Raw genomic sequence first — 470874 nt, 5'->3', positions numbered from 1 at the left:
CACAGATTGCCGGTCCGGGCTTGTTACACATCCCTAGTGCTTCAAGCTCAGAAAATATCATAAACTGGTGTCTCAATGTAAAAAATGTAGAAGGGCAATATTTAGACATCTATAATAGGCTCCTTTATATGATGCAAACTATCTGTTGGTTAAGTATTCATTCTGGGGGTATCGTTTTCCATTAACCCTTTAACTGCCAAGAACGTAGCTCCTACGTTCTTTGAAAAAAGGCTTTAAGTGCCAAGAACGTAGGAGCTACGTTCTTTACTAAAACAGCTCTCTCTCTGCACACACTGCAAAATCAGCGTGCAGAGAGGAGCAGCTAGCAGCAGAACCCCCTAGGCAACGAGCTTACCTGAAAAAGATCGGCGATCCTCCACTCCAGAGTCGCAGAGAGACGCAGCAACCGATTCAGCAGCTTCCATGTCCCAAGCATCAGCACAGCACATGTTCCTGCTCCGCCCACGCACTTCCTGGTGCTGTGACTCTGCGTGTTTCAACTGAAAAGCACTGAAAAGGACTCCTCTTCATCTAGATTTGGTAAGTGCCCCTTTTTTTACTTATTTACAGGTATTTACAGGTATTTACAGGCATTTACAGGCATTTACATATACACAGTACACATACTAGTAAAAGTAGTTTTTTTTTTTTTGATTTTCTGATTTTTTTGATTTTTCAAACTTTTGCACATATATTACATACTCAAATACATATATGCAAATATTTATACACTTTTTAGAGCTGTACATCCATGCATACACAAACACACACTTATAGGGGTTTTTTTTTTTGTTTTTTTAGTTCATTTTCTTAGTTTCCCTTATGTTATTTCCCTAAAAACTTTAGATTTCACAGCATGACTACTGGATCAAGCATTCTGACCTCTAACCACGCTGTCGGATCAGTTATTTTGTTATTTCGTTGATTTTCCTAATTGTATTTGCTTTTTTGTGATTTTTATTGCAGTTTTATGCTTGCATTGTTTTTCCTTATGTAATGTTTTAGCCTCATTTACACTTTGATAATTTGGGATAGAAACATATTTTTAGCAACTCTGTGTTCGTCAGAATGTGTACTTTCCAAAAATATATGGTTTTGGGGGGTCTTTGTACTGTTAGGGGGTCTTACGGCATATTATATGCAGTCAGAGTGCTATGTTCACAGGAGGCGAATTGACGGCTGAGAAAATTCTTATGCACTGTTTTTATTTGGGGTCCGCACGTGCCCACCTGCTTTGGTATATCTATGCATATTGGGCATCAAACTGTTCAGTAGACCCTTAGTGTCAATATTTATGGTGTTTTCTAATTGTATGTAAGAAATTGGGTGAGATAAATGCGACCAACTGCAATATTTTTAGGCGATTTTCAGAAATGTCATAAAAACCGCTGCCTTTAGCATAGTATTGCAGTATGTAAGTTTGGAGTAGAAAGACAATTATAGCAAATTTTTATTTAGCAGAATGTGTACTTTCCAAAAATATATGGTTTTGGGGGGTCTTCGTACTGTTAGGGGGTCTTACGGCACATTACATGGAGTCAGAGTGCTATCTTCACAGAAGGCGAATTGACAGCCGAGAAAATTCTTAAGCACTATTTTCATTTGGGGTCCGCACGTGCCCACCTGCTTTGGTATATCTATGCATATTGGGCATCAAACTGTTCAGTAGACCCTTGGTGTCAATATTTATGGTGTTTTCTAATTGTATGTAAGAAATTGGGTGAGATAAATGCGACCAACTGCAATATTTTTAGGCGATTTTCAGAAATGTCATAAAAACCGCTGCCTTTAGCATAGTATTGCAGTATGTAAGTTTGGAGTAGAAAGACAATTATAGCAAATTTTTATTTAGCAGAATGTGTACTTTCCAAAAATATATGGTTTTGGGGGGTCTTCGTACTGTTAGGGGGTCTTACGGCACATTACATGGAGTCAGAGTGCTATCTTCACAGAAGGCGAATTGACAGCCGAGAAAATTCTTAAGCACTATTTTCATTTGGGGTCCGCACGTGCCCACCTGCTTTGGTATATCTATGCATATTGGGCATCAAACTGTTCAGTAGACCCTTGGTGTCAATATTTATGGTGTTTTCTAATTGTATGTAAGAAATTGGGTGAGATAAATGCGACCAACTGCAATATTTTTAGGCGATTTTCAGAAATGTCATAAAAACCGCTGCCTTTAGCATAGTATTGCAGTATGTAAGTTTGGAGTAGAAAGACAATTATAGCAAATTTTTATTTAGCAGAATGTGTACTTTCCAAAAATATATGGTTTTGGGGGGTCTTTGTACTGTTAGGGGGTCTTACGGCACATTACATGGAGTCAGAGTGCTATCTTCACAGAAGGCGAATTGACAGCCGAGAAAATTCTTAAGCACTATTTTCATTTGGGGTCCGCACGTGCCCACCTGCTTTGGTTTATCTATGCATATTGGGCATCAAACTGTTCAGTAGACCCTTGGTGTCAATATTTAGGGTGTTTTCTAATTGTATCTAAGACATTGGGTGAGGTAAATGCGACCAACTGCAATATTTTTTGGTGATTTTCAGAAATATCATATAAACCACTGCCTTTAGCGTTGCTTTGCAGTATGTACATTTGGAGCAGAAAGATAGTTTTAGCAAATTTTTATTCGGCACAAGGTGTACTTTCCAAAAATATATGGTTTTGGGGGGTCTTTGTACTGTTAGGGGGTCTTACGGCACATTATATGCAGAGTGCTATGTTCACAGGAGTTGAATTGACAGTCGAGAAAATTCTTAGGCACTGTTTTTATTCGGGGTCCGCACGTGCCCACTTGCTTTGGTTTATCTATGCATATTGGGCATCAAACTGTTCAGTAGACCCTTAGTGTCAATATTTATGGTGTTTTCTAATTGTATGTAAGAAATTGGGTGAGATAAATGCGACCAACTGCAATATTTTTAGGCGATTTTCAGAAATGTCATAAAAACCGCTGCCTTTAGCATAGTATTGCAGTATGTAAGTTTGGAGTAGAAAGACAGTTATAGCAAATTTTTATTCAGCAGAATGTGTACTTTCCAAAAATATATGGTTTTGGGGGGTCTTCGTACTGTTAGGGGGTCTTACGGCACATTATATGGAGTCAGAGTGCTATCTTCACAGAAGGCGAATTGACAGCGAGGAAATTCTTAAGCACGATTTTCATTTGGGGTCCGCACGTGCCCACCTGCTTTGGTATATTTATGCATATTGGGCATCAAACTGTTCAGTAGACCCTTAGCGTCAATATTTATGGTGTTTTCTAATTGTATATAAGAAATTGGGTGAGATAAATGCGACCAACTGCAATATTTTTAGGAGATTTTCAGAAATATCATAAAAACCACTGCCTTTAGCGTTGCTTTGCAGTATGTACGTTTGGAGTAGAAAGACAGTTTTAGCAAATTTTTATTCGGCAGAAGGTGTACTTTCCAAAAATATATGGTTTTCTGGGGTGAACCTAGTTTTTTGTACCTTTGCCTGTTGCAAAATGCTGTATATGTGCTGGTTATGCAGTATCTGGAATTACAGAACTCGTATGGGGTGTCTTCTTTCTGGGGCCCCTATACGCCACATACTTAGGGGTACCTATGCATATTGGGTATCAAACTGTTCAGCGTACCCCAGACTTTCATGTTTAGGGAGTTTTATATTGCTATATATTGATATGTAGGAGATACAATGCTTTAGAGTTGGAGTATTGAGGAGATTTTTGTATATGTCATAAAAATTGCAAAATGTAGGAAAGCTTTGCGGCTTGGTACTTTGGAGTAGAAAATCGTGCCTACCCATTTTAGATTTGTCAGAATGTGTACTTTCCAAAAACATATGGTTTTCTGGGGTGAACGTAAATTTTTGTACTTTTGCCCCTTGAAAAATGCTGTAAATGTGCTGATTTTGCAGTATTTGGAATTACAGAACTGTCTTCGTTCTATGGCCCCTATACGCCATATACTTATGTGTACCTATGCATATTGGGCATCAAACTGTTCAGCGGACCCTGGGCTTTCATATTTAGGGTGTTTTATCTTGGTATATAATGATATGTGGGAGATACGATGCTTCAGAGTTGCAATATTGAGGTGATTTTCTGTAATGTCATAAAAATTGCCAAATGTAGGAAGCTTTACGGCTTGGTACTTTGGAGTAGAAAGACGTGCATACCCATATTAGATTCGTCAGAATGTGTACTTTCCAAAAACATATGGTTTTCTGGGGTGAACATACATTTTTGTACTTTTGCCCCTTGAAAAATGCTGTAAATGTGGTGATTTTGCAGTATTTGGAATTCCAGAACTGATAACTTGTATGGGGTGTCTTCGTTCTGGGGCCCCTATACTCCACATACTTAGGTGCACCTATGCATATTGGGCATCAAACTGTTCAGCGGACCCTGGGCTTTCATATTTAGGGTGTTTTATCTTGGTATGTAATGATATGTGGGAGATACGATGCTTCAGAGTTGCAATATTGAGGTGATTTTCTGTAATGTCATAAAAATTGCCAAATGTAGGAAAGCTTTGCGGCTTGGTACTTTGGAGTAGAAAGACGTGCATACCCATATTAGATTCGTCAGAATGTGTACTTTCCAAAAACATATGGTTTTCTGGGGTGAACATACATTTTTGTACTTTTGCCCCTTGAAAAATGCTGTAAATGTGCTTATTTTGCAGTATCTGGAATTCCAGAACTGATAACTCGTATGGGGTGTCTTCGTTCTGGGGCCCCTATACTCCACATACTTAGGTGCACCTATGCATATTGGGCATCAAACTGTTCAGCGGACCCTGGGCTTTCATGTTTAGGGAGTTTTATCTTGGTATATAATGATATGTTTGAGATACGATGCTTCAGGGTTGCAATATTGAGGTGATTTTCTGTAATGTCATAAAAATTGCCAAATGTAGGAAAGCTTTGCGGCTTGGTACTTTGGAGTAGAAAGACGTGCATACCCATATTAGATTCGTCAGAATGTGTACTTTCCAAAAACATATGGTTTTCTGGGGTGAACATACATTTTTGTACTTTTGCCCCTTGAAAAATGATGTAAATGTGCGGATTTTGCAGTATCTGGAATTCCAGAACTGATAACTCATATGGGGTGTCTTCGTTCTGGGGCCCCTATACTCCACATATTTAGGTGCACCTATGCATATTGGGCATCAAACTGTTCAGCGGACCCTGGGCTTTCATATTTGGGGTGTTGTATCTTGGTATATAATGATATGTGGGAGATACAATGCTGTAGACTGGACACTTTGAGGTAATTTTTCAAAAATGTAACACATTTTTATAAAAACTGCTAACTTTAGGAAAGAATTGCAACTTGGTAGTTTGGAGTACAAATATATATTTACCCATTTTGAACTCGTTGGAATCTGTTCTTTCCAATGAGGGGTAGTTTTTTAGGGTAAACCTACTGTTAGTGGAATGTTTGGCCTTGAAATCAGATGTATGCTGTTTTGTGGAGCGGTGCTTTGGAAATTTGGTAGTTTACTGCTTCAGAGTTTTCAACTATCGAAGTGAGAAATCTCCATAAAATTATATATATTTGGTATTGGTTTGTTCGGGAGACACAGAACTTTCCAAATCTGCCATGTTCTCATGCATAAAATAAATTATGCTTCTGATATATGCGTTTGTATCATGTGAAACTGTTTTTTTTTGTTTTTTTTATACACTTAGAAGCCCATATCTTTTTACAGGACTGGAATGACAACTAAATTCTAGCATATTTTGAAAGCTTAGGTTGTCCTGAAAAAAACAATATCTTGTTTTCATGGGTAAACTAAAAGACCCCCCCAGGAAAGTCCCCTAAAGTGAAAGAGCAAAAAATGTTCAAAAACGGTCTGGCAATAGAAGTTCCAACTTGGCCAAATTGGCTGGCAGCGAAAGGGTTAATAGGCTTCGAACAGTCTAGGAGTAGGAGTATTCTATCACCCAAACAGAGCATAAAAAACAAACATTCCAACATAGATGTATTTCAAAGTCTGACTCATACAGTCTGCTCTCCTTTGTCTCCAGATGTCTTTTAATTATTCACCTAAATTTAGTTGCATAAAAACCCTGTGTACTGACAAACAGTCTCCTGGAGGCTTCCAGTCCCCATAGATCCTACCAATAGCAAATCACAGCCCTTATTTGGCATCCCAAGGACTTTTTTTTTTGTGCTTGTGTTGCTCCCCAACACTTTTTCACCCATGAGCCACATTCAAACATAATAAGGTTTAGGTACCCTGGTGTAAGCTGTATGTGTATAAGATCATCCGAGAGTAATTGAGGCTGCTAATTGCACTAGCATTTTGAACAATTTCTTGCTGAGAAATCTTGGGCAATATTTTCTAATGCGTTTTATTAAATACTTTTTGAAATTTGAGTGGTCTTATGAATTATATTTGATACTTTGAATATGTATGAATAATTAGACTAGCCAGTCACCCATTTATTGAAAAAATTGCATTTTATTGAATAAACTATATTTTAATTCCATATAATCTATTTATAATTTAAAATTCCTTGTTGAATTTGTGGTTGGTTGGAGTTGATTTCCCGCTGTGAGTTGCTATCTTGAAATTTCATCAACACAGGTGTCTTAAGTCCGGTCTGGTTGCTTCTCTCTGCACATAAGAAACATAAGTCTTGTTATTTAATCTGTGGTTATGATAAACTCCTATTTTTAATCTTAATCATATGGATTCCTAATGTTATATTAGCCCTCTTCTAATCACAGTTATTAATCTAGGTTACAGCTTAAAAAAATCAGTATTCCTCTGCCTTAGCATAAACAATAAGAAATCTATTCCTTACTATCCAATACTGTAGCAGAGTACTACTCCATAACATTCTGATTATTGTACTTGTATTCGTTTATGATCAAAATGAATTCTGGATGAAAAAAATGCTGTAATGATTTGACTATAAAGATAAAGCAAGCTCACCTCTCATGTTCTGACTCGGACTGTTCTGTGGAAGGAGAGCCTGCTAGCGTTGGGAAATATGTCGGCAGTACATAAACACTTGATAATAAGTAATAGAATATCTCCTCTATGAATGTTTTTTTGCCTTCCTGCTTAACATCTTCAACCATTTCAATTCGCACTTCACTGTGTGTTAGAAAACAAGTATTAACATTTAATTCTTTTCATTGTATAACTGTATAATCGTTTTTGGGCAATAGAATTTGGTAAACTCGCCTCTGGGGTTCTGAAGACTTTTGCAGTAAGGAATCACATTCTAGCTCTGTTTGTAAATGAAGTTCATCTTCCTCATCACTGCAGATGTCTATAATCACTTCAGGCTCTGGAATTTGCACTTCACTGTGGATTATAAAAAAGTCTTAAATTCTTTGCATTTAGGGTTGTGTAGAACATAATATTAGACATCATTTCTGCTCTCAGGTTTCGAGTTATGTTATGTACATAATATAAAGAAACAATATGTATGCATAATAGTGTACTACACTGCTATTCCGTAACGTTTCTATTATTTTTTTAATTAAAAGTACTGAACTCTGAATTTTATAAATGATCTAATGATTTGAGTTGCTCTATAACATTCAGATTATTGTACTTGTATTATTTTATGATCAAAATTAATTCTGGATTAAAAAATGCTATAATGATTAAAAGTGCTGTAATGATTTGACTATAAAGATATAGCAAACTCACCTCTCAGGTTCTGACTCGGACTGTTCTGTGGAAGGAGAGCCTGCTAGCGTTGGGAAATATGTCGGCAGTACATAAACAGTTGATAATAAGTAATGGAATAGTTCCTCTATGAATGTTTTTTTGCCTTCCTGCTTAACATCTTCAACCATTTCAATTCGCACTTCACTGTGTGTTAGAAAACAAGTATTAACATTTAATTCTTTTCATTGTATAACTGTAAAATCATTATGGGCAATAGAATTTGGTAAACTCGCCTCTGGGATTCTGAAGACTTTTGCAGCAAGGAATCACATTCTAGCTCTGTTTGTAAATGAAGTTCATCTTCCTCATCACTGCAGATGTCTATAATCACTTCAGGCTCTGGAATTTGCACTTCACTGTGGATTATAAAAAAGTCTTAAATTCTTTGCATTTAGGGTTGTGTAGAACATAATATTTGACATCATTTCTGCTCTCAGGTTTCGAGTTATGTACATAATATAAAGAAACAATATGTATGCATAATAGTGTACTACACTGCTATTCCGTAACGTTTCTATTTTTTAATTAAAAGTACTGAAATCTAAATTTTATAAATGATTTAATGATTTGAGTTGCAGAGTTTGTCAAGCTCACCTCTCTGCTTCTGAAGGCTGTTGCTGAAAAGGAATGCTTTCCAGCTCTGTTTGCTGAGGAATTTCACCTTCCTTCTCATCTTTACATTCTGCAGAGGGTTCAATGGGCACAACTTGTACTTCACTGTGGATGAGAAAAAAAGTGTTATTTTTCTGCTAGCTGGTTGCTGATTTTACTATACTTGTAGCTTTAAACTTGTCCTGTTGGCCGATTGCATTATAATAATAGTATATAATGGGTTTTTATAGATGTGGACCCATTTTTATTCTTAATTTTGTATAAGCTGTATTCTAGCAATTGTAGACATTATAAACTAGACTACATTTTATAAGCATATATTTTATCTTTTTCTCTTACAACTTTTACAATTAATAGGGATGCGCTGAATCCATATCCCCTGAATCCATTTGGCAAAACTGAATTTGTTTATGCAAATCGGGGATAGGGAGGTTAAAGAGAATTCTTTTTTCTTCTTTTTTTTTTTTTGCTTCTTTGTTTAGTGTCGAAAAGTCACGTGTTTTTAAGCTTTCAGTTAGGCCAGGCATGAGGATTTGGGTGAGCCCTGCTTAAAAAGGCCAAATCCTGCACAAATAATGAACCGAATCCTGGTTTGGTGCATCACTAATTACTAATCTGCCTTTAGCATCAACAGTGAAAATTCATTACTACACATAACTAATGAGCACGTCTAGCATACTTACATTCTTGGGTCATGAGCAGTTGGTGACTCATTACACAATTGTTTCAACTGCCGTAGGTATTCTTCAGAATATTGGGCAGTGTCTTCGTCATCACTGATAAGCTCCTCAATCCTCATTGTACGCAGTACTCTATTCAAACAAAAAGTGTAAGGTCATGGAAAAGTCTATTATTTGGGTTTGTGCAACAGAATGAACAAACTGCACATCCTGTTAGGTTCTCTATTCTTACTGCCCACTCCAAGTTATCCATAACCATTATTCCTTTTTTTTTTTACTTTGTCCTCTCTACTATCTGATCAGTTAGACTTATACCATAATTACATTTCAGAATTATTCTTTGCTGTTAATTACTAAAATAATTTCATGGGCTGTGCAGCTTCTCCATTATTAAAAAACAAAGCAACTCACTTTTTACATTTTCGATTCCCTGAGGGCTTCTTAAACGATGATCTCAACTGCTCCAGAAAGCTCAAAGCGCCTCTTGGCAAGCAAGTTTCAAGGCTTTCTTTTGTAGGAGCAGTTCTCATTTCTGTATCTTCCCTCTTCTCTCTCCTGTGCAAACAGAAAAGTGTACAAATCATTTTAGAACCTATTTAATCTATTTAAGGATGATGTAAGCATTTAAAAAGTATGTTGACAGTTTAAAAAAAATATATACTTGGGGTTATTTATCAAAGGTCAAATTCGTTTTTTATACTTCGAATGAACTCACAACTTGAATGGTTTCTTATATAAGAAAAAACTTGAATGGAAAAATCTTAATTCTATGAGTTCGTGTTGGGAAACTTGAAAACTTGAATTAATCAAGTTTTTCGCTGGAAAAAACTGAATTGCTCGAATTATTCAAGCAAACTCACCTTTCAAGTTCTGAAGACTGTAGTGGGAAATAAGTTGTCTTTGTCTCAAGTTCTAGTGAAGGAGAACCTTTACTATCGTCTTCTTCAATTTGTTCACCGCACACCAAACTGTAAATTATAAGAATTGTTATATTTCTTTTACTTATTTGCTTTAAGAGGTTTATTTAGTCTAGTTTTTGAAACTCATCTCCTATGTTTATTGTCTTAACTGGGGAAATGGGAAAATATTGATTCAGTAATAACTTTACATTGAGTTTAGTCGATTTTGGCACTGTTTAGGGTTCTTCTTTAGGGTGTGGTGTGTGTGTGTGTGTGTGTATATATATATATATATATATATGTGTGTATATCTCAAAATGAGAATATATAGATTAAGTGCTAGCTTTTATTACCTGAAAGCTTATAGTTTATAACCTTCTAAGTTACATAATAAAAGGTAGCATTTAATCTATATATTCTTGTTTTGATTCTTTGTTAACACATTAGCCAGGAAATAGTATCATGTAAAAAATGCATGTTTAACTTTTCTATAAACGATGTGACTTAGGTGTAGAGCTTAGAAAACTCACCTTTCAGGTTCTGAAGTTGATGGCGAAAGAGAAGTCGTCTCCATTTTCACTTGCAGTGGGGGAACACCTTCCTCAATCTGTTCATAACTTATCAAACTGTAAATTATAACAAGTGTTACTTTTCTGATATTTAGCTAGTCTCTACGACCCCTGAGAACCCGACCCTGTCCCACCATGAGCTCTTACTTATATACCTTCCCCAGAAGGGGTAGGCATGCCTGCACGCGATTATATGAAAAAGATAAGAGTCCGTTAGAAGTGGGGCATTAGGAGGTTGGGAAGGGTGGACCCAGGCTAAAGTTCAGGACACACCTGCCCACTGTCCGCAAACTTTTTGCGGTGGTCAACCCAAACCTGCCCGACCTGCGGACTTCAGGTCGGCACATCACTACTAGTTTTATATTGATCTGAAAACACTAATGCTATTTCAGTGATTCTCACTGTGTTGCCATTACCATAAACAAGAGCATATGTATTTATTGCTACACAAGATGGTGTAGCTATGTATTAATTCAAATCATTTTGAATTCAAATGACTTATCTGTGTCAGCAAAAATGGTGTTGTTGGTGTATAGAATTTGTTTCATTATGCTTACGTTTTAAGGTTAATGTGATCTGGTGACTTTTTCTGCATTGACTCGAACTGCCGCATCAAGGCTTCTGCGTTATTATTATTTACAGCCTCTTCAATCTTAATAGTCCGTAGTACTCTGTACAAACATAACAATGCAAGGTCATAAAACATGCATTTAAATCACCAGCAAAGTAGAGCTACTATTCAATTTTACTGGCATATTACCATAATTCCAACTCCACCTGAAACTATATTTATTCTTACTGTTTAATTTATAATTACAAATACAAAACTATACAAATTCTGATATCAATAACCATCTTTTTTTCTTTCTTTCTTTTGAACCCACAATCACATTTCCAATCTGTTGTATGCTAAAAATGGCTACAAAAAAAAAGATATAACGAAGACATGCGATATGCACTTTAGCACAACAAACTCACTTTTTACTTTTCTTAGATGGCTTTTCATATAACGGCATCAGAGACTCCAGAAAGGTGATAATATTGCCTGGTGGTAAATGATCACTTGAAGGTTCTAAAAGGATTTTTACTATAGAAGCTTCTGTTTGCTCTGTATTTTCTCTGGGCATTGTCCTGTACAAACAGAAAAGTGAAACATCATCAGAACTCCTTTAGTCTTTTATTTTGTGGAATACACAATTCCTGAGTGAGTAGTTAGTAGCCTCAAGGCTGTAACAATTAATAATTTTGTTTGTCGGACTGGACTGGCGGGACACTGGCTGGGCCCCCAAGTTGGACTGTGTTTAGAGTGTTGTATTATATAGTGATAAAGGATGTGGCATGAATTTTTTGGGTCTTATAACTTAAATTATGCATTAGAGTTAGCAATTTGTCTGCCTTTGAATGACCACAACCATTACACCATTAGCTGTAAGTATTGTAGAACTAATTACTTCAGACCTATATGTTAGGTACGATTTCTATAGCTAGCCACTGTTTCAGTACATTTTGGAAAATAACACCTTATATACAGTAAGCTAGGCCTTCAGTTTACTAAATCTTAGTGCAGTGATTATAGTGATTTTATTAGCTTTGTTATAACATGATATCTCTGGTTGATTAAGACTAGGGTGTGCTCTGCAAGACATAGAGATCACAAAAAAACAATCTCTTGGCAAATCTAATTAGAAATTGTTTGCATTTTAGTTCGGCCCAGAGGCCATTATTTTACAGAAATGTTAGGATGGGGATTTAATTGAGTGCTAAATAATGAACAGTATGGTAGTTCCTAGGGATGTGAAAGAGCCAAGATATGAAGATAAATGCAAAAGTGCATTCATTTTTAAATCTTCTAAATAAGGTATATATGCGTGAACAGATCTGAAATGCAAATGAAAAGTTTGTCGACATTTACGAACCTATCGGGGCTTTTAGGCGTTGCAGAAGTTGTCTCTGCTGTCACTGGAGGGCTTTCTTCATCAATAACCTCTTTCTTCTCCTGCACTAATTTGTACATACTAAAGTAAAGTACAGTTGATATAATGTTAGTGGATGCCTTTAAAATTAGCAAAACATGATTAAAACTAGGGTACCCCACTCATTGGACAGGATAACAAATATCAAAATATTTTACTAAACAGAATAGTCATATTTGTTCGCTGTCTGTTTCTACATACAATATATATTTCCCTTCAAGTACAGTTGCTTACCATACTACAAAAACAAGCAGGGGAATAATAAACAGTACTGCTGCTGCTGTTGCTGGAAAAATATACATATCTAGAGTTGTTTCATTTCCAAAACTTCTAGTCCATTGAATTTCTGGCTTATCAGTTATGTTTTCTGCTTCAGGATTAACTGTATCATTATTCATTCCATCTGCAAAAACAACAAAAGTTTAGTAGGTTTAAACAGGGTGGTTAAGTTAACTTTGAGTATATTGGTCTTTAGTATTTATTTTTTAACTTATTTGCCTTCTTCTGACTCTTCTCAGCTTTCAAATGGGGGTCACTGACCCCATCTAAGCACCAAATGCTCTGTTAAGCATTGTTACTGCTACTTTTTACCCATCTTTCTATTCAGGCCCTCACTTATTCTTATTCCTGTCTATTATTGAAATAGGTGCTTGGTTGCTACTGTAATTTCTACCCTAGCAACCAGATTGCTGAAATTGCAAACTGGAGAGCTGCTGAATAAAAAGCTAAACTGAAAAACCACAAATAATAAAAAATAAAAACCAATTGCACATTGTCTCAGAATATCACTCTACAATGTTTTTAAAGCAAACAACCCCTTTAAGTTGAACTTTGTATATAATAGTTTTAATTAAGGTGGCTTTCACTGATGTAAAGAGGCCATCCTATTTTTTATAAAATGTACTTCTAACTATAAAATATTACAGTTGACAGTAATCACAACTCCTACTAAGTCTATAAAATCAAATCCTCTATTTACCTGATGTGGATGCCAAAAAACGAAGAAATTGTCCAAAAAATAAAATCCATATGAAAAAATATGTAGAATTCATTCTTGAATTGTCTGCAATAGAAAGACAAGAAAATAAGAATTTGTGCCAAAATATATATATCTAAAGCTTTACCAAATGTATTGACATTAACATAAAGATACAGGGCAGTTATTGTATGTGTTATGTTGTGGCTTCAGATTTGTGTTAGTACATAGTTATACTTGTTCATTATTAAAGGAAATATAATATAAAAAAGATGGAAAACATTAGTTCGCAAAACCATTAGAAATGTGAAGAGGATTGTAAGATGTATAGAGTTTAGAAAAGTAATTGTTTCCTACCTTTTTCATTAAGTTATAGTTGGTGTATTGAAATTGAAGTTAAAAAATATATTGATGTACAAGGAAGAATAAGCACTCAAAAATAAGCACTTATACTACACTTGCGCGTCAAGATGTTTATGGTCTGGTGGAAAACACAAGACTGAGATAAGAATCACAGGTGTTGTGAGGCTTGATCTCCTGCTCATGTGATGTCAATGCTTCCTTGTTTACATGTCTGTGATGTCATAATGCTCCATTGTTTACATGTCGGTGATGCCAGTCTGTGATGTCATAATGCTCCATTGTTTACATGTCGGTGATGTCATAATGCTCCCTTGTTTACATGTCCTTTGTCATGATGCTTTTATTGTTGCCATGGTTACATGACAATTACTTGATACCAGCTGTGCATAGCAGCATCTCCATTATTTATTAAATGAACCCTCACAATCCTTAATGATAACAAAACCAAATAGTCATTCTAGTATCTTTATTAAAGGAATTATTTGAATCAAAGCTTTTTGTAATGTCATTTGTCACATTTAAAAAAAATAAAATAAAAAAAAGCATTGTTTAAGGCCAGCTGAAATATTGTGTGAATTGTTAATACAGACAAGGGGTCCCTTATTCAGAAACCTATTATCCAGACAGGAAGGCAATCACCCATAAAGTCCATTATAAGCAAATAATCCAAATTTGTAAATATTTGTTGTTGTTTTTTTTTTTGTAGTGATATAACAGGATGTTGTACTTGTAATTTAACTGTATGAATCCATATTGATGGCGAAACCATCCTGTTAGTTATTATGTTGGTTTGCAAAATAAACTATATATAGGATGTAATGTAATTATAAGGCACTGTTTGCCTGGGGCAGTAGCCCATAGCAATCAGCAGGAAGCATTTACTGGTCACGTGTTTAAATGCAAACATCTTATTGGTTGTTATGGGTTACTGCTTCTGGACAAACTTAATGCCTTACATTACATGTGGGGGATAGAATACTATTCTTCAACTTCATTTTTTCTTCTGCTTATTCTTAGCGGCCCCCATTTTCTAAACGCTTCTCTTCCTCACTTTTACAGTTCGATTGTGTGAATTTTGACCCTCAAAATTTTTAATTCTAATTGGAATTAACTCTTCGACCTTTGATAAATCTGCCCCTTAGACCTTTTCGATGCATAGCTGCAAATGTTCCTCATTTCTATGTATGATTACTTGGACGCCAATTCAAAAATATTACACTATAAAACAAATATATTTGATAGACCATGCAGCTTCACCACTGATAAAAGTGTATGACTGTATATCTTACACACAGAGTTCAAATCAGTGCATGGTCGCTAGGGCAAGCGAACCCTAGCAACAAGATTGCTGAAATTGCAAACTGGGGAGCTGCTGGATATAAAGCTAACTCAAAAATCACAAATAATAAAATATGAAAACCAGTTGCAAATTGTCTCAGAATATCACCCCCTTCATCATACTAAAAGTTAACAGAAAGTTGAACAACCCCTGATTGATGAGGCCGTTCAATGATTACATTTTTATAGGGGGGTTTACATGTCCTTTAAAGGAGAACTATACCTTGTGAACAAAAACAAAACACTTTGGGGTATATTTATCAAAGAGCGAAGTTAGAGATCTCCACAGTCCGCAGAGTGAAATACCGCCTCTCTTCAATTATTCCTATGGGCTTTAAAAAAGGCGTATTAATCAAATGGTGAACTTTCACTATCACCCTTTGATAAATACGCCTTTAAAAATCCCATAGAAATGAATGGAGACAGGTGGTATTTCACTCTGCGGACTGTAAAGAGATCTCTAACTTCACTCTGATAAATATACCCTTTATGGATATCCTAATAAATGAAAAATAGAAAATAAATAGAGAGAGTGACCTCTAGTGCAAAAGAATTATATTAAAATTTTTTTTAAATTATAGCAATCCATATCTATAATATAATAAAACCAGTTTCCTACAATACGTACCTAATATCTACAACATCAAGCGATGCTTATGTCATCAGCCGCGACTCACGTTCTTGCCAGCGGGAAGGCATTTAGGGGAGATCACTTGCGCGCAAAGATTTATCGCTGGTGACTAAATCTCCCTGTGTGCCACGGCCCTTACACAACACTTCACAAACAAGCAGCAATAATGCATGTTTAACTCTCTATGTGCTGCAGATCATAGAATCAGAGTGGCAGCACTTTAACTGTATTTCAGATTTCTATGGAAGCCTTTGGGGGGTAATGCATTGCCTAGCATTTAAAGGGCACTGTAATAGCTTTTGCCATAATTGAAGCATAGCATTTATGCTTGGGTTGCATAGCTTGTGATCTTGAAGTAAATTGTACAGTTATGGGACCTGTTATCCAGAATGCTTGGTACCTGGGGTTTTCCGGATAACGAATCTTAAATATACTACAGAATCATTTGAACATTAAATAAACCCAAGTTGGTTTTGCTTCCCATATTAATACAATAATTACTATATCTTAGTTTGGCTCAAGTACAAGCGACTGTTTTATTGTAACAGAAAAAAGGACTTTTAAAAAAAAAAAAAAAAAAATTTGGATTTAATGAAGTCTATAGGAGACGGCCTTTCCATAATTCGGGACCTTCTGTATAAAGAAGTTTCCGGATAACTGATCGCATACCTGTAAAAGTTTTCTTATTGCGCTGTGGTTTCCAACCTCATAGACATTACAGGATATCACATTTTGTGCAGACAAGATAAGTGAAATTACGTAAATTAAAAGTGGACACCGAAAGCTTCCAACAAACCATGCTCTAGCTGTAACTGAAGCCATAGTTTTGATAATAGTTATGTGTTCATCAAGTTATACTGATTTGCAAATATACCATAAATAATGATTTCCAGTTGTTCTCCTTTTTTCAAATTGTTTTCTGAAGTGTTTATGTTTTAAACATGAATTCGCTCCCCCAAACACTTCTAATTTTTTATTTTTTTTTTAATTAACAATTTTTCAGTTGTATAATTACAGAGATTAAATAGCAAATCAGGAAAGAAGAAGCAAGAATGAGAGGATAGCACCTGGTAAAGGTGTGAGGTTTTTTAACATTCGCTCATACAATCAAAGATATGCTGCTATAGAACGGCATTAAACAAATATAGCCCTAACACTTATGATTTACCTATAGCAACTCAGTAAGGCTTTATCTTTCTGCACTGTAAAAATATAATATGATGAACATTTTCTGTGAGCTGTACTTAATTCTGCTGCAACAGGTACTTACATTTGAGCTTGCTAAGGAAAGGCATGGCAGCCTTCAACATGGAACAGTTCCTCCTCCATTTATTAAGTTAAATTCATAAAGGTAGGTGTCAAACTCAACCCCCCACTAATAAAAAGAAAAAAAACACCTATCTAGTACCTTACATAGTCCCCCCCCTCCATGCTCCCCCCACATAGGTGATAACACCTATAAGTGCCCTTAATCCTTTACTCGCCTATAGGTACAGAGTAAGAGCAGCGGAGTTTATGGGCATCATCTTCCGGCTTTTCAGATCTCTTTGAGAAGTGAGCGCCATATTTGCGCATGCGCAGTTAGTCTTCCAGATTGTAGCAACTGCGCATGTGTCAAAAGTGACAGAAATTGCGAAGGGAAGGAAGAGGACCCATAAATATTGAAGAGCCGGAAGATGGTGCCCATGTGCTTTGCTGCACTTACTCTGCACCTATAGGCAAGTAAAGCATTAGGGGCACTTATAGATGTCTACTAGAAAATCTTGTTAACATTACAGTAAATAAGCTTAATAGGCTGGTTTTGTTTCCAATAAGGATTCATTATACCTTAGTTTGGGTCAAGTACAAGGTACTGTTTTATTATTACAGAGAAAAAGGAAATAATTGGATAAAATGGAGACATCCTTTCCATCATTCAGAGCTTTCTGGATAATGGGTTTCCGGATAACTGATCCCATACCTGTACAGTAAGTTGACCCCAGAAAACGATATTATTCTGTATGGACAACTGAGCTGAACTCTACTTACTTTGGTTTTGTTGGTTATCTCCAGGACCAGATTCATTTTAAAAAAAAAAATTATTCCAGGTTTTCCCATAGACTTATTGGAGTTTCCACATGATAAAAAAAATAAATCTCATTAGATTGAATCTGGCAAGTCTAAATCACATGTTGTGCTGTTATTCCCACCTGTTAAAATAAACATTTCTAAAAGTTGGCATTTAAGGTATTTCAAGTCTACCTCAGGAATTGATTTTCTACAATCCTTGCAGCTTCTCTAGTGCTATCAGGGGTAGAAACCATTAGATTAAATTTTTTTTGGACATTGTCAAAGCTATAAAATGATTTGTCCAATTAAACACTTCTGCAATGACCTATGGTGTGTGTATTGCTGTTGACTTTTGCTGTTGTATGCGGTAATTGCTACTGTTGCTATTCTCTTTTGAATGGTTAAGACCATAAACAGTGACCCGATGATGGATTAAATGAAAGGAGCAGTAACACCAGAAAAGGAAATTGCTTTAAAAGTAATTAAAATCTGTTTTGTTAACCTGCATGAACTATTCTTACAATGAAAACTGCAAAACGGAACTGATACTGTTGTACAAATATTACAACAACAAGCTGGCAAGGTCAACTTGCAATAAGAAAACAAAAATGACCCCAATTTGTGCACTCTAGTCTAAGACAAAAATGTGGGTTGTTTTTTTTTTTTTGTTTTTTTTACATTCATATTATGCAGAAACAGTGCCGCCATCTGGGGGTCACAGGGGGGACTGTTGTCCCAGGCCCGCAGGTATTTGTGTCTAAGGGGGGGCGGGCCCCCCTGCTTTCAGCATGCTGCACAGCAGCTCTGAGCACGGAAGCTTTTCTCCTATGAAGATTTCCTGTAAACTCACTGGTCCTTTAAGAAAAAGTCCCGGTAAATCTGCATTGGGATTGGATCCCCTTATCCAATCCTGTACAGCTTTACCGGGACTTATTCTTAAAGGACCAATGAGGTTACATGAAATCTTCATAGGAGAAAAGCTTCCGTGCTCAGCTGCTGTGCAGCACGCTGAAAGCAGGGGGGCCCGGCTAATCAAGTAAGTGAAGCATGGCCCGTCCCCCCTTAGACACAAAACCCTGGCAAGCAATTTTTTTTTTACTTGTAGGTGGGCCCCTGATCACCAATTGCTTTTTATAACTTGTGGGGGGGGGCAGGCCATCAATTTTTTTTTAATTATAAGGGGGGCCCTGCCACCAATGTTTTTTTAAAAAAAAAAAATAAATAACTTTTATGGGGATCCCTGGCGCCAATGTTTTTTTTTTTAAATTATAAGGGGCCCCTGACCACCAATTTTTAAACAATTTTTTTTATGGGGGGCCCTTGCATCACAGTTTTTTTTTAACTTATAAGGGGGACTGACCATCAATAGCTTTTTATAACTTGTGTGTGGGGGGGGTTACTTTTTTTAGCACTGATGTCTATGTGGTCTTTTAACTATAGTGTGGAGTGGGCGGGATCTGGGGTGGGGCTTGGGGGCCAGGGGGGGTCCCAGGGGGCCTTGAAAATTTTGTTGTACGGGGCCCCGTGATTTCTAATGGCGGCCCTGTGCAGAGAACAAAGTCCTTTGCTATTTTAGTGCAACTGGAGCTGTTTAGAAAGAGAATACTATGACCTCCTGTTTCATTCTAATCACAGATCTTATGAGTTGTCTGTGTGTGTCTTTCTGCTCACTCAATAGAAGCATTAGAAGCCTACAACCAGGAGCAGACCCTGCAGCTGCAGGGAAGGCCCAGGAGCTATAGGTGCCCTATAAGACCCTAGATCATATACAATTTCAATAAATACTGGTAAAATAGGGGGGCTTGAAAAGTAATTTGCTGTGGGCCCAGTAATCTCTCGTTACACCACTGCAGACAACTATAATAGTTGTCAGATGAGACGTCTTGCTACACAAGCTTTAATACTTCACTGTACATGTATGGGACCTGTTATCCAGAATGCTCGGGACCTGGGGTTTTCCGGATAATTGATCTTTACATTTTTTAATTTGTATCTTCATACCTTAAGTCTACTAGAAAGTCATGTAAACATTAAATATACCCAAAAATACTGGTTTTACTTCAAATAAGGATTAATTATACCTTGGTTGTATCAAGTACAAGATAATGTTTTATTACAGAGAAAAGGAAATCTTTTTAAAAATTTGGATTATTTTGATAAAATGGAGTCTATGGGAGACAAACCATACTATGCTCATTGAGTATAATAAGAGCCCTCTCACTGCTGTAATGAAGGGGTACTGATGTTTAAAGAATAGCGAAAGCTTTATAAAGAATATGGTAGACATGCTGCACATTGTTTTCAGGTTCTCTACCAGTCCAATATATACACAACACTATAGTAGTGAAGACATACTGTATGCCTTTTTTTTTTTGGAAACACTGGTATTTCAGCAGTGACCTAAAGTTTATTGGATTAACAGAAAATACTGTATGTAATATGCATCAACAAAATTTGACAGGTGCATAAATATGGGCACCCCAACAGAGATATTACATCAATACTTAGTTGAGCCTCATTTTGCAAATGTAACAGTCTCTAGACGCCTCCTATAGCCTTTGATGAGTGTCTGGATGGCGGTATATTTGACCATTCGTCCATACAAAATCTCTCCAGTTCAGTTAAAGGAACAGTAACGTCAAAAAATAGAAGTGTTTTAAAGTAATGAAAATATAATGCAGTGTTGCCCTACACTGGTAAAACTGCTGTGTTTGCTTAAGAATCACTACTATTGTTTATATAAATAAGCTGCTGTGTAGCAAAGGGGGCAGCCATTCAAAGGAGAAAAGGCTCATGTTACACAGCAGATAGCAAATAAGCTCTGTCTGTCTAATGGTGTTATCTGTTATCCATTCGTTAACCTGTGCCATATAGCCGTTTTTCAATTTCCGCCATTGCTCCACAGCAGCTAGTTTAAATGAACAATAGTAGTGTTTCTGAAGCAAACAGATCAGTTTTACCAGTGCAGGGCAACAGTACATGACATTTTCATTACTTTAAAACACTTACATTTTTTGGTGTTACTGTTCCTTTAAATTTGATCGCTGCTGAGCATGGACAGCCTGCTTCAAATCATCCTATAGATTTTTGATGATATTCAAGTTGGAGGACTGTGACTGCCATTCCAGAAAATTGTATCTCTCCCTCTGCATAAATGCCTTTGTAGATTTCAACGTGTGTTTAGGGTCATTGTCTTGTTGGAATATCCAACCCCTGTGTAACTTCAACTTTGTAACTGATGCTTGAACATTATCCTGAAAATTTTGTTGCTATTGGGTTAAATTCATCTGAACCTCGACTTTAACAAGGGCCCCAGTCCCTGAACTAACCACACAGCCCCAATTTTAGTTAAGGGGGTTTGTTATTGGCTTTTCTACACAGGATGTGCATATCGCTTTGTTTGCATAATGATCTGAGCAACACAGAACAAGTTTGTCTAAGTACCAAATTAACCTAAAAAGATTTTACAATAGATGGCAAGTCTACCAATTCATACAGGTTAAAAATATAATTCAGAAGACTACTCAAAATTCAAAAGTATAGTTCATTGAAAAATGTTTTCAAAATTCATCAGCTGGAACTGTAATAAATGGTGATTTATGTTACTAGGGCTCGTTCCCACTGAGTTTGGCTGTGTTGTAAAGCTTTGTTCATGTTCAATACATATGCTTTGTATTCATATAAATAAGCTTCAGGGACACACGTGAAGTTTGCAGTAAACTAATATGTCTTTCCACCATGCATTTGCCTTGGTTTTAAAAGGATCCTGTCATCAGAAAACATGTTTTTTTCAAAACGCATCAGTTAATAGTGCTACTCCAGCAGAATTCTGCACTGAAATCCATTTCTCAAAAGAGCAAACAGATTTTTTTTTATTCAATTTTGAAATCTGACATGGGGCTAGACATTTTGTCAATTTCCCAGCTGCCGCTGGTCATGTGACTTGTGCCTGCACTTTAGGAGAGAAATGCTTTCTGGCAGGCTGCTGTTTTTCCTTCTCAATGTAACTGAATGTGTCTCAGTGGGACGTGGGTTTTTACTATTGAGTGTTGTTCTTAGATCTACCAGGCAGTTGTTATCTTGTGTTAGGGAGCTGTTATCTGGTTACCTTCCCATTGTTCTTTTGTTTGGCTGCTGGAGGGAAAAAGGGAGGGGGGTGATATCACTCCAACTTGCAGTACAGCAGTAAAGAGCGATTGAAGTTTATCAGAGCACAAGTCACATGACTGGGGGCAGCTGAGAAATTTACAATATATCTAGCCCCATGTCGGATTTTAAAATTGAATATAAAAAAATCTGTTTGCTCTTTTGAGAAATGGATTTCAGTGCAGAATTCTGCTGGAGCAGCACTATTAACTGATTCATTTAGAATTTTTTTCCCCATGACTATCCCTTTAAGGTAGGGCATAGTCTACAAAGCAGGTGCTAGTGACATGTCTGTTCACATAGCAAGCCTAGAAAAGAGCATATAAGTGTAAGTACTAAAGTGGAAAAGGGAATAACAATAAAAAGGGGACAGTGGTGCAACTGTTTTTGACCATAGAGTTGCACCTCGTGATTCATAATTAAGAAACCAAGTTCTCTTGGTAACTATGTATTAATTGATATATAAAGAAGCCAAAGATAATTTCTGCTATAAATCCTCTTCACGCTAACATGGTTTTGGTTATCAAGAAGTACATTTCTGTGTAAGCATTATTATAAATGATCTAGAAGCACATTGTCTATAATTAGAACTTGTATTTCACTGCAGAGTGGTTTCAACCTAAATCAAATAGCAGGTACTCATTTTGTAGTAAAACTGATAATAGTTGGGTATGTTTAGTGTTAAAACTGTTAGTCCTGCAAGCAGCTGAAAAGATAAATATGTTGGAAAAGCTGCTAGATTAAATTAATCAAACACATTGTTCAGATCAAATGACTCTGAAGACCCACATAAGAAAGGTATGTATGTCATATTTATATGGTGTGTAGTCATATGAACATATAACTGTGTTAAGGACTGTATGAAGACTACACTTTTTTTCATGTTGACATTTCTGCATTTAATTTAATGCCCATCTCTGCTCCATGCGCTTCAGCCAAGGTACTGTGAAGATTAAAATGCATCACAATTATACTTTAATAGCGAATTTTTATATTTAATATAAAATATATTTTTATATAATATATAAATATATATATATATATATATATAAAATATATTTTTATATTTAATAAACTGGTCTTTTGTAGAAGATGTGTGTGCCTATATTGCTTGTCTCAGTACCTGTCTGCTTCAAAGTTGCTTTTTTTCATTTGTAAGGCACCTTGGTTTTTTTCATTATCTCCCCTTCTTAATAAGTTGAAGAGCTATACTTCATATATGGAGTAAGCAGGCCCTCTCCTATGAACGCAAAATGGCTCCTCCTCATGATATGAGATTGCATTTTGCAGTAAAACCATTTCTGGCTACCTGGATAGTTAACCATTTTACTCCTCGTCATCTTGGCCTGGATGTTGTCGGACATATAAACAAAAAAAAAAGGAAAAAAAACCCCCCAGAAAACCAAAAAATAGCTGATACAGTGTACAGGTATGCGGACAGCTATCTGGAAACCTGTTATCCAGCAAGGTAATTTCCCGTAAAGTTCATTTTCATTGAATCCATGTTTTATAAAATGATTTTTCTTTAATAACAACAGTACCTTGTACTTGATCCCAACTCAGATATAATTGATCCTTATTGGTTGCAAAACATTCCTATTGTGTTTATTTAATGTTTAAATGATTTTAAGCAGCCTTAAGCATGGTGCTCCAAATTACAGAGAGAACCCCTTATCCATAAAACCCCTTGTTCCGACACTATGAAGGAAAATTAAGATTTGTTCAAAGATGAAAACGAAACGTTACTCTCTATTGCAAAGCTGAGAAGAGAGTTCATCAGGTAATAGATATATTTCAAATACTTGTGTTAAAAGGGTGGTTCACCTTTAAAGGAATTGTTCAGTGTAAAAATAAAAACTGGGTAAATAGATAGGCTGTGCAAAAAAAAATGTTTCTAATATAGTTAGTTAGCCAAAAATGTAATGTATAAAGGCTGGAGTGATTTGATGTATAACATGTCAGTCATAACACTACTTCCTGCTTTTCAGCTCTCTTGGTTTACACTGACTGGTTACCCTGTCAGAGACTTGAGGGGGGGGGGGCGCACATAGGTCATATCTGTTGCTTTTGAATCTGAGCTGAATGCTGAGGATCAATTGCAAACTCACTGAACAGATATGATCCATGTGGCACCCCTTCAAGTCGCTGACTAGCTCAGAGTTATAGAGCTGAAAAGCAGGAAGTTGGATTCTGGCTGTTTTATTAGATATCTGTTCACTCCAGCCTTTATACATTACATTTTTGGCTAACTAACTATATTAGAAACATTTTTTATTTTACACAGCCTATCTATTTACATAGTTTTTATTTTCACACTGAACTAATTCTATAAGGTATCCTTTAGCATGTTATAGAATGGCCAAGTCTAAGCAACTTTTCAATTGGTCTTCATTATTTATTTATAGTTTTTTTTATAGTTGTTTGCCTTTTTCTTCTGACTCTTTGCAGCTTTCAAATGGGCGTCGCTGACCCCTTCTCAAAAATGCTCTGTAAGGCTACAAATGTATTGTTATTGTTACTTTTTATTACTCATCTTTCTATTCAGACCTCTCCTATTCATATTTCAGTCTCTCACCATCATGAAATGGTGGCTCAAGGCAAGAGATGTAAAAGGGCAAGATTTACTTAAATATATATACCAGTTTGGTAAGATTCTTTGATATGCCACTTAATTTGATATAATAGATATTAATCTGTTTCTTAAATATTAATTTTGGGAGTAAAGTTTTTCTTTAAGATCAAGTGCACATGTGCAGTAGTTTCCACAGTTTAACTCCAATTGGCTGCTTCTACTGTCATCTGCCTCTTATCCCTAATCTGCTTCAGTTGTTTAGAGTTTTTCATTTGCATACACCCAGCTTTGTAGGGCGGGGATGGGCCAGCATGGGGGTTTGTGAAAAGAGAACTGTTATTTTTAGATTTGGGGAGTACTGGTGAATAGCCTTGTGTGGAGAGAGAGAGGTCGACAAATCAAATGTGACATAAATAAGCTGTGACCCGATAGGTGTAATGCTACATGCTGTGTTTGGGGCTTACATGGGCCTGTGTCAATATGGGGGCCATATAAAAGAGTTGTGTGTGTGTTTCTTCCTGTGCTCCTCTGTGGCTGAACGCAGGTTTAAGTGCTTGTGAGGAAGAGCCCTCAGCGTGTTTTTGGCAGTTACAAAAGCAAACCTCTATTTTATTGATATTTGCCCGTGACTGAATGCAGGGGACTGCAGGTTTAAGCGCTCGGTTGGTTGCTTTTAAAAATGCATACAAGTGCTCAATATGCGTTTTTGTAGTTTTGACAACCGCATAAAAAATGCCCTTAATTAAGAGCCCTAATGGACCTTTCTGTGGAGTGTTAAATTGCCGCAATTATATCAAATTAGCTTCCAGAGATTGTGGTATATGGGCATATGTTAGCAGTGTCATTTGCGTGTACATCTCAATGATTTAATTTTCTAAAGATCATCATCCTATTATTCTACTATTCCTTATGTGTTTTTATCATAGCATTGCAGTTGGTATAGAAAGGTGTCTTTTTTTTTTTTTTTTTCTTGTTAGATTGGTTAAAAAGTTACAAGGCAGTAACCAATCAGTGACCGGGGGGGGGCACATGGGTCATAACTGTTTGCTATTGAATCTGACCTGCATGCTGAGGATCAGTTGCAAACTCACTGAACAGTTCTGTCCCATGTGGCTCCCCTTCAAGTCACTGAATAACTCCGAGTTAGAGAGCTGAAAAGCAGAAAGTTCTGTTATATTATGTTAGACATCCAGTCACTCCAGCCTTTATAGATTACATTTTTGGCTAACTACCTATATTGGAAACATTTTTAATTTTGCCTATTTACCCAGTTTTTATTTTTACACCGAACTGTTCCTTTAAGAAAGATATTAATGAGCTGGAGATAGTTAATTACTCTTTAGAGGGCATTAGATAGACAGGCTCTGATCGAAACATTAAGTGTCTAATAAAAGGTGTCTTGCAGCATAGCTACTACACTTCCTGGTCTGTTTCCATCCATTCTTTATGTATTGACTGCATTAACACAACTAATGCTGTGCTCCAACTTATATGTAATATAATATCTGTAATCTTGTATGTAGAGCGAAAATGTAAGGTACTTAAAAGATGTAACACCTCCCATGCACTCTTTTCTAAGCTGTTTTGGGCGTCTGTACCAGTCCAAGGTAACCACAGCCCTTTAGCAGGGAAGATCTGTGTCTCCAAAGATGCCCCAGTAGCTCCCGCATCTTCTGTTTTGCTGATTCACTGCACATGTTCTGTGCTGCTGTCACTTACTGAGCTTAGGGACCTACCCACAACATACTGTATATAGAAGAAGAATAGAAATGTCACAATATAAGGCTGATTGGTAATTGATACTTATAATTACTACATGGCAGCTTAGAAACCAGTGCAGTTAGCACCAGAATTTAATAATCAGCCTTTTAGAATCATCTTATATTACAGGGAAATCTCATTTTCTGCTTGATAATTTGTGACAACCCCTAAGCTTAACTTCTCAACAGCTGCTCAGAGCCCACTGAGCATGTGAGTGTCACAGACACTTTGTTTGAAGTTCTGGATCATTACTGCTATTGAGATGCTGAAGCTTTAGGCTGGTTAAATAAGTTTAGTATGTAAAATATGGCATTTTAGCCATATTCATTTATAGGGTTTAGTTCTCCTTTAAAAGGATCCTGTCATAAGAAAACATGATTTTTTTAAAACGCATCAGGTAATAGTGCTACTCCAGCAGACTTCTGCACTGAAATCCATTTCTCAAAAGAGCAAACAGATTTTTTTTTATATTCAATTTTGAAATCATGACTTGGGGCAGCTGGGAAATTGACACAATGTCTAGCCCCATGTCAGATTTCAAAATTGAATATAAAAAAATCTGTTTGCTCTTTTGAGAAATGGATTTCAGTGCAGAATTCTGCTGGAGCAGCACTATTAACTGATTCATTTTGAAATTTGTTATTTTCCCCATGACAGTATCCCTTTAAGCTCACCAAGGTAAGCATGTTACACCTTCCAGGCACTGTTTATTAAGCTGATTGCATGCACATGTTTGCTCAACAGAAGCCTACCTACAGTAGATGCATAAACTACCAGATGGAAAAAAGGTGAAACTATGTAGGCGATTGCTTTGCAGAACCACCAGTATATATGGCTGCAGCCTTTGTAAACAAACATTCATGTATGAGAAAAAGTGGGCATTTATTTCCCATGCTAATTATTACCAGGATATTTCATTACTGTGAGAACAAAAGGAATTAGGATTTTAATGTCCCACATTTCCTTGAGGAAGCATTGGCATTACTATTTTAACAGGAATTTTTAGGAATCACTATAAAGTTCCCTAGCGTATCCACTGAATTGTTTTAGTTGAACATTCATTCATTTTTTGATCCACTTACATTACAAGATAATATTTGATGTTAAGCAATAAAGCAAAACTCAAATAGAATCTCAAAGCTGTAACACCTGAGATTTCAGAATTTACATTAAAGGAGAAGGAAAGCTACTGATGCATTTTATTGCCAGTAGATTAGCTGCAATAATGCAAGCTAGAATGCTATATTTATTCTGTAGAATAAATTTACCATACCTGAGTAAAAATCTCTAGAAGCTTTCTGTTTGTTTAGGATAGCAACTGCAGTATTAGCGTGTCGTGAGATCACTTCCTGCCTGAGTCGCTCCCTGTTCACTTATAGCACTGGGCTCATATTACAGCAGAGAAGGGGGGGAGCAAACTGAGTATGCTCACGCCCAGAGCAAGGAGGTTTAAACTGGGTGTGTAACATAAAAGCCAGAACACTACTTCCTGCTTTTCAGCTCTATAACTCTAGTTAGTCAGTGACTTGAAGGAGAGCCTTATAAAAGATAACTTTAGCTCTATGTGGTAGTAATGAGGTTATTCACAGGTTCCTGGGGTTAACAGATTGGCTGCTGGGGAGATTTCTAACTTTGCCTTTATGTGTATGGCTTTTTTTTTTTTTTAAACAACACTATGATCTTTGTTTCTATTGCCATGAGTTTTTAGGTTATCATACCTGTTATCTGTATAGTAGATTTGTGTTTAAGTTGAGATTTTGAGATGTTATGGGGTGTTTTGGACTCCAGTCCTTAAGAAGGATATAAATGAGCTGGAGTGAGTACAGAGACGTGCAACTAAACTGGTTAGAGGGACGGAAGACTTAAATTATGATGGTAGACTGTCATAATATTAAAATGGTAGACTGTAACTATGTAACTTTCCTTGTCCATTATTTGCTTAATTTTTTTGCCACTTTCCAGCTTTCAAGTGACACCAGAAGCCAGAAATATGTGACTCTATAAGGCTACAATGTTGTTGTTACTTTATTTTTCTATTTAGATATGCTATCCATATTGCTGCTGAGCAACAAGCAAAATAACTGAAAAAAATGAAGACCATTTGCAAACTGTATATATAAATATTTACAGTACATTGTACTAAAGGTTAACTTAATGGTGAGCTATTCCTTGCACTTATACTGTATTATGGCGCATTACTGATTTTTATTTATTTTCCTTTTATATTTATATTTCTACTGATGAACATAAGAGTAAATTTCATGTAAGTTCTCCTTTTCTTATTTATGTCTTTTTTGGCTGAACTCTTGAAAATAAATAATACTGCTCCACTGAGATAAATATCTTTTTGTGAAATACAATTAGGAATCTGATTTAACCTCTACAGCGAGGAATAGTCTACAAGTAATGTGTTTCTATTTGTCGCAGCCTTCCTAAATTTGTGCTAAAGTAATGTAAATCCAATGCAGTTTGAGTTGGAAAAGCAGAATACATTCTTCAAGAAAAAAAGGCACCCTTGTGCTTGTTGTAAGGCCTGAAGAAATCCGAAGTTATGCTCCGCTGGACATTTTCAGACCTATTGAACTCTGCGAGGGGAAGCAGATAGGGGGACTAACTTCCTTACTAGGTAGGGGCTTTGAGTTCTCCTTTAAAAACAAACATGTTTACACTTGTTGGGAATTATTGAGTTTTTCCAGTGTGAATTGTGTTATTCCATTAAATCCGTCCTTGTTCCTCTGTGCTTACATTGCTCAATGTAGCATATTTCTGCTGTTTCTTGCACCTCTTTAGCCATCCTTAAAGGGATACTGTCATGGAAAACATGTTTTTTTCATAATGCACCAGTTAATAGTACAACTGCAGCAGACTTCTGCACTGAAATCTATTTCTCAAAAGAGCAAACAGATTTTTTTATATTCAATTTTGAAATCTGACATGGGGCTAGACATTGTGTCAATTTCCCAGCTGCCCCATGTCATGTGACTTGTGCCTGCACTTTAGGAGAGAAATGCTTTCTGGCAGGCTGCTGTTTTTCCTTCTCAATGTAACTGAATATGTCTCAGTGGGACATGGGTTTTTACTATTGAGTGTTGTTCTTATATCTACCAGGCAGCTGTTATCTTGTGTTAGGGAGCTGTTATCTGGTTACCTTCCCATTGTTCTTTTGTTTGGTTGCTGGGGGGCTGGTGATATCACTCCAACTTGCAGTACAGCAGTAAAGAGTGATTGAAGTTTATCCGAGCTCAAGTGGCATTACTTGGGGCAGCTGGCTAATTGACAATATGTCTAGCCCCATGTCAGATTTCAAAATTGAATATAAAAAAAAATCAGTTTGCTCTTTTGAGAAATGGATTTCAGTGCAGAATCCTGCTGGAGCAGCACTATTAACTGATTCATTTTGAAAAAATTGTTTTTTCCCATGACAGTATCCCTTTAATAATCTCACCTTGCATTGCACTTTCTGCTATCCTTCCTACTTTAAGGATCCTGCTGATACAATATTTCTGAACTTAATTAGAAGTGATAATGCTAATTCCCATACATTAATGTTGTTTCTTTTAAAAATCATTTTCCACATTACATTCTAGAAGCACTTAAAATGTTTCAGTTTAGGAGTGGGCATACTTTACACAATTGCTAAAGTACAAACTGCAACACTGAATAGAAATTGAAGCACAATGATGAATGAAAATACTAATTAATGTATATTTTTTTCTCTGTTGCAGGAACCTGTCTGATGCAGCAAATATTTATAAACATTTAAGCCTAACAAAGCATTAAACTAAACATATAAAAGCATTACATTTGTATCATTCATGTGATCTCATTTAAGGCTTTTTAATCTGTTAAAGTGTGCGGAAAACATTATAAAAATCATGCTAAAATAAGTATATTTACTTATTCACAAATCTTGTTAACTTAAAAACCCGAAGGTACAGTATCCAATTACAGTAATAATCTCTGCTTCTGAAGTTGCATTAGTTATTTGGTCTGTTCTTTGAACATAAATTTACAACTCAAATAAAAAAAAGGGAAAACATGGTTAATAATCAGTTGCAATAATAAAAGCAAATGTTTAAGCCCCACAGTTGCCATCTCACCCTTATTAAGACTAGACGGACACTCCATATGTCTGTTTCACAATTACTTGATGCATGGCGCAGAGATATTTGTGTAGTTGTGCAGTATTTCTTTAAATAAAACTTAATTCATGTTTATCATATGGATAATACATGTGTTCATTTTTAATGGGGACAGGTGGCTACTCATCCATCATTCATATGCTGACTAATCCATTCCATTTTAGGAAAAAACACAGCAAGTCCAGTTGATTTGACTTATTTCTATAGATATACCATGACCTGGATGAATGAGAATCTTCACAAACATTCTGAATTAAACTGCAAAATGTGTTGCTTTCACATGAACTGGTTTGTCATACATTTAAGTGGTTTATTGTAAGACTGCAAGATCAACTGAAAAATCAGTGACACGTATAATAAATGCAAGTTTCTTGGCTGGAGTAATTCCAAACTAAATGCAATGAATTCAGCCCATTTAGCTGGAGTTTCTAGAAGTGCACTTGATTTTTCACATAATGGTATTTTTGTAGATCTGAAACTGGATGTTGTTGCTTGTAGCAGCAGAAAGTACAGGTATGGGATCCATTATCCTGAAACTCATTATAAGGTACCATTTTGCATGGAGATGATATCTGATTGGTAGACCCACAAAGCTGCCCCAAGAAATCTGTGACTATGCTCATGGAGGAAATCTTGAAAATAGGCAGGAAATAATCAAATAGTCTGTGCTTAATGAAAGCAAACACAAGGTCCCAGAGCACCTTGTTGTACTGTCAGGGAGAGTAACAGGGGAGTATATTTAAGCTATTTGTCATTCCTGGTCTTTCCAGTCCTACACTCAATTTTCTTCTGATTTTTTAAGAATTCTACTGCTTCATTATACATTTTTTACGCAGAAACTAAGTTTTACCTGCCACTTACTTGCTTTCAAGGTTAAAAATCCATGTTTTGTTTAAAAGGGAGGGCATTTTTGGTAGCTTTAGCACACAATGTCTCAAAATGACAAAACAAATAAAAAAACCCTAAGATAAACTCTCAGTAGTGCAAATTACAAGCACGATGTCACAGAGTGTGACTCCCCCACCCCCTCATGTCTGTTGTTTGGTAATTGATTACACTCAAAGGCAAGCTGGCAATGGTAAATTTAAGGTGCTTTAAAGTGAGGATACCATGAAGCCATTTTCTTCCCATTGTCTTTGTTACACAAGCACATGTTCCAAGTGTGTAGGGTTCGGTGTTCCCATTAATATTGAAGTCAAAGAATTCAGATCTTGCTATCGATCAATTGCTTTGATCATCCATGATAGCATACAGATCATCCATGATAGCATACATTCTTATAGCTTTCCCAGTTAGTTAGACATTTTGGCGTATGATGATATCAAGGCGATCTCCACAAACGTCTGTGCATGTAGAAGAAACTATGGGAGATGTTGTGCTTTCCTCTGCACCCTTTCTGCCATATTTTTGAAGAAGCTCTTTTCGTTCCTTGGGGGTTTTGCCCCTGAACCCTCTACAATGCTTAAGAGTATGTGGTTTTTTATGAAGTGCACATTTTCTGTCTGGATTCTCAAACTTCTCTCTTTAAATAATATCTGTCTTCTGAACAAATACTGGCCCAGTTTTCTCTTTGTATCTAGAATCTGGCTTCTGTGACTTACAGTAAGGTAGACATTCACGAGCCTATAAAAGCCCGAGTCCGAGTGGCTTATTGGCGACGGCTTCCCCGATCGATATCTGGCCAAGAGTCAGGCAGATGTAGATTGGGCAGGGGTAAAAATCCCGTCAGATCGCAGACCACATATGTTAGTTGATGCGGTCCCCCGACCTGACCGCCCATATTGCTTTCATTATGATCTGATCGTTGGGCCCTAGGGCCCACCTATCGGAACAGCCTATCATCTACCTTGAAGGTGGGCATATCAGGGAGAGTTTGGCAAACGAGCGGATCTCTATGTGTATGGCCATCTTTAAAAGAAAGAGACGTAGGTACACTTTAGTCAGAATATATGAAACTTGTCTCATTCTTGGCTCTGGCTATATCCTTGATGAACTTACAGAAGAAAGAGTAAGGTGGAAAGGAGACATGGTGCTCCTGTTTGTAGTTTGAACCTAAAGATGTCCACTTATCTAAGGGGAACAATCTCGAAAATGTAATATGAGCTTTATCATACTGAAATAAGAAACTTTCTAAATACTATCAATCGTTTCTGAAATAATCAAGTTAATTTTCACTATCCCCCTCTGAGCATCTGTTTCTTTTCATTCTCTCTTCATGCAGGAGTTGGGTGTCAGATATTCATTGACAGATCCAATATATCTTAGGGGGGGCTCCTTTTGCCTAGATGTATTAGTGCTCACTCTATTAAAATCACCAGACATCATGTCTCTCTACATGCAGGATTTGTGCAAAAGGTAGTTTTGTTAGATTTTGTTTATACTGGAATCAGTTATTTGAGTGATCTCTAATTAATCTGCTAGGAAAGGAAGCCCCCCCCCCCTATAAGATATATTGAATCTAACTGTCAATGAATATATGACAACCAACTGCTGCATGAAGAAAGAATGAAAAGAAACAGATGCTGAGAGAGGGATAGTGATGATAAACTTGATTATTTCAGAAAGGATACAGAATATTTAATTGTATTTAGAAATGTTCTTATTTCAGTATGATGAAGCTTACATTACATTTTCATTTTTGCGATCGTTCCCCTTGAAGGTTGAAAGGCATCTTCTCATCCACAACTAGTGCCATGAAGTTCCCCACCACCTGACTCAGTCCACTATAGTGTGACTTGCAATATTTAATGGACTAAGTCAGGTTGTGGTGAACTTCATGGCACTAGTGGTGGAATGCACTGGAAATGTGTTTTGCTGTTGCTATAGGTAACAGAAGTTGTCACATAATGAACAGAAATATGTGCAATTTGCAGTATTTGGTGCAGTGTTATAGTAAGTTTCAACAGTAAAATTGCACCAAAATAAGTCTACTTAGTCAGGTGTAGATAAGCTTTATGGCACTAGCAGTGTAATGCAAGGGAAGAGGATAGTTTTCTGAAACAGTCTGATAGCTTTACTCCAGTAACTACAAGGCTCTGAATGAAAAACTAAAAAAATAAAAGATCGAGCTATCAATAGTATATATAGAAAACTATAAATGCACAATTGGAGGCACAAATGTGCTCAGGCTTAGTGTCTCAAAGGACATGAACCCCCCTGTGAAATCTCAGAATGGGACCCTTTCAATAAGGTGTAGAATAAGTAGTGAATAGCAGATCCTGTAATGTGCCTGTTAGTATCCCCAGAGTAGCTAAAATGAGCAGTCTTGTTCTCCCTGGAGGAGGTTTAGTGTGGCATAGTTCCCCAGGTGATACTTCACCAAGTGTAGGGAATTCTGTGTGCAATCCCTTGTGGTGGCATGACACTGAGACATTACCTGCAGTGTGAGAGTAAACCTGAAGGGACCTCTGTGTGCAGCTGGGTAGTAAACATAACAGTATTCTGCCTGAGATCTGCTAAATTTAGGCAACACGGGACATCACATTAAAGCACAGCATCCAAAGTTGTGGGCTGCCCCTGTAGGGGAAGGGGGTTAAGCAAAGAAAATGGCAATAATGATAATATTTGAGATGAAAGCTTATTGCTGTCACTGTTCTAAATATTGCTGATTCTTGGAAGAACATCCGAAATGCCCACTGGGATGCATTCAGAGGAAGACGATTAATCAAGATAACCTTGGAACTACCATAGGATAAAGAATAAGTCAATGGTTTTATTGTAAGAAATAAATGATGTAAGAGGTTAGTAGGCCCCACAAAGCCATTTTACCCCAAGAAATTGACAGCAGAGTTACAGATCTGGACACCAGAAGATTTTTTTGGGCCATTTTACCCCAAGAAATTGACAGCAGAGTAACAGATCTGGACACCAGAAGATTTTTTTGGTGGGGGGGTCCTGGCTATATTATGTTAAGCATCCTCCGCCTCAAACCAAGCCCCCTCCACTCACTTACATCTTAATTTGTGTTGGGGAAGAGGTTTGGAGGGAAAAACCATACAACAGGCTCCAATGTCCACCATCTGGGCCATCCTTGAAGTCAGGGGTTCTGCTGCATGGTAGTAACGCTACTAGAATATATTTTTTGTGAACATATTGAACTTCTGCTCCCTAGTGCTACTGGATTATCAAGTTGGACATGCTAACCTGCATCTGTACTCAGAGGCTGCTGAATGGGTACCACATGCCTAGGTCACGTAGCCCATCATCAGCTTGATATTGTTGCTTTAATGCAGACAGAATGAGAGCAAATGGTTAGAGTTCTGCTAATGTAATCTTGCACATTTCTGCTTCATATTTCTCTGTTGCAGGGGGATTCTGCATTTTCAGGCTGCTGCAGTTCCATGGTAATGGAGCAAAAGCAATGTTACAGTAGCCTATAGCAACCTGTTAGTGTTACAAATGCTACAGAAGGGCAGACAGCACAGCAGGGAAAGCACCTATGTGCCTTCACATAAAGGGGGATATTTATCAAAGCATGACGTTGGAGATCACACAGTTTGCTAGCGTGAAATACCGCCTCTCTCCATTCATTTCTATGGGATTTTTAAAGGCGTGTTTATAAAAGGGTGAACTTTCACCCTTTGATAAATACGCCTTTAAAAATCCCATAGAAATGAATGGAGAGAGGAGGTATTTCACGCTAGCAGACTGCGGTAATCTCTAACGGTCTGTGGTGATCTTAAACTTCATTCTCTGATAAATATACCCCAAAGAGAGGTGGAATCAACCTGTGCAGGGACATTTGATAGTGTTTATAACATTCCAGCTTTCAGATGGGCATAAAGCATATTAATTAGTATTACATTCCCTGACCAATTTACTCTCCTGTGTCAGTAACATGACTGGGCTCATCTAATTATCTTACTGGTTCTTTCCTTTATTTATGTACTTTGTGCTAATAATTATTCCCTGATTAATGACATTACAAATTTTGATAGATTTGCACTTATGGGAGTCAATGCTGGACCTGCCAGGCAATTGCATCTCTCCCCAGCAGGTGTCAGTGTAGCCTTTAGATTTGAGTATTAGAGTTGTGCAGGAGTCTCCTCTCCCTCTGTGCTCACACCCCCTCCAGAACTTGTCTTCTCTCGGGCTGTCAGAGTGAGCTGCAGACTGGCTGCAGACAGAGGGGTGGAGGAGAAAGAGAGGGGAAGGTTGCCAGTCCCAGGCAAGGAGCCTGTGCGCACACACACTGCAGGGGGAGGTAAGGCCCTTTCATCTGCTTTGCATAAGGGAAAACCCAGCAGTATAGGCTCAGCTTGAGGGGGCTGCTGGGAGAAGGAGGGGGAATGACTTTCATTAGAACGAGAGGTTGAAGGGATGCTAATTTAGCCAAGGGGGCGGGGTTGCCCCACCAGCAGTCTCAGTAATACCATTATGACCTCCCATGGGTAGTAACACCAGACAGAAGGCACTGGTACAGTTGTGTGGATCTATCAGTTTGTTCTGGCATCCACCCGGGCTGCTACACCCACATGCTTTCTGCCTGCGATACCCCCAAGCTGCTCAGTAGCGATGTTCTACTGTGATCTTATTCCTTACAGTGTGCACTAAGGGCTCAACCCCCATGCTTTCTCTTTATTATTCAGGAAAACGTTAGTTTCAAGACTTAAACATCAGCTCAGCAACAGTTTTATTCCTACAGATTTCTGCTGTGAGGCATTCCTAACTGGTCCTAGCAAGCTAGGGTCTCCAGCCTGCAGCCCTCTTGTATAACTACAAGTCTCAGCATCCTAAGGGGCAAGGCTCTTTCGTGTTGAAACACACACATTTGTGTGAAACATTGGAAAGCAATCATGTTGTCAGTTCTTTGTCTTTAAATAACTTGGTTATATTTTGCCCTGCTTTTTTAAGAAAAACATTGTACCGGTATGTGCTGTTGGCGTGTAATTAAAAAGTTCTCTTTTAGTTGGCCCATTTACACCTTTACAACATGATAGTGTAATGTTCTTGTACTGCTGGTAGGGTTGCCACCTGGCCGGTATATTACCGTCATGGCTGGTATTATTAATAGGGAAAAAAGATAAATATATAGGAAGGCTGGTATTTTTTTCCAGAAAAGGTGGCAACCCTAACTGCTGGGAATTCTAATACTGTATATAGCACCAAATTTCAGTCTTAGCTTTGGAACACATTTTGAAGGTTTTTTTAACAGGGTTAGAATGGAGTGTCCTGGCCCCCAGGTGTTGCCGCCTAAGGCCCCCCATTGGCAAACTTTTCCAAACATTTTCAGCCTCCTGCTTTCTCCACCTTCCATACTCCCTTCTTTTTGCGCCTGCAGTCTGGGGGTGGTGCCATGGAGCTGGAGCAGGGCCCAGAAGGCTTTTCCGGCTGAGTCTGACCTGTTTTTAACTTTGCACAGGAGGCCCAGGAACTCTAAATTGAAGGACCAATTTTTAACTTTGATGGAAGAATCAGTACATATAGGTTGATCAGTAAGGAGAGCAGACAGATTAATGGTAATGCTATATGGGAGTGAAACTCTGTCTGCTGATAAATGCAAGCAAAGTATCAGCCCCTAGGATACTAGCTGCCCTTTATCTTGTTTGCACCTGGAACCATTGATTGGGCCCGTGTGCAGACACATGCGGCAAATTTAGATGTCAAAATCCATTGTCGGACCGATGTAGTAGTTTCAGCTGCAAACAAAAAAAAGGGCAGATTACAGTGTAGGAGCTAATTCTCACCCTGCGGTTTTCAGCACGCCAAGTTTCAGCCTCATGTGTCATTACCCTAATAGAGAGGACAGAAGTGTTTGTAGCAAATGGGTCAATGAGTAGCTTAGTTTGCACATGTGGGCAATCAATAGCTCAGGTCAAATAGTCTTTAGCATATGGCCAATAAGTAGCATAGATGTTAAATCAGAAGCACAAATCTGCCAGTTTATAGTATGGGTGGGTTAATCAGTTGTAAACGTAGCTTGTATGGTTAATGTATTACGCAGGTGGACTAATCCGTCTTAACAGGGGCTTTGGCTATTATAAAAGTGCCATATATGGACCCATCTGTAGTACAGGAGGTCAAGTTGACCAGTTAGTAAACATTGCAAGCCAATACTTGGGTAGCTCTATCTGTTTTAGCAGATAAAAACTATATCATATATAGCATGTCTCATGTCTGTGAGACCTCTGGCTCCAGAATATCATGCATTTTTATGTGTGTTGAAAAGTTTGTCTGGAGACAGTTCTAATTCAAAGGCTAAGTGAGTGAGTAATTTTCTCTGTGTCTCTCCAATATTATTATTTATAATAATAATAAATATAGCATTGACATATTCTGCATTCCTTTACAGAGATTATAATATCCTTCACATTGGCCTTTGCCCTGGTTTAGATTATAGTCCATATCAAACATACACTTTAGTCAATTATAACATTAGCCAATACTTTTCGTTATTCTTTATATAGTTTCAAAGCATTTACACAGTGAATTTTAGGAATCGTTTATCATTCTCATCGGTCCCTGTGCCAGGATTTGTGAAGCCTTCATATTCCATTGTGCTGAATACAGTACAAGGTAAAAATCGTAGAACTTTGAACACAATAGGGCCCTTCTGAAATATCCTACCTTCAAGGGGCCACTTATTCACTGCCAAAGACTGCCCCTCATAAATAGAGCATTGCTTAAAGGAGAAGGAAAGCCAAGGAGGCATTTTATTGCCAATATATTAGCTGCAATAGTGCAAGCTAGAATGCTATATTTATTCTGTAGAATTTTTTACCATACCTGAGAAAAAAGCTCTAGAAGCTCTGTTTGTTTAGGATAGCAGCTGCAGTATTAGCTTGGTGTGACATCACTTCCTGCCTGAGTCTCTCCCTGCTCACTTATAGCTCTGGGCTCAGATTACAGCAGAGAAGGGGGGAGCAAACTAAGCATGCTCAGCCTGGGGCAAGGAGGTTTAAGCTGAAGGCAGGAAGTCTGATACAGAAGCCCATGTGTACATAAAAGATGGAAAGAAATGCTGTGTTTCTTTTGACAGAGGACTCAGAGCAGCAAAACTTTGAGCGTTTACTGGTGTATTTATATAGACCTTTCTGATAAGGCTTAGTTAGTTTTAACCTTCCCTTCTCCTTTAACACAGACACTTGTGTGTTCATAGGGGTGGTGCAATCTTGACATCTGCCTGAGATCGCTAAAGCCAGGTCAGCATTCAATATGGCCATTTGCATCCTTTATTTTTCTTCTTCTGTTTTTTTGCTCCCTGCCTTGCCCATAGTAAATGAAGCTTACAAAAAGTGGATACTGACAAGGATGACTTTCAGGATTCTCCAGACATAACCACTCCATACTGTTTCTTGGAGAGCTAGTATCTGAGGTTAGGTCCCACAAGAAGCATGAACAATATCTTTCCAAAAACTTTCAAAATAATCCCAGAAAATGTGATTCAACACAGCCAGCCAGTTTAAAGTTGCAGCCTGCGGCAATTGCTCAATAGCTTATATCCACTGGTTGAGGGGTCCATTGACACTGAAGGTCCCCGTAAACAGGCGGCAGCAGCCCCCAAGTTTCCAGGGGAGGCAAAAGCTGCTACTAGAAACTTTAAAAGCCAAATTTCCGGTCATCAAACTGGAAATTCGGCTATAATATAAAATATAATATATAAATATAAAAATATTGTCTCTGGTACTTTCATGGCAGTATGCATCACCACGGGTGATACTTTCATGCTGCCTTTGGAAGCAAACTGTAAACTCACAGCAGGAGCCTTTGAAGAGGATTCCCAATATCAGATTTTGTCTTTCTGAAATATCAAAACAATTCTGACTGAGTATAGAATACCTAAAGAGGAATTGTGCCCTGCTTATGATAAAGGTTTTTTTTCCCTTTTATTTTACTCTTAAAGTGATACTGACACTAAAAAAATTATTTTGAAAATATTAGTCTACATCAAAAGTTACCTATAGGTCACGTTGATTGTTTTTCGCTGATAGTTCTGCTTTTGTAAGTAATTGTCACTTGAAGTTCCTAAACCTGACTGTTTTGCCAACCTGTCCCTTCTTAACCTGTCAGAGTTTCTAATGCTAATGGACTAATGCTGCACAAATATGGCAGCCCCCTCGTAGAGGAACATGGGGGTAAGAAAGGTAATGTAAAAGCATCAATCAAATCAAGTCAAATACTTTTATGGAAAAATTATAAATAGCATTCAAAGACAATATTATGATAGATAATAAAAAAAGTTATTTCTAATGTCAGTATCTCTTTAAAGAGATACTGACCACAGAAATTAAACCTTTTGTTACATCAATGTCTTTGCATGCAGTTTAAAATTTTGCCATGAAATAATTTGCAGATGCTTTTACATTACCTATCTGATCCCCCCCCTCTATGAGAAGGCTGCCATATTTGTGAACCAGTAGTCTATTAACATTAGAAAGGTTGAGAAGAGACTGTCAGGTTGGCAGAGCTAGATAATTATCCAAATTCGATTCAAGTTTTTTTTAAAAAAAATCGAATTGGAGATTTATCATACTCTGTCACTTTAAAAATAAAAAGTCGACTATTCGCCACCTAAAACCTGCCGAATTACTGTTTAAGTCAATGGGAGAGGTGCAGTGACCACTTTGGAGATGTTTGGAGCCTTCCTCACAATCATGTTTGGTCAAATTCGAATCAAATTTGATTAGAGTTTTTAGCTCGGTAAAATTTGCCTAGTTTAAAATATTCGATTTTATTAATACAATTCTCACAATCGAATTTTAAGTAAAATCAAATTCATGCGAGTTCACATGAATTTCGAAATTTGAATCTTGATAACTGTTCCTCTGAATGTACATTACTATTTTGAGTATTATTTTTTTAGTGTCACTTTAAAGTAGGGATGCACCGAATCCACTATTTCCTTCGCGAAAGATTCCGCCGAATACCAAACCGAATCAGAATCTAATTTGCATATGCAAATTAGGGGTGCGAAGAGAAAACATTTTTTTACTTCCTTGTTGTGATAAAAAAAGTCATGCGAGTTCCCTCCCCCTCTAATTTGCATATGCAAATTAGGATTTGTTTCAACCGGGCAGAAAGATTTGGCCGAAGCCGAATCCAAATCCTGCTGAAAAAGGCAGAATCCCAAACCGAATAATGGAGACAGGATGAAATAAGGCCACATAACATTGCCACAAAACATTGCCTTTCTATCTTGTACTTGGTTCTAACTAAGAGATAATCAATCCCTATTGGAGGCGATAAATGTTTAAATGATGTTCTAGTAGATTTAACCCCAGGTCCAGAGCATTCTGCATAACTGGTCCCAGACATGTACTATGAAAACATTTTTTATGGTACAAATTTGCTTGTTTGTTTCTCCTTATGCTTTTTTTTAATGGTTTCAGTGTCTAGTATATGTGCCTTTTATCACATGATTCTATTTCCACTCAGCACAAACAACATATTTCATAAAATTTTAATGGTTATCCTGCAATTCAATCACTACAGCATTTGGGGTCAGGGCCGGAACTAGGGGTAGGCAGAAGAGGCACATGCCTAGGACACAAAGCTTGGGGGGCGCCACGCATGTACCTTCCCTGTTGTCTACCCCTAGTCTGGCTGAGCAAGTGTTGAGCGAGTTCCCCTTTCCAAAGTAGAAGCATGTGGACATGCGTGTGCTCATTTTTTCTTGTGCGCACACACGTCTTTGCTCGTTTGCACGCATACACTAGCAGGGGGTCATGGCCACCTGAGTTGCTTGGGGCGCCTGACCCTGTTTTGGGTGCTAAGATTATATTCTTCCAGTAACAGAAGTACAGTTAAAATTTAATACACTAACTTTTCATACACTTTTTTTTTAAGGTTATTTATGGAACGTGTTTGAGGGAAGGTTGTTTGGTGTTTGCCAGGTTTTACAATGTATGAAACACATTCTTGCCTTGCATATTTAAGCCTAACAATGCCCAGTGAGGAATATGCACAAAGACTCAAGGCTACTTGGTGATGCTTATGAACAGAAGAGAGTGAAAACCTTTTTATCAAGAGAATGGACTGAAGTGGTCCAATTTCTTCAGCCCAGAGAGCAGTTATAAGGCATCTGGTTTATACAACCTAACAGTGCTTTGTTTAAGGAGTGTAAATAAAGGGACTTGAAGCAGGGACCACACACAGAGACTGATTAGATTTATTGTGTTAAGAGGCAGATCTCCATACATATTATAGTTAATGGTCAGTGGCATTAAAATCAAAAGAGGCAAACCTTTGTGCTGGGTAACCATACAACAAACAATACATGGCTTCTTTTAGGAATGAGAGTGCATGTAAGTTAGTGCCCTGAGTGGAACAATTATGTATTTCTGAATGCCTGGTACTTATCAAAGAAAAAGTCCACCAGCTTCATGTGAGGCCTCCAACGCCTTAGAGTTAATGTAGTTGTGGTGGTACTTCAATTAGCTTAAAGGACCACTTTACTGTATGTGACATGCTGGCACTGTAACATATTTTCTAATAAATGGACTCTTTCAAAGGCTGGTACCCACTCCCATCTTCCCCTAAAATGAGCTTTGCGGGTCGTAGATAAACATCTTTTTCTATTAGTGAATAGGCAGGCAATACATGTCACAGGCAGAGTAATTCCTTATTTTGGAAGTACAGCAGTTTAACAGATAGTGGCAGTTAACATCCATACAGATATTCAGTTTGCACTAAAACAAAACATTGTCTTGGCCCATATAATACAGGTTATAAAAAGGTGGTACATTTTATGTGTGAGAAATATATGCTATCTGGGTCTATTTCTTATTGATCCTAAAAGCCTATATGTCTCCAGTAGCGATGGGCGAATAAATTTGCCAGGTGTGAATCCACGGCAAACTTCCATGTTTCGCCGCCAGCTAGAGTTGCCACCTGTCCAGTTTTGACCCGGACAGCCCTGTATTTTGAGGGGCTGCCCGGGTCTATACTTCCTGCCCGGTTTTCCAAATAAGGAAAACCGGGCGGGATTCCCTTGATTGTTGATGCCTATGCACTACCAACCTGCAAACCCTCTTGCATGGCCAGTGCAATTTGCTCCTGCAAGTGTGTTTTTTTTACTGCCAGGAGTACATCTTTGTTTTATATTCTGGAGGCCCAAACAGTTAAACTTGGTATTAACAGGCACAATTCCAGGAATTCCTCTTCCATTGTGAGCAAAAAACATATTGAAAAGTGTCTTCGTGTTACAAATGTTCACTAGCAGTTTATTGACCCGTGATGGTCAAACACCCTTCCCAACCTGTGTATTGTATTCCATGCAAAAGCATGGGGAAGCGCTCTGTTTATAGCAAATACTAATGTTGACAGATGGACATGTAAAGACGCTATCTGCTTTAATTTCATTCAAATCCCAAATGGTTAGGTGACTAAAGCCGGCCATACACATGCTGATAAAACTTTATTAAACAAAGGTATTTTGTACAGTTTTTGGTACATGTATGCTGCCTGGACAATCTTGACCAGTATCTATGTATCATGGATAAAGACTGGTTTCTCAATTAGACATGGTGTAAAATGTTATCTGCTGATGCATTGTATCTGTATGGTGTAGCAATAGAAATGTATGAACCAATCAGTTGGATGGAATACAGGATTGGCCATGTATGGCCTCCTTAATTCTGACAATTTGTACCAATTGCACCAGCCAAAAACCTTTTCTGCATTGTAGTATATCATTTGCTGTAATTAATAATTCACCATTGTCATTAATAATATGTGCACTATCTAGTATGTACAGTAAATACGTTTGTGATAGAACAACAATGCATAATTAGCATGGCCGTGATGGAGTGGAGCATTTGCAGAGTAAGATTAAGGAGGGTGATGTTGGGAAAGTTTTTACTTTCTGTGGAAATTAGTAAATGCCCAATGTACTGAGGCACCTAATTGTTTCTTAATGGCCTTCTCTCTGTGGCAGTGTGTACTCTATTATGTAAGAGGGGATATTTCTAGGAGTGTGCATCTTCTTTAATAGCTCCCTAGAGAAATGTCTGTTTTAACCAGAGCCGACAGTGACCGAGTAGCTCATTAGTTTAGTGTAATTGATGTGCCAATGGAACCAGAGTCATTGTTTTTCAAACCTGTCTGCAAATAATTTGAAATTAAATAATTTTCAATTTATTAATGCTTCAAATTTACAGTGAGTTCTAGTGCAATCACTGTAACTTAAATGGGCAATAGCTAGAAGGTAACCGCAGCATTTGTGCTGACTTTTCACTTCCACATACAGTCCAATAGAGATGTCGCGAACTGTTCGCCGGCGAACTTGTTCGCGCGAACATCGGGTGTTCGCGCTCGCCGGAAGTTCGCGAACGTCGCGCGACGTTCGCCATTTTGGGTTCGCCATTGTTGGCGCTTTTTTTTGCCCTCTCACCCCAGACCAGCAGGTACATGGCAGCCAATCAGGAAGCTCTCCCCTGGACCACTCCCCTTCCCTATAAAAACCGAAGCCCTGCAGCGTTTTTTCACTCTGCCTGTGTGTGCTGAAGAGATAGTGTAGGGAGAGAGCTGCTGCCTGTTAGTGATTTCAGGGACAGTTGAAAGTTGGCTGGCTAGTAATCGTTTTGATACTGCTCTGTTATTGGAGGGACAGAAGTCTGCAGGGGTTTGAGGGACATTTTAGCTTAGGTAGCTTTGCTGGCTAGTAATCTACCTTCTACTGCAGTGCTCTGTATGTAGCTGCAGTGGGCAGCTGTCCTGCTTCTGATCTCATCTGCTGACTGCTGCAATAACAGTAGTCCTTGTAAGGACTGCTTTTATTTATTTTTTTGTTGTTTTACTACTACTACTACTACTACTACTATAAGAGCCCAGTGCTATTAGTCTAGCAGTGTTGGGGAGTGGGACTGGTGTGCTAATCTGCTGCTCCTAGTAGTTCAGCAGCACCAACTTTAATTTTTTTTTTTTAATATTCATTTTTTTTTTATTTTACTTTTTTTTATTTTACTACCGCTGTAGTAGTGTATAAGTTGACCTTTTAGGCATTATTTGCCCTGTAGGCATTATTTGCACACTGTTTTCTTCAACCCGCCATCGAGCTGTGTGACCTTGTTCCCATTCTGTCTAAATATCCATAATATTACCGTCTCCAGAAAAAACACCGGAGTCACTTTTTTCAAGCAGCATTCATATATTTTACGTAATCCGTATCCACCGCTGTAGTAGTGTATACGTTGGCCTTGTAGGCATTATTTGCACACTGTTTTCTTCAACCCGCCATCGAGCTCTGTGACCTTGTTCCCATTCTGTCTAAATATCCATAATATTACCGTCTCCAGAAAAAACACCGGAGTCACTTTTTTCAAGCAGCCATAATATATTTTACGTAATGGCGAAAAATGACTATTTTCAGCATTTATATGGCATATTTTTTCTGGCAACTGTGCTTCAGTGGCTGCGTCCAAAAAAACTGGGCAAACAATGCCTACAAGGTCAACGTATGGCAGTTGTTTAAAGAGAACAGTAGATTACTAGCCAGCAAAGCTACCTAAGCTAAAATGTCCCTCAAATCCCTGCAGACTTCTGTCCCTCCAATACAGAGCAGTATCAAGCAGATTACTAGCCAGCAAACTTACTATCATCTGTCCCTGAAATCACTAACAGCTCTCCCCCTACACTATCTCTTCCAAGCACACACAGGCAGATTTTTCAGATACATTTTGCCCTTGATCCCCCTCTGGCATGCCACTGTCCAGGTCGTTGCACCCTTTAAACAACTTTAAAATCATTTTTCTGGCCAGAAATGTCTTTTCTAGATGTTAAAGTTCGCCTTCCCATTGAAGTCTATGGGGTTCGCGAACCGTTCGCGAACCGCTCGCATTTTTGCGCAAGTTCGCGAATATGTTCGCGAACTTTTTTTCCGACGTTCGCTACATCCCTACAGTCCAATCCCACATGTATCCTTATGGCATGTATTGACAACTCCTTTAAGGTGGGATAACAGATCAGACCTTAGCTGTGGGTAAAAATGTTGATCGACTAATGGGTCATCTCAGGGATTCAGAGTTCATGAGCAGTGGAACATCTCTATTGGAAAATCGCTTCATCTGTGTATAGTTTTGACCTATCCCTGATTTTCCTGGGAAGTTTTAAGTTTTTGGAAACATTACATCACTTTAAGAGCTTCTTAAACATAGGCATTCTTCCTGTGTTCCCCTGTGGTGAACAACTTAGTAATCAATTATCCATTTTGTTATGCTGAATTAAAGGAGAACTAAAGAAGTAGGGCAGAAATGTTATGTATTATGTTTTGGGGCTCTGTATCTGTATGCAGCCCTTTATCAGTGAAGTCAAATTGGGACCGCACACTCATAGATCAAAAATACAAATATGTTCATTAGATCGAGCAATATAAAATGCATAGTGAAAAAGCACCCTATGCATTTCAACCCCTAAAGGGTCTTCATCAGGGGAAAAATATACAAAAAGAGGCATAAAGAATAAGTACAAAAGCTCACATTATATAACTGTTAGGCTACATAGTGTATTTGTGCCAAGGATGCCACCAGGGTAGGTGTGTGTTGTCACATTCGCTTCTCTGAGAGAGGAAATGAATCATTGTGAATGTGCTGGATCTTATATGAAGCGCACATGCATTCTTCCTGCGGAAGTACAAGATGGTAATTTGAATGCAGATGCTTTTAATCCTCATAATTATGTAAACAGTAAACAGAGCAGCAACGCATCGTAGAATATAAAAAAGCATTAGATGTACGTTTGGTCACTTGATATCATGCAATATATTAAAGTAATTAATGATGGGTTGTCATAACCATTAATAAATAATATAGATAAAGAAGGAAAGTAATTATTCCTCTAAGGGACAACAAACCTTATCATTAAAGACAAATGATAGCCCAGCTGGTCCAAAAGCCAGGTAAGTGACCCATTCAAAGTTTTCCTGTATCGGTAAGCAAGGCCTACAGTCTTGCCCACATAGTAAAGGCCACAAGGGCAAACAATAATCTAAACTAGATACAGTAGGTGGACTAATTCTTAGTCGTATATTTATATTTAGTGTATTACGGTCTGTCCGTTTGCGGTAATAACTTGCAATTACTTTTTTCATTTTGTGCTAACCTGGAGCACAAGCTCCATTGCCTTTTTGGATATCATGGTTAGACACTAAAACTCATTGTGGATGGAATTGCATTCAACTGAACAGTGAAGATCTCTGCCTCCAAAGATGCCCCAGTAGTTCCTGTGCAGAACTTTAAAAGCCTGGATTATTAATACTATAGAAGTACACTTTTTAGAGTTAATGTGCTATATCTGATGCGAATGGCATGGTGGCACAGTGGTTTTTAATTGGTGTCTTGCAAAGTGATTCTGAGTTCAGTCGCAATGGGAGCGCTATTTTTGTGGTGTGTAGATATTCTGAGCAAATTTGATTGGCTTTTAAACTTGGAAATATTAGAATAGAATATTAGATTGTAAGCACCAATCTTGCAGGGATGGGAGGAAGTGATTATCAAATGCTAAAGACTATGTTGGTACTAAATAAAAAAAAGTATAATACAATTGTTATTGCCATAGGCAATTCTGGAGAGCTAAAACTTGCATATTGAGAGGAGGAAAACAACAGGAATATTCATTTGGTAGATCTCAAGTTGGTGGGCGAAGAGTTGCAGCTCAAGAAAAGCCGCAAGGCTAAAGGTTTCCCCAGGACTCTAGGGTTGCCATATTTTTTGGGGGGAAAAATACTGGCTTTTCTAGAATTTCACCTTTCTTCGCTCTTAGTATTAAGCAGCATTTTTACCATCCATGCTGGTAAAATACTGACCAGGTGGCAAACATAGTCACAGTATTTTGCCTCCAAAATAAAAACTATAGACACTAGTGATTCGTTGCCTGGCTTAGTACTCAAGGATTGGTGATTTTTCACATACCTACCTAGTGTTTGGGAGCAGGTTGCTGTTGCCCAGCTGAAACACCCAATAACTTTTACTAAAGCCTACCTTGAGATGAGCAATATCGGGCTGATCCAATCGTGGGCCCTAGGGCCCAACAATCGGATCACAACATTGGGCATACGGGTAGTCGGTGTAAGGTTACTTACCGAAGGGTTCCAGCGCGGCGGCTCTGACGTCACGAGCTTCGAAGCGCAGGCGCGTGTGCGCGCATGGACGGCACAGAACGTAGTGACGCCTGCCTCTTTACGCAGGCGTGCCGACGCTGGCGAAAAAGCGGCGCCAAGACTTAAGGTATTTAAACCTACTTTTTTATTCCTTCTGTGCCTGGTTATCGTGGTTTATTCCTGTGAGACCTAGCTATACTTTTCTTATTGACTCCTGTGTATGACCTCTGATTGCCCTCGACTCTGATCCTTTGCTGAATACCCAGACCTCGACCTGTTTATCGTTCCTGTTGTTTGCTGCCTGCCTCTGACCTCGGATCTGCCTGACTACGCCTCTCTTCTCGACCCTCTGGTACCTCGATCCTGTGTAGCCTCACTGGCTTCTCTCCACTCACGGTTCCCCCTGTAACATCCTCAGGTGGGTTCAGTGTTGTGCGAGCCGCTTGTGAGTCCTTCTACAGCTTGACAAGATCCATCATCTGAAAACCCTGGTAAGCCTGACAGTCGGATTGAGAAATGCATCAACAATCATATATATGGTCCTTGATCCGACTTGATTTTTAACTCTGCCAGATTGACATCTGGTTGACTTTTGGCCAGTTATAGATCAGAGAAGCCCGTCAGTGGGCCCCATAAAATGCCCAATGAGCTGGTGACTTAATCTGTTGGCAGTTTATATCTGCTCGTGTATTGGGACCTTAACCCAATGTGACAGCCCACCCCCCTTTGACGTGACCACAAATGCGGGGAGTATAAAAGTCACTTCTCAACCTTCAATGAGAAATTCCCATCTTTTTAATTTCAATACAGTTTTCTGTAACCCATTTTTATTTTAAGAAGTAACTTATTTGCATTAAAATGGTTGCTCACTGCATGCAGTGAGTTAAGCAACAGAAGGTTCTGGAATCATTTCTTGTTGGAATTGATTTAACTAATTTCTTTAGCTCTTCGCTGTCTGCTTTTGTAGGTGGCAATTGTAATATGAATTTTACAACCATTTTATATTTCACTTTCCATCTCTTGTGGCTTTCTTATCCTGCACAAACCTCGCATGGCAACAGTTCCATTTTTCTGCTTTACAAATCATTTTTCTAATTTCCCTGACGGAGAGAGAAAGACCCTTCGGGGCCAAGACATATTGTAAGTGCAGCGAGAGTGAATTCATCAACATCTAAGCTAGTTATGTCTGTTGCTGATTTCATATATTGCTATTTCATATATTGCTATTTTATCCTTCCCATATGAATATGGGAAGGATATGCGAAGGCTCATTTGGGATCACAAAGCCAATGTTAGGCTCAAAAATGAACCTTTCACACTGGCATTCACAAAAATTGTTGCTCCTATATTTGCTTCTCTATAGATATACCTCTTGCACAATAATGTGCAAAGTGCAGCTTGCTCTGGTGCAAGGGAGCACTGACCTATACACTGCACGTATTGATATTTCCATGAAAAGAATGCATTATTTTCGACAGTGCACACTCTAAGGACCCATATGCACCTTGTGCTTTGTTTTTTTTTAAATTTTATTTTCTTTTTAAAAAGCTAATTTAGCACTATAGCTGGCAAATTACGATTTTGTAATTTTGAGGTTTTGTGCAATTACACTGGATATTTGGGAAGAATGTTGCATTGTGGGCAATAATATGACATATCACATACATATATATATTTACAATATACACAGGTTATAACATAGGCTGACATACCCCTATGTAAGGGGTGTGTGCTAGTCCCCCCCAAAAAAGTGAAAAAATTAAGGAGACTACACAGGGACACCCGTTAGGCCCAATAGCAAAGGTCCTAATTATTTATTAGTGCAAATATATCCCTACTATAGCGGTGTAAACCATAAAGTGCTTAAATTAAAACATGTCACTATTTATATCATCTAAAGTTCCCCTCTGATTAAAAACATATGTAGAAAGCCTGACAAGTAAGTTTTTGTGTCCAGAATATTTATATAACAAGGCCCTCAATTCCTTTATTCCTACTTTTATTCATCCATCCATTACATGTGAGGCTTATTAGATGCCCAATAAGGTTTGTTTTGACAAAGTATACCCTTTAGGAGAATTATTGTATACATCTTTGTGGTACATTGCATAAAATGCACTTACTGGAGTCTAGCCTCTAATTTGGAAGCGAGTGTAACTGGAAAATCTGCTGATTTGTGAAATTTCATTGGCGACATGCAAGGGGACCCCAGAAGCCACATCCATTCATCTTGATGTTGATTGTGGTTTCTGATTTGGGCATGTTACCTCTTGTACCACTAGAGTAGCGGCATACTTTGATGTAATAGTGCAAGTAGAAACACAAAAACTGCACTGTCTGGTGTTGCATCCAACTTTAATTCAAATCAGTAAATAGTAGTTCCAGGCTCTCTTGTGTACCTTGAGATGTGATATAGATGAAAGCACTCGTTCTGATGGCACCAATTTATAATTCACACATCTGCAGGAGGCAATGGTATTTGAAATCCTGGCTACATAATGCTTTATTTAATATTTTCCTATTTTGTGTTTACATTCAATGCATCAGAATTACAGGTTAATTGCAGTTATCAGCATTATAAACAAAAACAAGCAATTACTTATTTTAAGTTTGTAAACTATAAATAGCTGAAATAGAACTTCCAATTCCAAATTCATGAGCAATTAGGGGATTAATAAGAGAGAACAGAGTTTCTTTACTTCCAACATTGATAGCCCATTGTATGTTTAATAAACAACCTACAGCCTCGTACAATTCAACCAGTTGTGTGTCCTTAGGCTTGTATTGCTGAATGTATACAGAAACATTCTTTGTAGTATTTATAAAGAAATATAGCAAAATGTAACATCCATAGCAACAAGAGTTATTCTCAGCTCAGAATGAAGCTGACTTACTTCGTAAATATTATTGTCCAAACACAACACGATTTTTAATGTTATTTTTGTATATTATTAGAGTTTAGCCAAAGTATGGTAATCATGGAATCTTTTGTGGAGGATTCATCCAAATAGAATTCATTTATTGAATCCACAAATGAAGGTGTACCCCTACTGTATAGATAATGGGGCAGAGCTTCAACAATACTACATATATCTATTAATTATTGGTCATGTCATGTTTTTCTTTCAATGGGCTCACTGTGATTTAACTGCCTATGGTCTTTTGACTCTTTGTCAACCCCTAAAATCTTTTCTGCCATGATGTGGGGTTTAGGTGTCCTAGTGCAATAAGTGGAGAGGGGAATGATGGCTCATTGGGAATTTCAGTTTATCTTTACCAGTGCATATACAGGCCAATAATATGTTTGCAGGGGGTTATCAATATTAAGACTGATTGCCATCTTCCACTGACTATTGCCTGGATTACAATTTTGAGTCTCTAAACATCTGGTGTACCGTGACTTGGGGGCAGATTTACTAAAGAGCGAAGTGGCTAACGCTAGCAACTTTTCACCAGCGTTGCCACCCGCAGGAACATTGCCAATTCAGTAACAGGCGCACGTTTCAATTCGCTAGAGAACGGGACCATCTCTAGTATTCACTTGCACTCAATCACCAGATGACTTTTCGCTCTGGCGAATGATCATTACTCTGCAAATCGCTAAAGTGCAGATTTTACTGAACATTACCTCTTTTGCCAGAGTTGACTTCACCACCTCAGACCAGGCGAAGTGCTAAAAAGAAGCTAGATCTTAGTCAATCTTCTGTCACAAAAAGTGGTAACTTCAAGCATTTGCACCAACATTTATAATAAACACCTCTATACAACTTTAAATTACCCGCCGTATGCAAATTGACCTAAGCGCAAGATCACTAGCGAATTTTCGCTAGGCACAAACGAATGCTTGCACATCTTCGCTATGAAATGCATGAACTGCCGAGGTAACAATAGCGAAAAGACGCAAGTGTTCGGCGCCCAGGGCGCATCTTCACATATTAGTGAATTAGCGTAGTGGTAGCAAATTTGCGCCTGGCGAAGTGGTGCTATGTGTGCGAATCAGTCACTGGAGAGAATTCGGCATTTAGTAAATCTGCCCCTTGGACTGTTTTTGTTTGCCTGCGTTACAGCTTCCCCCTTGTTCCTGAATTCAACATCATAAGTGCTGTTGGCCTTGACAGTGTGTACACATCTGCTGTTTTTAAAGATTGAGTATAACTAGTATTACATGTATCACTCTAACCCCAGTACCTTTTTCTCCTGTGACTGTCAATTAGAACTCTGTAAATTACAGAGTCATTTGCTTAATCTTGTACCCACCATTACTGCCTTAAATCATTGGTAACCCCTGTTTGAAGACCAATCAGCTACTCATTGCATGTTTGGTAGTGATCTGTGTGCTTCAAAATAGCTTTCATAATATTTGGAGTAGCTAGCTAATGAAGACTTTACCCTGAGCCCTCCAATGCAAACTTACACTACCAAAAAATACTTTACCATTCTATCCTATGCTAGGGGATGCTGCAGAGATCTACCAGGGATACTTGGCAGGCAGGGCCACAATCAGCAATCATAAAGAGCCACACTACTAAGTTAGTAAGGCCGACCCACTTGGGGGCCCCACTTATTACACCACTGATTACCTTATGTTGGGTCCTGCCAACAAGTAAAATGGAGCCCCATGCATGCCCACGCCCCTGATCTGCCACAGTTATTTCCCAATAATGCTAAAATGCCACCTCCTCCCACAAAGACTTTGCCATTTTTATAATGAGCAAATTTTGCTTTTCCATCAATGGGGTATATTTATCAAAGAGTGAAGTTAAAGGTCGCCACAGTCCTTTTAGAGTGAAATTCCGCCACTTTCCATTCATTTCTATGGAATTTTAAAAGGTATATTTATCAAAAGATGAACTTTCACTCTCACCCATTGATAAATACTCTTTTAAAAATCCCATAGAAATGAATGGAGAGCGACGAAACTTCACTCTAGAGGACTGTGGCGATCTCTAACGTCTCTTTTTGATAAATATATCCCCTTGTGCCCTTTCTAATTGATATATATATATATATATATATATATATATATATATATATATATATATATATATATATATATACACATTTGTGGGGAGGGTGTCTGGCTCTAGAAGAAATGTCAAGTGTAGTGCACATTACTGTATATGTGAGAGTGTCTGTGTGTCTTGGCAATTTTTGTGTGTCTTGGCAATTTTTTGCATGAAGAATAGTGATTGTGGCTTGAAAATATATCCAGCCATGCAAAACCAGCATTATAGTAATCCTTTCCATGTTGCACTGTATAGTTTTGTAATATTCACCATATACAATAAAGTATAAGTACATTATTTATCCATTTAGACTATTTTGTTAAACTTTAAACAATTACCTTGAATACCAGGGCTAGAACTAGGGGTAGGCAGAAGAGGCACATGCCTAGGGCGCAACTGTTGGGGTGCAATGCATGTACCTCTTCCCTCCAGGTGCTAGTTCTTAATCTCTAACCAAAATCAACAGGCTGGGGCAGTGTACTCATGAGTGCATGTGTGTTTGCGCTCGTGCATGTATTTGCCTGGACTCGTGGAGGGGGATGTCATAGTGGGTTGGGTTGCTTAGGGTGTCCAGCCAGCCTGGCCCTTGTGAATGGGAATTTGTATTGAAAGGAAACAAGGTTTAAGCCTGCATGGCTATATCCCTACAAGTGTGCAATCTATGTGAAAACAAACTCCAGAATGCCAATTAAAACATTATAAGATAACAATTTTCCAAGCAGTTCACAGGCCCAGCCCTTGGTTATGTGACCTAATGTAGTTTATCTAGAAGGCATAAAGGTTGTCTGGAGGGTATAATAGATGTACAGTATGCTTTTATTTCACTTATGTGGCATGTAATTTGTCTTTGCAAGGAGAAATGGATAACTAGGTCAAGCCTTAAGAGGAAGCCTTTGTGTAATAGATATACCTTTTCTCTTTCGAGTAATAGATCTAATTGTGTCAGTCTTTTCCTACACTGCATCCTTGACTAAAAATATCTCTACACTGCGAGAGAAGCATACTCAATTCAGTGGAAAGGATGCCTTTCAATTCAGTATTAAATGAATTCATGGAAAGTCTGATTATTCTGCAACATTATTTATGGGCCACCCCAGATAACCAGACACTATAAGGCTTATTTACTAAGTACAATGTGATAGGCGCATAAACACAAACACCCCCCTTTCTCAACTTGTTGCAACTTTTTTGTTGTCACATCTGGTGCACCCATATTCGATAACTGTGATCAATGTCATTCATTGGGGCAAAGTGGCCATTGCCAGCAAAAATTCATCAGAGATCTAATCCGTAGGGACATCACCAATTTACTACAGGCTCGGATGACAATTTGCTAGCGAAAGAGACCGTCGCTAGCGCAGTTTCGTGCCCGATCGCATGTGAATTTTTGCTCAGTTGAATAATCGTTACTTCACTAAAGTTCGAATTTAACATAACTTTACCTCTTTTGCCAGAGTTTGCTTCACCAGCTTAGACCACGTGAACTGATAAGATGAAGCTTCATCCTCCTCAATCTTATGTCAGTGACATCATATCCTGTATGCTGGAAACTCATAAAAGTTGTAAAAAACACTGGCGGAATTGTTTTCCTAAGTTAACCATTTGAGAGACATACCACATTTGTTTTAGAGTGGGCTCATGTCTAGGGCAATAGAGGATCTCTTTGGTCTTTATTTTGCTTCCTTGGACATGTATAATAATAAGTAGCTATTTTAATTAACATCTCTAATGTTACGACCTATATGCACCCGCCCTATTTAAATTGACCTAAGCATAAGAGTACCAATGACATTTTGCTAGGCCGAATTGAACGGTAGCGAAAGAACACAAAAAAATGCCCGTGCCGACGAATTAACGCTAACTTTGCCAGCGTTCGGCTGCTGAGACGCAACTTTGCATTTTAGTGAATTAGAGTAATGGTAACAAATTTACATCTGGCGAAGTGTGGTGGAGCGTTTACTGGCGAAAATTGGGCCTTTAGTGAATTTGCCCTAATGAGTCAGTTATAAATAGCGGTGCATCACACTTAAATAGTGGTGTAAATAGTGGTGCATCACACTTAAATAGTGGTGTAAATAGTGGTGCATCACACTTAAATAGTGGTGTTATGCCTCCCTTGCATCCATGTGACCTGTGCTTTCTACCTTGTGCATTGTTTATCAGAATAACTGGAACTGGTGTATTGAAGCTAGACGTAAGGTGCTTAAGGAGCTTTGGTAGGTATTTTTGTCCTCCTTACTTTTTCAATGTATGTACATCTCTCTCTCCGGCAATGCAGATTTTCTCCAGGCTATTCAGGTTTGTTGGGTGACACTTGTGTGCCAAATTATGCCACAGGTTCCTAATTGTATTGAGATAATGGCGTTAACTGGGCCTTTTATGTTTTTCTTCTTGAGGCAAAGCTACTTTGGCCTTGTGTTTGGTATTATTGCCCAGCTGAAAGATGAAGTTTTGCAAAAGTATTTTGGATGATTCATTTTTCCTTCTGTTTTAGCGATGGCCCGGGACCCACGGGTTTACTGACAGGTCGTGCGCGTTCGGGCCAGCTGCCGCATCAAATGTTCGGGTCGCCTGGCCAAGACCTACCTCTTCCGGCTTCCAGCTCCTCCATTTATAGATTCGTACCTGCCCTTCCACTTCTGTGACATCACTGAGGGGTGGAGCGGGCGCAGGTCTTTAAATGGAGGAGTGTGGCCGGGTGCGGGTTGGGTTAGGGTCGGGTCCAAAAAATCTGGACCCACACATCACTATTCTGTTTATACAACCCCCCTCGGGGCACAGTGCGTACCTGTTCTGTAGTTGCGGCCACGATCAGGGCCAAGGGAGGAGAGATTAGGGGGCAGCGTGGCCTGTAGACAGGTGCGGGTCTGTGTTGGCAGAATCCACCAGATTTTTACATGGTATCCCGTCAACCCAGTCCAACCGTGACAATTACTTATAAAAAGCAGCCCAACAGCATTATGTTGCCACCTGTTTACTTCAGTATAGGTATGGATCAAGCATATCAAGAGCTCTAAATAATACTGGCCTAAACTGTATGGGAAGGGTGGCACAAAAGAAGCTATTCTATAAAAAGAACTACCCATATAAAAGCTCATATCTGGAGTTTGCTAAAAAGTATTAGAGTGGCCCAACTGCAGATGAGACGAAGATAAAGTGTAAAGCAATATACTGTATCTGGTGCTGTTGTAACACATTCCGCACTGTAACTACAAGGGTGGTGCTGGCAGCTTTAAGAATAGAGGGAAATAAAATCAGTGTAACTCTACCATAAACCAACAAAATGGAGAGTATTCCTTGCTATTTAGTTCACGTTTACTTTGTCTTATTAAGACCTATCTGTCTTGTTAGTTAAAGCTGCAAAGAAACCAAGTCCTTTCATTAAGCTTAGGTCTAGGGAGTCATTAATACCTGTAATTCACCCAGCTCATAAAAATTCCAAGTGGTTAGTTCAGTCGCTAATTAGAATTTAAATGAGTAAAGCTCCCATTGATTTGTTCTCATTTAGATTATATTGAAATAGAAGGCTAGAGATAAGTTGGGGGGGGCTCTTAAAACTTAAAGTATTTATTAATCCACACAAAAAAGAAATAATCAACCTCCATATCCATTTGCTGAAAGTAGCACACTGTCTATATCAGAATTGACTCTGCATCTTTTGCTACTTGGCCACAAGTTTGAGTGAAGCAAACCCTCCAGCCTAAGGCTCCAATTGGCAACATTTCACGGCAATTTAACTAGGGTTATTTTCTATATACCCTCAGGTTTTCTTTCATTGGGACGGGAGGAATTGAATCAAAGGAAATTAACACTGCTCTATCTAACATTGGCAGGCAAAATTAATTTGGATCTGATTCACTACCCTCTGTTAGGCTTTCCACTTATGTGGGGGAAATTAATTAGGCAACATGTACGTGCACCCCATAGTCTAATAGGTTACAAAGAGCGTATAAGTAAATCCTGAAGCCATTCTGCATGTGCTGACAGATTAACAGTTCAGTACAAATCAACCAAGCAAAACTGAAAAAATATACTCAGACAATGCAATCAGAAAGCAGGCTACTGTATATAAAGTGTAAAATCCAAGTTATATTGGATTAGACCAATAGCACTCCAGAACTCGTTTCATTATAATTTTTACAAAATGCAAGTTTGAACGTGCAACACACTTTTGCCTATGTTCTCAATTACTCAATCTAACTAAAAAAGATTGTTACAAACAAGTGGCACAAATACAGGGCTGTTAATGTGGCTTTTGCCCATAGGCCAGCACCTCATCTAGATCCTATTGTTTATGGCCTTCCCACATGACAATCTTTACATGATGAGTGCAAGTGCACATGTTGGCCATTTGCACCTCCAAAATTTCATGTAAAGATTTCCACTGGATAGTGCTGGGTACAATGCTCTTGAATTATACATTAATTAAATATTTTCTTGAATTAGCCCCCTTTTTGGTCGCTATATTGATTTCACCTAGGCTGAGCGTAAGATCACTAAAGCATAAAACACCTGTCCAAACACTGAGCGCCGGAAATGCCAAAATCCCTGCACTGACAAACTTTGTGCGCAATTGTGCCAGTCAACAGCAACATTTGCTTTGATGCATCAAGTTTACTTTGTACACTGAACTTGTGTTCATAATGAGCCCTAAGGACTCTCCTCACATGCATTGTGTCTGCTAATATAAAGAATAGACAGATTTTGTGGGGACAGTGTGACATTTGAAATGCCCAGTGTGGTCCCTTGCAATTGTGGAGAAGTTTAATCCAATCCATATCACATATTGCAAAACAAATGTTGGCTGCCTGCGGAGAATCAATATCTTGGGGTTGTTTGTTTTTAAAATCGTGTAACGTTAACCAATCTCGTAGGGCTTTAGTATGCTCCTAAAACTGTTTTGTGGAATCACAAAAAACATCACACCAACAAAGTTGGAGTCTTAAGTTTACCATCACAAAACCTATTCATTTCAAATAATATACCACCAACAATATCTTTTTAACCTTTTATTTGCCACATAATGTAGATTCCACGTTCTGCTGCACTTCCAGGCCTGCGAGCGGAGAAGAGGCTTTTAAACATTTTTTTTTAAATTTTTCAGACATTTCATAAACACTGCTATGTTTAGCATGGCTTGGGAAATATATGGTTTTCTAGGGTTGACTTACTAAATTCCTAGGAAATGTATATGCACTAACTTAATTTTGGGGTCTCTAGGTACCAGATTATTTGGTTAAAGTATAGACAGTGGACATCAAACTGTTCAATGAGCCCCTGGTATTCAAATTTAGGATGTTTTTTCTTGGTACCTTATTTATGCTATGTGGGGGACAAGATGCTAGGAAATAGCTTTGAGGGGATTTTCTAGTATATCATAAAAACAGTCAGTTTTGGGAAAGTATTGCTTTTGGGAGTTCAACAATATTTTTTGTGTTTTACCCCCAAAAAATGCAGTAACTGGGTTGATTTTTCAGTAGCTGAAGTGACCTCTGGGGCAATATTTATGCACTAACTTCATTTTGGAAAAATACACAAAAACTCAGATTTGGATAGTTTAGGTTCTCCTAAAAAAAAAAAAAAAATCAATATAGTTTTCCTAAGGCAACTAAAAGTCCTTCCTAGGAAATGAGAGATCACACAATTTCCAAATAACAGCTGGCACTGAGTGCAAATTAAATTGGAAATTCTGCTGGCACTTAAGGGATTAAAGTCTTGGCATTCAGTGTTCGGCATTCGAGTGACATCTTCTCCAAATTCTTTAGGCACAACTGTGATGCAGCAATTGCTGCAGGGTGCTGAGGGAATCCTGGAGCTACCGTCTGGTCAGGAGGTGGTGGTAGTTCCAGGGTTCATACAATACTGTGCATCAAGAGGCACAGGAGCAACTGTATTGCTTTACTGTATATCAAGCAGGACATACATGTACTATGGATTTACGATTTTCCATATATGTATGGGGGTGACAATCCTCTCAAATATCTCAAGTAGTATGCATTCCGGTTGGTTTCTTTGTCAGTGAATCATATATATGGTTTCTTTGTCGGTATATCTGTCAGTGTATGATACATTGATTATTTACCATGCTGCCCTGAACCACAAGAACAATAAAATAAAGGTCGTAAAATGTATGTCCCCCTGTTTGGTATTGTTCCCTTTGGACCACATCAGCTGATTGCTGTTTGTTGCTATGAACAATCACATGTTTTCTATATAGCCCCTTTCTTTGTAAGTCCTAAAGTACAACAATTTCAGATCTGATGAATACTGTATTTATTATGGTTGAACAGTGGAGAACATAACACTGCATTCATTGGTAACTCCACGTAAATTGCCGAAGGCCACGTAAATTGCCGAAGATTATCGAAGTGCCGCAAGATGGCGGCTGTGAGCTGCGCTGACTCTGCAATGAGGGGTAATTACCAATTTAGGGGCATTTACTTGTATGAACACCTGTGCAAGGGGGAGCAGGGAGCTGGGACTATGGACGGTAGGTGGTAGGGTTATTTATTAGAAAGGGGGTTTAGTTCTCCTTTAAGAGGGGCTTGGATGTTTTCTTGGACAAGCATAATATCCTAGGTTATTTTGATACTAAATCTACATTTACAGTCCTATCCACAATGAAAATCCCTATTGGTAAATCTACATTTAGTATAGATAATTGTATTTATAGTTAGTGAGTGTATAAATGGGTTGTTGTGAGTGTGTGTATTATGGACGCTGGGTTTAATTTGGAGGGGTTAAACTTGATGGACCTTGGTCTTTTTTCAACCCGATTTAATTATGTAACTATGTATCTAGACCGAATTGTCACTTTAAATTTACTCCATGCATTGTAACCACACCTTTAGCACAATGACAAAAAAGAATGAGCCCCATGTGTTTCATCTGCAGGGGTTCTTTAATGAACGGTAAAGTCTGAGGATGCAGTTACAGACCTTCTGAACTTTTGTTTTCTGTGTGTGAAAGAAAGAGCTCACTGGGAAGCCAGTGTCTGGTTCACTGTCATGCAATGATGTGCTGTCTAGTTCTATTTGTAGTTTTGCTGAGGAACAACTCAGGGATTCTTAAACCTATGGGCAGGGACTCAGAAATGAGTCCTGTGCTTTTTAGAGTGCGTTCCCTTCATCCTCTTTAATAATGTGAAATTTCTTCCTATTGTAGAAATAATATAAATATAATAAGGAGCATGACTATTTCTGAACTTTTTTTTTTCACAAAGCTGATTCATTAAATTAATTTGATTAAAGATTAAGAAACAACATTAAGTCATGTTGTGGTCATTTTGATACAGGTATGGGATCCATTATCCAGAAACCCAAAGGCTACATTTTAATCCATCAATTTAAAAATGTGAAAATCGATTTCCTTTTTTCTCTGTGATAACAGAAACAGTCCATTGTGCTTTACAGTATTATTATTCACATATTATTGTGCTTTGTAATTTGTTGACACCATGGAAATAAATAATGTTGCTGGGCAGTCAGTACATTTAAAATTGTAACCTAAATTGAGAAATAACTAAACATGTCTTGTGTTATTTAAAAGAAACAAACATTTTGCTCTGCTATTGCTAAAGTTATGCACCTGTAAACTAGGGAGTGTTAATTGATGTAAAGATTGCAATATTCACTGGGACGCAGATATTAGAACAAATTTGCCTAGGGGTGGCCTCGTCCTGTTTTCCCCTTAGATGGATTTGGCATTTGTAAAGCATGTGAGAACGAGCTTCCAAATTTTCCAGTCTGAAGAACTTGAGCCAAAACAGCAGGGAAGACAGCAGACTTGCCTGTTGGATGGCTTAAGGCAGCTGGGCCTGTTTTCCTTTGACCTGGAGCGCTTGCAGATTTGGCAGGAGGTGCTGTGGAAGGAAGAAATAGAACAGGAGGGAGCAGATAGGAACAAAGAAGAGGAAGAAAACAGAGGAATCTCAGACTTTAAAAAGTGTAATGTATAGTGTTTGTCTTCTAGTTATTAGTGAAATGGTAGGTTTAGTATAAGGTTACTGATTACTTAGGAAATGCTTCCTTTTTTATTTTGTGCTCTGTTAAATATATTCTCATTAAAGCTTTTTTTAGTCTTATTAAAAAAAGAAAAAATCAACACACATTGGGAGCCCTTACTATCTACTCAAGGCAAGAATTAGTTAACATACTCACTTGTGCATGAATACTGCACCTTGCACCCCTTGCACTACCCAGGCACAACAGGTACTTTTTATTGGCTCAACTTTTTCTGCCTAGCAATTGTAAATTAGCCCTACAGACAGTTTACAAAATGCATTACATGTATTATTTCATATTCTGATTTTAGTTTTTGAAATAACTCGTCACCATTAAATTCCATGGGGGTTATGTAATAAAAGGCATTAAGTTGGCCCAGGAGCAGTAACCCATAGCAACCAATCAACAGGTAGCATATACAAAACACCTGTTTATAAGCAAATATCTCATTGGTTGCTATTGGTTACTGTTCCTGGGCAAACTTAGTGCCTTTTATTACAAATGGGGGCATATCCAGCAGTTGCTGTTTTCTTTTTAGCAACAACCTAATTTACGAAAAATATCCCACCATTCTTGTGATGATAAACGGAATGTGATGGTTACTGTGTGCTTATAATACTGTAACTGATTTAGGTTGTTAATTTAAAACTGAATTCAAGTTATTAGAGAAATTAGGCTTGAAAGTATTGAAGGCATGTTTTTCCCATACTTTGGGTACTTTTTCTTGCCAGAATAATTTATTTTGGGGATTTGGGGATTTTAAACAGTGTTTTCCCAGAGAAAGGCCACTGCGGTCATATTGTTTCAGAACATTCATAGGTAATGTTTTTTCAGATATGTGTCCATGTCCTTGAAGGCCCAAAATTCTAGTTAAGGACATATACAGAATGTTGGCCTTATACAACAGGCAAAATACAGGCAGTTTGTTCTAGCATGTTATAATGTGTATTTGTGGTCAGTTGAATACAGAGCCTCTACCTATAATAAAGAGCACCGTTTGTGCAGCATGAGCATAGTTGCTTATATCAGACCGAAGTAAACCCATCTTGCAGATCACTGCATTTATAATACGTAGATTCTCTGTTTACCACTTACAACAAATATATTACAGACAGCTGCCCTGTCTCTCCTATATGGGGAGGTTGGTTTATCAATATTTGGGACAGAGAAAACAAAACAAGAGCGAAAAAAAAACAGCAAAAAAGTAAGAAACATATTGTTCCATTCATTTTCAGCGAGGCTGAAAATCTCAAGTTTTAAGGGACTGGGATCATAAATTAATGTAATGTTTATTTTCAAAATATACTTGCACTAATATTCATTTTTGCATGGTTTTGCCACACTTCTTAAATCAATAAGTGACTGGTAACCAATCAGAGAGCTAAAAAACAGGGAGTTGGGTTCTGGCTATTATGCTAGACATCCAGTCACTCCAGGCTTTATACATTACATTTTTGGCTAACTAACTATATAAGAAACATTTTTTTATTTTTCACAGCCTACCTAGTTAGCCAGTTTTTATTTTTATACTGAACAATTCCTTTAAAGGTTTCAATATGTGGATTGAAACGTGCCTTTGGACTGTTGGGAGACCTTACATCTTTAAATTTAAAGTTTTTCAAGACACATTCTCAGTACATACACTATATCACTGTGAGCAGACATTCTAGGATTGAAATTACTGTACCCTTTGCTGCATTATTTATGATACTCCTTATGGTGTCAATGAAGTTTGAAGATTGTTTTTGTGCTAATAAATGCTAAGAGATTACTGGCAGCCTCCGCTGACCTGGTTTCAGAGCTTGTAACACAAAAAATTATTTTACAGCAGCTGAAAGGGAGCTCTGAATAATAAGTAGATGTGATCCCTTTCATTTTAAGGTATTGTAATTCCTTTCACTCTGGAACTGCCACTGCATGTATTCAGGGCTATTTATTAAAATGCTAGAAATTCAGCTTATATCTACTCAGCTTTCAGTTTATAATGCCAAAAATTTATTAGTTAACATAAAGTGCATCTTAAAGTGAATTTTCTGTAATGCAGATAATCATATTAATTAGATAATTATTAACAGGAGTTTTGAAAAATCTAATGTTGTACATTAGAGGGATGTGTTCATTAAACATTCAAATTACATACAATTACTGATGTTAGTGCCCTGCTTTTTAGAGAGAGGGGTATGAGACACAAGGTTTAGGGACGGGCAAGATCAGGAGTCAACAAAGGGATAGTATTGACTATTGTACTTAAGAGACGGCAGTGGTATAGTATACAATGAAGATATGCTAAACTGGATGAGGGTAGGCAGATAAATTGGGGGGGGGGGTAAATTTAATGGAACATGAAAGGGAATTCCAGGAAAGGGATGCAGCTGAAGTGCAGTCATTAATGTGTATATTTGAAGAGATCATGAGTTAGGTGTTGAAGGGTAGATATTTAGAAGAGCATTATAAGTGGCTTGTAGAGTATAAAAGGAGAACTAAAGCTTAACTAAAGAAGTATGCTAGAAATGTTGGACATTATGTTTTCAGTTTTTGTACCAGCTAAAGGCAAACAAAGCCCTGCAGCAGCAAATATCTGTCTCTCTGAAGATGCCCCAGTAGGTCCCATCTTCTTTTCTGCTGATTCACTACACATGCTCTGTGCTGCTGTCAGTAACTGAGCTTAGGGACCGACTCAAAATATACAGTACTCCTAGAATATAAAAGTCACAATATAAGGCTGAATAGTAAATAATACAGATAATTACTACATCTCTGCACGGAAACCAGTGCAACTAGCATCAGAATTTAATAATCAGCCTTGTAACATCATCTTATATTGCAGTCCAATCTCATTTTCTGCTTTATAATTTGCAACAACCCCTAAGCGTAGCTTCTCAACAGCTGCTCAAAGCCCACTGAGCATGTGAGTGTCACAAACACTTTCCAAGATGGTGACCCCCTGTGACAAGTTTGAAGTCCTGGATCATTGCTGCTATTGAGAAGCTGAAACTTTAGGCTAAGGCCACACTAGGCGATAGCCCCGCGATTTGACTCGCGGTGACTTTCGCTCGAAATTGCCTCGCTAGGCGATTTCGAGCGACAATAGAAAAAAGATCGCCGCGTGTGTTTTTACGCTGGATTCCCCATAGACGCCAGCGCAAAAGTTTCCCCAGCGATTGCGGCTTAAAAGTCGCGGCGAAAAGTTGCCGCGAGTCAAATCGCGGCGCTATCGCCTAGTGTGGCCTTAGCCTTAGGCTGGTGCAATAAGTTCGGTATATGAAATGTTGCATTTTTATGCATATTCATTTTTAGGGTTTCGTTCTCCTTTAAGAAACGGCAGTGGTATAGTATACAAATAAGACTGGGTAAGCAGATATATTGGGGGAAAATTTAATGGAACATGCAAGGGAATTCCAATTCCAGGGAAGAGATGCAAATCTAATGAAGTCCTTAATGTGTATATTTGAAGAGGTCATGTGTTAGGTGTTGAAAGTTCGATCTTTAGAAAAGCATTATAAGTGGTTTGTAGGGTACTAAGTTCAGAGATAAAGCATGGAGCTGAGTTGTAAACTGATTTAAACATCATGGTCATTAGGCCTCATTTATCAATCTTATAGGTTCAAGAGCTGGAACCCTAAGATGCACACACATTGCATGCATTATGGCCCATACATAGAGCCCTTGCATCTGTGGTATTGGCAGTGCAAGAGACAGCATGCAGTGCTATTGACCACAAGGCAGCCCTGTACTTCATGACACAATTTACATGGTTACATAGTTCATTTGTGTCAAAAAAAGACAAAAGTCTATCAAGTGCAACCCTTCCAAATGAACTTAAGTGCACATATACTGTATACACATTCATATACAGACCTATCTATGCACTCATATATAAACTGATACCTATATTTAAGTAAATATAGATTTTAAGATGCCAATAACCATTAAGATTATGCTTCTTCAAGAAATCACCCAAGGCATTAAGTTAAAGGCATTAAAATAATTTGCCATCATATCATCACCTGCCAGGGTATTCCCCAACCTCACTGCCCTGAACATGAAGAACCAATTTTGCTGCTTGAAAGTTCATCTCCGCAAATCTAAAGTGGCCTCCGTCTAGTTCTTTGTAGAAGTTACACTGCCTATAGCAACAAGTCAGGGATTTGAAAGACAGACTGGACATAGTGTCTGAAATGTCCTGGTTAGAAACAAGTAATTATATGTGTAACAGTGGAAATCTTGCACCATACCAATATTTATTGAGCCTTCTTTTCTCTGAGAATTTGGCAATACTAGGAAATAAAGAATAATAATAAAGAACCAATGTCAAAACTATGGCAGAGAGTGGACCACATTGGACCCCTGTTTGCTTCATGGCAACACATATTGGGTGCCACAGGGTGTGAGCAATGCAGCTGTTGAGAAGTTATATTTGTTGTTGTGCTATAGAAAAATTGGCACCACTTGCCTGTCTTGAATGGTTGGGTTACTTGTCTGATCTTCCTGAGATGATACAAACAGCGGCTAGACAGCCAGACATGGGGAGGTAAAGTGAGGCAGCGATCAGACATGACATGCGGTAGGCGCTGAAATTCGAGAGCTCCAGATTACTAGCTATGAGTGCTTCTAATTTGATGAGTTTGGTTTCTATGATATGATGGTTTTATTAATATTAGACCCTAAATTATGGTAGTAAATAACATACAAAGCAAGTAATGTATATACATCTGAACACTGGATAGATGTATTTCCTGTGTTATAACTAAGAGACTAAGAAAAATGATTCAATGCTCTGTAGGTTTAGTCTGCACATTTAAGTGTATGTGAATATGAGCTGTTTGCAGCTAATACATCGGAATCATTTCGATGCATCATAGTATCTTTCAGTGTGCAAGAAAGCATTACCAGTAACTAGACCATCTACCATAGCTCCGATAAGAAAAGTAATTATGACAACCAGCAGGGATTTGATGGAATAAAAGAGCCCCTCCAGAAAAGCTAGTAGAATCAGCAAAAGCTCCCAGGCTCAGGATTTCTGTCATTATTGAAGACCTTGGATTTTCTGCACCATAGATTTGTGTGTGCATTTTTGTTGCTATGTACAATATGCTCCCAAGAATGTTTTTATGCCATCTCATTAACTACATAATTAAAGCTTTATCGTTTGGCATTGTCTGCCTTCCCTCAAGCAATGTTGAGATGCACAGGTAAGCAAATGATTGATGGGCTCTAGAATGTAGTCATTACGGTTGATTATAGCTAATGAGTCTGGAGCTTGGAAAATAAATATGTTTTATAATTTGTAAAGCAAATATCCAAATATTTTATTATTTGAGGCTACTCTAGTAGAGCTACTCCAGTTGCAAGCTTGTTAGGCTGCCTGTAGTAAAGGCCTTAGACTGTAAGCTCCAGTGGGCAGGGAATATGTGAATGAAAATATCTGTAAGTGCTGCATGGTAGAAATAAACAGCATTAATGAGGATTGTATGTCACATATTTAACCTAATACTGTGCATTTTTCAAAGAGTCTTGAGTGCTTGTTCCTCAGGAAATTGCACCTTAGGTGACATCTTTATCATTAAAGTTTACATAGGATTTATGCTGAAATGTGGTATACTTTACAGGATAAAACTGTTATCCTATGGTCAGATGAGTTATACTTCAATATGCTCATCAAACAGACAAACATGCAGCACATGACATTCAAATCGACAGGTTTGAGCACTTCCTCCTATGGTGGAACAAGAATTGTTGTGAGGGATGCGTTATTAGCTACCTTATCCTCACAGAGGTCTAAGCTGTAATGAATATAGAATCAGTCTGATTACTGCACAAATAGTCACTGAATGGTTTGATGCCATTGAAAACAATGAAAACCATAATATAGTATATAATGGTCATCCTGACTGTATCATAACACTCCTACAGGGCACGGCATTGGAAATTTGTAAAATCAATGTCAAGGTGAGATGAAACTTGAGCTTTAAAGGTAATTCCAATGCCTCATAGCCATCTTTCATTCATTTACACTAAAGTTGATGGTTTTCCCTTTCAACTTCCACTATGATCACTACTGCAGCCTTTATTTTAGCTGCATTCAATTTGAGTTTTATAATTTACACGTGGCGTACAATACCATGACTGGTATCCAGGGAACATCTGCACATTCCAAAGCTTTTGCAATGTCGTGTGTGGGTGTACTACCACCATAATACTAGAAACTACCACGTCACATGCAACAAATATGGTGGCAATCGTTACTATATATATTAGCGCTCAATTAATTATATTGTTTGGCTGTGTATTATTACCAGGGGATGCACCTACAAGTGATTCCTTAAGTCTTAAATCCACATTTCAGACCCTAATTAGCTCTCTCTTTTGGCAGCCAACATTGTAAAAGTATTAGTTTCTCCTCCATTCTTTTGAAACTAAACAAACTCATAGCATCTGTGATTAGCTTTCACTCACTAATGCACTAAAATTGACCAGATGGTAAACACAGTGCTGAGGAATTACTTTCCCAACCTCAGGCATTTACTGGTAGTGTCAGACTGGGACACCAGGGGCCCATACAAAAACCTTAGACCAGGGGCCCACTCCCAGTACTATTATTCTTCATCTCCTCAATCAACCTCTATTCTCCTAGTCTGTTTTCTTTACATACTATAATCTATTATTCCATCTATTTAGCCTCTTTGTTCTTATAGAATAGGGAATGGCCATGAAATAGGCCAAAAGTTTAGCAGCATGAAGGCCCACTGACACCTGGGCCCACCGGGAGTTTTCCTGGTATCCCGGTGGGCCAGTCCGACACTGTTTACGGGTCCACTGTTTTAAAGTCAGTCATTTAATAAATAATAAAGTGTTCAGCATGTGTGTGTGTAGATTCATGATCTTTTTAGAATTCCCTTTAATTTGCTTTTTTAACAAGCACATCCAGGGATCATCTCATACTATTCCCTCCAAGGTAGTTTTATTGAGGAATTATTTATTAATACGATTTTCTCTTTTAATCTTGCTTCCCTTCAGCATTTGTATCTAAATCACCTGTTTACTCAAATTCTCTAAAGCACATTCCAATGTTCTTAACATTTGAAAGACGTAACTAGTACTTTTATCATTTATAAGCCATTTCTGGAACTCTGCAATAATTTTAAAAATCTTTTTCACCCAGTAGGTATTTTTTTAAACAGTTATGTATTATCTTTGAATGTATTTTTATGCTGCAAAATATTTTAATGGGAGATGGGTTTAAAAAAACGAAATTCTTTTTGCGATTTTTTTTTTACAGTGACCCATAATGGTAAATGGGAAATGGGAAATATAATGGTTAAATAAAGAATCTGCTCCTCTGCTGTTCAATTAATGGTTTACTTGAAAATGAAAATGTCACTGGATGGTATTTTGATTAGATTTTTTATTTATTGTATTAATTAGAAGCAGCTCTGTTCCAGGAAGTTCTGGGAAATGAACTGACTTACCCAAGGCCACGAGGAGCTTACATGTCATTCATAACAATCTTACCCAAGGTCATTCTCCACCAAAGAACCATGTTACAACGCTGTCTGCACCTGCAAATGTACAGTCGTTTTTAATTAATTGAGCTTTGAAAAAAGATTTCATTACACACTTATTGCAAAATTCTAAAATGTATGCAGAATGTACGTTTATATTCATGAAATGACTTGTGAACGTCTTTGCTAGTGTAGAGACTCATAGGGTTAAATTCTCTTTCTGGCTAAGAAAGTTCTGATTGCTGTAGTCAAGGCCCCTGAGAGGGATGATTTTACAGTTGGCTCCAAAGAATTCACTGGCTCTCAAAGGCTAATGCAAGCAGGGACGAACCCATACGTGTTTATTTGCAGTTGTGCAACTTTTGGGGTTGTACCCCCCCCCCGTAATGTTGCACAACTGCAAATCAACACGTATGGGTTCGTCCCTGCTTGCATTAGCCTTTGAGTACCAGTGAATTCTTTGGAGTTGTCTGATTAGAAGGGTGCCGATCACTCCATCACCATGCATTAGGTGTTTGTTCCAGAAGGCCAGGGTGTGCGAGCGGTGCCTCATATCCTATAATTGATTTTACAGTTGGCCCAGGGATATCATATATATATATGAACATATACTGTCTATAGTCAATATAGTGTGAGTTAGCCCATGATTCTTCACCTGTAAAAAGATCCCATTAAAAAAAAAGTGTCTTAAGAGAACCCAGTAAAAGTGGGACAGGTATGGGACCTGTTATTCAGAATGCCCGGGACCTGGGGTTTTCTGGATAATGGATCTTTCTGTAATTTGAATCTTCATACCTCAAATCTACTAGAATCATGTAAACATTAAATAAACCCAATAGGCTGTTTTTTTATATAACGGTTTTCCGGATAATGGATCCCTTACTTGTATTTAATCTTGTAGCATGTTTGAAGTTTAAGACAGAAGGGCAAGTCAGAAAGAGCAGCTGTCGGCTCCAATGAAGATTTATAGACTGGAAGTAGCTCATCCTGGCGATATTCTGCCTAAAATGAAGAAGCACTCACTTGAACAGAGTATTAAGCTAGTTTATTATTATTCCCTGAGAGGCTTTCATTGTAGGGTATCCACTGACAAGTTTCACCAACAAGGTGAGTGTTTGTCCCATTTCCTACATGCTACCAGTGCTTTGTATATGAATGGCAGTACAACTGCACTACTTATATAATACACTGAACTAACGGAGCATCATTTTGTCAATAAAATACTATTCTAAAGGCAGTCCTCCTGTCAGGGAAGATGTCAGGGGTTTTGTCTTCATCACTGGAGGCAGGACAGAAGAACTGAAGGTTCCTGACCTCTCCTGCTGTTTATACAGGTGGATTCCACGTATATTTGACCCAGCTATGGTCTAATAAAGCTGAAGGAAGAGGGCTGAAATGGTGGTGAAGTTATATGCTACACAGAGAACACAGGAATTGGAACATGATATTTTTTTATCTTTTATCCCTTGAACTCTGGGCGGATATCAGATTACATTGGAGGTATGGGACCTGTATAAAGTCTTTGGCCTGCAACCTTATGCTTTTATACAGTCACATAATTCCTGAGTGCAGAAAGAGAGGAATGAAGTAAGAGAGAAATAATTAGGGAAAGAGAGAAAGGGCAGAACATAAAGACGAAAAGAAAGCAATAGAGAAAGAAAAAGAAAGAATAGCTGCGCAGAGGTACTTACTGCAGGGACACCACTTGGATGCTGGAAAATCATACATATTATATTTGTACTTATGATATAGTCCATAGTATGAAAATCCATTTTTAAAATACTGGCTCAGTAAACCAACTCATTCATGTTTTATCCTGTTATTGTTGTTGCATGAGGTCCCAGTATCTAGCGAGTATTGTTTATTTGTGTTATACATTATGAAAGAAGTGTTGGCGTATATATGACTTCTCTTGTGCCAATAAATATCCAATGATGCAGTCTGAGTGTTTGTTAGATCCCTGGAGTGCTCTGTAATTCACGTCATCAGTGCGTAAAACACTGTATTCATATCTTTCATGCTATTCCATTTCATGTGTTTTTTTTTTCTTCAGCCTTTTTCTAATTGCTAATAACTAATCCTTTTGCACATATAATAATGAGATATCGAAAACGTTCTTCATTTCCCCCCTCATCTTCCTTAGTAAATAAATAGCACTTTCAGGCCCGGATTTGTGGAGAGGTCACCAAGGCCTGGGCCTAGGGCAGCAGGATTTTAGGGGGACGGCATACTGACCAACCACACCCACACTGGTTCAGAAACACTGGGGATGAGCTCACGATGATGAGAATCAAGCAAATAAAAGGGAGGGGATGGGGGTGACGAAAGACAGCGGGCCTAGGAGTGCCCACTATTTAAATCCGGCCCTGAGCACATTAGTGCTCTTTAATTGCAATTTTAAGCTACTGCTTTTCCCTAAAATGCTGTGTTTTTCCCCAGCATCATTGCAGCTGCGTGCCAAGTTCAATTTGCCACAATTGCACCAAATGCACCAAAATAAAAACAATTGCCCGTGTGCATTTTTTGTGATTCACATGCAAATTGTAACAAGTCATGCAGTCAAAATATCATTAGCATGTGATTATTTTGGTGCAAATCTATTGCAGGTATTGATGTGACCTAGTGTGTCAATATATACCTCAGGCTGTTGAATTTTTTAGCTGAGGGGAGCACTGGCACTTTTTTCAAAGTAAGTGATTGTATTCCTTGGGGTTTGCCCATGGTTTAGCACTCGTGATGAGCGAATTTGTCTGAAATTTGTGAAACACAATAAAATCAATAGCCATTTTTTTCCCGCACAAAATGCAGAGGGGTCTGTCGGATGTTTTTGTTAAAATGCATCAAAGGTCAAAGGGCATTTTTTTCTTGTACAAAAAATGCATTAGAGTCAATAGGTGAAAAGTTTCACTGCAAATTTCTTTATACAGTGTGGGACTGGTGCAGTGGTAAACACTGATTTCCTATTTTACGGTTTTCAATGTAATATTTTTCTATAGCTATAATCTTGTTATGAGTTAAGGGGGGCACTGAAGAAAATCTGCTCAAAGAAGGGCTTGAAAAAAAGCAACTCTGACAACCACTGATCTGAATTCTCGCAAATGTTTATCACCTTGCAGCCTTTACCTGGCTTACCTCAAGCCTATTCTGTATCAGGGCAATTTATTTGCCTAAGCAAATTTTTATTTGCTGAAGGGGTTGATTAAACTGTACAATATCAGTGGTGTAACATTAGTGATGTGTGGATTCACCCAAAACCCAGAGTAGCCTGTGGGTGGACCACTGGTTGGGCAGGTTCAGGTTGAAATTAGGCCAACCATTGGGGGTTAGGGTTGTGTGCAGGTCAGGCTTGAGAAATACACTCCTCCACTGCACCGCACTGCCGAAGATTCCATGTCTTGGAACCAGAGGCATGCACAGAAGTAGCTTACAGAGTGAGACGGCTTGGGTCAGGTACGGGTTCTACAATTGCAATATTTTGCTGGGTAGCATCGGGTGCGAGTTGAGCGTTTACTGATCTGCACATCACTATATATATATTAGTCTCTGCATACTATGCAGGGATTTGCAAGTATAAACCTGTGTTTTTTTCTATATTATTGGATCAGCTATTCATTAAACTGATTTGATTTATTTTATGTGCTTCTTAGCACATTGGCTTGTCTGATAAAATAATGGAGGAGCTGCTATTTTTCCAATCACAAGAAAACATATCTAAATTATCATACAGATGAACATGGAGCTTTGATATACCTAGAAGCAGGAAACAAAAACAAGTTTATTCTGTGTCGGTCATGAAACTAAACTCACCAATTTGGAGTCATTATTCTGATATATTACTTGTACTTGTCAGAGACAAGCAAATGTAGTTTAAAGTCTGCCAATCAGTCTGCTAGGAAGCTGCAAATCAATTTCACCTTCATATTTGCCTCAATTGTCTTATAAATAAACATTATGGAACATCTCCTATACCTTGCTTCTTGCCATTTTGTACAAGAAAATACAGCAATGTATATGTAGGCTTATAGATTGCTGTAAATAGCCTTCTGGTTCCCTGTTATTATTGTTAGAAACAAATACTGTTTGAGTTTTGTGAAAAGAAATCCTAGCCCTCATTTAACCAGCGTTCTTACACAATGACAATGCTGATATCTTTTGTATATTATATATAAAGAAGTTGCAAAAAAGGCTGTTGCACTCTAGGGACTTTTACAAATTAAAAAAGAACTTTATTTAGATTGATGTTTTGACCCTCGCTGGGGTCTTTATCAACATAATATCTTGATGAAGACCCCAGTGAGGGTCGAAACTTCCATCTAAATAAAGTTGTTTTTTATTTGCAAAAGTCCCTTGAGTGCAACAGCCTTTTTGCACCCTCTATATACCACGTGTTAGCACCAGGGCAGCATCCCCTTTAAGGTGTGTGCAGCTGTCTTACGGACTTACGGATTTTCACTTCGAAATTCGACCCTTGATAAATCTACCTAGGACCAACAGCTGCAAGACTGGATACAACATAATGATAATATGGGGACACCACAAGGGAAAAATGTGTCTGCTAAATATACCAGCCTTTTATTAGAATGATGTCCTAGGAACATCTGTTCCAATAAAAAAAATTACACCAAATCCGGGAAACAAAAAAACACAGCTAGCCTGAATGGGACCTTGACAAAATGGGGTCTCCTAATATCTAGCGTTTCTTTCTACTACCTAAAGGATTGCTGTCTCCCCACCTATTTCAATTAGTTGTGTGTTGACTCCCCCTCTAGCGTCTGTTGCATACAGGTCTGAAACTAGAGGTAGGCAGAAAAGGCAACAATCCTAGGGCACAATAGTAGTGGTGGTGGTGGTGGGGGGGGGATGCTAAGCCATACCTCCCAACATTTAGGAAACAGAAAGAGGGACAAAACGCGCACTGAATTTTTGACCACGCCCATTTTTGTGGCAACACCCCCTAATGACCATGTTCATTTTACAGAATTTGAGCACATTTCTGTGGTTTTTATGTTATTACAGTTTTGCAAATGAAGGTGAGTTGCCCTTTAAGCTGTGAGTCTAACTTCTTATCTTATCAAACTGTCACAAAAGTATGTCAAGTATCTATTCTGGGCTGTCTGCCAAGCCACAATTAAGTTAGAAACTTTGTATCTGTTTCTGGCTGTTCAGTGCAGCAGATCAAAGAGAAACCCGGGACTTATCAGTACAAATCCGTGACAGCGGGTTGAGCTGTCAAAAGCGGAACTGTCCCCGCTAAAAACGGGACAGTTGGGAGGTATGGCTAAGCATGTACTTCTCTTACTACCCCTACTCTGGGCCCTCATCACCTGGCTGCCAGCTGATCTTCTGGCTGCCTGCTTGTCTCACAATGCCTCTTCCAGTATCAGCATCCATCACTGCTCATAGGCGCTTGTTTGTTTGTATGAGGCAGGTTCAGCGCAAACATATATAAATAATTCCCCTTTGGTAGATTTCTCAGGACTTCCTACAGGGGGCGCAACATTTATTACATATAACATACAATATCCCAATCAGAAACTGCATCTTTATATTGCTTTTCCTTTTCTGTTATGCGTGTATATTTTGCAGTCATGCCTTTATATGAAACAATAAAAGCTATTAATGATTAGCACAAATATGCAAATGTTCTGTCCTGTGGCTAACTATTCAAGCAGGTGTGCAGAAGCATTTGTTATTTTAACAACAGTAGCAATTTTCTAATTAAATTCCGAAATATTAAAAGTTCATCGGCAGAGAAGCTTTCGCTTGGTAAAAGAAAAAAATGAATCGCACTTGAAATAAGCTCTCAACTGCACGTGTCAGAGAAAAAAAAATAATTTGCTTTTGAATTCCTTCCATGTGTCAGGGTTTAGAAATGCGACGCTTTTTTATTCAAGTGGCACCCTTGATGGCTTAGAATATTAATGAGTTTTGTTTGCAGCTTTAATGTGCAATGATAAAATGTTTTTAGCAACATGAATTAACAATGAAGCTGTCTCACTCTTGTTTAACAGAGCGATAAATGTGGTTTGAATGTTCTCAGCTTAAGCATGATATGCCTTAAGTAGAGGAACGTTATTCATCTAATTATATTTAGGCAGGATTTGAAACTTTTACATGTTGAATTGGCATCTTTGCGATGCTTCATGTCTTAGTGTAACTGATCGTTCAATAGTAACATATGGTCTTACCATACTTTGAGGGACAAGTCTCTGGGATGAGACTTCACACCAGGCAAGATAGACAGATGGTATCCTGTTCAGTCTCAGAGTTGTCTAATCTTCTATTCTGGCTAACTGAGTGTACAGTGTGAATCATGCATTTCATATTTCAAACACTGGTTTGTTCTGGCAACACACCCAGCGAATACCCCCGAAATGCAGTGAATACTTTTATCATATCACAGCAATAGAGATTTTACAGGGGCAAATTCATCAAGGGTCGAATATCAAGGGTTAATTAACCCTTGATATTCGACTGGAAATGAAAATCCTTCGTCTTCGAATATCGAAGGATTTTGCGCAAATAATCGATCGAACGATTAAATCCTTCGAATCGAACGATTTGAAGGATTTCGATCCAACGATCAAAGGATTATCCTTCGACCAAAAAAACGTAGCCAAGTCTATGGGGACCTTCCCTATAGGCTAACATTGGGTTCGGTAGCTTTTAGGTGGCGAACTAGGGGAGACAGTACTTCGACTGTCGAATAGTCGAACGATTTTTAGTTTGAATCCTTTGATTCAAAGTCGTAGTCGAAGGTCGAAGTAGCCCATTCGATGGTTGAAGTAGCCAAAAAAAACACTTCGAAATTTGAAGTTTTTTTACTTCGAATCCTTCACTCGAAGTTAATGAATTGGCCCCTAACTGTTAAAGGGTTAAGAGGATGTTTTAGATGAGTTAATATGACCAGGGTCATGGAAGAAGAATCCCAGCACAATGAAATAATGCATGGGCTTTCACTTGAGAACTAACGTAAACAGGGCAAGGATAACAGTTGTTGAATATTTAATAAATATTTTCCATGTTGTTAATTGTGACTTTGCAATCTTTGCTGAGATTGAATTTGCATTACCTTTGACCCAGGCTGAACCAATTTAATATTCATTTTGCAGAATTCCATTTTTGAACTCACCACACCATGAAACCAGTTTTTAGTATTGAGGTCAAAACTCTTGCCCCAGATTTTTATAAAGTCATTTTTCTTGATTTTTTCTTGAACTTTTGTTCATTTAAACATACTATTCCATGCATCTTCATCCTTAATTAAATTGAATTTAGCCAGACATTCAAATGAAACTTTTCTAACAGTATTTTTTCAATTAGTTCTTGCTGAAAGTCATTTATTAAACACTGTTACCAGGAATGACTCACTCACTGACTATGCCAGTTGTATTTCTGGTAAACAAGAAGTGGGGCATATGGGAAAACCAGCTGACACTTGTTGCACCTTGTTATGAATGATGTTATTGTTTCCATGTTCAAAGGAGTATGGGGAAGCCAGCTAATCTCTGGTTCTTCTCTGGTGCGGGTAAAGCGGGTACGGATTGGTCACGGGTTTTAAAAAAATAGACTTGTGCAGGTCTCTACCTGTTGCTATTATAGAGTTGGCAGAGAGTATGGGTTGGAAGTGCTTTGACAACAGGAGTCTTATAGGAGCACATGTTCCATCCTGATGGTTCTAAATTATCAGGTTCTAAATTATCAGTTAAATACTGAAGTTTCTGCACACAATGGGCTGCTACTCTGTTGTTTTAGGGAGTGTTAGGGATTTTGCCTCATTAGATGGCTTGCTGTTTCTAAAGTTCTGCTTGTTTCATCATAGTCCTGACGAGCAGTAGAAAAATGCTGCTTTCTTTCAGGCAGAGTCATTTGCTTAGAACATGACATAAATACGGTTGCTGTTAGTGATCTGGACGAAATAATGTTAGCACTGTAACCTGATTTTAAGTTTAGCCAGATTGCTAACCATATACAAAAGTTACACAGTCATCTATTTTATGGTCGATGGGTCCTGTTATCCAGAAGGCTTGGGACCTGGGATTTTCCAGATAACGGATCTTTCCAGAATTTGGATCATCATACCTTAAGTCTACTAGAAAATCATTTATACATTAAATAAAACAAATATACGGGCTTTGCTTCCAATAAGGATTAATTGTATCTTCGTTGGGATCAAGTACATGCTACTGTTTTATTACTACAGAGAAAAAGGGAAGCATTTTTTAAAATTTGGATTAATTGAATAAAATTAAGTTTATGGGAGACGGCCGTTCCGTAATTCTGAGCTTTCTGGATAATGGGTTTCCCGGATAATGGATCCTATAACTGTACAATGTATGTATATTAATATTTATATAGAATTACCTATGTATGCATCACTGTACAGTAGAACGGTAAATTAAAAGAACAAACAGGGGTCATAGGTGTCATTTTTTTTGTTAGAGTGGTGACCATTGTTTTAAATGAAATCCATCCTTCATGCCAGGCTTTCCGCCAATGAGCCACTTCTGATCACTGGTGGATGTCCAAAATCTTTTGAAATCTCTACAGAGAATGAAATACATAGGACATCCAATTGTTCGTAATGCGAATACGAAAACAAACGTTTCCAACGAAGTTCACAAAAATCATATGGACAGTAAGAGTGGTCCATTTGGCAGAAGAAGACATGGCTAGGATTCCAAAGGTCACCACTAATAAATATGATGGGTTGCAAAAGAGATAATAAAAAGAGCAAGAAAGTTTGAAAACAATTTGTTTCTGAAAAGTAAAGAGAGAATTTGTAACAAAAGCAGTGAGTTCTTGTTTTAGCGGAAAGTTGAGAAAAGCCTACCAATTACCCTAAGAAAAGACCAGCCTGGAGGAGGTCCATTAGCATAATGCTGCAGGGCAGCCATTACTACCACTACAATAATTAATAATATTTCAAATGACACATGGGGTTTAAAATATATAAACGCAAAACTTTGGGGCAAATTCCCTAACCTCCGAAAATTCGCCAGCGACGGCTTTGCTCACAGTGCAACACTTCTCCAGGCGTAGATTCACCAGGACAACGGTAATTCACTAAAATCCGAAGTTGTGTCCAGGGCACCGAACGCTATCGAAGTTGCGCTAGCGTTACTGCGCCAAGCAAAGCGAAGTTGCGCTAGCATTGCCTAATTTGCATACGGCGGGAAGTTAAAGTTGAATGGATGTATATGTTACAGCCAATACATTACACTACACAAGCCTGGGAAACCTTAAAGCGATTCTGACACTTAATAAAAAAAAATTAAATCTTTTTTTGGTATCAGCTTCTCTTTAATAAATAAAATAAAGTTGTTATATTGCCCTACATATGTGCCCAGTGTATAGTTTATGTGCCATATGTTGGGAAATGTAGGGGGGAATCGGGTTACCTTTAAAAAAAAAAATGTACTCTCTTTTTCAGCCTATCACCCTGAAAAAGGAAAAGACGCCAGCGTTTTTTGGGACTTAGAAAAATTTTCAACTATTTTTTTTAGGAACTCCTATCTACTCTATTGCACTTCGCCTGGTCTGAGGTGGTGAAGGCAAGTCTGGCGCAAGAGGTAACGTTCAGTAAAATCCGCATCTTAGTGAATTTGCATAGTTACATCCATTCACCAGAACACAAATTCGACAGGCGTTAGGGAGCGAAGTACCGCTAGAGCCTATCTCCTTCGAGAAATAAAGTCGTTTAGGCCACTCTCCTGTACCACCTTGACTATTTCGAGGAATGTCTCAGTCTCGTGAAATTCACTAACTTATGGGAAAAAACCCACCTCTTTGGAGATGTGCATTGAGACTTTCCTGCCTACACTAACAGGAGTGCTGCTCTATAATTCTATGTCAGTGCTACTGCAGGCCTTGGTGATCATGACAATGCTGCTAATAACTATTACAGTTGTTTTGCATTTTAGACTGCATAAATAGCCGCATATAATGTATGTTTATAATTTAGCGTCTGCTCTGAACATTGACAGAATGAAGTATGGGTTCAGTAAGATCAATTGCGCTTTCAGTTTAGAAGTGAGATGTTGAAATGTCCTTGTACTTAAAAAAAAAAAATGATTGGTTGAACGTTTCCTAAATCCTTGAACTACTTTTTTCCCACCTTCATCTCGCTTGTTTAACACAGCAGAACATTGCTGAAGTGTTTCTTGGGATTGTTCGCCTGTGGCAACTCACGCCAGCACTGACAGACCGAGGCTCAGCAGCTCACAAAGTGACACTGTTGTGCTTGAACAAGACTTCAATGTAGGTTATGAACAATACTCCAGCAAACCGAACTGTCAGCACTTTTTTTTTAATTGTATACACCTAGGCCTGATGGGTATTATTCCATACAACTTTGTGAAGGCGGAATACCTTATCTACTTCAGTGTCATCCTTTGGGTTCAATTTATTTGCACTTTTCTGATATGTAAGCAGTATGAATTTTGCAGGTGCAAAACAACAAAGCCCAAATATTCATCAAGCTGTATATCTCACACAGGTGATCAAATCAAGATTAAATGTTATTATTAGCAGGTATTTATAAAGCACCAACATATTCTGCAGCACTGTACAGCATGTTCTATTGGATGCAGGGATCCTAAAACACTATAAATGTGCAACTTTTATAAAACGTTTTTTTTTTCACTTGAGTGTTGGCTTATTTAAGAAAAAACCTAAACCAAATAAAGGTATAAGATCTGTTATTCGGAAACCCATTATCCAGACAGCTCTGAATTATTGAAAGGCTGTCTCCCATAGACTAAATTTTATCCAAATAATCCAAATTTTTAAAAATGATTTCCTTTTTCTGTGTAATAATAAAACAGTAGCTTGTACTTGATCCAAACTAAGATATAATTAATCCTTATTGGAATCAAAGCCATCCTATAGGGTTTATTTAATATTTATGTGATTTTCTAGTGGATTAAGTTATGAAGATCCAAATTACGGAGAGACCCATTATCTGGAAAACCTCAGGCCCTGCGCATTCTGGATAACAAGTCCCATACCTATAGATGCTTTCACCTTTTGTCATGGAAGAAAATCTGCAAACCTGCGAAAACCGTATTGTACTATTAATTTTCAAAGAAGCTGGATACTTCATATCTCACACATAAAGTTGCTTGAGTCAATTTCCCTTGATCACTATAGAAATTGGCCAGTTTTACTTGGTGAGTGTGTTCTGGTTGAATTTTTACATTCATTTTTATAACTAAATTTTGACAATTTCAGGTTTCAGAAAATAGTTGCAATTATATTTGATAATTCGGCCAATTTTTTTCTAGAACTAAAAATGGATTTTCTGCCTTACCAGCAGATGCCTGTGCTCAAGAGAGAGGAGGTTCCAGCTCTATCAGGGCTTCTGCTCTCCCTGTAGGTGCTGTACACGGATGAATTGCACTGCAATTAAGGGAGCCCTAAACCCTTTTTTATTTAAATGATGTATGTGCTATTTCAGAGAGATGTGTCAATCAGATATTATGTTGCAGATGAGCTGGTGAACCCTGGGCAAATGGCCTTGTACTAGAGTCCTGCGCGGAACTAATTTCTAAGATCCAAACTAGCAACCCGCATATTTACTCACTTTGATTCGCTACCCGACCCAGACCCGCAACTGCCTTATCCAGTGTTGGACCCCTTTCCAGAAAAAAGGTTTTTAATGCTCCGCGCATGCGCTTGGCACCAGGCGCCTTCATATGCGAGCACTCGGTGCGTCACTGTAGGGGGGCCCTGGACAGTAGTCCTGGTGGGCCCCTGGCCCCCCAGTCCAACCCTGGCCTTATCCACAACCGGACCCGCGACCCGCAGACCAGCGGCTATACAAACACCTGAAAATCTTCCCGTCATTCCGCAGGGTACCTGCTTTTTTTGCAGGTAACCTGCGGGTACCCGACCCGCTGCAGGACCTTGTACCCATTTATTAAAGGGAACATATAATCAAAAAAAATGTGGGCTCCAGTTGGGGAAACAATTGTTCCCATGCCCCCAGGTCCCAAATGCCCCATGCGATTGATACGCCATGTTGTTACACCAAGCAAAGGGACAGAGTTTTTATTTGTGCATGTGTGTGGCAGAACATGGCCACTGGCACCAAAGGTGATATCTACCCAAAAACTATTTTTTTTGCATAGTGAACAAAAACTTTATTCCAAGCAGCTTTCCATTATACATTTTGTATATTTGTATATATATATTTGTGGTATGACCTTCTTTGAAGTGTGTTTCTTGCAGCATTATTATATGTGCCTGAAGTTTTTTTTACATGTGTTGAGGATTTGGCTTCTCTTAACCGGTTCATTCAGCCCATTTACATTATAGCTTAAAATTTAGCACATTCCCTTTAAAATACCTTGTTATGACGTGTACCATTATAATTTTTTCCTCTTGTCCTATATCATCTACTCTAAGAAAGTTATAGTCCACCCAAAAAAAATTATATTTGTAATATATTTGCTATAAAAGTTGTGAAATGATATTCCTTGCATTGGTGCTTCAGACTCCTGAAACAGGGTAGCAGAAGCCAGCTCAATAACAGGCAACTTTTTCTGATGGGTTTCCAGCAACAAAGAGCGCTGGCCCAGGGACTGTAATTATTGGTGGGGTGCCCAACAAACTGGCGCTGCCCAGTGATTCATCTCCTTCAAACTGAAAAGTTAAGGTTTTGGTGCATTCATATTATTTACCATAACGGTGTGCAATTAAGAATGGAAGATAAATACAAGAGGGCTGAATAATATAATGATAAACACGTATATAAACAAGTTTTTATAAACTGAAGATCTCATCTTCAGTTGCAGGCTGGAAACCTTGTACAAATGCAAGTAAAAATACATTATTTAAAGAGGTTGTTCACCTTTGAGTTTACTTTTATTATGATGTATGAATGATATTCCCCAGACAATTTACAATAATTTTTTTGTTTGTGGTTTTTGCATTATTTATTTATTTGGCAACCAGGCATTGATTTGAATAAGAGACTGAAATATCAATAGGAGACTCCCTGAATAGAAAAATGAATAATGATAAAGTAGCAATAGCAATAAATGTGTAGCCTTGTAGAGCATTTGTTTTTAAATGATCAGTGACCCCAATTGAAAGCTGGAAAGCATCAGAAGAAAAAGGCAAGTAATTAAAAAACAACACAAAAAATAACAATAAAGGCCAATAGAAAAGTTACTTAGAATCACTCTATAACATACTAAAAGTTAACTTAAAGGTGAACCACCCCTTAACACTAACCGCTATGAAATATGAAATCTAATATTCTTACCTGTATTACTGATTTTTATTTATATTTCTTAAAAATTAGGCTAATGTCAGCAGTATTTGTTCCCCCTCTCTAAATTTTGGTTGGTGATTGGAACATGTACATGCATTTCTCCTGTGCAAGCCTTCTATTTCTCCCTCTGTTCTCCACCATAGGCTTGCAATTGGAAATTTACAAAATATAAGGGCAGTACATTGGCGCTACGGTAATCACTGCTGCCTGGCAGCACTAAGGTCCTAGCTTGACTCCAGCCTTGATCTGCAAGGAGATTGTATTGTTTTCTATGTTCTCCAGTTTCTTTCTACACAAAATTCACATAGACAGGTTAATTGGCTCCTAATAAAATTTACCATACTCTGTGTGAATAAGTGATTTAGGGTTTAGACTGTAAGCTTCACTGGGGCAGGGAGTGAAATGAATTTATTAACTCTGTAAAATGATGCAGAGTATCTTCTATAAACAAGAAGAGCAATAATTAAATATGTAGGCCTGAAAATAATTGCAGCGTTTGGATGAGTTTATTGACTTATGGAGATCCAAAATATAAAAAGATCCCTTATCTAGATAGCCCCATTCTGTATAAACCTGTATTGGTTTTAGAACTAGTTTTAATGGTGATAATAAAACCCATTAAAAACACTTAAGATTATATTTAATTTTTGACTTACAATTGGATAAAGTAGAGTGAGCACATAAGGGTTTTTTGAGAGGTGCAGGGCAGGGTGCAAATTTTGCACTTTGTACCCTGTCTCACACTTTGCTCCTTAGTTGCAGGTCTTTGCGTCCCAGTATGGAGCCTCCATAAAAATGTTGATGCCAAGAGATATTTTCATTTCAAGTGCAAAAGAAGCCCTGTCCTATCTGCTTGCCCTATGGTCAATGGTTTGGATGATATGCCTTGCACCTGCTAGTGCTGCACTCTGCACCTTGCTACAGATTTTTAAATGTCAGGAACAGAGCTCACTTGTGTAGTCAAAAAGCATTGTTTGGAGGGCACACCAATGATTTTAAACATTTAGGCAAATATTTTGGGTGCGAAAGAAAACTGTTTTAAAATGAGGTAAATAGAAATAACAATGTACAAACTATATATAGATCAATACACACCAATAAATACAGTCAAGAAGGCAGTTGGTAGGTTTGCAAAAATAGTTTATATAACTGGTATCATCATTATCCATAAGGAAAACAACACACATTTAAGACACAAAAAAAGATATTCATAATGCTCAAAAACAGACTCACATGGGAATGAGAAACCCTGACTTTTTGGAGCAAAGTCCTTTATCAAGGGGATTCTTGGCCTAAATGTGACTGAAACAATTGAAAATAACTTATAATTCTTGTTACCCTGTATTTTAACATAAAGCAAGGGTTTCAAGTAGCCTTCACAGCACATTATAGTTATAGATATAAAAATGACTATATTATAGTAGCCAATGGCTCAAAAAAGTTTTCGGTCTAAATCTCACCTTTATGAAAATGTAGGATGTTCCCCATTATCCATGGCTTTGCCCCCACCATTGGGGGAACCACTCCCACACATAGGGGATTTATGCAGTACAAGCTAAAATTTTCTTGAGCCAAGGTCATAATAGTTACATTTCTGATTTCTAAGAAAGCAAATGACATTTAGTCATTGGGGTTGGCTTCTATGTTTAATAAAAGCGCATGTTTTATTAATGCAAGCCTACTGCACCTAGACACATGGCTCAGCTTTAATTATATTCCACAAGCTTCTACTTGCAGCACAGTTACCATTAATACCTCTAACATTAGCAGCCAAATGACTCATAAGCGTTGGATTATTCTAAGTCCCTTATTGCTGTATAATTCAGGGCTGAAGGAATTGAATTAGCATAAAATCTATCTAATCTTCTGTGTGAGTTATAAAATAAGATGCATGCTATGGTCATATTTCGTGGAAATTGTTTTCCTCGAGACGTATTAGAAATATAATTTTATTTTAATTTAGCAGCGTGAAGATTTCAACTGGGGTTTTTGTTTGTTCTTTCATTCTCGGTTGAATAAGTGTTGTGCCAAATACATATATATTCAGAATTAAAAGGAAGCTATTACAAAGAAATAAAATGTTATCATTCAGACGAGAGCCGCCAGTACTGATCAGTTCAACCTTGTTCTTAAGGGTTATGGAATCGTTGCCGTTAACTCTTAATAACTGCTAAATAGCAATCTCCTTTTGCAACGAGTTGAAGACGTTACTCGGGTCTTCTTATATCCTGTTGTATAATGGCAGTTGTCGAGAGTGATGAATAGTGTGATGTTACTCGAAATTGATAAGCAGTGGAACCATGGTCTTGGGAACATAAGGGCACAACTATCAGTGTGTCTTGGTAACACTGATCCTGATTCTGCTTTACTGCCCAAGTTGCACAACATAAATTTGCTGTGCAGTCAGTTTCCACGTATCCCCAGGCATCATATTAGTTCTAACTGACTTTGATTACTTCTAACTGTCTCCAAATTAGAGGGCAATCTAATGAATGGGCTGGCTGATATAAAACATTTTGTCCTTTTGCTATATAATCTTGAGTCTTTTATTGGCTGCTTAAATTGGTCCCTTGCTGAGATGCATTTATCCCTTATATACCATGCTTTCTGTGCAGTTAGCCCACCGGTTATTCTTCTATTCTTCTTCTTACAAATGTGCAAACTATTGCTGTTTATTTCTTTGTATTTTCTTTTGCTTTAGTTTCTCACTTTGTCTAACAAGACATATAAATATCTGATTCCTGTGTGTATTCTGCTGTGATCCTCAGCATCTTACCAGTTCTGCTACTGTCCTAGAGCCTTATAGCTATAATGTGTAAAAGTTACCATAACATTCATCATACTTGATTTGTGTAAAGAAGGACACCAGTTAGCGAATGTTGCAGAAGCATTAAGTGATTGAGTGCAATGTGTTACATAGTTAATTTGGGTTGAAAAAAGTCTTATCAAGTTCAACCCCTTCAAATAAACCGCAGTACACAGACCTATCTATACTTAAGATCTCTATAGCCTTGGATATTATGATTGTTTCAGGAATCATCTGAGTCACTTTTAAAGGCATTAATATAATCTACCATCAAAATATCACATTTCACAACCTTACTGCCCTCACTTGAAGAATCATCTTTATTGGTCTGTTAATCTCTTCTGTTGGAGAAGATCCCCCTTTATCTGTCTATATTGCCCTCTAATGGTGTAATGATCATGTCACCATGGTTTAATTCTTCCATTTCTTTTACCAGTTCAGTTACATGTCTCTGCATTCTCTCCAGCTTTTATATTTTTAAAGTTTTTGATAATATTTCGTTTTTCTATGATGGACTTTACATTTACACTATTCTATGTATTTTTACACTGGGACTGTTCAGGGTTAATTACCAACTGGTGTTACTTTCGAATAATTATGTAAATGTAATAATTGACCAATCATGTTGTGTTAGGGGTGTTAAATTGTTTTCACTTACACATGTTTTCATGCTTGACAAAGGGGTACAACCCCGAAACGTTGCATGTTTGCTAAGTAAATACGCAAGAGTATAACCCTGCTTGAACCTGCCGTGAGTGCCAGTGTTTACTCTGTTCTTTCCAGTTCATACATGTCCTTCTTAGGGTAAGGACACACGGTCAGATTCGGGGAAACTGCCTTGCCTTACCTTCCCGCTGGCTATAATGAAAAATCGCCAGCAGGATGGCACTCGCGTTGCTTCGTTTTCCAAAGTCGCCTGAAGTTGCCTCACGAGGATATTGTATGTGTGTGTGTGTTATTCAAGATCCCATCACCTTCATATAGAAAATCATGAAAAGATATTTTAAACATTCCAATTTTGTTAAAAGTAAAGCATCCTTAGGTTAATGGAAATCATGCAACTCTGCTATTTTTGCATTGTAAGTTCATCGCATGAGAACATGCATCAATTATAAGATCCCGATAAGCAGCAAGCAGCAATACTTTAATTTAGATTTTTTTTTAAAAATTCTGCACTGGAACAATTTGTTGCAATGCAGAAAATAATTGAATCCTCTGTCAATGTTTGAGGTCTGGTTTTTACAGACTACAGCTACATAAACTTTACAGGAAGAAACAGATTCCTTGCCCTTTAACCGAGCAAGAGCAATCCTACATCCAACAGCATCAAAATAATTTTATAGTCATTTATATTGATTTAAGACTGATGCATGCAGTACCAATATACATGTACATCGATTACAATAGCTGTCAGTTTGTCAGTTCTTTATTTTGCTTTCAGTTTTCTGGGTTTATTGTTTTGGCTAATTGGCAGATTTAACTGGATTCATTTAATGTGCAAAATATTATTATATAATGCAGTATAAAATCTCCCATGAGATATGCTAGCAGAAGTTAACTCCCTGGTCACTTACCTCCTTTTATCATTGCCAATAAAGTGGCTCAAGTCATGGGAAAATAATTGTAAATATTGTATGTAAATATTGTATGTTTGTGTGTATTATTCAAGATCCCATCACCTTCTTTACCCATCCCAGTTGTGTTGAAATTCAACAATTTTATTTCACATCCACAGTCTGTGGTTATGGCTTCTTTCTCTATAATGTGACCTGCAGCTTTACACTGGGAATGCTACTGTTTGAGGAATGAACGACTCCACATTTCATTTTTATGTGACTTGTTGAGTAGAGACTGCCCCTATTTGCATATCTCTGTATGCGGACGCACATTCGGAAGCCAGCTTGGCTATTTTACATTGAGCAACACAGATGTTCACTAGCAAGGAATACAAATGAAATAAAAAAGGAGATTTTTTTTAACTAGAATGCACCTAGCTGTATTATTGTAAATTAACCTATACCACCTCTTTATATTATTATTCTACTACTGTTGGGTGTTGGTAATTTCCAATTTATAAGGGTGATCATTACTGGGGCTGTTCTACAGATCAGTGATATGTAAATGGGGGAAGATTTGAATTACTCATTGCTAAACAGGGTATATGTATGAGAAGGGGGCTAAACAGAATTGTTATTCCAATGGAAAATAAACCTCTGAATACTGAATATGCCAATAACATATCAAAATACTTAATACTACAGTTCACAGGGATTCAATTCTGTCCTCTAAATATTCAGTATCCTAGTGGTGTGCTGTAGATCTCATTGGTCCTTCTAGATGTACACTGATAGGATCTGATTCACACAACTGTGGAAGTGTTCAATGCTGTTGCTGATTCCTATTGCCCACAATGAGAAGCACTTGGTAGAATTCCCTGCACATTGCTACGGTTGCTGAGATAACTAGCTGTGACAGCAGTCATATCTCCTCATGGCCTCAGCCTCCCTGAAAACTGCTTTCCAGAACCAATGAAATCTCAACAAAAATGCCTTCTGACTTATTTCAGTCTTGGCTTATGATATACTCTGACTTTCCTACAACAAAAGAGTTTATCTCACTGTAACAGTTGCACTGTCTGTCAGGAGGTATAAAAAACAATATATTATATGTTAACTAATCTGATGGCCTTCACAGAGAAGAGCTTTCAGATTCCAAGAATGTCGTTCCTCTGCATTCTTACATTTTTTTCCCCATTCCGAATTGCAGTCTTAAAAATATTTCATTAGATAGGCAGCTGCCCTGGGCCTCTATTATGTATAGTTGCATGGCACTAGAATATTAATGGATATGGAGGTGGCAGGTTGTGATTTACTCTGAGTCACACAACTTAGTCACAGCAAATGTGTCGGTATGGTATTTATTATTTTTTACTTTCATCAATCCTGAGCTTAAAGAAACGTTTGTTGTCTTTGTGGAACGTGGTGCAATACTTTCCTGGATACATTGTTCTGCAGGGAAATTAGTAAGTATAGATGAGCTAAGATTTCTCATTACCTGTTGATGGTAAAGGAGATCTAATGCTTAATTAAAGAAGTCATGTTTTGGTCTTCTGTACCAGCCCAAGTCAACTACAGCCCTTTAGCAGTAAAGATCTGTCTCCAAAGATGCCCCAGTAGCTCCCCATCTTCTTTTCTGCTGATTCACTGCACATGCTCTGTGCTGCTGTCACTTACTGAGCTTAGGTCCCACCCAAAATATACAGAACACAGAATAGAAATGTCACAATATAAAGCTGATAATTAATTAATACAGATAATTACTAAATGGCAGCACAGTGCAACTAGCATCAGAATTTAATAATCAGCCTTGTAGCATCAGCTTATATTAGACAAACCTCATTTTCTGCTTGATAATTTGCAACGACCCCTAAGCTTAGCTTCTCAACAGCCGCTCAGAGCCCACTGATCATGTGAGTGTCATAGACGCTTTCCAAGATGGTGACCCCCTGTGACAAGTTTGAAGTCCTGGATCATTGTTGCTATTGAGAAGGTGAAATTTTAGGCTGGTGCAAAAAGTTCAGTATATAAAATATGGCATTTTTAGCCATATTCATTTTTAGGCTTTAGTTCTCCTTTAAGTGTTTCACAGAACCATTTCTTCCTGCTGGAATTAAAGGCATACTGGTTTAAAATTGGTTTAATGAGAATATTAGGAACCATACCATTCATTATTATTATTATTATTAATAATATTTCCCAAGTCACCCATGGCAGACAATTCACCAACATGGGTTAATCCCGCCTATCAGGTCACTGGACAGGAAAGAGTTAACGATCGGTATAAATACCTTGCTCCTCCCAGCAATCCTCGTCTTTTTTCCTGTCCAGGTCACGACAGGCTGCTACAGACTGCTACAGGCTGCTACAGATGGCTAAAAGGCTGCTAAGCTTACCATACCAGAGTGGGTCTCTCTCTCTCTCTCTCCCCTCTGATGCCTCCAAGTGCACCCTATATGGGTTGTGGTGAGAAGAACCCGTTGGGCAGGGTTGTGTGCTGGAGCTGCTGTAAGAATTCCCTCCTAAAGGTAGAGAGGAGGATGAAGCAGTCCAGAGGATCAGCCGTTTCAGATGGATTCGAGGCTGGGTAAAGTGTTTTGTTCCATGGAAGAGCACACGCGCCAATACTGACGCGGACGCGCGTCGAGTACGGACGCGGAAGCGCGTGTAAGACGCGCGCCTGAGTTGACGCGAACGGAGTGACGCGTGCCGGAAGTGACGCACGCGGAAGACGCGCGCTCAAAGAAGACGCGCGCCCGGAAATGGACGCGCGCGCCCGGAAGTGACGCGCGTCCGGACTGACGCGCGGGGAAAACGGCGTCAGGAAGTGACGCAATAAGAAGACGCTGGCAGTGTGTGCAAGGCTGGCGTTTTGGCTGGATGTGATTGTACACTTCGCCGGAAGTTGGAGAGCGTTGGTTCACTCGGCTACAGACTGTGAGTGCCTTTCCAGTGGAATCTTGCTTTTGTAATTGAATTTATGCTTATGGAATAATGTGTTACAGGTTACTATGGATCAGCCTGGCTCTGGAAAAGGATCTCAGCCCAAAGGTCCTAGGTAAGCTGGCTGTGGATATATGGATGTAATGAGAGAGAACGATAATTAGTGGCTGATGGTTGTCTTTTCCATTTTCAGCCTACATATGTCAACTGAATTGCAGAAAGGGGAGCCTACTCTCTCAAAGAAAGCGGCTTCAGCTACGGACCCAGTAGCGTCTGCAGACCCTCAGCCTTCAGGAGCCCCACAATTGGATGCTCTGGTCTCCATCATCAAGCAAGCTGTAGTACAAGGCATGCAAGAGGCTACTGCTTCTACCTCTGGGGTACAGAGGAAAGCTAAGAGGGTCAGAGATTTGCCATATGAGTCTCTATCAGATGTGTCAGATGAAGAATTGTATTCTCCAGGGGACGCACATTCAGAACTCTCAGAGGAGGGAGAAGTGTTTTCTGAGGAAGAGATTGCATTTGATCCTACAGCGATAGAGAATCTGGTAAAGGCAGTAAGGAAGACGCTATGTCTTTCGGAAGAGCTACCTAAGTCTAGTTCAGCAGATAAATTCTTCCCATCGGTCAGGAAAAGACAGGTGACTTTCCCGGTGCATGATTCAATTAAGGAAATCATCAGCTCTGAGTGGAAGAGAACAGAGAAAAAGTTTGTTATCCAGGGGAAGTTTGCAAAAAAGTATCCGGTGGAGGAGTCTTTCTCTAAATTGTGGGACAATCCGCCTAAAGTCGACGCTGCGGTGGTAAGGTTGGCAAGAAAGACGACGCTGCCAGTGGATGATGCAGCAGCTTTCCGTGATCCAATGGAGAAACGGATCGAAACCAACCTCAAGAAGACGTTTATAGCGGCAGGAGCAACTTGTAGACCGGCAGTAGCTATGACCTCCACATCAAGAGCTATGAAGGTGTGGTTGAATAACCTGGAAGATGCCATTTCTTCTAATGTCAAAAGGTCTGGGTTACGTGAAATGTTGTCTGAATTGAAACTAGCGGTGGATTTCATGACCGATACCTCTCTAGATCTGGTACATCTAGCTTCAAGAACTATGGCACTTTCGGTGTCCTCAAGAAGGGCTTTGTGGTTGAAGCCATGGCTGGCGGATTCAGCCTCTAAGGGGAATTTATGTCAGTTGCCGTTTGAGGGAGAGATGCTCTTCGGTGAGAAACTCGATTCCATCATTAAGAAAGCTTCCGGGGGCAAGAGTGTATTTTTGCCGCAGGAGAAGAGATTCAGGCGTCAAGGGGGGAGGCCTAGTTCCCCCATTAACAGGTCCTTTCGGGGTTCAAGACAGCCTAGATATGGAAGGACTGCCGGAAGACAGACTAATTGGAAGCCCACAAGGGGGGGAAAGTAGGCCTCCCAATAGGAGAAGTTCTACTTTCAGCTCAAGCCATACGGAGAAGAAGCAATGAGATCAGGCCGGCTCAGACCAGCAGAGTGGGGGCACGTCTAACATCCTTTTATGCGGTCTGGGCCTCAAAAATCAGAGACCAATGGGTCCTGAGGGTGATTCAGGAAGGATATCAGTTGGAGTTCCACAGGGTGCCGTCTCGCAATGTGTTCAAGGTGTCTTCAGTCCCGCAGGTACCAGGTTCGGACCAAGTGTTACAGGAGTATGTAGATCAACTCCGGAACTCGGGGGCAGTGGAATGGGTTCCGAAGTCCCAACAGGGCTTAGGTTTCTATTCGAAGCTCTTTCTAGTCCGGAAGGCCTCGGGGGCATTCAGACCGGTACTGGATTTACGCCCTCTGAATCAGTTTGTCAACTGCAGGCGCTTCAAAATGGAATCACTGACGTCCATCCTACAAGCAGTTCCTCCACAATCATGGCTAATAAATCTGGACTTGAAGGACGCATATTTCCATGTACCAGTGCACAAGACACACCGGAAGTATCTTCGATTTGTTTTCAGAGGTCAACATGTCCAGTTTACCTGTCTTCCCTTTGGCCTCTCAACGTCCCCAAGAACGTTTACAAAAGTCCTGGTCACGGTCGTGGCTTTTCTAAGAGTAGAAGGTGTGCCTATATTTCATTACCTGGACGACATTCTGTTGGTGGCTTCATCAAGAGAGGAAGCTCTGAAATTCAGGGACAGAACAATCCTGGTACTCCCAACAGTTCGGTTGGGTAATAAACTGGGAGAAGAGCAGCTTACTTCCGTCACAAAGGATGGTCTTCTTGGGTGCACACCTGGATACGCAGGAAGGAATAGTTTCACTTCCTCAAGAAAAGATACAGCATATATTGAGACAAATAAGACAGTTCAAAGAACAACAAAGAGTCTCAGTAAGATCATGCATGTCGGTCCTAGGTCTCATGGCATCTACGATCCAGATGGTGAAGTGGGCCAGGTGGCACATGAGGCCTCTCCAACAATTCTTCCTGAGGGAGAATGCTTCAAGACAGTTGAAACTAAATTCACGAATTGTAGTTTCAGAGGACGCCAAAGACAGTTTAAGTTGGTGGCTGGTTGTAGGAAATTTGACTCAGGGGATGGTCCTTGCAAACCCCCCGTATGTGGTGATCACGACAGACGCTTCAGAGAGAGGCTGGGGTGCAGTACTGGAAGGCCGCAGTGTTCAAGGTCATTGGAACCTGCAGGGTGTCTCCTCAAACATTCTGGAACTACGGGCCGTGAAAGAGGCATTGCTGGCCTTTTCAGAAAAGATTCTACATGCCTGGGTAAAGATTCAGTCAGACAATGTTACAACTGTGTCTTATGTGCAGAAGCAAGGTGGCACCAGAAGCGCCCGACTGCTAAAAGAACTGGCCCCAATAATGACGTGGGCAGAGGAAAATCTAGAAGGGCTGACAGCCTTACATATTCCAGGCAGTCAGAATACGGAGGCAGACTTTCTCAGTCGCAACACCTTGCAACCAGGAGAATGGAGTTTATGTCTGCTAACCTTTCAAGGCGTAGTACAGAGGTTCGGAAGGCCAGAAATCGATCTTATGGCCACGGACAAAAACCACAAGTGCAGCAGGTTCTTCTCCAGGGCACCATGTCCTCTGGCAGAAGCAGTGGATGCACTCCTCCAGGATTGGAGCAGGATATTTGGTTATGTTTTTCCGCCCTTTCCAATGATTTGGAGGGTGTTGAAAAAGGTGGATATCGAAAAAGCCTTGGTCATAGCCATAATTCCGTATTGGCCGAGACGCCCTTGGTTTCCGCTCCTGCAGAGTTTGGCAGTGGAGCCACCTCTGAGACTGCCTCTTCAGCCGGATTTGTTATCCCAGGGCCCAGTGGTCTACGAGGGAGTGGATTCCCTGTCACTGACGGCATGGAAATTGAAAGGCAGAGGCTAGCAGAATATGGTTTCCAGGAAGATCTGGTGAATTTCTTATTGAAGGCTCGGAGGGCTTCTACCTCGGCTCAATATTACAGGGTCTGGAAGTGTTTCGCAGAATTTGCAGTACACACAAGTTTGACCCAAAAGATCCTACTGTCCAACAGGTGATTCAGTTCCTGTTTGTGGGTTTCCAGAGAAAACTTAGCACAAGCACCCTGCGAGGTCAAGTCTCCGCATTATCTGCATTGTGTGGTCATTCCTGGGCGGAGGAGCCTCTGGTTAACCGGTTCTTCAACGCAATGAGAAGGGTGTGTCCTTTCAAGAAATCCAGAGTTCCACCTTGGGACCTTACGATTGTCTTACGAGCCTTAATGTCTTCACCTTTGAGCCTTTGCGGAAAGCCTCGGACTGGCATGCGACATTGAAAGTCCTGTTTCTGGTCGCTATTACCTCAGCTTGCAGGGTTGGTGAGATTTCTGCTTTGTCAGCAAAAGAGCCAGACACAGTTGTCTATCCGGACAAAGTGATTATGAGACCATCTTTTGAGTTTCTTCCAAAAGTAATCTCCCCAATTTCATGCCGATTTGGAAATTACACTACCTTCTTTCTGCCCGTCTCCAAAGTCTAACAAGGAGCGAGAATGGCATACTTTGGACTTGGTGAGGGCCGTTTCGCATTATCTGACGCGAACGAAGGATTGGCGAAAATCTGACAAGTTATTCCTGATTCCGAGGGGCCCTAGAAAGGGTATGGCACCAGCTAAATCTACGATTGGCCGCTGGATTGTCTCCTGCATTGCTCTAGCTTATCGGTTGACAGGCAATGAGATTCCTAAGGACCTGAGGGCTCACTCTACAAGAGCCATGGCTACTTCCTGGGCGGCGGAAGCCAAGGCCCCGCCAGACCTCATCTGCAAGGCTGCGAGGTGGACATCTTCTTGTACCTTCATTCGTCATTACAGACTGAATGTGATGCTGTCTCAAGATGCAAAGTTTGGAAGAAAGATTTTGCAATCTGTTGTTCATGCTAAATAAAGTTTTTTGGTTGATCGATAATGGTCCTCCCTTCTTTAAGCTTGGGGAAATCCCATGTTGGTGAATTGTCTGCCATGGGTGACTTGGGAAATATAGAAATTTTTTCATACTCACCGTAATTTCTATTTCCAAGTCACTTCCATGGCAGCATTCACCAACTTCCCTCCCTTCTTCTGGAGCTTGTTACTAGACGAGGATTGCTGGGAGGAGCAAGGTATTTATACCGATCGTTAACTCTTTCCTGTCCAGTGACCTGATAGGCGGGATTAACCCATGTTGGTGAATGCTGCCATGGAAGTGACTTGGAAATAGAAATTACGGTGAGTATGAAAAAATTTCTATATTTTTTTCTCACCTTTACTATAAGTAGTTCCAAAAGAGTTGATCCAGTTAAGGACCAGGAGAAAGCTGTTTCCCTTTCCAGGTTAAAGTTTCCAAGGATGCACTTGGCCAGGGGTGTCAGGTGTTTCTAGTATTTAAAAAGGAGGGGGGTCGTCATTTATTCTGTCTCTTTGACTCCTGCTTGCTGGAAGGGGTGGTGTAGGAGGCTTCAGTAGGAGAAGGAAATATTTAGTAATAGCTTGCTCCAATAGTAAGAGTTACACTGAGGGTAGTTAGTAGGCCAGCCACAGCCTCCAGCGAGGATAGCAGAAAAGGCTAGAACCCTGAGTGTCATCTGCCAAGTGGATTCAAGGACTTAAAGGAGTTGTTCAACTTTGTGTTAACCTTTAGTATGACGTAGAGAGTGATATTCTGAGACAATCTGCAATTGGTTTGGCTCTTCAGTTTCAATTTCAGCAATCTGGTTGTTACGGTCCAAATTACCCTCTGCAAGGAGAACACTGAAAGCAAACATCTTATTGGTTGCAATGGGTAACTGCACAGGTGCAAATGTGCCTGTTTTTTTTAAATTATTATAAATGACCTCCATAGTGCTTTTGTAACTAGCGGGTCCGTTTACTAAAGTGGTAAATCAGATTTATTAAGGGTTGAATTTCGAAGTTAAAAATACTTCGAAATTCGACCATCTAATTAAAATACTTCAAACTTTTTTTTCATCGAATTTGGCCATTAAATCTTTCGAACCGAACGATTCGAACGATTTTATCGTACAATCGAACGATTTTTACTTTGACTTCAAAAACGTAGAAATATGCTGTAGAAGGTCCCCATAGGCTAACATAGCACTTCTGCAGGTTTAATTTGGCGAAGTATTGAAGTCGACATTTTTTTAAAGAGACAGTACTTCGATTATCGAATGGTCGAATATTCTAACGATTTTCACTTCAAATCGAAGTCTAAGTAAATTCGAAGTCGTAGTATCCTATTCAATGGATCGAAGTATCCAAAAAATGTATTTTTTTACTTAGAAAATTCCCTCAAATTCACTTTGACCCTTGATAAATTTGCCCCTAAGTTTCCGCATGTTATCGCTGAGAATATTTTTCTGCCAGAATATTCGCAGCTTTACTAAACAGCGATGCGCTCAGAAGTCATTGCGATCACTTGTGGTAACTACGTTAACAAACCAGCTCATGTTAGTGGTACTTTTAGACAGTTGCGAATTTTCTGGCGACAAATTAAGTTTTTGCGAATATTTATGCTATAAAATAGTCTTGTTTTATGGCGGTTATTATGGCAATTTTTACTGTGACATTTATGGCCAGAAATGCATCTTCAAAACTCATAAACTTTATTGACTGATGATTATACCATCCAACAACATCACCAGAGTAACACCAATCAAACATGTCTGCATCATATAAACCCTTCTGCCAATAGAATCATAGGAACAAGAAATGATACCAGTCAATCTCTTTGCTTCATAGAAATGCACAGTTTAATGTAGCCAATCACAATGAAACGAAAAAAGCATAGAGGCTGACGAATCCTTGGACTGTGATGCCCGCTGCCAATAATACAACTCTGAGCTGAAACTGCTGCTGTTGCAACAGATAGAAGCCAAAACATCCTGTCAGCAAAGAATGATCGTTAAAAAAAAAAAGCATTATGGGATATTTCCTGCCCCTTTAGAATTTTCTGGAGAAAAAATACTTTTACGCCACTACATAGTTGGCGGTAAAATTTTGCGAAAATTATTGCGTAAATTTTGTCTTTTGCACATTTTGCTGTTTAGTAAACCAGGCATTAATGTGTACGTAGCGTTATTTTCAGCGAATGCGATAACTGTTGAAAACATATTTTTGTGCAAGAAAATTTGCAAATTTATATTTACCGCAGGTTAGTAAACTGCGAAAACATATTTGGCGACAAATTTGTCTATATTTTGTGCACATATTTTTACCGCGCTTTAGTGAAAGGACCCCTAAGCCCTAATTGCTATATATATTGCTATAAAAGGGCAGGAATCTGTGGCAATCCTCTGTTCTTTGATTGTTGATGGACAGTTTGAGATCTTATAAAAGAACATACTTTTACAGATGTTGCTGTTCCTGTTGCTGTTAGAAGCTTAACAGGGAAGCTTAGCAGAGTGATTGATATAAGGATGCTTACAGTAAAGTTTTTATCATTTATCACTCTGTTTCTTGTTACCACATCCCATAATTTACTACTAATCGAATGAGATCTTGAGTTAGTTCAGCTTTCTATTTTGGCTGTCCAACACTGCTGCACTCATTAAAGACAAAACTCAGCCTATGATTAAGTGTTCTATAGTATGGAAAGCATAAGGCTATTTGTGTGATCTGTGTGCGCCTAACATAGATGCTATGAAGTATGGACCAATAATCATACAAGTATACATCAGAAATGAACACGTTTCATATAACATTTGGCCCCTGTGTGACAAGCTAAGCAGAAGAAATAAAATAAGGTGTATTTTAAAATATGTAATGTTAGAAAAATCAGATATAAAATAAGTCCACAACACCCATATGACACAAGTAATCAAATTAATGTTAATATATGTTTTAAAGGTTTGTTGTGGGATGAAAGTATACCTATAATTAGGGTTGCCTGGGCTGATATATTACTGGCCTGGGCTGATATACTGTATTACTGGCCTATAAACATTACAGTATGATATAGAGAGAGTGATATATTGAGACAATTTGTAATTTCTTTCATTTTTATTATGTGTGGTTGTTCAGTTATTTTGCTTTTTATTCAACAGCTCTTGAGTTTGCAATTTCCAAATCTGGTTGCTAGGGTCCAAATTACCCTAGCAACCATGTATTTTTAATGAGAGACTGGAATATGAATAGGAGAGGGCCTTTTTTAGAATGATGAGTAATAAAGAGTAACAATCTATAAATATTTAGCTGTAGAGAGCATTTATTTTTGGATGGGGTCAGTCACCAGAAGAAGGTAAATAATTCAAAAACTATAAAAAAAGAAAAAATTAAGGCCAAATAAAAAATTGTTGAGCATTAGCCATTCTATAACATATTTTCAAAGTTAAAGGGATTCTATTATGATTTTTATGGTGTCGTTTTTATTTCTAAATTACACTGTTTACACTGCAAATAATTCACTCTACCTGGTCATATAACTGTTATCTTGTGTTAGGGAGCTGCTATCTGGTTACTTTTTCATTGTTTTGTTGTTAGGCTGCTGGGGGTGATAGCACTCAAATTTGCAGTACAAGAGTGACACATGACTGGGGGCTACTGGGAAACTGACAATATGTATAGCCCCATGTCAAAATATAATTAAAAAAAATCAGTTTGCTCTTTTGAAAAATTGATTCAATGCAGAAGTCTACTGGAGCAGCACTATTAACTGATGTGTTTTGAAAAAAACATGTTTTCACATGACAGTATCTCTTTAACTTAAAGGTGAACCACAACTTTAATAGACATACTAATGTATAGGGATCCAAATTTTGGATATAGCCATCATTTGGAAGACCCCAGTTCCCAAGCATGCTGCATAACAGGCCCCGTACCTGTATTATATTTCCTGCTGTTAGCATTATACATGAGAATTTGGGAAAACTTTTTTAAAGGCTGTATTTTATTTTAATAAAAACATAATTGAGGTCTTTGGGGGTTTTCTGAATTAGGAGAAGGGTATTCTCATTGAATACAACAGGTTGGAGGAAAATACAATAGATTCCACTTTTCAAACCTGGTAGAAAACCCAGCATATAGTGTATGTGCCTGCATGTGCTGTTATAAGGGAACATCAGTAAATAGCAGCGTGAGGCAAAGCTTGGTACAGGTATGGGACCTGTTATCCAGAATGCTCGGGGCCTGGGGTTTTCCAAATAGTGGATCTTCATAACTTAAGTATACTAAAAAGTCATGTAAACATTAAATAAACCCAATAGGCTGGTTTTGCCTCCAATAAGGATTAATTATATCTAAGTTGGGATCAAGTACAAGGCACAGTTTTATTATTACAGAGAAAAAGGAAATCATTTTAAAATGTATTTGATTAAAATTACGTCAATGGGAGACGGGCTTTCCGTAATTCAGAGCTTTCTGAATAATGGGTTTCTGGATAACGGATCCCATACCTGTATATGCCTACAGATGTGGGAACTGCTGGTTATTGTCTGTTTGTTCTTACTACAAAGAATTTCAAATCTTTATTCCGTCTCCCTTTAAATGATATGGATTGTGGAACTGGCACTGTGCATTGCAGCTGGTTCATTCTTCTTACATGGAGTGTGTAGGCAAAATAAACTCAGCACAAGGGCAGTTACAGCAGTCTGTATAGGGATACTGCTGTAAGAATGTTTCTAGATTTTTATCAGGGCTCTACTATTAAGTTTCATGATATGGAAACGATTTCTACACAATCTTTTACTATCCACCATAGGGCTCACTTGAAAACCTGCTCCTGTGCCAGCATCTGTTGTCGATTGCTCTGTCTGTATTTTCTCTTCCCTTCTGGCAGCAGAGGAATGACATTGTTATCCTACATGACTTCAGTCACTGGGGTGTTGATTGGCATCTGAATCTGCATGTTATAAATAAACACTCAGTTTAATTGGCTTTATTTTGAACTAAAGAGCCAAACACATCATGAAATGTATGTTGCTCACCCTTGGAGACAGGTTCCTGTGGCACTTTCATAAGCAGAGAAGGACAATGTGGGTGAGAGCTGGGAAACTCTTCAATTCAGGCATGATGACTCCCCAATGAGAGCAGGATGGAAAATATCTAAATAGAGGGGGGGATTAAAATGAAGCAGATACGCTGAAGGATTAAATAAAGTATTTTCTATACAGTAATTTGCCGCTATTTATATTGGCATACGTATCTGAACGTATGTGGGATATTAAAGAGAGATTTGTTTTATCAAAATAATCTTTTTTAAATATTTCTGACACTTTAAATTCATGTTTTATATTTTTAAAGGCAAATTAGCTTCCATTTAGTTACACTTTAGACTGCCCAGCCAATGAGACCTGTTATCCAGAATGCTCGGGACCTGGAGTTTTCCAGATAACAGATCTTTCCATAGTTGGATCTTCATACCTACTAGAAAATCATATAAACATTAAATAAACCCAACAGGCTGGTTTTGCTTCCAATAAGGATTAATCATATCTTAGTTGGTATCAAGTACAAGCTACTGTTTTATTATTAAATGAGAAGGAAAGTCATCTTGCACTTGGGGGTGCCAAATGTTAGGCACCCCCAAAGTGAGTGGTTGGATGAAACATGTGACTGGGCTGTGAATCTAAATGGTTACACCCTTTAAGGAGGGACAGAGGGATTAAAGAAACAGTAACACCAACATTTTTTAATACTTCACGCCCCCCTCCAAATTGCTATAGTAGTAGGGTCAGGCTTATTCTTCCTTTGTTTTTGTTTTTTAAATCTTGAGCTTGAATCTGACTTCCAAAGTGCCCCATGGCAGAAAGGCGAAAAGGAGATGGCAGCTTGAATTCCTCTGAGCGCAGAACCAGAAGTCAGCTGCATCTGCAGTAAAATTTATGCTCACAACATTACCCCAAAACTGTCTGAAGGAAAAGAAACATAAATTTAAACTGCAGATACTTGAAACAAAAGCTAAGGTGCTTTAGGTCATAGGTGTGAAGCTGACTTTTGGCTCTGCGCACGGAGGAATTCAAGGTGCCGTCGCCTTTTTGCTTTTCTGCTAATTTGGTGTTACCGATCCTTTAAAGGGATACTGTCATGGGAAAAATTTTTGATTTAACTGATTTTTCAAAATGAATCAGTTAATAGTGCTGCTCTAGAAGAATCCTGCACTGAAATCCATTTCTCAAAAGAGCAAACAGATTTTTTTATATTCAATTTTGAAATCTGACATGTGGCTAGACATATTGTCAATTTCCCAGCTGCCCCAAGTCATGTGACTTGTGCTCTGATAAACTTCAGTCACTCTTTACTGCTGTACTGCAAGTTGGAGTGATATCACCCCTTCCCTCCCCACCCCCAGCAGCCAAACAAAAGGTAACCAGATAGCAGCTCCCTAACACAAAATAACAGCTGCCTGGTTGATCTAAGAACAACACTCCATAGTAAAAACCCATGTCCCACTGAGACACATTCAGTTACATTGAGAAGGAAAAACAGCAGCCTGCCAGAAAGCATTTCTCTCCTAAAGTGCAGGCACAAGTCACATGACCAGGGGCAGCTGGGAAATTGACAAAATATCTAGCCCCATGTCAGATTTCAAAATTGACTATAAAAAAATCTGTTTGCTCTTTTTCTGCTGGAGCAGCACTATTAACTCATTTAGAAAACATTTTTTTCCCATGATAGTATCCCTTTAAGTATAATGGAAGAATTTGTGGCAGACTAAAGGGGCGAAGTGGCTAATGCTAGCGTCATTTCGCCAGAAATCCCATCCACAGGGACATCGCCAATTTACTAAAAGGTGTAGCCGACAATTCGCTAGTGAACGGGACTGTCGCTTGTGTTCAATCGCACTCTATTGCCAGGCGACTTTTCACTCTTGCAAACGATCTTGCGAACAATCAGTAAAGTGTGAATTTTACTGAACGTTACTTTTTTTTTTTTACTTCGCCACCTTATACCAGGCCTCATAAGCTACATCATCCTCAATCTTAAATTATTTACATCATATCCTGTCTGCGGGAAATGCATTAAAGATGTAAATGCTGAACACATTTCCCATTAAGTGGGATTTTTCCCCGGACATTTGAGGCACATGGAACATTCATTTTAGGGTGGGCTCATGTGTAGGGCATTATAGGATCTCTTTTGTCTTTATTCAGGTTCCTTGGGTATTTGTAATAAAAAGTGGTCAATTCAAGCATTTTTACCAACATTTCTAATAAAGATGTCCATATGACTTTAATGTACCCGCCCTATTCAAATTGACCAAAGCGTAAGAGGACTAACAAAGTTTTGCTAGGCAGAAGTGATCGCTAGCGTAATTTTGCTTTGAATAGCTGTCACTGCTGAAGTAACGCTAGTGAAAAGTCGCCAGTGTTCGGCAACCATGACGCAACTTTGCATTTTAGTGAATTAGCTTAGTGGTAAGAAATTTTTGCCTGGCCAAGTGGTGCGAAGTGTACGAAGTGGTCGCTGACGACTATTCGCCCCTTTAGTGAATCTGCCCCTTTGTCTGTATGAAAAACCAGAATTAAAAGCTAAAGTAGGAGGGGAACAAACTCTTTAAGGTTATTATGAAAATTAGCATTTGTGCATGTTACTAAAACTGATGAGACTAATGAGGAGAATGAAGCCCAGGTACTATTCTAAATGCAACAGGCTTCATAACTAGGCCAGGTTGTTATTATGTTTGATGTTTTTTATCCAGACTTTGATTGGAGTAATGGGGAAGCCAAGTCAGAAGTCAGGCTTGTAATTATGCTAAAATAACAACCTTTAATTCCACGTTCGTCTCTAGCATTTGCGTGGGTGAGCATTTAGGGAATAGTGATCATATCATGGTCTCCTTTGAGATTTTGTTGAAGAGACAACTCTATAAGGGAGAAACTAAAACACAAAAGTTTAGACATGCAAATTGCCAATATAAGGGCATCATTGCAATACATTAAAGGGTCCATTTATTAAACCTCAATTTTTTTTAAACCCAAAGCTGCTAAAAAAATCGGAATCCGAAAATACTCCATCTCATACCTGTTGAGGTCATGTAGAAGTCAATGGCAGATGTCCCTGAAGTTGATTCTTGCCATCATGATCTGCACTGGATAATCTGAAAAAATTGGGATTTTGTCCGATAATCTGAAAAAATTGAGTTTTGACAGTGAAAATTCAATATAATCGAGTTTTTGGAGTGTCAATCGCACAATACGAATTGACACTTGATTTTGTTGTGACGTTTTGTCCCTCTGATTTTCTCGAGAAAGATTATTGATAAATGAGTTCAATATGTGGAATGGAGTTTGGTTGGCTTTTTTTTTTCATAAAAAATTAGATTAGTTCAAGACAGACACAAAATAGAAACCATAGGGAATTTATGTGCATACAACTTGATGTATACACAGTCCTCTTATTATAAAGCTGCATATGATGATAGTACATCTAATGATAAAATGATCATTCATTGCTTGCTGTAGCTTACTGCTCAGGTGCAAAGTTGCCCGGTGTTAGTAAATGAGTCAGGTTGCAATACAGGTGTAGGATCTGTTATCCAGAAACCTCTTATGCACAAAGCTCCAAATTACAGGAAGTCCATCTTTCATAGACTCCATTTTAATAAAATGATGCAAAAGGTATGGGACCTGTTATCCAGAATGCTGGGACCTGGGGTTTTCCAATGAAAGATCTTTCTTTGGGAACATCATACCTTAAATCTACTAGAAAATCTTTTAAAAATTAAACAAACCCAATAGGCTGGTTTTGTTTCCAATAGGGATGAATTACATTTCAGTTTTGGATCAAGTACAAGGTACTGTTTTATTATTACAGAGGAAAAGAAAATCATTTTTATAAATGTGGATTATTTGGATCAAATTGAGTCTATGGGAAATGGACATTTTTTGAACATGGAATAAGTATAGATTTTTCCAAATGATTCCATGTAGCATGATTTATAGTGTTTATACTATTTACTAGGTTGCCTTTGAGATAGTGGTGCAAATAAAAACTGCATCTAAATTGTAGAATGCTTAGAGGTTGAATTCTTGTTAAATTCATAAAGGTAATATTTTTCAGTGACAGATGTCCATGCGACAGCCATGAGTTTTACCAAATGTACCGTTGGAATGTGTCTAATGAGGCTCCCAGATACAAAGCTGTTCATTCCCTTTGCTGTGAGGCAGCTGTGTGTGGGATGTAATGTGACTTTACCTTTCAGCGTTACTGAATCATCTTCAAGATTACAGACAGGTTTAAGGAGCAGTCACTATATGATGAAATCATCAGTCAGTGGGACATTAGGGTTTTCAATCTTATGTGTATTTTATTTAAAAATGACTTGTTTGCTCTATTCCTGCTGCTCTCTGCATCTGTGGATTTTACATAGTAAAATAGTAAGTTTGGTTAAAAAAAGACACACGTCCATCAAGTTCAACATTTTAACTCTATTTTAACTCTATTTTCAGTAGAGTGTACAGCAGGGTGTTAGTATACATTCAGATTTGTAACCCAGACACATCATTGATCTTCCACAATTGCCACACTTTTATATTTTGCTCTAAGGTACCATTATGTTTCGCTGTTGAACCATAAGCATTTCATAAGCATTAATTGTATTACACCCGCTATTTTTATTTTTTCAGCTTAACCCCCACTTTATTTCTGTATAGAATAACTAGTATATACTTTGTACATGCCCTGCTCTTTACTAGATGCATAAGTATGTGTTTAGAGCCTATGTGAATACATTTGCATGCTACCAACTCCAAGTTTAACAAAACTTTTTTTATGCCAAAAACCATTACTTTTTGTTTATTTTTTCTTCAGCCAGATTTCTCCTTATCTGTCTGTTCTTTAGATATGCAACTTTTTTGCTTATTTCCCAACAAGTTCTGTTTTATTGTGCAGAATCTTGGCTGTAATGATACAGGTATTCGCCTGCCCTTTTTATGAATCTTTTTTTTGAGAGATTTACTTTAGCATGTCCACTAAAAATTCTAATCCCTGTACCCATTTTCACTTTGTATAAAAATGTAGTGTATACTTGATATACTGTAGATATTTGCATATATAATATATATATATATATATATATATATATATATATATATATATATATATATATATATATTTATATATATACTGTATATATAGTAGTGTATGTATGTAGTAATGTTACTACATATTGTAAGTTCACTAAATTCAGGGCTGTGCTCAACATACTGTATGCCATTGGTTTAATTGAGGAATACGAGTAATTTGTCTTATTTCTTACAATAAACAGTGACATTGAAAGTATTTTTATTTTCCAATTACTTCAGAGCAACTGTTGGAGGAGAAAGGAGGGGCTTGTTTATGCAGAACTCATTATCTTTATTTAAATAAACTCTCCTTATTAGGGAGGGAGGGATATGTAGTAATGGTTAAAAAAAACAATGGTCTGTTATTACTTTGCAAGAAAAAAACGAGTAGGGCTGGAAAGTACAGAATGTCGGGAGTGAGCAGAATTATTCAGGTTATCTACTGGGTCAGGAGTGATGTTATCTCTTTCAATAAAACAGCAATAATGATGTGGCTGAATTTTGGACAGATGTATCAGAAAGAAAGACAGGTAAGGCCCATACACGGGAAGGTAAGGTGCCGACATGGTCAGAAGGGGTAGAATTAGCATCTTAAATCTACAAAGGGCACACGCACTGTAATGTTTAAAAGAATGCCAGTGCACGTCCATGGATGAAAAGGAGGAAATTGGACACCTTGTTTTCAAGATGGTGGCCAGGCATTATTTAAAAAGAAAAGGAATTACATGGGTAATAAATGCTTTTAGGGGCTTATTGTAAAATGTAATGTGTGTGTGTGTGTTGGTGGATTCCATATGCTCTAAACTGCCCTTTGCTTTTTTCTAATGGTATTATTAAAATGCCACAATACCTACAAATGTTCCTGCAAAATGATGATTATTATGGTGAAATACATATTCTTTTATTGTTCTATAGTGCTATTGAATGTACAATTTATTTGTCTAGAATGAACTGAGCCAGCTCTGAAAATCTATCAATGTTTTATAAAGGCTCAACCCAATGAACCTGTGTCTTGTATGCTATTTTGTAACAATAAGGGGCTGTGCGGGGTAATAAAAACCTAAAACACAGTCCAGGCAGGTTTTTCTAGGTTATACTGCAATCCTTCTATAAAATAAGCAGTGTTTCAGTATCAATTTAACTACCGAAATGTATTGTTGTAAAAAGTAATTACCTTCAAATGCTTCCAAAAATAGCAGCCTTGTGAGTAGAGACAAATCCTGTCCATCACACTGCCTGCAGACTTCCCACTGCACTAACTGGATGGGTAAAGTATGCGGGCAGACTGTCAGCAGGTCTCTTTTCAAGTGATGATTATTGAGGCTCCATATATTTAGGAACTGCATTTTCTGATTCTAGACCTAAGGCTCGGTTCCGTGTTGTATAACATTTCACCTCTTCTGATTGAGTTGGGTTCACATTATAAGGGTATTTTCTCTAAAACCTAATGTCATGGTTTACTGTAAATTTTTAAACATATCATTGCCTTTCTTTAGGTCCCAGAATCTATCCCTTTGTGTCCTAAAATTAAAGTTTAGAATTAAGAAATTTCTAGACTGAATAGCAAGAGATATGTGGTTTAAATTTAGTGAGAATGAAATCCGCGGAGAGAGGTGCAATTCCTATTCATTAGCTTTGCTGCTCTTTCAAGTGTTTTGGATTAGATGAGTCATGTGTAAAGCTACAGTAATAATGCTTGCTGGAGTTCTATAAGCTGCACAGCAGACATGTCTGTATCCTAAGCTGAAATGGAAGGCACTTTGACAGAAGAGTGATGCCATATAGACAAAAACAGAGCACAGAACTACACAGATAATCAAGATGGCCCCGGAAATCCTACTCAAAAAAAGTATATTTAACTTTAGTATATGAGACTATACAACATCACTCTTCAGAGTGTATATTAGAGTGTAGTGTGCTTGTCTTCAGAAATAATGCAGTGTAATATGTTTATACAACACACACCATACATGATTCAAATATTTTATATATAACGGACAAGTCTCAAAGATGTAATTTTCTGTAATAATATAACATGGCAAAACTAGTCAATCTTGTAAAAGACTAGGGATATATAGGTATCCTGTATTAGGGGGGGGGTTATTTATCAAACTCCAAATACATCATTTACTGCCCAGTGGGGCTTTCAGTCTAAGGGTTATATCTCTACACAAACAATTGGGCCAATTTAATCAGGAGCCAAATAACCTGCCTTTATTTGGAGTGTGGGAGGCAGCTGGATCAACGAGAATATACCCACACACAGTGAAACTATCCAGGCTCCTTGCAGACAGTGCCCTTGATGGAATCAAACTCAGACCCCAAATGCAGCAGTGCTAACTACTGAGCCACCATGCTGCATATATGGGAATTGCACCTGAAAGTGAACTATGCTCAGGAGGCTAATTGGGTGGAATATAGGCATCAGAAACAAATGACCTCAATTTTGCTTGAGCGCTGTGAAAAGATGGAAGCAGAAGAGCACTGGTCTGCAATGAGTATGTATAGGTACAGATTTGTGGTGAGCACTGGTTTGCTCTGAACCTGAAGCTCATCCCAAACTCATACGAACAAGTGATATATCATTGTTAATTTGACCATATATCTGTTGGGTATTGTTATTTTAGTATATGTTTTTGATTGATTGATGAACCTGTGGCATGTGTAGAACATTTCAATCTATTTGTAGTCAATTTTTATTACACATGAAGATGTTACCTACAGAGCTGGAACTAGGATTAGGGAGAAGAGGCACTTGCACCTGTGAGGTGGTGGGCAAGTACCTGTTGAATGGTCCTCAGCCTAACCCTAGTTTGGGTTTGTGTGCTCCCTGGTTCCTGGGTTCATCTCTTGCCAGCGTGCAAGGGGGATGTTGTGAGGTGGCCAGCTGGGTTGCCTTGGGAGCCCATTCAGCTTAGCCCACACCTGGTTGCCTAATATAGGTTTGGACCATGTATAGAAAATCAGAATTGCTTAATTGTAACTATTGGTTTTGGGTATTGGATTTCTCTGGATACTGTTTTTGCTTGTACCCCTTCTTATACTAATGCACACATTTATGTATCAATGTGGAGTATTATGTAATTCTTAATCAAAATAATTAATTAATTACATACAAAAAACCCTTACATTTCAAGTCTGAACTGGAGTGCTTTCCCTTGAGTGTCTCCCATCTATTCGGATACTTGCAGGTTCCCCCGCCTTTTGTATAGTGACATACTTAGTAGTGTTTCTACACATATGACAAAAATGCATGTGCTGATTTTTAAACTCTGGTTATCAACTAATTCAGTCTAAATGCATTCTTTGTACTGATGAGCAAAAGGAGAAAACTCAAATTTGTTGAGATTTATTATACCCCAAAGCTGCTAAAAATCCAAATCCGAAAATGCTCCATCTCAAACCTGTCGAGGTCATGTAGGAGTCAATGGCAGATGTCCCTGAAGTTGTTTCTTGACATTTTAATCTACACTAAATGACCTGATAAAGTCGGGGGGGTTTCGTCCAATAAGGTTGAGTTTTTGCAGCGACAAATAAAGTCGAGTTTTCAGAGCGACTTTAGAATTGACGCCTTAAATAGTTTTTTTGCTTCCTGGTTTTTCAAGAAGAATTATTTATAAACGAGTTTGATTCATGGATGGGAGTTAGGTCAACTTTGTTTTGATAAAAAAAAAATTAGATTTATTTGAGTTTTAGTACATAACCCTCTAAATGTAGTTGTAGATTACAGAGGTAATGTCAAACATCACAGATATGTTTTTAAGAAACTGGCAACATGCATTTGTAGCACAGTGGATAGGAGGTTCTCTAAGAATGTAGGGTATTTGTGTAGCAGTATACTGAGTGAACAAAAATGCTTCTGCTTTTGCCCTCCCAAAGCAGAAACAAGGTACCACGAAAAAAAACTCCTGTACAGTTTAATGTAATTTGCTACAAAAATGAAGTGCGGCAAAAGTTTCTAAAAAATTTTACTCAGTTTTGCAAAATTTTCATCAGTTTCTTGTATTCTTCAGCAAAGCGAAACGTGACAGATTTGCTCATCACTAATTCTGTGCCATAAACAGTGTCGGACTGGGACACCAGTTGCCCACCCAAAAACCTTAGACTAGGGGCTCACCATAAAACAGACCAGAGGCCCACTCAATATTCTTCATCTCCTCAATCAACCTCTATTCTCCTAGTCTGTTTTCTTTACATACTATAATCTATTATTCCATCTATTTAGCCTCTTTGTTCTCTTAGAAATAGGGAATGGCCATGAAATAGGCGAAAAGTTTAGCAGCATGAGGGCCCACTGACACCTGGGCCCACCGGGAGTTTTCCTGGTATCCCAGTTGGCCAGTCCGATACTGGCCATAAAACAAGTGGTGCTGTATTTAGTGGTTAACTGGAAAATCTCAGATATGAATGATGCAATTTTATAAGTGTCCTGCTCAGAGTAATATTTCCTTTTGGCCATAATCCACACAGCTGTGTTTGGCAGTGCTATTATTCCCTAATCGACTAGAAGTGCATATGGAAAACAGATAGAATGCTTGTTTATGGAAGATGTGCTCAGCTGAAATGTTTTTACTGTGTCAACAGCTGGTGTATTGGTATATAAATAGCTAAATTTAAGGGGGTGGGGTATGAGTGATATGGATACAAGGATATGAACTCTTTTCATTTATTTTTATATTTCTATTTTAGGTGACATGTACCTTTGGGGAAGACATCACTGTGTGAACAAAACAAGACCATTCTTATTTGATCCCCACAATGCCTTCCTGTAAGTGTTATTCTTATATTCTTATTCCCCCTCAACAGCCTGTTGTCAGATTTTCAAAGCCTATACAGGTATGGGATTATTTAGGCAGAAAACCTGTTATCCCAAAATCCAAATTAAGGGATGGCTATCTCCCTTAGAGTCCATTTTAATTAAAGAATTCAAAATTGGTTGCAAACTTATCCTAAATTCAGCAGACAAGGTATGGTAATCCAAATTACAGAGAGTTCCCTTATGTGGAAACCCCAGGTCTCAAGCATTCCAGATAATAGATCCTATACCTGAGCAGCTGCTCAAAACACACTGAACATGTGAGTGTCACAGGCATAAGATGGGAAAATCCTGTGACAACTTTAGAGGACTGGATCAATACTATTCTAGAGATGCTGAACCTTTAGGCAGAATTTTAGGGGGACGGTTTCCTGCCCAACCACACCCACATTGGTTCAGAAGCACGGGGGATGCACAGGAGATACAATAGTTTTAAAAATTTCCTGTGCACCATTCCCTAGTACTCCGGACCAGATGGTGAAAATTTGTGCATGTGCACAAAGATTGGGGAGGGGACGGGGCGATGAACGTCAGCGGGACTAGGGGCGCCTGCTATGTAAATGCAGACAGGAGCCATTTTGTTACACAACTTGTATTAATGTTATTAATACAAGTTGTGTAGATGCAAAATCTTGTGTATGCACCATTCATGGGGCCCTACACAATTATAGAGCATGAGGAGGGAGGGGGAATGTAAGGAGAGCAGTGACATCTAGGAATTGCTGAATGTAAAGTGAAAGTAATTGACAATTGAATAGTGGAATGATTTTTATGGTTGAAGTAGCCAAAAAAAACATTTGAAATTCGAAGTTTTTTTATTCTATTCCTTCACTCGAGCTAAGTAAATGGGCCCCTAGATGTCAGGATTTGATATTGGGTAACTTTCAGCTGTCTGAAAGACTTCCAGTTTACTATCTTCCTCACAACCACATGACTATATTAAAACATTACACTTCATGTGATTACATTGAATTCTGTTGTTCAACGTATTTGTGAATGATGCATCATAATCTTTTTTTTTTTTTAAATAAAGAAATGTAATTATAACTGTGCCTTTAGTTATTTGCCGTTGCTAATTAGTCTCACTGTCCTTTTAAACTCTAGAAGAGACAAGTGCAGTTGTACTTATTGTAATTTTGTAATTTCCTTGCAAGCTTTGAAGTTCTGTGTGACATTTACTTTCTGAATTCCTCATGTATGTTTCATGTCATTTTTTGTGCCAGGAAACCTTGGTTTCTTCAGACAGTTTAACCTCAACCACCCTTTGATAAGTGGCTGTTCAATTCATGTGGAACAATTTGAGAGGCAATTTCTTCTGTAATTTCTCCTGCGATTTCTCCAGTTTCAGAGCAAGCCCTCTTTTTCAATACACCTTGTTTTTCATCTAATTTGTGTACATTAAAATAAATCCCCATCTTTCCTTTTGTTTCAGCCTATGCCTACTGAAGGATTTATAATGGACCGCAGGGTAGTGTAACCATAAATCATTTCAGAGGACATACTGGCTTAGAATACAGTTTCATCCGATGTCTAATAGCAGCACTTCACAGTCATTTTGGTGTCTAGTTGTTCTGTGGTGTATCTAAATGGCTTTCAGATGCAAGACCTATACTAGATATTGTGCAGCGCTAGCTATCAGTAAATATTCTCATCCTGATCTCCATGCTCAGCATCTGGATACAGTCTTCTCTTCTACAGTCCCAAAACGCGTGGGGGGCTGCCCATTAACCTCCAGCACTTTTCAACCTTTGAGTTTGAATGAAATCTGCCTAACTGCTAGTTGATTCAGAGAGTAGAAAGAACCCATCTGAAGCCTCTAGAATTTGCTTTAGATGGGGGAAACCCTCCCTGACTCCATGCTTGTAAATGGACCAGTCCCTGGATCAACTTTGTACATTAAGCTATTTTCAGTAACCCTGTATTTTCTACCCTTCTTAAAAGCCATCCAACCCCTTCTTTAAGTGTAATGTCTCTACCAGTACAACCACTTCAGGGAGAGAATTCCACCACTTCACAGCTCTCACTGTAAAGAAACACCTTTCATGCATATTGAGATCAAACCTCCTTTTTTTGAATCTCAATGGATTTTCCTTGTGTCTGTTGGAAGGACCGACTCATGTCTTAAGATTTAATTGTAATTTATATTATCATATCTCCCCTCTTAAGCAACTCTTCTGCAGTGTTAACATTCCCAAGTTGGCCAACCTTTGTTCATAACTGAAACCTTCCATTTCTTTTACCAGTTTAGTCACTCTTCTTTAGACTTTCTGCATTTCAATAATGCCCCAGTTAAGCATTTAAGGGGTTGTTCACCTTAAATTAATTAACTTTTAGGGGCCCATTTACTTAGCTCGAGTGAAGGAATAGAGGAAAAAAAACTTCGAATTTCAAATGTTTTTTTTGGCTACTTCGACCATCGAATGGGCTACTTCGACAACGACTTCGACTTCGAATTGAACGATTCGAACTAAAAATCGTTCGACTATTCAACCCTTCGATAGTCGAAGTACTGTCTCGTTAAAAAAAAACTTCGACCCCCTAGTTTGCCACATAAAACCTACCGAGCATCAATGTTAGCCTATGGGGAAGGTCCCCATAGGCTTTGGTAACTTTTTTTGGGTGAACAAAAATCGTTCGATCGATGGATTAAAATCCTTCTAATCGAACGATTCGAAGGATTTAATCGTTCGTTCAATCGATTTTTCGTTTGATCGTTCGATTGAACGAATTGCGGTAAATCCTTCGACTTCGATATTCGAAGGATTTCAATTCGGCAGTCAAATATCGAGGGTTAATTAACCCTCGATATTCGACCTTAAGTAAATTTGCCCCTTAGTATGATGTAGAGAGTGATATTCTGAGACAATTTGCAATTGGTTTTTAATTTTTTATTATTTGTTTTTTTTAGTTATTTAGCTTTTTATTCTGCAGCTCTCCAGTTTGCCATTTCAGCAATCTGATTGCTAGGGTACAAATTACACTAGCAACCATGCACTGATTTGAATAAGAGACTGGAAAATGAATAGGAGAGACCTGAATAGAAAGATTACTAATATAAAGTAGCAATGACAATAAATTTTTAGCCTTACAGAGCATTTGTTTTTAGATGGGGTCAGTGACCCCCATTTGAAAGCTGGAAAGAGTCAGAAGAAAAAGGTAAATAATTGAAAGACTATAAAAAATAAATAATGAAGTCCAATTGAAAAGTTGCTTAGAATTGTCAATTCTATAACAAACTATTCTATAGCTTTTTGTAGCCTTCCCCTAAACCAAGATATAGAACAATCTTTATTTTCAGATCTTTTGAGAGTTGCTTTGAGGATCCCATGCTGTCACTCTTCAGAGGAGAGTCAAACAGAAGCACAACTTGCAATTGGCCACCTTAAATACATTTTCTCATGCGAGGGGTTCCCAAACTTTTTCACATGACTGTAGATTCTGTGGGAAAGCAGCTTTACTTTGATGTATAAAAAATAGCTATTTACATCTTAAACAAAATCATAGAAAATGTATAGTAAATATAAGCAGTTTAATACATGTAAAATAGGCACATTATTGATCCACTAGCTTCTTCTAGCAGTATACTTTTAGTTAATAAGTAATGGGTTTTGCCAGCCACAAGGATTGCGCTTTAAGGAATTGCCATTACTAGTTACATCTTAATAAGGCAGGATGAACTGGGTCTCCCTTGATTCAGTTCCCAAATCCTGCTGTTGGATTTGTTAAAATATGCAGTTTCCATTCCACAAGCACTTTATATGGGCATAGAATAGAAGCAACTCCTTTTTGAAAAGACCTATTATGATATGCCACCCATGGCAGATGGAATTCATTCACTTGTTGTGTTTTTTAAATACATCGACTAGCACCAATATGTTTTATACCCATGGATAGTTTGATAACCTGCAGAAAAAACATTTTAATTAATGTCCATCCAGACAGTAATTGTGCTGTGATCACACTGTGCCGAATTCCTCTGTTCTATTCCTCTCTTTTTCTCTCCAACTCTATTAGGGTTTGTCTGCATATTTTAATGATTTTCTTTTAAACTGCTGTAATAGGGCTTAGGCACAGTGGGAAATTGATTAATTTAGTTTCGGCAGCCACCTGCCTTTTAAATTGCATGTGACTAAAACTCTGCTCGTGACAAACTATAATGGAAAATTAGTTAGGACTGTGGGTGGGCTGAGAAACAAAAAGAATTTACTTCAAACTGTTCAACCCAGACGACATGGGATTGACAGAACTCTGTAAAGGACACAGCGAAGGGGGAAAAAAAACATTTCTCTGTTCAACAGACCTTGATAAGGCCACATTGTAGCTGCCATTAGTTTGCAACATTTTGTATTCAGTTATTAGTAGCCTCCTATGTAACATCACTGATCGGTCAACAAAGATGTTGGCGGTTGACACCAGCCAGTTGTAAGGAGATGAAAAAAGTGCTGACTGAGTTGATTGGCACAATGTGATGGAGCCTTTCAACTTCAGTTTGCTTGATTGAATTGGAACAAAGTTGGCAGCAATCAGAGGTCGTTGACATCAAATGGCCATTCTGTAATTACATATTACGTGTCCCTTTGATATATTCCACTGCAAGAATTGTGTTCTGCATAGTAGGCTGGGGTTATCTTGCCAGTAAAATACATCTCTCTTACATGTATTGGTGTATTTGTTACGTTGGATTGAATGACGCTGCATGTTTTGCATGATTCCATAATCTACGTTGTAGCATGCAATGCAATTTATCCACGTTATAGTGCTCAACATTGATTTAGGACTGTAGCAGACATTTGTGAAAGGAAGGTATGATTTAATCAGTGGCGTAACTAGATATTACTGGGCCCCACAGCAAACTATTTTTAAGGCCCCCAAAATGTTTAGACGTTGACTTGTTTTTTCAATATTTATTGAAACTGTATATGAATTATGGGTTCATGGGGCCCCTATACCTCCTGGGCCCCCCTGCAGCTGCAGGGTCTGCTTCCTCTATAGTTACACCCCTGGATTTAATAACAGCAGAGTTTGCTGTGGTTCTTGTAAGCACATAACACTAGTTGGTTGTTAAGAAGATGCCATCCACTTTCTGTTCATTATACCTGCCCACATTTTGCACACATTATTACATTCCAACCTATACTTTTCTTCAATATAAGCACCTCATTCCTATAGGGAAATATACATTAGTGGAGTACGACAGGATTTAGTATAAAACTTTAATTACTGAAGTTAGTAAGCACTGTTTTTACTTGATAAACTGCAGAATGTGTTTCTTGAAAAATGAAACCTCTACTGAATTATGAAATGGACTTCCCCTAACGGGTACAACAGTTCTTGTCTCTATAGGATTCTGTATTATGATAGTAACAATCGCATCAACAGAACTTGCTGCACCTCCATGTCTCATCTGCTATTGATCGGTGTACAGAACATTAGCCTAACAATGTCAGCATATGTGAAACGGGTGTTTCATTCAAGAGCTGAGAAAGGTCTCGATACAAATTTACATAACTCAACAAGTTCTGAAAGAGGCCCAGGTGCAAGGCACTGAGCCCTCAGCTAAGGGAGTGAAACAAACCATATAGGTGTAGAGCAGGCACTTAAAGAACAGTCTTCCCCTAATACAATGTAATGATGGTACATGTATGTACTGCTTTCTACTATCCCCCACCATCCACCCTTTTTTTTTCCTTCTGTACCCCTGGACTTACTTTACAAAATTAATAAAAATAATTTACGGGAAAAAAAAAGAGCATTCTTCCCGAAACAGAAGTGAAATCGTAAGCCTAAGATTAAGGGGTAAATTTATCAAAGAGTGAAGTTCCGCCACTAGAGTAAAATTCCGCAGCTTAGAGCATGGTATCAACATGTGCATATCTATACATGATCAATGCCAATTCTGGCTAAATAACTTTTTCCTATGTGACTGTGTAGGATACAAGAAGGCACCCAGTAAGACATCAGGAAAGTAATTTTCACTTTTGACAAATGAATTGTTTCTCTACATACTGTAACACTCTTTTCTTATGGATGTTGAGTTTTAGGTTGATGGCAGAGGAGCGTATTCTCCACCAATGTTCTCCAGCTGCTGGTGATGCACTGGAATCTTTTGCATGACATATATACAATCTCGCAAACTCCTTCTTTGAATATATATATATATATATATATATATATATATATATATATAGTGAATAAAGTACCCCCTCTTGTAAAATATAAGGATATTATAAATTACCAAGGAGTTTCATGACCATATAAAAACACGAGGCTGAAGGCCGAGTGTTTTTATACAGGTCATGGAACTCCGAGGTAACTTCTAATATCCTCATATTTTGCAACTGGGGGTACTTTATTTATTATAATACACAAGTTTCAGTGAGTCATGTGACGGAAATGACATCAGAACTCACCGTTTATAACTGATGACATCAGAACTCACTGTTTATAAGGATATAATTTACAGGATATTCATGGCTTTTGTGTATTATATATATAATATTCAAAGAAGGAGTATGCAAATACGTAAAGGATAAAGTTGGTCCAAGAACAGAGCCTTGTGGTACATTATTAAAAAGAGACAATGAGACAAAGAGGTGATGAGAAAAGAGTCTGGAGTTTAATTTAAAAGCAAGCAGAAAATATTTTTCTGTGTGTTTCTTAAAATAATGAGATTAGGATGTATTTTAATACGTGTTTAACTGGAGTCAGTATCAATCTCATACTAGTGTTAATATGTGTAGGGTAAGTATTAAAGAAATGTATTGAGCACATTTAAACTGTTAGACCACCCTCCCAAAAGAATTAAACATTGGAGGCTATGGTGTTTACATCTTAATTTCAGGTACAGTGGTATTGTTAACAAGTACAGATTCCTTCAGTTAAACCTATAACCCATTTCTTGGAAATTAATAGAACTGAATAATTAGGCATCTGATTAGTATTATTTTTGTGTTAAAAAGCCTTTATGTCTCAAGCTAGCCTCTTGATTTCTTTCTTAACAATCATTCATACAATATGACAGATGTAGCCCATAATAATGAACTTTCTCCTTATACATGCATATTTTTTGTAATCTCTTTTCAAATATATTTGAAATTTTCTGCATTTGCCTGCAGCATTACTTTAGTACTGCCTGTTTCCTGAATCCTGTTTTAATCTGTTTACTTGTTGCAATAGTTTAGCCCTGGGGCAGATTATGTATTTGTGGTCTCAACGCCCTTATTTGTTAGAGCCTTTCCTAACTAATTAATACTGTTACGTAATTGGACAAACATGCAGTAAAATATGCTAATGTGCTAACATAATAGAGATTTATGTACAATCTCTGAAATGACTTCCTTCCAAATGTGTCTCAGCTTATTGTTCTTATTTCTTAATTCAACCAATATATATTGCTTATCCTGATCATATTTTGCTGCAGGTCTGCAATCCCCTTAGCAGCTATAAAGAAGTGAAGGCTTTTTCCAAAGGAAAAAGGTTATAATTTATATTTATTTATAATTAGGGGTCCATTTACTAACAATTGAATTTTGATTTTTTTTACCAAGAATCTCAAAACATTTATGGTTTTCCTATTTTTTTTTATAAAAGCTCTAAAAAGTCAAGATTTATGTGTAAAAACTACGAAAACCACTAATACAAAACTTTGGCAGGTAAAAGTTGTCAAGATCCTGTAGAAGTCAGTGGGAGCTGCGCTGATCCTATTGGACCGTTTTAAATCAAATTGGTTTCGGATTTTTTTTGCTAGGAATTGTCCAAAAAAACTTGAATTTTTAGAGGTATTAATATTTTTTAGTGCATTGTTTTCTGATAATAATTTTTTTATTTGGATCTTTCAATAAATGTCATAACACTGACAACTCTAAAACCACTAAAATCCGACCTTTGATATATACAGTAGGCCTCCATGAGTTGGTCAGTTTTCTTTTACTAAGATATCCAGTTTTGATAACATAAACTTCCCTGTAGGTTTTTAATTTGCCTTGCTGAGCCTTCTCATGTTAGGCAACATAAATATGCTGCTAAATTTACTGGGGCCCAGTTACATATGTATTACAGTGCTGTTCTTAATGATCACTTGTCACTTGTGGGGCCCTTGTATAAAGTGATCAACAGACTACCATCAGATTAAGGAAGTGCAACATTATTTATTATGAAAAAATCATATAGAAAAAAGGATTAGGTGATTGTTAGGGCTGTCGGTGGAGCCTATTGGTGTTGTGATTAGTGATGGGGGAATCAGTCCCATTTCACAAAATACACTAAAATCAATGGGAATATTTTCACATAAGCTGTGCAACTTTTATGGGATCTATTATCCAGAATGCTCGGGACCTCGGGTATTCCAGATAATGGATCATTCCATAATTTGGATCCCCATGCCTTTAGTCTACTAAAAAATCATTTAAACATTAATTAAACCCAATAGGAATGTTTTATCCCCAATATAGATTAATTGTTATCTACATTTGTATTTACAATGTATTCTTTTACTTTAACAAAGAAAAGGGAAATCATTTTTAAAATTTTTTAATTATTTGATTTAAAAGGAATCAATGGTAGATGTCCCTTCCGTAATTCAGAGCTTTCTGGATAATGGGTTTCTAGATAACGGATCCTATACCTGTAATACATTGGAGTCTTTGGGCTTATTTTTACGGTGAAAATTTGGCTCATCACTAGTTGTGACGGATTCATGGCAGGATACATGTTCAGTATATAAAACAAATGATTGGATTGCCAGCTAGGCAATCACAGATGGCATTGACTGTAAAAATCTGCTGCAAAAGTATAGTATTGGTGCTTAAATAGACACTGAGGCACTGCAAATTTGCCCAGTTTGGGACCTGATACCTAGACATATTGGGGCACATTTACCTAGGGTCAAATATCGAGGGTTAATTAACCCTCGATATTCGACTGCTGAATTTAAATCCTTAGACTTCGAAGTCGCAATTCGTTCGATCGAACGATCTAAGGAATAATCGTTCGATCGATCGAAGGATTATCCTTCAATCAGAAAAACCTTGGAAAGCCTATGGGGACCTTCCCCATAGGCTAACATTGGCCTCGGTAGGTTTTAGGTGGCGAACTAGGGGGTCAAAGTTTTTTTTAAAGAGACAGTACTTCGATTATCGAGTGGTCGAATATTCAAACGATTTTTAGTTCGAATTGTTAGATTCGAAGGTCGTAGCCAATTAGATGGTCGAAGAAGCCAAAAAAACCCATTCGAAAATCAAAGTTTTTTTCCTCTATTTTCCTCTATTCCTTTACTCGAGCTTAGTGAATGGGCCCCATTGAGTTGGTTCCGCATAACTGTTGGTCTTTATACTGAGCTGAAGCTATTAAGGAGATTGGCACTTGATAGCGGCACTCATATAAACTGCCAATGAATGTTTCAACTGCTTTAAACTATACATTCCTTCCATATGTGCTAATGTGCCAGTTACTGTAATAGGCTGTTGTTTCAGTGCCTCAGTGCAGCCATATTTAATATTTATTTTTAATATATGTTAAGGTCAATTTTAATATTTACCTTGTGTTGATGTTATCCCTCCTATATATCCTTAATGATTTTCAGGGGACGCCCCTTTTGGATATGTGAAAGCACGTGCACTTTGAGGTTTAATATGTATTTCTAGTGGAGAGTGTTTTGGAGACAAATGTGCACCCAATAAATTGATATTCAATATTTCAATATAGGTGTACAGTAATTGAAATGTGCCCAGTAGCAACCCTCTTTGTTTCTTTTGTTTCTCTTTGTTTTCTTTGTTGTCTTTTTTTTTTTTTTTGCATATTCCATTATCTTGTTAAATATGTGTTTAATTTGACTCAGGGCAAGAAGTAGCATTATACAATAGGAAATGAAACAGATTCATATTCCAGCTCTGTGTTTAGTCCAGGATAAGAAGACTTCAGCTGTGACAGACATTTTAAAAAAAGAATTAATGTGAGTAATAACATCCCAGTTATTTGCTCCACTGATTTTCTGTCCTTCTAATGCCGGACACTGAGTAATTCTGTCTTAAGGTGAAGAACCTATAAATCTCTCGGAGAATACTGACACTGGAACGTAACAGGGGATGACAAATATGGTAGATGATCTGCCCAGAGGTTCTAGTTTACCCGTTTATCACAATATGTTATTGAAGATTTCCCTGAAAGCCTTCTGCAGCCCCAGTGTGGGAACGCTCCGTCAAACCAACCAGCAGGAAAACAACAAGAATTAGCACACACTTCATTTTCTTGAAGACTGAGCATGACACTTGCCTATGATTCAGTTAAAAGGGAATTAATAATTTGGGAGAAAAGAGGAAATAACTTTATCCAATTAACTTACTGCTTAGTGTGCAAGTCACTGCTCATTTTTTTAAACTCATTGAATTATGAACCTATCAATTACATGAATAATAAATTACCTGTGCGGGTTTTACTCATTTACAATTTTTTGGATATTAAATAACATCCCACATGCGATCATGTGCATATGTTGTTATGTGTTCCCATCACTGCCCCATTTTCCACAGTTGTGTTAGGGCAAAAATGCATCAGACCATGAATTACTTGCAAAACTAAATGTAGGTGAAGGAGAGCCTCAATTAATAAATGCAGTAGCGAGGTACAGGTAGTAGTAAAATTTAAAAAGTATCTATTAGGACATGCATAGACGAAGTGCGTGAATAACTTGCACTGCAAAATCAAATGGGTGGTACAGGTATGGGACCTTTTATCCAGAATGCTCGGGACTTGAGGTTTTCTGGATAATGGATCTTTCTGTAATTTGGATCTTGATACTTTAAGAACCATATTTGTGTGTAGAAAACAGTGGCGTTTATTAATATTTGTAGTACAAATAGGCCACAGGCATAGTTTCATCCCTGTGAATACCTTAGGGATACTACTGGCATCCTTAGCTTTTTTGGAGCAATATGGTCTCATAAACACATTTTTCAATAAGTTTCCCTTTACTTATTCCTCTGACTTGAAAGAAAAGAGAGAGAGAGAGCGAGAGAAAGACAGAGACATTTTAAGAACAGGCAAGGCATTTACATTTTAAAACCTATTAATCCCTTTCCTAGTTCTTTTTCTTTGCCAGAGGCCTGCCAGAGGCCAGTCTTCTCATTGCCATTAAATAATCATATATGCATCAGCGTGTGAGAGAAATGTGTTTGTTGTAACATCAACCCCTGTTCTCTATAGAATGAAGTGATTTGTGTCAATAGTTGATCTGTGCTAAAAACCCTGAATATATCAGTAACAAAGCAAAATACTAGAGGCAAAGGGGGAAAGATATGTCTATGTGTTTTATACCCTGTAGGGGCATTTCATTACACATACATATATGCTGTCAAAAAAATCATAGTTATGCTACTCAGTGTTATATCAATCAGTGGCGGAATCAAAACCAATATTTCTATCATCTAATGGCACACATTAAGCAATAATTGTACAGGTATGAGATCCGTTATCCAGAAACCTGTTATCCGGAAAGCTCCGAATTACGGAAAGGCCATCTCCCATAGACTCAGTTTTATCCTAATAATCCAATTTTTTTTAAATGATTTCCGTTTTCTCTGTAATAATAAAACATTACCTTGTACTAAGCTGTAATTCACCCTTATTGGAAGCAAAACCAGCCCATTGGTTTATCTAATATTTATGGGTATATTTATCAAAATGTGAGTTTAGAGCTTAATAAATATAAACTCAGAAACATTCTATTCATTCCTATGGGATTTTTAGAACCGTATTTATCATTTTATGAGTTCTAACTTTTACCCCCTGATAAATGCAATTCTAAAGATCCCATAGGAATGAATACAACATGGGTGAGTTTTTATTTATTAAGCTCTAAACTCATATTTTGACTACAGAAAGAACCATTATCTGGAAAACCCCAGGTTCCAAGCATTCTGCATAACAGGTCCCATACCTGTATATTGCATAAGGAAGCAGGCATCTGTGTAAACAGAGATAGAAAAGAGAAAGCAATGTGACACAGTATAAAGCTTTAGGATATTATTAGATATACCAATAATATCTTATCATTATTAATAATGATAATCATAACTTTAAATGCCAGTGTTACAAGTAATTAAATAAGTATGTTGTTGCTGTGATGTAATACCAATATAAACACCTCCTACTTACACTGAGACCATTGTATAAGTGTGTTCTCATATATACATATAAATCCAATATACCTCTCTTTGGTTGAGTTTTTAACTGTGTGTCACCTCCTATTAGTTCAGATTTTGCATTTTCTAATCTTTGTACAATACATAAATAAATCTCTGTAGATATTCATTAACTCTTTCTGGTATAGTTTGAGTGAGATAAATATATTAAATAGGAATTATCTCCTAAGCTAATGTTAATTGATTCATCTTTTCTTTAGAAAAATTGTAAGGTAGTCGTCACTGTATATTAAAGGCAAAGAACTTGGATTTGGTTAAGAAAAAATGTTTCATGCCAAATTACTGATTAATTACATATTGTTGACTTATTAGTGGTGTGTATATTAGAATGTGATACTTACTATGTAGGTTTGCCAAGAGCAATTAATGGAATAATTCATTGCTTTGTAGCTACAGTTTGTGTTTTTAGCAAGAGCCAGCACATCACAATGGAAATGATTTCAGATAAGCTATTGTTTCTCCTACTCATTGTAACTGTCACAGTCACAGTCGGGATTGGGTGTTTTACTATCCAGTGCTATTCTCATATCTATCACTAGGCGGGACATAGTATGTATGTATGTATGTATGTATGTATGTATGTATGTATGTATATTTTTATTTCTAAAGCGCTCCTTGAGGGCAAAGCACTGTACAGCAACACAATAAATTAGTAGTAACAAACAAGGGGTCATTGGAATAAAAAGTAACAATAAGTGCATTATTAGAAATACAATTCACATAAATATAAAAATTATAATTACAATATAGATTAAGTGCTCAGTGTCAAGGAAACAAAAGGCTAGAGGACCCTACCCTGTAGGGCTTACAGTCTAAATGGGAGGGTAACATACAGACACAATTCAGAGGGGTAGTAAGGTGCTGTGGGTTACAGTTTGTTACACTGTTATATAAGTGTCAGTTCAGGTGTTATCCAGGTGCTCCCAGAGGTAGTCTTTGAGTTTTGTTTTCAAAACATTGAGCATAGGAGCATTTTTAGCACTGCAGGTGTCAGGGAACTGTTATCTTGTTTGTTTCCCATTGTACTGTTGATGGTCTGCTGGGGGGGAATGGGAGGGTGGTATCAAGCCAACTTGCAGTGCATCAGTAATAATCGATTGAAGTTTATTAGAGCACAAGTCACATGACTGGGGGCACCTGGGAAACTGACAACATGTTTAGCCCCACGTAAAATCTAATAACTGAATTTAAAAAAAAATCTATTTGCTGTTTTAAAAAAATGCTAATACTTAACTGACACATGCTGTAAAAAACAGGTTTTCCTGTGACAGCGTCCCTTTAAGGGAAGGAGATCCAAATTACAGAAAGATACATTATCTGAAAATCCCAGGTCCCAAGCATTGCGGATAACATGAAATTGATAGATTGATAAATATAGTCTCCTTGTAAATAAAAATTGGGACATAGTGATAATTTGTGGTTAATGGATTATGGTTGATATGGTAATATTAGATACTTATTACAAGTGAGGTATGATATACTGTATTTCAGTAAAATATACTAAGTATGCATGAGCACAGCAGAGTTCTTTTTATTTAGTAGGCAGCAAATAAGACTGAATTGTGCATCACTTTAGTGCTGGTTTCAACTGATTTACCATGGTGTCAATTATTCCCTGCCATTATGGATTTAGTCCTTATAGTGTTCACCCCTTGGCTTTCTGTACTTATAAGAAAATCAGCACATTTTCAGTAGCGTTCCTCTTTGTGAGGGATGATGCAGACTTCAGTTAAACCAGGGCTATCTTTTCCTTCTTTTATTGCAGTCCTGTTGTTCTTTTCTCTGACCCCATTCTCCCCTCCTTCTCTCTCCCATTTCTAGTAACTATGGCTTTGAAGTCTGAAAGATAAACGGCGCTAAGGGGGTCATATGCAATTCAGAAAGCATGATGTGATTTACATTTCAAAGTACTGCATGGTCACACATTTCATCTCAGCAAAATTGTAATATTTACCTTTTTGAAAATCCCCTCTTATGTATGCCACTTACTTCCAGAGGGTTTCTTTTGTTCCTTTTTTGGGTTTGTTCATTTTAATGTTGCTAGAGATCATTAGGTAATGTAATCTCTCTGCATTTTTTTTTAATTCCTCAGTTAGCGTGCCTGGGGGAATAGAGCCATTTAAGACAGCGGGGGCCAGACACAGCTTGAAGACAGCACCAGCCAAGCCTTGCAAAATAAAGACAAAGATGAACTGATGGGTGAGCGAATTCTCCTGGGCAAAGGATAATAAAGCATCTTTGAATTATCTCGCCCCCTTTAAGTTTCTTGTTTATCATCATGGCATCATACTCTTGGTTGGACAGATATATTTAAATATTTTGACCTGTTAAGCTCTGGAATTGCGTTATTGGATCTGTGGCTAAATTCACAGTTCAGGAATTTCTTCGGATGCAGAAAGACATGGAATGGCTAGAATGGAAGTGACCTGATATTTGCCTGTCCATCAGTCATCTCTGGAAGGACAGGTTAAAGTTGGACTTTCAACACTGGCTGAGAAGCAGTATGCAGGAAGCTGGTTTGCAGGCCACAAATGCTTTCACAGGTAACAATCTAAGTTGTTGATGGTGAGTTTGGTCATGTTGTGCAGATGAATTATATTACATATGGGACACTGCAGCCATTTGCAGTAAAGAGTGATTGAAGTTTATCCTAACACAAATCACATGACTGGGGGCAGCTGGGAAATTGACAATATGTCTAGCCCCATGTCAGATTTCAAAATTGAATATAAAAAAATCTGTTTGCTCTTTTAAAAAATGGATTTCAGTGCAGAAGTCTGATGGAGCAGTACTATTAACTGATGTATTTTGAAAAAAACATGTTTTCACATTACAGTATCCCTTTAAACTCTTATTACATTGCGAATTTTAATTGTGTACTCTTAAGAAGTGCTTGATGGTGTCGTAATCTTTTGGAGCAAACATAACGACTTTTTCAATAAGAAGTTTTATTACATTGACTGCGCATTGGCGCAGACCATAAGATTCGCAAATGGTCTTCCACTGTCAGAAGTGGTCGCTAAACAGTTTCTGGGTTAGCAAAAGCTAAATTAAATTTTATTAAATTCCCGTTAGTCCTATATTTGAACTAGTATGTGCATGTAAGTGCGAGCACATGCAGGAGGTTGTCCATGTACTCATGAGAATGGATCTCTCAAAGTCTTTGTTCTTTGTCCAAACGGAGCACTCAGTATTTTCTACTACTCAGTAGTTTCTCAACATTTTCCCAATATAATGGTTACCTACTACAGTTTTGAATTATTTGGCTCAGTATGTCTTTAGGGTTTTTTTAAAGGGGCAAAATACCCTCTTGCTCAACATAAGTGCACAATATAGAACTTGTGCTGAACATACATTTTCCTATTGTTTTAATTATCATCTGTGCACTTGTTATTTCTTGAATATGAAAACTAAAGCTACTTCAAGTTTGGTACTTACAAGGTAGATAATTAGATTCCCAGTGCACAGATAACCCCTTTGTATAATATATGCCTGTTTACAACACTGTCACAACAAAGTGGGAGGCATCATAACTGTTCTATGTACAGGTATAGGATCCGTTATCCGGAAACCTGTTATCCAGAAAGTTCAGAATTACGTTAAGATCATCTCCCAATGACTCCATTTTATCCAAATAATACAAAATTTTTAAAATAATTTCCTTTTTCCTCTGTAATAATAAAACAGTACCTGTACTTGATCTAAAATAAGATATAATTAATCCTTATTGGAAGCAAAACCAGCCTATTGGGTTTATTTAATGTTTATATGATTTTATAGTAGACTTAAGGTATGAAGATCCAAATTATAGAAAGATCCATTATCCGGAAAGCTCCGGGTCCCAAGCATTCTGGATAACAGGTCCCATACCTGTAATTACATTGCCCCTCATGTACAGTATTTAGTATGCTTTATGATCACAGTTTACTGAGCAGCCCAAAAATATGAGGATCCCAAGTGGACTGGAAAACTAAGACAATCCCATGGTGATAAACCCATATATTGTTTGATGCACAGTATTAAATAAATAGAGCAAGTATGATTGTTTTAGTCAGACATTATTCTGAGAACACACACTTAGTACATGATAAGGATGGAGCCTATAGGTTTGATATAAGAATTCGGCTAAGATTCTGCCTTTTTCAACAGGATTCGGATACATTAGAATCTAAGTGCCTGTCAGAACTGAATCCAAAAAAATCATGTCACTTTTCTTCACACAAAAAAGGAGGCCTAAAATTATTTTAAAGTGTGCTTTACACTCAGCTCTCATTCCCCCACTTTTCCCTAATTTCCATATGGAAATTAGGGTTTCGATTCCTTTCTGTATTCATCCGAATCTTTCATAAAGGCTTTGGGATTCGGCCAAATTAAAAAAAAAATGGATTCGGTACATTACAAGTTTAGTACCGAGTTACATTCATTACATTGCCCAGGAGTGTAAGCAACAATATATACATGTCATGTTATTAATTTGAGCCAAATGGAAAGCTTTGTTCTGAAAATGTGTTATGCTTTTTCTTTTTATTAAAAAGTTTTTTTTTCAATTACTAATTAATCATTGTTTTATTTTTTGTCGTTAGTACTTAGATCCCCTTTAGTCCTTTATTTTAAACAAATATTTTTAGTTTACTATATAAAAAAAACTCTTCCCAAGGGCGCATGCGCGGTGCCATCAGAAGAAGACGCACCTGATGTGAGGTCCATATCCCAGCCCGCTTAATTTAACCAAAACTATAAAACGTTCCGGCACCGAGTCTATCTATCTTAGGAGTGACTGATATCACTATGCCACAGCAGACGACCAAGAGAAGAGGGCAGCGCTGAGCACGCATACGTTTTTTCAGCATAGGAGTCCAGACACACCTCCGCCATCTTTGCAGGCCTCACAAGACGCAGAGCTGACGCACTCCCAACCAGAACACAGGGACCGTCCTCCGAGGTTTCAGAAATCTTAAATACGATACAGACCATGTTCCAGACAGAGCTTGCAGCTGCGGTCGGGATTTTACTAAACAAATCCAAGAATTAGGCAATCGTACGAGTGCCTTGGAGGACCGCACAGAGGAGCTTGTAGTGGCTATACGTGCTGACAGTGACGCTATAGAATTCCAAAAGGAACAGATGGCGGCAATGGAGGAAAAGATTGAAGACCTCGAAAACAGATCCCGAAGGGCTAACATCCGCCTACCCGGGGTCCCAGAGACTGATATGGACCTAGAGCAATTTGCAATGAATCTCTTTACTACTTTACTCCCCGAGGCACCGCCTGAGAGACTGCAGATGGTGAGAATACATAGGGCGTTAGCCAGGCCTCGCACCAACGATACGCCTAGGGACATAGTCCTGAAATTACAGCATGAGCCGATTAGAGATCAAATATTACCTTGCAAAACAGGAGGCAGATAAAGGACATTACTTTACAGCTTCAAAAGGCACGGATTAAGTACAGATGGGGCTTCCCCTTTGCACTCCATTGCACTACAATAACCGATTGTATTCCTTTAAGACAACGGAGGCAGCCCTGCATGTATTGCAGAAAGAGGGCCTTCTAACTCCCTCACCGACGTCATCATGGGGGGAGTAGCCCGAGACCTCAAAAAGAGTGGCAAGTGGTGGCTGGCCCACGCTCACCTTCTCACCTTGGTCGAAACTCCGGTATTCCAAAACCACAAAGGCTTCGATCCCAAATGATGCCAGATAACAGGGAGCTGCCCGGATAAGTATACTTTATACCCCATGTTTCTACACATTTGTGCAGGATACGTTGAAATTGTGTAAATGGGCTTGGGAATAGTTGCTGCCCACATTTCCCAGCCCTGTGGCGACACTACAGAGACAGTCGCTGTATCGCCAGGACATTTCCCCCAAAATTGGGGCTTTTTCTCAGGAACTCTTAGGTTTCATATAATATAGATAGGTTTTGCTTAAAATGTTTTGTTTTTTACTTTAGGTTGATCCACTGTGTGTACAAATGTTTACTGTGCTTTCTGTACCCATTGCAGCTTATGCCTAACTCCACGTTCCTTCCCAGGTTCCCTGAATGTTTGCTATACTTGTATAACATTCTATTAGAGATGTTTGGCCTCCACTCCTGTTATCTCCTATCCCTAGGCCCATGCATTCTGCTTGGTATGCTCCCCTTTGGGGTAAGGTAATGTTTCGCTATAACGGCTTTTTCATAGGTACATTTCATAATGGCATTTACAATAATCTCCCATAATATATAGGGGGTAAACTCTCCTCGGAAGCGTAGACAAGCTTTCCAATGGTATGAACGTATACAGCCAGATGTGATTTGTTTGCAGGAAACTCACTTCACTAGACAGTCATTCCCAAAATATTTTCATTGCCAATATTCCCGATATTTTCTAGCATACACACCCAAAAAGAAACATAGAGGTGTTGCTAAGGCTGCTAGAACAACCCAAAATGTTCTCAATGCATCCCAATTTGTTGACAGCTGGAGAGAACTCCATCCTAAGACACGAGGATACACCTTTTATTCGGCCCCCCATAAACAATATTCTAGAATTGATGCTATCTTACTCAATACGGCAATGGTGCCCAATCTAAATGATGCTTTTATTAAAGTATGTCCATGGTCAGACCATGGAAGACGTTTTCGTACAGCACCAATCAATTTAAAATGCCTTTATTGGTACATTTTATGGCAAACAGCCTGGTCTGCGACGTTTCAGGCCTTCAGGCCTTTTATCAAGCTCGGGTCAGACCATGATCTTATGGTAGCTAAGGTTACGATACAGGGTGCCTAGATCTTCTAGGTGGCGCCTTAATGAACGCTTGCTCAGCAACCCCCAGGTCATGCAAGAGTTGAAATCTACACTAACTAACTATTTCAAGAAAAATATCACGGTGGATGTAGCGCCAGACATTGTATGGATGGCCCATAAGGCAACTATACAAGAATATCTCACACAACATGCAGCTAGGAGGAAAAAAACAGCAAAGGGAAAGGTATAGCCACCTTGAAGCTTCATTGCTTGCCTTGGAAAAGCTCAAAGTAATAGTAGATAGACAGGAGCCGTAATGACCACGGGTAGTTTTAAGATAAAAAAACATCTTTATTTCCAAGCATCTTTAAAAGCACAAACAGGTATCCTCCTGGAGCTCTTTAACTAAACCATAACGTTTCTAGTCACCTGACGTGTTTCGTGCCTCTCTTTGGCACTTCATCAGAGCTGATGAAGTGCCAAAGAGAGGTCATTAAGGCTCCTGTCTATCTACTATTACTTTGGACGTTGTCATTGTGCCTGGAGCGGAGTCCGCTGACGGAGGGCCACCACGAGGGTAGATGCGGACCAGTCACATGTAAGTAACTTGTATGCGTATATTTGTCTATCCACTCCGCTTTACTTGGAAAAGCTCAACCAAAATAAACCGTCATGCCACCTGACCAAACGTATTAAGGCAGTTAAACAGGAATTGAATACCTTACAAATGGAACAGGTAGATAAAGCCATTAGGTGGACTAGGTTTAGGTACTATAAAAACTGTAACAAACCAGACACTTAACCTATTAAGAACTAAATCTCAGATTAATCAGATACCCCGCATTAAAACTTTGTTGGGCACCATTACCTCTCATCCAGAAACAATTAGGGATACATTCTTGGACTTCTATAGGAAACTTTATGCACAAACACATAAACCAGATTCCCGAGGTATACAAAACTTCCTTTCCCAATATCCCCTACATTCTCTAAATCAAGTAAAGATACATTAAATGCTGCAATAACAGTGGAGGACATTGCCTATGCGATAAAGCACCTTAAGGTCGGGAAAGCACCGGGCCCTGTTGACCTATCAGCCAAATATTATAAAGTATTTGCAGATATAATAATTCCACACCTAAAATCCCCATTTGACAATATTCGGGATGGTAAATCCATCCCCCAAGAATTACTGTCAACGCATATCACACTGATCCGTAAACCAGATAAGGACCCCTTACAGCCAAAACATTATCGCCCCATTTCCTTATTGAACATTGATTGAAAAATTTTAACTAGCATATTAGCACGGAGGCTATCATCTCTTTTGGCAGAAGTAATACATAAGGATCAGGTTGGATTCATTCCATTCAGACAGGCAGGAGATAATGTGAGAAAGGTTCTTAACATCATACAACATGCGAAATCTACCAAAACACCCCTGGGAATATTAGCCTTGGATATAGAAAAGGCATTTGATTCCCTTGACTGCCAATATCTTAGAGCAATATTTGGCTCCATTGGGATCAGTGAACCCTTTACTACTATACTCTCAACGTATTACTCTACCCTGTCAGCCTCCCTGAAATTACCCACTTCTTCCTGTCAAACTATTGAGATACAAAGAGGTACAGACAGGGATGTCCATTGTCCCCCGGCCTTTTTGCCCTCGCAATGGAACCGCTGGCAGAGGCTATTCGGAGTAACCAGAATGTTAAGGACAACACTATAGCCAATACTGAACATAAAGTATCCCTTTTCGCAGACGACTTATTGCTTACTGTTACACAGCCTCTAACCACGTTGCCCAATCTTCTCCAAATTATTCAAGAGTTCTCTAAGGCCTCGGGACTACGACTGAACCAGGGTAAGAGTGAATTTCTGCCTTGTGGCATCTCCAAGAGTACCAGTAAGCTTATTGAGCTCAACTTTGGGTTCCAAATTAGAGAAAAATATTTATCATATCTAGGTATACATCTCACTTCTAATCTAGAAACAATGTATAAAAGTAATTACCCTCAATTGTATAAGAGACTGACACACGAACTACAGGAGTGGAGGCTGAAGCAGATTTCATGGATAGGGAGGATAAATTGTATCAAAATGATGACTTTGCCTAGGTTATTGTATTATTTCAGAACTCTGCCCATTGCCATTCTGAGAAGGGATTTGATAAATTTCCAACCAACATTTATGGCCTTCATATGGGGCAACAAGAGACCAAGGATCAATAAGCAAATTATGTTTTTCCACAAGACTAGAGGAGGACTGGGAGTCCCAAATTTACTCCATTATTACAGAGAAGCACATTGTGCCCAAATTCCCCCAATACATGGAGGACCTCATGCACCTTTGTGGGTGACCATGGAGACAAACATGGTACAACCCTTCTCACTACAGAGCTTACTCTGGAACCCAAACTCAGATATTAAAAATTTGCAGAACTGTGTCCCCATTGACTTATATTATGCTACAACCATGGAACATATTTAAATTCAAATATCGCTTGGCATCTAAACCTTCTGGACTGGTACCAATACATGGAAACACACTTTTTCCCCCAAGCTGGTCTGATTCAGCCTTTACCTGGTGGGAAGACAGAGGATTGACAACTGCTCATCATTTTACTGATGGATCTAAGCTACTACATATGGCAGAACTTATCCAGAAATATGAGGCCCTGACTACTGAAACCTACCGGGCAATGCAACTATCACACATTGCTGAACATTTCAGGAATAAAAATATGGTCTCTAGAACTTTTTTGGAAGCTATCTGCATGACCTTCCTAATGAGTAGACATGTTTTATCAGCTACTTATAGCCATCTGAACCATGCTGTTGTACCGGAGAAACTACAACACATGCTGGACTCGGAAAAAGACTTGGGGAAAACGTTCTCTCCAGAAACATGGCTCAAAAGCTACTTGAGAATGTTACTATAATGTTACTATAGTGGAAACCTTGCTTAAACTCTTCCACAGAGCATACTATGTTCCAGAGCGACTTCATCATATATATCCAACTGTCTCACCGTAATGCTTTAGGAACTGTTCAACCAGAGGGACGGCATGGCATACCTGATGGAGCTGTCCTACGGCACAAAACCTATGGCAAAAGATATCTCAGGTATTATCTAAACTCTTCTATACCCCTATTGATCCATGTCCGGAAGTCATGCTCCTTGGACATAAGCTTGAAGGCATGAATCAGTCGGCACAACATTTGACACAACATATCTGTATGGAAGCAAGGATTCATATTGCGCCACAGTGGAAATCACCTTGCCTCTCTTTTCCTAAAGTTTTGGAAAAGATAGAGTTCATACATGCTAATGAACGTTTGACATACCAAATTGATAACCAGCTGGAGAAATACAGATATGGGACACATGGATTCTTAATAGAGAGACTTTTACACTCCTCTGAGTTGGAACAGGGCAATGGGCAGAGTTCATTTTATTAGAGAGAATGTTAATCTGATATCTGGGCCTTATGGCAATAGTTTGCAGTTACGGTAAAGGTTGTGACTAACCGAATGATATAACTTGTACACACAGTAGATTGATTTTGTTTTATCACTTTCTTTATCTTTATTTTTTTTTCTTCTTTTTCTTTTCCATTCTCTATTTTCTTTCCTTTATTGTATCTTTTCCCTTGTAAAGCAATGTACTGTACTATGCATCCATGTATTGTGCATTATGATGTTATTGTAAATGATCATACGGGAAAAGTGAAAAACGGTTGAAATAAAAAGGAAGTTGACAAAAAAAAAATAACTCTTCCCTTCTCCCAGGTGCTGCAAGGAACTCTTACTTACAGAGAAGGAGGAGTTCATTATACAGGAATTATACAGTTATGTAAAACACAAAAGCCATGAATATCTTGTAAATTATATCCTTATAAGCGGTGAGTTCTGATGGCATCAGTTATAAACTCATGAATGGAGTGCCCCTGCAATACACAGCATGGCTACCTTTCTATTGAGTGATGAGGAACTGAAGCAACTCTGAAGCAACTCTCATCTGTCTATTCCCAAGCACTGGCAGCAGTGTCGAACTGGCCCACTGGGATACCTGGAAAAGTCCCGATGGGCCCAGGTGTCAGTGGGCCCTCCTGCTGCTAAACATTTGGCCTATTTCGTGGCCATTCTCTATTTCTATGAGAACAAAGAGGCTAAATAGATGGGGTAATAGAGTATAGTATGTAAAGAAAAGAGACTAGGAGAATAGAGGTTGAGTGAGGAGAGGAAGAATGATAGTACTGAGAGTGGCCCCTGGTCTAAGATTAATTGGGGGGCCCCTGGTCAAAGGTTTTTGGGTGGGCCCCTGGTGTCCCAGTCCATGGCAGACATAGTACATCATCAGATAAGAGTTTCATACATGCCTGATGAACACACCCACATCCATATCCATATCAACAGATTACATTTTCAAGCATGTCTGAAAGACCATTTTCAATGGTACATGGATATTGGTCAGAATAGTCAGGCAACCATACACAGACCATATTTTAGGTGTGTGAGCAGTTTTGAGTAGGGTTTTTTTTAACCATGGGCTAGAAATCTTTAGATCATTCTTGGCTCATATTTTCCTGTTGCAGTAGACTTGCCTTTTCACTGGGACATTCATTTGTCCAATTTATAGTCCTTAAAGGAACAGTTCAGTGTAAAAATAAAAACTGGATCATAGGCTATGAAAAATAAATAATGTTATTAATGTAGCTAGTTAGCCAAAAATGTCACCTGTAAAGGTTGGAGTGACTGGATGTCTAACATAACAGAACAGTACACAACTTTAGTTAATCAGCTTACCTCTGCTGTATTCAGGAGTCAGAACAACCAGTGAAAAGAATATAACCAGTCAACAGTCATTTTTATTTGCATATTACTTTAAAGTCACTGAGAATCTTTAGTATATGTTATATATATCTGAAATTGCTTATAAATACATAACATTTTTTCATTATGCAAAAAAAATTTAGTTTGGGCGGAATTCGTCCCACTTAATGGCAAGAATTTGTATTTCAGCAACACAAATGTCAGTATCTCCTGGTTTTAGCACAGATGGGACATTGTAGTAGTAAACTGCTGGTTAAATCACTTGGCTGAAAGAAGAATTTTGACCTGTGTGAGACACAATCATACTATACCTCCCAACATTTAGGAAATAGAAAGAGGGACAAAAAGATTTGCTGCGCTGCCCATTTTGTGGCCACACCTCCTAACTACTATGTCCATTTTACAAAATTTTTCAGGTTATGAAAGTTTGAATACATTTCTGTGTTTTTTTATGTGTTTTTCCTAATGAAGGTGAATTGCCCTTTGAGCTGCAAGTCAGTTTCCCCAAGAGACCTGCTTATCTTAAATTGTTACAAAAGTATCTAAGTATCTATGCTGGGCTTTCTGCCAAAAGCCTATTAAGTTAGAAACTTTGTATCTTTTTCTGGCTGTTCAGTGCAGGAGATCAAAGAGAAAGTCAGGACATGTAACAAACCTGGGACTGCAGGTTGAGCTGTCAAAATCGGGACTGCCCTGCAAAAAACGGGTTGGGAGGTATGAACAATGTTCTGCAGTTGAGAGACCCTGATGCACTTAGCTGTTATCCTTTCACTTTCACTAAGTGTCATGAGCATTCTGTTTCAGAGCGCTCAGCTTCCAGAAAACGGTGGTGCCCATGGTCGAATGGGGATGTCATTGTGCCATGTTTCAACACAAAATTTTAAAATAAAAAGATGCCAGGGACCTGGGTTCAGTGCTTGAATATAGGTTCTATTCCTGACTGTTCCTGGTTGCTCTATGATTCTACTATTGATTGATTTATAGATTTTGACCTCTTGCCTTGTTCCTGACTACGCTGATCAATGCCTGCCCTTGACTATTTGCCTGGATTTTGACCATGAACCTGCCTAACACCTTGTGTACCTCAAACTGGACTCTTGCCTGCTAACCTGCATAGCAGCTTCCTTCTTGGTCCTGGCTCCAACCCACAAGTGCCGCTAGGCCTTGACACAAAGGTTTTAGCTCAATGAATTCATCTTTTCTGTATATTTTTTCTTATTTGATTTGTAAAACATAAAAAAATAAACTGGAATCAGTAACACCCACATGTTAGTTTGAGACCGTGTTTCTGGCCATTTGATAAACTTCCCACCACCATTAGCAAACTACATTACTAATTTTGTAGTTTTTTTTGTAATGTAGACTGTCTCATTGCATCTGAATATTCTATGTCAAAGGCCAAGTAATGCAGGAACAGCAATCAGAAAGGAATTCCAAGGAAAGATAACAAAGTAAGATCAAGCCAAGCTAACTGATACATTCCAACATTTGTTTCCTTTGATTTCTGCTCCACACAAACAGAATCTTAATGTTTATATATCTGTTTTGTTGAGAAACAATGATTTGCATATACCGACATCGTCTATGCAAATTCATGCCACAGCCTTCAAAGGATGTTTTCATTTGTGCCCACAAGGCAATACCAATACCAGCAGAAAGATCAGAAGACTGATAAGAAAGGCAAGGATTTATCTGTAGTCAAACACTACTTATGCATTCAGCTTGTACTGTATAACATGCCATCACTGTTTAGCTTACAAATTGCGTTTTGGAAACAATCTCAAATTGCATCTGATTTACAGGATTAAACATAAAGCAGCATATTTTACTGGCTTAGCATAAGTCACTTTCCAGCTATTGGACGTTTGAAAAACTGGCTGATAGATGTTTGAATTCACAGATATCTCCCATTGATACAACAAGTATGCTTAGAAAGACCTTGTGAAAAGTATAATAACCACATTGTTCTAGATGGTTATCACAATGTTGTTCATGTAGTTCATGTAGTTACCATGTAACTTCTGTTTCTGTGGATGTATATTTGCAGTTGGATTAATCCCCCCTGGTACAAGCCAGTATACAGTATATTAAGCAAGTTAATGGATCCCAGATTCCAGGCCTTCATCTCTTTATAGTTTTACAAGCAGCAAAGTCTGGGGTGTATGGGTTGATATGACTGATACAAACACACCCCAAGAACCTAGCTAGCAAAACCACCTACATACCTGGGAACAGATGCCAACGCAAGCTCACATGGCCCAAAACCCCCCCCCCTCATGTACCCCCTGTTTGAGTGTCTAAGTTATAAAGCAGAAAGAAGGATTTGCTCTTCTGTTGTGGTAACTATTGATTTAATGATGACTCCTACTTTGATGAAGAGTTGCTTAACCCATGTGAATAACCAATATATACTCTGAATACCATTGTAAATTATCCTTTACTTCTGTAAGTTGATGTTGCATCCAATAAATAAAACTTTATTAAAAAAAAAACTAATTCTCCTAGGGATAATGACATGGGAGATTTTTTCTGATGGTGTCCGATCGACTGATCACATACTACAAATTGGATGTAGTCGAATGGGGCAAAATATAATGGGACTGATACAAAAATCTGATGTGTAAACTACATGGAAGATTTGCCATCTGACTCAACACATCTGGTGGATGGTAATGTTGCATGTTGTGTCTTCATTTGACGAGATAAAATCTGATAGTGTGCGTCCGACGTTTTCATTAAACATACTTTGAAGGGTGGCTGTAGATCCTTAAACAAAACACACCATCCAATTTTCTCTGATCTGACTTAACATTACAGCTCTGGGGATCAGATTATGCAGGATCCAACAAAATCTTTTGCTGTTGAGTTCTGTTGCATGGCAAGATAAGATAAAATATCATCCACAACATCTGATCAAAATCCCCTGTGTAGTTTAGCTCCTAAAGCAACTCTTCAGTTCTTTTACATTTCTGTCATGTATTTGGTGAGGTTTTAAATTATTAGAACTTCTGTTCTGCTTCTTAAGTTTTTTATGGCTTATTTTTTGTTTCACACCCTGTCCTATTCAGATTCAATTATGGTTTCCTTATTTCTGCCCTGTTGTTACAGTAATTAAGCCCAAACAAACAGGTAGTGGTAAAAATTTCTAGCCGGAGAATTGAAGAACAGAATATTTAATAATTGTTACAGAATACCTCTGTCTATGTTATACTTTGTGCACAACAAATTGACACTCTTTAATTGTAAAATGAACTACACCTTTAAATTGGAGTCTCTTTTTGCCAGCTGGAGAGCCTGTAGGAATATCTAGGATGTAATTGATGCACATGAGTGAATTACAACAGTAATATTTAAAATAACTCTTCATAGATTTTCTGCACCTATTAAAATTGTTGCCCACACTCAGTATGGGGGAAACAATAGTATTTTTTCAAGAAATCCTCAATCATAGGTGATCTGCAGCTGGGGTTGCTACCTGGCTGGGATTTTACCGGACTAGCTGGTAAGATACCTGCAAGGGCTAAGGCCGGTGTAATAAATTTACTGGCAACGTACTTGCCGGTAAATTTGTAATAGCTACTCCTTTCATCCCTGACCCTCTCCGATCCACCTCAGACCTGCCCCATTTTCCCCTCCTAGCTCTCATCGATTTACCAAATCCTCTCCCGATTCAATCCTTGAGGGAGTTCCCAGTGCAGGCAGCCATATTGGAGTGCACTCATTTTGCACATGTATATGTTGGGTCGAGGTATGCGTCTCACAGCGGGAACTCTCTCCTGATGTAAGGAATACTGAAGACAAAAGGGTATATTTAATAGAAGTTAATAGTGAAGTTCCGCCACTAGAGTGAAATTCCGCCACTTCCCATTCATTTCTATGGGGTTTTTAAAGGCGTATTTATCAAAGGGTGAAATTTCACTTTCACCCATTGATAAATACGCCTTTCAAAATCACATAGAAATGAATGGAGAGCTGCGGAATTTCACTCTAGTGGCGGAACTTCACTCTTTGATAAATTTACCCCATAGTGGTAACTTGTGCTTGGAAATAAAATATTGTAAATAGTATATTTATTTTATCAAAGAACATATTTTACGTTTTTCCTGGAAAAAAATGTACAGTATCTTACTGCACTGCACCTAGGCAATAACCTATAGCAACCAATCAATAATTAGCTTTTTTAGCCAGCTGCAGGAAGAGCAATGACGGCAAACATCATATTGGTTGCCATGGGCTATTGCCCCGATGCCCACTGTTTATAAATGACTTTGAGTTTTTCTGGTTGTATGTAGTGATGTATTTCCTGGTGCTTGTATGACTTTCCCAATTTACTTTGTGGGGAAAAACAGCATTGCTCTAAAGTGCTGGCCTTATGACCGAGGAGAAATGTCCAAAGCACCAATTCTGCTCCCACCGAGTATAATAGAGACTGCCTATCAACACTGGACAAGTGGATTTTGCCCTAAACATTTCTCGTACCAGGCAGTAATGTAACTATCCGTTTGTGGGCCCAGATGCCGGATGCGCCAGGACCCACACCCACAGAACTGAGTTTTCCTTACCACGTTTGCTGCAAAGTGGTCTCCTGCGGGCCCAGGTGCAGTTGCTCCCCCGGTAGTTACACCAATGCTACCAGGGGTATACTTTGTCATAAGTATAAACACTAGAGTGAGTGTTTTTATAGAGCAGTTGAGTTACTTTGTATCTAAAAGGTTTGCTTACATTTACCACACTACTGGCTGGGAAAGTCTTCAATTGAGCAGTGAGGGTAGAAGTACTATAAGGTTAGCTGAGGTTGTTCAAAAAAAACACCGGACTTTTTAAAAATAAAATCAGAATCTCTAATATGTCCAAAAAAAGTATGCATGAAGTCGTATTATAAACAAAGAATGCTGTTGCATGCCCACTAGTGGTGGGTTTACTCGCGGGCTGGGTGGGTTTGGGCCAACTTCGCTGCACAGTTTGCGGGTTCCAACTTCCATCTTCCAGTTTTATATGCGTGCCCCACTCCTTTTGTGACATCATTGGGAAAAGCCTGGTTAGGGTCGGTGGTGGTTGAGTTTTCCTTGAACCGCACATCACTTATACCCACAGTTCCCTTTATTAAAATGAATGAATAATAATAAATTATAATTGACATTTGATTTGGAATTTAGGAGACATAAGAAAGCAGAGGATTGTCGAAGTTAATGTCTTTACTTAAACTTCATATGATTTCACCCTCTACCGTATTTGAAAAGTGTCAAATCATCATCTGTTCCTCGTATCATGTGTAAATATTAACATAGTGGAAGTGAACACAAGCCAGCTGGTAGCTCAGCTTGCTGTTTGTTGCTCTCACATATGAGATGTATGCAGTGCTTTCTTCATTCTCTGCACATACTGTAGCCTGGATATTTGTATTATGGATGAAGATAGTGTTTAGCCCTAAATCTATAAACTGCTTATTCAATTAACTCATCTGTAAATGTATTTGTAAAGCTCTGTTATGGAGCCACAGCACTATACAATGCATAAAAACACAATATATATTAAAGTACAATATATAAAAGTACACACACCGAGGACAAGTCAGACAATTAATACAATAAATATACACAGTACACAGAGCTCATATAAGTGCTATATGGTAAGAGACACAGTAGGAAGGTGGTCCCTGCTCTGTAGAGCATACAGTCTAACCCCCATATGTAGTAAAGGTCACTAAGCTTGCAGCTAGGAGCAATAACCCATAACAACTAATAAGATGTTTGCTATGAGTTATTTCTCGTGGGCAGACTTAGTGCCATTATTACATACCCCCTAAGTGGGTGGATGGCTAAGGTAAAGACATTGTCTAAGAGGTGCCAAGATTAGACTAATGTTCTAGTTCTCCAAGAGGTTGACTTAGCTTTTTCTTTAAGAGATTGAGAGAGCACTCCTTACAGAGGAGTTCAGTCATAGAATTCCAAAGGCAAGGAACAGCAACATAAAAAGGTTTGAGAAAGGTGGCAGTGGATGGTGTGAAAAGACGGTGGCTATAAGAGTAGTGGAGAAGACTGCCAGGAACAGTGAGACAAGTGAAGAAATGTAGAAGAGTGAAGGGCTTTGAATGTTAGCAGAAGGATTTTATATGCTATTTACATGCAGCCATGCTAAGGATTTTAGTTGGGATTGGACATGTTCCCTCTTAGGAGAGAGCAGGAGGATTTTAGTAGAATAGTTTAAGACTGATTGGAGGGGAGAGAGGCAGGAGTCAGGAAGACAGATTAGTAGAAGATTGCAATACTCTAAACGGGATAGGATAAGGGCATGGAAGAGTGTTTTGGCAGTATTAGAGAAGAGAAGTTTCTGGCATGCTGTGGCTAGCTGACTAGAGGTTAACCAAATCTGAGAATGTAGCTTCATATAGAATGGCTCTTATATTTTTGGTAGCATTCACCTCTAATTGTAATTATTACTTTCTCTAGCCTTGCTAAGCTAGCAGACAGGATTGGACAGGGCTGGTGGGGCACCAGGAGGAATCTGTTTTTGGATATGGTTAAGGTAAGATTCAGTTTGATGAAAATTCAGTAGAAGTCTGTGGGGAAAACTGGAAATAAATTATTAGATACGTCTTTTAATCTGGTCCTTATATATAAGGGAAACATAGTCTTCAAAATTAAAATCATTATAGAGGCAACAGAACAGCCTATGTGCAAAGTAGGTAGACATTGCTAAAGCAAATAAATATACCTAGGTGGTTTGGAAGATATGCTCCATTTTCCCCAGTCTTTAGTTGTTCCTTTTCTACATAGAACCTACCATGGTCACAAGTTTGACATAAAGTATATTTCAGAAGTCATAAATAGGGTGCTAACTGGGAGAGAATTTATGAAAAATGAAACTGGGAGAGAAAACATATTGTATACAGTTGGGAAAAAGCTCTCATTTCATATAGTCACTGGGACATGTACAGTATATAAGCCAAAACTAAGTTTGTATAGTTCACACTGTCCATGACATATAAGTTATAGGTAGATCTCCAAAGGACCTAGATGGTATTGTATCTAATAGATAAATTCAATGAGTTGATATAGCTCTATCACGTCACCATATATGTAATGGGGTGTAGTCTCCTTACAAAGTGGTCAAATCAGAATCATCTAAATAAAAAAAAAAATATGAAAAAAAATAAATGAGTACACTCCCATTGTGTCAAATGTAAACACATTATTTATATTAAACCATAAAGCACAAAGTACATCATGAAGTCCACCAGTATACATCCCAATGGATCATCAGGTGCAAAGAAAAGGACATCATAAAGCAACTCACTGAAGAAACCCTAAGGGGTTATTAAGTATAGAGGAAGGGGTAGGGTTGAAAAGTCAGAGTTTTTTTTCCCATTGTTTAGATTTTCAACTTTTTTTTCCTCCACTGTGTTTTATAAGAAAAATTTTCTAGAAACTGGTAAACTTTTTATAAAAAAATAAATAAATAAAGAGCAACAATCATGAAAGAAAATTGAATCAATGCAATATGATGAATACAACAGTGTTTATTAACATTTATATATCTGATCCTCTTCCTTGATCAGTGTTTCAGCAGTAACTAGAGATGTCGCGAACTGTTCGCCGGCGAACTTGTTCGCGCGAACATCGGGTGTTCGCGCTCGCCGGAAGTTCGCGAACGTCGCGCGACGTTCGCCATTTTGGGTTCGCCATTGTTGGCGCTTTTTTTTGCCCTCTCACCCCAGACCAGCAGGTACATGGCAGCCAATCAGGAAGCTCTCCCCTGGACCACTCCCCTTCCCTATAAAAACCGAAGCCCTGCAGCGTTTTTTCACTCTGCCTGTGTGTGCTGAAGAGATAGTGTAGGGAGAGAGCTGCTGCCTGTTAGTGATTTCAGGGACAGTTGAAAGTTTGCTGGCTAGTAATCGTTTTGATACTGCTCTGTTATTGGAGGGACAGAAGTCTGCAGGGGTTTGAGGGACATTTAAGCTTAGGTAGCTTTGCTGGCTAGTAATCTACCTTCTACTGCAGTGCTCTGTATGTAGCTGCAGTGGGCAGCTGTCCTGCTTCTGATCTCATCTGCTGACTGCTGCAATAACAGTAGTCCTTGTAAGGACTGCTTTTATTTATTTTTTTGTTGTTTTACTACTACTACTACTACTACTACTATAAGAGCCCAGTGCTATTAGTCTAGCAGTGTTGGGGAGTGGGACTGGTGTGCTAATCTGCTGCTCCTAGTAGTTCAGCAGCACCAACTTTAATTTTTTTTTTTAATATTCATTTTTTTTTATTTTACTTTTTTTATTTTACTACCGCTGTAGTAGTGTATAAGTTGACCTTTTAGGCATTATTTGCCCTGTAGGCATTATTTGCACACTGTTTTCTTCAACCCGCCATCGAGCTGTGTGACCTTGTTCACATTCTGTCTAAATATCCATAATATTACCGTCTCCAGAAAAAACACCGGAGTCACTTTTTTCAAGCAGCCATAATATATTTTACGTAATCCGTATCCACCGCTGTAGTAGTGTATACGTTGGCCTTGTAGGCATTATTTGCACACTGTTTTCTTCAACCCGCCATCGAGCTGTGTGACCTTGTTCCCATTCTGTCTAAATATCCATAATATTACCGTCTCCAGAAAAAACACCGGAGTCACTTTTTTCAAGCAGCATTCATATATTTTACGTAATCCGTATCCACCGCTGTAGTAGTGTATACGTTGGCCTTGTAGGCATTATTTGCACACTGTTTTCTTCAACCCGCCATCGAGCTGTGTGACCTTGTTCCCATTCTGTCTAAATATCCATAATATTACCGTCTCCAGAAAAAACACCGGAGTCACTTTTTTCAAGCAGCATTCATATATTTTACGTAATCCGTATCCACCGCTGTAGTAGTGTATACGTTGGCCTTGTAGGCATTATTTGCACACTGTTTTCTTCAACCCGCCATCGAGCTGTGTGACCTTGTTCCCATTCTGTCTAAATATCCATAATATTACCGTCTCCAGAAAAAACACCGGAGTCACTTTTTTCAAGCAGCATTCATATATTTTACGTAATCCGTATCCACCGCTGTAGTAGTGTATACGTTGGCCTTGTAGGCATTATTTGCACAGTGTTTTCTTCAACCCGCCATCGAGCTGTGTGAGCTTGTTCACATTTTGTCTAAATATTGATAATATTATCGTCTCTAGAAAAACCACTTGAGTTACTTTTTTTCAAGCAGCATTCATATATTTTACGTAATCCGTATCCACCGCTGTAGTAGTGTATACGTTGACCTTGTAGGCATTATTTGCACACTGTTTTCTTCAACCCGCCATCGAGCTGTGTGAGCTTGTTCACATTTTGTCTAAATATTGATAATATTATCGTCTCTAGAAAAACCACTTGAGTTACTTTTTTTCAAGCAGCATTCATATATTTTACGTAATCCGTATCCACCGCTGTAGTAGTGTATACGTTGACCTTGTAGGCATTATTTGCACACTGTTTTCTTCAACCCGCCATCGAGCTGTGTGAGCTTGTTCACATTTTGTCTAAATATTGATAATATTATCGTCTCTAGAAAAACCACTTGAGTTACTTTTTTTCAAGCAGCATTCATATATTTTACGTAATCCGTATCCACCGCTGTAGTAGTGTATACGTTGACCTTGTAGGCATTATTTGCACACTGTTTTCTTCAACCCGCCATCGAGCTGTGTGAGCTTGTTCACATTTTGTCTAAATATTGATAATATTATCGTCTCTAGAAAAACCACTTGAGTTACTTTTTTTCAAGCAGCATTCATATATTTTACGTAATCCGTATCCACCGCTGTAGTAGTGTATACGTTGACCTTGTAGGCATTATTTGCACAGTGTTTTCTTCAACCCGCCATCGAGCTGTGTGAGCTTGTTCACATTTTGTCTAAATATTGATAATATTATCGTCTCTAGAAAAACCACTTGAGTTACTTTTTTTCAAGCAGCATTCATATATTTTACGTAATCCGTATCCACCGCTGTAGTAGTGTATACGTTGACCTTGTAGGCATTATTTACACACTGTTTTCTTCAACCCGCCATCGAGCTGTGTGAGCTTGTTCACATTTTGTCTAAATATTGATAATATTATCGTCTCTAGAAAAACCACTTGAGTTACTTTTTTTCAAGCAGCATTCATATATTTTACGTAATCCGTATCCACCGCTGTAGTAGTGTATACGTTGACCTTGTAGGCATTATTTGCACACTGTTTTCTTCAACCCGCCATCGAGCTGTGTGACCTTGTTCACATTTTGTCTAAATATTGATAATATTATCGTCTCTAGAAAAACCACTTGAGTTACTTTTTTTCAAGCAGCATTCATATATTTTACGTAATCCGTATCCACCGCTGTAGTAGTGTATACGTTGACTTTGTAGGCATTATTTGCACAGTGTTTTCTTCAACCCGCCATCTAGCTGTGTGTATTATCGTTTCCAGAAAAACCAACTGAGTTTTTGTTGTTGTTGTTGTTTTTTAAAAATAATGCCAGGCAAAGGCAGGCCGCCACGCAGAGGCCGTGCTAGGGGCCGTGCTGCTATGCAATCCTGTGGCCCTAGCAAATTTCCCAGTTTTAAAAAGCCAATGACCCTGAACTCCCAAAATGCTGAAGAGGTAGTTGACTGGCTTACACAGCACACCCCATCCTCTACCGTTTCTAACTTTACCACAACATCCTCCTCATCCTCCACTGCTATGGCCACCCCACGTAACACTTCCTCCACCACCGGTGCCCCTTCTTCACTGGGGTCAGAGGAGTTATTTTCCAATGAGTTTCTTGAACTGAGTAATGCGCAACCATTATTGCCAGAAGAAGATGAAGGAGATGAGGACCTTACACCAGATTTAATTCTGGCAGAGAACACGATAGAGATGGACATAATGAGTGATGAGGAGGAGGTCCCCGCTGCTGCTTCCTTCTGTGATGTGTCAGAAGAAATTGATGCATCTGAGGAGAATGATGATGAGGAGATTGATGTTTTGTGGGTGCCTAGTAGAAGAGAGCAAGAGGAGGGTAGTTCAGATGGAGAGACGGAGAGTCAGAGAGGCAGTAGGAGAATAAGACTTAGAAGAAGCAGGGAGGACAGCCCGCAGGGATCAGCAGGGCAACAACATGTATCGGCACCTGTGTTCAGCCGGCCAACGCACCCGCCATTGCCGCCAATACCGCCAACTCCGCCAACTTCTACTGTTACCGCCAGATCGCACACTTCCAAAAAGTCAGCAGTGTGGGATTTTTTTAATGTGTGTGCCTCTGACAAAAGCATTGTAATTTGCAATGAGTGCAGTCAGAAACTGAGCCTTGGTAAGCCCAACAGCCACATAGGTACAACTTCTATGCGAAGGCACATGAGCGGCAAGCACAAAGCACTTTGGGAGCAACACCTCAAAGGCAACAGGCAAACTAAAAGCCACACTCCTTCTGGTCCAGCATCTTACTGCTCTACCTCTGCTCTCCTTGACCCGTCTGAACCACCCTCCACTCCGCCTTCCACCTTGACCACCTGTTCCCATTCCCAGTCATCTGCCACCAGCCAAGTTTCTGTGAAGGCCATGTTTGAGCGTAAGAAGCCAATGTCTGACTGTCACCCCCTTGCCCGGCGTCTGACAGCTGGCTTGTCTGCACTCTTAGCCCGCCAGCTTTTACCATACCAGCTGGTGGACTCTGAGGCCTTCCGCAAATTTGTAGCAATTGGGACACCGCAGTGGAAGGTACCCAGCCGCAATTTTTTTTCTAAAAAGGGAATACCACACCTGTACCAACATGTGCAGAGCCAAGTTACCGCATCTCTGTCACTTAGTGTTGGGCCAAAGGTCCATATGACTACTGACGCATGGTCCTCCAAGCATGGTCAGGGCAGGTATGTCACCTACACTGCCCACTGGGTGAACTTGGTAATGGCTGGGAAGCAGGGAATGGGTAGCTCAACAACAACAGTGGAGTTGGTGTCACCGCCACGGATTGCACGCGGTTCTGCCACCACCTCTACTCCTCCATCGCTCTCTACCTCGTCTTCTTCTTCTTCTTACTCTGCTGCTGGGTCCTCCTTCTCCTCCTCCACACCTGTGCACCCCCAGCTCCCCCTAGGCTATTCGACGTGCCAGGTACGCCGTTGTCACGCTGTCTTGGGGATGACGTGCCTGGAAAGCAAAAACCATACCGGATCTGTACTCCTGTCATCTCTGCAGTCACAGGCCGATCGGTGGCTGACCCCACACCAACTGCAGATCGGAAAAGTGGTGTGTGACAATGGAAGCAATCTGTTGGCAGCGTTGAGACTAGGCAATTTAACACATGTGCCCTGCATGGCACATGTGTTAAATTTAATAGTCCAACGTTTTGTCTCCAAGTACCCAGGATTCCAGGACGTTCTCACCCAGTCCAGAAAGGTGTCGGCCCATTTCAGACGTTCCTACACAGCCATGGCACGCCTTGCTGACATTCAGCAGCGCTACAACATGCCAGTCAGGCGTTTGATTTCTGACAGCCAGACTCGCTGGAATTCAACGCTCCTTATGTTGGAACGTCTGCTGCAACAACAAAGGGCCGTCAACGAGTACCTTTTTGAACTGGGTGGTAGGACTGGATCTGCACAGCTGGGGATTTTTTTCCCCCGTTACTGGGTGCTTATGCGCGATGCCTGCAGGCTCATGCGACCTTTTGAAGAGGTGACAAATATGGTCAGTCGCACCGAAGGCACCATCAGCGACCTAATACCCTTCGCTTTCTTCCTGGAGCGTGCCGTGCGACGAGTGACAGATGAGGCTGTAGACCAGCGTGACGAGGAGCTGGAAGCGCACGATTTCTGGTCGGAATCACCAGAACGAACCCAGGCACCTGCTGCAACGCAGGGAGAGGTGCCAGAAGTGGAGTCAGAGGAGGAAGGTGGCTTTGTGGAGGAGGAGGAGGAGGACCAACAGGAGCAGGCTTCCCAGGGGGCTAGTGGTGACCTTTTGGGGACCCCTGGTCTTGTACGTGGCTGGGGGGAGGAGACCGTGGATGATGCAGTCCTTGATAATGAGGAAGCGGAGATGGATAGCTCTGCATCCAACCTTGTGAGAATGGGGTCTTTCATGCTGTCATGCCTGTTGAAGGACCCCCGTATCAAGAGGCTTAAGGAGAAGGACCTGTACTGGGTCGCAACGCTACTAGACCCTCGGTACAAGCATAAAGTGTCAGAAATGTTACCAACATACCACAAGTCCGAAAAGATGCGGCATTTACAAACCAGCCTGCAAAACATGTTGTACAATGCTTTTAAGGGTGATGTCACTTCAGGAACTCATCAACATTCCAGGGGCAGAGGTGCCAGTAATCCTCCCACGAGCACACCTGCAAGGACAAAGCCCTTTGGCCAGTCTGTAACGTCAGACATGCAAATGTTTTTCTGTCCAAGGCAGCGCCACAACCCTTCTGGATCCACCCTCAAAGAACGCCTCGACCGGCAGGTAGCGGACTACCTGGCATTAACTGCAGATATCGACACTCTGAGGAGCGATGAACCCCTGGACTACTGGGTGCGCAGGCTTGATCTGTGGCCAGAGCTGTCACAATTTGCCATGAACCTCTTGTCTTGCCCAGCCTCAAGTGTGCTCTCAGAAAGGACCTTCAGTGCAGCAGGAGGGATTGTAACTGAGAAGAGAACTCGCCTAGGTCACAAAAGTGTCGATTACCTGACCTTTATTAAAATGAATGAGGGGTGGATCTCGGAGGGTTACTGCACGCCGGAAGACTTGTTCTGACTTCTATGCAGCTGTCCTTCTCTTCAAGCCTCATGACTCCACACACAGCTGTCCTTTAGCGTCCTCCTCCTCCCTCCGCCACCGTTACAAACTAGGGTGCAAACCCTACTGGTTTAATTTTTTCTGGCCTCTGTGCTTCAGTGGCTGCAACCAAAAAAACTGGGCAAACAATGTCTACAAGGTCAACGTATGGCAAAAAATGACTATTTTCAGCATTTATATGGCATATTTTTTCTGGCAACTGTGCTTCAGTGGCTGCGTCCAAAAAAATGCATATTTTCTGCATTTATATGGCATAATTTTTCTGGCAACTGTGCTTCAGTGGCTGCGACCAAAAAAATGCATATTTTCTGCATTTATATGGCATAATTTTTCTGGCCTCTGTGCTTCAGTGGCTGCAACCAAAAAAATTTATATTTTCAGCATTTATATGGCATAATTTTTCTGGCCTCTGTGCTTCAGTGGCTGCAACCAAAAAAATTTATATTTTCAGCATTTATATGGCATAATTTTTCTGGCAACTGTGCTTCAGTGGCTGCGACCAAAAAAATTACTATTTTCAGCATTTATATGGCATATTTTTTCTGGCCTCTGTGCTTCAGTGGCTGCGGCCAAAAAAACTGGGCAAACAATGCCTACAAGGTCAACGACGTTGACCTTGTAGGCATTGTTTGCCCAGTTTTTTTGGCCGCAGCCACTGAAGCACAGAGGCCAGAAAAAATATGCCATATAAATGCTGAAAATAGTAATTTTTTGCCATACGTTGACTCAACGTATATGGCAAAAAATGACTATTTTCAGCATTTATATGGCATATTTTTTCTGGCAACTGTGCTTCAGTGGCTGCGACCAAAAAAATGCATATTTTCTGCATTTATATGGCATAATTTTTCTGGCCTCTGTGCTTCAGTGGCTGCAACCAAAAAAATTTATATTTTCAGCATTTATATGGCATAATTATTCTGGCAACTGTGCTTCAGTGGCTGCGACCAAAAAAATGCATATTTTCTGCATTTATATGGCATAATTTTTCTGGCCTCTGTGCTTCAGTGGCTGCAACCAAAAAAATTTATATTTTCAGCATTTATATGGCATAATTTTTCTGGCAACTGTGCTTCAGTGGCTGCGTCCAAAAAAACTGGGCAAACAATGTCTACAAGGTCAACGTATGGCGAAAAATTACTATTTTCAGCATTTATATGGCATATTTTTTCTGGCAACTGTGCTTCAGTGGCTGCGTCCAAAAAAACTGGGCAAACAATGCCTACAAGGTCAACGTATGGCAGTTGTTTAAAGAGAACAGTAGATTACTAGCCAGCAAAGCTACCTAAGCTAAAATGTCCCTCAAATCCCTGCAGACTTCTGTCCCTCCAATACAGAGCAGTATCAAGCAGATTACTAGCCAGCAAGCTTACTATCATCTGTCCCTGAAATCACTAACAGCTCTCCCCCTACACTATCTCTTCCAAGCACACACAGGCAGATTTTTCAGATACATTTTTGCCCTTGATCCCCCTCTGGCATGCCACTGTCCAGGTCGTTGCACCCTTTAAACAACTTTAAAATCATTTTTCTGGCCAGAAATGTCTTTTCTAGATGTTAAAGTTCGCCTTCCCATTGAAGTCTATGGGGTTCGCGAACCGTTCGCGAACCGCTCGCATTTTTGCGCAAGTTCGCGAATATGTTCGCGAACTTTTTTTCCGACGTTCGCTACATCCCTAGCAGTAACTATGGGTATAATAGGATTTTGTAGCACCGAAGATGTCATTTGTTACTGAGGGTTTCATGTAAGCATTTTATGTTTTCTACTTTCCTTTTATTGCACCTGATGATCTATTGCAATGAGATAAAGTTTAACATTACCAGGAGAATTCTTATCTTTGAGTACAAAGATAAGAGCAGTGTGTCCTGCTCAATGGAGATGTCTGTATGGCTGTTGCTGTTTATGGGTCTGCATGCCCTCGTAGTCCTCATCAGAAATTGTATTCGATTTACTGTGTGAACTGAGCATCTGCATTCTAGTGGGTATCCATTCTCTCTCTCTGCATGTGGGTGGTAATGAGGACGACAGAAGATTATCCGCCTTCAGTGTTTCTAGTGTGGATAGAACATTTATCCTTTTGTAAGATTTTGGTGATTGGTTTTATTTCACACTGTTTTTGTTGGAAATTGGTTTCTTGAATATTTGGCCTGGATTCTAATTCCTTGCTGACTTCTCCTGCAGGCTGCAGCTTTTAAAGCTTTATTGCTTAGACTTGTATAGCTAGGAAAATATGCAGGGTGGCTCTCCACTCTTAGAAATCACATTGCATTCCAGGTTTGTAGTACGAACAATAAGTTTATGCAAGGATTACTGTTATGGAATCTTCCCAAGCCAAGTGTACCTCTGAAACATATAGCCCTATAACGGTATAACTGCACTAGTGGCCCTAGTAAACAAACAGTAATTTATAGCAACATTTGTTTTTTATTCCAACATTAGCACATGAAATCTAATGTCTGAATGGCTGCTATGTGTAGGCCCAGATTTTTGCTCCTGCATCGGACATATGCAGTTTATTTTAATAGTTTATTAAAGTTTGGTTTAAAGTGGTGTTATATGAGGCTGACAGCTATAATTGGCTTTTTATTCATTTCTTTAAAGGTGTATTTTTTATTTGTTTTAACCCAATGAACAACATAAAAATTACATCGGTATTGTTTTGGTGTTCTTTACAGTGCACATAAATATAACAAAAGGTACAGTGTAGCCGTGACCAAGCTCACAGGTGTCAGGGGCCTTATAGTAACTGAAGTAGTATTAGTTAGACTCTGTCCAGCTACATCCTGGGGTTAAAGTTCTATGAAATTTTGCTCACACCAGGCTCCCGAGAACTTTTCATAAGTAAGTTTAATTAGTGGGAGGGCTCCATCTACCAATCTTCTCTAGGAGATGGGAGAGTTTGCCACATCTACTGGGTTCATTACTTATGGTGTTCCTAGTTCAGCAGCTAAGATTCCCATTATGTCTCTTCAGAAATCCTTTATTGGAAGACAATCCTGCACCATATGAGTGAAATTTTGCCCTGGGGATTTGCAGCGGCAGCATAAATTGTCCTGTTTCTTGGCCATTCTTTTGAGTTTAATAGGGGTCACATAGATTTGGTGGAGGAATTTGCACTGTATAAGTCTGTCTTTTATTGAGATCAAAACGTTGTAGTCTGTGACTTCCTCCCATTGTTCCTGGTTGAGGCCAGGATGATTTCTGCCCAAAAGTTTGTAGGCCTGATCAAAGGGTGCTTTGACTGTACTCAGCAAGACTTTAAAGAGCCTAGACAGAAGTTTGGCAGGATAAGGGGAGTGGAGCATGGTCTGATTATTCATTTTTGTCAAATGTATTGGTATGAAACGCTGGTTTCAAGCCATAGGTCATCATACTTGGAAAGAAGCCACATCACAATAGTTGACCTTGGGTAGTACTGTCCAACTTCAGTTAAACCGAGGGCCAAAATTTTTCTGATCTCCGTGGTGGAGGGCCAATGATGGAAGCCAGTGTTGACCACTCCCCTTTTTAAACCTCATCCAATTTAAACCATACCCATGTTACCACAAGAACTTTTAAGAGCATGTCCACATTAATGCTGGTGGCACGCCAAAAACCCAAATGGTCAGTGCTTACTACAGGGATATTAAAAATTTCAATCATATTAAAACATACCCATAAACAGTGGCATAACTAGAGTGTGCCTGGCCCCCCTGCAAAAAAATCTTCAGAGGGGCCCGGTGCCAGTGTTGGACTGGGCTGGCGGGAAACCGGGAAAAACCAGGTGGGCCCCTCTCCCGATCAGTTGGCTCAAACAAAAAAGATTTGTTTAGGCGCAGCTCCATTCATACAGGAGCGCCGAGTGGCGCTTTCAAGCAGCAATAGGGTCACGTGATTGGCCAGGCTGTGGAGAGACTACGTTTCCCAGCGGGCTTCGCATCAAGAGACAGGTCTGCAAGATGCGCACGCAGCTGGAACTGCTTCTGGGCTGGAGTGCGAGTTGCCGGAGTACATACCATTCTGCTTGGTGCAGGGGGGAAAAACCAGCCGGGACCCCGTACCTCTAACCCCCTGACAAGCCATGGAAGCGATAAGGAAGGAGCTGTCCCGGTCCTACCACGGTAGGGGGGCAGGGGGGGGGTCAGAGGGGGCCCTGGACAGTAGTCCTGGTGGGCTCCAGGCCCCCCAGTCAGACCCTGGCCGGCGCACTCTGATCCCCATTCTCCCAGAAAGAGTAGGGCACACACAGGGAGCATAGGACAGGCAGAGTATGGCACACATAAGGAGCATGATGCAGGCAGCATATGGCATGCATAGGAAGCATAGGGCAGGCAGAGTATGGCACACACAGGGAGTATAGGGCAGGCACAGTATGACACACACAAGGAGCATAGGGCAAGCAGAGTATGGCACACACAGGGAGCATAGGACAGGCAGTGTATGGCACACATAGGGAGCATAGGGCCAGCAGAGTATGGCACACACAGGGAGCATAGGGCAGGCAGAGTATAGCACATACAATGAGCATAGGACAGGCAGAGTATGGCATTCGCAGGGAGCATAGAGCAGACAGAGTATGGCACACACAGGGCACATAGGGTAGACAGAGTATGGCACACACACAGGGAGCATAGGGCAGGCGGATTATGGCACACATAAGGAGCACGACACAGGCAGCATATGGCATACACAGGAAGCATAGGACAGAGTATGGAACACCCAAGGATAAAAGGGCAGGCAGAGTTTGGCACACCCAAGGAGATTAGGGCAGGCAGATTATGGCACACCCAGGGAGCATAGGGTAGGCAAAGTATGGCACACACTGAGCATTGGACAGGCAGAGTTTGGAACACCCAAGGACAATAGGGCAGGTAGAGTTTGGCACACCCAAGGAGGTTAGGACAGGCAGATTATGGCACACCCAGGGAGCATGGGGCAGGCAGATTATGGCACACACAGGGAGCATTGGAAAGGCAGAGTATGGAACTCATGGAGAGCATAGGGCAGGCAGAATATAGTGGAAAAACGTATCTGGCCCCTCCAGCAGTTTGTATGAGATGTGTATAGGTGAACAATGTGGGCACTTTCAGTCTGAGTCTGAGGTGTGAACAGTACAGGGCTTTAGGACTGTGAACAATCCTAGGGCCCAACGATCGGATCCTAACGCATGGGGAACGGGCGGTCGGATCGCGGGACCGCATCAACGAACAGATGCGGCCGCGATCCGACGGGATTTTTTGTCCCATCCGATCAAGATCTGGCCGACTTTCGGAGAGCATAGGGCAGGCAGAATATAGTGGAAAAACTTATCTGAACCCTCCAGCAGTTTGTATGAGATGTGTACAGGTGAATACACGGGCCAATAAGCTGCCGACTTGGTCTGTCGGCAGCTTTTATTGGCCCATGTATGGCTACCTTTATACAATGCAAGAGCCAAATAAACCTTTTAAAGTTTGCACAAGGTAAGCAGCCACATCAGGCATACTTTCATTTGGGGTGGCCACACAAGGGGGGTGGGGTCACAGGCTGGATGCATCTTGTGGGCCGCCTGTTGGACAGCACTACCCTAGGGCCTCTTAAATTTATAGCTGACACTGGCTATGTTTATACGAATGTAATTTTTACTAGGCCACTGGAATATATAAATCAGAATAAGTGTTATGCTTTTAAATGATCATGGAACTCCTGTTGAATATCCTTCCATTTTACAATAGATATCCCAACCCTGTAGAACAAAAGGTGTGTTATAACCTACAGAGGCTAATTTGCTAACATAGGTGCTATAATGTACCAATGCAGTTATCCCTAGCAACACATTTGATCTATCTTCGTTGCTATTAGTCTTAGGTGTCAGTACTGGGGGCATTCTACACCTCAGCCCCCCTACCCAAAATGATTTTCCGAGGCGCCTGCTAAAAGTAATCTTGCCTTTGCACGCTGCTGCTGTTTTATTTGTAACTTTTAGTGTGTAGAAGAAAACATGCAAAACCATGAGTTGTGAGCAGCATAGTAATTTTCTTTACATTTCAGTATCAATGATTAATCATAATCTCAAGAGAGGTTTTGCAAGTTTAATAGCCATAATAATGGAACAATATTTTTGTTTGGCTTTCCTGAAGCTCACATTACATATCTGCATGAGACACTTATCTCCATAATAGTTTCATTGGAATCAAAGTAAAGACATAGAAACAGATGGCTTGTCTTTGGCAGCGCATAGTCTCCAATCATATCTTTTTACAGCGCAACAGGGAGTTTTATATGAAATAATTAAGCACCTAACAAAAACTGTATGCTGTTTAATAGTTGTCCTTTTAATTACACACACGTTACCATCATAGCGCCGTTATTCAAGGTAGAGGAATGACATGTTTCATCCTACACTTGGAGTTTTATTGTCAGATGCTTATGTAACAGCAAATGCCTTTAGGATGGGGGAATTAGCATGTGTCCAATTGCCCATTATGAACAAGAGAAAGGAGCAGACATTTCTTTAATTTCGTAACACAAAAAGAACTAGACATCATTACTAGAGGGGCTGTAATCTTTTCATCTTCAGCACTCAACAGCTTGCGGGTTAGAAAAATAGGAAGCAGAAAAGTGGAATCGAAATCACCATCTGACCATTGCTAATTGGCATTCGAAAATGATGGTCTTAGATGCACTGTTTAGCATATACAGAGGATAATGCCCAATCTGTCTTATCTTTTGCTACAGTAAATCTCAGATTTATCATTTTTATAGTCATACAGCATTGGGCTCCCTGCTTGATGTGCAAATGTGCAGTGCCCCACGTGACTTTAAAACTTTACTACTATGGAAGTGACATTTAGGTGGTGCTGTTGGACTAATATTGACCCAAAGCTCAATCTGAAGGGCAAGGAGAGATCTTTTTGATCTGAAAAACGACTTAAATGCAGTGCCAACTTTATGTTTAATGGCCCTAGAACATCTCACAGAATAAAACCAGTGGCATCTGCAGAGCAAACTTCATGTTTAATGCTCTATAACACTATCGAAGTGCATCTTGGGGCAAACAACACACAAAGGACATGGAAAGTGCAATTAAGAATATAACTCCTATAAGAGGTATATCTCAGCTGGGATCATACTTTCATTTGTCTGCTCATTCTCTTGCCATTTGTGTGAAGTGTTGTAGTTAAAAAAAAATTCTAACTCCCATAAAAATTCCCATAATCCTACGCTCCTGCAGCAAGACCAAGAATGCGGCATTTGCACAACAGATCAGACTAGGGGGCATATTCAATAACCGGCGAAGTGGCTGATGCTAGCGAAAATTTTACTAAAAGTGTCCCTGGCGAAAATTCGCTAGCGAAGTAGATAGACTAGCCTAACACCAGGAGAAGGGGTGCTCTGGCGAAGGGGCGAAACTACGCAAATTTACTAAGGTTTTTTTTTTCTGAAAAAATTTTCTGAAATGTTTGCAACTTCACAACATTAAGGGGCCGATTCACTAAGCTCGAGTGAAGGATTCGAATGAAAAATACTTCGAATTTCGAAGTATTTTTTTGGTACTTCGACCATCGAATTGGTTAAATTCGTTCGAATTCGAACGAAATCGAACGAATCGAACGAAAAATCGTTCGACTATTCGACCATTCGATAGTCGAAGTACTTGCCCTTTAAAAAAAACTTCGACCCCCTACTTCGGCAGGTAAAACCTACCGAAGTCAATGTTAGCCTATGGGGAAGGTCCCCATAGGTTTGCTAATCTTTTTTTGATCGAAGGATTTTCCTTCGATCGTTGAATTAAAATCGTTCGAATCGTTCGGTTCGAACGATTTAATCGTTCGATCGAACGAAAAATCCTTCGATCGATCGATCGCAGGATTAGCGCTAAATCCTTCGACTTCGATATTCGAAGTCGAAGGATTTCAATTCGAGGGTCGAATTTCGAAGTATTTTTAACTTCGAAATTCGACCCTTAGTGAATCTGCCCCCATGTATATCAACTTCTTTTATAAGCTCAATTTCTGTGTGACTATACAACTCCCATTGATACCTAGCTAACAGTTTTGTAACAGTTTTGTAACATGGGTATATATTATCTGGAAATCCATTATCCAGAAAGGGAATGGCATTTTCTATAGATTCTGTAGATTCTTATTTAAGTAAGCAGTTTGTTTTAAAGATCTCCTTTTTCTCTGTAAAAATCAAACAGTACCTTGCACTTGATGGGAACTAACCTGCATGAATCCATGTTGCGGGAAACAATCCTATTTTTTTATGTTAACTCTTTTTATACAGGTATGGGATCCCTTATCCAGAAACCCGTTATCCAGAAAGTTCTGAATTACGGAAAGCTCAACTCCCATAGACTCCATTTTTATCCAAATAACCAGAATATTTAAAAAGTGTTACATTTTTCTCTGTTATAATAAAACAGTAGCTTGTACCAGCCTATTGGGTTTATTTAATGTTTACATGATTTTCTAGTAGACTTAAGGAATGAAGATCCAAATTATGGAAAGATCCATTATCCAGAAAACCCCAGGTCCCAAGCATTCTGTATAACAGGTCCAATACCTGTATTATCCTTCAGGTACTATGTTTAAGGAAAGACCACTTATTTGGAAAATCCCTGGTTCCAAACATTCCAGATAATAGAGCTCATAATGGCAGATACAACAACATAATCAATTCACCTTTTTAGATACTTACCAGACTATGACGATTGAAGCAATGCTAGTGTTGTTGACTAACCTTTATCAGATGTAGTTTACACAAGTTACTTTTAACAGGTAGGCATTAGTTGACAAAGTGGGCTCTCTTTTGCTCTGTATTGAATAATATGGTAAGCTACCTGAGGCCATAACACTGTTATCATTCTTTGTTCCATCAGTCTTCTTTACTATTATCTGTATAGCTTCATTACCTCAGGACATACTGTTGCTTAGAATGTTAGAAAGCAGCAGGGAGTGTGATTGTCACATCATCCATCTTTGCATAGTTTGATGCTTCATCAAACATTTATAAAGTAGATGAGCGGATATAAATGAAAGCTTTCTTTGGGTGAAATTGCTGTAAACAATTGTATAGCAGCTGTACAAGATCCTAGATACAGGCTAAAATCTGCCATCGAAGAAACTTTGTATAATTCATTTTTTTTATTTAGAGGCCTGGAGGTTAGATGTGGCCCCTCAAGCCAATTTTATGGCCGACATGGGCTCCGTAGAATTGACATTATTATATTACTGTAATTCAGTCATAACCCAATGTCTTTATAACATTAGAGTAAATATCGTTTTCCACTTTTAGCAAATACCGTTAAAGGGGATCTAAACTCCCCAAAAATTAATTGACGTAAACTTACTCAGAGTGGTAAACTTTTGCAATTTACATTCACTTTCAATTTTGAGTGGTTTCTGAGACAATATGCCACTGCAATGCATATTGATGTACAATGAACTCAAACATCTATAAAAATTAGTCTCAATTGCAGGGGGGATTTTTCAGTTTTACCCTGATTAACCTCCTGTTCAAAGGAAGTTTCACGGGCAGTCTGGAAACTATTCCGCTAACTAGATTATCTCATGCTAATATTGTTAAGTACCAGACAAGTATATAATGTAGTATGTGAATCATTAAAATGTCAGTTTCAAAGTGGCACGAATTTTCGATATTTGTTATTTGAAAAAAAAACCCATGAAAAACTCAAATGTAAAGCTTGCGAGTTTACATAGAAGTCAAAGGGTGCTTTCCTAAGCAAAAAGTAAACTATTTATTCAATTTGAGTTTTTTTCCAAAAATGTTTGATCTTGTAAATTGTCTAAAATATGAGTAAAATAAGTAAAATGGAAAACTTAAAAATTCAAGTTATTAAAGTTTGAACCTTGAAAATCTCCCTTGAAGCTTACATCTTATACTATGGAGAACGTAAAGAGAAAAATCACCATTTGACACATTTTCTAAATATCCAAATCCTAAAATACTCCATCTCAAACCTGTTGAGAAATCAATGGCAGATGTCCCTGAAGTTGTTTCTTGACAAATTGTGATCTGCTCTGGATAATCTGAAATTTGGGGTTTTTGTCCGATAACCTGAAAAAATTGAGTTTCCACAGTGAAAACTCGAGATTTCGGAGTTTTGCTTGTACAATACGATTTTGTTGTGACGTTATAGTAAATCAGTCCCCAAATTTTTTTTCTGTAAATTACGTTAGTGATTGATTTAGAATCTATGCTAATAGATGAGAAGCTCTTACTAAAAGGTTAAAAATTCCCATCTGATGAGATCACTATGGGGTGATGGTGTTGTGGCAGAATAAGGCATTGGTTGGCCCTATTATAAGACTGTGCCTGGTGGCCCATACTCTTTAGTCCATCAAAATAACAAACAGAATAGTCTTACCACTTTCAAGTCCAAAGGTTCTGCGAAAGCTTTTGGGTACCAGTTCCAGTACACTGTCTGTACTATGGGTAGCGCACACAAAAAGTGTTTTGGATGGCCAAACAGAGCCCTACATATTTCCACTGCAAGGAAAACCACACAAGCTTCTGGAGAGGACTATGTTGTAAGGTGAAGTAGTACAAAGGTATCCACCCCAAAAGCTTGTTTGGGTTTCTTGCACTCAGCTAAAAAAATGTTTAGGGCTGTGCATAAGATATCAGATAACTGCTTAAACCTTGGCATTTGAAAGAATAGAGAGTCAAGCAATGCGGGCGACTTTTAGCGGTGTCATTGTTATAAAGCAGTCCGTTATTAGTTATTCTGTAATATGCTGCCTAGACTAATCTGCCATTTTTAAATAGAGATATTTATAGGTTATATGTATATGCCTTGACATAGAAGTAGAATTCGTATTCCTTCCTCCGCCACTTCCAATGGATTTTTTGAGCTGTCAGATAATATCCTATTTATAACATATGACTGCGTGGGAAGAGAAGCTGTGTACCGAGTTAAATTGTAGGAAAAAAAGAATCATTGCACAGCTGTTTTTATTATTTTCTAACATGATACCATTCATTTTCTGGCAATAATAGCCATATTATGGAGCATGCACTCCTGCAATAGCCAAGCCTCCAATTGTCAAGATACAACAGAAAGGTAAAATATATAGGAACATTATAATTTGCTTGAGTATACAGTGAATATACAGTGCAGAAATCTATTTACTGGAGTTTTATTTCTTGCCACTACAAATTGTAATACACTAGTAATTAGAGTGGTCCTTCTTAAAATACTTTAAGCATGTTGTAGACAGTAAATATTTCATTCTGTAGTTTCCAGGTCTAGATTTCTCTTCTAAACATTTACAGTTTGAACACACTATACAGAGAATATTAGAGAAACATAATGAAAAAACTAATTCCAATTTAAAATCTGATTTCTTGAATTCTGCTAAACAATTGCTTCCTACTTTATTTACTAGCACATCCCAAACATAGTTAAACAGCAAATCCATTATTTAGCTAAACCAATACTACTGTATAGAAAGAGAACAAAAATATGAAGCAGTAGTGAGCTCACCAGTATGTACTTCGATGTACCTCAGTATCTTTGAAGTTCCTAACTAAATGGAAAACTGCTTTGTCCATAGATTAGTATATCACAGCCAGGGTACATGGTGAATTGTGATTTTCTTGCATACATATTATAGTAATTAATGTGTCACTAATGGAGACAAATATGGAAATAGTAGAGGCCTCCCAGGTCTCCTTGTCTAGCACAGGACTACTAGCAAGCCATTTCAGAAGCAGTTTTCTAAATGTTGATGCCTGGAATTCAACCAATAATAATTCCATATTATATAATTCAGGGTGCATGATGTATTTATTTTTATAGGACCTCATTTTAGTCGAAAGAAACATCCTAATGGCACACCTTATGAGAAGTTAAAATGCAAACGTTATTATATATTGGTAAATACTATGTTGAAATGAAAAAAAAAAAAGTAGAAATCCCATCTAGGTCATTTAAGTTTTTTTTCATTATACTGGGCTTTTTCCTCTGGGCATTTGAACGCTTTTAAGTTTCTTATCTCAACTGAGCAGATACCTTTGTTACAACCAACTTTTTACATTATCCATTTCTTGTTACTAAATAAGATATATAGTTTGAGTAGGATTCACCTGCATCAATCGGAGTACATATCATTTCCAGGCCAATAAGATTATAAGGGGCACGAATGGCTGATATATTCTAATGGTAGTTGTGTTTATCAAATTTCACTGCTTCAGGGTGTGACTGTCGATTTTTCCCAGTCTAAATTTCAGCAGCATCTGTTTATCACTACTATATGATGACCAATGAATTGACAAGTGATTTCATGTAAATATTTTAAAGTACTTTCTCAGATTCAGAAAACTGCATGCGCTCCTCTACATTAAGACCAAACTGAACTTCACATGCACAAGTCTATTGCCTCTGTGGATCCAAAAAAAGTAATTGTTCCTAACACACATGGGGTTCTACAGTCTTTTTCTCCATCCCAAAAAACACTTTTATAACATTACATGGAATAATGTTTATTACCAACCTAGATAATGTAGAGAAGGGTTGTCTAATTGGAGGACCATGACCCAGGTACATTATGTTCCTTTTAGTATTTTTATGGTCTCCATATACCTCTTTATATGCCATTATTGAAATGTAAATATCCAGTCCCATATGTGCAATAGTGCAAAATTGACCAGCAGTATGTAAAGTACTGGACAGCACTGTAGTACAGGAATTAACAACTTCTATTTTGTTTTGTCATTCTTTTCCAGAGTGCAAGTTCACCTGCACCAGTGGCAAATGCTTGTATCTTGGTTCTCTAATCTGTAACCAGCTGAATGATTGTGGGGATAATAGCGATGAAGAAAACTGCCCCCTGGTGACAGAACATCCTCCTCCAGGTATATTCAAATTTGAGTAAAATATTCCTCACCATTTTAGCTGGAGCTTTGCTTTCTTTTCTTTTCTTTTCTTTGTTTTGTTGCTTGTTCATTTGGCTGGTATTTATCAAATGCATAACGATAATACAGTTTAATACTGACACTAACATTTTTTTAAAAGTATTGGTGTAAAATGAGAGCTTCCAAAGCCACACCTATTTTGTAAGCTTTTATACCTTTGACAGGGCATTTACCATATGAAAAGGGGGTACAATGATTTCCAAAATGCTAAAAACAGTCTGGAATACATATTTCCCAATATAACAGTTTCCTTGGTGGAATGGTACAATCCTTCTGGTCTATCTCTACCAACTGTAGACAATGTCTACGTGGTTTTTTAGCTATAGTTCTATCTCGTATTCCAACTGATGGTAGTACAGCCTTAACATTATAAGACCACATTTTGATGTTACTTTTCCAGACCACCATTAACCCCTTCTTACCCACCTGGCTTTGGTTCGTCTCTGTGTATGTAGGGACTGGGGGTACAATTAAAATTCTATATTATTTTATTGGTCTCTTTATACAGACAAATACCTGTCATAAACAGGCTGCTCTTTTGGGTCTGGCATCAATATTATCTGTTATCACATTTTCACATAAATACATGCACTCCTGGGGTGTTGCCTCTAAAATTTAATTTTCAGATTTTTCTGTTTTTGCTGTTTGCCATAGTAATTAAATATATATATATATATATATATATATATATATATATATATATATATATATATATAAATATTATATATATATATATATATATATATATATATATATATATATATATATATATATATATATATATATATATATATATATATATATACTTTATTTGATGTCAGTTATATCCTTAGCATCAGCAGTAATTTTGCTTCTACTTTCCAAAGTAGCTTGAAGTTGTGCAGATTTACGGCAGGCGACAATACGGCCCGTATCGCATTGCCCTTCATCTAATTATACTTTATGTTACAACAGCTTGTAACGGGAGCAACCACCTTTCTTTGCCACACAGTATAACTTCTATTTATTACCGACCTGTAGGGTGGGGAGAAGGTCCTCCATTAATAAGCACAGCAGTTCATAAGCACAGCAGTTCACCAACAGGGCTCTATCCCCTGGTCCTTCAGCTTTACCTCTCACTGGACTGCACGCTGTCAGGGGGGCTCACTCTCACAGGCACCTCTCCTTGGGTACTATCAGCCAAACCTTGCCTCTTAGGCCCTGACTGGCAGGTATCCTGTGCCCACTATCTCTTCTTAGGGGCCACAGCTGCCCATGCTAGTCTCCTGACTAACATACAGTCACTATAGTGTACTAGTTACCATCAGCTTCCTCACTACCAAAAGTCAATAACTCTTCCAGGGAATGACTCAACTGTCAGAGAGTCTGCTGCTCTCTTTCCTTCCCATGACGCATCTCAATATTTCTACCTGCAACCTTCCCTTTTATCACTTCCCTTCCTCCACCCACTGGGGACTTTCCCTAGCAACAGCTACCTTCTAGCTTCCCCTGGTTTTTATCTGAAATTAACTGTATTAACCATTCATTACAAATTTGTACATAAACAATTAACAATTTTACCCTACTACAAACTATTTTAGTAATCCCAGGGGAGAAGTTTTTACAATTTACTTAGCATATACATCCCTAATGATTGCAGAAGCATTTTACCCATTCTATTTCCCCTGTTTATTACGTACAATTGCAGTTGCAGTAGTGCAACCTGAGAATCATCTCTTGGGTGTTTTGATGTGATGTAGCACACTTGTGCTGAAAGAATCATCCACAGACGTCACTGTACACTGAAGATTATCAGCCCAATTACACCCATTTCAATGAATCGAACTTTCCATGCTGCATTTGCACTCATAAAAATGGGCCTTAATGTTGCTTCTCTTTGTGCATCTTACAGTGCACTGGTTTATCTCCCATTGATTCAGTTCCCTCACTATCCACCAATCTGTTGACAATCAACAAAATAGTCCCTTGTTTAGGACATATAATATTTTCTTCTGTAGTAAGAGATCGGTTATTTAGTGCAAAGCAAAGGCAAAATTGCTCAGCAGACAATGAGAAGAAGTAGGCCCTTACTTGTCTTATTTTTCTTGCCTGTGCTGCTTGTTGTCTCTTCCCCTTTGTAAAGCACTTTGCTGGATGACTGCTTCTACTGAGACAATTTTGTAAGATGTAAATGCGTCTCCTCCACTGTTTTCTTGGAAATGAAATTCCTCCTGGACTTGCTATTTATAGATGAACTCTGTTTGATCCTGAAGCCGCTGGTTTTACCTCAGCGCTTGAAGAAAAAAAAAAAACAATCAATAACTTCAACTTCAAGCAGAAATGGATTTTACTGAAATGCTATAGTGGATTTTCTCACATCTGTTCTACCTAATGAAAAGTCACTTTCAGTATATATGGATTTTAAAAGTAGGATAAGTGCAGAAAGCATAACTTTTGTTTTTCCCTTTATTTATTTTTGCATCTGACTGCTGAAAGCAAAAAGTGATTACTTGTCAAGTGTGTTTTATTAACCATAAAGTAAAGCTTTGAACATTTACTCTAGTCTGAGTAATCGTGTTTTGACTGCTGGCGACTGCCTTAAATAAAAGATACAGTGATATAAAGTCTAAGAAATAGTTTAAATTATGCTCAAATGTATTAAAGTGCTTCAGTTTGCTGCCGAATGTTCAACCTTTTAAAAACAATATTTTAAATGTCCTCTTGTCATGGGCATATTTGTTATTCCTAGTTATATTGTATTCACAATATAACTGTATTTTATGTGGGGGATTCAGTGTATTGTGTTACAGGATATAAAGGGTTAAATTAGTCCGTTAGTCTTGCTACAGCCCTTAGAGGCACTTTGATATCCTTTTTAGGCTCGCTCCCGATTTGACTGGAGGAGGGGGTATACCGTTGATCTACATGAGGCATTGTTTTCACTGGCGTTTAATTTTCATGGCCGTTACTGGCGCACTCTGTGTTTTACATATAGATTAAATTATTACACTATAATATCCCTTTGCACACTGACTTTTAACTTGTTTACTGTTAAATCTAACACCTTTCTAACACGCTGTTGAATTCTGTTGAATCTAACACCTTTCAATATGGGACTATTTCTTGGCTATACCTTGTCTATTGCTTCACCCGTAGAGCTCAGGAAATGTATTAGATAGGGATGCACCAAATCCACTATTTTGGATTCGGCCAAACTCCTGAATCCTTCACAAAAGATTCGTCTGAATATCTAACCAAATCCAAATTTGCATATGCAAATTAGGGGTGTGAAGGGGAAAACGTTTTTCCCCCTTGTTTTGTGACAAAAAGCCACGCTATTTCCCCCCCCCCCGCATATTAGGATTCGGTTCGGCTGGGCAGAAGGATTCACCCGATTCCAAATCCTGCTGAAAAAGGCCGAATCCTGGCCAAATCCTGAACCGAATCCTGGATTCTGTTCATCCCTAGTATTAGAAAGGCAAGGGATACAAAGGGAAGAAATCCTATTTCTGAGGGGAGAGAAGAGAGGGGTAGAAAAGACAATGGATAAGTTAAGGAATATGTTCTAAGAGAAAGGTGGGTAATTTTTAGGATACTTAGCAAAAAATTTGTAAGTCAGAGAAAAAAAAAGAGATCAAAGTCTATCAAGTTCAAAAGTCTATATATAACATGCCTAACTGCTAGTTGATCCAGAAGAAGACAATAATCTCATTTGAAGCCTCTCTAATTTGCCTCAGAGAGGGACAATTGCTTCCTGACTGTAAGATGAATCCTTGGATAAACTTGTACTATGAGCTATCTCCCATAATCCTGTATTCCCTCACTTACAACCCCTTCTTAAAGCTATCTAATGTATCAGCCTGTACAACTGATTCAGGTATAGAATTCCACATCTTCACAGATCTGTGAAAACCTCTTCTGAATATTTAGACTGAACCTCCTTTCTTCTAATCAGAATGGGTGCCCTCATGTCAGCTGGAAGGACAAGGTGCAATGGGTCTAAACCGTTATTGGAATTTTAAACCACCCTAAGGAGAGGGAGCCTTGTTCCTGAAGAAAGATCAACATTCCCAATATTCCCATATTCCTAATTGCTGAATAAAATTACTACAAAATCTCATAACCGTGCTATGGTTTATGGCCTGTTACATCTTTGTTGCTACCTCTGCAGGTGTAAGCATTGGCAATAACTGTGCATTTATTAACTTACTTATTAAATGGTCATCATACAAGTATTTTTGTTTAGCTCTTTTAGGTGCCTACACCCCATACCTTTTCCCTTCAGTTTCTGACCACCATCCGGGTTGGAGCCGACAAGGGTTTTTTCCAGGTGTCCCACCGGCCAAGTCTGACCTTGGTGGTATAACCACTGTCATTGTGGCAGAGGTCTGGGGAAACCACATATTTAATTTTATAAGCACTGCAATAGATGGGGGAAGATTGTGAAATAAATATCATATACCAAGTAACCAGGAATTTGCACAGTTCCTGGGCTTGTTTTAAGGAAAGGAGACAAGATGTAGATCTATTCCTTGAAAAAGAAAGAATCCGCAGTAATGAAGAAATTGAGAAACAGGTGCTCTTGTAAAAACACAAAATTGGCTTTGATGATTGGGTGTCTAGCTTTAGTTGCACTTTATTGAGCTTGGAATTTGTTGAACTGGGTTGTTCCACTTATGTAGAATTGTTTTTGATCTTTTTTAAAAGTGTTTTTCTGTATGTTTAATTTTCTGCCAATGATTTTCATTGAAACTCAAATATTCAAGCTCCTTTAAAGTGGACCTGTCACTCAGACACAAAAATCTGTATAATAAAAGTCCTTTTCAAATTAAACATGAAATCCAATTTCTATTTTTTATTAAAGCATTCATAGCTGCTGTAAGCTCATTTAAAAATCTCAGCTGTCAATCAAATATTGTCTGCCCCTCCTCTATGCCCGTGGCATAGAGGCGGGGCAGACAATTACTTTCACTTTCCATTCAGCACTTCTTAGATGTCACTGCTCTCTACATATTCCCCTGTTCTCTTTACCATTTAATTGTGTAACCAGGGCATGAGGATGGACATCGGGTCCCCCATTCTGGTGCACAAACAAGATTCGGAGATGATGCAAGGCTCTTCTTAATAACAGTGTTCACAAAATGGCTCCTGCCTGCTTGTTATAATTATGAATTCCCAGACTAAAGGAAACAAGATTCAAATAATTTATATAGTGTTATTAAAGTTCATTTTGCTTGACTAATGTGATAAAATAGGATTTTGAATAATTTTTTTGGGTGACGGGTCCCCTTTAAACAAAAGTGTTTTTTTTGCTACTGAAAGTGATAGTTGTGTTTACTATAGAAAATGCTAAGTTTTGCTTCTGAGCCATATGCCCCATTGAGGATTTCAGTCGAAGTTGAAAGAACCGTGCCACAAATAGTGCACAAATGTTGTGTAAATGTTATGGAGTCAGACCTTATTCAACTATGTCATAAAGTGATAAAGCATGTTGTGAAGGCAAATGTGGAATTTCTGCCCAGTGCTAGCGCTTTTCATAAACCCAAGTTTCTTTTTCCTTACCCAATAATACTGAAGTCTTCTTATGTAAATTCCTGATGTTCAATACAGTTTAATAATTTTTTCCCATAATATTCCTAGATTATTATACCCTATGTTGGGCAAAAAAAACATTTAAACATTACATTAACGCATTGGATTTCTGCTGCAATTACAGGTTTCTGTTTTATTATTATTACTGTTACAGAGAAATAATCTGCTAATTATTGGCTTACTTGGACTTACCCAGAATTCAGAGGTTTGTGTTTGTTGTGTTTATTGTACCAAGGTGGGGGTGTTTGTGGATGCACACCTAAGGCCAATTTCAAAAAGTATAAAGCCCTGTCTAAGTAATTCAAGTAAATATGCCAGTGCATGTAATTTTGAAACAGGGTTTTTTTGTTACAAAGTTATGATCATAATATTGATAAGCCACCATACCACGTCAAGGTAAAACCCCACATGGTGGTCCCTAACTTATTTATCTTTAGTCATAGTAAACAAGGTACATTACCTCTCTGTAGTAGCAATTCTTTGTATAAACATCTCCTGTGCCTTGGTTTCAACTCTGTGCTAGATCCTCCCCCGCCAACTGCTGAGCGGCTTTTAAGAGGGAGAGACTGCCTTAACCAACGCCCATTTTAGAAAAGTAGAAGTCCCTTACCACTATCATACATACCTTCACATTTCACTTACACATGTATACACACTATTGTGCAACTGCACATATCACTCTACCTTGATTTTAATTACAACACCTGACTTCTACTTTTCTAAAATGGGCGTTGGTTAAGGCAGTCCCTCCCTCTTAAAAGCCGCTCAGCAGTTGGCGGGGGAGGATCTAGCACAGAGTTGAAACCAAGGCACAGGAGATGTTTACACAAAGAATTGTTACTACAGAGAGGTAATGTACCTTGTTTACTATGATTAAAGATAAATAAGTTAGGGACCACCATGTGGGGTTTTACCTTGACGTGGTATGGTGGCTTATCAATATTATGATCATAACTTTGTAACAAAAAAAACCCTGTTTCAAAATTACATGCACTGGCATATTTACTTGAATTACTTAGACAGGGCTTTATACTTTTTGAAATTATACTTTTTGAAATTGGCCTTAGGTGTGCATCCACAAACCCCCCCATAATGATTTATTGTACCAAGGCCCTAACACATCAGGGCAGATTTATTGCTGTTTAAGTCAACGGGAGGGATGCAGGGATCAATTTGGAGATGTTTATAGCCTTCCTGACATTTGAGTTTTTCCTCTGAGAAATACGAATACGATTTGAATACGATTTGAATTAGTTTCAAGTTTCCGGCTCTCTTAAATTCATCTGAGCTTAAAAAAATTGGTTTTAATAATAAATTTCGATGATAAATGTCGAATTTTGAATTTATGGGAGTTTTAAAAAACATGAATTCAAAATTCGACCCTTGATAAATGTGCCTCGATCTTGTACTGGTCATTGTTTATTCCCCCCAGGGGACTTTTGCTATGGAATATTTCAGCAGTTATAACACATATCAAGTGAAACACCAGGAGACCAATGTATCACATTTGCAGCTTCCTAGAAAGCAGCATATAAAATGTAGGTCACACCATTATGTCTGATACAGGGGGAAGCTGTCTCTGAATAGCTCCCATAGCTGTGCCAGACTTGGCTATGCAAAATGTACAGTTGGGTATATTGATGCATTTAAGTGATCATTTTGTATGTGTGTGTTAATTTAACTGGGCAGAATATAGATGACATGTTCTTTTGCTTGTTAATGATTAAAGTCATTTCATACAGTGTTTCAAAATCCTCTGGAGACTTGAGCTGACAAGTCTATGAATGTATTAAATAGATGTTCCATTGGGAGTTCAGACTGTGGCATATTCCTTCCTCCTACTGAGTTTACTTGGTTACCTCTCCACTCTGGTAATGTCCCCTGCTAATAATTGATCACTTTCATAATAAAAAAAAGCAGTTCTGATTTTATTTATTTAAAAAAAAGCAGCATTATGACCTGAAAGAGACAAAATAAAAATGTGTCTCCCTTGCAGATTCAGTTAATCACAGAGAAAAAATATGGTAAACCTTATGGTAATCTGAGGGATGAAAGCAAACTGCTGTAATGAATTTTATATGTATCATGTTTTTGAAGAAGCAAAGGAGCTAATGATTTTCAAGACATATGCAGTCTACAGAATGTTATTGGATCCTAACGTCATGGAGCAAATATTTGAGGCCACACAAAATTGGATCCAATTGTGAACAAAGTGGTTTCAGGTTTTCGTTAGCTAATGTTTTCTTCACTGAAGATTATAAACTGGTACCTTCACAATTCAAATGTGATACCACCCCTCTAGAAACAAAATACCCATTGTCACAGACAATTGTTTTCTTCCATTTCATCTTTCTATTTAAAACTACAATACTACTACAGTATTATATCTTACCTGCTGCAAAAATATCTACTTATTCATTTATGTGATATCTGTTTTTTTTAAAGAATCTATTTAAAAAAAAAAAAAAAAAGAGGTTAGGGAGGACCTAGTTGGAATAAGGTTGTCAAACTGTAGTCCTTAATGAAGATAAGTCTATGATTAAGAAGTATTCAAGAGATTAAAAAATGCCAGAAAATCAATCGAAGCCTTAAGATAAGGTGGAAGAACAAAGGATCCTGAAAGTAAAACACACATTTTAGCTGTAATATAAAACCTGCTAAATTATCTATACACAATTACTGGCCCAGTGTCCTTTTGAAACACATTTTTCAAGACATATGGGTGGGGTTTTTCCTGTTTTTGAAAGAGATGAAAGACAAGAAAGGAACTGGCCAACGATCACCTGATCCAAAACAATTTTACAAATTATTCCATAGTTTTGAAAACTTTTACATTAAGTAAAATGGCCCAAGTTTACTCATCAGTAAGTTAAAAGTTAAAGGGATCCTGTCATCGGAAAACATGTTTTTTTCAAAACGTATCAGATAATAGTGGTACTCCAGCAGAATTATGCACTGAAATCCATTTCTCAAAAGAGCAAACAGATTTTTTTATATTCAATTTTGAAATCTGACATGGGGCTAGACATTTTGTCAATTTCCCAGCTGCCCCTGGTCATGTGACTTGTGCCTGCACTTTAGGAGGGAAATGCTTTCTGGCAGGCTGCTGTTTTTCCTTTTCAATGTAACTAAATGTGTCTCAGTGGGACATGGGTTTTTACTATTGAGTGTTGTTCTTAGATCTACCAGCCAGCTGTTATCTTGTGTTAGGGAGCTGTTATCTGGTTACCTTCCAATTGTTCTTTTGTTTGGCTGCTGTGAGGGGGGTGATATCACTCCAACTTGCAGTACAGCAGTAAAGAGTGATTGAAGTTTATCAGAGCACAAGTCACATGACCAGGGGCAGCTGGGAAATTGACAAAATGTCTAGCCCCATGTCAGATTTCAAAATTGAATATAAAAAAATCAGTTTGCTCTTTTGAGAAATGGATTTCAGTGCAGAATTCTGCTGGAGCAGCACTATTAACTGATTCATTTTGAAAAAAAATGTTTTTTCCCATGACAGTATCCCTTTAAGTAAACTTTGAGCATACCTCCCAACATTTTGGAACAAAAACATTTGCCACGCATAGTGCGATGTTTTGTGACCACGCCCATGTTTGGCCACACCCCCAATTACCATGTTCATTTTACAAAATTTGCCAGGCTATGAAAGTTTGGAAAGATTTCTGTGTTTTTTTTTCTCCTGTTATTACAGTTTTGCTAATGAAGGTGAATTGCCCTTTAACTGTGAGTCTAACATTTTCCAAAGGACCTACTTATCTAAATTGTTACAATTACTTGTTTGCTTATCTCATTGTTATAAAGTATCTCAATTGCACCTGGTGGCTGGTCTGGGCTCTCTGCCAAAAGCCAATTAAGTTTTTCTGGCTGTTCAGTGTAGAGAAATTGGGACTATTCAGTACAAGCAAAAGTGAAAAGCGGGACTGTTCCGCTAAAAACGGGAGGTATGTTTTAGTATGATGTAAATGTTTAATATTTGTGTTTTTCTAGCTATTTGTTCAGCAGAACTCCAGTTTGGAATTTCAGTATCTACCTGGTTGCTATGGTTGCAGGAATATTACAGAAACGCTACAGAGTTTTTAATTGATTATATTTCGAAAGTTTCTAATTTCAGTATGGTGAAGCTTGTATTAAATTATCGTTTTCACTATAGTTTCCCTTTAAAATTGACCGTAGAAAACTGGTGGAACTGGAAGAGCTGCTATAGGAAGGTTTCAGATAACAATATAATGTGATTCAAAGGGCTGATAATGACATGATCTCTTTTGATATACTAATCCCACACAAAGTCAACATATTGTGTGCCAAATAATCTAATTAACCCTCTAGAAATCCATTTTAGGAAATCCAGAATATCCGGAGAACTAATTTAGGATAGCCGGGGTGCCACCTGGCAGCTATGTTGAATATCTTTTTAATATAATTACCTGAAACCAACTTATTCCATTATACAGTACGTGATCTATCTCTATCTTTGTACATTGCTCTGCTGTTCCTAGCGAATTGCTATCCTACATAGAACAGACTCCTGGCTGCTATGGATTTACAGTATATGGCAATGATTAATGATAATGAGGAGTCTAGTATAAATTGCCACCGTAGTAGACAGAAAATGTCACATTCATCAAAAAAAGTGACACAAAAATTTGCAGTCCACCCAAAATCTGCCACTTTACATTATCTCTGTGCATCCTGAAGCCTTTTAGTCTTGTTTATGTGAATAAACAATGAGAAGAAAAATGCACTGCGTATTGCTGTACTTGGCTAAATGGAAATCTTACAGGAGTCATTATTTCGGATCTGTTTGCCCACAATATATTTGCATACACCTCTATCTGTATAGCATTTCCATAGGTCTCTTTCAGGGAAAAGCTTCAGCAGAGGTTCTGTGTCTGTTCCCAGCATCGATTGTAGCAAAAAAGCCCTCAGGCCAGGAACAGATTAAACAATATTTATATAGAAACACAGAAATAATGAGGTGAAATGTGTATTTGATAATAATTGCTTCTTTACAAGGCCTGTAATTATGTTCCATCTTCTTTGGTGGTCCGTAAGGAGAATCCCCTGCATCCAGTGTCATGGCAATTCATTTCCTTTTTTTTTTTTTTACTGATAATGATTATGGGGCTCCAGGGGACCTCTCTGATATTCAATGGGTTAAACATAACGCTTGTGCCTGAAGAATCAATAGAGAGCAGATGTTGCAGTAGGTCTGTTAGCTTTGTAGTTATGCTGAAAGTAGACTTTCAATTGTTAGCTGTCATGTAGCCAGACACTTTGATAGTATTAAGCCTAGCTCAGGTTTGAATATATTTGCTGCAGATTGAAGCAAATTCTTAAATGTCTGATGGAAAACTCAGCTCAGAGAGAAGACATTCATTTTTCAAACATTCAAGCAGATATTATGGAGGTTATCTATTAAAGGTCGAGTCGTGTTTTCCCAAAAAATTTTTCACAAAAAACTTGTATTTTTCTGAATAAAAAAAAAACCCTTGATTTTTTTGAGATTTATTATGCTGCTTAAAATCTGAAAATCTGAAAATACTCCAGCTAAAACATGTCAAGGTCATGTAGAAGTCAATGGCAGAGGTCCCTTTAACCATTTGAAGATATTTTTTGCCTTCATGATTTTCAGGTTTTTTTATGCTGGTTGGTGCTCGAAACCTCAATAAATTCGAGGTATTCGAGTTTTCTCAAGTTTGTTACATTTTGTTTTTTTCCATAAATAAGCAAACATTTAAGTTGTGAGTTTATTGGAGGTAGAAAAAAACCTCACAAACCATCATACTTATCATAATTTTCCAACATATTTTTAAGGGGTTGTTCACCTTTAGAAGTTCTCTTAAAGGTTAACAACCCCTTTAAAATATGTTGGAAAATGATGCCTTGCTTTATTTGACAATCTATACATAAATTATATATATAAATTCCTAAAAAAAAATTGCACACTGGCTACCTTTAAAAAATACCAACTTTTATTTACCACATGTTAAAAAGGTCAATGTTTCAGTCCTTTCCTAAGACCTTTATCAAGATCTTGATAAAAACACTCCAATAAATAAGTAAAAACCAGATGCACTCACCCAACCCAATGCTGCCCCCCGCATCATGTGACCTGAGGTGTACAGCCACCAAGCCCTGTATCAAGCATAGAAAAAATACTTTATCACTTATTGTAAGAGTACAGGGCTAATAATAGTAGGATGTAAGTAACCGCAACAGACGGTGAAAATAAAGAAAATGTTATTGTTAACGTTTTGTCCCTAAAACAAATGTGGCATGAGTTTCAAATGTTAAAAAAAGTATAAATAAGATATTTTTTTAACAGTTACAACTAGTGATGCGAATTTGGCCCGTTTCGCTTCGGCTAAAAATAAGCAAATCTCCCTCGAAATTCACAAAACGGCGAAAAATTAGCAAAATGGCATCGGACTCTCGTTTTTGGACGTCGTCGTGCTTTTTTTGACGCTGGTGAATTTTTGCGGTGGTTACGCAAATTTATTCGCCGACAGCAAATCGCTGGAATTCGCCGCCAATTTGCGCCTGGAGAATAAATTCGCCCATCACTAGTTACAATTTGTTAACATAATCCCACTTTAAATATGAAAAACACCAGTGTTTTGAGTTTTGCTTATGATGTCAGCATATGATGTCACTGACAAAATAATGTTGAGGATTTAGTTTCATTGTAGTAATTTGCCAGTCAGAACCTGGCAAAATAGATTTTGGTTGAAATTTTCACACATTTCACAATTAGCCTGGTGAAATGCACTTCTCCAGCGACAAGGTAATTCTCTAGAGAAGTGTGTTGCTCGTCTCTTTTCGTAAATATTTTTTTTAACGAAACTTGGTCAGTAAATGTGCCCCATACTCCATTTTATCCAAAGAATCCAAATTATTTCCTTTTCCTCTGTAATAATAAAAAGTACCTTGTACTTGATCCAAACTATCCAAGAGATAATAATATAAGACATTATTTTCTAGTATCCAAACTACAGAAAGATCCATTATCTGCAAAACCCCTATTGTAAGGTGGTGGTTTGTGAAGTAGAAGGAATAGCGTTTGGGAACTAATCGGTTACAGGGCTAGAGGCTGTGAAATATGTTACAGCAGCAAGAGGGCTATGGTAGTAAGAAAGAGCAGCCTAAAGGTGGCCATATATGGAGAGATCCGCTCGTTTGGCGATGTTGTCGCCAAACGAGCGGATCTCTCCCTGATATGCCCACCTTGAGGTGGGCAATATCAGGCTGATCCGATTGTGGGCCCTAGGGCCCAACGATGGGATCCTAATGGTGGCTTTACGGGCGTTCGGATCACAGGACCACATCAACGAACAGATGCGGCCGCGATCCGACGGGATTTTTGGTCCCATCTGATTGAGATCTGGCCGACTTTCGCCCAGATCTCGATCGAGGAAGCCCATCGGGGGGCCCCATACACGGGCCAATAAGCTGCCGACTCGGTCTGTCGGCAGCTTTTATCGGCCCCTGTATAGCCACCTTTAGTTCCATTCAGGTATCAGATAAGTAATAATAAGTTCCTGATGTTAAATAGGTAAAACTAACTGTGGGGGCTTCTGTTTATAGACACTGGTACAGGGCATGACAGTGAGTTTTCTGTTGGCAGCAAATTAAAAAATTAGCAACAAGAAAATACAAGGCAAAATCACTAAGCATGCAATTATTGCTTGTATACAGTATATATGTGTGCACGTATGTGTATAGTAGTATGAAAAAGGAACACTCATTGGTGAAAAAGAAAATGTATATTTGCATCATTCTTTCTCATTAGGTGAGGTAAGGGCCTATTAAGATCAACAAATAGGAAGGCCCTCCTTTTAATTGAACTCGCTGTGTAATTTAATTAAAAATAGCTTTTATGGCTTTTCATACACTGGCTATATAATGTTACCAGATAAAAGGTGAGATGGAGAGCTAATAATGGTAATAGCAAATCAATTATCCATTGGTGTTTTTATAATCAAACAAAAATATGGATTATTTTTCACATAAAAGAATAAAAAATTGCTGATTACTAATTTCCCCAACTTCTGATACAGTTGTGCACTTTATTATCCAGAATACATGAACTAATAGGATTGATTTACCTCCATTATTGATATAGATATATGTATATATATATGTGTTCAATATACTCATTCCATTAAAAGATTCTGGTTTATTTTGTGTTCATGCATAGCAAAGGGTTGTCCCTTACCGTGACAATACATTTGCAAATAATATAATACACCAACGCACTGGATTTACATTTTGATTGTGGCTTGGCTTTTATGTGTTCTACATCAAGTGAAATTTATCTAGTGCTTTAAATATTTAGCAGTCTAGGAGAGATGTTAATGTAAGTCTGGCACTGCCATTGTGAGAATTAGAACAATGATAGTTATTTGCAGCATCGGGTTACTGTTTCATAATGGGTAGAGGAGATGGAATAGAGGAACTAAAATTGTTTGAATTGTTAGTGTTTGCCATCCGCCAGGCTGTGCCAGACAGATGGATCATGAATACTGTCTAGACGCACTCAGTGAAGCTGTGGTCTCTAAGGGCAGGCAGCGAGACTGTGGCTTATGTGACTAAGGAAAGTCAAGTCAGCTCTCCTGTAATCAGATCAAATCCATGGTGACTTTATACAGCATTAAACAGCGCTGTTCCTTTTATGCTACATGTCAAATGAAATTTATTGTGCGAAAATTACTTTGTATGTACTTTTGGGTGGAAAAGCAAATGTGCAATTATCTTATTTACTGTTACTTCTACTGGCACCCATACGTCTATAGATGTTTGGATTTGGTTATGCATTTTCTGTCCTGAATATTTAACTTTTACTCTTTCTGTTGAAAATGAAAGGGAAATTGTATAACTTAAATATGGCAAATTCATTTTCATTATCTCTGTAGTTATGGGTCTTTGAAAAATGAATGGGTGGTTGTAAAAATGGTTGTAAAAAGTGCAGATAAGGGCACTGAGGCAGCATTACTGCACATTTATTAAAATAACCCCTTTCATTCATTACTATGGGAGCTGTTTTGCTTATGTGTTCGAATACTGGCATGGGATCAGTTATCCTGAAACCTGTTATCCAGAAAGCTACAAATTATGGAAAGGCCATCTTCCAAAGACTCCATTTTATCCAAATAATCCAAATTTTAGAACATATTTCCTTTTGCTCTGTAATGATAAAACAGTACCTTGTACTTGATCCAAACTAAGATATAATTAATCCTTATTGGAAGCAAGCCCAGCCTTTTGGGTTTATTTAATGTTTACATGATTTTCTAATAGACTTTAGGAATGAAGATCCAAATTACAGAAAGATTTGCTATCTGGAAAACCTCAGCCCCCGAGCATTCTGCATAACAGATCCCATACCTGTAGTACTCTATATTTGAACAGATATAACCCAACTCCATTTCTATGTCACTTGGGGTTTTATATTTCAAAAGATGCTCAGTGACTGATGATGAAGAACAGAAGTGTTGTTAGTCTGTTCTTTGTCCTTTGCTTCAATTTTGATACATCCAAGTTGCCCTTCAGTAGAAGTAACATAAATACTAATTATACACTAAATATACACTAAATAGTTGTACTAAATAGTACTGAAGCACATTTAGTACTATTATGTCTTAATGCATGGACTGTGGGTATCTCTAACATTAAGAACAAAATAGCTGACCATTGCTAAAAAGCACAAAATGTTTGTTTGTGTGGACCTTGCTGAAGGTCTGGGGCATTTGTACCTGGGCCCATGTTATTTTTGGTGAGCTTTACTGTTGCTCTTGCACTCTCATCTGTGTAGGTTCCCAATGAGAGTGGGGAAGGGTGGTGTGTGTCCTATCTACCTAGGTAAGGAGAGCAATCCATTCTATAATGATTCACATGTGTTATCTAAAGGTGGAATAAGGATTTTGGGTACACAATGGGAATTTAAGTAAAGACTGCACTTAGAGAGTGTGTGATGTCAGGGTCCCATGTTAAGAAGCTGAATTAGCACTCTGAGTAAATAATCAGTTTGTTCTCTGCAACTTAATCCATGGAATAGTAGTCCATTTTAAGATGTTTTTATAGATTGATCTACTTTTAAAATAATTAATTCAAGGTTATGTTTTAATGAATATGGAGTTCTTTGCATGTGAAATATGGTGTGCATAGAATGTAAGAGTATAGCCAATAATTCCACTGGAAAGCTGGTCATGATTCAGTGTAGTGTTCTATTGAAGATGCATAAGAGGTGCCAGAGGAAGGACCCTAGAGATCCAAAACATGTAATGCTTATGCATCTTCAATAAAACACTACACTGAATCATGATCAGCTCTCCAGTGGAATTATTGGCTATACTCTGAATGTTTAAGTGGTCCTGGCGAACCCCACCACTGTGTGATTGAGCATTGGACACTGCTACACAAAGGTGATATCTAATGCTTGTTTGAGCCTTGCATAGAATGTAACTATTATGTATTCTAATCTCCTTTTGTATGTGATTTGTAAGTGGTAGGGGCATTGGAAAATGGAGTTGATGCTTAGACACTGAGTAAACTAAATACACAGTACAAAAATATATAGAAAGACCAGAGCACCCATATTGCCAAAATATAATAATTTAATGAACAACTCACCCTAGTGGTCTAGTGTTGGGGGGGGCGACAGGGATGCCTGCTGCGTCCGTCCAGCTTGGCGCCGCTGCGCTGAATGTGCATTTCTTCCAGGTTTGCGAATTCGGCTGTTTCCAGCTTCCTCCGGAAAATGCCGAATTTGACATCACCGCCCGGCACGAAATTCTAATTTATAAAGAGCAGTCTATGGGGAAATCATTGCCCAACGTAAAGGTCTTGGGTGCGTTTCTTCTGTGTATTCCTGTTGTTACTGATCCTGCCCGTCCCTGGGTCTCGTCCTGTCTGCTGCCTGTCCTGATTATTGACCGTTTTGACTACTCTCTTGGACTCTGATTTTGTACTGCGTTTCTGGGGTGTTTGACCTGGCCTGTGACCCTGACCATTACTATATCTTGACTGATTGCTACCGACCTGGCCTGGCTCTTGACTGCGTTTCTTGTTTCCCATACAACACCATGCTTGGTCCCTTGCTTGCTCAGAACTCTCTACTTGGTTCTCCCACAATAAGACCTGGCGGCATCTGAGTAGCGGAGGGCTCCAACCAAAGCCAAACTCGGCAGTTATGGCAGAAGAGTGGGCCGAGACTGGAACCTTGGGGTCTGTTCTGGGTTTGGGATTACCTGTGTTACAGTGCGTTGGGCCAGAACATGGACGCTGAGGGTACAACTGTTTCCGCTACGACTACAGAAGTGATTCTGGCGAACTTACTTCAGCACCTTAGGGAACAAGGGTCTAACAGGACCAGACTGTCCAATGTCTGCAAAGACTCTCTTCAAGATTGGACAACAGTCAGCAGCAACCTGCTGCTCCCTTGTCTGCATCAGCTCAATCAAGCAGACTTCCAACTGCTATGGTGGAGCCAAACTTCCATTTCCCGAAAGGTTCAGCAGAGACCGAAGCAGGTTTTTTGCTTTTCGGGAGGCATGTGAGCTCCACTTTAGCTATCTGCCCTACTCCTTCCCTACAGAGGAGTCGAGAGTAAATTTTTTCATCACCTTATTGCAAGGGGATCCCCAACTCTGATAATTTAGTTTATCCCCTAACTATCCAGCCTGTCTCTCTTTAGATGCCTTCTTTATGGCAATGTCTATTTACGATGATCCTGACCGTTGTGTGATTGGGTCACAGGAAAGCTCCTCCATTTGGGTAGGGGTTATGATCCTTTATGTCTCCAGGTTCCTTAGGTGCTGACAGCTACCACTTGAGAAGGGCAGCCTGCAGTATATTCTGCATTTTCTGATGTTTTCTCATAAAAGGCAGCCGAAACCCTGCCCCTGCACAGACCCTATGATTGTGCCATTGACTTGTTCCCAGGTTCTTTTCCTCCTGAGGGTAGAACATATCATCATCTCTATCTTCCAGAGTCTCAGGCTATGGCGGAGTACATTACACCTGTTCCCTTCTGTCTTGCATGCTCTTGTGGCCAACTTTGAGGCAGGATGTTGGCAATTATATTGATTCATGTTCGGTTTGTCAGCGTTCCAAACCCTCCAGGCAGCTAAAGGCAGAAGAGTGGTCCGAGACTAGAATCTTGGGGTTTATTCTGGGTTTGGGATACCCTGCGTTACACTACCATTGCAAATAAAAGCCCCCCATTAATAGAAACTTGCCCCCCTCATTATTCCTATGGGTACCCTTAATCATTCCTCTGTATTATTTTGCCTTCAAATAATTATCTGAACTGCTCTTTAGCAGAATGTTATTATATATATATATATATATATATATATATATATATATATATATATATTTGTGCTAATACTGCTTTGTAGGTCTAAAATAATATTACAAATTAATATCTGCATTAACTCTGACACAAACTAATGTATACATCTTTTGTGTTTGTCTGTTTTATATATATATATATATATTTTTTTTTTTGAGCTTTATAGCAGAACTGTTTTGACTTTAAAAAGTAGTGTGTTTTGTTCCCATTACAAGTGTTTACATTCTATGGAACCTTGATTGTACTGAAAGCTTCCCTTGATCTTTTCCTTACCTGACCTGTTCTACCTATCAAGCAAATCCATGCAAGCTGTAGTGAAATACGACTTTACAAATGTTTTTGTTCATCATGTACAGTACACATAGTTCTCCCCTCCCTCTTCTATTATGATTCCTGCTCAAACTAGTATGAGAATAATTTATTATTATATTTTTTTTGCAAACCTTTTATCTGTGTTTGGAGCATTAGCAAACATCTTTGTACTATATGATGTGCTCCCTCAGATACATTAAATAGCTTTTCACTTGCATTTTATATATATTTGATTAGGAATATGTCATAGTAAAGTAGCTGGACTTCCTTATAATGTTCCCTGCATGGGTTACTTTAAAGTTGAACTAACTCAGTTTAAGAAACTCTGAAAACCAATATCTAAAGGAAATATACCACGAAAAACATGAAGACTCAATCTCCAAATGGTAGCTGATGTATTGTCTTACGCTTGTATTTAGGGTGCAGCCAGTGAGGCTACTGATCCTCCAACATTAGTGCCCCTCCTCTTATGTATGAATGGTTAATACCACTAGTAGTATTCCAAAATATAGTGGAATGCCATCTTAGAAGAAGAAGTGGTAGAGGCTGTTATAGCTGAAGTCAGAACCAACTTCATATAAATCAATACCCTGGTTTTGTAATGAGATTTTGGACATACAAGTATCCACATACTTTAGGGCATACAATATATGACCATGGGGGAAAACCCAGTTAAAGGTATAGGAAAGTTCAGCTGAGGCAAAGCAAGAAAAACATCACATTTTCTTAGTACTTTAATATTTGGAATTGGTCAAATGTTGCAAAACAAAGTTCTACACACACTGCATGTGTAAATTATAAAATTGCATTATTAAAAACCTGCTGCAGTAAATGTGTCTGTGTCATTGGGCGTCTGACTATAGCAGACACATCAACTTACTCCCATTTTGAGAGTTGCCCTAAGGGGCAGATTTTGCAAGGGTTGAATTTCAAGTTCATGGGAGTTATTTAAAACTGCCATGAACTCCCATAAACTCTAAATTCGACCAATTGCAATTTATTAAAAGAAATAACATTTTTGGAACTCAGGTTAGAATAGAATAGGATAGACCTGCAAACTCGAAAATTAGAATCGAATTCGAATGTCAGGAAGGCTGGAAACTCCAAATTGATCCCAGGACGTCCTCCGTAGGCTAAAACAGCAATTTGGCAGGTTTAAGGTGGCGAATAGTCAAATTACAATTCTTAAAGGGCCAGTGTATGATAAATTTCGAAAAATCTAATTAGAATTTAAAAAAAAAACTTGAATCAAATTTTAACAATTCCCTAGTCGAATTTGACAATTTTGGCCATAAAAAACTCAAAAATTAGAATTAAAATATTACAATTTTCACTTCGACCCTTGATAAATCTGCCACACGCTGCAAAAGGCCTGTCACCCACTGTCAGTAATTTGCCACCAAATCCTTACCTGCTCCATTGAAATGTATAAAATAATATCCTTAGATGCACCTGAGCAAGAAGCATGATAAAGAGGTGGAATAGGGCTGGGATGGACAGAGCCCAGATCTGGCATTTCTACTGCAGTGGAAGAACTCTACTTAAAATAGCCTGCTATACATGTTTGCTAACTGCCATTTTAGATTCAGATTCCGCTTTTGTCTAAAGCTGGCCATAGATGCAAAGATCCGATCATTTGAATCCCAGATTCGTACGATTTTCGGACCGTGTGTGGAGAGTCCCGACATTTTTTGTCCCAAGGAGATTGGTTGTTTGGTCGATCGGCCAGGTTAAAAGATTTCTGTCGGCTGGAGTGAACAGATGTCTAATAAAACAGCCAGAATCCAACTTCCTGCTTTTCAGCTCTATAACTCTGAGCTAGTCAGCGACTTGAAGGGGGGCCACATGGGACATTTCTGTTCAGTGAGTTTGCAATTGATCCTCAGCATTCAGCTTAGATTCAAAAGCAACAGAAATGACCCATGTGGCCCCCCCTCAAGTCTCTGATTGGTTACTGCCTGGTAGCCAGGGTAACCAGTCAGTGTAAACCAAGAGAGCTGAAGAGCAGGAAGTAGTGTTCAGACTGATATGTTTTACATCAAATCACTCCAGCCTTAAAACATTACATTTTTGGCTAACTAACTATATTAGAAACATTTTTTATTTTGCACAGCCTATTTACCCAGTTTTTAATTTTACACTGTACAATTCCTTTAAGACCCAGAGCAGTCACTGGACAATGTCATTTATTCACAAAAGTTCAGATGCTGCATTCATGCCTATAAATAGTTATTTTTCCTTCACATGCATTTATAAAATCTTCCAAGAGCATTAAAAAGAGAAATAATCTTGGACTTTTAAATATGAATGAGTAAATGTTTTCACCTGGTACAGCTTTTGACAAAATTTGCCAGTGATGATTTTTCTGAAAATCCAGGCTTCAATTTCTCCATTCTGTTTAGCCAAAAATAAAAAAAAAACAAAAAAAACCTCCTGTTCTGTTTTGGTGGGGAAATTGCAGACATTATTATTATCCACCCATTGTCTTCCACGTTAACCAATGGAATTGAAGCCTCATTTGTAAAATTTCCTGTCTGAGCAACCAGGAGAAAAGATATCTAAAAAGTACAACTTTGATGGAAAAGTCAATCCCATGTTTGAAAGAAATTGACAGCATAGTGGCATAGTGAAAATGAACTTCTTTAATAACATATGGCAGTGTGTAATTTAACCTCCCAATAACTCTATTGCATTTTGTCAACATTTTTACATTTTACAAACTTTTGAGTAGAGCACATCATTAATTAGAAATTATAATTCTATCTAATGATCCATCAGAGGGCCTGGAAATCCTTGTCTATAAACAATATATTCTTTCTAACTAGAGTGAGGAGCTGTGGTGAATTAAAGCCAGAAATGTGGCTTTATTTCTGTTTTCACCCTCCAAATTTGCCATCAGCCAGCTTTTTGAGACTTGAGTACTGAAATCCTTTTAACAAAATTGTTCTTTCCCACTGCTATAACGCCCAAGCATTCACAGCTCATTGAATGTAACACCTATTAACTGTATTACTTTCATTTATTAGTTAAAGAGGACGCCAAGCATGCAACAGACAGAAAGGGAGATATTTAGCCTTCAGCTCAATGTAAATGAATAAAGCATGGTAAGCAGTGCTATTTAACAGAAGAGTGCCCCCCGGAGTCAAGGCTTAATCAGCAGTTGGGATTGAAGAGCACTCCAGAATGTATAATCCTTGCTGTATATTAATTCCAAGTCTAAAACAATTTGGCACCAGTAAATGGACCAGTCACCTGATTTTTGCCCTGATTATTTTCTTTGTCATGTCATACCTGTGTAAACCGGACTTTGAAATAATCCTTTTACATTAAAACAGGGTTGACATGGACACTCTGGATACTCTTCTTCCTTTACATATTTTGTAACCTATTCTTTTAATTATGCTTTTCACAGACAACGAAAGGTCTGCTTTTTAATTCTCATGTAAAGGCAGAACTTGTATATATTGTATTATAGATTAACGTATACAAGTTCCAAGTATCCATCACAAAGCAGGCTATGGTGTATTTATGGCTTTTCATTTGCTATAAAAAAGTTAAACTTGACTGATTATTTAAATGTCAGCATTTTCAGGCAGGGTGTTCATCTAGGACAGAGCAGTAAGTGTAAGTGTTTTTATATCAAGTGTAGTGACTTTTTGTAAATGATTTTTGGAGCTAAAATTATATTGCAGCATGTTCTCACTTCTGAAGCATCTTTTATGACTAATGTGTATGTAATGACTTTTATACAGGATTTTCTCCTAAATGTAAACAAACTTGCTGCTGAAAATCTTATTTGCTAAATTAACTGTTTGCATTTTCTCTGCGGAAGCACTTTACATATATATTAGCTGTTTTGATTAAATCTGCAGAAAGCACAAATCTGTCTTTGAGATTGCTAAATAACTTCTTTATGTTTAGAGGCAAAAAAATCACCTTTTAACCTACAGTTGTTAAAAAATGTAGGATGGGGTAGCTTGCTTGACCCGGGAAAGTATATATGTATTATCTAATGTAGTGCTTGAGCTGTCGGCATTGTTATGAAAATTATCACAGAGCCAAGAGGTGGTGCTTTGATTATATTTAAGTTCTAACTGCTAATTACAGGTAACTCCTGTATTTCATTTACTGCATAACCCAACGAAGATACGATTTTCTCACTGATTTAAATCTCATCTGAAAATAACCCTAAATGCCTGATTTGTTATTTGTGACATCTTGCTTACCCCTATGCCACTGAATGATTTTTGAATGTTTGCCTGTGTCTCTTTGGGTTTCCTCCAAGATTAGTGCTCCTCATACCTCTCACATTCCAACTACTAATAGGCAAGTTAGGGATACTGTCATGGGAAATTGCAAAGTGCTGCTCCTTCAGAATTCTGCACTGAAATCTGTTTCTCAAAAGAGCAAACAGATTTTTTTAAATTCAATTTTAAAAACTGTCATGGGGCTAGACATATTGCCAGTTTCCCAGCAGCCACCAGTCATGTGGCTTGTGCTCTGATAAACTTCAGTCACTCTTTACTGCTGTAATGCAAGTTGGAGTGATATCACCCCAAACAGCTGCCTGGTAGATCTAAGAACAGCACTCAATAGTAAAATCCAGGTCCCACTGGAACACATTCAGTTACATTGAGTAGGAGAAACAACAGCCTGCCAGAAAGCAGTTCCATCCTAAAGTGATGGCTCTGTCTGAAGCACATGACCAGGCAAACTGACCTGAGATGGCTGCCTACACACCAATATTTTAAAATAAAAAAATACACTTGCTGGTTCAGGAATAAAATTATATGAATTATTTGCAGTATAAACAGTGTAATTTAGAAATAAAAACTTCACCATAAAAACCATGACAAAATCCCTTTAACTGGCTTCAGATGTAACTATCAAACAAATCAAATTTTGATTTTTTTTGACAAATCTCTAACTATTTGTGTTTTTCTTATTTTTTTTAAAAAAAGCTCTAAAAATTCTAGATTTATTAGGTGTAAAAACCATGAAAACCACTATTACAAAACTTTGCCAGGTAAAAGTTGTCAAGGTCTTATAGAAGTCAACGGGAGCTGCTCTGATCCTTTTGGACAGAATTTGGACTTTTAGAGGTTTTCATATTTTTTTTTCTCTATGAATTGTACGAAAAACTAGAATTTTTAGAAGTTTTCAACATATTTGTATTTTTTGTCATGTCATGATATTCGTAGTTTTAGAGTTTGTGAGTTTAGTTGTGGTTTCAAAAACCTCTAAAACCACTAAAATTCGAGCTTTGATAAATAGGTCTCCTGTGCTCATACAGGATACTATTGAATTAGTACAAGTAAGGACAACTCATAACTTAGTTATGAAGAAAGGGGGCCAAGCTAACTCTGGAGAAGAGGTGCTTAAAGGAAAAATTCAGTTTAAAAACAAAAACTGGTAAAATAGTAAAAAATGTATCTAATATAGTTAGTTTGCCAAAATGTTATCTATAAAAGCCGGAGTGACTGAATGTCTAACAGAACAGAACACTACTTCCTGCTTTTCAGCTCTCTAACTCTGAGTTAGTTAGTGACTTAGGGGGGCCACATGGGACATAACTGCTCAGTGAGTTTGCAATTGATCCTTAGCATTCAGCTCAGATTTAAAAGCAACACTTATGACCTATGTGCCCCCCCTCAAGTCACTGATTGGTTACTGCCTGGTAACCAATCAGTGGAAACCAAGAGAGCTGCAAAGATGGAATTACTTTCCTGGTTTTTATGTTAGACAATGTAATTATTCCGCCGCACACCTGTAATTCCCATATACTGCAATGGTGGTGCTGGTCCTCCATTGGTCCGGCCGGGTCCCCTAGCAACAACAATCATTTGAAAACAGATTCGCACACGCACAAAATTATGCAGTCGGGAGATTGACCCCTTTTATTATGCCACCAGAAATTAGTTTCGGAGGGAAACCCTCCCTTCATCAGGGATGTCTTATGTTAGACGTCCAGTCACTCCAGCCTTTATACATTACATTTTTGGCTAACTAACTGTATTAGAAACATTTTTTTATTTTGCACAGCCTATCTATTTACATAGTTTTTATTTTTATACTGAACAATTCTTTTGAGGGGAGATATAATAACTATGCATTAATATCTAAGGGGGTCACATAAAAAACTCTGTGATGCTTTATTCACCAATAGGCCATTCCTTCCATTTTAATTAGAAGAAATTAGCTTCTAATTTAATATTCCAACAAAAAAAGTTTTTTTTAAATTGAGAGTAGTGATGGGCGATTTGCCGCCAGCAAATAAATTTGCGAAACGCCCGCGAAAATTCGCGGAAAAAAATCGCCGGCGTCAAATTTTTTTTTCGAAAAAACGGACGCAGGCGACAAAAACGGGCGCCGGCGTCAAAAAACGGGCGCCGGCGTCAAAAACGAGACGCTGGCGCCGTTTCGCCCATCACTAATTGAGAGCTGTGAAGTTGAGAAATTCTCTTCCTGAATCAATCATACTGGCAGACACAATAGATAGCTTCAAGAAGGGGTTGATGGCTTTTTTTGCAATTGAGAAAATAAAAGGGTACTAAATGAACTTTTAGCACAAAGTTGATCCAGGGACTGGTCCGATTAACATCTTGGATTCAGGAATTTTTTTTCCCCTGAGGCAAATTGCAGTGACTTTAGATTGTATTTTTTGCTTTCCTTTGGATCAGCTAGCAATTAAGCAGTATTCATTGAGACCAAAAGCTTGTACTTGAAGGTTGAATGTCTTTTTTAACTATGCATTTTACTATGAGTATTGGAAATTAAGGAGTTTACTATGTATACAGTTCAGTGAACAAAATGTCTTTTTATTGTTCTCACATTTAGTTGCATTCAATCTTCCCTATGACATCCACACACCAAACATACATTGATATTAAAGAAGAACTAAACCCTAACTAAAAAGTATCTAGAAATGTTGTACATTATGATTTGGGCTTCTGTACCAGCCCAAGGCAACCACAGTCCATATCTTTACAGCAGTAAAGATATGTGCCTACAAAGATGCCCCAGTAGCTCCCCATCTTCTTGTCTGCTGATTCACTGCACATGCTCAGTGCTGCTGTCAGTTACTGAGCTTAGGGAGCCACTCAAAATAAACAGCATACATAGAATTTAAATGTCACAATATAAGACTAATTAGTAATCAATACAGATAATTACATGGCAGCACAGACACCAGTGCAACTAGCAGCAGAATTAAATAATCAGCCCTGTAGCATCAGCTCATATTACAGACCAACCTCATTTCCTACTTGATAATGTGTGATGACCCCTAAGCTTCGCTTCTCAACAGCTGCTCAGAGCCCACTGAGCATGTGAGTGTCACAGATACTTTCCAAGATGGTGACCCCCTGTGAAATGCTTGAAGTCCTGGATCATTGCTGCTATTGAGAAGCTGAAACTTAAGGCTGGTGCAATGAGTTCAGTATATAAAATATGCCATTTTTAACCATATTCATTTTAGAGTTTAGTTTTACTTTAAAGAGACCTGTTAACTCATCCTATTTATCTTCTATTTCTTTATTGTTATTTAAGAACTATTACTAAAATCAACTCTTTTAACCATTCACTTTATTTTCCCATGTTCTTTCCCTCCTCTCGTTTTGTTTCTCTCTTTCTCCCTTACCCCTCCTTTTTTCATTTATTTTATAACCCAATGCAGACTTGTATAGCCTTGGGGGATCAGCTTCCCCTTGTGCATGCCAGGTATAGGAGGGGCCGCTTTGCACTAGTTCAAAATGATTATTTTCTGATGTGTAGACGTTTTGTCTGTATTTATTGTTAAATAAATTGTGGAATTACTTCTAATTGACTACAGACTCTTTATAATAATAATAATAATAATAATAATAATAATAATAATAATAATAATAATAAAATATATAAATAAATACATTTAAAAAAAAAATATATATATATTTTATTTATTTATATATATATATATATATATATATATATATATATATATATATATATTATATATATATATATATTATATATATATATATATATATATATATATTCACCTTTGGTAAAATTAATTGTGAAAAAAAGTAAATATTACTGTACGTGTGCGGCCATTTCTGGAAACTGAGCAGAATGCTGTTGCTATTTATTGTAAAACATTCCAATTAACTTTTTAAAGCAAAACAAGATGAACAGATAGAGATACATCTACAATGAATTGGGTACCTTGTGATGTTGGTAACATTAAAATACCGAACAAGACTACATAATGGCTGGATTATAAATAGTGATCGATCACCACTTATTATTATTACTTTTGTATAGCTTTGTATACATTTTTCTTTGCCAAATAATTACCACGTAGCATGTCTCTTTTTGTTTGCTAGCTATTTCTTGCCAATGTTACAGGATTGGGACCTGTTATCCAGAATGCTTGGGACCTGTGATTTCTAGATTAGGGATCTTTCTGTAATTTGGATCACCATACCTTAATTCTGCTAAAAAATCATTTGAGCATTAGATAAACTCAATAGGATTGTTTCGCCTCTGATAGGTATTAATTATATTTTAGTTAGGATCAAGTTCAAGGTGCTTTATTATTACAGAGAACATTTTCATTTCATAAAATTTGAGTCTATGGGAGATGGCCTTCCCCTTATTTGGAGCTTTCTGGATAATGGGCTTTCTGGATAGCGGATTCCATACTGTACTACTGAATCTGATACTTAATTTGTATATACTAATCCAGGGCCCATAGAAAAGCATTTGTCAAGGGTTTTGGTGTGGCATTTCTTTTTTGTGTCACATCATTATGTTATTTTATTCTACTTGGCAGTTCATTGCAGTAATTTAATGTTTTTAACAAGGTGTACCACTGCAGCTGTAAACTTGTACATTAATAGGGTTTGATTTGGCTTTATTACATAGTATTTATCTTTTAAAATGTTTAATGGTGATTTCCAGGGCTCCTTGTCAACAGCCCATATATAATAATTATCAACTTTCTGTTGGGAGTATGTAAGTATTTGTACTCTTTAGTTTTTATGTCAAATGTGCATGGAGAATTGCAGATTTACTACCTGTAAACGATGTATTTAATTGGCAACCATCATAAATTCCAACATGCTGGAAATATATTATAATTAGATGGAAGGGGCACTTATTAAATTACATAAATCTATCCTGGGATACTTTTGCCATTTCTTTATAAAACATCACACTCCCTCCATGATATATTGGCAGGGTTTTGCTGCATTTTAGTCACCTTTTTTTTAAATCAGGACTCGGTGGCCTTGATTTAGGGGTATATCTGGTTCCAAAAAACCCCCAAAAAATCATTTGAATTTATTTCTGTGGTGGCTGCAAAAATCACTGCACTCCTATTTTTTCCTGTTTCTAATCTCTGTATCGTAAGCACTTCAGACATGTGGGCTATTGAACAGTATGTGGTTGTGGTTAGACTGACTTATCTAGTACTCGTATTCAGAAATTCTTCCTCTAACGTTGTAGACAGGGCACATAAAAAGATTCTTCATCTGTCGGCTGCACACTAGATATATACTTTTTATTATATTATTTATTATAGAGTATATATGATAATAAATGTAAAGTAGCGGTTTTTCATCCTGTCCTTGTCCTGCGGGTCAGTGGTAATTCTTTCATATGACAGTTTCTGTCCATGATCCTACAGACAGCCAGGGAGAAATTGTCTTTTATGTAAGAAACATCCTTCTTTCTATGCCTTTTTAAAAATACTTATAGTTATATTCTAAATATAATTGTACTACAGAATGCTCTTGTCCTTGGCATATTTATTGTTGTTTTAATCATATAGTGAGTGTCTTATCTTAGATCACCATGCTAGTTTCACCTGAACAGAAAGGTTATGTTTAGAAGATTCTGTAACATCTGCTGCAGCAAATTTATAGATCTTTGTATGTCCCCATAGAAAAGGCAATGGAGGCTTTGCCACTAGTAGGCGCTATCACAAAAGTACCAAGTAGCAAGATATTCTGAACTGGGCAAGAATATTTTCTTCAGATTTTAACCCCCTTGTAAAGTCAGAGAAAAATGTAAAATCTCTCACTACCTACCTGTTCTTTTAATATTTTATGACAAATAATGATAAAGGATTGCTTTTTATACTGGTAATTGTATAAACACAATATATTCCTCAGGTGAAAATTCAGTTGCTGAAAATAAAAAGGTGGCCTCTTTTTTTTCTGGATAAAAAAATATCACCCGCTGTCTATAATGTCCACTGATGTAACTGTAAAGAGTAATCCTGTCTCTGCAAGTTCCTCAAATAATATCTGCTTAGATAGTCTTTCATTGTACTTTGTTACATTCATTTTACCATTTAGTCTGCACTCTTTCCAGCTCATTAATGTTTTTCTCAAGACCGGAGCTTAAAACTGTACTTCATCTCCAATGAGCTAATTGTGTTTTCATCCCTCAGATTAATGCTCTTTGTATGCAAGATAGTACTTTATTTGTACAGGTATGGGATCTGTTATCCAGAATGTTTGGGACCTGGGGTTTTCAGGATAACAGATCTTTTTGTAATTTGGATCTTCATACCTTAAATCTACTAAAAACATTAAATAAGCCCAATAGGCTGGTTTGCCTTCCAACAAGGATTATTATACATGTATATTAGTTGGGACCAAGTACAAGTTACTGGGGCTCATTTATAAATGCTGGGCAAATTTTCTCCTGGGTTGTAACCCATGGCAACCAATCAGATGATTGCTTTCAGTGCTCAACCTGCAGCTGATTGCAAAAAGCTAATCATTTATTGGTTGCTATGGGTTACTGCCCAGGTGAAAATTTGCCCGATGTTTTTAAATTACCCCTACTGTTTTATTATTACAGAGAAAAAGGAAATCATTTTTTAAAAATTTTGATTTGGTTAAAATGGAGTCTATGGGAGATGGCTTTTCCATAATTTGGAGTTTTCTGGATAACGGGTTTCCGGATAATGGTTTCCCTACCTGTATTAGTAGCTACTAACAAACACTGTCTACAGTTACACAGTTTGTTATCCACAGAAAACCCAAATCCCTCTCAGTTGAAGAGAACCTTTAGTCCCGAAATTTGGAGGCCAATTTATCAACAGTCTCATTTTACTGGTTTTAGAGGTTTTTGAAGCCACGACTAAATTCACTTTCTCTAAAACCTCGAAGGCTCTAAAATGTATTAAAAGATCTGAACTGAAAAAGCATGGAAAAGTCGCTGGAAAGGCATGAAAACTAAGACTTTTTTGACTTGTCGCAGAATAACCATTACATTTTCGTATTGTCACATAAAAGTCAATGTTAAACAAAGTCTAAAACCAATAATCAAAGAAAGATCTTTCAGTGATAAAAGGGGCATCTGCCGTTGCCTTCTATATGATTTCAACAGGTTTAAGATGAAGTATTTTCGGATTTGGAGTTGTTGCAATTTTGTTACATAATAAATCATGGAAAAGTCTCGCTTTTATCCCGCAACTTGTTTGTTTTTTGCCTTAATGCCCATTTTCCGTTTTCCTGTTATTCCGTAAAGCAAATTTCCATTAGAATTTGTTTTTAAAGATTTGCATACTCTGCAATGGTTTTAATATTGTAGTTGTTTTTTTTACCAAAAAGTTTCACTTTTCTTTCTCTGGGGCAAGCATGGTGCAAAGTACAAGTATTTTCCAAATATGAACAAATCTGTCCTTCCTTCCTGGAAAATGTTGTTGTTATGTATACCTGGATAATGCCCTCTGTTGAACACAAATCTTGCAACTAATCTTAGAATGGTTGATATATGAGTAACACTTCTTGATGCTAAGCTGGATAGCCTTGCCTGATAGTGATACTGTCTTCCATCATTCCAAAACAATAGCTATGCTCTACTAGTAATTTAAGCCCCTTTAAAGAGCTATTGGCAAAGTAAGTTTTTCTTGGCATAGGATTGCATATAAGTGCCTTAACTTAAGATTAATTTTTAAAACACAATTATAGATTCCTATGAGTTATAAAAAGGCTATACCCTACATACATACAGATCTGAAAAAACATAGAGGGTTTTGAAACCACATTATTATAACTAATTGTGATTTTCATTATTTTGTTTTATTTACTGTATACAAATATGCCCCGTTGTGTATTATCTGGTACTGAATTTGTTTAGTTTTAGATGTGAATCAGCAGACAGACATAATTGATTGAATCTGAATGAAATGAAAAAGAGTGGACTTTTTTAAAAAAAAATATCTTATGCTATGTCTTTATTAGGTATAACAGAGACATCAAACTTTAATTTATAATGGCTACTTAGGAGCACTACTGTCTAGTTATAAATTGAGGAAGATGATGATAATATCATAGACAGCATAGACAGATAGCAAAAAAAGATTTGATTGGTGCCTTTCACATCTCATTTCCCATGCATTGGAATAGCCCTGCACTGCCAAACATGAACCAATGAATAAATGCAATCAATGAAATACTGGCTGTATAAGATGGGTTTATAGTGATGGGTCTTGTCAAATTAAATAAACTGATTTGCCCATAGTCCTTGGACACGGCTTACAAGGTCTTTTTCTCTATTTTTATACTATAAGTTGTACCCTGGTGCAATATACCATGTAGCAGGCAAAAGATGGGCATTGCTATAAAACCAAAGAATCCACATTTCTGTATTTTTGAAAGCACTCTCCCTGATTGTAATCCTCTCTTTGCTCTTATTTTTCTTTGCATAAAAGTTTCAATTATATTTAAAGGTCCCCATTTGTATTTTAATTGTATAAATTATAAGTTTGACAGAGACTGTCATTTTATGGTACATCTTTAAGGGTACTCATACTTCCTACTTCCGTAATGCAGAACCATGAAAGGTAGTGAAGTTTATATTATGGAGATAAAAATATAGTATTAATTAGTGCTATTTGCTTATCTTCTTCTATTTCTAATCTTTCTTCCATTCCCTTTCCTTTCTATGTAAAACAATTTTCCTTACTATTGTAGGACACTGATAAATGGTGTATTCATTTATTGTGTATTCCCATAAAGTTTGGCCATTGAAGTGCCCCTTAGTTATACAGGAGCTATGCTCCTCTTCCTGGGTTAAAGTATGACCTCTAGCTTTCCCAGGGTAGCCACTATATGACATTGTGTTATAATATATAAGCTCATGTGCTCAGGTTCCATTTTGCCAGCCCCTTACCTAGGCAGACAGGCAGGTTTTGCACTTGGAACCTAGACAAGGCCAGGTCTAGCTACTGATAGGCTACTCACTTTAATAAGTCAGTCTAGAAGTGAAAGATAGTTGGGCTGTTTAGCCGAGCAGCACATTGGCCATTGGTGCTGTGAGTATATGCCTGTCCACTGATGTTCAATTTTCCTGCTGTATCTCTCATTGAATGCCTCTGTGGATCATGTTCTTCAATAAATACAGTTAGGTCCATAAATATTTGGACAGAGACAACTTTTTTTCTAATTTTGGTTCAGTACAATACCACAATGAACAGAACTGCAGTCTTTCAGCTTTAATTCAGTGGGTTGAACAAAAAGATTGCATAAAAATATGAGGAACTAAAGTCTTTTTTTAACACAATCACTTCATTTCAGGGGCTCAAAAGTAATTGGACAAATTAAAAAACTGAAAATAAAATGTTCATTTCTAATACTTGGTTGGAAACCCTTTGCTGGCAATGACAGCCTGAAGTCTTGAACTCATGGACATCACCAGATTCTGGGTTTGCTCCTTTTTAATGCTCTGCCAGGCCTTTACTGCAGCGGTTTTCAGTTGCTGTTTGTTTGTGGGCCTTTCTGTCCGAAGTTTAGTCTTTAAAAAGGGAAATGCATGCTCAATTGGGGTCAGATCAGGTGACTGACTTGGCCATTCAAGAATATTCCACTTCTTTAATAAACTCCTGAGTTGCTTTGGCTGTATGTTTTGGGTCATTGTCCATCTTTATTATGAAACGCCTCCCAATCAATTTGCCTGCATTTAGCTGGATTTGAGGAGACAAAGTGTCTCTGAACACCACACTGCCTCCGCCATGTTTTATAGATGATGTGGTATGCTTTGGTATGTGGTATGCCTTCTCCGTACTTTTTTCTTGCCATCATTCTGGTAGAGGTTGATCTCGGTTTCATCTGTCCAAAGAATGTTTTTCCAGAACTGTGCTGGCTTTTTTAGATATTTTTTAGCAAAGTCCAATCTAGCCTTTCTATTCTTGATGCTTATGAGTGGCTTGCACCTTGCAGTGCACCTTCCGTATTTACTTTCATGCAGTCTTCTCTTTATGGTAGACGTGGATATCGATACGCCTACCTCCTGGAGAGTGTTGTTCACTTGAAATGAAGTGATTGTGTTAAAAAAAGGCTTTAGTTCCTCACATTTTTATGCAATCTTTTTATTCAACCCACTGAATTAAAGCTGAAAGTCTGCAGTTCAACTGCATCTGAGTTGTTTCATTTAAAATTCATTGTGGTAATGTACTGAACCAAAATTAGAAAAAAAGGGTGTCTCTGTCCAAAAATGTATGGACCTAACTGTAAGTTCTATGGTTGTTATTTATAAGAACCCATTCTTTGGATATACTAATGATTACAGTGTATTACATCCTGCCTCCACGCGATACTAATTCCAATCTCCCATAGAGTCAATTATATAGTAAATAATGTACCACCTATTGTAAAATATAGGGGTATTTTTTAAGTATATTAAAGCATGAGGCTAAATTCCAAGTGCTTTTATACGGGTTATGGAACTCCAAGGTGACTTCTAATATCCTCATATTTTACAACAGGGGGTACATTATTTATTATAACACACAAGTTTCAGTAAGTCCTGTGACAAAAATTACACCAATAAGCATCAATTATAACAAATGACATCACTACGCACTGTTTATAAGGATATCATTTACAGGATATGTATGGCTCTTGTGTATTTTAAGCAACAATTCAAATTTGTAATAATGATTTCCTCTCTCTGTAACAATAAAACAGTACAGGTACCTTGTACTGTACCTGATGGTAACTAAGCTGCATGAATTCCTATTGGTGACAAACCACCCTATTGGGTTTATTTAAATGATTTTGAGCAGGTATGGAGATCCAATTTACAGTAAGATTCTTTATCCAGAAAACCCCAGGTTCTAAGCATTATGCATAATAGGTCCTATACCTGTAATTTATTCAATCACTGAAGTAATTCTTCCAAAGAGCATTCTGTGCTCAGTGCAGTGCTGTTTTTAAAGGGCAAGTCAACCTCATAATAAAAATTTGTCTAATTAAAGAAAATATAATTCTAAGCAACTTTTCATTATACATTCATTAAAAATTTTCTACGGTTTTTAAATTATTTGTATGAATTGCTAGTGAAAGCTGTGTTTGTCTGGCCCTTTCTATTCTCTGCCCTGATGGCTCAGACTGTTGATACAATGTAAGACAAGGCAGCTGATTAACAGACCTGTCTTTGCTGGGGAACTAAATGTGGCCATACACAGGGAGATCCGCTTGTTTGGCGATGTCGCCAAATGAGCAGATCTCTCCCCAATATGCCCACATTGAAGTTGGCGATATAGGGCTGATCAGTTCGGATCACAATGGAGGCCAAACGGGTGGTCGGATCGCAGGACCTCATCAACGAAAAGATTTGCAGCAATTCCACAGGATTTTTTACCCTGCCTGATCAGCATCTGCCCGACTTTCGGCCAGATATCGATCGGGAAAGCCCGTCGGAGGGCTCTACACATAGGCCGATAAGCTGTCGACTTGGTAGACTATTGCAAAATTGTTTAAAAAGTAACAACCAGGAGTTAAGCAAATGCTGCTTTTATTAGCAAATGTTTTTACAAATAACTTTAAAAGCACTGATTTTTTAAAATACATTTATATTGGAAAGTTGCTTAGAATTAAGTCTTCTTTAATTAGGTACATTTTTATTTTGAAGTTCACTTGCTTTTTAAATTTGACAGCGACATAATATAGCTTCTGTTTGGTGGGTATAAGTAGTTATTTTATTATAACTATTACAATTTACTATAATTTGTCTGGTTGCTTTATTAAGGTCTTTAAATAACTGTTCATATTTTCAAAGCAATATCCTACTATATAATAATGAATCAGCCCCATAGCTTTTATTTTTAGATGACATTTTTGATATTGACAGTGATTTTTTTATGTAGATAAAAAGGATTTATATAGATTTATGTTTTAGAACTGTTTTCATTTAATCGGATTGTAATTCGTTACCATTGTTACCATTCCACAATTAGAAGAGATAAAGACTAGAAGAGTTAAGGGTTGCAGAAAGTGAACGTACAGCTGCGAGCTAAAACCTGTCATCTCTTACAAGTCTATTTATGGTACAGCACAAATACTGAGCTTGATTTTAATATTTAAATATGTTTCCCACCTAGCTCGCTTGAAAGGGCAAGTTTTATTGTGTGTCCTTGTACCAGTAACTTTAACACTGACTAGTTGTGAATTCTAAATATGGCATTCAAAAGTATAGAAATGTAAAGCCCTTTAGCAAGGAGAATGTGAAAGACCTTCTAAGAATCTTTTTAATTTATATAGGAAAGGCCTGAATGATTTGCAGCAAGACTTGTGAGAAATTATAATGCAGGAACACATAACTGTCACTGTACACGTTATCCTTTTGTGCATTTACAGCAACGAGTCACATAAATCCTCTCTGACGATAATTGTTACCTTAATGTGACACTTGTGGCTGATTGTTACTTGGAATTTGCTAACAGTTTATCTCTGTCAAATTCCAGAAGACTGCACAGTCCTATTATAGAGTTTTTGTTTTTCTAAGTTTAATTATAGCTTGTGCAGCTAATTACAGCTTAATTTAATTAATGTCATTCCATTTATATCTAAGTAAAAAAAAAAATAGCAAAACGAAATTGATCTATTGACTGGTTTTTGAATCGGCGCCATAGGCTGGAAGGCGAAGAAGTTTAATGCTAGGCAGTTTAAGTACTAAATAATTAGGAAGGATTTGTGAAAACATGAATTGTGTTTGTTTTGATATAATAAATGAACAGCCTGGTGTTTACTCTTGTATTTAGAAATGTCTAAAGATAATCTAAAGATATCTGAGAAGTATTCTAATTTGGCAAAAAGAAAATATAATTCTCCCTGCTTGGTTGCATTTCCCAAACCCCCTATGCATTAAAAGAGTGGTTAACTTTATGTATGTTATAGAATGGACAATTCTAAGCAAACTTTCACTACGGCTTAATTTTTTAATTATTTGCCTTATTCTTCTGACTCTTTCCAGCTTTCAAATGGGGGACACTAACCCAATCTAAAACCAAATGCTCTGTAAGGCTACAAATGTTTTGTTATTGCTACTTTTTGTTACTCATATTTCTATCCAGGCTCTCTCCTTTTCATATTCCAGTGTATTCAAATCATTACATGGTTACTATGGTAATTTGACCCCTAGCAACCAGAATGCTGAAATTGCATACTGGAGAGCTGCTAAATAAAAAGCTAAATAACAAAAAATGAAAACCAATTGCAAATTGGCTCAGAATATTATTCCCTACATAATTATTTGGGTTAGGTGGGGCATTTGTCAGCTTTATGGTCCTCATGATGTATACATCTAGTGATTGAATTATAAAGTGGTCTTTGACTTAAACATAAATATAAAGTTTATTTAACAGTAATTAGCTGTAAAATAAAGATTTGGTGCAGTTGCACTTCAACAGAATAACTTGAATAAATAAAATAAAGGAGCTTTCAACTGCCCTCTTGAGTTGCAAGAACTAATGGGATAGCCACGAACTATACTTAAATGCATGAAGTCTGGTCGTCACTGAAGCTGTTCTAATCTATCTCTAGTATAGGTAAATCTAAAAACAACTGGACTTGCTGAGTAATCAATGAGTAGTGAAACGTCTTCATTGATTACTCAGCAAATCCAGTTGTTTTTAGATTTACCTATACTAGATATACCATGACCTGGATGAATGAAAATCTTCATAGTCATATGTTCTAATCTATCCTTCCTAATCTATCCATTTAGGGCCACTATAAACCCAGTCTTGTATACAACCATTGCTTCACTAAAATGTTAGTGTTTGAGTGTGAATATACAGACATCATTAGAAATTAAGTAAAGAAGGATTCACATTCACAGAATAGAATGGTCACATGAAAAAGTCTGAACTTGTCAATGTGATATAATAGCTGATCTAGTAAACTTATCTTCAATAAGTTTCCTGTGGCCCAGAATCAAGAAAGCCTGAGATGTTGACCGTCTTAGAAGTTAGCTGAATCTATAATGGCAGGAGAAATCGGTGAGAGTTCTTTTGGGGAGTAGGTTCAATGACACCCAGATAAGATTCCCCAATCCTACCTAGGCATGGAGATCTTCTCAACTTCAATGGAAGTTGTTGGCAAAGTGGGCTTAGAGACACAGTCCAACTGCATGTCTCCGGAGTTTCTCTTGTTCAGACAGCTGTGCCCGTCCAATCCGCATAGGTTCCTCCGGAGGAGCAATGAGATCAGGAGATAGAGGATCAGGGAGAAAAGGTCTTTGAAACAGTGGTACCAGAACAGGTTGGAATCTTCTGCTACGTTCCTTATTGGCTTGGTGGTCTCTAAGCCGTGTGTATACCTTAACCGCGAGAGCAATCAGGTCTTCCAATTGCTCGGGGAGCTCTCTCTAGACTAAATTGTCTTTGAGTCAGCTTGACAGGCCTTGATAGAAGACAGCCCCATAGGCCTCATTGTTCTAATTAATTTCAGCCATCAACTTTTTAAAGTCAATTGCGTACTCACTGGCACTGCGGTTCCCTTGCCGGATCTATAGACTGGAAGAGTCATTAGTGACACAATCTGGAGCATCAAAGACAGTTCGGAAGGATTGGAGGAAAGGTAAATTCTTCTCCCAGAGAGCTGTCGTCCATTCCAGGGGTTTACCCTCCAATCTGGTCATAACATATCCCACCTTAGCCTGCTCACTACGAGGGTTGAAACTCAAACTGGATAAGGCACTGGGTCACAAAGCCTCTGCAGGCCTGAGGATCCCTGTTATAGCGAGGTGGTGGGGGAATGTGGGGCTCACCAGCTGATGAAGGGAGGAACAATTGCTGTGGGAGGATTTCCCATAACCGGGGAAACAGATGGCATCCGGAAGAAAAGGGCTTCTAGCACTTACCCTATGTGATTCTGCTGGGCTTCATAAGCTTCCATGCGAGTCGCCAAACCCCGGAGCGATCTTTCCACATCAGGCGGAGCTTCCTCAATGGGGTCCATGGCCCTATTATAATCACGCCAGCACCGCAACCCACATGGCGCCCCAAGGGTGTCGCCATCTTGGATGCGGCATGGATAGAAACACAGCCGGGCTCTACGATTGCTGCTGACACATGTCCCACATAGCATAAGATCCCAAGATAAAACATCCTACATATGAATTCCAGAGGTCCATTGAATAGTTTAATACCCATTTTGCACAGAATTACAAAAGTATCTGGCATTTAGTGACCCCAAACTTAAGTTAGCACATACAAATTGCAGCAGTCGGAATCACAGTTTGAATATTTCAGCTTGGCCAAATAGGTTTTACAGACAGAGACAAGCGAACCTACGCAGAGCTGAAAATGGAACGAGTGTGGTTCCAGTTTTCTGTGCCAGTTTTTTCCCATATACTTCAATAGAGTTTTCACGTGATAAACCGTGAGATATATTTTTCTGAATTGCATTGCATCTCTCACGTGATAAACTCTTTTCTCACTGACCACCTCCCTTTCTTGAGAAAAGGGACAATCAAAAGGTATCAGGGATTTAAATATTTCACAGAGATTAGTGCATCTGAAAAAAGGAAGATGCCCTATGTTTAGTTGCCAAGGTTTTAGCTCTTCACTACTTTTGGCAGCTATTCCATTTTAAAGGGCACACACTTTGCCTGCTTCAGTGAGCCTGGAGAAGTGTTACACTGATTATTTTATGAAGGCTGCCCAACTGTGACAAGGAAATTTTCTTTACAGTTTGTGGATGTAGTTGTGGAAAAGTACTTGTTTCACTTCCTAATGAAGAAGACATGTTGGACCGTACACTGAATTAAGCATCTACCTGTAATTGTTCTGTACCAGAAACAATTAGACAATCCGGTATGTAGTATGTTGAGTGACTGCAGTATTTTTTTTTATATGTATACATATGTGTGTATATGTGTATATATATATATATATATATATATATATATATATATATATATATATATATATATATATATATATAGATATATATATACATATATATATATATACATATATATATACATATATATATATATATATATATATATATATATATATATATATAGATATATATATACACATAGTGGCTTATGATTTTTGTAGTGATTCCATTCATTATTTATTTAATGTATAATTGATCAAGGCAAGAAACATTCTATTAAAATAAACACATATTAATATATAGACATATTAAAAGGGGAAGTTATTGGTTATAACGAAGACTTTATTTAATAAAGGCATCCTAATAAGAGATCCAATTAAACACATTTAGTACTGGCTGAAAAATAGAGAACCAAGAGTGGTTAATCTTTTTCTAGTCAGACCAATGTTGTTAGTAGATACATCAGTGTCCTTACTCGTTTTCTTTTTTTCTTTTCATAAAGGAGTTTTCATGGTAAACGCAGTCTCTTTTTATTAAAGGGATACTGTCATGGGAAAACATGTTTTTTTCAAAACGCATAAGTTCTGTGCTGCTCCAGGAGAATGCTGAATTGAAATCCAGTTTTCAAAAGAGCAAACAGATATTTTTATATTCAATTTTGAAATCTGACATGGGGCTAGATATATTGTCAGTTTCCCAGCTGCCCCCAGTCATGTGACTTGTGCTCTGATAAACTTCAGTCACTCTTTACTGCTGTACAGCAAGTCGGAGTGATATCACTCCCCCCCCCCAGCAGCCTAACAAAAGAATAATGGGAAGGTAAGCTCCCTAACACATGATAACAGCTCCCTGGTAGATCCGAGAACAACACTCAATAGTAAAAGCCAAGTCCCACTGAGACTCCTTCAGTTACATTAAGAAGAGAGATAACAGCCTGCCAGAAAGTAGTTCCATCTTAAAGTGCAGGTACAAGTCACATGACTGGGGGCAGCTGGGAAACTGACAATATATCTAGCCCCATGTTAGATTTCAAAATTGAATATAAAAAAATCTGTTTGCTCTGTTTTCCCATGACAGTATCCCTTTAAGAATAGCAAATTGTGCAAAATATATGTCCCATGCTGGATGTTTCATTTTTTTTAAGAATGATTTGAATACATGGGAGGAATGGCCAATAAACTAGTAAATGAGGCTTAGCAATAGAAAATGCAAGGTTATGCTCTTATTTAAAATTAACTCTTGCTAGTTATACAATAAATAGCATTGTGTTGGGCATCCTTTATTAAGAGAGATTTTTGGATTATTGTCAATATTCAACCCTAGTAGCTACTAAACGAGCTCAAGTTTACATACCCTGATTTTAAGGGGGTTATTTTTTATGGTTCGAGTTGGGTTTTCCACTAAAAAATTTTTTGTCAAAACTCACATTTTCTGGTGAAAGAGAGTTATTATACCCTTGAATCCGAAAATACACCATCAAAAACCTGTCATGTAGAGGTCAATTGAACCATTTGAAGATATTAATAGCCTGCATGAAGTTCAGGCTTTTGCCTGATCAATTCAAGCAATTTTTCCTGCCGAAAACTCGATTAATTTGAGTTTTTACCTGGAAAAATTCAACCAAATAGAGTTTTTGGGTTCCACAACTCAAGCTCACAGAATCGAGTTTTTCCCATTCGAATTTCTTCTTAAATAAGAAATTCAAGTTGTGAGTTCATTCAAGTTCATTTGAGGTATTAAAAACATTCGACCTTTGATGAATAAATCTCCAAGTTTCCCCAATTTTACACAGTTTTTTTGTGGTCCCACCAAGATATAATACATTTCCCAGATTTTTCTTTCACCTTTTTTCTGATCCCCCAAAAAATGTAAAATGGGGGTTCTACTGTACTCTCTTGTTTTAAAAAAGACTTTGATTAACAGGACAAAAGCATTATAGATTGTAGCTCTTTATAGATCACTGGTAAGAGCTTGCCTTGAGAGTATAGTGTAGAAAAATATATTAATCAGCTGGAAAGAGCATTTAGATTTGCAATTAAACTGGTAAAACTAATGGAACATTTAAATTATGTGGAAAGACTATCAAATTTGAGTTTGATTTCTCTCATAAAGGAGCATGGTAACACTTTGAACATTATAGAAAGATAGCTGGGGATCTTTGATCTAATTTAAAAGAGCAAAAGAAGGTGACTTACCGTATATACTCGAGTATAAGCCGTCCCGAGTATAAGCCGAGGTACCTAATTTTACCTCCAAAAACTGGGAAAGCTTATTGACTCGAGTATAAGCCGAGGGTGAGAAATGCAGCAGCTTCTGGTAAGTTTCAATCTCGTTTTTGGATGACTATTCTTAGGCGCCGGCTACTATTCTAAGCGCCGGCGAATATTCTTAGGTGCCGGCTACTATTCTAAGGCGCCGGCGAATATTCTTAGGCGCCGGCTACTATTCTAAGGTGCCGGCGAATATTCTTAGGCGCCGGCTACTATTCTAAGGCGCCGGCGAATATTCTTAGGCGCCGGCGACCGTTTTTGCGCTTGACCCGAGTATAAGCCGAGGTAGAGTTTTTCAGCATATTTTGGGGGCTGAAAAACTCGGCTTATACTCGAGTATATACAGTATTCTGTGATTGTGAGAATTATATATATATATATATATATATATACAGTAAGAAATAAAATAGGACAGAGGCCATCTCTTTAGACCTGAAAAATAAAATTTTATCCTGAAATGCAAAATCATTTTATTTTATGAATGTGGGTTGGTATAGTTGAAGGATGCTGGCCACTTCCAGAAAATTGGATTATAATATGTGAAAGCAAAATAGCAAAAAATGATGACACTTATTGGCTAATGCAGGGTCAATCCATTTCCCAAAATGTTGTGTGATAACATTATAACATAGTAGATGAGGTTGGAAAAGACACGTCCATCAAGTTCAACCTTTTTAGTAAAAGTAAAACCTGCCTAACTGCTAGCTGATCCAGAGGAAGGTGAAAAAACACTCTGGCCTAGAAAATTGAACTTTTTAACTTGACTGATGGGGAAAAAAACATTCTTGACTTCATCGAAGAAGAAGAATAGGCCCAAGGTTCAATTGTGTCCACAAATCCCAGCCGGCTCCCACTTGTATCCCTCCAAGTCGGCAAATTTGTCACTAAAAATAAAAAGCCAGCGCCAAAGGCACAGGAGACAGACAAACAAAACAGAATATAGGGTAATATTGTTTTACAATGTTGCCACCTCTTGTGTGAAAAGCAAATCAACTGGTTTCACCTTATAAGTGTTACCCTCATTTAATATTATCCTCCACCAAAGGGTTAAAGAACTTTCCTTAAGTACTTGTTTAGGTGGGTACTCACAAACAGGGAGTATCAACTTGCACGTAAAGAATCATGAAGCACTTCTCCTGGTATGAACTGTAAATCGACATGCAGCAGCAAATAGTGTAAAAATACCTCTTTAATATTTTAAAAGCAAAGATTAAAATGCACTCACATGGCAAAAATTTCTAAAAAGCATAGTTTGTGAGTACCCAATTTAGCCAACTTTTCCGCATATACAGTAAATACCCAAAAAGTACCAAAAGTTAGGCATTCTCCAGTGATTAAATTCACTTACTGTTCTTCTTACAGAGATTATCACAAAGTGATCCTATTCCTGCTTCTTCTTTCTTCACACGAATGTGCATGCATAGTGAGTAAAAATCCAAACAAAAAACTCTTTGTAACTTTACGGCACGTATTGGCCTCGGGGCAGAGATGAAAGATAATGCCTCAGAAGATGATCCTATGTGGTGCTTTGCTGAGAAGAACCCTGGGCCGCTGCAGTTTTTTGCTAATAGGAGCACCAGCCCAGGGTTTTAGGAAAGTAATTACACTACACTCACCCCACCTTTTCACCTTTTCTTATACTTTATGAGAAAACAAATATGTGATAACATTTCCCCTTTAGCAAAAAAAAAAAATACTTTTTACATTATAAAGATGGATACCGGTCTTTAGTTTTATATGTTTATTAAGCCATTTTTTCCTTTAGCCAAGTATAAGTAGCAGTTTCAGTTGCTGACATTAATCTATAGGTAAAATTGTGACTTGAATCAGATAAATATAAATGTTCATGTCAGTCAGGCTGAAATGTAGTTTCATTTCTCATTTGTTTTGATTATAACCTAACATCTAGCTTTATAAAGATGCCTTGATGACTGAAGATTCTATTTTTGCCCTTTACAAATATCCATTTGTATCAGAACAAGCAGTAGAGCACAGATTGTTTTCATAAGACATAACAATGTTACTGTGTTTTCAACCCTTAAAATGAAAAAAAGCTCTTTATTGCACTTACAGCTTGCTTGGTGCTTTATGGCAGGTATATCCATTTGTGTCAATTGTATATGTGTCTAATATATATATATATATATATATATATATATATATATATATATATATATATATATATATATATATATATAGTTCACGAATAGAAAGCACTCACGCACAATTTTCATAAATAGTTAGAAGACATGTGGTCGGAAGAATAAAGGTCTTCTAACTGTTAATGAAAATTGTGCCGTGAGTGCTTTCTATTCGTGAACTATAATTGTATTGGTGAGCACCCGGCCCTTAATGATTTGAACGGTGTGTGCAGATACACGGAAGCTTGATTCACACAGCATTAGATCAAATAAATCACTTGTCTGAATCTTCAGTGAAGTAAATAACAGACAAATAACCTCCTACAAGAATCATCGTCGCTAAGGGCTCTTATACACATGCAATTGTTTGTGCTAAGAACATAAAATAAGAAAATGCATGTACTGTACTGTATTTTAATTATATGCACTTTTTTAACTAATATATTTAATCCTTATTGGAAGCAAAATCAGCCCATACAAGGTAATGTTTTATTATTACAGAGAAAAAAGGAAATCATTTTAAAAAATGTGAAATAATTGTTTAAAATGGAGCCTATGGGAGATGGCCCTCCAGTAATTTCCGAATTCAGGAAGTAACCAAGTTTTCTCTTCCCTTTAGTAGTTATATCAAAGGTTTAGTGATAAAACAATTGTGAAATACCAGTTTGTCTGTTTAGACACATATCTGGCCAAACATGTGTTTTACTTTAGATTGATAACGTTGTAGTGAAATGACCATGAGTGGTAATTGTATTTCTAACTATATGTGTAGACTGGTTTACTGATACACCAAACTCAATATATAACTAATAAGGGCTTGGGCTGCAGTTTTCCTTTACAGTAGTTTAACTCCTTCTAGAAATACAAGTTTCCATACCATACATTTCTGTCATGGTTTCACCATCAACGAAGAAACAAAACCTTGAAAAATGAAAAGCCTTTTTGTCATGCTATTTTCTACTACAAGTATGGGATCCTTTATGCGGAAACCCATTATCCAGAAAGCTCCGAATTATGCAATAGCCATCTCCCATATACTCCATTTTATCCAAATAATCCAAATTTTTAAAAATGATTTCCTTTTGCTAAGTAATAAATAATAAATCATCATTGGAAGTAAAACCAGTAAAACCAGTCTATTGGCTTTATTTAATGTTTTCATTATTTTCTAGTAGATTTAAGGTATAAAGATCCAAATTACATAAAGATCTATTATCTGGAAAACCCCAGGTCCCAAGCATTCTGGAACAGGTTCCATACCTGTACTAAAGGTTCAATAATGCTTATGTCTGAGAACCTCATGAGTAAATAATGTCTGCGGCAGAGGGTACATTAATTTATCATAATTTGTATCATGATTACCAACATTATTTGCCAAGTTTTATACCTAAAAAATATGTCTTATATTAATATTTGTTCAAATGTTTTTTTTTAATTGTCTTCATAGGCTGTGGCTCTTAGTGTCAGCCCCAAGAAACAGAAACTGTTGAAGCTGTAAAAAGTGGTACATCAGATAACTTGTAACCTGTTTTCCAATTGTAATTACATCTATAATAACTCTTAAATGGAGTATCTCCCAGAAAGGCCAATTCTCTGACCTGAAAGAGGTCTTCAGTATATTAATTTAGGATAAAATCCCTTTAAAAATAGTCTCCTGTTTGAAGTTCAGGAACCAGCCATTCAACCTCATTACCACCTCTCATTTTCATTTACAAATTTGTGTGATAAAAGTAAAGCTAAAATATCTTTCAGGTCTTTTTCAAATGTCGACTACAGATGAAGCACATATGGATAAAGGGCACTGTAAGATTAAAACATAACTTGTAATGCGACTTTTAATATAAAGATAAAAAAGTAACCAAAATAATATGGATTTTGCTGATCAAAGTGTTGTCTTTTTATTATTACCACACATCAAAATGTAAAGATAGGAAATGCCATTTCTATTCTACACATGGAAGACATGTTCATTTAAAGGAGAAGGAAAGGTTAAAACTAAGTAAACCTTATCAGAAAGGTCCATCTAAATATACCAGTAAACCCCCCAAGTAATGTCCTCTGTCAAAAGAAATACTGCATTTCTTTCCTTCTATTGTGTACACATGGGCTTCTGTATCAGACTTCCTGCCTTCAGCTTAAACCTCATTGCCCTGGGCAAGAGCATGCTCAGTTTGCTCCTCTTCCCCACCCCCTCCCTTCTCTACTGTAATCTGAGCCCAGAGCAGGGAGAGATTTAGGCAGGAAGTGATGTCACACCACATTAATACTGCAGCTCCTATTCTAAACAAACAGAGAGTTTCTAGAGCTTTTTACTCAGGTATGGTAAAACATTCTACAGAATAAATATAGCATTCCAGCTTGCACTATTGCAGCTAATCTATTGGCAATAAAATGCCTCCGTAGCTTTCCTTCTCCTTTAAGAACTGTTTTTTATTCTCTCCCCTCCCCCCCAGAAAGCCCAAGCTCTATTCTGTCTGTCGTGCCTACAAAACCAATTACCGCGGCATTGAGAGCACAGTCCCCATGACTGAGAAAGAATTAAGGAGCCAATGCATGTTTTATGAGGGCTGTTGCAATTTTAGTTTACCAATGTGTCAGTTCAGACTGGCTTACATTCATCTATTGAGCCCTGGAATTAACACCTGCCTTTCACAGATGCTACTTCTAGGGTTCCCTATTTGCCCCTAAACAGGCAACTGACTTGCACAAAGTCAATTGTATGTTATCTCCTTATTGACTCCACAAGCTTCAGTTTTCTGGAAGTGTCTCCACTCTTCAACACACTGACTAAATAACCGCAGCACATATTGCACACAGTTTAACGATGTGTTACTGTGCAGTTAAGCAGGCTTAAGTATAAAGATACTAATGGCCTCCTTTATTGCTTCGAAAAGTTGTTTCATAAAAATACAGCAAAATGCACGCTTCTTTCTCGAATCGGAAATGAGTTAATAGGAAATATTTAAAAGCAAAAGTATTAAATTACTGCTTAATATATATATATATATATATATATATATATATATATATATATATATATATATATGTATGTATGTATGTATGTATATATATCAATCATAGAAATGTACTTATTCAAAGAGGGCAAGGCAGTATTGATGTTCGGATCAGGAAAAGCTCAACCCGCACCTGACCCTAACCTGCAAAATGTTGCCATTGTAGGACCTGCACCTGACAGTGATGCGCTGGTTGGGAAAAATTTGACCTTAACCCAACCCCAAGAACCCACACCAGACCCTAACACACAGTGTTTTCCTATTTATATACCCACAACCAACAAGCCATGACGTCACAGAAGGGGGCAGGGCACATAGACGCGCGAGTATATAAAAAGAGTACAGCCAGCGCTATTGTAGCATTAGGAGGTTGTGGAGATGGGGCAGATGGACAGAGGCTAAAGTTCAGCCCACAAAAAAATTGTTTCGTTCTGAACCCACCTGAGGCTTCAGTTCGGCCCGAACATCACTAACCCCCGACCCGTACCTGTATCTTCTAACTCTGTATGCTATTATGTTTCTGTGTTTGCCTCTGTTTAAAAGACAGGGAATCTTCGGGAGGAGTGCACTTCCTCGGTCTGAACCTCACACAACCTTAACCCACAATGATTGGACATGTTTCAACCCAAACCCTGCCAGTAAACCCACGGGTTTCGGGTCAACCCCCACATGACTAGAAGGCAGATTTATCAATTTATTGTTTTTTTATAGCGGCCATGTCTCAAGCATTAGCATAATTAAAAAAAACTAGGATAGTGCTGATGTGTTGCAGAAAAAAATCACACACAGATGAAAATCATATTGTTCCATTCATTTTCAGTGAGGCTGAAAACTTGAAATCAGACTTTATTAATGGCAAACTACATCAGAGAAAATTCCCGTTGACTTCTATAGAAACTGCCAAGTTTTATTCTGTGAATATTCGCATAAAAGTTTTCAAAAATTATTTGCTAGTATATTTGTGATAATGTTTATCTTGAATAGAGAAGGAATGCATTCTCAAGATTTAAATACATTTTCGGTTTTCTTCAACCGCGAAAAAAACCAGGGTGAAATAATGCAAATATATGAGAACCACCTCCAATGGTCCTGATCCTGATTTAACTCCAAGAAACATAAAAAACTCAGCAAGTAAAAGCAGAAGTTTCTATTGAAGTTCATGTGAATAGTCTCTAACAACATCATTTTTTTCCCAGTTTATTAATTTGAATTCGAGATTATCAGCCTCATTAAAAATTAATAGGACAATGTAATTTTCATTTGCGTGCGTCTTTTTTTTTACGTGGAATACATCGGCTGTAGATATTCTTAAATAAGGGGAAAAAATTATTGCAGAAAGAAAGATTGACTCATGCTTTGTCACATTTTTTTTCCTCAACCTCAAAATCTGATAAATTGTCCTCTGTGTTTGTCATTGAATACTGCGTACGCCGTAGGGGCAGGGCAAGGGTACACGCTACTATTTCGGGAGATTACTCGCCCAAATCACTTCTTCTTCGGGTAACTAATCAGAACTGACCTCCTATTGGCTAGAATGTAAATCGCCAGAAAGATGGCACTCAGAACACTTTGTTTTTCAAAGTCGCCCGAAGTTCCCTCATGAGGACGATCCGACTGCCATCCCGCCTGCGATTTACATTCTAGCTGGCGGGAAGCCAGTTCGGGGAGATTAGTCGCCCCAAGAAGAAGAAGCGATTTGTCGTTGGCCGACTAATCTCCCGAAATAGCAGCGTGTGCCCTGGCCCTTATGGTTGATATAGTGTTTATCTTATTGTACCCAGGAAGCTTGTCTGGATAAGCAGGAGGGTTCAAATTGTCACTCATATAAGCTTGTGTATTATAAGAATTTTAAAATGGAGGAAAGCTTGGGCCTTGTATCTTTTCAATGGTCAAGGGACATCTTGTTGACTTCTAATACCCTTATATTTTGCAAAGGGGCAGTTGAGTATCTGAACAGTTAGTTAAATCAATTAGATTTGTGAAAAGACTATAAAAACCAACTAAACTTGTACTTCTTTGGGAAAAAAAAATATTTACCCAATGTGTCCTGCCAGTTAGGGAGATTGGCATTAAAGCCAGACATTACCTCATCTTCCTGGGGAGTCAGCTGATATCTATGATAAGCAAGTCTGCGGGAGAGAGCAGCTCAATACCTGCCTGATTAGCAGCAGATCCGGTTTGGAAGTGATTTCCCTTGGCTCTTTATGTGTCTCTCCCTCTCTGTTTTTTAATCATCTAAATGTGTGTCACGGTGTTTGAGAATACAGTGACAGGCAGGTCACTGGGAAAAGTCAACAGCTTTGGCAGACAGGTCAGCAAATATTTTTTGCTGATTCACATGATAAAAGTTCAAGAGGTAGAGAAAAACAAACCACATGCCCTGTTCCTGTGTGTGCCAGTGCCAGCTAGGTGAGACTGGACTAATACACGCACAGCGGGTGCACCATCATTCAGTATTTACACAAAAACACTTTAGTTTAGGCCACTTGCAGAATGGATCAGTAACATGAATATATTATTCGTCTGTTAGCAGTACTGAGCTCTATTATGTCGAACCTTCTTCAGAGATGTTTTTTATGGGTTACAAATCATTAGATTGAATGATGCATATCGCAAGTCAACTCTGCTCTGTGTGCGCTAAACTTTCATGACTTGGTTTATAAAAAGTAAAAAAAAATAACTTTTTTATCACTAGTCAGATTTACTACTGTTATATTTGAATGGAATGTTAGGTAACAATCAGTTCTGGTTAACAAATGATGTGCCAGATTGCTACTAATTGGTATTGAAATGGAAAATGATTTGTACCAATTCTCTAAGCCCCTGTAGACTTGCATTTAGTTCAAATTAAATCAATGCTCTTCTTTTAGAGACTTACTGAGTCAATAGGGTGTTATATTTTAACACTGCCAATAGAACATTTGTTAGATATAAATACAATTTATCTCCCAAACTGGATCAGTTTTGATAAACACCTGAAAAAACTAGGCTTTAATAGATGTGGCTATTCATTTAAACTTCCAGAAAATGTTTAATAATATTTTCAGACTGCTGAAAATCCATCAGAAGTTGCTAGTTTAAATTTTAGTAATCTTTTTCTCCTAATGAATATATATGAAATTGGGATATGCTTATATGTTTTCGACCTTCAGAATAGAATGGCTTTCACATGGTCAAATCTTAAGGACACTTTTTGGTCAATATCCCCGTGGGGAAAAGTTTGGATAACTGTTCTAGATTGTTACGTACATTTCCTGGTGAAAAGCTGTTAAAAGTTGTAATACATTCGGAAAGACATCAACCTGCCACAAAATTAATTAGTTTAAGGTCATAGGTACACGAGGCATTTATTTCACCATCAATTATTCTCCTCCAGGTCGGGGAGAGAAAATGTCCAAAGTTCCTTTCTCTTAATGTAAATATCCAGTGGTAAAACATATGTATCACAGCTATAGGTAGCCCAGAGTCAAACATCCCATATGCCTCTGCTTTGCAGGTAAAATGATTCAACCTTTGATAAACCAGCCTCATATTTCCATCATGTACAGTAGGCTCTTTATCACACTAGGGGGCCAATTCATTAACTTCGAGTGAAGGAATAGAAGAAAAAAAACTTCGAATTTCGAAGTGTTTTTTTGGCTACTTCGACCATCGAATGGGCTACTTCGACCTTTCGACTACGACTTCGAATCGAACGATTCAAACTAAAAATCGTTTGACTATTCGACCATTCGATAGTCGAAGTACTGTCTCTTTAAGAAAAAACTTTGACCCCCCTAGTTCGCCACCTAAAAGCTACTGAACCCAATGTTAGCCTATGGGGAAGGTCCCCATAGGCTTGGCTACGTTTTTTTGGTCGAAGGATAATCCTTCGATCGTTGGATTAAAATCCTTCGAATCGTTCGATTCGCAAGGATTTAATCGTTCGATCGAACGATTATTCCTTCGATCGAAGTATTTGCACAAAACCCTTCGACTTCGATATTCGAAGTCGAAGGATTTTCATTCCCAGACGAATATTGAGGGCTAATTAACCCTCAATATTCGACCCTTGATGAATTTGCCCCTAATTGTGTTGTGTGGTTAATCAGACAATGAAAGATACAGTAATTCATGTGTAAAAGGAACCTGACACATGTTTTCCACCAGACAGCACAAATGATGTCCCTATCTCATGTCAATATGACACCTATGTTAGAGCTTTTAAAGGAACAGTTCAGTGTAAAAATAAAAACTGGGAAAAATAGATAGACTGTGCAAAATAAAAAATGTTTCTAAAACAGTTAGTTAGCCAAAAAGTAATGTATAAAGGCTGGAGTGAGCGGATGTCTAACATAACAGAACTGAACCCAACTTCAGCTTCAGGAGTCAGTCAGTGACTTGAAGGGGGGCCACATGGGACATAACTGTTCAGTGAGTTTGCAATTGATCCTTAGCATTCAGCTCAGATTCAAAAGCAACAGTTATGACCCATGTGCCCCCCTCAAGTCACTGATTGGTTAATATTTGATAACCAAGCAATGGAAGCCAAGAGAGCTGCAAAGGAGTAGTGTTCTGGCTGTTAGACATCTAGTCACTCCAGCCTTTGTACATTACATTTTTGGCTTACTTACTATGTTGAAAACATTTTTTATTTTACACAGCCTATCAATTCACTCCATTTTTTACTGAACAATTCCTTTAAGAATTAGCTCCAAGTGCCATCCCGCCGGCAATTTAGATACTAGCCTGTGGGAAGGCAGTTCGGGGAAATTAGCCGCCCGAAGAAGAGGTGTTTTGTTGCCAGGCGTCTAATCTCCCCGAATCTCCATTTAAACAATGTTGTAAAAGTCTTAGTTCCCTAGGAAAGACAGGTCTGTTAATCAGCTGTTTGTCTTACATTGTTTTAAAAGTCTGAGCCATCAGGGCAGAGAATAGAAAAGGACAAACACTGCTTCCAATAGCAATACAAATAACAAATAGTATAAAACATAGAAATGTAAAATGGATGTACATTGTATATTATTGTCTTTTATTAGGCAAAATTTGTTTTGGGGGGGTTGACATTCCCGTTAAAAAAAAAAAAAAAAAAAAAAATATATATATATATATATATATATATATATATCTTTATTAAGCTTACTATAATTATACCAAAGACATTAATCTATTTGGTTTGGCATTGGAGCAATTAGTAGTCTTGTTTTATAGGACAGTAGCCACTTACCTCTGGACATTTAACCAATTGCAACTCAGACAGAACTCCTTTAAATTAATTTTAGGCCATCATAGACCCTATGGTAACACTCCAAGGTAAGAATTTGAATTTAACACAACTTGGTTGCTAGTAGAATGCAGGACAACAGCTGTGGAAAGGTCTCTCTTTTTCTGCAAATATACGATCATCCACCAGAAAGCATTTACATAAACATCTGTGAATTTTACCAGCAGATCTGTCATATATATTAAAAGAGCTTCTATTTTTGTGTTATAATTATTCACCCTCATTTTGTGTTCCTGTGCAGCATGTATGATAATAAACAGACAGTAGTTGATGTACTGGCTGAATTAGTGCATAATATTAATTTTGGACAGTATATAATTTATATTTAGCTATTTCAGAAGAAAGTGTTTCACTGTGTTACTGAACATGTCTGAAATGGTTTCGACTACATCATATTTATGGCACAATCTTTTTCTACAGATCATAATTATGTCTAATAAATTATTGCAATGTTGTTGCCTTAATTAAAAACAAGGGGGGTGTGGCTTGGTTATTTCATAAGAAAAGGTTTAATGAATTGTAATTTATTATTCCTATCAACAAGAACTTAAGGATATTGCTTTTATAAAATAATACATATAATAAATATTTTTTATGATATAATAAAGGATATTATAAGGATATTGGCTATATAAAGGATATTAAAAGATGTATTCTAAATAAGAACTACATGATATGTGTAAAATAATACATTAACAAGAAATGCAAGTAATGAATTTAGGTTAGTATAAAACTATTTTCATACTATATCTCTACCAAATTTTACTTTTGGATGATCACTACTTTATTAAACTGCAGTCGGCGAAAAAGTGGATTTCATTTTGATTACCAATGTCTTCTTGGCTGAAAAACCAATAGATGCTTGAAGTTGCAGCTCAATGCAAGTGTTGGGTGGCAGCAGTATACATATTTCTAAGAAGAATGTTCAGTTATGGGACCTGTTAGCTGAAAAACATGAGACCTGGGCTTTCCAGATAAGGAGTCTTTCTGTTATTTGGATCTCCATACAATAATTTGACTTAAAAATCATTTAAACATCAACCAATAGGATTGTTTGCCACGAATAAGTTGTAATTATATCTTAGCTGGGATCAAGTACAAGGTACTGCTTTATTATTACAGAGGAATAGTTTTCAAAATTTGAATTATTTGATTAAAATTGAGTCTATGGGAGATGGCCTTCTGAGCTTTCTAGATAACAGATTTTTCAGATAACAGATCCCATACCTGTACTACTGACAGAACAACTGATCCATTCTCCCTGATTCTGTTATAACTAGGTAAACTTTTTTTTGCTTAGGTTTTCAGCATGTAGCCTTACTGTTTCTATGCAGTGTACCCCACTAGTTCTTTTTCAATTTAGCATTTCCATGGTAAAACCTTATCACTGGTGCTCTGAAACAATCTCGTTATCAGAATATATTTTGCAGCTAATTAGACTGGCTTGTAGATGCAACATTAACTGACTATTTCTGTAAGACTCTGTGCATCAATAATATAAGAGACAAAGCTGTAATTGCAGCTTTTAGACACATTTCTTAGGGGGTTATTTATCAAGGTCCGAATTTATCTCTATTTCTAATATCCCACTTCGAGCAACTCTGAACTCCCGAATGGACCTTATTTATGAAGAAAAAAGCCCAAAAAAATAAGGTCGGGCAAAACTCAGAAAACTTCTGTGCTTTCCCCAAAAATGCCAAATTGTTCGGAGTTGTCCACAAAAACTATGATTTTTTTGTGAGTTTTTTGAGTTTTTTTTCTCCAATCCCCTGTAGGTGCCCATCAGAAAACAACAGAGATCATAAAATTATACAGGTATGGGATCTGTTGCAGAATGTGAATTCATCAGATATTGGTACAGACATCAGCGCAGACACTGGGACCCTTTCCCATTGACTTATACAGGACCTTGAGAGCTTTTAGATGCGTGGTTTCGGATTCTGAGTTTTTAGACCACGGGACTTTAATAAATCTCGAATAATTTGTAGTTTTTTTTTTTTTTTTTTGCTATTTCGAGGTTTGGATATTTGGAGCTTGATAAATAACCCCCTTAGTTTGTTTATGATGCTGACAGCTGTGTGACTGTGTTACCTGTAGCTGGAGTCTGAATTATTGTAGCTATTTAATACAGTGAGTCATCCTCATAATTTAGTTGTCCTTTAGGTGCCCATCAGAAAATAACAGAGATCATAAAATTATACAGGTATGGGACCTGTTGCAGAATGCGTTGGTCCTGGATAAGGGATCTTTCCATAATTTGGATCTTCACAAGTTATGAAAACAAGCATAGTGATATACTAATAGTCACCCATATATCTTTTGTTTTTTGTTTGGGAAATTCAAATCCTAATTTGCATATGCAAATTAAGGGTGGGAAGGGGAAAACATTTTTTTATTTCCTTGTTTTGTGACATGCGTTTACCCTCCCCGCCTCTAATTTGCATATTCAAATTAGGATTTGGTTCGGCAGAAGGATTTGGCCGAATCCGAAACCTGATCCTGCTGAAAAGGGCAGAATCCTTACCAAATCCCAAACCGAATCCTGGATTCGGTGCATTCCTAATTTCAACTTGTATCTTGATCTCAATGCAGATTATTTAGGGCAGTTTTTTTAGATATTTTTTTAGATATTCAATTTTTTCCTTAAATACCCCCCAGTCGAATTTTGAATACATTTGAATTTAAGGGAGTTTAAAAAAAACTCACATGAATTCAAAATTCGACCTTTGATAAATGTGCCTCGAAGTGTTTCTTGGGACATATTGTTTCCATTGCCCTTTACCATAGTCCAATAGGCTCCTCAGCACCTCAGTGGTACTGTTCATGTTTAAAGGAGAACTAAACCCTAACAATGAATATGGCTAAAAATGCCATATTTTATATACAGTACTAAACTTATTGCACCAGCCTAAAGCTCCAGCTTCTCAATAGCAGCAATGATCGCGGACATCTTGGAAAGTGTCTGTGACACTCATATGATCAGTGGGCTCTGAGCAGCTGTTGAGAAGCAAAGCTTAAGGGTCGTCGCAAATTATCCAGCAGAAAATGAGGTTTGCCTGTAATATAAGCTGATGCTACAGGGCTGATTATTAAATTCTGATGCTAGTTGCACTGGTTTCTGTGCTGCCATGTAGTAATTATCTGTATTAATTACTAATCAGCTTTATATAGTGACATTTATATTCTATGTGTACTGTATATAGTGAGTGGGTCCCTAAGCTCAGTAAGTGACAGCAGCACAGAGCATGTGCAGTGAATCAGCAGAAAAGAAGATGGGGAGCTACTGGGACATCTTTAGAGACACAGATCTTTACTGCTAAATGGCTGTGGTTGCCTTGGACTGGTACAGAAGTTAGACTTTAGTTGTTCTTTAAATAACTTAAAGCCATTTTCACCAGAATCAAGTAAATTTAGGGGAGTCCTGCCCAGTTCTGAGCTCTTCTGAAAACCAGGCTGTCGGGGTCAAAACTAGGCAGGTGGCAACCATAACATAGGGCCAGATTCAGGATTTATTAAACAAAATAAGAAACTCAGTGGAATCAGATTGATTCAAAACAAATCATTTTGAATTATTCTATTTTCAGTGAATGTACCAGGAAACCATTTATACTATGTATGTCGTTTAGCATCACTATTTATTGAATTAACAGGAAAATATATTCATCATTGTCAGAAATCTTTTATAGAATTCAACATGCCAGATTATTTGTACTCTTGGCTGGTGTGGCATAATGAATCCTAAAGGGTTGGACAATGATATTTATCTGCATTTCTACACTAAGGGGCAGATTTATCAAGGGTCAAATTAAGAGTTCATGGGAGTTTGTAAAAACTCCCATAAATTCCCATGAACTCGAAATTCGAAAAAAAAAACTACCAATCAAAATTTATCAAAAAATTAGAATTTTTCAATCTCAGGAGAATGGGATCGACCTGCATATTTGAATATTAAATGAATTATGTATGATTATGGCATTAAGAGCTTGATATAAAAAAGAGAAATAAAATTACTTTCATTATAGGTTATATAATGGGAAACTAAAGTTTAAACTGAGAACTAAAGCTGTTATACAGTAAGAAATATAATATTGGCTTACAGTATTTAATTGAAATTGATCAAAATAAAGAAACATGTTTAAGGGGAACTATTGCAAAAATGTTTAATACAAGCTTCTTTTCATGGAAATAAGAAACAATATAATCAGTTAAAAATGTTGTACTGTCCCCCTCTTGGCAATCTGTCTCTACATGCAGTTTGTTGTCAGAGTTTGCCTACAATGTATTACAGCTGTCTTTCAAAATAACTTATGAGCACACACCAATGTATTTGACTATTTGTCAATCAAAACCAACTCTGACTCCTACATGTTAAGAGACAGATAACTGAGAGTGGATATTGAAAAATAACTTTATTATTGCATAAAGGATACAGAATTTGTAATTGATATTTATAAACAAGTAGCAAATGAAGGACTGTGTTAAAAATAATATGTATATACATCTGATTCTCTCTTTCTCTCTTGATAATATAAGGAACCTGTTTTAGGGCTGGGGATCTCTGTGCACTCAGATGACTGTGTTAATAAAAGGAATGCCTTTTCTCTTTGCCTTTTAATGATAAACTTATATGGAATTATCAATGATTTTGGCCGTGCCTCTATATTTGCAAGTCTTTATAAGTACCTGTCATTTGATAGTACCAGGTACTTTCAGGCACTTCATTCAAGTGAAAAGGGGGTGATTTCAAGCATTTTGTACCTCTTCCAACAGAGCTACAAAACTAAATTACCTTATGTGCCATTTCCCTTAACTTACTGGCAAGAAGTTATGACTTGACACACCCACCTGATATGGACTAATCACTTCATGCAACACCATTTCTTAAGGAATTTTGAACCTCATTCAATGGTAAATCTCTTTAATGCAAATGAGTTGCACAAACGGCTGTACTTGAATTAGGATGGAACTTTGTTTTATACTCATTCACAGAGATACATTTTGGGGCAGATTTACTAATCTCGAGTAAATAGTTTGAATGCAAAAATATTCGAATTTCGAAGTAATTTTTTGGGTACTTCGACCATCGAATTGGTCAGATTCGATCGAATTCGATCGAATCGAATGATTTGAACGATTCAAAGTAAAAATCGTTAGACTATTCGACCATTCGATAATCAAAGTATTGTCTCTTTAAAAAAAACTTCGACTTCATACTTCGCCAAATTAAAGCTACCGAAGTGCAATGTTAGCCTATGGGGATCTTCCAGAGCACTGTTTTTTTTGATCGAATAAAAATCATTCGATCGATCGCTTAAAATCGTTCGAATCGTTCGATTCTAACTATTTAATCGTTCGATCAAATGTTTTTTATTTTGATCGAACTTTTTGCGCTAAAATCCTTCGAATTTGACCCTCGAAGTAGCCTTACCGTTTCTAACATTTATCTAAAAACCGGATTTCTGGCAAGATTCGTATCAACCAGGCCCGGACTGGCAATCTGTGGGTTCTGGCAAATGCCAGAGGGGCTGCGGTAATATGCCATAGACAGTCACTATTTAGTGTGCTGGTAGGGGGCTGTTTGGGCCTCCCTATACTTGGAATCCCAGGGCCTATTTTGACTCCCAATCCAGACTTGGGGGCAGATTCACTAAGGGTCGAATTTCGAAGTTAAAAATACTTCGAAATTCGACCCTCGAATTGAAATCCTTCGACTTCGAATATCGAAGTTGAAGGATTTAGCGCTAAACGTTCGATCGAACGATCGAAGGATTTTTCGTTCGATCGAACGATTAAATCCTTCGAATCGAACGATTCGAAGGATTTTAATCAAACGATCGAATGAATATCCTTCGATCAAAAAAAGTTTAGCAAGCCTATGGGGACCTTCCCCATAGGCTAACATTGACTTCGGTAGGTTTTATCTGCCGAAGTAGGGGGGCGAAGTTTTTTTTAAAGGGAAAGTACTTCGACTATCGAATGGTCGAATAGTCGAACGATTTTTACTTCGAATCGTTCGATTTCGTTCGAATTCGAACGAATTTAACCAATTCGATGGTCGAAGTACCCAAAAAATACTTCGAAATTCGAATTTTTTTCATTCGAATCCTTCACTCGAAGTTAGTGAATCTGCCCCTTGGTGTCAACTACAAAATTCTACTTTTTGCTTTAAAAAAAGAGTAAGGTTGCGCCGATTCATACACTCTCCTCTATTGCTCGGTCTCAGGGATCTTTGTAAACGCTACACATTCCATTTAATAGTTTCTCTCGCTATTATTCGGTCTCTTGTCACTATGGACTTTTCTTCGTTAAAATAACCGCAGAAGTTCACATCCACAATTTGTCAAAAAATGCTCAGTGGAAACTTTCCAGAAACTGAAACACTGACAGCTATGTTTAATATAGATAGATGGATATAGATATTTTCAATGCTCTTTTAGTTTGTAAGCTTTTTGTATGATTTGCCACAGTTCAAAAACAGATAATATTGAATTATCAAGTTTACGAGGTACCATCAACGAAGCCTGAGCTGGTATTCCTTTGTAAACCAAATATTTTAGATTATTCCATTGACTGAAAGCTCCTATTTTACATTTTTGCTTGCTAGAAAATCATGCAATTTTAATTGTACCATTGAATCACAGCTACCATATTTTTAAAGAATTTTAATAACCTGAGAAACCCTTACTACTCTTTGCTGCTGGCCTTTTTCAGTCTTTTTGGTTCGCATTCTTGTCCTTCATTGTTCTATAAAAATAATATTTTTTTTATATTTGTATATGTTGATTCACTTTACAGTACAGGTATGAGATCTGTTACCTGGAAATCTGTTATCAAGAAAGCTCCAAATGATGGAACGGCTGTCTCCCTTAGACTACATTTTATCCAAATAATCCAATTTTTAAAAATAATTTCCTTTTTTTCTGTAATACTAAAGCAGTACCTTGTACTTGATCCCAACTAACATATACGTAATCCTTATTGGAAGCCAAACCAGCCAATTGGGTTTATTTTATGTTTACATGAATTTCTAGGAGACCAGGTATGAAGATCCAAATTATGGAAAGTTCCATTATCCAGAAAACCCCATTTCCCAAGCATTCTGGATAACAGGTCCCATACCTGTACCTCCTTCTGTGGAGAATAACCCCCAGTTTGTGAAGTCTTTCATCATATCTATAAGCCATTTATACAGTATATCTTCTATACCTTTGTAGATGGGTGGCCTCCAATACTCATTTGTTCTAACCATTGATTTACAAATATTATAAACAAAAAATATGCAGGTCAATAAAACACTGCCCATTTGTCATCAAAAATTGCTACACAATTTCTAATTTAATTAACATTTTACTTAATTTGTCATGACTCAATGTGAAAATGTATTTCTTACTGGACAAGAAATATAATAATAATCCTGTTTGGAGAGCTCCTATCTGAAATGCCATTGCCTCTAATTGTTTAATTGACTAGCTGCAATAAGGATTAGTTGGCATTACAAGAAAAAAGATATTTGACTTTAATTTACAGTTCTTGGAAGCTCTGTCCGCTTAGTTAGAATGGGTTACAGATAAAAAGTATTTTCAATTACTTTACTAAAGTCTAATTCTCAGCTATTCTTACTGGGGGACCAGTAAGTCAATGATGTATTCTGTGGCGGCATTTAAATAGGGAAGTGCAACAAGTGGCATGTTTTATGCTGTGGGTATATTTTCCAACAGAATGGGAATAGCTTTGACATGATTCAAAGCAGCTTGGTAATTTATGAGTTCATTTGTCGTATCTACACTGTAGTCATTTGGGCAGGGCTATAATTCTCAAAGAGACTTGCCGACTGCTGTAGACAAGAGATACAAAATCAATACAACCGTGCATAAACATATAGAATGTAGCTGAACAGAATATATCATTCTCCCCCAAAACCAATTAAACACAAAATGCAACAGAAGGCCAGCAAAAATAGAAACGGGTTTCTTTTGTTTAACGGATTCATTTTCTGGAATAATGTGATCCATATAGATGTGTGGTTCCCGCATTTATTAAAAGTGACAAACCACTGCGATTAGCATGGCCTAGCATCTGGAAATAAATGACACTGTAGAATAAATTACATTTGAGAAGAGTGAGGAATGGGCTTTCACATTTGCATAATTTAGCTCTTAAATAAAGTCTCTCTTGTGGGAACAGTTGAAATGATACACTTTTTGTCGCTAAAATAAATGTGATTAAAGATTTACAGCGTTTAATTATTTTGTATTTATATGCAGTAGAGTCCTTTAAAATAGCCTGAATGAAAAGGGTTGATCTTTCTCTATGGGATGTATTATTTCAAAATAAAGTCAGTTAATCATAAATTACATCAGAAAGTGTGCTAATGCAACAAGTAGCCTTGCGGACTAGGCTACACATAAAAACACACACACTTATCAGTCAAGTTCCCTATACATTGTGTGGTAAAATCACAAATGTGATCAAGTAATCCTGCTACTTAAAGGGGTGGTTCATCCTTAATAACTTTTAGTATGTTATAGAAATCGAATCAACTTTTCAGCTGGCCTTCATCTTTCCTTTTTTATAGTTTTTGAATTGTTTGTATTCTTCTTCTGACTTTTTCCAGCTTTCAAATGGGGGGTCATTGACCCCATCTAAAGAATAACTGAAATGTAAGGCTACAAATATATTGTTATTGCTGCATTTTATTAATCATCTTTCTGTTCAGGCCCTCTCCTATTCATATTCTAGTCTCTTATTCCAATCAATGCATGGTTGCTAGAGTAATTTGGACCCTAGCAACCATATTGTTGAAATTGCAAACTGGAGAGCTGCTGAATACAACGCTAAATAACTCCAAAGCCACAGAAAATAATGAATTAAACCCAATTGCAAATTGTCACAGAATAGCGCTCTCTACAGTTAATTTAAAGGTAAATAACCCCTTTAAGCATATAGAGGCCATGCCCAACTATGAGCTGCTCCAAGACAGCACAATGCTCTTTGCCATTGGTTGTCCAGCTAATAAGTTGGTCTGACAATATGGTTTCAGAATCTAGGAAACTTATATTTGAAGCAACACAATGGTCTTGGTTAGCCCAGGTGTTGATCATAACTGAAGTGGCTGGGGCTCTCTTTTGTGTCGTAGAACAGTTGGTCTCAACTCTATTATTGTAGCTTCAGAAATCGACCTTCTTCCATTATACCTACCGCCTCATTTAGACATGCGCTATACACTCAGGATATAACTTGAGATATTATTCCAACTCCTTCTATCTTTGCCTATATACTAGGATGTTTGGATTTAAATAGCTTATTCTGTCTTAGTACTGCATTCTTCTACCTAACCTAGGGTGCCTACTAACTCAGGCTCCTTTATAAACACGAGGCATATTTATAAATAAACCCAATGTGTCTTTTTACTTTAACTCCATGAGCAACTGCAGTACTCACAACCTATGGGGACCATCTCATTCTGAAATGCTGCTACAACTGTAATTTAGAACCTGATTATACTTTAGAAATGATTTATGGAGAAAAATCTTATATTTGTTTCCTTGTGAAAAATTCAAAAAAAAAAAAAATTCCTGCCTGAGAAAAATATTAACAGGAAAAACATATGGTTGCAATAAACTTTGCAGCCATTTATACATTCAGTGAATCCATAAACACAAAAGGGGACTGGAATTCATTTACGCAGCTTACAAAATACAGTATGGATCATGGGTATTTGTAATCTAACCATTATTATTGTGATTAATCATCATTATTGGCAGGTCAACAGTTATGATCTGACAATTAAAATACATGCAGGTAACTGCCTCCTGTGTATTGGCTTACATCATTTTTTATATGCGGTGTTCATATATCTTCTCTTCGCTAAACCTTGTGTAGTAAAAACAGAATCCATAAGGGAATGAGTTAACACATGCTGAGATTGTAATTACTGAAAATGCATTTAATTCTATGAAGCATCAAGGGCATGCAGGAGTAGACAGAAGTTAATTCTACCTCGTGTATGTTCTTGCTAATCATTGTGATGCATTTAGTGATAATGAATATTATGAAATATCTATACACATAATTTAGCCCAATTTCATTTGTTCGCATTTTAGTTGACACACATTGCATAGGTTAGAGCCCTTGTTTATTATTGTTTAATAATATTACAGGTATGGGACCTGTTATCCAGAATGCTCGTGACCTGGTTTTCCGGATAGCGGATTTTTGGAGGTTCATACCTTAAGTCGACTAGAAAAATCATGTAAACATTAAATAAACCTTAAAAGCTGGTTTTGCTTCCAATATGGATCAATTATATCTTAGTTTGGATCAAGTACCGGGTACTGATTTATTATTACAGAGAGAAAATCAATCATTATAAGAAATTTGGATTATTTCATTATAATGGAGTCTATAAGAGGTGGCCATTCCGTAATTAGGAGTTCTCTAGATAACGGGTTTCCAGATAACAGATCCCATACCTGTATTATAATATTACTATTATTTGAGGCCCTGTGTGGAGCTGCCACAAAATTCCAGATTTAAAGCTAGCGGGGCACAAATGATCGCTCCTTGTCTATGGCTCCACTGGCTTCTACTTTCTTTTTCATAATTTCCATTAGAGGATCCATGATTTCTGTGGCATCATTTGTTGAGTTTCCATATTGGGCGTGACATTGGGATAAGAAGGGAAACAGAAAGAATCATCATCATTTCATACACTTAGGGGCATATTTATTATACTGTGTAAAATGAAATTGCCACATAAAACGGTGTAAAAAGCTGTGCAAAATAGATGGTGAATTTATCAAGGTGTGTTTTAGTTTATAACATGTGAACACCATTATTTTACATTGCTTCCTCTAAGAAACAAATAATGTACGCCCTTTTTTTTTAAACACGTCAAAGCCTTATAATGTGTGGGGTATTATCCCTCTGTTTTTTATACAATATAATAAATATGCCCCTTGGCATAAAATTCACTTGAGCACAATAAGCCAAGCTGATTGGCTGCATTGCTCTATTTGCACAAGTCTTTGTAGTATGTGACTACTTGCTTTGCAACTACTCATTTGTGACACATTTTGGGCATGGTGTACAAATAATTAGATCAGCATCTTATTCTGATGAGTGAGGACTGTTATCAAGGGATGAAACTCATTAGTTCTGTTTCGAAACTGGTATTGAGTTAATATACTGCATTATTTTGTATTTGATGTGCTGGAAACAGTAATAGGGATACAGAGACTGTGCTATACCTACAGGCTAGCATGAGATCTATTGTACATATTGGGAACAAATTGATCAGTTTAATGGGGGAATGGGCAAGAGGAATAGTCTTTTATCTGACGCGTATGGGAGTGAATGGGTGTTAGAGCAGAATTAGAACATTGCCTAAACCTTCTGTATCAATACCCTAGTGAGTGAGCGCAAATTACCTTACAAACTCTGCTTGTACTTAAAATACATTACGTTGGGCACATTTGTGTTATAGGGACTTGCAGAAGGATATTTTGCATACTGAACTTAATGAACCAGCCTAAATGTTCAGCATCTCTGTAGTAGTAATAAACCAGGCCTTCAGAGATGTCACAGGAGTTTTCCATCTTGGATTTTGTTCTGAGTGGCTGTGATACGCACATGCTCAGTGTGCTTTGAGTAGCTGCTGGGATGCTAAGCAAATCATCAACCAGAAAATGAGGTTTGTCCAATGTCGGACTGGCCCACTGGGATACCAGGAAAACTCCCGGTGGGCCCAGGTGTCAGTGGACCCTCCTGCTTCAAAACATTTGGCATATTTCATGGCAATCACCTATTTCTATGAGAAGAAAGAGACTAAATAGATTGAATAATAGATTACAGTATGTAAAGAAAAGAGACTAGTAGAAAAGAGGTTGCGTGAGGAGAGGAATTATAATAGTAGAGAGTGGGCCCCTGATCTAAGGTTTTTTGGTTGGTCCCCTGGTGGTCCGATACTGGGTTTGTCTGTCATAAAAGCTGATACTACAGGGCTGATTATTCAATTCTGATGCTAATTTTGTTGGTTTCTGAGCTGTCTTGTACCAATAATCTGAATTATTAACTAATCAGCCTTATATTGTGACATTTATATTATATATTCAGAATATTCAGAATTATTGACAGAAGCACCGATTATGTGCAATGAATCAGCAGAAAAGAAGATGGGGAGTTACTGGGGCATCTTTCAAAACACAGATCTTTACTGCTAAAGGGATGTGGTTGCCTTGGGCTGGTACAGAAGACCAAATCATACTGAACAACATTTCCGCCCTTCTTCTTTAGTAAAGCTTTAGTTCTCCTTTAAGTGATCAAAATAAAAGTGTATTTAGGTTGGTGCACTGGTGGCTTTAAGACACTGAAGACACTTGAAATAACTCTTGCATAACTCTTATGTCTGTATTCTGCACATTGCAACATATCAAGGCACCGCCTGCACAAGGTTTTAGCTGCTCTACGCCAGTGTCTAAATCAGACAATAAGTGCATTGTGCACTCAAATGCATAGCATTTACATCTAAATACGCTTGCCCATTTTCTCTATAGTAGTGAATGTGGTATAGCCTCTAGATAGTTTGCACAGAGTACAGGTCTTTGCTTTATATCAGATGTGTATTTGCTTACCATGTGGTACAATTAACACAGATTTCCAGTGCCAGATGTGTTACTGATGACTGTGTCTGTAATTGCCAACAGCCTTCTCTGGTTTAGTTTGCAGTATTTAGTAATTAGCAGCGTTTGCCAGTTTTGGTTATCACTGAATTAATGAAATCTCATAGCTAAGCACCATTCACTTACTGGGATCCCACATCAGAAGTCACATACCGCACTCCTTGTTAAAACATAGGTTACTCTTGCTACCTTTACTATGTGCCACATTACTCTATCCCTGTCACTGGATGGGCACACGGTTTATGTTCCCTTCTCAGCACACCACCCTCATCAATCCACCCCAACTGCCATATTCTGTTCCAATGCTGTAGCATTTCCATACATGCTCCTACAGTGTTCAGTTAACATAAGCATAATCTATATTCTCTTTCATATGAATAAATACAGAGACCAGCTATAGTCTTTTGCTTCATCCTGTTTTCTCAAATAGCAAATAAACTGAATTTGTGCAGCATATTATAACTTTTGCTTAATAAAACGCTTCTTTTTGCATGAAGGATTTAATATTCAAACCTTACAGAGTCTCATCAAACCAGTTTAAATATTCAACTTTTTGTGTATGAAACATTACATCTTTGCTCCTTTCAACTGAATTTGCCCTTAAACCATGTATTTTGTTGTAAAGATGAACTTTAATTAAACTCTAGCAGCTAAGAACAGCTGTATCGTTCTAAATGTTTTTTTATGTGGTTTCCTTTATTGGATAATACAGTGGTAACTTTATACTAGGATGCCCTTTGCTCTAGCAATGAAAGGTTGACAGCCCCTATTAAACATTAGTCCTTTCCACTGTTTAGAAAGCCATGGTTAGATGAGTAGTGTTAAAGTTACTGCTGTTTTTTTTTCTCCTTACACACAGGGAGCATTTAAGGGCATGTTTAGTTTTGTTTTTGTACTCCCTTGTTCCGAGGTAATCTCTTTCACTGAATGAGAAGGGTGTCCTTAAACAACCCTACTGGCCTCTAACCGTTTGGAAACTTCTCAGTGTAAGCAGCGGATTTGGGAAAAACAGATCGTAGCGAATGTTCTGTATACACACCGCACAATTTGTGACATTGGTTAACATGCAGTTATTATTTATATTATCAGTATTTGAATTAGCACCATTTTTGTATTTTTTTTTAGACAAATTCATGAGTTTTGAGAAGACAGTGTAGGTATTTTCCCTGCTCTCTTATTTTTAAAACTTCTCACTTAGGGGGTTATTTATCAAAGTCCAATTTTATCTCAACATTTTCTCCTACAAACTCAGATCAACTGCGCTCTGGTTTTTTACGATTATTTATTATTACATTTTCCCGAAAATTTGCTTTGCTGGAAAAATAATCTGACTTTTGGGGTATTGCACGAAACCCAGCGTACATCAAAAAATCATTGGCACTTCTCCCATTGACTTATATGCAACCTCTACAGTTCTGAGATGCTGGATTTTCTGATTCTGATGTTTCCATCCTCTGGGTTTAATAAATTCCAAAAAATTTGTGATTTTTATAAAAAGCAAAAAAAATAAAAATTTACATTTTTTCGGGATTGTTGCATTCGGAGTTTAGTAAATAACTCCTATAATGTTTTGGAAATGATTATTGAATTTTTTTTGGTTTAAAAGAAAACAACGCAAGAAGAGAATCGAGATTGTCATGCAACACGTAGGACAACATTTTGCTCTGTTGGGCAGGTAGAAAAAGCATTGCAACAGATATGCAATGTTTCTTCTGAAATTTAGTATAGGGACTTTTGAAAGTGCTTCTTTTAAAATGGATTGCTGTGCAAGCAAAAAACTGTGATGAGTGTAAAGTGATGAAGTAAGCCGTCTTTGTAAATTTGTCAACCACAACAAGAATAGTTCTAATATTAGAGGACTTAAGGCAGATGCTGCCTATAGCAATATTGGTCCAAGGCATGTTTGAAATAGATAGAGGCTGAAGCAGACCACAGGGTAATGTTTGAGGAGTTCTCTATTGAGCACAGAAAATGTATCCAGAAATAAAATCAAAAGTTGTTTTACTGACAGGGTGTCCAACTAACATGGAAGAATGGACTCAATGAAGAACCTGTGTTAGCATGTAACTAGGAATAGAACTCTTCCCAGAAGGGCAGTCAGGGGAGTAGTCTGTTTCTAAGTATCAGGTTAAAGACAGTCATAGGAACAATGAAGGGAGAGTAAGGGCAAGGAGGAATAATGGGGAAAGGAAGGGGAGGGAACAAGAAAATTACCTGAATAAGTCATAAAAAATGACAACTCTTCTGTGAGTTTTTTCCTCAGGAGAATGTCTAGGGTCTCCAAGCTGCGTAGTTTGGATGGTGGGTGAAGTGGTCGATGAAGCAGGAGGAGATGCAGAAGGCATTATAGGAGAAACAGAATGCATAGTGATTTCTGGGATTGTTTCTCTGAGTTTGCAAGTTCATGTTTGAGAAGTCCATTGAGTACTTGCCAGAAGGCAGCCAATAATGGATCATTATCCCAAGCACTTTCAGCAGTAGAAACAAAATAGTCGAAATAGAGCCAGTCACCATCTGACCAAAAGCATAATAAATAAGTGATGAGCAAGAACCAGTGAATCAGAGAGCAGCACATGCAAGAGCTTTTCCTGACAATAAAACAATTACATAGAACCTTCAATTTTTTCAGGAACAAATTGCTGGGTGACAGTTCAAATGGAATGTTGCCTTGTCTTGCCCTGACAGTTTTCAGGATCCCCCATAGTTAACTGGGACAGAAATGATAGGATTCAACACATGGGCACTCCCTACATGGTGCACAACAGCAGATGGCAGAGGAGCTGGAACACTAGGCCCAAGTGAAGAAATCTCAGGGCCATAGTGCTCAAAAGGGGGTATCTTGAAAAAATAATATTGTTACCCCAACTGGAGAATGTGCTCTGTTAGTTCACACCTCCAGTGTGGGAAACTGTTTTGATATGATAGGTGCCCTTTAAATAAAGTATAAAGCTAATGGCAGATGTACTAGTGGAAAAACACCAGTGACCACCTGAAATACCTCTGCCTTCTGCCACTTACTTCATTTACTTCCACCTTTCACATTGCACACAAGGTGCATTTTATTCAAGACTACGTCTGTCGTTACCTTGCAAAAGTATTCAGAGCCTCAAAAAAATCAGATCCTATGTGTTGTCCTATGTGTTTTTATTTCAAAGCATTGGAACAACTTTTCCTAATGAGATTGTTTTCATTAACCAGTGAACCATTTTCTGTATAAAACATCTAGTTAGTAGTTCATCATTTAGGCTTTTCATCTGAAAGACTTAGATGAAGTCTAAAGCTGGACATACTCAGAAAGATAAGCTTCTTTGGTGAAGTCACCAAATGATTAGATATTTGGCCAGTTTAGCTAAGCAGGTAACCAGTCACTACTGAGTCTCATCATAATAGGGGCAGATGTGTTGGAAATGGACTACATCAATGGCCCAGTGTGAAGATGTCACATCCAAGAAGATTCAATGAACAAACCCAAGAACTAACATAGCTGAGAAAAAATCTGAGGCATTTCTAATATGAAATTCATCTAGAGTTTTGATGACTTAAATCTGTTATTGATGTATAAATTGGGTCTTTAGAATATTAAAGTGTGGGGGAGAATACATATGTAAACTGCATATTTCAGATAATTTTTTCCAATCCAAAACAATGCATTAAATTCAAGTTTAGTTTCAGTACATTGAAATGAAAATATCACAGTTAACAAAAGTTTTTAGTAGGGATGCACCGAATCCAGGATTTGGTTCGCGATTCAGCCAGGATTCGGCCTTTTTCAGCAGGATTCAGCCGAATCCTTCTGCCCAGCCAAACCGAATTCGAATCCTAATTTGCATATGAAAATTAGGGGCAAGGAGGGAAATTGCGTGACTTTTTTTCACAAAACAAGGAAGTAAAAAATGTTTTCCCTTCCCACCCCTAATTTGCATAAGCAGATTCGGATTCGGTCCTGTATTAGGCCAAATCTTTCGCAAAGGATTTGGGGGTTCAGCCGAATCCAAAATAGTGGATTCTGGGCATCCCTAGTTGTTAGTCTGTGAAATGACAAAATGAGTCAAGGGTCTAAATACTTTTCCAATGCTCTGTACTTTTTCCCTCGTATTGGGAAAAATGTCAGCCCTCTTCTCATTCACAAATGAGTAGCATTTTGCATATTAAATATTTAAATGTTAACTCTAAGGGGCCCATTTACTTAGCTCGAGTGAAGGAATAGAGGAAAAATAGTTTGAATTTCGTTTTTTTTTGGCTACTTCGACCTTCGACTACGACCTTCGACTCCGAATCAAACAATTCGAACTAAAAATCGTTTGACTATTCGACCATTTGATAGTCAAAGTACTGTCTCTTTAAAAAATTCATTGACCCCCTAGTTCGCCACCTAAAACCTACCGAGGCCAATGTTAGCCTATGGGGAAGGTTCCCATAGGCTTCCTAACAATTTTCTGATTCGAAGGATTTAATCATCCGATTGAATGGTTATTCCTTCGATCGTTCGATCGTAGGAATATCGCTAAATCCTCCGACTTCGATATTCGAAGGATTTTACTTCGATGGTCGAATATCGAGGGTTAACCCTCGATATTCGACCCTAGGTAAATGTGCCCCTATGCCTCCGTTTCTATAGGCATGTTCAGCAAAATAGACACATGTTTAAAATATAGTGAATATGAAATGTGTACAGTACATGGAATACAAGAATGTGTGGCATGTTAATGTAGTAGTTAGTCGTTTGTAAAAATATCATTCTAATTATTTGTCACCTCCCCCCAGAAGAGGAGTAAAAATCCCACCTTGCAATGGGGTATTGCAGAGCTGTTGCTTATGTTGTTTGAACATCAGGTGATTTTCATTCCCTCCAGGGTCTATAATTAAGTTGTAGTTTCAACAGACAGCAAATGCATTTTACACTTTTATCAAGGGTCTGCCATCTGTTCCATTTTTACAGTACAGACATTTCTCCATCCACCCAGCGTCTTAGAGGTTTTATTGTAAACAGGACCTTTTTTTTTGCATTGGTTTATATTTTAACTATATGTTTGACTATATGTTTATTCTTTAATGGTTTACATATGCTATCCTTATTCGATCAAATATATGGCCTCATCCTTCCCATACCTTTTTCATCCAGTCATTATTCTTTGTCCTGCTCCCTTACTTGCACAAGGGAGTGTGCTAAAGTGCATGTACAGTGCTTTAAAGGGGTTGCAGTTTGTCAGTGTATATTCTCATACATCATATATGCTGATACTTTCTCCTTTAAGTGGGTCTATAGGGGTCATAGACATAGTAATATAGTAAGTTTGGTTGAAAAAAAAGACAGACATTCATCAAGTTAAACTATATATCACCTGCCTAACTGTTACCAAAATCATACTCCTTTGTGCTCATTCTCCAACCACTTGCACCTTGGGCTTTTCTTGTTGTTGCTTTGCCTTGATAGCAATATTTTATGGGTCCCATCAGCACATGCAACAGTAAATATTAACCTTCATAAACTTTACTAGTTGAATGCAAAGCTGAAACCCTTTTAAGCAGAGAAATTGTAGAGGTCTGGTACCTGACAATGCAAATTTTCAGTGGCAACTTGGTGTCACTCAAAAACAAACTGTTCTTTATTTGCTTCAAGGACTCTCTATTGTAGTCTCTTCTTTTCATGTAGTCTGGCTCCTTTTATACAGGCAGTAGGTGGTGCCACAAAACAAAATATTTCCCTTGCATTCTGTTTGTATCTCTTACTTCAAAAATAAATGTTACTATGCTGCACTTATTTCACTCTTGTTTAAAGGAAAAGGACGGGTGGAGAGAGAAAACATGGTCAACGTTGCATCAGTCATAAGGAAGTTCAATATGTCTGTTTGAATTGAATTTTATAAATAGGAGTGTGGTAACCTGCCTGCAGTTAAACAAGAAACCTGATGTTCATGTGCTGTCTGTTTTGCTACTGCTCTATGCGAGCAGACATCTAAGGCCCTGGTTCACTCCTATGACTATGCTTGGTAATTGCTAGTAAGCATGGCTAGTTTCACCTGTTGCCAATCTGTAAGCCATCTGACTAGCTATAAAACCCCTTCAGTTGCTGTAACTCATTGCCCAGTATAGGTCTATGTTCCATAGTTTTTGAGTGCGATATCTAGTTTGATCCTGTTACAGACCCCTGCCTGCGTTGACATTTCTTTGGATTCTGAATCGGTACTGCGCTTGTGATCTGTTTATGACCCTGGCCTGTGACCTTGACTATGCTTCTGCGTTCTGTATTGGTACTGTACAGTCTGTTTGGATTTGACCTGGCTTGTCCGCTGACCTTGCTCCTTGTTCTCAGTTCTTATCTGTATACATTACTGTTCCCTCGCCTGCCCAGAGCTTCTCCTTTGGTCCTCTCACATTAAGTCCTGGCAGCATCTGAGTAGTGAAGGGCTCCTCCCAAAAGCTCCTCCCAAAGCCAAAGGTGGCTGCTATTGGCAGAAGTGCGAGCCATGACCGAGACCTTGGGGTTTACTCTGGGTTTTGAGATACCATGAGTTACAAGGAGAAGCTGAAAAAACGGAACTTCAGATACTTCATTTGAAATCCCTACCTTTTACTTTAATGTCTGGGGTTGAGTGCTGTGCTGTGACTCCCTTACTTAATGGGTGGTCAATGGCTCGTTTGATCAGTAACACAATAAGTGCAAGCAATTCTAGGGTAGGTGGAACCCATTGTTTGTGCACACAGAAATAAAATGTAATTCCAATATACATTAATTAAACATTTTCAGTGGTTTTAACTAGTAAATATGTCTATCCTTTTCTGCACTGCTGGTGCTCACTCTTTAAACAATGCGGTATTTTTATCAAAGAGTGAAGTAAGAGATCGCCACAGTCCTCTGCCACTATCCATTCATTTCCATTGGATTTTTAATAGAGTATTTATCAATGGATGAAAGTGAAAGTTCATCCTTTGGTAAATACGCCTTTCAAAATCCCATGTAAATTAATGGAGAGCGTCGGAATTTCACTCTAGCGGACTGTGGCGATCTCTAACTTCACTCTTTGATAAATATAACCCATTGTGAGCAGAAGCCAGCTTTTCCTTAACCAAGACTTTAGTTCCCAAAAATGCCTTGCTGCCTGCATCTGCTACATTGTATCAACAGCAAAAAGTACTCTGGCTTTTAGACATAAATCACTGCAAGAAAATCACTGATAGAATGCTTTCACAGAAATATTTTAATATTCCATGTACTCTATTTAACATTTAGCACATTTGAGTTAAAATGACTTGAACATTCCATTCAGGCCTGCATGTAGCGTCCGTAATTGTTCCCTAGGCTGTCACTGTTCGCTGGAAAAATAAAATACACTATACACAAAGAAATACGCTATAGCTACTTTCAGCAGACGTGTACAATAAGAATAGGATCTGTTACCTATACCATAATTTGGAGCACCATTCCTTAAGACAACTAAACCACATTAAAGGAGAAGGAAACCTATTAAAGCAGTTTATTGCCAATATATTAGCCACAATAGTGCAAGCTATAACACTATAGTTATTCTGCAGAATGCTTTACCTACCTGAGTAAATTGCTCCAGAAGCTCTCTCTGTTTGTTTAGGCTCGCAGCTGCCATATTAGCTTGGTGTGACATCACTTCCTGCTCACTACCTGCTCACTCATAGCTCTGGGCTTGGATTACAGCAGGGTGGGGAAGAGGGAGGGGGAGAGGGAAAGAGGAGCAAACTGAGCATGCTCAAGCCCTAGCCCTGGAGGTTTATGCTGAAAACAGGAAGTCTGATACACAAGCCCATGTGTACACAATAGAAGGAAAGAAATACGATGTATCTTTTGACAGAGGACTCAGAGCAGCATTACTTTGAGGGTTTACTGGTATATTTATACATTCTGAAAAAGCTTACTTCATTTTAGCCTTTCCCTCTCCTTTAAAACATTTAACACATTAAAAATGATAGTTTTGCCACAACTATTGATTCATGCAGCTTTGTTACCATCAAGTAGAAAGTACTTTTCATTATAACATAGAAATTAGTAAACAATGAGATGTGTTTGCTTAAATAAGACTGTACAGAAAAAGGCATATTATTACATTGTGAAATGCACTTTTCTTACCCAATAAATTGCATTCCTCTGCCCTTATGCAAGGAGTGCCACTGAACCACTGTAAATAGCACTTGTAAGTGAACTGCTCCATCTTTCTTTTGTTTATTGTGTTCATGTGACCAACCTAATTAATGACATCATTGGGTTTAATGAATATACTGTACATGCAGTAACAACTTGTTTCCAACTTTGATCACATTGTATACTATTGTTTGGCAGTAACATTTGACAACTTTACAGGCTGCTAAACCACAGCTAAGTTGTAAGTCATTAAAATTCCATGCAAGTGATGTGTTCATACACGGCTTCCTAAACAAGCATTTCTTTGTTTATATGTGTCGATGTGGCCCTTTCTTTCTGCTTTCTGGGAATGTTTCATTGGTTATTGTCAGTTCATGTTGAAGTTATGAACTCTGTCTCCACTAACCAGATACTGCCATTCTTGTTAAATGATGTGTTCTTGTGTTAAGGGGATTGAAAACCCTTACAGTGAAAGGGTCATATAAAAAGTTTATTGGTTAAAGTGCACCTATCGGGGGGAGATTGTTTCCCCCACTCCATTTGGGGGAAACAATCCAATTTTTGGAAAAAGATGTCAACTGCCACTGCTATACCAAGGTGAATTTATTTTCTAAATTTACAATTGTGTCTTCCATCTTGGTTATGTGTAACGTTACGTCCCTCCGTCTCTTTATCGTTTTGTGAAACCAGAGATGGCATCTGCAGAACTGGGACTAAAGCTACTGCACATACTCTCACATAGAATAAGGCCTGGGTGCGGTCACACCTACTGCTCCTCCATTAGTTACGTCACTGGATCTATTACACAGCATGCTTGGGACCTAGGGTTTTCCTAATAAAGAGCCTTTCATTAATGTGGAATACCATGTGCTAAGCTTACTAAAAATAGATCAATGTTAATATGGATCCATGAATATGGATTTTTGCTAGCTTATGTACCATCAAGTGCCTGTACATGTAATAATTTATCTGCACAGAGAAAATTAGTCAAAATATTTATTTAATAAAGCCATTGCTTTATTTAGGAATATACATACCTATAAAAACTATAAAATATAGGTAAGAGTTGCTCTGCAACTATATGTAGTGCAAATAGACGCTATGAATTTTTCAAAGACGTCAAAGGTATCATGGCACTTATCAATGAGCCAGCTCCCTGCACTCCAAATGCAGTAGCTCTGTATAATGCGGTGACTTTAGCCTTGTAGCCTTGGACCGAAGACAGTGTTGTTAATTGTGCCTGTTTAATCTATTTAGCAATCTCAAGGATGCTAATGGTGACCCATGGGGATGCTCCTGGGGGAAAATAAAGCAATTATTCTATACAAAATATTAACTGTAAAGCAAGATTAGAAAATATGTCATTGCTATATTATGGAACTTTTGGGGTCACTTGTTTTGAATAATAGAACCCATGTTAGGAACAATATCAAATTCTGATAAGCTTATAAGCATCACTTATGTCTAAATTGGTTAGAGGGATGGAAGACTTGAATTATGAGGGTAGACGGTCAAGGTTGGGGTTGTTTTCTCCGGAAAAAAGGCGAGGGGACATGATTACACTTTACAAGTACATTAGAGGACATTATAGACAAATAGCAGGGGACCTTTTTACCCATAAAGTGGATCACCGTACCAGAGGCCACCCCTTCAGACTAGAAGAAAAGAACTTTCATTTGAAGCAACGTAGGGGGTTCTTCACAGTCAGGACAGTGAGGTTGTGGAATGCACTGCCGGGTGATGTTGTGATGGCTGATTCAGTTAATGCCTTTAAGAATGGCTTGGATGATTTTTTGCACAGACATTATATCAAAGGCTATTGTGATACTAAACTCTATAGTTAGTATAGATATGGGTATATAGAATTTATGTAAAAGTATGAAAGGGTGTGTGTATGGGGTTGAACTTGATGGACTTTGTCTTTTTTCACCCCAATTTAACTATGTAACTATGTACTGTATCCTTACTGCACAAAGTATACTGTATATTTTGTAAAGTAGTTGTTATGCTATGATCTAGCCTGACTTATATTTGATTAGTCACAACTTACCTTTACAGATATTTGCAAACTTCGTTTAGATTCATATAGAATACACAAGATATTGATTTGGGATTTGCGTAAATTGCTTTGAAACAGGAATTTTGACAAATCATGTGTTCATCTCTCCATTCCTTGCTTGAATATTTACTTACTAGGTATTCCAGATACTAACTAAATGTTTCTTCTTCTCTTAATCCATGCCTTTGTTATTTTTCACCTTGACTGCCATAAACAAGAGCCCTGCATTATAATGGGTATCCACAGGGACCTAGAAAAAAGTTTTGGAACACTTGTTACTTAGTAAGGCCAGTGATGGTAAACAGGTTGCGCATGATAATCTTTTTAATGCTGCACTAATGCTGCCCACTTTACTTTTATACTTGCAGAACTGACCCACCACATGACGTCACCTCTAGTTTTCATGACACTCACGTAGGGGGTGGTTGTGTACAAGTGGATAGGGTCAGGAATGTAGGTAAGTGAGTACAGATTGGGCTAGGGGTAAGCAGGTTAGATTGTTTGCAATATAAGACCCTTGACTCAACTTGATTTAATTTTAAAGCAATGCAGGCAGTGTGTGAGCTTTTGATTCATTGGACTGCTTTCCATTGAAAGTAGTGAGGAAAATAAATTGTAACTCTGCGCCTAGTGGGAAAAAATACAATAGTTCATAAATCTGCCCCATAGCGATTTGACCACTGAGCCACTCCCAGAGAGAACAGCAATAGTCTTACCACCCTTCATCACTTGCCTTAGCAAGGCCTTTACGCCCGGGTAAAATGCTGCCCGCAGGCCCGGATTTGTGGAAAGGCCACCTAGGCCCGGGCCTAGGGTGGCAGGATTTTAGGGGGGCGGCATGCTGCCCAACCACACCCACATTGGTTCAAAAATACTGGGAATGCGCAGGAGATACAATGATTTTTTAAATTTCCCGTGGACAATCCCCATTGCTCCAGTTCAGATTATGAAAATTTGCACGAATAAAGGGGAGGGGACAGGGGCGACAAACGGCAGTGGGCCTAGGGGCACCCATTATGTAAATCCGGCCCTGGCTGCCCGAGGCAAGGTTTTAGCTTGCTTTATGGCAGAGGTGCCTGTGGCAGTTCACAACAAAATGACATTAAATCTTGATAAAAACAACAATGCTTTGTAATAATCTATGTATTATCATGCAAGAGAATAATAGAATGTGGTATTATTATAACTATTTAATAGTCTGAATTCTAAAGGCCTGTACAAGAGAATAATTGCAGTAATTAAAATGTATTTTATTTTGTTTACGTTGCTTCTAATAACTTTACATGAAGTCATATTGGGTGTGATCTAGTTACAGCAATTTTTCCGTGTGGTATAAACTTTTGTAGGAAACCGCACACGGAAAAGCAGGCTGGCACTTCCTGACCACAGAAGTAATAGGAGTCAAAGCCTATGATGAAATGCCCCTTTTCTGACACGAAACGCCTAAGGCTTTTAATGATTATCTACAAATAAACTAAAATGTTTTTAAACTTAATTTAGCTGCTTTGACTCCTATTACTTTTGTGGTCCGGAAGTGCTTTTCCATGTGTGCTTTCCTGTATATGGCTCCCTAAACTGAAGCTCTGGGGCTTGGGTACCCGAGCTTTAGTGTTAAAAGTGGTAAGCTTAGTCCTCGTATTTGTAATGTAAATCGCCAGTGGGATGGTACTCAGACCGCTTCAGTTTTTCCAAGTCGTCAGAAGTTTCCCTGTGAGGCAACTTTGTGCGACTTCAGAAAAGCGATCCGAGTGCCATCCCGCCTCTGATTCACATTCTGGCCAGCGGGAAGGCATTTCGGGGAGATTAGTGGCCCAAAGAAGAGCAGCTTTGTTGCTGGGTGACTAATCTCCCCAGAATGCTACGTGTGCCACCAACCTTATTCTACATGGCAGCTCAATAGGCTTAACAGCAACATTTTGAGTGGCACACAACTCCTTTATCCTTTATCAAGCTATTTTATGTCCTAGTTTCAGAGGAATGAACTTTGTGCATATGCTCTATACTGTTGAAACATTTTATGTGCTTAATTCCTGAATAAAACAGGCAATACTTATGGAAGTCATCCTTCATGTCTTTCACTTTGGATAAGATATTACCACTTCCCCCGATATAAATATGCTGAGACAAACACAAATCTTTGGCAATATTCAGGAAATGCAGTGAGTTGAGTCTAAGGGAATCAGGCATATCTCAGAAGTGGAAAGTTGTATTGAGGCGAAAATAAATTGACATTTAGCACCTCAGTTTTCATTTTGCTACCCCTTAGTAATGAATACCTTTCACTTCCTCACATACATTCCATAGAGTGTTTAATGGAGACAGTAGCATATGTAAGAAGGAAGCGTTGGGCCCCCATGAGAAAATTTTGGGGAGGGCCCTGCACACACAGTTCCTCCCGACATTGAATGTGATTTTTGTTTAACACATGATAAGACACAATATTGTTAAATCATTTTTAAAGCCTAGTAAAAAAGAAAAGCACTGAAGTACCTTTTTAAAAACCAGACTCCTTATCACTAGTACTGTAGGTCCCAACAGTGTGATGCTATATATTTTGCACGGATTAACAGTATTTCTCCAGCAGGTGCCACTGTAGCAGAGGAAAATGCACCATGGAAGGAAATCTATTATATAGTACAAAGATTAAACTTCAAGTTGAAAAGAATAACAGATGCATAAACATGAGCCATTCATTCTTCATCACCATTGTCATTGTATACACCTGACAGTAATTATTACATTGTTATTAAAATGATCACACATAAAAAGGCATAAGCATAATATTAAATGGCTTCTAATTTTGAGTAAAGTTAACAGTTAGTTCACTCTTGCTGGAGTAAGTTTTTAAAGGTACAGTTGTATCCAACTGTGAGTGTCCTGCCATCAAGCAAACGCCAGATATTTTCACAGTCATCTACCCGTTGCTGGGACATAATGATTTTCAGTCTTAGCTTTGATACAAGCCCGAGTGCCTTGATACAAGCCCGAGTGCTACCAATTTAGAGTTGTATTTACACAGTATGGGATTCTCATACCTATACATCTATCTGACCAAGGTAAAAGATGGGCTATCCCCAAACATCACAACATGTAATTTGGTAACCCTGTAGACATGAGTTGCATGCATTGACATAATCAGAGCTTGAGACAGCAACCAGTAAGGGTGATGTATTTTATAGAGGTGTAGGGTGTAGTTTAAAGACCTGGGGTACAGACAAAGTAGGCCACAATCACATACACAGTCTTTATTATAACATGGTATGGCCAGTGCCTCCCAAACATGTTGTTTCTGAATATCCACACTGTGGCGACGATTGGTCACCATTTGAAAAGATGAATACTACGGACTACTCCATATGTATTGCTCTGTGGATAAGATGAGGCTATATTTGCAAAAGTGGACTACAGTATTTTCCTGCTTAGGGTTGGTGCAAACTATTGCATGTGGTTTTTGCCCATTTTGGTGCCATGTTTATGGGCTAGCTAAAAACTGCAGCATTCAAAGAGACCAAAATCATAAAATCTTCGATCGCCCTATACACCAGAGAGTAAGCTTCTGCCTAGGGGGTATTCATTTTATCTTGATTTCCTTCCCAGGATTGCTACTGTTTTGCAGAAAGATGCAAAGATAAAAGAGGCAAAATATGCTGTTCGTATGAAAGGAACTATTGACTATACTATTTTGTTTAACACAGTAACACCTTAAAGTACAAAGCATTATTTGTAAGTGAGAAATATCTGTTTATCCAGCACCCACAAACTAGAATATTTTCTGGCAGTAAAAGTCCTATTTTATACGAGAGAGGTTTTCATCAGTGTGTATAGCCAACATCTTTAACAAACGTTTTTTTGCATATCTGCTCAGTACCTGGAATTCTGTCTCAGAGAACTCTGTTCTATTTAAACACACCGGCTGGCGTAACTGCCTTTCTATTTCTATTTCTTGCCTCCACCCTGATGCCTTGTGGGTGGAGCAAAGTAGAAAGTATACCCTAGGTATCTTCCCAACATCCATAAGTCCATCCGTTTTTGTTTGTAGCTGATCTGTTTGAAACTATATTCTATTTAGCCATAGGTGACATTATGGGTTGTGTATGACCTAATGTGAAATATGGCAACATTAAAATATTATTAGAACATAATGCTAGAGGATTGCATACTGATAGACTTGGATTTTCGAGGGCAGCAGCTTTTAGGGCATGCACCATTTGTATAATAGACGGTGGAGAAGTGGTGGGTGTGCTTTGGACAGCATTTGGCTGCGGCAGAGCCGGACTAAGTAGTATTGCTGCCCAAGGCAACACTGACATGTGAAATGGTGATAGGTGGGGGCATTTGGACTCCTGCTGATCTACACTTAATGACAGCGGTAGTCAAAAAGGCTGTGTGACATTAACCTAAGAGGTTGAATTGATCTTCAGTCATCACTTAAAGTCTAGTTATGGTTATGGGAGTCTATAGTTTCCATGGTAACATCTAAGCATCTCTATTAATAGGTGGGAAGACTACCTTTTGCATTAACTGCACTGTATCTGACACAATTATTGTAATGTACCAGTTTATCTATTTCTGTTTCACTTAGCTTCAACCCTGCACTTCTTGCCCCAGGTGACACCTGCTTTTTCAGTCTAGATCAGAGTTTTTGAACAAAAATGTATAGTCACCCTTTACCTACTGTATGGGTTCATGTTCATTTTTAATTACAGATGATGCACCCGTTTGGTTTAAAAACAATATTATATCCGTCATCGTCATAATGATTGCCTACTTCTTTTGCTTGAAATCAATCTTTTTGTATTTGTAGGTATAACTGAAATGGTGTTGGCTCAAAGTGCACAATTTAAATACACTCCTAAGATTCACTTATATTCACTTATATTCTTATATTAGAACTGCGCAACTTCACCCTGGTTTCACCTGCAAAGTGTAATTTTATTCTGCCTTTAAAAATATGTATGAAATCTTCACTTTTTTTTATCATCAAGTAATGTGTATGGTTTCCTTTGATAATCCTATGGACAACACAGAATATATTATGCTCTCTGATCTGCCCAGGATATTGTCTATTTGCTGCCTTTCTTGTCAGCCTTCTTCCTGAGATGTTTTATGTATGTTTTATGTACTTGTGCAGCATGGTCTTCCACTGCACATAAGAGTGTCCTGAGAGTTGTGTAGTTTAGGAATATTAGAGGTCATAACTTTGAATGCAGAGGGGCCTCAGTCCTTGAAAATCCATTCAGCACATCTAAATGCAATAATAATGACAAATGAAATGCAAAGCGTGTGTAGGGTTTAGTTGCTCTTTAAAATAAAGATAACAGCCAGCAAATATGATATAGGCGTATTCTGTTATATTTTAAGTCCAGTATATTCAAAAGTTAATTATTTTACATTAATAGTTATGTGTCTGCAAAGGTGTATAGTATAATCATTTGATTAGGTCCTCTTCCTTTCTATAGGAGCAGCAGTTATGTTATATGGCAGATATTCTATTTATAACAGATTATTTAGACCATGCTGATTTAAGATTCCTTTTGAAGATTCCTGTATATACCATAGCATGTAAATAGGGCTTGGGCTGAATCAACTTTTTGTCTGCTGTTCTAATTTATTTCTTGGGTTATTTCTTGAATCCGATTGTACAAGTCTATGCCAGTTTATTTTGGCTAATAATGATTAGATGTAATGCTAACATGCTCAGCCTTATACAAGGAACAGCGTGCCTATCCTAAGTGGTTTCATATGCGTGATTAAGCAGCACTTCAGTAATCATTGTTTATGTGCACTATTATCTTACAGGACAGTGAGCTAATAATTGTTGTGTTCCTGCTGATAATCAGAGACAATCAGTGGTAACTTTACTGAACCGTGAAGGTTTAGGTTAATGTCACACTATGCTGTTTCTCGAATAACAGAGAAAAGGGGTCATTTACAATGCTCCATGCAGTGTGCAATGTGCAAAAAAATCTGCCATTTCAGAGCATAGAAACATATGGACTGCGCCTTAAATGGAGTGCAGCACATGGTTCAAAAGAGGTCAGCAAGCCTTTTGTTTGGAACATCTGACAGCACCAGAACCCTCAATACAGCCTTTCTGGGCTAAAAAGTGCTGAAAATGTGCCTCTACTGGAGTTGGCATGGTCTTCCCATTCAAGTGAATGAAAAGTAGTAACCACAGATTTGGCCATTGCTCCGTCAGTGTATTTCGGGCCGTATAGGAATTGAACCATTCCATTATTCACAGTTCAATGTTCACATCAGGGGTCTGTCCTCGAACCCAGCTACTGTCTATTCTTGTCTTATATTTAGACACATAAAATAATTAATTGACTTCTTTAGTCATATCTAGTCTGCCACATGTTTAAAGATATCCCACTATATTTACAGAGTTTTGATTCTTCTTGCGATAGCCTTGCAACTAGGGTTACCACCTGGCCAGTAAAAGTATTGCTTGATGCCAATGTTATTAAAGGACATTTTCCTACCATTTATATACAGTAAGTTGGGCATATCTTCCCTAACCAAGCCACTTCATTTGTACTGCATATACCCCCCTATATTTGCCAGCGCCATCACATTTTCCTTCCTAAAACAAATAGCAGCTTTCACCCGGCAGCCATTTCCCCTCTGACACATCATCAGTAACATCTGCAAACAAGACATGTATGCTGTAAAGTTCATGCAATTCAGAATGCAGGGTTCCAAAGGCACAATATACTTTGATTAAAAGTTCTGCTGGGGTTGAGCTCATAGTTAAGCTGAGCTCATTAGAGGTGGTTAGGAGAAAAAAATAGGATCAGACAGCTAGAGTTTCTATGGGAACCAGCAATGCTATCTCTTCATTGGCTGTTAGACTGGAGGGTGTGTTTAGTAATCTGAGCTGAGAAGAACTGAGCATGCTCACAAGTCAACAGCCAAAGTAAATTCTTGAGGGAGGGGACCGAGTGGCTTAGAGGAGGGGAAGGATTTCTAAGTGATTAAGGGGATGCTGCAGCCTTACTGTTAACCTTATAACAACCAGAGTGGCAGTTCTCTAAAGATTTCAAAGAGGCTGTTTACTGATTACATTTTTGTGGAGAGGGTTTACATGTCCTTTAATCGGGAAGAAAGACAGAAACATAAAAAGGTAGGCTAGGCTTTCCTGCTTTCTTCTGCATTGTCTTCAAGTACTTATGGAAATGGCCTGGACTAATTCTCTTAGTAAGGCGACAATCTTGTTTGTGTTTTTTGTGTTTGGGATGAGGAGTCAAAATAACATCTGTAATAATTAAAATTATAAATTATGTTTATTTTGGCAGAAATCCCCATGTTCACCTGAATGTGTATATGCTGGGTTTTGGCATTTGATTGTGCTCTTTGCAGCAGTTGGTGGAAGTGACTGCAGTGACATTCGGAAACTTTTCCCTGCCAAGTTTTCTGAACTGAGGATTAAAATAGACATGGTTGGGAAAGGAAATTAGAACTTTAAACAGATGTCGCTGAATAGGATTCAGTTTTCTTTAGGATGCAGAAGAACATTCCCCCCCACCCATTTCCCTCTTATACTTCTGTTTGTGTCTGCAGTATTTTATATGAAATGCCGGTATCATTATAAGCATAAATATATATAAACTATATATTGAACTGTAATTAGAGCTATATTTACACATTTACTGCATCTATATTTATGGAGCTGTATATCATATCTTAATCTGCAGCTGTAGGATTGTGTCATCCATACCATGGGAAATGCATGTAGTAAAAAGGAAATTACTCACACAGGCCCAATTCAAGACAGAGATATCTTGGCAAATATTTTCAGGAGTGATAGAATCTTATTAAAGTTACCATTTCAGAAAAAAAAACCAGCAAAGTGCTTCCAGAGTTAAGCCTACATTAACCCAATACACATGTGCCCCTCTATAATTTAAATAAAGGAACAGTAACACTAAAAAAATGAAAGAGGGTTTTAAAGTAATGAAAATATCATAAACATTTACCCTCCACTGGTAAAACTGATCTGCTTGCTTCAGAAACACTACTATAGTTCATATAAACAAGCTACTGTGTAGCAATGGTGGAAATTGTAAAAAATTTAATCAGTAAACAGCCTCTTTAAAATCTTTAGAGAACAGCCACTCTGGTTGTTAAAAGGTTAACAGTAAGGCCGCAGCGTCCCCATAATCACTTAGAAATCCTTCCCCTTCTCTAACCCACTCTGCCCCCTCCCTCAGGAATTTACTTTCTGAAGCAAACACAACAGTTTTACCAGTGCAGGTCAACACTGGATTATATTTGTATTACTTTAAAACTTCCATTTTTTGATGTTACTATTCGTTTAAATTGGATGAAGACTTTAAGTGTTTAAGAGTGTAACTGGTACGTGCATGTTTAAAGAACAATACAGTGTCAAAATAAAAACTGGATAAATAGATAGGCTGTGCACAATAAAAAATGTTTCTAATATAGTTCATTAGCCAAAAATGTAATGTATAAAGGCTGGAGTGACTGGATGTGTAACAACAGAACAGAACACTACTTCCTGCTTTGCAGCTCTCTAACTCTGAGTTAGTCAGTGACTTGAAGGGGGGTCAGATGGGACATAACTGTTCAGTGAGTTTGCAATTGATCTCAGCATGCAGCTCAGATTCAAAGCAAACAGTTATGTCACTGACTGGTTACTGCCTGGGAAGTCACTGACTGGTTACTGCCTGGTAACCAATCAGTGGTAACAAAGAGAGCTGCATAGTAGGAAGTAGTGTATTGGCATCCAGACACTTCAGCCTTTATACATTATATTTTTGGCTAACTAATTATATAACTACTGGTATATTGAAAACATGTTTTAGTTTATCTAGTTTTTAGTTTTATACTGACCAATTCTTTAAGTAGTATTTAAAATGTATTTGTGCATATGTAGCCCTATAAACACCGGGGTACTGCTTTCCCCATATTCTTCTACGTATAGCACTACTACATGTGACTCCTTTCCCCGGCCAGGACCTCACAGATGAATGGAATTGGGGGTATCCAAGCTTAACTATACCTCTCACACAACATCACAAGAAATCTGGGCCTCCAGTGATGCTTAAACTGCAACAATAGATTTACTTAAATACAAAATAAATGAAAGGATACTTCAGTTGGTACACTCGATATTCATGGCATAGCATCACATCATAGAGTTCCACATGGGAATTACCCACAGTGCAGGGGCCATTGTTTTGCCTCAAATGAATTTAATGCACACTACCCTGGGTTCTACCTACAGGAGTCCCTATTGTCTGAGTGGTTTCACACAGGGAACTATTCTCTGAACTACAATCACCTCAGTGAAGCTCAGAACTGCTCTTTCTAGCTCACACTATACATCTCACACACCTAGATTTTGCTATAATAGGTCCTACACTGCCATAAACTAGAAGCCCTCATTCATGGGGTCCCTGACTCTACTAAGGCGTTTAGACTACCATAGGGTCCTAGTGTCTTCTTTACTAAGGCCTTTGTCCCTTCATCACATTTATTATCTCCTTGGAGTGTAGAAATGAGGAGAGGAAGAAATACATGGTGCCCAACCATTTATAGATTAGAGATTCCTCATCCCTCCAACATGAAATAGCTAACACAATAGGAAAAAGTAAACTCCTTCACCAGGGCCAGAACTCTTCTGTCTCTAGTCCATAGCCCCTCCAGGAGAGGATTTTTGCACCCCTACATCACCAGGGTGCCACTCCTTCCTCCCCCTAGCATCATTGCAGGAGCATGTATGCGCTTACACAATGGGGGCAATGAGAGAGATTTACCTAGGGTGCGCCAGTGACTTGACCAACCCCTACACATTCGTGAGGCTAAAAAATGAACAAGGGATTCACCAGACAGGCTTTTACTTGGAGGAATCCTGTATCATTTATGCAGAGAGGAGCATGTACAGCAACAACACTATTTATTCAACATCTAACTATTTAAGTCACTGTACTAACAATTCTAGGTTTACTCCTGCATCAATTTCTTAGCACCATAGAAGAATGACGCTTGATACAGGTTGAATTACACCAATATGTTAAATAAAAAGCCTTCTCAAGAACCTGAATGTTTTCAATAGCAAAGAAAGAGTGCCATGGATTTCAGCAGAGGCAAGCAGGAAATGCTAAATGAAATCATGTTTTATTGCAGGCTGCTGTCTCTTTATCAGCTGTAATCTGCTGCCTGTACCCTTAAATTCTATTAATTGCCAGGGCTAGATGGGTGATTAATGTGCCACAGTCTGTGTAGAAATATCACCAAAAAAAGGCTCACCCTGCTGGAGCAGCAACAGCGGTCAGCTAACATTATTACAGGAAAACACAAAGCTGTGCATTGCGGCCAAACCAGCCACTGCCAACTGGGCCAGGTGAGGGACATGCTGCACTTTCAATGGCTTCCTTATGTACAGAAATGTTGCAAGGGCTTGTTGTCTGTCAACACTCCTGCTGCTCGCTCCATGGTTCTGCTCTCTTAAATATTTTGTCATGGTTGCTTTCTTGTAGACAGCATATCTGACCAAAATAAATTTATTTCAGCTCATGAGCATCTTTTTATTGTTTTATTTCATTGAACAGTCAGCATTCCAGGTACTTAGAAGTTAGTTCAGTCAGGACAAGGTTAGTTCTGTAGCAGTGTCAGGCAGGACAGTTAGTCAGTCAGTGCAACTGAGGGGTCAGTGGAGTGGAGCAGAGCAGGTATTGGGTCATGGAAGCCTTCAAGCCCACGCTATATGAAAGACGTTTTTTTATCACTTTTCCATATAAAACAATGAAAGTGTGTCAGGATGTTGTAATCAAGCAGTATTTTTAATTTTCTTCTTCAAGCCAGTGTACTTGTAGGACCTGGTATTTTAGTCTGAGTTTTTATAAAATTACTCATGAACTTTAAACTCCAGAATACACCAAGGAACAATTAATCATTTCATTTAGGTTTGAGCAATTTATCCCATTTTCTCATGCTGCACTTACAACCTTTTGGTGTTCCTCCTTCCCATCTGTTGCCTTTCCCTGGGAAGTTTCTCTCAACCATTTCTTCCTAAGAACTTAACTCTCTAGCACCATCTTTGCCCTACCTACTATTGAGGTTTACAGGCTTGGTGGGCTGCATAATCCAATACAACATTACTAAATTGTTGTTTAGTTAATTATTGTACATTCTGGGCCTTAGAGTTGAATTATACAAAATAGATGGCTTTTTATATTCTTTGAACTTTTTAAATGTATTGTAACTAGTGATGGGCGAATTTGAGGCATTTCGCTTCCCTGAAAAATTCAGACAGTGCAGACTGTGCTCAGAACCCCAACAGGATTAGCTAAATGACGCCATTACCCTGTACTTCCATTCACACACATGACATCTTCTTCTCTGTGGGCAGAGAGACAAACAAGCGCAGGCAACCTCTATATTTGGGGTAAGGTGAGAACTCTATCCCTCCGTCCAGTTCGAGAATTCCACTCTGGTCACATGGCATTAGACAAACGATACAATTAAAGGCGCATTCACTGGCTCAATGGTAGGGATAAAGATGTACCAATGTAGGTAAAGATAAAAATAAAATCCATGTTTATTAGTTCATTTAAAAACATGTGAAAAATCAAAAAAATCGATGAACAGATTAGGGGAGTGCATGGCTCTATGCGTTTTGTGACTATAGCGGTCACTTTGTCAGTGGGCAGAGTGTTATGTTTTGGGTAGCCAAGGATGAGTAGAGTATAACGGTGCTTTATTAGCAGAGTAATGCAGGTATTACACAACAGTAACTTTCACTTTTAAGCTGTATGAATTATGCACAGTATAAGTCTTGGCACAGTGACATACAGGCCATTTGTATAAACACCACATATTACCCCTATAGTAAGAAAGCATTTGGGCAAATGTAATAAACAACAACAATGCATCTTAAAGCAATAATATACATTATTCACATCACATAGTCCTGTGTCCATGCAGGTACTGATTCTCTCAGTATGCCTTATAGGTTCACTTTCTTCAGGCCTATTGCAGTTGACATCAGGTGTAGGGAAAAGTCATTCCTAACAGCAGCAAGACGACTTGCATTCCATATGCGTCCATCAGACAGTTCATATGTGTATGGTCCTCCTGGCGTCTCACTTCAAGTGGTGTAGTAAATTTAGATTGTCCTTGTTTCAGTATTCCTGGTTTCTTAATTCTGACTAAAGATCCAGGCTGAAAGTATACTTTTGTGCAGTTGTGGCACCGTACCGCTTTTGCAGGACATGTAACATGATTTGCAGTGTGTTGTGTTGAACCACAGCTAAAGCAGTATTTTTTATTTGTATTTGCTGCAGGGTTTTGCAGTGTAGATGAATCCCTTTCCTTAGCACTGTATTTTACCTGTGACTGTGCATTATTAGGCCACAGTGCTGAATTCACAATCTGTGCATTCCCAGCAGTTCCCTGACTGAGAGTTTTAGCCTCTGCCACTGCTGTTTCAATTTGGCTAGCAACTGTAATAGCCTTTGCAAGGGTTAAATCCTGCTCTAGGATCAGTCTCTTTCTAATGCGGGGTGAGTTATTTTTTTTCACTATTTGGTCTCTTAGCATTTCATCTGTTAGATTCCCAAACTCACAGGTAACAACCAGCTCTCTCAAAGCTGCTACAAATTGTTCTGTGGATTCGCCATTATGTTGCATACGTTGGCGGAATTTATATCTTTCAGCAACTACATTTACTCTTGGCACGAAAAAGTTCTTTAAAGCAGTAAGAGCAGTTTCATAAGTATCATCATGTAATGGTAATGTATAGAATATACGATGTCCCTCTACTCCCAGACAGTGAATAAGTAAAGCACACTTTCTAGCAGCAGAAATCTCCCCTTGGTCAGCAGCAATAATGTAATTATCAAACATACGGATCCAAGCAGTAAAAAGTATGGTAGGCTCACCAGGGTTTGGAAGAAAAGGTGCAGGCTGCTGCAGAGGTAGAAGAGCCATCCTTGTCGCCATTTGTTATGTTTTAGGTAGCCGAGGATGAGTAGAGTATAACAGTGCTTTATTAGCAGAGTCATGCAGGCATTACACAACAGTAACTTTCACTTTTAAGCTGTATGAAGTATGCACAGTATAAGTCTGGGCACATTGACATCTACAGGCCATTTGTATAAACACCACACAGAGTTCTGTGTAGTCACCCATGTATACAGGGCCGCTGTTAGAAATCACGGGGCCCCGTACAACAAACTTTTTGGGACCCCCTGTGCCCCCCTGATGGCGGCCCTGCATGTATGGATTACTAAAGATAGTTCTGACTTAATATGTAGCAGGGAAAAAAAATTACAAAGGTGTTGCAAAAAGTTGGGAAATCTTTGCTATTGTTTCACATTTATAAGTGTTTCTAAATGTATGGCACCCTTCCCTATGTTTTGTGTTTCTGCATTTCTACAATAGCTTAGTGTAACTTAAACTTCTGGAAATGAACAATGTTCCTGTCTGTGCCAGTCTGAAAGTACAAGGATAATAGGACATTATTCCCTAATGCATGGAACACAAAGGATCCGAAAAACTACTCCGATAATCAGAGGCTTGTCATTGGCACTAACTAAAATTCATATTAGCAGCTGGGTCATGATATTGGCGTAAGGTTTTTTTCACAGCTGTGTGGTGCCTTTGCCAGCATTTAGTCTTATGAATGCCTGACCCAGCTGCTCAGCAATGGTTTCTCCTCATATGTAGAACTATTATTCTACTTTATTTAGGAAAAAATTAAATATAAGGAATGAGATAACTAGTAGTGATGGGCGAATCTGTGCCTTACAGAGAAATTCATGAAACGGCAGAAAATGCGCGAAACCCATTGAAATCCATTGGCATCAAAATAATTTTGATGCAGGTCAATTTTAACGCGTGACTATTTGGTCTAAATGCATTAAAGTCAATGGGCGTCTGAATAATTTTTATGCGCGCGCCAATTTCGACGTGCAAAAAAGTGTTTTTTTGACACATCAGATTTTTTGCCAGTGAATTGTCACCACAGTTTCGCAAATTAATTGGCTTGCAACGAAATGCAGAAATTCGCTGCAAATTTGTGTCCATCACTAATAACTAGGAAAACTAGCAAAAGATGACCAAGTGAAAACATACATTGACAGCTTGTTCTACTGAAAATGTTTACTCTCACATTGATAGCTGCGGTATAATAGATTATCCTCCGAAATTATTTATAATGGAGGTGTAAACTGACCTTGTCCAATTTTCATGGAGAACTGAAGAAATATTGCCAGCCAGTCAGCAAAAGGAACAAGTATTATTCTGTTCAGAAAAATATTAAGGATGCTATGGCAAACTATGGGTTCAGTTCATTCAACAAGAGTATGGGCTTTCAGGTTGTAGGGGTTGTAGCAGCTTGTGGCTCTCACAGCCTCTAGCCAAATAAACCACCCTCTGTGGCATAAGCCTACACAAATATTTGCAGTAATCTGCACAAGATGCAGAAAATAGATGCAAATTAACATTTGTCCTGGCAAATTGCACACAACTTGAGACTCTTGATTTTCTTACTGGATTTGTGTGTGAAGGCAATCAATGTGTGCCCTCAATTTATGGGTAATTCCTCTTACTCCATGGTGAGGTTAAAGGTGCCCTACAATGTCCTACCACTACAGTGAGCTATAGCATTAGCTGCAATGTAATTTCTCCTACCGAATACCTGTAGTTCACCAATCCTGCAACTGGTGGCAAAAGAAGGCGTGGGAAGTTGGGTTTAAATGGGTTACTGCACTATGAATTGTATCCTGATGAAGGGTGGGTGTTCCCCCCCGAAACGTTGAATGTTTGGTGGCTGAATAAAAGGGGATACTCCCCGACTGCATTAACCAGTGTGTGTGCGGATCCGTTTTCTATACACATACTATAGCATTAGCTTCCCTATTCTGGTTAAACATACCACAGTTTTGCCACTAGGTTCCTTAACGTTCTTTGATGTGTGTAACTGTATATGCAAATACCCTTACTCAGAAAAATACTATGTAGTGTAAAAAGACAAGCTTGGCAGGACTGATCTAAAATGACTTCCTTCTGTCCAGCCGACATCAAATGATTGGGTGGGAATTGGGAGAGGTTACTATTCTCCCTTCCTCAGTGCCAATGGGTGGAGCAAACAGATCCATTTCTCATAAGTTTCTTCCCTGTAAGGAGGGAACTCTGCACTACTGTTGATCTTGACAGGAATTTTGTCAAATTATTGAATTTTTTTCATTACCTGTTAATAAATGTCACCTTGTACTCAAAAAATGAAGTCAATAAAGCAATTTTTAAAAACAATCATGTCTCATCACATCCCTGCATAACAACATTTCAATGCTAAACTTTTAGCAATGAAACCAGTGATGAAAAATAATTCATGCCATTTTTATGTTAGAACAAGTATCACATACTGTTATAATAAAAAGCTGTGCAAGTTGTACCCAGTAAAATGCAAAATATGTGCCTGTTTTGTACTAGTAAGGTGTTTTTAATCCCTGCAACTATATTTTAATGATGGTTCTTAAATTATTTAATAAAGAATTTTATTATGAGAATGTCAGTTCCTGGAAAAAATGGTTTATTGTGTCCATTGGCATGAAACACAAGAGCACACTTGCTGCAAAGCTAGGTGCAATAAAGGAATGCTCTGGGCCCTATGCCAGATGCACTGCTTCCGTGGGCAATTCAGTCCCCAGATGTATTCCCTTTTTTCCAAAATAATTTTAGCCTATATTGTGTATTCCATTGCCTCTTCTTCCCCTTCACCCTTCCGTTTCTTTTCTCAAACCATTGTTTTTTTCTGTTCTGTTTCTATATATTCTGTATATGCAATATTTTTTATTTTGTTTCTCCAATCATGTTCCTACCTTGGGGCATGGTTTCAATGGAAGTTGAAGCTAATGATTTCCGCTATGTCACCACAATAATTATTCTGTGTACATTCAAAGGGCTTCACTCATCTGCTCTTCGCTAAATTTCCTCACTTGTCTCCATTGTTCCTCTCAGACTTTCTTCCTCTTGTTCCTCTCAGGATTTTCACACCCTCCACCTCATCTTAAACCTTTTTATCTTGCTGCCCCATACCTCTGGAACTTGTCCCTGAGGTTCTTCATAGGAAACACTCGCTGAAATCCCTGAAATTAAAAACTCAGATCTTACCTTTTAGAGCACTAGAACATTATCTGCCAGTCTTGGAACTTAAGGACCTATGGCCAGTCCTTGTGCACTTGCCCTACAATTTTGTGCCTGTATGTAATCCTTACATTTAGAATGTAAGTGCTACAAGGCAGGGACTTTATTCCTATTGTGTCTATCACACAGCACCTAATCTATATATATTTATACATATATTTGTATTTATTATAATGCTGTCTTCCCTATGTGTACCCTAGTTGGCTTTATAAAAGCAGAATTTATTGGAAAGAAGAGGAGAAGGAAGAATAAGTCTTCTCCATAGTTCCTACTACAGGTACAGGAACTATTATCCAGAATTCTTGAGACCTGGGCTTTTCTGAATAAGGATCTTTGGATCTCCATACCTTAATTCGAAGTGCTAGTGAAAGTGTACGTTACTTTGCAGATCCGCCTTGGGCACGTACTCCAAAGACTCCTCATATGCAGTGTAAGATAAATGGATAATCTTTATTCCACAGGCAACACCTTACGCGTTTTCACACGTAATAATTTCCCCTCCCTATGATTACGTCTAGAAACACACGAAACGTGGAAAAAAGTTTATCCGTTTGATCTTACACTGCTGCCTTTTTATCCTTTTTGTAAATAACTTATGGATTTTGCCCCTGATGAAGACCACTCTTGTGGTCGAAACGTGTAGGGCCAATACTGGGCCATAGCTGAATATGTGAGTGTAATTTTGTAAATGTAATAAAATTTTGCCTTTTTAAATTTTGAGTGTGCAGTCCCTATATTTATCTTTTGATTGATTTTTTTTGGAGACGCTCCTTGGGCGGTCTTCATGGGACAAGCACCTCACTATTAAATTGAAATTGTATGTGCGCCTTCTAGAAATCGAATTTGATCTTACACTGTGTCCGCGGAGTCTTTGGAGTGCGTGCCCAAGGCACATCTGCAAAGTAACCTGTTCTCCCCAAGCTACGGGTTTGGGGCGCAGCAGCCGGGCCACCAACGGAGAGAGGTGAGTGCACCTGATTTTAAAAGACTGTACTTAAGTTAGCGACGGGTTCGGGGCAGTGGCATCTGAACCACATCTATTACTTGGTGAGCGACCAAGTAGTAAATTGAATAATTAAGTTGGCAGGACCTGTTCCAAAAGTGTAACATTCTTATACCCTCATCTCAAATACAAAAAGGCACCAAAAAATGACATCATCTCAACCACATTAGCATAATTGATAAAAAGCAATAGTTCATGTAAAAACATTTTAAAGAGTCACACCACTGTGTACTATGTAACAAAGTGATATAATAATACATGTGAGAATTTCCCTTAATTGCGAGGAGGTTTTACAAGAGCAAGAAAAAAGCAGATGTGATTATGTTGGAAATTATATTTATTATGTCAGCCAGTATGGAGTAAATGCCACATTGGCTAAGCAATGTGTATTAAAACATTGGTCAATTTTAGCAACGGATGAGTCCATCTCAAAAAAATTGCCAGTGAGACCAAAGTTTAGTTATAAAAGGGGCAGAAATGACCTGGGGCCTCGCACACAGCATTTTTTAACACAGCGACCAGGTGTGTATACATTCACGGGGTGCATCATGTGTGGGACTTTGATATTAGGTTGCCAATTTGTACATCCCCATACTGGATGGAGGTATGAAGTTAAGCAGAGGATGACATGCACTACGTCTATGGTTGTGTATATTAATAAATGTCCTTGTGAACCTGGATATATTGCGGCAAAACCACTAGGCAGTTAAAAAAAAAGAATAGCAATGCACAGATCCAGCATTATATCCAGAAAAGGCTGAAAAAAACCCAAAAATAAAAAACAGGACATTTCCCCTGCAATTGGTGGCCAAGCACAGGGCTGAGGCCAGACACATTTAGATGCATGCCAAATAAACATATACCTAGGAGGGCAAGAGATGGTAATTGTGAAAATATCTTACTGAGGAGGGAAACTGTCTGGATCCATGAACTAGATTGCGTGATAGAATGGCCAACTGGTCTTAAGCTGTTTTTTGACTTGCATGGTGAATTTCTCTATAGTCAAATGGGCAGTATCATATGAATATAACATGTTTTGCTGTAAATGGAGCTTGTTTTTTTATTTTTAGGTAACATTACAATGTATCTGCCGTTTCTGGAAATTAAGTAAGCAATATATCGATTTTAGATTTTATGGAAATGGACTGGATATACACTGAAGTAACACTATTTCATAATGCCACTAAGTGGTAAGACTAAGGAAATTCTCACATGTATTATTATATCACTTTGTTACAAAATGACACTCAGTGGTGTGACTCTTAAAAATGTTTTTACACAAACTATTGCTTTTGTATCAGTTATGCTAATGTGGTTGTGATGATGTCATTTTTGGCACCTTTTTGGAATTGTGATGAGGGTATAAGAATGTTACACTTTCACTAGCACTTTTATCCTTGATAATCGCCCGAAAACGTTGGATGTGGGAGTCGAAAACGTTGGATGCACAAGTGATGGTTTGAATAAAGATTCTCACGTGTCTGAAGAACAATTGGAGTGGTCCGTTCTAAATTATCCTATATATATATCTATATATATATAGATATATATATATAGATAGATATATAGATAGATATATATATATATATATATATATATATATATATATATATATATATATATATATATATATATCTATATATACACACACACTCTGAAGCAAGAAAACTTGTTTTGGGAAGTTAGAAATTGGACTAATATGTCACTGGATTCTTGGCCACATTTTTTTCTGCAGAACCATAACCCTCACTGACTTATTGGCACAGCAAATTAAATACCATGAGTTTACAGAATAAAACAGTCTCTTAAAATATAGATCCATACAAAATAAACATTATTTAAAAATCACATAACATATAACTGAAACAATGATGGCAAAACACAACTCTCAGTAGTACCTTATGCATAAAACATTTATACCCTATACATAAAACAGTTATTGCATTTCTTCAGTGACCTAAGTCATTTACCTTTGAACTGAAGCTGAGTTTCAGTGAAGTAAACGACATTCCCTCTGCCAATTATATATTACAACTGACAAGTTGGTATACAAGTTTAATGTGCAAAGGGGAAAGGACTGTGAATTGCATGCAGACAGAAGGAGTTAAGGATTTTCTTGGGCCTGCACTGGAAGTTCAACACTAGGTGTGTTCCCACCACTGAGCTTAATCTGATTAGATGGCTATCCATTTTCAGGTGGAAGTTTTCAGCATTAAGCAGGTGATGTGTGTTTAGCTTGTCTGAGCTGAAATGAATCTCCCCTCCCCTTGAAGTGGGAAAGTTAAAGGGTTCTTCACCTGAATGTCTAGACATGTCTGGAGTTTGAGCCTGACATTCTAATGTTTGTAGGTTTGCTTATACCGACAGGTGTGAAGGTTACAAAAGGTGACACGAGCAGTTAAAAAGCTTGTGTTTTTTAATCTTTGTTATGTAGTGCCTATGGTAACAGACTTACCAAACTGGGAAACTGGAAGTTTAATGCCAACTAATTTTTTATTGCTGTTAGAGATTCTAATAATGAAAAATAAAACGTGTTTGGGAAATTTTTGTTTGAGCAGGAAAAAAAACAGAGCAGGAGGTAAACATGCATAGTAACCAACACTGACTGACTCAATAGCTTATATCATGTATAGTTTCACTAGAGCATTTTTGGGAAGAACATTTCTCACACCTGCACTTTCATGGATTTCCTGTGTAAGATATTAGGAGAAAATGTGGGGAGAACCACACCAGTGGAGGAACCCACAAAAGGTGTGAAAACTGTTATTCTTTTGCCCAGTATTTGTCTGAAGGCCAACCATAGTATATCTTTTATGGAAAGTTATTGATGGACTGCCCAAGATGGCAAAATTCAGTATATACATTTTTTTTAGTCTTTAATTCTCCTTGGTAAGGATCAAGAACAAGGTACTGTTTTATAATTATGGAGAAAAAAGTACATCATTATAAAAATTTTAATTGTTTGCTTAAAGGGAAATTTTTTTTTCAAAATGAATCAGTTAATAGTGCTGCTACAGCAGAATTTTGCACTATAATCCATTTCTCAAAAGAGCAAACAGATTTTATTATATTCAATTTTGAAATCTGACATGGGGCTAGACATACTGTCAATTTCCCAGCTGTCCCAAGTCATGTGACTTGTGCTCTGATAAACTTCAATCACTCTTTACTGCTGTACTGATATAACCCTTTCCCCAAGCAGCCTAACAACAGAACAATGGGAAGGTAACCAGATAACAGTTCTCTAACACAAGATAACAGCTGCCTGGTAGATCTAAGAACAACACTCAATAGTAAAAACCCAAGTCCCACTGAGACTACTTAAGTTACATTGCGTTTTGAAAAAAACATGTTTTCCGATGACAGGATCCCTTTAAAAAGGACTCTATGGAGATGGGCTTTCCATAATTTGAAGCTCTCGGGATATTCAATTTTATGTACATTCTCATGTTTTTATGTCTTACGTCCTCTAAATTATGTGTAACTATTGTTTTGTCCATGGATCATTTTGTCGTCTTTCTTTTTATCTATGTTCTCTGTAAATTTGGTCTCCAGAATTTTATATGAAATATAACTTTGAAGTTCCTAAATGGGCAGGATGTTTTGTTTTCAGAAGTCTATGCTACAGTAAGCTTTCCCCCCCATATTAGATGTATAGAAGAAGTATCTTAGTATTCTTTCCTCATAATGTTTTTCTTGATTTTTGTTGTTGTGGCTGCACAGTCTAGCATCCAGCTGGGATATACAGACAAGAGGCTGCTTTATAAGTTCTAGGCATGCTTTCTGAATCAACAGCCAAGTAATTATTTCTTATGTATCTCTCTCTCTATGACGCTCTCCCTTCTTCCTAAGAAGACATACTTCTGCAGGGCTATGATGTTCTTGTGTAAGTCATAAGCCTTTCACCCTTGTCTCTGGTTTAGAAAACAAAACAGCTAAAGGAGATGGGTCATCTGATACTCACTGAGACAGTACCACCATTGTAGGATAATGGGAATACAAATGTGCAGGGCTGGGCCTTAGACAATAATATGCTACTGTTTATTATCCAAAGCTGGTATAAAATGTTTTGTAGACAACTTTAAGAGCATGGTGGGTTTGTGTTAGTGGCCAGCATTTCGTAAGTTGTGATTATTTAGAAATTTTGAAATCACCGTAGAACACTGGACACATTTGTACTAAGTTACTAAAGTGATTTAATGACTCCAATAATGATCATAACAATGGCAGCATTTGGGCCCTTTGTCCAGCCTTATGAAGCCCAAGAACCAATCAGTTGCAAGCCTTTATGGTTATATTCAGAATCTATGTAAATTACTTCCTTTTACATGTAGGCACAATATAATTAGATTCTTTATCTTCATGTGGGGCCCTCGCTTATGGTATGGAGGAAGGGATTACCACTCTGGTATAAGCACACACACACTTTTGGCGCCAGTGGTTCTTTGAAAACAGTAGAACAATTTATTGAACTTGTGGTACACTTCTCAATGATCAATTACTTCACATATTCAAGGTGCATTCTCAGATAATACACTCCATGAACATTTAGTGGCAGCAGGTCATTTACACAAAAGTATTACTAACAGATCCTCTCTGATCCTTTCTAAAGGTGGCCATACATGGAGAGATCTGCTCGTTTGGCGGCAGGACCAGAACTAGGGGTAGGCAGAGTAGGCACGTGCCTAGAGCGCAAAGCTGGAGGGGCGCCAGGCACGCACCTTCTGCCTCTCCTACCCCTAATCCGGTCCCCTCTCTGGCGGCGTATGTCAGCTTGTGCATGCGCGCTTTCCCTTTCACGCTGCCTCATGTTTTCGCGCATGTGCGCACAACATATTCTTTTGCGCATACACTCACAACAGATTCTTTTGCGCACGCGGTTTTCAGCGCACACCAGGTTTTCTGCGTGTGCGCTGCTGGGGCGCTCCAACCAGCTGGGCTGCCTAGGGAGTCTGCCCAGGCTGGCCCGGCACTGTTTGGCGATGTTGCCAAACGAGCGGATCTCTCTCCGATATGCCCAGCATATCGAGGTGGGCAATATCGGGCTGATCCGGTTGTGGGCCCTAGGGCCCGACGATCGGATCCTAATGAACGGGAACAGGCGGTCAGATCGCGGGACCGCATCAACGAACAGATGCGGCCGCGATCCAACGGGATTTTTAGTCCCATCCGATCGAGATCTGGCCGACTTTCGGCCAGATCTTGATCGGGGAAGCCCGTCGGGGGGCCCCATACACGGGCCAATAAGCTGCCGACTCGGTCTGTCGGCAGCTTTTATCGGCCCGTGTATGGCCACCTTTAGTCAGCTTTCTCAATTGAGTCTCCTTGTCTGCCTTTGGTCCACTATCCCTATCGAAGGTGATTCTCACAGCTGGTCTCACGCGCAAAGGATCTCTCTATCCCTGTGCCTAACCACTTGAGTCCCTAACCTGGTGGGCTTGTCATCGCAGGGTGCACATGTCTCAGCAGTGAGTGTGTTATCAGTTTTGTTTTGTGATTGAGCAAACTAACAACTAACAAACTACTGAATAGGTGCACTCAGAAAACAAATGATTGCCTAAGTGCAGGAACACAGATGCATATCAATGGAACAAAAAAAAGTCCGCTTCCTGATGACGGCTTGAGTCTAAGAGCCGAAACGTTGAATAAACCAATTTCTTTCATCACAAAGACCTATGAGTGCGGACTTTTTTTGTTCCATATATATAACCATGGGTGGGTGAGGGGTAAATCAGAAAAAATGGAACTATTAACTGGTTGTCAGAAATATGGAGTGGGAACATTATAATCCTGTCTAAAATTCTGAATGAGTTGGCAGAAAACTAGAGAAAGTTAAAAAAAATCAGCCTGTATTGATATTTCAACTAATGAAAATGTTTTTGGTATTTGGCAGTTAGAATGCCAAGAACTGAAACGATTGCCTTGCATTGCAACTGCATGTTTACCACTTTAGTCATTTTAGTGTTTCAGATTATCTTTACAAAGCAATCAAGCAACATATTGTTCTGCAAACAATTCACTTTGATTACTTCAGGTTCTTTTGTTTGGTGCCGACACACTTGTATTAAAGAGTTTTATTTATTTATTTTTTTAGTCAAACAAGTGAATATAGTTCATTGCAGGCAATCTTGTTTCTGGTTTTAACTTAGGGTATTTATTGACTTTTTGATTGTAAACTCTTTAACCTTTTGTATTGGTTATTGGTTAATTTGTGGGTTTTTTTTATATGTTAAGGGGAAGATTAATTAAGGGCCAAGCTGTTTTTTTCCACTAAAAATTCGAGGAAACTGAAATTTTCGGGTAAAAAAAACCTTGAATTTTTGCGATTTATTAAACCCCAAAACTAGAAATAGCTTGAATCCGAAAATACACCATCTGAAACCTGTCAAGATCATGTAGAAGTCAATTGCAGAGGTCCCTTAAACCATTTGAAGATGTTAATAGCCTTCATTATGTTTGAGTTTTTTTCAGTGGGTTTCGCTCAAAAACTCGATCAATTCAAGAGTCTAGTGTTTTGTGCTGAATGCTTGATCAAATTTTTTCGAGTTTTCGGGTTGTTAACCGCAAATTCACTGATTCGAGTTTTTTTCATTCAAAGTTTTTCTTAAATTAGAAACCATTTGATTTCATTCAAGTTCGTTTGAGGTATAATAAAATTCACAGCTCTAAAATTTGATATATAACCCTCTTAATGTATACACCCATTTAGTGTACAAAGCTGTGGAATATGATTGCATTGTATAACTACATTAATAATAATAATGATAATAATAATAATACAGGTATGAAATCTGTTACCCGGAAACCCATTATCCAGAAAGTCCATCTCCCATAGACTCTATTTTAATCAAATATTTAAAACATTTTTTTTCAATGGTTTTGTTTTTTTTCTGTAAGGGCTTTAGCACACGGGCAGATTTGGGGGGGATTTAGTCGCCTGGTGACTAATCGCCTCTTCTTCGGGGTGATAATCTCCCCGAACTGCCTTCCGCCTGCTTAAATGAAAAATCGCCTGCGGCAATGCACTCGCGGCACTTAGACCTTACAGAAAAAAACAAAACCATTTAAAAAAAAATTTAATTATTTGATTAAAATAGAGTCTATGGGAGATGGGCTTTCTGGATAATGGGTTTCCGGATAACAGATTTTATACCTGTATTATTATTATTAGTATTATTAACATGTAGTTATACAATGCAATCCAGAATCTGCCCGTGTGCTAGTAATAAAACAGTACCTTGCAGGGTTGGACTGGAGGCCCACCAGGGCTTCCACCACAGGGCCCTCCTCCTCCCCCTCTGGGCCCCTCTAACTCTGTGGCCACCCCCCAGAGGTCGCCAGCCACAACCCCCCTCCTGGCCCCCATGCATAATTACGATGTAGTTACAGCAGCAATTGGGCTGGGGGGATGCTAACAGTGAGTAGCACAGTCTGTAGACGGGTGCAGTTTTGGGTTGGTGGGCCCACAAGGCCCGTGGCCCACTGGGCTTTCACCTGGTGACCTGCCAGACCAGTCTGACCCTGGTACCTTGTACTTGATCTCAACTAAGTATTAATTAATCCTTATTGGTGGCAAAACATTCCTATTGGATTTAGTTAATGTTTAAGAATTATGAGTGATATAGGGTTCAAAATACACTTTATCTGCAGGTTAGTGTTCAATACTGAGCAAACACATATCAAAACAAAAAATTGAAGAGAACCAGGGCAAGTTACAGACCGACTTGTAGCCCCCTGTTACCTCAAAGCTAACCAGTTCAGATGTAGTTATAAGTAGATCAATAAAACGTAACTTTTAATCTAAGTGTCATAAAACACGCTTCCTCAATTGATACACATCACGACTCCTTCCACATAAGGAAGTCCGGGACCGTGTCCCTAAAAAACATACATTTAAAAACCCGGCAACAGGTGGAGTGGTTGGATAGTATAGCAACTACCACTCAAATCTATAGCAGAGCTGCCACAATTTGAAAAAAGTTAGCGTGCCAATTGCCACCCAGTACCCTCCCTTCCAATCGTTCCCCAGTTCCTTCCTACCTATCTACGTGGGGAACGAGTGGGAGCTAGTCACCCACCGTCAACCTGTGCCACCTGCCCGACTCGTTTATCCGATAAGTCGGCTTCCTCAGGGGTATAAGTGTCGGGTGCGTGTAACAATGAAGTTTAAATAGGTATCCTACGTCATCCGCTCCCTTGATCCCTCACTTCTGGATTCTGCGAAATTTGTTGCGCTAAAGCGTTTGCCAATAGTTGCTGTGAAGTTGTTTGTGTGCATGCATTGCCCACTCTTCTACGTATCGCTGTGTCTTGTGGCTTTGTTTCAAAGTATCAGCGTGTCCAGAGCTTCACTGTGCTTAAGTTTAGCAGTGCGCATGCATTGCCCTATCTTTCAAAATTACTATGGCTGTCATGCTATTAGCAACAGTTGCAATGTGTATATCCATAGTGTTACTAACCGTATAAATGTTACAAAAAGATATTGGCTTCTAATTATTGCTAAACTCTACGGACTAACATTTATTGAGGACCCATACAACACACCTAGATTACGGCACCTAGATTACGGCAACTGAGGGATCAAATGCTATTGTGATACTAAACTCTATAGTTAGTATAGGTATGGGTATATGGAATTTAATTAAAAGTAGGGAGGGGTGTGTGTATGGATGCTGGGTTTTCATTTGGAGGGGTTGAACTTGATGGGCTTTGTCTTTTTTCAACCCAATTTAACTATGTAACTATGTAACTATGTAAGGGAGCGGATGAGCGCGAATGGACACAGATGACGTAGGTTACCTATTTAAACTTCATTGTTACTTATGCCCCTGAGGAAGCTGATTTATCGCCGAAATGTGTCGGGCGGGTGGCATAGGTGGACGGTGGGTGAGTAGCTCCCACTCGTTCCCCACGTAGATAGGTAGGAACTGGTTAACGATTGGAAGGGAGGGTACTGGGTGGCAATTGGCACGCTAACTTTTTTTCATCCAACCACTCCACCTGTTGCCGGGTTTTTAAATGTATGTTTTTTAGGGACATGGTTCCGGACTTCCTTATGTGGAAGGAGTTGTGATGTGTATCAATTGTTTTAAGACACTAAGATTAAAGTTTATTTATCTACTTATAACTACATCTGAACTGGTTAGCTTGGAGGTAACAGGGACTACAAGTCGGTCTGTGACTTGCCCTGGTTCTCTTCAATTTTTTGTTTTGATTTAGTTAATGTTTAAATGATTTTTAAGTTGATGAGAACCAAATTAAAGACCTCTTATCCAGAAAACCCCAGGTCCTGCTCATTCTGGATAACAGGTCCCATGCCTATAATAATAGCATTTAACTGCCTTTGCATCATGTCTGTCAATGGCAAATTTTGGCTGTTTGTACACTGCCCATACAATAACAGTAAAAAAAGAGTCCAGTAGATGGGTACATAGAGCCAAAGCATTAGGACAATACCTCATTAGGTGTAAGCAGCTTATACCTGACAGCTCTTCTCATAGAGGTGCTGAGTCTAAGGTTTCAGTGAAGGAAAGCAACGATGATGGCAGAGTGGTTAGCAGAGAGAATCTGCAGACAATGGATGAGGTATGTCTTCCATAAACAGTCATTTATTGCATTGTTCCCCTTAATTATTGTCATAAAATAGAATTACTTGTAATTAGCCTCTGCAGTGCTAGAAACGCCTTTATCTCATTCAGTTTGGGTGGTGATATTGTTCTGTTCTTGATGCGTGTGTGCCCAAAAGCAGTACTCCTCCTCCTTCTCCTCTCACTTCTTCCTCTTCCTTCCTCAGTTCCTTCTATTCTATTCAGTATTCTACAAAAGAAAAAGAACAATGTAAAAAACTTAAAAATTGTTAATTCATTTAAAAAAAAAGTCTGTTTAAGATGTATAGGTATGGGATCCATTATTGGGAAACCTGTTATCTAGAAAGCTCCAAATTACAGAAAGGGCTTCTCCCTTAGACTCCATTTTATTCAAATAATCCAAGTTTTTAAAAATGATTTCCTCTTTTTCTGTAATAACAGAACAATGGCTTGTACTTAATCTAAACTAAAATAGCATTAATCCTTATTGCAAGCAAAACAAGCCTATTGAGCTTATTTCATGTTTACATGATTTTCTAGTAGACTTAAGGTATGAAGATCCAAATTACGGAAAGATCCATTATCCAGAAAACCCCAGGTCATGAGCATTCTGGATAACAGGTCCCATACTTGTATTATTTAGATATGTAAAATGATGGGGATCATTTAGGGTGAGTTATATGTACTTGAGAACTATAACTTGCATTGAGCAGTTGACTTCCTGTTGGCCCTAGCTGGCTGTGCTGATGGGAGTTTGATAGTTGATTAAAAAACATCTGGAATTTTTCTGGACAGGAATGTGAAGCATCCAGCCTTACAGATGGCAGAGCAGTCTAATGATGATAAGGGATGTAGAGTATTTTAGCGATGGCTGTAGGGCTGCATTGCTAATAAAATTTAGTTGCAGTAGGAAGTAGCTCTGGAATGTGGCTGAGATGCCATCACTATTGTGGCTTCATGAGAGAGGGCAAGTAGGGAACTGTACCTTCTGGCAAGACAAATAGAGCATGTTCAAGAAAAAATGTGTATTATTCTTTATTCATATAATGGCAACATATTCCGTGGTGCTTTACAGATATGCATCCTACACACCAAGCCTGACTATCACATGCACTATAGTCAGTTTTATCAGGAAACAAGTCATCAAGTCTGGAAAAACCCACGCAAGCACATATTTATTATTCTGTCTGAGCAACTGAATTTGTAGGCAGCATGAGTCCTGGCCCATAAGTGATCATCACTAACTGACTGCTGGTTTATGTTTAGCATGTGTAGCAAGTACATATTTAGCATATGGTTGTTAAGCAGCTACCTGGAATGTGTGCCCCCAAAATCATGTTTACTGTAAGTATTCCCGATGAAGGAGGTTTTTCCATCTGAATGCTGAACTTGTTATGAGCGTGTATTGTTCTTATCTATTTCAAGGGATCATTAAAAGAGTGTGTGTACATATGGTGTAGGAGGAGAAATAAGAAAAGCAAAAGTGTGACTAAATGCTGAGAGGGCATATGGGTGCTCGGGATCTGGACATAAATCTGTCCGTGTGTCGCGATATGGTAACACATTGCTGGAAGATAACAGCCTTACTTGTTCAATCCAATCACTTATATCCCAGTTCCAAGGGAAACAATTTAATGCATGTGCATTGTTATACGGGCCCTGTAATCCAGAATGTTTGGGACCTGGGGTTTTCAGATAACAGATCTTTCTGTAATTTGGATCTTTATATCTTAAGGGGCACATTTACTAAGCTCAAGTGAAGGATTCGAATGAAAAAAACGTCGAATTTCGAATTTTTTTTTTGGCTACTTCGACCATCGAATTGGCTACTTCGACCTTCGACTTCGAACTAAAAATCATTCGACTATTCGACTATTCGATAGTCAAAGTACTGTCTGTTGAAAAAAAACTTTGACTACCTACTTCGCCACCTAAAACCTACCGAGCACCAATTTAGCCTATGGGGAAGGTCCCCATAAGCTTTCTAAGCTTTTTTTGATCGAAGGAAAATCCATCGATCGATGGATTAAAATCCTTTGAATCGTTCGAATTTTTCCTTCGATCGTACTAAATGCGGTAAATCCTTCGACTTCGATATTCAAGATCGAAGGATTTTACTTAGAGGGTCGAATATCGAGGGTTAATTAACCCTGGATATTCAACCAATAGTAAATGTGCCCCTAAGTGTACTAGAAAATCAAGTAAACATTAAATAAACCCAATAGGCTGTTTTGCTTCCAATAAGGATTAATTATATCTAGTTTGGATCAAGTACAAGGTACTGTTTTATTATTACAGAGAAAAAGGAAATTGTTTTTTAAACATTGGATTATCTGGATAAAATGGAGTCTATGGGAAATGGCGTTTCCAAAATTTGGAGCTTTCTGGATGACGGACCCCCTCCTGCAATAAAGCTTGCTGTACAGTGAAGCCAAAGACGGGTTACAGGCTTATATTATTGATATTTTCATTGCCGCCAGCATGTTTGCGATGTCTTGGGGTAACTGTCAAGGCACAGAAAACAATGGGACAATGTCAATAAAGGTTTCCTTTTTTCCTCTCATTGTTTGTGCTGTTTATCCTTGTGTGCATTAGATCTGTAGCGAAATTACTCATGCATTTATAACAATAGATGGACTGGCTCAGTGTTATTAATAGATTTAGTGGGTGTCTGCATATCATTGTAATGCTTTTTGCTTCCCTCGACAAGTCACAGGGATCACTTAGCACAGACTTCAGATGCCCTCACAATTGAATTGTGTAGGGGACAATTCATTTTACATTTAGAAGAATCAGAAATTCTAAATTGTGAAGGAGTTGTTTTACAGTAAACTTTCATTTTTCAACTCTCCATGTGCCTTTAGGGAAAATTGGGTAATTCGGAGAATGTGTTATATTGTTTGCTCTATTTAATATTTCTGGCAACAACTCTGTTCTTGATTGGCCCTGATATCTAATTATGCACTTTTTCTATACATGCTCATTTGCATATACATATCCAGGCTTCGTGTTTGTGTGTGTGGCCTTGCACTTTAATTTCTTGTATTTTTTTTAATATTACACCAAAAAGAATTCATTTTTCTTTGTTTAAGCACATTTTTAAAATGAATACGTAGTTCTATTTCTACCAGTGTGCGGTTAACTATTTTTGGCTTCATAGAAAGCTGCCAGGAGGATGTTGTGGGATAAAGGTGTTAAATGTATTCGCCCCCAAATGAGAGCAAAAATGCACATCCAGCCATCACTGATTCTAATGCTTTTCTTTCAGACAAAACATATATATTTAATAATTAGTTAAATAGCTGAAGAAGGTCCTTCTTTTTGTGGATTAAAATGCATGTATTCTCTCGAAGGTTTAACACCCTAAAGACATTTTCAAGTTAGAGAAATCCATAACTGTTTTAATATTGGATTATTCTATATACTGTAAATCTATATAGAATATACTGTATATATACATGGCCTTGTTTACCATATACTCAAGATAGGGTTGCCACTTGTCTGGTTTTTTTAGGGGGTTGTCCAGTTGTAAAAACCCTGCTTGGTTTTTAATGTTTTTAAAATTTTATGAGAGGTGAGGGTTTGATGTCATAGCCATGCCCTAATATAACCAGACACTCCCCTGATGTCACCATACTGCCCGCTGACATCACACAACAGCTCCTCTGATGTCACCATCCTGCTCCATTGTCCATATTTTAACACAGAAAAAGGTGGCAACCTTAACTCAAGGGTAGTGATGGGCGAATTTGCGCTGTTTCGCTTTGCCGGAAAATTTGTGAATTTCCTGCGAATTCGCGAAACAGCGGAAAAATTGCGAAACGGACAATTTTTTGACGCCAATTTTTTCAGGCGAATTTTCACAGGCGTTTTGCGAATTTATTCGCTGGCGGCGAATCGCGCAAATTCGCGCCTGGCAAATAAATTCGGCCATCACTACTCAAGGGCCCGTGCATAAAACAGTAGCTTTACTATATAGGCCCCTGGGAGCCTATATAGTAAAAACATTACTGGTGGGTGAATGTCTGTGGCATAGGCTAGCAGTCGTGTGTGTTTATGTGTGTGTTTTTATTTTGTTCTTCAAGTCAAAACTAGTTGCTCACCTGCATATAGAGGACAAGCTTACTTGATTGCATTAGTTTCCATTTCAAAGTAACTTAACCAGACTTATGATATTAGAGTTCCTCCTTTTTGTGTCTGAGATTTGTAGTCCGTTCAATCGAAGGGACAGTATGTATACCCCCTTGTTTAACACAAAGTTCAGTGATTAAAGCTTTTCTGTTCTTATAATTAATATAGGCCATAGATCTTCATAGATCAGCAATGGTGTAGTGTTTTCTGAGCTGACCAGCGCAAAAATCTTTTGGGCCATCTCTTATTTAGACATTTTCACATGCCCATCTGTACATTTCAGTGACATAAAAGAGGAGTCAGGGGTGCATTTATATATAGGCATCTGAGGGGCCTGTGCCTAGGGCAGCAGCTTTAAGGGAGGGCCTCTTGGGTGCCTATACAGTGGCACAACAGCCAGGGATGCAGTGTGATTGTCCACACCCCCTTGGGATCCACTAGAGACGCAATGGCATCTCACTGCAGGTAAAACGCACACTCACCTTGTCCAAACAATATTGCACACACATCCGAAGGGGAGGGGGCCTGGTGGGGGTGCACCTGGGTCGGGTCATTATAAGTAATAACAGCACACCAAGTAGGTTTGGTTTAGCTTTGGAAGAGGGTTAGGGTCGGAAGCGAGCTGACTATTTGTCGAACTGTGCATTACTATGGTGGTGCTAACAGTCTTGTTCATAGGCACTGTCAGACTAGTCAGATCCAACAATAGAAAACCAATAGCACTACTGTGCAGCCTGGGAAAGCAGCCAGAAGGACACTGAATAAATGGGCAGTACTAGTTTCAGGGAAATTTTCAGTAAAGCAGCACAAAAGGCAGCCTTGCTTTTATTTCTAGAGGTGTATGGTAAATACCTGTTCTTGCCACAACATGTCCCTTTTATAGCTAGGACCTGTTGTATTATATGCAAATGTGTGTCTATTTTCTTCTTATTCTGTGTTTTTATACTGTGCTTTGTCAGCTGGAAAAGAAATAGCTGCCCAAAATATGACCTAGTTTCTCTTGCTGCACAGTAGGAGCATGGGCTCATTCTTTTGAAAACCTCCTTTCCCTTTTATGTTTGGTCTCAATAAATGTTTCATAAATATTCGCCTAAAAGGAATGAACCCTCTTTCTTGAAAGCATTATTTATTATATTAATCACATCATTAGTTGTAAGGAATGGGGATAACTTGCTGAATCTGTGGCAAATCTATATAAGAGCACTAAGGGGCACAAAATCACACCCTTCATGTAGCAGCACTGATCACTACCACCCCATAGAGTAAAATGGAGACAAATTCGCCCCCGGTATCATTATGATACGTGTCAATTCATTAGAAAATCGCCCGGCTGTCAGAAAAGTTTTAATAAATTGCACTACAGGTGGAACTGCTGGGAAACCTTCTGGATTGCCCATCTTCCCTTTGTTCTTTTTGATCACTGCTAGAAGTGAAGTCATGCAGCTCATTTACTCATTTTTCTTTGTAATCACATGAATAGATGCTCGCCTATTTTTACAGTAAATATTTTTCTGCAAAGAGATGGAATTTTATTAACGCCACTAAATGAATAACCGCTTTCGTTTTCCAGGAAACAGTGCTGCTGTGTGATGAGCTATCAATGTGAGTCACACACTACAGTCACCAAAATGCACTGATGTCTTACAAGATAGTAAAACAAAGGGCCTCCATATAGAAATGAAAGTACAGAAGTGCACATATATATCTGAACTGAATGACTTGTTAGCTTGGCTGGCATCTCTGTCTCTGAATGCAAACTCTGGCTCTCAGTGTGAAAGGAGGTATTGGGGCTGTGTTTAAAGTGACACCTGGTGGCCAGTAAGGTAATTACCAGTATTTTTTACAATGTCATCTAATGGACATGAATATTCAAAGGTAATATCTTTTGGGTATTTCTTTGTCTCTTCGCACATTCTAATGGCCTTATCTATTATTTACATTTTTAAGACAGAGAAAGCGGAATTGGGTACCTACTCGCAGATCTGGCCCTTTGACTTTGCCCGAAGTTGCCTCGCAAGGAAACTGTGGGCAACTTGGGAAAAATTAAGCTCTGCATATGATTTACCACCAGCGATTAACTTTATAGCTGGAGGGAAAGCATTTACAGGAGAAAAAGAAAAGGAGATTTTTCGATGTGCAAGTCATGAAAAACTAAACCTGCTCCTGACCCCAAACTGCAAAATCTTAACCCACAAAATGTTGCATAGGACACACACACCTGATTCGTACCTGTGTTATCTCGCTCTGTGCTCTACTTCTGTGGATGCATCTGGTTCCAAGACACAGAACATTCAGGAGCAGTGGAGGAGTGTACTTCCCCGGCCTGATCCGAGCCAAACCCTAAACTCTCAATGGTTGGACAACTTTCAAACCGAACCCACTGGTGTTCAACCTGAACATTATCATGCATTTCATGCACATCATTAAGCCCGTAACTACAACACTAGGCTTTCTCAGTTTACTATCTGCAGACAACAGTTCAGGCAGTTTAAATTCAAAGTTATGGAGGCTGGTATGGGGGGCCAAATTAGCACCACATTTTGAGTCTACTAAAAAACATTCTGGCTGGTCTGTACCTCATTATCTTCACCCACCCTTTAATAGTCTATTGGATAAATAACATAACTGAAATTACAAACAATAAGCAATGCGGCAGCTTCTTCTCCCAGTAAGAGAAGGGTTTATTATTCCTTTAAAACTATCAATGCATTAATACTAGAAACCTGTCACTATTCACTGCATTGGACTTGTTATGTTTTGATAGCTTACTAATGGCCCAGAGCAACGTGTCTTAAAATAGTTGGACAACGGTAAGCCAAGAGCAGCTTCATGTTTGCCAGAAAATGATACAATTAGTAGATTTTGTCTTTCTTGGAAGCACTGTTTTGCCCAAGGAATCGTTAAATCAAGTATTTTAATCCCATTTGGCTGTTTTTGCCATGAACTCAAAATGTAGTTTCTCTGCATACAGACTGATGTACTGAACTGACTTACTAATTCATGCAGAATGCACAATTGCTTCCATATAGCTGTTATTCACAACTATGCATGCCCTCTATACTTGTACCTTGCTTTATAAGGCACATGAACACAAGGGGGCCCTTGAATAAAAACATGCCTGGAGAAAGTATTACTTCCAGATCCTTCTTTGCATTTTGTGCCTACGCGTGCACCTGACTTGCACATAATGAATTGCACACTAATGCCATTTCTGGTGCCATGAGCATTATCCCACCACTTAGTACTTTGGACTTGGTTTGTAAATGAGCCCTTTAGGGTATTTATCTGGTAGGTCTTGGCAGTGGAATGCTGGGCCTGTAAAGGGAAGCACAGGATTGCTTCAGCAATGAAATTGTGACTGTGCCTGATGCAATAAAAAGAAAAAAGTGCAAGAGGCGCTTGTTTTCTTCAAAGTAGGTTCTGGTGTTCATGCTATGGCATACTTTACTAATGCAAGGTCCACTTTTAGTGATGCTGTCCCATGATGATCTGCATCTATAAAAGCATTATTAGCATTCTGTTCCATGGAAAATATTACTTAAATACTGATTTATGGGGAAAAAGTAAATTGCTATATTTAACAAACAACTATTTCTTATGTAACCTTACCATAAATATCTGAATGAAAAGCATGAAATAGGAGGGTGATTTAGACAAGCTGTTTGTTCACAGTCTTGAGATTTACTGATCCCCAGTTAAAGGTCTACTAGGTGATTCCGATCTACATTTTGGGCACCCCTGACCTACACTATCCACTATCCATGAGCTTACTACCTGCCACTTACAAATCAAACTCACTGTTACTCAAAGGTGAATAAAAAATATGACACAAATTCTGCAGTGGGAACAGTAACTATTTAGGGACAATTTGGTTGAATAATGTTCTTATTGTCTCTTTTATTTGTTCAGTATATAGTTACATAGTTAAATTGGGTTTAAAAAAGACAAAGTCCATCAAGTTCAACCCCTCCAAATGAAAACCCAGCATCCATACACACACCCCTTCATACATTCACATAAATTATATATATACCCATATCTATACTAACTATAGAGTTTAGTATCACAATAGCCTTTAATATTATGTCTGTCCAAGAAATCATCCAAGTCATTCTTAAAGGCATTAACTGAATCAGCCATCACAACATCACCCGGCAGTGCATTCCACAATCTCACTGTCCTCACTGTAAAGAAACACCTACGTTGCTTCAAATGAAAGTTCTTTTCTTCTAGTCTAAAGGGGTGGCCTCTGGTACGGTGATCCTCTTTATGGTTAAAAAGGTCCTCTGCTATTTGTCTATAATGTCCTCTAATGTACTTGTGTAAGTCCTCTCGCAAGCACCTTTTTTCCAGAGAAAACAACCCCAACCTTGACAGTCTACCCTCATAATTTAAGTCTTCCATCCCTCTAACCAGTTTAGTTGCACATCTCTGCACTCTGTCCAGCTCATTTATATCCCTCTTAAGCACTGCATACTCCAGATGAGGCCTCACCAGAGACCTATAAAGAGGCATAATTATGTTTTCATCCCTTGAGTTAATGCCCTTTTTTATGCAAGACAGAACTTTATTTGCTTTAGTAGCCACAGAATGACACTGCCCAGAATTAGACAACTTGTTATCTACAAAAACCCCAAGATCTTTCTCATTTAAGAACACTCCCAACACACTGTATAACTTGCATTTATATTATTTTTGCCAAAGTGCATAACCTTGCATTTATCAATATTGAACCTCATTTTTCAGTTTGCTGCGCAAATCACTCTAAAAAGTGGCAGCATCCTACACGGAACCTATAGTTCTGCAAATTTAGTATCATCTGCAAAAATAGAAACAGTACTTTCAATGCCCACCTCCAGGTCATTAATAAACAAGTTGAAAAGCAAGGGACCTAGTACAGAGCCCTGCGGTACTCCACTAATAACACCGGTCGGATTAGAAAATGTTCCATTAACCACCACTCTTTATAGTCTTTATTTTAGTGTTTGTCTCAGTTTTAATCAGTTCCCTTCCTAAAACTGCCTTCAGTTCCTCTGTTTAACAGATGAGAGTTACAGAGGAAGTGTCTTGGGGCAGCTCAGTATGTGCGAGGGGTGCAAGGTGAGAAAAGGAAACGGGCCAAACCATGTTATATATGGGTGAGTATATCTGCACACATGTAACTGAAAAGTGAGCCACTAATAACCTTACATGAACTAAACCTGTACAAACTGCGGAGGGGTGTGGGAAGGAAACCTTGCATTTTTGGAACAAGTTCTTTATTTTATGAACTAACTGTCATTCAGATGTTTCCAGGAGAATTACAAAGCAATTGTGCAGGACACTGATCCTGCGGTATAGCTGTGACCAAGCGAGGCTGCCTGTGCATGAGAGAGAGAACAGAGTAGAAGTGTTCCCTTGGGCAGCTGTGACATCCACTCTTTTTTTCCCAAGGCAACGCTGGCTGTACAGAGCATGTGTAAGGAGCTGCCAGCAGTTGGAGACTTTTGGCAATGAGAGAGAGAAAGAGGAGGGAGGGTAAGGAGGGGTGGTGGCAACAAGCATCAGACAGAATCTTGACTAAAGTAGTGAGTAAAGTGTTTCGACTATGGAATGACGCACATTGTGCCTTGAAGCAGAAATGCGGAAGAATTAAAGGCCTCTCACAAGGGTCAACATCTCCCTGTGACAAACAAGCAGCAGAGAACACAGCAGAAAGCCATGCATTTGTGGGGAAGTGCTTTTGTGTCACCCTCTCTGTTTTTTTGCTCTGTGAGCGGTTAAAGCTGAAGTGGCTCGTTTAGAGCGATAGCAGCCAGGAAAATCAGAAGAAACATTGGCAGATCTTCACCGTGTTGTTTGGATGCTGAGAGATCTCAAGAAAGGGAATGAGTCCACCCTTGAGTGAGCTGTTGCTTCTCACGTTTGTTTTAAGCATTTCTCCTGGTAAATATTACTTAAACAGCTGATGTTTTGCTCCAGACTGCCTGAGGATATGAGCCTGCATGTCTCTTATCTCGCTTTACAACACAACCACTTTCCTGCCACAGAGCCTCTCACTCTCTCCTGACAGCAGATGATAATTAGTATATGCAGGATTTTCTCTGAGCCTCTGGACTTGGCATTTTGCACCTGGGACCCTCTGATAGGGGTGTAAAAATAGGGGGCTGCAGAAAGAGCTTTCTCGTAACTGAGGACAAGGCAATTCATCATAAAAGTGCAACCTTCAAATTGAGCTGGGATGCTTTAAGCACCGAGAAGTTTCAGGGGTTTGGTTGCATACATGTCATTATCCACAGGAGCTGATTATGTCCAGTGATCGATTCGACAACACAACAGTGAAGGATGCTGGATTAAAAGATCTGTTTCTGGTAAAAGGTATTCAAGTTCGTGTGTGTGTCATTCTAATGTCGTCAGTTTGTGCCTACAACTGTGCTGTCCATTGTCTGTATGGTGATTGTCTTTTGTAGTTTAAAGAAGCAGAACTGCCCTTTCATATGTGCTGTCAGCTCAGATCAGAAAGGAAACGAATAAATGTTTCTTTATGGGAAAGCTCAATGTTCTGTGCTGGCTGCCAGAAACTTCCCTTGCTGCAGATTTCATAGACATCCCCCCCTTGCTTCGCTGTTGGGGTAAAGTGGCCATTTTTGTTCAATACCACTTATAAATGCAGTTTATGAACAAAAAACCTCCTTTAAGCTCCTTTAATTCTGAGTTTCTACTAAAACCAGTATGTGAATAAGAATATAGCTCTGGGGCATAAAGAACAAACTATCGGGATTAAACATGGGGCTTGTGAGTCATGAAGCAGAGACAGATTTTAATTAGAGGGTTAAATATGATCTACATGTGAACTCTCTCCGCTGGTCCCATTTGTAGAGCACAATGCTCCCCTTATGTACTTTGGCTTGGAAGCAACACTCATGTGGCCTAGATCAGAAATTGCTTTGGACTTGTTTCCGGTACCTCAGGTAATGCTGACGATACTGTTGGCGATAGTTCCTGACATTACCGATTCTACTGGAGTGAATGAGAAATGATATAAGCCACTCCAGAGGAGATTAATTAGTATTGTTTTGCTCAAACATTGCAGACGTGTTGGCTGCAGAACGAGTGCTTGGCATCTGAGAGCTTCATTGTACTTGTGGGTCATTGTACTTGTGGAGTATTCTTAAGTGCATCTAGTCTCATATTAACCACTTCAAGTTACTTGATGCCCATCTTGTTTCCCAAACCAACAAAATATCTCTTGAAGAGGAGTTTGTATAGAAAGTTTCCTATAACTCGTACCCTCACTTCCTTCTGGCCAACCCCTCCCCCCCTGCAACCCCCACTCATTTGACAGCACTTTTATTAATCAACTGTAATTGAGTGCTGCTGAGAACTTTGGTCTTGCTGCTTTTATTACGCATTGTCGCTCATTCTTTCTCAGGGTGTGGTTTGGATGAGAGTTTATCAAAAATATTCCCATACTTCAATGTAATGGAACGCTTTGATGTTTTAATGGTAATTCAGAGAACGGATACGATAGCCTCTTCACAGAATCCTCCCCCAAGCCCCAGAAGAAGCAAGTGCTTTTGGCAGTGCTAGTGCCATTTTGTCCATGTGAACTCTGCGTTCTAGGAAAGACTGAGTGCACTGTACTTTTTTTTGTATGTCTGCCCAGAGTTAACTGATAAGAGAAGTCACATGCCAGTATTGGGGGTGTTTTTGGTTTATTTGTTCCTCTGGCTCCTTTAACTGTGTCTCTTTCAGAATATATTAAACAGCTAAAGCTAATTGTACATACAGTATGCCCTGTAGCTTGGGTATATTGATTTAATGTATGGCTTGTAAGCTTGAACTCATGTTAGATATTTCCTGCACTGTAGGTAAGAATAGTTGTCTGCTATCTTAATAAATCCAACATTATTGCATAAGCTAAAAGCAGGGCTTGACCTGGGGGTTTCTTATTATAGGGATAACAAGTGATTAATCGCACCGAATGAAACTTGTTGCTTATAAGCGGGTGCCGGACCACTACTTCTAGCTTGACCAGCTGTTGTCGAATTGCAGCCTCCAGGAACAGCAGACAAAATATAATGGGAGTAATTATCACAACAACATCTTTTAGGCAAACTGTTCTACTGACCATGCATGATTCTGCATAAATAATATACAAAGTGAAAGCTTGAACTTGTACTGATACAGTGCTGTTACACTCCCCACCCACATCCCCACTGTATGCCAGTAATTTTTATGCTGATAATTAAATAGTCTCGGAATGGAGGTAATTTTCTGTAGTGACAAAATTGCAAGCGTGGGCCTTTTAGGTGATTTCATGTTCTCTTCTGGAAGTATTTTAGCTGTAAACTCGAAAATACATGCCATTTCTCAGTAGTTCTATCACAGAACCGAAGGACTCTTGCTTCTGTTAGATGCTCCATTAATCTACAGTTCCTGCATGGGCCGGTGCCAGTTTGCAGGTTTGAATGACATGACCCACATCTATATCTACACAACTGTCAATCATGGAACACGTTTGACTCTCCCCACATATTTACAGCGAGTTACTTGGAAACATTTGTTATAACTATTTGTTCTCAACATGTTTTGTTATTAAGTAGCTTCATAAAAGCTTCATACAAGCATAGCCATCATTACTTCTTACATTCATTGTCCTCATTGCTGGAACCAAAATAGTTTTTTTAATCAATATGTTGACAGACATGACCATATTACTATTATAGTCAGGATGAGCTAAAAATCCAAGATACAAATTTGACCATTGAGATATCTTAACCATCTCCCTACTTTTTTTTTCCTTTTGGTTGCATATTTTGGCCACACTCTTAAATGACTATACTGGTTGGAACCAACAGACTGCTAAAACAATTTCCAAAAGAGGCTAGTGCCTAAATTGGGCTAATGACTAGTGATTTGCCTGACATGGCACTGATGCAGTTAAACTCTTTACATTGTCCAAAAGTTATGAGCCTCAAGCCCTGTATGTTGGATTTTTCATTAAACAGCATTTTTGTACTTCTATTGTAAAGGATTATTTTTGAGTTCATGGGGCCCTCTTGGGATATAATCCATAAAATCCTTTGTTTATGCATTATCTCCATGCTCGGGGTGATTCTGGCTATATTGCTGGTAAAGCCAGTTTTTCTTCTGCCGAACACACTCCTCCCGGCACTCAACTTTTTAGGCACTGAAGGGGGTCCAGGGGGGTCCAAGTTGCTAGTGCAGAGAGCTCTGTTGTGCTGCACTAGAAGAGCCAAATTTCCAGTTTGAAAACTTGAAATTCAGCGTTTAAAATTACCAGAAGTGGCTTTTTGACGTTGCTGGTAACTTATGGGTTCACTGCTGTCTGAGGTGAGTTTCTTAAAGGGGTTGTTCACCTTTGAGTTAACTTTTAGTATGATGTAGACAGTGATTTGCAATTGGTTTTCAATTTTTATTATTTGTGGTTTTTGAGTTATTTAGCTTTTTATTCAGCAGCTCTCCAGTTTTTAAGATCAGCAATCTGGTTGCTAGGGTCCAAATTACCCTAGCAACCATGCACTGATTTGAATAAAACTAGAACATGAATAGGAGAGGCCTGCATAGAAAGGTGAGTAATAAAAAGTTGCAATAACAATAAAGTTTGTAGTCTTGCAGAGCATTTGTTTTTAGATGGGGTCAGTGACCCTCATTTGAAAGCCGAGAAGAGTCAGAAGAAAAAGGCAACAATTAAAAAACTTAAAAAAATAATAATGAAGACCAATTGAAAAGTTGCTTAGAATTTGCCATACTATAACATACTAAAAGTTAAAGGAAAACTATACCCCCCAAACTATGTAGGGCTCTATAAAAATATATTGCATAAAGCAGCTCATATGTAAAACCCTGCTTCATGTAAATAAAGTATTTTCATAATAATATACTTTTCTAGTAGTAGTATGTGCCATTGGGTAATCATAAATAGAAAATTGCCATTTTAAAAAATAAGGCCCGCCCCCTGGGATTGTAAGATTCACTGTGCACACAAACAAACCAAACAAACCATACTTCATAGGTCACATGAGCCAATTAATAGACAGAGTTGCTTCCACACTACTTCCTGTTACAGAGTTGCAGTATTTCTGATCAGGTGATCTCTGAGGCAGCACACAGACCATCACAAAATGGGGGTTCAAGGCAAGAGATGTAAAAAAGCAATATTTACTTAAATATATATTCCAGTTTGGTAAGATTCATTAATATGCCACTTAATTTGATATAAACTATCCAGGGCCGGATTTACGTAGCGGGCGCCCCTAGGCCCACTGCTGTTCATCGCCCTTGTCCCCTCCTCTTTATTCGTGCAAATTTTCATCATCTGGACTGAAGCAATGGGAATTGGCGCATAGGAATTTAAAAAATGATGAATTAAAAAATGATCTCCAGCGCATCGCCAGTGTTTTTAAACCAATGTGGGTGTGGTTGGGCAGCATGCCGCCCCCCTAAAATCCTGCCACCCTAGGCCCAGCCCTAGGTGGCCTTTCCACAAATCCGGGCCTGAAACTATCTGTTGCTTAAGTATTCATTTTGGGTGTATAGTTTTCCTTTAACTTGAAGGTGAACCACCCCTTTAACTCACCTCATTGGAGCAGGGCCCCTGTCCATGCCACCTACAGTAGTTGATTTAACAAAAATGCTCTTATGGTTCAAGGCCAGAGAAATCTTCTCAGCTTCAAGATAGCTGTCACATATATTCTCTCTTATCTATAGAGAATCAATCACAGATACTCTATTAGGTCCACTGTCCATCTCTTTCCTTAGCATCCAATCTCTCTCCATTTCTAAGTACATAGGAGCCCAAGCAGGCAGCTCAAGTCATCTCCAAAAGTATGTGTATAGGGTGCTGTGAGCTGTGACACATTATTTATAAAATATCATATTGTGCTCACATCTGTAGTAAATTAAGGATTTATAATAGCTATTATTATGCAGTGAAACCATATTTAGACTGCAGGTTGATACACACGCAAGTGAGGAGCAAAGCATTTGACAACAGGTGCAATATATGACTCTACAAAGAAGGCCTGTGAGGCAATTTGGGCCTCACCAAACTAGACGCCAAGTTCCATGTATCCTGTACTCCCTTTCAAGCATTTATTAAAGGAACAGTTTGGTGTAAAAATAAAAAATGGGTAAATAGGCTGTGCAAAATAAATAAAGTTTCTCATATAGTTCATTAGCCAAAAATGTAATGTATAAAGGCTGGAGTGACTGGATGTCTAACATAATAGCTAGAACTCTTCTTCCTGCTTTTCAGCTCTCTAACTCTGAGTTAGTCAGCAATTTAAAAGGGGCCACATGAGACATAACTGTTCAGTGAGTTTGCAATTGATCCTTAGCATACTGGTTGATTCAAAAGCAAACAGTTATGACCCATGTGACCCCCCTCAAGTCTCTGATTGGTTACTGCCTGGTAACCAATCAGTGGAAACCAAGAGAGCTGCAAAGCAGGAAGTAGTGTTCTGGCTATTATGTTAGACATCCAGTCACTCCAGGCTTTATACAATACATTTTCGGGTAATGAAATATATTATAAACATTTTTTATTTTGCACAGCCTATCAATTTACCCAGTTATTATTTTTATATTGAACAATTCCTTTAAAGTCATTTGTGCATTCAAGCTGAGGCATAAAGTTAGCAGGATGTAACATGTACTAATTGCATTCTGTGGTGCCACAAGGTAAAAGACTGTAGAAACTGTATAAGTGTTTGCAATGTACATGTCAATAGCCATTGTTATCTTCTTCTGTCCCATTTAGTGAAAAGTAACTTCTTTCTACAATGTAGAACAGGTTCTCAATTTTGTAGGTGTCTTTTTCCCTTTAAGATTGTTTTTTTTGAAGTTCAAGTTAATGCCCTCAGATAGAGTAGACACGTTTTATTGCCTATTTTTTTTTTTAAGTTTTGATTTTTGATTTTCAAGGGAAGGGGTAGGGGAGTACCTACGACAACTTGCTTCACAAATATTGGTAACAGTTAACACTTGGAGTTTCTTTTGCACATTCAATAAAAATTAGTCTGCAGTACTTGCTATACCAAATTACAATCCTACATATCACCTTGCATATAGTCAAAATACTGTGCCGTTAGTGTTTGTCTGGTCTGTTTAGCTAGGATAAACCTTAGGATCCTGGGAGCACAAGTGGATTGAGATCTAGCCATGGGTCCCATATCTTTTCGATTTTTCCAGGGCAGCCTAGCTAGGTAGGTAAGCTTGATGGATGGGAGGGCTTTGTTAATTAGTTTGACCCATTGGGCTACTGTGGGAGATTATTGCCTATCCAATCCTTAATTACCAGTTTCTTGGCATAATACATGGTTGTTCTCATGATCGATCCGGTCCGGTTTAGGGGTAATAATTTTTCTACAAGTCCAAGTAAACAGACCTCGGGGGGAGCACACCTGTGGGAGTGACAAATTATCTGCCAAGTATCTCATCACCCTTTGCCAGAACCTCTCTATTGGAGGGCATTGCCACGCCAAATGTAGGAGATACTCCTCAGGTTGTTGGCATCTTGGGCACCTAGCCTCAGATTTTCGGCCCATTTTCTGAAGTTTTATGGGGGTAATAAATAATTGATGAATTTATATTGGATATGTTTATCTCGTAGGGGAAATCAGGTCACAGTAGAGGACCTCGTGGCTTCATCCCATTGCTCCTCGCTCAGGGCTGGTAGCAGCTGAGGGCCAACACCTTTTGGCTTTATTGAAGGGAGGGGGGCCACACTCATGAGTGCATGATACAATCTAGATATCAGTTTTGGGTGATCAGGGTTATGGAGAATAAGATTAACTGGAGGGATAGTATATGAAACCTCTAGGGAAGAAAACTGTGCATGAAATGCATGACGAAGTTGAAAATACAGAAACAGGTGTGGGTTCGGCTTATTCAGTTTTGTCTTTAGTTGCTGGTGTGAGGGAAATACCTGGTCTATTAAGATGTCCCCTAGAGATTTTAGGCGTAATCGGGGTCAGTATGCAAAATCCTGCAGAGATTTCAAATGGTGCAGATTAGAGTTTCTCCAAAGTGGTAAGTGAGGGAAGAGTATTGGCGGCTTGTGCCCTGAGTATTAGGGATGTAGCGAACTGCCGATTTGGTGTTCGCGAACGGCGTTCGCGAACACCGGCAAAAAATGCGAACGTTCGCGAACAGTTCGCGAACTTCGAACACCCGCTAAAATCGTTCGATTCGAACGATCGAAGGATTTTAATCGTTCGATCGAAGGATTTTCATTCGAATCGAACGATCGAAGCCATTCGATCGAATGCTTTTCATTCGATCGAATGCTTACAATCGTTCGAACGAATGGAAATCGTTCGATTTTTAGCGGTCGAAGGAATTCGAATGGTCGAATGGTCGAACGATCGAACGCGAACTCAAAATGCGAACGTTCCCAAACGTTCGCGAACATTCGGCGGATGCGAACAGTCGAAGTTCGCGCGAACTAGTTCGCGGGCGAACAGTTCGCTACATCCCTACTGAGTATAACCATGCTACCTTCCAGGCTCTGAATGGGGTAGATATTGTTGATGGGTAGCTGCTATGGTCTGCTAATTGTCTATATGGCAGATTCCTGATTGCCTCTAAAGAACCCAGTCGTGTGGCCAGAAGTATGAGACCAGGATCGTCTATATCACTGTGGAACCAGCTGTGTATGTGGTAAATTTAAGTGGCCAGGAAGTATAGGCGCATGTGGGGTAAAGCTAAACCACCTTTGTCCAGTGGGGTTGTGAGAGAGGTCCAAGCTATGCGTGGAGATTTGTTTGCCCACAAAAAGGGGAGTAGGACTGCATTTGCTTTTCGAAAAAAAGAGGGGTCTCCGGGATCCATATAGGAGAGTTGTGTAGCGTGTTTAGCCGTTTGGGCAGATAAAACATTTTATACAGGTTAATTCTACCCCACAGAGTAATAGGTAGTTTGGATCAAACATTGGTTGTATTGCCTCTTCTTTTAACGTGACATACCTTTGTGAGTTTCTCTTCTATCCCAGTAATACAGAGTACCGTAATATATCTTGTCTAATGCTTCTATAATGTTCTCTTAATTGAAAAGAATGCTCATGGGTATGGATGTTTGATCTGGGTTTGTTCTGAGGTAAAACCAGCATCTCCATTTACTAATATCATAGATATGCTGATAAAGAAGGTGCATTATGACATATGGCCACATATTTTACTAAGGAATTAAAGAAAAATAAAGTGAAACTGAATTGTACTTTTGTTCTCTGTGTAATCACTATGACCTTCGTTGCTCTTTTGTTTATTCTAATGTTCTAGTAAGATCTGGCAGAATATTGTGATGTTGCCTCACACTGATTCTATTGCTGGTTCTTTATTCATAGAAATTTACAAAAAGTTAATCTTTAATACTTCCATGAACCTTTTGTTTTTTTGGCAATCATGTCTTTTTTATGTCTGGGATTTTTTGATGGTTTGTATAAAGTACCAGGGCTTAAAATAACCAAAGAAAATAGGACAGTAGCTAATAACTACTACAATAACAAACAATTGCTACTGATCTCTATGGGGCAAGTATTTGCTCCATTGTGGTCAATATGGCAGCACAGTGGTTTACACAGCAGTTTTGTAGTGTCTTTGGATTACTTCTCACTAGGGCATTATATGAATGGAGTATGTTTGTTCTTCCCATGATTGTATTGATGTTTTCATGGTACTGTGGTCCTCTACTGTTGTGCACCTTTGTGTAAAGATATACTGGTAGCTATTAAAGGTATGGGACCTTTTAACCAGAATGCTTGGGAATTGGGGTTTTCTGGATAACAGATCTTTCTGTAACATAAATAGTCATCCTGCAAGTCTGTTGGAAAATAATTGTAATATTAAATAAACCCAACTGGCTGGTTTTGCTTTCAATAAGGATTAATTATATTGTAGTTTGGATCAAATACAAGCTACTGCTCTATTATTACAGAGAAAAAGGAAATCATTTTTGATTTTTGGGTCTGTGGGAGATGGCGTTCCAGTAATTCAGAGCTTTCTGAATGATTTTTCATGGATTTGGTCTTAGGGAGTTCATATTTATTTATTCTGGAAATAGAAAGAGGGACAAAAAGCTTTTTTTGTGGCCACACCCCCTAATTATCATGTTCATTTTACAAAATTTGGCAGGTTATGAAAGTTTGAAAACATTTCTGTGGTTTTTATGTGTTATTACAGTTTTACTAATGAAGCAGAGGAATGGTGTCTCCCATGCAGGTGTTAGTGGGTCTCCTAAATTGTTGGGGGATCTGTGGAGGTTGGTTTATGTCTCTGTGTGGGATTCTGTGCGATTAATTGTTATCTTACATTTCTATTACTTACTGTGTAACCAGAATTTATATTTTGAGGAAATAATTATGATAGTCCTGTATGCTTAGTGCTTTAATCAGCACAAGGAACTGGAGCTACTTTATTGGTCTAATAAAGTTTCCTTTTAAAGACTTTGGTTCTGTCTGTAGGAACAGTTGGAAAGCGTATCTGATTTAATCTACAACGACAAATGTAAAATGTACTGTCCTTGCTAACATTTGAGGCACTAGAGAAATTGCTCCTTTGCTGACAGGCAGAAAAAGATAGAATCATTTCTACTACCTACTTGTTACGATACATTCCGTCCATTTTCATTCTGGATGTAAGAAAGTAGTCAGAAAGGATTGCAACTGTACAGAGAATTTGAGTGACAAGTTGAGCCAAGATGAAGATGCAGATAACTCCATTATATGATTCCAGCACTGCATTTGGCAGCATTAACTGTGCAGAAGGTGACAGAGTCTGTATTTCAGCTTATCTGGGAAATGTCCTTCTCCGAGCTTGAGGTTACATGACAATCTAAAAGGGAAGATATACCAAGTTAATTAGAAAAGGTTTATCTGCTATCTAGTTTCCTTAAATAGACAGTCACGGTCGGACTGGAGCATTTGGGGCCCACCAGGGCTGTGACATGAAGGGTCCTCCTGGCAGTCACTGGGGGCCCCCATCCAACTTCTAAAGTCTTGCCCTTGCAGCACGTATTCCAATACTGTTGCGCTGCATGAAAGCTGACACACCGTGGCACGAGATCTTTTCTTTAAAAAAGATTCTTTAGGATGGCAGGAGGCAGCTGATCAAGAGAGCAGGTCTGGGCTGATGGGGGCCATGAGGGTCGGGGCCTATTGTAGACCCTGTAGACAGTAAAATTGAGTATATACTGTCCTTCTGTTTCTGTATAGACCATTCCATCTATACATGTATTTTAAATCATTTGAATTGGAGCTGCCATATTTCTTGGCTAGACTGAGATAGGCTTTAATAGCACAAGTAACATTTTGTTATTATTGAATTTCTTTATTTGACTATGGAGTCTGCTTCTACCAATGTATGTGTGTGTGTATATATATATATATATATATATACACATATATATATACAGTATATACAGCTGTTTCGAAAAACAATCTCTGTGCACACAACATGCAACATTATGGGGGGGGGTTATTTATCAAAGGTCGAATTGTAGAGCTCTGTGAGTTTTTTTTAAACCTCGAATGAACTCACAATTCGAGTTTCTAATTTAAGAAAAAACTTGAATGGAAAAAATTTGAATCAGCGAAATAACCACCAGAAAACTCAAATTGATCGAGTTTTCTGGGGAAAAAAACTTGAATTCTTTGAATTGACAACGTTTTCGAGCGAAACTACCCTGGAAAAAACTTTAATGTCATATTAGGCTATTACCATCTTCAAATGGTTCAAGGGACCTCTGCCATTGACTTCTACATGAACTCCACAGGTTTTACATGGTGTATTTTCGGATTCAAGCTATTTCCAGGGTAGGGGTATAACAAATCTCGAAAAATCAGAGGATTTTTTTTAACCCGAAAAATCGATTTTTGATTTAAAAATAAACTCAATTTTTTTGTGGAAAACACAACTCGACCCTTAATAAATCTTCCCCTATGATATCAATGTGAACTCATATCTGTTTAAGTAATAGCCAACTGTAAGCTATAATTTTATAATGTTTCAAATAAATGTACAGGTATGGGACCCTCTAATCCAGAATGCTTGGGACCTGGGGATTTCCAGATAAGGGATCTTTCTGTAATTTGGATCTCCATACCTTAAGTCTGCTAGAAAAAACATTAACTAATTACAATATTATTGTTGTGCCCCAAATAAAGATTAATTACATCTTACTTTTGAAGTATGAGGTGCTGTTGTATTATTACAGAGAAAAAGCATTTTTATAAATTTTAATTATTTCATTAAAATTGAGTCTAGTGGAGATGGCAATGCCATAATTCTTAGCTTTCTGGATAATGGTTTTCCGAATAACTGTACCTGTATTATGAACACTTTATATTCTATTTCTTGCAAAAAATATCTTACATAAATAGTGAGGCTTTAGTATCAGGGGGCTGAAGTGTGCAGTTTTTGTGCAAATTACCATTTCACCCCCAATAAAAAGAAGAAGTGGGATGCCACAGTTATATGCTCAAATGTATGCCTAATGTAAATCTGGGGGAAAAGTCTATAGGGGAATGAAGAATGAAGTGCAAGTGCGCCCCTTAGTGCTCATTTAGGGAGCATTTCTTCTATGGGCCTGGCTGCTCTCTTCAACTTGAATGAAAAATCTGATACAAGGGTTTAAATGTTCCCTAAGTTAGGGGGCAGGATGAAAATGACCATGTGCCCCCTTCTGCTCCCCCTATAAACCCTGCAGCATGTCTTTGTGGTCCAACACTGCAGCAATTTTTTAAAGCAGCAGAAGGCAGTGTGCACAGAATGAAAAATAAAACAATTATTCTTTGCAATTTACAAAGTATCTTACTGCTTACTACTTACTCACCTAGTGCGCGCAATAAGTACAAAGTTTTACAGCACTTTATTCACAGCATGCAAAAAGCACAGGGTGTGCTAGCGACCAGCCAAATGAATGCAAAGGTTAGGACCTCAAGGGACGCATAAATAAAGCATAATCATAAAAATAATGAAATATAATTCTTGAAACTACCTAGCAAGCAGATATCTTGGGATATCACCACTAAATAATATATTTCACTGTCAGTAGTCTTAATGTATAAACAGTAGCAAGTAGCAGTGTTTGGTGCTTTTTATGAAAGGGGTTCTGATACAGAGGTGAGGGATGCACTCATTAAGTGCTTATTGTAGTTATCCAAGATTCAAAGACAGCATGGATGTTTTCTTAATTAAGAAAAATATGAGTAACTGCATTTACAGTAACTTTGTCTCATTGTCTGTAAAACTATCTAGCAAAATGGGCAGGCTCACATTCTTGCTTGTCAATGACTTCGTTGCATACACCTTTCACATTTCTTTTCAATGAAATTAAGCTGCAGGCTCCGTGGCTGGCAGCTAGTGGAAGTGTTTTCCAATTGGGCTCATACTTCATTTGACTGCCCCTGCTCTTCTAAGGACATGCCTAAGAAGCCAAAAGCCCTTCCTTGTGTATGGCAGGCCCTTCCAGTGACATTTCAGTGGTATGCAGAATTAAATAAGAAAAAGTGTTTTGACTGCTGCTTGGGCTGGCAATTTGAAAACTCTTACAAGGGGCTGCCATAGACCAGTGCTTTATATTCACCCTGTGTGGGCCTGTTTGGGCTTTTGTGTAGTTGAAATGCAGAGCCTATTGGGAGTGCCTCTCCAGCAGGGGAAGAATGCTAAGCATGATCAGTAGGGTTAATTGCACTCAAATAGCTAAAAATAGCTGAAACTGCTCTCCAAATATTAAAAAATATGTGCTTTTTAACAAAATACAAATAACTGCCTTCCAGATATTAAAAAAAAAACATGTACTTTTGAACAAAATATAGCGTTTCTAGCATTATTATATTTTAGACTTTAGTTTCCCTTTAATTACAGAATGGGTTTTAAAGTTAGGAAATGATTTGAATGATGCAGAGGAGAGATTAAGTACAGCTAGAGGGCAGCATGCGGAACATATCTATTATAAGAAGTCATCCCAGAATCTCATGTATAAGCATACGGCTACAAATAAATAGGAAAATCTAATCCATATACAGAGATTTTCTGATAAGGGAATCTCATACTTTAAGTCTACTAAAAATAATTGAACCATAAATTAGACCCAATAGGATTGTTCTGCCTCCAATAAGAATTCATTATATCTTAGCTGGTATTAAGTACAAATTACTGTTTTATTAATCATTTTAAAATGGCCTTCCCGTAATTCTGAGCTTTCTGGATAACAGGTTTCCGGATAAGGGATCCCATACCTGTACAACAGACATGGTTTTTGCATCTCTCATGATTCTACATGTAATATAAAGCACTAAAGACAAGTTTCAAAGAAGAAAAGGAGATACGATAGAGGAATGTTACAAAAGATGTATCGATTGAGATGCTGTAACGATACCTGGTGGTCTAGTGGGGCGGCAGGGACTTTTGCTACATAGGTTTTACAGACAATGAGACAAAGGTAAATGCAGTTACTCATATTGCTCTTAAGAAACTATTGACTTAATTAAGAAAAGATCCATACTATCTTTAAATCTTGAATAACTACAATAAGTTTCTAGCCTGTTCAAATGTATATTTATATATATATTGACAGAGAAAAAGCCTAGCCCAGACAGTCATATTGAATTCTACTGCATTATGACTTCATGTATTAATTATACTGTAGGAAATGGTGTGTCTGGATACAGTGAATATGAAAGGGGTTTCTATGCATTTTAATGTATTTATGTTATAATCTAATGTCCTTCCCTACATTGAGTAGGGCAATAGGGCACACGTGCACATAGCAGATAACATATAAGCTGTACAGTACAGTTGATTTAGTACTTACCAAGGTGATAAATGCCAAATGTCATCAAAGCCACTACGGAGTGAAGACCTTTCTCCTATAAAATGGGAGTTTGTTGGTAAAAAAGGTTTATTTGTAGGTGTTGGTTGGACAGATATAAAACTTTTTAATGATACAAATCCTTTAATGGCAGGTGATTTGTACATGACAGTGACAGAGAGAAATACGGGGAAACAAAATGCACAGTGGGCAAAAATCATTTCACTTTGCACCTTGTTCTCCTTAGCCTGAACACATTTCATTACAAGAAATCACATTCCACCTTTATTGCCATTTAGATTTGGCTAAGTTAAAAAGGCAAAGGGATAAAATACAGGGGATAGTCGATGGCACACGTGAGAAATCTGCGCCACAGGTGACTGACAAATTGCATGAAATACCTTTGCACCAGGATCAATGCAGGTTAAACACATTATTTAGGTAATCATATAAATGTCCTTCCATGGAAATCTAATTGATGTGTTTTACCAGCTTCATGATTTTTGACCCGTGGGTAGAGCAAATATCCTATGCTTTCATCCTAAAGGAAAGCCAGATTCACTGTGGAGTGTTAATCTGCAATAAAATAGGTACCCACTGACAATTTAATTGCTCATTTTCCTTCCTGTGCTCATTTTAGGGAAAAGTTACATAATGGGCGAAAAATCCACAACTGCACCACCATATTATTACCTTACCCAGGCAGCTCTTGGCAGATTTTCATTTACTACAAATGGGCTCAATGGACACCTGGGAAAGGTACATAAAATGGAGGCAGATTACTCCTGACAATCTGGGGTTAAACAGTACATTGTAGTATTCTAAGTAAAGAATTTCCTAATAATATATCCCATACCTGTATGACCAAACTAATATTTTTATGTAGGTCCAGGATAAAATTGCAATTGCAAATGGATTTCCCACATTATCCTAATGTTGGAATGCTGTGCTAAAGTTTCCCATTAGTACAACTCATTTCCTATTAACCAAATATTTATTGTCTCAGATATGCATGAAAAAGCAAGGTTCTGTGTATACACTTGAAAAAAGGGATTATTTGTTAGTCTGAATACCTATTTAAAACATTTTTTTTCCTTGCAGCTGAACTGGAGTTTGTCCAGATCATCATCATAATTGTGGTAATAACAGTAATGGTGGTAGTGATTATCTGCCTTCTTAATCACTACAAACTCTCTTCGTGGTCCTTCATTAACCGGCAAAGCCAAAGTAGAAGACGGGAAGAAGTCTTGCAGCCGGTGAGTTGCTTACACTATTACTTATCATCTTCTAATTAAGGGCCACTGGAAACATCTGCAAATATACAAAGGGCATGGGGCGAACGGAGCGTAGGCTCTGCTGCTCTCAGTCGGTGTATTTTTTGCAGGCTGAGAGAATCCAACCAAACTGTAGGTGACACTGTACCGCATATAACGGCATGAGGCTGAAGGTCACTCCAGTATGGCTTCTAATATTGGTTTACATTTGCCAGTGTATAGACTGTAGACTAGATTGTATTCATGGCTATGCTGATCAGATGTATGTTTTAAAAAACATAAGTATAAAACAGAAACACGTAAAAGAGATTGCATAACCTCTGCAGTTTGAAATGGCATATGCATGCTGTATTATAATGTAAAAAAACTATAAAATAGGTGTTATTTTTGGCCTTTCCTGCTAAACTGTATGTACTATAGTATTGAAGGAGTGTAACTATGCCAGGGAAAGGTCTTTTATACCTATCATACAAGGAAAGGCTAAACAGTTCTTTCCTGTGCATCTTTTATAACTGAAAAGTGTGTGCAGTTTTTCAACAATTTTATGGGCTATAGTTATAAAGCTGTGTAGATACTTCATGATACCTTGACATACAATCATTACATGGCTGACTTACTAAGTGTCTCTAATACAGGTGGGGGAGGAGTGCTAGGAAGGAAAGGCTACAATTATATGGGATTCAGTGGGGTGGTGCTCCTTTTAGGAAAAAATACATAATGGGAAAAAAATAATATAGCACTGTGCCTTTATATTAATTTCCTTTCCCAGGTAGCCCTTGGTAGACTTAGAGACTAGTGATTTCTAACAACCCAGAAACTATAGCAAACATATAAGTAGTTAAACCCCTGGATAATAGTGACCATAATGTTATTACATTTATTGATATTTACTTTATTGTTATTGGTGCAAAAAGCAAATATACATTGGGCAACAAAGAAAACAATTTCAGAAAAACAAGATTCTGGCTCCTTAAAGGGGTTGTTCACCTTCCAAACACTTTTTTTCAGTTCTGTTGTTTTCAGATTGTTCCCCAGAAATAGACTTTTTTTTTTTAACTTTCCATTTTTTATTTTTCTTTTCAAAGTCTAAGTTTAATGTTTAATATTCCTGTCTCTGGTGTTTGTCTGGCAGCTCAGACTTTTACCATTTACATTTAGTTGATTTATTTCTCAGCAGCATCTCTGGAGTATTAGTAACTATTGTATCAATTCTAACAGCTGCCTGTAATGAAACCCAGGGATAAGAAATGCTTTAACTAAATGTATCAATTTAGAACAGTTAACAGGGTCAGCGACCCCCTCCCCTATTATGAAACCAAGTGAATTTGTTGGAAGGTGAACACTTCAGAGTATAGTTTTCAGACAAAAACAAAGAACACAGCTGAACATGGTTGTCATTTAAAACTATAATAACTCATTACTGTTCTCAATTTATTCCATTGATTGTAAGAGTGTTAAAGACCAGAAGAAAAGCACAATACAGAAGTAAAGAGCTTAATAGGAGCTACAAGTCAGAGGGGACAGAAGCTGTGTTTAAAGGGATATAAACACTATAACAAATGTTGTAAAAGAGTCATGTGGAAGGCAAAGATTAAGAAAGAGAAACAGCTTGTGGCAGAGGATAAGACTAACCCCAAAAGGTTTTTTAAAGTATATTAATAGTAAAAAGATGCAGGTTGGGAGCTGTGGCTCAAAAAAAAAAAAAGGAAAATAATGTGGTTATAAATGGTATAGAAAAGGCTAATCATTTCTTTTCTTAAATGTATCCAATTGAGCAGTCAGAGTTGGACAGTGGGGTTGTGGTAGATGTGTTCTATCTGGATTTTGCCAAATTGTTTGATCCCACAAATCACTACTTTCTAAACTAAGGGCTGTTGCAAATCATTGCTAAAGTCAGTGGTTTTTATGACACTTCCAAAAATCAACTCAAAACACCTCCCACATGTTCTTGGATTCAAAGAAAGATCATAAAACTATGTGGCATTTAAAATCCCCAAAATAAACATAGTGCACACAACTTTTACAGGCAAAGGCAAGTATTCAAGAACAATGCAATAAAACTAATCAAAGCAATAAAAAAAGCCATCGCACAGTGAGACAGCTGGTTAAAATCACAGTTTCACTAGTATCACTGTGCAATTGTAAAAATTGTTTACATAACAATCTAAAATCACCTTTTTTAGCCAATGCCTTGTACAATTCTCTGAATTAGTACAGAGTGATGTTTACTAGGCACAGCCATTCAATCCAATATCTTATACACTGATACCATGGCAGTTTTAAAGGGATTTCCTGGGGATTCTGAATGTGTGTCTAATAAACATGAACTGTTATTTTCACCTTCACATTTTCTAGAATGAATCTGCTAAGAACTAAGCTTGGTTGATGTGCACTTTGTATTAACAGGTAGTAAGGTGTACTTCATGTCTGTCTTCAATGGGCTTTTTTTGCCTACTTTTCAGTAATATCATAAAGGGATACTGTCATGGGAAAACATGTTTTTTTCAAAACGCTTCAGTTAATAGTGCTATTTCCGAAGACTTCTGCACTGAAATCCAATTCTCAAAAGAGCAAACAGATTTTTTTATATTCAATTTTGAAATCTGACATGGGGCTAGACATATTGTCAGTATCCCAGCTGCCCCAGTCATGTGACTTGTGCCTGCACTTTAGGATGGAACTACTTTCTGGCAGGCTGTTATTTCTCCTACTTAATGTAACTGAATCAGTCTCAGTGGGACTTTAACTATTAGGGCTAGTCCACACAACGACTATCTCCCCGAACTGCCTCAGCGTTTTTCCCCATAGGTTACAATGCAAAATCGCCTGCGCTAATGCCCGCGCGGTGATGCGTTTTCAATAGTCGCCCAAACCCCAAGGCAGTTCGGGGAGATAGTCACTCAAAAGACGAGGCGATTAGTCGCCAGGCGTCAAAATCTCCCCGAATCTCCTTGTGTGGCCTTACCCTTAAGTGTTGTTTTTAGATCTACCAGGTAGCGTTATCTTGTGTTAGGGAGCTGCTATCTGGTTACCTTCCATTGTTCTTTTGTTAGGCTGCTGGGGGGGAGGGAGGGGGCAATATCACTCCAATTTGCAGTACAGCAGTAAAGAGTGACTAAAGTTTATCAGAGCACAAGTCACATGACTGGGAGCAGCTGGGAAGCTGACAATACGTCTAGCCTTTTATCGGATTTCAAAATTGGATATAAAAAAGTCTGTTTGCTCTTTTGAAAAATGGATTTCAGTGCAGAATTCTGCTGGAGCAGCACTATTCACTGATGTGTTTTGAAAAAACATATTTTCCCATGACAGTATACCATTCTGGTATTCATAGTCAGTTCACTGCATCCCTAACTGTAGTGTATGCTTGCGAACTACATATTCTGTATACTGTATAAACAACCATTACTCAATGCACATCCATTACAACATTTGCAAATTAGCAGGGTAAGGTCATGTCCTTAAAATCATGTCATGAAAGATCTGACAGTATTTTCCAGTAGTTTTCATATGAGCTGAAATCCTACCCTGCAAGGCAATATTCATTATTTTTTGGTTGGTCCTGAGGTCCTAGGAATTCCCTTTATCTATTGAGCCCAACTAATCCACATGGATTTTCTGAGAATGCCCCTGTAGGCTTTGATAAGATCTCCAGAATGAGAAAGGAACACAGGGCATGTCTCATATTTACCTCAGCTTACCCAAAATATCTGCCTGTTACAACTTTTGTTGTCTTGTTTTGTTGTCTTGTTCTGACAGTATAATGAGGAATTGGCAATCTTCTCTTGACTGTGCACTTCCAGAGCTGCTCCTGGCACTGAGGTTCCATTTTGCTGCTCTGTGATGGGAGGCATGTGTCATACAGCTGAGGGAAGCTTAAGGCAAGGAATAGCTGCAAGAGCCAGTCAGCTTTCATTAGGGTGCTGAGGTGCTGTAGGGCTCCATTTCTTGTGGAAGGTCTTTCTGTCTTTTAGATTTTTTTCTCAAATACACCAGCCATTTCAGGACAAATCATTTTAATCATAGAATAAATATTTTAAATTTCTCCTAAATGTCTTATATTTGTGGATTAAAAACAATACTTTTTAATGTTATTCTTTGTTTTACTTTTTCTACTGTTAAATTATGTTACAGTATGTTACAATTAAACATACATGGGAAATGTCTTTCAATAACTACAGGTATGGTTGTTAATAGTGCAGGTATGCGATCTATTATCGAGAATGCTTGGGAATGCTTCCCGGATAAGGACGTTTTCCAAATTTGCATCTCCATACATTAAGTCTGCTATAATTTTTGCCACCAATATGGATTCATGCAGCTTAGTTACCACTAAGTACAAGATACTGTTTTATTATTACAGAGAAAAAGGAAATCTTCTATTTAAAAAAAAATCTATAAAAAAAATAGAATAATTAGATTAAAATTGAGTGTATGGGAGAAGGACTTCCTGTAGCTTTCTGGATAATGGGCTTTTTGGACAGGGTTGGAGTGGGGTGTGCGAGGCCAACTGGGGCGGATACCCTAGGGACCCCTCACACCCCCAGACCCTTCCCTCCCCCCATATGCGCACCTTATATTCATGCCGCGTTCGGGGGAGGGAGACCACCTGTGAGTGATGGCAGAGGTCAGTGGGAAGCTATGGTGGAGGCCAGGCAGGGATGGGGGCTGAGACGGTGGATCCCATGAAGGCCAGGGCTCACCTGGGTTTTTACCTGTCCCCCCCCCGGCCCAGTCCGACCCTGTTTCTGGATAGGGGATCCCATACCTGTATAAGCATTCCGAATAAGGGATCCCATACAAGTAAAAGTTCATTACACAGACATTTGGTTTTGGAAGCAGATTTTTTCAGTTATATATTCATAGTTTGATATGAAAAATGAAAAAACATTTTGAAATTAAAAATATTCACCAGAGTCTATTAAAATCCAAAGGTGCTTAAAAAACAGTGTTTGTAATTTGTTGATACTAGTGGCTTAATTCATGCAATAAAACACTTCTTTCATCCACTATTCATTATCTTAGTGATGAAGCAGGTGTTTTAGAGAATAATTTGGTTACAGCTATTCAGTCTGGTGACTTAGGTATACACCTGCTCACTTACTCCTTTGGAGGAGCTCATGGGGCTAGCACATTGGCCACTTGTTAGAGCAGTGGTCCCCAACCAATAGCTCGTGAGCAACATGTTGCTCTCCAACCCATTGGATGTTGCTCCCAGTGGCCTCAAAGCAGGAGCTTATTTTTGAATTTTAGGCATGGAGGCAAGTTTTGGTTGTATAAAAACCAGGTGTACTGCCAAACAGACCCTCCTGCAGGCTGCAAGTCCACATAGGGGCTACCAATAGCCAATCACAACCCTTATTTGGCACCACCCAGGAACATTATCCGTGCTTGTGTTGCTCCTAAACTCTTTTTAAATCTGAGTGTTGCTCACGGGTGAAAAAGGTTGGGGATCCTTGTGTTAGAGAATGGCAGGCAGCTAACTGCCATGTGTAACCTATCTAGCTAGTGACCCCAATGTAAATCCAGAAAATCCAGCCAGTTGCCAACATTGTGAGACACTTATGTGTTTAATTGGAATTGGGAAATAACCCATGTGATATTTCTCTTGATTCCTTTGAGGTTAATTTTGCACAGCGTTGAATAATTCACCTTCCAGGAATGATAGAGCACTTTGTTTTAATCAGCTGGATGATCTCTACAACATATATTTATATGTCTTCCAATAGGAATGTATGCAGTATCTCTTTAAACAAGAATTATATTTGAACTTGCACTGGGAAATAGGCTTGTGATGTGTTTTAGGATGCAGATGAAATATATGTTTGTGCTGAATTCTGAAAAGATAATTACCTTTGTGTTATCTTGACTTAGAAAAAAATCTAATTTACTGGCCTGTGTTTTTCCCTGATAGGTCCATCTGAGCCTTGTGAATAAATTATCAAAACATGGCTGCAATAATTAAATGCTTTGTAAGACTGCCTACCTGTATGTGCTTCTTAGTTGTGAGCCGGACCAAGCACATCTCTCCTTAGGGTTTATAGTAAGTGACTGGCAAGCTGTTAGTTTTGGCAGCACTTTGGTTAAAGGGGTTGTTCATTTTTGAGTTAACTTTTAGTATGATGTAGAGAGTGATATTCTGAGACAACTTGCATTCGGTTTTTATTCTATATTATTTGGGGTTTTTGAGTTATTTAGCTTTTTATTCAGCACCTCTTCAGTTTCAGAAATCTGGTTGCTAGGGTCCAAATTACCCTAGCTTTGAGTTATCCATTCTATAACATAACAAAAGATAACGTAAACATGAACCACCCCTTTAACTGGGCTTCCATCGAGTGATTAGCATAAAGCATTCCATCTTAACGTAACATATAGTATGGCAGCTTTAATAATTAGCAATACAAAGGCTACCTTACTGTTGCTTTATATACATTTTTTATGCACCTATTTACTTTCATAACAATATCAGATGAAGGACTTATAAACTATATGTATTTTAAGATTTAGAAGCCCCTTCAGTCAGACCTCTGGCATTATAGCTATCCTGTTGTATCCATTTAACAATCTTGTTTTAGAAAAATAACAAAGGGTAAGGAAGTGTCAGTGTTCATGGAAAGAGCGTGCCATAATAAATATGTCCTGGGAGACTTTGTCGGGGAGGTAATTGCATAGACTGCAACAACACATTTCCTTTCCACAACAGCTGAGATTTTATTTCACTACAGACATGAGTTCTGACAGGCAAGTGTAGGCTTACAATCCAGAGTCATGGGTGACTATAGCTTGAATGGTTGGCTGCTTGGACCCATTCCACAACCAGGAGCCCAATATCATATTAAAGGATATTGTTCATTATGAAAATAAAAACTGGCTAAATAGATAGCCCGTGCAAAATAAAACATGTTTCTAATAAAGTAAGTCAGCCAAAAATGTAATATATAAAGACTGTAGTGACTGGATGTCCAACATAATAGAACACTACTGCTTTTCAGCTGATTGGTTACCAATCAATAACCAATCAGTGACTTCAGGGGAGGCCACACAGGTCATAACTGTTGCTTTTGAATCTGAGCTGAATGCTGAGGATCAATTACAAACTCACTGAACAGTTATGTCCCATGTGGCCCCCCTTAAAGTTGCTGACTAACTCAGAGTTAGAGAGCTGAAAATCAGGAAGTAGTGTTCTGGCTATTATGTTAGACATCCAGTCACTCCAGCCTTTATAGATTACATTTTTGGCTAACTAACTATATTAGAAACATTTTTTATTTTGCTCAGCCTATCTATTTACCCAGTTTTTATTTTTGCACTGAACTGTTCCTTTAAGTCAAGAATGGATATTTCACATGCATTATACACCAGTAAGTATAAGGATTGCGCCTCTGAGGGTAGCACCTTGTACCATTTTCTTGAAACTTCCTCAACTATCCACAGTGCTGCTATATTTCTGCTTTAAGAATATCTGTAGATAGGATCCTAAGAAAGAGACCCAACAGGCAGAAGATGGTGCCCAGGAACTCCACTGCGCTGCTCTGCATTTTAGGATCCGATTTTTTTAAGGGGCTTCTTTTTGATTTATGCACAGTGCAGGGAGGGAGAGGGGAGACAGGGTCAATGGCAGGCAGTTAAGGGGGGTTTAGTTCTCCTTTAACTTCCACTTCACATAACCAACAGCCCAATGCCCCAAAAAGTTATCTGGCATTTCAGGAAGAGTTTCATTATTCAAACGTTATTGCAATGACAGTTTGCATTTGTTTTATATTGGGCATCAATGCAACAGTGACATTGTTTCTTATTTAAGATGGCCGTACATTGCCAGATTTACTCATTTGGCATTGTCACCAAATAAACATATCTGGGTCCAATTTGAGCACCCACATGCAGGGTCAATTCAGGCTGGTTCTGAGTCTGACTGTTGGTAAATTTTGATCCTTATGTTTCTAAAAGTCTTTGTTTGTAATTTCAAGGCGGGAGCTGCTTACTGTACAGTAACATGCTCCCATACTGATTTTGATGGTAAATGAAAGCTATTCAGGAATTCCAATTCCCCTTATCTAATTTCCTCAGCGCATCCCTTTAGTAGATTATGCCATGGGCTCACCTTCTCAGGTCACACCATAAAGGCCAGAAAATTCATCAATCATACAATACGAAGGAGCCCACAACAATTGCAGAATTGTGCTGCTACTTTGATGGCGGATGAATCACATGTATTATTGATTAACCTAATAAACTGTTATTGATAAAACTTTTAATAAAGTTTAGCAACCCACTGTCTAACTTCTGTCCACAGCAAGTCCAGCTTGCTACAAAAATAAAGAACATGTTCTAAATTACCTTCTGCATTAAGGGCAATTTCATTTGTCAGACAGACCTACTTTATACGGATTAGGGAGGAATAGGGAACAAAGGATGCCTTCCAGGCAGCTCTATCTATCAGGCAGATTTTACTTCACTGCTACTGTAAACTGTGTGCTGGTTTTAGTGACAATTGGACCTATGCATGAGTCTAAGGCATGTCTATTATCCCTGTGCTATAGTGAGTTGACTTGCAGTGATGTCTAGGAATGTAGAGACCATACCTTCTATCACTTTGCTATGGTTTAGGTTGGGTGAATACTACTGAGGGAGTGTGTTTTCAATAGAGGTCTTTCTATCATTCAGCCTACTCTAGATTTCACAAGATTCTTTAGTTGCTTTATAAAACTTATGGAAACCAGGCACAATATTGAGGGTCATTTATCAACACTGGGCAAATATGCCCATGGGCAGTAACCCATGGCAACGAATCAGATTTCTGCATTCATTGTTCTACTTGCAGCTGACTTTAAAAAGCTAATCACTGATTGGTTGCTATAGCTAACTGCCCATGGGCAAATTTGCCCAGTGTTGATAAATGAGCCTCATTTGTGAGGTGTCTTCCCACTGGAGTAAAACCAACATTCTGCAACATTGTGTGCACAGTATGCCAATAAAAGCTAGAATCATTTGGGAATTTTGCTAAACCTGTTTGTTTTTTTTGGAATATACACTCAAAAGATGTTCAATTATAGTTGTTACCCAGGCATTGCTTGCATATTTTCCATTTATTATGGGTTGATATTGATCACTAAATCCAGTATAGAATTGGGTATTCAGCAATCTGTGGCATGAATTTGTCATGTAGAAAATTGAAAAACTTTCTCCCGTTAGTTCTGCTGATTTTACTCATGCTCCAGTAAATGTCTGGGATAGTGATGGGTGAATCTGACCCCGTTAAAAATTCGTGCAACAGTGAAAATTCACCCAAATGCATTGAAGTCTATGGGATAATTTTTTTTTTGACGCGCAACAATTTTTTCACCCATTTGAGTCTATGGGAGTAATTTTTATGGCAAAACTTGGCAAAATATTTTTCTCATCACTACTGGGTAATACAAATCCCTTATTATCAAGATACAAAGGAAAATTCTGGCCTTTTCTTTTTGCGACAGGAATTTCTCATTTATATGAGGGGGGGGGGGGGGCTGTAGCATACTTTAATTCATTTGCTTGTTGCTTTACTATCAGCGAAACATCCTGCCCTTCCTCCTTTAGCCCAATCACTAATTGCCAATACAACTTCTTTCTTAATACTGGAATTCAGATTGTGCTTGAGATAGACACATAACCCCACTCCCCCTGTTTTAATTGGTCATGTCCCTTCTTAAAATTGGTTTCATTTTATAAAAGATAATAAACAGCACCAGGAATGTATGATACCTATTATTTCCCAATAGATATGTCATACTTTATGGCAAAGAAAGCAAGAAGCATTGCTTCTAAATAGTGAGATAATTATATATCATTTGAAATAGGTTACTTAACTATAAATGATTCTATACATAGAAAGCTAAGCCCTCTGTTACAACTCTCATTTTCTAATATCTGTTCCATGACAAAATCCATTCTCCCAGAAGATATCTCTATGACTGTATACACCTATAGTGCCATCTGCTGGATAACGGTAGTTAGTGCACCTATTTATGGCACAGAGTGAATCATCTGCTGAAGGGGGCAAAAGCATTGGTAACAGTATTTGCCTTCAGTCATTCACAAATGGGTGAGATGTTTTGTTCCTTCTGATGCTTTGAAGAACAGAAAGAGGACTGGTAGCCCTGCTAGCATTGTGATTCAGCTCTGTGACCAGGGTTATGATTGAAACAATGTACCGGTAGCACACATTAAATATTAATCATGTCTCTTCTTGTTATATTTCAGTTTTTAGAATGCATGTTAATTCATTCTCCTTGGTATCATTTTAAAATGTATTAATAACACAGATGGCTAGTCAGTTATAATTAAGGCACAAACCTAATATTAATGAAGGAGGTGTACATCTGTGTGGTTTCTGCAAGCTATTAGCAATGACTAAAACATGGAGACTGGGGGGATAACATGAAGCAGGCTAAACCTTTAGTCTCCACTAGAGATGTCGCGAACTGTTCGCCGGCGAACTTGTTCGCGCGAACATCGGGTGTTCGCGCTCGCCGGAAGTTCGCGAACGTCGCGCGACGTTCGCCATTTTGGGTTCGCCATTGTTGGCGCTTTTTTTTGCCCTCTCACCCCAGACCAGCAGGTACATGGCAGCCAATCAGGAAGCTCTCCCCTGGACCACTCCCCTTCCCTATAAAAACCGAAGCCCTGCAGCGTTTTTTCACTCTGCCTGTGTGTGCTGAAGAGATAGTGTAGGGAGAGAGCTGCTGCCTGTTAGTGATTTCAGGGACAGTTGAAAGTTTGCTGGCTAGTAATCGTTTTGATACTGCTCTGTTATTGGAGGGACAGAAGTCTGCAGGGGTTTGAGGGACATTTAAGCTTAGGTAGCTTTGCTGGCTAGTAATCTACCTTCTACTGCAGTGCTCTGTATGTAGCTGCAGTGGGCAGCTGTCCTGCTTCTGATCTCATCTGCTGACTGCTGCAATAACAGTAGTCCTTGTAAGGACTGCTTTTATTTATTTTTTTGTTGTTTTACTACTACTACTACTACTACTACTATAAGAGCCCAGTGCTATTAGTCTAGCAGTGTTGGGGAGTGGGACTGGTGTGCTAATCTGCTGCTCCTAGTAGTTCAGCAGCACCAACTTTAATTTTTTTTTTTAATATTCATTTTTTTTTTATTTTACTTTTTTTATTTTACTACCGCTGTAGTAGTGTATAAGTTGACCTTTTAGGCATTATTTGCCCTGTAGGCATTATTTGCACACTGTTTTCTTCAACCCGCCATCGAGCTGTGTGACCTTGTTCACATTCTGTCTAAATATCCATAATATTACCGTCTCCAGAAAAAACACCGGAGTCACTTTTTTCAAGCAGCATTCATATATTTTACGTAATCCGTATCCACCGCTGTAGTAGTGTATACGTTGGCCTTGTAGGCATTATTTGCACACTGTTTTCTTCAACCCGCCATCGAGCTGTGTGACCTTGTTCCCATTCTGTCTAAATATCCATAATATTACCGTCTCCAGAAAAAACACCGGAGTCACTTTTTTCAAGCAGCATTCATATATTTTACGTAATCCGTATCCACCGCTGTAGTAGTGTATACGTTGGCCTTGTAGGCATTATTTGCACACTGTTTTCTTCAACCCGCCATCGAGCTGTGTGACCTTGTTCCCATTCTGTCTAAATATCCATAATATTACCGTCTCCAGAAAAAACACCGGAGTCACTTTTTTCAAGCAGCATTCATATATTTTACGTAATCCGTATCCACCGCTGTAGTAGTGTATACGTTGGCCTTGTAGGCATTATTTGCACAGTGTTTTCTTCAACCCGCCATCGAGCTGTGTGAGCTTGTTCACATTTTGTCTAAATATTGATAATATTATCGTCTCTAGAAAAACCACTTGAGTTACTTTTTTTCAAGCAGCATTCATATATTTTACGTAATCCGTATCCACCGCTGTAGTAGTGTATACGTTGACCTTGTAGGCATTATTTGCACACTGTTTTCTTCAACCCGCCATCGAGCTGTGTGACCTTGTTCACATTTTGTCTAAATATTGATAATATTATCGTCTCTAGAAAAACCACTTGAGTTACTTTTTTTCAAGCAGCATTCATATATTTTACGTAATCCGTATCCACCGCTGTAGTAGTGTATACGTTGACCTTGTAGGCATTATTTGCACAGTGTTTTCTTCAACCCGCCATCGAGCTGTGTGAGCTTGTTCACATTTTGTCTAAATATTGATAATATTATCGTCTCTAGAAAAACCACTTGAGTTACTTTTTTTCAAGCAGCATTCATATATTTTACTTAATCCGTATCCACCGCTGTAGTAGTGTATACGTTGACCTTGTAGGCATTATTTGCACACTGTTTTCTTCAACCCGCCATCGAGCTGTGTGACCTTGTTCACATTTTGTCTAAATATTGATAATATTATCGTCTCTAGAAAAACCACTTGAGTTACTTTTTTTCAAGCAGCATTCATATATTTTACGTAATCCGTATCCACCGCTGTAGTAGTGTATACGTTGACCTTGTAGGCATTATTTGCACACTGTTTTCTTCAACCCGCCATCGAGCTGTGTGACCTTGTTCACATTTTGTCTAAATATTGATAATATTATCGTCTCTAGAAAAACCACTTGAGTTACTTTTTTTCAAGCAGCATTCATATATTTTACGTAATCCGTATCCACCGCTGTAGTAGTGTATACGTTGACTTTGTAGGCATTATTTGCACAGTGTTTTCTTCAACCCGCCATCTAGCTGTGTGTATTATCGTTTCCAGAAAAACCAACTGAGTTTTTGTTGTTGTTGTTGTTTTTTTAAAAATAATGCCAGGCAAAGGCAGGCCGCCACGCAGAGGCCGTGCTAGGGGCCGTGCTGCTATGCAATCCTGTGGCCCTAGCAAATTGCCCAGTTTTAAAAAGCCAATGACCCTGAACTCCCAAAATGCTGAAGAGGTAGTTGACTGGCTTACACAGCACACCCCATCCTCTACCGTTTCTAACTTTACCACAACATCCTCCTCATCCTCCACTGCTATGGCCACCCCACGTAACACTTCCTCCACCACCGGTGCCCCTTCTTCACTGGGGTCAGAGGAGTTATTTTCCAATGAGTTTCTTGAACTGAGTAATGCGCAACCATTATTGCCAGAAGAAGATGAAGGAGATGAGGACCTTACACCAGATTTAATTCTGGCAGAGAACACGATAGAGATGGACATAATGAGTGATGAGGAGGAGGTCCCCGCTGCTGCTTCCTTCTGTGATGTGTCAGAAGAAATTGATGCATCTGAGGAGAATGATGATGAGGAGATTGATGTTTTGTGGGTGCCTAGTAGAAGAGAGCAAGAGGAGGGTAGTTCAGATGGAGAGACGGAGAGTCAGAGAGGCAGTAGGAGAATAAGACTTAGAAGAAGCAGGGAGGACAGCCCGCAGGGATCAGCAGGGCAACAACATGTATCGGCACCTGTGTTCAGCCGGCCAACGCACCCGCCATTGCCGCCAATACCGCCAACTCCGCCAACTTCTACTGTTACCGCCAGATCGCACACTTCCAAAAAGTCAGCAGTGTGGGATTTTTTTAATGTGTGTGCCTCTGACAAAAGCATTGTAATTTGCAATGAGTGCAGTCAGAAACTGAGCCTTGGTAAGCCCAACAGCCACATAGGTACAACTTCTATGCGAAGGCACATGAGCGGCAAGCACAAAGCACTTTGGGAGCAACACCTCAAAGGCAACAGGCAAACTAAAAGCCACACTCCTTCTGGTCCAGCATCTTACTGCTCTACCTCTGCTCTCCTTGACCCGTCTGAACCACCCTCCACTCCGCCTTCCACCTTGACCACCTGTTCCCATTCCCAGTCATCTGCCACCAGCCAAGTTTCTGTGAAGGCCATGTTTGAGCGTAAGAAGCCAATGTCTGACTGTCACCCCCTTGCCCGGCGTCTGACAGCTGGCTTGTCTGCACTCTTAGCCCGCCAGCTTTTACCATACCAGCTGGTGGACTCTGAGGCCTTCCGCAAATTTGTAGCAATTGGGACACCGCAGTGGAAGGTACCCAGCCGCAATTTTTTTTCTAAAAAGGGAATACCACACCTGTACCAACATGTGCAGAGCCAAGTTACCGCATCTCTGTCACTTAGTGTTGGGCCAAAGGTCCATATGACTACTGACGCATGGTCCTCCAAGCATGGTCAGGGCAGGTATGTCACCTACACTGCCCACTGGGTGAACTTGGTAATGGCTGGGAAGCAGGGAATGGGTAGCTCAACAACAACAGTGGAGTTGGTGTCACCGCCACGGATTGCACGCGGTTCTGCCACCACCTCTACTCCTCCATCGCTCTCTACCTCGTCTTCTTCTTCTTCTTACTCTGCTGCTGGGTCCTCCTTCTCCTCCTCCACACCTGTGCACCCCCAGCTCCCCCTAGGCTATTCGACGTGCCAGGTACGCCGTTGTCACGCTGTCTTGGGGATGACGTGCCTGGAAAGCAAAAACCATACCGGATCTGTACTCCTGTCATCTCTGCAGTCACAGGCCGATCGGTGGCTGACCCCACACCAACTGCAGATCGGAAAAGTGGTGTGTGACAATGGAAGCAATCTGTTGGCAGCGTTGAGACTAGGCAATTTAACACATGTGCCCTGCATGGCACATGTGTTAAATTTAATAGTCCAACGTTTTGTCTCCAAGTACCCAGGATTCCAGGACGTTCTCACCCAGTCCAGAAAGGTGTCGGCCCATTTCAGACGTTCCTACACAGCCATGGCACGCCTTGCTGACATTCAGCAGCGCTACAACATGCCAGTCAGGCGTTTGATTTCTGACAGCCAGACTCGCTGGAATTCAACGCTCCTTATGTTGGAACGTCTGCTGCAACAACAAAGGGCCGTCAACGAGTACCTTTTTGAACTGGGTGGTAGGACTGGATCTGCACAGCTGGGGATTTTTTTCCCCCGTTACTGGGTGCTTATGCGCGATGCCTGCAGGCTCATGCGACCTTTTGAAGAGGTGACAAATATGGTCAGTCGCACCGAAGGCACCATCAGCGACCTAATACCCTTCGCTTTCTTCCTGGAGCGTGCCGTGCGACGAGTGACAGATGAGGCTGTAGACCAGCGTGACGAGGAGCTGGAAGCGCACGATTTCTGGTCGGAATCACCAGAACGAACCCAGGCACCTGCTGCAACGCAGGGAGAGGTGCCAGAAGTGGAGTCAGAGGAGGAAGGTGGCTTTGTGGAGGAGGAGGAGGAGGACCAACAGGAGCAGGCTTCCCAGGGGGCTAGTGGTGACCTTTTGGGGACCCCTGGTCTTGTACGTGGCTGGGGGAGGAGACCGTGGATGATGCAGTCCTTGATAATGAGGAAGCGGAGATGGATAGCTCTGCATCCAACCTTGTGAGAATGGGGTCTTTCATGCTGTCATGCCTGTTGAAGGACCCCCGTATCAAGAGGCTTAAGGAGAAGGACCTGTACTGGGTCGCAACGCTACTAGACCCTCGGTACAAGCATAAAGTGTCAGAAATGTTACCAACATACCACAAGTCCGAAAAGATGCGGCATTTACAAACCAGCCTGCAAAACATGTTGTACAATGCTTTTAAGGGTGATGTCACTTCAGGAACTCATCAACATTCCAGGGGCAGAGGTGCCAGTAATCCTGCCACGAGCACACCTGCAAGGACAAAGCCCTTTGGCCAGTCTGTAACGTCAGACATGCAAATGTTTTTCTGTCCAAGGCAGCGCCACAACCCTTCTGGATCCACCCTCAAAGAACGCCTCGACCGGCAGGTAGCGGACTACCTGGCATTAACTGCAGATATCGACACTCTGAGGAGCGATGAACCCCTGGACTACTGGGTGCGCAGGCTTGATCTGTGGCCAGAGCTGTCACAATTTGCCATGAACCTCTTGTCTTGCCCAGCCTCAAGTGTGCTCTCAGAAAGGACCTTCAGTGCAGCAGGAGGGATTGTAACTGAGAAGAGAACTCGCCTAGGTCACAAAAGTGTCGATTACCTGACCTTTATTAAAATGAATGAGGGGTGGATCTCGGAGGGTTACTGCACGCCGGAAGACTTGTTCTGACTTCTATGCAGCTGTCCTTCTCTTCAAGCCTCATGACTCCACACACAGCTGTCCTTTAGCGTCCTCCTCCTCCCTCCGCCACCGTTACAAACTAGGGTGCAAACCCTACTGGTTTAATTTTTTCTGGCCTCTGTGCTTCAGTGGCTGCAACCAAAAAAACTGGGCAAACAATGTCTACAAGGTCAACGTATGGCAAAAAATGACTATTTTCAGCATTTATATGGCATATTTTTTCTGGCAACTGTGCTTCAGTGGCTGCATCCAAAAAAATGCATATTTTCTGCATTTATATGGCATAATTTTTCTGGCCTCTGTGCTTCAGTGGCTGCAACCAAAAAAATGCATATTTTCTGCATTTATATGGCATAATTTTTCTGGCCTCTGTGCTTCAGTGGCTGCAACCAAAAAAATTTATATTTTCAGCATTTATATGGCATAATTTTTCTGGCAACTGTGCTTCAGTGGCTGCGACCAAAAAAATGACTATTTTCAGCATTTATATGGCATATTTTTTCTGGCCTCTGTGCTTCAGTGGCTGCGGCCAAAAAAACTGGGCAAACAATGCCTACAAGGTCAACGACGTTGACCTTGTAGGCATTGTTTGCCCAGTTTTTTTGGCCGCAGCCACTGAAGCACAGAGGCCAGAAAAAATATGCCATATAAATGCTGAAAATAGTCATTTTTTGCCATACGTTGACTCAACGTATATGGCAAAAAATGACTATTTTCAGCATTTATATGGCATATTTTTTCTGGCAACTGTGCTTCAGTGGCTGCGACCAAAAAAATGCATATTTTCTGCATTTATATGGCATAATTTTTCTGGCCTCTGTGCTTCAGTGGCTGCAACCAAAAAAATTTATATTTTCAGCATTTATATGGCATAATTTTTCTGTCAACTGTGCTTCAGTGGCTGCGACCAAAAAAATGCATGTTTTCTGCATTTATATGGCATAATTTTTCTGGCCTCTGTGCTTCAGTGGCTGCAACCAAAAAAGTTTATATTTTCAGCATTTATATGGCATAATTTTTCTGTCAACTGTGCTTCAGTGGCTGCGACCAAAAAAATGCATATTTTCTGCATTTATATGGCATAATTTTTCTGGCCTCTGTGCTTCAGTGGCTGCAACCAAAAAAATTTATATTTTCAGCATTTATATGGCATAATTTTTCTGGCAACTGTGCTTCAGTGGCTGCGTCCAAAAAAACTGGGCAAACAATGTCTACAAGGTCAACGTATGGCGAAAAATGACTATTTTCAGCATTTATATGGCATATTTTTTCTGGCAACTGTGCTTCAGTGGCTGCGTCCAAAAAACTGGGCAAACAATGCCTACAAGGTCAACGTATGGCAGTTGTTTAAAGAGAACAGTAGATTACTAGCCAGCAAAGCTACCTAAGCTAAAATGTCCCTCAAATCCCTGCAGACTTCTGTCCCTCCAATACAGAGCAGTATCAAGCAGATTACTAGCCAGCAAACTTACTATCATCTGTCCCTGAAATCACTAACAGCTCTCCCCCTACACTATCTCTTCCAAGCACACACAGGCAGATTTTTCAGATACATTTTTGCCCTTGATCCCCCTCTGGCATGCCACTGTCCAGGTCGTTGCACCCTTTAAACAACTTTAAAATCATTTTTCTGGCCAGAAATGTCTTTTCTAGATGTTAAAGTTCGCCTTCCCATTGAAGTCTATGGGGTTCGCGAACCGTTCGCGAACCGCTCGCGTTTTTGCGCAAGTTCGCGAATATGTTCGCGAACTTTTTTTCCGACGTTCGCTACATCCCTAGTCTCCACGTGTCTGACGGGTGAAAAATATAGGGACCCTATAAACACTGGTATCTAAGAGCAGCCTATATAAATACAGTATATACCTGAATTTCAAGTGCACAGAGGCACAGACAGCCTCCCATAGTCCCTGTAAATAGTTACTGTCTATGACATCTTACAGCAGCCCCTCTGGCATTTGCCAGAATGCATTTCCAGCCCGGGCTTGCCTGTCTGTCATTTAAAATAAAAGAATGCTTTTTGCAAGGCTGCACCTTTGTTTTTTAATGATCCAAACTTTCCATTCTCCTACAATTCCTAATTTTATTAACGCCTACATCACTTGCATCCTTATAAAACAAATGGCATATGTATCGTTGAACATGGCACTCTGGATTGCCACCCACTGGGATGATTGAAATCGTAGCTCTGTAACAGAAGCAATGGTGACAGTTGCTTGTCATTGGTATAGTTCATTATTATCATCATAGTACCTGTCATTACTTCCCTGAATATTACATGATGTTATACAATTACCCATTCCTCTTCATCTAATTCTTCTTCTATTTTATGTATTAATAACACCAAAAGCCTTACTGTGCCACCATTCAGAATAGTATATTTTTTTATTATAGTGTGCATCAACACTGCATTGGTTATTCAGCTCTTGTATAAAGGAATTTGCCCAACTTATCACTGAGATCTAGAACAGTAAGTTTTTGTAACAGAAGGCAACTGTTTAACTAGAATTGTGAGCTGAGGATTTCACAGCTGCAGTGTCCCCTTTTCTCCTTAATGTGATACTGACACTAAAAAATTTATTTTTAAAATATAAAAAAATCAACTATAGCTCATGTTGATAATTTTTTGCTGAAAGTTCTGCTTTTGTAAGTAATTGTCACTTGAAGTTCCTAAACCTGACTGTTTTGCCAGCTTGACTGTCCCTGCAGGAATAAAAGAAAAGGGGAAAAATTGTACTTTTCCTTTTTTTAACTGTAACTGCTGTTCCAATATTCTACAGGGTGAATTCCTATACCATCCCAGAAAGGGGACGCCTAAATGGATTCCCGGATGGTTCTCTGGCAACTCTACTAATGCAGTGTAAGTCATAAAGTGTCCTTCTGGGCTAGCATATGTGGGACAGACAACGAGAACCATCCGGGAACATAGCCGCGAACATAAGTCAGCAATAAAAACGGGTAAGAAGGAACAAGCAGTTGCGGGTCATTTTTATTGAAGCAGGCCATAATGTCAATCAATTGAAGTTTCAGATTATTAAGTAGTTCAGCCGAAGCGTCGTGGTGGAAATAAAATTAAAACCTTATTGTACAGAGAGGCCTTTTGGATCAGGAGATTGGAGACATTAACCCCATTAGGTCTAAATAAAGAATATGAAATCAAACCGATTTTTAGATAAATTCGCTGCTTTTTGAATTATTTTATATACTGTTTTTATTCTGGATTTTTTGCAGTTTTTTTGCAGACTTGCTACAAATGAACTCTATTCACCAGTTGGTATCACTTCCGGATAGACACTTTTTGTAAATTGTTAAATTTTTTAATAGATAGAATAATATGTTTCACATGATTGTGATTTGCTACTAATTGTCCACTAGATGGCACTGGAGAGTTTAAATAGTGGTGTAATGATTGTCAGTTTAGCTTGATAAAAGGCCATGTGAGACCTGAAACTAGGGATGCACCGAATCCAGGATTCAGTTCGGGATTCGCCAAGGATTCAGCCTTTTTCAGCAGGATTCTGATTCGGCCGAATCCTTCTGCCTGGCCGAACCGAATCCTAATTTGTATATGCAATTGTGACTTTTTGTCCCAAAACAAGGAAGTAAAAAATGTTTTCCCCTTCCACCCCTAATTTGCATATGCAAATTAGGGGTCAGATTTGGTTCAGTATTTGGCCGAATCTTTCGCAAAGGATTCGGGGGTTCGGCCGAATACAAAATAGTGGATTTGGTGCATCCCTACCTGAAACGTTGCTGTAATGCCCCAAAAGTTTGCAATAAAGGCATTTTTAACAAGATTAAGTGGTGCTGTTCCAATTGAATCCTTGCCGTATTTGCTGGTGGTAAGTGGCCACTGGAGAACTTGCACCTGGATAAAGGAGAAAAGATTCTACGAGGTTGTGCTGACTATCTTATACACTGTCCCTTCTTAACCTGTCAGTTAGAGATTCTAATGCTAAAGGACTACTGTTGCACAAATATGACAGCCCCCTCGTAGAGGAAAAGGGTAGTAAGAAAGGTAATGTAAAAACATCAGGCAAATACTTTTATGGCAAAATTATAAATAGCATTCAAAGACAATGTTTTGATAGATAATTAAAAAAGGTTATTCTCTGATGTCAGTATCTCTTTAAGCTGGCCATACATGCACAGATATTGTACAAAACTACATTTGTATGATATTCGATACGTGTATGGCAGGTGACGAGCCAACTGATATCGGCCAAGGACAAGTGCTTGTTGTTCAGCCAAGATGGAACATTTTGATTGGTCTGAACATAAGCCATGGTTTATTGCTGAATCATCAGATACAGGTAGAATTTTATTTTTTCTACCTGTATATCTGATGATTCAGCTTTTAACGTTGTAATGAAAATGAACAATTGACGCAGGAAAGATTGGGATTGTTATGTGTATGGCCACCATTACTCTTGTCTGTTCCATAACTGGTCTTTTTCATTACTAAGTGCTTTACTGAGCTCTACAGTAATGCTGAAAAGCCTTGACCTCCCCATGCCGGGGGCCAGTAGGTAGGTTGGATCAGCGACGGCATGCAGGGAGCAGGTCTAAATGGGCCGGGGCACACCGGGTTTTTTCCCAGTGTCCTGTCGGCCCAGTCCAACCCTGAACCTGACTCAACCTGTCAGAGTTTCTTATGCTAACAGCCTACTGTTGCACAATTATGGTGGCCCCCTCTTAGAGGAACATAGGGGATCATATACATAATGTAAAAGCATCAGGCAAATACTTTTATGACAACGTTATAAATAACTTGCAAAGACAATTTTATGATAGATGTAAAAAAATACATTTCTGGTGTCAGTATCTCTTTAAGGTAGATCAGTGTACTACCCCTATCATGTGTGACTGGCTTACTGGTTATATACCTTTTACATAAGCCAACAATGTTAAAATGACTTCCATAAAATTGCCTACATTGTGTTGGTAGCAGTGACTGATAACATGAAGTGAGCCCTCAATGCACAAAATGCACATTGCTAACATATATAACAGTGAGCAAATCCACCTGATCACTGTAGTTGTATCATGCAATGTGTATCAAGCAATGAATTAACAGCTGCCTCTTAAATATGTTATCTGGTGGGCAGTCAGTTGAGTAAAAGCATCCTAGGGCAGTAAAAAGATAATGACCATATCTTGTTAATTTTTCTTATGATTTGGCATTTATTTTTTTCTAAATATCATTAATTTTTAATATTTGTGGCTAAAGAAACATATTTCAAATACAGTTGGTATTATTTTAGTGCTATTCGCTTTAATGCTTTATTGTTTAAATGGGTTAAATGGGAAATATTAATTTTAATAAAAATTAAATTCTCACTAAAACATTTCATTTAAAGGAGAAGGAAAGGCTAAAAATAAGTATGCTTTATCAGAAAGGTCTATATAAATACACCACTACACATGGGCTTCTGTATCAGACTTCCTGTTTTCAGCATAAACCTACAGGGCATGGCTTGAGCATGCTCAGTTTGCTCCTCTCCCCCTCCCTCCTCCCATCCCTGCTGTAATCTGAGCTCAGAACTGTAAGTGAGCAGGGAGAGACTCAGGCAGGAAGTGATGTCACACCAAGCTTATATGGCAGCTTCTATCCTAAACAAACAGAGAGTGTCTAGAGCTGTTTACTTAGGTATGGTAAAGCATTCTGCAGAATAAATATATAGCGTTCCAGCTTGCACTACTGTGGCTAATCTGTTGCTAATAAACTGTCTTGGAGCTTTCCTTCTCCTTTAACAAAGGAAGCTTGTCATCTGGCACTGCTGACTCTTTCAGCATTTTTCAGCTTTTTGATGGCTCTCAGTTTGGCTAAAACCAGTGGCAGCATTCCTTATGTTACATCATGTTAACTAGGCTCCGAGCCATTGATATATGAGCCGCTACATAGCTGCCTGACGAAGGTGCCAATGACACAGGTGCTAAGTTTGGGTGCACAGTGAGCAATAACCGTTGCTTTCAAAAGAATGATGTAAGTGCAAGTGAATGTTTGTTTTGCTCTCCTAGGAAGCCTGTTTGTGGCCATCAGACAACTCGGTGGTGAGACAAGAAGCATCGGAGGTATGGATATATCTTCTGGTTTCTTATTAGTATTTTATACCTCTAGCTAACTACTGTAAGATATCAAACAACCTGAATGTATTGGCTGTGTGTCATAACAGGGGTCATCAAAATGGCTTCTTTAATGTGTCTTGCCCATACAGTGCTCCATTTGACTGCACCCTATCACAACACAGGGTTTATGTATATACAGACATGGTAGAGACATCTGAGCAATATCAAAAAGTCCTGAGACTGTTAAATATTCCCAGCTGTCTATTTTTCCTTTCCCAGTTAGTTTTCATATAATTTTTCATATGATTTTTACGTATCAGAAAATCGTCTCCAACACATTAAAGAAATAAGGGCTAAGAATCTGGTGAAGGTTTAATACAGTATAAGCTCTTTGCGCCCAGCCATAATACTTGTATTTGTTGAGCAATAAAAACATTGACTGTTAAAATACTCTTTTGTTGGATTATTGTTTTCTATGATGTGCTTTCTGTTCATTGGGTTTGGCATAAACATATAAAAATGTTAATGGATATATTCAAGCTGGAAGGAAAGATTTATTTCCAGAAAAAAACACTTTTACTAGTTCATAAGCTTTTAGAATAAACTATTTGAACATTAAAATTGTAATTGTGCTCCATCTTGCAGATCTATGGAATTTAATAGAATCCCAGCTAGGCATGGGGCCAGAATTAGGAATTTTAATTGCTGGTGTATTTGTGACATCCTATAAATCTCTTCCTTCCCTGATTTTCTCAGCTGCCAGTAACCCCTTATATGTGTATGCCCACCCATTTGCCTGCCCACTCTGCCCATGCCCCTGCCTACTCCACCAATTTCCCACCCTCTCTGCCCATTTACCTGTCCAGTGACATCATTGCCCTGCACCCATATAACGTCACTGCCCACTCCCCAACCCGAAGTCCAGTTTTAATACAGGAAAAGGTGGCAACCCTAAGATATAGTGTGGTTCACAAAATGGATGAGGACTTCATTAGGTTACTTAAGTTGGGCAAACTTTGTGCATTTTATTACATTTCCCACAATTAACGGCAAGACTTGGTTCCCACAAAAAGTTGGGGATCAACAGTCCATCCAGCTTATGTCTACCAATGGCCTTTTTACAGGCCAAGAATGTCATAGAGCACTTATTATATCATGTAAAGTTTTTTCTATATAGGGTGAATTATCTCTTATAATAACTGAGAGACAGAACTGAGGTACAAGTAGCAACAGCAGTAAAAGTTCCCCCTAATCCAGTATCTTGTAGCAACGACCTTGATGCTTATTTAATACTGTATGTATCATTGTTTACGCAAGACCAGTAAAACCTGACTGTTGATGGGTTGCTATGGGTTACTTGGCCAGGGTATACATTTCAGCCTCTTACTACATCAATGTTTACAAGTAATTACTGTCAGTGTTTGGTGTTCTACAATCTATTTAAAGGCAACTGGCCTTTATACATGTCATGGGACTGTTGTTTATTCTTGTTTTACACTGAGTTTGGAATTATTTGAGCGCTGGATGAGGTTTAGCAGGCCTAAAACACACATACACTATAAATGATATAAAGCACCATCCATCCGCCATTTATGGTAGGAATTGTTTTACACAGCAACAGTACCTGGCTTTTACTGCACCATATTGCACAGGATCTACCACCACTTTCATGAAACTAAGCTGTACAGTAGAATATAGCATCATCTGGTATTTACCCCAAATCAGTCTTTTTTGCTATTTAGTTCCAACATAAAAGCCCTCTAATTATTCATTCACAGGACCTTCTGTAGATGACTAGTATGCTACAACAAATGAAAAACATTTGAATATACAGTATAGAGTAAATACAGGAATATAAATGATCCCCAACCAGTGGCTCACGAGCAACATATTGCTGCCAAACAGAGCCTCCTGTAGGCAGCCAGTCCACATAGTGGCTACCAAATAGCCAATCACAGGCCATATTTAGCACCCACAAGAAATTTGTCTTACTTGTGTTGCTACCCAACTCTTTTTATAGCTGAATGTGGCTATAGGATCCATTTAGCCATTAAGCCCGTTATTCAGAAAGCATTAAATTACAAGAAGGCCATTTCCCATAGATTTTTCCCAAATTTTTAAAAATAGATTTCATTTTCTCTATAATAATGATGTAGTAAGAGGCTGAAACGTATACCCTGTACTTGAGCCTAACTAAGATATAATGAATCCAAATTGGTCTCAAAACAATCCTATTTAATTTGTTACTATGTAATTTGTTTAGATATTTTTTTAGCAGACAAAATAGGAGGAGCCAAATTACAGAAATATCCCTTGTCTGGGAAGCCCTAGGTCCTGAGCATTCTGGATCACAGGTCCCGTTTAGAGTAAATCACTATTTCCCACCTCAGATATTATCTGATTCTAATATCCTTCCTGAAAGTACTTAACTAAAGAACTGTTCTGTTTGGTTCTAGATCATGTATGCACCAAGGTCAAGGGACAGGTTCATCACTCCTTCCTTTATGCAGAGAGATCGTTTCAGCCGTTTCCAGCCAACATATCCTTACATACAGCATGAAATTGACCTCCCTCCGACAATCGCCCTCTCTGATGGAGAGGAACCTCCGCCCTACCAGGGGCCATGCACTCTGCAGTTACGGGACCCAGAGCAACAGATGGAGCTCAATCGAGAATCTGTCAGGGCACCCCCAAACAGAACCATTTTTGACAGCGACTTAATAGATATTTCAGTGTATAATGGGGGGCCTTGCCCACCAAGCAGCAATTCAGGCATCAGTGCAACCAATTATAGCAGCAATGGCAGAATGGAAGGTCCACCACCGACTTACAATGAAGTCATGGGACATTATCCAGGGTCGTCTTATTTCCACCACCAGCAAAACAACACTTCTCCCTTGTCTCAAAGAGGCAGCAGGCTTCACTTTCAACAGACCAGTTCAGAGAGCACAAAAGTCCCCATCAATGGAAAAGACAGGCAACCAGGAAACCTTGTCTAAGTCCTACATGCCCTTAGTCTGAATGAAATCATCAGAGCTACATGATGGCCCCATGGGATCTGGTACACAGAGCTGCGGAGTATCCAGTGGTACAGTTTAGTTATACCAAATGCACACACTTTACTGTATACACACTCTCTGAGACAACTCACTCAAGCTTCCTTTTTTCCTAAATCGCCTAAAGCCATTGTTATCAGGAAGAATCTATTTGCTATTAAATTTACATTTTGGAAACAGCACAGAAAACTAGCCAGCAGAGCGACTAACGGCATTGACAAATAAGCGTTACAATGCTCATTTGGCCAGGCTAAGGACTTTGGCAGATGGCCAGTGTTTTTTTGATCATTTTTTTTTTACTTTCAGGGAAAATGTAAGGGAAGTGTTAATTATTTTATAGGAATCCATATTTGGAGTGCGTGCGCCAAGATCAACTGGACTAAGTTTAATGCAAGGAGTGGACTGATGAATGAAATAGTGAATCTGTTGCACTAAATGATTGTGGAGAGTATAAATGTCAGAGGACTGGGCTGTGTCAGTTACATTTCTGCTTACATGACTTACATATCTTTTGGTTGTTTGGTCATTTGGGAGCTGGGGTACATTGTCCACTATCACATTGTGCTGGTAAATTGCTTTGCTGGGCTTAAAACTCTCCAGTGATAAGCCTCCAGATGCTGCCCTGTTACTGCTCTATAATTCCAAGCATACAGTACTCCTACAATTGCTGGTTTCTGGAATGCAAGGAGGCAGAGTGAGAGAAACAAGAGTGAGACAGTCAAGGTGCTTTTGCCACAAACAATATAATAAATCACTGTGCGTTTGAACCCTAGCAACGAATTGGTGAGCATATTCAACTGCCAGGCAACACATAAGACCCATCGTGCCTACTGCACAAAGGTACTTTATTAAATTCAGTCACATTTCAATAGCAGTTCATTACTGGCTTGATGCTTGGTTTGCCACCAAGTGTAAAAATTCTTCAGGTAAAAAAAAAAGTGGATTCACTTGTTTCATCAAAACTAGTCTTTCCTGGTAAATCTTCCACTGTAGCACTTAATGGATTATAGCGAAGGCCCTGAATAATGCAGTACATTAGCATCCAAGTTTAAGGAAGAAATCTTTAAATCTAGGATGTTAAACTACTGCTCCCAGCTTTCCCTGACAGTATTTAGCTGTTAAGTGGATACTAGGATATTGCAGTTTAACGTTAAAGGGGAACTATCGTGAAAATGAAAAAATAATACAAGCTTCAGCAAATAAGACGTTTTCTAAATATAATCAGTTAAAAATTCTGTACTGTTTCTAAAATAATCAAGTTTATATTCAATATCCCTCTCTCAGCATTTGTTTCTCTTTGTTCTCTCTTCATGCAGGAGTTGGGTGTCAGATTCATTCATTGACAGTTAGATCCAATATATCTTATAGGGGGGCTCCTTTTGCTTAGAAGATGTATTAGAGCTCACTCTATTAAAATCACCAGACGTCATGTCTCTCTACATGCAGAATTTGTGCAAAAGGCAGTTATTTTGTTAGATTTTGTTTGTACTAGAATCAGTTATTTGAGTGGGCTCTAATTCATCTGATGGGAAAGGAAGCCCCCCCACCCTATAAGATATATTGGATCTAACTGTCAATGACTATCTGACACCCAACTGCTGCATGGAGACAGAATGAAGAGAAACGGGTGCTGAGAGAGGGATAGTGAAGATAAACTTGATTATTTCAGAAACGATACAGAATATTTAATTGATTGTATTTAGAAAGTTTCTTATTTCACTATGAAGCTTATATTAAATTTTCATCTTTGTGATAGTTCCCCGTTTAGAGAAAAGGTTCAGTATGCACAGCCTGGCATAAATCCACAGCATGAACAATGGGATGTTACCAAGGTCATACATATCTTTTTAAAGGCCTTCTTACCAAAACCTTGAGGATATGTTGCAAGACACTTCTAGTGAACTTTATGCTATACACTATTGCATTTCATTAATATACAGTGAGTTTGGTCCAGCATCTTTTATATATTAAGTAACCCTCATTTTTATGTGATCTGGTAACCTTACCCAATAAATAAAGCATAAAGGTGAATCAATCACAGCTCCAAACAGTAGTTTTAAACTGCAAAATATTTATTAGCAGTGTTTGCGCGTTAGTGCGCAAACACTGCTAATAAATATTTTGCAGTTTAAAACTACTGTTTGGAGCTGTGATTGATTCACCTTTATGCTTTATCGATTACCAAGGGTGTAACACAGACACCTGAATCCACAGCCACAAAGAATACAGCAACAGTGACCTGAATCAGAAGCATCTTGCTTTCTAACCTTACCCAATAACAAATAATGCTGTGCCTCCCAGCAAACACTAGGGGGTTATTTACGAAACTCCGAATGCAAAAATCATGATTTTTTTTTTAATAAAATCGGACTTTTAAAAAAATCATGAATTTTTTCGGAATTTGTTAAAACCCGAGGATGGAAAAGTCAGAATCTGAAAATCCGGCATCTCAGACCTGTCGAGGTTGCTTATAAGTCAATGGGAGAAGTCCGATTGATATTTTGATGTGCGCTGGGTTTCGTGCAATCCCCCAAAGTTTTCAGAGTTTTCTGGTTAAAATTCCAAAAAAAACGAAAAAATCTGGAAAATCGGATGAAAAAATTCATGAAAACTGGATTTTTTTCCCGCAAAGCAAATTTTCGGGAAAATTACATTATAAATAAGCTTAAAAATCCAGAGCGGATTTGATCTGAGTTTGTAGCAGAAAATATTGAGATAAATTCGGACTTTGATAAATAATCCCCTAGGTCTGCTGTCTCCGTCTCGATGGGTCCACGGCTGCCACTGGCTCTGAGATATCAACCTTCCCAGACTGTCGTTTTTTGGCCACACCAATTTTTCAACAACAAAGCCTATGTCCTCATACACTCTTACCACACCACTTGCGTCACCCAAGCCTGATATATAAATATGGGAGGCTCCTGAAGAAAATGGGAGATCTTAAATATTTGTGGCTTTGCTACAATCTGTAGTATAACAAGATCTGTACGGTCCAACTTCAACCCTTTTATTTTCACACCAAAATGAAATACTTATAGCCAGAAGTAACTGAGGTATGTGTGCAGACGCAAGTATTTCTTTTAAGGACTCGGCACATGCCTCATAAATGGTCTGCCTATTATTTTATATATCATGAGTTTCATGCAGAAAAGGGAAAGTTGAGCTGGGGAGCCAATAGCTCGAGCAATGTCTATTCTTTACTGTTTTAATAGGACAAGAAGAAAGTCATTAAAAATCAAATTACTTGCAGTACCTATAATGGCTTTTGAGATAAATATATAATTTTAAACTTGCTAAAACATCGTCCTTGCCCAGAAAGGGATCATTAGCTAGAACTGCTTAGCTGTTTTCTGTCGTGCTATTTGGACATTTTAACAAATAACAGTGCTAATAACCATATTTATAAAAGCGCTGTCCTGTGCCTCTATATACAGTTTAATTGATTTCTTCTTGTTAGTGACCTATTCCTGCTATTTCTCTAGGTAACACTGAAGTAATAGGGGCCATTGCTGATGCCCGCTACACTTTGTTATTGCATCAGGCCCAACAGCTGGGGCTGCAATAAAAAATACATTGCCAAAACAATAGCTTCGAACCCAGCAAAACATGCTCTAATCCGTACAAGATTTAAATCAGTTTTATAAACAGCCATTTATATTTTGATTAATAAAATGACATATTCATTGAGTAGGGTTGCTACCTGACAGGTATTTTACCGTCATGATGCCTGCTTCCAATAATATTAAAAGAAAGACAGGTAAAAATATTAGGTCATTTTTTTAACAGTAAAGGTGGCAACCTTATCGTCGAGTTATTGCTGTGAATTATAATAATGCTTCCTGATGAAACCCAATAACCGAGAGTATGAACCACTAAATAAACAGGAACTAGACCAATTGGTTGAGCGAGCACAATAATAAATATAAAATATCTATAAAACTATATAGAGCATGAGTGTTAGGTTCATGGAGCACAAAATCTTAAAACATAAAATCTCTCAAAAGGTGTTTTAAAAATTATTTTAAAAAATGGTTTGTGTAGCTATAGTCACGCAAATGTGCTGTATGGCAGTCCCCTGTTGTGGAAAATAAAAATCTAAATGTCTTTTAAACATTTCTCAATACCATAGACCTCAGAACTAGGAGGCCAGGGGGACTGCCCCCACCCACAAATTTGTAGCTTTCCCAGTTTATCCCCCAGTTTGGGGGAATTGTTTTCTCCACTGAAACCTTCCATGGCTGCTGGTCAGTACATTAAAGTATTACAATAGGCCTGCAGTTTATGTAGCCTGAATATGAAAGATACACACAACAGTCATTTGAATTTAAAGGACAGAGAAGTCACTAGTAACAACCTGCTCTTTGTGTAATAATAAAAGTGGAATGTTCAAGTGCTTTGTGGAGATTGATGATATTTAGCCAATTCATGGTTTTTAGGTTATCAGTGTTTCTTCTTTAAGGGTCAGGGCACACAGGCAGAGTCAGGGAGATTAGTTGCCCGGCGACAAACCTCCTCTTCTTTGGGGGCGACTAATCTCCCCGAACTGCCTCCCCTGCTTTCCCGCCAGCTAAAATGTAAATCGCCAGCGGGATGGCACTCGGATCGCTTCATATTCCGAAGTTGCCTCACGGGGAAACTTCAGGCGACTTTGGAAAATGAATTGCTTCAAGTGCCATCCCGCTGCCGATTTACATTTTAGCCGGCGGGGAGGCAGTTTGGGGAGATTAGTCGCCCCAAAGAAGAGGAGATTTGTCGCCGGACGACTAATCTCCCCGAATCTGCCTGTGTGCCCTGACCCTAATGGAGAACCCCACACAGCAGAATACAAACCTTATTTGCATATGTAAATTAGGGAAATAAAGGGGGAAAGAGAACGGCATGCTGTGTACATGGTTAAAAATATTTTGACGTACTTTTTTATTTTATTTTTTGGATTTGGTTCGGCCAGGCACATGGATCTCACCGAGTATAAATCCTGCTGAAAAAGGCAGAATCTTGGCCAAATCCCGAATTGAATCTTGTATGCAGTGCATCCCTAAATATTACATTATAAACATGAATTCAATGAGGCCCAATGCTGAGGAAACAAGTAAGACAGATTTTTCTTCCCCCATGTTGAATGCCTGCCTTCATTACTAATGAATATTGGAAATGTAGACCAATTGCTCAAGCCGAATCATTGAGCACATGCATAACACAGTAGCTGAGCCCATGACAGATATACATCTGTCTACAGGAAAAAATTTGAGATGAATATATAACTACAAATACTGTACTTTTCCATGACGTTACTGAGAGAGTACCTATCTAGACACTCAACAATCTAGACACTCAACAATCAAGTTGCTGTAGCAGGGACTTGGAACCACAAAATACATACAAGTCCTTCATCCTCAGCTCAGAACCTGCCTGGTGTTTCATGGGTGGGTTGGAACAGCCTAGGGAAGTCACACAGGTCTGTACAATGATTGTGCTCATTTTTGTGTTACCTTGAAAAGGTGCATCCTTCATTTCAGTGTATTTCCTTATTTCATGTATAGTTTGTGCATTGTTTTCTTTAGTGCCTGCTCTTAATGATGGTATTCTGCGACTAACTGCACCAATGCTTATGAATACTAAAAGCCATTTGCACTGTGACCCAGGGAGCAGCCCAATCTGAACTGTGTCCATGAACCTGCAAAACAGAATGAGATTATATCTCCCAAACCATGTTTTGCCTCTCACTGTGTTTGCCACTTCTTAAATACAGGATCTCATGACTGATATGACTCTTATTTTACTTACCCGTTACTCATTGCACCAATGGCACAGCCAGAAATGTGACTTAGTGTTTGATGTTGGTTAGGATTGTGTTGTTCAGTGCTGTAGGTTTCTGCTTTCACCCATGATAGAAGATTACTGAGAACTCTTTTGTTGCAGGCGGCTGGCCCCTAGCAGCCCAAGGGTTTAACTATTAAAGTGGCATGTGCAAAGATTGTGACATCATCCATTTCCCCCAACTTTTGTTTTCCCTCTGTCATATGATGTATTGTATAAGGACAGATGTGCATGTGTGTCTGATTGTGCTTTAAGCAGATGGTGGGAACTCTTGTACCCTCTGAATTGTGATTGTGTTGTGCCTCACTTGTGAGTGGTGCTTTGTCAGTGAAGAAACAACTTTGTCTTTTATTCCTTTTGTAATATGCTGTACAGAACTTGAATATTTTATGCACATACCCTACCCAATGGGTAGAAAAAGAGACGCTCGTTGTTAATACTGTATTATAATGTATAGATACCAATTTTAACAAAATGGCATAGATTTTGTGAATGCCTAACCTGTCTTTAGCCATTTTTTTTAAAGAAAAACAAAAAGGCAAACAAATGCATACAAATGACAGAAATCGATGTATTTTATTTTCCTATTAAATATCGATATATTAAAATGGAAGGGGAAAAAAAAGAACAAAACTACTTAACTTTAATATTGTTCATGATGTGAGATTTTTTTTTTTTTTGACAGATCTTTATTGGGTTCCAAATCAGATTTCAACCAACGCTTGTCTTCTTCCTGGAACATGATTATTACTATGTGGGACGAGTATCACCCCCTACTGTGTGTTTGGGAATCACTCCACTTTGTTGCAGAGATTCATTATTTTTTTCACACTCATTTATAAAGTGCCAACATAGTGACAGGACTGTACATGTGGTACATAGCAATCGACGTAAAGTCAAATGGAAACAGTGGGTATTAAGGGGCTGAGCCCACAAGCACTTGCACGGTTGCACCTAAACATTAATGCATCAGCTTGGATCTTCCTCAACCTGATGTAAATTAATTTCCCTTTGGTTTGACATTATTTCATAGTTCTGCCTTTCGTCCATTCACCCTGAGATTTGTCTGTTTTATTATATCAAACAAGGGAAATACAAGAGCAGTGACCAGCTCTATGTTGTAGCTCCCACCCCCTCCAACTATAGTCAGGTGATCCCACTGGTGTCTAATAAAAGGGCAGCCAAGTTTGGGAGTTTTACTTTGAAAGCAGCTAGTAAGTTGCAGGTAAAACGTATTCGTCCCTTTTATAAAATGTATAATTAAACCATAGAATTCTTAATGAATCAGATGAAAATTGAGCATAGGACTGGCCAGATATGGGATGACTTTGACGTAGTTGGCCAGCTTAAATATATTGCAATATATGGACAAACAATCCCTGTTTTGTTTAAAGGGTAAGGCATTTTTCAGTAGCAGTATGCACAAAATGTCTCTGTCTTAAATATATTGATAATGGGTTGAGTGCAGAGGAATCTTGTATTTGTCTATCTGTTTTATTATATGTTTGAGTTGGTTACGTTATCGTTGCTCAGTCCAGTTTATGTGTACCTACCTGACCAAACTCCTTTACAGTTGAGGACATCGAGCCCCTCAGGCCATGAGCTAGTGCATTACAGTAGAGTGCAATCATAGGTTGTGCATGAGTTTACCGCCCATACCAACCAATGGGATCCTTGAGCTGCAGTGACCACCACTTGAGCTGCAGTGACCACCAGTCCCTCATGGGACCCCTCACCCTACTTCCTACCTGCCCCAACATCCGCATACCAGTTAGGGCCACAGGCAAGCCCCTCCCCTCCTGCAAATCATAGGCAGTCAGTGAGCCAGGGGCAGTGACGTCCACCAGATTTTCTAACCCTGGTTACCCCAAAATACAGCATATAAAGTGGATAACTGGCTGTCAACACTGGCCCATTCTTGTTAGCTTGATGTTTCTAAGCATTCAATATAGCACATCATGCAGCTTCTTCTTTTAGTATCACTTTCAGGTGCAAGAGAGATGCTGAACACCGAAAAGCTACCTTATAGCACTTTTATACAAGCACTTAATTACTATAGCACTTATACTCTGATACATCTTAAATTTTTATTGAAGACAATTGTAGGATGTGATGTGACAGTTTACATCTAAAGGGGAAGTATGCCTCTGCTTTTACTGATATGAAAGCCCAAAGTGTCACCACAATTGTTCTCTTTGATTTCAAACACTTGTGTTAACTAAAGAATCTTCCTCTTTACACAATCCCTTTCTCTGGGATTGTCTAAAGTGATTTAGAAGATTTGGGATTAGGCAGTTCCAGTGCAGTGGGTTGGCATATAAACTTGGCAGCGGTGCAACACTTGATACTTTGGACCAGCCTATGTTCAACTTGCCATAATAATTTCTCCTTCTTGTATAATACTTCTCTGTACCTCTGATTCCTTCAAAATATAATGTTGCTTTCTCTGATTGAATATCGGATTTTCTGTGTTAACGCAAATGTCCCGCAGTGTAATGATGATTGCACTGATTTATGATGTTTCTTTTGTAAAGAACTGGCGGATATGAGTTTGTCTTTACAAAACAGTATTATATGTACTGCAGAAATATGATTAAATAAAGACAAGGATTTCTACAATATCTCTTTGGACCATGCAAGACTGTTAACTCATTCAGGTTTCTTTAGTCCTTTGTGCATTAATGTAAGATTGATACCCATGAAATTACTTACAGTAGGTGCATCACCTTTGTTCTGGTAGAGAGAGTTAGCTCCAGTGGATGACCCGCATTTGTAATATTGCTATAGTGTAGCTGAAATCCCACACTAATACTAAATACTAGATGAGGCTTCATGGGCTGTTAATTAGAACATACAGAAAATGCCCTCCAGAAGAATATGAAGCTTGTGTAAAGCCCCCTTTACTAAATATGGTCTTTGATACTATCACATGACTTAAGGGTCATATACTAAGGGCAGGGCAAGTTAAAAAGTGAAATCGCCATGTTTTTCACAATTTGTGCAAGGGACCTGTGCTCATGTATACAGCCCTGATTTCTGAGGGGTGGGGGAAGCACCTATCTTGCAAGTCATTCAAATATCCAAGTTAAGATGGCCATAGATACAAAGATCCGACCGTATGAATCCTCGATTCGTATCATTTTCGGACTGTGTGTGGAGTGTCCCCTCATTTTTTGTCCCATGGAGATCGGTCGTTTGGACAATCGGCCAGGGTAAAAGATTTCTGTCGGCTGCTGATAATATCTCTGCATGTATTGTCGATCTGATTATTTTCAGTGGGAGACTGTCACTAGCTTTTGTTGCACATAAATTTCATATGATTGCTGTCAGGGGCAGAACATCGTCAGATCTGTTCTTTTCTACTTTATTTAAATTGAAGTTTAGTGTCAGGTCGGGAGATGGGGAAGTCTGATCGTTCGAGGATTCGAGCGATCAGATCTTTGCGTCTATTGGCAGCATTAGGCTGCTGCAATGGAGCCCTGTACTTATAACTTACCCTATGGCAGCTTGCTAGACCCTGTCACTTTTCTAGCACTTGCCTCTGGGGTTGTAGTAAATGAACCCTTTTGAGTATTCAGTGGTCCACTCCCGACCCCTTATATACAATCAGCCCTAGTAGTATGATAGCCTAAGCCTTCATTAAAGTAATCATCTACCTGTTTGAAGTTAATATAGCTCTGCCATTATACCGCTTGGCTCCCATTTAAGAGACCTCTCTCCATTTCATGTGGCTTTAGTTGCACTACAGTTGGCAAACATGGAGACAGTTAAAAAAAAATTTACATCTTGAAACATCAATACACAGAAAAACAAACAAAGAAACAAAACCACATTCTGTTTTCTAAACTTTCCCTCGCTGGGTTATATATACATCTTGTCTTACTTGCACAAGAGTTTGTTGCTGGGTAAGCAGCAGCTGTGATATTGTTGCTCAGATTGAAAGTGAGAGAGGAAAGATATAAACATATTGTTGCCGCCTTCTACCAAAAACAGACATCTGAAAATGTTCCTCAAATGATTGCTGGGTGCCCAAATTAGGAGAAACTGCAGCGAGTCCATTGTGTAGAAGGAACCGAACTAGGGTTGCCACCTTTTCTGGAAAAAAAACGGCCTTCCTATATATTCATCCTTTTTCCCCATTAATAACATTGGGATCAACCATTATTTTTACCGGCCAGGCCAGTAAAATACCAGCCAGGTGGCAACCCTAAACCTAACTTGAAGAACATGTCTGAAAGGCCTGCAACCCTAATAACACCACAGATAAAGTCTATGCCAAATATATTCCCTCCTTGACTTGGCAAATAATGTTCTGAGCCTTTAAGAAAGCAATTAGATAACTTGTCACAGAGTATAGGCAGGTTTAATGGCTCCTGATGAAATTGAACCTAGTGTGTGTGGATGTCATAGGGACCTTAGTAAGCTCCACTGGGGCAGGGACTGATATTAATAATGAGCAATCTACATATAAGCATGTCAGTGCTATGGAAGTTAAAGATAATAAAGAGTATGTATATCACAGGGGTCTCAAGCTTGGCTGTCTCCATATTCTTGTAGACACCTTTCTTAGTATCTGTTCCATCACAAAGTGGTGTAGGTACCTACTTGCATGTGTTAGACTCACTGTTGCTACTTACTACAGCCCAGAATTGAACATGTTGTTGGAGTTGAACAACAAAAACATAAACATATACTCAAGTCCATTTCACGTAAGGAACATTTAGTTTATAGGCACATAGCAAATTTAAATTGAGGTTCTTCTGACACAGAACACCCCTAACAGGGGCATGAGCATAGAGGGTTTTGGATGGCTATTCAACAATCTAGCATCTGTATTTATAGGTTTCGGAACACCATGGACATGATCTGAAGCATAATGGGGATCATAATAAATCAAAGGGTACGGTCTGCCAAAAAAGTAAGTGATTACTCACCACATAAGGAAGAGGCCCAGGTGCATCGCCATAAGAACCTCAGCATGGGTTGCTGACAAACTGAAGATTCTTTGGAGCAGGCACTCAATAAAGGCAATCTTCCATCAGGCAATTGGTTCAAAGTGAAAAAAATAGTTTATTGTGTCTACAGCCTTACGCATTTTTTGTTACAAGCACTTAATCATATGCTATCTTTACAGAGCCATGCCTCAAATATTGAAACAAAAGTGCACCAATCAGAACAGTACATCAATAAACAAATCAACCAATCACAAGGCTTACCCAAATGCACCAATCACTATTCACAATTCTGGTGGGTGTGGATCAAGGTTACACCCTTGTCTCTTTTTAGGTGCCATATTGGAATACCATAATGGGGATCATGTCCCACCATTGACACCTCATCACACTGGGATGATGGTCCCTAGTTGAAAGGGAAGAAGCACACCAACATATGTCGGCAAATTCCTTTAAATCATTTATTGCTGCAGAAATGTGGCACAAGCTTTCCGAAAGATTGAGTTAAAGGCATTTGACAGTATTTGTTGGTGTGCTTCTTCCTTGCATTAAGATGGATTTGAAGATGTGCCAAGAACAATCACTTTTGGATGTCATAATTGAAAGGAAAATAGGACTTTTATAGGGCACCCATTTCACATACAGAGTGTTTGTTCTTATGTAGCCAGGTATCAACTAGGAGTTTGGGGGATGGTGGTGTAGTAAATACTATAACATATTATATAGTGAATAAAGTAGCCCCTCTTGTAAAATATAAATATATTATGTCAGAAGGCTGAGTGTTTTTATACAGGTCATGGAATAGGTAACTTCTAATATCCTCATATTTTGCAACAGGGGTACTTTATTTATTATAATACACAAGTTTCAGTGAGTCATGTGACAGAAATGACATCAGAACTCACCGTTTATAACTGATGACATCAGAACTCACCGTTTTACCTTAACTTGTGGGGCACAAAGTAGGAAAAAGGGGTCTTAGGGCCAACGTCAACCCATGTATAGGAAGATCACCGGAGGTTATTTTTATAAACTGAATGGGAACCCGCAGTTTTAGGGACACAGATCTCCAAATCAGGTTATGAAGAGGAGTAAAAATAAAATTCTAATTGCCATTTGGTAATATATGAGCTCAATGCCAGCAGAGCATTTCCTTACTGTATATCTTTAATACAAAGAATCACGTAATCAAGGCTTGATGATTCCAGAAAAAGCCGTCCATTGCAATTAGTGAGTACTCTATGCCTGGGAGTGAAAGAGTGGCCATGCCATTTAGTCGCTCTCATGGATGAGCTTGTATGAACAGTAAGATATGTTTTTATATCATGCAGCAAACAATAAATTTTAATGGGCTCTGCTTGCTGTTTTCCCAAGGTCGAACTACAAATGAGATGTTCAATCTCACCACAGATCTTCTGTCATGTTTAAAGATTAATAATTGTTTTCAGCTCTGCAGAAAAACCTTCTGGTCTTACCTCCAGGCTCCTGATGGTCCTGACCCTCATTACGCATTCCATATCCCAAACAATCACAAGCTTTTTCCCACTCAAAGCCTGCCTTTCTAATGAGAGTTTGTTCAGCTAAAATTCATTACACACTCTCATTATCGTTATGCTGAAGTGCTCCATTTTACATTTTAATTAAAATGCACATTTTAAAACAGCCAACTTGAATGTCTTCCAGTCTTTTTCATCGAGTTCGCTTTCCTCCACATGATTTTATTAACAAAAGATTTTGCAGTTTCTTAGCTCCTACATGGCCTTGAATAATAAACATGGATTTTATGGGGTATTCCATTCTGGGAGTGACCTATTGATGCCTATTGTAGCACATAATGGTTTCACTATGAGCGGGTTTTCTCTTGAGATATCTTATAGTCATTGCGCTTTTCTCATTACAGGATCATGTAATAATACTTAGCATTTATCACCCATTTATTGTCCTTTAAATAGTGTATGTAGTATGAAAACACTGAATATTGTTGAGTGCTGGTAAAATTATAACTATATTCACATCGCACTCCAAGGACTTTTCAGATGAAAGAACAAAAATGTCTTTATTTCAACGTTTCGGCTCTAACACTCAAGCCGTCTTCAGTGAAACTGGGTTATTGAGTGCTGTTCTCATATGTACCGCTAGGTGGAGCATGAGAGCATTTTTACCAATGCAGGTGTCAGGTAGCTGTTATCTGGTTATTTTCCCATTGTTCTGCTGGTGCATTCCTGGGGGGTAGAGGGAGGGGATGATATCACTCCAACTTGCAGCGCAGCAGTAAAGAGTGACTGAAGTCTATCAAAGCACAAAGTCACATGGCTGAGGACACCTAGGAAACTAACATGTTGCCCTTGTCAGATTTTAAAATTAAATATAAAAAAATCTGTTTATTCTTTTGAAAAATGGACTTACCTTAGGCTTTTCTTCCTTGTCCTAGGTGATGACAGCTTCTTCAGTTTCCTTCAGGACTTTTCGCAGCTTAAGCTTCTTTTCAGGACTTCAACTCCTGGTCTTTTGTCTGGTCTTTTTGTGGCTTTGGCTCCAATCACGGCTTCGGCGCTGTCAAGGGGTACCCCGCTTATTTGAAGAGTGCAGCACAGGCAGGCTGCCCTTTAGGCCTGGGCCTGGTACATCGGTACCCCCTGATGGCGGCCCTGCTTATACGTGTTGCCACCCTGCAAGTAAACTAGTACAGGCAGCATAACTTTTCCACTAGTCACATAATTTAAAACCACTGAGTTGGCTTCAGCAGACCTCATGTGAACAAGTAGAGGTTGGTGATAATATCATGTCTTTGCCAAACTCTGTGTCCAGAGAGCAAGGACAGAATAGGTATAAATCAAGGGGGTTCTCCGAAGCCTTATAACAGATGGTAGTGATTATCCACACTGCTCATAACACTGGAAAGGTGAACAGACAGACCCTTCCCCTGCAACTACTGGGTAGGGGGTTCACAAAGAAAACATAACTCCTGAAATCACAGTGATTTCACTCTAATAACCTTAGGAGTGGAGCTCATGAAATCACACCACCACCTCTGTAATTCTAATAATTACTGCTGGTGTAAACAGTAAATTTACTTGATATCTGCCCAGTCTTACCAATGCATCAACATTAGGATAAGTCCATCTATCTTCCGAATATTAACCAGCAGCCCCAACCCCCCCTCACTCTGGACTCAAAATTCCATCAAACCTGAAAGTACATGGGAAACACTAAGCTACAACTTTACATTAACATAAATAACATTAATTTAAAATATTCTTTTGTGTTATAAAAGCTGTGCCTATTACTTTACCTATATTATGCTCTTAGAACCATTGATATTATGGAAACCTGAATTATAAGTGGGGGTAATCCCTCATTTGATTCACTAACCTAGCTAGTTAATTATTCTATTAACGTAAAGTTCAGCTGGAGGTCCCCATCAATGCATTTAGTGCATTGTAGATCCAGAGGAGGAAACACCTCTTGGCAGAGTTTTATGTTTATGATGGGGAAATACAGATGCAGTGGTTCCATCATTTATTTCCCAGCTTATTTTTTTTTTGGGGGGGGGAAACAAGTTTAAGAATGAATGGCAGCAAGTTTGTAAAGGAGTTGTAATAACAATAATAATAAGGAATGCTTCACTTGATTGTGTCAGTGCTTGTGTCATGAAGTTTCAGGTCTCCACAGGCTCTGAATTCAATTTAATGCTGAAATTATCTATCCAATGGTTGTGGTGAGAAGAGAGACCCACAAGACTCATTAGCTTGATCATGTATCTTGACCCATTGTAACGGAAAGTTCTAGCGCAAGCTGTTGCAAAGCTCTCCCACAGTGACACCATGCTTCTTTATATGGCTATAACGATAGATTTGCTGTAATGACATTACTAGCAGTCAGGCAGGTTCCACTTGGGCATAAAGGTTAAACGTGATGGATGTTTTTTATGCTCACCTACTATTGTTATTACTACTATAAAAGACACCCTTTTAAAAACCCTCCATCTCCCCTTGTAAACCACACATATGTAATGCCCAACACAGCCTCCATTTTCCAGAACAGTCAGAATAAGCAGAGCAGCTCAGCAATGTTGGCAGACTCTATAGGAGCACTGTTGGTGGTCCCCATTGGTTTAGTCCGAGTGGGGGAAGCCACAGGAGGGTTCCTAGGGATTTAATAAAGTTTTTGTTATCTTTGGAATGCATAGTATCTATATGAAGGCAACCTCCTTTTCATTGGCGTACTACAGAAGCAGATCCTGCAGGTTGTGCTTGGCATGGCAGGGTCTGTTTCATCTTAAATTGTATAGAAACCCATCCTCCCCAGCTAATCTCCTACCTGATAGCTGGCGTGAAGCAGGAGCATGCAAGTCCCTGTAACATGTAGTTACACCGCTGCCCCTTTTTAAATAGAATTTTGCTGTATGCCAAAACATTCCTTTTTCACTTGAAAATGATCACTAAATCATTAACTTGCACCTTCCCACCATCCAAATAAACTCATTTATTCCTTCTCAATTTGTAAAACTTTGTTTCGCACTTTCATTCAGTTATTAACTTTTTTTACCCCACAGGGTACTCTCCCTCATTTTACTTAGTTTACACACTCTGTATGGTGATATACTTATACTGTACATATACTTATAGGGCAGCCTCCCCCATTAAAGCAAAGAATACTAAAAAATAATATCTCCTCTACTCTCTCTCTCTTTCTGTGAGTCTTTTGTGTACTTGATCATACCTATAGGCACAGGATCTATAATCCAGAATTTTTATTTTATTTTGCCAATTTCATTTCCCAGTGTCCTATTCAAATAAATCATTTGTTACTCATATTTTCTTTAATAAAAATGATCTCTTGGGCTTAATGTACTTGATGTTACATTACTTAAGGTAAAGAATCCATAATCATGCCAAAATAATTCTCTTTTTTTAATGTATAAATGTTTTTAGTAGCCTTTAAGACACAGTGCTTTACATTATAAAAAATCTTATGGAAATATATAAAACCCCCCAGGTCCCAATAATTCCAGATAATAGATCTCATACCTGTATTTGGATCAATTTGTTTAAATTCACATAAGGTATAATATGTTATGCTCAAGCCACATAAGGGGGAATTTAATAAAAGCCGGTAACGGAAAAAATATTCACAATACGAAAAGTTATGCCTTAGCGCGAACAAATATTGCTTTGAGCGAATTTAATATAGCTTTTGTGAACCCGGAACGTGTTTAGAGACCACTTCCGACAGTGGAAGACAGTTTGCGAATTTTATAGTTTGCCCCAATGCGCAGTGTAATGCAATGTAATAAAGCTTCTTACTGAAAAAGTCGTTATGTTTGCTCCAAATGATTACGACACCATCAAGCACTTCTTACGAGTGTGCAATTAAAATTCGTAATGTGATAACAGTTTAAGGAACAATATTACATTGCGAGATGTGGATTTTTATTCTTATTGGTGCGAATTGTTTTGCTCTTTGCGACTTTTATTACATTCCCCCCTATAATGTTGTAATGGCACATTTAGTCAACTCATTTAAACTGATCATCATAGACTTCTGCCGCTGAGCTCATTCATAAAAATATTTATGGGAATGCAATGCGCAACAACAAAATCAGGGCCGTGATTGCAACGTAGAATGTTGCAGAAGAAAACAAATAACTGATTAGTACAATTGGAATAAAATCTGCACAACAAAAACACACACACAAGGAAAAGTTTGTGTACATGGAGACTTTTTTTTAGCACGCAGAATGCCAACGAGTTGTATAAGGCTTTGAGCGGAGAATGTTTGCATCCATTTGGGGGAAAGTTATAGAATTATAGATTAGGTAGCAAAGAAACACTTTATCCAACAATTACACTGTACAGACACCTACTGTATATATTTTGGTTTAGATGCTGAAACCAATACATCGATTGAACAGTAAGCTATGCAAGTGGTTTGAGTTGGCTTTTTGTATTCAGATCGGCTAAGCACTATGTAGTTTCTATACCTGAAGACAGATTTATAATGGTGCCATGGCAGGACATCTCTCTGTAGTATCCATTTAGAAATATGCAATGGCATGAGTAGTACCCTGGTTTATCAGTGAGTGAAAACATATTTTCTATAAAGGTTATTAATACAAGATTGAAACTGAAGAGCTGGGTGAAATCATTCCATGTCTTCATTTTTTTTCTTTCTAAAAGCAACTCTGTCTTTGGTTTCTTGCAATTTCTCAGATATCCTGTCTTTCGTCTCTTCCATTTTTCCACTAATTATGTCCCTGGTTTCCTCCATTTTCTCTGTAAAGAGTTCTTTTGTCTCCTCCATTCTGTCTTGGAAATAATCCTTCACCAGTGGAGGAGTGGACAAGTAGCCATACTTGCGAAGATATTTAACACTTACGGATGTTCCACCAAGGGTTACAGTATATCTGGCTGGAGTGGCAATCTGGACAAGAAAAGAGAGGGCAACACTTTATCAGATTCAGATTATAGCACAGAGTTATTATTGCTTGAAACCTAAGTAAACCATGTGATCTTGGTTACAAAAAACAAAAAACCCATAAAAGATAGCGGAGCATAGTAAGTTGGAAATGCAGCTTGTGCCGACACTCTGCCAAAAGAACAGCAGCAGATTGGGCATCGGGAGCACTGGGCTCATGATGAACATGCGTGTTTAATTCTCGTTTAATCTTTATGTATCAGAAACGTGGTCATCATTACATTTGGCACAAGAGTTACACAAGATAAACATTCATACTACACACATGGAAGCAGCTTCAGCACTGGATTCCACTAATCATGGTCTATAGTAAAACATAGCGAGTGGGTCTGTGCAGGGCCTTTTTAGCTATTTTGGCAAGTTTTCTGCTCTAGTTTTAGCCTTATTAGTGTGAGCGGCAAGCTGCAGTTAGGTTGAGAAGGCACACGTGTATCAATTGCTCAACTACATAGAATACCTAGGGTGACTGTGTGATGACTTATACAAAGTTCAATTACTCACTACAGATCAAGTCAGTACCTAAGTGGATCATTAATCGAGTCAAATCAATGGACTGGCCAAATATCTAGCAGGCAGTTTTAAAAAATACTGTTAAATGAGGACTGGCCCATTGACGTGGTCTCTCAAGGCAACTCTTGAAAGGTCTTTAATGATGAGGGCCAAATGAGCAAATAACACCAAGGACCAGGCCAGACGTGGCGTTTTTAAAAAAGCTCAGTCTGGCATAAATACGCATAAACTGCACTACCACTGAAACTAATGGAAAACGCCCTATGGCAATTCTCACAGGGTGCTTGCAAGCTGAAACCTGCTACGGGACGCCAGTATTGGCGTTTTTTAGCAGTAACGCCAATACGTCAAGAAACGACCAAGTCGATTGACTCTATGGGATTTGTAAGTCTGAAACCACACCTTACGTAAATACGCAGTGTATTTTAAATATGACGTCCAAATTCTCGCGAGATAAATGACGCATATACATAATTACGTTGTGTATTGACGATCATTCCTGCTCCATTTTGCATGTAAATAGTTTTTCTATTTCTAAATAGCTTTTATATTTTCTATTTCCAGCCAGCGGAATTATGGGGAACGAGAACAATGAGAAGTGCATGTTGGGAAAAGAAACCTATGTGCTGAAAATCGCACGTTGATGGTCTGGTGTGGTTTCAGTGGCGTATTTACGCCCGATTGAGCTTTTTTAAAAACGCAATGTAAAAATGTCATGTCTGGCCTTGCCCTAAACCTGCTTTGCCTCAATCTAGTAAAGTCAAGATGATGAAAGCAAAAATAATTGGTTGCAACAGATTTTGGGTGAAGGACAAAATCTTGTCCTTGTTATTTTTTCACTTGTACAGTACCCATGTGTGCAGTGTGGCTTTCTGATGGAGGACCTGATGGTGGCTTCTCAGAGATATCCTGAGAGGGCATACTTCTTAAGATTTCTCTGCTGGTGTAAACATATAGGGGCAAATTCACTAAGATTCGTAGTTTCGCCAGGCGTAACTCCGCCGCACTTCGCCAGGCGTAGTTTCGCCAGCGCTCCACAAATTCACTAAAATCCGAAGTTGCGCTCAGGGGTAGCGTAAGGTTGAGAAGTTGCGCTAGCGTTGATTCGCGAAGTGAAGTTACGCTAGCAATGGTTAATTTGCATACGGCGCCAAATTCAAATATGTAGCAGCACTACAAATGCCTGGGAAACCTTCAAAACATCAAATAAAATTTTTATTTTGCCCTACACATGTGCCCACTGTATAGTTAAGTTGCCATGAGTTAGGAAATGTAAGGGGGAAGGAGGGGAGCCCCAAAAAATTTTTCAAACTTTTTCAACCTATCACCCATAATATAGAAAAAACGCCAGCGTTTTTTGGGACTTAGAAAAAATTTGAACTTTTTTTGAAGCAATCCCTATCTACTCTATTGCGCTTCGCCTGGTCTGAGGTGGCGAAGGAAGTCTAGCGTAAAAGGTAGCGTTCAGTACAATGCGCATGTTAGTGAATTTGCGTAGTTACGTCCGTAGCAAAAATTCGCCAGGCGTAAGGGTGCGAAGTAACACTAGCGAAGTTACGCCAGCGTTCGTTAGTGAATTTGCGAAGTAACGAAAATGCCCAACGCTAGCGAATTGACGCTAGCATTAGGCGGTTCGGCGCTTAGTGAATTTGCCCCATAGACGGAGAAAGCACGGATATGCTACCACCTGCTTGACTTTGGAATGTCCCAACAGGCACAGCATCCCCATGTCAGTGCAAACATGGTTCGGATTTAGGTGCAAAAATGTCCGTCTGCCAGGGAAAACACTTTGCTTGACGTTAGCCTTATGTGGTGTGTACTAGGAGAAAATGTAAACTAAGAACACGTTCCGATTATTTTTTTTATTTCAGTTCTATGAAAGATGTCATGACTATTGCTGCCTTCACTGAGCCAAATCGTGTCAGGAGCTCAGAGAATTGTATGAATTATTCAGCCTAGACTAACACTGCTCACAAAATGTTTTCTGTGTACTACACAAGGCAGGAAAAACAAAAAACTCATGACAGGCTTCTTTTATAGTGCTAATGTGGCAATACTGGGCAGACATAAAATAAGAATGGTTAGTAAGGGGGTGAATGATAGATATATTGAAGTGAATAATGCAGTGGGTTCTATAGGTTATTTGCCAATCAGCTATACTTTCGCATTAAAACATAAAAGAATAAGAAAGCCTTTTCAGTGCAGCATGATTGGCTCAGCAGTAACACTCAGAGTTTTCTAGCAGGAAAAGGGCTGACATTTCCCCTCATTATTTGGACTAGAGCACTGCTTGACGTGCACATGCTTCTGGGCCCTTCAACACCAAGGCCTAATTATCAGTTTGCGCAGGTATCATAGCAGGCTGGAAGGGACAAATAAGCCTTTTCTGGCAGAGAACTCGAAGAAAGACACAAATTAAAATCAGGTAGCGCTCAGCCCACTCGCAGAGCAAAATCAGGGGTCAGCATGGATGAGAAACTGCTGAATATTTACCAGTGTATGGGAAAGACTTACCAGGGATTACGCTGAAGGAAAGGGAAACATGAGAGAAAAGTTATCATGGCACATCAACATGCAGTAGTGACTTTAGCTCAAGGACAAACAGTCTAATCACCATCTCCGAGCTCCATGCTGTTAGAACTTTATCTCCATCTCAGCAGCTAGTCAGTCCCGTAATGGTCACGTGGGCAGGTGGAATAGAAATCCAGGCTATTATGAGCTATTTGACTCACAGCATTTAAATATGCTGTCACTTTGCTTATATGAAATGGATGCCTGCTTGTAATTTATAGTCAATCATTCATTTCGGTACTTTCACTTTTTCCACTGCTGCACAAGAAAGGGATGTACTAAAATCAAATCCTCTGTTCTAAGCAGCTTTGTATGATCTGAAAAGCCAGATTATCAGTCTAGAAGACTATGAAATAACGAAAAAGCACATATCAGTGGTTAACTCATCCAATTAGAATGCTTGCTCTTCCCAGATGGGTCCTGGACTGTAATCACAATATGACTTGGCATATGTCAGTCTCCAGCTGTAGGTCAGTCTCTAGCTGTAGGTCAGTCTCTAGCTGTAGGTCAGTCTCTAGCTATATCTCTAGTAGATATACATATACAAACATGTATGTATGTATGTATGTATGTATGTATGTATGTATGTATGTATGTATGTATGTATGTATATATATATATATATATATATATACATATATATACACACAGCCATTTATATACAGCCTGTTGGGCATTCAAGTTTCGGAGGAACTGCCGCACCATGCCTAGTTTTGGGGCAAATTGATATGTAAAATTTTACCACCTTTTCAGACAAGGCAGTTTAAAAAATGGTTCCTGATCCTTGTATCCCTATAGCCAACTCCCTTATATGACATTCAGGTTCAGGGTTGCTTTAGACCACAGTGGGATGATTCTCGCCGTGTGGATAAACATAAACTGCGAATCAGCTACGTCACTCCAATCAGTGCCTTTCTTTGCCTGAACTCGAAAACACTGCATCAGCTCAGGTGCAGGCACACAGCCGATTTTTGCACCAAAATGTATTCTCAAATTTTAGCAATGAAATCCACTCTGTGTTCCTGCACCCAAAGTGACCCAGTGGTTGCAGCTGCAGGCACATAAAGGAACAGAATCAAGTATAGGGGCTTATTATTGGCCTAAATGCATCTGGTGTGGGTGCAGCCTAATGTTACAGAAGTGATGAGATCTAAAAGGGTAATATTTGCAGCCAGGCCCGGACTGGCCATCTGTGGATTCGGGCAAATGCCCGGTGGGTCGATTGCTTTAAAATGTAAATTGGCTGCTCACCTAAAAATGCAAATGCGCGACCAAGAACTCTGCTATCAACCCAATCTCCACACAATAGTGCTAATCCCACCCCTTGCCTATCTCAGATCCATGAAGCAGTGCAGCTTTGCCTGCCCTTTAGCCTTAGTACCCAATTGGAAAAGAGCAAACTGTACACATTATTTTTGGGGTCCATGCTGGATGGGGCGAGTTCCTGATAAGGGCTTGGTTGATGCAGTTGCATTTTGCTGATCTGGCTTTACAATTACACAGGCATGGAACTGGGGCCAAATTTTGGAGGCAGGCTAGTTTATGTGCTTGAAAAAAATGCTGATTTTTTTAATAAAAGTGACTGAGGGAATATACTGTAAGGATAGGGCTACTAATTCAATAAAAAGAATAGCCATGATAGAAACTGGGGTGAGATACTTGTTGTAAGGGCCAGTTTCAGCACATAGGGTGTATAATAATGATGGGAATTTTATGCTAATGGACCCCTGCTTGGTCCAGGAAATAGAGTTTGATTTATTAATAAACAGTAGTTCTAGTTAACTTTGGGGTTAAAAATATTTATCATCCGCGTGAATACATGGGCTGCTTTTTCCTTCCAGTCCGGCACTGTTTGCAGCATAATTTAAAGGTAACATATACTAAGTGAAACTACTCCATGTGGGGTCCTTTCAGTGTAGATTATTATATGACGAGAGCCCAGATAAACAGGGAGACTTCAATAATCAATAACCAAAGGTGAGAGGAGAAATTGTATGAGATAGAAGGTCAGGGAAGCAAGGCAAGATTATTTTAATGCTGAATTTCCACACCTCTGTTCCTAAGGGCTTTGCAGTACGCCACTGGATGGACTGAGGGGACTTTTCTATAAGCCTCAGCGATATTGTCACATTATAAATTTAACAGAATATTTATTAGGTCTGAAAAAAGACAGACATTCAAGGCTAAACTATGGATTTCTGCCAATATGGAAACTTGCACAAACAGAAATACATACGCAAGTATTAATATAGCATCTTGTATTAATTTCCCCAGCCTGATAAATAATAGAGCACCATTTCTAAATAATATATCATACATATTGCTTAAATGTTACTTTTAAAAGATACAAAGAGCAATACTTGAAATTGATAACAGAACAGCGAAGGAATATAGATGCAAGTTCAAAATGTTCCCATTTTTGTACTGACTGAGCCCAAGTGTGACAGGCTTTTGGTCAATAACACCAGTGTGTCTTATGCAGTGTGCTTTATGGCAACACAATCTTGGATTCTCTTGACAAGCTGCATTTTTGTGTAGAAAATCTAATATATTGATTCAGTGCACAGAAATAACAATCAACGAACTTAAATGCAGTGATGACCCAAGAGTAAATAAGGCTGGCTGGTGCAATAAGTTCAGTATATAAAACATGGCATTTTTAGTTCTCCTTTAAAGTGCAAGGAAAGGCTAAATACAATCAAGGGTCTATGGGAAGGCATACCTTAAAGGAGAACTCAACCCTAAAAATAAACATGGCTAAAAATGCCATGTTTTATATACTGCACCAGCCAAAAATTTCACCTTCTCAATAGCAGCAATGATCCAGGACTTCAAACTTGTCACAGGGGGTCACCATCTTGGAAAGTGTCTGCAACACTCACATGAGGAGCTACTGGGGCATCTTTGGAGACACAGATCTTTGTTGCTAAAGGGCTGTGGTTGCCTTGGGCTGGTACAGAAGCCCAAAATTTAATGTACAACATTTCTAGCTACTTCTTTACTTAGGCTTTTGTTACTGTGTAACAGTGCTCCTGTTTCTGTCTACTTCTGAGCCATTCATGAGAACACAATCCATAGTTGTCAGAAAACCACAGAGTACAGGAAAATGCCCTGGGCTATTAGCAAGACCAAGTACATGTGCAATTAACGGGCTTCTGAGTTGGGGCACGTGCAATGAATCCTTCTCGTGCGTGTGCTTTGCCAATATTTAGTCTAGAAGTAGTGTGTTTAGCACTTTTATGATAGTTTACTGGCACCTTTAGGGAGAAAATGGCAATACTGCCTGAAAATAGCTGCTACTCATGCACTGTTGTTATGTAATGTGTAAGCAGGAGCGCATGCGCAGTTAATCTAGCTAACAGAATAGGTAGCCCCTGTAGTGCCACTTCAGTTTATAGCACCCTCGCACAGAAACCAGAGTGACCTCTCTCCATAATGCTTTTCCTTAGCTCAGGGGGAAAGAAGAACTGAGCTACTAGCTTAAAGGGCACCATGACCTAAACTGTTTCCCCCACCAGAGGTTCAGGCAACACAGCCCACATGCCAAATGGAGGAAACAATAATATTTTTCTAAGAAAAGCCCCCATGCCAGGAGAGAGCTCCTGGTATTACTGACCACATTGCTGATCCAGCACATTCATGTGTCACATCATGGCTGACAGGAGGATTTTCAAAGACAATATCATCTGTGGGGATTGTTAACCTGCACCTCTGGTTAGGGAACAAATTTTAGGTGCTCTTAAACTGGAACAATCTAAAAACCATGCAGGAAAACATGAACTCTTATAGGTTCACAATTAATATTAATTTGCCAGCATCTCTTATGGAGAAATGATGTTTCCGTTTCGAAAAGATATCATATTTTATAATTATTACCTTATACATTGCATAAGCTGTAAGAGCATTCCCACCCTGAGAATTCTTCAGAATGTTAACTATTCCATCTGGCAAGCCGATATATTCCAGGAAAGGAACCACATTAACTCCCCTGTTGAAAAGAAAATTGCAATCATAATCTGGAACAGTATAATATTTTATAAAATGTATATACAGAGCTGCTGTTTTCTACTGCCTGTTCTGGCCAGTACTATTTTACCGGATATTAGCAAGGGTGGTGTGCACACATGGGTATGCTATAAAGAGGGAGCACTATATATAGATATACATGTACATACAGAAAAGACAGTGAGCCCTCCTCAAAAAAAATAAAACATAATAAATGTCACAAGTACAGCCAGAAATGCGTATCTATCTATCTTTTTTATTTTATTTTTTTTAGTGCTATTGGCAAAGCCAGTAAAATGAGATGGATGCTAGCACAAAGGTGGTATTTAGGTAACTATGGATATGCCCATGCATCTAGACTTGACTTGACACACGTCCTATACCTGAAACAGAAATTTGGTTTACACTATAGGCTTTATTTGTGGTTACAGTGCACCCTCTTCTGGCTATTATGACTGATGCTTAGCTTTTCAATATGTTCATAACTATGGGGCAATCTGGAGGCAGTGGGCCATTTGTGGCCTCATACAGTAGGTATATAGGGATACATTTACTAAGCGGCGAAAATTTGCCAGTGACGGCTTCGCAGCCAGCGCAACACTTACTACCGTAAATTCACTAGTACAACGCTAACTTACTATAAATGCAATGTTGCGTCCAGGGCGCTGAACGCTAGCGTTATGTCGGCAACCAAAGCGAAGATGCGCTGGCATTCAATTATGCCTAGCGCAACTTCGTTAGAGGTCTTCGATCAGGCTAATTTGCATATTGCGGGAAATTTTATAGATTAATTGATGTATATGTTGCAGCTGCACTCCATTGCTCATACACAAAAGACTACTTTATTCTCTATTTGCATGAAGGTTACTCATAGATGCATAGATGATAGGATGCAAGCTAAAAGTCACATATTTCTATTATTTCCTATCACTTGACATGGAAAACTGCGCTCATATCTTTTTTCTCACAAGATTTCAACCTCAAGCTTTAAAATTAAAAAAAAAAAAAAAAAAAAAAAGGGGGCATTAACATAAGAATAGTAGATGACTGTTTTCAAAAGCAGTCATTGGGAAGTGCTCTATTTACTGCTCATACGAGTCCTTTTTGCTAATATGCAGATATTGGCATAATTACTCTATGAAGCCATAATCAGAGTGCTTTTTACTGACAATGGACCATTAGCAGCTTTATTGGATAAAAAGAAAAAATATTATCCACAGAATAATAATGGCATCTGCTGCCTTATAGTACATGCCCCACTGAAGCTGGGGGGGAGGGGGGTCACATGAAATAATTTTTAGGAAAAAAACCTGATGTACAAACTAAAGCTGGCCATAGACACAAAGATAAAGTCGTACGAAACAAAACAGGAGTAGGAGTACATCCAACGTGCACACCCACAGTAAAGACATAACAAATAGAGGCTGATTTTTAGCAAAATTGGGGAGTGGCCTTTGTGAAAAAGAGGCATGGCCATACTTGCCAGGGTATTTTTTTTTACTGGAGCTTCATTGTTGGCAAGGCACATGTGACCAGTGGGCTATTAACTGGGTCTCCCTAAGGGAAGGATCCTGCTAACTTACAAATACGGGTCCCTTAATTACCGATGGTGGCCCTTTTCATAAAATAAAGTATAAAGTCTGGTAACCAAATCATAGAGAGCTTCTATCCTTCACTTTAATTGCACAGCTTGATAAGCAATCCAGAAGCAAACTCAGTCCAGCTGAATACTGTCCAATACTATTTTTGTGATGCTGCAAATAAAGCTCATAGCAATTAGGCCAAATTAAGCTTTTCATCACACCTTCACATAAAAGGTTCCATTTCCCCTTTAAAAAATGGTATCTTCCGTGTGCACAATGAAGAGGACTTATCTGGACAGGGTGGAAGACTCCATTTACTGAGGATGAACAGTGTTGAAACTATTTGCTAAAGGAATCTTGCACCTCCCACGTATCTTCAGTACAAAGTTGCAGAACACAACACATTCTGCTGTCTGTGTCCCTGCCATGTTATTTTAATAGCCTGGAACATATAATGCAATAGGGGGTACGCTAAGTATAGATTGACATTTTGGATCAGTAGCTGCTAGAAAGGGCAATAATGCCAGCTGGTAGGGGGGTAACTAAAACAAACACTGGCTCTATAATATGCACTGATGTCACTAGTCTAGCCTCCTTCAGCAGCCCTGGCCTGGCTATGTGTAATATCAGCAGCTGACACGTGTATTCCAGATAGAGAACATTGTTTGCAGACAGTGAAACAGATGTGGAAACAATACCATGCCACGGAAAGCTGTTTGCAATGGTGAGGATTTATGGATGCCAGCTTTCAGCAACTGCAGGTTTTAAATTATGAGCCAAAGTGTAAACGTTTATGGGCAGGTTAGGCCTCATATTACTGGAACATCATCTCTAAAATATACTTTTAAGCCTATACAGAAAAAAAACCCCAAAAAACCTACTGCGGTTTTTTCTGGAACAAATTAAGAGGCAGAATATATTTTATACTATATATTTTATGAGGATACAGTAATTCAGTCATGCAAGCTGGTCATTATTTTCATATAATACACAAGAGCCATGAATATCCTGTAAATTATATCTTATAAAGGGTGCTTAGTGATGTCATCGGTTATAATCTGAAATTGGTGCCATCATTTCTGTCAAATGACAAACATGTGTATTATAAAAAATAAAGGGTACTTTATTCACTATATAACCTACAAATAACATGGTTTAAAAAGTGCTCTGTCATTTTAGTATATAATATAGTGTCTTTCATTAAGCTGTACTGGCTGTTTATAGAACAATGTTTTCCGGCAAACATAAAACTTTTACAAGACAAATGACAGAACAAGTATAGGATCTGTTATCCAGAAACCCACTATCCAGAAAGCACCAAATGACAGGAAGGCCATCTCCCATAGACTACATAATAATAAAATAATTAAAATTATTTCCATCCTCTCAGTCAAGTACCAGTACCTGGTACTTGATCCCAACTAAAATATATTTAATCTTTATTGAAGGAAAAACAATATATCGGGCTTATTTAAAAAGTTTAAATTATTTTTTAGTCGACATGAAGTGTACAGTTGCAAATTATGGAAAGATCCCTTATGAGCAAAACCTCAGGTCCAGGCATTTTGGATAACAGATCCCATACCTGTATATCTTTTAACTTATAGGAGAATGAAAGTGGTTAAAAAACCCCAAAAAACCTTGAAGACACCCAGTACTGGAGAATAAAAATAGTGTAGCACAGCGGGTTCCCAGCCAACATATTTTCTTGAACCTAGAAGCATTCACAGCTGAAGCCAGAGCGGGATGAGCTTAGAATGAGCATGCTCCTGTGGCAAGAGATCTGGGAACTTGACACCAAGAGATTGACAGACGGATCACATGGACTGTTACTAAGGTAATGGAAGGCATAAAGCAACAGGAAGTAGATGCAGCGTCCAAGCCTCTGACGAAGTGATAGACGAAACGCGTAAGGCACGGAGCACGGAATAGCACGCCATAGGAGAGTGACCCGCCGATATACTGCAAGGGACCCTAAAGCCACGAGCGCTCTGGCAGCAGGATTTCCGATTGTGGATAGGCGTGGAGAGAAAGCCTCTCTAGGACGATATGCTATACATGCTATTATTGCGGAATGCCATGTGAGTGCAATTTTAATGTTACATTTTTAAATATATTAAAGGCAATATTACACTATTTCGCTGCCGCATCTACTTCACAGTTCTAAAGGATACGCGCTGGGACAACAAAGATTTTTTTACGCCTATTTGAACCGTATGGTGTGAGTATCCATCTGTAAGGCCCGCGAGGCAAGAAGAAACCCCTCTCCCCTTAAAGGCTATATATAATTGTGGTGGTGGATAAGAAGAGGTTACACATAGCACGGTGAAGTTACAATAAAACCTGTGCACAGAAATAAGGGGGTCATTTGCAAAACGTTACTGCCCTATATTTGTTTGTTTTGCCCGGTGCCTGTGGCGCTGGCTTCTTTTTTAGGTATTATTTTGTGGACTTGAGGGATACAAGTGAGAGCCGGCAGGGGATTGCGAACACAACCAAACCTAGGACTATAATTTGGACTGATTGACACCAAGAGGAGCAATTCACATTAAAATGAATTTAGTGTGGACAGTGGAAATCTAAGACAATTTGGTATTACTGTGTGTTTTTTTCCACTTTGTTGTCCTTTCGATTGCTGGGGGGAGGGGGACGTTTAGAAAAGATCCCACAAAAACGACATTTATAAGCGAGTTCCCACTTTAAACAATACACAGCTAGCAGGAGAACAGCATCTGAAATACACTAGTGTGTGCAATGTTGCAGAATTCCTAAATGTGATCTGATAAAACAATATTGTACCTTATTTGCATTTGGTGCACTTTTGTTTTGTGAACATCTGCTGCCCTCTGGTGGATATATATGGAAATGTTTTTGTATGGCTCTGCCTAAAATAATGTAGTAAACAACATTCACTTGTTCAAATATACTAAAGTTAATCATAATAAGAACTCTATGAAGCCTTTGGGCAGATGGAAGACTACATAATTCCCTTTAAGGGCTATACATAATAAGTATAAAGACTGTCTCCGGTCACCCTCAGTAGATGCCCAATGAGTAAGCAGCACCCACCAAAACTTCTGTCCTATGCCACCCTATGTACTGGGCCTCTGACCACAAGCCCTGCATGCCTATATATAAATACAGCTCTGGTGTTTATTTTAGTAATGCCAATCAATGTCTGCAGTTGGTCCATTTGTTAATAAGGTTATTAGGAGGCAATCAAAAGAAGTGACTTTATCTTATCTACAAGTACAGGTATAGGACCTGTTATCCAGAATACTTGGGACCTGGGGTTTTCCAGATAACGGAACTTTACATAATTTGGATCTCCATACCTTAAGTCTACTAGAAAATCATGTAAACAATAAACCCAATAGGCTGGTTTTGCTTCCAGTAAGGATTAATTACAGTATATCTTAGTTTGTATCAAGTAAAAGCTACTGTTTTATTATTACAGTGAAGAAAGAATTTGCATTATTTGATTATAATGGAGTCTATGGGAGACAGGCTGTTATTCTGAGCTTTCTGGATAATGTAATGTGTTTCTGGATAATGGATCTAATACCTGTACATCAAAACGGTCCTCTGCAAAACTAAAAGGCCATACACGTTACTATTATGATCTTTCCTGCGACCATGAATGGTCACCTGAATCGTCAGATATATAGGTAGAAACCAGGGCTGTGGAGTCAGTACATAAATCCTTCAACTCCAACTCCACAGTTTGTGGTGCCTCCGACTCCTCTGTTTTAAAGGAACAGTAACACTGTTAAAAGCTGTGTATTTGCTTCAGAAAGACTACTATAGTTTATATAAATAAGCTACTGTGTAGCCATGGGGGGCAGCCATTCAAGCTGGAAAAAAGGCTCAGGTTACACAGCACATAACAGATAAAACACCATTGTATTGGACAGGGCTTATCTATTATGTGCTATGTAACCTGTGCCTTTTTTCCAGCTTGAATGGCTGCCCCCCATGGCTACACAGCAGCTTATTTATATAAACTAGTAGCCTTTCTGAAGCAAACACACGGCTTTTACAAGTACATGCTAACAGTATATTATATGTTAATTACTTTAAAACACTATAATTTTTTGGTGTTACCGATTCTTTAATATATGAATGGAATTTTCATGTTAATTGAAAGAAGTTAAGTACACACGTACAAGGCATTTTATCACTGCCAAAGCTCAAAAATATAAACCATATCCTTAAGTAATTCTAAAACAAAATTAAAAAGTTAAATTACAGTATATATATTAATTGAACCTGACATATAGCTGTAGAATAGCATTGATCTTAGAAACAAAATTACTTCTGCCATATCCTCCTTCACAGAAGCTCTTAAATCGGATTTGATTATTTTCAGTGCTTGTTATTTAAAGTTATTAGGAATCTGAACATTTTTGGCGACTCCGACTCCAGATACTAAAAATTGCTCCCAGCTACAATTCCACAGCTCTGGTAGTAACAATAGAATTCTATATGTATCCAATGATTCGGCATAACATTTTCCATCTTGGCCGATCAACGAGACAACAGATATTAAAAGCTTTTGCCTTGTCTCACTCCATACACACAGAATATTGTATGAAACGGTTGGCCATGCAGTACTGGACCACCTAAGATATAATCAATCCATAGTGGAGGCAAAACAAACCTATTTGGATTGATTAATATTAAAGTGATTTTTTAGTAGAAGGTATGAATATCAAAATTATGTAAAGATCCGTTATCCAGAAAATACAAGGTCCCAAGCGTTCTGTATAGCATTTATCCAGTGGTCTTTGTGGCCACATACCAGACAATTCATAATAATAATGAAAGCACCGTTTGTATGTCCAGGTATGGAAACCCTTTAACGGGAATCCTTGGGTCCAGATCTTTTATTCATGCACAAGACTGAGCACTTTATCAGGTGGGTGGGAGTTTAAGTTTAAAAATCTGGCCTCCTCTCCACTTCCCTTCAATGATTTTACAATTCACTAATGGACCAAACTTTAGCCAGACATTCAGCACTCATGGCTCAGCATGTCCCTACATTTAAGCAGACAACTGCAACACCTTTTCCACTGCAATGAATGTTGTTAGATGTTGTACGGTACCAAGGGGCAATGTATGATGTCAAGACAAAGTTTGGCCTATTTGTATTTATCTGCACTGATATTATTCAGACACACAAAAACAACTTACTGCATGGCTGCATAGTAAAAAGACCCAAACCAGATGCTAGAGGTCACCAGATGAACTGGAATTAGAACTTTCCCATGTTGTCTAAAAGTTTTTTTAAACCTCTTTAAAAGGCCAATTGATTGGTCTTGCAATGGATCTTCTTCAGCGATGCTGGACGGGTCTGTAGAAATGGAGCTTCTTGCAGACGGGGATGTTTCTTCGCTTTGATGTTGAATCCCTGATGGAAGATCATGAACTGGCGTTTTAGTTGCAGTGTCTTGCTGTTTGGGCTGTGAATGAAGCCATTTCTTTTGTTCTGTTGGCAGCAATGAGATTTGACTTCCAGACCTCAGTGAAATAGGCCACTTATGTAATGGAGATGCCCGAAAGGAGCACTTGGTAAGAAGGGATATATTGGATGTGTTTGATCTCAGCAGCAATGTCCTGAGTAAGTGCATGCTGATAAAAGCCTATGAATTAGAACAAAGAAAGAGAAAAATTGGTTCCCAATTTAAAGTTATTTTGTCGGAGAAGAGACACCCTTCTCTGGTATTATGTGCATCACTGCCATCTGTCTGAGACATATCTATTGGTCATTATACACACAGTAAAAGTAATATAGCTAACACCACAGATGCACTTCAAAAATCTTTGGTTCACACTCTTTATTATTATTATTATACAAGGCCTGACCAGTCATGTTATGCTATATTCTAGAAAAGAGAAATGGATCCATATCATTTCATCAGGATTGCCATAAGCAGCCCTGGCTGCCCAAAACATTAAAAACAAGAATGAAGTAGCAACTCAATGCCCGATGGACACAAAACCATGAAAAATAAATGGTTTCCTGTAGAGTTGGATAGAATGATTGGTAGCCTGGTCTGCCTATTGGCAAATGGAAATGAAAATAAATTAAAATCTGCAACAATCATTAAAGGGGACGCAGATCTTAAAGGGATACTGTCATGGGAAACAAAAATTTTTCAAAAAAAAATCAGTTAATAGTGCTGCTCCAGCAGAATTCTGCATTGAAATCCATTTCTCAAAAGAGCAAACAGATTTTTTTATATTCAATTTTGAAATCTGACATGGGGCTAGACATATTGTCAATTTCCCAGCTGCCTCAAGTCATGTGACTTGTGCTCTGATAAACTTCAATCACTCTTTACTGCTGTGCTGCAAGTTAGAGTGATATCACCCCCTCCCTTTTTCCCTCCAGCAGCCAAACAAAAGAACAATGGGAAGGTAACCAGATAGCAGCCCCCTAACACAAGATAACAGCTGACTGGTAGATCTAAGAACAACACTCAATAGTAAAAACCCATGTCCCACTGAGACTCAGTTACATTGAGAAGGAAAAACAGCAGCCTGCCAGAAATCATTTCTCTCCTAAAGTGCAATCACAAGTCACTGGGGGCAGCTGGGAAATTGACAATATGTCTAGCCCCATGTCAGATTTCAAAATTGAATATAAAAAAATCTGTTTGCTCTTTTGAGAAATGGATTTCAGTGCAGAATTCTGAGTAGCACGATTAACTGATGCGTTTTGAAAAAAACATATTTTCCGATGACAGGATCCCTTTAAGTTTATAGTTTGTCTAATTAAATACATAGGTTAAAAAATTGAATGCAGTATATTTTTAATATAAATTTCTGATTAAATACTTCTATAAAAAGATAGTCGGAGCCAACTAAGTTAAATGTAGCCTTTAGCCCGCAGGTTGGTAATAATCTCAATGAACAAAAAAGGCACAAAACAGCTACACTGAATACTGGAGAGTGACACACCCATCCAATTCAACTGCAGCCAGCCAACCAGTTCAGGCCAAGGTTGCTACAAAGTATTAAAATATAACTTTTAATTCAGACTATTTAAAAGAATTTCTTATTTGGCCACACCAGCATACACACTCACAGCGTGAAAAAACGCTACGCCGTGCGGGACCATGTCCCTAAAACAACACACAATTAAAAACCCAGAGCGTAGGCTAGAATGGTGGTGGGTATATGCAAAGTATTTAGTAGCGGGTTTAAATACCCATTGTCAGTACCTGCTCAATAGGGATATTCCTCAGTATTACACACATATAGTGCTGGTTCCCACCCTTCCCCCAGCACGCCTTCTACCTAGCTACGTTGGGAAGAGTGGGAGCTATTCACACCACCTTCCACCTACGCCGCCCTAGGTGGAAGGTGGTGTGAATAGCTCCCACTCTTCCCAACGTAGCTAGGTAGAAGGCGTGCTGGGGGAAGGGTGGGAACCAGCACTATATGTGTGTAATACTGAGGAATATCCCTATTGAGCAGGTACTGACAATGGGTATTTAAACCCGCTACTAAATACTTTGCATATACCCACCACCATTCCAGCCTACGCTCTGGGTTTTTAATTGTGTGTTGTTTTAGGGACATGGTCCCGCACGGCATAGCGTTTTTTCACGCTGTGAGTGTGTATGCTGGTGTGGCCAAATAAGAAATTCTTTTAAATAGTCTGAATTAAAAGTTATATTTTAATACTTTGTAGCAACCTTGGCCTGAACTGGTTGGCTGGCTGCAGTTGAATTGGATGGGTGTGTCACTCTCCAGTATTCAGTGTAGCTGTTTTGTGCCTTTTTTGTTCATTTAAATTCTTCTATAAAACACAAAAACCTGTTAAGCACCGCCTGCTTTCTTCATTTCGGCTGTTTGGTCTGTAGCAGTGTGGAGGGGTGCGACTGGCACAGCTTAGTTAGCAGAGGAGTGGTACAACAGCAAATAGAGACCTGCTTCGAATACATCCAATAGGAGCAGAGGGAGTGTCTTCCTCCTAAGCAGGTTTTATGTGAATGATGGTGCCTCAGATTCATTTGTCTTAGTGAGTATGTTCTATACCTATCTTTTCTCTTGATTATACTTTTTTTCCCCCTTTATTTATACTTGGGTTATGTAGGCTGGGTGCTCGTTGCACACTTTGGGTAAAAGAATCTGCCCTTGGAATTCCAGCAGCGACCCTTTGTTATAAGGCAAGCATCATTAATATGAGTACTATACTACGACTACTACTACTACTTCTACTAATTGGTTCTTATGCTGCTGTACAATTTGAATTTGACAATTCTGCCCCATGCAAATTATTTCTGAACACAACTCCATCATATTAGCATACCTTCACCAGAAAAAAGAAATGAAAGTGCCCACCAACAGGCTGGCGTCTTCTGATCCAGTCACAGAGCTTCTACGTTATGGAGCACCATTCCGAAACCAAGGGCTACCTGCAGAGGAGGAATCAAAATTTACAACTGCTGCACAAAAAAAGTTTTCTCCCTAAAATGCATTCCAAATGAAGGTAGAAGAATTTTAGAAGAAAATATGTCTTGTTACAGTGTCAAAAAACTGGTCGTCTTAATGCAATTCACCTCAACCCAGTCGATTTTTAGGGGCCCTCCAGCAATGCAAAAATCTTCAAACCAAAAATGTCTATCATTGCTCAATGACTCACAGGGGCATCACTTTGACATTATCCACTGTCCACATTGATATATAACTTGTAGTAGGCAAACTGTGAGCAGAAAAAATATTTAAAAATGTTTTCAATAATCTAGGGGCACTCAATCATAAGGTTAAAATAACTTACACTCTTTTGGCCATTTCCATTATCACAATATTTTTTCAAAAACTAGTAAATGCAGGTTGGCAAAAATCAACTTCATTAAAGCCCCCCATCCAGCCTAAATCTCATTGGGAAATAGGGAGCCCCAAATGCGAAATTTTTCCCCTCAATCTAAATATAAAGCTTGAAGCATTTCTACGTTGCCAAGTCCCCGTGACCACATTTTTCCAGGGATTAACCGAAGCAGGAAAGCAGTGCTGTGGCTTTTTCTGAAGAAGTACAGGGGAAAAACCTCTTGCTGGACATACCTTTTGTACACGTGACACACAGGGGACCAGTTGCACAAAAGATATGGCTTGTGAGAACTTTATATAGATTAAAAGAGCAAAGGCCGTGATTCTCCTCTGACTGTATGCGAGTGAAGCAAATGTAGGTCATTGTTCTCTGGGACAATCTGATAAGTTTATCATACTGGTTTCTCAGACTTGACAAGAAGATTTAAACTATGAGGGTAGACATAGGTTAGGGTTGTTTTCTCACTCATGATTACTTGAGGTTGTGGAATGCAGTACCGGATGATGTTGTGATGGCTGATTCTGTTAATGCCTTTAAGAGGGGCTTGGATGATTTCTTGGACAGACATAATATCAAAGGTTACTGTGACTCTGTAATTCACAATTAGAAGAGATATTGGTATATTTAGTCTATATATGTAAGGGTATAGATAGTTTAGTTTAAGTATGTGCCTCTTTATATATGCACTGAGGTTCATTTGGAGGGGCTAAACTTCATGGGCTTTTTTCAACCTAACCTTTGTATGCAGTGTATTTCATTCATTAAAACCCCAATATCAGCCTATGGCAATGCCATGAAAATAAGGTCCACGGAGAAATGTGTGCCTACCCTAGTTATTATCAAAGGCAGGGAATTAGGGGTTGGGATGATGCATTAAAATAAAAATACAAGTAATAAAATTAAGAAACGACGTTTTAATTAGAAAAGAAAAACTCATCAACAGGCAATGCTTTTCATTGCAGTAACTCAGCTACAATGCACGGCTTCACAAACACACCCTTATATACAAACACAAGGGAAAAGATGATTCATGCAGTTTGATGGTCAAAGGTTTTTCAGACAAGGCAAACAGACTGTGAGTCACTCCCTTGGATATTGCCCAGTACTTGCATCAGGCAATGGTGGGAGGCCTAAGCTAATAACTTCTTATGGGAGGTACAAGTAAAGTGTAATAGCTTTACAAAGAGCACAGGGGATAGGCAGTCAATAAACTATCTGAACAAATCCAATGGTAAGGAGTGGGCCTGCTTGGAGCTCTAGGACTACTTCTTTTTGTACTACACTCATCTTAAAAAGTACACAACACTACCATAAAATATTTTAAAGCTTAGTTTTTTTTTCTTTTTCAAGCATTGGATGGGAAGGTTATTCTCTCCCACCCTCAGTTATGAAACTGAACAATAAAGATGCTAACTGTTGAAACGGATTCATATCACACTACCATGCAATTAACTTGAAACGGTGACTGTGATGTTTTGGCAAGCAAGCCAATGTGGTAAATAAGTGAGCAGGCTTTGGAGAGAGCATTTAGTCGTTCACCTTTAGTAAACTTTTAGTATGTTAGAGAATGAACAATTATAAGCAACTTTTCAAATAGTCTTTTTGAAGGGGTTGTTCACCTTCCAACACTTTGTTCAGTTCAATTGGTTTCAGATAGATCTCCAGATATAAAGACTTTTTCCAATCACTTTCTATTTCTGACCGTTTTTCTAATATTTGTGTAAAGTTTTGTTTTTCACCTTCTAAAGCAGCTCTGGGACGGGGGGTCGCCGACTTTTTTTAACTGTTCTAAATTGATCCATTTAGTTGATCCATTTGTTACCTTTGTCTCTGCTGAGCAGAATCCCTGAGTTTCATTAAAGGCAGCTGTTAGAATGAATACAACAGTTGCTAATACTCCACAGATACTGCAGAGAAATGTATCAACAAATTGTATCAATTAAACTGCGGCTGAACGCAGAAAAACGGAACGCAGGGGAGCGCAGCTTCAACAGCTCGTCCGTAAGAGCCCCTTACCTGTCCTAAACTGATAAATTTAGTTGATACTTAGTTTCATTACAGGCAGCTGTTAGAATTGATACAATAATTGCTAATATTCCACAGATACTGCTGGGAAATGTATCAATTGAATAAATTAAATGTAACAGTTCAGAATCTGCTCCTGGATCCCAGAGCTGCCAGACTGAAACCCAAAAAAAACACGAACATTAAAAGATGGAAAGCAATTTAAAAAAAGTCTATTCATGGTGAACAATCTGAAAACAAATCAACTCAAATCAATGCATGGTTGCTATGATAACCTACAAACCAGATTGTAGATTTTTTTTACTACAAGTGATAATCAATGAAAACCCAATTACAAACAGTCTCGGAATATCACTCCCTACATCATACAAAAAGTTAACTGAAAGATAAACAACCCCTTTAATAAAGGTTGGAATGTTTCTCACAGTAGTTACACAACAAATTGAACTTGGTCTTCGTTTTTTACTTTTTACCAGTGGACACAGTGCCCCCAGTACAATGGACTGCTGCTAACTAAACAGTCACAACAAAGGGAGAAGGGAAGGGGCTGCATACTGGTAAACTAATCCAAGGACCAAACATGGCACATTAGTTGGCCGATTTAGCTCAAGAAATAACCAAAATATACAGTTTTATGATTAAACAATATGCAAAAAAAAGTATGTTCAGCGCAGGTCCAGGACAGCAGTGTACATTATTCAGAAATATCAAACTGACCTTCAGGCTAGGTTGGCCCAAATAGCTGGAAACCACTTAAAACTAAACAAAAAAAAATGCAACACACAAAGCAAAGAAAGAATAGTTAGCATTTGTTTTTTCTTACGCAGCTTCCATGCTTGCAATCTAGTCAAATATGTGGCTGCTAAGGCTTAACTCTCCTAGCAACAGGCAAGCAGCATGGAAGACTAATAGGAGAGAGCCTGAACAGAGGAGGAGGAAAAGGAATAAAAAATAATTACAATAAAACAGTAATCGTGTTGGGGGTCAGTAACCTACAAAAATAAAGACCAAGGACAAGTTGCTTAGAAGCATCAGTCCATCATATAACAGAGTTCTGGTTGGCATGATGACTTTACTGCACTATAAAGCCAGACCTAAAAGACAGAGGACGTACCTGACTATCCTACACGCTGTGGGAACAAGGCGATATAATGAATGCCCTCTATGTCTAGAGAACAGATGACCCCAGAATAGTATTTCATGATTGTTTATGGCACCTCTCCTCTGAGCTCAGCTTTCATGTAAAAGCAAGTGACAGGCCAGAGCTTATTCCCAGACTTGGAGCCCATTGCCCTTCCCCACGCGCCGCACTACCTGTGACTTCTTCCCGTTTCCTGAGCCGCATCCATCCAGGGTCTAGTGACAGTAGCGCATGCTTTAGGGTACAGCGTCAGCTCAGCCATGCGCAGCCCCGCCCCCTACCTCACACGTACTGGAGGCTAAAAGCACGTTATCGTCAGTACGCAACTACACTGTCACGTACAACGTGGAGGAACTCTGGGAAGTGTAGTCTATTCTGTACGTCAGCACGCCAATTCGTGTGTAGGGAACTTCAACCCCCGGTTGCCAGGTTGGCGGGTTTCCAGCCAAATTGGGTTACAATCTAGCCAAGGTACGGCTTTGGGCTACTTTTTTGGCCTTTGGATGGTTTGTACTTTGGAAACCAGTTTGTACTTTGGAAATGTGCCAAGCCTGTGTCTCCCAATGCATGTTGGGTAATGTAGTTTTTTTAAACAATTTGCAGACTGCCAAGTTTAATGTTTTTAATGTAAGACTACAATACCGAGCATGCAATGGGACTGACTTGTGTGGAAGTCAGGAGTTACCCGAATTTTGGGCACTTTACCCCAGTCTCCCATTTAAGCATTCTCGCAGTTTCTGGTGACTTTTCTCAATTTCAGGCAATTTTGGGGCAAATCTACTGGTCACCAAAATGTCTATAGGTTGACCTGTTTTACCAATATTTATTGACATTGTATATGTATTAGGGCTGCCCCTATACCTCCTGGGCCCCCTCTAGGGTTGCCACCCAGCTGGTATTTTACCGGCCTAGCCTGTAAAACACCTGCCAAGGCCGGTATTACAAATTTACCGGCAATGTAGCTGCCGGTAAATTTGTAATACACCTAACAAAAGCCATTGGCCTGCCCCAAACTCACCTTTTTTGCCGGCTTCTTGTCAATCGAAGCGCTGAGGCTCCGCCCCTTGATGTCACGGTCCTCCCCAGCCAATCACATGCTGTGTCTCCGCCCCTTTTGCCGTCACGGCCCGCCCCTTTCAAGTCGCGACCCACCCCTTTGTTTCCGCCCCCTCCACCGGCCGGTGGAACTTTTATTAAAAGGTGGCAACCCTAGCCCCCTCTGTAGTTACACCCCTGGTGACGGGCGGATTTGTCCCATTTTACTTTATGGAAAAATGTACAAATCAGTGAAAATTTGAAAAAGACTAGTTTAGGGCTGGTTTTGTAGCTGATTTTGCTGGTTTTGAAAATTAGACCAGGCAACCCTGCCCTGGTGTTGCAGACAGTGCCTGCGTGAACTACAACTTATGCCATCATGTTGACACTTGTAGTTGTACCATCACTGGAGAGCCCCACGGACAGATTACTAAAAATGAGAATTAAGCCATTGGATGCAGCAGATTCAATTATTTTTTATTGTGAATGCCAGTACTTTATCTATAAACGCGTAGCTGTAAGTGACTAGTTCCTATCCTCGGAAAGGACCGTCCCTCTCTAGTGTATAGTAAATAGACCATTCATATGGCAGTGAGCTAGTTTCTATCCCTAGAAAGAACCAAATGCCTCTAGTGGTGAGGTACCAGGAAAGTATAGGAATTAGTCCAGTCTATAATGACAAAGCTAAATGCCATCCAGTACAAGGGCCTTCAAAGTAAGGTCCCAAATAAGGATAGAATCTAGTCTGTTCTAATAGAGCTGGCTATTTCTCATCATTGTAAAGACCCTCACAATATAAACTTTTGGTATGTTACATAGATAGAAACTAATTTGAAACTCATTAAATTACATATTTCTGCCATTTTTAGAGATAGTACTTAGTTATTCATATATAAGATGTGTGAAATCCATCATCCTGTGTTCACCTGTTTTACCTATTCTTCATATGAGGTCCAGTACAGGGATATAAACTAGTCAGTTCATATATAAACAAGCTAATTCCTATCCTATCGAAGAACCTTCTCTAACAGTACAAGGACCATCTGTATTAGGCAAATACCTGACAGGTCCAGTACAGGGATAGAAACTAGCCATTCATATATGAGCAAGCTTATTCCTATCCAAGGACCTTCTCTAACAGTACAGGGTCCAGGACCACCTGTATTGGGCAAATGCCTGACAGGTCCAGTACAGGGATAGAAACCAGTCCATTCATATGTGAACAAGCTAATTCCTATCCTATCTAAGGACCTTCTCTAACAGTACAGAGACCATCTTTATTAGGCAAATACCTGACAGGTCCAGTACAGGGATAGAAACTAGTCAGTTTATATAAGAACCAGCTAATTCCTATCCTGTCTAAGCTGGCCATACACAGAGAGATCAGCTCATTTGGCGATGTCGCCAAATGAGCGGATATCTCCCTGACATGCCTACTTTGAGGTGGGCGATATCGCTCTGATCTTATTGTTGGCCCTAGGGCCCAACGATCAGATTATAGTGCTGCCAAAACGGGCAGTCGGATCGCAGGACCGCACCTACAAACAGATGGGGCCGCGTTCCGATGGGATTTTTAAACCTGCCCAATCGACATGTCTTGCAAAGATGTATAACAAAGTTACAAGATGGTGACCCCCTGCTGCCAACCTTGAAAACATAAATCATTTGTTTAATTAGGCTTCTGGTGCAGTAAGTTCATGTTTATGTTTAGTATACCAAATACAGCATTTTTTAGCATTATTTTATTTTAGACTTTAGTTCCCCTTTAATGCACCTAGCTATACAGGTGGATCCCAGATTAATGAAAAGGCCAGGAGAAGATTTCACAGCCTGGTTATGTTCCTAGCAGCAAGGTCTTTATTCCCTCTGAATCTTTTACTCTTCAATCCCCTGAGGATCCCATACAGTTTGGGGCCGCTGAGCTGTCACTTGCCTAATGAGTTTGCAGACGTTCCCAGGGCATCTGCATGTACTGTGGTACTAAAGGCCATTTTGTCTATACCTGCCCAGTACAATTTTGAAAACTCCTGAGCCTGTCTGAGGTCGGAGAGACTCATTTGGGCTGTATTTCTGCTCCCTGTAACACTAGTTCTAGGATTTGTGTTACTGATAAGGCTTTCATTGATTCAGGGGCTGCTGGAAATCTTGTTGACGCAACTTTTGCTGGTAAAATGTCTGTCCCTTTTCAACAACTTAAAGGACCAGTAACATCAAAAATTTTTACAAAGAGTGGAGGATCGTATAACCTCCACTCTGGAGGAATCAGGTGATTGGAGCCATCGTGAAGGCAGCAGTTCGCCTTGGGGATGCGTTCACAAACGCGCCGGCCAGCTGGTTCACTTTCCGAAGGCAGGCTCTGCAGAGATGCAGCTCTTGCGTGTCTCCCCAACAGCCCACAGCAGAAGGCAGAAGGAATATTCTCGGTGCCAGGAGGGTTAAAATAATGCAGGGGCAAGGGGTTCTGGGTTACCCTGGTATGCTGGCGGTCTGCTATGTTACAGTGGGGACAGGCATAATAACACCGCCGCGGCCTTCTGAAGAGCTGGAGGAGATCGACACGCTGTCAGTGAAGAGCCAGAGAAGAGCAATCAAGCACAGCAGCATGGATGGTCGCCCTTTCGCCGTTTCTGTAGAAGACAGGAAGTGGAGTTTCTGTAAGTTATATCTTAATAAAGGATTTGCTATTTTAAATTTTAATTGGTCTTGATGTTTTTTTTCGTTGTATTGTAACGAATTTTTTTGTAAAAATTTTTGATGTTACTGGTCCTTTAAGGACAAATTTGGACTGCCCAATGGAATGTTCTTTCGTTACTTACAGCTGAGACATGCTCTCACTCAACAATTTCAGTCCAACACCCCCAGGATTGAACTTTCCCGACTAGAAATTCTATTACGTAAGGAGCACCTACCAAAATCACTATCTGCAGTATACTTTTTATTATGTACCAGTTACCAAACCACAAGGCAGGAAATGCTGCAGAAATGGATTGTTAACATTCCGGATCTTACAATGGAGCAATGGACATATATACTAGCCAATTCTCTTACCCCCTTAATAAGATCCAGGGACCGACTTATCCAATATAAGTACACCGTGCCTACTATACCCCCTATACCCTACATAAAATGAACCCGGCATTCCCGGACAAGTGCAACAGATGCAACAGCCATAATGCAGATTTCACATGGTTTGGGAATGCACCCAAATCCAACACTTCTGGACAGAAATAGCTGATTATATAACTCAACTCATGGCAATGCCAGTGGAATTCCACCCCAAGGTATTACTGCTCAACTACCTACAGTATACCACAACATCAAGAACAGAAAGGACTCACCTTTCTCCTGTTCCATGCAAAACGGGCAATAGCCATAAAATGGAAAGATGAGAACCCTCCTACCCTCAGTTACTGGATAGCTCTGGTGGAACAAACATTACGAGCTCTGGAACAAATTTACTACGCAAGGGGTTGTCCTACAAAATTCAATAAAATTCGGACACTTTGGCTGTTGCGAAATGAAACCTATACAAACAGAACAGTAAATATACCGGTTCAACATATGGATTGGCTTGAAGCCTTAGCCGACTAGCATTATTAAGATTGTAGAAATACTTGTAATTAACCTAAAGCAGGTTTTGAATACGATCAATATTTTATTGTAATATATTGTTGTCTCAGGTAGGCTTGCAAAGATTGTGATTTTGGGTTATCATTAATTTATTTGTTTCTTCTGCAGATTGGTCATTCTCCCACCCCCCTACTTTTTCTTCATACTGTTCTCTCTTTCCTACCTACTTACTTACTTCTTTCTTAATTCTTGCCACCTACCTTTATGTTGGGGATCCCAAGGTCTGTAAATTGAAAATGGCTTTCAGAGATGCAAAATGCAATATACCTGTAACAATCTCTTTCTATTTGCACTATATCTTGTATCCTCATGAAAGTTGAAAAATAAATACCTTTTAAAAAAAAATGTCTGTCCCTTACATTCCTCTCCTGTCAATAGATGAAAATGTCCTTGGCAGTGGCTTAGTTACATCAGTAACCCCTAAACTTGAGGTCTGTGTGGGAGGCACATGTTCTGAATACATTGATTTCCACCTTATCCACCGTGCATCCACTCCTGTGCTGTTAGGCCTGCCCTGGTTAAAGCAACATAACCCACACATTGATTGGAGTATTGGGGAGATTTTGCAATGGGGTCTTGGCTGTGTCAGTCTGCATTAAATGCCCCTTACAGTTTGCTGCCACAGTCCTCGAGAGTCTACTTGAATGTGTTGGGAATTTTCAATGACACCAACATCCCAGGATAGGGAATTATCCCCTCTTATAAAATTGAAATCCACTAATCCAATATTTTAGGAGCCCACTGTGAGAGATTTTTGACTCCAAAGGACACAGAGGCGTAAATGTTAACTATCTTATTTATTCAGTTCTATAAAGGTCTTGCTCATATCTGAATCTGCACAACTTGCAGCGAAGCGAAGTTTAAACTTCCTGCAGTTGGTCTGTGTGACTCAGTCACACGTGCTCTCCAATGGTTTGAGGACTTTACCTCTTGGTAGGACAGAGGTATAAGAAGGATGGGAACCTTTGGTAGAGGTGGAACATCACTGGATACCTTCAATCAGAAAGGGAGATCTATGACAGAGCAGCTGGTGCAACATCCCAGGGCAGGTAATTATCTTCTGTGTAAACTTCAAATCAATAGAGGCTCATGGAAGGTTTCAATAGGGCTCACTCATTGAGACATCTTACATTGGCCATTAGAATTAATATTCCTTATCAAAGATTCATGAGCTGAACCCCCACAACTCCTTACTGGATATAAACATAAAACATGATTGGCTGTAAACTCACTTTTTTATTTCTGGGATCAGAGGTGAGCAGAGCATTGATGCACAGGGGCATTAAGGGAAATAATGGCAGAAATGAAGGAAATCACTATTTGAGTGTGACACTGGCTAGTGCCTGGGATATTAGCCTTGGTTTTATGCATATTCTAATAGAAAATATCATTATGGGAGGAATGGGGAAACAGAGAGACTACAGACAACTCAGGATAAATACACAGAAGTACATACTGGCATTTGGCCGCATGTTAAATAACGGATTATGATATAAATGAAGCAAATCACTACTAAATTGAGTCACTAGGTAGCACCTGGGATATTAGTAGGGATGTAGCGAACGTCGGAAAAAAAGTTCGCGAACATATTCGCGAACTTGCGCAAAAACGCGAGCGGTTCGCGAACGGTTCGCGAACCCCATAGACTTCAATGGGAAGGCGAACTTTAACATCTAAAAAAAAAATTTCTGGCCAGAAAAATGATTTTAAAGTTGTTTAAAGGGTGCAACGACCTGGACAGTGGCATGCCAGAGGGGGATCAAGGGCAAAAATGTATCTGAAAAATCTGCCTGTGTGTGCTTGGAAGAGATAGTGTAGGGGGAGAGCTGTTAGTGATTTCAGGGACAGATGATAGTAAGTTTGCTGGCTAGTAATCTGCTTGATACTGCTCTGTATTGGAGGGACAGAAGTCTGCAGGGATTTGAGGGACATTTTAGCTTAGGTAGCTTTGCTGGCTAGTAATCTACTGTTCTCTTTAAACAACTGCCATACGTTGACCTTGTAGGCATTGTTTGCCCAGTTTTTTTGGACGCAGCCACTGAAGCACAGTTGCCAGAAAAAATATGCCATATAAATGCTGAAAATAGTCATTTTTCGCCATACGTTGACCTTGTAGACATTGTTTGCCCAGTTTTTTGGTTGCAGCCACTGAAGCACAGTTGCCAGAAAAAATATGCCATATAAATGCTGAAAATAGTCATTTTTTGCCATACGTTGACCTTGTAGGCATTGTTTGCCCAGTTTTTTTGGTCGCAGCCACTGAAGCACAGTTGCCAGAAAAAATATGCCATATAAATGCTGAAAATAGTAATTTTTTGCCATATACGTTGAGTCAACGTATGGCAAAAAATGACTATTTTCAGCATTTATATGGCATATTTTTTCTGGCCTCTGTGCTTCAGTGGCTGCGGCCAAAAAAACTGGGCAAACAATGCCTACAAGGTCAACGTATGGCAAAAAATTACTATTTTCAGCATTTATATGGCATATTTTTTCTGGCAACTGTGCTTCAGTGGCTGCAACCAAAAAAACTGGGCAAACAATGCCTACAAGGTCAACGTATACACTACTACAGCGGTGGATACGGATTACGTAAAATATATTATGGCTGCTTGAAAAAAGTCACTCCGGTGTTTTTTCTGGAGACGGTAATATTATGGATATTTAGACAGAATGTGAACAAGGTCACACAGCTAGATGGCGGGTTGAAGAAAACACTGTGCAAATAATGCCTACAAGGTCAACGTATACACTACTACAGCGGTGGATACGGATTACGTAAAATATATTATGGCTGCTTGAAAAAAGTCACTCCGGTGTTTTTTCTGGAGACGGTAATATTATGGATATTTAGACAGAATGTGAACAAGGTCACACAGCTAGATGGCGGGTTGAAGAAAACACTGTGCAAATAATGCCTACAAGGTCAACGTATACACTACTACAGCGGTGGATACGGATTACGTAAAATATATTATGGCTGCTTGAAAAAAGTCACTCCGGTGTTTTTTCTGGAGACGGTAATATTATGGATATTTAGACAGAATGTGAACAAGGTCACACAGCTAGATGGCGGGTTGAAGAAAACAGTGTGCAAATAATGCCTACAAGGTCAACGTATACACTACTACAGCGGTGGATACGGATTACGTAAAATATATTATGGCTGCTTGAAAAAAGTCACTCCGGTGTTTTTTCTGGAGACGGTAATATTATGGATATTTAGACAGAATGTGAACAAGGTCACACAGCTAGATGGCGGGTTGAAGAAAACACTGTGCAAATAATGCCTACAGGGCAAATAATGCCTAAAAGGTCAACTTATACACTACTACAGCGGTAGTAAAATAAAAAAAGTAAAATAAAAAAAAAATGAATATTAAAAAAAAAAAATTAAAGTTGGTGCTGCTGAACTACTAGGAGCAGCAGATTAGCACACCAGTCCCACTCCCCAACACTGCTAGACTAATAGCACTGGGCTCTTATAGTAGTAGTAGTAGTAGTAGTAGTAGTAGTAGTAAAACAACAAAAAAATAAATAAAAGCAGTCCTTACAAGGACTACTGTTATTGCAGCAGTCAGCAGATGAGATCAGAAGCAGGACAGCTGCCCACTGCAGCTACATACAGAGCACTGCAGTAGAAGGTAGATTACTAGCCAGCAAAGCTACCTAAGCTAAAATGTCCCTCAAACCCCTGCAGACTTCTGTCCCTCCAATAACAGAGCAGTATCAAAACGATTACTAGCCAGCAAACTTTCAACTGTCCCTGAAATCACTAACAGGCAGCAGCTCTCTCCCTACACTATCTCTTCAGCACACACAGGCAGAGTGAAAAAACGCTGCAGGGCTTCGGTTTTTATAGGGAAGGGGAGTGGTCCAGGGGAGAGCTTCCTGATTGGCTGCCATGTACCTGCTGGTCTGGGGTGAGAGGGCAAAAAAAAGCGCCAACAATGGCGAACCCAAAATGGCGAACGAGCGCGAACACCCGATGTTCGCGCGAACAAGTTCGCCGGCGAACAGTTCGCGACATCTCTAGATATTAGCCCTGGTTTTGTCATTTTAATAGATTATAGGAGAGTTGGGGTTGGGGGAAGGAACAGGGATGCAGGGAGACTACACACCTGTCAGGCTAAATACAGAAAGTATAAAATAACATTTTGGATTCCAATTGCTTTATATGTAAAATAAGTGCAAGTTAAGAAATAATAAAAAGTCTGAAATCTCCTATGTTAACATATAACAGGGGTTACTATGTTGGCCACTTGCTGTTCAGGTTTCTCCTCTAATGCTATTAATATTTATATTTCTCTCTGTATCTCACTTTGTATATAACATTTACTTCTTAAAAAAGCTTTTAAGAGAAAGTTAAGAAATGATTAAGGGGAAAAGTCTAAAATCTCCCATGTTCCCATATAACAGGGGTCACTGACTGTTTGGAGTAACAGTTGGTCACTTGGTGTTCAGGTTTCTCCTCTAATGCTATTATTATTCATATTTCTCTCTGTATCTCACTTTGTATATAAAATGTCAGTAGCGATCCTAGAGGGGGCGGGCCCTGGTGCGTGATGCGCAGCCGGGCCCCGCCCCTCTCCATACGTCCGCATTTGGCTGCTTTTGTCAGTGGCGCACGGACTGCCGGGGGGGCCTGAGGGGGTGCGGGCCCTGGCCCGCTCGCACCCCCGGTAGTTCCGCCACTGTAAAATGTACTTATTAAAAAGTGTTTCAGCAATCATTAAGGGCAAAAGTCTGAAATCCCCTATGTTCACATATAACAGGGGTCACCCAGTGTTTGGAGTGACAATAGGCCACTTGGTGTTTCTCCTCCAGGACTATTAATATCCATATTTCTCTTTGCATCTTACTTTGCATATAAAACTGACTTCTTAAAAAGCTTTAAAGGAAAAAGTTTTGGAGCTGCAACTTCCCAGTCACTGTTACCCATGTCCTGAATGTCCCAGCATCCCTTGTCAGACCTACAGCCTATGGTCTTCTAACTGTTACTGACCTACAAATCCCAGCATCCCTTGTTAGACCTGCAGCCTGTAGTCTTCTAACTGTTACTGACCTACAAATCCCAGCATCCTTTGTCAGACCTGCAGCCTGTAGTCTTCTAACTGTTACTGACCTACAAATCCCAGCATCCCTTGTCAGACCAGCAGCTTGTGGTCTTCTAACTGTTACTGACCTACAAATCCCAGCATCCCTTGTCAGACCTGCAGCCAGTGGTCTTTTAGCTGTTACTGACCTACAAATCCCAGCAACCCTTTATCAGACCTGTAGCCTATAGTCTTCTTGCTCTTAATGAACTACAAATCCCAGCATCCTTTATCAGACCAGCAGCTTGTGGTCTTCTAACTGTTACTGACCTACAAATCCCAGCATCCCTTGTCAGACCTGCAGCCTGTGGTCTTTTAGTTGTTTCTGGCCTACAAATCCCAGCAATGACATTCTGCGCCCCCTGGAGGAAGGTAAGGCAACTGCTACTGTTTTATCTGAATCTAGGGTTTTGCTTTATAGAGAACAGATACAGAAAAAGTATATGAATATAATAGAATCTTTCTCTTCTCCTTTAGCCACAGGCGGAATCCAGACCCCTCTTCGAGATTTATAAGGTGAGTAGAAAGGAGGGTAAAACACTCACCGCTACTGCCGGAAGTGAGACATGTTTTGTACCCTGGGGAATATTATGTTATCAATAAAATCCTTTTTTTTTTCTATTTTATTTTCCAGCCTCCTGATGGTCGGCTGACCAAGGATGTGCTTCTTGGAGAGTTACTGTGGTGGAGGCTCTCTACAACCTCATCAGCAAGACCAATGGCCAATCCCTGAAGGAGACCTGGATTGGTTATGTCTGCAAGGAGGTTTTAAAGGTAAGGCCAGATTTACCCCTCAATCTCCCCAGGGGCTGAACCACATCCACAAGAACCAGGCCGTTCATAGAGACATCAAGAGCCTGAACATCATGCTCACAGAGACTGCCAAAGTGAAGATCAGTGAGTAAAACTTACAGTTGTAAGAGTAATGGATGGTGGGGAGCAGGGCCGCCATCAGGGGGGGACAGGGGGGACAAGTGTCCCGGGCATGAAGGGGGGCCCGGCAGTGCTGCAGTTTAGAAAGATCTGGGCCCCCCTTGCCAGCGCCAAAGATCTGCGGCCAGCCGAACAGCCGAAAATGCGGTAGTGCCGAAAAGCCGAAACAGCCGAACTCCCGAAGCGCCGAAAAGACCCGAAGTCGCGAAAATAGCCGAAGTCCCGAAGCAGTGAAAAGACCCGAAGTCACGAAAACAGCCAAAATTTAAGTCCTGAAGCGGCGAAAAGACCCAAAGTCACGAAAACAGCCCAATTGAAGTCCTGAAGCGGCGAAAAGACCCAAAGTCACAAAAGGAGGCGAAGTTGAAGTCCTGAAGCCACGAGTTCAATTCTACTGAACACCAATTTGTGTTTTTTTTTAATCCTCTGGTCACCAATATATTGTTCTAATATTTTATAGGCCCCTGCCACCAATGTTTTTTTAAAAAAATATTTTTTTGAGGCCCCAATTTTTTAACTTGTAAGAGGGGCCCTGGTACCAATGTTTTTTTTTAAAAAAAACTTTTACGGGTGGCGGGGCTTGGGTGCCATGGGGCCCAGGGGGACCCTGAAAATGTTGTTGTATGGAGCCTCGTGATTTCTAATGGTGGCCCTGGTGGGGAGCTTCTGTGAATATGGAGTCAGGGGGTTTTATAATTCAGGTTTCTATATTATTGTGAGTAAACAAGTTATTTTCCATTAATAGATTCTGTCATTTCAGTCGACTTTGGAAATAGCTGGGACCTGGACCCACAGACTGGATTGTGAAACGAAGAGGAAGGGACTCCCCATTGGATGGCAACCGAGGCCATAAGGCAGAAGGGCTAGCGCCTGGCATACGACACCAAAGTATGTTGTACTTATAATACTTGTAACAACACAGAGCATTTACTTATCAGTGTTAATGGGACATATCAGCAGTCATTTTCATGGAGAGAAATGAGTTTTTCCGAAACATTGGGTTTCTTTTCTTTTTGCACAATGTGTCTGCTTTAATATATTTGCTCATTTGCATTGTGACGCTGGTGTTATGTACTGTAACTGCTTTTGTTTGTAATGGAGATGTATTGCTGTATACATGTTTATATATAATAAAGCATTGCATTGCATTGTAAGGCATATACCACGATGTGTTTATTTACTAGGGTGTGCATTGGGCTATTTAGGAAGTTGCATTTTGTTCTGTTTTGGCCATAATTGAGCTAAGGAGAATGGCGTGTACATTTGCACCCATGATAATATATGTATATGTTTCTAAAATAGAATTGTATTAGTGTAGCCTTTTTACTTAGATTTTATTAAACACCCACTAACCCAATTCTCTCCTTCTAATGCTCTTTGGTGTGTCTTTTGCAGTGTGACATCTGGTCGCTGGGGATAACCGCCATCGAAATGGCCGAGGGAAAAGCACGTAAGTGAATCACAACAATTGTGGCTACTTTATTTTATACATTGAGCAGCAGAGGTTCTATATCAGAATGGGAGGATTTTGGGGTGATTTGCTATTTCCAGCAAAAAATTACTTTTTCTATAGATTAAATAAATAACTTCTAGACATGTTTGATGGGCCTGATATTTATGTTTTTCACTTTTAGCATACGCAGATCAATACCCAGTGGAGCACCTGATAAAAGAAGCCCAACCACCGAAGCTTCAATCAAACAGATGGTAAGTCGATCCCAGCTCGTGTCACTGTACATTGTACCAGTGCTTGCAGACATGGAACTCCCCATATTTTCTTATTAACACTTGGGATATTTGGCAACTCCTATATCCACTTAGCCGCTTCCACAGTCTGCCCTCACCATGCCCCTTGTACAAATTTGGGATAACGGGGAGATTTCAATCTCAGCTCAGGGGGATGTATATTTTGTTTAAATACCTCCTAAATATAAATAGAGGTTTTCCTACTGCAGACTTTAAATGTGGCCCATGAGATGCAGGCAGGCAGGGAAATATAGGTGGATGCAGAACAGATATGATATATTTTATGTATATAATCACTGTCTATGTCTCAGGGGCATAACAGTATAACTATGGGCCCCACTACTGTGAAACTACAGGCCATGTGCACAATGGTGCACTGTGGTGCAGTCAGGAGAGAGAGAGGAGAAATCACAGGACCTTACCTTGTCCCTCATAGCCTTATAGACATCTAGATTTGCCACTGATATCCTTTGTTATACCCTTGTTGACCAGTTTGAGATAGTGGTGGGGAATCTTGGGTTGGGGCACGCTTGTATTATTATTTTATTATTAACATGTATTTATATAACGGCAACATATTGTGTAGCACTGTGGCAGGTATGTATGTATAACTTTATTTGTTAAGGAGCCGCAGCGCTGTACAGTGCATAAAAGTATAATATATATATAAAAGTATCCATGGGAGAGACAAATCACATAATAAATATATACAGAATCATAGGACAAAGAGCTTAAGGGCTATGTGGTAAGAGACATAGTGGGAAGGAGGTCACTGCCCCGTAGAGCTTACAGTCTAAGTGGATGGGAGGCTAACATACAGGTACAAAGTGGAGATGAAAAAGTGCACAAGGTAAGTCATAGTCAGTAGGGACAAGACTTTGGGAGAAGATTTCTATAATGTGTAATGCTGTAATACTATGGGTGTCCCTTCTCCCTAATGAGATCAAATCAAAATAGATAGATAAATAGAGGTATAAATAGATGATAGATTGAGGGATAGATAGTTAGATATATTGATAGATACAGTGATAGATAGAGAGATCGATAGATGATAGATAGATAGAGGGTGAGAGAGAGGGATAGATAAATAGATAGATAGATGATAGATATAGGAGATAGGCAATAGATAGAGGGATAGATAGATAGGATAGACAGATAGATAAATGGAGGAACAGATACATAGATGATAAATAGAGGGATCCATAGATAGATAGATAGATAGATAGATGGGATAGACAGATAAAGGGACAGATAGATGATAACTAGAGGGAAATATAGATATACTGTAGATAGATAGATAGATAGATAGATAGATACATAGAGGGATAGATAGAGCGATAGATAGAGAGAGTGATAGATAATAGATAGATAAATAGATACCTGTAGATAGAGGAATAGATAGATAGATAGATAGATAGAGGGAGAGATAGAGGGATAGATAATAGATAGATGATAGATATAGGAGATAGACAATAGATAGATAGAGGGACAGATAGATAAATAGATAGATAGATGATAGATAGACAGATAGATAGATATACTGCAAAATATATGTATATTCTGGGGTATAGCTAATGGTTACTAGGTAACAGCTTCTGGAATCTGGAAATAATGATCCGGGAATTTTTTTTGCTAGCTAAATCTAAAATCTCTTTTTTTCCAGGTCACAACGTTTTGTGTCCTTCTTGGAGTCCTGCCTGAAGAAGGATCCTTCGGAGAGAAGGAGTGCTGAAGAACTCCTGCAGCACCCATTCGTCACCCAACTGCCACCTAAGAAGATCATCAGGGCTGAGATTGGAGAACATCTCCCGGCTCTGCCGAACCGGCCAGCCAAGAAAGGTGGGGGAATCCATTATATTTGATACGACTGCACCATCATACAGTGTAACTCAACAGCTGCAAGTGTTGGTTTTATTATAATGCCACTGGGAATAATAAACATGTTTTAAGGGGTACTTTAGCTTAATATTATATTTTAGTATAATAGTGACAATGGCATTCTAAGATTTGCATTTGGTCTTCAGTCTTTATTTTTTGTTTATCAATCATATACAAGCTCTAATTAGTATTCATGAATCACAAATATGATTTTCCCTATACAGGACTGAAGGGAGTAGCTCTCTGGACTCTGAAACAGCTGCGGCGTGCTTGTGACTTATGCACACAGACATCGGCAGAACAAGAAGCAACTCTGCAAATGGCCCCTCCTATTAAGGAATCACATGTTGATCTTGCTGTCTCCCTGCTGCATGGTGTTGCCCCCATGCTTTAGAATGAAGTAGTAGAATACTCATGCCCACTGACATACATGAGTAGGGGAAATAGGAGACACTGCTCGTGGGAGTAGGCACCAAGAGGTTTTCACAGTCCATTGCACTGATTTAGGCTGGGTGCCAGCACAGTCCAGTCAGCTCAGAAGAGGCATTATACTGGACTTGTGCTGTGCCAGGCACATTATAATACATGGGTCCTCAGAAGGTCCTGCCTGACCAATATCTAGGGTTGTCACCATTTTGGGAAAAAAAATCTGGTTGCACAGAAAGGGGAGGGACAATGAGTGGGTGGTTAGGGAGAAAATATGGTCGATATGGGAGCAGGGGATTATAGGAAGAAGGGAAGAAGCGGAGCTGGAGGCAGGGATTGGGGAGGGACAGGGGTGGTTAGTCAGGGAATTATAAATTTATGAGCCAATACAATTCTGGTTAAATGTGTAACACTGGTCCCAGTCTCGGCTGCTATATTACTGGTTAGGCTGGTGATATTCCAACCTCATTCATATCTGATTGAAACTCAGCCATATGTATCTGGGCAGGTTTGAAATGGACCCTTGACTGAAGTAGCCACTGATCAGCGGCCTGCTCTTGTACAATCCATTGGCCAGTCTAGTCCACCTCTCAAAGAACGAGCCAGGGAGCATATTTTGGGTATCAGATCTAAGCAGGAAAAAGAATCAAACAGCAAATCCAAACACAGTGTATAGATCTATATATTCAGTTGGACATGTGGCAGGGGGTTGGGATCTGATAATGGACACACATCATACAAAATAGTTTATTTTTTTTGTCCATCTGTATATAACTGAGCAGCTTTACGCCCGTAGCGGCTTCTGCACTAACTTTTTGTAGTCGTCGGTGGCTTTCTTCAGCTTCTCAAAATATTCATCCAACTTCCTCTGGAGTTTGCCCAGAATCTGCAGAAATGAACGAGAAAGAGAGAGAGAACGGTTTAGTATCAGTCAATAAACTCATTTTACTCACATCCGTGTGCAGAATAAAAACCTAGAAATGTTCTATTAGAGGCAGTTCATTGTATCTGGTGCAAACGGAGAGGGATGACTCTACAGGGGATCAGTGATTGGAACAACTGGGAGTCCCCAACAACTTCACACTACCCAGTGATTTTACATTTTCTCTCCTCTTCAAAGAAAAGTTGAATATAAAAACAGTTTGAAGCCTGAAAAGAAGTGATTAAAGGGGTGGTTCGCCTTTAAGATCACTTTTAGAATGTTATAGAATGGCCAGTTCTACATTTATTTCTCATTATTTTTAAGTTATTTGCCTTCTACTTCTAACTCTTTCTAGTTTTCAAACAGGGGTCACTGACCCCATCCAAAAACAAATGCTCCGTAAGGCTATAAATGTATTGTTTTTGCTACTTTTTTTTTTTATTAAGGTCCTCTCCTATTCATATTCTATTCTCTTATTCAATTCAATGCATTTTTGCTAGGATTATTTGCACCAGATTGCTGAAACTGCAAACTGGAGAGCTGCTGAATAAAAAGCTAAATAACTCAAAAACCACAAATAATAAAAATAGAAAACTAATTGCAAATTGTCTCAGAATATCACACTCTACAAGTCTACATCATACTAAAAGTTCATTTAAAGGTAAACAACCCCTTTAACACGAGACAGGGAGGAAAGCAGAGGACTCACAGCCTGATTGTGCCGGTTACTTTCATTCTCTCCCAGAGCCTGCTGGAGATGGTCAATAGCTGAATAAGGGAACCAGACCAACTGAGAGGTTGCAGAGAGAGGAGCCTGTGGGGAAAGAAACATCATTATTATCCTTTATACAGCGCATGGCTTCTCCAGTAGAACTGATTTTCCTATCACAGTGGCACAAGCACAGTTGGTTCAGTTCAGGAGGCAATAAAGTCATCAGTAGGTTTGCAGAGGGAAACAGACACTTCATATGGATAGTGCCTTAAAGGAGAAGGATAGGCTACAACTAAGTAAGCTTTATGAGAAAGGTGTATCTATATAAATACACCAGTAATGCTGCTCAGTCCTCTATCAAAAGAAGACACAAAACGACTGTAATTAAGCAGTCAAAATTTATTAACGAACTCCAATCAGTGCAACGCGTTTCACGGGCTCAGACCCGCTTCTTCAGGCAATAAACATAGGAGTTACAGCATCTGGCAGTAGTATACACACTTAGCGCCTCTGCCAGATGCTGTAACTCCAATAAACATAGGAGTTACAGCATCTGGCAGTAGTATACACACTTAGCGCCTCTGCCACAGAGGCGCTAAGTGTGTATGCTACTGCCAGATGCTGTAACTCCTATGTTTATTGCCTGAAGAAGCGGGTCTGAGCCCATGAAACGCGTTGCACTGATTGGAGTTTGTTAATAAATTTTGACTGCTTAATTACAGTCGTTTTGTGTCTGCTTGGAGGAGGTAAGTCCACTACTGCCTCCTCTGATTACCAAGTTTTGGTTTTTAAACTCGTTTATATCCTTTTATTCTTTTGGCGCCGCTGTTCTTTTTATACAATACTAAGTCCACCCTGGGTGGAGGCTTGATACTCTTTCTATCTACAGAGAGCGACTTCTTAATCCTGAGTGGGGTCAGGACAATCTCCCCACCTGCCTTTACAGTGGTTGCCTATTGGTAACCTTGGTTTGTGAGTATATGTTATTTACTCTTATTTCATTATCCCTTACCAATACATATTACACTATTGGGGCTCTTGGTGTTCCTTTTGTTTATCTCTCTGTCAAAAGAAACACTGCATTTCTTTCCTTCTATTGTGTACACATGGGCTTCTGTATCAGACTTCCTGTTTTCAGCATAATTCTCCAGGGCTTGGGCTTGAGCATGCTCAGTTTGCTCCTCTCCCTTCCCCCCCCCTGCTGTAATCTGAGTTCAAAGCTGTAAGTGAGCACGGAGAGACGCAGGCAGGAAGCGCTGTCACACCAAGCGAATTTGAAATTAGCAGCGGCTATCCTAAACAAACAGAGAGAGCTTCAAGAGCTGTTTACTTGGGTATGGCTGCCAGAGGCACAGTAACTCACCCTGTACCCCACAGAAATTCAGAGGCACAGTGATCCCTTCACCCCCTACAAACATCCAGCGACACAATGAACTGGCCAAAACCTAGGGTAGAGGTTACAACCTGTACAAAACCTACAATACAAGTTGGCCATTCCCTGGGGTTTAAGTTGCAGCTCCAGTCAAGAGTCCGCAGCCGCCACTAGAACCCATTATCACTTTCCTATGTTTGCATTTGCCGCTCACTAATGAGTAATCTGCAGTGGAGCGGTCACATGGTAAGATCGCATGACCGTGACGTCAGGTCCTTTCCGAGGATAGGAACTAGTTGCTACCGTAGCTGTAAGTTGTGTCGTAAACTGTGTATTTGTTCTATGGATGTTCTGAGAGTAGGGGCGCTAATACGACTGCAGTGTTTCCTCCCTGCTGCTGTGGCGCTAGAGTCTAAGGAGAGTGTCTCGCTCGTGTACTCTATGGTATGTGAACTCTATAGTATGTGCGCTCTATAGTATGTGCGCTCTATGGTGTGTGCGCCGGAAGCATCTTAGAAACAGAGGCAGAGCTGTGGCGCGGGTATTGTATTTCAAGAGTGCTGGTGAGTGATTTCATGGCCTCGCGTTCTGCCGGCTCACTCAGCTTTACGTGGTCAGTGTTCAATAACTGCTTGCCTTTCTGTTCAGTCCACTGTGGATAGAATTAGTGAGTTAAAGTAGTATAATGTATCACACATGCGTCTCTATAAAGACACGAGCCTTTCCCAGTTAAATGTCATATACTCCAAGTTAATTTATGAAGTGTAGTAGCTTGTTTATTTGATTGCTTGAGGTGCATGCACGTGGGAATGTCCTATTTGTTATGGGGGATAAATTCAGCACTATAATTGTTATCCTCACCTGGGAGACTGACACTGTAGGCCTGGACTGGCTATATGAGTATTCTGGCTGGGCTGCTGTAAGATGTCATATACAGTCACTATTTATTGGGCTGTTGAGGCCTCCATGTTATTGACATGCCAGGGATCCCAGTCTAGACCTGTTGTGCTGCCAGTGTAGAGTTCATTTTGTGGGGATGCACATTTCGCTTATTTGTATTAGTTTTACCGGGGAACCTTCACAATTGACATTGTATGGATTTGGCTTTTATAGACCAAGGGCTCTTACCACTCCTGTAGCTATGCCTCATCCCCCCTATATCTCAATGAAGAGTCGGTGCTTTGTATATATGTATTTTAAGGGATGCACTGAATCCGCATTGTTTGGTATTCAGACGAATCCAGAATGTTTCACAAAGGATTCAGACAAAGCCTAAATTGGATCTGAACGCTAATTTGCATGTGCAAGTTATGTTCAGGAAATTGAGGGAAATTTGCAATTTCCTTAATCATGTGACCTAAAGTCACATGGTTTTAAGGGTTTTGGCTTGGATTTAGCCAAATCCCAAACCAGGATACAATGCTTCCCTATAATTGATTGCCAGGTGCCACACTGGGCTCTGCAATACTTGATCCTTTGGCAGCTTTCAAGTCTGTTTCATTTGTTACTAAAATATTTATGCTCCAAGAAACGCGCTACAGCGCTCCGAATCCTGTGAAAGTGGTTTATTTGTTGGCGCAATAAACCACTTTAACAGGATTCGGAGTGCTGCAGAGTGTGTTTCTTGGAGTTATACGTGGGTACCTGGCAGGGGGACCAGCAGCTTGCACCCAATGCAACAACAAGCGATGAGTTATAGTTGAGCATGCCCACATTTGATTGTACTAAACTCACAGTGGCAGGTTGCAGGGACAACATTGCACTTAGTTGCTAACCATGTTATCCTTGGGGTGTATTTAGGCATAATAGTGATGGCCTATATGCCAGCAGCCGTTGCTATGATTGGGCTGCAGGGTGTTAGCAGTGTTGGGTCCTATTGACATCTTGTGCTTCACTGTGTTTCCTAGTGTACTTTGGTTTCTTCCCTCATTCTAAAAACATACAGGATAAATGTGTTCTTGATAAAATTGAAATTAGTATGAATTCAATGCTAACCTGAATTCATATTTGTCATGCACGGTATTTAGCTATATTACTACTATTTAAGTAATAATATGAACACATGGTTTAACCAGTTGACTGCTGTAGCTAGTTAATTCTGTGGTGGCAGCTGACAGACAATTGAGTGGTAAAACTTTCATTTTCAAGTATCCGTCAAAGAGCCATGAGCAGAACAAAAACCAGAATGCTGTGTACGATATGTTAAATTCTGGAAAAATAATTTCTTTCTAAAACCTATTGACATTAAGTGATAATTGTTTTTCCCTGTTTTGTCTGCTTTCAGCTAAAAGTAGGAATGAAGAGCTTTTGACTGTCGTCCCGCAAAACAAAGCATTTATCCAGCAAAGATGGACCATGTATTGAACCCTGAAGAAAAGGTGTCACAGACAAACTCTGAATCAGGTGGTGCAGATGGAGCCTTCCAACATGTTAAAGGCGAACATTCAAGTCCTAAATTATCAGCAAGTGAAAAATCACTCCCTGGGAATACAAAGTCACCGCTAAAAAGGAAAGCTGCTGAACCAGACTCTCCACCTAAGAGGCCTGTATGTTTCCTTGCTGGTATTTTTGTTGTTCTGATTGTTACCCCTTGTTCAACATAAGATCAGTGATTAGGGCTTGTGCTGGACATACTTTATGCCTGTTGTTTTAATGACAAAAAGGTTTTTGTTATATTTTAAGCTATACCGAGAAATTGAAACTATTCCATGTTTGGTCATTGCGATGTAGATTAGATTTCCAGCAAAAAAAAAATCCCTTCTTACAAAAATAGCATAATGTTTTTTTCTGTGACAATCTAGTTAGTCACTGTTAAACAATAGTCCGTTCATGGCTGAAGTGGAACCTAAATTGCTGATAGAGGGAGATTTTACCAATATAAGGTAATTCAGGGTTGTTGGAACACCTATAAAAGTCACAAACCAGATTACCCCCTTTAACCATGAATACATGCAGAATAAATGCTTCATTGATTCCCTATGGCCAGACATTTGTCTGCAAGATTAATTTTTATGGCGTAGATGACTGATTAGTAATCAGTTGCATGGAATGTTGCAGACTGTACTGATTTTTATGCAAATATGAAATGAAGATGAATAATTGAAATTCGCCACACTTACATTTTATAGATTATTACACCCTAAAAGCAGCAATGAAAACAAACCCTTAAGCAACAATTAGATGTTTTCTTTTGTTTGGGCACATGTAATTAGTGTACATTGTACTTAAAAAAAATTTTAGTCACTCTCGAAAATCAGTAATAGAACATACAAAAATTTTGTACTTTGTATTGTTGAGGCATTCAGATAACTTGATGAATTTAATGAATCTAACACCAATCCACAGAGAATTTATAATTAGCAAATTTTCATTTTTGTCTGCCTAGTTTATTTGACCTTATCAGTGAGTAGTATGTCAGTCCTCCCATAGACATAATACATAAATAACAAAAAATTTTCTATCATAGTGCAGCACCTCCTCTGCTTTAATTATTTATCATTGACTGTAATCTTTCAATTCGATTTAATAATGTGACCAAAAGGAATTTCATTGGGTGCTGAAGTAGGACATTTGCATTCCCATATCCCTTCCTAGCATACCAATTACTACAAACTCAGAAAATTTCAAATTCAGGCAAATTTTCAATAATTTAGACTAAGTGAATGGTAAAGATTATGTAAAGGCTTTTTCAATTCAAAGTGTTACTAGGCCTTTAAGTGTATTGCTTAAAATGCTGATAATGCTAAGCACAATAATATTCCAATTTATTTTTGTTTTTCAAACAGCGTTTAGAAGAAGGCCATGGCTCCTTAGTTGTAACACATTACAATGAACTTCCAGAGACCGGATTAGAAATTCGTAGCCAGTCTCGTATATTTCATCTGCGAAATTTCAACAACTGGATGAAGAGTGCTCTTATAGGTACTTGACACGTCATAGAGTATTATAACCGTTTCATTTGTCGCTCCATGTGAAGTCTTTGCATGTGTTAGTGTTCAGGTACTAAACATTAGACCAAGCCATTAAGTGTTAAGGTACACCATAGCAACTATCTGATGTGTTTTCATAAGTGGCCCTAAATGTGTATGAATATTGGGAATATTGCAAGAAATTATCCTCCTAGCCAGTGCTTCTCAACAGCAAGTTGAGCAGCTTTCCTCCCAGTAGTTCTTACAAAAGCTTTAGTTTCTAAATGCTCATTTTGTATGTAGAATAAATTGAAACATTAAATATGCCTCTGTTTAAATGTTACAGAATAATCGCTAAAACGAAATTTGGATCCCTGGATACTTGATTGCTAAAATCAGAAAACTAAATAAACTGTGTACTCTGACTCTATCAAATTTAAAACTGTAGTTTTCTCTCCCATTGTTGTTGTCTTAAATGGGCCTTCTACCCAAAAACTATAGTTTTCGTGTCGTAGACCCATTTCAAAGCTCTTACAAGCTGAAATATAAATAACAACAAAGGGAGAGAAAACTACAATTTTAAAACTTATATACATTTATTAAAAATGTTTAATAGTTTTAAGTTATGCACAGATGTCATAGTGGTCAATAGCAGTGTTTCACTTTTTCTGTTCTCTGGCTCTGCCGGAGTAAGACCTAACTCCTGTTAAATTTTTTATCAGCTGGCCTGCAACTCTGTTTTATAGAGTCAGGACTAGGAAGAGAGAGAAAGAGCAAAAGTAAACATCCTAACAGATGCTGCTTTCTATTGGAATTACTTTTACAAATACATTGAAAAATATTTAATTTATACCGGAAAGTTGCTTTGAATTACATTTTAATTTTTTCTTTAAGACTTACCACTGGGTTTCAAATAGAATCTGAATATTCTTTGATTTGATGATTAGCAGCACAGCAGCCCGATACCCTGCTGTAAAACAATAGAAATGAACATCCCTGCAAGATTTGTCTATAAGTTTGAATATAGAAGGAATTTCAGTTGGGCATTCTGAATACCATTCCTTTTTGTTGTTATTTAAATATGTCTTAACCTTTTCCATATATCCCCTTAAATTGTACCAGATCTCCTATAATTACATTATAGAAGTCACCATAAAGCCTTTTTGTGGCCTCTTGTGTAGTATATGCTGCATTCAGGTATGTTATACCTTGATTTCATGAGTGACTTTTGCTAGTGATATAATATCCTTCTTCAAGATCATTCTTCAGGATTATTATGGTATAATGGTAAAAACAAACCAGCAAACAAACATCATAATATTTAAATGCATTTTAGTTTGTGTTGTACAATATATATTCAAATATATACTCTTCCAAAATTGTTTCCCCATGACTGATAAAGTAGCTAAATCAGTCTCTTTTGTAAATGTGTCTATGTACCATGTTAAAACCTCAAAATACATTCTAGATTTGTTAATGTATAAAAGTTTTTTTTGGTTAGTGTTTATATCCAACTTTCCCAATATTACATTCTGGAATATTATGTACATGCATGGGTCGCTGAATTTGAATACTTATTTTAGCAACCCTGGGAACTCATTATAGTCCCGTACTATGCTATCGCACCTCTTAGTGCCCCTACTTCACTTGGTTTAAAGGATTGTCAGTTTGGATGTGCTTAACTTATATAACTTATTATTATGTCTTCAGGCGAGTTTGTAGAGAAGGTGCAGCAGAGGACCAGGAACATCACTGTGCTTGATTTGGGTTGTGGAAAAGGTGGAGATTTACTTAAGTGGCGAAAAGGAGGAATCAGTAAACTTGTATGTACAGGTAAGAGACATCATCATTTGCATGAAATCCTGTGGGTCAGTTGCTGCATACAATAAGCCAGCATACCTCTGCCCTTTACCAAGCTGTAGATGGAGTGCTTCTTCTATCAGCAATGCTACATCTTTCATGGTATTTAAATACGGACTTTCTCGGGCTTTAAAATATACCTGTACATTGGTATCATGTGACTGAAAAATTGCATGAAAATATTTTAATATTAATGTGACTTACTTTGCAAATATGTCTGGTAAACTTTTACTATTTTAATCAAGGATATTAGTTGCAATGCTGAAAATACACAATAATATGGCAGGCACAGAAAAGGTTAAAACTGAAAGATTGACACCTTGCATAACATACAGGGTGCTACTTCGTGTGCTTCTGACGTAAGTGATGCATTTACCTGACAGCTGGAGGCATTGGGAAAGTAAACCGCATCTACAGGTGGCAGGTGAACTCCATATATGCTAATGTTTTATGTCTAACTTATGTTCTGCTATCATAGTTTTGGCTCCTTCGGGCCTTGATGGGTAATGGTCCATATAATAGTCAAGAACTATAATGGTCTCTGTTGTAAATCCAAGAGACGTCCACCTCTAGTGAAATGGCAGAGATTTCTAGACACCGTTATGGAAATGGTAAATCTCACCTGCTGGAAAAAGCACTTTGTAACACTTTGGTATTTTACAACCCCTACGCTTTCGTTTCTGAAACTTATTTAATTTTAACATTCTGTAGGAAATTAAATGACAGATAGTAGTTTTGTTACAAAAAAATTAATTTGCATCTCCCGTTTAGCTTTTCATAGTGCTTCCACATAGCAAATGTAGTGTTCCCGAATCCAGGATTCAGTTCGGGAATAGGCCAGGTTTTGACCTTTTTCAGCAGGATTCGGCCAAATCCTTGTGCCTGGCTGAATCACATATACAAATTAGGGGCGGGAAGGGAAATCACATATTGTTTGTCACAAAACCAGGAAGTAAAAATGTTTTTTCTACTTTTTACCCTTCCTGTCCCTAAATTGCATATACAAATTAGGATTCAGTTCAGTATTCGGCCGAATCCCAAATAGTGGATTCGGTGCATCCCTAAACAAATGTAATAACAAAACTCGATGTAGACGGCACTTCTGGACAAAAACCTAACACGTTTCGGCATCAAATCCCTTAATCATAGGCAAATGTAAGTGAATGTCATTGGTAATTAAACTTAGAAGGAAAATTCCACTGAAATAGCCGCACACTGTTAAAAATTCATAAAACTTAAGTTGGGATATTGGTAAATATCTACTCTATTAGTGGAAGGATACAAAATACAGGGCAAAGTTGGTGTTCAGATATTTGAAATCCCAGATATTAATTCTGCTGGGCACCTGTAGGATGCGATGCAAGAAATGTTTCAATAATTTTCCATTCATGTCTGTGAATTTAAAAGTGTTAATGTGCATAATATTTGGGTTGTATTGCTTCTGAAACAATCTGCTAATTGATAAAATGTATGCACTGTCAATTAGCAGTGACTCTTCAGGTGAAAGTTAGATGAAACGGCTAGGGATACGTAATTGCTTGCTAATTTCTTTCTACTGAACTATTGCCGCAGCATTTAATTATGTATAAAAGCTGCGGCTTTTTGATATTCACATTCCCCACAGAATTGGGCAAAGTTAGGTATTGGAAATATTCACATTTTTACAACTTTAACAAAATAAAATTATGAAATATATAAAATAAAAATATATAAATCAGGTTCTATTTATATAAAAAAGATAAATAGTGCTTGAATTATGTACACTGTTGCTCCACATTATAATAAAGAAACTCAATATCAAAAATGAATAATAAACATTTGATTTCTTAATATGTCAACACAGATATAGCAGATGTCTCCGTCAAGCAATGTGAGCAACGATACAAAGACATGAAAAGAAAATCACGAAATGAGCGGATTTTTGAAGCAGAGTTTTTGACTTCAGATTCTACCAAGGTACTACATTACGCAGCTCAATTACGAACAGTCAAGTTTAGATTTTTTTTTCCATGAATCTTTAAAAATTTACTACGCTGATCCTATTGGAACATTTTTAATCAGTTTTGACTTTTAGAGTTTTTCATATATTTTTTGATAGCCGAAAAACTTGGAGGTTTTTGAGGTATTCGGATTTTTAACACATCATTCAGCTTAAAATCGTACGTTTATTTTTTTTAATTCAGATCCTAACAAATGTCATGACATTTGTAGTTTTGTTGTGGTTTCAAAAACCTCTAAAACCTGACCTTTGATTTAAATAGGCTTCCATGTGTCACATTTACTAATTTGAGAAGAATATACTTCTGGTAGTAGTTGATTAAAGTATGTTTTACATTGCAAAGAAACTATGAGAGTACATGTCACACTTGAATACTCGGCAAGAAAAGTGTTAACTAAAGAAACATATTGATTACAGGAGATGTTAAAAACTGTACTTAGCTTAGTATACACTGTATGGAAAACATAATGTGATTTCTTGATGGAAATTACACCTGTGAGTTTTCTTTGCATTTGAACCAGTAAATCTGTCTGGGTATCCAGTTGTCCGATGACTTGATAATAGCAAGGTTATGAATTTGTATTTAAAAACCATAGACAACTTTTATCCTTAAAGGGATCCTGTCATCGGAAAACATGTTTTTTTCAAAACGCATCAGTTAATAGTGCAACTCAAGGAGAATTCTGCACTGAAATCCATTTCTCAAAAGAGCAAATAGATTTTTTTATATTCAATTTTGAAATCTGACATGGGGCTAGACATTTTGTCAATTTCCCAGCTGCCCCTGGTCATGTGACTTGTGCCTGCACTTTAGGAGAGAAATGCTTTCTGGCAGGCTGCTGTTTTTCCTTCTCAATGTAATTGAATGTGTCTCAGTGGGACATGGGTTTTTACTATTGAGTGTTGTTCTTAGATCTACCAGGCAGCTGTTATCTGGTTACCTTCCCATTGTTCTTTTGTTTGGCTGCTGGGGGGAAAAGGGTTTGGGTGATATCACTCCAACTTGCAGTACAGCTGTAAAGAGTGATTGAAGTTTATCAGAGCACAAGTCACATGACTTAGGGCAGCTGGGAAATTGACAATATGTCTATTTCAATAATAATAATAATAATAATATGTCGGATTTCAAAATTGAATATAAAAAAATCTGCTCTTTTGAGAAATGAATTTCAGTGCAGAATTCTGCTGGAGCAGCACTATTAACTGATTCATTTTGATTTTTTTTTTTTCCCCATGACAGTATCCCTTTTATATGGAAACAATGTAGCAGAAGTGATTTCCGCTCCAGGCCTCTGGCTTTTGATACAATATTTCAGGAGGCAGAAGCAAAAGTGACAGAGAACATAAACTACCAGATACTGCAATTCGTAACTATTCCAGTTGGATTTAATGTATATTGGAAAGATGTTTGGAATACAGAACAGCTTCAATTTTAAAGATACCCTTTTTCAGATGACGGGTGTGATTTTTCAAAGTAAAATATTTTCAGAGAGATAATGCTGTTAAATAAAAAAAACAGAGAGAGTAGTTCCTCCTTTTAGAAATGGTTCATTTTATGGTTAAATAGCATAGGCATTGGAATGTGACAAACGTTTTCTTAATTCTACTAAAACTGGTCAGTGGCATTTTGACTTACCGATTCTCTTATTTTAATCATTTTCAGGAGCTTTTATCTGAAAAGTACATTGATCCAGAGATCAAGTTTGACATCTGCAGCTGTCAGTTTGTTTACCATTACTCATTTGAGACATATGAGCAGGCTGACACGATGCTAAGAAATGCTTGCGAAAGGCTGTGCCCTGGAGGATTTTTCATAGGCACAACTCCAGATGGCTTTGAGCTGGTGTAAGTGTTCTTGATATTTTCTATTGCCACTTTCATATTAGGGGATAAAAGGGTGCTGTCTAAAATATTTTGTAGCCTGTCTGATAAAAAGAATAATTTTTCCAACTATGTTTACAAATTGTATTGGGTTTCAGTTTAGGGGGGGAGTCTGACAGTTAATACAAGGTAAATTCCAATTACAAAATTCTCAGTCATCTCCTTAAGACTGTATTTTAGGTTTGCATTAATTTAGGTATTGCAGATTGGTCTAAAGAAATAGCATTATATAACTTTCAGATAGTCTTAGAGGATTCTCAAATGTAAAATGATATATACAGTATTTATATCCCACATCACCAAGGAAATATGTTCATTTACTCGTATCATTTATTCGGAGTTGACATTCTGCAGAGTTTTCCCGGTTAAATTAATGTTAAACATGAATCTACCTGATGCCCTGGTTACCTTCCAGGATAATCTACATGCTACAATTTATCAAAATAATGGGCATTGGCAGTCCTGATTAGAGACCATAAATTCGATTAGGCTTTCTAAGGCTATGATTTAGCTCCACGTGGTATATAACATAGATTGAAACTTATCAGTTTCTACTGCTGCTGAGTTTGACTTTACCACAGTTACATTTGAACTAGGTGAAATATTTGTAAACTATAGAAAATTAAACTAAGGTTTTTTTTTTGTTTTGTTTTTTTACAGCAGTGAATGTAAACTTGTATTTTGCCAAAAAATATTGGTTTCTTTTGTGGACATTAAATTCCTAGCACAGATACTATCTATTAACAGGAGAACTTCCTTATTGTATTCCATATTTTCATCTTACTTTGATGTCTAGTCATACAGAAAAGTTATGCCCTCAAATTATACGCTATTCTTTTTAAAGCAACCATGGAGGATGCTAAATGTAAGACTGGCACATAGAATATACATATAACACCTTTACCTAACTCTCTGAACACTGGCATTCAAATGATGGCCTAATGACATCCAAGATCTGGAGCTGTTGTAGACAGATTTTAAAGGGCAAGTCAACTGAAGTACACTAGAGTGCCAATGTGTTCAGACAACACAGCTGCACTCCTGTCCACTTAAAGGAGAAGTAAATCATAAAAATGAATGGCTAAAAATTCCATATTTTATATACTGAACTTATTGTACCAGCCTTAAGTTTCAGCTTCTCAACAGCAGCAATGATCCAGGACTTCAAACTTGTCACAGGGGGTCACCATCTTGGAAAGTGTCTGCGACACTCACATGCTCAGTGGGCTCTGAGCAGCTGTTGAGAAGCTTAGCTTAGGGGTTGTCGTAAATTATCCTGCACAAAATGAGGTTGGCCTGCCATAAAAGCTGATGCTACAGGGCTGATTATTTGATTTTCATTCCAGTTGCACTGGTTTCTGTGCTGCCATGTAATAGTTATCTGTATTAATTACTAAGCCTTATATTGTGACATTTATATTCTATGTGTACTGTATATTGTGAGTTGGTCCCTAAGTTCAGTAACTGACAGCAGCACAGAGCATTTGCAGTGAATCAGCAGAAAAGAAGATGGGGAACTACTGGGGCATCTTCAGGGGCACATACAGTATCTTTAATGCTAAAGGCTGTGATTGACTGGCACAGAAACCCAAAACATAATGTACAACCATTCTAGCCTACTTCTTTAGTTAGGCTTTAGTTCTCCTTTAAAATTGCACTGGCCCAGGGTACAATCCCTTGAGTGCCATGCCACAGCAATTGTCTCTGGTGTCCTGGACAGTGTGCATGCGCAATAGAATAGCATCGGAATTTAACTTGGGGAGGCATATTTATTAAGGGTGGATATTCAAATTCATATCGAAATTTTTCACTGCACCTCTCCCATGTACTTGTACAGTAATTCAGCAGGTTTTAGGTGGTGAATAGTCTAATTCAAATTCTTAAAGGGCCAGAGTATGAAAAATCTCGAAAATCAAATTTGAATGCTTTAAAAAGCTTGAATTGAGTTTGGATAATTTCCTAGTTGAATTTGACCATTTTAACCACACAAAAAAAAAATCAAAAATTCAAATTTTCAATTCTACCCTTAAAGGGGACCCGTCACCCAAAGAAAAACCATTCCAAATACTATTTTATCACATTAGTCAAGCCAAATGAACTTTAATTACACTATATAAATTATTTGAATCTTGTTTCCTTCAGTCTGGGAATTCATAATTATAGCAATCAGGCAGCATCTATTTTGTGGACAGTTTTATTAAGGCAAGTCTTGCATCATCTCAATCTTGTTTATGCACCAGAATGGGGGACCTGATGTCCATCCCCATGCCCTGGCTACACAATTAAACGGTAAAGAGAACGGGGGAATGTGGGGAGAGCGGTGACATCTAGGAAGTGCTGAATGGAAAGTGATTGTCTGCTCCGCCTCTATGCCACTGGCATAGAGGAGGGGCAGACAATATTTGATTGACAGCTGAGATTTTTAAATGAGCTTACAACAGCTATGAATGCTTTAATAAAAAAATAGAAATTGGATTTCATGTTTAATTTTAAAAGGACTTTTATTATACAGATTTTTGTGTCTGGATGACAGGTCCACTTTAATAAATCTGCCCCTAAACGTTCAGATTTTTTTTTTTGTACTGCCCTTTTGCTCTATCCAGAACAGCACAGAGGATTGCTGGGGCGTTGGGAAATAATGGTGTGGCACTCAGTGTATAGTACTCTGGGCCAGTTCTCTTCAGCAGACAGGAGAGCAGGCCCTGGGTCTAAGTTTAGCTATTATATTCACTGGGGACATGCCTTACATGGCAATCATGGTGACCGTACTAATAATGTTGCAGGTGGGATCAGTGTGAAATTCTGTTCTCTTTGATTTATTCATGAGGACTAGCATAATTTTTTTTTTTTCCCAAACTCAAAATTTGGTAAATCCGCCTGTAAGTTTTGTTTATAAAATACAGAATTTTTTGTCTTTCAAGCCTTTAGTTCTCCTTTAATTATAAGTAATATTAAAGGGGTGGTTCACCTTCAAACAACTGGTTGTTTTCCAATAGATCACCAAAAATAATGATTTTATCCAATTACTTTCTATTTTCTGTCACCTCTGCGAGGGGGGTCGCCAAACCTGTAAACTGTTCTAAATTGATACATTTAGTTGATACATTTCTTCTCTTTGTCCCTGCTGAGTGTAATCTCTGAGTTTCATTACAGGCAGCTGTTAGAATTGATAGTTGCTAATACTCCAGAGATTCTGCTGAGAAATGTATCAACTAAATGTTGCAAAATTGTTACAGTTTGGAGTCTGCGCCTGAATTACTGAGCTGCCAGACTCAAACACCACAGACAGAAATGTTTAACTTTAAACTTAGATTTTGGAAAAACAGTAAAAAATAAATAATGGAAAGTGATTGAAATAAGTATTTTTCTGGGGAACAATCTGAAAACTGAACTGAAAAAAGTCTTTGAAAGGTGAACAACCCCTTTAATTGGGTCCAGGGTGGTTGTTACGAATCTCAAAAATAGTAACATACACATATTAAAGAAGTTACCTTTGAGTTAACTTTTAGTATGATGTAAAAAATTATATTCTCAGACAATTTGTAATTGGTTTTCATTTTTTATTATATGTGGTTTTTGCTTTATTTAGACTTTTATTCAGCAGGTCTCCAATTTTAGCAATCTGGTTGCTAAGGTCAAAATTACCCTAGCAACCATGCATTGATTTAAGTAAGAGACTGGAATATGAATAGGAGAGGCCTGAATAGAAAGATGAGCAATAAAAAGTAGCAGTAACAATACATTTGTAGCCTTACACAGCATTCATTTTTAAATGGGACCAATGACCCCCCATTTTAAAGCTGGAAAGAGTCAGAAGTCAAATAATTCAAAAACTGTATAAAAAATAAGTAATGAAGACCAATTGAAAAGTTTCTTAGAACTGGCTGTTTTATAACATACTAAAAGTTAACCCAAAGGAGAACCACCCCTTTACGTGAAAGCCAGCAATCACGTTATAGTACACCCAATGCTGTGTTTGTATGATTTCAATATTGTATATTTTCCTCTTACAGAAAGCGCCTCGAAGCTTCAGACACAAATTCATTTGGCAATGATGTGTATACAGTCACGTTTGAGAAAAAAGGAAAATACCCTCTCTTTGGATGTAAATATGACTTTAGCTTGGAAGAGGTGGTTAATGTGCCTGAATTTCTGGTGTATTTTCCAGTGCTGGTAGAGTAAGTGACATTTGAATTCCTTCTTTACTGAACACTTCTGCTTTCTCATGTTAATTTAGTTTTAGGAACCGTAGCATAGAAAAATGAAAGTGCTGTAAAGTAATAAAAATATAATGCAGAGTTGCCCTGCACTGGTAAAACAGATATTTGCTTCAGAAACACTCCTATTGTTTATATAAGTGTGTAGCAATGGGGGCATTCATTCAAAGGAGAAAAGGTTCACATTACACAGCAGATAACACCATTATGTTCTACAGAGCTTATCTATTATCCACTATTTAACCTGTGCCATATAGCCTTTTTTTCAGTTTCCAACTTTGCTGCACAGTGGCTTGTTTATATGAACTATAGTAGTGTTATATCTGTTTTACCAGTGCAGGGAAACACTACACAATATTTTATTTACTTTAAAACACTAATTTTTAGCAGATGCTTTGTTGATGGCACAAAGTAGTTGTTTAAAAGTGTCCAATCAGTCACCTTATCTGCTCCTTGTTAGGCATTGCATTGATCCTTAAGCTTTTGGTCTCCTGGAGCTGCAGACTGAGGGGTTGGAATATATTGGAGTGCAGTGCCAAATAGATAACGAAAACTTTGTCTTGAGCAGAGTTATAGTTCAGCAAATAGCAGTATAAAACTGCCATGTTACTTGTTTGTGCTGTAATGATGCTTGTGTTCATCTTGTTAGGATTACAAGTGGGCCAGATTTTCATTTTGTAATGTTGTGTACTTATTAGCTTGAGGTAATGAACTCTTTTTGATTAATAAATAGGTTAAATGCACCCTGATCATTATGATATTGAATTTTAGCTTTAGCCCTGTTGTGAAGTTTTTTTTTTTTGTTTTTTTTTAGTTACTCCACCCTTTCTTAATTAAAAGAACATTAACATCGAAAAATGAAAGGGTTTTGTTTGGATTCAAAGATCCCTGCTAAGTAGCCATGGGGGCAACCAGCCAAGTTTACGGACTGGGCTAGAGTGCATGTGTTTATATAGCATTAGTAATAGTGTAAAATACAATGGTTTTAAGACTTAAACAGGAAGAGGGAAAAAAATCAGTTTGACTCTACATAACCATAGAATGAATACCCTCTTAATATAAAATAGTATTTGTTACCAATGAATAGTTTATGGGTATATATTGCTGTTTATTGTACAAAAATGCTTATAATATTTATTCTGTAAAATGTTGATTATTAGTTGCAATACTATTGACCACCATGAGATGTCACTAATCTACAGTTTGGGACAGATGCATTTACGGGTTTTTTTTATATTAAAATGTGAAAATGGATTGGAAAGATTCTGAATGAAAAAAGTGTGGGTGGACATAACACATCTATTTACTTTACAGAATGGCTAAGAAATATCAGATGAAACTAATCTACAAGAAGACCTTTCGGGAGTTTTTTGAAGAGAAGGTTAAGAATGACGAACAGAAAATGCTGCTGAAAAGAATGAAGGCTTTGGAGGTAATTTATTAACCTTTTTCTATATTTTTTTTTTACATAAAATTTACAGAGGTGTAAAGTGCATTGGAATTTAAGGCATAAGTAATGACTCAGAACTTTAAAATAACCCTGAATTTCTTATGGAACCTGAGCATATGTTTCCTGTTAAACACAATCATATATTTATTTAAATATATGTATTTAAAACAGGTGCAAATTCCTATTTAACGTGATTCTGTCATGATTTTTATGATGTTTTTATTTCTAAATTACAAATAATTCACTGTACCATATGAAATTTCATTCCTGAACCAGCAAGTGTGTTTTTTTTTTTTAACTGTAATATTGGTGTGTAGGCAGCCATCTCAGGTCATTTTGCCTGGTCATGTGCTTTCAGAATAAGGCAGCATTTTAGGATGGAACTGCTTTCTGGCAGGCTGTTGTGTCTCCTATTCAATGTAACTGAATGTGTTGTAGTGGGACCTGGATTTTACCTGTTTCTCAAGCTGGGGCACCAGTGCACATGCCAATTTCTATATAACAGCAAAATGATAACATTTAAAAAATTAATATTAAAACATTATTGAAAACATTTTTGCAATATGCTGAGTTTTCAGAATTGCAATGACGTATAATTTAGTAGCTGCTCAGACCCAGCCAATTTTTAATCTCATTACACATAATTTCTTAAAAAATAAGTTAATGAAAAATTGATGAGGGTGTTATTCTAAGCATTTTTGCAACGTACGTTCATTATTTAATTATTTATTTTTATTCCAAGAAATTAAAGTAGACGTCCTTAAGAGGGATATAAATGAGCTGGAGAGAGTGCAGAGACGTGCAACTAAACTGGTTGGAGGGATGGAAGACTTAAATTATGAGGGGAGGCGTCTAGGTTGGGGTTGTTTTCTCTGGCACTTGCGAGAGGACATTATTACACTTTACAAGTACATTAGAGGACATTATAGACAAATAGCAGGGGACCTTTTTACCCATAAAGTGGATCACCGTACCAGAGGCCACCCCTTCAGACTAGAAGAAAAGAACTTTCATTTGAAGCAACGTAGGTGTTTCTTCAGTCAGGACAGTGAGGTTGTGGAATGCACTGTCGGGTGATGGCTGATTCAGTTAATGCCTTTAAGAATGGCTTGGATGATTTCTTGGAGAGACATAATATTAAAGGCTATTGTGATACTAAGCTCTATAGTTAGTATAGGTATGGGTATATAGAATTTGTGAAAGTAGGGAGGGATGTGTGTATGGATGCTGGGTTTTCATTTGGAGGGGTTGAACTTGATGGACTTTGTCTTATAAATTATTTTGTTACAACAGTGCCACCTGCTGGTCATTTTCTGTTCATTCTGACCAACAAGTAGTCAAGGAATTTGTCAGAAGAAAGAGGACTGGTCTGATGTTTTTCTGGTTAGGAAAGATTTGAGAAAGGTTTTTAATTTTTTTCTTAAGCAGAAAAACATCAGACCAGGCCTCACTCTTTCTCCCCGACAACTCGGAATGGTCAGAAAATGGCCAGCAGGTGGCACTGTTGTAACAAAATTAATTTATATTAACAATGTATCCTTAATATTTTGTAATAAAAAAATAAATAATGAATGTACATTGCAAAAGTGCTTAGAATAGCACTCTCATCAATTTTACATTCAGTTATTTTTCACGTTTACTTATCCTTTAAAGAATTCTATTTCTAATTATTATAATTTTAAGTGGATCATTGATGCAAAAGATTTTACTTTTTATATTTCAATGTTTTTCACTGATTCATTTGTTTTGTTTTAATTTTCAATCATGTAGTCATACCCTGCAGCTCCAAATACAAAATTGGTCTCTGGGAGGACTGAAGATTATGAACATGCGCAAAAAATGGTAGAAAATGGTCAAATCAAGTTACCTTTGGTAGGTTATTTGCAGAAGTTGTGTACAAATACACGTTCTTTTTAACATTACAGTACACGGGGTACATTAACCTATGTATTTTTGTTCATTACTGGCTCATAGTTTCACTGATAATGTTCACTTTGCTAAGGGGGAAGGAAAGGGACAGTGATTCACTGAAGTATGGCTCATGGAGGCATGTGATTGTTTCTTTTGGCACCATGTTACAGTAGAGGAGCCCCCTTAAACTGCTACTACCTCCGGCACCAAACACTGATTGTAAGATATGATATAGTAAGGCTAGACATGCAAACTAATAATTCTTACCACTGGCATGAAACCTTGTTTTTTTATTGTTTTAAAAACACATATAAGATAAGACAAACCATGCCATTAAAGTAATAGTTTCCATGATAAGTTACTTGGATTAATGTATCTTTCACCGATTTGGCTGATAATTTAGCCTCTTTAAACATTTTACACGATTTTGCGGCATCAGGGTAGTTGCTCACACAGGTGCAGTTCACAAAGGGAGCGGAGCCCTCTACTTTATAACTGATTTGTAACAATAGTAAGGACCAAGACTTCTTACACATCTGCAGAAGTGTGTTTTTCTGTGGGTAATTAACCTGCATTAGAAAATGAGGCTCTCTGTGTAACTAAGTTTTTGTCATTTTAACTTGCTTGCAAAACACAGTTCTGCTTTCCCAAGCGTTTTGAGTGGACATTCATTGCTGCATTTTTCACCCAGAGTAAATGCAGGAAATGTTTTTATAAGCTGCCAACAATGCAGCAATTTAATTTCATGTGATAATTTTACACACTGTTCTGTGGACTGCAGTATCCATTTATATTTCAGCATTTGTGTTACGATTAAATTGATATTTTTCATTTTATAACACCAGCTGTCAGGAATTACCCAATGAATATCCCTTTAAATTAGACTGGTTTGCCAATCTAACTGTATTTATTTTTCTCTTCCCAAAGGGAACTTTGAGCAAGTCTGAATGGGATGCTACAAGTAAGTATTCACTATATCATATGACCAGATAACCCAGTAGCTCACAGACTTATTAGAGTAATGTCTCCATAAACATTCAAGTCAGTGGTGTAACTAATGTTTGGAGGGTCCCCCTATAACCCTTTAGAGGACTAATGAAGCACATTTTTGGGCAGCATCACTTACCAAAAAAAAAACAGTGAAAATATATGCCATGGTGATATTTTTGGGAACACCTTCAAATACTATAATCATTGTAGAAATGACCAATAAGCACTCAATTGAGCCTAGAATTGCCAGTAAGATCAATGCAGAAATGTCCCAGACATACCATTAAGATCATTTCAAAAATGGCTTATGAGCACTCCATTACCCCAGGACTTAGCAGTGAGATGTCTGCAGAAAGGGCCACTGAACACTGCACAAATAGATTGAAAGCATTACCTCACCAAGCAGAATACTACACTTCTTTACCAATCCCACTGCTGCTTTTCTGGATCTCTGCTTCTACTGCCTAAAGAAGAATTCTGCTTTAGTAAAGGAATCTACAAATATCCATTACCCACCTTTTTGTTACCACTGTTCCTTTGGATAGTGCTGCATGTTTGGGCTTTCAGTTTTCTCACCTGCAAGTTATTAATAGTCATAAGCGTAATTTGAACTTTCTTCCCCCTGATACGATTACCTTGGAGGTCATATCTTTATGTACTCATTCACTCTGTAAATGTGGTGTAGTGTAGATTTGCAGCTAGACATGCATTCTGATCCATTAGCACTGTTAAAGGTTATGCTAAAAATGATGGGATATTAAGCTTGGCAGAAGGCAGAGGGTTTTCAAAGATGATGACACTGTGCGTTGCAATTATTCCCCATATAACATACTGCGTCTCCCGCTTTAATTTCTGTTGCTGTAGGTCAGGGAATTACATAGCTATTACAATTATTTAATAATTTTAAGAGCCCATACCACTTTTTTTTAATTCTAGAAAGCGTAAAAAGGTTCTATTCTCTACAATTTATATTCATTTTAGTGCTGGTCCGAGTGTCTGATGGCTTGATTTAAATGTTATTTGGGAAAAATACTTTCCTGCTGCAAACTAGTTGTTTATTTTGTTCTGCATATTGTTTTGCAATACATTATTTTCGAACAGATTTGCAAAACTGAACACATTTTATCATTGTTAATGTGACACCCATAGTAAAATAAATTACTTTTCAGTGGGATATTAATTTTAAATTACTTGGGAACATTTTTTCATCTAAACAACAGTCTCCATACACTGGCAACAAATCACACCAAAAATTCTTCTCCACCGGCAATAATTGAAATAGCTGAAGGTAAAAATCTAAAAAAAACTATGCATCCCAAAATCATCTGAAGTTTCCTTGTGAGGCAGCTTCAGAAGAATGAAGTGACGTGTAGATTTTACTACCACATCAGCAAGATTGTTTGCAATGCTTATGAGTTACCATATGATTTGTAAATGGCTTTTTTACTCACAATGTAAAACCTTACTTTTCTTTATTCTGAGGGTCAAATTTGACTAATTTCTAAAGATGAATCTGAAGAAGAAATAATTATTTATTTTTTTTAAAGTTGAAAAACAAACTGCTTTAGTAAGTTGTAAGAAAACTCATATATGCTAAAAAAATTGATGTCTAAAACCTAAAATATTTTGTCCTAAACTTGACCATCAGTCCATCAGTTGAAATAATGCCTTTGCTGAAAAACTATTCCTGTAATATGATTGCTGCATGAAAATGCTTTTAGCAAATGAGCCTCTGATCTGCTTCTATGCTTGCCCTGATTTCAGACTTATCTCAATGAAAAGCTTGAAAAATGTTGTTTTTTTTTTTTTAGACTTCATTGAAACTCTTTAGTTTGACATGACCTGTTTTTCATGAACCTATTATGATTCTTGGAAAGTACTCATTTGATGTTTGCTTAATATAAGCTGACCTCATGCATCATATTTTCCCAATTGATTTTGTACCTTTTCGAGTACTAAATTATCTTGATGTTAAATAAGTCCTTAAGTTAAAGAAGTTTGAGAAAGAAAAGTCTGGCTGAACCTTTAGGAACGTGTGTGTTCCACATGTGTGTGTTCCACACGCACACGCACACACACACACACACACACACACACACACACACACACACACACACACACACACACACGCGCATAACCAGATGTAAAGTATACTTATCTGCTGCAGCTCCTCTGTTCCTTTCACCACCAGCATGGCTTTCTCCTCATTGTTTTTTAGGGACTAGGAAATATGGATGTGAATAAAGTATATAAGTGCTTACTTTTGTATGGTTTGGAATACTGAAGATAACTTTATACTATATGTGGGGGATAATGAGTCACTTAAAGCTACTTATTGAGGTTTGTGAGCTTCTAGGATACCTCCTTAGTATAGTTACATTTTGTATTTTCTTTTTTCAACCCGTATTTACGAAGTTCAATCTCTGCAAATTAACATCAGTGCACATGTATTGCATAAACAGAGCAGAGAAACATAGTTAGGGTGTAGAAGGGCTACAAAGAGCCCTTCACTATGCAAGACATGCAGGGGGTTGTTTATCAAGGTCTGAATTTTTCGAAGTATTGCTAACATAAAAATCCGATTAACTCCGACTGCCTGAATGGACATTAAAAAAGTCCGAAAAATTGGGGCGGCCAAAAATCTGATAACTTCAGAGCTTTGCCCGAAAAGTATAAATTTTTCGTACTTTTCCGCTAATACTACACATTTTTTGGACTTTTTGGTTCAAAATCCACAAAATTATTGGATATCAGTACTGACAGCAGCACAGACACTAGGATCTTCCCCATTGACTTATACAGGACCTCGAGAGCTTTGAGATACCGGATTTTCTCAGACAGACTTTTGCTTTAATAAATTTAGAAAACTACAAATTATTCGAATTTCAGATATTCGGAGCATCCTAAATAACCCCCGTAGTGTAAGGCCTCCTGTAAACAGCAGGCATTCACGTCCTTTATGCTATGCACATAAAACTGACTGGCCAGAGACATGCAAATCACTCCTTAAAGTGCCTGTTACCAACTATACATCCAAAACCGCTATGTTCTAAAATCTTGCACTGTTGAGCTCTAACCAGATCAAAACAAGCTGTCTGCAAATTTGGATATATCTTCTGGCTCTGGATGCATAGATGGCCACAGGGACATTAAGGAGTGACTTTGCATTTCTCCGCCCAAAATTCCTTATGGGTTTAAGGCAGTTCTATGTGTATAACATGAGACTTGTAAATACATTTTGTATTGTGAAGGCTTTACACTGCATCACACACACACACCAACTACATATAGCTATACCTTTACTAAACTAATGTAGATCTTAAGATGGATATTATGCTTGTTCAAGAGATCATCCAAGCCACTTATAAAGGCATTGATATGACCTGCCATCAACCTGCAGGGCATTCCACAACCTCACTGCCATTAGTGAAGACTGCTTTAAATGAAAGAAACAAAACTGTAACACATTGGATTACGAAGTGATGAGATCACCACTTCATATACAATGTACCAAGCCAACTAGTTCAGGGACGTTTTGTATCAATGTAACAGAAAATATCTAAAACGTAACTTTTAATGTAAATGCCATTAAAAACATGGTAGCGCAGCCATACACAAACTCACAGCATATTCATCACATAGCTGTGCAGGACCTTGTCCTTAAAATAACTTAGTTAAAAACAAGCGTAGGATGACTAGGTAGTGGATTCAATTGTACGTTAGAAATTTTGTAAGGTATCGGCGTTCTAGTTTGCCGAGGTACAATTCAAATTATACTTCAAAGGCATAATGCCACCAGTACCCTCCCTTCCAAACTTTCCTCTGTGCAAATTCTACCTATCTACGTCGGGAAGAGTGGGAGCTATCCACACCACCTACACCGCCCAATGTGTTTCGCTGCCTAGCATCTTCGTCAGGGGGATCCTTTTTGAAATGACACCTCGTTAGCAATTTGCCACTCTCTCTGCACCATGCAGGAAAGAATTTTTAAGTAAAGAGGTATGGCAAAGACAAAGCTAAGCTCCAGTAGTACCCATCTGGCCTTGGACCTTTGGTCACCTAGTCTCTTAAATTTCCTTGTGAGACACCCATGCATCAAAAAGTGATGAAAAATTCTGTCTTATCCAAATGTTGTTTAAAAGAAATCCCTTAGTCTTTTGAATTTCCAATAGTTATTGAGCTACAGTTCCCAGAATGCCTTTAGCTTTACACCATTTCTAATTTATAGTTTAGCCGCTTGAGGTACCTTTCTTTTACTCTGTTTGAATGAGGTTGCCTTACACCAGATATGTCTGCTTCCACTTATATAAATAAGCAGATATACAAAAAAAACGGTGTCCTGTGCAATACAACATATGCTGGTGTTTTTATAAACATTAAGCATAACTTTTATTAAAGCTGACCTGTCACCCAGACATAAAAAGCTGCATATTAGTCATTTTCCAATTAAACATGAAATCCAAATTCTTTTTTTTTTTATTAAAGTATTCATAGCTGTTGTAAACTCATTAAAAAAATCTCAGCTGTCAATCAAATATTGCCTGCCCCTCCTCTATGCCTTAAGGGGCAGGCAATTACTTCACTTTCCATTCAGCACTTACTGGATGTCACTGCACTTCCCACATCCCCCCACTCTCTTTATCATTTAATTGTGTAACCAGGATGGACATTAAGTCCCCCATTCTGGTACCCAAACAAGTTCTGAGATGATGGAAGGCTTTCCTTAATAACAGTGTCCACAAAATGGCTCCTGTCTGCTTGCTATAATTATTAATTCCCAGACCAAAGGAAATAAGATTCAAATAATTTATACAGTGCAATTAAAGTTTACTTTGCTTGACAAACGTGATAAAATAGGATTTGGAATTTTTTTTTCGGTTGACAGGTCCCCTTTAAAGTGGACCTGTTACCCAGACACACAAATCTGTTTAATAAAAGTCCTTTTCAAATTGAACATGAAATCCAATTTCTATTTTTTTATTAAAGCATTCATAGCTGTTGTAAGCTCATTTAAAAATCTCAGCTGTCAATCAAATATTGCCTGCCCCATCTCTATGTCTTAGGCATAAAGGCAGGGCAGGCAATTACTTTCACTTTCCATTCAGCAGTTATTAGATGTCACTGCTCTCCCCACATTCCCCCGTTCTCTTCACCGTTAAACTGTGTAGCCAGCGCATGGGGATGGACATCAGGTCCCCTATTCTGGTGCACAAACAAGATTCTGATATGTGGACAGTGTCCACAAAATGGCTCCTGCCTGATTGCAATAATTATGGATTCCCAGACTAAAGGAAACCAGATTCAAATAATTTATATAGTGTAATTAAAGTTTATTTTGCTTGACTAATGTGATAAAATAGGATTTGGAATAGTTTTTTTGGGTGGCAGTCCCCTTTAAGGGGAAAGTATAGTCTACGTTAGGTTTATCTTCACTTCTTTTTATGTATGTAACTCATCTTGTTAATGGCAAAATATTTTCTTGGGAAAATATGCATTTCCATATGTGAAGCAGATTTTAGCCATGGGAATCATGTTTTAATAGATAAAAGCAAAATCAAAGGGGAACATCTTCAGTACCCTGAGTGCAAATTGTTTGGAACTGTGTTAATTGGGCCAGAGTTTGAATGCTCCCCACTGTGCTTGATGGATTATTCCTCCTATTCATGCCTTCTGGATGTTCTCTCATCTTTGTATATGTTTTTGTTTCACTATATACTAGAAGGACTATGGCCTCCATCTGTAACTGCTGCAGAGGTTTGGGGTATTGTAAATGAAATGGGATGATACATAGGGATCTGCAATAACCTTGCACAAATGTTCTGTGATTAAATGGCTGCTTAATCTTTTTTCACTTTAATTTCTTAGGTATTTATTTGCTGTTTGCATTTGAAAAGCAAGCCTAAACGAAAACTTCGTTCAGAGAATCGGAACAAGTTTCGCATTTGGAGCGAAAGAAATTTTGGTTTTTTTTTTCTTTCTTTTTTGTATTTGTGCATTCATGTAGTAAAAATCCCGGTGCCAGTTATACTGTAAATACTTGTCTGCGAGAGGTTACCAGTAAGTACGAGTACAAGACGGCACATTGCTAGGTATTTTTTTACATTAATCTTATAGGAATATTTCATATACTTGATGAAAGAGAGCCCTATTTCTTTGTATGTAAAACATGAATGTATATTCTGCTGTTTACCTTGCTGTTTTCATATGTGATGTTTTTAGGACTGGAGTGGTATAGACTGTCAGCCGGTACAAGCAAATTATTTGGTTCTGTGAATGTTTTACTGACCTTTGTGTACATTTCAAAGCTGGTATTTATAAAATAATTTGAGTTTCCAGTAAAACATTTTTAAAACTTTTAATTTATACAATCTAGTTTATTCAGAATGGATTGAGTGTACCACCTCCACAAGTCCGCATTACTGTTCTGCAGTATATTTAAGGGTAATTGGGTGCTAATAAAAGCAAATGTACCTTGGACATGATTTAATGGTGAATTCTGAGTCTGTTGTTCAGCATGAAGCACACTAAATAAATGCATTGCCACTCGGACTCTGCCATTCATTGTCCTTGGGTCTAAACTGAGCAGTCTCTTACTGTAAAATGCATGGCAAGAAAATCGTGAAGTTGTCATGGTTACTAAGCAGGGTTTGGCTAATTTTAGCCTGACATTCTGCGACCAGCAAAAACAAGCCTTAATGAACTCAATGTACACACTTACAAAGAAGGCTTGAGAATAGCCCTAAATTTATGTTTTACTGTCCAGGGAATAACCAGCTTCTTTTGAAAAATATAGAAAAGCACATTATACTTTACATATACACATACACATATTCATATATATATATATATATATCTCCATTGTGGACAGCACTCCATAATCAAATAAACTGAATAAAGCATTAGATCATTGAAAGGTTTATTTGGTGGACCAACGTTTCAATTCCGCACAGGAATCTTCGTCAGGGTGAGAATATATATATATATGTGTGTGTGTGTATTTATATATTCTACTTATCTTTTTCATTTTGATTGGAGAAATGGATGTGTATAGGTTCAGGACTGTGCAGTTCGGTTTTCCTGACAACCACGTGCATACTGTGACCTCTCTGGCCAGAAAAACTGCGAATTCACCAGAGATATAAATTGCTGCGTGTGCAAGGCGACATTCTTTTCACTGTGTTTGCAGTTTTTTTTTTTAAGAGGGGCCTAGATCCTCCCAAAAATGCAAGTAAACTTATTTAGAATTGTTGCAGATTTTCTTTAAAGGGGTGGATTACCTTCAAACAACTAGTTGTTTTCAGATCACCAGAAATAACTGACTTTCTATATTCTAGGTGTGACTGTTTTTCTAATATTGAAGTGTAAAGTGTCATTTTTCACCGTCTGAAGGGTGGTCGCTGAGCCCATAAACTGTTCTAAATGGATACATTTAGTTTTTTGGGGAAAACCGTAAAAAATAAATAATAATAACATAGTAAGTTAGGTTGAAAAAAAGACACATGCCCATCAACTTCAACCTTTTAACTTTTTTTTTAACCTGCCTAACTGCAAGTAATGGAAAGTAATTGAAAAGGGTGTTTATTCCTGGGGAACAATCTAAAAACAAATGAATTGAAAAAAGTGTTTGGAAGGTGAACAACCCCTTAAATGTAACTAGCGGTTTCTGAGATTTTTATTTTTTAGGCTCGGCTTTTGGCTCAACTGAGCCTCAGGTTAGGGATTCGGCCGAATCCAAGTGCCTAATCCGAATTTTAAAAAATCACGCGACTTTTCATCACACAAACATGGAATTAAAAAAATGACTTAACGCGCTGCACATGAAGTTCCCTTTCCCCCCCTAATTTACAAATGCAAATTAGGGTTCAAATTCGGTTTGGTATTTGCCCAGTCTTTCACAAAGGATTGGGGTTTCAGACGAATCCCAAAACTTGGAATCGGTGCATCCCTACTATAAACCTACCTTAATTGTTAACTTCAAAATGTTCCCAAAAATATAATTGTTAAAGGAGAAGGAAAGGCTGTATTTACTTGGTGCTAAATGTTAGGCACCCCTAGTAGTAATTGGATTTACTTACCTTAAAGGACATGTCAACCCTTAAAACAAGATTTTATTCAGTAAAAAGCCTAATTGAATTAGTCACATACCTAGCATTCCAGTCCTTTTTACGTTAACAACAAAGGAGCTTTGTTGATTTAAGTGTCCTGCAGGTTTCCCTCCACGATCTGCCACTCTCCCCCCTCCCTTCAGAATCAGCGCTGTTGCTTGGCGTTCTGAACATGTGCAGTTCCTCATTCACAATTTAGCATATGCGCAGTTCAGGGGAATCAGCGTCGGAATGTCGGAGCAAAACTGACCTCTGATGACACGCCTATCCATGCTATCCACCAATCTCGCCATAGCATTGGTGGTTGCTATGGCGACTTTAGAATTGTCAGCGTTAACTCTCTGCTCCCCCAGCTCCTTGCTCATATTTCTGCTGCTGACTGCAGGGAGCTTGGAAGAGAGCCAAAGTCTTTAACTACTTCACTGCCGTTTCCAAACCAAGGATAACCATGTAAGAGCTGCACGTTCAGGCAGGGAAGATTTTCTAAATTAAATCTGCCTTTCTTCATTTATTTGTGCACAATTATATTACACAATGTCATATGTAATTGTTTTTAATTGCAGTAAAAATAAATTAGTTATGCCCTCTAAACATAATGTAAAACTACTGCTTTCTATAAATTTCAGAGGATTGTAATTTTTTTTTGAATAAAGTTTTATTGAAAAGTTAACATCAATGAAGAGGTCAGGCGGGTGGGACTTTCGGCGCATGCGCAATAAATCAAGGAAGTGAATAGCATGGACAAAATGGCTGCGGGGTAAAAGTTTAGATCTATGAAGATAGAACGAGATGGTGCAGGGAACTGGAGCGGAATTTCCGTGCGCTAACAATGCGGTTCGGGTTGGGCAGAGGTAACATTTGCATTCATACAAAAAGTATAAAAATGGTTGACATGTCCTTTAAACCAGTGAGTACCATGCGAAATAGCGTGAAATGCTGAACTTTAATGAAGAAGTTGGCTACTCCATGGTGCACCCTGGAAGAACTCCTGGACAGGTGCAGTTTTCTCCTGATAGGAGCACTGGCCTGTGGTTTCAGGTAAGTATACCGTATATAATCACATGAAGGTGCCTAACTTTTGGCAACCCCATGTAAAAATACCTTTCTTTCTCCTTTAAGAATGCACTTTGTGCCAAATAGGTAAATTTTTATTTGTATTTATAGCAAACTAGCAAGACCCCTCAGTGAACAACTTAAAAGAGCTAGTGCTGGGGTTTATGGTGACTTACAGGTAACAGAGCAACGCAGCACTCCAATTTATACTTTGCTGTGCATTTGCCTCCTATGTGTAATATAACTTCTTGCAGCTAAGGCAGTAAGCAGAGAGACACAAACCACATTGTGTTGACAGACTTTTCTGTAGATCAGCAGAAAAGATATTTGTAGCAGGCTGAACTTCTAAGGAACAGCAACTAAGCACCATACTTGCAGAGAGGTGTCTTGTTGAGTCCTGCACTGAACCAATTTCTAAAAACCTGAGCCGTGACCTGTGTTTTCATACCCTCAACTGCCTTATCAGTCACCTGCTGAACAACATTAAACTTGTTTGCGCACCTTATGTGGGTGCTTCATATTTTTCCATCAAGCCTTCACTGTGCACATACTAAAGGGCACCTAATTCCAAAATAAATCGTAACCTTTAATATTCTGATTGTCTGTAAGGCCATATTGGCAGCTGCCCTACTGGGGATTTTGTGGAGTGGTTTGACTAGAAGGGCTTGCTCATTTCTTACCTAACTTTGAATGCTATTTTGTTAACTTTTGAAAATATATCTGAAATCTTCCCCAAAATGCCACATTTACACATCGTCTATAACTATCATGCACAACAACTTGAGAAAAACTGATGTGGCTGAAAATGACGTTTGGGTTTTCTCTCTGAGAGATACAAATATGGATGCAACTTTTCATAAGCAACCGCATGACAAAAGTAAGTTTGTTAGGAACAGAGGTCACTTCAGTGTGTGGTGCTTCCACCCCCCCTTTCCAGTGTCATAAATCATATTTTAGTCAGGGTTTATTATATTTGTTTTAAGTCGCTCATTAACCTTTCAAGAGCTGTCTTGAATCTTCCCAGACTGATGATCATTGACAGTTGCCTTTCAGAGATCATCACGGATGTCTTTTCTCCTTGAGAAGGTTTTGAAGAGTGTCAGGAAGTTTGGGCTATTTTCCCTTGAAATGTGCAATGCTGTTTCAGTTTACAGACTCCTGCTGGATATAGATAGATAGATATATTATAATGTGTAACATACCTCCCATTATTTTGCAAATGAAAAGAGGGACAAAAATTTTTTTGATCATGCCCATTTTTGTGGCCACACCCCCCAATTACCATGTTTATTTTACAAAATTTGGCAGGTTATGTAAGTTTGAACATATTTTTGTGGTTTTTTTTCCAGTCATTACAGTTTTGCTAATGAAGGCGAATTGTCCTTTAAGCTGTAAGTCTAACTTCCCAAGGGACCTCCTTACTTAAATTGTAACAATTACTTATTTGCTTAGCTGTTCTGGGCTCTCTGCCAAAAGCCAATTAAGTTACAAATGTTTCTTTTTCTGGCTGTTGAGTGCAATGAAAGTCGGGACTTTCCAGTACAAATGCGGGACTGTCCCGCTGAAAACGGGACAGTTGGGAGGTATCATGTAGGTATGGCATCCATTATCTGGAAACCCTTTATCCAGAAAGTTCTGAATTACAGAAAGACCATCTCCCGTAGGTTCCATCTTATCCAAATAATCAAAATTGTAAAAAATGATTTCCTTTTTCTCTTTAATAATAAAACAGTAGCTTCTACTTGATCCAAAATAAGATATAAATAATCCTTATTGGAAGCAAAACCAGCCTATTGGGTTTATTAAATGTTTACATGATTTTCTAGTAGACTTATGGCATGAAGATCCAAATTACAGAAAGGTACATTATCTGGAAAACCCTACGTCTTGAGCCTTCTGGATAACAGATCCCATACCTGTACTATGTGTCTTTAAATATGTTTGTGCCGGTTGCTAAATACTTCACTATATTCGGACACATGAGGTTTCCTAGTCAAGATGCCTTCCTTTAATTGCTACTGTATAGGTTTTCAATTCTATAGATGGCTTCACATATTACATGACATTCATAATCAAATCCTCTTTGTCAGGGCTCTCTTATTGCAAGCCTGAAGGGCCTAACTGGGCAGAATAGAAAAAGTTTCCTGATTGACATTCGGTGAAGTAGTAAGTCAGTCATTTTTATAATGAACCTTTCCTTAATAAAGGATACAGCTGCTATTGAATCTGTTAAGTCAATCCTCTAAGATGGCATGTCTTCTATATCCCACTCTAGCCCACTCTAGCGAATACAGATTCTGTCAACTTTTCTTCCAAAAAAGGGCACAGCTGACAGTTTGGATGGGCTGGCGGATTTGCATTGATGTAGTTGGGTTTATATGTCAAGCAGCACTGTCAAGGGGTGCCCTGAACTGGTTTAAAGAAGGGATAGTTAAAATAGAAAGCAGATACTTTTAGATATGTTGTACAAAACAGTAAAAAGAGCAAACAATAAGATTTCTAAATGTTTTAGCATTCATCACTGCCATTGTGAAGACAACTAGACCTGGAATCTGGGCAGACCTTACTTATGCTGCTAAATATTCCACTGTAACCGGTGTGGCTACCAGCTTCCTTTTTTAAGTTTCTTAGAACGCAACTTAACAAACTCTATTGGTCTCCGGGAGCTGCTAGGGTTAAATACACTGCCCTGACATCCTTGTCACAGGAGGGCGGTCTTGCTGCCCCTGATATGTTTGACTACTTTATAGCAGCCCAACTGACACCTTTGAGGTGGTGGCAAACCCCAACTCCTGAAGATCCAGTGACGCTTCTCGAAGCTCAAATAGTAGGGTCGCTTGAAGGGTTGTGTAATTTGATTTATAGAAAGGCTTCTTTCCCTATCAGGGCTACTCCAATGATGAAAAATGTGGTTAAAGCTTGGCAGCTGGGTAATAAGAGAATGGGTGCTGGTACCCAGACTCTATCTCCTTATACTCCATTATGGTTTAACGGTAATTTGTCACAACTCCTTACTGTACCTGACCCTCAACTGTGGGCCTACTACAATGTGAAATATCTGGGTGATTTGTATTTGGACAATACCCTCTGTTCCTTTCAACAACTTAAGGACAAATTTGACCTACCTAATGGTATGCTTTTTCGGTATTTGCAGTTGAGGCATGCTCTCACTCAACAATTTCGGTCTGCTGACCCCAGGATTGAACTTTCCCGTTTGGAGACCCTTGTACGTAAGGAGCACCTACCTAAACCACTTTCTGCGATATACTCTCTATTGCGCACCAGTTACCAAACCACAAGGCGGGATCTGCTGCAGAAGTGGATTGTCAATATTCCGGATTTAACAGTGGAGCAATGGTCCTATATTTTGGCTAACTCTCTTACCCCCTTGATAAGATCCAGGGACCGACTTATCCAATTCAAATATTTGCACCGTGCCTATTATACCCCCTACATTCTACATAAAATGAATCCGGCTTTCCCGGATAAGTGCAACAGATGCAATAGCCCTAATGCTGACTTTTTCACATGGTATGGGACTGTGCCCAAATTCAACACTTTTGGGCGGAAATTGCTGCTTATATTACTCAACTTATGGCTATGCCAGTGGAGTTCCATCCTGCTGTTTTACTCCTAAACTACCTACAAGATACTACGTCCTCACGCTCTGAAAGGACTCTGCTCACTTTTCTCCTGTTCCATGCGAAATGGGCAATAGCCTTAAAATGGAAAGATGAGAGTCCTCCTACCCTATCTTTCTGGATAGCTCAGGTGGAGCAAACGTTGCCTGTTTTGGAACAGATTTATTATGCAAGGGGGTGCCCCACGAAATTCAATAAAATCTGGACACTTTGGATATTGCGCAACGAAACATATACAAATAGAACTGTAACTGTTCCCACCCAACCAATGGACTGGCTTGTTGCTCCCAACTAGACCCTAGTTGACTTGCACCAATTTTTTTTTTTTTTTCTTTTTACCTGTTCTAATTATTTCCTTTGCAGGTTGGTCCACCCCCCCCCCCCTACCTCTACTCTGTGCTGCTCTCTCTTCCTTACTTTTCTCTCTTTCTTTGCTCTTGTCACTTAATTCTATGTTGGGGATCCCATGGTTGTTAATTAAAAATGGCTTACAGAGCAGCTAAATGCAATATACCTGTAACAATTTTTCTCCGGTCAGTACTACATTTTGTATGCCTCTGTAAGTTGATCTACAAAATAAATACCTTTTAAAAAAAAAATATTCCACTGTAACATATAAAGTGTGATTCACTTACCCAATGGGTTAATATAGGAGGCACTAAGACCAGAGAATAGCACAATCATTCCTAGAATTAAAAGCAGCATCATTAACCTTTTTACTCTTCCATATTTAAGCAAAAGTGCACTCAGGAGCAAGAACTCTGAATCCTCATTGTTTTTAGCTACCCCGGCTGGAATTCTAGATATATTTTAGCACCTCAATAAAGTTAGGGTAATTTCCAAGCATTAGAAGAGGGAGAAAGAAATGGAAAAATATTTTTATTTAGTTGCCACTTTAAGGATAGACTCTTGCTCATTAAAATGGCTTGGGCTGAACATACTTTTTGCCTATTTTATCACAAAGAACCAGCCCTTAGGAATATAGTGAACAAAGGTATATGGTTGTAAATAAGCCCTACTGTTTTCTACTGCCTGCATCATACTAAAGGTAATTTTAATATTACCTCCCTCTTCAAAGGGGCATTATACTCCCTTGATCAATAAGGGCTTGTGCTGCACATAACTTTATGGGGTAGATTCACAAATGGGTGAACTTTCACCAGCGTCAGTTTCACACACCTTGCACCACTTCTCAGGGGCAAATGCTATACGACTATGCCAATTCGCTAATATGTGAAGTTTCGTCCTTTTCTGGCGACTTTTCGCTAGTCTTACTTCCGCTGTGTGAGCATTTCATATCGATGATGTGCTAGTGTTCGTTTGTGCCTAGCAGAAATTCACTAGTGATCTGTAGTGATTTGCATAGGGCGGGTAATTTAAAGTTGTATGGAGGTCTTTTATTATAAATGTTGGTGCAAATGCTTGAAGTTACCACTTTTTCAAATACATGTCTAGGGAACCTTAATAAAGAAAAGAGAGTTAATATAATGGCCTACACATGAGCCCACTGTAAAACGAATGTTCCATATGTTATGAAATGTCTGGAGAAAACCGGTTACACAAAAAAAAGCTTGTCAGGGCTTTTGCAGGCAACTCTGCTTAAAAAAAGGAAAAGTCGCCAGCGTTTTTTGAACTTTAGACAGGATATGATGTAAGTGACTTGAAGGATAGAAGAAGATCTAACCTCTTTTTAGCACTTCGCCTGGTCTGAGGTGGCAAAGTCAAATCTGACGAAAGAGGTAAGGTTCAGTAAAAACAGCACTATACTGAATTTGCAGAGTAACGGCATTTCGCCAGAACGAAAAGTTGTCTGGCTATAGAGTGAGAATGAACAGTAGCAACGGTCTCTTTCGATAGCGAATTGACGCCTGAGCCAGGAGATGTCTCTGCGGATCCACTTCATCCTTTAGTGAATCTGCCCCTATGCCTGTTGTTTTAATCATGATAAATTGAGATAAACATGGCACACTGGAAAGCTACTCCATATCTGGTCCTTGCACGGTTGAAATTAAAATGACCAAAAACCCTGTTTTTATTAGCAGGGTTATTTGTAGACTAGTAAATTATGCACCTCACCTCTAGATTGGAGTAGAATAAATTTCCCTGTTTGCCCTGTTTAGCTCAATAAATAAAAAAACAGGTTTGTTGTTACTGTTTTGTTTCTATAACAGAAAATGATAGCTACACTGTATATATACTCACAAGCTACTGACTTATAGACATTGTCTTAGGTGCAACATAAATAACCATGACTTCCAGACTATTATGCCGCCCACTGTTTACAAATAACATTTCATACTGTTCACCTTTGCTAACATACACAGGTACCCCTATAGTAATTTACATCCCTCTAAGTAACCACCCAGTGTCCCAGGTCAATATTGATTCAGTACCCAAGCTGTTCCTTCCAAATCCCTAGCTGTACTTATACTTTGAATATTAGGTCCATGTGTGTGTGTGTGTGTGTGTATATATATATATATATATATATATATATATATATATATATATATATATATATATATATATATATTGCTGGAAAGGACTTGGAATTGGAATAAAGTGAAAAGAAAATCTACATTAAGACCAAATTTAAGTGTATGTGTATGGTTACTGTGTGTGCTGCCGGCAAATGTAAATGAAAGTCATAACCATATATTTATATTTTTAAGCAGATTGTCTTAAAACTGTACTTAATGCACTCGCTCTAAGTCGCTCTAAGAATGTCAATACAGTATGTCCAGCATTAAAGTGATATTGACTCTAAAAGGCTACTCTTCACGATATGAAAAAATATGTCTGATAGGTTCCTAAAGTTTTGCCAACCTGATGTTATGATAGATGTAAAAAAAAAAAGTGTTATTTCTGGTGTTAGTATCTCTTTAAGTTAGGAAGAGTGGAAATATACCATGACAGTTTGTAATTTACCTTATTGGTAGGAAGGCAAATTAGCCAGCTACTACAAAAGAGTCTGTTATTAGGAGTCAGAATGGCACTTGGTATTACATAACCAGAACTGCTGATATTCTGTGTCACTGCATAGCCATCAATTTCTCTTGCTTTAATTAGTTACAGAAGAGAGAGAAATGCTAATAATAATAAGCACCTATGGCTGGTAATTGACACAGCTACAATACAGTCAATCTTTTCCATACATACATATGCCCTGTTGGCAAAGTCAATCCATTCCTCACATGAATATAGTCAACAACAAGACTGTTGTTTAGAATGTAATGAGGTAGAGGGCATCTACTCTGGCCAAATAATTTATTTACGGTATGAATGTAGAAGGATATTGCACAATGCAGTCCGACAACAAATTATAAACTAAGCAAGTCACAATTATTGCTTGGAGGTACTAATGAAGGGACTGATTAGTCACTGAGCTTATTAGGAGACTAGTAGAAGTGACATTTAGTCTATATGTGACACTGACCAATAATGAGTGCCAACCAGTTTCCATGTTTGTGTATTTAATTGGATGACCCCAGTATGATTGCACTGTCAAGGGCCATTTCTGAACACTTACATATTTACCTTGCTGCTAGATTGCGTCAAATACACTTCCAATCAACCCTCTAAGGTATGTATGTTTCATATTATAAATCTGCAGTTCATTACTCTGAAGGAGAGAGATTTCTATGTAATATTGAAGAACCACTGACTGCATGTGCACCCGTGCGTGACTGTCTCTGCCATGTTTTATTAGTATGCATAGTGATTATATTACTTTTTGTAAATCAAAGCTTAAGTAACCTTAGGAATGCTGAATGACTGCTGTATGGTACAAAATAAAGTGTTTGGGTGCTGAAAGCTTTTCATGTTAATCATGCAACACAATGTGCAATATAACAACAATCAGGGCCAGAACTAGGGGTAGGCAGAAGAGGCACCTGCCTAGTGCGCAACGAAAGGGGGGCGCTGGGCAGGTACCTGACTTTTGCCTACCCCTAGTCCATGTTCGCTGCTCCTCCCACTCCTCCGGCACTCCTCCCCGCCTCCCTCCCCTCAAGCGCTTTACCCTGTCTCTCCTCAGTCACTTTCCCCGCATCCCTCCCCTCAGTCGCTTTCCCTGCCTCTCACCTCTCCCCTCCGTTGCTTTCCTCTGCTTCCCTGCCTCCATCCCATCCAGCGCACTAACACCCTCCCTTCTGGCGTTCTGCGCATGTGTGCACACAATGTGTTCAGGAGCGCTCACGTCCACGCGAGTGAGCATGGAGGGGAGCACGGAGGAGAGCACGGAGGGGAGCACGGAGGGGAGCGCAGTAGCCGCCCAGGTCGTCTAGGGTGCCCAGTTGGCTTGGCCTGCGACTGACAACAATTAGAAGGAGAGATGACAATCTGCATGTAGAGTACAGGGAAAACTTGTGACATTGGAAATACAGAAAAAAAATTTCAGCACACAAAAGGAAATATGTTCCTTGAAGGAGCCATATACCCTCTTGTTCAACATGAATGTATAGGGTTTGTGCTGACCATACTTTTTGCCTACTGTTTGAATCATGGTCCTTGTAAGTTCTTGAGCTAATCAGGGCAAACAGGGAAACTGAATCTACTCCCATTTTGATCTTTTTGAAGTACATAAATAGTTTGCCAGAAGCTCACATAGACCAAATATGGAGTAGTTTCAGGTTCCCTGCTTGTCTTGTTTAGACAAGAAATATGAAGAATACACACATTCCAAAATAATTGGCAACAAGAATACATGTTGAATATTACATAAAAACAACAACAACAGGGTTTTATGGACAAGCACCTAAAGCAAACGGAGAGATTAAAAACAAACAAAAAAGAACATATGGTGTAGTATTTTTGATCTCTTCTGAGACACCCAGGGGCCGATTCACTAACTTCGAGTGAAGGATTCGAAGTAAAAAAACTTTGAATTTCAAAGTATTTTTTGGGCTACTTCGACCATCGAATCGGCTACTACGACCTTCGACTACGACTTCAAATCGAAGGATTCAAACTAAAAATCATTCGACCATTCGATAGTCGAAGTACTGTCTCTTTAAGAAAAAACTTCGACCACCTAGTTCGCCATCTAAAAGCTACCGAACTCAATGTTAGCCTATGGGGAAGGTCCCCATAGGCTTGGCTAACTTTTTTTGATCGAAGGCTATTCCTTTGATCGTTGGATTTGAATCGGCCCCCCAGTGTTAAGAAGGGGAAGTGAATTCCTGTATGTGTTTCCCTCTAGGTTACTCTTTTCTCCAGTGTCATATATACTTAGCTTTAACGTGCTTTCCCAAAGGGCACCTTCACCTTCTTGGCTAAAATGCCTACTTACAAGATGTCAGTAGGTTTATCGCATGTAGTTTTAGTATTCAAGTATCCTTCGCTTTCCCCTGGTGGTATAATGGTCAATGTCCTCCCCAATCGATATTCAGGCTCCAACACAGGGATATAAAACGATCATAGTATAATAACGTTCTATTAAAAAATTAAGAAAGATTAAAATTTGCACTCACCCTCTGCATCCCTTGGTGTATGTGCTGGGTAATAAAATTCCTAAAATACGGCATCCTACACAAAAAATGGTTAATTGCATAATCACGGCGGCTAGGGGATTAATAACAAAAAATTGGAAGGCATTGGCTCCCACATCAGAAACGGAATTCTTGGAAAGAATCAGATATGTTCGGAGGATGGATTATCTAACGGCACTCAAACATGATAAGGTGGATCAGTTTAATAAGATCTGGGGTAGTTGGGATGCTATTGAGGCCATGTCACACTTTTGAGCTATTGCTGGGTGATGATGTAAACTTGCCGGTATCACTGAGACAAATATTTCGAAGTCTTGCATAGGAAAAGTTTTGTTTTCTATGGGTTTGTATTGCTGAAATTCATCTCAAGCTGTTTCTTTTGTAACTGAAGAAAATATCATGGCCGATTGAGGGCAAACTGAATGCTGTCTATGAGAACCTTGAAAAAATAATAAAAATTTTCTTACAAAAAAATAAATAAATTTGCATTCATGTTACATGAGTTAAAAGTCATGTGTAAGCGTAAAGTCTTTTTTGCAGGTTCCGCAATGTTCTAAAGGAGGAAAGAAGTTTGCCAGCATTTGCAGGCGTTCCTGCCTGCCGCTTACGTCACTTCCGTCTTACGCGTTTCACCAACAGGCTTCTTCAGTGGCAGAAGAAAAAATCAGGAGAGATCAAAAATACGACACCATATGTTGTTTTTAATCCTACATATATAGGGATGATAAACACATGTTGGATTAAGGGATGTAACAGGCCTTCATAATACATAAACTATAACCCAATATATTTATCAGACATGAGAACCTAGAGGACAGAGGTATGCCATTTTAGACATAAGTTCATAACAGTTAGTGCCACAAACTTGCAGGATTTACCTAGTGTGTCCCACCACAGATAGTCCAAGTGTAGCCAGGCTGCACATACAGTGGATTGTATACCACAGTCCTTGATCTTATTGTTCATTGTGGTTGGAGACTTTTCCCAATTACTTTCTATCTTCTATATGTGACTGTTTTTCTAACATTAAAGTGTAAAGTTTCATTTTTCACCTTTTGTCTTTCTAAAGCAGCTCTGGGAAGGGGGTCGCTGACCCTGTAGACTGTTCTAAATTGATACATTTAATTGATACATTTATTATCTTTGTCCCTGCTGAGCAGAATCTCTGGGTTTCATTACAGGCAGCTGTTAGAATTGATACAATAGTTGCTAATACTCCAGAGATGCTGCTGAGAAATGTATCAACTAATTGTAGCAAAGTTGTAGCTGTTCAGAATGCAACTGGATTACTGAGAAGCCAGACTGAAACACCAGAGAAAGGAATGTTAAACTTGAAATTTAGATTTTGCAAAAACAGTAAAAAGTGGAAAGTAATTGGAAAAAAGTCTTTATTTCGGGTGAACAATAAGAAAACAACTGAACTGAAAAAAGTGTTTGGAAGGTGAACAACCCCTTTAACAACCCCTGCTAGAACATATCCATTGTGTTTTTATGCTGCTTCATCCCAAAATAGGATTTTATTTCATAAGTATAGTCAGGAAATACAGCATGAGATGAAGCTAGGAATAACACAGAAGTCCTTGCTGGGGGTATACGGTCCCTGTAATAAATTAGGACATTTGAGCAGTACCATACACCAGTTATGCAGAAAAGAACCATTACAAAGAAACATTTATGGGTCCATTTCTAACATAATGTTTTAATGTGGTCAGGTATGATCTCAGGTTTATTTTGCAACTTTTTTTTACCTACTTGAAACAATTGTAGACTACCTACCATATATGTGGAATGATAGGATCCAAGGAGAATACTCAACAGGACTTCCTCAGATCCACAAAACTATGAAGCACTGTACCATTAATATAGCACTACTGTGTCCAAAATACATTTGGTATTGGCTGTGTTTTACAGCGTCGGACAATTTGAGAGCAGACACGAGACTATAAAACTGGAACCCGGAAGTCAGATGCCGGCATTTGAAGGTGAGAGAGCAGGAGAAGAGCTCAACCCGCACCTGCCCGCCACCTGCGAGGAGCACTGCGAGGTTAACCTGAACCCGCCCGACCCACGGGTATAGGGTCGGCCCTCACATCACTAGTGTGCTCCCATTTATACTAGTTTGCAGAGATCTGTGCATGTTTTTTCTTGTCTCTTGTCAGTTTAATCATAAATTATTCCTAACACAGGCTTACAGATAAGGAGGAGTGTATTATTCAAGTTGTTTGTCTATGGACTGGTCTATAATGCTAGCGCTGCACAATATGTTGACGCTCTAAAAATAGTTGTTAATAATAATAATAATAATAATAATAATGCAATTTTTATGTAGGTCCTGCTGCTCTATTGGTCAAACACTGTTATATGTGACAGAATATGCTAATTCACTTAGTACACAGTAAATCATAGACCCACATATAAGCTCATGTCATTATATTCCACCAATAGGTGTCCAGCTCTCAGTTTTACAACACAGTGTTTCTTTAGGTATTTTACACTACTCTGGCTCATAACTACTGGCGTCCTTAAAGTGCTTGTTTGTTGGGTGTTGTGTGGGGTTACTGACCCCGCACTGCCTCTCCTTAAAGCAGAACAAAATGTCATAGCTATTCTAACTTGCCTCACAATCACATACTAGAATCGAAGCCTTACTCACAGGGCTATTCTCCCTAATTTTCATTGAGGAGATCCTTTAATTTAAATACACATGGATTTTCCCACTTGAGGTGCTACTATAATAGTTAGACAATAGCGTTTCACATGATAAACCATGAGATATCATTTTCTCATTGAACCGAGTCTTCCCATCAGTGCAGCCACTATTCCTCTATTAATTGCTAAACTGAGGGAACATGAGTCAGCTAATGATTTCACTGGTGAATGAAACAGACTCATGCTGTTTGCAAGGGGAGACAACATGATTCATTGATTTTAGTGTCCATCTTCCTATAAGGATGATTCACAATTCTAAAACATTAGCTATATCAAAAGCAGTGGGTAAAAAATGGCTCTAGCGTCCCTGGGCATAAATAGGTTGTTTTTTCAGCAGTGGACAGTTCCTAGAGTGCTACTCTATCATTTTTAGCCTTCCTGTAGAATATAAGCGACGTAAATGATATGGGGTAATGGAATGTTATTAAATGTTTCATAGATTATTATTAATATTTGTATTATTATTAATAATTAATAAAAATAATAAAATTTATGTGTGCCAACATATTTTGCAATACTGTAAATGGGTTTAAACAAAGAACATACAGAGTTCCATACATAGCGACCAGTAACCTGTAAGAAATACTCACCCTGGTGGTCTAGTGGGCCGGCGGGGACGCCTGCCGCGCTCTCAGCGGGGATGCCCGCCATGCTGCCACCCTTCCTCTTCTGTGCCGGTTTCTTAGTGAGTGCGAGGTGCACATCTCCTTTATTTATAGGCGCATTGGCACTGGCGTCATGACGTCAGCATGCAATGGTGCCAAATTCAAACAGTATTAAAGGGACCTTGTAACTTTGTTTGCCCAATGTTTGGTTCCTGGGTGCTATTCCTGTGTATTCTGATCCCTGCTTTGACCCCTGCCTGCCTGATTAATCTGACTTCTGTGATCCTGACCCTTGCCTGATTATCTGACTATTCTACACTCCATTATCTGACCCGTGCCTGTTTGACCATTCTGATTGATCCTTGGTTTTGAACCATGCCTGCCTGACCTTGATTGTACTCTGCCTGAACCGACCTCTGTCTGTCTGACCACCCTTTTGCCTAACCCCTGAACTGTGATCTTCTGCCCAAAAGACTTTGCTTAACGATCGTGCCCCTCTGTTCGTCCAGAACCCTTAGCTTGGCTCCTTTCTTAAAGGAAAACTATACCCCCAAAATAAATACTTAAGCAACAGATAGTTTATATAAAATTGAATGACATATTAAAGAATCTTACCAAACGGGAATATATATTTACATAAATATTGACCTTTTACATCTCTTGCCTTGAACCACCATTTCGTGACTCTATCTGTGCTGCCTCAGAGATCACCTGACCAGAAATACTACAACACCAACTGTAACAGGAAGAAGTGAGGAAGCAAAAGGCAGAACTCTGTCTGTTAATTGGCTCATGTGACCTTACATGTGGTTTGTATGTGTGCACAGTGAATCTTACGATCTCAGGGGGCGGCCCTTATTTTTTAAAATGGCAATTTTCTATTTATGATTACCCAATGGCACATACTACTAAAAAAGTATATTATTATGATAATGGTTCATTTACATGAAGCAGGGTTTTACACATGAGCTGTTTTACTCAGTATCTTTTAATAGAGACCACATTGTTTGGGGGGTATAGTTTTCCTTTAATAAGACCTGGCAGCATCCAATTAGCTGAGGGCTCCTCCGGAGGTGAAAGTCGGCTGTTAAAGGCGGAAGCAAGAGCCGAGACCAGGGAGCCTGGTGTTAGTAAATGAGCGCTAGTTTTATTCATATTTAAAGGCAAATCTATTGTAATTGTATGTTTTGCTATCTGTGTATATTTTTGGGAAATCCATGCAAAATTTTGTGCTGTAAAAAATGTGATGGCAAAACATCCATAGACCCCAGTGTATTTTGCCCTGATATAAAGATACCAAATAAACCACTCATTGACTCCAAAGTATTTTGCATGGAGAGGAAAAAATGGCTGTAAAAAAACCCACCCATTGACTTCTATGCATTTGCTTTCTTTCCTGTTCTGGCAGTTTTGGCAATTTTTTCACAAAAACGAAGCAAAAATTGAATTGAAAAACATGTATTCACTACCTGTCAATCAATGTGATTCCGAGAGGTTCCATTTGTCTTAGTTATTAATAAATGGGACAAAAGTGACATTACACGTTGATCTGGCTTCTTTGGCATGAAATCATTATTTCTGGGTTGTGTTGTCACTGACAAACATTGCTATTAAAAATATACTGACATGTTTCCAAGCTATGACTCATGTCTCCCATACCTGAAATGTAGCCATCGCTTTGTTCTCTTATAATAATTGAGAATACAAATTAAAAAATTGGTTCTTTTGTGCCCTCAAGGTCTAGAGGCAAGAACTGTCAGCTCCCCCGTCACATGGGGTTAGTGGGCACCCACAGGGCACCTACAGCGCCTTATAAGTGTTCATCCCCTTGCACCTTTGTTAGGTTATGACCTGGAATTCAAATTCCAGGTTGATGATGCAAAGTTAAGTTTACTGTGACACAGAAGATAATGGGACATAAGCAGATATTTGTTGGCTGTATAGGTAATTACCTGCCTGAGGCATTAGTTTGCAGAACCATTTTTGGTTGAAATTGCAGCTGTGATTGTTTTAGTGCAGAACAGCTTTGTACATTGTTTAAAGGAAAACTATACCCCCCAAACAATGTAGGTCTCTATTAAAAGATACTGAGTAAAACAGCTCATGTGTAAAACCCTGCTTCATGTAAATGAACCATTATCATAATAATATACTTTTTTAGTAGTATGTGCCATTGGGTAATTATAAATAGAAAATTGCCATTTTAAAAAATAAGGGCCGCCCCCTGAGATCGTAAGATTCACTGTGCACACAAACAAACCACATGTAAGGTCACATGAGTCAATTAACAGACAGAGTTGTGTCTTTTGCTTCCACACTTCTTCCTGTTACAGTTAGTGTTGTAGTATTTCTGGTCAGGTGATCTCTGAGGCAGCACAGATGGTGGTTCAAGGCAAGAGATGTAAAAGGGCAATATTTATGTAAATATACATTCCAGTTTGGTAAGATTCTTTAATATGTCATTCAATTTGATATAAACTATCTGTTGCTTAAGTATTCATTTTGGGGGTATAGTTTTCCTTTAAGGGTGTGTTTGGCTTTTTAGTCCATGCAGACACTCTCCATGCTTCTAACAATAGTCACATGACCCAGGCACTACCATTTTCAAATAGTGCCACAGGTTCTCTTCTGAATTGACATCAGAAGTGTCTACAATAGATTCAAATATTGCACATATTAATGCCATTCATTAACGGTACTTAGGTCCATGCATACTCTTTCACTTCTGCATATTTACGCCACATGCCATTGTGTCTCTTCTAATGAATCATGCACAAGCGGGGGGACCGTGGAACAACTGCCACCCAAAACAGACAGTAATTCCAGGGTTTCCACAATGAACTGTGTCAATAGGCACAAAGAAATAAACACAACTAACAGCTGCTCTCCAGGCGGTGCAATTGCAATGAGTGCAAATCAGAAAAACATGGTGACTTGTGTCAGAAAATTGCACTTTACACACTATATCCTGTAATTGGATCATCCCTTCAGGGCTGTGACTGTGCTATTGCAGGATATACACTTTTATGGTCTTGAGCAACTGCAGGATCTCTGGCCTTAAAAATTTATTTTTTAGCAGGCTGAAACAGGATCTTTACCTATATATTAACCCTTCCATTCGGCCTATTAATTCTAACTAGATACCTAGACCCTTCTGCTCAAAAGCATCTCCAGCAAGCTGCCACCGCCATACTTCTGTAATGTGATTAAGACCAGTCAATAGACCCTAAAGCAAGTTGGAGGCAAGTGTGGGCCTGTATAATTTATTGACAGCCTCACAAACTTTCTAGATCACCCATCTTTGATGCCTTTGATTTGCATGCCAATTTTTCCAAAAAGAGATCTATACAAAAGGATAGAACAGCTAATTGAAAAGCCATACAGAATTACTTGCCCTATATTTCTAAAATCTATTCTGACATCCAAGTGATGACTATTTTAGCCTCTGTAATTGACCTGAAGATGTGTTTCTGGTCATTACTTTGTCCTGTATTATATGGATCACTTGGTTTGTTAGGCATTTATTGGAAACAATTAGTGATGGGCGAAATTGCGCCGTTTGCGAAATTTGCGAAACGGCAAAAAATTCGCGAAACGGCGCCGGCGCCCGTTTTTGACGCCGGTGCCCGTTTTTCCGACGCCGGCGCCCGTTTTTGATGCCGGCGTCCTTTTTTTCGAAAAAAAATTTTGACGCCGGCGAATTCCGCGAATTTATTTGCCTGCCGCGAATCGCGCAAATTCGCGCCTGCCGAATAACTTCGCCCATCACTTGAAACAATATCTTAACCATTTAGTCATAGAACTCATTACCCTTTCATTCTTATGTCAACAGTACATACATATTTTACAAGCATTCTTCCAGGCTTCTAAGAGCCCCAAAGGGATTATAGTATTGTTTCAATAAGTTTGACTTCCATGTTCCCTCTAAGCTATGAACTCATGTGTGTTAACAGAGCAGAACAAGAACTGTGTGGTAAATAGAGTATTTTGTACAAAGGTACAGAACAAGTAGATTAAGATTTGGTGGTAATGTAAAGCTCACATCATAGACACCATGGAAGTTGCACACTGTACTACACTAGCGTGGCCATAAAGGGTATTCTAAAATTGTTAAGGTTGGAGTGAAAAGAATATTAGTCTTATAAACTAAGCCAAGACACATTTTCAGTGGTAAATGCACAATGACACAACATAAAAAAGTCATAGCATAGCTTTACTGTACAACACTGAAATTAGCAGCTACATAAAGTGCTACAGCAACACAAATGCCCCCAAACAGAATCTCTGCAAAGCACCTACTGTGGTCAGTTCTTGGGAACCAATTTTCATTACTGGTCATGAAATTCGTTTTCTCAGAATTTATGCATCAACCTGCGTTCTTTAACAATCAATTATAAAGCCAGAGGTTGCTGCTGTCTGCAACTTTTCTGATTTTATTGGCAGTTTAGCTTTGCAGCTCGTGCCTTTCATTTAAACTGTACTACTTTCCAGATTTCAGCATTCTTTAATGAATGTTTCTACAATGATAACACACCAATATCAAAACTTAGCAGCAGTTTGCCAAGTGAAACAGGCATTCTGAAATAGGCATTCAAATTATACAGTAACAATTATACACAGATACAGTACTACAGTAACTGCAAATACAGTTGAGCCAAAATGGATGAAACTGTTGTATTAATGCCATTCATTAAAGATACATTGTATGCCAACTTCAGTTGCCCTGCACTTCAGTTGCACTAAATAGATACCGACACCAGAAAATAAACTCTTTTTTACATCTATCACTATATTGCCTTTGAAAGCAACTTATAACTTTGCCATAAAATATTTGCACAATGCTTTTACATTACCTGTCTGATCCCCCATGTTCCTGAATGAGGGGGCTGCCATATTTGTGCAGTTGGCGTCCATTAGCATTAGCAACTTTAACTGACAGTTGAGATGGGACAGTCAGGTTGGCAAAACAGTCAGGTTTAGAAACTTCAACTAACAATTGCTTACAAAAACAAACCTCTCAACATGACCTATAGGTAACTTTTAATGTACATTCATATTTAAAAAAGTAGTTTTTTAGTGTCAGTATCACTTAAGCGCAATGGTATCCTAGGGTAATCAAAAATTGCACTTTGCACTGCATTTATATATGACCCGTGGCCTGTTTGCTGCTTTCTTCATCTAGGGGATGAATAGGAAACAACACTTACTAGCATGTAACTACATGACTAGTGACAAGCTCTTATAAAATGGGCAGTTGAGTTCAAAGAGAGATATTGTTTAGCACCATGGACAGTTCATATTTCAATGAGTCTGTGAGAATCTGCAAGTCCCTGAAAGCTTCCCCAAAATGTAAAGCACAGCCTGTAACTGTCTTAAAAGACATTTAAAGTCTACATTTTCCTACCATGTGTATAAGTTGGGCATATCTTCCCCACCCAAACCACATCATTTGTACTGCATATACCCCCTCAATTTGCCAGCACCATCACAAATAGCAGCTTTCACCTGGTGGCCATTTTCCCTCTGACACATCATCAGTAACATTGACATCTGCAAACAGGACACATATGGTGTAAAGTTCATGCAATGCAGAATACACGTTTACACAGGCACAACATACTTTGATAAAAAGTTCTGCTGGGGTTGAGCACATGGTTAAGCCAAGCTCAGGAGAGGTGGTTAGTAGAAAAAAAATAGAATCAGACAGCTAGAATTTCTATGGGAACCAGTAATGCTATCTCTTCATTGACAGTGGAGGGTGTGTTTAGTAATCTGAGCTGAGAACAACTGAGCATACTCACAAGTCAACAGCCAAAGTTAATTCCTGAGGTAGGGTCAGAGTGGGTTAGAGGAGGAGAATGAATTCTCTGTGATTAAGGGGATGCTGCAGCCTTACTACTAACCTTTTAACAACCAGAGTTGCAGGTATGTAAAGATTTCAGATTTCAAAGAGGCTGTTCACTAATCAAATGTTTGTGGGGGGGTTACATGTCCTTTAATGTACCAACCCCAATCTACAAAGCCGCACTCCAAGGGCAGGCAATCTATCACATCAGTAAGGGGCAGCACAGAGCACTTATTAAAAACCAAACTTATTAAAAACCAAACTGTGTTGTCAATGTCACCCAAGTTGTGGCTCCAGTTGCAGTAAGTAAGACCCTTTACAATTTACTGGCTGCACATGAGTGATGAAGCTATTCTTCATATTCTTCAAAATACTCACTGAATAACACTGCAGCAAAATGACTACTCGAATCTAAATAACCTAAAGCACCCACTATTCTCTAGCATTCTCATAGGTCTTTAATCCTTGAGCTTTGTACAGATGCAGCCACTTTGGTTTGTCTGTTTGACACAGAATAACTAAACACAGATATCCCATTTATCTCATTTAACACAGAAAACTGCGTCACAACATCCCATCTAATTAAGGCATTCACCATTGTTCACAATGGTGCTTTGGTATGCTAATGGAAAGGTTAAATGCATTAAATGAGTTAAGATGACTTTAGATAACGCAGTTTCTTCAATTAACCATGAGTCATGACGCATTTATCTCACAAATCCAAGTGGCTTCATCTGTATCATGTACGCGTTTTAATACTTTCCTTGGAACATAAAGCATTGTAAGAGAAAAGTTGGTTTGTGACTAGGGATGCACCAAACCCAGGATCCGGTTAGTGATTCAGCCACGATTCGGCCTTTTTCAGCAGGATTCGCATATGCAAATTAGGATTCAGATTCGGTTCGGTATTCGGCCGAATCTCTTGTGAGGGATTCGGGGTACAGCCGAATCCAAAATGGTGGATCCCTTTTTGTGACATGAGCGAGAAAGAGAATCATGTGGGAAATAAATCTGTTTTTGCCAGCGAAAGGTCACAAAAGTATCCTCACATGATACCTCACATCACCAATAAACTATTGTCTCCTTTTTCCGACAGGCCATGGTTTTCTAGGCATGAGAAATCTCCAGTTATTAGGTTTCCACATTCAGAATGGTTATAGGGGTTGTTCACCTTTTGAGTTAACATCTAGTATGATTTAGAAAGTGATATTCTGAGATATTTTTTAAATTTTTTATTATTTGTGGTTTTTGAGTTTAGTTATTTATTCAGCAGCTCTCCAGTTTGCAATTTCAGCAATCTAGTTGCTAGGGTCCAAGTTACCCTAGCAACCATGCATTGATTTGATTAAGAGACTGGAATATAAATAAGACCTAAAAAGTAGCAATAATAACAAATTTTTAGCTCTAAAGGGCATTTGCTTTTTTAGATGACGTCAGTGACCCCCATTTGGAAGTTCGAAATAATCGGAAGAATTAAAAAATAATTAAAAAGCTATACAAAAATAAATAATGAAGACCAACTGAAAAGTTGTTTAGAATTGGCCTAAAACTAAAAATTAACTAAAAGATGAGCCACCCCTTTATGTACCTAATATATTCATGGTAATGTTACTGTCATTTAATATAGTATATAGAATGCTGCGAAACTCTGAAAACCCAACGAAGTAGATGCGAAACCTTAATGGAAACAGGAGTAATAACTCCAGAATAATATACCTGTTTCATAGCAGTGAACACGTCATTGCCTCAGTAATAAGTCTCCAAGGAAACTAGCTCCATAGAAACCCGACTTGGTATCTCAGAGGTGTTTCCAGGTCTTGATATTTGTTGCAATCAGGATCAAAAGCATGATAATAGCCCTTTAATAATTGCCTCCTATAAAAAGAACTATAATGAAGCGGAAATGTATATTTAATAATAGGTGAGATAAACTGACAACTGATCATCCTCCACACTCCACACATTATGTGGAGGACCTTTATGTTGTTTCACTAAGATTCTGCTTTTCTAATGCAACACCAAAATGTCTGTAACATCAAACATGGTGGCTACATTCTCTGTGGAATATAATAATGTATAATAAATGCCTGTAACATGTGCAGGGATTTTGGTTAAGCCCTTGTACATTCTTCTTACATTAGAGACATTAAGGATCGCTATACCTTTACCAAAGAGCTTTTCAGTTAAATCACACTAAATTATGCCTAATTATATGAAGAGCATGAAACCTTAATGTTCAATGTGCGTCAGGCAGGTAGGTAGAAATGTTGTTACAGATGATGGCAGCTCAGCAGTACTGTTTCCTATGAGGCAAGGTGAGAAACTTATATCAGACAATATTATATCATGGCTGGCAAAAAGTTGCCTGCAGGTAAATGTAAGAAATTCCATTTTTTAACAGGAATTTCAACTCTTTTAGTAGACATTAACATACCCTACATCTTGCTCTCCCCCACCCAAGTTTGCCACAGGGCAGCCAGTATATACAGGGATCTGTATGTATCCACACCACCTAGATTAAAGGTCTGAATGATACACAATTTAGGGGATTGGGAAGGGTTAGAGAAGCCTACATGCCTCATCCCACCCACCCGTCAGTAATATTGCACTGCCGAACTGGCAGATCGGTATTCATCAGAGGAATGCAGGTCTCTGAGACCTGTGGCAGTTGCAGGCAGGATGAAAAGCAACATAACAGATTGCACACTTTTTTTGAACTTTACACCCTGTTCTGCACTAATTAAATGCCCCCTAGAGATTATTCTATTAATGCCTATAGGAGTGGCTTGAATCATTTCTTGAATGAGTATAATATCCAAGGCTATTGTGATCTTAAGATTTAAAGTTAGTATAGGTATTGGTATAAATAGTTATATATGTGAGTATATAGTTAGACCTGTATGTGTTGTAAGCTGCGGGATCCATAACAGACGCTTTTCTTCTCTTTGACATTTTATTTACACACAGGGGTGACCATTTCAGGATACAAAACAAATCAGAAAAATAAATCCTGCCCACTGGGCTCTACCTTCACACATGAAGAGTTCCCTGACTAAACTGGGCCCCTTGTGGACTACCAGTAAGTGAACACATAAATAGGGGTCACCCCTATACTCACAAATGTCCTGGGGGATTGCTCAGCCTCCTGGCTTTTTCTCCAATGTTTTACTCAGACTGACTCTCTGTTACTTGGTCTTGTGTCTCTCTGCACCTCACAATGACAAGTGGCACCCTCTAGGAGTTCCTCACACAGGCAGGTATCCTTCCTATATAATATATAGTATAGTACAGGCTTCCTGTGGAAGGCGAGTACCAATCTGTGAGCTGGACTACTGGATTGGAGTACCTGGCTTGCCTGTTCTTTCCAGAATACTCCAGCTTCCAGGACCTGGCCATCAAAGCCTTTAAACAGATAACATATTCTCTGTCTATTAACACCCATCCTGGTGCCTACCTCTCCCACTATGGAGATCTTAAAGGGAAAACACACCTTTTCCCACATTGTTTTGGCCACTCTACCACAGTGTATATATGCAATGGACTTTATTTGGAAAGGTTGAATTTTTAGTACTCTTTTCAACCCAAGATACTTATGTAACTATGCGATAGGTGCTACTTGGCTCAAAGGCTTTGTTATACAGGAGCTTCAAAATGAACACAGAGTTGTTCATTCTTATAAAATGGACAATTCATAATTTAGATTACATGTTTAATGTTTAGAGAGAAAATTTGTAAACGTTTGTCTCTAACATGTGACATAGTTGACTTAAGCAAGTCATCATCTTATATCCCCCCCCCCATTCACTGATGATTTGATGGGAGGTGGCCCCTTACTAACTACATCACATATCAACTAGAGGTACCAGTGCCTGTGATTACAAATCTCATACCTCCTTATGCTTAGCATCTTGTTTTACCTTTCCTTATGGTGTTCTGATGTTTCTCTCACAAATGCTCATTCCAAATTTTTTCAGGTTTTCATTCCTGTGTAACATATTAGGGGATTCTGTTTTTATCCTTTGCAGAAACTGTCCATATACAGGACTTTCAATGCTTTCTTGCATGGCTCAAAAGACCCACTTTTCTCATAGACGTAGAAAGCAGTGCAATGGCATTTATGTATCACTAGTACAGGTTTACGATCCGTTAACCGGAAACCTGTTATCCAGAAAGGCCGTCTCCCATAGACTCCATTTTATCCAAATTTTTAAGAATGTTTTCCTTTTCCTCAGTAATAATAAAACAGTACCTTGTACTTAATCGGAATTAAGATATAACTAATTCTTATTGGAAGCAAAACCAGCCTATTGGGTTTAATTAACGTTTAATAATTTTGTAGTAGACTTAGGGTTTTTTTTATCAAAGTCCGTATTTTTCTCAATATTTTCTGCTACAAACTCCGATCAAATACATTCGGGTTTTTCGCGCTTAGTTATTTTTACATTTTCCCGAAGATTGCGGAAAAAAAATCAAATTTTCACGTTTTTTAGTATTTTTTTCATCAAATTTTCATGATTTTTGCGGATTTTTCACCCGAAAACTCAGAAAACTTGGTATTGGATTATTGCACGAAACCCATCTCACATCAAAAAATCATTGGGACTTCTCCCATTGACTAATATGTAACCCCGACAGGTCTGAGATGCCGGATATTCAGATTCTGACTTTTCCATCCTCGGGGGTCTAATTAATTCCGAAAAAATTTGTGATCTTTAAAAGTCCGATTTTATGTGATTTTTGCATTCGGAGTTTAGTAAATAAACCCCCTAAAGTATGGAGATCCAAATGACAGAAAGATCTGTTATCCAGAAAACCTCAGGTCCCGAGCATTCTGGATAGCAGGTTCCATACCTGTATTACTGTTATATCAACCACTGACAACTATTTTAAACTTTGTAGTTGAGATACACCAAAACCAGGATTTCCAAAAGGAACTCAAATTGTTTTTTAACTGTGCATTCAATGCGTGGTTCTCTTTGCCACTTTGCCCCCTCATTTACATATTTAAATTAGAATTTGGATTTAAGTTGGCATTTGGCCGAATCTTTCACAAAGAATTTGTTGCACCCTACTTTTTATTATTTTATTTTTCATAATGTGCACTTCAAAAAATCACTAAAATAAATGATTCAGCTGCACAGTCATCACGCTAGATGTTTTCAGGCCAGACTTTCTGGAGACGCCGCACTCTTTCTGAGACCTCTAAGCTCCAGCTATCACACTGGCCCAATTTGTTTCTATAAATACTGCATTGAATCTCATGCCTTAAACTCGGAGTTCACCTTGAACTGAACCTAGTGGTAAACAAAGTAATCCAAACAGCTTTACAGCAAGTCTTTATTTACTTATTTTATTGGCGTTATTGTCATTATTATTCTGCCTACCTTCTCTGTGGTTTCCACTGTCTCAATAACCAGACAGCAGTAAAAACGAGGAACTTTAGAACTATAAAACAAGTTACAAAAAAAATGCACAAAATGTAAACAATGATTATCTGCAAACTTGTTTTGGTATAGCCTAGTGATGGCCGAATAAATTCGCCAGGCGCAAATTCACAGTGAATTTCCGCGTTTCACCGCCGGCATATAAACTATTACTGCCAATAAAAAATAGTAAATCTGTCCCTTATTTGATGAAATGTTTTTGTCATACAAAGCTTGTATAGATCTGATAATTCAAAATTCTTGTATAAAGGAATCCGCAGCCATTAACCCTTTGCAAAAAAAGGGTCAGTAATTGAAAAACAGTGAGTAAGAAAGGCTGAGTCTGCCAGCAGAGTTTAACTATACTGCCAGATGGATTAGTTGAATTCCCCAGTGCAGGAAGCTTCACTAGTCAATTTGAGTCAGGAAATGGACATATTCTAGAGACTATCCTGTTACCAATTCATTAGGATTGACAATGAAAGAGCAAAATAGAATTTGTATTAAAAATATTTCTGCTTTTGATGTTTTTACTGATACAGTGTTATTACTTTAGTGAGAAACAAGCAGCAGCGTGTGATAATGTAGAGAAAGGCAAATCTGATAACATAAACACTTTCATGCACTGCTCGCTAACTATACAGTTATAAGAATATAAAATGCAAATAATTTGACATATAACTAAAGGTGGGAAGAAGAAGGGAGTCACCTCGCACACCCTGGCCGTCCAAGATCCGTGACACCTGGTGCTCGATGAAGGAGGTGTTGGCAACCTCCACAGCAATCGAGAAGGAAGAAATCACCGGCACAACAGGTTATTTCCAGCAGGGAAACTCTTGCTCGTTTATTTTGCGGATGCAACGTTTCGGGGCGTAACCCCGAAAATTGACAAAGGGGTTACGCCCCGAAACGTTGCATCCGCAAAATAAACGAGCAAGGGTTTCCCTGCTGGAAATAACCTGTTGTGCCGGTGATTTCTTCCTTCTATATAACTAAAGGTGGCCATACACGGAAAGATCCGCTCATTTGGCGATGTCGCCAAACGAGCGGATCTCTCTCCGATATGCCCACCTTGACGTGGGCCCAATGATTGGATCTTAACGCATGGGAAAAGGGGATCGGATCGCGTGACCGCATCAACGAACAGATGCGGCCGCGATCTGACGGGATTTTTCCTCCCATCCGATCGAGATCTTGCTGACTTTCGGCCAGATCTCGATCGGGGAAGCCCGTCGGGGGGCCCCATACACGGGCCAATAAGCTGCCGACACAATACACGCAGAGATATTACCCGCAGCCGACAGATATTTTCTAACCTGTCCGATCGACTAAACCACGATCTCCACCGGACGAAAAATGTCGGGACTCTCCACACATGGTCCGAATATTGTACGAATCCTCCATTCGTATGATCGGATCTTTGCGTCTATGGCCAGTTTTAGGCTAAAGCTTTGGTTCCCTGACAAGCTTTATCTTCAACTTTAATATAGAATAAGTTAAAGACACCAGAAATTATGCATTTTTATCATAAAATTGACTTGCATGCTACTTATAATTTTGCCAAAAAGTATTTGATTACCTGTGTTAATCAAATAACAAATATTTGTGCAGAAGAAATCCGTTAACATTAGAAACTTTAACTAACAGGCTGAGATGGGACAGTCAGGTTGGCAAAACAGTCCGGTTTAGTAACTTCAACTAACAATTACTTACAAAAGCAGAACTATCAGTGAAAAACGATCAACATGACTTATAATGTGAATTCATATTTAAAAAAGTAGTTTTTTAGTGTCAGTATCACTTTAAGGCAATCTGTTGATGGAATATACGGCAAGGGCTTCCATCAATGGGGCACAGAATTGTGCCTGTGTTCTTGCATAGATTGTAGGCAGTTTTTGGCAGGTGGGAAATATGTTGTATTGTTGAAAAAAATCATGGCAGGTAAACTATCTTTCAAAACATTTAATGCTTTATTGACTTATACTCCTTAGTGCTCATTCGGAAAGCACTTACGTCCAGGGCATACCTGTGCTCTGCACCTTACAAATTTGGGCTAGGTACAGAATGTAGCACCAGGGGCACATGACAGCCCTCTCCTTACAGCCTGCCATAGGGCATGTGCACCTGTAGGTGCTCATCCTCAACATGTTGCCATTAAACTGAAAATGTATGTTGGGAAAACACTCCTTAATCATTTCAGTCTTTTCAATGTAACCCAAACTGAATGTTAAAAAGGGATCATTTACTAATCGCATCTATCGAAATGCTATGCAAAAAAATCCACTAAAATAATCTATCTTTACTTAAAGGAACAGTTCAGTGTAAAAATAAAAGCTGGGTAAGTAGATACAGTAGGCTGCGCAAAATAAAAATGTTTCTAATAAAAAATGTAATCTATAAAGGCTGGAGTGACTGGATGTCTAACATAACGGAACACAACTTCCTGTTTTTCAGCTCTCTAACTCTGAGTTAGTCAACGACTATAAGGGGGGCAACATGGGACATAACTGTTCAGTGAGTTTGCAGTTGATCCTTAGCATTCAGCTCAGATTCAAAAGCAACAGTTATTACCAATGTGCGCCCCCCCTCAAGTCACTGATTGGTTAATGATTGGTTAATGACAAGAGAAACCAAGAAAGCAGTAGTGTTCTGGCTATTATGTTTCACATCCAATCACTCCAGCCTTTACAGATTACATTTTTAGGCTAACTAACTATATTTTGCACAGCCTATTTGCCCAGTTTTTATTTTTTCACTGAATAATAACTTTAATAAGCATCAATGTACAAAGGACAGGGTGCATGGATGCAAGGGAGTCCTGGGATAAACACATTCCTTATACATCCAATTGGTTGCAGCTAAAGAACTACAAATGCCGTTTTCATCAATGTGTGTATTAACTCAATAGAGTCCATTCACACCTGCAGTCATGCATGCAAAAATGCTAATTCAACATGCGTAAAGTTTATCAATGGCCATGCAAATTAGCACTGCCCACAATTACATTGGGAATTCAGGGAAACAACACGGCATTGAGGGTAAGAACCATGGTGATTTGCATGTGATTTTTAGACTTCGTCGTACTTAGTCACTTATACTCAAAGCTAAGAGCATGATGCAGTAAGACATTAAGTATAATATCTGAAGCTTGATTGAAGAATATAAATTGTACAGAGGTGCAGGTACCAGGACTGGTCTAGCCACATGCCAGCAATATACTTTACAACAAAATAGAACACAAGTACCTTCTTGTGCTTCAAACGGGGTAATCCCATCTTTTATTGCAAGGTGCTTCAGACACTGCGCACTGCGCATCAAATGTTTCCCCATCGCTGAAGAAGGGCCATTTGGGTCCCAAAACGTTTGATCGGGTGTGCAGTGTCTGAAGCACCTTGCAATAAAAGATGGGATTACCCCGTTTGAAACACAAGAAGGTACTGGTGTTCTATTTGTTGTAAAACAAGTATACAAAGGATACAAACATAAAGATTAAGTTTCTTCTTTAATTCTTAGTATAGATTGCCAGGTTTTGGATGGGATCTGCAGACCAAATGTTACTCATTTCATGAAAGGACCTAGCACATAAGTAGTACTGCAGCAATGAGGCCTTTGCCCTTTTCACAATGTCAGATAGAGTGCAAGTGAAGAAAATACATAAGTCTTTATACAGGCCAGTGTTCAGAGCAGGCGGTAAGCAAATAACAAGTCCATAAAACTCGCAGAAGTTCTGGGCATGCAGCTGACAAGCAGAGTCCAATAAGCAGGCCGAGGTCAATACCAGGAGATCAAACGGTAACTAGGCAAGGTTAGGGACTGATGCACAGGATCAAAGCCAAAGAACCGGGAAACAGATGGGGACTTATGAACGAAGGCTGGAATCAGGCACAGAAGTAACAGGAATAAATGGCTTTGGGGCTTCAATGATCAAGCAGTCAGGCTTATAAAGGCCACTAATTGATAAATTACAAACACAATGATGTCAACAAGGTGGGAATTGTGCAGAATGGAGAGGAAACTGGATGTCTGTTAGGACAATGGAGTGGAACAGCTACAGAAGCCTCCAGTGACTCACTGGAATAGTGCAAGAGCAGTTAAACACAGAGTGCAAGGTTTGAGACCAGGCAGATCCAGACATACACTATATGACTTTATGGGCGGAATGTAATAAAAGTCACAAAGAGAAAAACAATTTGCACCAATAAGAATAAAAATCCACATCTCGCAATGTAATATTGTTCCTTAAACTGTTAATGCATTGCGAATTTTAATTGCGCATTGCGAATTTTAATTGAGCACTCTTTTTTTCCAAAATATATTTATTTGATTTTCATAAACAAGAAAAATCAATATGACAGCATATATTAAGCAGACTTAGAGAATGTACTGCAGTAAATACAGTGGCATGACATTTTCAAACATTAATAACATTAATTGTTAAATACAGAAAAATTTAACTAAACCAGTGGATGTGAAGACAAATAAAAAGTAACGAAAGAAAGAAAGAAAGAAAGAAAGAAAGAAAGAAAGAAAGAAAGAAAGAAAGAAAGAAAGAAAGAAAGAAAGAAAGAAAGAAAGAAAAAGCCCATTGTTTCAGGAAAATCAGATTGTACTGTTATCATCCTAATTAGATTTTGGAGAAACCTTAATACTTGATCTTTGGTATTAGAAACACATGACTCAAAATAAGGGGACCATATAAGTTTAAATGATTCTTTAGAGCTCCTCCCATTTGATTTTGCTTGTAGAGCTTCCTGCCAGCTAAATTGGTTCATATAAGAAATGGTATCCGACACTGAGGGACAATTTTTATGTAACCAAAAGTTTAATAAAGCTTTTTTAGCAGAGGCCAAAAATAAACTTGTCAGTGTCTTTTTTTCATAGGATATAAATTTTGACTTGGAAGGTAAAGAAAAACCATCACTCTAAATTTAATAGAGAGAAACACGGAGATAATGTATCTTAATTTTCAAACATAAAAAAATTTGTGACCTCCCTCCAGAATAATTTAATTTTAGGGCAGGACCACAAATTGTGGAAAAGGGAAACATTAGTTTCATTACATTTTGGACAAAATGGAACAGGACTAGTAAAGGAATCTTTAGAATACATTTTCCCAAAACCTAAGTGTACTAGCTTGAAATGTTGTAACCTCCAATGTTCTGCTAGGATTAATTTATTATAATTACTTAATGACTTCACCAAATCAGAAGGGGATACTCGGCATTGTAAATACTCAGACCATTTTAAAGAAACTTCCAGAATTGCGCACTCTTAAGAAGTGCTTGAAGCAAAAGTTGTTCTCGCAAAGGCATAACATAACTTTTCGTATTGCGAATAGTTTTTCCGTTACTGACTTTTATTACATTCCCCCGTATATTGTCAACAATGTTGAAGGTAAAACTTGTATAAAGTACTTTTAAGCATCTATTTATATATCCAACTGATAATGGATTACAAAACATGGAGCTCTTAACATTGACAACTGCCCCATCACATAAATGTATAATAAGTAGGTTCTAGCAAAGCAAGTAAACTAATGGAAACACACAAATTTACTTTGTGCCTGGACCCAGCAACTAAATCAAATGTATGTGTAGCGCTATAGTAAACTGACTTGTGCTAGGGCAGTTTTAGATACTTTCCTTTGTGGGCTGAGACCACAGATGAGCTCTCTTTCTCAGGGGTAAGCCCTCGCAACGCGGTGGAGGCAGGGTGTAGTGTAACTGTAACTGGGTAAGATAGCACAATGATGGGCACCAGTAGTTCTTTAACGTTTGAACCAAGAACTGTGTTTATTGAACAGTAGCACATAGATCATTCAGCACATTGATCCACAATGGGGTATAGAACATACACAGCAGCATAAAGGAAGCATATACTCACAGCACGTATAGGCTGAATCCCCACAGGCTAGGGAATATACAGCAGAGAGTAAGTTGACAGCATGTGATGGGTATTGCCCAGTTTTCAGGATATCTTCCAGTGGCAGACTAGGGGAATTCCTACCATCCCTATCTCCTACCCCTTACTCCGGGTCAGTAATACCCTGGGATCTTAATCCCTCTAATCTCCTCGGCGGAGCCTTGAGCTGCTCAACTAAATAGCCTCTCTATCACTCCTAGAGTGATCTATAAATGAGTATAGCTGTCTAATTACTAGGGCCAAAGCGACTAGGGTCAGCACTACCCATTCCCTTCCAGCCTGCTTGGTTGGGCTAAAGCAATGGACCCAGAGCACATGGTTCCTAAACCTTTAATACTCTGGCACAGTGCCATCTGGTGTACACTGTGTGAACTGCAGGGGTTACATAAGCACAAGGTCCCCATAAGGACCCACTGAGGTGTCCATATTACTAGGGATGTGCCTGTCTGTAAAGTGTAAGGGTGTCTAAGATTTTCACATCCCTACATATGTTTGATGCCAAAGCAAATTTCAGACATTGCATTTTAAATATTACACCTTAAAACATAACAAGAAAAGTAAAAAGGTATTTAAGAAAACACAAAATATTTAAAACTGAGCAATGCTGTATATGTGATCATGAATTAATTAGTCAAACATCTCACAAAAGCAATGAAGCAGAAATCAGGGCATGCAAAGAAGGAATATGCTGCCATAATGGGATGCACATAGGGTAAAGGTATGTTAAAGAACATCCAGTTTTAACAGCTCTACTATAATGTGACACTAATTAACAAAGAATATTGAACTGAGAAGAAATGTGGAATTTATTAATAATAACAACTGTGATATTTAACAGTTTCTCCACTCTTTCAATTCATTCTCATTAAAATATTTAATATTAAACAATTCAATCATAAAAAGTGTCAGTGTTGGCAAATAGGAGTTGGAGAGACCCTACTGACTGTTTCCTTTGTTTATTAGTCATTTATATCTTTACTTCTTCTAGATGAACACCAAAGAGTCAATAATTAAATCACTAGCATTAGTGACTACTCAGTATCATTAAATATATTTACTGTACATTCTACACATTGTATGGCACACATATTAGTAACTTGCAGAATATACAATGCAATACAAAAGGCTGAAAAAGGGCCCTGCTATTTGGCATTTATGGAAAATGATAAGACAAGGCTCAGAATTCCATGGAGTTTTTCTATGAAGTCATTTGTTTTCAGAGTATAAAACATAAAAACATAAAATTATAAGAAATAATGATAGATACCAAATATGTTTACTTCTCCTGCACACAATTTGTTATAATAGAATCATTTAGATTGTTGAGCCAATGATGCTGCTGGAATAAAAAATGTATTGGACTTAGAGGCAAAAATACCTGCCACACCCTGTGTCGAATATACAGGTGTAACAGTGAGGTTTTTAAGAATACAACAGACACATGTATAGTGTATATAACTCACTTGTATATCATAATGAAAACCCAACCAATCCTCAGAGACTGAAATTATATATGAGATCTGAAAAATATTATATTATACCCTTATTTACAAATTCTCTACAAAAGTTACAGAGGCAGATCAACCATACTACAGTGTTCATCTTTCAATGCAATAGGACTTTGGCGTATCTAGAAATGTTACATAATTCCACTCAGTATAGAACATTATTGGTAAATGTATTTCAAGTACAGTCATTTCCTTGTCTACTTGACCATTAAAGAGACAGAGCACAAGAATACATCCTGAAAATACACTAATTGCAAGATGTCACCAGGGGGATTTTGAAGGACAAACAACATCACATGAATTTAGTATCCTTCAGAAACAAAATAGGGAAACAGACCACGGACATTTAGTCAGCGTGATTAATGAAAAAAATTGGCATTTTTAACTTCATGACAGAAAGCATTAGCTGATAAAATAAAGTAATATTATCTAGAAGAATAAAAAAACACATGATGAACAAAAAGCAATAATATGTTGTAGCAGATAATTTCCAGACTTCATTAAAGCTGTGTTATGCTGTTTTACTGGAGGACACAATTGTTTTGTTTTGTGAACTAATTTACGATGGGAAAGTTTGAAGTATGAAATGAAATTGGTCCTCTATTTCTGAGATCATCTAAATATAAAGTCCTACCTTCTGTTGATATTCTGGTTATTGCAGAAGAGATTTTCAATACAAAGGTAGAATTTGCAAAGTTAAACAGTGTGCAAAAAAATCTGCAATTGGGAGAAGCAGAGCACAGTTAACCCCAGGTTGCTAAGTGAACACTAAGGGGCACATTTACTAAGGGTCGAATATCGAGAGTTAATTAACCCTTGATATTCGACCATCGAAGTAAAATCCTTCGACTTCGAATATCGAGGTACATTTACCCCAAATACTTCGATTGAGCGATCGAAAGGAAATCAAACGATCAAACGATTAAATCCTTCGAATCGAACGATTCGAAGGATTTTAATCCATCGATCGAAGGATTTTCCTTCAATCAGAAAAAGTTTAGAAATCTTTTTGGTGCTCGGTAGGTTTAAAGTGACGAAGTAGGTAGTCGAAGTTTTTTTAAAGAGACAGTACTTTGACTATTGAATGGTCGAATAGTCGAACGATTTTTAGTTCGAATCGTTCAATTCGAAGTCAAAATCGTAGCCGAAGGTCAAAGTAGCCTATTCGATGATCGAAGTACCCAAAAAAAAACGTCGAAATTCAAAGTTTTTTTACTTTGAATCCTTCACTTGAGCTTAGTAAATGTGCCCCTAATAGACACGCTCCTGTACTCTTGACTAATTTTGACCACAAATAACTCTAAATACCTCTAATATAGAGCCTACTTGGTTTCCTGCAGGGGAGCTCTTAAACTAGTAACACAGGGCCTTACATTTATGACCAAATCAATGTAAAAAATCAGTTTCTCTTCTAATTCATGCAAGTTCTTGGGCTTTTCTAATTGTGATTGCATTTTTAAACTAAATGTAATCCATGCAGCCTATCTACAAGAATGTACTAAAATGATTCCCTGCTGTCAAGTTGACATTTCCATCAAGAAGTGCCGACAGTTTTAATTTCCTCTCTTGGTGCTGGATGCCATTTAGCGTTAGGCTTTTTGGTGGCAAATTAAAATGCAAAGAACCAAACAACACTGCAGTGGGAAATAGGGCAACAGGCACATGTAGGGTGGTGATTGGACATGGGGTGTTAATCCCTCATATAAGCCAAAGAAAGATAAAAACAAATGGTAATATATAAATATAAAAAAAACTAAAGATCACTTTAGGCATCCAACCATATCTGTCTGAGGAAGACTAAACTTGATCTTAATTTGATTTGTCACGTGATATCATGATACATCATGTAAAAGTCATTAATTCTAATTTTTCATGTCTGATCTCTACAAACTGTTTCCACCAGATACGGATATCTGTAGATGACTGTCTGCAAAATGCTGAATGGTAAATATTGCAGTGAAATTCAGAAATTAGTCTTAGCAGGCTTGCATCTGTTCTGGGGCTTGAAATCCCTCACTGAAGCATAAACATGATTCCCTTATATAGAACAATTTAGAATTAATAGAACATTTTTGTATCTAGGATTTAAGCTGCCATTGGTTTTATGTACTTCTACTTTCTATGCAATAGAACTATAGCCATGCAGTACTATATAGATACATGTATTTATTGATCATCTCTAAGCAAAGAAGCACTCAAGGGCAGTTACAGATCCAAATCATGATTTACTGAATGTCACTGAGAAGGGACAGAAAATGTAATTGTAGGGGTCACTTGTCTTACTGATTGCTTCTGTTTTAATGGAACAATAATGATATTGAAAATGTTTTTCTTTACATTAAGCAATACTTACAATATACATTTCCCTTTCTTTGCAGTGAACTGTAAGTAAATTTGACCTTTATTTATGAAAAACTCCTTGAAATGCCCTTTGCACATGGAATGATAATAAGTATATTCAGGCTGATAAAGTAATTGATTGTAATCAGCATGATTTTGTAAGGGATATGCTATGTCAGGCTAATGTAATAAGTCTGTGAGAGGAATATAACAGATAAATGGGTGAAAGAAAAGCAATACATGTATATCTTGCATTTCACATTTGATACCATGCATCTGACCAAAGGCTAACTGTACAATAAGCATGGATTGTTATGCTCTAGAACAGGGATCTCCAAACTGTGGTTGTTTGGTTGTGTTGAAGTCCAAAGAAGATGCAGAATTCAGTAAATCTTCAGAATAAACTTCCCTTAAGAGTAACAATGAAAGAATCACCAATGAAATCACCTCTAGTCAGGTGGCAATGTATATGCATCTTGGACCTGCTGTAAAAGTAATAGTGATGATGAATCTGTCCCATTTTGCTAAAAATTCAATGGGCATTTATTATGCTATGACTGCATAATTTTTTTTCATGCCCCCAATACATTGCAGTCTACCTGTCGAAAAATGTTCACTCATCACTAAAAGTGACCTTTGTTTTTCATGCTATTCTGAGGAGCAGAACTGAGGTTTGGGCTGTGCCTACATATGGGTTCTGGGTGTCACCAACTGAACAGTTTGTCTAAATCTAGCAACTCTTAGCAACCAGGAGGATGTTTGTGTTCATACAACAGAACAAATAGGGGCTTGTTTAATGAGGTCATTTACAAAAACTAGTGATGCGCAAATTTATTCGCCAGCCATGGATTTGCAGGGAAATTCCGCATACCGCCATGTTCAAGCTCCTGGCAGTTATTACACCTTGAGCTAATAAAGATATTTTTTATTCATATTGGTGTCCAGTAATTGTAGAAAGGTTAATTCTTTGTTTGTCAAAAAGATTTTCAAATTTAGTGAAAGTCTGACATCAGTGGTAGGAAAGCCTTTCAAAAAGCCTTTTCTTGACTTCATTACAAATAATAATACTATGAGTTTTTGACAGCACAGTTTTATGCATTACAGATCTTGCCTAGTTGAATTGCTTTTTAAGGTGAGCAGGACCTCGGGATGGCAGTGGCTGTAATCTACTTAGACTTTGCTAAAGCATTTGATACAGTACCACATAGAAGTTTACTGGGTACATTAAGGAATATTGGCCTGGAACACAGTATTTGTATTTGGATAGAGAACTGGCTAAAAGATAGACTACAAAGAGTGGTGGTAAATGGAACATTTTCTAATTGGACCAGTGTTGTTAGTGGAGTACCACAGGGCTCTGTACTAGGTCCCTTGCTTTTCAACTTGTTTATTAATGACCTGGAGGTGGGCATTGAAAGTACTGTTTCTATTATTGATGATGATACAAAATTGTGCAGAACTATTGGTTCCATGCAGGATGCTGCCAGAGTAATTCGACTAAATTGGAAAATTGGGCAGCAAACTGGAAAATTAGGTGCAATGTTGAAAAGTACAATGTTATGCACTAGAAATAATAGTAGAGTAGAAATACGGTAGGTAAATATTAGGTAGAAATAATATAAAAGTTATTTATACACTAAATGGGGGTTTGGGTTTGAATTGAGAAGGAGCTAGGGATTTTGTAGATACCAAGTTATCGTATTCGAGGCAGTGTCAATTTTCTTTCTTGAATAAAAATGGTATTAACTCAAGGTATAGGTCCCTGGTAAGGCCTCATCTGGAGTATGCAGTGCAGTTTTGGACTCCAGTCCTTAAAGCAACAGTAACATCATGCAAACATGCAAAAAATGAAATTGTTATAAAGTAATGAAAATATAATGCAGTGTTGCTCTGCACTGGTAAAACTGCTGTGTTTGCTTCAGAAACACTACTATTGTTTATATAAATAAGCTGCTGAGTTACACAGCAGATAGCAGATAAACTCTGTTGAACATAATGGTGGTATTTTAACTGTTCCTTTTTACAATTTCCTCCATTGCTAGACAGCAGCTTGTTTATATGAACTATAGTAGTGTTTCTGAAGCAAACACACCAGTTTTACCAGTGCAGGGCAAAACAACATGATCTTTTCATTACTTTAAAACACTTTAATCTTTTGGTGTTACTGTTCCTTTAAGAAGGCTATAAATGAGCTGGAGAGGGTGCAGAGACATTCAACTAAACTGGTTAAGGGAATGAAAGATTTAAATTATGAGAGTAGAATGTTGGGGTTGTTTTCTCTCGAGAAAAGACACTTGTGAGGGGATATGATGACTCTTTATAAGTAAATTAAAGAGCATTATAGACAGATAGCGGGGGACCTTTTTTCCCCAAAAAAAGGATCACTGCACCAGAGACCACCCTTTTATACTAGAGGAACAGTACTTTCATTTGAAGCAGCACAGGTGGTTCTTCACAGTGAGGAAATGAGGTTGATCTACTGGATTATGTTGTGATGGCTGATTCCCTTAATGTTTTTAAGAGGGGCTTGCATGTTTTATTGGCTAATATCATAAGCTATTATAATACTTAAATATAAAATTAGTATAGACATTGTTATGTGCAGTTTACAGTATATGGGTGTATGGAGGGGTTGGTGTAAGTGTGTATGTATGGATGCTGGATTTAATTTGGAGGGGCTGAATTTTATGGAATCTTCTTTTCAACCTAACTTAACTATTTGTAAGAACTCACCCTGGTGGTCCAGTGGGCAGCGGGGTCCACCGCCGCTCCTTCGGCATGGATGCCCGCTGCACTGCTCCTTCCTCTTCTGTGTACAGTCCCTCTATGGTGCTCTTCCTGGGTTATGCGCCGGCGTGATGACATCACGCACAATGGCGCAAGATTCAAAAAGTATTAAAGGGGCTTTAGCAATTACACATTGCCCGTTGTTAGGCTATTTTGTAAAGTTCCTAGGTGCCTTGACTTTGTGTATTCTATCTGATCCTCTGTGTATTGACCCTTGCTTTGCCTGACTATTCTGATATCTCCAAACCTGATCCTAACCTGTCTGAGACTATTCTGATCCTCTCCAATCCTGACCTTTGCCTGTCCACTGACTATTCTACATTCTCCTATCCTGATTCTGGCCTGTCAGATGATGTCTGTCTGCTGGCCTGTTCCTGGTGGTGTTCTTCCTTCCAGTATCCTTGTGATCGTGCCCCTTTGCTCGTCCAGAACCGTTAGCTTTGCTCCTCTCTCAATTAAGATCTGGCGGCATCCGATTAACCGAGGGCTCCTCCTGAGGTGAAAGGCGGCAGTTAGAGGCAGAAGTGAGAGCCGAGACCAGGGAGCTTAGCTTGGGTTCTGGATATAGGATGCCGAATGTGACACTATGTAACTATGTACAAAGACCATAAACATGTGGTCCTTTTTATGGCCAATATGAGCTTTAACCTGCTAAACATATAGCATTGTGGTGGGTAATTTAAAGTAACAGTGCATCAAAATACCTTAAAAAAACACATGGCAAGTGCAAAACTATAGCTATATAAAAAGATTTAGTAACCTTTAGGCGATATCCAAGATAAGAAGCATCAATGACCACTAAACACACTCAGATGGCCACTGTAGATACCTAGCCACACTGAAATCAAGAAACTGCCTTAGGGGCACATCCAGTGTCATATATTCCTCACATGACTGTGTAGGCACGCTAATCAATGTTAAATTCTATTAACCATCATTACATCCTAAAAAGTGGTACACACAGTAAACATATTCTTGCCGAAAAATAACTTATCTCCTGTAATTGATAATAATGCACCAAAGTAAGCAGTATTATTATATTATTATTTCATCCATACCTTTAGGCATGACACAATGAAGGCATTAAGCCACCTGGCCTCCCTTTGTCACAGTAATTTATTCCAATCACCCTCTCAAGATTCCTTTATTTGTCAATACAGACCATAGACAGTTATACAGCGTATCAAGATCACGTTTCACCCAGGCTCCCCCCATGGTGCATTTACATAAAAAGAAAGCACTTAAGGATAGACATAAAGTGACAGGTGCAGGGAACAGTTAGTTCTACAATATTATTGAGTAAAGGACTCTAATTGCTTGTGGGAAGAAACTTTTGCAGTGTCTAACAGTTCTAGTTTGAATGTTGCGGAACCTTCTTCCAGATGACAAGAGAGAGAACAGAGAATGAGATGAGTGAAAAATGTATTTTGCTTAGATGTTTGCAAGGTGCATAATGTGTTTCTGGTAGAGATGGGAGATGGGTGGGAGAGGTTCTCCAATGATCCTTTCTGCAGTTTTCACTCCACAACAGACAGAGATTTTTGTTCTGCGACAGTGCAGTTTCCAAACCATAACGTGATGTAGCTTCAGAAAAAACTCTCAATGGTACCTTGATAGAATGTTGTGAGAATGGAAGGGGAAAGACTGGCTTTCTTTAGCTTCCATAGAAAGTTTAGGCGTTATTGAGCTTTCTTTGTGATAGAGTTGGTGTTTAGGGTCCAGGAAAGGTCATCTGCCATATGCACTCCTAGGAACTTCACACTGTTGACTAGCTCAACTGGGGAGCCATTGATGTACGGTGGTATGTGAGCAGTAGAGTTCTTTCTAAAGTCAACAATCTCTTTAGTCTTTTCAACATTTAAAGTCAGGTTGTTGTTCTGGCATCAGTCTGCCAGATGTCTTACTTCTGCTCTGTATGCAGACTCGTCATTTTTCCTAATAAAACCTACTACTGTTGTATGATCTGCAAACATAATGATGTGATTTGCACTGAATAGAGCAGTGCAATCATGTGTCAGCAGGGTAAATAGAAGTGGGCTAAGCACATATCCTTGGGGCCCCAGAGGTGTGACCCCTATTGAGACATATTGGGGCCTATCAGTCAGAAAGTCTAGAATCCAATTACAAAGGGGAGTGTTTATACCTAGCAGGTCCAATTTCCTTACCAACTGCTGTGGAATAACAGCGTTGAATTCGGAAATTGATAAATAGCAATTCTGCGATATGTGTCCTATTCGTCAAGGTGAGAGAGGGTGAAATAAAGGGCAGTTGAAATGTCCATCCATGGAGCAGTTTGACTGGTAGGCAAACTGTAGCGGGTCTAGGTTCTGTGGGATTTGTGTTTTCATATTTTTAAGTAGAAGCTTCTCAAAGCACTTTGAGATGAAAGGCGAGTGCTCACTTGTTGGCTTCTGTACAACTTCTAACAAGTTCCATTTAATCTGACAAATGCTGTGTTTATGAGTATGTAAGGTGGCTGAAGATTGTGTAATGTGGAAAGTGTGCTATATGAGGATGTAAATGTGAAATGTCTGTTATGTATGCACATGGGGTTTTGATTGTTGAAACTTGTAGTTTTTGGGAAAATTGTACTTTAGGAGTACGGCTTTATTATGGTGTAATTTATACCACGGGCCACCAGAGGGGTAAAACTATAAAAAGGGCAACAGAAGAGTCAGGAGGAGAAATTTATATGCGGGCGTGGTCCAGTGCAGAACACCTGCTGGAGTAGGAGAGACCAGCCTTGGAGTTCACGTAAAAGGCTTATCCAGAGACAGGAGATTAGTGTGATAGTATGCACTAGGTGTACAAGATAGGTCAGGAAAAGGTAGCAAGGGCAGTTAAGAGCCCCAACCAGGAGTTTAGTGGAAGTAGGCTTCCGGGAGCTACTCTACCAGTCAGGCTTAAATTGACAGTAAGGAAACAGTTGTAGGAGTGGGATTTGCGATTGTGACCATAGTGAAAAGTCCTATCTCAAATAGCAAGGGGACGCCAATGAGGAGTAGGTGGAACGGGAGCGGCCCAAGGTGTTAGGAATTCAGCACAAAAGCATCTTATAAGAAAGAGTCGGACTGATTATTTCACCACTATATGCTCTAAATAAGTGAAAGTGTGTGCCTGACTTGGTATGCTGGTTGCTTGTTGGAATAATGAATGTTACTGTTTAGAAGTGGATTGTCTTTTTACTTTCAACGGTTGGAACGGTAGCTCCGCCTACAAGTATAGAGGTATCTAGGTACTGGGATATGTGTATAGGAATCCTTCTTGAAATTACAGATATCGTTTTTTATGTTCTTTGATGCGTCTATTGACGGGTGTATTGTTTTACCCACATAAACATTCCACAGGGCTTTTTTGTAATCTCAGCCCCACTTGAAGGGTAATGTATAGTCTGTCCTTTAATAATGAAACTGCAACAATTGGAATCCATACATGGGAATGTGCCTACCTTAGGTTTCCGTGGCACCTCTTTTATATGCAAATCTTAGAAATTGAGCTACACAAACGCTCACTAGCGCTTCAGTGCATCAGGTAGCTAGACAAATGGCTGAAAACTAAAAGCTGAAATCATTGCCTGTCGCTCGGATAAACCACTTTCTCTCACCAATTTACAGTGCTGCTGGAGTGCTCTTCTTAGAAAGATAGAAGCATCAAATAGTTTCACACGTTACACCCTGTGAACTACACTACATAACATTAGAAAAGAAGCTGAGAAGCTAATATAGCCCTTTGTGTATGTCAGTGTTGTTACATCCATTCATTTCTTATGGCAGTCAGAAGTAGAGAAGTGTGTTTGATTTTGGGTTTATTTCTTTTAGTAGAGAACACCATTCTGCAGATATTTTAAAAATAAATTTTCTAGCAATAATGTAGTTTTTAGAGCATTTCATTCAGATAATAAAAAGTTAGGAAATTAGAACTACTCAATTCTTCTTTATGATAATCATAAAAAAAAAGCCGGACTGCAGTGAAGTAGTGAGGAATATAATTATATACTAAGAATAGATTTTCCACTTGTTGGCTTCCGGCTATGGTTCTGCATATTCTTAAGGTCAGATAGAGAATGGAGTGCAAAGACTTTGCAGAGCTGTTGGAGGTGATGTAGAACTTCTATTATTTATAACCTTGAATGCCAATGACTGTTAGAATGTCTAATAAATTATTGCATGCTCTCTGCACTTAGTACAATTGTGGATGCCCTGATCATTCTTATTTTCACTTATTTATGTGGTCCCAGAGTTCTAGATATACTTAACAACACGTGCCACATTATGTGCTGAAATAATACAGATATTCACGTTTGCTACAAAACAAAAAACAGTAAATTCGAAAGTTTTACAGAATAATTCTTTGATGTAAGAAAACTCAGCAGCAGAGATTTCAAGGACAAATTATTGCCAGCTAATACATGTGTTTACTTATAATTACAGTAATTGAAAGATACAAAAGGTTTTTGCAAATTGCTCAGTTTTGCCATGCATCAGTTTAAAGGGAAAAGCTAATGCTGGCACAATAACTCTCTGTAAAAACATCTAGGCATTAAGTGTCTTACAGAATTAACATAATGAATTATGGAAAACAGCTTTGCAGTAGAGAAAAGGGTGACATTCAGTATGTTGTATTTAATGTTTTTTTTGTTTAACATTTGCTAAAAAGTATATGAAAAGTAAATGGGTTAATTAAGTTTGATAATAATGGGTGATGAGCAGGGGCGTAACTATAGAGGATGCAGACTTTGTGGCTGTAGGGGGGCCCAGGAGGTATAGGGGGCCCCGGAAAGCCCAAATAATGAGCGATTTCAACATTTATTGGTAAAACAGGACAACCTCTGGATATGTTGGGGGCCCTAAAATGAATTTGCTGTGGGGCCCAGTAACATCTAGTTACGCCACTGGCAACAAGGGAAAAATAAATGCAACAGAATTAAAAATGAATGTCTGAAAATTAAAAAGGGAAAAAACATTACAGAAAGAAATAAAACATAATTAGGTTAATTATATTGCAAATGAAATCATTTCTGAAAAAGAATTGGAAAGTGGTGCCAGATGTATGAAGAACCAACATATCTGTTCTCTTCTAGGGACAAACCAAGATCTATTAAAAGTTGGGGAAACAATCAATCAGCAATATAGGAACTAAAGCAAAAGTACAAATATATCGACAGGATATTTATATATTTAATTAATCTAATCCAATTATTTTTATTTCATACAACCTAAATCAGTAATTTTTATTTGATACGATCATTAATACAATCTAATTTTTTTGCTTTTTATTTTTTTAATGTGTTTTCATTTAGAAGTTTTATTTGAAAATAAAATAAATAAATAACCCCAAATAAAATGAATTACACCAGAACCTCAATTTTATGTCCCTGTTTTTTTTTTTCAGGTACCACGTGGACAAACTGCAGGTTTTTCTTTTCCAGATTTTACATTTTACCAGATTCTATCCATTTTGACACAGTTCCCTGGAAAATTGAAAATTTATAGGTATAATTTGAATCTTTCTGTAAACCTATGAGGGAGGCAATTGACAATCAACTTGTACAATCCACTAGTATGCAAAGATGGCTTCTCAAAAAATCCATAATAGTCGTGCTTGTATCAGCCTACATAATAGACGTCTCATCATTATTCTATGGAGCAAAAATTTCAGCTTTTATCTTAGAATGCAACCTATTTCTGCTACTGTGGAATGGTCATACCCTTGTTAGTTTGCAATATCTCTTTTGATATAGATACATAGTAAAGTGAACACAGTAAAGTGAACTCACTATACGTTATGTATATGATAGATATATAATAACAACACAGCAGGGGGAAAACCCATTGCATTTTAAACATAACCTCACAATCCAATCCAAAAAGGTTCAGACACTGTGTAAAATAAAAAGAGAAATTGTTTGCAAATCATCCCATTCTCTCTTTATGTACATTTTACACAGTGTCCCAACAGGAATTTGCTTAGAATTATTTTACAACTGTCCTGGAATGATCTGCTAACATGATTTCTGCCATTTAATTGCATGGTGAAATGCAACATTGTAATTACTTAATATCACTCTCTACATTATAATAACATTTAGTTTATAGGTGAACAACCCCTTTAAAGGGATACTGTCATGGGAAAACATGTTGTAAACTTCTGAGCTGAAATCCGTTTTCCAAAAGAGCAAGATTTTTTTATATTCAACAATCTGACATGGGGCTAGACATATTAGAAGTTCCCCAGGTGCCTGCAGTCATGTGCCATGCTCTGATAAACTTCAGTCACTCTTAACTGATGCACTGCTGAAGTGATATCCCTTCCCCCCCTCCCATCGGCCTAACAACAGAACAATGGGAAGGTAACCAGATAGCAGTTCCCTGACACTAGATAACAGCTGCCTGGTAGATCTAAGAACAGCACTCAATAGTAAAATCCAGGTCCCACTGCAACTCCTTCAGTTACATTACGTAGGAGAAACAATAGCCTGTCAGAAAGCTGTTCCATAGTGCAGCACTGGCTCTTTCCAGACAAAATTATCTGAGGTAGCTGCCTACACACCAATATTACAACTTAAAAAAACTTGTTGGGTCAGGAATTAAATTTTACAAGGTAATTTGTAGAAGTGTAAATCGTGTAATTTAGAAATAAAAACTACACCATAAAATCATGACAGAATCCCTTTAAGAGTTCTCAGTAAAATTGTGAAATTTCACTTGAGAATTTTCACCAATGTAAGGTGATTTGCCAAAACATATCATACTTTTAGTAAACTGGTAATATTGTTGCAAATTTAAATATACTCCCTGGTATCTCATATGTCAGCTAATTTCTGCCTGCTTAGAATAGCCATTGCCTGTCTTTGAACTGAATGGCAACTGAGTGCCACTGAACACACTGTGGAATTACCACGCGAGAATTTTCAGGCTAAAAAAAATCCACCTACAACTAGTTCAGGTGGAAATATGCCAGTGGAGAACTGTCTGCCTTGCATATGCAAGGTAATTGGAGTATGTTTTGGCAATTGTGCTGAACATCATGCATGCCTTCAATGATCCAGATTGGGGGGGGGGGGGTCTAAGCTTATAGCTAAATGAACGCCCTGTTTCTCTACACTAGTAGCAGCGCCCCAAGCTGTGCTCAGGGTGAGACCTTTTATTGCTGGGTGCAATATCGCTGTAACAGTCAAATAATGGGTGCAAGTGGTTCTTGAACAATAGCTGAACTGGTTTATTATAACAAATCCACAAGGGAGAGTAATGCAGTTATAATCAATGGATAATTGAATATACTCACGATACAATTCAAAAGAGAGTCTCCCCTCTAGTAGCACTTGAGAGGGGAATATCACTCTGTCCTCTGAAAGCCTCTCTGGTTTCCTAAGGGGACACCACTGATGTGGAACCCGGGTGGGAATCTATCTAAATCCTTATAAACTGGCTCTTGTTCCCAGTCAAAGCCTGAAATGCCCTTGGTTTTCTAATCCCTGCTAATCTCCTCGGTGGAGCCCAGAGCTGCTTAATATAGGAAGCCCTACTCCTGACTAGCTCTCCTAAAGAGACTATTAAAGGGTCTAACTGATACTCACTTAACCCTATGCTCTCCTGGAGTTCCCTTCGGGAAGCTGCTGGCCAAAAACCATCTTGTGGCCAAACCTGGGATAGCTATGAGTAATTCTATACACCCAGGAAGTGGGAATTACCCCCTGTATTACTAAGGGTCCCCTTGGTGTCCAATCCTTAGGGGATTGTGCTATAAATGAGGATGCATTTATCCTTCCCCTACACAGGGAAAAAGACACTACATTGTGTTTAAAAATAAAAATAAAAAGCAGTAAATTACATCCAAAAACTGCCCTTCGCACACTGCAAAAATGATATATAATCTAATACAATCAGAAAAGCAGAGATAGAAAGCAGCACATGAACAAATTCAGGCTTACATATATCTAGACCTATAAACAAACACTGATGCCAAAGTTATGATTTACTTCTTAAGTGATTGGGAATGGGTGGAAAACCCAAAGTGTACAAAAGCTGTATTCTAATAAATACATGATAACACATTCTCTCACAAAGATACTACTAGTAGCCTTAGGAAACGTTACACTATGGGGGTTATTTACTAAAGTCTAAAATCATGAAAAATTTGTGATTATTTGAATAAAATCTGACTTTTAAAAAATCACATTTTTCGTAATTTATTAAACCCAGAGGATGGAAAAGTCAGAATCTGAAAATCCAGCATCCCAGACCTGGGAGAAGTCCCAATGATTTTTTGATGTGCGCTGGGTTTCGTGCAATACCCCGAAGTTTTCGGGTGAAAATTCCGAAAAAAAAATCAGATTTTTTCCCGCAAAGCAAATTTTCAGATATAGGGATTTAGGGGCCTATTTACTAATACTAAAATTAATAAAAAAAATTCTTAAAACAAAGTTGAATTGAACTCGTTTATCACAATTTTTTCCTGCAAAAGACGGATCGAAAAAAAATGCTGCGTCAATTCGTATTGATGATTATATTGAATTGTCGCTTCGGATTATCGGACAAAAACCCAGACTTTATTGGATTTTCCAGCAATGTCAAGAAACAACTTCAGGGACATCTGCCATTGATTTCTACATGACCTCAACAGGTTTGAAATGGAGTATTTTCATATTCAGATTTTTTTGCAGCTTCTGGGTATGTTGAATCTCAAGTATTTCCACAAAAAAATTGAGATTTCCCCCAAAAAAGCTCGACCAGAAAAAATCTGTTTAATAAATGGGCCCCTTGATGTCTGAATTGGTTGGAAGACTGGTTTGCCTAAATGAACAACATTTGGATTAGGAATTGGAACCACATGTGATACCGAAGATTTCCCCATAGCAAAGAACCAGGATATTAGAACATCATGTTAAAACCATAATGCAGGTATGGGACCTGTTATCCAGAATGCTCGGGACCTGGGGTTTTCCGGATAATGTATCTTTTCGTAATTTGGGTCTTTATGCCTTATGTCTACTAGAAATTCATTTAAACATTAAATAAACTCAATAGGCTGGTTTTGCTTCCAATAAGGATTAATTATATCTTAGTTGGGATCAAGTTCAAGCTACGGTTTTACTATTACAGAGAAAAAGGAAATCATTTTTAAAGATTTGGATTATTTGGATAAAATGGAGTCTATAGGGGACAGCCGTTCCCGTAATTCAGAGCTTTCTGGATATCGTGTTTCTGGATAAGGGATCCTATACCTGTATAAGCAAACAGTTGTCCTCCATAGCACTTTTTACAGAGACCAATACAACATCAATCTGAGCGGTAATGTAATCAACACGACTGCGAGCAACATAAATCTAGGGATAAAAAACAATTGCACCAAATTTTGTGGACTTTTTGAAGATAAATCTGCCCTATAGTAATATATATATTAAGTGACAATTAAAATATATAATTGTTTGTACAGTTTACATAGAGCCTATAGATGATTGATTCTGCTTGTTGAAGGCACAATTATCTAAGCACTTAGACATAACAATATTACAATTCATTTTATCACTGCTACCCTGAGTGCAAAACCTGAATCTTCTACAGTCATGTTCAACAGATCATATTTTGTTAAAGTGTACCATACATGTTAGTGTGAAAGCAGGTTAATATAGTGGTTTTCAGTCACTAAAAAGTAATGGACAAAAGCTGCAATATATATTAAAACAGGTAAGGTCATTGCACTGTAAGTCGTGTGATCTTATATTCTATAACTATGTTTACTTATAGATTAAATGGACCCCCCACCCTAAAACAGTTTTTTTGCATAATTAAGAAACAATAATTCTAAGAAACTTCTCGTCCGAACCCCCGAATCCTTCACAAAAGATTCGGCATGATACCGAACCGAATCCAAATCCTAATTGCATATGCAAATTAGAGGTGGGAAGGGGAAAACCACTTTTTACTTCCTTGTTTTTGAGCAAAAAGTCACTCGATTTCCCTCCATGTCCCTAACTTGCATATGCCGAATTCGAATCCTGATTAAAAAGGCCGAATCCTGGCCAAATCCCAAACCGAATCCTGGATTCAGTGCATCCCTAATATATATATATATATATATATATATATATATATATATATATATATATATATATATATATATATATATATATATATACATATACATACTGCCACATTTAAGTTACATTGAGAAATACTTACGTAGCTGGCTTGTTGACCCTTGGCATCAGGTTGCCTGGTCGGGGTAAGCTACCCCATTTTGATACTGAACACCCTTGATGACAAGCTGGGGCAAAGATAGGTTACATTCACAACTTCAGATGTTCCAAAACTGCAGCTTCTAGTTTCAAATGAGCTGTCAGGAAGTTCTGAAGAAGCATGGTGCAGGTGATATGCATATTGTACATGTCAAGCACTTGTTAGGCTTGGTGTCTTTGTATATTTTCAAGGCTGGCAATAACATGACAGTTAGACCGCTGAGTCACAAGAAGCAACACCAGATACAAAGCACATACATATTCATTTGGTTTGAAAAATTCAAATACTGGATTCATGTAGTGTATCTGTCATTGGATGGCAAGGACTTTAATATACTGTTAGGGAAGAAATGTTTTCCTTCTCTGTGAAGACTTGGTATACAAACATACCTTGACCTTTTGACAGTGTTAAGTCAATAAATGTAATTAAAACTAAAGGGCATGAAGTGCACAACTAAACAGAAAGTATATGCATGGAATGTATTTTTATTGGAAGAAAACAGATTATTATTTCTGCCAGTATAAATGTTTTGTTTATTTTAAGCTAAAAATGTATTTGCATTTCCATTGCATGGACAGTAGTATTTAAGGCCTCAGAGTACACTAAGGGTCCTGTTCAACATGCTGGAGAAAACACTGGAGAAAAACATCAATGGTGATAATGCCCATAGGAACCAATGAGATCTTTGCTTTGGTTTTCTAACCTATAGGCGACTAATGAAATCTAATGGCTGATCGGTTGCTATAGGCAATATCACAGGTGATGCTTTTTTCCCCAATATTTTACACAGCATGATAAATAGGCCCTTTAACATATTCTAACTGTATTTAGGGTGATTATACCCTGGTAACTGGTTCTTCATAATGGCAACATGAAATCTTTCTTCCTGCAGCAAATTAATCATAGAAAATTGAATAATGGCTGAAGTTTTGGTCCAGACAGTTGAGAACAATGTTAGGATGCACCAAATCCAGGATTCAGTTTGGTATTCAGCCTGGATTCCATCCTTTTTCGGCAGGGGTTGGATTCGGCCGAATCCTTATGCCTGGCTGAACAGAATCCGAATCCTTATTTGGCTGAATCCCAAAACAGTGGATTAGGTGCCTCCCTAGTTTCATGACATAGTGGAGTGCCATCCTCAATTCAAATAAGTGGTAGGAAATTGTTTACATTTTAAATCCTTATGGGTAAAACAACCCACTTGCAATAGTTCCATTAAACCTAAGGAGACAGAATGAAATTCACGGTGTGAGAGTATGATTGAGTCACAATGATAGCAAGATACCAAGAATTTCATTGTTGGGCCATTCACTTACTAGATAATGTATATTTTGGCCTGCATGAATGAACACCTTTGTACAGAAAATGACTTGTTTGTTAAGAAATAAGTCCAGTTGAGGCCTCCTTGATTGAGAAGATGTTTATTGTGGATAACAGCCTTTGCAACTCTAGGCGGTGTCATTGTCTGCTAAAAATACTTTTTTGTATACAAAGGGGAGGGGGGGGGGAAATATCAGCATCCTTTATTAATCATTGATCATTTTCACCACCAATATACTATGCATTATTGTTCACCAAGTAGAAAAAAGGGTAGAGCTTTGTCATTAAAGTGGTAAGCGGAATGTAATAAAAGTAGGGATTAAGGATTTTTTTCTGGTCTAGAGCAAAATATTCCAGCTCAGAAATTAAATAGTTAAATCTGAAATGCCTGATATTTTTTATAGAAATATCTATAAATAGATCCAGAGAAACACACAACCCCCTTTAGATCAGTGATGGTTAATTTGCTTCTAGTATTCAGCAATTCCTACCTATGATTACGTATTGGACACACACGAAACGCGTAAGGTGTTTTTGTTACTCTATGTTACTCCATGTGAAATAAAGCATTTTAATCTACACTGCCTCGGAGGAGTTCTTGGAGTGAATGCCAAAAAGCTGAAAAGTGTTGCAATAATTTCTCGCCAAGCTACAGGTTTGGTGGCGCAGCACCCGAACCACCAACAGAGATCGGTGAGTGACCTGAATTTTGATATTGAATTGTATACAAAGTAAGCCGCGGGTTCAGGGCAATTGCACGCTAACCACTCCATATATTTTGGTGAGTGTCTGAATTGCAGTGATTTAATGGCTATAGACTATGGGAGACGCTAAAGGAAACAATGAACAAATTAAGTATGCAGCACCTGTATTTGTTTGGCATTAAGTTGCTTCTAGTTCTTCAAGTGCTGCAACTGGTCTATATGCCCTGCACCTGATTAAAAATCTGAACAGCACTGTCAGGCACAAATGAGCCCTTTACCCCTCATAGGGCAGGCAGTAAGAACAGGGCTCATTTGCTTCTTGTGCCTGCCATTACTCCTTAAGTTAATTAACATTCATATTTGTGTTTGTGCTGTGATTTGCACAAATTTGCAGAAAGGGGGGCAATCGCAACATTTATTATAAATATATCCATATATGGAAGAAATGACATATAAGGGGATTTATGCTCACTGTTGCATTTTAAAGCAAATTAGAAACTGATCTTAATTAAGACAACTATATTTATCTTGAACATTTATTTACAGCATTTCATTTCTGCTTGCAAACAGCTTGAAACATTTCTAGAACTAATGACAAGTTTGTAATGTTAATTCTTGCTGCGGATTACGGACTACCGTTTAAAGAAATGATTCCATCTGTGTTACTCATCAGCTAGAATGTACATTGGGTATTATTGTATCTCTTCTATTGCTTTGTGAATTCAAATGTGGAGCATGTCTAGAAAATGTTGACATGTCATTTTTAAATGCCACTCTTTGATTAGTGAAAGGCTTGGAAGTATTCTCACTGGATGGCTTAGCTACTCTGATTTTCATTGAATATCTGTAAACTTGTATCACACCATGTAACTGCTACTTATAACTTTTATGAATAAGGTTGCAGTGCAATTCTTAGAAACTGTTACTATTTGGTACACAATAACCTTCCATGTCCCACAATTCTACTTACACTTTAACATAGGATTCAGTGAAGCTCCAAAATGACATCATCAATATTCATGGCACAGTTAATACATCATACACCCTCATGCGCTGTCTAATAATGTTGTCTGTTTGTAATATGCACATTTCCCTTTTTGATATTAGTGATTATAAATTTAAAGTATGGATGTTAATATATTTAGGTATCTTTTTGATGCCCTTTTATAATGTATTGCTTTACATTTATTTTAAAAGGATTCAGTTAATGGAACTTGCATATTTTCTTCTAATTGCAAGTACAATATTTAGTTTGTTTGTTTCAGATGAAGGTCACTTGCTTACTAGAATATTAAGCTAATTTAAATACATAATATTTTTCAAACCACCACATGAACAAGTTTGCGTACGAGGGCGCAAATCGCGCCCCCATGGCTGTCCTGCACTTCTGTAAATAATATACCCCATTAAACATAAAATAATTGTGGTTCAATAAATATTCAACAGCCTCTATAATAAATTGATTTTGTTCTTGACTGTATAATTTACTTTCTCTCAGCCAATATTGCAACGCATATAACCCATCAGTATGTTTAATGGAAGAATATAAAGCCGTGACATCCATTTTCACCCACAGACAGTTCGGTCTCCAGTCAATATTATTTAATTTATTTATGGCATCACCACTACCTCTGAGGTAGGAAGGTAACCGTAACACTAGTGGCTGTATGAGTTTATCCACATATTCACTCAAACCTTCATTAAGGGAGCTAATCCCAGCCACTATGGGTCTGCCCTTGGGTTGTGTAGGGGTCTTGAGTACCTTGGGGAACATATGGAAAATAGGTATCTTCGGGTATTCAACCCGGATATAGCCCACTTCATTATCATTTAATATACCCATACTCTTGCCATATTGTACTAATCTATTTAGTTTTTTCTGAAAACATGATGTTGGGTCAATGTCTAATTTAGAGTAATTATTAGCACCATTCAGTTGTTGTAGGATGTCACTCTTATAATATTTTCTATCTAACACAACAATTCAACCCCCCTTATCAGAATTTCTCACTACTATGTCCTGATTTGTCGTTAGAGATGTTTATACTGTAGTAAATATATTAATAAGCATACATTGGAAAGAAAGAATATATATATACTAATTGATATTGTGTTTTGTAGTAAGATTTAATTAACATTTTGTTGTTTTTATTGGATTGGAATGAATATACCAAAAATCAATTGGTTTATATTATTGGAAAAAATTATTAAGTATTTATGCACATGCACATATATATATGTCACAATGAATTTATCATTCAACACTGTTAACAAGTAACATGATTTCTTTTGAGACACTTGGTATTAACTATTTATTTATCACAAGAGACTGATGAACTGAATGAATGTATATATACATATTTTTTAATTGATATGCAAATGTTTTAATTGACATGCATTACCTAATCCAAGTCACGTGTGTAACACTGAACTCTGAGGAAGTGCCACACGGGCACGAAACGCGTTAGTTTCTGCACATACCCACTGCTATGTAACTCGCATTTTCAAAAAGCCATTCTCCTTGATATTTGGATTAGCGGCGGATAGCGGGTTTCATCTAAATACAGATATACCAGACGGAAGTGGCCGGGTCCCGCGAGAGCTGCGATCCACATTGGGATTGCACGGGAGAGATTGCACGGCTAATGGTGAGCTCCGCTACACTCATACATCCTTAATTTTTGTTCGTTACAATCCCAATAACTCTACTTTTCAAAAACCACTATAATTTCAATGAAATTATAGTGTTTTTTGAAAAGTAGATGTTGGTGGCACAATAAAAGGGGATATTCCCCAACTGCTAAAAAATGGCGTGGGTGCGATTCCGGTTACTTCTTTTCACTACTCTAATTTCAAACTGATTTATTTCTAAAATTGAATGCAATCCATATAGTCCGTCTGCTAGTATTAATTTATATTCGATATAATGTATAAAAGGTTTTACCACTTAAAAGCTGCCCCATAATCTTGCATCAGTTCCCTGAAATAAATCAGTTCTCTGATATAAATCTATCTTACCTATGCAGTCCTGCAAAATTTCTGCTATAGGAGAATTGGTTTGATGGCTCAAAGCTGGAAAACACGGGGAGTACAAAATGCTTTGATAAATGAGTAGTGATGGGCGAATTTATTCGCCAGGCGCGAATTCGTGGCGAATTTGCGCGATTCGCCGCCAGCGAATAAATTCGCGAAACTCGAGTAAATAAAATAAAACACAGAATGTCAGAAAAAGGTTAGAAAATGTTCTAAAATTCTAATTCCTGGGAAAATGCCCAGAAATTGCCAGGAATCCTGTGGTGGCAACGTTCCTATCACCAAGTGCTGGCAATTTTATTTTGTGTCAACTGCCATCTTTGTTCTGAATCTAGGCAATATTTGCAAAAGAGTAGGGGATAGGAATGCACTTTGGCATGAGGCACATGCATGGTGGTGATTGGATGTAGGGTGGTGGTTTAAATGCCTTACATTAACCAAGGAAAGAAAAAAAAACTAAAGATCAGGTATCTAAACATATCTGTACCATTTTGTCAAAACTTGGTCTTATTTTGATTTGTCATGTGGTATCATGATACATTCAGTAAATGTTAATACCAGTCATTTTTCATGTCTGATCTCTACATCACTTCCACCAGACACATCTGTATATGACTGTCAGCAAAATTGTAAATCTGAATGATAAATCTTGCAGTGGAATTCAGTCTTAGCAGGCTTGCACAACTCTTCTGGTGCTTGAAATTCCTCACTGAAGCTTGAACATTATTCCCTTATATAGAACAATTTAGATAGTGTAAGGTTATAGTAAATTGAGCGGCCCCATTACTCTAACTACTGGCTTTACCCAAATATGTTCTCCGGATGAGACTACAATTTTCAGGGGATGAACCTGTAAGGAACACCAACCGCGCTTACCCTACTGCAGGTCAGCGTCGCGTCCACGATGGCGGCACCCAGAGGAGGCCATGCGGTTGCCAGACGCCAGCGTGACGTTCCGCGCAGCGTGATGAAGCTAGTGCACCTGTTCGGACACAGTACAAGAATGCTGGCGTCAAACCACATGGCGTCGGCGCGCAAATTGGCGCACAACATATGACATCATCAGGCACGTTTTTGGAGTGAAGATTTGCCTATTTAAGGACTCCAGAAGATCCATTCAGTGCCCAATTATAGGTTCTTCTACTTAGAGTTCCTGGGTGTGTTTACTAATTGAATTCCTGATCCTTGACCCTAACCTGAATCCTGACCACAAAACCTTGCCGCCTGAATCGACCTTTGCCTGGACTTGACGATTCATCTGCCAAATCCTTTTGTACCACAAACTGTGTTCGTCCTATACTGCTTCCTCCATGGTCCACACTGCTTAACTTTGCATTCGGGCCCTGACAGAACCCTCACAATGGTGTGGAGACAGAGAGTTGTCCAACTGTATGCAATGCACAAAATTGGGCGCCACTGATTCTTGCAAGAAAATAATCTATACATGGAGTTCAAGTAGAGATAAGCAGGAACAACAGTGGTTAGGCATATAATCACAAGACCCAATGGTCAGTATAGACCAAGATAAGACAGAATATACAACATACATAGGCGTACTCCCAGTTTTCAGCCTTACCCGTAAGTGGAACTACAAACAGGGTCGGACTGGGGGGCCCGGGGCCCACCGGGACTCCAGTCCAGGGCCCCCCTACAGACCCCCGTCCCCCTGCTGCAACGCGTCGTCCTTCAGTGTGCATGCGCACACGATGGCCCCCTCTGTGTGCGCACCGCGCTCCGTCTGCACGCATGTGCGCACGGCGCTGCGTCTGCACGCATGTGCACACTGCGCATCCACGAAGATACTTTTTTTTTTTCAAAAAACAAGCATCGGGGGAGGGGGCCTGGCCCGGCGGGGGCCCACGAGGGTCGGGGCCCACCGTGTTTTTTCCCGGTGTCCCGCCGGGCCAGTCCGACACTGACTAAAAAGGGCACCTCTTCGGACTCTTCTCTGGGTGATTAGTACCCCAGATCCTAGTCCCACTCAACCCTCCTCGGTGGAGCCTGTGCTGCTCAGCTAAATAGCCTAACTATCTATCACTCCTAGAGTGATCTGCTCAGGTAAGGAGATTAACAAAATGGGCCCTGAGCATGTGTGATGAGTTTAACTATTATAACACAGGTGCAGTATTGTGAAAATCCTTCTAATGGTCAAACTGGGGAAAGCTAGGGGTCAGGCTTTAACCCAGGAAGAGGCGTTTAGCTCCTGTATAACAAAGTAAGCGGGGAATACATTTATCAGTCCCCTACAATAAATGTTATATAACATTTTATATCTAGGATTGAAGCTGCCAGTAATTGTATGTATTTCTACTTTCTTTGCCATAGAACTATATCTCTGCAGTACTATATATACACGGCCAATGTATTATTTATCATCTCTAAGCAAAGAAGCACTCAAGGGCACTTACAGATCCAAAGCGGGATTTACTGAATGTCTCTGTTTAGAGAAGGGACAGAAAAGTGTGTTGCGGGGGTCACTAGCCTCACTGATTCTGTTAATAGAACAATAATTATATTGAAACAGGATTTTTTTTAACTAGCCATGTATGTATGTATGTATTTATGTATGTATATTTTTCTTTAGTACTATGCAGAGCTGTATATTTAAACAATACTTTATTAGAACTGGCAGGTAACAATGCAGTAATCAAACAATATACATTTCTCTTCCTTTGTAGTGTAGAAGTGAACTACAAGTGTATTTGACCTTTATCTCTGGAAAGCTCCTTGAAATGGTCTTTACAGATAGGATGATACAAATCTCCATTAAGGCTGATAAAGTAATTGCTTGTAGTCAGCATCACTTTTTAAGGGATACGTTATGTCAGGCTAATGTAATAAGTATATGAGAATAATTAAATAGATAAACAGATAATTGGGTCCAGAAAAAGCAATATATATATATATATATATATATATATATATATATATATATATATATATATATATATATATATATTCACAGTCCCAAGGTGCACACCGTTTCCACGGATAAGGACCTGGGTGCCTGCTCATATGTTATAGAAGCAAAAGTGTGCACTCACAGGATTTGCAGAAAGTTTCAAAAATAGAATCTTTATTTGAAGTTTCTATTTTTGAAACTTTCTGCAAATCCTGTGAGTGCTGCTTTTTTCTACTTTTGCATATTTATATATATATATATATGTATATATATATATATATATATATATATATATATATATAATAACGATCCATGGAGAAGTCAGCACTCACGTAACGAGGTATAAGCGTGCCTGGGTGCAGTGTCCAAAATATTTAGAATTACAATTCAACAAAGAAGGTCCGCACTCTCAGGTCTTAAAAATCAAAAATGGTTTATTAAAAAAGACTAACTGTCAGGCTTACCGTCTGATCCAATGAAGAAGGAGCAGGAACTTGTAGAACACGAACCCAAAAGCGCCTCGCACAACACTAACCCACCTGGAGTGGAACAGGGAGAAGTGAAGTGACGACTAGCCAATGAGACTGACCAAAGCGAAGTACAGAGGGTTCAGGCAGAAGCGAAGTCAGACAGGCCGAGGTCGGGGCAGGCAGCGAAGAATCGTAAACGAAGTCAGGCAAGAAGATCAGGGCAGGCGGCAATAGACAATCCGAAAACAGGCTGAGGTCAAACACAGAAGATCAGTAGAATACAATGCTAGGGTTTCAGTCAAATAACCTAATAACCAGGCAAGGAGTCACAGTGCAGGTTAGGATTAAATAGAGCTTATTTGGCGCCAAACTGGCGTCATCACGCTGGTGTCGCACAGCTGACGTCAGTGCGTCCGTCATCGGCGTCCGTCGCTGACGCCCTTGCATCGGCGACCGTCGCCGGCGCCTTCGCGTCGGCGACCGTCGCCGGCGTCCAACGCCGCGCGCCGACGCGCATCGGTTCGCTGAAGCGGATCCTTACATTGCCCCCCGTCAAGGAGCGGCCTCAGGACGCAACTGGCAGAAGGTTTATCAGGGTAGCTCTTGTGAAAATTCTTCAATAGCTCAGCAGCATGGATGTTCGAAACAGGTTCCCAAGAATTCTCTTCCGGACCAAAGCCTTTCCAACTGACCAAATATTGTAGATGCTTGCCCCTAACACGGGAATCCAGGATCTTCTCAAACTCGAATTCTTCTTGACCGTCCACAACAACAGGAAGTGGAGGAGAAGTTGTAGGGCCAGGAAAATGAAATGTGGAGGCTGGCTTCAGTAGAGAAGCATGAAAAACTGGATGAATACGCCAGGTAGCCGGGAGCTTAAATTGAAAAGCCACAGGATTAATCTGCCGAGTAATAAGAAAAGGACCCAGGAACCATTGACCCAACTTCTTACTGGGGCAGGACAACTTGAGATTAACAGTAGATAACCAAACGCGGTCCCCCACCTTAAACTCTGGATCACTTCTTCGTTTCTTGTCAGCATAAATCTTGAAATTCTGTTGCGCTCTCCTCATGTTCCTCTGGAGCCTCAGAAAATTATCAGCCAAGAAGGTTAACCGATCCTTGACTGCAGGAACAAGAATATCGGAAACAATGGAAGAAGGGAAGGTGACAGGATGTAGACCGTAATTTGCAAAAAAGGGGGACTGATTGATAGAAGAATGTTGGGCATTATTATAGGCAAATTCCGCTAGAGGAAGGAGATTAACCCAATCATCCTGGAGATACGATGAATAACATCTCAGATACTGTTCAAGAGTTTGATTAGTTCGCTCCGTCTGGCCATTGGTTTGAGGATGAAAAGCCGATGAAAGCGACACAGAAATCTTAAGAGCACCACATAAAGCTTTCCAGAATTGAGATGTAAACTGTGGGCCACGATCGGATACCACCTCATCGGGAAGGCCATGAAGTCTTACTACTTCCTTGATAAAACAATCAGCCGTCTCAGAGGCAGAAGGAAGTCCAGGCAGGGATTTATAATGAGCCATCTTGGTCAGGCGGTCAATGAAAACAACAATAGCGGAGCAATCAGAGGAGAGTGGTAAGTCAGAAATAAAGTCCATTGACACTGAGCCCCAAGGACGAGAAGGAACTGGAAGGGGTTGCAGGAGGCCAATAGGTCGAACATGAGAATCCTTGGACCTGGTACAGACTTCACACGAAGAAACAAATTTCGAACAGTCTTTAGTCATCCCAGGCCACCAAAACAGTCTTTTAGCAGAAATAATAGTTTTCTTTATACCTGGATGACCCGCCAGCTTAGAATCATGAATGTTCTTGAGAACCTCCAAACGCATCTGTTCAGGAACAAAGATTTTCCCTTCATGAAGAAGAAACCCTTCTTTGGGCACAAGAGAGGGTTCACAAACAGTCTTAGACGCATCCTTAATTTGATCCACAAGAACAGATTGCAACAAAAGAAAGTTATTTGAGTTTAGAATTGTCTCAGGAGAAGAGAGGATCTCATCCTCAGAGGAGAACATGCGGGATAGAGCATCTGCCTTGACATTCTTTGACCCGGGCCGGTAGGTAAGGTGAAAGTTGAATCGCATGAAGAAAAGGGCCCATCTTGCTTGTCTAGGTCTTAATCTCTTAGCGGACCGCAGGTACTCCAAATTCCTATGATCAGTGAAAATGAGAATTGGGTGTTTGGACCCTTCGAGGAGATACCTCCACTCTTCTAATGCCAGTTTAATAGCAAGTAATTCACGATCCGCCACGTCATAGTTACATTCACACTTAGCCAATTTACGTGAAAAAAAAGCGACTGGATGGAGTTCTTCTTGAATCCCAGACCTCTGTGATAAAACAGCGCCCACAGCATTTTCCGAGGCGTCGACCTCTAACGTAAATGGAAGAGCCAAGTCTGGATGACGAAGAATTGGAGCCGACGTGAAGAGTTTTTTCAATCTCTCAAAAGCCATCTGAGCCTGTGGTGACCAAGAGAATTTTTGATTACAACGTGTGAGTTCAGTTATTGGTAAAATAATTCGAGAAAAATTCTTAATGAATTTTCTATAGAAGTTTGCGAATCCAATGAAGCGTTGAACAGCTTTCTTAGAAGAAGGAACAGGCCAATCAATAATTGCAGAGATTTTCTTAGAATCCATTTGAATTCCTAAAGGAGAGATAAAAAACCCCAAAAAGTCCACGGATGTCTGTTCAAAAACGCATTTCTCGACCTTGGCATAGAGCTGGTGGGTACGGAGACGGGCAAGAACTTTCTTCACATGTATTCTATGCTCTTCCAAAGAACTAGAAAAAATTAGAATATCGTCCAGATAGATGACAAAAATATCAAGAAAGTCTCGAAAGACATCGTTGACAAAATGCTGAAACGTTGCGGGGGCATTACAAAGTCCAAACGGCATGACAAGATATTCAAAGTGACCATAACGGGTACGGAACGCCGTCTTCCATTCATCCCCTTCCCGAATTCTAACTAAGTTGTAGGCCCCTCGAAGATCAAGCTTAGAGAAAATCTTGGCCTCCTTAAATCGTTGGAACAGCTCTGGAATAAGAGGAAGGGGGTAACGATTCTTGACCGTGATCTTATCATGGTCTCAAAGAATGATCTTTCTTTTCAACGAAGAAGATCCCAGCTCCGGCAGGAGAAGAAGATTGTCGGATAAATCCCTTGGCTAGATTTTCATCCAAATAAGTGCGCAATTCCAAGAGTTCAGGCTCAGTTAAAGGATAAATACGTCCAAAGGGGATTTGAGCTCCTGGAAGAAGATTAATGGGACAGTCATAAATACGATGGGGAGGTAGCCTATCGGCCCCTCTCTTGTTGAAGACATCAGCGAATTCCCAATACGCCAGAGGAAGTAGATCATGAATTTCAGAAGAAGAAGAAAGGGAACATACTTTAACTGAAGAAGACGAATTCTCCAATGTACATTTAGAAAGGCAAAATTTAGAAGAAAATGTTACACCACCAGTGGCCCAATTGATAGAAGGATTATGTCTCTGTAGCCAGGGTAACCCTAAAATGATAGGGAATAATGGAGATGTCACCACATCAAAATTCATTATTTCAGCATGAATTTTATTAATCACAACAAAAAGTGCAGCAGTCTCTTGAACCACAGGACCCGAGGTAATCAGAGAACCATCCGCCACACGAAGTGCTATAGGGTTCTTCTTGGATTGAAGAGGAATTTGGAACTGAAGAGCAACTTCACGCTCCAAGAAACACCCACTTGCCCCGGAATCAAGTATTGCTTGGAGTTCCACCACTTTGTCTCCCCACTGCAAGGATAGAGAAATTGTGAGTAAGGACACAGAAAAGTTGCAACCATTAAAGTCTCTTTCATAAGCCTCCTTACCCGAGGGACGGGTCGGACAATTCCGAAGAAGATGACCCGCTTGACCGCAGTATAGACAAAGATTAAGCCTGCGGCGTCTGAGGCGTTCTTCAGGGGTTAATGCGGACTTAATGGCTCCAATCTGCATCGGCTCTGGGGCAGTACTGATAGTGGCTGTAGGAACCGTAGATGTCATCATAGGAGGCATACGGATAGGAGGTGGAGCAGAAGGTAAGAGCCAAGTAGGAGACACAAGACCAGCTTTTTCAGCCTTTTCCTCCTCCCTACGTTCTCTCAGTCTTTGAGCCAACTGAATGGATGTATGGATAAGCTCCTCCAGAGTGTCAGGAATGCCTGTACGGGCCAGCTCATTCTTCAATTCAGCAGAAAGGCCCAGACGATAGCGGTTCTTCAGAGCTGCAGGATTCCATTCCGTATCCTCAGCCCATTGGCGAAACTCCAGGGTGTAGTCCTCGACAGGACGGGTACCTTGCCTCAAGGCATGCAGGGCGGCTTCGGCAGTGGAGGTTCTGTGTGGGTCATCATAGACCACTGCCATGGCATCAAAGAAAGAGTCCACTGTGGCCAAAACAGGACTTTGTCGATCCAAAAGACGGAAGGCCCACGTCTGAGGCTCGCCAGTCAGGAAGGAAATGACAACCCCCACTCGTGTCTGTTCATTTGGATAGGTGTGGGGTTTAAGCGAAAATAGCAACTTGCAGCTACTTCTAAAGTTGCGAAACAACTTCCGGTCCCCAGCAAACTTTTCAGGGAAGGCGACTTTCGGCTCCGAAATTTCGGAAGTGATCACTTGTACTTCAGCTGGAGCAGAGGAAGAGGATGCTGCGGCAGAGTAAGGGTTTGCAGCCGGAGGATGTGCTCTGATGTGTTCCTGTAACTGAGCGTAACCGCTCTGCTGCTCCCGAACGGCTTGAGTCAGAGATGACAGTTGTTGCGTCAGGACAGCAAATGGAGAAGCCCCTTCGGTTGGATCCATGGCCTGGTTATACTGTCAGGCTTACCGTCTGATCCAACGAAGAAGGAGCAGGAACTTGTAGAACACGAACCCACAAGCGCCTCGCACAACACTAACCCACCTGGAGTGGAACAGGGAGAAGTGAAGTGACGAGTAGCCAATGAGACTGACCAAAGCGAAGTACAGAGGGTTCAGGCAGAAGCGAAGTCAGACAGGCCGAGGTCGGGGCAGGCAGCGAAGAATCGTAAACGAAGTCAGGCAAGAAGATCAGGGCAGGCGGCAATAGACAATCCGGAAACAGGCTGAGGTCAAACACAGAAGATCAGTAGAATACAATGCTAGGGTTTCAGTCAAATAACCTAATAACCAGGCAAGGAGTCACAGTGCAGGTTAGGATTAAATAGAGCTTATTTGGCGCCAAACTGGCGTCATCACGCTGGTGTCGCACAGCTGACGTCAGTGCGTCCGTCATCGGCGTCCGTAGCTGACGCCCTTGCGTCGGCGACCGTCGCCGGCGCCTTCGCGTCGGCGACCGTCGCCGACGTCCAACGCCGCGCGCCGACGCCGCGCGCCGACGCGCATCGGTTCCCCGATGGGCGCGCCTGCGCTGGAAAGGACGCTGAAGCGGATCCTTACACTAACGTTTCGGCCTCTCCGAGGCCTTTTTTCAAAGTACAGATAGGTATACAATGAAAGCTTTAAATACCCTAGATGGCGGGAAAGGTTAATTAGCTGACATCATTCTCATCATCATCATCACTAAGCGTCAAATACTAGAGTTGTGAAAATTCACATATAAAACACATTCAAATTCAAAACACTTTTATATTAAAAACCCCAATTATACTGAATAAGGAAATAAAAACATACTAAGTAACAATATTATTTGTAACTTCTTGTTATGCAACGCACAGTCAACCTGGCTGTATTGTTAATGTTACTAAGTATAAAATATGAGTGTAGGTGAAAGGTCTGTTTTTCAGGATCCCCCAATTGCAATAACCATAGATACATAAAGTCTAAAACATGAAGTCTAGAACATGAATGCAAGCCCTCAAGCAGGTCAGGTGTCCGTACTATAACTTAATCAATGCAGCACAAGCCCTCTCACTTCAGTATATCGTTGTATTTTTAAAATTAACCCATTGTTAATATATAGTGTAGGTGCCTACAAGATCACCATCTTCCCATCGTTGAAAGTGTGTAGTGTGTCCATAATGTGACTACCAGTACATGTTATATAACCCCTTGTGTTGGGGATGTTAACCCTTAGTGTGGCCACTACCCCTGTTTCAAATCTGTCCCATAGATTTTATGAACAGCCATATATACTAAAAATGTGCATACAATTTAAATATAGCGCTACTCAGACTAGATGTATATCTAGTTAGATATTCAATAGTAATAAACGTGTAAAGAATAAAAAGTAATACATCCAAAATACATAAAAAATACATAAAGATAATACCCAAAGAATAAAAAATAAAAAATAAAAAAGTCACCATGTTGTGTGAAAAAATCACCAAAATTTGTAGGACATGTTATTCAGTCCAAAAGTTCGTATAATCAAACAACCATCTAATAGAAATAAATATTTTCATCTGGGTTATTGTGGTTTGTGGCTTGCACTTGTGGGCGTCGAGACTGTAGTTGTTGCAAGGGTGAGTATTAGCTCATCGATTCATTACATATTAGCAGATCGAACAGTACACACTCCTCGACTCCCGTTTCACGGAGCAAAGAGTGGACCTCCCGCAGTGTATGGGCAGCACCGCCCCATCTAACCCGCACCACAGAATTCAACCGCCGCATCCCGACCGGGGAGCAGATGTCAACTGCGGCCCTACCGCACAGAACAACCGGGACCCGGTATATATGACACACCCAAGTACACCAATGATCGCCGACTCCAGATTTTAGAATACTCACGCGCCATTGTATGGACGGAGCGCTGTAGCGGGACATGTCAATCTGTATCTTGTGTTGCATTTTTCATGGCTTCTGACGCCATGTGTACGGTAAGTCTTGTTGTAACACCATCTTTGTAGCGGGTCATGCGGAACTGTGTCCATGGGTCAATTCCTGTAACTTGAGTCCTCGTGTCTGCGGTGCCAGATATTCCTGCTGTGTGTATCTGCTGCGGTTACTTCATGTGATCTTTAAATGCAGAGGGAGTCTTGTAGGGGGGTTTTTTACATCATAGCGTCCAGAGAGTCGGCCATTGACGGCTCCGACTATTTCCCCGCATACAGACCATTATCGACCTCAAAGAGAAGGTGTAAAAACGTCAGTCCCAAAAATGGCCTTGCAACGCCAATCATGGTAGCAGCTTTCATATATAAAAAAAGTTAAAAAATAAAAAATAAACACGGGTGCCAGACTTAGTAAATATCAAATAACGATCCATGGAGAAGTCAGCACTCACGTAACGAGGTATAAGCGTGCCTGGGTGCAGTGTCCAAAATATTTAGAATTACAATTCAACAAAGAAGGTCCGCACTCTCAGGTCTTAAAAATCAAAAATGGTTTATTAAAAAAGACTAACGTTTCGGCCTCTCCGAGGCCTTTCTCAAAGTACAGATAGGTATACAATGAAAGCTTTAAATACCCTAGATGGCGGGAAAGGTTAATTAGCTAACATTAACAATACAGCCAGGTTGACTGTGCGTTGCATAACAAGAAGTTACAAATAATATTGTTACTTAGTATGTTTTTATTTCCTTATTCAGTAGAATTGGGGTTTTTAATATAAAAGTGTTTTGAATTTGAATGTGTTTTATATGTGAATTTTCACAACTCTAGTACTTGACGCTTAGTGATGATGATGATGAGAATGATGTCAGCTAATTAACCTTTCCCGCCATCTGGGGTATTTAAAGCTTTCATTGTATACCTATCTGTACTTTGAAAAAGGCCTCGGAGAGGCCGAAACGTTAGTCTTTTTTAATAAACCATTTTTGATTTTTAAGACCTGAGAGTGCGGACCTTCTTTGTTGAATTATATATATATATATATATATATATATATATATAATGGTGGATATGAGCCGCACACCCTAATTGTAATCACAACCTGGGTGCTCATGCTTAGAGGGTAAATGCAGGATACAAAATGATGGCACTCGCAGGATTTTAGCAAAAACAGACAAAAAGTGTCAAAAAAAGGTTTATTTATCCAACGTTTCGGTCCCACACAGGAACCTTTGTCAAGGAAGCACAGTGCAGAGTGAAATCCTGTTTTTGCTAAAATCATGCGAGTGCCATCATTTTGTATCCTATATATATAGATAGATATATATATATATATATTATATATATATATATATATATATATATATATATTTCTCATTTGATATGATGCATCCATGCTCACCTTTGAGTTAATTTTTAGTATGGTGTAGAGGGTGATATTTTGACTGTTTTTGGAGCTATTTAGTTTTTTATTCAGAAACTCTCCAGTTTGCAGTTTCAGCAATCTGGTTGCTAGCAGGCCCAGATTTGTGGCCTGGGCCTAAGGTGGCAGAATATTAGGGGCGGCATGCCGTCCAACCACCTCCCAGGGAGCTCAGCTCCCCAGTGCAGGCGCGTATGCATGCTCATATCTGAAGAGGGTAAACGGACGGGCACAAGGACGGCACAGCCGGGTGCCAGGACCTCGCGGCCTCGGGGGGCCCGCCCACTAGATCCAGCACTGGTTGCTAGGGTTTAAATTACCCCCAGCAACCATGAATTGACTTGAATAAGAGACTGGAATATGAAAAGGAGAGGACCTGAATAGAAAGATGAGTAATAAAAAGTAGCAATAATAATTCATTTGTAGCTTTACAGTGCGTTTGTTTTTAGATGGTGTCAGTGACCCCCCATGCATGAGCATGATTTAAAATGGGCACAGGGGTTCATGAATCAAGACTAAATTAATTTGACTTCTTGCATGTACATCAAAAATGCCCATCAACTCCTAGATTCCTATATCTGGGATAATAAATAATGCATCACCTTGGAGGTTTCACTTTGTAGTTGTTATATGAATCCAACTTTTTCTACAGTTATGCATATCACAAAAAGAAGTAATAGATATGTATATCCCCCAGGGAACTGTCTTATAGTCAATTTAAATGTATCTGTGAAGCAAAGAGGTCCCAGCAAAAAAAATAAAAATAAAAATTCTCTGGCATTTGAGTGGATAAAATGCAGTCAACCTTTTTATTGGTATTTTTGGCCACCTTAGTAAAGGAGGTTCTTAAGGTGATTCTGGCTGGCTCTTTATTTATGGTATAAATAACCAATAGTGGAAATAACCAATGGCTGTGTGTGACTTGGGAAGCTATATTTCAGCAAGACATGGGTCACCACTGAAAATACCAGTTTTACATTGTTAAAAAAAAAAAAATAATAATAATAAAAAATATATATATATTTATTGTAATAAATCTGATTTTTTTTTTCAATTACTCTGCAGTCACAAGAAAGATAGTAGCATCAAATAGCTTCACATGTTGTATCCTCTGAACTATACTACATCACATTACAAAAGGGGCTTAGAAGCAAATATAGCCCATTGTATATGGCAGTGTTATTACTAGTGATGAGCAAATCTGTCCCGAAACTGCAAATAATTTGTTAAACAGTTAAAATTCGCAAATGCATTGAAGTCAATGTGCGACAATTTTATTACATGCAACAATTTTTTATACGCGGGACAGTTTTTCTCACTCCAAATGCATTAAAGAAGAATTCAACCCCCAACAAATAAAAACCCCTACCCTCCATAGCCCCCCTACCTGCTCCCCCCGCAACCTGTAAATGCCCCTAATCCTGTAATTACACCTCATTGCAGAGTCAGCGTAGCGAGCTCATCGGCGCCATCTTCCTGCGCTTCAATAATATTTGGGTCTTCTTCCTTCCTTTGCCAATTTTCGTCACTTTCGCGCATGCGCAGTTATTATGAAGCGGAAGACTGCTCCAACTACGCATGCGCCGATATGGCGTTTACCTTCCAAAGATTACCGAAGTGCTGAAGATGGCTCCCATGATCTCTACTTCTGCAACGAGGGGTAATTGCAGGATTAGGGGCATTTACAGGTGCTAACACCTGTACAACGGGGGCAGGGAGGGGGGACTATGGAGGGTAGGGGTTTTTATTAGTTGAGGGGCATTGAATTTCAATGGATGTTTTTCTTATGGCAACTTTTTTTCTAAATACATTGAAGTCAATAGGTGCTTTTTCTTATGGCAACTTTTTGTTGCAGCAAATTTTTGCTGCAGTTTTACTAAAAAATTAGCAGATGGCGAAATGCTGAATTTTGCTGCGAATCCATGGCTGGTGAAAAAATTAGCTCATCACTAATTATTACACTCAGTATTAAGTTCCATTCATTCCTAATGGCCAGGCGCGATTCAGGGGCTGCATCGCTAGTGCAGTGAGCAATATTGCGATCGCTGCACTAGAAGAGCCGAATTTCCATTTTAAAAAACGGAAATTCAGCTCTTAAAGTTACCAGAGGTGGCTTTTTGCAGCCCCTGGTAACTGGCTGCTCCGTGCTGCCTGAGGCAAGATTCTTACCTTGCCTCATGGCTGGAGCTGCCCTGCTAATGGCAGTCAGAAGCAGAGACCTGTGTTTGACACTGAGCCTTGGATAGGCTTTTTGAAGGCCGGCCTTTATTTATTTTACTAAGAACACCATTCTGCAAATATATTAAAAATGTAATTTTTGGCAATAATTTAGTTTTAGAGCATTACATTCAGGTAATAACAAAGTTCTGAAATTAGAGCTACTTAATTCTTCAACTAGAGAGTTTTTTAACTAAAGAACACTATCCAGTAAATATATTACAAATGACATTTCTGGCAATAATATAGTTTTAGATAATTACATTCATGAGGGAAAAAGTTCTGCAATTGCAGCTACTTAATTCTTCACTGATACTAATCAGAGTATATATATATGTATGTAGAAAAAATAAAAACTGACACAGCACTCCAAATTTTGTATGCAAAGAAGGATATATATTGTAGAAAAACATACCAAAGCCCAAAGGGAGACGTTTCGGGGTATACAAACCCCTTTCTCAAGCCAAGGGCATCATTCAATTAACAAACATTAGTTTACACCTATTTATACAAGGTAACACAGGAAGTTACATATAGCAAATGACATCATTGATGATCCTCACACATTAACCCCTTAATTGCTTAATGTTATCCATACAGGTATACAACAACTCAGCGTTAGTCCACTGCATATCCAAATCCAGCTAAAAAGAAACAAAAAAGAAACAAAACAAAGAATAAAAAACAGAAATGAGACCAATGCTTATCCCGTCATAGAAATACATATAGGTCATAGTCTCTATTAAGCCCATTTGGGGCCAACGTGTTTAGTTGGTGTATCCACCATACCTCTCTTTTCCTCAACAATAGTTCTCTATCACCCCCCCTGTTTAGGGGAGGGTATACATTCCAGAACCATATATTTCAAATCTGTATCCTTGTGTCCTTTCTCCACATAATGCTTAGAGACTGGCAACTTCACATTGCCCTTCCTAATTGTAGATCTATGTTGGGATATGCGTGTTTTTATTTGCAATGTGGTCTCCCCAACATAGAGGAGACCACAAGGACAAATTAAGACATAAACAGCAAATTTAGTCAAACACGTATAGTACCCCCTCAGAGTATATTTACGACCGGTGGTCGGATGCTCAAATGTTGTACCCTTATGCACACAACAACATTGTGAACATGTGAGACAGGGGAACATCCCCCGCGATTTTGTACCCATGTATGATTGTGTCGAGACTTGTTTTTCCTTCGTGTCAGAGTGAACCAACTGACTACCCAACATTCTCCCCCTTCTATATGACACTAATGGGGGTCGACCAAACTCTTGAACTTCAGGATATGAGGATTGAAGAATCCCCCAATGTTTGCGGAGAATATTAGCCACCATATTGCTACGATCATTGTAATGAGTGACAAAAGGTATAGACTGTTCTTTATCTTTACGATGAACCTTAGCTTTCCTTGCTCTGGTTTGGGCTCTATCTAGAACATATTTCGGATACCCACGTACAAGGAACTTATTATACATGTCCTTTGACTGCTGATCACGTCTCTCTGGCTGGCTAACTAGCCTCTCAACCCTAGTAAACTGACTAATGGGGATAGAGTCCCTAGTATGCACTGGATGATAACTGGTGTAATGTAGTAATTGGTTCCAGTCTGTGGGCTTCGAATATAATTCTGTAGTAAATACACTCCCTTGTCTGCTTACTGTGACGTCCAAAAACTGTATAGCCCCACTATCTCTATGTATAGTGTATGCAATATTCGGATGTGCTCCATTAATCTCTTGATGGAACCGGTCGAGTGAGTCCGTGTCGCCCCTCCATATGACAAATATATCATCGATATAGCGCCACCACACCACAACGTGTGTGGTGAACGATATACGACAATAGATGTTATCCTCCTCCTGCCTAAGCATAAAGGAGTTTGCATATGAAGGGGCGACATTTGAACCCATCGCGGTTCCCCTAAGCTGTAGGTAATACTTGTCCTTGAATCTGAAATAGTTCTCACAAAGGATAATTTCCAAAAGTTTTAAAAAGAATTCCACTTCCTCTACACCATATTGTTTGCTTTCCCTTAGTAATGTAGCACAAGCTTCAACACCATCTCTATGTGGTATGGACGTATAAAGTGAGGACACATCAAAAGTAACTAGTAACAATTCCTCAAAATCTTCTACCTGTACAGACCTCAATTTGTCTAAAAAATGGTTGCTATCTTTTATATATGATTTCCCTTGCTGCACCAATGGTGCAAGGATCCTGTCCAACATGGAGGCCATGGGGCAGAACAAAGAACCTATGCTCGCCACAATAGGCCGACCAGGTGATTGGACAGGATCCTTGTGTATCTTGGGCAGCGTGTATAGTACTGGGGTAACCGGTTTATCAACCACTAGAAAATCTCTTAATTCAACGGAGATGGTCCCCTTAGTGAGCATTTTGGAAAGAAAATCCCAAATTTTACGCTTTATACGAAACACAGGGTCATACCCTAATTTCAGATTTACAGAACTGTCTGCCAATTGACCTAATATTTCAGATTCATAGTATCCAGTGTCTAATACCACAATCGCCCCTCCCTTGTCTGAGGGTTTAATTGTGATGTCAGAACGAGTTTTCAAATTATTAAGTGCAATAGTTTCATCAGTAGTCAAATTAGCAGGTGCCTTACGACCATCAGATCCCAGACACTGCTCATTAATATCTTTTTTAACTTGTTTAATATATGTTTCCACAGCAGGGTAAGTGGTGGGAGGCACAAACCTACTTTTGCTGCGGAGACCTAGAGAGTCCAGAGTCAGGGTTTCCCCTGTCGTTTGTGGAGCAACATATGGGTTAACTGAGAAATGGGTTTTCAACCTTATTCTCCGAAAAAAAGCATACAAATCTACATCCAGCTGAAATGGATTCAGCCGCTGTGTGGGACAAAAGTTCAGTCCCTTCCCCAATAGCGTGAGTTCAGTATCAGTTAATTGTACCTGCGATAAATTGTAGACTATTTGTCGTTCCTGCGTGATCTCTGGGTGGAGCGTTGTTTCCTTTGGATCTTGCCATCTCCTTCTATGTTGCGCACCCCCACGTCTGCACCTTCCGATTCGGGACCTAAAAAAAGTTGGCGTTCTCCATGGTCGGCACCTGATACAGGCGCGTCCTTCCTCCACATCCTGGTCTCAGAGCTACGCGCACCACCGGTGCGTCCTGCGCTGTTCCTTCTGACGTGTTCACCATGCGCCCACGAGTAAACTCTGCCCCGCTCGTAATCGGTAACATCACGTGCAAACTTTCCCCGCTTCTGTTCCTCTCCTGTTTTCCGATACGCAGACATCTTTGATTCCATATCCTCTTTCATTTTTATCAGTTCCTCCGCCGGAAACATAGTATCCATATCTGTAGTGAGTTTGTCAATCTCTGATTGGACCTGTAACAATTCCTGGGTAATGAAATCAATGTTAAGAGTCATAATATCCATGGAACACTTATTTAGGATTTGCATATACTTCGTTTTAAACTCCTCATTGTGTATAAATATATATATATATATATATATATATATATATATATATATATATATATATATATATATGAAAAACATGGAGGAGCACACCCTAAACTTGTTTAACAACTTGCCCGGTTGCTGGTAAATAAGGTAAATAAAGTGACATAGTACTGCACTCAACGGGAATATATATATATGTATAAAACAAGACAAATACAAGAGGTCCTCTGCACTCGACCCATTATCAATATATTAAGGACGTTGAAATATTTTGTGCCTTAAAGGAAAAGTCAAGTCGCTTTTTCATTTCAGTATCCCTGTGTAGCCTACCTTAGCCCAATGTGAACCGCATTAGTTGCGCTTTGAAAAGCGATCCAGTTTCCCTGCACCGTCGCAATCTTTACACCATTGCGCTCTGATTTACCCGGCGGCCATTTTTTTCTGTATGCGCGCTTCCTCGTTCCAATGCGCATGCGCCAATAGCCCAATCCTCCTGACCTCTACACTGAGGTTGCTTCCGACGCTTAACACAAGCATGTGCGCTTGCGCTAGATTTTTTTGGTGAACTGCGCATGTGCGCATCGCCAAATTTCAGCGTGCATTCCTAAGGGAGGGGGGAGAGACGCTGCGAGTGCTGGAAACCAGACGGAAGAGAAGAACAACATTGCTGCTTCACGGATTAACTGTCAAGGACTTCAGTGGTCGGTATGTGAACCATTCTAAAAGGCTTTTCGCTGATAAAATTTATGTTAGGGGGGTTGACATGTCCTTTAAGCTAAAAATGCCTTACCCTTTAACAAAACAGGGATTGTTTGTCCATATATTGCAATTTATTTAAGATGGCCAACTACATTAAAGTGATTTCCGGTGTGGCCAGTTATATATATAGTTATTATAGTTATTCTCGAATATTAATAACTATCATTGTACGTTCTCTGCACTTTCTATTCAGAGAAATATTGCATTAATGGAAACAAATATAATTCTGGTGTCCCCTAATCATTCTTTCTTTCCTCTTATTTATGTGGTTCCAGGGCTCTAACTATGCCTAACAACATGTGCCACATTATTTGCAGCAATAATACAGATATCTGTGTTTGTTACAAAACAAAAAAGGAAATTCTGAATTTTACAGATTAATTCTTTAATTAAAAAAAATACAGTATCAGTAGATTTCAAGGACAAATTATTGCCAGCTAATAAACGTTTACTTATAATTACAGTAATGGAAAGCTAGAAAAGGTTTTTGCAAATTGCTCAGGTTTTGCCACGCATCAGTTTAAAGTGAAAAGCTGATGAAAAGCAGAATCATATGTACAATAGGTAATAACCAATAACCAATATTTTGATAACAAAAGTACTTAGCCATTGTTATAAGACATGGTTAATACCATGTACCAAATACCATGTAAAACCCTATTTGCTTCAATATGCCAGCAAACCTGCACGACCATATACTACCCAATCCCAAAATATAGAAATCATTTTGCTTTAATGTTAAGTAAAACAATTTGTACATACATACATATATATATATTTATACAAAAATATATCAAGTGAACGCTCAGTAAAAAAGTATTTCCCCTATAATAAATAGATCTTTGCTTTTATCTGCTGATTGGTTGCTATGGGTTATTGCGCCTGGGTTGTGTTGGGTGAATTTATTCATCAGGCATGGATTTGCGAAACTGCGGCGAAAATTTGCAGCAACAAAAAACTGGCGCTTGCATAAAAATTTTTGTCGAAGCAAAATGGGACAGATTTGCCCATCACTACTCTTGGGCAAACTTAGTGTATTTTACTACGTAACCGCCTTTAAGTCTAGTCAATCAAAGTAAAAAATCAATGCAGCCCCCTTCCTCTTCACCTTTCACTGGATTGTAATCCTTTCAATACCTTGTATCATCAAGTACAGTATCTATCATCAGCAACATTAACAGGTCTTACTAGAGGGCTGCTGGCCTTTTTGTAAATTAATATGGTTTATATTTTCTTGCACCCTATACATAAAAGCAGAGGCTATCCACTTTCTACTTTCTCCAATAAAACATTGTTAACACTACATTCCATGTCTAAGGGATTTATTTAAAGACATGCATTGGATGACAACAATCTCCACTTAAAAGGGAATTTCTGAAGCTTTTCTTCATGCTCATTTTCTGAAAATCTTTGAAAGTAGATATTCCACCTCTTAACTGTCATACATGAAAGTAAAATCTGAATTTAACAAAGTATTCTTCAAATTAGTTATAAATTTAATCAATTATTTTCCAGTGCCATTCAATTTCAAAAGGAGATTACCTACAAATTTCATTAAACTTGTCTATACTTTTTTCACATCCATGGATATAAGTTTCTTTACACAATCCCATCTATAAACTGGCAAGGGCGAGAGAGCGAATTTTGGGTCTAAACATGTTTTACGCCTCTACAGGTAAAAAGCACATTAAAAAAACTTTGCATAAATAAATAGTTTTTATTTTTGTGGTATAAAAGCAAAACAGTGGAACAACTTCAGCTGTAACTCAAGTATAACTGGCCATTTAACTCTACTAAATCATTGAAATGTCCTGTACATAGAGAAAAGTCTGGACACCAGAAGTTATAGACATGCTTAATTATTAATTAGCATTGAGAGACATAACCCCTGAAATGAAGGGTATCCCTACTTGCGATTCCTAGCTAATGGATAGAATGTTGGCATTGCAGGTGAACTAAGAAGCAAAAATACTTGTATATGTTTATGCAAAAATCCATTAGAAACTCCCTTGTCTAAAAGTAACAATAACACTTTCTCTAAAATCATGAATGTCAAAAAAGCTATTAAAACATATACTACTATTCGCCATCTAAAATCTGCCAAAATGGTGTTTTAGCTTATGGGGGATGTCCTACAATCAATTTGGAGTAGTTGGTGGACTCCTGAAAATCAAATTTTTTTTGTAGACAAAACTCGAATCGAATTTGATTCTAATTCAATTCGAATTTAATTTTTCGGGTTGATCCTATTCATCCGAATGGAAAAAAATAGGTTTTTAAAATAAATGTTGATGGTTAGTTTTTATTTTTTTTAATATCGAGTTCATGGGAGATTTTAATAAATGTTGAATTTTTCGAATTTTAAAGAAATATAGAAAAATCACGAATTTGGCAACACTTCACCAGGCTAAAATTCACTGTGACAACACTAATTTGCTAAAATGCGAAGTTTCCTCCAGGCCGACGGACGAATCCAATCAAAGCGAAGATGCACTAGCGTTCAATTCTGCCTAGTGCAAATTTGTTAGCGGTCTTGCGCTCAGGCTAATTTGCGGGAAAAGTTGAATGGACATCTTTATGGCACACATTGCATCAAATACATTTCATTAACACTGATAAGTACACATGTCCAGGGAACCTTAATAAAGTCAATAGAGTTGTTATAATGCCCTGCACATGAGACCACTGTAAAATAATGTTCCCATATGTTAGAAAATGTATGGGGGAAACCGGTTACACAAAAATATTTTTTTAGGACTTTTGCAGCCTATCACTATGAAAAAAGGAAAAGACGCCAGTGTTTTTTGAACTTAGATTTTTTCCACTTTCATATGATGTAAGAAAAGAAGATTGAGGAAGTTCCATGCACTCCACTGCACTTCATCTGGTATGAGCTGGGAAGGCAAGTCTGACGAGATAACGTTCATTAAAATCCGCATTTTAGTGAATTTGCGGAGTAACGTCCATTCGCCTTTTCGAGTGAAAAGTCACCTGGCGATAGAGTGCAAATCACTGCTAGCATCTATCTCTTTCGCTAGCGAAGTGATGACTGCACCCATTAGTAAATCAGACGAGACGACGTGGCTCCAGCTAGTACATATCACAAAAAGGCACTTATAAATACACAATAAATATGTAAACAAAAAAACAAACATAAATGTTTCACTATGAAACATGTTCAGTCCTCATGAAATCTGTATTGTAATCTGACTTCACCTCTTCTGAAACTCTTACTACAGCCAAAACTTTATTTCTATTCAAAAATAACCTTTCTGTGTAAAATGACATACAAACCTATTAACAGCTATCAATGTGCCAAAAAAAAAAAAAAAAAGAAAGAAATTCCCTAGAGGGCTAAATTTGTTCAGAGTGGTTGGGCATCCTGTAGGTCTTAATTATGAATTTCATATAAACCATTATGTACAGAAATCTGTATTTAACTATACATCCACATTTTTACTGCAGATTTGCAGATTTCTTATCAGTGATGTCACCTGTTCAAATTTAAATTTTATTTATAATGATTTTAGATTTTTTACTGAATGTTCGAAAAAGTTTTACTTTATTTTCCCTCCTAAAACCACCAATTATTCGAGGTTCAGATATTCGGACCTTTATAAATAACCCCCCTAATATATTTATCATTTTCCCTAGCATGTTTCCTGAGCTGCAAATTTCTCATATTTTTTAGACTCTCTGGTAGACTTGGATTGTGATAACTTTCCCATGTTGTTAAAAACTTTTACTGAAAAAATTTGGAATTGGAAGTTTTCTACCTAGAGCATAAAACAGCATAACAGCTGGAGAACATATTCCGAAGGAGAAAAACAATGGGCAAAGTGCGGAAATACTTTGATAAATTAGCCCCATTGTTCCATGCTAAAGTCTTAAAAGGTTCAAAATGTCAGGAAACATGTTGGGAAAAAATGGTCATTAATGTGAAAAACTGCAGAATTTTACCTGGAAAAATAATTACATATTTTAAAATAATTAAAACCTCTCCGCCTAAGTGTTAAGTTGGGTGCAATAATACATATATTTTGTAGAATTCAGTCTGTTTAAATGGTATAATTTATACATGTGATCATTTCTTAAGTGAGTGATTTGGGTGGTCAACCTCTGGTGCAGTTTTACCAAGACTGATTATGACAGACTGCAACTGCTTGAGCATATCGCAGTTTCAATCAACAATTGCATTTATGCTCAGAAAATTTCTCTCTGCCATTGGCCACTGAATAGAAGGAAAAGACGGTGTTGGCTGGTCACATATAGGACTTAATATAAAACTTAGAAAAGCAAATATAAAATGTGAAATAGAAACTATACCGTCTTGAAGAAACTTATAGCTAATTATTCTAGAGAGAGATTAATCATAAGATCTTATGCTTACATTTTATGTATAAAGTTAAAGTACTCTTGATCTGATTATATCTTGATTATTTCCTAGCAAAGATTCTACAATTATTTAATTTACTAAATAGGCAAATATTAATCCCCATGTATGGTCTGATCTAGTGCTTATCAAATTATGGGCTGAATTATTTAAATAGTGTCAACAACTAGAGATGTCGCGAACTGTTCGCCGGCGAACTTGTTCGCGCGAACATCGGGTGTTCGCGCTCGCCGGAAGTTCGCGAACGTCGCGCGACGTTCGCCATTTTGGGTTCGCCATTGTTGGCGCTTTTTTTTGCCCTCTCACCCGAGACCAGCAGGTACATGGCAGCCAATCAGGAAGCTCTCCCCTGGACCACTCCCCTTCCCTATAAAAACCGAAGCCCTGCAGCGTTTTTTCACTCTGCCTGTGTGTGCTGAAGAGATAGTGTAGGGAGAGAGCTGCTGCCTGTTAGTGATTTCAGGGACAGTTGAAAGTTTGCTGGCTAGTAATCGTTTTGATACTGCTCTGTTATTGGAGGGACAGAAGTCTGCAGGGGTTTGAGGGACATTTTAGCTTAGGTAGCTTTGCTGGCTAGTAATCTACCTTCTACTGCAGTGCTCTGTATGTAGCTGCAGTGGGCAGCTGTCCTGCTTCTGATCTCATCTGCTGACTGCTGCAATAACAGTAGTCCTTGTAAGGACTGCTTTTATTTATTTTTTTGTTGTTTTACTACTACTACTACTACTACTACTATAAGAGCCCAGTGCTATTAGTCTAGCAGTGTTGGGGAGTGGGACTGGTGTGCTAATCTGCTGCTCCTAGTAGTTCAGCAGCACCAACTTTAATTTTTTTTTTTTAATATTCATTTTTTTTTATTTTACTTTTTTTTATTTTACTACCGCTGTAGTAGTGTATAAATTGACCTTTTAGGCATTATTTGCCCTGTAGGCATTATTTGCACACTGTTTTCTTCAACCCGCCATCGAGCTGTGTGACCTTGTTCCCATTCTGTCTAAATATCCATAATATTACCGTCTCCAGAAAAAACACCGGAGTCACTTTTTTCAAGCAGCATTCATATATTTTACGTAATCCGTATCCACCGCTGTAGTAGTGTATACGTTGGCCTTGTAGGCATTATTTGCACACTGTTTTCTTCAACCCGCCATCGAGCTGTGTGACCTTGTTCCCATTCTGTCTAAATATCCATAATATTACCGTCTCCAGAAAAAACACCGGAGTCACTTTTTTCAAGCAGCATTCATATATTTTACGTAATCCGTATCCACCGCTGTAGTAGTGTATACGTTGGCCTTGTAGGCATTATTTGCACACTGTTTTCTTCAACCCGCCATCGAGCTGTGTGACCTTGTTCCCATTCTGTCTAAATATCCATAATATTACCGTCTCCAGAAAAAACACCGGAGTCACTTTTTTCAAGCAGCATTCATATATTTTACGTAATCCGTATCCACCGCTGTAGTAGTGTATACGTTGGCCTTGTAGGCATTATTTGCACACTGTTTTCTTCAACCCGCCATCGAGCTGTGTGACCTTGTTCCCATTCTGTCTAAATATCCATAATATTACCGTCTCCAGAAAAAACACCGGAGTCACTTTTTTCAAGCAGCATTCATATATTTTACGTAATCCGTATCCACCGCTGTAGTAGTGTATACGTTGGCCTTGTAGGCATTATTTGCACACTGTTTTCTTCAACCCGCCATCGAGCTGTGTGACCTTGTTCCCATTCTGTCTAAATATCCATAATATTACCGTCTCCAGAAAAAACACCGGAGTCACTTTTTTCAAGCAGCATTCATATATTTTACGTAATCCGTATCCACCGCTGTAGTAGTGTATACGTTGGCCTTGTAGGCATTATTTGCACACTGTTTTCTTCAACCCGCCATCGAGCTGTGTGAGCTTGTTCACATTTTGTCTAAATATTGATAATATTATCGTCTCTAGAAAAACCACTTGAGTTACTTTTTTTCAAGCAGCATTCATATATTTTACGTAATCCGTATCCACCGCTGTAGTAGTGTATACGTTGACCTTGTAGGCATTATTTGCACACTGTTTTCTTCAACCCGCCATCGAGCTGTGTGACCTTGTTCACATTTTGTCTAAATATTGATAATATTATCGTCTCTAGAAAAACCACTTGAGTTACTTTTTTTCAAGCAGCATTCATATATTTTACGTAATCCGTATCCACCGCTGTAGTAGTGTATACGTTGACCTTGTAGGCATTATTTGCACACTGTTTTCTTCAACCCGCCATCGAGCTGTGTGACCTTGTTCACATTTTGTCTAAATATTGATAATATTATCGTCTCTAGAAAAACCACTTGAGTTACTTTTTTCAAGCAGCATTCATATATTTTACGTAATCCGTATCCACCGCTGTAGTAGTGTATACGTTGACTTTGTAGGCATTATTTGCACAGTGTTTTCTTCAACCCGCCATCTAGCTGTGTGTATTATCGTTTCCAGAAAAACCAACTGAGTTTTTGTTGTTGTTGTTGTTTTTTAAAAATAATGCCAGGCAAAGGCAGGCCGCCACGCAGAGGCCGTGCTAGGGGCCGTGCTGCTATGCAATCCTGTGGCCCTAGCAAATTGCCCAGTTTTTAAAAAGCCAATGACCCTGAACTCCCAAAATGCTGAAGAGGTAGTTGACTGGCTTACACAGCACACCCCATCCTCTACCGTTTCTAACTTTACCACAACATCCTCCTCATCCTCCACTGCTATGGCCACCCCACGTAACACTTCCTCCACCACCGGTGCCCCTTCTTCACTGGGGTCAGAGGAGTTATTTTCCAATGAGTTTCTTGAACTGAGTAATGCGCAACCATTATTGCCAGAAGAAGATGAAGGAGATGAGGACCTTACACCAGATTTAATTCTGGCAGAGAACACGATAGAGATGGACATAATGAGTGATGAGGAGGAGGTCCCCGCTGCTGCTTCCTTCTGTGATGTGTCAGAAGAAATTGATGCATCTGAGGAGAATGATGATGAGGAGATTGATGTTTTGTGGGTGCCTAGTAGAAGAGAGCAAGAGGAGGGTAGTTCAGATGGAGAGACGGAGAGTCAGAGAGGCAGTAGGAGAATAAGACTTAGAAGAAGCAGGGAGGACAGCCCGCAGGGATCAGTAGGGCAACAACATGTATCGGCACCTGTGTTCAGCCGGCCAACGCACCCGCCATTGCCGCCAATACCGCCAACTCCGCCAACTTCTACTGTTACCGCCAGATCGCACACTTCCAAAAAGTCAGCAGTGTGGGATTTTTTTAATGTGTGTGCCTCTGACAAAAGCATTGTAATTTGCAATGAGTGCAGTCAGAAACTGAGCCTTGGTAAGCCCAACAGCCACATAGGTACAACTTCTATGCGAAGGCACATGAGCGGCAAGCACAAAGCACTTTGGGAGCAACACCTCAAAGGCAACAGGCAAACTAAAAGCCACACTCCTTCTGGTCCAGCATCTTACTGCTCTACCTCTGCTCTCCTTGACCCGTCTGAACCACCCTCCACTCCGCCTTCCACCTTGACCACCTGTTCCCATTCCCAGTCATCTGCCACCAGCCAAGTTTCTGTGAAGGCCATGTTTGAGCGTAAGAAGCCAATGTCTGACTGTCACCCCCTTGCCCGGCGTCTGACAGCTGGCTTGTCTGCACTCTTAGCCCGCCAGCTTTTACCATACCAGCTGGTGGACTCTGAGGCCTTCCGCAAATTTGTAGCAATTGGGACACCGCAGTGGAAGGTACCCAGCCGCAATTTTTTTTCTAAAAAGGGAATACCACACCTGTACCAACATGTGCAGAGCCAAGTTACCGCATCTCTGTCACTTAGTGTTGGGCCAAAGGTCCATATGACTACTGACGCATGGTCCTCCAAGCATGGTCAGGGCAGGTATGTCACCTACACTGCCCACTGGGTGAACTTGGTAATGGCTGGGAAGCAGGGAATGGGTAGCTCAACAACAACAGTGGAGTTGGTGTCACCGCCACGGATTGCACGCGGTTCTGCCACCACCTCTACTCCTCCATCGCTCTCTACCTCGTCTTCTTCTTCTTCTTACTCTGCTGCTGGGTCCTCCTTCTCCTCCTCCACACCTGTGCACCCCCAGCTCCCCCTAGGCTATTCGACGTGCCAGGTACGCCGTTGTCACGCTGTCTTGGGATGACGTGCCTGGAAAGCAAAAACCATACCGGATCTGTACTCCTGTCATCTCTGCAGTCACAGGCCGATCGGTGGCTGACCCCACACCAACTGCAGATCGGAAAAGTGGTGTGTGACAATGGAAGCAATCTGTTGGCAGCGTTGAGACTAGGCAATTTAACACATGTGCCCTGCATGGCACATGTGTTAAATTTAATAGTCCAACGTTTTGTCTCCAAGTACCCAGGATTCCAGGACGTTCTCACCCAGTCCAGAAAGGTGTCGGCCCATTTCAGACG

At 38.7% G+C, this 470874-nt stretch overlaps 5 protein-coding genes across 16 annotated transcripts; 3 read left to right on the top strand and 2 right to left on the bottom strand.

Moving 5' to 3' along the window:
- The first annotated feature begins 35477 nt into the window (after positions 1–35477).
- ldlrad4.L (low density lipoprotein receptor class A domain containing 4 L homeolog) lies at positions 35478–309836 on the top strand. Of its 3 annotated transcripts, XM_041566354.1 has the most exons (7): positions 35478–35609; positions 107699–107777; positions 122115–122565; positions 158100–158228; positions 284006–284160; positions 306273–306326; positions 308777–309836. In XM_041566354.1, exons 3-7 carry the CDS (start codon positions 122526–122528, stop codon positions 309317–309319), a joined length of 921 nt encoding a protein of 306 aa, XP_041422288.1. In that variant the 5' UTR covers positions 35478–35609; positions 107699–107777; positions 122115–122525; the 3' UTR covers positions 309320–309836. The 3 variants fall into 3 exon arrangements, with proteins under 3 accessions (XP_041422288.1, XP_018123349.1, XP_041422289.1); XM_018267860.2 differs by lacking the exons at positions 35478–35609; positions 107699–107777; positions 122115–122565; positions 158100–158228 and adding an exon at positions 268291–269449; XM_041566355.1 differs by lacking the exons at positions 35478–35609; positions 107699–107777; positions 122115–122565; positions 158100–158228 and adding an exon at positions 269373–269442.
- A 16014-nt stretch (positions 309837–325850) lies between these two features.
- On the bottom strand, positions 325851–347622 carry fam210a.L (family with sequence similarity 210 member A L homeolog). 4 transcript variants are annotated; one of them, XM_018266653.2, is made up of 5 exons: positions 347470–347622; positions 343644–343717; positions 340485–340933; positions 333580–333691; positions 325851–326568 (listed from the first exon to the last, which is right to left on the bottom strand). In XM_018266653.2, the coding sequence occupies exons 3-5, from the start codon at positions 340919–340921 to the stop codon at positions 326290–326292; spliced, it is 828 nt and encodes a 275-aa protein (XP_018122142.1). In that variant the 5' UTR covers positions 340922–340933; positions 343644–343717; positions 347470–347622; the 3' UTR covers positions 325851–326289. The 4 variants fall into 4 exon arrangements, with proteins under 4 accessions (XP_018122142.1, NP_001088884.1, XP_018122146.1 ...); NM_001095415.1 differs by having other exon boundaries at positions 343612–343717; positions 347470–347582; XM_018266657.2 differs by lacking the exon at positions 347470–347622 and adding an exon at positions 347270–347455.
- A 10736-nt stretch (positions 347623–358358) lies between these two features.
- Positions 358359–362218, top strand: LOC108719178 (serine/threonine-protein kinase 3-like). Of its 2 annotated transcripts, XM_018267857.2 has the most exons (5): positions 358359–358878; positions 359386–359440; positions 359625–359697; positions 361400–361575; positions 361839–362218. In XM_018267857.2, the coding sequence occupies exons 2-5, from the start codon at positions 359422–359424 to the stop codon at positions 362006–362008; spliced, it is 438 nt and encodes a 145-aa protein (XP_018123346.1). In that variant the 5' UTR covers positions 358359–358878; positions 359386–359421; the 3' UTR covers positions 362009–362218. The 2 variants fall into 2 exon arrangements, with proteins under 2 accessions (XP_018123346.1, XP_041422287.1); XM_041566353.1 differs by lacking the exon at positions 358359–358878 and having other exon boundaries at positions 359308–359440.
- Positions 362219–362704: 486 nt separating this feature from the next.
- Positions 362705–365268, bottom strand: LOC108719179 (nuclear pore complex protein Nup160). Of its 3 annotated transcripts, none has more exons than XR_005961956.1 (3): positions 365005–365268; positions 363672–363776; positions 362705–362926 (listed from the first exon to the last, which is right to left on the bottom strand). XR_005961956.1 is itself a non-coding variant. In XM_018267859.2 (2 exons), the coding sequence occupies exons 1-2, from the start codon at positions 363795–363797 to the stop codon at positions 362825–362827; spliced, it is 228 nt and encodes a 75-aa protein (XP_018123348.1). In that variant the 5' UTR covers positions 363798–364001; the 3' UTR covers positions 362705–362824. The 3 variants fall into 3 exon arrangements, 1 of the variants encoding a protein (XP_018123348.1); XR_005961955.1 differs by having other exon boundaries at positions 365038–365268; XM_018267859.2 differs by lacking the exon at positions 365005–365268 and having other exon boundaries at positions 363672–364001.
- Positions 365269–365305: 37 nt separating this feature from the next.
- rnmt.L (RNA (guanine-7-) methyltransferase L homeolog) lies at positions 365306–389811 on the top strand. 4 transcript variants are annotated; one of them, XM_018266334.1, is made up of 11 exons: positions 365306–365356; positions 367331–367592; positions 368832–368967; positions 370665–370787; positions 372658–372770; positions 374477–374658; positions 378708–378872; positions 380226–380343; positions 382132–382233; positions 383200–383233; positions 389128–389811. In XM_018266334.1, exons 2-11 carry the CDS (start codon positions 367395–367397, stop codon positions 389163–389165), a joined length of 1209 nt encoding a protein of 402 aa, XP_018121823.1. In that variant the 5' UTR covers positions 365306–365356; positions 367331–367394; the 3' UTR covers positions 389166–389811.
- The last annotated feature ends 81063 nt before the right edge of the window (positions 389812–470874 follow it).

Source organism: Xenopus laevis, chromosome 6L, assembly GCF_017654675.1.
Source record: "Xenopus laevis strain J_2021 chromosome 6L, Xenopus_laevis_v10.1, whole genome shotgun sequence".
In the NCBI taxonomy this organism is placed as follows: domain Eukaryota; kingdom Metazoa; phylum Chordata; class Amphibia; order Anura; family Pipidae; genus Xenopus; species Xenopus laevis.
The sequence above is the reverse complement of the archived record's forward strand: the minus strand, read 5'-3'. Positions and strand labels throughout refer to the sequence as shown.

Bases quoted from the DNA above. Each gene is read 5' to 3' on its own strand.
- ldlrad4.L (XM_041566354.1), top strand. From the start codon at position 122,526: ATGCAGGAAGCTGGTTTGCAGGCCACAAATGCTTTCACAG. The intron at 122,566-158,099 runs GTAACAATCTAA...ATTCTTTTCCAG, and splicing joins GGCCACAAATGCTTTCACAG to AGTGCAAGTTCACCTGCACC. The intron at 158,229-284,005 runs GTATATTCAAAT...TTTTCCTTGCAG, and splicing joins GACAGAACATCCTCCTCCAG to CTGAACTGGAGTTTGTCCAG.
- fam210a.L (XM_018266653.2), bottom strand. From the start codon at position 340,921: ATGCACTTACTCAGGACATTGCTGCTGAGATCAAACACATCCAATATA. The intron at 333,692-340,484 runs GTAAGTTGTTTT...TCTTTTCAACAG, and splicing joins TTTTACTATGCAGCCATGCA to GGGAGTTAATGTGGTTCCTT. The intron at 326,569-333,579 runs GTAATAATTATA...TTTCTTGTCCAG, and splicing joins CAGCTTATGCAATGTATAAG to ATTGCCACTCCAGCCAGATA.
- LOC108719178 (XM_018267857.2), top strand. The intron at 359,698-361,399 runs GTAAGTCGATCC...CTTTTTTTCCAG, and splicing joins AAGCTTCAATCAAACAGATG to GTCACAACGTTTTGTGTCCT. The intron at 361,576-361,838 runs GTGGGGGAATCC...TTCCCTATACAG, and splicing joins GAACCGGCCAGCCAAGAAAG to GACTGAAGGGAGTAGCTCTC.
- LOC108719179 (XM_018267859.2), bottom strand. From the start codon at position 363,797: ATGATGTTTCTTTCCCCACAGGCTCCTCTCTCTGCAACCTCTCAGTTG. The intron at 362,927-363,671 runs GTGAGTCCTCTG...TCATTTCTGCAG, and splicing joins GTAACCGGCACAATCAGGCT to ATTCTGGGCAAACTCCAGAG.
- rnmt.L (XM_018266334.1), top strand. From the start codon at position 367,395: ATGGACCATGTATTGAACCCTGAAGAAAAGGTGTCACAGACAAACTCT. The intron at 370,788-372,657 runs GTAAGAGACATC...ATGTCAACACAG, and splicing joins CAGTAAACTTGTATGTACAG to ATATAGCAGATGTCTCCGTC. The intron at 383,234-389,127 runs GTAAGTATTCAC...TTAATTTCTTAG, and splicing joins GTCTGAATGGGATGCTACAA to GTATTTATTTGCTGTTTGCA.